General features: G+C 38.0%; 2 protein-coding genes across 3 annotated transcripts; one reads left to right on the top strand and one right to left on the bottom strand.

Moving 5' to 3' along the window:
- Positions 1–90,332: 90,332 nt before the first annotated feature.
- On the bottom strand, positions 90,333–474,064 carry pcxb (pyruvate carboxylase b). Of its 2 annotated transcripts, none has more exons than XM_038274777.1 (27): positions 473,625–474,064; positions 447,054–447,190; positions 438,442–438,535; positions 437,986–438,076; positions 434,224–434,389; positions 433,655–433,800; positions 426,839–426,956; positions 424,139–424,206; positions 422,624–422,707; positions 387,502–387,620; positions 346,666–346,828; positions 284,412–284,594; positions 181,689–181,833; positions 181,180–181,269; positions 165,786–166,007; positions 155,874–156,030; positions 145,372–145,612; positions 141,632–141,799; positions 141,175–141,256; positions 133,654–133,811; positions 130,327–130,413; positions 118,586–118,765; positions 108,017–108,191; positions 107,480–107,553; positions 93,532–93,672; positions 93,048–93,149; positions 90,333–92,181 (listed from the first exon to the last, which is right to left on the bottom strand). In XM_038274777.1, coding segments are annotated over exons 1-27 (3,543 nt in total). In that variant the 5' UTR covers positions 473,627–474,064; the 3' UTR covers positions 90,333–92,031. The 2 variants fall into 2 exon arrangements, with proteins under 2 accessions (XP_038130705.1, XP_038130706.1); XM_038274778.1 differs by lacking the exon at positions 473,625–474,064 and adding an exon at positions 452,786–452,861 and having other exon boundaries at positions 92,032–92,181.
- LOC119776389 (leucine-rich repeat and fibronectin type-III domain-containing protein 4) lies at positions 210,069–257,544 on the top strand. The gene is made up of 8 exons (XM_038274779.1): positions 210,069–210,372; positions 211,163–211,781; positions 232,246–232,857; positions 232,950–233,112; positions 237,542–237,712; positions 238,461–238,622; positions 239,746–240,480; positions 254,448–257,544. Exons 3-8 carry the CDS (start codon positions 232,272–232,274, stop codon positions 255,745–255,747), a joined length of 3,117 nt encoding a protein of 1,038 aa, XP_038130707.1. The 5' UTR covers positions 210,069–210,372; positions 211,163–211,781; positions 232,246–232,271; the 3' UTR covers positions 255,748–257,544.
- Positions 474,065–482,341: the final 8,277 nt, after the last annotated feature.

The raw sequence follows: 482,341 nt of genomic DNA, 5'->3' as shown, positions 1-482,341 counted from the left end.
ATGCATCAAAAACAACAAGGAAAATAGGAATAGCTTATGTAATACCAGAATTCAATATAAAAATAGGAAAACGATTTTAAGATGGATTATCAGTATACACTGGGGAAATGTTGGCAATACTAGTAGCTTTACAATGGGTAGAAGACATAAAAACATTAAAAACAGTAATTTATTCAGATTCAAGCTCTGCATTATTAAGTTTAAAATATAACCAATCAGATAGTAGGATGGACAATTTATTAAAAAATATTCCATACATTATTCAGAATAAAATTTATGGCTTCGATATTTGTATTTGTGTGGGTTCCAGCACATGGAGTAAAAGGAAACAAGAGGGTAGATAAAATGGCAAAGAGAGCAATTAAAAATCTTATTAGTTTTACAGTTAAAACAAGTAAATCAGAGGGAAACAGTATTATTAAAGAAAAAACCATGGAAAAATGGCAACAAAAAAAGGTGGGATGAAGAAAAAACAAGAAGGTGGTTTTATAAAATTTAGAAGATAGTAGGAAAAAGAAGAAACGGAAGATGAAATAGAAAGGAGGAGAGAGTGATAACAAGGTTAAGATTTTTTCAAACAGGACTTAATTATACACATTTTAAAATTCAAAAGCATACTACTGGCAAATGCGATTACTGTGGAAAATATGAAACAATAGAATATGTTATACTGGAATGTCATAAATATGAAAGCGAGAGAAGATATAAGAGGAACGAGTTTTACTGTATTAAGGAAAATATGAATTTATTAGATATTTTAGATTTTTAATGAAAACTAAATGATTACATAGAATTTGATTATAGAGAAGGTGAATGTGTGTATGATATAGACAGGTAGAATACAAAGTTATGTATAAATATGTAGTTTCTTTTCTTTCCTAAGAAATTATATATGTTTATTAAGTAGATAGTCCATCACGAGCCACACTCCATAACAATAAGTGGCGATAATGCTACTAAATGTTTGTTGCCAACCAATAAATCCAACAAGAAGAAGAAGACTTGAAATGGTGCATAAAATATGTCTGCTGGATAAAGTTTAGAGTTTGAATAGAATATAAACAAAATATAATTTCTTTAAATGGCTGAAAAGCTGACCTGAAATATCCCTCCTCCTCCCTCCGTTTTAACTCAGAGCTTCATCTTTTTGTTAAATAATCAAAGCTGCTTGGTGACCCCAATGTGTTTTTATGTAGGCATACTTCCCCACTTTAACAACCACACAACACAAAATTGTGCACATCTATGTGTGCTGCCAACAGCCTTCCTTGTTTATGCATCGCTAAGCGAAATGTCCTCAGGGCTTAAACCTAATGAAAACTAATGTCTGCAAATACGATTTTCAGTGTCTCAGCAATGGAGAGTTGTTCCTGGCTCTTCCTGTGCTAGAGATAACACTGAAGGTTGTGTCTGGAAATATTTTTAACTCACTAAATTTTTAAAATTACTGTATGAGAAAATCTTGAATTAATCAAAATTAAATCTCCTAACATATATTGCCAAATAAAAATCAACCCACATTATCTTGCTTTGGCTCTAAAGCATACACAAGTCTGACCTGCTTCTGAATACTTCTGGTGATTACTGTATCCCTCTGTTAGAGAACACTTATTGGCATTTTCAATTATATTATTTACAACAAAGAGTGCTTGCTTTGTCTTGATATAGTTACAAATTTTGCACTCTTCATCCCAATGCAAAGGCCCTATTTAAACAGGATTGCATCCAATTAACCATACTTGACTTCCAGCTGAACAAGGCTCACCATTTGTCGAGTCCGACTGGGTTTCAAGGAGAAAGAAGCAGATATGCAGATATTGACAGAAATTAAATAAGTTCTTTGGCGCACAGGCTCTGGCAGAACACTTTGATGCTGTGAATCAACGTAAGCTTGAATGAGAAACCAGGGAAAATAATTAGAGTAGTCCTCAACTCTATTCAGTTTATTTATATAGCGCCAATTCACAACACATGCCTCAAGGCACTTTGAAAAGACAATTCAACCAGATCATACAGTCAGACTTGTTCAAAGTTTTGTATCTAAAGGAAACCAGTTGATTGCATCGACTCATTGACTCAAAGACAATCCCTCACACATGGCATGCTTGTAGCGACAGTAGAAAGGAAAAACTCCCTTTTAACAGGAAGAAACCTCCAGCAGAACCAGGCTCAGTGTGTGGTCCCCCTCAGGATCCGGACACCGGTGGTGGAATAAGCCAGAGGGTGAGTGGGACTTAGAATAATCTGAGAGTGAGGGAGGAGATGGGACAGAGGTGGGTGAAAGTTCTTTTGGATTCAGGAGAGAGAAGCTGGGTCAGGAGATAAATGAAGGGGATCTTGGAAGAGGATTAGCTTCGGCGGAGGTGTGGCCCCGAGATAATTGACGAAAGCTGGGTTTGGGACATTGCAGGTGGTTCAAGTGAAGCTGCAAGTGAAGTCTTCCACAATTAATTTTCCATTAACCCTCATGTTTCACAAAAAGCTTTATTTCTAAACTATTTGACCAACATTGAAAGTGCTATTTTTTTTACATGAACTATTATTAATAAGTTATTGCAGTGTGTTTCCTCCCTCAGCTGGATCCACTCTGGCTGTCTCTCTCTCTTAGTGATGTTTAGTGTAATTAAAAGCTCTCTGGAAAACAACTGCAGAAACAGAAAAGAAATGAATTTCCTCACAAAAAAACAATAAGCAACAAAAAATATTTTTTGCACAATAAAATGTGTTTCACAAAACACAATTAGAAAAACACAATTTTACGCGGAAAAAAACATAAAAGCATTTGTTGTCCAGTTCTAAGAAATGGTTCTGTTCTGTTTCTTTAAGTCTTACATTTAGTGGTTCAAAAGTACTTATTCCCATCTTCATTGTCAGTTGACATTTACATTATGTGTTAAATCACACAGAAATCCTTTGTCAAACTTTCCTTTCATGTTTGCTTTCATTTTTTTCCATATAAAAAAAACCGCAATCTTCATGGGGGCCCTCCTGAGTGCAGCACAGAGATACAGAGTGAAACCCCCGCTGAGCTTCCTGGCTGCTAACAAAGAAGTCTTATCAGGACCTTTTTCGAGGTTAAATGTTTTTTGTCTGGTTTACATTTGTGTGATGTTTCACAATAGGCCACCGTACCGAGCAAAGAAAGCCAATTAAACCATATTTAGGGTTGAATAAGGACTATTAATCACAAAGGAAGCTTCTTGGTTCGTCCTTGTAGACTCATTAAATCGATCATCTAAAAGGTTAATCAGTGTTCCAATTAGTTTAAGCTTTGAGTTATCAGTTTAAAGCTGCATTGTGACATGTTCATGCTCTATTTTTGTTTTTTGCTTTGCAGAGCGAGCTCCGGCATCTCTTTAAAACCGTTCAACTGATATATTCTATTACTCTGTTCTTCATCATAACCAAGTTCCCACAACTTTAAACATAGTATTCCCAGTATATTTAATTAAGGTTAACCAGCTTAATGTGTTTTATTTTCATTTTTTGTCACATATAATTTCATTAAAATATGAAAGTTGTGGCATAATATCTCAGTTATTTAAATAGTTTGATGAGCCCATTTGCAATATCATTACCTTAATCTCTAAATATTTGGCAAGGATACAGTTAAATATGCTCTCAATTTAAAGGAACGTCCAGTCAGCAAGGAATAATCAATGAATCATTATTTATACCTAAAACTAATATGATTGCAGTCATTTAATTAATTAAGTGTTAATCAGTAAAAAAAAAAATAAAACAATAGCTTTTGGCACAATCAATGAGTCCGGGAGCGGCCATTTTTGCCCAAATATAGCAACACCTCACTCCTGACATCTTGCGGCAGTGACGTCACGATGCGGTAAGCCGAAGGCCATTCTCCCCACTTTACAAGCAAAATCAATAGGAACTACTAGACACACCTGCAATCAACAACAATTATTTAAGATTTTGAGAGGACCTCACCAATGAAATTGGCCAATAGCTATAGTTCACCTGGCAATGCCAACATGCATGGCAGTTGGATGTTGTAATGCATCCTGTAAAAGTGGAAAAAAATGAGTTATTTCACCTTTCAGATTCATGACCCACCACGGGTTTGCCAACTTAAAGGGGGTTTGCCATCACACTTCTGGCCAGAGAACAAACATGTAATATGTAGCCAACATTTCGAAGAAGAATGTTTTCAAGATGACTTGGATAACAGCGCATTGTGACAAACAACAGATACAGCACTGGGACTTGCTCAAGAGCCAATACCGCACCGTGACGTCACAAACCTGTAGGTGGCAATAGTGTTCTTTGACAAACATGGATGTCTCAAGTAAAGCACATTCAAATGAAAATTGCTCTTAATTAAAAAAACGTATAATTTATTGAACAGTATGTAATAATTTAATATTTAAAGTACTTTCAGGAGCTTCAATTCTGAATATGAACTGACTTCTCCTTTAAACTCATTCCTGTGGATGAGCCTTCACCGGATGATTCAAAATCTGAGTAGTTTGGTTTTATAATAGTTTAATATTTGCAGCACATTTTTAAAACTTTTAGTTTGTCTTTACACATTTTCTTCTTTTGTAATTTATTTCGAAATTAACCTATTCTTATGTAAATTGCATTTGACTTAGTAAGGTTTTGTATTTAAAGTTTTGTTGTTTTCTTTAAGCCATGTATATGCTTTTTAAACATCACAGACCAATCTACATCACTTTGGTATTTTATTTAACAGACGTAGTGTTTTGGAGACATATCCATAATAATTAAGTTTCACTTTAAATTCCTATATATTGTATTATTTTATTTCCAGCAGATAAATATACATAGAGTATCATTAAGTTTTGAACAAAATCAACTCATTCTTAACAACTATTTACAACAAAAAAGAAAAAAAAACAACAAACAAAAAACAAACAAAACTAAAATCAATGTAGTCCCTCAGGTTTGAATATTACTCCCCTAAAATGTGTTATCTGAATAACAATATGTTTACAAAACCAGCTATTGAATCATGTAAAGGTTTCCTCTGTAAATAGTGGCATAAATATATATAACAATTAGAACATATATTAAGTAATAATGTTTCTAAGCAATCAATTAAAAAAATGTTTTAGTATGTGGCCAGGCTTACTAGGAGGGGCACAACCCAGTTAGTTAGTAATGAATGAATTTAGGTTTAGTTTTAGTGCTTGTTTTTTTTCTTCTCTTCTGTACAATCTTCTGTCTTGAAGCAGTTGTTGGAGTCATGTTCTTCAAGTTGTTAAAAAATTAAACAGAGTATATATGCAGGTATTGCATAAAACATTACAACTCAGAATGTCTGAAATACTCTTTTCTTGCAGGAACAATCGAACCAAAACAAATAAATAATTGAACATGAGCTGCTGCAGTTTAGAGCGTACTACAGAGAGTTGATTACAGGAGCTGAAAGACTTTACATTATTCTCCTTGATTAGTTCCAAGAGTGCTGAAAGTGACAGAGACATAAACTGCGTTTTGTGCCGCCATGCCTTTTCTTTAACTCTGATATCCATGCCTGTTTACTTCTTTCCAGCCTCTAAGCCGCTGGTGTTGACAGCCTCTTTGATGCTAGACGTTGCTTTACAGATCTGCCTTTGTTGTCTGTGCTCTGCTGAGTTCTTGACAACAGCTGCAGGTGTTTGCCCATCTACTTCTTCTTCTTGATTGAAATAAATAGTGGTAGGAGTGACAGGAAATGCATACACTGTTAAGGTAAGACTGGTAAAAGGAAACACAAGACTATTTGTATTGTACATTTTATTCAGGCAGTGCAGATCGGAGGAGAAAAACAAGACTTTGAAGAAAATAAATAGCTTATGGAACAATTTTCTGTTTTTGCCGTTAAAGGAAAGTAAAAGGAGATGGTTTTTCAGGATTTTAGAGTATTAGCAGGAGGAAATAGCAAACATGTGGACCTTTTAGGAATGCTGAGAAAACCTGATGACCCAAGAGGCTTTAATGGTTCAAAATAGACACATAACTGGGATATTTTCACCCATCAGTGTCTTATAGATCATAAACAACATTTTAGATCTTTTGGTTGATGTAATAGACTTAATTTCCTTAATTTAGTCTGGGATGTGGCAGCTGCACTTTTTTTTCTTTTATCAGGGACCTATAAATGCGACTCACTATGACTAGTCAAGTTCCTATTTTCTGGGATTGCATGTTTAGAGCCAAAAATAATGATTTTTTTACTTTATCAGGATGTTTTTTTATTGCCTCATTCATTAATTCATAATATGGACACAATACATATAATCTTACAAACAGAAAAGGACAGGGGTCATGTGGCAACAAATAAATCAAAGGTTTTGTAATGCTACAAGCTTATTTAAGTTTGAGAGGTCAAGTTGCAGATATTGGGTGGAAGTGACCAAGAACAGAGCCTTGAGGGACACCATGTGTGATCTTTCTCTGCTTTGCTTTATTACTGCAAGATAACAAAGAGATTCAGAAATCGTCAACTTAGATTTGAACATAATAAGAAGTGTTTAAATACTGGAGGGGGGCAATAATTAAAATTACTAATCTCCCACGTCTTGTGTTTTTATTGTAAGTTTATATATATAAAAGAGAAATAGTGTTTGGTTTTTGACAGAAACAAAAAAAAATCACAAAACTTCAAGGCTGACCAATACTTTCCAGTGTAAAATCATATTTTGCTGGAATTCACTTATTAGAAGAGAGTTTTCCTCTCCACTGTCACTATAGGCATGCTCAGTATGAGGGATTGCTGCAAAAATAACAACACAATTAAGAAACTTTCTGTTGTTGCTACATGATAATCAAGAAGAGGTAAAATCTGCAAATGAGTGACTCGATGCAAACTTTTGGGTTACTTTAGATAAAAACCAGATTTAACCAATCTGTACAATTTGAATGAAAACTCTTCTTCAGATGATATCTGTTGTGAATTGGTGAAAAAAATCTGATTTATTTAGATTTAAACTGTTCTACTCAAAGTGTGCATTTTGACAGGTACAGATCAGTGTATTTATGGCATTAGATCGACTTTGAGATTATAGCCTGACGTTGACTGTTGGTGTTTTTCTTTTGATATAAAGCCTCAAAAAATCCAAACCCAAAGGTTTGCTACTTAAACATGTTTCTTTATCATTGCTTTTTTTTTATTATTATTATCAATCAACATAACACTGGCTCTTCCACAGTGAAGCCTTTTGTGTATAATTTGTCAAAACTCACCTTTAATTTTAAAGAAAGAGGTAAGGGATGAAAAATGAATGAAAAAGCACCCAAACTCCAAACAACTAATTTGAAAAACCTCATCTAAAACTGCAGAACTTTTGATCAAGACTCTTTCTTGAAAGTCTTGCTGCTATATGGAAGATGACTCGTTTGGTGAAATGGTAAACGGCCTGTACTTATATAGCGCTTTTTAAAGTCAATAGACTTGAGCATTACCCTACATTCAGTCATTTACCCATTTATACACTCACACACTTATGATGGTAAAATACAACTCAGCCACAGCTGCCCACTGCCATAGACTGGGCCCTCTGACTACCATCAGTAGGCAATGTCAAATGTATGGCCAAGGACACAACGACACTGAAAGGCAGAGCCGGGGCTTGAACCAACAACCCTCTGATTGTAGGGCAAACTCCTGCAGCCGACGCCACTTTAGCTAAAAAACAACAATGCACAAAGCAACAATTTTTAGATGTTCCATGTACAAAGGTATCATCATGTTATCATTGCCAGTCTCCTTTTGAATGTATTTAATAACACATTTTAAAGCAGGAAATAAGAGACAACAGTATTTGATTCCCACTGTTTTTTCTGTCAATCTGGTTATAATGTGGAGTTTGCTTACATACAAATCTGTTGAACTTTAATTTCTCTTGCTATTCTTCCTCTTAGAAAATCTGGATCTGGAACCAAAACAACTGCCCCTTCGGGTAAAACAATAAAACAATTCAAGTTTCGTACCATTCTGACCACTTGGTGGCAACAGAGCTTCACACCTTGACTAGCAAACCTTTTCTCCTTGGCTGGAAAAGAAAGAACCAAGTGGATGTGCATGTGAAGGCTACAGCTTTTTTGATTTCTCAAATACCAGAAAGACAATGCGGATTAGAGCCCATTTAGGGACGTTTATTTGAATGGAGCTCCGGTATAATCAGTAAAATTAGGCCATGTTTCAGCGACCTCGAGCTGTAACAATCGATTCAACTGAACTCAGCTTCTGCAACAGCTCTGAATAATATCATACAGAAAGATGTCATGAGGACTATGGTGATGGAAATGGAGTGTGAATCTTTAAAGTACAGATTGTTTGTTTTATGAAAGAAATATAGCTTTATAGCAATACATCTAAAAGAGGGAGAAATATTTAAAAGTTAAAGAGTGCTTGCAGTTTTTTGTAAGGGGACTGTTTACGTTGGAAGTAAAAATGCAATAAAATTAACCAACACAAATGTAACAAATTCATTTAGATCAGATAAAAAATAATGGATTATGTTAAAAGATTCTTAAAGTAAAAGCTTGGACAGAGTGGCAGCCATTTATCTTTAGCACCTTTTTCTCTGTTAGGCTACGTTAAAAGGCGAGAAAAACACCTTAGCTACAAGACATACATGTTCAGTCAAAAGTGTAGAGAAATACGACCAACATTAGATTACCACCACCATACTAAAAAATCAACATGAATTCAGTAGTTAGCCTCTGTGAAGCACGGAGGTGGAAGCATTATGCTGAGTGGATGCTTTTCTTCAGAAGGGACAGTTAAGATGGCCAGAATTACACTTAGACAAACTTTATTGTCATTTTGTGTACACAGAGTGTATACATAACAATATTTCGATGCATCCAGCTTACAGTACTGAATTGAACATTACCATTTATTAAGTGCAGCAGTGCTCAGAATGTAAACAGTGTAGAATAAACAGGTAGATGGGAGTAACCTTAACCACACAGCAGGAGCTATAATGGAACGGTGAGAGATGCGCACCACAACATTCAGATAATACTGAAAACCTTGATTCTTTTTGATTCCACTACCACAATTTGCACCTTTTTGTCTGTTGGTCTAGCACATCAAATATTAAAACATGACAGTATTGGAATATAACAAATGTGATGAAGTTAAAATGTATAAATACAAAACAACTTTTTCAACAAAACGTAGCACTCGAAATAGAGCATGAGGAAGGATAGACTGCATGAAGAGTTTTAGCAGTGTAATCTTCACACTGGTGCAGAGAGGGTATGAAAATCAATAGAGAGAGGGTTGAGGTGGAGAGAAGGCGGAGAAGTACTACAAAAGATCAGAAGCCCATGATAATCATATCTTCTCTCTTTTTAACAGTCTCCTCTTAGTCCTGTACCAGATGTGTTCACATCTGCCCTATTTCTTGTTCTTTTCTTCCAGTATTTAATCCTTTTAACGCTATATATCTCTTTAAATGGGGATGTTGGTGGGTTTGTCCTTTTGACCTCACGCGTGTATGTGGTTATTCTCCAACCCAGCAGCAATTTCTCATTGAATACTAGGGGGTGCTAAATCTCTGCTGTAAATTCCATGAAATATTGGTAAAAAAAAGATTGTTAAAGTTCATAAATGTAGTCATTGAACTATATGAAATATAGTCCTAAATTATTTAATGAGGTTTTACCCTTTTTCCATTGAGGTAAGCAGCGAGGAAGTACAGCCCTGACTGGATAACATGCCAAAATATGTAACTTCCAGTGAGGCTAAAACCCTTAGAGGGTCTATGGAGCAGGGGCGGATCGTGATCTGGCTGCTCGATGCTGATTGGCTACCTAAGGATTATTGACTGACAGCGGCCAGAGAGCGAGGAGGTTTTCCTCATGAGTCGAGCAGGAAAAGTTATCATTCAATCAGAACTATTTAGTGCTGGAATTTTGCTGTGATTTCTGGAGTTTATTATTTCAGAGCCCTTTACAACAGCTATTTTTACTCATTGTAGTTATGTGTTTTGACATTTGTTAATGCAACACATGATGTTTTGTTTGGATTAACACCACTGAGCGTCCCCTGTTTCAGAGAAGTAGTATAAATCAGATAGTATATAATATTACTGTAGCTATAATGTGTTAAAACTGTGTCTCGCTCTCTACGGCTCCACCTCCCTTCTTTGGTTTTACTCCCATCTTTCTCGCCTTCCTTTGCATCTCATCTTCTTTCCCACCCTAGCCCCATCGCCTCTCTCTTTCTGGGCATGTTCTGTGGCTGGTGTTATTTCCCCACCTCCCTTCTTTCATTCCTACCATCTCCCTCTTCTCCAGTTTTCCGGGCACATTGGATTTCTTTCTTCACCTCCTCCCACTCTGCTTCTTCTTGTGCTTTTTTGGTCCCAAACTCCCCACAAAATATCTAACTACCTATTTCCTCTCCCCTTTTCATTTTCTCTCCATCTCTTTTGTACTCTCTTACAGGAGTGCACCTTGCAGGCTCATTCTTGTGTGTCAGAGTCTGCAAACCTTCCTCATTATATCTCTCCTTGTGCTCTGTCTGTGGCCACACACACGGGGACGCATGTAGCCCCTAAATGTTCTTGTCCTCTTTCAGAAGAGTGTGCACATGCTTTGTTGACTTTCTTGTCTTTTTATTTAAATGAGGCAAACTTTGCATTATTGCTGCTTGCACACAAGTCACATGTTCCCATGAGGGCTGCCACAAATGAGAGCAGAGACATTTTCTTGCTTCTCTTCTGTGTTTCTATGTGAACCTCATTATTATATCTAGGAAGGACATGAAAGAGACGAGCAGATTTTTTTCAGGGTTTTCCAATTCTGATCCTGAGGAGCCATGCTCAGTCCAAATACATCACGTTGTAGCTCCTGCCTCCTGTTTCCAGCTCTTATTCATTTCAAGGGGTCAACACTGAGAACACCATCCTGGGTAGGAAAGTAACTCCAAACTGCTGTGTTGAATCCAGACAGTTTTCAGCCTTACTAATGCCATTACATGACAGAAACTTACACGGAAGATAATAGTCCAATTAGGACTACGGCTTTCCAAAAAAATACATTTAATTTTTTCGTCAATTTGTGAGATTGGCTGTACCAATACATCTTATCACACACAGGACTGTGGGAATTCTTATAGCTCTTAACTGCCAGCCAGAAAAACGACAAGGTCCCTGTTTTAAAGGAGCTTTAGGAAGCATCAAGTCTCCTTGTCCTACCTCCTTACCTCCTGCCAGCACTATTCAGACAGCACTTATTATGGCGACTGCTGATGCATGTTGGCTTTGGCTAAAGTTTCCTTCCTGATTCGATCGTTTCAGATGGACATCGGAAAGATATTGCTTTCTGAATATGTTTTCCATACATGATTATGGATTTATTACTAACTGCAATCGCTGGTTATAGTGAGGTCATTAATTATTCTCATTAAGGGTAAGCAATAATGTGATATAGGGTTAATTTTATAATCAAATGACCATAGCCAACAATTTGCTTAAATACCAGATTAACTTGCTTAAATATGTGGCTGGACAGGATCTAATAATCCAGTGTTACACCAACATCATTAAATGTCAATTTAATGATGTTGGTCACTTTAATAAAGTAACCATAGACAACCACATTAAAATAGGGGTACGTTTTATTCAACCTTATAATGAAAGTGCATCAGTGATTGATTAAAGAGTGATACTAGGATCAGAAAACAGTTTGCTTTCTTGCATCAATGCAGTTAGGATAGGGACATTCGGACACCCCTAGCTCCTGCTAGGCAGGGGTGAAGCTTCATGGGGGGCGGTGACCATTGCCACCACTCATCAGTCTTTAGCCTGCCCCTGTGCCACCCCTACAGGATTATTTTGTTAATATATTAACCATCAAATAGAATCCAATTTCAATTCAGTTTATTTATATAATGCCAATTTAAAACACATGTCATTTCAAGTCAGTTAACAGTTATATGCTAACATACATACTGTACCTATATATATGTCATCTTTATGCCAAATATACTCACAAAAATTGTTTTCATGTTTTATGGGGGGAAACATTGCCTTGAAGTTTCATATATATTTAGCGATTATGAAAACAAAAACTTGATTAATGCATATCTTAATGTATGTGTATGATAATATTATACAAAGCTATGATTGAATAAAGGTGTATTGTATAACTTTTTTCTTGAAAGTATAGATAAGAAATCCCCAAGACATTTTTTGACCAAGTCCATCCTACTTGCTCTTCCCCCATTATGAAAAAGAATCTCTAAAATATCATCTGGATTTATATCTTTTTTTGTGAAACCTTCCTGATGTCACAAAATTGTAAGACAGTTTGCTACAATAAATGACTGAAACTGAATCTAAATAGATACATAAAATAAACACTAAAACACTAGGGCAAGCACGTTAGCGTAAGTTTGGCACATCAAAAAGAATGGTATGTGAGACAACTGAAAAAATAGATGGTCCCCCAGTAGCTAAAATATGTAAGAAGATCACAGTCCATACCTCTTAAAACCCACCCCATTTTGGGAAATTCTCGTCTGTTTTTCATACTCAAATGTAAAAGCAAGTAACTTAGGAACTGTATGCCCAAATGACATGTGCAATACATTATGTGAAAGCTAACACCCTCTAGTTTCTGAATATATAAATATATATAAAATATATATTCATATAAATATAAAAAAAATTGGGTGAGTAGAACACAGACCAAGCTACATCAATTCAAACATAACTCAAAGTTATTTTTGTTTATTCTAGGAAATGATAGGTCTTTTTTGAACAGCAGTAATAAAGACATTCTTGAGAAAAGGTGTGTCTCATTGTATTACATTTCTACATCATGTCAAGCACAAATGCAGAAAATTTCAGACCTCTAGCTACAACAGTTCCAGAGCCGTGAGGTTTTGAACTCTTGGTGTCAGTTTGGCTCCAGCCGCTGGTGTCTGAGTTTCTTTCTAACAAAACCCTGTAATGCAGTACCCGTTTAAATAAACTACAAACATTTGGGCTCGTTGTAGCTGTTTTTAATTTGCTACAAAGCCCAACACTCCACATGGTCTTAACCAATACCAGCAGAAAATAATAACGCGTAATATCGCACGTCACTGACTGACAGGAAGTGGACCGTAAGTGAGATTTCGGGGACTATATCTGGCTCAAATCAAATCATAAAAATATGCAGACACTTTTGTCTTGTAGATAAGAAAAACATTGTAACGAACCATACCAAACATCGCGGGCTAACAACAAAGGAAATAGGTATTAGAAGTAAATATTAGCACGCTGCTGAGAATAAGCTATGACCAGCTAACCTTTCTGATTCAACCAGAATTTATGGGCGATTTTCTCATCATGGAATATTTTTATTACTAATATGCTGATTTACTTTTAATCTGTGGACCCTTATGGACAAATGGAGTTTTTTTATAATTATTTTATAATTAATTTATAAAAAGGCTTCTGGAAGCCTTCAAAGGTCTGTAGTTGTGGCTGCTTTGTTTGTTTACATTTTGACATGCATGTTTACATTTTGTCCATAAAATGAACTTGGCGGTTGCATTGTGGAGAATCTAAGCTTTCCAATGATGTCGAACATGTCTATATTAGTAAAAATTTTACTGATGGAATTTTATGCATTCTGAGTTATTACCTACACTTAAAATCTGGTTGTTTTAAAGAGGACAGCATACAGTTTATCTGTGTAAGTATGTACATTGTTTATTAGCAAGGGCTTTAGAAAAATCTCACCAGTCTTCATTGATTTATTTTGGAAATATGGATATAAAGCTCTTTAATTTTTCTGTTTGTACAGTATGATCAATGTTAATGACTCTAGTCTCTTTACATTTTCAGCCACCCCCCAGTACACATTGCTCCCTGCCTGGCCATCCCTATGAAAACTACCTGGCTGTAACACTGTTGCTAGGAGCTGCATCACCATCCTTTGCGTAACGGCGAACAGGAACAGCCCACCTCACAGAGTCAAACAAAAATGCATTACTCTGTGACATGTACTGTGTTTGATGTATGCAGATGTTTTCACCCTCATATGTTTTGGGTTTTATAATAGGAAGCTTAGGCCATTACCCACATTTATGTAACTAAACTTTTTTTGTAGTTCTTATTCAGAAAGATAAAGAATAAATAAAGAATTTGAAAATGCATTAATGTTTGTTTCTGCCACATAAAGCAGTCTGAAAGCTGTCTAGTTTCAGCACAACAGTCTGGAGCTCATCCTTTTCTCCGCTGGATAGTGATCTAAGTGTTGAAAGGTAAAGACTTAGGAACTGGAAGCAGGTGCTAAAATTTAAGGTGTTTAGCTTGAGCTTTAGTTTAAACAGTGTGTGAGGAGCCAGCACCTTTATATAGCAGGTGATTCCCCTATGAGTTTTCTCATATTTAAATGAAAGATAATTTTATTATTTATTATTAACCTAAATTGTTTTTTTTATATAATTGCATCTTAATTTACTAAAAGAGGGAAATAATCAAAACTATTTGATTTAATGTACAAAGATTTTTAAGTAATTGTTCCCATTAATACTAAATTAATGTGAACTTTTATTATGAAAGGGTTGACCTTTAGCCAAAAACTAATTTTTATTGATTGTGAGAGTGCACAGGCGTCCCTTGTGGGGAGAGGTGGTACAGGAACTGATGTTATTGGAGCAATCTTTGCAGGTGCAGCTCTGAAACTTAAAGATGGGATTCTTGACATCTACGAGGAGATTGGTTGCTCAGAAAGACGGTCTTGAAGGCAGATTGACAAAGTGGCAATGAATTTTAAAGAAGTGGGATCAGCGACTGCCTGGCTGTGGCTCCCAGAGGATCCTAGGAGCGAGGAGATGATAACAGAATCCAGAATTAGATGAGTTGAAGTAACGAAGAGCAGCTGGAATTACCCATACACCCCAGAGGAGGAAGGGTTGCTTTACTTAAAAAAAAAAAATAAAAAAAATCTATTAGGGGATGATTAGAGAGAGAGAAGGATAATTTCTTAGAGAAAGAGGCCGCATTATTTAAACTTTAAATCAAAGCTGCCGTAACAGACCTACAAGTCATTTTATTTGATCAAAGAGGCAAGCTGATTTATACTACTTGTCCCTTTTAACTCATCAATAATTCAGAAGTGGAAAATAAATGACTTATAAGCTACTTTTCACTGATTGGAAAGCAGGTGCAGCACTGAAGTACATTCATCCTGCAGTCTGAATGAACACTGGAGCAGATTCTTATTGCACCATTTGGACTGTTTTAGCCTCTTATAATTAATCAATTCTGTGGGTTGCTCCTTGAGTTGGCAGTGATGTGCCTGGCCTCCAAGGTATCCGTCCGTGATTTTTGGTAATCGTGGTTCAAGTATATAACCTGAGTGGATCCTTCTCTGCTTCTTACCTGCTGCCTTTTAAATAAAATGCAGACCTTTCATTCATCTCCAAAGCTGAATATATTGTGTTAAGTTTTTAAAGAAAAGATGATAGCTTGGGCTAAATTCTTACACTATATCGGATCATGCAGTAAAACATGTAGCTGTCTTCTCAATTAAAACTGAATTGCAATTGTCATTCTTGACTGTTCTTAAATAAAACTGAACAGCAATATATCCAGCAAAGAGCCTGGATCTGAAATACAAAGGTTGCATGACAAGACTCCATTTTGCATTTTTTAGCAGATATACGGTAAAATTCAGGAATGCTTGGCAGCACTGTTGTTAACAGTGTTCACCTGCAGCTCAGAGGTCCTGGATTCGGGTTTAGCCTGGGGTTTGTATACAGGGAGTTTTCATGTTCTCTCTTTGCTTAAGGGTTCCCTTCAGGTATTTAGGAGAAAAAATATCAGATTGTCCTTTCACACGATCACTTTTTATAGTTCTGTACAGGAATATCATAGGTTTCAATTTCCTCACATTTTGTTACATTAAATCATCAAATTTTATACAATTTTATTTGATCATGACGTGATAAACTAATGCAAAGTACGGTGTAATATTGTAGACTAAAAAAACTAAACCTGATGTTCACAAATAAGAATTTTACATGCAGCATGGCCCATTTATTTGTCCCTTTGTGCATTAATACCCCCAATACAATGCTGTTCACTCCTTGCCTTCAGAAGTCACCTAATTAGTACATTTCAGAATAAATTCAGCTCTTCTGGGACTCAGATGTTTATTGGAGAAACTTTGTAAACAAAGAGCATGAAGATGAAGTAAATAAAGAACGAGGTTAGAGAGGCAGTTGTGGTTGGCGCATTGTGATAAATGGCAAGAGTGTAAAATTACCACGATTTCTGCTCAAAAAGAGCAGGGCTGAGTAAAGCATTTATTAGAGAGGCAGCCAAGATAGCCAACTCCAGAGATCTACAGCCACTGTGGAAGAATCTGTCAACAGGACAGCTATATCTGTTCTCCGTGCCAAAGAGGAAGACACAACAAGCACGTAGAAGGATCCCCCTGAACGTAGCTTCCTCAGTAAAACATAGAAAAGCAGCATCATATGGAGGAGATGCTTTTTTTTTTGGCAAAACAGTTCAAAACAAGGCAGTCGGAGGTTTATCTTCCAGCAGGATTAACCCCCTAATTGTATTTAGATAATACTCAAAAAATATCCTCTTACTTTTCCACTAATTCTGTTTTATATATAAACCCATGGAAAATAGATTAGAACTGTGCTGGTAACATGGCTGAATATGAAAAGGTTTAAGAGGTATGTATATATTTTTTGTTCCGAAATCATTCAAAAAAATTATGCAGGGAAAATTTGCCTACCAGCATTCGTAAGGAAAATATGAAGTGCTATTGTTTTAATTCTGAAAGAATGTCTCTAAAGAAATGAAAACGCTGTTCCATACTTTTCATTGCATTTTGATATTCAGTCAGATATTCCTTTACTTTTCCACAGCGAAATCAGGGCTTAAAAAACATCCAGCATTGGTGAGCATTTTAAATAAAATAATAAAAAGGTTCTTGCTCATTATTCATGCTATTAAGGATGAAGTGAAAGTTAGCGTTGAGTGAATGCCAGCCAACATTGTGCTTTCAAAATGAATGACTCATAGATGTAGGATCAGAGAGAACATGGATTTCAACAACATAACAGGTAGCATGCAAACAAACTTTAAGTTGTTTAGTGTAATAAGAGCTTTCTACCCCACATTTCCATCTATAGTTGTATGCATTTATTTCTCCACTGCAATAAAGGCTGATTGTTTTGCTTTAGACCTACTTGTGTCCCGAGCTTGAAAAAATCATTTTAGTGGACTGTAATGATGCATGAAGTCTTACCTTACACATTTTTTTTGCGACAGCAGGTAACTTTACATCAGAGTCCACAGAAATAACAGGTGGTGCTTGCCAAGGATGAATCTTAAGACCCCTCCCTCTAACTTGGATCTTAATTAATATTGGCGGTTCTAGAGGAAATTTACCAGAGGGGGCAAGGGTGGAAAAATATGTTTTTGTTTTTTTTTAATGGGGGCAGAGAACAGGAAAAATAATACACACAAAAAACAAGGGCAAGACTGCATAGTTTTGTGTATCAAATGCGCTACAAGTCCCAGGTTTCAAGCCCTTGGACAAACAAATGAAAAAAAAAAAAAAGAAAATTATCAAATCAATTATAGAGACGAAATATTAGATAAATCCAAGGGATGAATCAGTTATGGTCTTCTGTCAGGGCAAATAATCATAGGACACTGATCTGCTATTAGGCTGCAAAAACTAATCTAAAAAAGTGTCAATTTTTAAAATCGGTATAATATCAGGTAAATAAGATGATCGGCCAATGGAAAAAGAATTTCTACCCTTGAAATAAGATAATTAATAATTATCTTTTTCAAACACATTTATAGCATTGTTGTTTTTATCTTATTTTAAATGTAAACCATTTTATTCCATCATTAAATTGTCTTATCTACCTGCTCAAATCAAGGAAAAGTGCACCTACAGCAATACATTTTGATTAATTTCTAATGCTTGTAGTGTATGCTTTCAGTACAGAGGCCAGGAGCAGTTCTACAGGGGCGTTGACCCCATTTGGCCCCTGTTTCGAACCGCCCATGTTAATGAACAATAGGATAACTTGCAATAACACTGCAGAAAACACACTGCTGTATGTTATGTCATCAGCTAACTACTCAGGATTCCAGCAGTGCAGTAGCTTTTTCCTGTCCACAGTGTGTACACCAACCCTCATTAACAGTATTTACATAAAGATTCCTCCTCCCTGTGTGTTTTCTGGCATGTTACTGTTAAGCAAAGTTTCCTTTAGGCAAGGAAAAGCACAGTTCTTCATCTATGAAACATTCAGCCTCAGACATCAGCAAATCCACTTCGTTATCCAGTGATTAGTTATTGGCAAGGAAGAGAGTTGGAATTGGTGGCTTTTTAGGCATTAGCTGGGTGAACGCATGTTTTTGGGCACAATGTTTTCTTTTGACCATTACTCATTGATTTCTACAATTTTTACAAATGAAAATTCTGAAATATTGGTTACTCTTTTATTCAGCCACCTTCTAATCAGATATACATTTGAATCAGTGCTTGTAATTGCTATCTGAAGCAATAATAGAATCAACCTGTGTCTAATTTTACATCAGTAATAATCTGTCTATGAACACAGCTGTCCACCTAAACTGATAGGACAGGCAAAGTATCAATCAGAGAAGCAGCAGAGAAGCCTGTCCTAACCCTGCAGGAGCTGCCCAGATCCTCTCTCCTTTTCCAGACAGCCCTGTCTGCAGAGCTATGCTGCTCTGAAAAAAACCCCACAAAACATTTAGAAGTAGGTTCATGATATTGATTAACTGATTGCATAGATTAAATTTTTAGGTTCACATCTTAGCTTGAAAAAGTATTCAAACTCTTTGTGACAAAATGAAGGTACAAATATATCCATACATTCCAGTGGTGAAACAAAGCACTGCAGCATATCTTACTGAACGCAACATCAATAGAGTTAAGTTTCCTTTAATCTACCTCAAATATGGGACCAAAGCCAGAGGAAAGTGAAATAATCCAGGTAAATATGTATCTGAAAATCCACAGGTTTCTCATGAAATAAAATGAAAAATTTGGGGCTTTTAATAGGGAAAAGAAAAAGGCCGTAGTTACACCAATGTAGCCCAAAACAGTTAATAGAGGTAGAGACATTTTATTTCTAAACAGGGTAAAAAAAAATAAAAAATACCGGTTAAAATCTTCTTACAACATGAATTATTTGTGTTTCCATATTTAATCTTTCAGATTAAATGAAACTCCACCTATCCGCTGAATATCACTGAAAACACACGTTTCTTGTGTCCAAACAATTATAGATAATAAATCAACCTTGGCTAAATACAGCATGCATTTTGTAAAACAAAACTCACACAAAAATAGCAACCTAAAACTGTTCTTATAAATGAGAATAGACTGAATTTCGTCAGCAAAACCAAAAAGAATTTGTAAACTGAATGCCTAATTTTTATTAAGACTTCATTATACGCCTTGGCTTCAATGAGGGCGCCTTACACGTTTTAATTTCCAAGAATGCACTTGTTAAAGAAAAGCTCTGTGTCTACACCTTGAAGCTTTCTCTCTCCGGTTCATTTTCCTGAAAAGAGATCACTCCAAACAAACTCTTTAAATAACACTTCATAACATATATGTATTAAATAACTATGAGACATGACAACAGATTTTGATAGAAATTGTAATCTTATTCAGATCTTACTCAGCCAACTGGTTTAGAACACTGACAGTGGCTCTATCATAGAGGCTAACTGGTTTAGAAAACTAAGGCAGCAGTTAAAGAAGCATTTAACTTCTACAACTCAAGTCTGACACATCATCACATCCATGGAGGAGACATCCATGGCTCTAGCCTTATCAAAATATTACACTTTGTTCTTATCTGAAGGACACTGCTCTCATTCTATTCCCAAATCTTTGCCACATAGAGAATGAAGATTATAACTGTATATTGCTGGACTGAGCAACTGGCCTAATTAGACAAAACACCAGTTCTGACACGCAACAGGCAGGGCATATTAAGAATATTAAGGTGTGATAAACTCACACATCAATGATAATTATCCTAATAATTAATTTTTAATGTCACTTTTAAACAAACACTTGTATGTCCACAAACCCATTTATGTCTTTTCATGGCCAGGATATTAAAATAGAAGAAAAACTTTAAGCGCTGTTTCTTTCATCATAGAGTAAACAATCAACAGCCCCCCTGATGAAGTAGCATTAATTAGGGATAAGAGTAATCACAATCAAAACTTCACAGACCAAATGTTCTCACTCAAGAACACAGTTTCAGCCTTTAACTGCAATTTGGGTTTCATGTGATTATAGGAAGGCGGTTTTAGTTTCCTATGCGCACATTATTTTAATTTACATTAGACTAGGTAACCTAAGCCTATAACTGTAATGAGGTCAAATTCACCTACTGTCACTCCCACCTGGAGGCCTCCCATCGGCGTCGCCAGACCCCATTTACTGGGGCACGTGCCCCAGTATAAATGAGCTGTGCCCCAGTATAAATCTCATGAATATTTGCAACAGTATTACATTTTTTTAATGCATCAATTTAGATATTTCCAACGGAAGGAGACGTATATTTCTACTCAAATGCGCAGCAAGTGTGTTGGTAACTCCAAATTGAGGATGTATTAGCGCCCCCACGTCAGCGCATGTCACTGCATGAACTGCAGGTAAATTAACACGCTGCTCTCAACTGAGTTGGATGGGACACTGTGCGGCCGCGTCGCATTTTTAGTTCTGGTAATGTTTCTTACCTGTCAATTTTATTATTTTCCCAGTGAAACCACATGATTTATAGGCTACTAACTGAAAATTACTGCATTGGTTTGTAGATGGATATCAGGGAATTCCTCACACGAAGCAGAGACAGGGAAGCAGTAAAACAAGATGAGAGAGAGGGAGGTAAAGTCCCGTGATGAATTAGTGATTTAATGTAACCAGTTACATTAGGAACGTTATAAGTAATATGATAGATATTTACATAATTATAAATTTGCGTTTTTTTTATGTTTGCTGTAGAGAATGAGAATGCAGGTGCTGGAGTAGGAAAGGGAGGAGGAGGCAAGACTGACAGGCAAGAGACAGGTGAGAAACAGGACCATGAAGATGATGAGGATGCAACAACCAGCTTCCACAAACAAGAAGGGGACATTAGTGACTTAGGGGGAAAGCATGGTGGTCCTAAACAAGTGAAGTTGTCCCACTATCCCCAGCACAAATTTGGAGTAAAAAAACGTTCATTTAATTCAAAATGGTTTGAAAGCTTTTTATGGTTGAAAAAGAAAGCCTTGTTATCAAGGATATGCAGTGTGTTTTCAACTTGCTTGATAACACCATGTTCCCCACACTAACGCAGGTCATCCAGATCTCCCTCACCATCCCAGTCAACAGCTGGAGTTGTGAAAGGTCATTCAGTGTGTTGAGAAGGATCCACACTTGGCTGAGGTGCACAATGGGACAAGACAAGCTCCATCATCTTGCTATTTTATCAGTTGAAAAGGAAGAACTTTCTAAGCTGAGTGACAAGTGATTGACCACTTTGCAAAAATGATAAATAGGAGGTACACTTTAATGCTCAAAAAATAAAAGGAAAACTTAGCTCAGGATGAGTTCAAATTTCCCCCGAACTAAAACTCTGAAACCTAGGAATTAATCATTACTTCAGAATGTGTATAAGGAAACTTTTTATTTGTCAAAGTTGTTGATGTCTTATTTTTTATAGCTGCAATATTGAAAATGTTCATGTTTGTTAAAACAAATATGCTCTTATACTCATTAATATCTCAACTGGTAATTTTGGTAGGAATGTATCAGGGTTGGGCAGTGTGCTTGTCTGTATTTATGTATGGAAGGAGGGGGATATGCACTAGGGGGCCAGTGCCCCGGTAAAGCTTTGTGCCTAGCAACGCCCCTGAGGCCTCCTAATGGAAAGTTTGACTGCCCATCAAGGATAAACCATTCATCCAAATTTACCAGTCATTCATACACAGTAGGGGACGTCACAGGTAAGGCCAGGCAGTTCTCCATCGGAAAACCCTACCTTCTCTAAAAGGTAGTAAAAAACCAGGGTGACCCAAGGGAACTCCCAAGCTCGGCCAATCTGAGCAAGAAAAACCCTGATGAATCTGATGTTTATCATTACAAACTAATTCAAAGAACTTTCAAGCTGATCAGGTTCTGAGTATTTCTATATCAAAGCAAATGGGGCATAAAACCTGATCTTGGTGGGTTTGGAGCAAAATGCTGCCATGTTCTTCATCAAAACCAAACCAAATGAACACAAAAATCACAATAGGTTAAAATCAAGAATTATCCTAGTCAAAGTTAAAGGCAAATGATGAACATCACTGAACATAAAGCTGTCTGTTCACAAAATTCTTTCAGTGTCTCTATCACTCATCAAGGTAATTAATCAATCAGAGTCTCGTATGGTCTTCACCAAAGCCCCTTAGGTCTCCATGTTGTCTAATGGCAGTGTAGATTCCGAATCCACGTGGTGGTCCATTATGTTGTGTTCACATCACCGTTCTGCAAGCCGTTCTTCCAGGATCCTCTAACGCACAATTACTGTTCTTATCAGCAGTGTCTTTAATGAGTAATTCATTATTTACTCAAACTTTAAGTGCAGTCACTACCAGATATTCTTATCCATAATTGCTTTAATTTCAGCTCTAAAGTCTTCATTAAAATCATCACATTTAAATGATCCGTCATTCGAATGTTTATTCAGCAGATTGTCTCAGGTCCTAAGCAGAAAACAACAAACATGTCTTACTTTTCAATGCCTGGCAGTTGACAGTTATCTGTAACAGAATGTATTCAGCCTAAATACCTTTGGATGTTTCAGCTCATTATTTTGTGCATATCAGGTAAAATCACAGCAACTAATATATATTAATCTCACTTAAGGATCTGGAGGGAAGCTGTAAAGAAACTTATAGATATTTGAAAAACATTTAACCCTGTTTTACACATTTTAACATTCAATTCATGGATAACCTTAAGAAAATGTTTAACTCTTTTGTTCATGGAACCTATAGCTCATCACAGCATAGTAAGTTTAGTTTCTTATAAAGTTAGAATTGCATTTTTAGTTTGCTTTTACTCTCTCCCCACTGAAAGAGGTAAAAGTTCTTTAATGTCTAAGAATAACCAGCTTGGCGCTGATTCCCCCCTTAAATTTCCCTTGTCAGACTTAGTAGCTTTGAATGTCAGTGTATAAAAGAACATGTTTCCCAGAACCCTTGTGTGTTCATGTGTCTGAAACCATGTGTTTGTTTCTTAGATTCAAACACACAATTACATTCACTTTCTATGTGAGTGGATCTGTGTGGGAAACTGGTCAGGACCCATCCTGCGACTGGTCTTGGAAGAGAAACCGCATTTTGGCTCCAGAGAGGGACAGTGCTTTGCCTCCAAAAATTACACTAACTGAGAAGTTATAGATGTTTAGATTGAAAAAAAGTATCCAGGTGAAGCTTTACCGTGCCATTTTGGAACAGTTTCGCACAAATCATGAAATCTGGAATTTATTCCTGAAATTCAAAATTTGGAATACTATTATTTATCTGGTCATAAAATGCAGTTTTCCTACCAAAAATCAGAGGCTTAATTTTTTGCATGCTTTACACGCTGTAATTACACAATATACACACAAAGCTAAGTTGAAAAAAAATGCATGAGAATGCATGGCTGTAACTAAATCATTTGTCCAAGCAGGTAGCTTCACACCTCTTTGGAAAGGTGACATTCTACACAATCTACAAAACATACATTTGGTCATAAATTATATACATTGGCTACATGAGTACTTTTGGCTCCAGAGTTGGCACTGTAACACCAATTTTGGTTTCTGTGGGCACACCTTTTGGCTCCAAAGAGTGCATTTCTGCACACCTTTTGGCTCCAAAGAGTGCATTTCAGCACACCTTTTGGCTCCAAAGAGTGCATTTCAGCACACCTTTTGGCTCCAAAGAGTGCATTTCAGCACACCTTTTGGCTCCAAAGAGTGCATTTCAGCACACCCTTTGGCTCCAAAGAGTGCATTTCAGCACACCCTTTGGCTCCAAAGAGTGCATTTCAGCACACCTTTTGGCTCCAAAGAGTGCATTTCAGCACACCTTTTGGCTCCAAAGAGTGCATTTCAGCACACCTTTAGGCTCCAAAGAGTGCATTTCAGCACACCTTTAGGCTCCAAAGAGTGCATTTCTGCACACCTTTTGGCTCCAAAGAGTGCATTTCAGCACACCTTTTGGCTCCAAAGAGTGCATTTCAGCACACCCTTTGGCTCCAAAGAGTGCAATTCAGCACACCTTTTGGCTCCAAAGAGTGCATTTCAGCACACATTTTGGCTCCAAAGAGTGCATTTCAGCACACCTTTTGGCTCCAAAGAGTGCATTTCAGCACACATTTTGGCTCCAAAGAGTGCATTTCAGCACACATTTTGGCTCCAAAGAGTGCATTTCTGCACACCTTTTGGCTCCAAAGAGTGCATTTCAGCACACCCTTTGGCTCCAAAGAGTGCATTTCAGCACACCTTTTGGCTCCAAAGAGTGCATTTCAGTACACATTTTGGCTCCAAATAGTGCATTTCAGCACACATTTTGGCTCCAAAGAGTGCATTTCTGCACACCTTTTGGCTCCAAAGAGTGCATTTCTGCACACCTTTTGGCTCCAAAGAGTGCATTTCAGCACACCTTTTGGCTCCAAAGAGTGCATTTCAGCACACCTTTTGGCTCCAAAGAGTGCATTTCAGCACACCCTTTGGCTCCAAAGAGTGCATTTCAGCACACCCTTTGGCTCCAAAGAGTGCATTTCAGCACACATTTTGGCTCCAAAGAGTGCATTTCAGCACACCCTTTGGCTCCAAAGAGTGCATTTCAGCACACCCTTTGGCTCCAAAGAGTGCATTTCAGCACACCCTTTGGCTCCAAAGAGTGCATTTCAGCACACCCTTTGGCTCCAAAGAGTGCATTTCAGCACACATTTTGGCTCCAAAGAGTGCATTTCAGCACACCTTTTGGCTCCAAAGAGTGCATTTCAGCACAGATTTTGGCTCTAAAGAGTGCATTTCAGCACACCTTTTGGCTCCAAAGAGTGCATTTCAGCACACCCTTTGGCTCCAAAGAGTGCATTTCAGCACACCCTTTGGCTCCAAAGAGTGCATTTCAGCACACATTTTGGCTCCAAAGAGTGCATTTCAGCACACCTTTTGGCTCCAAAGAGTGCATTTCAGCACACATTTTGGCTCCAAAGAGTGCATTTCAGCACACATTTCGGCTCCAAAGAGTGCATTTCTGCACACCTTTTGGCTCCAAAGAGTGCATTTCAGCACACCTTTTGGCTCCAAAGAGTGCATTTCAGCACACCTTTTGGCTCCAAAGAGTGCATTTCAGCACACCTTTTGGCTCCAAAGAGTGCATTTCAGCACACCCTTTGGCTCCAAAGAGTGCATTTCAGCACACCTTTTGGCTCCAAAGAGTGCATTTCTGCACACCTTTTGGCTCCAAAGAGTGCATTTCTGCACACCTTTTGGCTCCAAAGAGTGCATTTCTGCACACCTTTTGGCTCCAAAGAGTGCATTTCAGCACACCTTTTGGCTCCAAAGAGTGCATTTCTGCACACCTTTTGGCTCCAAAGAGTGCATTTCTGCACACCTTTTGGCTCCAAAGAGTGCATTTCAGCACACCTTTTGGCTCCAAAGAGTGCATTTCTGCACACCTTTTGGCTCCAAAGAGTGCATTTCTGCACACCTTTTGGCTCCAAAGAGTGCATTTCAGCACACCTTTTGGCTCCAAAGAGTGCATTTCAGCACACATTTTGGCTCCAAAGAGTGCATTTCAGCACACCTTTTGGCTCCAAAGAGTGCATTTCAGCACACCTTTTGGCTCCAAAGAGTGCATTTCTGCACACCTTTTGGCTCCAAAGAGTGCATTTCTGCACACCTTTTGGCTCCAAAGAGTGCATTTCCGCACACCTTTTGGCTCCAAAGAGTGCATTTCAGCACACCCTTTGGCTCCAAAGAGTGCATTTCAGCACACATTTTGGCTCCAAAGAGGGCAGGACATTTTTATAATGGGCACTGAAGCCTGGACCCAATATTCAGCAGACAAATGGTAAGTTTTAAATAAGTTTATTAAGAACAACAAAAAGAGGATGACGAAAATTCCTTGAAGCGGGTTCCCTGAATCTCTGCTGAGACAGGAAACTTAGATCAGTGAAAAGCAGGATGAACAGAGAAGACTTCAAAAAGTCGCTGACCTGGTTGAGAGTTCAGTCCGAAACTTGGAGAGGAGAAACTCAGGGGGAGATGTCCGCCGCTTGCGGTTGTTACCACTTCGGAACACTGAGTGCGGGGGAGCTGGCGCCAGCAGACGAGACGAAAACCAGTCCAGAACAATGTCAGAAACCAGGCGATCCAAGAGCTGAAGAGGTATCCAGGGAGAATCCAAGTCGAGGTCAGTAAAACAGTCCAAGTTCAATAAACAGCAAAATCAAGGGAGTCGGACCAAAAATAAAACTGAGCAGAACAGACAGGGAAAAAGGCAAAATCGAAAATACATGGGCAAAAAGCTGATCAGAATTTAACTGCACAGAAAACTTAATTGGATTGCTAGAGTTACTCACACCAAGACAGCTTGAACAATCCGGCGCTGATCCGGCAGGAGAGCAAACAGCGTAAATAGCTGCAGAGACCAGGTGAATCAGATTGGCAGCAATCAGCCGCAGAGCCAATTAGGCAGGTGAGCAGGAGCAGCTGGAAAAAACAAACCATCAGCACGAGGATTGCCAGCAAGAGGGCATTTTAGCACATGTTTTGGTTCCAGAGAGAGCATTTTAACAGCCGTTTTGGCTCCAGTAAAGGCACTTTAGCATGCATTTTGGTTTCCGAGATTGCACTTGCATGCGTTTCTTTTTGGCAACTTGAGCACGTCACTGCTCATTAGTGTTGTTCACGTTTATTTAAAAAATAAAATTTGAACTGTAAATTTACCGTCATTTGTACTATTTTTCAAGGCTGAACTTTAAAAAAAAATGTCCAGAAAGCTGTTCCAAACGAAATTTGTTTTTGCTTTACACTTTTGTAAACAAAATGACAAGAAACTGTTGAAGGCCTTTATTTAAGCACTGTATAGACCAGTACTAATACAAAGATGGTTTATAATCAATCAGACCCCTAATCTCTCTGAAAGATGACCACAGAGCTCTATCTAAAGCAAAATTATATTAACACTTTTTCCAAGTTTAACACTGAGCTTGGGAGGAAAAATGAAAATAAACACAAACATGTTTAATGAAGTAATGAATTCAAAAAGATTTTCTTTTTTTTTTACATGCAAAGGAGAAGATACACAAATCTATCTACTGGTTCTAAATGTTTAAAAACCTTCGTTTTTGTGTGCTCAATTATGAAGTTAGGCAAAAAGGCAAATCTACTTCAAAATTAGCTGCTCCAAACTGTGTTGGCACAGCATAAAAGAAGGATTAAGTTATTCAGGGGAAAAAAAGTAAATTCAAGCTGGGGAAAAGAACTCCCTCATTCATGAAAACTGTTTACATTATGCAGAAAACAGGAGGTTTGAAAAGCTGGTGGTGATTTTGGTGCAACAGAAAAAGAGAAGAAAAGACAAGGCATTTAAAAACATGCTGATCAGGGAATTAACCTCAACTACTCCTTTCCAAAGAGTCTTCCAAACCATTTGATCTTATTTTAACTAGTCTCTACGGTTCATTCCAACTATAATCTCACTGCCATGGTTGTCCCTGCAGCTAAAACTCTGTTTCTATTTTAACCAAACTTCTTCTTCATCAACTTACCCTTAATGTGATTAAACAAATCACCTAGCTTCAGCCATGAACCATAGTGACTCTCTTAGTGAAATGGGGGAGTGACTGTCTGCAGGACATGTATCAATTATACAGTCCAATCCATATTTGTTTAGCCAAACACAACATCCTTGTTTCATAAATGTACCCTTAATTAGTTTTATGAAATTAAAACCTTGAAATGTATCCCATTTTGTTAAAGATTTTGTGGAGGATTTTCTAAAATTTTTTTAAAAGACTCATATGCGAGAGCATGCACAAATCCATTTGCCTCCCCAGGTTCACCACCAATCACATTGTGAAGTTTGCAGATGACACCAAGGTGATGGGCCTCATCAGAGACGACTATAACCAGGACTACTGAGAGGAGGTGGAGCAGCTGGTGGACTGGTGCAGAGACAACAACCTGATCCTGAATGTAGAGAAATCAAAGGAGATTATTGTTGGCTTTAGAAAGAACCAGCCTAACTACGCTCCATTGATCATCAATGGCTCAACTGTAGAGGTGGTCAGCATAACCAAATTCATGGGGGTGCACATCCAAGACAACCTGAACTGGACCTTTAACACCACCTCACTGGTCAAAAGGGCACAAAAGCGCATGTACTTCCTGAGGAGGAAGAGGAGAGCCCACCTGCCCCCACCCATCCTCACCACCTTCTACAGAAGCACCATAGGAATCATTCTGACCAGCTGTCTCACTGTGTGGTGGGAAGGCTGCAGCGCCGCAGACTGGGAGAAGGTGAGAACAGTAGAGAAGATCATTGGGGCTCCTCTTCCCTCCATAAAAGACATTTTATTCAAGTACCTCACCACAAATATACGCCTGAAAGTGCATATGCGCAGAAAAAGATAGCTAAGGTCTAGCCTTACATAGCATATCACCAGAATGATTGACAATTAGGAGGACCACTTATTTAGATGATCCACCCAAATATAAAAAGATCCTCCTCTATACCTTTAAGCTTGTGTCGCTAGATTCTATTCTTCATTTTAAACTCTAGAAAAATTATAATTAATCATTTATATATGTAGAAATTTTCCTAAATTAGGGATAACTGGTATACTCTGTTCATAACCCTGTATTAACTTAGAACCAATCTGTAAACATTTCAACAACATTTAGGGCTTCAGAGTTTTTGTTATAACCATGTTAGCAAACAGCATTACAAAGTTGACCTTTGGTTGTTCACACAGCAATTTCCATGCATCTCTGGGTCCTCAGCTCAGCTAGAAAGAGAAAAAGCAAAGATCTAATAACACAGACAAGAACATAACTTTTATTAGGTAAAAGAAAACCAGCAAGACACAAGTGGGGTTTTTAAAAATAGCCACGTAATTTATTCCACAGCGAGAACAACCTCTTCATTAATTAGGTTTTAGCAGCTGTTGGCTGCTTGACGACATTTTACCAGGACAGAAGGCATCATATAAAAACAGCTAAAAGTGAGTCAGCATTTAATTATGATCACTTTCAGAGCTCATCCTGTGTTTTTTTTTTATCTGCTGTTTACTTAGAACAGATTATGTGTCTTTATTCCTGATTCATGTAAATGTCAAATCTTATTGATTGCTAGAAAACGAACAAAGACAAACAACGCTAGTATTCCAACTAGAGGAACTGTTTTCTTGTCACAGTTATAACATAATCCAGTTAGCAAAGGCTGATTGGTAAAATTGGAACATATTTTAATCAAATAAAATTTTATTTTACTAAAAAGCAAAGCATTTTAACTTCAACTTCATAGTTATTGAGGGAAATTCGTAAATTATTTCCACAAATAGGACCAGGAGGATGATTTAAAGTTGCATTTCCCACATTTTCGCATCTGTCGACAGAAATCTGTTCTCATTCTTTACAAAATTTAACAAGCTCAGTTAAAGGAATAGTACACCCAAAACATGATTAGCCTTCATTTTCTACTCACCCCCATGCTGAACAACACTCTGGAGTACTTTTTTGATATCTCAAATGCATCTGGAGATCTGGGAGGCTTCTTGCTGTCTGCTGACTTTCAAATAATGGAGGTCCATGGTGCCCGAGACAAAAAGGTCCATAAAAGTCCACAAAAAACGTGTCAATATTCCTCCATACTGCTCGTCCAATGTATTCCAAGTCTCCTGAGTGGGTAGCATCCAGAATTTACTCGAAACAAAGTCATTTAGAATGTTTTTAGAGCATAAACAGTAGTGTATAGGATTTCCTGAAAGCGCGCACCTGCGCGTTCACGACGCTACGGAAGCCGGCAGACCAATGTTTTAAAAACATTAAAACAAAGCAAGTTTCATCTGTTTTTATTACATCCATCATAAAAACATGATCCCTTCTCTCTGTGTTTTCCTTTATCAGCTGGCCAGATTTCCTGTTGAGTTCACACCTCTTGCACATTTTAAAAAGCTTGCACTGCTGTGTTCCACCTGAAAACGATCTCCTGACTCACAAAATAGGCAGATGGAGCCCTGTTGTTTGCTTGACGGCCAAGATTTGTGACGAAAGACAGACAGCTTTCGTGTTTAAGCCTCTCTGCTGTATTTACACTATGTTAAACAGGTAAGGCACAGTTAAAGTAAATTTAAGGAGGTGTTTTGTGCAAAAAAATTATTGAGAAACTTTTTGAAAATATACTTTTATGTATCATTTTGATTGGGAATTGTCTTTACCTGCACAGTATTAATTTTTATTTCTTGTATTGTCTGATTCCTGTTTTTCTGGTATTTTCTGACATTTATTAAAATAAATTATCTTCTTTTTTTTCATGTTGTGGAGCCGTACATGTCCATTATTTAGTGCACATATTCTTTCAGCATATGCTCCTAAAGCCACTGCAGCCTATCAGCCTCACCTGCTGTATAATTTGATGTGAATATACACTTACCTGCTGATGATAAATGCAAATCAATTTTACATGAGCATCTAGATTTTCTCTGTTGAAAGAGATGACTCTGAGTGTCTAGCTGGTAGGAAAAAAATACACAAAAAAAGGACTTTATTTCCAAATAGTTTATCCGTTTATGGAAATAAAGGGATTGCAGCATGCACTTTTTAAGTGTAGACACGATCAGTATTTGTGTTAGCGTATACAACGAGAAAATAATAGAATAAAAATGAGTGCTTCTGAGTGAATAATAAAAAACTTTAATTGAACATTTTTACTGACTGTAAACATTTGTCTTACAGCTGGTTTTGAAAAGGTGGAGAAATGTAGTAAAGGTCTCAGGGTCACGACCTATCTGAATACCATTCTATCAAGAAAAAGTCTGTTCTCTTTGAACGTAATTAAATGCATTCACATTTCATAATATGATTAAATGCAGTTATTGTGTGCGGCTTAACGGCATAATTGTTCTACTTAATGCTTTTGGTGAAGTAGCCCCATTTTAAATAGAGTGATTTATAGCCAGCATCACTTTTTTATTTAATCTTTTCAATACCAATACAACAAAAGAAAATAGGTCCAAAATACTTTTAATTAAAGTTGGCAAAAGTTCTTATGTTAAGCTCACATCGGAGAAAAAGATTTTAAATATTTAACACTACTTAAATGTGGCTGAGTATGAGATTTAGTTGATCCACAGTCAGACTAATAAGATGACGAAAGGTAAGAATGCATTTAAAGAAATAATTCTCTTTAAACAAAAAAAAAAAGCCTCCTTTATCATTGCCTTCATTATTCAGGACACAACTACACCTTAAGATGCCGTTGTGTGTCACGTGTGAAGAAAAATCTGCAAAGGCAGATCTTACATGGCTAAATAATCAAAAAGCAAAGCCTTACTTAAAATTTTACTGTATTCTTGCTGATTTGTATCTGTACTGTGAAAAGTGATAGCGGAGATGGAGGAAGATGATGGGCTGTTTGTGGCTCATCAGCAGCCTGAAACCACAGATAGACTAGAGTCTGAATGTCGATAAGGAAAAGCCTGAAGTCTTGTTGCAGCTGACATCTTTCTCATAGTTTATAAGTCCCAAAATATGAAAGTAAAAAAAAAAAAAAGACTTGGGAATCGCTTTTCTTGTTGGATTAAAAAGCTTTGAACAAATTTATGATTAACAGGTATGGCAGTAAAACAGTCTCATTGAAAACGCTGAATTTTTTTTTTATCTGGTGAAAATTCAGCTACAAAAATTCCCCTGAAAAAAATGTGCCTGCAAAAAATGTTGCTGCAAAAAATTCAGGTGCAAAAACCCTGACCTTCTGGTGAACTCAAGGCAAAGCAATCCACACTCGAGTCGAGCAGCTTCTAGCCAATGAAATTAGCTGTTTTTTTGTAGCTGAATTTTTTGCAGGCAACATTTTTTTACAGCTGAATTTTTTGTAGGCAAATTTATTGCAGCAGAATATTTTGTGGCTGAATTTTTTGCAGCTGAACTTTTTGCAGGCACATTTTTCACTGGTGAATTTTTTGCAGGTGAACTTTTTTTCGGCAAATCTTTTACCAGATATGAATTCAGCGTAAGGAATTCAATGTGTAGAAAAAAATCCAGTGTTTAAAATACGATGTTAAAAAAATTCTGTGTTTAAAATTCGGTGCAGATTCTATTGAGACTGTTTTTCTTCCATAAACAGGGAATTTTTTATAGAGCAGTGCTGAACAGTGTTAACCCAACTTTTAGTTAAATGTGATGCTGTTACCTTTAATAAATATGATTGCAATTAATATCTGTTTGCCAGAATATTAGTAGTGGTAAATGGTGATATGTTTCTGTCGTCTCTTGACGAGGATGTAGAGGATGTTAAGTACGTCTCAGGCATTAAACACTTACCTCCTTTGAACGTCATCTTTGTGATTTTTAAAAAATTTCCTGAAATAATAACCCCCCCAAAAAAAGATTTAAAAGCCAGTAACCGTGGTTCTTCTTTTGAGGAGCTTGACAATTTAAATCAAGTCTAGTGGATTTGCAGCCTCGCAAGAATTATTTAAAACAAGTATGCTTAACAGTTTTAAAAAATCTGAAAAACGCATTTATCTAAATGATTAAGACAAAAAAAAAGTAAATTAGAAATGATAGAAACAGTGGTAAATAATAGATTTTTTAATAGAATCTTTAATTCTGTGTAAATTGATCTGGTTGAAAATTAATCAGTCTTGAGATAAGGCTCTCTTTGGAAATTCTAAGGATTTAATAAAGGTGCATTCATTGAAATTACTCCTGCATAATGTTTTATTCATTTTCATCAGAGAGAAAAGTTGCTCACACTTTTAAATGTGGTGCTAAAAACAGAAAAAGGCAATTTCAACCCTTTTGTGTTCTCCAAGGCGCTGTGTTTGTAATGAATTGTTAAAACAGCAGTGCCCAACTTTTGTTTCACAGTGTGATTAGATTTTTCTCCACATTGGTTTCTCAATGGTTAACTATGAGTTCAAATTTATTGATACCTCACACTATTTCACATCTGTCCCAAATATCATACATCAAAATATATATCAAGTGAATAACATTGGTGCATTTTCCTTTCCTTGTGTTTGTTTACTACAGCCCTGAATAGTTGATGTCCACCGAATCCAGGTCTCTCATGATTTATTTGGGAAAGATGGAAAAATCAGAAGCAGGAGCTTTGTGGCTTTGGAGCACAATAAGCTATGTGTATGCAGCTGGTATTGAATGTATAACCCACAATAACACTGATAATGTTAAATAAGACAACTCTATGCAGCAGTATTCCGTCTATAGCAGGCATCCCCAAACTTGTTCCTCGAGGCCCCCTATCCTGCAGGTTTTAGAGGTTTCCCTGCTTTAAAACAGCTGATTATAATGATTGCAGTAGAGCAAAAGCCTGTTAATTAGCTTTAAATTAAAATCAGCTGTGCTGGAGCAAGGAAACCTCTAAAACCTGCAGGACAGGGGGCCTCGAGGACCGAGTTTGGGGATGCCTGGTCTATAGTGATGAAGTTTTAGTCATATAGACAGAGACACAAATCATAGCAGCGCAGGAAAAGGAAGTCAGCACAGGTGGAAAAGAGACCAGGGTCTACCACAGAAGACAGGACCCACAATGCAGCTGTGCCACGCCTGGGTTCAAGGTCTCTTAGACCAGGAGGGACAATGTCCTTTATATTTTAGGCATGTTTCTACTCAAGCACACGTGATTCAAAGGATTGCATTGCCTCCTCTGCAGCCATCAAATGCTACAAAGGCCTGTTTATCCCCTTTTGATTCGATCAGCTGTGTAAAATGTGTAGAACAGTGGGCCCTCAGGACCAAGGTTAAGAAACCCTGCCTTATAATTTATTTATATAGCGCCAATTCATTATATGTCATTTCAAGGCACTTTAAAGAGACAGTTAAACAGATCTTAGAGACAGGTTGGTTAAAAGTTTTATATCTAAGGAAATCCACATGATTCCAAAGATTTATTAGTTTTGTTTCCATTACAAATGTGCAAAAAACAATTCAGCTAATTCTGAAAATGGACAATTTCGCAATTGAAATACTTCATTTATATACCAAATCTAATTAAAAATGTATGAGAATGTTTGTTTACAGGATAACTCTGAAAACAACATGGCAGCGGTGGATGTAAGTACATGAGACACATAAATATTTGGCTCTAGTGGGCGCCGTCATCCTGCAACAGCTTCCAGTCTTCTTCTGTTTTTTTTTTTTTTAAGTACCGGTATTAAGTTCCAGCAGCAGATTGCGTTATTTGTGGGATGCAAAATAATGTCTCTATTGCCGTTTTGCAAAATACAAGAATTTCGATACGATCCAAAAACTACCTAACTACCTAACCGTAAAACATTTTTATTGAAAAACGTTAGCCTTTTTGAAATTTGAAGGTTTCCATTTAACAAATTTAGTTTTGCAATCAAAATATATGTAATTTTATGAAACACAGCTAGGGACTTTTGTCCAGGAGTGATAAACATGGTAGTCGAAGGTGACAAAAACATCAAGAAGAAGGAAAACTAGAAGCTTGAGAAAAACCAAGGAGTTATAGTTGCTTTTTGTATCTCTGCTTCATGTCTCCTTTAACCCCAGTCGGCCTCAGCAGATGACCGCTCACACTGAGCCTGGTTCTGCTGGAGGTTTCTTCCTGTTAAAAGGGAGTTTTTCCTCTCCACTGTCGCTAAAAGCATGCTTAGTGTGAGTGATTGCCTTGGAGTCAATGAGTCGATACAATCAACTGGTTTTCCTTAGATAGAAAACTTTGAATCAATTTGACTGGATGATCTGGTGAACTGTAAAGTGCTTTTAGAGTACATGGGTAGAGAATTGGCGCTATAGAAATAAACTGAATTAAATTGAATTGGGAAAGAGATATGGCATGTTAAGACCGCAGTAGTGGGTTATCTCTACACCTGGAGATATGACCCCTTCAAACTGGGGGTGTGGCAACATTAGATTTTGGGAAAAACCTCTGATATCGCTGTCGACAAGATGGCAGTCCTAGCAACAGTTAAGAGACTGCGACGATCCTCCAAAACTCTAACATATATATTGATAGAGAGTGAGAAATCTGAACCTCAGGTAAGAGAATATTTTATCCAGACAGCTATTATTGTTGGAGTCAGAACAGCCTGAATAGACAGAAAGCCACAAGAGGTCCTGTGTACCAGAGCTCATATACAAGACACACCAGGGGTGTAAAAAACAAAACCTCTGGTTAGATGAGATAAAAATGGATCTTTCTGGTCTCTACATGTATATGCAACATGTTAAACTAGTAGTAGACATGATTCTGAACAATCCACAGGGTGAGACCTTTTGGTAGAATCATGCTGTGGGGATGCTTCTCCACAGCTTTGGTGTTCATTTCAAGTTTGCACTATACTCATCCCATTAAAACTACACAATATTCCTAGAAATTCTACCAAAGTAAACGTCAGCAATTTCCATATAAATAAACCTAAATCATATGTGCACTGTCTCGCTTTGTGATTATTCCAAATGAGCCTATGCTGCATCTACGTTCTGCTTGTAAAAACCCATTCCATGATATGGTACGGAAATATAAAAAGCCTGTGTCTGAATTTAAATGAGTTTTCCTGTATCTGTTTATGTTATTATAGAGTGTGATTTGGTGGCATGTGTATTCCAAGGTAGGCGTTTACTCTGTGCCTATGTGTTAGTCTTTTTAGCATGCACCGCAAGCACTACCCAAGCGGAAATGACAGTAATTAACTAAACGAGCTACATCTGCATCTGAGGGGGCAGTGAGATTGAAGGAACCCTGAAAAAAAAATGTGGATCTGCTTCCAAAAGGAGAAATGGAGAGTCTGTTCATAAAAGTAGAAATATAAGAAACTGGCTCTCAGGGAAGATGATAAGAAGTGAAAAGGTGATGAAATAAAACATGGGGGAGCTGTGAAGAGGCCGGATTCATCAAGCAGAAGGTATACTGTATATGTACACACATAACTCACTCCCTTTTCCTCCCCCACCTCATCTGTTCCGCTGTTTTTGTCTTTCTAAACAACAGGTGGGGAGGGGGTACAGCAAGCCCAATAACTCTTTGGGGGAGGCTGGTCTCCCTACCCGGAGCCAAGAGAACTGTTGCACCCAGAAGCCTAAACTAAAGGTCACACTCTGCTTAGAAATGCTTACCATATCACATTTGCTGGTGACCTAGATAAAAATTGTCAAATGGAAATAATTCCTCCTAAAGCACTGATTTTTTTTTTTTTTTTTTTTTTTATCTTTTTGGACATGGAAGTCATGGGGATGTGGGAGCTGGAACGCGAAGTACATTTCACTTTAGTGTAAAATCAAGCAGACGCCCCTCTGTGCTTCAGGCTACTCCGCTCTCCTCAAAGCCCTGCACTGAAAGTTCAGCTGCTTCGCAACTTTTTATAAGCTTTGCTGCAGACATAGTTAGAATTTATTCATTTATCATCCATATCTGATAAAGGTGTTTAAACCAATTGTTGCTGTGGCATGGAGCTAAATCGCTTTTAAAATTCTAGTGCCTGTCAGGGTTTGGTTGTGGTTTTTGAGCACCCAAATGCAGAGGCTGAGAGGCAGAGGTGAGTTCTTTTAGATTTAATGAAATGTTCACAAACAACTGAGGCAGGAATCCAAAAATCCAGCATGACAAATGTAAAACAAACCAGAACCATGGAGACATCAGGGGAAAAAATCTCATCGAGTCAGGGAATGGCAAGGACAGACGAGGTAAGACGAGGAACCAGCACAAGGAGAGGATTTATGGTAGACTGAACAAAGAGAGGACTAACGAGCAGGTTGGAAGCAGGTGTGAAGAGAGCAGTCTAGAAAGGAGCTAGGGAAAAGAAGACCAACACAAGAGGGCAACAAATAAAAACCTAAGAACTCAAATATATCCAGAAATTACAACAAAATAGAAATTAAACCAAAAAAACTAGAAAACATGGAGCAAAGTAACATAACAGAAACCAAGAACGTGACAGTGCCAAAGTTAGCCAAACGGTCATAACATTAAACACTGGCTTTTCTCTTCAGTCTTCCCTGCTGTCCATAATGTATCTTTGCTTTAAGCTTTAATCTAAACCAAAAAAAGACCAAAATCCAGTTAATTATGATCAAATAAGGCCATAAACTCTAAGAATCCAACCTGACAGTGTTTTAACAGTGTTTTTTGAGTCTAGCTGACATAAACAGATGTGCAGCATCTACCGGCAGTCCCGCAGAACTACCACAAAGCCAGATGGTGGCCATTGAGGCAGGGAAATACTAAAAAAGTCCCCACCGAGCCAGTTGTGAGGCAAATCCTCTCGCAAAACAGACATTTCATTATTTCAAAAAAAGGCAGCCCGTGTTACTCCTATTTCAATTGACACTGAGTCCTACCCTTCCTGTTCTTAAGGAGTAGCAGCTCTATTAAAGGAACTTAAAGTGCGGCGAAGTATATTCACTCATTGCTGAGGGAATTTTTGCTTTACAAATTACTAACATAGTAGAGATGCACAGGATTTAAAACACAGACATTGAAGGTAGCTGTTAAAAAAATATGTGGTTTCCAGGTAAAACCTAACCTTTCAATACTGTGCTTAAAAGCATTGCTAACACGAGTAGTACTACTAGCAAGGATATGTGCTCACATGTCAATCAACTTTGAGTTTCCTCTTAATCAAACATCTTCTTGTGCCTTTTTACACTTCCACTTGGACTTCACTTCTTTTCTGCAACTACACTGGGAGTTACACACTTTTTCTCCATTGCTTCAGCTTGTTGACCAATTGCATGTATGCACAGTGGTCTAATCCCGGTCACATCCTGTTGTTATGGTGAGAAGGGGAGACCGGGGCTAGTTGTCACACTTTTTACACTCATATTTATATATTGGAATCAAAACATTATATATTAAAAATGATGTACCTGATGAAAGACCAAAGTCTCAGGTATATATTTTGTATTCATGTCATTTTCATATCTTGTGTCAGTACAGAGTTATAAGCAATCAATTCAACATTGTCACCATGTGACAAAGGGTAAGTTGTCACACTATGTGGGTTAAGATGTCACACTCGATTTTGCAACCAATAAAAAAAGGACAAAATAATTGTTGTTTGGACCTATTTAAACTCAAAGATAATCCACCAGAGATTAGGAAACATCTAATACAATAACCTGCTGTGGCTACCCATTTAATTACCACTATTAAATCTTATATCTTGGTGGGCAGCTTATCCAGATTTGTGTTTTTTTTCTTATTCTATTGATTATCCACATAGCCCCTTTGTGGTTCTTTGCAACCAGCTCTTAGAAGAAAAAAAAAATCCCTACATCTGTTAAACATAATCAACAACTTCTTCCTAAAGCTAGTTTTAGGGACGCAATATTTCTGAAAATGTATCCATAAAGCTGAGATACTATAACCAGGGTAAGGTGCAATACTGCCACTGGCTTTAATTTGTTAACATAATCCATCCATCAGACTCTAAACATGTTGCCATACTGTCTCATTTGTGTCAAATAGCCACAATGGCTACCACACATATTTATCCAAGTCAACAACAAATCTGTTAAACTGCATTTCTTTATTTGCTCTTTCACCTGTGGTTGCTATTGGTAACCACAAAACAACATTGATAAACTGGCTGAATTTCTTGTTGTGCTTTGTGTTTGTCTATGGTTTCATAAATTTGAAATATCTTTTGCAAAGGGAATTTTGGCAATTTTTGTGCACTTACACTTTTAGAATAGATCCCATGCAATCTCTGATTAATGAGACCCCTGGTAAATTGCAGTACATTTCATAAGAAGTTCATAAAAGTTACCAAGAAAGTACCAGAAGGTAACATGCAGACTATGCAAGGTAACCTCTAATTTACGGTAAAGCTCATGATGGATAGTGCTCTTACACTCTTTTACTCTGGTGCAACTACAATTTCAGAGGATTTAGCCGATTGATATAAGATATCTACTAATGAGCAAGCAGTGACATTAATATTTGCTTTATTCGAAAACACATGCAAATTTGCATAATGCAATTTTTATAGCTGTCAGATAATTTAATTAATAGAATGTTTTTTCAAAAATGATTATAATAATGAGAGGATGACCCCAAACATACACCTGACTTTCCATAAATCTACCTGGCTGCTATCTGCTACAAGCTATAGGATACTAACTGCTGTATGTTAACAATTTAACAAAACCCTACTTGAAAATAACCCACATGCTCTATAATCATAATTACGGTTGTAATTATTCTAGATAAATACTGAAAAAAATAGTCATCATTACTTGACTTTAGTTCGATTATAGATTGTGTTTTTAGCTCTTTAACCTTTGTAGAAACAGTGAAGGTTTATTGACGTCGGTTTATGGAGGGACAATATTGTCACAACTCGTAGGAGTAATCATATTCATGCTTAAAGAGAGGCAGAAATAATTGTGCTCATTAGTCAAGAGAACAAGTATCATACTTTTAAATGTTTCCAGTTTTCACAGCGGAGTTTCTGAGCTTTGGAAATAGTTTTAAATAAACATAACATTGCCAGATGGTGGTGTTAGAGCTTCTTACCTTATGAAACGGAGTAGTTGTGGCTTTGGGATGATGATGGCCTGCGCCTTGTGTATTTACAGGATGCAAATTCGGGCAGATGTTCACCGTCGGTGGAAAAAAAACAAACTGGGTTGGCAAATGCTAATATGAGGTTTGCTAAGACATTGTGGATATGGGTTAATGATTCAGACAATGAGACCCACCTGTTCTCTCTTGTGAGAAGATGCAGCTCTCGAAACTGTCAGAGCGCACACTTGTTTGTGTGTCTGCTTTTTTGGTTTGCTGCAACGCAGAATGTAATATCAGATATTTACTCACGCTTTATATGAAGACGTATACTGTTCTTTCTCCCTGTCTGACATATTAAACTAAACTTTTTCTCTTTTAGGTCAGTAAGAATATCCAACATTCATTTTATTTGCTAAATACCAGAAAAAAAAAATCAAGTCTCCTTCATTGTCAGGATTTTACATAAACTAGGACTACTATGTTTATAAACAATCTGATTAAGCCCAGCCGGTGATACCGTAGCTTTTGATAGGTTAATCCACAACATTGGTCTTAATTGGAGGGATTTCTGTTGTCAACACATCATTTAAACATGTTCCTCCAGGTCTGAATTTTGCAATGAGCGGCTTTGATCAGGGACTACACGTTTGAAGAGCAGGGCACAAAAAAAAAGAAAGAAAGGTTAGTTTAAGGAAGAGTTTTCAATGTTTCAAACGAATAAAAAAATAAAGTTGTCATCTTTACCATATAGAAGAAGAGGCTTTTTATAGGAAGGCAATGTCGTCTCATCAATCGCCCCACTTAATCCTTCAACCACTTTTCCCTCACCGCATACTTTTCTCATCACCATAACTTTGCTTTTCTCATCAACACGCTTTTGCCTTTTTCTCAACATGCTTTTCTCTATAATTTGTTTTCTTTGTTATTTAATTTCAGGTTAATTCCTCCATTTTACAAGTTTTTTTTCTTTAATTTATTTTATGCTCTACTTACTTACTTTCTTTCTGTAATACTTTCATAGTTTTAGCTATGAGTTATTAATTTCTTGTGAGAGTTTAGAGTTTTGTTTCTTTAAAAGCACCATTGAAATTAAAATTCATTATTATTACTTAGTATAATGTAAGTGTAAAATACGGTGTCAGTATGGGTAGTGTTTAATTTTAACGTGTTTCTCTCTCTGGATTTGTAATAATGTGTAACATTATTCAGTCTAAATAAACAGCTATGCTTTCAGACAGGGACTTGTAAACATTCATAGAGTAAGTCTGGTCCATCCTCAATCCGATTTCTCAATCTGCTGCATTTGGGGGTTGAAACATTTCTATAAAAGAGTAACCATCTTGGGAGTTATCATCTGGATTAGTGCATCAGATATGAGCATGTTTTGGTTGAACAAGTCCAGTGTGAAAGACCCCTGTGAGAGGAATAAAGCCATTACTTCTTAATCAACATTAGAATTAAACTACAGTTTGGTAAAATCCATACAGAGACTATATTATGAAAAAAATAACTCCACAGGGAAAAGAATAAACAAAACAAAAACAAGAAAAACATGCAGTTATTTGTGCATGTTTTGTGTTCTTATGTGATGGCCATCTTTACATTTATATGAAGAGGGCTGAAGCTTGCATACCACCCCAGCTGCAGGCTGCAGGGTGGTAGCTTCATGGTGTGCTGCAGGAAGGGCTAATGTACTTCAACAAATAGTTGGTTAGATAAAGAACTAAAATGATGCTGCAGCTTCAAAGCAACATTTCAAGACATCAGTCTGAAAATCTTCATTGGACTGATGAACAACAATAATTTCCTCATTAGAGGTTTCTCCACTTCCTCTGTAAGACAGGAGATCCTTCCAGCTTACAGCTATTGAGATTAACAACTCAATGAAGAACCCCCGTAAGAGATGCAACATTTAATTGTCACTTGGACATAGTAAAGTATTTTTGAATTGAAGTTAGAAATTTGGCACATTTTGCCCCATGCATACCTTCAAATAATCTGCAAAGTGGCCTAAGGACAATACAGTGTTTGCAAGTGTCTATCACTAAGGCCTATAATGGTTGGAAAATCTGATTCTGTTAGAGTAGTTCTGTGATAAAATTCCAACAAACTATTAGAAAAATCCATTTAATATCCAGAAGATGCCATAAGTCAGTCTGCCAAGGCTTAGAATGAAATCACAGTGTGGAAGGCAGGAGTTTACACCAGTCACCCAGGCCAGCTGACAGCTTTTTTTTACTATTTAAAAGAAACTATATGAGAGAGTGAGAATCTTTATTTTATATGCTCTTTAAAGTAGGGAAGTCATTTTTAAATGTCTAATCATTCTGACTTAAACATGTATATAAATGTACTCTTTATCAGATGATATTGTCCAAAAATATAGAAGATTTCTGTCTTAAAATCTGTTGTTTTTTTTTTTTTGTTATCTTATATTTAGATTAATTTATTTATTTTATGGAGACAGTGTACATTAATAAGCATTCCTGCAAATACACCAGAATTAAAAAGGTTATTTTTCATCTGTGGTCCCTGGACAGATCTTAAAATTGTCTACCTAAAAACATAACAATATGAATTTTACAATGAAAAATACAAATCTAAAAAGAAATAAAAAAAATAGCTATAACTCTTCAAAAATCTGTTTAAAAATATAGAGTAAATGTTCACTGGACTTCAGATTTTGGATTAATAAACTGGAATAAAACATTGAAATGAAATAATTAAACTATATATATATACTCACTATTTAAGGGCTGAAAGGAGCACTTGCCCTACCCACTACGTGATTTGGGATGGCACCAGGGGGGATTCACCATTAGGCAATTCTAGGCAGTTAACTAGGGCACCGAGTTCCTGGGGGCCCCATATAACTCTATTTACATGTATGGTTAATACAACTATTCCTTATTTGTACACATTAATTATGTTTTTGATTTAAAAAAAAATAGTTTCACTAAAATGCCATCAGAACGCTTATAATATTAAGTGTGTCTCGGGGCCCCCTTCAGTGACCGCCATACTGGATCAGTCCATTTGCTGCACATGTTCAGAAAGGTCCAAACAGACAGCAGCAAACCATTTGAAAACAAATAGTGCGAAGAGCAGTGTTGCCAACTTAGCGCTTCTGTCACTATATTTAGTGACTTTTCAGTCCCCTGTAGCACTTTTATTTAAAAACCTTTGATTTCATATAAAAGCCAAACCAAACTCTGCTCTCCAGAGCAAGTAGATTGGTAACCCCGGCTCCTGCTCTTGTCTGCTGTCATGATTCATGCAGCTATATTTCATACAAATGAAAAATGGAAAACAGATAAGCAGATCATGGCTTGTCTACAGTTATTGAGTTATTTACTTTTGCCGTCGCCTTTTTGGAAACGCAGGAGAAATAATCAGCTAAGAGACCTTAGTGCTTAGAAAAAATCATTCATTCCTTTTAAGACAGCATGAAAAGTCAACTATGTACAAAACATAGAGAGGAAAACAACAAGAAAAGGGACAAAACGTAGAACAAATACTGTATGTCTATTCAATAAAATTTCTGTATTTGCATAATGGGTCTGTTTTATTTGTGTTGTCTTCTGAATTTTAATTTCTTTAACCAATCTGGCTGATTCGATAGAATTTTCCATGTAATGCCCCTTGAGATGATGTGTTGTGAATTGGCAGAATAAGCTAAATTAAATTGAATCGAAATTTTTACACCAGAGGGGTTGTTATTTTTTACTTTTAATCCAAACCAGTTTTTGTTTTTTGTGACTAAAATTGAATTAGCAAAAAAAAGTTTGAACTAGCACATATTATATAGTCTTTCATGTCATAGAACACTGACAGCCAAGACATTTCTTAAATAAATCAGTTGTTGTTTTTTTGTTGTTCAGTTATTTTTAAAGTATGTTCAGATGCAGTGATGCATTCAGTGACAGAATGGAGCAATAGGATTATAAATCCTTTAGTTTCGCACTGTTTTTTAGGACCTACTGCTGTGTTTGGCCCTGCAGCTATTATAGTAGAAGCGCACATAATTTTTGCAACAACTATATTTTTTTACCTCAACACGGTGAACTTAAGATGTTCTTAAATAATTACATATGAAATTTAGCTGTATCGAATCCCTTATTTCTTCACATTAAATATTAAATGTTGTAGCAAGTGTCCAAGCTTTTAGAAAAGACTGTGATGATTAATCAGATAAATCAATTATTGAAATAATCATCAACAGAATTGGTAACTGAACCGAATTGTTACCCAGAGTAATTATACACAGACTGGTAAATGGATAACCTACTAGATTGTTAATTAAGATAGAAAACTAATAAGAATATACATATTTCTCATTTAAGATATAAAAAAAGATTGGATACAGTATATGTATAAACCAATAAAAATATATGTCAAAAATTTGTTAATATATTTAATGCATCTTTTTGGCATTTCCATTTCATTTAAATTGTGAAATCACCAAGTTTTTCATTTTCCAAAATTCAAAACGTTTTTATTCAGAAATGTTAATTTACTGTATTTAATTTAGTTTAGTTATGGCCTCATGGATCTGAGCTATGATGACTTATTTAATATCTAATAGTCCTTGATAAATTACCCTGTTTGGTGCTTTTTGTGTTTTGTTGTTGTTTTTTTTCTCCAGCCACCATAACAACGCTCCAGCTCACAGAGAAGATGGCGGCGGTCGGAGCAGATGAAGTCCTGGTGGTAAACCCTTGCTTCTACAAGCGAAAGATGGACAGCCGCGCTCTAATTCATCATTTTACAGAGGTCAGCGAACTGGTTTAGAGCAGAAACTCATGCATTCATTTGGAATTATGACCTGGGACATAAAGCTATGACATATGCCAGCTAGCGTACAGATGATGTAAATAACAAAGATTCTTCATCAGGGTACCTCTGCTTTTGTGGGATGGAGAGGGTGCACTATGATACATGCATTGTTTCTTATGTTGTTCTGAATGGACATCATTCTTCTGCAATCCCGTTCCTGGACCTGTTCCTGACTCATTCTGAGTTAATTTTTAATACTTACTCCTAAAATTCCTCAAGCCTTTGGTGTCAACATCCATCTTTCTCTCTTTTTTTCTGTGCGCCAGACTTCTGTAAACCTGACATTCTTAGTTTGCAGCGAAACAAACTTAAAGTTGCAGCCCACTGTTGTTCTGGTCAAACCATTTTATGTTGAGTGGGCCCCTTATTTAATGAAAACATATTAAATATGCCTAATGCAGATATATTTATATATTTAGTTACTCTAATATTGAATATTTTTATCACTAATATTTTCTGAAAAAGTACTTCTGCCTGTATTTTCAACCTCTTAACATCCACCTTATTTTGGGTAATCCTCGCCTATTTTGCATACCCCAATGGAAAAGCAAATAACTTAGGAACTGTAAGCCAAAATTACATGTGCAATTCATTATTTGAAAGCTAACACCCTCTAGTTTCCTAATATATAATTGGGTGACTAAAACAGAGACCAACCTGCATCAGTTCAAACATGACTCAAAGTGTTTTTTTTATTCTCTGAAATTATAGGTCTTTTTTTTTAACAGCAGTAATAAAGACATTCTTGAGAAAAGGCAGGTTTTATGGTATTATATTTGTTCTACATCATGTCAACCACAAATGCAGAAAATTTCAGAGCTCTAGCTAAAAGAGTTCCAGAGTCGGCGACCCTGTAGGTTTTAAGAGGTTAATAGAGTATTAATTATGGGCCCCCCCTCTATCCTGGGCCTGGGACAATTGATCCCTGGAGTTACCAATAATGAAACAGTGCATTTCTGTAACAATAACAAAAATGCATCATTATGTCCCAGATGAGCTGGATATTTATTTAAAGTTTCAACAACTGGCTGCTTTTAGATCTTTTCTTTTTTTTTTTTATTGACGGAGTCAGCAGTTATCTGATTAGTTCTAACCTGTTAGTCCTGCCTTCGAAATGGGGCTCTACCAGCATCTTTCCACACTGTGCAAATCAATCAGACTGGCCAGGATAGAAAATGTACTCAAGTTATAGAATTTAAAACGCTACTTAAACATTGAGGCAATTATGCATATCTTTGTGAGGGTTGTGTGGAGGTGGATTGAGGACCCAAATGCAGGGATGAGGGAGGCAGAGATGAGTTCTAGGAGGTTTAATGCAATCAAAAAAGGCAACAGAAACAAAATACAGGAAACAAAAAACCAGGGGAAATCACACAAGAGGAGCCAAGTAACAACAACAAACCAGCAATGAGTAACTAGAAGGAGGTGTATTAATGGGAGGACTAATTATCTGATAGGGAGCAGGTGTAGACAGGAGTAACTAGAAGGAGCTAAGGGAAAAGGGACTGGCATGAGGGGGCAACAGAGAATAACTCAAAAAATACAACACTGCTTAAATATATCACAGAATGGAAAAGAAAACACAAAATGACAGAAATCGAAGTGGAACTGAAAACTTAAAAAGAAACTCAAACAGAAGTCCACAAAGGGCACAAGCATGACAATCTTTCACTTGGATAATCTATTTTACCCATTTCTCTTTTATTATTTGTGCACTAAGAAATAGTTTTGGTAAACCTTAGACCTCAAACAGATCTTGGTTAGGTCCGTTTTACATCTCGCTAAAAACAAGTTTCTAATTTATGTAAACATCTGGTTTCATCTGCAAATGTGGGAAAATCTGTAGCTCCAAAAACCAACCAGAAAAAAACGAGTTCTTCTAATCAGAGGCGAGACAATAAACATAGTCTTCATTCATTAGTTATTGAGCTGACCTCTGAAGCAGAATCTTTGTTAGATATTTGGATTAACCACTTTTATGTAGAAAAATCCTTGGCTGGTTTTGCATAATGAGGCACAATTGATTCCCTCTTTTGTAGGTTTTAACAGCTCTTCAAATGAAAGAAAATTAATGCAAATCATATCTTCAAAAAGAATAATGAATGGGGTTATTCTGAGCTCTCTTTGTTTTACATGGTTGTAAAAAAATCAGTGTGAATCCTAATAGACTGTCCTCTTTTGTTACATCTCTAAAGTGAACAAATCTCTTCTTAATATCATTACTGCAGGTCAAAATAAGCTGCTATTAAATTTGATGCATGGCCTTTGAAATGGTAAACTAACTAAAGACACAGGGTCTTAATAAAGAGGTTCCCCTTCAGAAGCTCAAGCTAAACCCCCTGGAGTCCATTTAGGGGCTGAAATACCTCAGACATAAGCTAAGAAAGGGATTTCATAAGGGTTTTCAATAAAATGTCCTGAAATGACTTTTTAGATTTTAATTAAGTTACATGTTTAGTTTGTCTCTTTGTTAATAAAAAAACTCTGTATTAATTTCAATCGTACAACTTAAACATGCTAAATTATGGTATAGTATTTTAAGACCTAAGCTTTGATTTCAAAAACAAATAAAATGTCAGATTATTGCTGCAAATTTGGCCTTCCTTTGTGCACTTTGTAACAGCTGCTACTCCCTTGGAAAATTAAAACTAAAATATTAAAATTACCAGCTTGTATATCACAGGGAAAGGTTTGCTTTCTTTCAGTTACCTCATCTTATTTAGTTTTCTAATTTACATTCTAAATTTGAATCATCATAGTTTATAAAGGCCAAATTTTTTTTTTTAAAGTCAAGATGTCCATTGATATGCTGACTACCTACTCCAAAAAACTGGTTAAGGCTAAAGGCCCTAAGTCAGTCAGTTCGTCCGTCCGTCCGTCCGTCCATCCATCCATCCATCCATCCATCCATCCATCCATCCATCCATCCATCCATCCATCCATCCATCCATCCATCCATCCATCCATCCATCCATCCATCCATCTTCTTACACGCTTATCCCAAGTGGGGTCACGAGGGGTGCTGGTGCCTATCTCCAGCTGTCTATGGGCGAGAGGCGGGGTACACCCTGGACAGGTCGCCAGTCCATTGCAGAAGGCCCTAAATATCAAATGCTAAGGACTCTTTGCACTAGTTTAAGAACACATGAATATCAAAGAAGATAATATTGAGCATAGCTTACCCTGTACAGGAACAGTACAGGTGATTTTGCCTGTATTTATTGTTTCCTTTGTTTGTGTTTTTTTGGGGTTATATAAAAGATTTGTCTAACAATAAAAAAAGATAAGATTAGGATACATTATTTTTAGAAACTTGCTGTGCATTTTGTTCAGGTCACACTGACTTTCATCGTAATATTTCAGGTTATATATTAATAACTGCCATGTTAAGAACTTGTGAGGATTTCAATTTTCGCCAATAAAAATGAAAACCTGGAAAAAATCTAATATAAATTAGACCCTTCAGTTTACCATATATTTGAATAATTCAGCTGATAGACAGCTTGTCCGATCAGTGGCCTGTTTTGATGAATTGCTTGAAACTATATTGATCCCCAAAATGGGTATTTACAATAATAAGACAATACTGTACTACAAATGTCTTAGATACACAGGAAGTGATGGATGCAGTATATTGTTCTAGAGCCATTCCATTCTAGCCATATGTCCTCTTGTATTATGTGCCCAGATTAAAATAATAGTTACTTTCCTCCAGTTTTTTATTGTTATTACATTGCCAGAAGTACAGAGCAACGAAATGAACTCCCTGCACATAGCCCATCCCATTGGGGAGCAGTGGGCTGCCATTGTGGGGCAGCCGGGGAGCAGTGTGGGGTTAAGGCTCTTGTTCAGGGACCCAGAGTGGCAGTCTGTGGGAGTGGGGCTCAAACTCACAACCTCAGGATTCCAACCTCTATGGCCTAACGACTAGGCCTCCTCTCCCCCTCAAGTGCAACATCCCCCTAAAACCTCTGGGCATTCAGTTAACAGGAGTAATTTAAAAAATCTAAAATGGTAGGGACAGCTTTCTTTTCTTCATATGCATCATTTTCCATTTAGGAACATAGAGCTTATGTGCTCTAGGTCTATTTTTTGTCTCATCTGTCAATAGGACATTCTTCTAGACGCTTTGTGGCTTGTCAACATGTACGTAGTTTGATAAATTCCAGGTTAGCTTTTTCATGATTTGTTTTCAACAATGGTGCCCTCCTTGGTCCTTTCCCACTAATTCCACTTTTGCTCAATCAACAGATGGTTGGATCTGACACTGATGTTCCTTGAGCTTGAACCCTGGGCTCTTTTGTTGCCATTTGTATTATCTGTCTCTTTGATTTACCATTAATTTTCCTCCTGTGAGGATGAGGTTGGCTACAGTTCCATTGATCGAAAATTTTGGAATAAACTTCTTAAGTAAGAGACTAAAACCCAAGCAGTAAAATTCGTCAACAAATTAGGCAAAATACCAATATAGCAGATTTTAATTAAAAAGACCTTCAGCACAGACTTAAAAAACAGATATATCAGAAGAGAAACACAAATACTGCAGAATTACTGCAACTCCTCATCTCAGTCCTTTTTATTGACCATCTTTGCTCTCATAAACCAACATGTCTGAAGCATTAAAAACGACCTTGTGTTTGTATTTCCAATGACAGCTCTGTAAGACTGCACGGCTGAGCAGGGTGACTCTCCTTAACTACGTTTAAATCACTCAGCTTCAAGGTCACATATAAGTAATCTGTGCTGTCGTCACAGAGTGTTAAATCTAAGAGCTTTTGTTTGACTTTTTCTTTCTTTATCATCCTGCCTAATCCTCATGTCTCCAAATTCTAACCCCATCCACAGGAGTATAAATCATTCTTATCTAACGCCTCTATTCTGTTTCTGGGTTTGCCATTGCTTTGCATTCCTGTCACCTGATCCACACGTCTGTCTGTCAAGACAACTCCTCCTCTGCTTTTCCCATCCATCTATCTGAATGTGGCTCTCTTCAGGGGATCAGTCAGATCAATCACGTCTCCCCACCTGTACCCTCAAAACTCAAAAATCCCTCTTGTTTACCTCTGGCAACGGAGACAAGACCATCCATCATTCCCTCATTTTGTGTCAACTCGTCGACCTCTATTTTGACATACAGTACAACATCATCCTACACTGCAACTGTCCTTTTATCTCTTGTATGTGCTCTCTTTCCCCTTGTCTGTCCATCCATCTCTGTCGGCCTCCGAACACATCAGGCTGTTTGTGTGTCTGAGGCGATGCGGTAATGGCTCCATCGCTGCCTTTGTGGCTGCTAACTCTCCGCAGCTTCATTACCACAGCAACAGAAAAACTGTCCCCTTTCATTACAGAGCTTATTAATACTGAATGCATAATGACTCACACACAAAAAGCTTTTCATTGGAGGAGATCATGCATGTTTCTGCACACATTTAAACACTTCAATTGAGGTCAACGGATCACTGGATGTTGACTGAAAACTGTACTCTCAAAAAATGCAAAGTATTTCCTCAAAGCAAGCATTGCTTTATTGATTTGTGCACATCCTGCAGCTACCAACTTTAAAGTATCTAATGATGTAGTACTAATGCTGCTACAGTTAATCGGCACTACACTGTTTCATTGTTATCTCTCAGGTCAGACTTAGTCAGGCGTGTCAGTGTAAGTCCCTCAAAAAGTTTAGTGGAAAATAAAACACACCAAAGGGACATATATGGGCTGGAAAGTTGGTTTCTTTCATTGGAATTTTGAACAAATTTTGGTCTTTTTTTTAAATTAGATTGCAAAACATTCAGCTAGAATTAATGTTGATGCTCTTTTGTCTTCAGTATGATTTGATAATACTGTTACCTTGAAACTAAAGTAGTTTGGGTCAATCAATTTCTTATTTATTAAATGTGTTATCTTAACCTTTTTTTCTTGTGATAACAAGATAATTACAAAGGAAAAGTGTCTGGTCTTGGTCTTACATCTTTCTGATTGGTAAATATTTCTAGCGAACTCTGTCGCAGTAATCATCATCATTGATGTGTTCTGATGTATTGTTATCCAGCCAATGGTGAACAAATCCGTAATATATATTTTTATCGAAATAAATAACGATGAATTTCTAATTGGTTTAGTAAAATCACACCCTGTCTGAATAATGTTTAATCAAAATTAGACTTGATTTGTTTTTAACAAAACTGAGAAGTTCAACAAGAACATGTTGGTGTGATATTTAAGGTAAAGCAGTAATCAATCATGACATTTAAAAGGGATTTACTGTTTTTATTATTCAGTTTATTTTTGGAAAAAAACAATTCTCATGATCCTGAAAATATTCATGGGGGAATAGTAAATTAAATGAGATTGATTTTATTTCAGAATAGATAATTAATCAAAACATTTCTGGCACAACTTTACTAATAAAAACCACAGGCCCAAACACATCAGCCTTTTAACAAAGCCTGTTTAAAGTACCTCAAAGGTTGCTGAATTTTCTACCTTACCTGTTGATAATGGACAAGCTATGATAAAAATATGGATCTAAATCGCACCAGTTTAGCTCTTTTTCTGGTTTTGCACTAGTTGAACTCAAGGATGAACACAAAGTTACATAGTTGGCATGTTCGGCTAAATTTTGGTAAAGACATGTCTGCTAACCTATGCTGAAGAAGGAACCCTTCAGTGATATCTGCATTAAAATGCCGTAACATTAAAATAAGGTTTATTAACCTAAGGTGATTTGAGTGACTTTGAACGTGGCATGATTGTTGGTGCCAGATGGGCTGGTCTGAGTATTTCAGAAACTGCTGATCTACTGGGATTTTCACGCACAACCATCTCTAGGGTTTACAGAGAATGGTCCGAAAAAGAAAAAACATCCAGTGAGCGGCAGTTCTGTGGGCGGAAATGCCTTGTTGATGCCAGAGGTCAGAGGAGAATGGCCAGACTGGTTCGAGCTGATAGAAGGGCAACAGTGACTCAAATAACCAACCGTTACAACCAAGGTGAGCAGAAGAGCATCTCTGAACACACAGTACGTCGAACTTTGAGGCAGATGGGCTACAGCAGCAGAAGACCACACCGGGTGCCAGTCTTTTCAGCTAAGAACAGGAAACTGAGGCTACAATTTGCACAAGCTCATCGAAATTGGACAATAGAAGATTGGAAAAACGTTGCCTGGTCTGATGAGTCTCGATTTCTGCTGCGACATTCGGATGGTAGGGTCAGAATTTGGCGTCTACAACATGAAAGCATGGATCCATCCTGCCTTGTATCAACGGTTCAGGCTGGTGGTGGTGGTGTCATGGTGTGGGGAATATTTTCTTGGCACTCTTTGGGCCCCTTGGTACCAATTGAGCATCGTTGCAACGCCACAGCCTACCTGAGTATTGTTGCTGACCATGTCCATCCCTTTATGACTACAATGTACCCAACTTCTGATGGCTACTTTCAGCAGGATAATGCGCCATGTCATAAAGCTGCTCATCTCAGACTGGTTTCTTGAACATGACAATGAGTTCACTGTACTCAAATGGCCTCCACAGTCACCAGATCTCAATCCATTAGAGCATCTTTGGGATGTGGTGGAACTGGAGATTCGCATCATGGATGTGCAGCCGACAAATCTGCGGCAACTGTGTGATGCCATCATGTCAATATGGACCAAACTCCCTGGGGAATGCTTCCAGCACCTTGTTGAATCTATGCCACGAAGAATTGAGGCAGTTCTGAAGGCAAAAGGGGTCCAACCCGTTACTAGCATGGGGTACCTAATAAAGTGGCCAGTGAGTGTATATCTCCCTGTTAACCTTTGTGACTCAAGGTATATAAATGATAATGACAGCTGAGATTTCTGATAATAAGGCTATGTCTTCCAAAAACACCTTTGGTATAATGCCTTTACTCCTTCATTATACATTACAAAGTGTCTTTTTTATTCATATTTTGCTTCATCTTAATGAAAACTGACTAAACTGTACACTTAATGTTTTTTATCTGACAGATGAGCAATTCTCAAGGAGATGAAGCTTGCTGAAGGTGTATATTAGCTGATAATACCACTTTTTAGCCAACTCAGTTGTCACTTTTTTTTCTTCCTTTTTGCTTGGATGGGCAGTATAAACCCTGCCCAAAAAAATTGGCTGAGAACTGTAGCAAGCAAGATTACAGGTGTCAGACTTACGTCAGCTGGCTGACAGCTGTAACAAGCAGTCTGTCAGAAGGGCTCTAGCCGCCTTAAATCACACCTCTGCAACTTATTTAGGAAAGGTTAAAGCGACTTTCCTCCGGGCTCAGAGTGAAGCATGCCAGGTGCAACAGATGGACAAACAGGAAGGAAAGCAATGTGAAGCCTGCAGCATACAAGAAGTTAAACTAAAGGAAAAAACTGATGGAGATGATGAAGGAGCTCAGCCGCCAACACTGGTCTATTCACCTAATGATGATTCATGTACTGTGAGCAGACTCCACCCTGACTGAACACATTTTGAAATGATCTATGGTACAGTGCTTATTCTCAGCTTCTTTAACTAAGGTTGTTTTATTGTATACTCCCTATAATACAGTTAATCTAAACACTGTTTTGATATTCTTTGTGAAAGCATGTTTTTCTAAATTTTTGAAGAATTGATCATCTTTGGCATCTGGTGCCTATCTCCAGCTGACTATGGGCAAGAAACAGGGTACAGCCGGGACAGGTCGCCAGTCCATCGCTGGGCAACACAGAGACAAACAGGACAAACAATCAATCACGCACACACTCACACATAAGGAGAATCTAGAGAAGCTAACAGTCATGTTTTTTTGACTGTGCGAGGATCTCCCCTTTTTTCCTTTAAGGTCCTCTAGCACAGCATCTTTGTTGTTCCTAAAACTTCACTTTTCTGCACCGAGATCCCTGATGTGTTTCCAGGGATCTGCTGTAACCGCTCCTCAAGTTTGGGGGTCACTGCCCAGAGTGCTCCATTGACCACGGGTACCACTGATGCCTTGACCTTCCAGGTTTTCTCCAGCTCTTCTCTGAGCCCCTGTAATTTCTCTAGATTCTAATGTTCCCTTTTCCTGATGTTGCAGTCACTGGGTATTGCTATGTCATTCACAGTGGCTTTCCTCTGCTTTTTGTCTACCACCACAATATCCGTTTGGTTTTCGGTCAGTCTGTATCTGGAAGTCCTACAGGATCTTGGCTCGGTCATTTTCTACCATCTTGAGTGATGCAAACAGCAACTTTTAAACAAAGCATGCACAAGGAGAAATGGGCTAGTGCATGCTCTCGTATACATTTAATAAGGGTTCCCTCTTGTGAGCGGGTACAGGGTTGTGCGTGTGCATTTTTTTTAAGTGGAGAAGGTGGGTCTTTTCAAAAAATTTGCGAAAATCTTCCACAATACCTTTAAAGCAATGAGGAAATGACAGGAAATCTAAGACACTTCAACTTCTATCTCTTTCTACTGTATATTTTTCATCTAAATAGTGCATTTTTATCAGGTTCGTTTAGTAAGAAATTAGTGTTCAACAAACAGCATTTCTTTTCAAAAACACCTCCATTTTCCTAGAGATCTATGCCTAAGTCATTAAATGTTTATCAAGCAAGCTCTTCTTTCAATGGAAAAGGGAGGTATTTTGTTGTAATTTACAAGTTTTAGTCAGGCTAGTTTTAAGGTCACAACAATTAAATTAGGTTTCAATATAAACATTACAGGGGGGGGGGGGTATTGATTTGATTGTATGTAGCTGTTATGTGCCCCAGGCACATTATGATTTTTGTCCATTTCTTTTCTTTGTTTTCGTATAAACTTTAGTTGAAGGATCTTTTGTTAATATATTTTAGGATTCTTTTAGTAAGTTAATTATGTTAATTTGTGGTGCTGTCGTCCGCCTATAAATAGGCTGGCCTTCAGCACGTTAGCGCGTTCCTTTCGCGTTCCTTTCCAACCTCGTTTGGACGCCGCTTTCCACCTGCTTCCATTTGTTCCATCGTGCGCGGTGTGCACTTGTCTTGTCGCTGCGGCCTGCAGCGGACGTTCCAGCCTGCCATGTGGTATTTTTGTTAACTTTTTCTTACTTTTTTCTTGAGGTTTTTGGCCTGGCGGGACCGGTAGTCCTGTTTTCGATTTTTCTTTTGCTTAGGTTATTTTTGGCCTTTAGTCCGGTACCAGTAGGGGCTTCGACGGCCCTGTATAGGGTTGGCCCCCTGCTGTACCGTTTTATTCTGTTTGATCGGCCTGCCAGGTCCAACTTTCTGTTGTTACTTTGGGTTTCTTTTTTTTTTTTTTTTTGGGGCACGGGATTTGAGGGCCGTTAACCATTTTTCTCTTCGCAGAACATCTGAGGAAGCCGAACCAAGAACAACTAAAACGAAGAGGATTTATTAATAAAATATCTTTTTTTTGAACCCTCATTTTGTCTCGTGTCCTCAAATATGTTGTGTCCTTGGTGGGCGTAACATATTTTTGGTGGCTTGTCAAAACAAGGATTGCCTTTAGTGCCCTCCGATATGTTGTGTCCTTGGTGGACGTAACATATTTTTGGGGGCTTGTCAAAACAAAGTTTGCCTTTAGTGCCCTCCGATATGTTGTGTCCTTGGTGGACGTAACATATTTTTAGGGGCTTGTCTTAACGAATTTACTTTGTTTAAACGTTGCCTTTCGTGTTGCCGATTATGTTGTGTCCTTGGTGGACGTGGCATATTTTTGGGGGCTTGTTTAAACAAAGTGTGCCTTTTAGAGACAGGTCGTGTCCTACGGTTGGTTCTTGTTTGTTGGCGGTTGTGCTGGGTTTGTGTGTATTTTTGCGCAGCTGACGCGCGTTTTGCTGATTAGTTAGAGCATTCGGTTCTGGTGGTGACGCAGGTGTCGGGGCAGCTGCAGATGCATGGGAAGCCGAGCATTTTGAGGTTATTGTGGATTGGACGATTTGACTCTGGTGTTTTTGTGGCTTTGTGTGTGTGCTTGACAGTTTGTGTGGCTAGATTCCAGGGGTAGACATGGAGTCTGACCTGGATGAGTTTGCTCGAGAGCCTACATTGGATGGAGTGTTCCTGTTTAGTGTGGCTAGATTCCAGGGGTGGACATATAGTTTTACCTGGATGAGTTTGTTCGAGAAGCCACATTAGATGTCTTTAGTGAGTGCACGAAGGATATTTTTCCTGCTGCAGTTTTAACACGGAGTCTTGATGAATCGCCGAAGGAAACCTCATTTGCAGCTGACCCGTTTTGTTTAAAGGAACTTCAGATCGAATTCAGACAGCTGGCTTTGATGGAGAAGGGGCTGTTTTTGGAAGAATGCAGACTGGAGTTGGTGGAACGGCTGTGGTTGCTGCGCTCGGTGGCATTGAGAGCGCATTAGATCATGTCTTGGATGTGAAAGCTATGTGACGCGTTTTTATTGTAGGAAGAGGGGACAACGTAGTGGCTGACGCACTCTCCTGCCTTTAGTCCCGCTTTCCTTTTAGCGTGTTTTTATTGTAAGAGGAGCAGACAATGTCATGGCCGACGCACTCTCATGACTCTAGTTCCGCTTTCCTTTTTTTTTCTCTGAATGGGTTGAGCTTTGCTTCGGACCCCATTCAGAGTCTTTGGGTGGGGGTGTTATGTGCCCCAGGCACATTATGATTTTTGTCCATTTCTTTTCTTTGTTTTCTTATAAACTTTAGTTGAAGGATCTTTTGTTAATATATTTTAGGATTCTTTTAGTAAGTTAATTATGTTAATTTGTGGTGCTGTCGTCCGCCTATAAATAGGCTGGCCTTCAGCACGTTAGCGCGTTCCTTTCGCGTTCCTTTCCAACCTCGTTTGGACGCCGCTTTCCACCTGCTTCCATTTGTTCCATCGTGCGCGGTGCGCACTTGTCTTGTCGCTGCGGCCTGCAGCGGACGTTCCAGCCTGCCATGTGGTATTTTTGTTAACTTTTTCTTAATTTTTTCTTGAGGTTTTTGGCCTGGCGGGACCGGTAGTCCTGTTTTCGATTTTTCTTTTGCTTAGGTTATTTTTGGCCTTTAGTCCGGTACCAGTAGGGGCTTCGACGGCCCTGTATAGGGTGCCCCCTGCTGTACCGTTTTATTCTGTTTGATCGGCCTGCCAGGTCCAACTTTCTGTTGTTACTTTGGGTTTCTTTTTTTTATTTTTTTGGGGCACGGGATTTGAGGGCCGTTAACCATTTTTCTCTTCGCAGAACATCTGAGGAAGCCGAACCAAGTACAACTGAAACGAAGAGGATTTATTAATAAAATATCTTTTTTTTGAACCCTCATTTTGTCTCGTGTCCTCAAATATGTTGTGTCCTTGGTGGGCGTAACAGTAGCCAAACAGTAAGCTGCTAGATTTCAGTGTAAAAGCTGGATAGGCAGAATCTAGCAGTGGAGAGGAGCACTGCTGGTTTACTTCTATTGTGATTTAATGACTTGATGATTTGCAGATGGGAAAGTAGCAGGACAGGAAATTAGGAGGAAATGGAAAAAATATATATTCAGAAAACAACCCGGACAAAATGAAACAGAAAAAAATTATGTTTTCAACAAAAAATAATAAAGTTCAAGATGAGAAAAAACTCCACTTATTGTAATTATAGGTAGCTAAAATAACTTTTGTAACAATGTAACATAACTTTCATCATTAATGTATTTGAATTGCTTTAATTTTAACATTAACATAAACAGCTCATGTTCAAACACTTAAAAATATACTCCTATGACACAATTACATTTCTATGACAAGAGAAAAAAAGTATCTTAAGGATGGTGATGGTTAAGCTGCTTGGTTTTGTTCCTGCTAATATTCCTGTGGGAAAGTTACAAAGTAAGAGAAAATGAAAGCAGTATTGGTCTCCCGCAGGAGAAAGGTCAGAACCATTAAGTTTGTGGCCCTGTTGCGTGTCGCTGAAGTCGTTGGTCATGCTCGCAGACGCGCCTGTCCTTGTTTGCAGTTAGAGTTGTGACAGCAGTTATAGGAAGCTGCGGAGGAAGACGATGTGATTGTGTTTCTGCGTGTAGGTGGAAGAGCAGCAGTGGCCTTGCTAGTTACCGGGGGAAAGCTGGCTGATGAAAAAGCATTTTTTTGGACAAATACACTGTGTTGTTTTTGTGTCTGTCTATTTGTGCACTCGGAACGGTACATAATAAAGTGACAACAGAGGGTTGTGGATGTGTGTCATTGTGTTAGGAGTGTACACATTGTGATAAGTGCTGGGAACCCTCCCAATCGGTCTGCACACAGGCTACCAACAAAACTATACCACAAACATCATAAGTCCTTTACATTACAATATGTGTGCTGTGAGAGTAAGATGATCTGGTTCATTCCCTCTGTTATTACAGACATCTATTACCAGCGTAGATGAAATGGCTTTAATCATTATTAGAAAGGAGAAAAAATCAGCAATGTGTCAGACAGAGCAGTTGAATGATTTGTTAAACATTTTGTTTTCGGTAAGTGTCAGACTCCCCGGGGTACACTTCCAATCAAATATGAATGCAACAACAGTCACAGCATTACAATATTGATGTTGTTTACTGCAGGGATTTTTAGATTCAACAGAATCCTTCAAATGGATTTACGTCAAACTTTGAACATAATCGTTTAAAACATTGCAGGTTTGTAAATATTGTGGGGAAATCGAAGCAGAGTGGTATTTGGCGACAGGATTGGAGTTGCTCTGCTGCAGATTTCCTAAAACAAAAGCTTTGACAGTCATATTCAATGTGTTAGCGTGTGTAGTTTTTTAGAATAACTGTTTGCTCATTGTGGTTAATTCTGAAGTATATTAGACAGCAGGATCCAGCTGGCAATGAGTGAAATAGTTTGAACAATCTGTCTTTTTTTATTCCTATGCCAATTTATCCTGGTTTAAATGGTTGTTTTAGTAAATCTATGTCATTTGGTTCAGAAGCTGACAGCTAAAAATGAACAATAATTCCTCCACGGGTGAGAGTCTGGTTACTGAATACCTCTCTTCATGCCCCTTTTTCATAATGTAATTTCTTTTTAAATGAATAAATTTAATGTAAGCAACAAAATAATAATTCCATCTCAAAGACTGCTGTGAAGATCTCCAGTGCACACAGGGAAATGATGAAATGCACAGCAAATAGCCCTGGTTAAACCTTAATGGGGCTAAATTAAACATTCTGACCAATGAAGCCGAGTCCTTCATGCAGTACTTTGTAAAGGTTTTATTCCCATTAAACTTTTTCAAATGATGACTCATTACCACCACAGACAAAATCCATTTTTGCCACCCTGTTGCATGCTATGTGCATGCAACAGGGTGGCAAATGTGCATGTGCATTTGGCAGATGTACATGTGCATTTTTTTACGGTTTAGATGTGGACTTTGTGATATTTCATTTAAAATGGTTTGATCTTTAGGTTTTTATTGTAGTATGTTAACAGATGTTCTCTTAAAAGATGAACCACTTCTGTCTAAAGGGTTTCCCCTAAGACTAGCCTGCACTTAACTGCATCCACTTTTTTCTCAGCTCTAACCAACTTTACTCCCCCTGTTGTAGAAAAGCATCCACACAGCATGACGCTGCTGCCATTATCGGGGTGGATGTTGTGTTTTCAGGGCGGCTTACATCTACTTTCTGCAACATGACCTGTATGGAGGGAATGTAGTTCAGTTTTGTGTTATCCGACCAGATAACCTTCTTCCACGTGTTTGCTCTCTCCCCGAAACACTAAACCGTGCATATTAGTTTTTGCAATTTCTCTATAAACAAGGTTTGTAGCAACCCTGTTCATATGAAAACAATCCATCATAAAGGGATCGTTTTCATTACGATCTCTATAAACAGGATCCAACTAGAAATGCTATAAATTGTGCAATTTCTTGCCAGGCCACTAGTTGGCAGTATGTTTTTTTTTTTTAATTCAAAAACATGTGCTACTGTTGCCTGCAAGCTGAATTCTCGTGGTTTTGTGTGTTTACACACATACGAGCCTCTTCTGCTTCAGTCATTCGAGAGCAGACCTAATTATGTCGGCCAATCACGTTGCAGCATTATTATTTAACCCATTAAATGTCACGTTCCCTCTGCCTCCAGATTTGTAGCCTCAGATTTGCAGCCTCATATGGCCACAATAAGGCTTATATTGTGGGCTAGATCCATCCAGGGGTTCAAGAAGAGTGGCTGATTTAATTCATGCTTTTTTCAGGTGTTTTAAAAATCCTGGTGTGGCCAGTTAATAGCTTAAGACTGCACATACAGCTAAGATGATAGCCAGAGGTTCTGAGTTCTTAGCCAAATCCAAATTAACCTTTGTTAGCAGCTGATTCACTACTGTTTTCACAAAATCCACAATTTCATCTTTGAAATAAGGACAGTAAAAACGCTACAGTGTACCTTGTTGAGGTTCGTCATGGTCTTTTAATTTGTTACCATGATTGGCCAAAAGAAAGCATTGGTAGGTAGGAACTAGATGTTTATTTGTCCAATCAGCATGGAAAGTTCTGCTTAGTGTCAACCCTTTAACCAAATAATTCAGTGGGAGCAGGCTGAGAATGATAATGTGTAGAGTTCTAAACATTATCAATCTGCCTTGTCAGATTAAACATCAGCAGCTCATACCATCCTTGTGCCAAGGCTGGCTAGGGTGTGGAAAATGTTACACGGTGGAGCCTGTTTTCCAATTGCTCCATTGCAAAAGAAAACTCATGCTATGCTATAGCTTTTAGTTTGAACTAAATAACACTGTCCTGTGCAAATGGCCTTACAGCTGTGGTTCTCTCCAGGTCCTGCATTTACCACGAGCCTATAGCATGTTTTTCTGATTTCCGTCCTCGCTCTCTCTCTGTAGTTTTTCAGCTGTTTCAAACTCTTTTGTTTTTTGATGTTGAACTGAACAAAGCTCTGTGAATGTTCAAAGTTTCTGATATTGATTTATAACCTAGAGTAATTCTGCTTCAGAGATCACTGGGATGCTTCTTGTTCTCTAATGTTCTCAAACAAACCTCTAAGGAATTCATAGAATGGTTTCATTTATACCAGGATTCCTCAATTATAGTCCTTCACTAAATCTGTAAATGGACTATATGTATTTTAATTTCAGTATAAATCAGGATTCCTCAATTTAGGTCCTTTTGGTTAAGTGTCCTGCACATTTTAGATGGGCCTCTGGTTCTACAGCTAAATCAAATGGCTGAATTACCCCATCAGCATGCAATCAAGTTCTCCAGAGTCCTGCTAATGACCTGAACCTTTGACTCAGGTGAGTCAAAGCAGAGACACATCTAAAAGGTGCAGGACACCTAACCAGATGGACCTGAATTGAGGTATAGAAGCAGAGAGCGGTCGTACCAAACGTTTTTTTTCTCCTTTGCTTTCTCGAGATAATGACATAACTATCTCGTATGATGGTTAAACCATTAATTTTTTTCTTGTGATAACAAGATAATTATCTTGTTATCACAAGAAAACAGTTATTGATTTCTTGAGATAACGAGATGATTAACCTTTATGAGTAATGAATGAGGCTGGCCAACAGCCCTGGATTCCAAGTCCATCCATGCTTAGGGTGCCCGTAGTTGTGCAGTCGCAGTACCACCTGTGCTCAAATCATCAGTTTTTTAGTTTCCTTTTTCTTTTCACTCATTGGCTGATCAATTTGACTATTTCTAATGAAAATCTTTAATCTGGACTCATTTTGGGGGTTAATGCATCTTCTACCTGTTAAAGGCGTAACACCGGGGCTGTTAGGAAAGCACTTGGCACTAAGGCGCCGGAGGAATAGGCCTAATTGCTTATGAATCAGAAGTGGAAGCAAATCATCAAACCAACAAGGTTGTCTCGTTACCTACAAGTTAAACACGGGATTATTTACAGAATCACACATAGGCTGCCATGACTTATACTTATAAATCATCTCCCGCTGCTGTGGTATTAAAGGATGTTACCAGTTTTAACACACACCAATCATCTCGTTATGATGAGAAAAAGGCTTTGGTTGTCCTTAAATAATGAGAAAATTAACTCAATTTCTCGAGAAAACCACTGTGAAAAAACATAGGAAGGACACGACTGCTCTCAGCTTCAGTATTGAGGAAACCGGATTCATACCTAATCTCCATATACAGATAAGGTGAATTCTGAACTGCATTTTATTCAGGGGTTTTATAGTAAAGCTGGCTTGGCTAACTTCTCTGTATTCTATATATATATATATATATATATATATATATATATATATATATATATATATATATATATATATATATATATATATATATATATATGAAAACTGTACTTTTTTCCTTTGCTTTATAACCATACACTATTTTGTAATGATGTGTTGTACAAGAAAAAAAAATACTTGGACAAATTTCAAGTGGCTGGGCTGCATTTGAAATTTGTGGTGCAGTATATAGCGCTGTTGTCATGCATCATGAAGTTTCTGGGTTCAATTCCTGGCCCTAGTCTTTCTGCATGAACTTTGCATGTTCTCCCCATGCATGTGTGGGTTCTTATTGGGTACTCTGGCTTCCTCCCATGTCTTCGTGTGTCTCTGTCAGAGATGGGAAGTAGCGAAGTACAAATACTTCGTTACTGTACTCAAGTAGATTTTTCTGATATTTTTACTTTACTTTACTACTTATTTTTATGGCGACTTTTTACTTCTACTCCTTACATTTTTACATAAGTATCTGTACTTTCTACTCCTTACATTTTAAAAAATTGGCTCGTTACTTTAGTTTTGAATCATTTCAATGGAGTTACCGTTATTATTTTTCACGTCATCGATACCAAATTCAATCTAATTGGATGGGAATCTACGTTGCATTTGACGCACTACTACAAGATGAATCGACAGATTCGGCGGTATTCATTCGCGGCAAATCATTGCAGCTTGGTGGCGGTGGCGTTAGCATAGTAGCATGGACGACGAGATGATTGAAAATGAACACAACGGAGATCTAGTCCTATTGGCAGACATCCATTTAAAATGTAGGCAATGGCATGAAAAAAGTGGTTTCTACTTTTACTTTTATACTTTAAGTAAATTTACAAGCCTGTACTTTGTTACTTTTACTTGAGTAAAGAAGTTTAATCAGTACTTCCACTTTTACCAGAGTATTTTTTAACACAAGTATCTGTACTTTTACTCAAGTACGGAAAGTGAGTACTTTTGCCATCTCTGGTCTCTGTGGTGAAAGATTGGCATCCTGTCCAGGGCGTACCCCGCCTCTCACTTATATACAGCTGGAGATAGGCACCGACCCTGATGGAATAAGCAGGAGAAGATGGATGACTGGAATTTGAAGTGGCATGATCAGCCTTGCATGTATAAACAGAAAAATAACTGCAATAACAGCTGTATGTTTAGGCCTTTTTTTTCTTCTACCAGACACAACAAGGTCTGGTAATTCAAAATGTTTTTATCTGGTTTTGTGAAAGAGGGCTGTATCTGTTTTAGTCATCAGATCAATCAGTTGTTCCGGTCCGTTCAGGTGGCGGAGTCCTCCAGTAGCAGCTGAAGATTGATTCTTTTCAGTCTGGATAACACAATATCATGACTTTGCATATAAATAGCGAGCCGCTCCAGCCGCATTTTGCATGTAATTCCAGCATATTTTAAGCTGTTTTTGTGTCAATCTTCTGGCTTGAAATGACAGGAAATTGCTTTGGTTAAAGTTCAGAATGTGATGCTATTCCTCCAGAGTTTATGTTGTAGTATAATGTGTTTGAATGGAATAAAAAAAGAAAAATGGAAGAAAACCTTCAACTTGAATTGGTGTGTTATTCAGATCCTGTTTGATGAGATCACGAAAACAGCACATTATGTTCACTATCAAGGATCTTTTCAGGGAACTGCTTGTACCACAACTTGAAATGTTCTTTGTATTTCTTTTCCACCTTCTTTTAAATGACTGCCTTCTACGTCTCGTTAGGTGTCAGAGAAATGATGATGCCTCCCAGTCCTAACCAGCCGCCCGCTCACTACATTTTGTTGCAATGATTTTTCTGCTGTAATGGAGTGTTAGTGAGGGTCAGTGTGGTCTATGTTGTCATAATTGGCAGCCAGCTGGTTACATGCGTGGCTGAAAGCTGCTCATCATTTCTGTAAAGTGGAATGTTGATTGTCGGGCACAGACAGCCTTTTTAACGTTATTATTGGGTGATTTTAACAATTGTCTGTACTGGAATATTGCAGAAAAGGGATTTTGTATTGTCAAGCACTCATTTGACTTTTCTTCTGCATAAAAACTTTCACTTTAGAGTGGGAGTAGGGTGTAAAAATCCACAGATACTTGCCATTTTTCCTTGTGGATTGATGCGGTCGTGTAGCAGGACCACACACAGCTACAGAGGGACGCACATTCACTCTTGCGAGGACCCCTCTGCTCTGTTTGCTCGGTCATGAGGTTATCTTAACAAGGGTTTTTGATCTACCACAGTCAATACATGTCTACCACAATGTGTGTGTGTGTGTGTGTGTCCCTGCCAGTAATTGAAAAAAAATGTGTTTATGTTTGAAATTGTAGGCCTTGAGCCAAATATACACAAATATGCATATTTCCACATGTATGGATTTTTGAATTCTAGTTTGTGTAAATGTTTTGGAGAAAAAACAACAGCTAAGGATATTGCAATTGGAAACTAATGGAATATGTTAAATAAGTGATTACAGATTATGACTATTCCAGTAAGAGAAGTCAGGGATGAAACAAACTGAAAGAATATGCAGATACTGATCACAGAGCTTCATGTGGAGCCTTTTAAAGATTATATTGAACAGATAAGTAAAAATCTAATTTCCTTGTTAGCCCTGGCTATACAGGAAGGATATTTTATTATATATATATATATATATATATATATATATATATATATATATATATATATATATATATATATATATATAAATCCATTTAACTCCAACCGAAGTATTTTTTTTGTTGTTGCTGTATTTACAAAATTCAATTAAATGCTTATTTTTGATAAAATAATGTGTAAACTCTTTTCACTGGTAATTTGGTGATTGAGTTTTTAAACTGAATGCCAACCTTAAACATCGGAAGATCCATCACACTAACGTTTAGCTCCTCCAGTCTCTAGCTACATCACCACCAAACATACGTTTTTACTACTAGTCAGAAAATATGCTGATAAATTATAAGGCTATTTTAAACTTAGGTTTACTATGGATAAGGATAATCCTTGGTTAAAATATATGCTGTAGTCCACTGTACAAATAAACATTTTTAACTCAAATAATCATCTCTATGGTTGAGCCATCCTCCTACTCCTTGGCTCTTTTTGTTTTGTCCCAAAGGTCCAAGATTTACCATTTTTGCACCAGTGAAGACATGCTTGCAACAAACCCATTAGTTAAAACATCTTCTTTTCCTCTAAAAGAAGGCTTATCATAAATGTTTAAGGGTTTTATGCAAGTTGTAACCAATTGCTTACTTTGCTTTAGAGTCATAAATCTGTATTGTCACTGTTAAGATTTTTTTCTAAGAGACTCCATCCCAAAATGCTCATATAAAAATACAGATCTCCAGTACTAAGTATGGTAATATTCAAGTCAGTTTATTTTTATAACGCTCTTTCACAACATGTGACAATTCTACCAGATCATACTGTACAGTCAGATTGGGTCAAAGTTTTCTATCAAAGAAGGACCAGTTGATTGCATCGACTCATTGAATCTTTAGCAATCCCTCACACCAAGCATGCTTGCAGCTACAGTGGAGAGGAATATCTCCCTTTTAACAGGAGGAAACCTCCAGCAGAATCGGGCTCAGTGTGAGCGGCCATCTGCTTACTTACTGTTTACGTCAAATTAAACAGTATTATACCTATAAGAGGAAAAAATGTAACAGAAAAATGTAAGGCTATTTTTGTTTTTATGCTGCTTCTCGATAGATTGTGAATTCCAAACATAAAAGATAAAGATATATCTAACTAGACATGTTTATGGGTTTGGGGAGATTTAATTCAATTCAATCACTAATTAATTAAAAATACTTTATTAATCCCAAAAGGAAATCAAATACTGCAGTAACTGATAGGGTTATTGTTTTTGGGCAACTCTAAGTAACATTTATTTTTATCACCTAATGTGGTAAGAATAAAGAATACAGGATAAGTGATGCCGACAAGCATGGGTGGAATTTTCGGATTTAATGCCATCATACAAGGAGAGATCAGTAGAAAATGTCTCCATAACATCAAATGTAGCTTCTTAGTAAAGTTCAACTGAACTCTGACTCATTTTTTAGATTTCCTCATCTAAAAATGAGCTCTGACAGACATCTTTCTGACAGACTTTCTTCATTTCCTGGGTGCACTATTTTCTTTTTTGAAGGAAGGGTTTGAGTTAAAACCAAAGGAGATCTATTTGAGTCAGTATTCTGTTTGTGGAGCAAACCAGTAACCAGAAGAGTTTTTCTTGCAGCTAAGCTTGTCCTTCTCAAAATAAAATTCTAATTTCCCCCAATAAAAGTAACAACAGCTTCATCTATAGGTTTTTCATAGAACTTAAATCCTCATTTCTTTAGTGGATTTAATGGCTGGAAAAATGAAAATACGGTTTAATGAAATGTATCAAGTTAAAAATCAAACAGTTTTGACAGCTATTTTATCTTGCTGGATTTCAGTCTCACAGTGGGAGTAGTCTGAGTGTATGTGTTCAAACCGCTGCTAATATTAGTTTTTATTTTTAGTGTCTGTTTCTGTGCCTCCACTATAGGAGGAGGTATGATCTGATTACTAGCAGCAGTCTGTGTCACAAAATGTGACGCCTTTCTTTTCATGCTGTTGCAGTCAGATATCAAAGTTTTCTTATCATATTTACCATAACAGAACTCTGACTTGTTTCTTTCTTAGCGCTGTGATGATGTTTTTGTTTTTCTTACAAGTGCAGCCATTAGTGAAACAAGGAGATCAGATTTTTAAATTAAGTTTTAAAAGCTGAGTTTATTGTCAGATTATGTTACAATCATAGGAGAGAAAAAGAACACCCTTATTGATTCAGCAGCATCCAGTTGTTGAGGTTGGCTGCTCGCTGGTTTGGAGCAGACGGTAATGTTTTACACAATGCTGGGGCAGAAAGACATCAGACCTAAGGGAAGCCGTTTGTACAGCTCATCCTTCAGAGAAAGGCCTTAAGGTCATTTTTGAGGAATGTGAAGCCCACCTAGCAATACAAAAGATGTGTGGCTCTTCTTGATATTCGCAATATGTCTCTCTGTCCAGGGTGGAGGCATAATAACTGACAAAAACATTTCTATCCACAGCCAGTTCTGTGTACTTCACTTAAATTTCAAATCGTGTTGTGCATTTATTAGGTTTCACACAGGATATAGGACGAAGAGAGGGATATGGTGGGGCTGGAATAGGGGGAACCTTTGGACACTCTTTTAATTAAACCTTTTGACCTTTTATCTTATATGAAATATTTTAATTTATAGTTAGGATAAAGGCTATAGCTTGTTTTATATACTTATTTAAACAAGAAACATGAACTGAGATGAAACATCTCTAAAATCAGGGTACTGAAAAACAGCAGAATATTATGACTCATTTATACAGACAGAAGGAGGTAGAACGGTGAGTTTATATGTTTTTGATAATCAAAATGAGGTTAAACTCAGATGGTTACTAATTAGGCATAACTAACATAACAACATGGTATAGTGAGCATTATTCAAAGCATCAAACCAGTATTCATTTGTAAAGGGTCAAAAAGACTGACAGGAATATATAGTGAACATGAGCAACCAAAGACCTGGTGATCTGAGACCAGATCAGTCTGATTACAACAAACAGAAAGATCATAAATAAAACAAAATATAGAAAAGATCTAGCAAATTAAACCTGATGTGTATGACACTATACTAAGATAAACTGGATAAAAGGGGCTAATTTGTAAACTAAAGAGCATTAAAAACAGCCAACCAACCAGCATGGATGGAATATTGAACATTGGTTGGACAAGAATGAGGACTGGTAAAACCATGTTTTTCTATCCATCCTATTTTTTAGGACACTAACAGAAGAGAAGCTTCCTAAAACATCCCAGACATCCTGCAGATCCATAAAACCTCTTCACCTGTGGACCCTCAAATAAGGAAAACTGCCTGAATGCCACAGCTGGCAAGGATATACTTCAATTTTCTGTTCAAAAGTTGCTTTCAAATGACAGGATCATTCAAAACAGGCTTTCTGCAGCTTTCGCTCTCTGAGATTTGCAGGAAAGGCCTGGATCCACAGACTGAATGAAAGCTATTTCCTCTCATGACAGTCATAGAGCCAAGAAGCAGCTAGAACCTGTTTCTCCAATGGGAAACAACATAGCAATCTCTCACAGAGACTAGCTACTGACTCTTGGATATGCCAATGCTTTCCTGTTTTTTTAGAAACTGATTGTATTTATCAGAACAGTGAAAACCTAAGCATTCTGGTAAGGAAAGTTTTTTTCTTTTTAGCTAGTCAATTTAGGTTTGATAGTTTCAACCAAGTCAGTAGCAATATTATGCTTGAGGTCTTAAACCATAAGCTAATGTGTTTTTACTCAAGAAGTAAAACATTACTTAAAGATCACAATAGAAATAAGAGGAAAGCTCAAAAAACAAACAACACATAAACTCAATATAACTTAAAATCATTACAGCGGCAGCCACAATTTCCAACATCAAATCATGCGATGAAAGCAAACATACCTTTTAAAAGTAAACTACATTCCCAGAAATATTTGCTTACCTGTCTGGACTCACATATGAACTTTTGAGTGACCCATCCTCTATGCATAGGCTTCAATAGGATGTTGGTACAACCTTTGTTGCAAAAACTTCTTCAACTCTTCAAGGAATACTGTCCATTAGGTTAAAGAACATGTTTATATTCGATGAAGCATATTTGATGTCAAGAGAAGGTAATTTGGTAATTCAATTAAGGAGCCTGGGGTCCAGATTAAAAACATACAATAAAAAACACAGTCACAAAATATTACATTTTCAAAAAGAGAGAATGCAAAAAAAAAAAAAAAAGAACCGCTAAAATAAAACAGAAGATAAAATAAAACTTCCAATAAAACAAAAACACTTCAGGGCATCAAATGGAGTCTCAGAATCATTTGAAAGATAATTTGCCATGAGTGCAGCAAATGTATTTAAGTAGATTATTCCAAAGATGCAATGCTCTATATATAATGAAAAGCATTGGTTTTTGGATCTGGTCAAACAGGCTGCCCATTACTGGAACCTCTAGTGTTGTGATCATTAATAGAATTACTAACAACAATGTGTGAATGTATAAAAGCTGCAACTTTACTACTCATGGCTGACTTAAACAGCATAAGTGTATTAAAAAACAGATTATTCTCAACCGTAAGCCAGGAAAGGCGGCCATACATCTATTAGATCTAACTGAGCAGCTCAGTAACAACCATGCTACCCTGTTCTGAGAAGGTCTGACAATAATTCGAAACATCCCCTTAGATCCCCACCTCTCTCATCCCTGTCATTATGAACCTTGTTCTGTGCGCTGGTTTAGAGTCATGTATGAAGGGAAAAGAGCCATTTCCAAAATGTTCTCAAAAAGTTGGTAGCATGGTATTTCCCAGTCTCTTGGTTCCTGCCACTGGAACAAAGGAGGCAAAAAGCTCCTGAAATTCCAGAACATAAGTAACTTTTTCCACATATAAATTCTTTTTCAATTTCACTCAATATAATATGAGTTGATTTTTATCTACAAATAAGAGTCCAATAAATCTTACAACCAATGACATACCAGTGACATACAATCATGTACAAGTAGAATCTAGAGTGGCCGATTAACCTAACGGACTGTGGGAGGAAGCCGGAGTACCCTGTGGGAACCCTAGCATGCATGGGTATAACATGTTAACTCAATGCAGAAAGACCCTAGACCACAGATCAAACCCAAAACCTTCTCTCTGCCTGGCAACAGTGCTACAACCTGTTCCAATGTGCAGGAGCAGGGTAACAATATTTTTGGGTTTCTAATGTAAACATGTTGAGGCAAGGAAAAAGCAGCAGGTTTACTATCCAAGTACATTTTTCTTGCATCCATTAAGTTGGATATTCATTTAAATTTTTTTTAATACTATTTGGTAAGATGAATTATAGATTTCTTAGGCCCCGTCCACACGAAGTCAAAACGAACACGAAAGGCTGATATTTTCCAAAACGTTTGCCGTAAAGACGGAGACGTAAAATAAATGTGAGCGTCCACACGAATGCATGAAAACGCTGCAAAATGTATGCCAGGCCTGTAAGTGGCGCTGTGGTGCCAAAGCAAAAATAAGCGACGAAATGTTGGGCATGCGCACTAATATTTATACATGGTTGCCCTGCGGGTCCATTTTCGTGGTTAAGTCAAATTCAGGTGCTGAACTATGTCGTCGATATTGCTCTGTTCTTCCTGGAGATATTCCAGAAGAAGAAGATTCTGTTGTAAGCCCGACAGCAGGGTGAGTAGCATTATCAGCAACAGCGCCATTGTTGTTGTGATACTGTGTCGCGCATGCGTGTTTAGAGGCGACGCTATGACGCATGCGTGTAAAAAAAAATATGCGGTTAGAGGTTAAAGATGGAAACGCGAAAACGGTGTTTCGAAATCTTCCCACTCTGAAGGCTGAATAAAAAAAAGATCGTTTACAGACCCCCGAAACGCCGGCTTCGTGTGGATGAGAGGCTGGTTTGGTGATAAATTTGTGCGTTTAGGCCAGGGTTCGTCTTCGTGTGGACGGGGCCTAACATTAAATAAAAAGGCATCTTTTGAAGTAGAGGCACTTACATGGCAATTTGCAGTAAAATCCTTTTTCCATTGTGGGTAAACATGCACTGCATGCCATCAATGACAGAGCTCAGTATTTATAAGAAAGTAAATTGTTTTTTTTTTATTTAAAATAACCACTACCTGAATCATTTTTTAACCTTTTAAAGTAGGATGGTGTGATTAGTATAGAATATATCCAAAGCGCAAAAATAACGCCTCATCAGATAATCCCTAAATCAAGCTTCACTTTCTGACTGATTTAACATGACTTCATCATAGATACACTGTGGGCTAAATGGAGTGAACAACATGGCTGAGGTTGGAGTAGTGGGTTCAGAAGACCAGGAATTGACCTTCTAGCCTAAAAATACATGCTACAGTAATGATCATGCTTGGGAATACTGCCATTCAGAAAGCATTGAGATAGCAAGTTATTGCATCAACACCAGGCTGCTTTTCTGACGTCTTTAATTTAAGAAAAATATGTAGTAGAGAGTAATCTGCACAGGGGATCTCAGCAGTTGGAGCCAAATGGAGCCTAGGCGTGCTATATTTGATGGCACATATTAAAAACCAATTTGGAAAGCTCAGGAGATACTAAACCCTGTGACTGTGTTGAAGGTACTTCCAGGCTGAGCTCCTATCTAGAGCAAATTACTGTCTGGTTGCAAATCATAAACCAGGGCCACAGGAGTGTTTAGATCTGTAGGTAAAGTCCTTACGCACCTTGCAACAAACCAACAGATTCCATTAATGACTGTTGCAGAGTGCCAGGAGAACAGCAAATTAGTTCAGAAGAAGCAAAAGAAACAAATAGGAAGACATGGTAACAACTAGGAGGCTGTAATTTACCAGCATGCACAGCTTGCTTCCTGTTTCAAACAGGCAGGGACCTGATTATCTGCTCAAGTGATGTATTAAGGATGAATCCTGTGACCCAGATAAAAAAAAAAAAAAGCTTTTTTTTAAGTTTCCATGATAAACACACCAATATGTTTTCCTTTTTACCTGTAGCTACTACAACATAACAGTAATAAACTGCATAAGGAGCAGAGCAAGAGCACATCTATGGAATCAAAACTCTATATGGTACCTGCATTACAACTCTATTACAAGAGACAGACGAGTTCATCTGACCCTTTTTCTTTACATATTCTTCACTCTGTGCTTTTCTGGTTTTGGAAAATAGCTCTATATATGAAGCTGGACATTACTTTTTTAATTTTCTCCACCAAATATGGGTCCTTCTACCTCTAGGCAACCTTATTGAACTAAAAAAAAAAACTGCATCTAAAATGTAATTCAGGTGTTTTCTTGCCAAGGCTGCAGATCAAAGCACTACATCAACACAGCGCCAATAGACAAGCCCATCAGGACGGCCCTATCCCACAGTGTAAAGCTTGACTCAGTGCAGGTGGTGGGAGACAGAAGGACACTGACAAAGAAAGCCGTATGATTACATAATTACTGTTAGAAAATATCTCCCACACCAAGCATGAAGCTTTTGCAGAGCTAGAGAGCTCCTTGGTGCACTGAGGTATATTATCACAGATCCTTCCCAAAGTCACCGTTTAAATTAATAACATCACTGCTCTCCATAAACTCCTACAACCCTGTTGTTAAACTGCAAAATTTTCCACTTTTTTCTAATTGTCTGTAGCAATCGTGTTTTTTCAATCATAAAAAAATATTTTTGGGTGAATGCAATTTTTACATTTGAATATGCCAGAAATATAAATGCTTTTTTACATTTTTCTCCTTTTTTTATGTATGTGTTGAGATGACTGCAACTTATTTGGGATTCGGTGCTAAGTTAAGTTTGTATTTAAATGCCACTTTTGCTTTTGACCGGTTCTTTGTAGCTATTCTCATTCAACAATTTCCAAGATTGACCTTAAGAAAGGAAAGTCACATGTACACTCATCGGCCACTTTATTAGGTACACCTGTCCAACTGCTCGTTAACACTTCTAAGCGGCCAATCACATGGCGGCAACTCAGTGCATTTAGGCATGTAGACATGGTCAAGACAATCTCCTGCAGTTCAAACCGAGCATCAGTATGGGGAAGAAAGGTGATTTGAGTGACATTGAACGTGGCATGATTGTTGGTGCCAGAAGGGCTGGTCTGAGTATTTCAGAAACTGCTGATCTACTGGGATTTTCACGCACAACCATCTCTAGGGTTTACAGAGAATGGTTCGAAAAAGAAAAAACATCCAGTGAGCGGCAGTTCTGTGGGCAGAAATGCCTTGTTGACGCCAGAGGTCAGAGGAGAATGGCCAGACTGGTTCAAGCTGATAGAAGGGCAACAGTGACTCAAATAACCACCCGTTACAACCAAGGTGGGCAGAAGAGCATCTCTGATCTCACAGAACGTCGAACTTTGAGGCAGATGGGCTACAGCAGCAGAAGACCACACCGGGTGTAGCTAAGAACAGGAAACTGAGGCTACAATTTGCACAAGCTCATCGAAATTGGACAATAGAAGATTGGAAAAACGTTGCCTGGTCTGATGAGTCTCGATTTCTACTGCGACATTCGGATGGTAGGGTAAGAATTTGGCGTCTACAACATGAAAGCATGGATCCATCCTGACTTGTATCAACGGTTCAGGCTGGTGGTGGTGGTGTCATGGTGTGGGGAATATTTTCTTGGCACTCTTTGGGCCCCTTGGTACCAATTGAGCATCGTTGCAACGCCACAGCCTACCTGAGTATTGTTGCTGACCATGTCCATCCCTTTATGACCACAATGTATCCAACTTCTGATGGCTACTTTCAGCAGGATAATGCGCCATGTCATAAAGCTGGAATCATCTCAGACTGGTTTCTTGAACATGACAATGAGTTCACTGTACTCAAATGGCCTCCACAGTCACAAGATCTCAATCCAATAGAGCATCTTTGGGATGTGGTGGAACGGGAGATTCGCATCATGGATGTGCAGCCGACAAATCTGCGGCAACTGTGTGATGCCATCATGTCAATATGGACCAAACTCCCTGAGGAATGCTTCCAGCACCTTGTTGAATCTATGCCACGAAGAATTGAGGCAGTTCTGAAGGCAAAAGGGGGTCCAACCCGTTACTAGCATGGGGTACCTAATAAAGTGGCCGGTGAGTATATGTTGCTCTACTCCTTTTAATGTTGCAGGTTTCGCAGTCGAACAACCATCATGATTAGAGTCAACCAGTTTTACGGTTAAAATGAACTGCTCTCCCCTTCTGCAGAAACAAATAGTAGAATTTTATAATCAAACATAAACATAAGTGACTTTCCTGCCCTTTTCCATCACCTCTGTACCCCTGAAAAAACATGCATCATCTGCCTTTGATGACGCCGTCAAGGAGTAACGTTGTGATGAAGTGCAGTACTTTACATTTTTCCTTCTGTTAACACCCACTTCTGTATCACCTGCTTCTCCTCATGCTGCTGATTTCCCAGGATGCCTTGTGCTCAGAGAGGAAACAGCTTTGTTTACTTTTTTTCCCCACCTAGCTGTGGATGAATAGGACAGTGATGGCTGTAGAGTTTTCCAAGTTTCTATAAAAAGTTCTCACAGTGAGATGTCTTAACGCAAGAATATTCATAGGAATGTTCAAGAGAACTGCTGTTATGGAGGATTTATCATAAACTCTATATGAAGACATCACTATTTAAATAAATAAAAAATAAAAAACAAAGGCAGAAATTTTTGATTCTTTTAATTTATTATACATTATCTTTTAGATTCCAGATCAAAGACTAAGCCATTTTTTGACCATCTTTAAAATGTACAGTGCTATGAGGGTATTATTCCCTTTACATATCCTCTGAGCTTTCTGAACCTGATGATTTCCTATTCTAAAAATATGAAAAAGCATGCCAAACTAAGGAAAGAAAAATATGATAGTCGGGAGATTTATTGAACTTATTTCTGTACATTTGTTAGTCTTGGTGCGGTTACAAAGCTTCCCAGAGCAGAGTTCATGACTCAACATTAGGAAAGAGCCTGAGCAAAATGGCATCTAATGGAGAATTATGTGGACTGATGAGACAAAAGTCAACATTTTTGGAAGGAAGTTTTATGTTCGTGTCATTTAGTTTACAATCCATCCATCCATTTTCAGACACGTTTAATCCCAAGTGGGGTTGCGAGGGGTGCTGTCTACGGGCGAGAGGCGGGGTACACCCTGGACGGGTCGCTACTCCATCGCAGTTGTTTACAATCAACAGAGCATAAAGGATGATCATATACAGTAAAGCATGGTGGTGGTGGGGTGATGGTCTGGGTTTGGTGAACTCATAACCACTGCTTTTTACCTGAGAATCCTTAAGGACAGTTTCTGGTCATCAGTTTGTTACCTTGAGCTTAATCACAGCTCAGGACAGTGATCCTGATCTGGAGGTTTATTTACGACCAGTCTTCTCCTGCGTCTATGTGTTCCTTTCAGCTGCTTTTCCATTTCCTTTTTGAGATTACTGTATGATTTCCACAAACGTCTGAAATATCCTCTTATTACATGCATGTAGTGTATTATAGTAACCCTCAGTGATTCTGGGCTCCAACTCTCAGTGCTCAATATGCACAAATTGAACTGAAAAGAGACCCTACGGTCATTCCATCAGTTGTTTAAGTCCTCTCTAGAGATGGGAAGGCCTGCTGAGAGCACTCCATCAATCAAGCCTTTACATTTGAGCCGCTAGACAGGAACCTCTCTGAGTAATAGATGCATGACAACCTGCTGTTTCCCAAACAGTACTAAAAAAGAAGCTGCAGGGCCGCAGAAAATCGTTTGACTCACCTGATACATAAAGGGGTGTCGTATTATCATGGAAGCAAAGGCACGATGTGGCTGATGCAAAGTCTTACCATGATGCTGGAAAGGTGAGAGACATCTAGCAGCAGAGACACCAGGAGGAATAGTCTGAACTGAAAGATGAAGCCTGCACTAGCATGCAGAGGTTGATGGTAGCAGGCATAATAGTTTAAGATATAAACTTATACTTCCCACTGCATCTAAATAGTATCACATAGTTTTATATTATCACTATTATATCACTCACTCATCTTCGTGAAAAAAATATGTTTTTATTAGCACAGGAGTTTCTACTGTAAGGTCTACTCAGAAAGCTCAGAGGAAATCTAAAGGGAAAATATCTTTTCTTAGCGCAGTATATATTAACCCTGGTCCATCAGGGTTAATATATACAATCCTCTATCCTTACTTCCTCTATGATGTCAAGCTTTATTGTTTATTAATAAACTAATATCTGATGCTTACATACATTAACAATGTCTTTAGTAAGTTTGTATTTTGCCCCTGCAGGCACTCTTTGCATTTATAGGACTTTGTTGGTGCTAGGTTAACAGGATGATGGATTACTTGGTTTCCAGCATGTCTCATACGGCTCACTATAGAACTTAACTTGTTATTTTTCCTTCTCTGTAAAAATCATTGCTTTGCTTTGCATGTCACAGCTTTTAAGAACTAGGACTCCAACTGTTTTCCCTGGTCTTTCCCACAAAAACAGGTTTTTTGGTGAATTTTTTTTTACTGTCAATATAAACATTAAACCACTATTTAAATGTAAAATAATAACAAAAGTTTTACTGCATTCTTTCCCCATTTCGAGGGATAATTATATTTTAAGTATAATAATATATTGTTTGTAGTTTTTAGGAAAACGGATACAACTGAAATAAAATAGAAGTTACAGTAAGTGTCCTCAGTGTAGCTATTTTGGCTTTTAAGTAAATAATAACCTAATTTAAAGTTGCCAGCAGTTACAATGTTCATATAAATAGATACTGGCAATAAAGAGCTGTAAAATTCTTAATTTGTGTTCAGGTGACCATAAAAGGACATTTTAAATGTCTCTTGGCTGAATAGCTTGGGGGGGAAAAACAGTTTATTTAAAAAGGAGGTTATTAACAGAGCCAAACACATCAGGTAGGATATTGAATGTTTTTAATAACTTAAAGGAATGAACTGTATTTAAAACATTTCCCTGAAAACCTCACATTTTTGAAGGGACTTTATTATCAGTATTAACAGAATAGATCAAGATGTTCATCAATATACATCTGTTAAGAGAAAAGCAAGAGATTCTGCAATTCATTTGTTTGTGCTTTCAGAAATCTTCTTAATGCTGTAAAGTTTGAAATTTCAAATTGGTAAAGTCAGTGTGTATGTTTTTAAATGTTGAAAACATTAATAAACTTTTTACAAGGATTACATACAGGCCATAGTAACTCAATGGCAAATTTGTGAAATAACTTGCAAACTGATTGCTGATCAGTGGTCCAACAGTATAAAAGTGTTAAACTTACATCGAGTAAACAATGAGGGGGAGCATTAAGGGAAACAGTTGGACGCACATTTGGTGAGCATGGGTGATAATTGCTGCTATCGCACTTCAATGTTTTTATACATTTTTTCAGGAAGAGCATGGCGTTCATCTGTGAGACATTTCTGATTCAGTAGATTTTAGGGTTTACAGTTAGGCCTGTTGCAAATACAAGCCTGGAGTTTGCAGCAGTTAATGAAGCCAGGGTATGAGGATACAGTTGTGATAAAACAGAGTTTGTTTATTGACTTAAATGTATAGTATAAAATCCCTGCCTGTCCATCCATCCATCCATCCATCGTTTTAAAAGAAGCTAAAACACAAACAGAAATAGTCTATACAACAGCATAAATTACACTTTAAAACTACGTATGAACTCTGAACTCTGCAGTCTCAGGGATATAACCTAGAGGAGCGTTTCTGCCCCCATCCAAGTTTAAACTCTGACAATAAGCCCGATGTTCTCAGGTGGATCTTAGCTTCCCCGCTGACTCTCCTGCACGAACTGATACCCACCACAGGTGGAGCTCTCACTCTGCCAGCCCGAGTGTGACTTCTCACTTTCTGAGGCCCTGATCACCAGCTGTGACTCAAAGCCGCCGAGCATTACTTACTTGTTTGAACACACGCATATAGACCATCTGTGCTCGGACTAGTTTAGGAACCACACTCATGCTCGACTTTTAGCCCTCTGCTTGCTTCTATTTTCGGAACATAGTCTATATGCAAGACAAGTAGAGTCATGAGGAGGATTTTTTTTGGGGGGGGAGCATTATACCCTGAACACATAAGTAACCATGGTAACAATGAACTTTTTTGACACCGAGATAAAGAATGATGAAGCTACACAAACAGACACCTAATGACTGAGTTTCTCTGACGCACCGAGAACTGATGCGTGATTTGGCTCTCTTCCCTCCTTTGATCCATCCTAGTCCTTTGCGTTTAATTCCTGCCCGACTGTCTGGGATCTGTGTCGCAGTCTGAGCTGCTCTCTTATTCCACTCTCTCTCTCTCTTCCTCAGCTTGCTCTCCTGTCGCATTGAATCCTCCCCTCGTCTGGCCGTCTCTTTGTTTTGGCCCCTCAGCTTCCCCTCTTTGCCGCCGTGCTTTGATTGGAGCCGGACTGTCGAGGAAAAAGGCCACAATGGCAACGACGGCCCACACTTTAACAGACATACACACATTTGAAAGGTGTGCTGAAGAACAGGCGCACAATCATCTGTGTGTTTTTGTGTGGCCTTTAAGACCACAGAGTCTAAAGCTGAACTATTGGTGTGGAGCTATTTTAGCCCTTAATGAGATGTTTCCTCACACACAGTTTACTTTCTGTCGCCCTTCGTTCTGCAGCCGTTCTGACATCTATAATCACTCGCATCTACACAGGGTGTCTGCAGATGTAGGATCAGAAGCTGTTGACAGAGCCCGTCTCTGGAGGGACAGCAGGAAATGATCCATTTTTGGGCTTGCCTTCTAGCCATCTTCTGACACATTCATTAGAAATTGAAGTTGCCAGCATGGTCAGCAGGCGGCATTGATTTCTCTGGTTAATTGATGTGTACATTGTTAATCCATCTCTTGGATGGCCATGGTTTTATGCACCGCCGTGTTGCTGATGTTTATTGATGCCGCTGGATCAGGAGGCAGGACCACGTTTCCTGTTTCTCGTCCTGTCAGCGTATTAACCACGGCGGTCTGTGAGGCATGACGAACCGGAGGTTAGAGATCATCACGTAGAGAGATCCAGCAGCAGACTGGATGCAGCAGCAATGTCTCTGCTTAGTAATGTGTTGTACCGGGGCCGGGTTGTTAGGCTGCCCTGTGAGTGTGGATTCTCAGACAGGTGGAAAATTGGTCATAAAAAAAAAACAATCTTGAGGGGAAAAGAACAGCTGTAAAGCACATTTTTGGTCAAGCAGGTGCTAAATATGAAAAGTTAAACTCCAGTGTAGAAAAATATAGGAATCTTTATTCATATTTGTTTGCTTAGCACTTATCGTCTGTTATTTTGTCTCTACCTTCCTAAAAAATTGTGTCATTTAGATATGAAAACTGTAAACGAACCTTGAACTATGTAGCCCAGAGTCCCAAAGAAACACCAAACACATCATACAGGAGCGTAAACATGCCTACTGGAGCTGCAACATTTAATTTCCAGCGACTGAAGCAGCTTGATGTGCGTGGCCTCCCCTCTGACTCCACTGCAGTTAATGCTGCCAGCTGTTGCATAACTAGTTTAGTGGATAATTATATTTGCACATAAGGCCAGGTTGGTTTGGATAGCTTTTTCCCTTTTATTGAATAAATTAAATCATTTGAAAACTGTTTTTTTAAATAATATTTTTTCCTCTCTCTGGTCAAGTTGATTTATTTTCTAAGAGGTTCAAATCAAGAAAAAGCCAAAGAACTAGCAAAAAAGCAGTGTATGTAGAATGTTTTCCCCAAAGCTGCATTGCATTAATTACACATATATTACCTTTTCAGTATCTAACATTATGCCCATTTACTACTGTAAAGTAGTAGTTAAGAATATAATGTAGATTTCTATGGTTGGAGGAGGAGGATTTTACTAGATGGATCACATTCTGGATGTTCTGACTGAAAGGAGCCCAATAGAAGCATCCGTTCCTTTTGTCTGAGAGTACGCAGCACATCCTCCATGTCTCTCGTCTTTTCTTATTCAAGCAGAGGGATTACAGCAAAGAAAGCAGCATAGAAGTAAGAGAAGGATTATCAAACAGCAGCAGACGGATTAAAGAGGGAAGTTGTACCTCAAAGGCAGTAACAGAACCAGCCTGTGTTAGGGACTGGTCTATGGGGTTGAAATGCAAGCATCCCGGTGTCAATATCTCATCTTAATGGTGCTCTTAATTCAGAGTCCAGTCCTTTGGACTGATGCAGAGAAATGGAGAAGTTAAATGAGATCCATTAAGAGGCTCTCAGTTAAAGATTGAAGCTCAGAAGTGTGACGACTCTGGGATCCAGGCGTGTAGACCCAGTCAGATGAAAACATTTCCTTCTCTTGTGATGCCGAGACCTCATCAAAGCACATCGTTGACCCATTTTGAGTCAGAGCGTCAAAAGGAAGAAAAGCTCGATAAATCACAGGTTTGGGTCAAGCAGTGTTCAGATATTACCATAAAGGCTGCATTCTTTCCATGACTGGGTGTAACCTCAGGTTTAATAGCTTCCTATCGTTTTGCTCCACTGTACCATCATTAAGCCCTCATTTATTGTTCAGTGTGTTTTTAATATTCATTACCTTTGGGAAAATTCCAACTTGATTATTTTTTTTTTTTTTACTTGAAGGTGAAGTGCAAGAGAAATTAAAAATGTCAGTGAAAGACAAAAGGAAACCCTAATTAGCGGGTAGATGAAGGTACACATTGTGAAGTCTGCTGGGAATGGAAGAAAAAAGATTTTTCTTTAGCCATTCGTGAATAGTTGCTTAGAAATGCACCCTGCGGTGAGAAAAGCTTTCAAAGGTGTGCTGACGTTGCAGTTGTCAAACGTGAATATCATTAATTTACCTCAATTAAGCTTTAATCGGTCAATGTTTCTGTCTCCAGGCCACAGTCTCAGTCTACTGGGTTCTTTCAATGTATCAGTTTCACCTTTTTCCAGTCAGCTGTCAATAATTCCCATCACACAGATCCCATGAGTTAGATTATTCAGCTTCCTGTAGACCTCTCTGCAGCACAGCTACTAACCCCATTTGACTGGAATGTAAGTCTTTAGATCAACTCAAAGTGCTGCATACTTATGAAACTGAAAGAATATGCATGGTCATTTTTTTATATTTTCAAAGGAGGAAAGGTGAGCATGTATCCGAAACATTGCTTTGCAGAAGCTGTTTTGCGGGAATATCTTAATCTTCCAGATTTTTATTTAGGTGTAGTTAGGGATGGGGAAATCGAAAACCGGTTCCTGTTTAGAACTGGTTCCGTGTGTTCTAATTTCATTGCACCATTCAGCAGCTCCCTTAATGATTCTCTTAATGATTCCAGGCAGCACCAGAGCCTAGCGCTTGGCAGCACGACTTGCGTCACATATTCTACGCAAGTTACGCACACGGCATTCAGTAAGCAAGTACGACTTGACCAGGCATAAGTCTAGAAAAACAAAAGCAGTCAAAGCGATCGAAAGATTGGCTTCATTTTAAGCAAGAGAAAGATGGCAAAGTGGCCATTACATCTGCGGGAGGAAATACATCCAACATGCAGAAACACCTGAGCACACAACATGGCGTACATTTTAATGATCTTGATGCTTTCGGACAGAAGCTAAAGTTACGACCAGCATGGAAGGCAACTCTCATGGTAAATAGCTAGTTTTATATCACTGGCTGTGCTTAATGTGGTTCCTAGTAAATCATATGACATTTCTGGAAATAAACCAGTTTCCTACCTCTCTTTGAGGATATTAAACATGCTACGAAGTTGCTGCGCAGTTCAGGGGGCGAGAGAAAGGTTACACTCGTTTATTTGAATCATGGGGAGATTAGTTTATTTCCCAAAATTGTACAATAATTCTTTTTCATTAAACGGATGCCTTCTCCATTAGATTTAGATGACTGTGAGGAGACGGGTAGCCTGGCTGCACAGAGGCTGGCAGCTCCCGTTAGAATGTCCCAAGCGAAGGAAGATGAATGTCACCGTGCACTTACCAAGTTCATTGTTAACAGAATTGATAACAGAATTGAATCGTTTCACGGAAACGATTCTTGCCTCGTCCCCAATAAGACAAAGACTAAAACTTAGTATTATCTTTTGATCCTTTGTGAATATAGACTGTGCAGATAAATTCACTGATTATAGAAATCAGACTGGATTAAGAAATTTTGGTCATGACACTTAGCAAAACTAAATTCACAAAGCATCAACATTTTAGCTTTAAATTGTTTGTTAGTTTTACTCACCATGCTGTTTATTTTATTAAATCTCTTTAATAATAATGTGCACTCACCTGTCAGCATATCACTGTGAAGGCCTGCTTTTATAGAGCGGTTGCATTTAGGAAAACCATAAAATGTAAAACGATAAAATAAATAAATGAACCCTGAAAGGCAGAGAAGCAGCATATCCGTCCGCACAGCTCTGGGATGAAAATGTAATGTTGAAAGGTAAATTGGTTATGAGATCACGGTGAGAAGAGGCAGATGAGCCTGTTTCTCTGTTTTTAAGTACCTGGAAATGAGAAGCGCTACAACATGCAAAAAAAAGCCAGATAGGAGATTGCATTGATGATGCCATTTAGGCTGTGGATACTGACATGTACATTACAGAACGAGCTTTATAAACTATGCAACATATTACCTCTACTTATATAGAATGAATATTATTGTGCTTAATTTTGTTTAGATGTTATATTTATGTAAACATTGTTAAAATGTGTATCATTGGGAATATTTAATCTGTAATGCTAAAGAAAATTTTGTGATATATATTTGTACATTTTTTGCAGTCTTTACTGATAATGTAATTTTTGTGTGAATAGAATCACTTTACTAGAGATGCACTTTAAGCTATCCACCTGCTGAGGCTAATTATTTTCTCTATGTAGATTTTGTCCCAATACTAATAGATGTTGAAGACATATTTGCTGCCTTTGTCAGTGAGGCATTTGTACATTTCAAGAGTCGTATAGGCTGATGTCATCTTTTCTGTTTGTTGAGTGTCTTATAAGCCCATGTGGGCTGGGCTCCAGCTGAATTGGTGCATGACACTTCAATAAAAACATATCCATCCATCTATCCTTCCATCCATCTCACTAATTAGGTGGTGGACCAGCCAAACAGTTTTCCATATTTCTGCCATCTATTCTAAGACACTGAAGGCTTGCTAAAATTCCTTCACAGTACTTCAAACATTTGTTCACTTTAGGAGCTCTGTTAAGGTACTTTATGCATAACTTCTTTCTTCCTCAGTTATATTGCTAAGAAAAACTGCTGATTTACAGATTTTCTAAATTTTTCTCAGTATGGCTTTCAATTATTTGCAAAATTATTTAGTAAATAGATATTTTCTAATATCCTTCAGCCTGAATATGTGCACAAAATAATGATTTATGTCCCTATAAAACAACTTTGACATCTGAACAACCTTTGCTGCACATAAATTGAAGTATCTTGATCAAGCCCAAAGTTACTAAATCTCTATTAAATCTTCTAGACCTTTCTGGGTTCTGAACCTTTTTACAGTAAATATATTTCACAGCATTGCAGTGTAAAACTAGAGCACAGCAGCAGACCTAACTGGAAGCTCACAGGTGCTGAAAGACAACCAAGAAGGAAAACGGGAACAATCATACATCCATTATCAGAAAACAATGTCTGAAAATGGATCAGCTAGGCCTGTTTCTGGTTGTGTAGTAAAAGAAAGACAGGTGGGTGACATGACCTTAGAAAGTTTTACCTCTTAGCTACAGATCGTTAAGGTTTCAGGAGCTGCAATGTGTCATTCAGTGAGTTGGCTGCCTGTCATGAATAATACAGCATTTCAGAAACTACAAAAAAAGACTGTTGGGTGACAGAAAAGATTCAGGACTGCAATAAAAAGTATTCAACACCTTTATGTTGGATGAAACGTGACATTTACTCTGTTTAGCTGTTGGGTGAATACAGATGGGGGGCGAGCAGAAACTAAATATGAGACCAACATCCCTTCCTTTAATATGACTTATTTGATGGAACAACATATTCCCTCTTGAAGATGTGCCTCAGGCCTTTTGGTAAAACCAAGGAAAGAGGATGAAATTGTGAACAGCTGGAGGACAATACCTGGATATGAACACCTTGTTAGTTTGTAGTTCTGTTGTGTAGCAGACATGAAGCGACAGCAATGACAGTCTGACCCTCGCCAAGTCATGATACAAAGGAATGCCAATAACAGGCTTTACACTTTTTCTTTTATTTGGAATAGATTAGTTTTCTTATTGTAGATTAATAGGAGTCCCATTAATGTGATCATCAAAAGGGCATGAATATTCAGTGAAAACAAATTAATGCTTTGACTACAAGGAAGCCAACTGAGGCCTCATTAACAGAGAATTTAGGACTCTTTTGTTGTTGGAAATGTTTTTCGATCTTTAATGAATGCCTTCATCACTCAGCATCTCTCAGTGAGAAACCAAGCAACAACACAACCAAAGTATTCACACCCTGTGAACTTTTCCACAATTAGCAAATGTCAATTAATGTAACTGTTTTATCTTTTAAAAGATTAACACAAAGTAATGCAAACTGAATTTCTGTTAATGCATTTTCATTATAAATATATGGCAAACATAACCAATGTACTTCCAATGTAAAAAAAAAAAAAAAAAACATTTAGAAAATCTAGTGTTTTCATTTAAATAAGTGACATAATCCAAATCACACGTAAATATATTTGTTTATGAAAATAATGCCAAAAAAAGAACACTAAGAAATATTAACAAAGGATCTGCTCAGCTTGAGTTAAAAGCCAGTAAAAACAAGTAGCTTTTAACAAAGCCTTAAAAATGCAATGAAACTCGGCTGGTCTAATATTCAGCCAAAGCGCAGCCACAACATTCGTCTTTTAGGGGCTTGCCAAACCAAACCAGAGTGTGGACCAACAGAAGATCAGAAAGATAGAGGGGAATTTATTCATTCTAGCATTTAAAAACCATAAAACTAAAAAACAAAAACTTGAATCTTGTAGCTGAGTGGGAGCCACTGCAGGGAAGCCAACAGAGGACTGGTGCTGATGCCTGTAAGCAGAAGCTGAGGCTTTGTGAACCAGCAGCTGGGGGTGAATGAGGCCTGATCAAGTTCACAATCTAAGGAGTTGCAATTCTCCAATTGACACGCTATGAAGGGATAAATGGCAGTGCTTAATATGATCCTCATAACCCATGTTATTGCATTCCATACATTCTTTAATCATCTCTAATCTACCAAAGCAAAGTCTACCATGTTGTGTCCCATGAGTATGGTATGATAAACAAGAGATAGAACCTGCATTTCTCATTATTCCATGAGGATCATATCTACTGGTCTTCTTTGTAGAGATTCTCCCACCAGAGCTCTGTGGACCTGCAGCTCCTGTAAAACCTGTAAAAATTCCATTCCATTCAATTTTCTTCCACTTTATCTGGAGCCAGGTTACACAGGCAGCAGTGGAAGCAGAAATGCCCAGACTTACCGATCCATATGTTCCTCCTCCAACTGCTCTTGGGGCGACACCAGGCCAGCTCAGAGACATATTCCCTTCCAGCATTTCCTGGGCCTTCCACAAGGCCTGTTCCCAATAGGACATGTCTGGAACGCCTCCCCAAGAGGCATCCGAAACAGATGCTCGAGCTTCCTCAGCTGGCTCCTCCGACATGGAGGAGCAACAACTCTACCCCGAGCTCCTCACACGATCTCGAAGGGTGCCGCCAGCCACCCTGTGAAGGGTGGGGTTTGCATGTGAGCGCATGGTGGCCGGGCCTTTGCCCACTGGGCCCGGCTGGGCTCAGCCCGTAGGGACGATGTGGGCCCGCCCTCCTGTGGACACACAGAGGAGTCTATAGGGGTTGGATGTAGAGAGGACTGTGTGTGGCCTGGTCCACACACAGCTTCTGGCTGTAGGGATGTGGAATGTCATATGTAAAAATTCTGCAGTTTATCTGTGAAAAGTTTAGAAAACAAAACACCCTTTTCTGTGCAAATCACAAGTAAGCCCATCTTAAAGGTTCTAGGAGACCCGCCCTCCCCACTTAAAAAAATAAATGCACAACCCTACACCTCTCAATCAAGAAAGGTGAGCTGCACATGCGCAGAAAAAGATGTGTGAGTTTATTACACTAATATTACCGGCCTGTTGCGTGTCAGAACTAATGCTTTCCTCAGAAGTTTAACTAATTAGGACAGTTCGTCTGTCAGGATATAAAGTTATCTTCATTCTGCATGTGGCAAAGATTTAAGAATGAGAGCGAAGTCCTTGGTCTAAGAGCAAAGTTTTAAATTTCGATAAGCTGGAGCCATGGATGTCTCCTCATTTACAATTGTGTATGATCTACATTTTATCCCCACTTTCATCTTTTCTTTTTTCCTGTTTTACCTCTCCTGTTCGACATTGCAGTGTCCATGTAATCTCTACTCCCTGCATGATTTATAATAAAGCTATTTATATGCAGAAATCAAGCGGAAAACTATGGCGAAAACCATACTGCACCACTTGTGAAAGCAAAATCTGTTGGGCTCTTTTTGGCATCACAACAGTTATTCTTATTGCCACATTGCCAGATGGGACACTAAAAAAACCAAAAAAACAAACAAATGTATATGATGTAACGATGCAATGTTGCAGCAGACTGGACATGTATAAAATGATTTGTGGCCGCTTCATGAGAAGTGAGCCCGGTTGGTAAGCAGCTGCCTTCTGTAACCCTAAGAAACTTCTCTGATCTGAGATTATAATTTCTATTAAAATCTGTTGTAATTTTTCATGGTTATTTAATACATATACATTATAAAATGTTAATGAGTTTGTCCCAAGTGATCTCTTTCAGGAAAAAGAACCGGAGAGAGAAAGCCTCAAGATATAAACAAAGAGTTTCCTTTAATAGTGAAAATATCACCAGAATGATTGACCATTAGGTGGAACACTTAGATGATCCACCTGGAAATAAAATATATACCTTCAATATTTTAGCAGGGTTGTTTAAATGTTTCAGAGCCGTTGTTCTGTAACCCCTCATTGCTTTAGAAGAAAGTTTTTGAGCCACCCCCTTCAACAGATAAGATCTCCTTGGAATCACAAAACATCCATATTTAAAGTATAATCATTTTTTAGATTAATTTTGCTGTGTAACAGAATTAAACAACGCTAATCATACATTTAAAAATATATATATAGCTCAAAATGGGTTACTTATTCAAGTAATTTATACCACAGCTGCCTGCAGTGACACTGGACTCCCCCAGGTGGCATGCCTCCCACAGGTGGCATGCCTCCCACTGTGAACCACTGCTTTAAAACATTCTGCTGATAACAGTCTATGCAGGTGTCTTAGTGAATGTACTAGTTGGGTTAGAGAACTTTTGAGTTTTATTTTATTCAGATGAAAAAAATCTGAAAGTTTTGATCTTCCTTCATCTAAAACTGGTGAATGCAGGCGATGCTTCAGTAAACTGATTCAATTACTGCTTTGTCCTCCATTATTAGCCAGACTGCTGCCCTCTAGCTCTCAATTCAGTTATGCAAATCTGATATCAAAGCCGGCATCCTGCTTATTAAATAAATGGGTCATAACATGCGTCAGAAAACTGCTGCTGCAGTTCCATCTGATCCCAGTTAGCCATCAGGATGCTGCTCACATTTCCTCTCTAACAGGAGCAAACTGCTCATTTTCTCTAAAGCTATCCAAACGGGCCCAACTGCAAACATTTGATCAACTTAATCACCAATCAAACACTTTGAGCTGATCAATAGCACCATTTGAATGACTGGACTGATTTAGAGTGGCCAATAAGTGCTTTATCAGATCATCTCCAGGATTAGTTAAAAGACAACACGGTGTCAGCAGACAGGGAGCATGCTGGGATGTTTGGAGGAGCACCAAGCAAAGGAAAAGCTTCAGTGGCAGAGAGACTGGATAGCAATGAGCATAGTGGGTGGAATGGGAAGAGTGGGGACGGCTTCATGACAAAGACTGGCTCTGGCACCACAGCATTGTCTTCACATCAGAACAATGACAGCATTTAACTAGTTAACTACTGGAGTAGAAAGATTTTTACCAGTGTTTAATGAAAAAAGAAAATCTGTTCTACCCAGTGAACAGTTAAGCCTTTTAATTTGTAGAAATATGAAAGCTGAAAATGCTGCTCCATCACTTAAAGCTCTGTTTTGAAGACAATTGCTGAAAGTTTGAGGGGAAACTGATTTTTTTAAATGTTCCACGTAGAGAAAACCCGAGATGCTCCTCACCACCTCCAATATACGCTTGGTACCATCCCTGATGTAGTTAGCATCCTTCCTCCAAGCTGCAGAGCTGAAAGGATCAGTAGGTGGTTTAATTAAAGCTAGCTGCATAAAATGTCATTTATACACCAAGCAGATTCTCCTCCAACTTTAAGGTAGATGGAGATATTTGTGAAAGCTTGTGATGCTTTATATTCTCAGTTTTGCTGGTTGTCATGGCCAATCTTTGAAAGTATTTAGAATCTTAAAGGGTACCAAAAAACCTAGTGGAATATTTACCGTAAATCTATAATAAAAGTGCACGGAAATAATCGCAACTGCTAAAAAATTGACCTGAGACCTCAGGGTGAGTTGAGTAGTTTTTAATTTTTATTTTTTTAATGGTACTCCATTCCACTATCCATTTTGACATTAACAACTGTTGCAATGAGGAAAAAATTAGATTATTCTCTTTAGCCTTCCAGTAGACACCTAAAGGTTTTAGGCCATACTTAAAACAGTTTATAAATATACCCTAAGGAATGCCTGTGAAATTTAATGTCCTCTAGTTCATGTTGACCACAAAACAAGCTTAACGTAGAGCTCAGTTCTTCTGAAGAAAGTCTTTCAGGATTCTTTCTCAATTGTTTGGTCCTGCACCATTTTAAGCACTTTCCAAGTCAGATGCAAATCAATGACTCAACAGTTGCCTGACTGGGTTGTTATTCTGTTTTTGTCTTTTGTATGGGTCATGTGTTTGGCCCTTTGAATCATGAGTAATTTGTTTGGAATGAGTTCTGGGAGCAAGTTGTAAATGCTTGGAAGCTGAATCCTTCTCTGCAGAAAGATCTCATCTTAAACATGAACGTTACTTTGCTCAAAGATTTCTTTTTCTCACCATTTTATTATGGGTCATTTTAATCTCCTACAATTTCACCTTTTCTGGTAATAACCAAGGTTTGCTGCTGTTGATACCCCACTAGTTTCTGTTTTAGCTCCTTCGATTTTGGAGAAATGGTCTACATGTCAGTTTCCTCCTTTTCTCCCACTGATGGGTTTCTTCATGCAGACTCAAACTTTTTGCTTTCTTCTCCTGACTCATACCTTCGTACAATGAGTCAGATCATTTTCAATGCCTCTGGAAATTTTGGCATTTGCTAAAGGTTAAGAATAAGCAAATGCCAGTAAAATCCAAACTTTTTCAGGTTAAACAGACTCCATATAACTAGTGAGCTGGAATAAATGCAGTTCAACAATTATTAAATATGTGCTGTATTCAACCAGCTTGTTGAATAATTTTTTTTCCTCCAGTAGAATTATTGAGAATGTCAGCATTTTGCACATCACAGACACCTACCATGCTTAAATGTAGCTTTTTTGTAGGATTGGATACAATTCAGACAAAAAAATAATAAAAAATGTCCTAAAAATGTCAGAGGGTAACTTGTTCCTTCATTATACCTTAAACACTTTAACTATGAGGCCTCCTTACTACTCAGTCTTCTGGGGTTCAAACCAGCAAAAAGTTGTAATTTACCTGAAATTAGCTCTGTTTGTGTTAGCTAACTTTTCATTACTTCTTCATATTTACGTCCTTCTGCTAAAATAATATTTTGTACAGGGGTTGGAGATTCCTGAATCAGTCTAAATGAAGGTGTTTTGTATGTTCTAAAAATGTATCTGCTTTTAACATCTGATTCAGATAATTGTTGCTCAACAAAAGCCTGTTAATGAGCCTTCATCAGGTGTGTAGTAGCAGGAATACAGGCAGCGCTATAAGGGAACCACCTCACGGTGGGGGCCTTGGCAGCCGCAAGTAGGCGCCAACGGCAGCATTCTGAGGCATGCATGGTTCAGTAAATCATTCCCCTCTCCAGCCCCACCTCCCAATGTATGCGATGAACGGTTTGTTCTGAAACTGAAATCTCGATGACAATGCAAATTGTAGTTGACAAAGAAATTGAATAAGTCAGAAAAAATAACCATGCAGTACATTGGTTAACTTGCCCTGCAGAACTCTGTTCTACTGGGTTATCATTGAGCAAAGAAAGTCCTGATTAACTGAGGACTGTGTGGGATAATGGGAACATGAGGCTCAAACTGGTCGAGAGCTGCAAAGAAGCAAACACCAACACTGAATAAGGATTGGTTTTCCTTGCAAAACAATCTATTGTATTTTTGAATGCGTCTGTAACCAGAAGGGTTGTGTGCCTGAGGCCTTGGTCCCAAAGATACAGAGGTCTGGCTAAAAATTAAACTTTTGAGAAAAATGATGCATGTTAGACACGAGACCAGCACCAGAAGAATACCAGATGGTGATGTAATCTGGATGAAACTATTATATTTCGGACTAAAAAAAAAAAAGAACAGCTTTACTTCTAAATGAAAATAAAGGGTGGATTTTATTGTGCAGCACCGCATGAAGTCCAGATATACATCTAACCTGTCTCCTTCTCCAGGCCTCAAGAATAAAAATCTGCAGTCCTTTAAAAGAGCAGCTTGTGACCAAACCTGATGGCTGCTGAAGAGTTGATCATTTGATTGAGCTGTGTTGAAGCAAGAATGTACCTAAATAATGTCAGACCCCTGATCTAAGTCAACAACAAAAAAAAAAGTCTTTTTTCTTCTTCTTTTCTATTAACAGGTTTGATAATTACCAAGGGGACACTAATGAATTTTATCAGAGGACCGAATGCTGGAACTAAAAGCTGTTTTCATAACACAAGAAACTAAACCTAACAGGGAAAACGAATAAAAAAATAAAAACGATTTGACTTTCTCAGTTTATTTTTTATTTTTTCTTTAACAGACATTGGTACATTAACACAGCGAGGCTGATAAAGAGCCACTGCTGGCAAAGATGCAGAGTTACGGTACAGTTTACATTATTGCATTACATGATTACATCTTGCATGTGAAAATACATAGTAATCCAATAAAAGGGAGGAGGAGGCAGTGTAATGGAGGGGAGTACGCAGAGGCAACAAGGAGAGAACTTTTACGTTATTGTACAATTAATTTCATCAAACCACTTCCTGTTGACCGTTCAAGACAATTTAAACATTAAATTCATTTATCATTCTGCTATAAAGGAAAACACCTTCCTGCTTCACTGTAAACAGTAGAAAAATATGTAACCTCTTTTAAACTGGCATTTATCCCGCAGTCAGGGCGTGCATTAACACTGAATAAGTGACTTAGACTGACTGCATCATATAAGTTGGTCACTGAAGCTGTTAAATGTTTTGGACGGCGTTGGTACTGAAACAGCCACTTCGCTCTTTGCAGAGCGCCTTTGTTTTTCTGATGCATGCAGCACACAGGGGCCAGCAGGAGTATTTTTGAACAGGGGCATGTGTGAGCATGAATATTTCATCTGTACTTGAATGGGTTTTTATCTCAGGGGGTGTGCTGCAGAGGACTCGCGGAGTTCGTCCTTATATTTCACTTGTTTATGCAAACACACACACGCATCAGAAGTATAAAGACAAGCACCCCCGCCAACAGGAGCCTCCAGAGGTCTCCTATTAGCCCAGCTAATTTCACATCATTTGACTGACAATTTATCCATAGGGAGCGGGAGAAAACGAATCCAAAAAAAAGTGACCCCATTAAAGTGACGTGCTGTAATCCCATTTAAAACTAAGCATTAAAAATCCCCATAAAAACTGCTCATCACTCTCTGGCCATGAGACCTCGACCGTTAGGACAGGAGGGGTTTTCGCTGGTTCTCCTGATTTCTAAAGAATATTGCAGATTTTATTTGGGACAATATAAAGAGAAAACCCCAATGCTATTACTGATACAGTAACAGAACATTATTTTGGATTGTGTCCAGTGAATAACCATCCTTACAGTGTTTGTTTTGTTCTAACGTGTTATCTTTAAAGAAGGTGAGAGTTAAACGCTTGCTGTGATAACATTCCCAGAATGCGGCGTGACTAAGGTCAAGGATTCATATTCTGGTCAAAAATGAATATAAAAGAATGTGTTTTGATTTTGCAATATTTGGTAATACTTCCACAGAGAGCCCTGCTAATTACAAACACTAGTAGTCAGTTGAATCTAGTCACTATAAATACAGTGTCGGATGAACACCGCTGGCCTGGAAAATGTGCTATTTAATTTCAAGTAGGTGTTCTACAACCCTGTTAGTGTTCCACATGGTTAGCTCGATGTATTACATCACATTTAAGACTATGCAGTGGAATGTATCATGGTTTATATATAAAACACTCCTGAAAGCTTCAGTAAGGTTAGTTTCTACAATGAGACGGAGGAAGATGCCATTGTTTCACCTCCTGTGGTCTCTACATCCATCAGGTGTCAGGAAATACACAGAGCTGTGTTGATGCTGATATGTACATACGAGGGCCTGCTCTACCTCCACCTCTAACAGCTATTTCTACTATTACATTGTCTACATCTTGCTGCCCCTCCTCCCTTCAACCTCCACTCCTCGCTTTCTCTACTCCTCGATTTCCAGGATCAGGTCATCTCCCTCCAGGGAGGTGTCTGGCTCCACATGGACAGCCTTAACGGTCCCGCTCATGGGGGAGTTGACCACCGTCTCCATCTTCATGGCCGACAGGACGCAGAGAGGCTGACCCTTCTCCACCTGCAGCGGACAGAAGGACGGGTTGAAGCAACAGAGCTTCTCCAAGTTACATTAAAGACCTCCAGGTGCATCTTGATGAATCAGTATCACCACAAACACAATATAAATGATTGTTATAATGAAAAAATAAAAAAACCTAATCATAATCCAGTACACGAGAGATTATCCAAGACCCTCACAATTATGGCAGCTCCTCAATCACAATGAGGTCAGAACAGCTTCCTGGTCAATTAAACTTGTCAAGTCCAATTTTGTGCAATTAGAAATTTTCATTCAAGGAGGAAATGTTCTGCAGGTATTTTCTTTATATGGGGTAGAAGCTTAGACTCTAAAAGGAAAATCAAGATCTTACAAGTTTATCCACATTAAAGCATTAGAGCACATGTTAATGTTGGATTTTGAGATTATAATCTTCTGCAGATTGATTGGTGCATTTAGAGTTGAATAATTCCTGATTAAATTATTAAAAGTTTAAAGATGCAATTTCATACTAATCTACTAAACCGATGCCTTCATATTCAAGACAGGAATGGTAGTTTTGTAGTGAGAAAACAAAATAAAGATTGGTTCAGCAACACCCTGGAGAATGTCAGAGTTATATTGAAATGGATCAGCATGTCAGGAGTGGTGGAGCAGAAATCCTGACATAACGGCACAAACTGAGGTTTCAAGTCTCTGAAGCTCTGAGTTGGTTTGACGCCACAGCGGTTCCTGATCTGTGAGTGATATCTCTGAAAGAGCCGCTGCATCAGAAGCAGCCCGGCTGTATAAATCTCAGAGCGGTGAAGGTTCAGAAACTGATTTGAGTGATGAACTGAAGACCAAGGTTAAGAAAAAGAAAGGTTGGCTTCAGCTGTTAAACTGACCTTGGATCCGACTTTAACTTTGACCTCCAATACTTTCCCAGGCATCGGCGCTCCCACCTGACCCTTGATGGACTTCTGAGCCTTGGGGTGGAACTTCATTTCCTAGAAAAGGAATTAAAAATGTGATTTATCTATTCACACACATCTGCCTCCGTTTATCCTTTCAACCAAACAGTTCGTTCAGCTGGATGGACAAACATTCCTGCTGCGCCTCCATCCATGCTTCACATGAATTAGTTTCCATGGATAAAAATTAGTGATTCCCTGTCACTTTTTTTATATGCTATGGCTTCAGAATAAAGACCCCCCCCCCCCCATCTATTAACAGTTTACCCACTGATCTATTCATCTCTCAACCATCTCGTCTATCAGACATCCCTCATTTATCCGTCCGCCGACCCCAGCCTTCCATCAGTGCCTCCATAAACCCACTGAACTACCCCAGCGGTATATCATGCCCCCTCCCTCCATTTTTTCCCCATACCTTCATGGCCACGGTGTCTTTAACTAGCACGGATCTCAGCTGGCCGTTCATCTCGAAGAACACCTCCCTCTGGCCGGCCTTGTTCAGGTCGCCCAGTGCCAGGGCCTTGATGTGGAGGGTCTTTCCTCTCTCCAGCTCCACCTGAGGGGGAAACACATCAGCAGGATGGAAACACATGGGAGAGGAGACAAATCAGATCATGTTAGAGAAGTGGAATGAATGCAAAGCTGCAAAGTCCACCTGAAGCAGTAAAAGCAGATTGCAGAGTCTGCTGGAAATAAATGAAAAAAAAAAAAGAAGCTAGCAATATAAGACAAGAACAACGTCTCCCCTTGGTGCCGTTTTTACTGGACACGCGTTTCTCAGTAATAAATTCTGCTGAAGCAGTTGCACCTTTTGTGCTGTATTCTGTATTTTACTGTACAGTAAAACACAGTCACTAAAATTCAATCTTTATAAACCTGAAGTCCAGCTTAGATTCAAGCCATCTTTACTAAGTTTTGAAAAAAATATCCAACCTAATAGTTTTAATTTTGATATAATTTATATATTTTCATGTTTTCTTTGTGATTAACAGAGAAATCAAATCTATGGGCTCACTTGAAATCTTCCCTCTATCTTCTTAGCACTTTAGCCATTTTAATGTCAGTAAATATTTATGAGGAAAATAATTTTTCTCCAGTTGAGACAGGATTGTAGCTCTTTGAGGCTGCTAGAGAGCGTGACTTTAACCTGATAACAGGAAGGCCATAAAAAGTGCATGGAGTGTTTAACCTTTAAGGAAAATATTGGAATTGGAAATGTGGTACATGTAAATATTAAAGATCAACATTCAAGTATATATAAATGGAAACTGAAGTCAGTAATGCTAGCTGCCTTCCTAGCCAACTACTAAGGCGAAATGCTGAAGCCGGATTTAAATGTCAAGTATTCTTTTTTCTATGTTTATAGTTTTCACTTTAAAAATAAAAACAGATTTGAGCAAGTTAGTTTCTTCTAAAAAACAAAGTAAAACACTGAAATGTGTGGAAACAATCCTTTTGCTTCACGTCAGATCTGTAAAATACCAGAGATAGATTTCTTTTATCCAAGACTGCGTAACAACCCTGACTCGAGGACTTCCATCATTTTGATGCCACCACAAAAATAAAGTGATTTATTGTCCGACAGCACAGTTTATGCTCTCTTTGTGGGAATGTTGATCTGTATGCAGGAGGCGTAAGGCTACACAGTGGTATTAGCATATCTGCAGCTGGGCTACAGCACCACCCTGGTTAGTCATCATCAAAAACACTACACGATTTCAGGACGTTAAAAAAAAGATCAAACCAGACAGACAGATTAGCCTTCGCAGTAGGACATCATGTCGAGTGCTGCTGTGGGTGTTAGGCCACCGTTTTCATTTGGAAGTGCTCATTTCTGGCACTGGACTGTTAACGACAAACTATTTCCAAAACCTTCCCTTTTGTGAAATAGTTCTAGCTCGTTACATCTAAACTAAAGCAAGATCCCCTTTTTTTTAGGTAGCAAAGACCGTACATGCTGTATGATTTAAGAGCTTCAGCTGCACCTAGAGCACTGTCATCACACACAGAAAACCCCCAATTCACAACATGTCATTTTAAGGTACTTTACAAAGTGAATTCAATCAAACACAAAAAGACCGGTTCAGGTTGCTATCCAAGGAAACCGCATAATGCATTGTGTTGTTGACTGCAGCAATCTCTCCTTCAGAACATGCATGTAGTGACAGTGAAGAGAAAACCTCCCTTTTAACAGGATGAAACCTCCAGCAGACCCAGGCTCAGTGTGATTGGCCTTCTGAAAAGTTGTTTTTATTAAACTTTTATTTATATATCTCTATATACAGATCGAGTACGTCTCCAACAGACCTGTAACAAATGAGTGATCTGCCGATCAAGATCTGCTGATGAGAAAATGTTTTTTTATTCAAATGTGTTGAAGGGATGCCCTGTATACGTTGCAGGATAGCAGTTCTTTAGGCATTCAGACTGAGTGCTGGTTTTTAAGAATCATAATGTGGAAGCCTCAGCAGTCAATTAGTCAGTAGCTGCATTTCCATTACAAATATGCACAAAATTGTATCAATATTCTGCTGTTTTTCAAAAAAACAATTTTCGCAATTGTGGTATTTTCATAAAATAAATACAATAAAAATTTTATGTGAAACTAGTGGGCATTTCCAAAAGCAGGCAGCAACAGAACCAATAATTTATTTGTTTGGTGGCTAATTTACCCAAAAGAAGCCATGTTCAAGTATTTAGTACTTTACATGATAAGTTGATAAGTCCTTTACTTTTTACTTATGCACTGGGTCATGAAATATTTAACTATCTGAAGCAATGAAATTTTGGGTTTATCTGATATATATACAGTATATATGCCCAAAAACGTCAAAACCTTGATGTTCATCGTCACAAATATGCAACAAACTGTTACATAAATGCAAGTTATTACACATTCAGTTGGACCTAGGGACCTTTGGCAAGTTGTTTCTCTTACCACTGGAATCTTATAATTGACCATTAACTTTTGTCAGAAATTTGAAATGCACCTAGTTTCTTCTGTGTGCAAAAGCCTAACAATTGCAATTTGGGAACTACTTGAAGAGGCAAAAAGTTTTATTACATTCAGGCATCAAGAGGATAAAATGAACTAAATTCCTCCCTCTTTGTTCACTATCCACTGAGTTATTTCAGTAAATTAATAAAATAATGATCTTGAAACTTTTTAGATGCACCTGTATAAAAGTCATGGGCTGAATAGTCCTACTGTGTATCTGTTTATTCCAGGTATTTTTTTATACCAGCTGCACTCTAATATCCAACAGAGCAGTAAGAAGGAAGACTGACATGCACAGGGATAAAGGAGGTGGCCGACTGGAGGAAATAAAAACTCTCCCATCTTTAGATCATCTCCAAACTGTTTCTTACACCATGTAGTGCTTTCTCAGATAAAGATGTTACTCCATCTTTATGGAGTGAAACAAGATGCACCCTTTTTCTCTTCATATAAATTCTGGTCACTGCTACAGGTCTCTCTCCCCCTGATGTTTACCATCGTACGTCTTAATTCATCTCATGGCTGTTCAGATTGCTCTTTGCATCTGTCTGAAATGTTTTCTGATTCCGTTTGTTCACCTCTGGATTTGTCATTCCTCCCATGTGTCACAGCTTTCCGTTTTGTATTGTTCTGCTGCATCTTTACCATCAGGCTCCTTCATCGACCCATTTCTGCTCCTCTTTTATCAGTCGTCCGCTGGCTTGTTTTTCCTCCCCCCCACCTGACCCTTCTGCTTTCTGTTTATTTCAAACTGCCGGGTTTCCATTGATATTCCAAACTAAGTGTCGGCGCAGAGACAAAAATACACCCTGCTGCAGAAATGTACTGATCTCCATTTTTATTATACTCCTCTCGCTCTCCTATTTCTGGCTCTTCATCTACTTCCAGCATCCCACATCTGGTAACAAACAGTTCAATGCTAACGCTGTCTCAAGCCTCACCGTTCCTTTCTAAAACATCCTTTAATCTGAACTGCTGTCCTGCTTCGGATGTTTTCCCAAACCCTTAGATTAGTTATGCAAGGAAACTGCCTTGCCTTTTTCAGCCATGCAACTTCCACATGATGTTTCCTTACAGCTGTCCCTATTAAAAATACAGAGTCTGCCTCTGGAGTGTTTACAAGATGTATGAGGCTTTTTAGTGAAGGTTTATTTTGATGCAGCTCCTATAATGGAGCCAAAACGAACTCCTGCTCTGTCAGTATACCAGTCATCAGATCAACATTAGAGCTTTTGTTCTTTTATTTAATAAGCTTTCTCTCCGTCTGCGCTTCCTGCAGCCGACAGGATTTAATGAGTTACCTTTGGCAGGCAGATTTGGGTTGCTTGCAAGCATAAATAATAATAATACATGTGATAAACAAGGTTTGAGGAAAAACATGAAGTCAGTAGTTATGATGGTCTTTCAAATAAATTTAAAGAGATCATCTACTCCTCCTGAAGGAATTTAACCCAACAAAACCAATTTTATCATGGACATAAATACCAACACCTTCCATTCAAATACTGCTTAAGCTTAGAGTATGTAAGGCATGAGCTTAATTAAGACATATGTTGGTGAAAGTAATATCAATTATAGTCCTGCAAGCAAATCCAAACTGTTACAGAGAAAAGGTCAATCAAAATGAACCATTTTCAGTATCAGGAGTACAAAGATGAGCAAACCTTTAGAGAGGTGTGGAACATCAGCAAATACCAGACCAAACATTATTCATGTTGATCTTTTTAAGATCAAAGATATTAATTGGCGTGAGAAAAGGTGGAGGAGGACATATTGAAGTTATGGTACATCCAAGTACCAACTCTACAGAGAATACACAGAGGCCCATGTTTGACCTTTAAACATTTTAACCACACTAATTATGCCAACTCTGCTGTTCACTAATGTAAGATGCTTTAAATGTCATTGCTAAATTTATCTGTTTCCTAAAATACTAAAATCCTTTCTCACTGTTGAACACAAATTGATGTAAACTCAGCTCCCAAAATGAATAATTAAGGATCAACAACCAAAAGCAGTCCTAATGATTTTGTGTTTCAGAACATTAAAAATAGATCATAAGGGAATAGACTGTGGGCATTTTCTCATCTGATGTCACTTAAATCAGACGAAAAAGTATCAATGATTTTAAAATCCCTATGATTTATCCTTCTCACACTTCACCAACGTAATCAGCCTCCTCCTGCCTCCTGTTTTGCTCTCTGTTGCCCTTCTCCACAGCATCCCTGGTGCATCATGCATGTTTCATGTCAGTGAATCATCTGTGGTGTCTATATACAGGCATCACATGCTGTGTGCATTTACCTAAAGAGGACCCTCAAGCACCCAGCTCCAATCTGTCAGGTTCAGCTGCTTATCTCTCCACAGCTACAACTTTCAAATTGTGCCTGAATCTATTGATAAGATTTCATTAATGACTCGCTGCGGCACAGAAATGTTGCTTTCAGAGTCATGATGTGTGTCCCTGCGCTTATCAATCTTTGAATGTCATTAATCTTGTGAGTCATCAGCACTGGTTCTTGTCCTTTTTGTGCCACATGTAGTCTATGTGTGGGTTAATGATAACAGTGGAGAAGGCTGCCAGTGTAATGTAAAGCAGGCATTGCAGGAATTTAAATAACGAAGCCTGAAGCGCTTCGATCCAAGAACAGGGAGGAACCAGAAGAATATTCAGCTTCCAACTTTATCCCTTACACAATACCAGTGAGTTATTAAAAAAAGGTATTATTTTTAGAGCTAGTATATTATTAAAGCAATAGTATGTAACTTTGACCAAAGTGTTAGCTTAATTTGAGATAATCCAGTCAATGCAGCACTCTGTGTATAATGATCCTCCATGATGGCTGCCCTTCTCAGAAACTCTATGCAATTTGAGAGGGTTGACTGCGTTACTGAATGGGTAATGAGACCCAGAGCGCCACTTTGAAGCAGTGTGAGCTCCCCTTCAACATAAGACTGATCTAAGCTAAATGTCATTAGTCAATATAACATAAAACTAGATTATAAATACTTTTTCTAGTGTAGGATTTAATCTAGAGGGCTGAATGTGGACTTGTCTTTACAAGCAACTTGGTGACTGGTTAATCTGGTGCTCCAAAGCGGGCTGCTAACTTATTCTAAAAGAAAGACCTATTCGGCAACAGTGCAGTGTTGCCATTTGCTTTCAGGGAGATAAACCTGGAAGTTACAGGTCTAGTGCCCCTAGTGGATAAAAGTTTACACTGTGTAGCTTTAAAGAGACATTTAGTATTTAGTGTTTTTTTTTTTCAGAAAAAAATTAAAATTAGCCTTTATATTTGATCTTTTATGACGAAAACGTAGGATGAGCAGGCTGACACATGAGTATTTGAGCACTGATGCATCTATAAAACTGTAGGTAATTTTCCTGAATCGGAAATTACCGCGCTATTTCTGCGGAAGCGACAACAAGCGCATCCATGTTGAATGGAACCAGTCTGGCAAACAATCTAAAGCTAATATTCAAGATAGATTCTGTGGAATCGATTGGTGACAACTTCGACACCAATAGCAACTGCAGGTGAGTGGAAGAAGAAAAAAAGCGCGAGCTACAAAAGACGACTAACAGAGGAGTGCTGCAGTTCTGTGTTTTGGCCACTGGAGGTAGTGTCATTAAAGTCATGGTAATAGACAAAAATGTTAAAGGCACACTATGCAACATTTTTCAGTTAATTAATGTGTTCCATAACGTTTTGGATGATTAAATGAGTCATTTCAGGTTGAACAAAGGTATTCTCGGCCGCCCTGGTGGTCTGTGGGGGAAAAACCGCACTTGCAACTGCAGGAGCACCGACCCGCACCCACAGGCTCAGAAGTCTCGCGAGAGTCGGTCTTGCTTTACGGCGAGAACTGCTACACGCCCCCAGTTAAAAGCATGCTCGTTGCTAGCACAGTGGCGATCTTTGTGCAGCGCTGCTTTCACACCGGACACAGCAAAAGCAGCAAAATCGCGTCTGCTGCTTCATTTTTACTGCTTGTACCAGTTCTGACGTGCAGCTGAAGCAGCTTTGCTGCTCTGGCTGCGCGGTGCAAAAGTGTGTCTGACGCGCGTTGGGCGGAGCTTCACTATCCTTTCTCTGCCTTGCAGCTATATTTGCTGTGATCAGTGGGAATAAAGTAGTTTTAATATGTGTTTAAGTGAGAAAATACACCTGAAAACGTCATCAGTGCAGTCAGTTCCTCCAGATTACAATCCTGCCTTCCAATATTTTTTCTGTCGGAGCCGCTCAGACCCCCACATAGCAGCGGTGCGCCGACAGTTGGAATCCCTTCATCAGCAGCCTCTGGCTGGGTCACCTCCTCGCGGTTCACCGCGGCAGCTGGTAGGTGTTTTTCATCTAAATAATCCAAACTGCAGGCAGCAGGATAATAAAAGCGAACATATTCTGCCGGCAGATTTCTGCATTTTAAGTTAATTTAGGCGTCAATAAACTGTTTAAGAGGAGTGATAATAGAGCTCTGATCATCAGAGCGCTGTGTCTCTCTCCCTGCCAGCTCCCAGATCAGCTTCTCTGATTGGTTGAGGCGGCGCGTCGAGCAGCAAAAATAAAATTTTTCCATCTCGAGCAGCAGCGCGTTTGCGGCGCGTCACACGCGTCAGATGCCAAAACGCGCCGGACGCGCTGCTTCAGCTGCTCAGACGCGCTGCGCCTGCTGCTCAAAACGCGCCGCGGGACCTTTTGCTGCGCCTTGACGCGCGTCAACCATTGACTTTGCATGTAAACTCGCTGCTTCTGTCGCGCCAGCTGCGTTCGCCTGTCTGCTAAGCTCAAAACAACCGCGCCTGGCTTGACGGAGAAACCAGGAGAACAGCTGAGCATATTTACGACAGTGCACTTTTACTTTCGCCCTCTGGGGGGAGCCTCGCTGGAAAATCAACACCGGTTGCATAGTGTAACCTTTAAAGGTCCCATAGTGAAAGAAGCAAAAAAGGTTATAAAAACAAAAACAGACTTTCTTTTGTACCTAATATCATTATGACATTATCTAGAAACTTGGAGTCTTATTTTTTCAAAATACTTCTCGAAAGGCAAGACCTTTGTCTAAGATATCACATATAACATATCTGCTTTTAAATGCTTTGGATTTTTACAAACCTTGTTTTTTTAAAATCACCATTGTACATCGTATCAAAAGATAAAGCTCATATCAGGTCTTTATTGTAAAAATAAGTCCCTCTTTTCTTGTAAAACAAAAAAACATTCTGGTTGAAATCTGTTTATACCTAAAAACCATTCTGAAATCAAAACCTTAGTTTCAAAATAAGAGGGATTTCCAGGAGTAAGGATATAACTGGGAAATAACCTTTTAGATTTTCCTCACTTTTCGTCTTGAATAATCTTAAATGTGAAACTTATCAAGACTCTAAAGGCCTTGTGTTACTGTACTACTATGTTTAAGATTACTGTAACTGGAGTTTACTGCTGTTAAATTCCCACATTGCAAAAGGGTGTCAATGGGACCAAAGTGGTTTAATGAATAGGGGAAAAATCTTTGTTTGGCATTTGCTTTTGCAATTTGTGGTTATTGGCTTGTGAGTCTAAAGAGGTTTGATCCAGCCTAATTTGGCAGAAAGAAGCAGAGATGTGATTTAGATTACTCTGCAAAACTTCACAGAATTCCTTCTGAAATACGTTTATTCAGCAGAAAAAACAAAGCAGCGTTCCAGATCCATTTAAGGAGCTCCAAAATAAACTGCTAATTATTTGTAAACAATATACTGTCAAAGCCTTTTCTTTCCTTAAACACCAGTCTAACGGCATCAGAAACTCTACGCCATCCCTGTAGTGTGGCCCTCAAACAGATTTGTCCCTTAAATCTGCTCTGATAACCACTCTGGCTGCCTTGGTAGCAAAGTGTTATCTCTCTCCGTCTGCGCTTTGTCCCGACCTCCTGTGGTTCAACAAATCAGCCAGCACTGCAAAAGCTGCCACGCTCGGACACAGAAATAAACATCCCTCTAAGGAGCGCCTAATAATTACCCAGGCAACCTGACAACACTGCAGCCTACATGATGCGTCTGTGCAGCTCCAGCTCGTGCTTCAGCGTCTGCTCTCCTGGGAGGAAGCCAAGCTGAGCCGACTCAGTTGGTCCCTGGGTGCTGGTTAGCTCAGTTTAACAGCTTTTTGATCAGCAGGTCATCAATATTTAACATGCGATTGCAGAGAGATCAAAATACTGTAAAATAAAGTCTGAGGACACTGATCCAGCTTTTAGACATGATTATAAGACCTTTATACAACTTCTAATTACATTACTTTTAAGTGTTAAAGAATGTTTTGATTTGATTTTTTTTATTTAATACATTATCGGATAGGCAGTCATTTAAAATTAGATTCTTTAGAAATTAGCACACTTACGATCTAATAAATGTGAGTAAAGCACTGGTATTTGTTGCTAAACTCAGTCCAGTTCTAAATGAAAATGGACCTCAGACTAAAGCCTCACCAACTTCTTGCTGAATGTTAAAAGAACATTTGAATTTTTCAGTGTTTTCCACTTATTTGTTTAACATCTGACCAACAGAGACCAATTTAATACTTTAATTCAATGATTCATGCATCAATTCAGTATATATACATATTCAAGAAAATAAAATGCACTTTTACTGAAGCAATGATGCATCTAAATAAGGATTTTGTCTTCAATATATTAAGGTTCATTATGCGCAGATGACATTTTTACAAATTTAATGTCACTGGGCTGCAGTTTATAGAATATATCATGAGAACAAACGATTCAGCCTGACGGGAAGTTATTTTTCCTACTAAAAACTTTTCAAAACCTAAGGTTTTAATACAAAAAAATAGCTTTGAAAGCTAAATTTCTTATTTTGACAAACATGAATGTCTGTTGTGTGTAAAACTATTCAGTTCTAGTTTGATCCGTCTAAATCCTTTAATTCTTAGTTTAACTAGCAACATCCTGGTAGATTATTTTTATAGGTGATTTTGATAAATGTATCTGCTTTAAAAATGTATGTTTTTTAAATATACATTTAAAGAAATATCTAATGTGGTAAACGTCACCTTCTGATTTTTGTAATCAGCCCTGGCCCAAGGCAAAGTGAACAAGATTGGTCTACAAAATCAGCAAGCTGAAAATTCTTCTGCTTTACCTGCTAAAAAAAGATGACAGATTTTTGATCTATGAATTAACACAGAACCTCACAAATATGCATTACATTTTTCATCTAAACTGCAAATGTTTGAGGATCAATTGTGTTCTTTATTATATATGAGCATAAATATGATTAATCCCTGAAGCCTGACTAATATAAAGGTCTGTACTTGTATGTTAAAAATAACCAGCACTTTCTGATTTGAAAAATTAAGTCAAGGAGGGGTAAATGGAAAATATTGGGTCTGAGGTCTAATCTATGGTCCAAAAACACCAGTCAGACTATTTAGTGATATTGACAGATCGGCTTTTCCAAGAAAACACGTAATACAATGATCTAATTAGACAAAACAGACAGTTGGAAAATCAATTTTCTCTTTCCAACATGCAAAGATCTCACTCCGAGTCAGTCAATGCTCACACACTGAGAATTAATAAACTATTTTAAAGGTAAACAAAGGGGATGTGTAGATGAAACATCCCTGAGCGGAATATGTGCTTCTTAGACATATTACCTAATATTTCTAAGGAGAAGTGTAGATTAGCCCTGACTGCTGTGAAAGGCAAAAAGTCAATAAAGGCTACGGTTTAATGTTTTTGCTTAAATGCAGATGGCAATTAGATCAGTGCACATTGGAACTTTTAACTTTGATTTTACTGAAAGAAATAAAAATATTGTTAATGGCTATTAAACTCTGCAGCTGCATTTCTCATTTACATGTTTTTTAAAGCCTTAAAGTTTCCTCCCAACAAATGTGGTTTTTGAACCACTAATTTTAGCTTATACAGTAGTGCAGGAAGTAGACAAAAAATTGATCTAATAACATGAAGAGATGATATTAAGTATTTAATGAATTATATTAACTTTTATGAACCAAAAAAAGGAAAGCAAAAAATGGCTTCTACAAGATAAAAGTTTCAGTTTAGCATTTAAGAGATTATTTTAGTTGAAGTGGTTTAGCTCACTCAGAACTAAGAGCAGAGTATAGCAATAGCTTCTATTACCTTTTGATAGGTGAATCGCAGAACAGGTAAATGCACTATTTATAATGCAACGATTAATTTTAAAAAATACTTCTCAAATGAGCCAAATTCAACTATTTCTGTCCACCTATGCACTCTCCAGAACTAATCACTCAAGTGGGCATTGTACATAATGTTTGATTTTATCGCAACAGTTGCATGGATGGAAAACCAGCACCCGAATACTGACTTTGGTTGTTGCTCAAGTCTTCACATAATAACACAAAAGTGACATGAAACAACTAAATATCCCGGCCAACACATTTCAGCTTGTGGCCTTCATCAGGGTCATGCTATTGCCCTGCACCATGATGAAGGGCAATAGCAGAAACTCTGGAACATTTCTGACTGGAAATGTGAAGCAACAGGAGGAGCATTATGCATATTGCTACTTGGTTCCCTAATTATCTAAAGAAACCTTCAGAATCTTTAGAGAATGTCTGAACTATATGAAGTTTATCTTCAAAAAATGTCAATGAGGAGCACTTAAATGGAAACCAGATGAAGTCAAAACAAGGTTCTGGTAATATTTCTAATATTTCTTCTTCTACAATAATTCATTTACAGCCAATAATGTTTGCCAATAATACAAATTTTTGAGCAATATTTAGCATTTTTTCTGTGCTGTGATATACAGGTACACCCCAGGATGCCAGCTTTCATCCTCTACAAAGGAAAAGTCGCTGCTGTCTGTCGCTGAAGGGACCGTCAAGCATCTGTCTTTGGAGTTCAGTCTTCAGTCTGAATTTAAACTCTTCAGTCTAAGTTTTGCTTATCAAACAGCTCGCTGCTGTCAGTCTTCTGAACCCCCCCCCACTGCGCTGCACTTTCCTCATAAAAACAGACCCATTCTGGTAGAAACTTTCTGTCAGCATCTGATGTTTTCAGAATACTTCTGTCTGCTGCACACTGCTGTGGGGGTAAAGCCAGCCTAAAACTAACCAATGACTGAGATCAAAACAGGCTGGCTGGATATTGCAAGAGAAAAGTTTGTAAATGCTGCTGCTTTGCTCCTCAAATCACTTATTCCACCTGATAATTTGTCCCCCTACATTCCACCTTAAACAATGTAAACAACCAGTAACCTTCACAACTCTTAGTTCCCATGAAAAAACTTGTCCAGAGGATTTCATATCTTTCTCACAGTTTCTGAGGATCTTCTACACATTCACATATTAACGACATCTGTCCTTAACTGTCTTTTTCAAAAAGAAGACATTAAATATTGACTTTGATATATTCAAAAATAGGCAGGTTTCAATATGATGCCAACAAGAACCCAAATCCATAATGACTGAAAAAATTAAGGGGTGGATAATCCAGGTCCAAAAAGTTAAATGCATGTACAGGAGATGTTTGCACTTCCAGCTCCACGACTCAAAGAATTTTGGGATCTGGATCATCCAGTTAACCTTTATAGCTTGTGTACAAACAAATAGCATAACCAAAGGTCATTGGCCAGTAAAATATTAGCATAAATCCTACTTGCTTGTGATGCATCTCATTTGAAAGCTTAGACCTTATAGTTTTTGGAGATATGTGTACAAACTCTTAAGTTTTATAAAACTTGAGCTATTTAACTCAAGTTTCAACTCAACTCTCGCATAAAAATATATATTTTCTAATATTCTATATTCTGGGTATTATTAATAGTGACCTACCTCTCTCTCTAAATTTGCTATTGTTGTGGACAACTGAACAACATTTCAGATTTCTAGTCATAAACATTGTTAAACTGTGACCCTTTTTGTATAGAAAAGGTCAATTTGACACATTTGATCCAAATTAGGACCAAAGCCAAACTGGATTATTTGGATTTAATGACTATTTTCATCATAAACACATTTCGATCAATAGCTTTACACTAATTTTCATTCTAACACTTAACATTTTCAGCTGTCATTATTTGGACTATGCATTTTCTACACACTTCCAGTCATTACTCCTCTCACTCCTTACCTACACCAATAAGCTCCATATTTTCCGCCCACCCCTACACTTCATTGGAACGCTAATCTGATTGGCTAATAAAATATGTCAAAATTTAATCGGTCACTGGTTGGGAGAGTTCCAGCTGTGCAAAGTCTACAGTTACGCATGCGCCTAGGGAACGTGTTTATCATGTGAAGGATGTTCCTGATGTTCATGGACACTGAGAAACGAACCTGTGCTTGATCTTGTGAGCATACTTAATATGACACTAGAAAAAGGCACTTTTATGCAAATATTTTCCCTTTTCCATGGAAAAAATGAGTGCTGGCATTATTACAATACCTGATTGCCAATTTATCCCAACAGCAACGTGTTTTGAAATGTGAGAAGATGAAAACAAGGTAAAAAGTGACAATTATGAATTCAAATTTAATGATAGTAAGTTACTGGTTTTTGTGGAGTACAGTTGGTTTACAGTTGAGTTGATAGTCGTTTTTCTTTAGGATAGTCTGATTCCAAAGAAGTACATGTTGGGTTTGGTTTACAAATAAGCTTGATGTTAGACGTGGAACAAAATGTCAAAACGTTTCTGGGCCGGGCAGTGGGAGCTAAGGGGTTAAGGAAGAACGAAACTGGAAGAGTAGAAGGAACACAATTACAAAGAGAAGGGAAAGATGTATACATAGAAGGACAAAATTGGGATAAGGCAACGGCAATGAAGGGAGGAAGGACACCATGAAGGTAGGGACAAAAAAAAAAATCAGGTAGAAGAAAGAACAGAAAGAAGAGAGCAAGAGTTAGGAAAGAAGGACAGAAACAGAAGAAAAACGAAGAGCATAAGGACAACTGGACAGAAGGAGGGAGGACAGGATACAGGGAGTAAGCCACATTCAAAACAGATGAGTTAAGATGGAAGGGAGGACTTGAATTAGAAGGTCACATCATGTGAAAAAGAAAAATTAGGAAATAGATATTTTTCCTCCTTCATAATTATCCATTTATGGAAAATATTGAACCCCAATATTGGATAGCTTAAAAAACTCAGCTGTAATTCAGAATATCCTTTTCAACTTGACTATAAGTAGGATTAATGAGTAGTTTAATCTAATAGCCTGTATAGGTCATAGTGAAAGAAAAATATGATGTTAGCTTTCATTTGTGAGGAAAACCAGACAAGGTAAACAAGAGAACAATGAAAACCTAATTTCCTCAAACTTAAAGTACATTTCAGTTCAGTTTTAACATCTATATTTATAAAAGCATTTGAAAATACCTCAAACTCCTCTGCAATCTTGGGTCCATCCAGGAACAGCCTGGTGCTGAGGCAGTCCACTGGGCCAAAGTTAGCTAAACAAAAGCAGATGAAAGATTATCCAGTTTGGATTGTATTTAGATTTCCTCATAGATGCACTAAAACTTCACACAAACAGGCTGTGGAAAGATGCAGTGTTTGAATGATATCCCAAACCAGAGGTGTAATTAGCAGAAACTGATGAGATTAGTTATGTGGTTGCATACGTTCTTCTCTGAAGCTGTGAATAAAGCACAGAGGGCTAATTACAGAGCCCCGTAAAGGAGCAGGAGCTGTTTATAACCATCAGTGCCCAGCTTCAGAACACAGCAATAAAGCCAGAGTTCATCCAGGTATCTAAATGTTCCTGAAGATGCTTAGCTTCTCCTGAATGAGAAACTCAGCCTCCTCTAGTCAGGTGCATCTAAACTGCCAAACAATGTTATTTCCAGGGAGTGGTGAAACGTGTGTTAAGATGCATTCACAGATTAGAACCTGTTACTACAGCTTTTCACTCACCTGTAAACTCCTTGAACTCCTGGAACACCTTCGGGTACATGGCTGCCGACATCACATCCTCAGGGGTGATATCGTCCCCATGTGCAGCACGAAGTCCATCTTCCAGGGCCTTGAAGTCCATTGGAGGCAGAGAGGCGCCAGGACGACCTTCAATGCGTGGAAGGGACTTCAGCACCTGTGTTAAAACACAGAGGTTTTAGGAAAGAAACAGTTTGCTTTGCTGCAGGTTCAGACAAGTCCTTTACCCAATATTTTACCAACAATCCCTTGAAATGCTCTGATGTTCCTTTTGTGCTCTATAGCTATGTGGTGCTAAACTGGCTGCTTTTATTAACACCAAAGAGACATTTTGGTCTCAGATGATTCTAAGTATAAAAATTAACTGAGGCAAAGAGCAGCCAACATAATGAAGTTACTATAATTACAAGGACACATTTATATCTCTAGATTAAACAATATCTGAAAACCAACAACAAAACAGATGTAAAACCTTCCTGATCAGAAATATTTTTGGGCAACAGTTAATCAATAACCATATAATACTATGGTAATAACATAGCAAGTCACACTATTTTACTTTGTTAAAAGAAAAACTTTTTTTTTTGGTAATTACCCAAAAATTAAGTTATTACTGGCATGTAATTATTACAATTGTATGTTACTATGTAACAATAGAGAAATTTGTTGGGTAATTACAACATAACGATTTCTATTATTGGCCACCACCTGCCACCAGATTACAAAGTAAATTGTAATTTATGATCAGGTAAATAAAGTATTATAAAACTGAACTCAAGTTACATATCAATAAGAGTTTAGTTATGAAGTCTGGCTTGCTGTCTTCTAGGTTTGGTTTTCTGTTATATGGTAAGTAATAAACTACATTTCACTACATAACACATTGATTTATTGCTGTAGATTAAATGACTGAGTTACCTGGTAATAGAAGTTTGAAATCTAAGAAGTTTGAGTTTACCTTGTCTGCCTAAAATTTGAAGCACAGTACTTAACAAAATTCTCCATAAGTTTTTTTCTCGTTACCTAGTAATACAGTGTAAGTTGCTATGTTATTACCATCTTATAACATGTACTGTAAAAGAAAACGTTACCTATTTTTGAACAATAACTGCTGTAAAGCAGTATTAGGGTTGAGTGAGTTTAGATCAGACCTTCAAGCCACTTAACTGAGATTTTGAGAAGGGCAGCACACACACAGCTTCAACCCACCATGTGCTGAAAAGTCATTTTAAATATTTCAAATGAAGCTAATTTGGTCAAAGGTTATGTGATTCTGCTTAAAAACTGCAAACTGTAACCCAGAAACAAACCAGTAGTTTCTGGTTATGCTTTGCCCCATTTATCTGATAATCTGAGAACAACATTTTAGCTTTTAGATGGAATACCAGTGAGATGATGTAATTGATGTCATAAGTGAAAAAAGTGAATTATTAATCATTATGAATAGAAGCCAACAATCTTTACAATGATTTTCTATTTTCAATAATAAAGTTCAGCCCATAATTTGTTATACCTGTGGAATAGATAAAAAAACCCAAAATCAAACCAAGAAGTTTAATACTGAAGATGATAAAAAGATCTAATTTAAACAGTGTCAATTTTAAAGAAAATCAAATGTACTATTTTTATTCACATAATGGGAATTTAAAACATGATAATCCTGCTAAATAACTAATGAGCTCCAAGTTTTGAGATTAAAGTGCCTCTTTATCATCACCCTAATCTATAGCTCCCGCCATAGATTCCAGTCAAAACCATTGTTGAAAATCTCTAGGAAGCGGAACAACTCTCAAAACACACAAGCCATCAAAAGGCATTAAAGACTCAGGCTGAGTCAATCTCACTGAGCCCAGCAGGATCGATCTATTGAGGGAAAGTTCGTCTCAACACTTATATAATCTAACAAAAAATATCTATACTGGCTTATACCAAAAACATTTTTCCAATTCATGAGAACTGGGACCTGAAACTTAATCCCTACATTTGAAGGAGATGAGTCCTCTGGAGAAACTAAACCTGATAACTTCTGAAACTGCCTGGTATTACATACATTCTGGGTTCAGCTGTGGCTCACTAATCTGTCTGCTTGACCACTTAATTCAATTCAGTTTTTGCTCGTAACAGACAAACCAAATCATGCCACATAGGAAAAAGATGAGGCTGATTCAATAAAAGCATGATAGGAGAGGATGTGTTTCTCAAACAGGAGTAGCTGCAGCGTTGGTTTGCACACTGCTTTAAGGTCAATATTAGATTTTTACAAGATTGAGCTCTACTGGGCGTGACCTGGAGCAAAAAAAATGTTCTGCAATCTATCCCATAATTAGATTAATTGGAGGTGGAAATGATTGGATCACTCGAAAGAATAGGCCATGTATCTCTGAAAAGAAAAACAGGCCTGCATTGGATACAGGGTCAACAATAAGGGTGAAAGATGCCTTTCATCTGTAAAATGGAAATAGTAATATACTAATAATATTCCAACATTTTTCTTCCAGGAGTTTAGTAATCAGGTTTCAAAATGTTACCGTTGCTCAGTGTTGTGTGAGCCATAGGCAGACTGCATAGGGTCAAGCACATGTTCTGGATTTCAGATTTAACTTTTTTAAGTATTTTAATCAGAACTGTAGCCGGAGCAAATGGTGAGAAATTAACTTTTTTCCAACACGATTTTTTGTCATTATACCCAGCCAATATATGATGCTACTGGAGAAACTCGATTGTTGAGCCCAAGATTCAAGTAAGCGACCATTGATTTCAGATCTGGTATACCAGCTTACCTTTCTGCAGCAGAAGGCCTCAATGTTGGCCATGTTTGAACTTCTCTTTTTACAGTCAGAATTCAGATGTATTATTCTGTTCATTTTTCAAACTTAAAAGGTAAAGGGGAGGATCTTTGCCAAATTTTTGAAAAGATCCACCCTCTCCACTTAAAACTGCACAACCCTGTACCAGCTCCAGAGAGGGAACGCCAATTTCTCCTCGTGCACGCTCTGTTTAAAAGTTGCTGTTTGCATCACTCATAAAAGCTTACTTTCCAAAAGAAGATTTGCAATTTTTCCACTATGTCAGACTCAAGAATTTGGTGAGAAAGATGACCTTCACTGACTGGTTGAAACTAATTCAGCACAATAATACGTCTGAAAGGGCGCATGCACAGAAAAAGATAGCCACCTATGGCTACGTAGGATGGCCTTACGTAAACATATCACCACAATGATTGACAACTAGGAGGACCACTTATTTTGATGATCCAGCCGGAAAAAGAACATCTTCAACTACATCTTTATTTGACCTTTCAAAAACAGTGGAAACAACTAAATCTCGTATGTAGAGGCATGGCACCAATAATAGTCTTATATTATCTTGTTTTAAGTCTGTCAATGTGGCCTGAATTGTAAACAGAGTATTTTATGAGATGGTACTTGTAAAATAAACACTGCTCTAAAAAAATGTGATCAGAATGAGTTATTGAAGTTCGTTTGCATTGTTGTTTTAAAAACCTGCCTGATTTCTGATGAATCATGCAGTGCTTTTTGAAACTGGTTTCATAAACACAGTCTGGTGTTAATAGGCAAGGCAAGGTTTGCATATGAAACCCAAGTGGGTTAATAGGTTCACCTATAAATAAGTCTAGTACATGCAGCTGTCAGTGGTGCATTAGCCTTTAAATAGGCTACTGATGTGGGATATTCATGTAGCAGAAAAACCGAAAAAAAAAAAGGGGGGGGGGGGGGGTTACATTTAACTAGGTCAATAACAGGGAACTTAGTATAACAAACTTTAATACCCAAGTCAAGATAATCACAGGTTGTTGGTCTCTATTAAATAATAAAAGCTCCTGAAGTGTTTTTTTTTTGCTGCGGTCCGACTCAGAGTTAGTATCCTTGTGACAACAGAAGTGTTGAACAGAGACATGCTGCCAACTAAGCTCCAACACCTGTTGGACAGAAACAGGCCAAACATCTACCTCCAGATTAACATAACATCCTATATCCATGCATTCAATACAAAGTCTATACACTCTTTGAAAGGATTTAAAGTGATTCACCTTCCACAGCCATGAGGGAAGGGCTGTGATCTTTAAAGCCTTTAGGCTAAGAACGACTAAACAAGAACATTCACATGGATGTGAAGCCATGCTCTGTAACTTCAGACACCAAGCCAGCGCTGCTCAAAAATCTAATTAAAATTAACCATTAGTTTTAATTATACTTGAAAAATAAATCTGCACAAAGACAGAAATTGAATAGTAATATTTTAGACTAATATATTGTAGCAAATGAGAAAACATTTCAGTAACCATTCTGTATTTACCCTTTAAAAAATGGGCAAATGTAAATAGATTTACAGAGACTTTTTCAAGTAATTAGATGTAGCTCTACTTTTATTAGGCCATTGTAATACATGTGTTGACATCTTATCTATTTAAATATAGCTCTGGCTGCATGTTTGGTCATCCACTTATCCCTTCAATCAGATCCCCTGTTCCTGCTGTAGAAAGTCCTCCCCATAGCATGATGCTGCCTTCACCATGCTTAATGGCGTTTATTTCAGGTTTCCAACATGAAATTACACAAGGCTAGAGATCAGAGTAAAAACCAGTAAAATGTCAAAATGTACACATTTCTATTTATAAATCATTTGACTGCAGAATCTTTCCTTTGTTTTCACAGTTTTCAGAGTATGTAATGACATTTTATGTGTGCATTCTGTTTTATTCATGCTTTAATATAAAAAGGTCTGTTTATTATTTTTTAACACTTTGAGATTTGTGAAAGACGACATTTACTATATAAATAAGCTACCCACTCAGTGTATTATCTGAAGGCTGAACTCACTCTCACACATGGAACCGCTTTCACGAGTACTATTGGTCCTCAACGTTCACTAGCAGTGTTAAAAGCACAATCTGTAAAACATTAAAACTCTAATGATGCAGCAAAACGTCTAGAATGAGAACTTGAGTTTTAACTAATTTTATATGATCTTTCAAACACCTCAGCACCAGTTTTTAATATTACTAAAGCCATAATTTGGACTGGAACAGCCTTTAGAATCATGTTAGACATTTATGATTAGGGTGATGAATTTTTAAATGTAAAATAATGGAAATCAAAACAGATCGTTTACTATCCTCAGTCATATATTTCAAATGATTCAGATGTCTGGGTGTGAATCCCAGACGACTGCCCTGCATGTTTTAGATTTAATCTTCAATCCCCAGCCCATTTGTCAAGGTTTAAACAGTCAAAGTTTTATTTAAATCCTGTATTCATTCAAAAATTAAACTGATTACAAATATTTGCTAGTTTAGTTAATTTTGACAAATATTACTGCTAATTAACTAAATTCAGGTTTAAAAAATTTGAACATTGTGTTCCTGTAATTGACAACCATGGGTCAGATGACTGTATGTATACTGTGGTTAAGCAGTTGATGGACCCTCTTATCAGTGAACTTCTAGAGGGTATCAGTGGCTGGGCATGCTCAGATTGCTGCATACAAGCCTAATAATGGAAAATTTAGTGGAAGAAAAATGTCCACAAGCTGGCTGACGTTAGATTATGGCTGAAACTAGTCCTGTTAAAGCCACCAGACAGAGTCCTTTTTAGGTCATTCACCATAATGTCTCCTTCCTTGTGGCAAAGTCACTGCATCATAAGGTTGCCTTATCTAAAGATAAATATTTGGACTGTTGCTCAGTTCTTCTGTAAAACGCCGAATCTGATGGCTGCTGTTAAGGCAACGATATCAACAGCTCAGCAGATTTAAAGGCTGCTCTCTGATCTACGCTCATTATGCTTGACTTATATCACCATGTAAAGCTGTATTTCTATTTTAATTGCTGAAATAAATTCACTTCCTGATATCTGTTAATTATAGAGTATCTAGTTGTAAATATTGTCTCTAAAGTTTTTAAAGAGTGTTTCCAGGTAGAGACGAGAGTGAGGAACAAATCTCCATACAATTAATCTCTCTCCCTCAGTGTTGCCTGCAAGAATCAGCTTATAGCACACCTACGCATCTCTCTGTATGAGACGGCCTGAATTGGTTAAACAGAATCACTGCTAATCATCGCCCCGAGCTCGCATACTTTTGTTAATTTTGTGTAAGTAGTGCCATGTGTGTTTAGATAAAGACTCACACGATGCAGTCTCCTGGGTTGACACAGAGCAAGTGTGTGTTTGAATATCATTAAATAGTTGCTGTATCTTATCAGGCGCGTGTGTGTTTGTGTTCGCGCCTTGTGGAAATGTGCAGACAAAGGAGTCGGCGCAACACCATTAGTCACAGGGCGAGCAGTTCAAAGATAGCTGAGTCATTTGTGTTCGAGAGAGACACTTCAAAGATGGCAGGCTCACTGGAGTCCCTGCTCGTTAACGTCGTCTCCTCTGAGGACGTCTTCTGCCGAAACTCGCTGATTGTTCAAGTGTGGGACATGAACAGACAACAGTAGCGTGTGGGGACGGGTCTGTGTTAACAAATGAACCTCAAATTAAAAGGTATGTAAATCAGTCACAACCAATGCACCAAAAGATGAGCAGTCACAATCCGATTAATCTGAAACAAGCTGCTCCTTTCCTTAAATTGAAAACAAGTGAAACTAAAGAAAAAACAAACTGATTTAAGGTAAGGTAATCATTTAAACACATCAGGGGGATAACTTGCACTTTAAGGAAACTAAGTGATATTGAAACGTTTGTTTACCTTATAGTTTAAGATTTACTTAGAACAGAACATTAATGTGTTAACAATAAATCAAGCTGCATGACAGGGTAAAATGCACAGAGGAAACTGGGAAAAAAGTATGAAATTTTAAAAATGATAAGTGCATTAATGGTAACAGCATGTGAACCCCTGAATATTAAGAGATTCAGCTGCAAGCAGTTAGCCTCTAGCAGGGAGAGGCACTGCATCAGCTTCCATGAAGCAATTATAAACATAACAGTATAAGGAGGCCCGGGAGAAGTAAACCTTCAAAAGAATTCAAAAAAATAATCTCAGGTATGTAGGTTTCAAATATCAAAGGCATATTTTACAATATCAAAATATACCAGTCATTAACATCAAAAATTTGTTATTTAAGAAAACTTCATATACAAGAAAGTTCATGCATTTAAATGTGTTTGCATTGTTGATTGTAAGCAATTGTGGAAGATTTGGAGATGTATTCCTCCATGCCCACAATGCTTTAATTTCCTCGAACTAACATGGCTATGATAACTCCACCATACAGTGATTTAAACTCCTGAAATTTTAATTTAAGCTTCAAAATACTGCTGTTAAGGTCAACTGAACTCTGTAGCTGTCCAGATTTTATTCTTTAAAGGTAAATGAAATTAAAAGTCTCTTTTTAAAGATCTCTGGCTATATAAACATACCCAAGGCCTTTCAGGAAAAAGTTTCAGCTTAAAAGGAGGAAAGTTTGAACCATTTGAAGACGATTGGAAGATGAATGCTTGGATAGATCGGTGAGGTTTTAAAACCTTAGTATTAAAGATGCTGTGTGGTTAATTTTACCAGGGATTAGTGGATGAAAAGATAGAGGACGATTACCTCCAAGTTGTCCAACTTCCTCTCAAATTATGCAGTTGACATTTAAAACCTGAGAACAGTTATAGATTTGCAAAGGGAAAGTTATCTCAAATGCATATCGAAAATGGTTTTAGAATGGTAATTATACGGTTGGCAACAGCGTTTTTAAGCGGCTGGCTAGCTCAAATGGTAAGTCACCTGCTCTGCAAACAGGAAGTCTGGGTAATGCTGATGCCAACTTTGGGGGAGTGAGGGTTGGGGAATCCAGAGGTTCTGAGTTCAAGCCCCACTCCCACAGACTGCCACTGAGCAAAGACCCTTTACCCCCACACTGCTCCTTGGGCGCCGCACAATGGCAGCGCACTGCTCCCCAAGGTGATTAGTTAAATGCAGAGAGTTAATTTCGTTGCTCTGTACTTGTGACAGTTTGACAATAAAACCCTGGCAAAAAAAAAAAAAAAACGGGTGCAAACACACTGCAAGCACAAGTTTGATGCAAACTCCAAAATAAATTCAGTCAACTGCTACTATCACAAAAAAAGGAAGAAAATAGAAACCGCTGCATTTACTGTACTGTACCAAAAAACAGCAAACTCTGTTCATAAAATTAAAACACACTAGCGAACTAAGGGAGATCAATTAACAAATCTGACTGGACCGGACCCTTGGCAAAGACTAACAGTATGCCTAGAAGTAAGTGGGAGGGAAAGTTCATGTCTATTTTAAACACACTGCTATAATCTGGTCTGAAATTGCAGCATTTTTCTGTTGCATTATATTTTAATGAATTTTGGAGATTGGAAAAAAACAAATATTCTGGTATGTCCTCAAATAAAACACTACTGTAAATTTATATGATTACTTTTTTCCCCCTCCCAGTAGGAATGGTTGAATATATGTTGGTTTTTCATGGTGACAAAAAATTAGCCATTTACTGTAGTTGTGATCTGTTAAAGGAGACAGACTTCGGCTTGGAATTGAATGAGTTTGAAAAGTGAATATTAAAAAAGATCTGGATTTGCTCACCCTTTATTTATAGAATTTATTCAAGTAGCTTGTTGTAAATTATTTCTGCCATGTAAAAAGAGTTGCTTGAATAATACATTAAAAGCAAAAAGCGAACATGACTCTTATGCTGATGTTAGTTTATAAACCTCCGACTGGAACTGTATAAATGAACTGGATAAAACCTTTTGTAAATGACCCACATTTCAACCTTTTATCGACGAGAGTAAAGAACTGGATGAATAAATGCCAAGGCTAGCTGATGACAGGAGTTAGTTTTACAAAGGCAAAGACAAAGAGAGCAATTAAATGTATGACTAACAATAAATAGACAGAAAAGTCCATAATGCAGCAATTTAGCAATGAATCAAAGAAAAAACAAACATGAAGCTGACAGTTCTGGTTATTAAAGTCTGTCAGTTTCTGTGGAGATGCAAGTGCTCATTGGCAGTGGGAAAGAAACTGGTGACATTTAAAAAGAGCAGGTATTGTCTTTCAGCAGATATTTCATATTTTACATACAGCTTAGTGTGTATGTAAGTGGGGATATCAACAGATTTTCTTCCTATAAAAACTGTTCCTTCCTCTAAATGTCACATTTTCTCAGATCTGTTGGACGGAGTTTAGAGCAGCGTGACACATTTCTCTTTTTTCATGTGTTCAGATTATACAAGTCTGCCAAAAAGACTTCTGGCTGATGGCCACTGATGTGCAGCACGAGTCTCTACCTGGCTTTGAGTAGACTCAAAGATAGAGGAAGAGACAGGATTATGAAAGGAAAAGAGGACAACAAAAGCAGAGATTTGTCTCCATCTTTAATGTCGTCTAAACATCTGCCAGATGTAGGGAGATCTGGGAGGGTTTGTGTTTAGGGTTTTAATGGGTACAATTTGATTGACATTTCTAAAACATTAGGCTAAAAATCATTTAACTAGATCAACATTCAGGTTGTTTTCAGTTAGATTTGTGCTGCATAAAAGAAGTGATTATAAAATCAGTATGTGGACTTGACTGCTGGAACCATACAGTAGTCATCAAACCATAAACTACTCTTCTGTACCCACTATTCAGTACCACTGTGCTGTGAATATTGGGTTATAACTATGAGTATTTTAATCAAATATAGGCTTTAGTCGTTCTTTAGAGCAGGCAATTTTCAAGCATAGTGAAAAATTTTGTGGAAGGAAAACGTGTTAACCTCTTACACCCTCAGGGGATATAAATAACTTTCTGCCTGACAAAAACACACAAAAGTAAATCACTTATAGCCTCACAGCTATTAGATTTAAGAAGAAACTTTTGGTACGTCTGTAAAGGTAAGATGTCATAGAATGGTTTTCTGGTGTCAGCACCATTGTAGCTTTGACCCTGCCTGAAATATTAGGGACAAAATACAAAATATACCAAATTTGGACTCAATCAGATGAATCATATTTATTTTAGAATGGTATTAGTGAGAAATTTCTTAGGCGTAGAGGCCATTTTGGCACATTTATCCAAAAATGTCACCAAACTGTGCCAAATGTGTTTTTTACATCAATACTGGGGGTTTGTTAAAATTACGAGGTCACGTAGCAGCTGGACCCACCGGTGGGTCCGTAGGGTTCTAGGGGTTAAGATGTACAAACATCAGGCAGGGCACCAGCCGAACTTTGTGATATTTATGGTAATTCTGTATAAACTTATTTGATTGTTCCAACAAAACCCATTTATTTTGGGGCTTTTATTAGTAGTGAGACAATGAAAATCAAAAGACTGATCTAAACGTATCTTAGCTATAATTAAACGTTATACAAGTTTTACTTTTTAAACACTTTAACTTTTTAAGGCTATTTTATGATTAATATTTAATTGTAGACTATGAGTAAATCACTCAATGACTTTGTTGTAAAACATGTCCTGAATCAGAATGCGTCTTTTCATTCACCTGATAGTAGGGGATGAAATGATAACTTCGGAAGAACCACGTTAAATGGAGTGAAATATGAATGAACACATTCACTGTACCTTGGATCTGAAGGGCTCAGGGAAACCACCATGAGGTATGCCGATGTATCCCTGCAGGAACTCGACCACAGACTGCGGGAAGGACAGCTCATCAGCTCTTTCCTCCACCTCTGCCCTGGTCAGGTTGTTCTGCACCATGAACTGAGCCAGATCTCCCACGATCTTTGAGGATGGAGTCACCTAGAAAAAAATATTTGATAAAGCAGCTTTTTAGTATTTAAAGCGTTTATTTAGCTAACGCACCCAAAGAAGACAAAGTAAAACAAAACACCTGCATACTGATTATCTATAGGTACACAAGAGCAAGGAGGTTGTGTTTGTATTTATCCATTTTAGAAGGGAAAGAACTTGTTAAAAAGAATTTCAGTAGAAACAAAGACCTGTTTAAATTTGGCATAGAAAGGTTTACTGCAAAATGTAGTTTGAGCATATTTAAGGAAGACCTTTGTAGGATTTCTAGATGTATATCCAAGACAACATGAGCAAGAAAATCTTGGGAAACCCTAATCATTCTTTACAGGTCACAGTGATGGCAGCAGGACCATGATCTGAGGATGTTTTTTCCTTGGAAAAAAAACTAGATGTTGCAATAAGGCTTAATGCTGGAGAGGAGTTAGTTAAAACCAGAGCTACTGTACTATCAAGAAGCACACAGGAATAAGTCTACAGTTGGAAAATTTAAATGTACAAAGAAATACTTAAAACAAAGCCTTTTGAGGTTGTGAGGAACTCAGAACTAATTCCTAACCCTGTTTTACAAAAAAGTTTTCTTAGTAGTTGTTGCACTTTGGAGGACAGAACAGAGAAAAAGATTCCCTAAAGATTCCCTGAATAAAGAAGCTGTTTCTGTTTCTTAGACATAAGTTGACAAAACATCCTGAGTGAAACCTGAAGCACGCTCATCCCTGAGGGATTTCCACAATCCTTTGAGAATTAGGTGCTTGTTGAAGCAGGATACAAATAAATACTCCCTGATAAATTAGACAAGAGCGTACCTCCCTGCTACAAAACCTACAGCTTAGTTTGACTGGCGTTTGAAAAGATAATGATAGATTTTCCTCGCTGGCTGTTTGCAGGAAGGTTTAAGTGATTTAAATGGGCTGTTAAAACCCCTGAAGAACCCATTATACTGGTGAAAATAAGTAAAGTTAATACCTTAGTTTCTTTAAAATATAGAACAATGCTTTGTCTGGCTTTTCCCAAAGCACTGCAAGTTTAAAATGTTTTTTTAATGTTAAATAAAATGTTCTAATAAACCTTCAGACATTGTGCTATGTGACCAACCTTCTGCTAGGGAAATGCTGGGCAGATCCAAATGATCTGCATCAGAGTCCCTAATTAAGCTCTGTTTGTGTCTTTGCAGTGATTTTATGTCATTTTTTTTTCCTAGAAAACGCATCACAGCCTCAGTTTGCTTTAAAAATTCTAATTTCTAGTTAAATCATATGGTTTATGCACGGCTTTCAAAATTCTTAAGGCGCTTTTACACCAAACACAAAACCAGCAAGTGGAAAAAACAAAAACATTTGCCTCCTTCGGGTGCTTTTGCTTGCTGACATTTTGCAGAAATTTGTCTGCAATTCAAACAGGAAGTGAATTTAACACTATCACTAAATGCCTTTCTTAAAAGACTTTGACCCTCAACTTTTTTGCTCTTGAAGACTCAACCCTCCACTTTCTAGCAGGTTTATTTTCTGCAGCCCAACTCCCAAATATTTATTGTTCCTGGATCAACAGTAAAATCAAAACATTTGATATTGGTGATGAATCAGCCACCTCTGTCATGGTGCAATACCAGCTGTGTATGGAAAAAATAAGGGAACCCTCCAATATCTGAGTAAAGATAAATATCCCAGCTTCTTTTAGAAGAAAAATCTAATCAAGGAACCAGAATTCTCCACACAGTTTCTATTATTTCAAAAATAAAAGGTCAAAGAAGCTTGTACTTTATTAAAACTCTTTACAATCTGCAGTTTGTCTGAAGATGAAGAATCCAAAGCACCCATTATTTACTGCTAACCAACAAAAATAATGTATGAAAACCTTAAATAGAAATGTGGCTGTTAAAGTTTATGAATATAAAAAGTGTATGAACATGGTGGAAAATAACGTGCAAGTATTCTAAGACCATAGTGATATTTTTGGCAAAGCAAAAGCCAACTCAATCTGAGAATGATCTTAATAACGTTGCACCCAACAGACCATCAATCCAAGTTATTGAAAATATAATTATGAGCAGATAATGGGGTTAGAAGAAAAATGTTGGGCTGTGAGTATGGAGGCAATTATAAGTTTCAGGAATCTGATCCTAAATGGTCCAGCTCTGTGGGATAATTCATAAAAATGTCTCTAGAAACCAGGATTTATTTTGGTTTCCAGTGGTTCTAAGAATCTAAGGGTAAATGGTGTTTGTTAGATTATGTTATACACCTTTAATACATGTGGCAGTGCTTTACAACTTTTCACTGCAATAAGCCTAATATATTTAAAGACAACTGCAGTAACTGAGGTCTAAAATATAAATTATCTGCATGTAAATAAGGATAAACATATGGAGGATTTTTTTAGCAGATGGATTATATCAAAACTTAGTTTGCCTTCAAAATTTTAAGTCGAATTATCCACTAGAAATGAGAAGCCAACTGAATAAAAACACCTCTTCAAATTAATTATTTGTATATCTATTTACTCCTGGAAGACTGAGCAGGCAGGGAAGCAGTGGCTTAGCTACAAAGCCTTTATCACTGCTTTAAAGCCCACATCTGAGCTAACATCCAAGGTGGGTGGGGACGGACACTACCCACCAGCCAGTACAGTACAGGCTACCACAGGGAATCTGGGAGCTAGTGATGGGAAGAAATCTTCAACCAAGAAACTATTGGACACCAAGATTCTCTACTACCTCAGTGCTGGCAACTGAAGGATGATGATCTAGCTACACCTTAAACAAAATGTTTAAATAGATCCAGAGTGAAAAATTATCAATGTGTGTTATGTAACCTATATGCACCAAGGCTGCTGAAAAAAATCCTGTCCATAGAGCAGCTGTAACATCATTTCCCAAACGTTGTTTAGGCAATTGATCTTAAGTGCTAAAGAAAAACCACCTCTTTAATACTGTATGCTGCTTTAAGGCATCCTTACTGCAGGGTGCAGACCTAAACACAGAAGGTCTGAATCCACTCAAAAGTCAGATGCCATTTGTTTATAAAATACAGCAACAAAAAAGTTGAAAATATATATTTTAAAACCCTTCAGAGGTATTGGTGTTAAATAACTCAAGGTATATCAAACACAGCTTTCTGCATTTGATATATGCAGAAAGCATGTATGAAATGCAGCTGGTCGGAATAAGTCACGTTCTTCCTGAATCCAAAGCACAGTCAGAAAAATTCACAAGTAATGAAATACAACTACAGTGCAATTAACAGTATGAATGCTTGCACACTCCCAGAAACCTCTACTGCTTAAGCAGATCAGCTTATTTTTACAGAGGAATAGAAAGTTATTTATATTCTAGGACATTTTGGTGCAACAGCAGCAAATTTGCATTTTATGTAAAAACTTCTTTAATCTGTTCTTTATATACCTAAATGCATAAAGAACAGAATAAAAACTAAACACTGCTGCACAATAAGGGCAGAAAATACAGATAGAGAATAGATAGAGAATACAAATACTGTGCAGTTAAAAAAAATTGCATAATGTAAAACTAGTTAATCTAACCTGTCATTTTAAAATAAAGGACAGTAAAATCAGCAGCCGAAGGATGAGATGTGGAAATTTCAGCAGTCAATGTATTTGATAGTAAAACATTTACTGGTAGATTTGATTAGCCCTTTTTTAAGCCCACTCTTCATCAGGATAAACCATATTGTGTGAAACAAATATAAGATCTATTGGAAACAATGAACATTGTCCACAAAATAATCATAAAAATTGTAGAATTAAGTTTTCCAGTCACAGTAACATGGTTAAGTTTTTAAATTATAGAAAAGCTGGCAGGGTACGGTAGACAAAGCTACAAAAGACTCAACAACTGTCCTCTAATATATACATTAGGAAATTAAACTGTATCAAGCAAGCTATCTAAACCAATTCACAAGTTTGGGGAATAATCACTAGATAGACTTTAAAAAGAGCCTCCACACACCAAGCAGAGTTGAACTACAGGAAAAGAAAACAATCAAGCCATCATCTGTGTCCATGCATGTTAACTATCAGGGACAATCCTACTGCCATGAAATTTTAGTAAAGTTTGTTGGTTTAAATCAGTGGTCCCCAAGCTACGGCCCACCCGCCTCAACATTTGGTCCGGCCCCCTGAACAATACCAGAGAGTATTTTCGTATAAGTGTATTTTTTAATTTTTTTTTTGTATTTGACAATAAAGTTGGACATTTGCAATAAAATATTCATTAATTATGAAGTTTTCTTATTAACTATTAGTAACTATTTCATACACACATTTAATGTGACAATGTTCCACCCTTTTGGTTTCTTTGCCCCTATCTGGCAACCCCCAGCAAAAAATCTTAAACCCGCCCATCTCAAAGAGATACGAAAGAGGATTAGGGCCATTCAAAAAAATTATCTATTCAATTCTGACTTTCACAGAATTCTGATTTTAATCTCAGAATTCTAAAGAAAAAGTTAGAATTGAATAGTCTTTTATTTTGAATGGCCCTAATCCTCTTCCGTAAAGAGAGAACGGAATTATGGCAAGAGAAAAATTGATTCAGAATGCAAGGCATTTAACCTGAATTGGACAATTATTTTTTTGTTCAATGCAAAGAAAAGACTGTCATCTATCAAGAGGCGGTGGCAGTATTTAAAGAATATAACCTGCGGAGACACTATGAGTCCAGTCATAAAGACATAAATCCCGTCATAAATTTAGGCACTCTTGCAATCGTCAAAATTTTTCTGTTACAAACTGACCCTGGCCCCCCATCAGAGAAGGGGAAAGTTATGTTGCCCTCACAGGAAAAAAGTTTGGGGACCCCTGGTTTAAATGATCAGTCGATCCTTTGAAACAAGTGTTATTTTCCCTCTGAAGCTGCCATTTTGCAGAATTTCTTCTCAATTATTCAAACCTAGATAACCCAGTTCTTCTAAACAAGTTAGAACGATCACATAAAAAGGCTCTGCATAACACATAATAGTTGAGTAACGTTTAGTGGCCTCAGTTTCTGTCACCCTGCCCCACCTCTATCTGCATCTCTCTGTAACCTACATTCCCCTTTCGGCATACTTGCATGACTCCACATTTCCAATATTACAAAGCCACTACAGCAGCCGGGCAAAGAGACAGATTGCGTGCCTGTGTGGAAGAATGGTGGTGATATTGTGTGAGCTTGTATGCCTTTGCACCCTGTGTCAGTGTGCTTTGCTCAAATTTGCTTGGAAATGCAACTCTATCCAAACCCAGGCTCCCCTAATGGGTAAAGGATTATATCATTCAGAACTGCTAGTGTGTATCTGTCCGTGTGTGCGTGAGTCAAGAGGCGAATAAAACACACCGACAATAATGCAAGCCAACCAAGCCATGAGTGGAGTGAAGGATGGTACCTGTCAGGAGGAGGAAGAATCGAGGAGTGATAAGAGGCTCTGAGGAGGAGAGGAGGAGGGGAGAATGATAGAAAGATTAGAGATACATAAAGGAAGTCTAATCGAAACGAGAGACGATGTGAGCAATTGATGAGGGAGGAGATAAAACTAGATGAAAATGGAGAGAAATGGCAAAGAGCCACAGAGAGAGGGAGGGAGAAATAAAAGGATGGACACAGATTAAGAAAGAAGCAAACAGACAGGAGCCGTCGACATCTGCAGCCCCACAGGCAATACAAGACGTGCTGCACCTCCAAGTATAACAGACTGTGTTAGAGAGGGTGCAGGTGAGTGAATACGTGCCTGTAATTGCAAAGGGAAAGTGACAGAAACACTGAGGCGGGCAAAAAAAAAAGACCTTTCAAAAACATACACAACTCACTTCGGCAAACTCAGATGGGGACAGATTTAACAGAGAAGTGGGGGGGGGGGGGGAGAGCAGAAGAAAGAAAAACAAGTGTAACAGAAGTTGGAGCACAACAGATAAATGGGGCCAAGGCTTAGGAGACAGAAAATCTCCAAACAACAGAGTCAGTGCCAATTAATCGCATCCTCTCCCCTATAATTCACCAAATGTTGCAGCATCGTTAGCTCTGTCAGAGATTATATTGTTGAAACGACGCCGGTAGGCATCTGTTCAGGTGTGTTTGGGCTGATATTCCTGCTGTTCAGCAAACACTTTCTAGCATAAATGATAAAGTAGCTAAAGAGCAAACAAAAAAAACAACAAAAAAATAGAAGTTTTTAAAATTACCCTCTGGCAAAGAGGGTCTTTAAGCGTGAGCTCCATACTGTTTAGGAAGCTACATTTTTAATAGTGCTGGCGGTGTGGTACAACACCCTGCATTCACAGTGGTTAGGATTCCAATGTGGAGCCTGGATAGATGGAGGGGTTAACAGACAGATTAATGATGGATGGATAACAGATGCACAGTGGAAGGCTGGATGAATATGTGCAGACAACTGAATATAGGGTGGGTCAATGGATGGATTGAAAATCATGGATGAAAACCAGCAGATGGTTTACAGATGATGCATGGATGAATAATGGATAGAAGGATGTTGGGCAGATTAATGGATGCAACTTTTAGACAATGGTTGAAAAATTAAAGATGAGAGAAAAAAAAAATCTTTTGTTGAAAATGTTCAGAGTAAAAAAAAAAATCTGCAACCTGCAAGTAGCCTATGTTATAAATAGGCATGTTTAGCATTACTTTCTAATAGGACGATGTCTGGCAAACAAAAGATGGAGGAAGTAACGTTAACTGATGCTGGTAAAGATTCTTAGTCATCCAGGTCAATCCAAAAAAGTAAAAAAAAAAACTTGGAAAACAAAGTCCAGTGGATTGTTTTTTATTTTCTAAACATTTTGGAATAACATTAACTGATCTAGTAACTAAAATCTGTTTCAATCCTGCCAACCTATGATCGTTTAAAATTCAACATGAATAAAGTCAGACCGATCTTTAGAACCAAATGTCTGTAGGAGGTCCTTTACTACAAACAGCAGAAGATCCCCTGATCTCGCTCTGATGATTATATGCATTCAAAACTTCAACTAAAGTCTAACTTAATATGCAAAACTTTTCACTCTTAGATCAGTGGATGCCCTCAGGAGCAGAAGCCCATCCGTTTCATGCTTCCAACCTCCGCATCCATCATCTTCATAGTTCGGTCAACCTTTTCTCCTCCCATTTGAAAGCTGTGCATTAAACCTCTGCTGCTAATTATTGTCCCAAACTACTGTACATGCAAACTGTACGACTACTGCATCATTAACTGGATGGACTGAGTCCAATGGAAAACTCCTCACTGAGCTGATCAAAGCCCCTTTAATGCTGTCAGAGGCTGCAGAGTCTGATGATATTTTCACTCCCTTTATAATGAAATAAATCAAAGAATGTATGTTGTACAGCAACTCGATTCAAGTCTGCAAAAGCATGGCATTTAAAATGAGTAAAAGGGATGTGATTCATATTTCCTCATTTGTTCACATATAGTCACAAAACATCTGAATAACTTCAGGTTAATAAGAAAAAAACTTAATGCCATGCTGCTAAATGTTAATAAAAACAAACTCCACCTGCAAGATTGTGACTTAACACTGTTTTAGCCATCAGAATAAAAAAAATCCAAATACAGCCGAAGTAGTACCTTTATTATGAAAGCCTAAAATGATTTATTTTGATAAATTGATGGTTTTAGGCCCATGCAACACTTCTGTGGCTCCAGTATATCCCGGACCTTCACACTTAACTAAGGGTGGAGGTTTATGGTGGGAAGATGCTCCACATTTGAGCAGCTAAAGAACAGGACAACCATCCAAAGGATTGCAGGTTTAGGAATTTGCATTTGAATAAATCTATAAAGTCCAACAAAATAAGGGCAATTAAAAACATGTAAAATGTTAGAAAAAGGAAAATATTATGCACAGCTTTAATTGCAACAAGAATGTACAATGACAAAGCTGTTGAAAAGCTGCTTTTTAAATTTAAAACTGCTATCAGGTAGCTGCAACCTGTTGATTAGATCACCACAAGACGCACAATGAATTGTCTCATGTAGACATGTTGGGTAACTCACATGATAAACAGATTCTTAAAGACACAGCAAAAAGGGACAAATTAGATTTTTTTTAAGGCTTCAAATTGATTAAACTTATTTTAGTGAAGGTTAAATAATACGCAGTTTCGAAAGTTAAAAATAACAGAACAATTGTTCTGCTTAGGGATATAAACAAATACTTAGCTTATGATTATAGTTAATAGATTTTAGATAAAAATGTTATCCTTCTGATTAATGATGTCAATTTAGGATTTTCTTTCAGTGTTGTTACCGTCCACTAGAGGGCACCACTGTTCATTCTCAATAGGAGCCTTACTGGAATTTGCAAGAAGTAATGTTAGAGCAGAAATATGAATAAATCCCAAATCTAATTTGGGATTGTTTACACAGTAATGGTGACAAGGATGCAAGTTATGGCCTAAATAGCGTCTATTTAGTCCTCCTACAAGACGAAGCAGCGCAGCTAGCCTGTTGTGTTCAGAAAGTTTGGATGTGATGATAGAAAAGTGGATGGCATTGTGCAAAACATTGTTAACATGATCGAGGAGACATGCTAAGCGTTTTAAGCACAGATGGGGAATGCTCGTCTGTAATGTATCTCATGAAGCAAAGTTTTAACATTCCTCTTAGTGCAACCAAACCACAGGTTTAAAGGTGCTGCTAAAAGAGCAGAGTCCATCCAGCACCAATTTCTGGATTAAACCAAAACCAGGGAGCTACGTCACAGCTGGCGTCCAGTTCATTGAAACAATGTGGCAACAGCCTGACAGTATGTCAGAGCAACATATTCTATCATTTAATGATGGCTTTCCATCCCTGTACATAAAAATTATAGGTGTTTTACGTATTTGATCCGTTTTATTCAGTAATCCCATGCGTTTGTGTTTCATCATTTTACAATGTCTACTTTAATACTGTTTAAAAAAATATATTTTTTGCTCATTCTTCCAGCAATTAATACAGCTGGTAAAATAAATAGTTTAAATATAATGATGTACTGTTTTCTAATTTCAGCATATCGTAAAACAAAAAATATTCAATGTTTAATTGTAAAGAGCCTCTTGACATAAAAAGAAAATGGCCACTTACAGTAATAATTTTAATTCCATTCATCCTTAACTTGCATCCCTGATTATATTGGTTATAAGTAGAAACATGCCTACTGTTACACAAAGTGATGGATAACTAAAACTGCATTTAAGGTATTTTTCAGGTTTACTTTTAGAAGAATAACTTAGAAAATAGGGTGTATATTAAAAAGGTATTTATCTGCTTTTACAAGTAAAATATCTTGATATACCTTTATCTTAATTTGCATGATGACAGCTAATTACCAACCTAACTATTTATCTTCCACAGGGTTTATAGACGTGTCCATACATGGATGAAAAGATTAGATTTAGATCTGGGCTCCATTTCATCCCAAAGCTGTTTTATAGGGTCATGAAACACCTTGATGACGATTAAAATTTCTTTAAAAAAGCTTATTTTTTCTTTAGTATAGTGGAGTATTTCGATAGAAAAGTTTTGCAAATAAAGTCCTTTGACCATTCCAACGCTTCACTGGCAGTTTCAAAGTTTTAGGGCTTTTGCCTTATAGGGTATGCAGCGGATGGTGTGAATACTGCCAGCACATTATGTGGCCTGTCCTCTTTACGTCTACATCTTGTAAGCAAGCTCCTTCACTCTTATAGACAACCTGACAGTGTGAGAGACACAGCCATTGTCAAGCAGGGTACAACAGAGAGCATCCCAGCACCCGCAGGCGCATGGAGCCAACATTGGCTTGTGCAGTGAAGCCCACAGAGTCTTAATTGAATTGATAGGGAACATGGAGAGGGAGCGGGAAAGTCAGGGAGAGAAGTGGTGAGGAAAACAGAGCTGGAACGTAGAGGGAGGGGACCAGAGACCAAGAAACTGAGGGGGAAACAGAGACAAGAATCTAAAAATAGAAGGAGACAAGGAGGTGGTAGATTAATAAACAGCTGACTGAGAAACAAACATTTGCAACCAAATAAGAGAAAAGAAACCAGGAAGGTTTGATAAATAGAGCAGAGGAGAAATAATTAGAATGTGAACTCGGTGAAAGAGGAATGAATCTATTACCAGGGTGTGATGGTAAATAATGAAGGAAAACAAAGGGTTTAATGAAAGATAATGAGAAACAGACAAGCAGGCAGGAGGTAAATTCTTGGAGCAAATCAAACTGTTGAATGGATAATAGAGCTTCTCCCCATGACTACAATTAATGTTTTCTCCAAGTCTTCAAACTGTAGGATGGAAATAGACAAAACATGAACTGGCCTTTACAAAGCTACTAAAATAAAAGTCTATGTTTGGTTGGATTTCCAGATTAGGTTTACTTTAAACGATGGCTGAACAAATACAGGCACTGACAAAAGATTGGAGATAAAAAAAAAAATATATGCATTATTACCAGCTTCAGCTTCTAAGGCAAGTCTTTAGACAGGGAGTACATTTTATTGTTGAACATGCTAGTTAATATTCTTCTACTAGAGCAATATAATAATGGAATAGTGAATAAAAGAAAAACATTAAAAAAGCGGATTTTCCTTTACATTTTTTTTAGAAATGCCTGTGGAGTTTTAAAGGGGGTCCTAAGACAGAAACTAATCATGTTTAGGGGTCATAGCCTAAAAAATATCCTGACATATTTACACAGATGAACCAATCATTCAATAAAAATCAGGGCAAGACAAATTCACATCAACTAGCCCTGGAAGAGTGAAAAGTTTAGAGCTGAAAAAATAATTTGTAACATATTCATTAAATACTACAAACTAATAATGCTTACATTTTCTGTCAACGCATCCACCAGCTGCATTAAATGTAAGTCTATTTAAAAGCAAAAAACCAAAAGAGATTATGGAAATATAGAAAATGCCGATTGGTTTTTCTTCACAGTTATGAAACTCTTTGTAGTAAATATCCTTGGTAGGGATCATATCAAGCTCTTAATGCCTGTTGAAGCTTGTAGACTGCATGCTGCTAACTTCTCTGTTTTGCCACGCTTTAAAAACTGAGAAATCTGGATGTTCCTGCAGGCTGAGACAACAGAACAAGTCTTCTCCAGACAGGAACTGTACTTTCTTTTAATCGCTTACCTTTATTCCACCAAAATTTGCCTTCAGTAGATGTGAGCTGAAGTTAAAATTAAAGAAATGAACTCAACTTTGTCGTACAAACAGTTGTTCAGATACAGTAAACGTGATAGATACCAGGGGAAGGCTGTTAAACAAACAAAGCAGTAATTATTGCAAAGGAAACTGTTATGGAGGCGAGCAAAATCAACCAGCCTAAGTCATGGAGGAAAAATGTGCTTCAAACAGCCGTGATGGATGCAGATCTATTTTTTCCACTCTGTATGAGATGTAGGCAAACACCTTTACGCAAACAAAGCAAATCTGAAAATCTTAAACAGGATTTTTTGAATAACTTAAATGGAAAAAAATTGTCTCCAACCAAGCTATACACCCCAACCAGGATCATTACATGCATGTTTACCATTATGTTGGTGCTGCCTGGAGTTTTGTTTTCATATCTCACCTTAATGAGGTCTCCTAGTAGTTTGTTTGCTTCAGTGTAAGCCTTCTTCACCTCCTTGAACTTATTTCCCAGCCCCATACTGTGAGCCTGCAAAGAGAAAAAAAAACAAAACAGCAGGAATGAGCAGTACATACCATATTTTTATTTTCCTCTCTCTAAATGTATGAGATCCATAATTTATTTGTCCAATTGGTATCTTGCTGATGCAGCATAAGAACCATTAATTAGCACGCATACTATTACACAAAGTGATTTGTAACAGAAAAAGCAGAGATGGATGCATTTTCGTTGATTCATTTTCAAAGGTATAGGCTATAGGAAAATAAATCTTATGGAAAAAAATGTGCAGTTACTGCTAAAAAAAGAAAATTTAAGCAATTTGGTCAGCCATTGTCTTGTGCTAAAGAGATTGAGCCTCAGAATCTTAAGATGTTGAAATGTTTTCATGACCCCATGCTTAAATGGAATTAATAAAAAAACCTGCCAATACATGTCTTGGTCCTTCAAATATTAATTATCTTTGTTAAGTTCAAAGGCCATGATAGCATTTTTCTGTTGGTGAAAATATATTTGTATAATATTAAATAGCCAGCATGTATTAAGTCTGCCTCTGATTGGCTGATCATGACGGCTCATCACAGCTCAATCTCTGAAAGCTACAGCTTTTGGATAGCTGCTTGTCTTCTGACTGAAGATGGAAAAGAACCGTTCTGTCAATGAGACCCGGTAATCTCGATGTTTGGTTGGGATTTTGTTCTACATTTCCTTTGTCTGCTTTCCTTACTTCCAAAAATTTTAGGGCATTTTTTAGGAAAATAAATTAAGGATTTTTCTTCTTGATCGTCTAACCAAGCTCAGTATTTTAAGGGCATTTCTTGTCTCACCCTACCAAGTCCAAAATTTTAAGCACTGAACAGTAAAGACATCCAACTAAGTCAAAAGAGATTCCTTCACACAGAGTCGCCTTAAAATCGAAGGAGAAAAAACCCAATTTTTCTCCATTTGGTGTAGAGAGAACAAAAAACAAGACATCTGCTTCTAGCCAATAACTGACCATCTTTTCCTGTTCCATCAGATGTATTCTGGTTCTGGTCACAGATCAAAGATGGTTCCCTACCCTGGTTTTTTCCTCTCCAGAATAAAGTAATAAATCTCAAAATAAGGTCACAATTCTCTGTTTAAACCCATGAGAGACCAGGACGATTAAAATAAGAGTAAGAGAGGGAGATTAAGAGTAAAATTAGCTCAGCATCTTCTTTGTCTTGTTTTTTTTTGCATTGTTGTTTCTTTTTTTTGACTAGAAAAATAGGCCAAAACATATAGCACAAGCATCATTAAATATACTTCCAGCTGCCCAACCAACATACTCTTAGTAATAAGATAAAAGAGTTGTTGGAAAATCAACTTACCGTATTTTCACGACCATAAGGCGCACCGTACTAAAAGGCGCAGTCTCAGTTATGTGTCCCATTTCTGTATTTAACACACACATAAGGCGCACCGGACTATAGGGCGCATTTTTTATATACAGGTGCATGTCCTCTACTACCTTTAAATACCTCTACTGCGTATTTAAAAATACAGCGGGGGCAAAACTGAGTATGATTGTGCTTTATTCATGTATTTATTACAAAGTATTAATCAAACCTGGCAGCTGGCCGTGAGACAGACACATCGCAGATGACACAGCGCTGTGGTCACTCCTAAATTAACTTAAAATCCTGAAACCTGCCGACAGAATATGTTCGCTTTTATTGCCGGTATCCTGGTGCCTGCAGCTAAAATTATTTAGATGAAAAACACCTGCCAGCAGCCGCGGTTAACGAAAGGATTTCTCCTGTCTGTGCACCGCTGGTATGTGGGGGTCTGAGCGCCTCCGACAGAAATAGATAATCTGGATGAACTGACTGCAATTATTAAGTTTTCAGGTGGACTTTCTCACTTAAAAACATATTAAAACTACTTTATTCCCACTGATCACAGCAAATATAGCTGCAAGACTTAGATTATTTAGATGAAAAAACACCTGCCAGCCACCGCGCTGAAGAGGAGGAGACTGCTGTTGAATTAAGTTTTCAGGTAGAAAAATAGAGCGGGAGCAAACCTGAGTATGATTGTGCTTTATTCATGTATTTATTACAAAGTATTAATCAAACCCATCAAAGTCATCATCCTCTGTTATCCTTAGCATTCCTCCGAATAAAACAGCTGCGCTAAATCAGACATGCCAGTTTCCCCTTCTTCGCTGTCAGTCACTTTCCGTGCAGCGCAGCTCCTCAGAAATAATGCCGGCTTTTGCAAAAGCTTGAACAACAGAGCCAGCAGACACTTTAGTCCATCTACAATCCATCCGCAAACGGTGGCGTAACTTGCCCGGCGCTGCCTTCCATTTATCATGAAACTGTGGTCTCCGTCTGTCATCCATCGCTCCCACGCCGCTCGCAGCCTTACTGTGAACGGGCGCTTCACACCGATGTCGAGCGGTTGAAGTTCCTTTGTCAGACCCCCCGGGATAACGGCGAGCACAGCGTTCATTTGATTCATCTTTTTTTCACATCGGCTGTGAGATGGGCACGCAGCGATGGTGATGCGTGGAAAAAACCACCTAGTCTTCTCACATACACCTGTCTCAGCCACGCATCCACCGAGCCTTTTCATTTGCGTTAATATCATATGTCATCAGAGCGCTGTCTGTCTCGCTGTCAGCTCCCAGATCAGCTTCTCTGATTGGTTGATGCGGCGCGTCCAGCAGCAAAACTTCAATTTTTCCATGTCGAGCAGCAGCAGGGCGTTGGCGGTGCGTCAGATGCTTAAACGCTCCCGACGTGCTGCACCTGCTGCTCAAAACGCGCTGCAGGACCTTTTGCTGCACCTATACGCGCGTCAACCATTGACTTTGCATGTAAACTCGCTGCTTCTGCTGCACCTGCTGGGTCCGGTTCACACCGATGTCGAGCGGTTGAACAGCGAGCACAGCGTTAATTTGTTTCCCCATGTTTTTCACATCAGCTGTGAGATGGGCACGCATGGAGTTACATATTAACAGCGATGGTGAGGGATGGAAAAAAAAACACCTGGTCACCTTACATTCAGCCACTCTTTCATCATCTCCTCAATGAGGTGGTCTCAAAAGTCGCAGTTACAACACACATAGGGCGCACCGCACCATAGGGCGCACTGCACATTTTGAGGGAAAAAAAAGACGTTTAAGTGCGCCTTATAGTCGTGAAAATACGGTAATGGGTTATCTATTAAAAAAAACACCCAAACAAAAATGGTTGCCAAGTTAATAAAACAGAGGATAGATGCTACAGCAGCTATGCGTACCTGGAAGTGTAGGTTAGTGTACTGTCCTCCAGGTATCTCGTTCTCATAGACATCAGCGTTTCCTGATTTCATGGTGGCAGTGCAGTCGAATGGCGCGTACAGGCCTCTGGTTACTTCCCAGTACTCGCTGTAGTCGAACACCTTCTCCAGAGCAATGCCTGCGAAACAAGACAGCTAATCAATGAACAGTGCACAGCTCTGTATAATTTTGAAATATTCACCAATAGGCACCCGTAAACTCGTCTGCAAAACTGTGATGGAAGAGGCAGTTTGTGGTTAAAATCCAATACAAAACTTTATGCTTTATTTTCTTTACGCTGACCAGAGAAGAGTTGTATTCCAATCTTTGCACACTGACAGTTTTTCCATTTCTCTGATCAATTATGCAAAATTAAAAACCAAACACTTTTTAACGGTGTTAATAATTTATAGGAAATACTCATTTATTACCCATATTACAATGTGAGATTTGGAATATTGTGTTAATGCAGCTTGTCATTTATCAGAGCTGATGAAGATATTTGCCATCTCACAACATCTGCCAGCTGAGGAAATAATTTCACAATAAAAGCATAAAATCACTATGTTTTTAAAGGTTACATATATATAAGCAAGTAATTAATATCTCGGAGTTTCTATACAATGTGTATCTGGTTTCTTAGATGCAATATATCACGGTTCCATGATCCCCCTTTCACATCTTGATTATGTGACATATTTGATTTCTTGTTCTTATCAGCCCAAGCTTAAAAAGCTGATCTGTATTCTAGTCTAGTCATCCTGATATTTAGTGAAGCATCTGTTTCTCCTTTGTGAGACATCCTTCTGTCAGTTGTTTACCTTTAATTGGAGAAAAACAGCCTCAGTGCTGAAGCACAAATGGCTCCGCTACCGTTTTTTTTTGCAAACGGGGGTAAAAATGGGACAAAACCAGCAAACCTGTTGTGACAGACTGACAAGGTTGTACATTTAAATTAGGAATAGAAACAGCAAAGTGTTTCTGAGCCTAAATTGTGGTCTCTGAAGGAATTGAGCTACTGCGATATTAATGTGAAATTAATGTGCGTGTAGCTGCTCCTCAAACTCAGCTGTCTACCAAGCTGGTGGGTAATTGGGTCCATTTGCTTCTCTGCTTGCAAACACACGATTCTCACAGCTTTCCTTTAAGCTTCCAGAGTAAAACTGCAGCTGCTCCTTTAAACTGGGAAGGAACCTCATGATCAGAATGTCAGCAGCAATCTCTACAGAGAACACCACATTTCTACAAAGCAATCAGTAAAATAATTAGTAATCATGTCATGGCCTCAGATTATGGACATGAATCTAGATTTTCATTATGTTACCAGGACAGTTAGTGCAACATGCAAGGAAGATTTCCATCTCCACTGTTGCTGCGTGCATGCTTGGTGTGAGGCGTTTAGGCCAAGGCCACACAACACAGGCAAATGTTCACAACATGCTCAAAGAGATCAGGATTCTGTAGTCAATGCAATCAGCTGGTTTGCTTAGGAAATATTTAACAAGTATTTAGGTGTGGTTTTGTTCAATTGTCTCTAAAATGCCTTGATACTATCTGAGTTGTGAGTCAGCCCTAAAAAATAAACTAAATTAAAATGAATTAAGTGTGAAAAGTAGTAAATTATAAGGGCAGTGGAAAAGTTGTTTACAGGGGGACAAACATCTGCATAACTTTTAAAGCAGGCGATGAGATTAAATCAAAGAAATTAGCAGAATAAAATAAGAAAATACTAGAATCTGAAGTAATGAAGTAGTGAGATAACATTTTAAACTAAGGAAAAATAGGGTGCTTTTAAAAAGGTTAAATAAATGTAAATTTCAATGAAAATCTAATTTATACAATCATAAGGTGTACTTTTTCCTATGCATTTATAATGTTGAAATCAAAGGTTTATATAACCAAATATATATAGTAAACAATGGAAGTTTTCTTCTATGATTATAGTATCAGCAGCTTTATATGATAGAAAGATATAACAATATGGTCAATGTTGAGGTTTTCAATTTATTTCCAAAAGACTGGGTTCATATTTGAAAAATATATTTTAAAGCAGTCTGGAGTTCTGATATTTCAACAGCCTATAGTCCCAGCTGTTCCTAAATGCAGCATGAATAACTGTCGGTAAAATCCCCTCCAATCAACAGGGTTTCCTCTGACTTTCATTTTAATGTTTAGCTTGATGGGATGCCAAAGTAATCTGGAGGCGTAAAGACCATTTTGGGCCTCTAGATAATGTTTTCAGTACCAATGAAGCTCACATCAAGCTTGGTCTTTATTTTGGGTTAATAATTTAGTTAGGTGTAGGAAATTATTACTGGGAATAGCTGAACTGTTACATCTCTCTTGACTAAGATTAAACCAGACGAAAGTTTTCACCTTTAGATCAGACACTTAACTGGTCGATTCTCAACACCGTTTTATTTTATTCCTACTTTCTTGTCAGAGGTTTAAATACACCAAGACTGTCTTCAAACAGTTTAAGGAGGAGCAGGTTATATAATCAAACTGATCAGGAAGGAACCGATTTATCTCCAGAAGATCAACTTGTTTTGGGTGTCTGTGCAAGATCAAAACAAAAGCAGATCTTCTCAAGGTGTAATTATGCATAGTTCTCTACACACATGGGCTAGGAGGTGATCAGAGCAGAAGAAGCTATCTGGAAAATAATCATCATAAGCTATATTATAGTTTCACAAAATGCAAAAGTAGCATTCATTTTGTAAGATGTGTCCCATGTGCCTGATGAAACTGAAGATAAATCGCATCTTAAAAATAAATTGCACCATAAAAAAATATATATATTCGGAAAATCGTCATCCGTAAGACTGTTTAGGTTGGACAGAAATCTGTCTTCCTTAAGCCCAAATTATTAGGGAAAAATAAGGACAACTAAGATGTTTTAGAGCAGGCATCAACAAGCCCTGATCTTGGCGCCATAGAATATTTGTGTGAAAATATAAAAAAGGTTTTGAGAACAATGCTAAAACCTTGACCCAGTTACAGCAGGTTTGCCAGGAAGGGGAGAAATCCCAGCAACCCTTTGTGAGAGACAATCGACTCAAATTATACGGTAATTCTATCAAATATGAGCAGGTTTCCGAACCAAGAGTTCAAAAAAATCTGCTATAAAATCTTGCCAATCATTTTGGAACCAAGATAAATACCAACATTCCATGAGACATTAACAGTCAAACACTGATTAAATGTGTCCTTACACAGTTTGTAAATATTCGACTCAAGCAGTAGGTTGTTTACAGTACACGCTCTTGTCTTTGATGTTTGTTTTTTTGAGTTCTCCTATGATATTTGTTGTTCCTGTGCAATGCCCTACCAAAGAGAATTTATGTATAAAAATCGACTTGGCAGTAAACCCAGTTCTGATTCTGATTTGTGTGTGTTTAACTCCTACACCTTGACCGACTGCAGTGTTGCGGCATCAATTAAAGCAATGCATGATGCATGAGGAAATGGATTGAATGCAGTCAAACACAAGCACCACTTTAATATGCATCATCATTCAAACTGGAAATGTGCCACACTTAAATAGCACAGGTCTATGTGGTGGTTGGAGCTAACAGAGTACACAAAATGACATTTTAAACTAATTTAAAGATACTTCATGGGCAAAAATGATACAAGGATGTCAGAAAATGAGCATAGGAGGGATCCAGGTGTAAGAAGCTGCTAATCGCATAGTCAAATTGAGAACCAAACAAGAGGGGGATGTAGAGACAATATGACAGAAGCAGGTATGAGAGGCGAGAGTGAGAGGGATGGAGACAGTGCAGAGCAATGATTACAGGTTTGGAGCCAAGATAGGAGAAAAAGGGAGTGTAGGAGTGAAGGAAGGCAGTAAACAGGCAAAGGTCAGGAAGGTATGCAGGAAACCAAGGGAGAGCTGTGCTTGATTATGAAAGTGGTGAGGTAGGCAAGAGGAGATGGAGGAGGGAGCTAGCACTAAGTGAGGCCAGAATGGGAAGAGACCAGCAGAAGGTGACTGGAATAAAAGTATTAGGTAGTGAAAAATGCCAGTCAGGATCATACCATATGTATGAATAAGGCAAATTCTCACACCTGAATATCCGTCTCATCTTTTTTGATATTCTCTTACCAAACTGAAGCGTGTGTCGGCAACATATCATGCTTTGTGGGTGGCCCTGGCTGATATTTGTTCAAAGGCCTCAACAGAAACCTGTTGCTTTCAGCTCAGAACATGTCAATGGTGAAAGCAGCAGTCATGCAAAAAAAGAATTTCCCTCTAAAAGCAAGAATCACAGTAAGAACACAGCATGTTTTAATGGCTCTGTTGCTCTGTGGCTCAGGACAAAAAAAAAATGTTTGTATTCAAGCTCTTATGCAAGAGTACTATTTTTCTGTGCAAGATTGTTTGAATATTTCTGTGGAGACAAATGACACCAGCAAAGAGGTCATTTTACTTGCGGACACCAGCGGGGACACACTGGACCAATAGCTTATTGGTGTTTTATGTTAGACAAAAACGCCCTGCAGCTCCTCTGGAAATACTGACTGGAAATCAGGTTGTCTGATTAATTCAAAAACTGTTATGAAAAAGGAAAGAAAACTGCTTGAAATGGGAGAAATAAATCAGTTTTTACAACAAAAAAAAGACTTTTTAAAAATGTGTCAAACATTCTCATCCATCACTGATGGGCAGACATGTAAAATGGTTTAAAACCACCAGTTATTTCCTTGTCATTTGTTTCAAAGCTGTCAAAATGTCAACTGTTGGTTTTTTTTGTTTTAAACTTTGCATCTTATTTTTGGCTGCTTTTTATCTCCTTGTTCAGTCCAATCCAAGCACCTGAACATGACAGTAAGTGGTGAGATTTGTTAAAGCTGATGAACGGTGGCTGACCATTTGAACTGTAGGACAGTACGGCAACATTTTAAAAAAGCCATAACCGAGGTAAGGAGTAAAACCACAGTAAAATGCCAGGTAGAGTTTTCTACTTTTATTTAAAATTTTACAGGATTCTGCATCGGGTCTAAACACATTCCTGACCATGCGTTTAGCTTTTACGCGTGTTAAAGCATTCCTCCATCATCTTGCACAAACGAATATTGAGTGATGATTCAAAGCCATATTAATGTATCATAATAGCACTGAAGTAAAAAATCTAATCATTAATTTTAGATTACCAGAAAAAAGAAAGATTTCTAAAGAAACACCAGAAACTCTGAACAAAGAGTAAAAGCCTTGTTGGTTTAAATTTGCTGTGTGACCTCAGACGTGGATGGTCCACCTATGATTAAGGAGCATAATTAAATGTTTTGTGAAAAGTCAAGGCTGCTGAAAAACTGCTTAGCATCTGCAGAGCCCAGCTTATCAGAGCTTACGGGGGACTTTAAGACCGTTGCTAATTTAATGCATTATCTGCTTTATAGCAGCAAACTAAATGCACATAATGGAACTAAGACCCTGCAGTACAGAATTGAAAACAACAAACAGGACGTTACAGGGAGGTGTGAGTGTAAACAAACTCAGCCTAGCTTCTCCGGGTTCTGAGGAATGGAAACGAGGGATCAGATCTACTTCAGAGCAGAGTCCTTTTTCCCCAAAAACCTTTTGCCACACAAGCTTCTATTTTCACATCGTGCCCTATTAATTTAGGTTGTTAAATGTTCCTTTAGTTAAAAAAACAAACACAAAAAATCTATATGTTTTGCTACTGATTCTTTCATGTCCAAACCACTTTGTTTTCCTTGCTCTGGGAGGTTGGGGTCCAGCGAGTTATCAGTGGAGGAGGGATTCAAGCTTTTCCACAACCCATGAAAATTATACAGTCACTGTGGACAAAACAGAACCACAGGAGAACAAAAACAAAAAAATACCTCAAAATTTTATCTTATGACCTCCTCAGAGGGGTCCACAAGAGCTCAAAGATATCTGACAAAACCCTGCAGCACGTTACTAAGAAAGCCAATAAATAATAGTCATAGTGAGGTTGCCTTGGAGATTCAGAATAAAACCGCTGGCAGCCTCCAGAGAAAGCCACTCCATTCTCAGAGTAAAGAAGTGCCTGTCCATGGCAACAAATTTACCTTTCCTCATTGTATTTAAAATACACATTCAAAACACAATGAGCATTTTAGTATCAAAGCTCGTTTTATTCTTCTAACCATCTGAACAGTTAATTCATGACTTAATTTCTTTTTCCTTTGGCTGCAGATCTTATTGACAGTAGGCTTCTTTCTCCCCTCTTCATAACTGTCTGTGTACATTAACACTCAGCAGAATGTGCAGGTCTCTCCAGCCCAGGGCCATAATTACAAATGCATCATTGATTTGTTGATTGATTTTTTTCCCCTCCTCATGTTAAGTAGCAGACTTTTAGTCAGAAAGACTCAAATTATTTCTACGCCACAGTAGTGATCTAACAAACTGTCTCATTAACAACTGCGCCCTGCAGTATGAGCATGGAGAGTAAATCTAAAGTTATTGTTTCATATTAATGATTTTATTCCGTCAAATGTAATTATAAACAGATATATCTTCATATAACCGGTTTGTGCTGACAACGTAAAAGGTTACTATCACTTTATGCAGCGTTTTCCTTGGTTCTGATGGGTTTTTATTGGTCCTGCTGGGATTTCGTGCTGCAGAGACGGGCCTTATTGCTATTGGATTTTATATTATTGAGCTGTCACTTTCAGGCAGCATCAAAACTCTTGAGATTGGTGCACGACCTCGAATGAAACATGTTATGTCCTTCAGCTTTGCTGTTCGTATAAGAAAAAATGACGAGATGAAAAACTGTTTCTCAATGAGGCCACAATCCATGCTCATCTTTGTTGCCTTTTTTCCCCCCTTGTTTGAAAATGCTTCTTTCTCTGCCAGTTTGATCAAACCTTAGGAATAACAGCTGGTTTACCTACGTCATACAACATTTTTTGTAATCATTCAAAAAGATCACTTTAAACAAACTTGACAATTTCTCTTCTGTAAGTCATAATTTCTGAGTTGTATCAGTGGATCTAAGTCATGCATTAAACAAGAGTAGCACTGCTTTCTAATACTAGACTACAGTGGATTAAAGAGTGCTTTGTTTAATTTGGTAATTACAAATACTGTAGCATTTTGTTGATTTGCTTTCCTTCTCCCATCATTCTTCTGTTTAGCTTTGATTATATAAGATAAAAAAAAAAAACATTCATACCTATGCTGATAAAAAAAAGTAGTTGTTTGGGTCCAATTGAAACATTTGCATTAGTTACAGAATCACACTTTCTTTACTTGATGGAGAACAGAGAGCCGATCATTTTCAACCCAACAATTAAAGGTTAGAGGTCTTTGCTAAAGTTAACAGAAAACATGCAATAAGAATACATTTATTTGTTTTAATTTAGTCAGCCTACTGCCCCTTGAAAAGCTCTTATGTATGAAAGGCTATGCTTTCTTCATGATCCTGCTACCAGAGTCCTGACCATTTTTTTTCCATTTCTTGCTTTTATTTACTGTTCAAATATTTGGCTTTACTCACCAGTGTCATGTTTGGTTCCTCTGGTGCAGGCAACGATGGCCCCCATGCTCGGCTGAGACGTCATCCCTGCCATAGAGTCAACCTGAAGGGAAAACAGCAAACAGACTTTTTAAATAATTACACAACCTACTTATTTTTTATGTGTAATCAGGGAAAATATGCCAAAGTCATTAAATGACATTACTACAATGAGAAAGGCATCTCCATAATGGGTTAATAAAAGCAATATTTCACATTGAACTGATAAAGTGCATAGATCCCAACTACCTAAAGATAATGTAAAAAAAAGTATCCTAGCACTTACAGGTATATATTAAAGTAATTAATTTTGTGTCTTATGTTTGTGAAAGAAAAACAGAAAGGGATAAGAGAATTAAAAGTGGTAACAGCAGACTATGTCTTAAATGCACCAGCTTATGCTGAACTTATTGAACAAAGGGAAAAAATTGTTACTCACAGCCACGTCAACCACATCTGCTCCTGCTTCAGCACAGGCCAACATGGCTGCCACGCCTGCCCCAGCGGTGTCGTGTGTGTGAACATGAATGGGAACATCTGGGAAACGATCCCTCAATGCGCCGATTAGAAGCTTGCTGGCCTCGGGCTTCAACAGGCCGGCCATATCCTAGAGAGAGACACAGGAGATTGTATATTGGTATTACCATACAACGCTGTGGATATTACCCACACAACACTGTGAACATAGGGAGATTTCTTCAATGTTGAATCATACTGTTGTGCAGTATACCAGTTATTCATGGCAAAATTCAGGCATTTTTTGTAAACCTGTTAAAGTTATAGGTTTACTGCTATAGGAAGTTCAAATGGACAGTAAAACAAAGCATATCTTCAGTGCAGAGAGAAGCCTTTGAGTGGTGGGTCATCAAACAGCCGTTAACACTAAATGTCTAAAGGGGAAAAAAGCAGCAAAAGAATGACTCCTTTGTCAGCAATTTATATTAAAAAGCCTGCTCTCAGTTTCCAGGTCAACAGCCATTATACTTTCAGACATGCTTTTCCACACTTCTTGCATTTCTGCTTCCAGTTTTAAATCAGTTATTTACCTCAATCAAGTTAGAGGTTTTTCACAGCAGACCAACCTTCTAGTTGAAGAGATTATAGAAGCCTGCCAGCACAGTAAGCAGGACTATTACACCACTATGGCGAAGGTCAGAAAGGTACAGCAGTGTCTCAACTGCAGACCAACAAACCGTTTAAATGTAGTTTAATTTATCAGCTTATTTAGAAGAATGGCAAGAAAATTAAAGGTATAGTGGAGGATTATTTCGAAATAAAAAAAAATGCACATGCACAACCTTGTACCCGCTGCCAAGAGGAACTCAACTGCTTCTGCAGCCAGAAATAAGTAAAAATTTCTTAAATTAAGTGTATTTAACCTTAATTTGAGTAGGTAAATGAGATACTTTGCCAATTGAATGAGTATTTTTAACTCTTAAAATAAGATACTTAGATATTATGCACTTGAAATAAGACAATGCAATTTATTGCTTCCTTCTGCTGACAAGCTTTACAATACTGTTAATTTCATTTTCCAGCAGGAGTGAACACGTCCCAAAATTACCAATATCCAGTACAATGACTATAGTGTCACTGTGCCCCATAGGTCAAGCTTTATCTCCTAAACGTCAATCTATTGATGCAGTAATTAATGCAAGGAAGCATGTAAAAGTAAAGTAACCTGCATAAAAGATTAGTATCAGCTAAAAGCTTTACTCAAAATTAACAGGTAGAAATAGTGAAATAGATATTTCTTTGGCATGAAATTAATGAAATATTTATAAAAATAAACATGCTCTATAAATATTAACAGAATAGTGTCAGATCTGCTGAATAAACTGACACATCGAGTCATTTAATTACTAAATGTAAGATTTTCCTCAAAAAATTAGCTAAAGCTTATTTTACCTCTACAGCATTTAAAAAATCCCAAAGCACCCAATTAACTATTGGAGCAGCATCTTCCCATTACACATTGATCTTTTTTAACCGTTCAAATTTGTGGAAACTTTAAGTGCAACACACTCGTTAGATGTGAATTTTAAGAAAATGAAAACTGTCCTGTTTTTCTTGAGTTCATAATAGCTTTACCGTCACAAGGGAAATAAATTTCGCTCAAGTTTAACACTTGCTGTGCAGCAAGGCTAAATATGAATATTTCACCTGCTTCCATCCAGCATAATGTTTTTCAAGAGCGTTTCTGGTGTGATGCTTGTGAAAATTGACTTTGCTCTGATATACATCCTTTGAAGTATGAAAATGAAACACTATGACATAGAGGTTATTCTCACTAATGATAATTACACACCCCAACATTTTTAGTCCCTTCCCTGCGACACTATTTATAAACTTAAAGCTAACCAGCGGTTTTTCAGCCTTCCATGCTGCCGAGTGTGATGATTCACACACTGTTCACTCCAGTAGACGGAGTTAATTTCTGCTCTGAAAAATATTTTGTCATGGCTGAGTGAAAAAATTTTTAATTATTTGTTGGTATTATTTGTTTATTGAGAAAACAGGCTCAAACATGCAAGTTATTTTGCTTGGAATAAGCAAAATAATTTCAGCGTCGCTCAATAGTCGACCTTTAAGAGTTTATTACTTCAAATACTTAAACAACAAGCAGCCTTGCTGCTGCATGCCCATTGATTATGAAAGACCTTTATAGAGTCTTAAAAGCAGATAAAACTTGAAGTAGTGGAAGTCTATATGACCAGCTTTCTAAACTGAGGAATTTCTGTCCACTCTTTGCAGCACAGTTAAACTTTGACAGATGTTTATTTTTGAACATCCCTACAGTATTTAAACTAGGTTGGGATCTAAAGTCTGATTGGTCATTGTGATACCATCCACAGCTAATTGTGGGCTGTTATTGGCAAGGTTTGGACCAATCTGAAGACTCAATGGACATTGAAGATCATAACTGGTAAATACATAAAGGCATGAGATGAGACAATTTACATTAATCAATGTCATTTCTCTGGCTGCGTATACCGAGAGGTTTATTTGGTGGAGGGTTTTGTTTCCATTTATGTTCAGGTGAATTTAGTTTGGAAATTTGAGTTTGGTTCAATGTTAACCAGTCTCTTTTTGTGGTCATTTGGATTTATTTATCGTTTGTCAAATTTGTCTGAAATAATTTCCTTTTCATTTCATTTTAGAGGTTTTTGGTGATTAACTTTGGATGTTTAAAAGATAACAGTGTAGGTTATAGTCCTGGAAGTCCCCTGTGGTTCATTTAGATGTTCATCTGGACACCCAAGTCTTGCGGACATATTTTCAAAAGAAAAAAATCCAACATACAAATTGTTTTCTAGCTGCTGTGTCATTAACTTTAACATCCTGACTAAGGCCTGCAGAATGTGCGATGGAGCTCTTGGGCTTTCTGTAATTTCTTAGAGAATTGCAAACTGTGATCTTTGAAAGAAGTTGCTGAGATGTTCACTCCTAGGAAAACTAACAGCCCTCTTTTATATTTTTCACCTGCCTAGTGTTCCTCATTATACAGCCACAAAGTTCAAAGAGTTTGGAAATTACCTTACAACCCCTCCAAGGTTAAAGGTCCTTATTGATGTTTTCCCACCTTGATATTGTGTTAACGCACACACTTAAATGTTTGTCCAACTCACAGCTGAGATCCCTGCTTTTATGGAGTTGGTCATACTTTCTGATCATCATTTAAATCAAGTGGAATCAGCTGATAGTAACTGACCGCTTCTTCCAGATAATTGGTCCTATTAAAGAGGAACAAGGGTGCACTTTATTTCCCCACAATTTAAACTTCACTGACATTTAATTTTTCCTTTTCTATGGCAGCAACACTTAACACTAGTGATCTTTGTGTAAGACAAAGAGCAACAGAGTGTTAGCTTGTTTACATAAAGTGATAACCTGACAAAAACAATCAAATGAGGATCATGAATTTTGCTCCCACTGTGTCATTATCGTTATTGAAACCAGGTTTATGTAGCTGGGGAAGGAAAAATAGATGGGATGGACTCCTGAGAGGATGCTTCCTCCCACCTTGCTCTTTATGTCTGCTCGTTATTCAGTGGGCAGACTGACTCAGTGGGAAGATACCGTTTCTGTCGACTGGGTTTATTTTTGAAAACCTAAGTGGGCTGTAAATGTTTGCTAGAGCAACACCTGGACGCTGGTGCAGCGTTTTCAATTCTTCACCTTGATAGAGAGGATGTGAGTCCCGGCTTTGATGAGCTCATCAGCCAGGTTCAAATAGTAGTCCAGGGAATATTTCTGCCTCATCGGATCGGAGACGTCGCCCGTGTAGGAGATGGCGGCCTCGACCACGCCGCCTGCTGCTCCAGCTGCTTCCATACCCAGCACCATGTTGGGCAGGTAGTTGAGGGAGTCGAACACTCTGAAGATATCCATGCCGTTCTCTTTGGCTACCTCACAGAACCTGACAGAAGAAGCAGAAAACATAACATTTGGCATGAGGCTGAGGGAGCCTTTTGGACCACACATGTTTCTAATGAGCTATCAACATCCAAAACTGAATTCCAGCTAATAATCCATTCCCATATTTTTACTCATAAACACTGCCAAACCTGAGTAAATAAAGCATTCGCACCAATTTCATGAACAGAGAGCTTATACAGCCTGAGGGAACCAACAATAACTGGAGACAAATGTACACTGGAGTCATTATCCCAGCTGCTTGTGGTAAATCCCTCATTATTGCCTTTGCCCCAGTATCTTAATCAGGTTTTTCATAACCACGATGAGCACTGACTGCAGACATGTTATCCTGAATACAATATTTACACACACACAGCCTTCGTTTCAAACAATAAATGAGAAGCATTGTGGTGCAGTGTGTTCATTTGTGCCACAAGAGGATTATCAGTCCATTCTGTGTTTGAGTCCAGTGTTAACACAATGTGGTCTGTGGTGGTAGATTAAAACCACTGCACTAACTGGTGTTGTGTATTAAGCCAAATCAAAGTCAGAAAGTTGACCTGTATATGATTTAACAATCTCATTAGTGAATCGACCCTCCAGACAGTTTGTGAATGATAGAATGCGTATTAATACCACATTTCATCACTAACCACAAACACATCAATGTATCCTATTGGTATTTTGAGCAACAGACCACTGTAAGGTGCTGGCTAATTATGAATTGGAAGTTTAATCTACCTTCCAACTTCCATTCCTCGATCAGCCTTGGATAAAATCCAGTAACTCAAACAGCTCATGAAAATGCCCTAAACAGTAAAAATCCTTTGAGTAGTCAGAGCTGTGATTGTCTCAATCCTTTTCAATCTCTCAACTGGAAAGTGAAGCATATGGATCACCTAGAGAGCTACCATGATATGTAGGTCCACCTAAAGCAACAGGTCAAGGAGATCATTACACAGAAGCAGCCAAGCGGCTGGAAACAGTTGATCATCTGTGCACTAAGCAAAGTGTCTTTTTAACTAAAAGATGCCCTAAGGCAAAAGAAACAGATGATGGAGAATGATCAGATTAGACCAAAAGTTAAACTTTTGGAACTTTTCCAACTTTAGGTTTGGAAAAGACCAAACTGCTCTGTACGTGCACTTTCCTTAGTTAAACATGGCTGCAGCAGCATCCTGCTGTGGGGAGAATTTTCCTTCAGCTGTTCTCAGTCAGTAAAAGAAGCCGTTTAGAAGAAAAACCCATGATCAAAATCGCCATAAACATATTTCCCCAACATTAAAACACAGCGATGGCAGCATCAGGCTTTGGGATCCTTTTATCAAACAGAAGCAAGAGTTTAAAGATACACTAGCCTGAATACAGGACAATCCAAAAAAAAAATGTATATATATATTAAAAGAGTTTCAATCTTTCTTCCGAACAGCACAAGCCTCTGTGCGGGGCAGTAACATACCGTATTTTCACGACCATAAGGCGCACCGTACTAAAAGGCGCAGTCTCAGTTATGTGTGCCATTACGGTATTTAACACACACATAAGGCGCACCGGACTATAGGACGCCGGTTTTATATACGGTAAATATCCTCTACTACGTTTACATACCTCTACTGCGTATTTAAAAATAGAGCGGGAGCAAAGCTGAGTAGGTTTGTGCTTTATTCATGTATTTATTACAAAGTATTAATCAAACCTGGGAGCTGACCGTGAGAGACACATCCGTGATGACACAGAGCGCTGTGATCACTCCTCTGAAACAGTTTGATGCATAAATGAACTTAAAATGCAGAAATCTGCCAGCAGAATATGTTCGCTTTTATTATCCTGGTGCCTGCAGTTTAGATTATTTAGATGAAAAACACCTACCAGCTGCAGGGGTGAACCGCGAGGAGGCGACCCGGCAAGAGGCTGCTGTTGAATGGGATTCCTACTGACAGCGCGCCGCTGGTATGTGGGGGTCTGAGCGGCTCTGACAGAAATAATATTGGAAGGTGGGATTGTAATCTGGATGAACTGACTGCAATGATTAAGTTTTCAGGTGTATTTTCTCACTTAAAAACATATTAAAACTACTTTATTCCCACTGATCACAGCAAATATAGCTGCAAGGAAAAGAAAGGATAGAGTAGCTCTGCCCAACGCGCGTCAGACACACTTTTGCACCGCGCAGCCAGAGCAGCAAAGTTGCTTCAGCCGCGCATCAGAACTAACTGGTACAAGCAGCAAAAAGGAAGCAGCAGATGCGTGAACGTACCATTACTTTGAACGGCCGATGTCGAGCGGTTGAAGTTCCTTTGTCAGACCTCCCAGAATAACAGCAAGCACAGTGTTCATTTGTTTCACCATGTTTTTCACATCGGCTATGGGATGGGCACGCATGGAGTCACAGATTAACAACAATGTTGATGCGTGGAAAAAAACCACCTGGTCTCCTTACATTCACCTCCCTCAGCCACTCTTTCTTCTCCTCAATGAGGAGTTCTGCATAAAGCACATACCTGTTCTTTTATACACAATCCACGCCCACACTTTCCCCTTTAATGTTCTCATGGTGGTCTTAACAACGTCCGCAGTAACAACACACACAGGGCGCACCACACTATAGGGCGCGGCGCACATTTTGAGACGTTTTGACATTTATATGCGCCTTATAGTCGTGAAAATACTGTAAAATCCCAATGACATATCTTGAAGTTCATGGTGTGAAAGAACAAAATTGGTATTAGTAGTTTTTCAGTGCATTACTGGGTGTAAAACACAGTTTAAGTTAAATTAAATCCCTCTGATTTGATTCAGCTAATGAAGATGGTTGGGGTTTTTGTGCACAGCTGTTGCGGGCGAAGCACAGGACAGCAGAGCAAATGGATCAAAGCCATTAATCACAATAATGTGCACATTTTCAACAGCACTCTCCCTCCAGGACACAGAGCCACAAGAGGGGGAGACCAAGGATTAGCAGGGGAGAAGGAAGAGATGCAGAAACACGCACAATGTGGGGAGATGAATGAAAGCAGCCGAAAAAGGGGAGGCATCAGCAAGGATAAATAACGACTATAAGGTTAGAATGATCGCCAGGGTGAAAAAACAGAGGAGGAAAGGGGAGGTCTGTATGATTCAGCGGGAAGGCTGGAGGAGGGGCAGCAGCATTACTCATAAAGTAGCCACCACTAATTTATATCAAGCTATGGGATTCACATGTTCGGATCTGGAGGTGTGTGAGTGAATTTATTCCACAGAGGAGGTAGCTTGTGAATCCATTTGGAAAAGAGGTGGAGGCGTGCGTGAGCGAGCGTGTCAACACGGGAGTATTTATGGCCTAAAGTGCATCGCTGGCATACAGCTGCATGAGTGATGTGGAAGTCAGCGAGTTTGATGTGAGGCAACAGGAACACATCAACAAACTGACCTGATTAAACATGGTGGAACCTACAGAACGTGCTATATATAGATGCATATATAGAATAACAGTGCTGGAAAGCTTCACGTTGAACTTATATCTAAAGCTATTGCCTGCAGAAAAATGAACATTTGTAAACTTCAGTCAAAAAGTGGGGCTTCGAAATGTCTCAAACAGCTCACCCGCACACAGGAGAGCCTAGAAGCTGTACAGACAGCATGAAAAATGGATCTGCTATATTTGTCATTTCAGACTCATGAATAAACGTTGGAAAGTCTCTCCAATGTGAGAAGTAAGCAATAACGTCACTCCTATGGCCTTTACAGTCAAGGATGAGGCCTTCAGTTCTTTGTTAGTGTTAATAAATAGGATGTTTCTGTTCTGCAAAAACTATGGAGTATAATTTATTGAACTGCTTTCCCTACACGAAACAAGATGTATTAATGCAGAGAAGGAAAACATTTTCAATTACGTAAAAAATACAAACAACTGTGTATTCCAGGTAATAGAATAATGTCTTTAGCTGCTTATTATCTAGGCATTTCTCAGAGTACCAGCCCTGCAGGAGGACATTTCAATATAATCAGACAATAACAGACGGTAATGCAGAAAGGGCAGCAGCTGGCTTTAAGAAACTCATATTCAAGTTGATGTTTTGTTAAAAAATTCAATCATCTTTTCAAGCACGGTTAAAAGAAATGCTATAAAAAGAAACTGCTTAGATGCACAAGGTCAATGTATGCAGAGAGCTCGACGAAAAATGTAGGACTGAAAATGGCTGAAGCCAGAGTTTACAAGCAGTTGTGGGCAGAAGGTTCCAAACACCAAACACAGTTTTACATCCCATTTCCATTTTGTGCTTTAATCATCGATTTAAGCCAACAACTTAATGAAGCTGCTTGATTTAAAGTGGATCACTTCAAATTCACAAATTGATCCAATTGTAAGGAAATCATCTCAGATTTAATGAGTTTCCTTCAGAATCTTTTCTCAAGTTTTTATCTAATGTCATAGAGAAACAAGTTCTAATCAGAAAAATCTAGGGGTGGAACAGTTCACAAAATCCACGGTTCGGTTCACGGTTTCGTGGTTTTTGGTTCGGTATATGTTGATCGTTAGGAAAATCTATTATGTCTTGTATAGTACAACACGTATTGCACAATGATTGCACACTGTCGCACTTTTATCCACAACTTTCTTTCCGTCGTCATCGTAGGTCACTCTAAATGCAAAGTGGTCCCATACAGCAGACCTATAAAGTGCTGCTGGCACGTCTTCCAAGTCCTGTTCTTTCCCACTCGCCATACCCACACAATTCTCCACAACTGATTTTTTTCTGCTACACCCGGCTACGCTGCTTCGCTTCATCTCGTTTACTACTGGTGGTTGGCTTTGGTCGCAGTACCGCCACCTTCTGCTCTGGAGTGTTCACGCTTCGCCTATGAGAAAAAGGAACAGCGCATGAACCGAATGCAACACACGCGAATCGAACCGAACAGTTCAGACGGTTTTCATAAACCGTCTATCCCTAGAAAAATCCAACTTGAGTTAATATGAGAATAATCTTAACTCATCAGCTGGGATTTTCAAAGTTATGTCTGAATGTACAGACCAACTTATTATTAAGACTAATATTTTGAAATAGTATTCCTCTCAGTTAATATTTAGACTGATTTTAATTGATCGACTGCTTAGTTATGGCTATTCACAGAATAAAGTAGATGACAGATGCTGCAGTTCAAAGTCTGTTGTGACTACCATACACTTTTTTTTAAGTACGTGTTATACCTCATCCTTTTGTTTGTCTTTTGAAAAGAAAGCAAAAAACCTTTCAACATGTAATTAATGAATGCATGTCTGCATTTTATGTGCTTTTCATTTAACTGAAGTCTTAAAATTTCTCTGTAAATTCTTTATTTGGACATAGTCCACAAACTTTTTTGTATGGCTGAGGCTAGCATTGTTAGACAACCATAAAAGAAGCTCAGTTGTAGATGGCTTGTCCAACTCAACTGATGCAACGCAATCTTCCCTCAGATAAAATAAGTTGGCAAGGATGCTGGGAAAGAGGAGGTCAGTGGGACTGGTGGCGCCAATGAACGGCAGCCTCACTTCTGTTAAGGAGCCCCAGGGCCGCTTTTGGCTACAACGCAGCTCCATCTGTGTGTGAATAGATGAATGACTGTAGTGTAAAGTGCTTTGGTCAAGTCCTTTGACTTGAAAAGGGGCTATACAAGTACAAGCCATTTACCATTTATGAGAAAAGCTCAAGTCCACCATGAACCGACTGGTGGGAAAGTTGGCAAAAGCAAAGCTAATTACAGAGAGGAGGTTGACCAGCGACATATTTAACGTGTCAAAATGTTTTTTAAATTTGCAGCTCGGCAGATGGAGGAATCTGGAGAAAAAAAGAGGAGAGAGAAGATAAGATTGGACTGCTTAGCCAAAGAGATGAGACAGAATCTTAATGAAGCAAAGGTGTCTTTAAAACCCAACAATGCTGAAGCAACATTTCAGAAGGAATGTGGCTTTTTAGCTAAAGACATTTTCTAAATGCAGGCTGATGCTCTGCGTTCAGGGAATGAAGCATGACGCATATAAGAAAAGGCCGAAATTGCCAGACTTCAACCCTGGACAGATTGCTAATTGGGGAAAAGTGCAAGAACGTTGGCTTTTCTAATAGAACAGTGATAAAAAAGCACATGTTTGAAACAAATAAGGGAAGCAAATGAGAAACCTTTTGGAAACACAGACATGTTAATTTTTAGTTTGTAGAATATAATTGAGGTATATAAGGTACACAAGAGTCAATGAAGCCAGACAGGTAAACCGGCTGTTCGCAACTCAACCAGCAAAAGTGTATGCTCAGTGGCAAGAGAGCAATAGTAGAACAGCCCCACCAATGCTTGAAAATTATCAGTACTGCAAAGCATATGGGAGAAGGAGGCAGAACACAACAGTGATGTACAGTGGTTGGTGGCTCAGAGAGGACCTCAGCAACCTCTCTGAACAGAATCCAGTCACCAGCACAGTGGCAGACATCCAAGAAAGCGTTTCAGGCATGGAAAAAACTGGACAGCACCAGGCCCCTAAATGATACACGCCTACTGGCTTAAGAAACTCTCGGCTCTTCATGAACGCTAGGCAGCACAATTGAACCAGCTGCTGAGAGATGGGAACCACCCTGAATGCCAAACCGAAGGGTGCACAATCTGGATCCTGAAGGATCCTACCAACATTACCGTCCCATCCAGCTATTGGCCAATAACCTGCCTCTCCACAATGTGGAAGCACATGTCCGGGATCACAGCTGCTAAGATACGTGGGCACATGGATAAATACATGAGCACAGCTAAGAAAGGAATCGGTAAAAATAGCAGCTGTGTCAAACATCAGCTCCTGGTAGACAGAACAGTCACTCAAGACTGCTGAACCCGAAACACTAACTGGAGCACTGCCTGGATTGATTACAAGAAAGCCTACGAGTCAATGCCACACACTTTGATCATTGAATGCCTGTATCTATAAAACATTAACAGGACTCTAACAGCCTTCATTGCAAACTCAATGAAGTTGTGGAAAACCATCCTTGAGGCCAATTGTAAGACACTTGCACATGTCTCAATTAAATGTGGCATATATAACAAGACTGGCTATGGATACCAACTCAAGAACGGGGCCACCATAAGTCCCCTCATCTACATGGATGACATCAAGGGTACGCTAAGAATGAGCGAGACATCAACTCACTGATCCATACAACCCAGATCTACAGCACAGACATCGGGATGTCATTTGGACTAGAGAAGTGTGGTTGGGTGGTAACTAAAAGAAAAGGTAGTCCACACAGAGGGGGTCTCACTCCCAGGGTGAAAAGAGCAGACATTAAGGACAGTAACAAGTACTTCCGAATCCTTCAAGCAAATTGCAAACTTCAAGAGGTGACAAGGAAAGCGGCTACGGCCAAACACCTCAAATGAGTGAGGCAGGTCCAAAGAAGCCAACTCAACTGCAAGAATCAGTCTCGGCAATAAATTGCTACGCGCTACCAGCAATCAAACACCCTGAAGGAATGAAAAGCTGGCCAAATTATGAGATACAGGCCACACATGTTAAGACACAAAATCTCCTAACCATGCACAGAGGGTACCACCTCAAATCCAGCAACCTGAGACTGTACGCTAGCCGTAAGGAAGGAGGCCGAGGACTAGCAAGTGTGAGAGCCACTATCCAGGATGAAACATCAAGGATCCATAAGTACTTAAAGGACAAGGCTCCAACAGACAACGTGCTCAGCTAATGTCTCAGACAATGGTAAACAGAAGATGAGGTGCTGGAGGTTCTGTCATTGGAGGATAATCCCCTACATGGGATGTACCAATGAAATATAACCAAAGTGGCGGATATCAGGAAATCCTACCAATGGCCGGGATTGAAGGACAGCACAGAGGCACTCATCAAGGCTGCACAGAAGCAAGCTATTGCCCCGAGTACCAGAGCATTAAGAGGCCCAGATCTAAAACACCAGACAAGACCCCAGGTGCAGACTGTGGAAAGTGGCCCCTGAGACAATCCAGCATATAACTGCAGGGTGTAAGACAGTGGCAGGGAAAGCTTACATGGAGCGCCTTAATCAAGTGGCTGGAGCAGTCTACAGTAACATCTGTGCAGAGTATAGGCTGGAAACCCCAAGGACTTCCAGACACAGACGGACCAAATGGTAATGGAAAACCAACTGGACATTGTGGTGGTAGAGAAAAAGCAGAGGAAAGCTGTCGTGGTTGACATAGCAATACCAAGTGACTGCAACATCAGGAAAAAGGAACATGAGAAACTAGAGAAATACAAGGAGTTCAGAAAAGAGCTGGAGAAAACCTGGAAGGTGACCCGTGGTCATTGGAGCACTCAGGGTAGTGACCCTCAAACTTGAGGAATGGTTACAGCACATCCCTGGAAAGATATCAGGCATCTCGGTCCAGAAAAGTGCAGTTCTAGGAACAGCAAAGATACTGCGCAAAACCCTCAAGCTCCCAGGAGAAGGAGACCGCCCGCAGTGGGTGAGGAAGAGTATATACATCTACATAAATACAAATATACACCTACATACATACACATACATACACAATTTATGTTATTATTCAGTTCTCAAGAAACATTTTGTTGGGACCAAAACAGGCTTTTTATTGGTAAATTGAATATAACAGCAATTGGGCTTGCTGAAATGCTGCTGTACAGGTGCTGGTCATAAAATTAGAATATCATGAAAAAGTAGATTGATTTCAGTAATTCCATTTAAAAAGTGAAACTTGTATATTATATTCATACATTACATACAAACTCATATATTTCAGATGTTTATTTTGTTTAATTTTGATGATTACAAATGACAACAAATGAAAATCTCAAATTCATCATATCAGAAAATTAGAATATTACTGAAGACCAATAAAAACAAAGGATTTATAGAAATGTTGGCCAACTGAAAAGTATGAACATGAAAAGTATGAGCATGTACAGCACTCAGTATTTAGTTGGGCCTCCTTTGGCCTGTATTACTGCAGCAATGCGGCGTGGCATGGAGTCGATCAGTCTGTGGCACTGCTCAGGTGTTATGATAGCCCAGGTTGCTCTAATAGTGGCTTTTAGCTCTTCTGAATTGTTGGGTCTGGTGTATTGCATCTTCTTCTTCACAATACCCCATAGATTTTCTATGGGGTTAAGGTCAGGAGAGTTTGCTGGCCAATTAAGAACAGGGATACCATGGTCCTTCAACCAGGTACTGGTAGCTTTGGCACTGTGTGCAGGTGCCAAGTCCTGTTGGAAAAGGAAATCTGCATCTCCAAAAAGTTGGTCAGCTGCAGGAAGCATGAAGTGCTCTAAAACTTCCTGGTATGTGGCTGCGTTGACCCTGGACCTCAGAAAACACAATGGACCAACACCAGCAGATGACATGGCACCCCAAACCATCACTGACTGTGGAAACTTTACACTGGACTTCAAGCAACGTGGATGAAGTGCCTCTCTTCTTTTCCTCCAGACTCTGGGACCTTGATTTCCAAAGGAAATGCAAAATTTACTTTCATCAGAGAACATGACTTTGGACCACTCACCAGCAGTCCAGTCCAGTTTCTCTTTAGCCCAGGCAAGACGCTTCTGACGCTGTCTGTGGTTCAAGAGTGGCTTGACACAAGGAATGCGACAGCAGAAACCCATGTCTTTCATACGTCTGTGTGTGGTGGTTCTTGAAGCACTCACTCCAGCTGCAGTCCACTCTTTGTGAATCTCCCCCACATTTTTGAATGGGTTTTGTTTCACAATCCTCTCCAGGGTGCGGTTATCTCTCTTGCTTGTACACTTTTTTCGACCACATCTTTTCCTTCCCTTCGCCTCTTTATTAATGTGCTTGGACACTGAGCTCTGTGAACAGCCAGCCTCTTTAGCGATGACCTTTTGTGTCTTGCCCTCCTTGTGCAAGGTGTCGATGGTCGTCTTTTGGACAACTGTCAAGTCAGCAGTCTTCCCCATGATTGTGTAGCCTATAGAACTAGACGGAAAGACCATTTAAAGGCTTTTGCAGGTGGTTTGAGTTAATTAGCTGATTAGAGTGTGGCACCAGGGGCCATCAATTTTGAACCTTTTCACAATATTCTAATTTTCTGATATGATGAATTTGAGATTTTCATTTGTTGTCATTTGTAATTATCAAAATTAAACAAAATAAACATCTGAAATATATGAGTTTGTATGTAATGTATGAATATAATATACAAGTTTCACTTTTTAAATGGAATTACTGAAATCAATCTACTTTTTCATGATATTCTAATTTTATGACCAGCACCTGTATGCAGGAGAGACTCACTTAAAGACGGCGTTGTCGGGGTAGTTTGTGTAGCCCACAGCATTGGCCCCTCTCAGCAGCATCTGGAATGGGACATTCGGGATCAAAGCTCTCAGTTCCTGGAGTCTCTTCCACGGACATTCGGACAGGAATCGCATGGCCACGTCAAAGGTAGCACCTACGCAGACACACAGGCAGAGAAAAACAGGGCTGAAGCTTTCATCTCCATCCTCATCTGTCATCCCCACTTTGATGTTGATTAAAGAGTCACACTTCAAGCTTATCGCATGTGCCACAAACACCACCCAGATAGCACAAACACACCACGATAATGGCTACTCATAGAAAATGTGATTATGTTTTCATATTCACCGTTTATTCCAATACTTTAATCTTTTTTAAAGGAATTTAAAATCCAAGAATTGAGTGAATGAGACTTTTAAAAAAAAGACCAAAAAAAACCAAACACTGGCAATCTCTCATTTCCCTTTCTGTGGGCGTAGATAAGGAATTCCTATACCCGTTTATCATATCAGCCGGAAATATTGAAGCCTCCAGTGGTATTCTGCTGATCCAACACTGTCATCATTAAATTTCATTTTCGGGGCACTTACGCATGAGAACAGAGAAAAATACTGAGCACAACTCCTGCTCCTAAGAGCAGGAGGGATGATATGCAGAAATAAACCCTCTTGATACAATTTTACACTCCCTCCTAATTTGAATTTCAGCCTACGTCAGCATTTCCAAGAGCCCTGGGTCAGAGCTGAAACCACTGCAAGCAGTCTTGATGTTAAACATATTGGTATTAACGTTTCACTGCACGTGAGATATCCCAACACGAGGCGATGTGGGTAAATCAAAAAGATGACAGAAAACCTACCCTTATGATTCGATAAAGTATATGAAGACTGACAGTCCCATGGGCGGGAAACATGAAGCACAGCCCGATTCTTTTAGGACAGACAGGAAGTCTCCATCCTGCTGTGAACGCAAGCCAAAATAAACCAGATGGAAGCCAAGAAAGCAGAAGGCATTCAGGAAGAAAAAAAGACCTATTTTAGATGCTTTATTTTCTACAGCGAGACTTCTAGGAAATAAAGACAAGCTTGTTAATATCATTAATTGGCAAGATTTATTATATTTTGTCAAAACAGGATGTGCAAACACAATAGTAATATAATAAAGTACAATTAGTGTTTCCACTTCTTATTAGTGTGGGTGAATAGAAGTTAAACACATTCTGAGTTTGAAGGCAGGTCTTCATAAAAACACTCGACATATTGGGTGGAAAAGAGCATCAGCAGTGCCCTCCATTAAAAGCAGAAAACACTGTCTTCTTTATGACAGAAAGCAACCCAAGAGGAATTTCCCTAATGGATGTATAGCTGCAACACAAAGAATGGAGTGCGCAGCATTGTGTTCTTCAATCATCTGGCTTTGTCTGAAAACAGGGTAAGATTTAGGGAAGTAGATAGGAGAAGGAGGGATATTTCTCCTAACTCGATGAAAGCACTGCCCTCAGCTTGATAAATGTTTTGCTTAGGCAGAATATGGGCTTCAAGGAGGGAAAAACTCTAGGCTGAGACAAATACAATACAGTTTAAGGAACATAGCTTTCTTAACATTTGTCATGATAAAAATAGTACATATAAGTGTAAACCATTACCAAAAGTAAACAAATGCTGTTCTAACATTTGTCATGGATGTTTATGTACACTAGAATGCAGCAGCCAATTGTTTTTCCTCTCAGTGTCTGAGCCAAATAAGTGCAAGATTGTCATTTGGTGTATTAATTACATCAAACAGTTTTAGCTCACACAGTATGTTGCAAAAAAATAACTATACAGTCACGTGACAGGCTGTCCCAGCAACATTGTACAGTTGCATTACGGTGCAGTTAAATTAAACATGAACTAATGTGTCAAAAAATCCTGACCTCCAGCTGCTTCTTATTTGCACTTCCAGAGAGGGCATCAGAGAAATGACAGTTGATACAAAGTACGAGAAAGACCTCAGTCGACTCTGTCAGAAAGCCCAGCATTCGGTCACATATAGAATCCATTCAATTCAATACAAAAAACCGGCTCTGTGGCACCGGATGAAGGGTTAGAGTAACTATCCATGCGGTATTTGTTACTGTTGATCACTTGATTTTATTTGAGCGTCTGGAAAACCGGGTCAGGCTTTGTGGTACAGCACTGGACTAGTTAAAATCCTACCTGAAGGAAATGGACTCAGTAGGGACCTTTAAATTAGATACCAGTAATATCACATACAGGGTTCCTCAAGGCTCCATTCTGGGGCCCCTTCTATTCAACATCTACTTGTTCCCCTTGGCTCAGATTATACCAAACAGTATAGCAGACTGTTTAAGGTTTGGTCTAGTTTTGTTTAAAAATGTTTTTCTTATTTTTATTTGATTTTATTCTGCTTTTTATTTTATTATCCAATTCATGTAAAACTTTGAACTGTCCATATTTTGAAATGTGCTTTACAAATAAACTTGCCTTATCCAGGAGCAGTAACCATGGCATTCTCAAGGTCCCCCCCTTATGAGAGGAGGGCCTCCCTATATCTATATGACTTTCCAACATTTCAGTTCAAGATGTTTCTATCATTACTTTCTTTACTCTGGCTGTTATTAAGATAATCAGTGAGCCAAGTTTAGTATTCTGCTTGTAATGTCATAATTCCATGCTTTTTGCTCCATATGCTTGTTCCATATCTAACTAAAATGAAATGGAAATCAGCCTATCAGTATAACATATTTCGGCATTACCTATATAAATAAGTAAATATATTTCAATGCGCATGCATTTTAAGTATACATCTTTTTAATGGAGGGAAAAAGGGCTGACTGCCACCAATCTATAGACGCATTCCTGAGCTCTTAGATTCTCTATGGCCAATAAAGGAGAGCCCATTAATGTTAAAAATGACTCCTCCAGAATTCAGAGTTGAAGAAATGTCGAAGCATTTATCTTCCTTTTTGATGAACACTGTAATTACAGATGTTAATAAATGTGATACTTTTACTGCTACATCAATTTCAATGTCAAATGAAATTTCTTTCGCTCTGAATTAATTGATCCATTTTTGCTCACCAGCCTCTGAAATAAGAATCAGTCTTAGCACAAAAAAGGAGGCATAGTAAAACAACCTCATTTCACATGCATTATCATACATACTTATGTAGCTAAAAGACAAGGAGCTGTATAGATACAGAGTGACCTAGTTCATTTTATTGTATTTTCTACTCTGTGGTGAAGAAAGCTATATCGGGCAGGGAATTAATCCTCTAAGGGCTTTCACAGGCTTAATCTCCTCAATGATTCATTGTGCCACTAAGCAACTGCAACATGTGAAGGCAATATTCCCCATTCAAGACCTTTAAGTGTCGAAAAACAAAACGTCACTGCATGAGGACGGTGTGTCATGGGACAGCATTCAATATTTAAAAATTCAACCACGTCTTTCGAGAGATGCATGCTAGCCAGCAGAGATCTGAGACATTTGCTTTCTCTGATCACTGTGATAAATGTGTTCTGTTTAGGGAATTCCTATCAGGAGAAAAGCAGGAGCTGTTCCCTGTGGTCATTAACTGATTTATGAGGGTCTATTTAAAGGTTCCACTATGAGCTGTCACTGTAGGGTAATGTCTACTGGAGATGAACTTTTTTCTGCACTGTAGTCTAATTAGTGTTTAACAAACTCAGCCAATGAGGTGACAATGTTTTCTGAAAGCTGGTGAATATTAGATCTTTATGCTTTCAGGGTGAGGACTCAATAAGGATTCTGGCCAACAGGTAAAAAGGAATGATATGATAACCATTAATCATTAATCTGTTGACAATTTTTTTGATTAATTGATTAATAATCAGATAGTCAAAAGGAAGTTTTTCCTCAAAGAACTCCTTAAAGTTCCTTAAAGAAGATTTTATGAAATTAAACCAAGTGAAACTAAAATTTCTCCATTTGAGGAGTTCTGGATAGGGAATATTTACAAATGAAAATGTTTTTATAAATCTTAAATGCAATGTTGGAATAATTACTGCTCTAAGTGTGTCGCTCTGTCAGCTAAAGGCATTTTTTACTGTCTCTATAGTGCAGTAAATGATTAATAGATTAGTTGACAATTATTTAAATAATGGATTAATCATGATTACTCCAATACATTTTTCCAGCCCTAGATAGGTTTGCTTCTTGATACTAAACAGACAATCTTAATATATGGATAAAACAGCAAAGCAAAACAATGGTCTGGAAAACTGTTGCAGAAGCTAATCGTACACAATGCTAAAGCATGCTGGAATCTAAGCTTGAGGTAGTTCAGCGGAATACTAGAGGGGTGTGAATTTTTATTTTTTTCCTCTAATGACCAGGTAGTGCATATGAACATGCTTAATTACCATTATATAAAAATAAAGCAGGTCTCTTAAGAAAAAGTTGGCTTAGTTTGACAAATTAGAAATTAATATCTCATTAGAGGAATCTCTGCACATCAATAGTCCCTTTTTATAATTGAAAAGTCTTTAACCATTATCCTTTAAGCTTTTTTTCCCCCCACTCGCTCTGATTCAGCTTTGAAAGGAGGTGGGTTTTATGTCCTCAGTACAAAGCTTTTTGATAGACTGCTTTGACACCAATATAAAGTTTCAGTTCATGAGGCACATTTTCAAACTTGAACCTGGTTTAAAAAATGGCTAATACAAAAAAAGGAAAAAATGTTATTCTTTTTCAAAGATGTTTTATATCTTAAGAATAATAGAACATAAAGAAATGTTTCTCTAATTACTAAGACTTGGAAGATACTAATGTAACTATGTAGAAACCATTTAATTTTATTTAAATATTATGACAGACCACCACTTTGTGTCTCTGAGCAAGACCCCCGATTGCTCCCTGATTGCTTATTTTATTCTGACATTTTGACCAATGTAAAACATCTTTTTAAATAGGTTAGTGCATTTATATCTGAAGTAAAACAAAAAAATGCATTAAATAAAATCAACAATTTGATAAGTAGAGAGAATAACTGGTTCTGTGTGATTTAAAAGAAACATTAAACCAGGAAGGAAAACGCTTCTTTCAATACATAAAATATTAAACCAAAACAAACTATCAGTTTAATCATTGATTAGACTGTTTATAGTAGATTCTATTTCAGTTCTTTATTTTTAACTCTGTCACATATAGAAAGACATAATGTCTCGAGAGACTCAGTTCATACATCTTATATTTGTTGCAACTCTGGAAAACAAATGAATCTGATGTGCAAAAACTTTTTATATTAGCCTTCTCTGAACTATCATGCGAGTTGTTTACCATCCTCCAACGCATATGTTATGTCTGAAAGCAGCGATGCACTTCTGCTGTCATATAAGTGGCTATATATCCTGTTATCCAGACTTCTCCATGGAGAAGAAAGCCGGTTTACACTTCAAGAGACTTCAAACCTGACACCTAGCCCAGCTTTCAGACATGAGCACTTTCTCAAAGAGCATGACACAAAGTAAGATGTATTTACTGTTCACTCTGTCCTTTATCATAGCTGGATGCTGGAACTCACTAGATTGATGTGCAGTGTGTGTGCTCCAAGCCTTTAGTGCTGCGGCTGCTCTCATTAACACCACATAGTCTACTAATTACTGGGCAAAATTCAACGACTGAGGGTGATGAAGGCATGTTTCAATGAATAGGCATTCTGATTGAATAATAGCACATCCCTTTAATGATTGATTTAGTTAGAAGTCCGGCAAAGTTGGGGGTACAATGGCTTTAGGACGTCAGGAGTGAAATGGGTTCCTCTTGAGAGGCTGAGGTTTAGGGTAAGTTTGAGCTGCAGTGTAAATTTTGTAAACAGCCACCAGAGCACCAGTTTAGAGACTGTCCAAATTTGTATCACCTCTCTACAAGCTCTGGAAATGATTATTCCAGGAGAGTTTAAAACTATCATAACATTTAGATAAATACCAATAAGACTGCATTACTCTAGTAGTTACAGACTGCTTTCCTGGCTCTTTCCATATACATGTATATATATTATTCAGTTTACGGGGAAAAGAGGGAGAATATCACAACGCCGTACAATTGGCACTCAGTGTTTAATGTATGGATTCAACATTTTTTCAGATAAAAAAATCCCAACTTTCAAATGGAAGAAATAGGAAATTGAATTACAGTAGAGTTTTAATTTCTTTGGTTTTTAGCTATGTTTGTGGTCTACTACAGAAAGGACAGCCAGCCAATTCCCCTATATCTTTGTGAGCAGATTATCTTACTAGGAAGCCTCTGTTTGGCAAATTCAGACAAACTGAGGGTGTAGTTTGAATACAAACTGAGGGTGTAGGGGTGTTGTGATTAAAACGCTGATGCACCAGCAGAGCAAACTGAGATTGGTTATGTTAGCAGGCCAGCTCTAACAGATACGGGGAAACAGCCCAGGGTGTAAAGGCCTTAGAAGGAAAGATTGACAGAAAGTCCCAGAGAAGAAGATCTTCTGTGTAGTTAATGTGTCTTTTCAATGTCTGAGGGCAAAAAAAAACAACGCAAGCGCAAAAAACCTTTCATGACAAATATCTTTAGAATTAGTCCCTATGCCTTTAAAAACAAAAACATAAAGAAGTGGTCCCCATGACTGAAAACTTGGATGGAATGAAGAGATCTAGGCTGGTTCTCAATTTGCAAGAACGAGAGAATGGTCTCATGTTCTCACCAAGTACATGCTTGATAAAAACACTGGACAGTATGGACTCAAGGAGAACGGGAGCATGCAGAATAAATATGGGTCAATTGGGATAGAACGTACATTAAAAGCTCGTCTAGAGCTGCATTTCACCTCCTGTTATTAATAGTCTCGGGATAATGTATTATTACTTTTTTCATTTAGTGAAGGAATAATAATCAACACAGTCAGATAAACACAAATCAAATGAGCGTTTTGGGAACTTTTTCTTTTTTTAATGATGCACTAAATCAGCAAACAGGCCATATAGTGAAGCTTAAAAGTCAATCTCAAGAACGGACAAGTCTGCTCTGACGCATACTCTGTAAATAAGAAGGGGCAAGAGCAACATCTTGGGACTTTGTTCTCAGTCTTATTTACTACGGCTGAGGCTGAATAATAGATCACCTCAATAAAACAAAAAACCAATTACTGATTTTGTTTTTCAGAATTTCTCAAACAGAAAACAATGGTTATGACTGGTTTAGAAAATCAGATCGACAAAAATATCTATACAAAAAATAAAGTCAACAAAGCTGACATTATCTCCAATGTATTCTTGTTTGCAGATCAACTACAGCTTTAGGAATAGGGAACGCTAAATGGCTCAGTGTGTTCTTTTATCAGTGAAACAAACCCCACCGACTGTGCCACGGTCAGTGGGAGATTTACCGCTAATCTTAGAACCTGCTGAGCATAGACCCGGAGACAAAGCATAACAGAACCAGGATGCTCACAGCTGGAGCTGACTGGCTGTTTGTAACCTCATGCAAATAATGGGAAACTACATCCTAATGTGTTTTTTGCCAAAAACCTGATAGTACTTCTGTAAAACATTGGCATCCTCCATCAAGGTATGTTTTCACTCTAATCAGAGTAAATCTACCAATCAGGATAATTGGTAGATAGCCTTTATTATCAAAGTTAGTTTTTTAATTTGGTCATAAACACTACTAGAAACATCAGGAGGTGAAATGAGGATGGCAGGGTCCACCTCTTTCTTAAAGCTGAGTAGCTGCTTCTTACAATACCACCAGCAAACTAATGTAGCCTACTGTATTGTGTGTGTGATATGTTAAATACTTTTAACTTTTGTAAAAAGGAAAGAAGTTAATCAATTAAAACTTAAGCTAATTTAAAAAGTTAATAAACCAAGTTAAAAAGAAGTATGCCAAGTTCTTGTCAGCATTAATGTTCTCAGGGTTCTGTTGTACCAAAAGAAAACTTTTTTTACTTGTATTTATTTTTCTTATAAAGGTGCTCTTTGAATTTGTTCTTACCATATTAGGGCAAGTGACTGTTTCTGATGATTACATTGACCTTGATTTTAGCCGTGAAAATAATTTATATTGATGAGGTCTTGTTCCAACTCCCTCTTGACTCGAAATTTCGAATTTTAAAGTATTCCACTGATATAAAGGGTTAACATAACATAAAGTGTCAAAAAGGATTTTCAGCTTTTTCCTGCAATGTAAAAGACTCAAGTTAATAGAATAAAACCAATCTGTGAAAAAAAAAATCCTGATTAACTGCTTTTAAACATATGAAATATATTAACATAATCCCTTTCAGGAGAATCATGTAAAAGGAAGCAAGGAACAGTTTAAACCCTTACTGTGTTAAAAAGGAAATTTCCCTAAAATATGAATTGCCTTTTCTTTAACTAGTGGATGATTTGGTGCTACGAAGAATTAAAACCTCTCAAAGCCTTTTGAGGCCTTATTGAAAAATAAAAAACACTGCCGTATAGCGATGAAATAAAAGCACAAACAACAAAAGCTCGTGTTTCCCTTAAAGCCCTTGAAACAATAAAAAGAGCAATTCCTCTGAGTATTTTACAATAACTGAACATTAAATGTTTCAACCTGAGGACTCGCCCCAAGTGCTGGCAGGTTCAAACGGGAGAGAAACGAATGTCCTTTTCCAAACCTGCCCAGAGCAACACAAATTCACAGTAAAGAAGCGGCTCAAACCTGATGCATTCATTTTCCTTTGGTCCAATTTCACAGTAATTGTATCTTCTGCTCTGACATGATTAGATTGTTCACTGGTTGTGAAGCTTCTTTGACAAGTGAATTTCTGCACTGACTAAAGGCAGGGAAAAGGTATAATCATTTTCTTTGTGAAAACGCATTGAACAGACCTTCTGGAAATGGAAGGAGGAAGAAGAAGCTTTTCAATGACAGAATTTTTCCACATCTCATGTAAAATAATAGAGCTGCACTGATTCCTCAATAAGGCTGGAGGAGATCTACTGTTTTTCTGATTATTCACATTTTATAAAGTATTTTCTTCTGTTTCTAAGACTAAGGTAACCTGAAAAAAAAAGTGTTGAGTTTAACAACTTTATTATGACTTTGATAACAGTGCAGAAAGAGACCATAATGGGTGCTGCAGTTGCCTCAAATAAGGTTGGGTGAAAAAGAGCTCTGGTGAGGGTAGTCACTAAACACTGCAATGTAGCTGAGGTAAATGTAAGAAATGAACATGCTTCTCAATGTTTGATGTGAACCTAATGAACTGTGGCTTCTGACTGAAAAAGATGGAACATCCTTTAAATTTGACCTGCTGCTTCAGAACTTTGTGAAAATTCCAGTATTGCAGAAATTTGGGCTTTGGTTGTTTAAGACAATTTCTGCAAGTCTCTCTTAAATCTTTGATCTAGTTGCATTGAAAAAAGCATAAACTCTTGGTTCAAATCTTTTCTTTAAAATAAACTTTGTTCTTATGACATAATTTTTCAAATTATTAAGCAGCTTGAGTTTAGAGGTGTTTGGATGCAGAAATCTTGTATTTCTTTCATTTCTATTCAATTAGAAGTTCCTCTAACAAAGAACCTGCACTCTACGGTTTCCTTTCATAAGCATCGAATGAAAACAGTAGTATGGCTTGTTGGGTGGTTCCTGATGATTTCAACCATGCTGTGGCACACCTGCTTATCAAACATCAGCTCTGTAGCAAAATTCAAACCCCTGTTTCTTTCAAAGATACAAATGGACAAACTTAAAAAATGCCTTTTTTATCAGATTAAATGCGTTATGCAACAAAGGTGATTTTAGGAGTTTCCCCTCATTTTGAACAGATGCAAATCTGTGAAACAGACTGGTTATTGCTATTATGATGTAGACATGTGATTCTACTGTAGAAGTTTGTGATTTTAGTAAATTAAAGCTTTGCATTTGTACATTAAAGAGAACTAAGCTCACCTCCCCAGTTCTCCAGGCTGAACAGGTTGCTGAAGTTGTGGCTGACAAATGGGGAGATCTTTTTCAGGTCGTGAGTCCGGACCCTTGTTGCCAAAAGCGATTGGTGGGCGTCCCTAAATGTTGTGTCCATTAGCAGCAGACCCTGGTGGGCTCGGACAGCCTTGGCGAAGCCCTCTGGGCCGTCTCTCAGCAGGACATCACGAAAACCCACAGGTGGGTCGCCTGAAAGCAAAAACACAATAACAAAGGAAGAATTGAAATTAATGAGAAAAAGTCAGAGCTGTAAAAAATCAGCCACTGTTTAAGGATATTTGTGGTTAAATCTGAAAGTTTAAAAAAATCTAAGAAGCTGCATAAAGAATAGTTGCACTGATTTTCATAGAACTCATCATATAGAAGAATTAAAAGCTAAATAGACTATCTCAGTCAAAAGTACTTTATTTAACAGAATATTAAGCAGGGACAAAAATGACAATATTAGCAAGATTAACGGCTTGAACTAATTTGAGTATAATGACTGGAAGTGGTTTACTCTACGCCATTTATTTTTATAAATAGAGCTTGAGGCATATGAAGTTAAATACACTCGCGCTCTAAAAAACATATATACAGTTATGACTAATGTGACTGTTTAGAAATATGTGAAATAAATATCTTAATAGGAAAAAAAAAAATAAAATAAACTGGTTGCAGGTTGTTTCCCAGGTGAAGGTAACCAGGCTCAACTATAAACATTTCATCCATCTACAACTTGTCAATATTATGTCTCACACAGAAGTGTCGTGTTGATGCAAATTTCACAGTAAAGCTGTTTTTTTTAATGACCACTGAACTTTGACCCATGAACAATTCAGGCGTAAAAGGCTGCAGTAATTTTATTTTCAGACAGTTAACATCTGAGAGTCTGACAAACAGCAGACAATCATCTAAAGGATAATAAACCCCTCAGGTCTTTATCAGGTCTTTAAGTGAATGTTTTCTTTTTTGCAAAGTACCAACTTCCAGATAGAGCTCATAAGTGGAGTTTTCCTTTCTTTGAAGTTCTTTTTTTAACTAGAGTCTAGTCTGTCCAATTTAGTTAAGGAGAATAAGTAAAATATGCCGTCATGTCAGGACTGAAAATTTATTGAAATGCAATCTAAGGACCAAAGGAAAACTTTCAAAACCATAGAGATCCTTCAAAATATATAAATTATAATAAATTGGTTAAACCCTATTTCAAGCTAATGCATTTAGTGGAATAGCTATGTACAGGTAAGCACACTATGGAGTTACCTGTGCTTGATCGTAGCCTAAAATAGTGATACATCCGACCGCTGACATCTTGCATCAGTACAATCTCCTTAAGTATTATCCACTATGTGCTTTCCTAATATGAGTCAACAAATCACAATAGTAAAAATACTGTCTTCTAGTGATCTTCTTATTCGAAAAACATCAATAATTGAGTCACAATATAGCACAATATCACTAGATATTGTAACATTTCACCCAGCTAATATCAAAATTAAATGTAAAGAGCAAGTGCTGTAAATGTTACCTGAAGATATTGATTAATTGTTTTAGTAGCCATTTCATTTGGAGATTAAGCAAGTCTGCGCCTGTACTGACTGCCCCCACCACAGTAATGGTGCTGCGCTGCACAGCAAAAGGGCTCAAAGTCGCCCTCTACCAGTGTGGCGGTGAAGAAGTAGCACATTTTGCTCAAATATTGATATAATGGGAGGCCGGAAATTGCGATATAGTGCCAAATAAAGTTTTTCCCACACCCCTACTAAAGATCTGAATGAAAAACTGTTTAAAATTGATAGGACCTTATTTAAAGTTTATTTAGCCAAAATAATGAACTGAGGAATACAATGATACTGAGCATTAAAAGTCTGACCTAAAAAAAAAAAGAAGCAAAGCATCAACACCTGAACTCGTCATTCTCAATGTAGCTTGGAGCCAATTTAGATTTAAAATAGTCTTGGTATCTTTAAAGTATCAATCTTCAACTGCAGCAAAATGGTCGACCTTCAATCATATTTCTTCTTTTTCTTCCATGTAATTAGATCTTAAGCTGAATCGTACCTTCCCGTGATCAGTTTTTATTCAGCTTTTCTGCTATGTACCTTCATTAATCAATTGGAATAGTTAATGGGATGATAGCTGTGTTTAGATGTCCGTCAGCGGAAACAAATCATTCACTGTAAATTACCTTAGAATACTATATTTATCCACATATAACAAAGGCTTCAGACACCAGCTGGAGGAGACAGACATGCAAACTCATCAGGAACTGTGTCAAACAATAGCGGCAGCAGAGAGATCCTTTGTCTATGTTCCCATTTGTCACACTCAAACACACACTCTTAAAATTAGACCATTTTCATCTAAACTCTTTTTCACCAGGGTGGCCTGTGATACACTTTATGAGAGGTGGTGTGCCGGAGCTGTAAAAACTTGGTTACAATGCCCTCAGTATGTGACATTTTCTTGGAAAACTGTCAACATTTTTAGCGCATTTGGCCTCATGTGGTGCCAAGAACAAAGAAGCGGCAAAAAGACACAAGTCCCATGAGTTTGCTGTTCTTTGCAACTGACCCACTTGCATAAAAACAAACAATCCAATTTGCTTCAAAAATCTCACTTCCCCTCCTGCCCGGTTTCACTGCGTGCATTCCACTGCTCCATCTTTTCAATGTCATTCTGTTGCTTTCCTCTTAACATTGCTCACAGGTCCAAAGCCGTCTCCACCCTGCAGCTCTACAGTGCCTGCTAACAACCCTGCAGCGTTACAGAACTCCAAAGCACCTCCTAGTAGAGCTTCAGGGTACGAACAGCTAATCTTGCCATCTGCTGAACAAAGGGACTGCTAAATATGTTTTTCCTTTATGATTTTTGTTAATGATTTATTTCATTTACATATTACCAAATTAAAGATGATGTGAGCTTAAGGCATGTGACAGCTGTCCCTGCTGTCACAGACACTAGATCAAATGTAAATGATTTGTTTTTCATTCTTAAAACATCTTTGTACTGACTAAATTTGCATTTATAAAAAAGAAACAGTAAACATTTCAGCGATCAGATTTTTAGTTGACCATTGTGAGTGCACATTTATCCTTGTCAGACTGTTATACTTATTTTGTAGATACTATGTCATAGATCAATGCATTTCTTTGAGTTATAAGTTACATTCAAGTTTCTGAGGGTGAGTCAGAGAAAGAAAAGAATTTAAGCTGCAGCAGCTTTCCTTAAATAGAATTATTTAAAAAGAGGATACCATTGACTGCATGTGTAAGATGAGGGGAGATAAGGTGGTATAGTGATGGCTATATTTAAGTTTTAGACTTATTTTTTTAGACTTTAGACAGATTTTGTCATTTTGTTTACACAAGTGTAAAACAAAAAGTTACCCTTGTGTCTTTTTTTGTCCGGTCAGGTTTAGTTTGAGTTGGTAATGTTAATACCCAAGTCTGTTATGTTGACTTCCTTTTTGTGCCCAACTTGTAATCTTGGAGCATTTCGTATTTTTCTTATAAACTCAGATTCTTTTGGACAACATTTTTGGTGTCTCTGGCTGGTTTGTAAAGTCCCTTACAATGCAGTTTACAAATGGTTCAAAGTCCCTTGCAGTTGCATAGAATGTAACACAACCAAAGCCAACTTATTTAAAACAACCAAGTAGCCACTAGGTCATTATATATGGAGCAGGCCCAATGGATAAGCAAACAGCAGCTGCAGAAAAAGCCTGTGGACAAACAAAAGACATAATGTCTCAAGCACTTCAATTCTCATGTTTCCAAAACAAGTTTGGAGGGAATAAAGTAGCCTTTTATATATCATAAGCTGTATAATTTTTCATAACCCCCCCAAAGCAATTCAGTTTTCAAATGTACTGACAGTTACACGAGACATTTAATAATGTTGACTGATAAACTCAGCTGCATAGATCTGGCAGGATTACATTGTATGCATAATATACTAAATCTTTTACTTCCCTCCCATCTCCAGTGGCGCCACCAGGGGTGGCCACGGCCACCCTGTGCAATGTCCTGGCCACCCCACCCGCTAGTGTAAATTCTACCAGTATCAGTTTAGCATTTATTCCCATTATGCACAGCCAGTGACATAACGCTAAAAATCCTAATAAACCCAGATATGATTAGGTGTTTAAGTCTTTTGATTTCTACTGGGAGGTTTGCCACAATAGTAGATTCAAACCCTAAAATTATGGCTTTCAGTGTCAGTGGCCACCAAAAGATTTTTAGCGGCCCCATCTGGCCACCCCTATGAAACATTTCTGGAGGCGCCACTGCCCATCTCCACCAAGTCTGCATTCTATAATCGAGACACAACCCCCAGATCTATCAACCAAGTCACTAATCGCTCCATCTTACTTTACTTCATTGTATTCGTTAAATAAAGTCAAGTATTGAGGCCAGAAATCAAACCATGTCTAGGGCTCCATACTGGCATGGAGTAGCTTCTATAATCAAGAACAATTGAAGTCAGTTGATCAAATTTTAACTGGGAAAAGGTTTTCTGAGTAAATCAACCACTTTCATTGAGTTGTGTACTTCAAATAACCCCTTATTCTGAGGTGGTATGTGTAGAAAAATAAAAAACCTACATTAACAAAAAAAAAAATCTCACCTTCTAAAGCAGTTTAGGTAATAACAGAAAGTTTCACACAGTTAATTTGATCGATTTCCATGCCTGTACTGCAAGGTGCCACTTTCTGTTAGTGTGTTTTGTGTTTTAATGTTTTGCATCTATTCCCAAAGAATCTGTGTTCTCATTGTTGCCATTTGTCAAGAATGACCACTTTAGGGAAATGGATCCATCTTGATAACCAATATAAAACAGAAATACCACCTAGACTTAACCTGCAATTGTCAGATCCCTCTATTGCAGAGGAGGGATTAGCAGACATGGTCTGGATCCGGACCCACCTGCTGGCTAATCCGGACTCAACCTGATTTAAAACATTTATAAGTTACTGCATGTTGTCCAGGCTACATCTGATACAAATTATCCAATGAGTTGCTGTCAGGGTTGCTGCATCTAGCCACTTTTATACACAACAGCAAGCTGGGCGGTGGGAAAGGAGGAGAAGACTAAGGAAAAGACACCAGAGAGAGTGACTGCTAGAACTACATTAAACTGGTGAAAGAAAAGTGAAATGGTTTGCTCAAAGATGACCCTGCACATTTTTAAGTATGTTTGGCTCAACCTGCTGCTGTGAAGCAGGATTCTCCACCATAAACATAATCAAAAATAAATATTCATCCAAGGCTAACGAATGAGCACCTTGATATGTGCTTGAAAATGGCTTTGTCGCTATTCAAACCCAGGTTTATAAAACTTGCAGGGCAGCCTAAAGCCTACTGCTCTCATTAAGCCATAAGAAAAAAAAACAGTTCAGGTGTTTTTATAAAAAATGTGAATCAGGAAACTGTCTATATACCAGACTAACAAATTCTTGTTCTCTACTTCCAAAAACACTTTCAATTTTAAAATGGAAAAATTTAAAAAAAATGTTTTAAATATTTTTTTTGTATTAAAAAATGCAATGTATAACATGGATGCATACACATCACATTTTATTTCATTGTTAAATTTAGATCAAAGTAACAGGTTATAATAAGAAATGTCTCCAGACATTTACTGGTTGTAGATTTTCTTTATTTTAATTGGTTACCCCTGCTCTATTGTTCTTAAATTCAATTCCATTAACATTTAAACCAAAAAAAAAAATTTTTGCTGCTATTTTTGTCATCTCTGGAGAGCCTCAAACCCAAAAAGTCTGAAATGACCCAAACATTTAAGCCCATTCTACCCACTAAATTATGCTATTAGTAATAGTAGTAAAATAAATCAAAAATCATAGCTTAGTGAATTTAAATCAGTCAAGCAAAACATTCTTTTTTTAAATAAGTAAACGCATAGATTGATTCAGGCGTTTTTAAACCTGCGTTTGGTCAAGCAGTGGTGGGCTGTATGAGAGTATTGTTGATCATTTAAACCCCTAAAGCTCAGCAGTGACTCACAGGGAAGGCGATAAGTCAGACCTTTTGTGTTTTGACCTCAAACAGACATTCTAAAAGCTTGCAGGATGGATCACATCTGTCAAAACTGATTCTTGCAAATCTTACAAGAACCTGGCTGATCCGCAAGGTAATTCTTTCTGCACCTCGGCTCAAAAATATCAGAAGCTGACATGTTTCTGGAAGCAGATTTAAAATAGTTATATGATCTTTCACACAAATCTGTTTCTTTGCATTCTATAATTCACCTAACCTGCTTTAGATGTATATTTTGTAAATATTGAACAAAATGGGGGAGGCATAACTAAAAAACTACACGTATGGTTCGTTTCCAGTCTCAGGGAGACAAAGCTTTTATTCTAAATGTAACATTCATCTTACAAGGTTTACTGCTTTCAGCAGATAAAATCAAACTAGATAAGTGCATTCAAATTAAAAGCCAAGTGCAAGGGTGTTGGCGGCATCATGTTGTGGGAGGGTTTTGCTGCATGAAGGACAGGGCCATCTAACTAAATGGATTGCATCATGCAAAGAGCATATCATGTTGAAATATTACATCTCAAGATCAAGGCCATAAGTTTAAACAAATGGGGACAAATGGTCTTTTTCAAAAGGAAAATAAGCTGATAAATCACCTAATTAGTTAGAGGATAGTTTCTTGCAGAGGTCTTCAATCCTGGGGCTTTATGTACAAAGCATGCAAATAAATTTGCTATGCAATGTTAAAATGTTAGGCAAGTGACCAGAATCTTAGAAATAATGTGTGGCAGCAGAATAAACCTTTTCAATTGAAACTACAAAGCGGCAAAACTCAACTAAATACAATGAAATATGTCCATCCATATAGACTGACTTTTTTTTTTCCCTTTTTAATAAGTTTGAGCTTTAATGAGTTAAATATCAATGATTAAATCAAGGGCGATTCACATCAGCATCAACTGGTCTGTTTAAAATGGAACAGGGTTTGTTTCTGACGTTGCTCCAGACCTTTAGTTCAGGTCCGAATAAAGACCAGCAACCTGTGGTCTGGACTGAACAGAACCAAGAACCACCTCTTGAGGCAGTCTTTGTCCGCTACCTAAAGCCAGGAAACATCAAGTCTCTTTGGACTTGGAAAGCCCCTGTAGAAATTAACATAGTACTAAATTCATACCTGTTAAGCTTTCTGTTGCTAAGCAACATTACTGCTAGCAACTATTGGCTCTTTATCGACTTGAAGGACACATTATAACGTATACATCACAAAACAAAAAGCTTTGAAATCTAAATACATTAAATGGGTTGCTGTAAATAGTTTTCCAGCTAGAACATCATAAGTTTACAGTTTTCCTTAATTTTCCTGGCTGCTATTTCCGATTACAATTGTTGGTGGGAGCAACAATTGTCACATTAGTGGGGTTATATTCCTTTTAAAAAAAAAGTATAACATAAAAATAAACAATAACAGTGACAACTTCAGTTTGATATAAACGGTTTGTATTCCCGTTTTTGTCATGTACATAAACGTGCCTTCATCTGTATACCAAGGAGCATAAATACATCCCTCAAAAGGGGCACTTTCATTCCAGCTTAAAAAAAAAAAAGGAAAAAAACCCCAAAACTACAGCTCTCTCAAACAAGTCAGCTCTAATGAGTCATAAAGTTGTCAAGCTGTAGACTACCAGATATGTACATTAATAGCTGCAAAACGCGTGATTGAAGGACAGCATCCTTGACACTGGAGGACATCCCTAATGCAAGAATGCACAGAGCTCATTTCAGAGATCCTACTGACTTGCTGGCACATGATGGATGAGACTTATTAGCTCATTCAGATTGACCAGTGTCACAGGGAGGAACTATGCATCACAGGTTAAGCATACATCTAAACCCTGTACTTTGTTGAAAGGGACATTTAGATCTGCACTGTGAATGATGTAATAATTTCCAATTGAAGGCATCAAGAGAATGCCAAAAACATTCACACCTTAAAGCTTTTCTTAATTTTAAAGTAATTTTCTTTAGCTTGGAATGTGAACCTAAAGGCTGCAGTATCACATGAGTGCTTTTGTATTACCTTCATACTAAAAGCATCAATTTATAGCAATAGGTTTACTTGTTTAGATATTCTTGAGTGAACAAAGGTCTTTGACTCATACTGACAAAAGTGCATCGCATGCATATACATAACTTTTTTAAAAATACAAGCAATGTAGAGTAAATGGATGATCTGAAGGAGGTGAACCTTATCCTGTCCATTATGAGAGGCAAAGAAAGCAGGACCACTCCCTGAGGAAGGGTAGGATGGGAATTGTTCAACATGTACTGACCATTTCTAGTGAGCTTTCAAAGCTCATATGTGGTTCTGAAACAAGATGACTGTTTCTCTCTGTGGATGCTTTTAGCAAAGACGTTAGAGGAATTCCCATGAGAAATTCCTGCATTTCCACTTTATTACAGTTTAGCTTTAAAAACAAACAGGGTAAACATAGCACAGGTCTCTGTGGGCGATCACCAACATGTCTGTTGCACGTCTGCCAAACTAAAGCTATCTACAAGCTGAGCCAGTAAACTGGATCCATTTATCATTTTACCTAAGAAGTAAAAACTTTAGACCAGAGGTGACCAGTTTAGTTCTATCCTGGAACTTTTAGATTCATCCCTTCTCATGCACAGTAGGAGAGGTGACCCTCTTTTGGCCCACAAGAAATATGCAGGACTTTGGCACAGCTGGATATCAGAAAAATGTATGCTGCAGTACAAGCAGTGTAAGAATATGTTTCTGAACCAGTGCAAGGCAGATATGCACACACTGCACCAAGGGCATTAGCTGCCTGGTATTTCTTTTCCCCCAAGCTGAGCCTGACCATGAAAATTCTAGCATCCTAAATAAGCAGACTAAAGAAAGACTTGAAAAGTGCCAAGTTTTCCTGCTATCAGAAACAGGTAAACCTACATCTGGTATGGCGCAGTAAAAAAGTGTCCAGGGAGAAAGATTGATTCTCATTCATGTCATTTCTTTGTATCCCATCACATCTGTGACACTTTTACCTGAGCACTATAAAGAGAAGGGCTTGTATCCTCTGGGACTGCAGCATCTTCACATACAATGATCCCTACATTCGACGGTATCCAAAAAAAAAAAGGAAAAGTGATGGACTGAATTTATATACTGTATTAAAAAAATACAACTAGTGAAGAGATCCAAGTCCCACATGGTTGCCGTGCGTGACAACTGACCCACTTGCACACAAACATCTCTTCTCATTTCCATCGAAAGCCTCCCACCTCCCTCCGTTACTCTGCACACACTTCAATTCTCATGTCGCTTCATTGCTCTCTCTTCCTGACGTTCCTCACCTGTCTGCTGCTCTCCACACTCTGCAGGTCCCTCTCCTCCAGATGCAAAACGCTCAGAGAAAGTAGACCACGGCACTTACAAGTTCTCAATATTACACAGAGCAGACAGCTCATCTGCTCCTCCTGAAAAACCCCTGATGAATTGTTTTTTTTCTTCGATGTTTGCACAAATACTTGATGCCATCTTACAGTTAGGTGCATTAAAATAAGAGCAAAAAGCACCCAAAAATTAGACATTGTTTCTTGCTGCCCATTTCATTACCAGACAAACAAAATATAATTAATTTAAACTGCTCAAGTTTGACCTCATGAAAGCAGCTCACAAAATAGAGGTGTGCAAGAGTGAGAGAATAAAAACTATATAAGTTGTTATTATTGTTATTATTATTATTATTATTGTTATTGTTATTGTTATTATTATTATAAGTGAGCATGCATCAGTATCTTTAAGTTTCAGAAAGCAAAGCATGAAACTCACTCCTTCTGAAACCTTCCAACAAGGTTTGGTCCCAACAAAGAAAAAAAGAACAAAGGCAAAAAAAGCATTTGAAGGCTGCAAGAAAAAGAATACAAAGAACCAGATGACCCTTCCCCAAAAAACAGTGAACTTGGAACGTTTCAAAACATTTTAACATCCTAAAAATGGACCCAGAGCATTAAAAGCAGCAAGGAGAGTGACTTCATTTCTATTAGTTTTTCCATGAGGTTGAGCTTAGAGAAATCTGGTGATTAACCTGCGGCTGGCCTACACCAGACAATAATAGGATCAAGGATCTTCACAACACCAGTGATCTGCCTACAGAGGGAAGGTTTCATATCACCAATCCTAATTAGACTTTAATAAACCAAGTAGGAAATATGAGCCATCAGGATAAAGTAGCATCCATGTCACCAAGGTTAAATGTGCTCTTTTTGTAACTTACTGTGCTCTATTTTTAGATATGAGAAATTCATTTCCAGTTTAAAACAAAATAAGCTGCACTAGTTGTAGGAAAACACTGGAGATGACCTTCAGAGTTCCAAGGTTATCCTGGAAAAAAGTCTAATTTCTCCTAATCCAAATTACACAAGAGTTTAAAAAAAATAATAATAAATAAAAAATACGTACATGTCTGTCATCTGGGTCATGACGACCACAAATGGGCTTAAATTGCAAGACAGCCAGACTCTGCTCAGCTTTCTTTGGAAGACATTTCAAAATCTATCCATGTTATTTGGAATGTGTGTAGGAGGATGGAACTCTATGCCACTTAAATACATCAGTGCTCCAACTACAGATTACTCTGGTGCCAACCAACAGGATTGACAAAGACTCATGGAGACATTTACCCCATTTACACTACCCTTGAACAACCGTGCCGAGACCGGTCCGAGCTCAGTAACTGAGATAACTTATCGTGTGTAAATGGAAAGCAAACTGAACTGAACCAAGCTAGACACAACCGAACCGATATAAATGCAGACCAGTTCCAGAGGTGGGCTCGGCTCGGTTTTTCCCTGACTCGGTTCTCTGATAACAAGAGTGCATGAGCAGAGCGCGTCATCTCCATCTGGCTACACATCGGGATTCACACTCCATTCCAGTAGTTGGCGGTAAACAGAAACAGAAGAACAACTTCTTCTTAAACTATAAACAACCGAAATCTTCTCCACGCAAAATTTTAAATAATGGCATTTTAAATAACACCAAAGTACAGCAATAATCAAGCATAACTTTCTGAATGTGACGGGCGGCGCCATTTTGTTTTGCTTGATTCCCTCTGTCTTTTTCTTACCGTTTTATGGCGGTTGGCAAGCAGCTTTTGGTGCATTACCGCCACCAACTGCTTGATTTCCTCCTTCAATACTGGCAGTAATACTGCAGATTGTCACTAGGAGGCGAGGAACCGAGATAGCGTGATGTGTAAACTGTCGTTAGAACCGAGCACGGCCTGGTTAACTGATCCGAGCTCGGACCGGTCTTGGAATGGATCGGTTTTTCAAGGGTAGTGTAAATGGGGTATATGTCAACTCCTGGATAGATGTAGAAAGGCTGGTTTCCTTCAAATTAAAGCCCATTTGTGGGTCCTTACATGTTAGGGTTTTTTTTTAAATCAAAGTTATTTATTTTTAAAGAGAAATTACCAGGTATGGTTATCCTCTCGTCTCCATAAAACTGTCAAATGGTTTGAATCATTTTAATGAGTTCTTGTTAATTAGTTTTTTTTTTTTTTTTTTTTTTTTTTTTACATTTAATCAATTGTCAATCAATTGCCTACATCATTTTGGCAGGATATTGTTGTTTTAAAATGGCCTAGTCAAATTTCAGACTTAAATTCAATTGAAAAGCTGTGATGAGACTTGAAAGTTTATGCTCGCCAGCAGAGCCATCCAATCTAAGTTTGAGCTCATCAAAACAAAATGACAAAAGGGACAACCCCCCAACATCTGAGGTAAATTGAACTAAAAGGCAGACCCACGTACAAATCAGTGCTTCAGCACAGCATTAATTAACAGCTGGGAATCTTTTATGTTAGAAAAATTTTTTTCTGGAGAATGTATAAATATATTTGAACTGTGTAGCTTGCTCAATTTATCTATTACAGCTCCACTCCTGCCCCCAAGTCCACTGGTCAATTTTTCCTCCAGAGATTAAACACTGGCCTCTGAGTCTCCCATCATCACCTGTTTCTCCTTCCGTGTCCCTGTCCTTCCCTGCCTCCACGCCTCTCTAGACAGAGTGTGATAATACAGGCCTAATCCCCCTCTTCTCCCAATCCCTCCGTCAAATGAAAGAAGGGATATAAGCATATTACAAATCTCATTACCAGGCTTTAGGTATGCCTGTGTGCGCAGCCTGTGCTGCATACAACTACCCCGTCAGCTGCTTACAGTAGGTGAGTGGGAGGGCTGTGCACAAATGCTGACGATGGAGTGTTTGATCGTTCTGTATCTATACCAGTTAAACAGTTTTAAATTTGTTCCTGTTTGTGCGTTTCATGCGAGTAAGCTGGGCAATAAAAGCTGTAAACACAAATAATCTGCATAACCAAGATAAAAGAAAAACAAAGTGGTGCACAGAAGCCCAAACATTGGAAATTATTCCATCTCATCCCTCTGCACTTCATTCCACTGAGCACGTTTTTAGATGTCGGATCCGATTAGTCAGACATGATTATGATCCATATTATTTCATTTTAAATTTGTGTGTATAGAGCGTGTCGATGCAGAGCAGGGTGCTGATGACCATGATAGATCCAAAGAGCTCAGGAAAGGGGAACGTTCACATTTATGGCCGATTGCTGATCAAAGTAAAAAATGAAGTCAAAGATTTCAGATATTTTTTATAAATGGCTCATCATGCTTTAACCATTGTTTTAGATTTGCATGCTTTATAACCAATTATCAACCCAGTACCTGCTTAATTTCAGAGGTTTTCTTTTTGCAAAGGCACCTAATGTTAAATTAATGTTCAATTCAATATTGAAATGCACTGTGCCACTCAGCTAAAGCCAATAAGGACTTGCTGCAGGTATTAAATGTGTTCTAACACTAAAGCAGCAAATACACTGGCAGTGTAACATCGCACAAATCACAGCAAAGCGGCATACCGGTATGTTTGAAAATTTTTTTACGAGAAGCTGAAGAGAATGTTCCACAGCAACTGGTTCAGCAATGCTGCTCTGAGCAAAGACAAGCTTTTGTGACATGGTAAGTAAATGACAGGACTATGTGTGAAAGCTTTGAAGTTAGAAGTTATATATAAAATCACTTAAAATCAGCAACTTGACCAATCTGATGAGAAATAAAGTATGTATTTGGTTAGCATGTCACAACTACCAATATCTGCTGCTTAGGCAGTTATACAGTGGAATCCGCTTATAGTGGTTCATGGATAAGTAATCAATCCCTTATATAGATCAAAAGGCTTGGGACAAAATCATTTATATACAAATGCAATTTAAATAATTTGTTTATAGTAATCAAGAAATCCGCTTAGTGTTCTTTTTTGGCCATTTTATGATTGTAATGATGATTTCTGTATGATTTTGTATGATTTCTGGGCGCTGCTTCTGCCTAGCTAGCTCAGAGGTACAAGAGCGCTTTGGTGCGGGTACCAGTGCTGCGCGCAGCGAGGAAGGAGAGGAGGAGGAGGATGAAGAAGAGGAGACTGTTGTCTCTTCCAGACCCGAGATGAGGAATCCAGTTTACATTTTAAAGACTGGTCTCTGGCATGTAGGTTTCAAAAACTTTTACATTGTTTTGAAAAAAAGGTAAACTCAGTGTTGAACACTGGAACCATGGATAAATATGGTAAGGGATTTCTTAATGCAGCGCAGCAGATCCGCAACACAAAACAGACAGACTAGCTTTAATTTTCTTTAGCCTATGCAGTCACTTCTATGTTGTTATTCTATGAAACCGTTTGTTTCAAACTTTATTTTCAGACATGTTAAAAAAAAAAATGCACCGCGGCACAGCAGAGACGATGCACAGAATAAGTTGCGTAGGCCTACTGGCTATCAGAGTTATGTCTGCACACTGTGCAGTACCGTGCTGTGATTAAGCATTTGTTTCAAACTTTATTTTCAGACATGTTAAACAAATGCACCGCGGCACAGCAGAGTCGATGCACAGAATAAGTTACGTAGGCCTACTGGCTATCAGAGTCATGTCTGCACACTGTGCAGTATACTGTAATTAAACTTGCATGGTACTGTAAAATTCAGTAATTGCGCAGGCTATCCATTTCATTACATTTTTCTCATTGAAAAACCACACAAATGGCATTAAGATGATATTCTGCATAAAAATTAAGTGAAATAACAAATTAGGTTTTAGTAATCAACCGCTTAGTGTTCAAATTGGCTCTGGATCAACATGATAACTATAAGCGGATTCCACTGTAACTGCAGAAAAAGCAAGACACAGATTGGCCTGAAAAACCTGTGAATCCAGATGTGTTTTTGTTTCTTCCTAGCCAAAACTGGAGAATATATACGCATCTGAAATGAGAAACTCATCCTAAATTAGGAATAGCGCCATGTATTTGCAGTCATTGAATGAGCATATTACACATCTACTGTACAACATTTAACTGCTGAAAACCGAAAACTGGCAGGCGTAATCTACGCTTAGCACGTGCGTATGCTGCTCTGCTGCGCTTACGGGCGTAACATACCCAGTGTGTGTCCCGCTTAACAGTGACATGTCTGCCTCCATTCATCCTTACATACATAATCCTTTACAGATGAGTTACCTGTAATTGATTTTCAAGATTTCAAAACTGATCCATTATTATTCATAAGAGGTCACCAATATGACTTGTTCATAGTTCTAAAGCTACAGCTTAGATCTTTGATCTTACTTTATTATATATATATACACAATTTTATTCTGCTGTAATTTTTAAATTCAGTTCTATTTTCCCTCCAAAGAATAAATTTCATGGATCTGCAAAAACCTGCATTGTAAATATTGATTAAACACCTAAGAATAGTCGATTTTAGTACTTGAACTTTGAATGACTAAATGCAGAATGATACTGTGGCTGAGTTTAGAAAAGAAAAAAAAAAATTCAGAGATGCACTGAGTTTCTTTGTATTTTCCCTCCCATCAAGTATTTCAACAAGCTCAAAAATGCAGCAAACTCGTTGCATAGCAGGGAGGAAAGCAGAGAATTTCCACCATTGAGAACAAGAAGCTGTGATCACAGCTCAGCGAGGCACGGGGGGTAAAGCCCTTCGCTCCCAGAGAGCCGAACAGAGCTGTTCAGGAAGGCCTCCCTCTGCCTCCAGCTATCGGACAGCGCGACAAGCCCATTTGTCTATTGCTGGATTCTTTTATCCAAAGAGTATCTACAAGTGATTAAATGTTTTGCCATTTAATCACTTGTAGATACTCTAATATATATTTTTTCTTACGCAGATAAAATTTATAACCAGTTGTAATAGATGACCTATTATACATTTTTATTGGTATTTCTGATTCTCTAATAACTACGCAAGGTTAGTAAGTCTAAATGCCTCTGGTTGACATACCCAAGGTAACTGATGGGACGACTGGATCCGTGGAGGACGGCTTGGCCTTGACTGGAATAGGTGTGGTTGGTCCATTAACCATCACATGACCTGGATACCAAAATAAAAACAACTTATTTCAAAGAGAGTCTAACACAATGCATAAAAAATAAAGCCAAGTTAAACATTATAATTCATGTTTGCTTACTGCCTTGTTTGTAGATTAGAAATATTCACCACAAATAATGAATTATTTTACCACCCAAGGCTTGTTGGAAAGCTTTTTCCATGTTTGGTAAATCAGGTTTTATCTTTTGCTTTTAAAAATGCTAATATATATAATCATGATACCGATAAGTTTGTTCAAGATGTAGAGGTATTAACCTTGAATTTCAGCTTACAGAAGCTGATTGAACTCTATCATTTAGCCATTTGAACTAGAAACAACAGCGGTACTATAAAATAGAAGGCAGATTGGAAGAAAAGGTAATATACTTGTTGGATGATCATGTGGTTAATATTGCACTGACCCAGGTAGTGAAGCAGTTTCTGAGCTCGGTTCTGAGTGGGTTTGAGGTTGAAGAGTTCAGGGTTCTCGTCAATGAACTGGGTGTCCACGGTGGAGTGCAGGAACTGGCTGTTGGACAGGACGTTCTGGAGGAATGGGATGTTGGTCTGGAAAAGAAAAGATGGCAGAGAGAGAGAGAGACTGTTAGAATGGCTCTGAACGGAAAAGGGACCGATTTGATCCAATTTCATCATCAGATAGGACAACCTAGTTTCAAAGTCATGTCAATATGATCTTGACCTTGTTTCACCAAAATATGAAACTGTTTTAAATTACTTTTTCAATCTCATGCATTCAATCTAAGGAAAATACAACACCGTATCAGTAACCTATATAAATTACCTCAGTCTATTAGAAAAATAACATTTTGATATATATTAAAAATCTCTTGTACACATCGTAACCGTTTAGATAAAACTTGTTAAGACAGTTTGTACACCTTTAGGTAATGCATTTTTGAATAATTTTGCCTAAATAGCAAAAGTCTTCCTAATTGAGGTGTTTGATGCATTTACCCTCAATAGCTCTTATTGCAGTAGTGTTTTGATGGATCTGCTCATGATTGCTAACTGCAAACATGGCAGTTAACTCTCCTCAATTACCACAAATGGAAGGAAGACATTCAGTGTTACCAATCTTTGTGGTGGATGTAATAATCTTAAAGGTCAAATAACATTTTAAACCAAAGCAACAGCTTGTTTCTTAGCTGCAACTGCTAAAATAAGAAATAATACCTTAACCCATCACCACCATTTGACTTCACTAAAATATTAGTTTTCTGCTTAATACATTTGTGAAACTTCTCCATTCCTCACATTCAAATATTTGTCTTTAAAACGCATGGATAGGCTTATTTTCGGTAACTAATGTTAGACATCCCAAGATCAATTAAATTGTCAAAAAGGTTTAGAATATGTTTCCATCATTTTGTACATAACTGTCTTAATTTTAGTATGACTTTTATTAATCTGTATCTCAATGATGCAAACTTAGCTGGCATCATTTGGTGCAAAAAGAAGCTGAATATGGTGTAAAAATGTCACCATTAGACGTCTTTTAAGTTAAAGTTTCTATAAAATAGGAGCCACCCAAGTCAATGTTTATAATGCATGTTCTTTCAAAAAACAAAGGTAATCAATTCTTTTGCCCATTAATTGTAAATGAACATTTATGTCAACATAAAAATCCTAAGTATACTTGTTACTAAATGTATAAAAGGCTTAAGGTTGTCCACTATAATTTTGAAACCCCGAAGTAGCTGCTTTAAAACAAAAAAATGTTGATTTTAGCAGCACAGTTAGCAAGAATAAATACTGAATGATAATTTTATTGGCTAATACACTACTAGTACAAAATGTATTAAGGGGCAATAAGCTGAATTTCCCCACAAGGTGGGATGTTGAGCACAGTATGTAAACCAAAACAAGATGTGTAACAAGCAACGCCTCTCAACATCCACTCCAACTGGAACCCCTCAACCCATCGCCTTTTATGTACACATTTCCAAAGGATAAAAACACAACAAAGTAGTCATTAAATAACTTTAAATTAGCAAGAAAACTTTAGCAAAAGATGTTGCTCGATCCACTGGACAATTTGCCCCTGTGACCTGAAGGCATTTAATAGTCAGGGAGGTGCTAAGCTCATTCATTTATGGGTTTTATGCATGTGCTGCCATTCTTTATCATTTTTATTGATAAAAAAAATAAACTATTGTTCATTGTTTTAAGTAAAACCATTAAGAACCAGAAAATATAAGTATTGATAAAGACTGGAATCATTATGACCCCAAAGAAATCTAAACCTCCATTAAAAATATCCCTACAGTGCACAATTTACAAATCGTCTTCCATCAAGTCAAACACAAAAAAACCTCATCTTGCTGGGTATAAAGCAAATCCAGAGAACAATTATACCCCAGTTTTGCACTTTAACCATATAAAAGTGCATTTATTAGACTAGAATGCTTCATTTGAAGTTCAGACAAACAAACCATGCTGTGTTTACATATTGGTAAACAAACCATAGCTTCACACAACCTCATTTTAATCCTGACAACTACTGCATTAAAAAATACCAAACACACAAAGCAGAGAAAGCCAGCTGTTGAAATTAATTACATTTGTTTTTTTGAGAGTTGTTTGCTGCAGAATAATCATTGAGGCAATTTAAATCTGAATAAATAGAGAGAGACTGAGTGAATCTGAGACAAACAGACGGGAGATAAGTCATTGTTCTTCTAATTACTTGATTTTTTGCTGCAAGTCCTTCTAATAATTTGTGGTTAGATTGCGCTTAATTGCTGTTAGAAGTTCAAAGATGAGGTTAAAGAGAGAAATGAGGATGACAGAAAAAAGGAAAGGTATTAACAGAGAGAAAAGCAGCAATTTGGTTAAGAGGATGTGTGATTATTGGAGCTACTTGGATATTAGAAATTGTATTGCTCTACCTCTTCAACTATTTGACAGCTTTCTCATGACCCAACATGTGACAGTGTGAAACAACAACCATTCTATACACACACAGAGCTCAGCGATTAAGACCCAGAGGAACAACCTGCTTTGGGATGAAAAGCAGCTTTTAAGATCGTACCTTAAGGCCGAACGGCATTAAATAGAATTTGTAAGACAAAGGATACGTAAACAATCTTTACCAGATAAGTGGGATTCAGAGAAACACTTGAACCATTTCATTGACCTGAAATAACTCCGACCGGGGTCAATGAGATGCCAGTTTAGCAATAAACAAGCCACGCTGATTTTATACGTAGCAACAGAAGCACCATCAGAGAGGAGTGTTTGCTAAAAAATCATTTGGCCTGAATAAACCAAACATGTCAGGAGTTTGGAAGCAGCAATACAGATGCAGGGTTGGATAAATGTCAAAAGATGAAAACAGGAACAACCTCAAGCAGGCTTAGACTTGTACAATATTTTTCATCTATCTTATCCAATTAACCCATTAAACCCCAATAGACCTTTTGCCCCTTTTAGATGCATTACGGTACATAAGTGCTAAGTGAAAATGTTTCCTACTCCATTAGTCTATTCAGTATGAGACAAGAAAAGGTCTGTGAGGAACTGATGTTTTCTCCAGCTGTTACAGAAATGAGCAGCACACAATGTTGCCCCTCCTCCACATGTTGCTGGATCATCACATAAGAAAATGCTTCAGCATAATTCCCCAATATAAAAAGATTGGAAACATGAAAATGGATTTTTGTGTAAACCAGCACACCATGGCCATTGTTTTTTTGCTATATTAAACAAAAAATAAATTCTGAAAGCATTCTTCATTTAATTTTCAGCTTCCAACAAATCTTTGACCAAATATCTCTATACTCCTTTAACATTAAGTTCAAAAACAAAAAGTTATTTTGTAAATACTAGAACCATAAATAATGAAGCAGGTGCTTTAGACCAAGGGAAAGTGTAGGTTTGATTTCATTACATTTTCCTGGTCAGCCATACCTTAGGCAAGGAAACCAGGCAGTTCCAGAGTCCTGGCGTTTCACATCTTAATGAGAAAAAGCTTCCAACCCATATCTCCTACAGCTCCTTTAGCAGCACACTTGTGCACTCAAACAAAATGTATACTTCTTTAAAAGAAAAAAAAAAGTTTTTTACCTCGTTATATTCACTAGTCATCCTTTTACAACTCCAAGGAACTTATGAATAAACTTTTGTAGATTCATTCATTAAAGTAATGTTTTCTATTCTATAATACAATCTATTATGCCAAGGAGGAAACAATTAAAATAGAGAGTTTAATTTTATTTTAACTTTCTAAGGATGTAATTTGGAAATTCATCCATTCCCACAGCTTGTTTTGCCTTAGTCTCATTAAGGACTTCTAACACTTCTTTCAGAGTAATCTCATTAAAAGTATTTTTAAAAAGAAGTTACTCAACCCATCATGCTTTAATTTCTGAATCTTATCCAGAAACTGATCACTAAAGAACTACTACAAGCATAGAGGCCGGTTAAATTATTCACTCAACATGCTTCAGGAGGAATAAATATAAGATTTGGTCGATCTGCAGTAGGACTGACTCAGCGCATGATAAACTGAGATGTTCTGGGTGTTAGATTTATTTTTAAAATTTGCACAGATCTTATAAAATCTGGAGGCAATCGCGGTCCTGGTGTCACATTTTGAATAATGCAAAATAAAAGGGCGAAAACGTATTAGAATTTAAAATTTAAACATACTGCAGAACAAAGTGCCAAAATATCACATATCCATCACATCATTCTCTAAGTCCATCATCTCTGATGACCTAAAACTGCAACCTGAACTCGTACTTTTAGGGTTTCAGCATCTCAAGATATGCAGCACCACACAAAAAGATTTAGTTTCCCGGCCTGTATCTGTAGGTTTGATTGCTTTGTTCAATAACAGTATGACTAGAATACCTCTAAATCCCAGACCTCGGTTAAAAATTTTATACACAAGTTCCTCTACTCTCCAGATAAAAATACAAGGACAAATTGGGGAGATAACCATGTCCCCAAGCAAGAAAATAAGGTTTTAATTTCTGAATATATAGGAAGAAACAAGTAACACAATTCAAAATGTCTTGTTACAGAGAGGCGTGTAGGAGACCTTAAGGGAAAACTAGTTTGGAGGAAGGGGATTCAAGCGGCTGAGCTGTTCTGCCAAGCCTGCAGCTACAAACCCAGGACCAAAACAAAGCGATCAGTGCCACACAGCAATAATGCCTCAAAAACAGGGGCAGCATTCTCTCGGGCATCTGCAGCGTCCACCAACAGTTACTCTCCTCTGCATCTCCAGACAGATAAAAGTGATGACAACATGGTTTTATGGACTGTTTTTAATTTAAACTAATGGTTTGAGTCAAAGGCAACCCAACTGAGGGCAAACAGCTTGTTTGGTCACATTTGGAAACAAAAACATAACCTTATCAAGGAAAATGTGATGTCAGGAGTCTGGTCTTTTAAACTCATGTAAACTATGCCCAGTACATCATGTTGGACCTATGAGATTGTGTGACCCTGAAGTAATATATTCAAAAGAGGCCTGTGAATGTCTGTTCAAATGTTTGAAAACCTACCTTTTTCTCCCTTACTACAAGCCATCTATTAAAGCTTCAAGAATAAAAGCTAACAAAAACAGATTTTTTTGAATGTGAGAAATTTTCTACATACCAGCTTTAGCAGCAGGGTTTTATCGACCATGATTGCTTTCTCCCCATTTTCAACAATGTGGTAGAAAAAGAAATGGATCCATTTGTCTAACTGGCTGTGCAATTCAACATGGCTATGAGTCCATATTCTGAATATGGTTTATGATCAGGTCATTTAAATTTCTTTTTCAATAGAATCTGCCAGCTTTCAGCTCTGTGCACGAGTCACTAGAGAAGCGACTAGCAAAGAGGAAGCCCCATCAAACTGAAAACTAAAATGTGAGATTGCGGCTGCATTAAGTGTTTGCGCATTGCAGTGGTCTTTACTTTTTTCTGACTGATTTGGGCCAGTGTCAGTGTGTGTCTTCCTGTCATTTTATGTGCTTCTGTCCACCGTTTAATTAAATTCTGTAGTAGTCAGGCATGAAACCACTAAAACATCCCAGGACCTGCAAGGTACTTTGGGCACTACCTCCCTGCCCTGGAGCGGTTAGAACAGAGATATCACCAGCTGTGTGAAAAAGACTCAGACTGATGAACCGAGTTGCCAGTTGGGGCCATTGTAAGCTATTCTCTTCCTTTTGCAAACTGAGGCACTGGGCTAAGAAACTATTGCTCTGAGCTGCCTCCATAAAACTATTTTGTAAAAAGAGTAAAACAGTAGAAATATGCATCAAGCACCAATTCTATTGTCATTTCCTTATTTAAATTGTGTTTCATGGCTACTAACTTTGAAGCAGCAGGGCAGCATTTCCCTCCTGAATAGTCTTTAGGGTCAATTAATTCAGTGATGCTTCACAATGAAATCGCAGAAATAAAACTGGTGCTTCACCCTAAAGCTATAAAGTAGATGCAAGTAGTAATAACTGGGTAGAGTATTTCATTAGCAGCTTTTAAGGAAAAATGAAAACAACTCTGCAAGAAAAAAAAAGTGTTTGCACTGGTTTCTTGTGAGACAAGCCTAAGGGTATTTCCAGACTTTCCTTAATTTTCTGATTCTTTAAGTCCTCTTTATTTATAATTAATATATGTGAACAAACCTAATGAGCAAAAGGGAGAGGCAATCCAAAGGTATAAATTAAACAGGAGAAGAAATGAGACGGAGATCGTTCAAATTGGAGTTTGGAAGATAGAAACACTTAAAACGTGACGGTTTGTCCTTTTCCCCCACAGCAGCAGATCAATGTGTTCATTAGCATGCTGCTCTGTCTGCCTGCAGCCATCACGCACGCTAACACACACAGACTCCCTCAACTTTCCTACTCTGTTGTCCATAATCATATGCAGCACACACACTTTGAACTCCCCCTTTCGGACCACTTAGTATCCCTTCCTACTTTCCCATCAGTCGCTGTGCCGCTCTTCGTTATGCCACACAAACACTCGGGGGACCTTCTCTCATTCGGATGCCACTCTGCTAAAAGAGTTCTGCTAGCAGCATGCAAAACACTCACACTTTCATGCTTGGGATGATTATGGCTTCTATTTTCTAATAATTTGTATAATATGGATTCATGCGCATTCACACACCCCTATATGCAAGCAGGAAACGCTTTTCTTTAACTATAAACCCACTGCATGCAGATTTAACGCTTCCACAGCCTCTAGCAGACAAACAGTTTTTTCCAAATTGGAATAATTTTAACTTTAGCCTCAGAGACGCCTGCCTTTCTGTACTGACGCCTCATTAACTTTACTTTTTTTTTTAACCCCCCCTTAAAACAACAACCTGGTTGTGTTTGTTTTTACTTCTGCACCACATCTTGTGTTTTATTGGGACTTTGCTCAAAGCCGTTTAGCATTTTTTTCAAGCAATCAACTCTGGAGGTGATTACCAAAACACTGTCAGCCAAATAAAGCTCTTTCCAAATTTTCATTCATCTGCAAAACAGCTGAAATAACAAGAAACAAAACAAAAAAATAATGACTTCAGCTTATTTTTTTATATGTTTGAAGTGAGTTTGTAAACAGAATTGTTCCACAGAGGAATCAGTTCTGAAGTTTAGACCCTGTATCATTTTATCCTTTAAAAATATTCTATAACTTCTATACACAGGGAAAATGCAAACAAATGAACCTTAATATATCAGTCCATTTGTATGCATCAAATTAACCCCTGGGGCTAATTTCCACATCCAACTGAAACCTCCCTCAGACTGCATCTCTCCAAAGCATGAGTCCTGCGTCATGCAGCATGTGAAGCACCGAGGCACCATGCAAAGGGTTGTCTCTTGTTGCAGTTTTGGGAAAAGAAAAAAAAAAGATTGAAATCATAGTGCAAAAGCAATTTTCCACAAAAATCCAGGAGCAGTTTGGCAATGATTATCCCCTATCCCCCTCCTCATTTGTTTGAAACCTGACCAGCACCTTCCATTAAGCTGACCAGGGCACTGAAGTATTGGTGCTTTAAGTAGTTCGCCATAAAGCCCTTGAGAGTTTCAGTATGTTTCTTTAAACCTTTTCCTAACTTTAGGCCATCATTTATGATTTGAATTTTGATATTCAAATGCAACTTTGGTGAGGAGCGTTTGTATTTTCTAATCTAGCCAACAATCCGCTCCACAGGAATTGTCACCATTTTCTAAACACCTGACAGAGGTGGGGGGCAGGATGACGACAGGGCTGCTACCCCAGACATCTCATTTATGCGATTAATTTTTTACAGGTTTTGAAATGACATAATGTCAGAATGAGGAGAGAGCATCTCTTGTTTACTCTAAATTTGAACCAAACTGTGCAACTACTGTAAAGTGTTTTTTAGCACTTAAGAGTGTAATTTATGCCTTGAGTTTTTATGAGCTGTGAAGATATATTCATAGAATGCTGCGATGTGAGAATTTTTCTTGAAAACAAGTCAGGCATCTGTACCTCCAAAACCCAACCTCTGTTTTTTCCTTATTTACTGAACTCAAAGTACTGTACATGGTATTAGATGAAGCCCAGAGTTGAGACTGGGGTCACACTTTAAACTGCAAACTGTCGATGTTTAATTAAATAAAAAAAAATAAACAGAAGTTACAAGAGTATCAGCTCTTCAAAGCACATAACACTTGCTGCATTTTAGGGCTGGGTGATAAGGCTTAAAAAAAAAATCTAATCTCCAATTTCTATCCAAACAAATCCAATTAACCTTTTTTTCTGACTTAAGTTTAAAAAAAACAAACAAATGACATATTGCTTTCATATTCTAGTGATCTTAGTTTATAGGGCACAGAAATTCCTGCTGTGCAAAATGCTGTAAAATGAACAAACAAAACAATGAAAATATAACTAATTGTTTGGAGCCAGCGGCATCACACAGTCGGCTAGTTCATTATGAGTAGACATCTAAAAACAAATGGTAATGAACTCATTTCAATCTGAGCTATGGAAGGCAACGGAGTGGATTGGTAATAAAATAAAATAAAACTATTTTTGCAGAAATCAAATAGTCGCACAAAAAAAAGTGTAGATTGATTTATAAAGTTGGTCAATCCCTCAGTCCTTCTACGTTAGTGTTTACAGCCCTGGATATCGGCTATTAGCAACCGTATCTATTGCAACAGGCTCTGCTGATATTTGTTGTATTACCTGTAACCAATCTTTTTTTGTTTTCATATAGCACCTGACTGTGCCTATTTGTGAATTTGTCACTTGACTGGAAGCACCTATTCACACAGGAATTGCTGAATTACCTTTGCTTTGTTTTTGTTGAAGGCACACCTGACACATTCTTTAAGTCTGCTTTTTATTGGGTATCATCATTGACAGGGCTCTGAACTTCCTGTACAGTTTGTTCTAAAGAAAAAATCTCTCTGATTTGGTGATTTAGAGTTTGGCCAACACTAAAGAGTCGTCTTCTTTAAAAGACCATTGCTCCAGTAACACTTTGGTCAGCCACTTCTAGTACTTGATAGAGGTCTTTATAGGGTTCTGCGTTGTTCTACATTTGTAGTCAACTAACACGAAAAATGGTATTTGGTAACGAATAAGTCTTAAAAAGTACCATGAAATGATATCTGTAGTAAGTTAATGCAATTTAATAAATAAATAAATCTGATCTAATTCAAAAGTAAATCTTCTGTTCTGTACTTTAAAGATCACTCATGTTATGTGTACAACGTTAAAGGGCTCAGTTCCTCCTTTTTGTAACTGTACTGAAACACAAAAAAAGGCTACAACTATGAAAACAGAAAGCTGCCTTCAGGTGCACATTTTACCATCCCCAAGAGAAAACCAGTTATTACTACCCCACATGGTTGATTCTAATATTCTGTTAAACCGGAATACAAATTATGAACACATTAGCAATTTCAAAATGCATAGGACTTCCTTTCTTTTGCGATATATCTTAAACTTTTGAATATAGAGTTTAAAAATGTGTCATGCAGTATTCTTTAAGATTATTTTCATTTGGGTTTCTGTAAAGATTTCAAATATGCATCAAGTCAAATTCTCAGATTAAGTCATAAATCCTACGGCTCAATCCAGGCAGGAAAAAAAAAAAAAAAAAAAAAAACCAGCAACTAGCGTCCTCCCATTTATATCAAATGGTCTGCTAGCAAACCAGTAAAATTGACACTACTGTAATGCAAATATATATATGCAACACAAATGCATCAATGATCAGACTGAGATCTGATTAAAATGTTCTGCCATCTCTGCCTACACACTCCTTTTTCACTCCATCTGTAACTAGGAGTTGAATAGGAGATCTGTCAGGTCATTCTTCTTCTCTCTCATCTGCACCTCTGTGTACCCATCTCCATCCATCATACCTTAAACCTCCTGACCAGAACACGTAAACAAGAAACAGCTCGAGGCGTCTACAAGCAGACATAATTCAGCCACAAACGCTCACAGAGACAAGATTGGTGGCAAAGTAATTTGGAAATTGTAAAATTAGATTTGCTCAGGCAGAAACCTCAGACCTTCAAAGGGCTTTATTTAAGGAATAGATGCTGCTGCATACTGAATAACATGTACAAGTGCAGAGATGCAACAAAACATCAAACAGGAAGAAACAAGATGTTCCAATGAGGCTGAAGGAGAACACATGTTCCAACAAACTGACAGGCATCTTGTTTCAGGGGAAAGCCTGAACAAGCAATACATCCCTTCTCTGAAAGGCAGCAGGTGACCAGTCACAACAAAGATGGAGTTATGGTGTTGATCTGCAGGGTTCCACTCGTGGCTCATTTACTGCCATGCTGCTATTTGGTGCAACAAATGGAGCACGAGTAGAGTCCAGCAGGCGGCCAGCAGTGCTTTATGTCACGAGGGCAGCATACTTCAGAGGGAAAGCATGTCTATATTGATAAATGTGGACACAAAGAATAAAGTGTTTGATTTTGACATCTGCCAAAAGAGCAGGGATAATTTGGCTATAGAGAGTTTTACCAGTTTCAGGTTAAAAAAGGAAATAAAACTAATCTAGTATTAAAGAAATCCCCTGATGGTTTGAAAAATGACTTAGTTGGCATCAGGTATGAGAATAAAACTTTGTATTGATGAAGATGTTGGTTCTTCCTCTGGTCATGGAACAGTGGACCTGAACTTTTTTCCTTGCCGAGTCATGGGGGGGTGGGGGTGGGGGGTCATAGGAATTTAGTTTTCAAGTCCACATAGATGTACCTTAGAGTTTTTCAAAGCATTTATATATTTTTTCATGGTGGCTGCTAATTAAATTGGGTTTTATTTATGCTTTTAAAGGGCTATTAGGGTTTATGCTGCGTTAAAACCATATGCGTTTCACGCTTGAAGTGCTTTCGGTTTGCATGTAAAGTCAACCGTGGCTGCTGCTCCAAGCAACAGAATATTTAAGTAAGATTATAATCCTTATGAACTGACTGCACAGATGTTTTGATGTGTTCTTTACCATTCTAAAATGTGTTAAAACTACATATTTTTTCCAATTTAGGGCAAATAAAGCAGAGCCATTCTCTAGATTGCAAGAAAACAGCATCCAGAACGTTTGACCTCGAAATGTAGGAGTCAGAGTTTAGGTGTTTAACGCCTTTTTGGTTTGAGCCGCATTCTTCTCAGCAGAGTTGAGTGATTTATATATAATGGAAAGCGTTTTTTCTCCTGGATCTGGTGCCTCCAATCTAGATCCTCGTTGGGAGGATGAGGCCTGGTCAATAGACTGATGAACTTTCCTTAATTCAAGCTTTGAAAGTTAACACTTGATTTTACAGAAGGATAATGTTTTTGGATGAGTTTCAAAGATTTTACATATGATGCCTTTTTAGCTGTAAGCTTAAGAGGATTCCAGGGAAGAAAATATGTTTTTAACCTTCTTGTTTCGAGTCTTGTTTCTGACAGTTTCTTACTTTGGTTGTCTGAGCTATGAGCCAGTTCGATCTGACAGTTTGTGCCAAACTACTAAGACCACTATGACCCTCCTCCCAATTCTTTTAATGCATTGGTTTTTCTAACTCAACATTTCTATTAAATGTGTATTATGCCTATAGAGGGTGTAAAGGATCATTTGCCATGTGTCAGTGTAGCTGCACTTCAAAAGAGAATAAAAGGATAAAGAAAAGGCAACAGAATTCAGTATTTTTAATTCTTTCTCTGTAATATCACCCCCTCAGAAAACGTCTGCCCACGCTAAAAAAAGATAACAGATTCATACATGGCCATTTCATGGCTTAGCCGCAAATTAAATCTGAAAACAGTGTATGACATTTGCCATGACGCATTTTTTTCTCATCCTCCACTAAGAAGAAAAAAAAAAATCTGATCGGAGATCTTTCTGGTAATAACTCCTATCACACCTCCATGACAGAACAATTTGCAGCAGTGGCCTGAAAATTTTCACCGTAAATAAGATAGTATAGCGGAGGTGGGGAGCCCTTTCCAGGATGACATTTTGTACGTCTTGTCTCTTAGTTTATCTAATGCTCATCTACCCATGTGTAGAGAAACATTAGGGGTTATTAGTTTGTAAGATGTGTTTTGTAATAATGCAGAGGGACAGACCAGCACTTTTAAGCTTGAAATCATCCAGAGAGTTCTGCATGCATTTCCCTCAGCCTCCCTGTTAACAACAGAACCTCCTTTCAGTGCAGTTTCTTTTAGCTGCCTCCAAGTTGTTGCTGTCCAAGGTGCTGAAGCTGCTGCTGATTATAGTGCTTAACTTGCCATACATTTGACAACCAGAGGGAAGAAAGGCAAGATCCTGCACTTTTATTTCCATCATATTACTGGTACAGATGGAGCAAGACACCCGGTTTGTAAATTTCAATCATACAGTAGCAGCCATTAAAAATGGCCCTTCCCAGTCAAATGCCAGCCGAATGTCAGCCAACTTCCAGCCACGGGAGTGACCCCCTCCTTCTCCTGGGCAAGCATATTTTTTTTACTCTGACCCCATCATTTCACTGAAATACAGGGTCTGACCAGGAGATGATGCTCCTCTTTAGATCTTAATGTGCACAAATTGTAACAGAAAGAATATTTTAGTACAAAGATTGATGTTTAAAAAAGGAATCTTAGGGGACCAGCCAAGGTCCCATAAAGGAAAGTAGGGAAATTTTGAATGGCTACCATTGTAAATCCTGAATAAGTGAGAAACTGGGAGAACATCTCAGCCTAAAAAACTGCATTTACAGTGAAATAGCTTTGTTGAAGTTTTGACCAGCAAATCATTTAAAGGTATACATTTCAAGTGACTGAAAATGTTGCCCATTCTTTTAATAAAACAGCTCAAGCTCAGGCAGATCAGATTGAAAGCGTTTGTGAACAGCAGCTTAAGTCCCTCTTCAATAGGGGTTAGGTTTGGACTTTGGAGCATTCTAACATGTTTTTTTTTTTTTTTTTTTTTTAAAGCATTTTTTATAGCGGTGGATTTATGTGGAGGATTGTTGCCCTGCTTAAAGGTAAAGGTCTGCCTCAGTTTAAAGTGTTTCTTAAACTTAAAACATGTTTTCTGCCTAGACTGCTCTGTATTTAGTTCCATCCATTCATCTTCCCCTAAATATGTAGTTCCCAGCCTTGTTCCTCAGGGACCACCGTCCAGCATGCATTAGGCATTTCCTTGTTGCATCACAAAAGAAAAGAATTGATGATTAACAGGCTTCTGCAGCCCTCATTTGAATCAGGTGTGCTGGAACAGAGACATATCTCAAACATGTAGGTCAGGAGTCCCTGAAGGCCAGGGTTGGGAACCACTGCCCTAAACTGAAAAAAATCCTACCCGTCATCGTGAGAGAAACATTTAGAGCATGATGCTGCCACCACAACTTTTACAGTGGTGATTGTGTGTTCTAGTGTGTCTAACATTGCTTCTAGCAATCACCAACTCTGAAATAAATCCGCAACCGTATCCCTGCATCCAAGAGGAAACACTTCAAACTATATAGATTGGACAAAAATTATCTTCAACAAATTTTTTTTGTCAAATATATACATTTATATGCACAGCTTTTTAGACTTGGAACACATGTGCTGCAATCATTTATAAACTTTATTTTTTATAATACTGATATTTTAGAAATACTTTTGGTAATGTTCACTAGTCCAGGTGATTTGCTCAACATGTTACAGAAATCAGCACTCTATAGTAGGCTTTCATAATTATTTTTTTTAAGGCTCTAGTGACTTTTATTTTATTGTTTCCCTAAGTAGGGAGACATGAAATGGGATTAGAAAGATGGGGAAGCCATTCAGCAAGGTTAACAGGCTGAAATTCAACCTGTGACAGCAGAGTCAACGACCAGTCTCAGAACCCAACGCACAAACACCACACCACAGATTTTCATAATTACTATAGTAAAGTAGAAGCTGACGGGGTGATCTTAAGCACAATTAAGATGCTTAATACACCTAAGAAATGCCTGCCAGTCATAAAATCACTATGCAGAGAATTAGTACATCAGCCATGGAATCATTAACTTTGGTTGAATAAAAATAATGTGAAGAGAAGTAAAATAAAAACCCATATCCTGCGGGTTGCATGTCGGTTGCATGTCATGGGTCTGTTAGCATGATATGGCAAACAGATGGTCCATATATATTCAACATATGGGGAGTTCACTACATCAGATAGTAGAGTATCTTAATACTTATTATGCAGCAAGAGGCTAGATGAAGCAGGAAAACAAAAAACTGATTGTTCTCCCCGAGACAATAACTGTGCCTATTATTTGAAGCATCAGAGCAACCGTTTAAAGATTTCCCTGGCAGAGCTCTAACAGTACAAAGAACAGCTGAGTTCCCACTGCCTTTTATCACTTCTGGTCTCAGTCATTAAAGCCAACTGCTACTCTAAATTTTTTATTTTTTTATTTTTTTGGCCCCAGAGAAAATACAATCTGATGGGAAACAAGAAAAGGAAAACAAAAATAAGATTTAGAAAGGAGTGCTGTGCAAACTACAGGATACTAGTAAATACATTTAATTGTATCCAAACATGGAAACTGCACAATTTTTGACCTGCAACTCAAGATTAAAGTCAGCCAGTAGTCTTCAGGCGATGGGGCTGGATGAAAGTAATTTCTGATCGAGGTTCTGCTGGTACGTTATTTAGTCAGGCTAGTGATTCTTATTGACCTGATGGATATAACGGCTTTGGCAGGGGTTAAAATGTACACAGAAACGGCTCAATGAGGTGCAATAAATATCAACCTGCATTCAAAATAAATGCTTTATCATGAAGCACAGCTTGAGAGAGACGTTTGCTCCAACACTGAAAATGAACAATAACCTGAGGTTTTGCCTGTAGTCTACAGTGTGTGAAAACTCAGGGTTAAAAAACTGTACTTTTCATTTTCACTCCTGTAACAAAGAGTGAAAGAATTTTACCTTATGATAAAATACACTATTACGGTTTACTGTGCAAAGAGTTCCTAGCAAAAGTGTTAAAACCTTTTGGCTAGAAGCTCAAACTATTCCCATTGTGTTCAGCAGTCTCAACAGAAAGGTTTTCCTCCAGTCCTCTTCCACAGAGCAGGATTCTGTTGCCTCCATACTCCACCATGACTACATGTTGAAGCTGTCGAGTAATTTGTTCCATGTAAGCTGTAAAGTTGAAATACATCTAATGAGATGAGGGTCTACTTCAAAAGCTATTTCTCCAATATGTCTCTAAATTATATTTCTTAAAGACTTTCATTGAAAGGTTTCCATCTCATCAATCTTCCACTAAAGATTAACGTGGAACTCTGCAGCTCTGCCAGCAGTACAATGTGAATTCTTTCTGACTTCAGATTGACGGCTTTATCTTTGTAGGTTTGCACTTGTGCCATAGCCTTTCTATTTCCAGATAACATATTGAACTGGGCTCTGAAGGATGTTCAAAGCGTGGGATATTGTTGTATAACCTAACCCTGCATCAAACTGGCTTTAATCCTGCTGCTCCATCATAAAAAAGCTAGAAAATATCCACCACATTACATTAAAGCCACTTTAAGAGAGAAGGATGAAATAGATGAAGTCCAATTTTCTATTCTCAGGTAAATCATAAGTCTTCACCACATTCAGTAAAATGCTGGTGCAAAGTCCGAGTCAGCATGTTTCCATTTAGCATCATGATAATGGCCTAACTCTCAATACTGTTCTGTCAAAGTAATGCATCACATCTAAAGAGCTCCCTGTACTCATGCCTACTCTCCACAGTGAGAGGCTGATTCATCCATGTTTCTGTACCAATAAATATTGAGCAAAGAAATCCCATTTAAAAACCTAAATGGAAATGTTGACTCAACAAGCGTACCATATTTAATCCATCCTCCCCAAATATGGCTCAGGAAGACGGCTTTAAAGCTAAAACTGTCTACTTTCAGAGAAATGGGAGCCCAGAACGCCCGATGACTAAGAAACGCCGCCTCTGCACAGTGTGTACTATAACTGTCTGGGTTTTCTCACAGAACATCATACATTATTTATGGGAATATTATCATAGCTCTGTGATTGTTTCCGACTAGCTAGTCAGTAATTAGTTTTTCACATTCAGGTCTTTAATGATCTTTGATTTGGACTCCTGTGTCGCCTGCCTGAACAGCGCCTGCAGCTCATTGGGAGAGCTGGCAGCAGTGGCTCCAAAAGTTTGAAAGTTTTTCCTGGAAGCCTCGTCAGCAAGTGGAGCAGAGGTGAACCACAGCCATGCCAAGTTAGATGTGCCAGTAAAGCTGTGCCAAAGGGCCCTCTCTGGCACTGACAAACCTACTCTTGCATGCAACCATTTAAACCTGGTCCAAGTTGAAACACACGTCTTAAAACCATGTAAATTTGCTTATTAACACTAATCTAAATTGCAGTAAGATTCTAACACTAATATGTTGAGAAATCAGATGTAGGCAGGATTCAAAGATTGTGAACATTTCTACAAAGTGGTATTTACTGCTTTGTCCTTAGCATTCTGAAGGATTTTCTGTGATTGGACTTTAGCTGTTTTTTCGAAGTCTTTAAATGGAAGGTCATTCCTGCCTTCCCAATAACTTAGCAAAGAACCATGGACATCTATTCAATTTCCAAATACAAGAAGAACAAATAATACGATTAAATAAGAAAAAGGTAAACTTTTTTTATTTATAGTCCCCATTAAGCACTGGTCGCAGAAGTTGAATAAATCATACACATTTTCAAAAGCTATGATATCAAAAATGTTAGGATTTTCTACTATACTCCTGCAGCTTAAGGCCCTCTTCTAATATGCATGAGCCAGTACAGCAGCAGCTGCAGATTTTTCCTGGCTTTATGGAGCACAGTCCCTACCCCACATAATTCTGTCCACTGTTGGGCATCAAGGTTTCTTTAGGAAAAGAGATAATTGAGATATAGACATTAGGCTTTACATTGAGGAAATCATTCAGCTCTAAAGCCTCTATAACTGCAATGGTCAATGGTTTTTGCACTCTTATATTGATATGGAAAAAAAAAGATTCAAAGCTCTCATGAACAAATTCAGAAGTTGTGGGGGGGGGGGGGAGTTAAAGCAGACCCAAAAAGTAAACCATTGTTAATAATGCTAATGCTGTGTCAGAATGTCTGTCCTAATCACTATATAGGGCTCTATGTAGTGGTTACGCCATTTTAGATGTGTCCGAATGTCTAGTGGATGAAAAAGTAGTGGACTCGAAATTTTCCAAATTGCACCTTAAAAAGTAGTGATCAACCATGGTCACTAGATGAGCAGATATATCCCGGAATGCTTTGCACGGAGAGCTATCCTCACAAAGCATTATGTGATTTGGTGTCACAGCGGGCCGCTGTGACTTGGTGTCACAGCGGCCCGCTGTTGCCATAGACTGTCGCTACCCGATAGCAATGACTGATAAAGATGGCGCAGGCCCCGCTCATTGGAGAAGGACTTATGTGACCAACGTTGAGCAAAAAGTAGTCATCTGACCGAACGATAAGTTAACTGATTTCACTATAAAGTCCACCATATAGTCCCCGCTCTATATAGTGAGTGAGGCATTAAGGGATAAGGCGGACGTTTAGAACACAGCCCAAGACAGCAGGGTGGGATCTAAAGAAAAATACATATTTTGACAAAAAATATTTTAGTACAAGTCTGCATAACTATTTTAAAGTTTTTTAAAAAGACCAGTTCCTGTCAACTTCAGACATCTTGGATATAAAACAAACAATTGCATTTCTGGTCTTACAATAGAGGTTGTCTGATTAAAACAACTACACAAGACAACAGCTTTGTCTGTATTAGACAGTATCCGAAATGCATCTTAAAGGCCAATGCTTTTGACAGTCTTACTAGTTTCGGGGGTCAAATCCTGAAGCTGATATTGCTTTTTCTTTCTTCGACACGATAGAATTGACATTTTAAAAAAAAGTCTCAATTTAAATAAAAAACAAAGGAATAAGAAATAGCACTAACAAAAATAAAACAAAGAACAGTGGTCTGGATAAAATATCTTGATGTTGGTACACTACATTTTAGCCAATGCTGCCCTGGGAAACGACATACAGCACAATAGGACCCTCTAACCACCAGCAGCTGGCAAGGCAGGTACAGTATCTTGCTCTACGACAGGATGACCGAATTCTGAAAACTAAAGTTCACGAAATATTAAAAACTATAATAAGAAAAACTTTGTTAGATGAAATAAACTAGACTTCGCAAAAACATGAAAACCGAAACTAATAAGTTTATAAAACTAAATACATTTTCAGACAGAATGTGCTTAATTTTTGTTTGGGTCTTTATTATAATGTACTAATGCGAGGTCTAGTTTCCAGTTTTTATTGCTTTACTGTATTCCATCAGCAGATTGAAGGTACAGCAGTAAGATCATCCATGTTGCTGTAGCAGTCTGAGGAAAAACAAAATCCCAGATAACGACAGTCTTACCTCTGTTATACAAGTCACTTTACATAGAAAAACAGAAAATAAACTAAACTGAAGCTAAGCATTTTTCAAAAACTAAAACTAGCTAAAAAAAAACCAAAATAAAATAATAAAAGTGAAAGAATCTAAAATCAGAAGTTAAAACTAATTGTCCTTGCTCTTCCACAACTGAACCATTGCCAGGAAACTAAGCCAGAGTTTGGGAAAAACGATCAAATTTGAAGCCTTTGAATTTTCTACCCTAAAATATATATTTTGACATTTAACAGCTTTTTCTACCAGCGCATTACATTTCTGTGGATAGTTATTTGCGCAGTAACCCATAAACAGAGTAAATAGTTATTTCCCTTAATATTCACCTTTATTTCCATTTGCACATTCTGCCACATAATGCATTTAACAACCCACTTTTGGATACATTTGGCTTGCATTTTTGATTTACCTGCAGAAAAGGTTGAGGTAAATTCACTCTCACGTCTGAATGCCTCAGTCTGTCAGGGTTTTACACATAAAGCCATTCTGACAAATGAGGCCAAGCATGTTTTGTTCCTACTTCATTTGCAGCTCATGACTGGTAAAATGGTTTGCCAGCAGTAACTGGGAAATCATTTGGTGACACCATTACTAATTCAGAGGTAATGAATAAAAGCACAATGACATGAAAATGGTTCCAAGTGCAAAATTACAAGGCAGTATTGTGTGGCTCTTGTGTACTAGTGAGAGTCTGTCCTTGCCTCTCATTATCTCTATATTGAGACAAATAGAGAGGGGGGGATCTGCCCTTCGATCCAATCCTACCCACCATTTACCCCTGACAACATAGCCAAGTCAGAGTGCACATCAACCTGTAGGTGTACGTCCTAGCATTTCAGCCTTGTGCAAGGCATATGCCTTAAAGTGGCTATTTCCTGTCCAATCCGCCTTAATGTAAAGCAATAATGCATTTCTCTGAAAGCATACCAGTGCAGGCTTTAGATTTAAGAAAAAATGTAATTTCTGTTCATATATAGATGTAAAAAAAAAGGGGGCACAGACTATTTTTAATTTCATGTGGGTTGTGCCTCTAAAACAGTTGTAGTTTGATTTCAATGTCCAAAGCTCAGATAATATTAAAAATGGAGAAACCACATTAAGGCAGTCAAGCAGCAGAAAGCTGCAAAAGACAAATGTCACCTGGGATTAAAATGGTAACACCAAGGTTTGCACTTCTAATGCGAGTTCATGATTCATTTGTTCAGTGGGCGAGATGTAGGGAGCAATTTTGTATATGGGCATTAGATTGGAGCCTGAACTAACACCATAACTAAGGACTTCAATGCATGGCACGCCTAGGTTGACTGGCCAGACCTGACATTAATAAAAGGTTTTGTTAAATCTGGATAAATTGCTCATCTTACTCCTGTAATAACTTTACATTGGCAAGCCAGTACAGCAATAGTGAATAGAAGCTTATGGATTTATAGATTATGGATTTATTTAAGTAAAAACGGACATAGGGCTACATAGCAACCGACTATTGTAAATCATCTGGATACTAAAACCATCTTAACCCACACTGCTGTACTGTGGAGCGGCCTGTTACCCATCCTTTAGTGTGATTTTTGTCTTGAAAGCGAAGATATATTAGGTTCATAACCCTCACACCAAAAAACCTCTCTCATACTTAGCATGCATAGATGTTTTTTGTATACCATGCTTCCAACTGGTTTTGGCATATTGTTTCCAGTTGGAAAACCTTTTCTTGTGAAATATTTTATTTTATGCTTTGAAACATCAGAAGTTGGAGTCTCTAGTTCATCTTCAGTTGTACCTCCAAAGGGTCTCATAGCACCAGAAAAGTGTGTTTTAAAATCCCCATATGCTTTAAAAAAAATACAGCAAAGTATGGTTGTGAATTATTCATGTTCGTACCGTCACGATTTGTAAGTTTGCTGGCATTGAAAATAATAAGATGCCCTTTTAATTTGTGTTTTTGCACATTTAAATCCATGATTACTAAGTGTGACACGTATGTGTAGCCGTATTTAGTCTACATTTCTGAAACTTCTGACTCATCTACCAGCAGGTGCATTTACAGAAAAGTCTACATTTCAAATCAAAGCAAGCATTAGGTTCTTTCAGCAAAACAACAAGACATATCTATCCTCTAACAAAGAACAAAAAATCTTAAAATGAAATCCTCAATACGGAATAAACATACCTAAACAAAAATACCGTAGTTCTTCATGCATAATAGAAGAAGCCAAATTTTAACAGATTTAAACAGTTGGATCTGCCTCTCGATTTTAAGATTAGGACCCTGTTGGGGTCACACCATCTGCTCCAGGACTCTTTGCTCTTATTAAAGGTTTGCAGAGCTCTGTGTGTGCATGTTTCTGGCTCTTTCCTAGCAAAGGAATGACTAGTATAATTTTGCTCCCTTCTCCCCTCATGGTGGATGAACTCTTTCAAAGGCATAAAACCTCTATTTTGTACAGAGAGTAAATCTCAGTCTGTACAAAAAGTGTAAAATATTTCCTCTCATGCATTCGTTTTGCAGCTTATGCTTCATGTTTTAATACAAACTACCAACTTGTGCACAATGTATTTTTCCACACACATAGCCAGTCCAACAGCCATGCATAAAAAAAAAATGCTAATTTAATTGCTAATGTGCCCGAAGTGAACGACTTCAGAAAAAAAAAACTAAACACCTTTTTCAGTCAAAGAATGATTAGTTCAGCCCTGGTAAATAGACGATTTTCTGAAAGGTTAGTATGAAGGCAGGTTGTTGGGGAAAACTAATGCTGAACTAATTAGCTGCTTGATATTTTTTAGCAAGGATATAAATCTGGAAAACAACAAGGGACCGTCTTTACTGTTCCACCACCTGGTCCAGTTAAACCCAACTCGCCAAAAACAGCATTTTTAACCAAATGGTTACATTTAAAAAATCAAAGCTAGTCTGCTTTAAATGATCCACAAGCTATTTGAATATAAGCTTTAAAGAAAAACATGTTAAAATAAAAGCATCAATTACAATCATTTAATAAGCCACCCAGAAGTTTAAACCACGAAGGGACTGAAACTAACGGCTGGGAGTTTCCTCACCCAGAACTTATTTTTTTCCTCTTAAACTGCTTCTTTCTAACTGCCATTTTGTTTGTGAGTTTCTACAAGAGGGTCCATGTATAAAAATTACCAAGATAATGGCTCAAATTTTGTAGTAATTCAAGATTTGATGGACAGTAAAATCCAACCAGCACGAGATTCTGGTGCATTGCAAAAAGTTTGTACCTAAAAATGTTTTTATAAAGATTAACTGATTTTATCAAAACACATGAAGCATTGAATGGTAAAACACTGATATCAAAGCTTAAAGATTACCGTTAAACAAAATACCAGTTTTGTTGGAAAGTAACATTTTACTAGAGACCAAGATGCATGCACTCAACTTAAGTTTGACCTTAAAGGTGACACCACAGGAAGCCACAGGAGCTTTAACTGGTATTGTGAAACATATGTCAGACCTGTGAGTGGCACTCAATTTCAAATTAGGATGAAGTGTCGCAGGAAGGATAACATAATCAGCAAAGGAAAATACTCAGGGAACGAATATAGGATAACTTTTAATATTAAAGGAATAGTACACCCAAAACGTGATTAGCATTCATTTGTTTATGCTCTAAAAACATTCTAAATGACTTCGTTTCGAGTAACTTCTGGATGCTACCCACTCAGGACACTTGGAATACATTGGACGAGCAGTATGGAGGAATATTGACACGTTTTTTGTGGACTTTTATGGACCTTTCTGTCTCGGTCACCATAGACCTCCATTATTTGAATGTCAGCAGACAGCAAGAAGCCTCCCAGATCTGCAGATGCATTTGAGATATCAAAAAAGTAAACCACAGTGTTGTTCATCATGGGGGTGAGTAGAAAATGAAGGCTAATCATGTTTTGGGTGTACTATTCCTTTAAGAGTATTTTACATAGCCTCGTGAGACCATCCTGATCTCACGAGCTTTCAAGGTTTCACTCGCTAATCAGTCTGGAGACTCTCCGTTAAAGAAAATTTGGAGCGGTTCACCAAACGAACGTCCAATCAGCGTTGGCTTTGAGGCGGGTTGAGGTGTGACGCAACGAGAAGCGCAACAGTTTAGTCTAAAGAACATGGCGGCTTCAGCCGTTGAAATTAGCGTTAGCGTGGCTATCAAGCAAGTTTTATCAGAATTACAGAGTATTTCTTCACTGAAAGAAGAGCAAAACACTGCTCTGGAGGCTTTTCTCAGAGGAAAAGATGTTTTTGCTCTTCTCCCGACTGGTTTGGGCAAGAGTAGCCTGGCTTGTGGTTGTGTTTTAGTCTTCGCTCTGTTAGAACGTCATATGCTTCGTTGATCTGATTGGTTTATTTGGCCCGTCTATCACCAACATAGGCCAATCAGCTAACCAGTATTTTCGCCCCTTCCCAAAATTACTTCAACCGAAGATTTCCAGATGGATATGCGGAGCAAATCAATCTGGCGGAGTAGGTTATATTTTACAGGGATCTAAAGAGAAATTTAAAAGTTCTCTTTTCTGTTGCTGTTGTTCAGTAAAAGTATGTTTTAAGATAATTTGAGGTGAGAATATTATACTTTAAAGCATCACTATATGGTCCATTTACCAATTCAACTGGAAATAAAAAAAATAAAAATAATCAGGAGTATAGAGGGTGCGAGTTAGCCAGCGGACCTCCGTGGCTAACTCGCACCCTAGGCTAACCGCAGCCTGTCTGCAACAGCTGTCTCTCCGCATAGCCGTGGGTAAAGGACTGTTGGCTATGATGGCGATATTTTTGTTTTATTTTTGCAAAATGTATATTTGATTTGTGTTATCTGACTGTTAATTATTATTCCCCCACTAAATGAAAAAAGGAATTTATTATTATCTAGAGACTTAAGAGGTAAAATGTAGCTCTAGACGAGCCAGGCGTGTGGTGACGTCACGAGTATGCTTGTGTTCCAGTTGACCCATATTTATGGTGCGTGCTCCCGTTTTCCCCAAGTCCTGTGTTGTTCTCAAGAACATAGTTGGCAAGAACACAAGTCTCTACTTGCATTCTTGTGAATTGAGAAACTGCCTCCATGTTTTTCCAACCGCCATTAAGGTACACAAGAAGAAGAAATGCTTCTAAAGACACAATAGTAACTCTGAGGTCCACCACCGTTGGTGCTAGTGGGATAGTGAATGTATGTTAAGGGGGAGGGGAGAGCCATGTTGGCTCGTATGCACAAACCAAGAAGCTGAAATGATACCACAAACAAAGATTTGACTGGACAGGTCAAAAGTTCAGTTCCCCCTTATAAATCTTCTCCCAGGGTTCAGCTACTAAATATCCTGCCCCCTTTTCCTAGTGTGACAAGCTTTGCCTGGGTGAATCTTTACCATTAAGGTTCAAGGAAAAGGTTCTTGGAGTAGAAACGCAGCAGTAGAGTGCGTTAACAGCCCTCCTGCAATGAAATCTGGTCTTCCATTACAACCTCATTTTCGCAGTTATCTCTGTATCTTGGTAAACTAATCTGACCCATGTTTCCTGCAACGGCCTGATTATTTTAAAAGGTTTCTGCACCTCAAGATGCAACGAGCTACAAACTTGACATATTCCCAGTTGATTGACAACCAGGACACCAAGTATTAGATCAGTTTGAGAATAAGCACACTGACTGACTGTGTTCTGGGTCTGTTGGCCTCCTCCCCTAAAGACGTTTCCTTTGTAGGCCAATTTGGCCAGAATGAAGTCGAACAGGTCCGTCCGTCTCCTGATTAACTGCAGCTTTCCTCTAAAGATCCTGCCAGTCTCACAGCTCAGCTGTCACTGCTACAGAGAGAACACTTCCCCTTGTGTGCTTTATTTTAACTGTATTTATCTACAGTCACAGAAGGAATACGGCCACAGCAACTCTAAACTTCTCCCTTAAGGTTTTTTTCCAGCCAAATGAAAAAAAAAAGTTTCAGCAGACCAACTGTTGGTCGCCCTGAATAAACCCAGGGTTTCATCAGCCAGCCATCAGGAAGTCACTTTTTTCCCTCCTCCTTCACCAAGGTCATCTACTGACAAGAACGCCACTAAAACTTTAACTGTGAACCCACAAAGGAAGAAAACTGAGCTCTGTAAATGAGATGCGACTAGATAAAATGAGCCATTAAACTTTTGTTCAGTGAACCTTGCTTTGAAGGCTTAGCAGAGGACGCCGCAGAGTATTTCAAAATCTCTGTTCATTTACCGTATAAGAAAACCTAAACTTTGTTCAGAAAAATGCAGGTATGATTTAAGCATATCCAAGTATATATTTCTAATATACACATCTGTCTACTTTAAAAATATGGTCATCGGTATTTGGCTGTGCTGAGATGTTCAGGAATCTCAGGTTGCTTTAATTGGATCAATTGTTGGATTTAGAGTCTCATCTTCCCCCTGAAAGCAACATTTCAATTCACTATGAGGTTTAGATCAGCAGAGCTTACCAGCCAATCAGGCACAGTGATGCTGTGGACATTAGAGCAGGTGCAGTGGGGGCAGGTGTCAAGCCCTGCTAGAAAATTAAATCAAGTCTCTATCAAACCTTATGATCTAAAAAAAAAATCTAACATTTTCTCCTCTAAACTATCCAACATTAAATACAGATGCCACACTTATCTAACAGGTAAATGGGCTTCTATTGCACATACTAGTCAGCAGTCTGCCTTTGTGTGGATCAGAGGTGAACAGGTGGTAGATAATAAGATTGATGGTAAAAATGGAAAACTAACTGAAGACCAAGATTCACCTTGAAGTAAACATTCATAACTAAAGAAAATCTTTTTCCTTCCTCTTTTCCCATCTGAAGTTTCATCACCGCTCTGATGTCGACACACTAAACTGCACGTGTTTGAATGGTGGAAATGACTTAATTCCAACATTTGATAGTTCTGATGTTATATGTTCTGCTTCAGAAATGAGACAGAGCAACAGAGCAGCACCCAGAAATGCTTCCCATTAAATGCCTATTTCCAGCAGCTATCGACATGGCGGGGAAAATCAACCAGCGTTTGAAGTGCCATCGCCTGCGTTTGTTCCCATCGCCTTCATATCACTCCATCCTTTGCTCCACCAACCTTCCCCTTTTTCCTCTCTCATCTTCATAGCCTCCAGGGATGCTTGGCCTCTCCTTTCTACCTCTGCCCTCTCCAGACAGCACTCATGCGTTTGCTTCCTCTGCTCACACTTTCATCCTGGTCGGACCCACGCTTGCTTAGGGCACTTTCGCTGCCTGTTGTCATACCAGCCGACTCCCTTCATTTCTCCTCATCACATCTCTGCTCCCCATCAACGATAGAAGCAAGGCTGATGCTTTATAGTGTCACAACACCCTTATAAGCAGTAAAACCTTATTTTAAAAAAGTATCTCAGTGCTTGCATGCAACTTTTATGCAGGAGTGGGCTATAATCATTTATGGATTGAACGATAAGGCCTTCAACCCTATGCTTGGTTTAAACATTTATATTTTGCTTCCACTGCACAGCAGTGTGTATGTTGGTGAAAGTTAAAGTCTGCAGCATCTGAACTTATCGCTTCAGGTCTTTTAATTATTCAAACAACTACTTGTTTCCCTTTTTGGAAGCAATTAAGGGTTAATTATGCATGCATTTCTCAAAGGGACTGCCCAAAACTGCATGGTTATCCCCATTTGTATAATTAATTGCTTGCATTTAGCCCCAGCTAAAGTCAAGATCAGAATTGATACCTCTGAATTGAATGGACTGAATCCAGTTGGAGACAAAAACAAACCATTTACTTTAATAATCAGGACAATCACAGGAGGATCCACCCTGTTAGGTTAGATAGATTAAAATAGGGGTGGCAAGCTGAACACATGGATGATTTACAAGACACCGGGAAAATGATACGGTGGGATAACAAATCAAGTGTTTTAGAGAGTGTCAGGATTCCTCATGGGGAAAGTGTTTTCTAGCTTTCTATTCTTTTACCTTCAGAGTGCAGAGTCAACAACAGAAGATGATTGTTGATATTCAACCGTTCAATATAGAAAAAGAGTTACTTAAAACAATCACAACAGCTCTGAATCAAAGGCCATAAAACATCTTAATCTTGCAAGCCACTGCTGCATTATTTATGAGTAAATAAAAAGCAATGCAAACCAGGGAGGCAGAGATCAGATAAAACAGACAACCTAAAGTATTGATCATTAGAAAACATGAACAGCTACAACATCATGGATCAAAAGAAGGACTAGACTAACATTTATGCAAAGTTTGTAAGAAATCCAACAGAATTTAGAGCCAAATATTCTGGGACAAATGAGCAGTTAGAGATCAAGACCAGTAGTGCATCTTTCAGCGCCCCTGGTGGCAGACTAAGTTAATTAGAGTAACAAATAATTACCATTTGGAAATTAAATGTGGTACAAAGTGATCAGAAATCTTGATTTAAAATTGTGAATGTTTTCAGTAGGATTAGGAATCAGGAATTGGCACAAAAGCAGCTTCGTCAACTAAATCCAACTCTTACAGCACCACAGAAATGAACACCTTTAATGCCTAATAGTGAATATTTTTACGGTATAATGACACAGGTTGAGATACTTCTTCACAATGACAGCAATGAGGCTTCAAAACCTTGGAACACCTCATCACATTTTTTTTTTGTGTGCGCAAACATTCCTGGAGCAATGAACACAAAGGAATAATGAAGATGGGGAATACCTCCAAATTCCTCAACTTTAAAATCACGGCCATTGAAATTTGGACACAATTCAACAGGACAATAAAGCAACACACTTCATAACCGATTCTGGAAAGAATAAAGCAGCCCAACATTAAGCTTCTGGAACAGCGTCAACCCTGAAGAAGATGTGAGACATATCCTTAAAAGCACCATCTGTGTGAGGGAACCAACCAATTAAAATAAATTCCAACCAATGCGTCCATGAAGAGCGGTCAGATACCCAGCCTGAGAGTTGCCAGAAGATTGTGGATTGGCTGCAAAAACGGCTGCTGATAAGCTGCTACCTGCTAATCGACATGTCTAAATATCAGAATGTTTATATTTGAGCCTGCTGTATTATTATGACCCATTTTGGCTCATAGAAAATAAACCCTTAACATCCAAAGCGTTTCAAATTGTTCGGTGATTTTTTTCTTTTATTTTTTTAATAAATCAGAGCCACTGAAGCTGTGCTGTGCTTCTGTTATTTTTGTATATCAAAAATAATATTCGGACCAGAACTCTGCAATATGAGTAAAATATGTCAATGTAAACTGAATTCTTTACATATCTTTCTAAGGCTTTTGATTAAAAGCCTAATCGCTTATATGAGAATGTTAAATTAAACGTGAACCTTGTAATTGATGTAAATTCAACACCCGATAAGACACCTTTGCATCCATGTCATTTGTTCTTTCTTCCGCCCACAGCAGCATGAAGCAAAAGGAACTCTGGACATTTAGCACTAATTTGACTCTTATCCACTAATATGATGTAATTAGCTTTGCAGTCACCTTAAACTAGCTTCATTTTTCCTTTGCATGCAATTCTTTGCATCACCTAATTTCTAATACATGATGGCACTCTTTTCTTAGCACCCCCCAACCCCACCCTACTCGTCTCCTTGTCCCAGCATCCCTACCCCTCCTCATCTTTAGGCCTAACTCTCCTTTTAGCCTGGAGCTGCGACGGATGTTTTCTACTTTCCAACCTGGGAGTAACGCTCTTATCCATATGATGATGAAGTTGATAAACAATATAAAGGGTGGGAAAAAAGGTCAGAGACATCGATGAATTTATAAAGCGCAAGTGTAGAATGAAGGGTGAGGGAGAGAGAGCGGGGAAATTTCTGATTCGCCTCTCTCCCCGTGTCCCTGTTATTCCCTCTCTCTAGTCTTCGTCCCCTCCTTCATTCAGTACCTGTTCTGTGGGATTAACATGACTTAAAATTCAATCAGCCCACAGCCTGACGGAAGAGTGTCAGCGCAGGCAGACTGAGCGCTGCTGCAGGTGTCGAGACCGACTGAGGGGAGAGAGCAGAGGAGTGGAGGAGGGGGGCTGGGATAGACAGAGAGATAGAGAGAGGAAAAAAGAGAGGGGGGAGATGGGTGTTTTTCTGCGGAGCCGAGATAGAGCAAGAGCCGCGGAGACAGAGATGTGACTGCTCCAGGAGTCGCGGTGGAATGATCCGGAAAACAAGGTTAGTAATTCCACCTTTTCATCACAGGGTAGAGCATATCGGATAGGGATAGAGAGATGAGTTTTATGCTTTAATAGCTAGATTGGAATTGTCAAAAAGGAAAGTAAGCAGGGAGGAAACAAACGCATCACAATTCTCAGTTTGGAGCAGAGAAACCACACGGGTGTTACAGCTTGCCTAGATGGGATATTTTTAACAGAGTTGGCTTGTGGAGATTGATTGACAGGCAAAAAGGGAGTGGGAGTGGAGTGGAGGGGGGGGACTTTTGAACTGTCTGACATTCATGAAGCTGATCAATAGCTCAGTTGTTTCATTAAGCTCTGTGAGCTGCATGTGTGTGCCGAGAGGGAGGAAGAGGCTGTGTGTGTGTGTGTGTGTGTGTGTGTGTGTGTGTGTGTGTGTGTGTGTGTGTGTGTGTGTGTGTGTGTGCGGAGTATCACTGCATGCCTACTTACTGAATGTGGTGGCATCGACTGTGGAGGTGTGTGAAAGTGTTGCACGACCGCGCGTCAGTGTGCACGCGTGCATTTGTGCAGAAATAAGCCAATGCAGCCTGCTGAGGAGCATTAAGAGGGTCTTGCGGCTATTGATTGTTTCTGACAGACAGGTGAAAGGGAGCGAAGGGGAAAGAAGAGGAGGGAGTTTGGGGTGAATTAGGAGCTGTGAGATGGAGTTGCATCCTTGGGGATGAAGGAGGGGAGATGGACAGGAGGGGGAAGTTGGAGTGAATGATGTGTCTGCACATCTTATTTTCAGTTTTTTCACAATCTTCCCTTTGCTTTTGTTTCAGATTTCTAACAATATACTCGTCTCCACCATCCTGCTTGCCTGCATTTCCACCCAAGGTCATAAGAAAGGAATAATTCAGCTTCGGAGAGCAAATGTGAATCGCAACGAGAAGCACGGAAATCAGTATTGGAAGTAAAGGGGATGAGAGATAGAAGACAAAGAATGAACACGAGCGAAAAGCTGGAGAGAAGGAGCAAAGTTGAGCACTGCCACGAGGAAACAATATGATTTTTAGCCAAGTGGATTCTTGGATCTCTCTTTGAATTTTGGAATACAGTGACCGGAATCAAACAAGTACATTAGGATTTTCCAGGTTTTTCTCTGTCTATAAGAGCCTAAGCGGATATTGTGGGATTGAGATTTCTTCAACTCGCTGGTTGCCTGATGTTGACCTACATCGGCCGTTTTTCTTTTTGACATGTGGAGGAGAGAGTGGGAAAGGTTTCATCAGTAAAAACAACCCACCCAGCCCTGGGCTGGCCTCGTATCAGCACAAACACCCGAGGCGAGATCTGTGCTCTATACTGACACGCATCCCATCAACACACACAAACACACAAACCTAAACCTGGATAACATGTGGAGCTGATTCGGATTATAGAGGCGCACAGACGGAAAAGGTAACGTCCACAGAGTTTCAAACTCATACACACTGCCTGGCAAAAGATATTTAAATCCCACAAACTGTGGCATATTATAATTCTTTGAAATAAACTACTATGACAAAAACTAACATGCACTTGTAATAAATTCCATTTACTTGGATGCCCCTAAATGAAACCTATAAAAAAATCTGATGTCCCTCAACCTGGAACTGGAGTTCTATCGTGTAATTTAATCTCAGGACACAAACAGCTGCTTTGTGAAGGCCACAAAGGTTGGTTAGAGAACATTTGAATCCTGCAGACCAAGGAAAACAGCAGGTTTTGTAGCAGATCCAATACAAGGGTTAGGTTCAAAAGCCTCTTTCCAATTAAAAGAAAAAAAAAGGTCAGAAAAGTGGTACAAGCCTCACATGGCTGATAACCTGAATAGACAAGCCTTGTAGAAAGAACACTGATCAGAAATCAGCCAAGAGCTCAGGTAAGAGAATCTAACGACTAAGTCTACTTTCGCACTCCAGGCCCTGATGTTCAATACGATTTTTTTGTGAAATCCGATTTTTTTGCGTCGCCAAATATTTGCGACTTGTATGTAATTCTCCTGTGTGAACTGCATTCATACAACCCAAGTTCTGGCATGCGCAGTAGAGGACGCAATGATGTCACAAGCAGGCGTGTTCCATGTTTACGGAAGTACACATGGAGGGTAGTGCTGGAGAGCATCTGGCGATCCTTCACAAACCTTAAAAACTTCATCTTTCCAAGATGGTTAAACATAAATACTACTCTCTGTAGCAAGAAGCAGAAGAGTGACCACTGTTGGGTATTGATGACATTCAGGTTGGATGGATACGACCTGACTGCTCAGACACAGGTCACATTTGAAAAGATCAGATTTGTATCAGATTCAGGACCACATAGCCAAGCACCCTGGGGGGCATTGGAAAAAAAAAAAAAAATCGGAGTGTCCTGAAAACTATCCTGAAAAGAACAGATCCAGGTCGCATATGGGCAAAGAAGTCAGATTTGGGTCGCTTCAGGCTGCGGTGTTAACGTAGCCCAAGTTATGTACGCTACAAATCGAACTGTATGTTAAAACAGCAGGTTGTCACAATGCATTTATGGGATACAGAGAAAAAAAAAATTGGAAGAAGGTGCTCTGGTAAAATGGGACTAAAATTGACCATGTTGGAAAACCGTGCCCATTGCAATGTTCATAAGACATCGTAGTGATATATATGTCCAAATCAAGGAACCTCAAGCAACACTTTAAAATTAAGGTGCTAAGTTTAAGGGTTGTTTGCCATTTTGGGAAAAAAATGCCTCTAGAGCAGCTTTCCTTCAAAGATGCTACTTTAAGGTCCAGCTTATGAAATACTAACAAACAAGGTGGGGTTTGTGGTCATTGCCTGTCAAGATGAGTAAACGTTTGAGGCGTGTGGGCACTTCTGTAAGGCCCTGCAGAAAGATTAAACATATATTGGTCCAGCAAAGTCAAATCTATATCTGCATGGTAGCCTGTGTGTGCTGAATCATTGAGTACATCACTGGGGTGGGCATAAACGCTCAGTGGCAGGGGAACTCACTGCTCTGTCTCACACAGAAACACTCGGACTGTGAATAATGAACAGATGTGCGTTTGTAGCACAAGCATAGAAGGCAAACTGAGTGCACACAGACTGAAAGACGCAGTTTTAGATCTCGCATATGGCACAGATGACTGTAAGCTTTCATCACTCTGCTGCAGCTCTGACATCCCTCCTTTCTTACCCCACACCGCACTGACACTCCTCTGTGTCAGCCAGCTGTCCTGCATTAGACTACTCCATAGGTGCGTCTTAGTTTGGCTTTTATCACCCGGGCCTTCATGTAATCTCACCTGCTGCATCTCATGTATGAAGGTAGCATGAATAGATGTGGGGAAGAGGAGCGTTTGTTGTGCTCTAACCTCTTCATTTGAGGCTCTTTACATAAGCCGTGTCTGCACACAAACACGAGCAGATTTGGCACACTGACACATGAGATCAGGCTGACTGGATCGGGAGGATAAGAGGGCGAGGAGAAAGAAACAGATAGGGAGGCAGAGGGAGGGCTGACATGGGAGTGAGGGCTAAGACGGGGTAGATGAAAGGATGGCAGGGGAGGAGTGAGAATCAGTGAATGGAGCTTCATCACATGAGATGAAATATAACTGAGAAAACAGGGGAAAAGGAAGATTAGGATGAGTAGATGAGATGAAAAGCTAACAGAAAGATGAAAAAATAACAGTGCATAGAAAGAAAAACAAACAGTGCTCCACTGTAAAAAAAAAAAAAAAAGAAAAAAGAAAAAGAACAAAAGGTTGTTATGAAAGCTTTCTGCAGTAAAAACATTAACATTTACAGATAGAGCTGTAGTTTTTTTCCCCACCACTCTACAGGACATTACAATCTTTTATAAAAAAAAAATAAAATAAAATAAAAAACCCACCATTTAGCCACAAAGGAAAGCATTACTGGGGTTCATAGTATAATACAAGTGCCAATCAAGGAGTACAACTTTCAGGGAAAGTCTGAGTTTTATCTGAAGGCAACTATCAACCCTCTTCATATGTGATAAAAAGTATTAAGCTGTGCTAAACATTAGACTATAAAATAGACTGAATCAACACAAAGGTTCTTTGATCGCTTTGCTTCATGAGTGGGTTTTAGCAGAGTAAGATGAATGCCAATTGGCTGGAAGTAGGCAAATGGATGGATGAGTTGATTGACAGATGGATAAGGGACAGCAGATGGATGAATGGACTAATAAACAGATTAATGGGTGGAAAATGAGTTGCTGCAACTAGAGAATATGATTTTGATTTAAGCTTTTTTTCCCCCCATGCTTAAACCCAATAAATACAGACAGTACATTTTCAGGCCACCAACGATCCCTGAGCCATCTAAACAATCATTGACTCTTGCTTCAAACCTGAGCCTTTCAGACTAAGTGCTAACTGAACCTTTTGAAGCGTGACAGAGACCCTTTGATTTCCTTTTATCCAAATCATAATCTTATAAATGCTCTGTACTCTTCTGCTAATGAGTGCAGCAAGCAAGCAGAGGAGCTAAGGACCCCTGGTTCAACCAGCAGAATAAAAGCTCCATAAAAGAACCATTCCCTCAATTATGTTGTAGATGCTCCGTTTGGCTCATTGTTACCAGGGGTGTCTGCCATTCGTGGGCTACAGTTAGGAGAGAGGAGCAGATGGGATAAACACTGTTCAAAAAGGGAGACTTGCCAGCATGAACAGACTGGAAAGTGAATGAGAGGATGGGGGAATGAGTAGAACGTATGGGGATAGAAAGGACTGAGCATAAAACTTCATCTTCTGGAAAGAAAGGCTAAAACAACATGATCCACAATTTCTCTCTAGCCTGTAAAGTAAAAAGTTTGGTTCACTGTTATAAGAGAAAGTAAAAATCTTCCGATTCATAAACCCCCATGTGAAAACCCTTACAATTCCACTGCACAATGCTTCACAGCGCATTAGGGAGCATAATTATTGTTAATTTATGAGTAAAAAGCGAAAAAGAGAGGAGGGACAGTCTGATTAAGCGATCAAAAAGTGTGGCGGAGCACGATGGCGGCAGACATTCATGGATAATTACATAAAACAGACGAGGGCAGAGGGGTGATTAGATGTCGAGGATGATGGACGAGGGATTTGGAACGTCAGACACCTTGGTGAGTTAAGCAGCTTTCAATCAAGGAGCAAAATGGGGGATATTTGAAGCCATGAAATGGAGATGCCTGAGTGAAGGACAAATGGTAGGATGAGAAAGGCTGGATTCTTGATTACAGCATTTAGCAATGATGGGACAGGTGAAAAGGATGGTAAAGGGATAAGGAAGGCCATAAAAACACTTAAGATTGTGGAGAGAATGCAAGAAAGGTTTGAGGAGACTTATGAGGGAAGAAAAGACTAAAGAGACACTTAAGTGAAGAAATGAAGAGCTGCAAAAACAGTTTAACAATCAGTAGAAAGGAGATATTCTGCAATAACGCAAAGTTAAAAGAGGAAGCAGAGTAGAAAAAAATTAGATCAATGGTAAAAGATAAGTTAGACCCAGTCATCCTGCAGGAAAGAGTAAAGGGACTGGCAGAATATGAAGGACGAGTCCAAAGATGAAAGGAAATGGAGTAGTTGAAGGAAAAACCAGTAAACTGCAGGAAGCAACTAGCTTGGTGGTAGAGAAGGGGGGAAAATGATGAAAGGAGGAGTAATTAAACTTTTGACAGACTGTTTAAGCACAGCGGGTGCTTGATGAGCAGAACAAACCGTAACCACGCAACCGCTGGAGACAGACGGCGGGTTGGTTTTAGGGTGGAAGGAGATATATGGGAGTGAGGGGGCATGGGAGGAGAGCCAAGTGTGAAAGTGAGAGCAAAGCCACAGGGGGGATGTCAAAGGAAGGAAAAGTCACAGGAGCAGAGAAGAGGATGAGATATTGCTTGGCATTTCTGGAGAGGTCCTTTACTAGACTGACTATATCTTCCTGCCTTCAACATGGACCCAATAAACCTATATTTCTTTATTAAACAAATATGGTTTCTGAATCTTCGACAGTTTTCTGGAGGAGGACCAGGGTTTTAAACCAAGAATCAGATTTAACCTCTAAGGACTAAAATTTGAAAGAACCTTCCTTGTTAGTTTGATTAAGCCTCTTTAGAGACTTGACTCAGTCTTGACTAAAACATGCTTTAGGACTGACCCTCCATAAACTCCTGATATGACTCAAATTTCTCCTTTAAAGAGGAACCTGAACACAACTCCTTTTAAATAAAACTGATCCAAGGGAACAATAAAGTCTTAAAACCGCCTATATGCAATTAGAAACTCAATAGACTATAACACTTGATTCAAACTTACACTTATAAAGACAAATTATGAATCACAGCCTTTATTTTCATGTAGGTTCATTAAAATATCCTCCCTAAAAAGCTGAGAAGAGACATGACACAGCTGGACTTTTAAAGAGGCAAACTTTAAGCAGAGATCAGACAAGATGTCCCAGATTTACATCAGAACTGTTCAACAGTAAAGTTTCAAAATGGGTAATTTAAAGGCTATACTATACTTCGCCAGACACATGCTCTTGTGCAATATAAACCTGATTAACAGATGTTTTGGGCTGAAGATGCTGTACTGCATCAAGGTGGAGAATGCGAGCGTGGGTAACGAGCGTCAGTACATCAGCTTCTACTTAGTCTGGAACACTTAACAGTCTGAGTCTCCATGTTTCTGCTTGCATCAGCAATGGTGCACATTTATAGATGACGTGCAAAAACCAACAAGCTCAAAGGAAAGCAGCAATACTGCAGGCCTAATGAATCGTCTCATTGTATCCACCTTATAAAAGAAAAATAATCGCCAAAATCAAGGAGAGCAGCAAGAAAACCTTTACGCTGCAGTAAAACTTGATTCATTAGGACTGAGGAAGGCCTTTGATCAGTGTGTGAGATACTAAACAAGCCGCAGTCAAAGAATCATTTAGCTTGTTTTCAATACCAACACCACAGGCATCCATTTTCCTCAAAGGATGTTTGTGTTATTCCCAGGGCTTATCGCTGATGTTCTGCCTTTCTACATCTCTGTGCATCCCTTTGTTTCATAGGGGAGTGCAGACAGATGGATGCCAGCAATACAACAAAAAAAAAAACTGATAAAAGGAGGTTTATGTGCACAAGTGCTGTTTACCTGTCTGTAGCATCAATCAATACATCCATCATCATGATTCACGGCCTGGATGGTATGTCATTGACCTACTGTGCTAGATGCGGAGTGCTGATTGGGTATTTGTTCTTGCACTCAGGACTTCCCCCTCAGAAAGCCAGGAAGTCTGCTGAATCATCAACCTGCACCCACATTCACAAGCATAGCTGTTGTCAAACAGCGTCCCGCGGTGTAAGCCAATCAGGGTCCATATGATTGGCTCTGCAGGGTTTCTGAATGGGCGGGAAATGTTGCACAGAGGTGGGCTGGTTTGAGTGTTGCCTCTCAACCTGTGTTTGTTTTTTTCCCTCTTTCCTTAGCTAATGCAAACATTCACAGGTGCGCACATGACACAGCAACAATCACACTGAAAATATGGCAAGGTGACAGCAAAAGCTGTTAGGAAAGAGCGATAAATGACTGAATGGCTTTGAGAGCTGAAGGGGGAGAAAACAGGAAAAGTTTAACGCATAGACACGGACAAAAGCACAAAATGGTTTTCAAGTTGCGGCGTTTCCTTTCCGTTATCTCTCATCTACATGCAAAAAGTTTTTTGACCTAAAGTTTAGCATTTATCATGGAGTTTGCAAAGGAAAAACAGGGATATCAGACATTAGGGTTTAAAAGCTAAAACTTGCAAAGGCTTTAGAATATGGACTGATGAATAGATTCCTTGTCATAATCAGACCCAATTGTAAAACATTCTGTGCAGACAATACTTTAAACTTTAGAAAAACATTCCCAAATAAGACCTTCATTAAGGCATTTAAGTGTGCAGACCTATGATGCATTCCATAAAAGTTCAAAAAATATCCACTGGACCTGGTTTCCTAGATTTGAAGATGTTTCGCCACCTCTTCAGGAAGCTTTCTCAATTCAAATGTCTGGATCCGCAGTGAGTTTGAGTCTTATATAGACATGGCCTTGTATTGCTTGGAAACATGCAAATAGAAACCGATGAGTGGGTCGTTTGGTTCCATTGTTAGCCTGTAATATCGTTATCGCCATTAAGGGGAGGATTGTCTCCTGTAATACCTAAAACCTGTCTATGATTGTTAAGGGTCGGTCATTGAATTGAGAAAGCTTCCTGCCGAAACGTCTTCAAATCTTGGAAACCAAGTCCAGTGGATATTATTTGAACTTTTACGGAATGACTATGACCTGGATGAATGAGAATCTTCATCAGCACCTATTGTGCATTTTATTTTGAGAATCACAGGGCAAAAGGAGAAATACATAAGGCTTAGATGTCTTAATTTTGAGCTTGACAGAATATTGAAATACACTTTAATTACAGCTTAAAAACTATCAAATATAGGTGTCATATTTAATAGAAATAGGGCTTTCTCCTATAAAATCTTCTATAAATAACTACCTTGAACAATTACAAGTGTTATAATGAAAGAGATGGACCAAAAATATTAGATACAGCCCTGTCACTTCTGCCTGTATTTTAATTAAATACTGTTAAAGAAAATGCAGGACCAGTCAAACATGAAAACTGTCAGAGTATGCAACATATGTACCCAACTAAGCTAACTTCAGTCTGTATGTCATCACATATTGCAGAAAATCTATGTAGGACCCGTTTCAGCTGCCTGCAGCATTTAACCAGTCCAAAACGCCCCACAGGGCATCAGATGGAAAAACACAGTGGTACCTCATGAGACTTTACCAACAGCAGTGATTTGATGAGGCATTCAGTTGCATCTGGTATACTGGATTGTCTGAACATAAATACAAATACTAAGTATACTGTGGGTAGTGTACTGTATACCCTTTTATTCTCAAAATTAGAGCCTTTATTAAAAAAAAGAATCTGTAGTAAAACTGACTTTAAGTGGGTGGCTTTGATACGGAAAAAGAATAAATTCTATAGAGCCAACTTTCCCTTTATCAACAGGAGCTAAAGGAAAAAAAGTGAAAGTTTTTGTTTACTTCCAACAACTTGAAAACAGTGCTGTTGAGCTCAATATTGTGCCGCTGTGAATCAAAAGAGCATTTATCTATAATTTCTTTTCTTTGCTGCAGAACTCTAAACCACAACAAAAATGCAGGTTTGAGTTGATTTAAATGAAGAAACACACTCTACTCTGATGGCTAGAACAGCACTTCACCCATCGTCCTAATTGTAGCATCGATTAAGTGAGACTACTCGAAATGTGAAGAAGTGAACATTCATCTGTAATAACCTACAGATTTCAAACTAATGGTTGATTCTTGTTCACTGAAAGCCCTAGAAAAGGCCTCAAGTGTGTGCGGAGGATTCTGAACAGCATTTAATCAACTTGTTACATACCATTTTGGCTGACAGGCAAATAGTGATTGTATATAAGGAAGAAGCTTTTGACTGGATAAAAATGGACCTTAAAAATCAATGTTTCCCAGAAATATACTTTAGAACGTTGGGTTTGCAGGCATCGACATGACAATCAGTGCAGACACACGATGCAAATTCAAATCTAATCTACCGTCTTCCATTTCACAAAATACGGCATCTTCATTAAGAGATGAGCATGTGGCAATAACGAAGACTGTCAGCAATTAATTACAGCCCTTTATTGGCTCCCATCTTAAACCACTGTGCAATTTAATCAGATACAACTATGAGAATGCCATCTGGAGTGAGGGATAAACAAAACCCAACATTGCTGAGATGCCTCAATGAAAAATTACTCTTGTACAAGGAGAAAAGAAGGAATTGGGGTGCAGCAGCATGACTGAGCCGTTCTCAACACTTTCGTCTGCCATTTTCTCTGCTGCATTCATCTGTACGACTGCCATGAGTGTATGGAGGGGAAACCACTCCTGCTGTTCACATAGAAAGGTTCAAACCACTCCACTCTCTCAAGTCAGGGATGCTGATGACTTACAAGCTAAACAAGTCTGAAAGAACAAACTAAGTTGCAAACTTTTTCCTATAATGCTACATTAAAAAGTTCAGGCATCTCATTGATAATCTGTTTGATAGATCAACACAACAGGAAGATAAATTACATGGTTTTTAAATTGATGAGTAGGTGTGTTTATAGAGCGGCAGGCTTTTCATCACCTTTCAAGTCTGCAAACTGAATTTGCCTGTTATTTTCAAACATAACAGGCAGATTAGTTTAACACATCTTAGACTGCATTCTGCCAATGATTCTCAAATATATTGAATCAGGTCCATTCAAAATCATGAATGTGCTTTATTTTAAATCATTGTTGCTTTGGCTGAATGTTCATTGTTTTTCTGCTGGAAGGTAGATCTCTGATAAGTTTAAACTTTTTTGTAGGGTACAATCTGTCTTGTTCCCAGATTGTCACGAGTTTAGCTTCTTGCATCTCAGATGCAATAGAAGAAAAGCCTCCTAACATCACAATACAATGCTTCACTAGGAGGAATCAAGGCTGCTGAGGGAGATTTATTTCATTGGTTTATCAAATTGTATGATGGTCAGAAATCAAATAAAGTCATCAGGCTCCAATAAACAAATATTCCATGATGCTGCATGTTTATAAAACTTTGTTAACCCTTTTCTGATCCGTTTTTAGCAAAAAGACTGGTTTGATCTGCAGATTGAGCAACATAGGGTTCTCAGATAACGCTATTATTTCCTACTTCACATTGGTTCATCATCAAATCCCTAGAAGAGTAAAGTTTGTAATCATTACAGCAGTGAATAATATAACTCTGTAGTTTCGAAGGCTTTGGTAATTGATGCACGTAAAAATAATTTCTAATGAGTTTTAGGACAGATTATGACTCGCTCCCACACTGCTCCCCTGTGTTACTAAAAATGCCAAAGAAAATCACTGTCACCACAGCTGCCAATTCAATTTACCTCCCGGAAAATGGGATCCCCAAAGCTCTTCAGCTTGTGTGTGCTCTTTCCAAGGAGGGAAGGGGAGAAAATTGCAGCGAATCCTGAAGGGCGGGGTACTGGCTGCCACCCTTATGGAGGTGTTAATATTGTTAATAATAGTGTTGGGGAACTGATTTACCTTGGGCTGGGAGCTGGTGAACTGTGAATATGATGCAAACTTTAAATGCATTTGGCAATTTGATTGGTAGGAAGTGCAGGAAACTTGCAGCAGTATGCAGGGTTTTAAGCTGCTTATCGGCAGACTGATAAATGCCTGTAGCTTTCAAACAAATATGAAGCGACGAGAGAAATCCTTTGGAGCTTTTATTCAGCTGCGGCTAATTGCTTTGTTGTAGCAGTTAAAGCTAATTGTAATAAAATTAGATCATAATCTTATTTTTGTCTACATTAACAAAACAGTTACTTTCTGCACAGTCCATGGAAGAAAATAAACAAAAGCGTGTATGATTTAGTGCTTGAGGATTTCTTGCGCAGTCGTTCCTCATGGTTCACAGATTCAAAGACTGAGATAAATAGGATCGAGGGGTTGACTTTGCCTTTTTATTTTCAGGCCAACATTTCATGCAGACAAAAACATCCTAAAAGCATTGATTCTTTTCCTTTCAGAAGAACAAAAAATGGGTAGGATCCAAGTTTTATGACTTCACACTTTGAAACAGCATTCCAGGTTAATTAAAGACTTCCTTTCTTATCTATGCAAACCTTAAAAAGTCAGGCAGACTTCAAAGCCTCCACAAGTATTACGTTTTTATTCCAAACACAGTATGAGGAGGAAACAAGCATTTCTTTTAAGTGTTGCCAAGTTCTAAGATTTAGCTCACGTTTCAGAACTTCGCTTTAGATAAAGTGCCAGAGCCAGAAGTGTCCTAATATCCCAAAAACCGTCTGATAAAACGCTCATGTCCTTATGATCTGCACATCAGTGGCACGTAGTTCCATAAAGCTGAATGAAAATTAGCCACAACAAAGCAGCCATGGCTTTTAAATGGAGGAAGAAATGTGCACAAACTTAAAAAAAAATTAGGTCTTTCTAAGCCTTTTTAATGTCTTAAGTGAATCAGGGTTGGAAAAGGGAAGAAAAAAAAAAAACATTTTAATAATCTGACTGAAGCGCTCCAAGAATAGAGACAATTATCGAAATCTTCCAAGTAGGATGGGTTCCAACAGGATTTAGTGAGACAGATTCATACTTGCTCATCATACACAAACAGAAACAACATGGTTGTTGTTGCCTTTCTGCATCTAATACAGAGCATAAAGTTCAGGAGGAATTAACTGAGGATTTCAGATTTAAACTATCTGTGTTGAGTCCAGCTGTAATTAGACAGTAGGTTTTTACCCTCTTCAGTTCTCTTACTGCACCACCACATTTACATTTTCCTCGATGACCAACTTTTGCTGTTTTTGTTCAAGATCTAGGCTAGGGAGACAAACGGGAAGGCGATTGGGATTCTGTGCCTTTGTCAAAATCCAGAAAAATTTTTGACCCTACAGAAGCTAAAATGCTTTAAACCTTACCCTGCTCTAACAGCAGGGTAAGGTTTAAAAAAAGGGAAATTAGATTGGTTTAAACAAGCATATTAACCATGAACTAACGGCATATGTGCATAAACATTGCCTTCAGACGATTCTAGTGATTTTTTTTAACAATGGCATCAGTCCTTTGAGTACAATAGAGACAATATTGACAAGTGTTTATGTCCATCTTGTTGCCATTTGTATATGCTTCGCAAAAGAGGTGACTCATGTAATCCTTGTTTGGGAAGCAATGTCAGCGGAGGGCTAATTTCACCGTGCAGAAAGGGAAAATACTTTTATAGACCACAAAGAGACCAGAACCAAGAGAGCAGAAGATGGGATTCATGGATTCATATTCTATATTTCAATAATTATTCCAATTCTACCAAAACATGATTTGTTTTATTTAAATATGCTTAAAGCCATAATCAAATCTGCTAGAAGTAAATCCCCTGTATCATATAGTCTATGTGTAATGGACGCATCATTAAGGAGGGTCATATGTTGCGTAGAAATAATTTTACTATTTGATGATGGCCTCCAACTCTGCACCTACTTTCTAAGAATATTTAGTGACTGATCAAAACTGTCTAGAACCAAAACATCATGATGGGTTGTGCAGTTTTGTTACATAGCACCACCAGTTCTCAGCATGTTTTAGGAATGGATCTGCAGTGCTAAAGGTCAAAGGTGAGCATGTAAACCAAGAGCTGAGAAACATTTCTTTGGGAGAGCTAAATAAATGGGAAAGAGTTTGATGAATGGATAAAACAGAGGTCTATCACTGATGAAAATTATTAACCATGATTCAACAAAAAGGACCAAAAAAAAGGAAAATGTATTTTATAAACCCATTTTTCCTGAACTTTTGCTTCCCTTCTGAAACCAGCTGTCTGTCCTCCATCCCTCAGACCAACATGATGGAGACGCCTTACAAAGTCATTTTTTTAAACACAGCTCTTCCTTTCTCTAATCGAATCCATACTTCCCTCTCACATCCCTCTCTTCTCGACAGTGATGGATGGCGGCCTTCACCCGTTTATCGCCTTTACATATTTCTCTGCCCATCCGCTTAACGACACACATTCATACCTGCTGACTCTTCATTCCTCATTCATCCCCATCTTCTTCAAACTTCTGGCTTTTCGCTCTTTCCTCTTAACACTAATGGTTTTTATTTTCCTCCATCTTATGCAATCCCACCATTTTCTTTGCCCCCCGTCTATTTCATGCTGCTAAGCTCTTGTGCTCATGCAAGTTTTCTATATGAAATTTTTACCCCTTCCTGCTCCTGATACACTCCAGCTGACTAAATAGGACAATACGGCTAAAGAGCAATAGTATCAAAAGGATGAGTGGGCTTACAGTACACACGACAGCTGCAAGAAGAGGCTGTGTGGGCGTTCTTTTGTTTCTTGCCTGCAGAGAAGTGTGTGTCTATGCGTCAGCCTCCCTATAATTATGACTGTGTGGGAAGACTGTTTTGGTATGCTCCTGGTTGTTTCAGTATGCAAGTGCTCACCTCATATCTAGGGGCTGGATTATGAGAGTACGTTCCAGAGAGCCTTGGTGCAACTGAAAGAATTGGATTGTGAAAGGCTGCTTCCATATTCAACCTGCATTTGGGCGAGCAGAGCCTTTTATTTCACAATATAACAATGCAACGCTCTTATGCATCTTGGCTAGAATGGTTCATTTTTGCTTTCAAGCAGCCAGACTTTTAATTTTCTTAACATTTGTTAGTTTTCTGGGAGTCTCAAAGGTTGTTTTGTGTTTTTTTGGGAACTTTTGGGAAATTTTCCTCCGATCTCTGCATAGCAAGCGCTCATTTGCAGCAAATCTTGCCATCTAGTGAAGTACTAATTATATATTTTGTCATGTATAATCTGCAGCCATTTATTACCTACGCCTGTTGGCAGCAACTCTGAAGTTAGGCATCTAAATGTAGTGAAGACACGCTTAGGTTGACATTTTGCATGAGAATGAGAAGAAAACCAGGACTTGAGGAACTCTGAACACGGTGAGGTTGTTTGTGTAAGACTGCCTGACATGGCATTTTAGAACCTGCTGATATGATGGAAATTTCTCACACATTCACCTCTGGTTTACAGAGTTGCAAAAAATAGACAAATCCAGTGACAAGCTTTTGTATGGATTATGAGGCTATGTAGACCTCAGAAGAGAATCGATAGCTTTCATCCTCTTAAACCAGTCTAACAGTAGCTCAGTTAGCCACTCATTTTCAACCAAGGTGTGAGAATTAACTCTCAACACATTCAGGCGGCAGCAGCAGAAGACCACAATAAGTTTCCTCCACTAATTCAGCCAAAACATAATGACATAAAACTCTGGACATTTTGACGTTTGCCTGTCAGGAGTTTCTGTGACTGATTTCTCATGTTGTTCCAACCCACAGCCCCAATCAGATCTGTGGATTACTGTGCTTGTGATAAGTGGGTTTTGAGAGCTAATACAAATCCCCTTGTTTATAAACACCACAACATTCGCTAAGTCGATTTAAGTCGATTACAGTCTAATGGCATTTGCGGTCTGGAGTGTGGCTGCACACAAACACACACACATGGTTTATTAACGTCATTAATTGTGCTTGGCATATTTTAGGGGACTGACATTTATAATGTACCACAGAGAATTAAAGGCCAACAAGGAAATTAAAGCTACATTAGGTCTTAAATGTGAAATCCAATGAAAGTTTCAGTCAAATTAGAGTTTTTAAGTCATGCACCAAGCGTTTCTTAATTGCCCGAGTTTTGAATTAGTATAAAAGTATCCCTGGAAAACGCTCTGTGGACATTCATCTTTCTAAGCTGTTAGCAGCTACATATTTAGCAGCCTTTGAATCCACAAATAGATACCACACCCTCCAGGGGATATAGTAAGTGCTGGAAACTTTCAGGAGTTTGGATAATGTTAGGTGCATCTTGTTGGCGGAGTTGTTCTCTAAATCCTGGGGGGTAATGAGAGGTTTTTTACACTCCCTAAAACACTTTTGCAGCACATATTTTTACATCATGCAGACGCTCTGCTCTCTCCATGCGCCCATTTCTTGATCTCTAGAGGATTAAAGGTTCATGCATGGTGGAGTAGAGAGAGATTTCCAAAAATAGAGCAGAAAAAGAAAAGGAAAGAAAGTAGATGTAGATCTAGCACAAGCTTAAAGAAGCTGAAGATAACTTGGATAGGATGCAGGAAAAATCTTTTCATGGTCATCTGTTCCATTTCTGCTCTCATTTGTTATGTGTGTCTCAGACTTTCATCAGATGCATTCTTTTACTCTTTCCCTGTGAAAAGTAAAACAGGTTGGATTCTAAAAGGACTAATTTAGTATCTGCTGCCCCTTGAGAGTGAGACGGATTCTGACATCTATGTATTTGAAGCCTATTGCAAATTCAGCAGCCAACTTTGAAGTGTGAATGTTTCTGAAGTGCCAGAAGAAAAACATGTTAAGATTCATTCAGGAAAAAAAAAATGTTCAGACAAGTAGCAGGTTGGTTAGATGATCCTTACAAATTAACGCCAGATGCTGTTCTAGCTAATTTTAGCAGCTCTGGGCACACATAAACAACGGATGCCTGCACAGCGCTTTACCTTCCCACAGCAACAGTACAGTGTGTAAGATGAGATTTTATTGATCTCGACAGGGGAAGCACTACTGCTGCTGCAGCACAATGAACACAGCAAAGAGGCAGCCAAAGATAAGGCAAAGAAGAAAAGATAAAATCTGAATTAAAAGTTTTATATAACCACCAAGAGCAGCACAGAGGATAGAAAAACGCCGAAAGCAAAAGGATTTTCAGTGATGTTTCAAATGTGCTGGAAAAACTGAAATGGATGACCATAGATTTGAAGTAGTACTGAAACTGTGATAAGTTGTAGTCGGTTTATATGTAATCTGATAGCAGGGATGGAAAGAGATAAGTGTAGAGAACTAAAATCCTTTGAAAAGTTGCCGTCAAATTAAATTGGGAATTCATCATGAGTGCATAATATGGATGAAATTTAGCTATAAAAAAATAGAAAACTTATTAAAATTGAGTCCACACTAGATTTTATATCAGACTGAAAAAAAACTAGTATATTAAGAAAGAAGAAAATGTTTATAAAAAGTAAAATGCATAGATAAATTGATGAAAATCCTCCCCACAAAATAATGCTGCCATCACCTAATGGGGATGTGGGATGTGCCGGCTGCAATGCTAGTTTTCAATAAGCAGCCTGAAGCCTGCTGCCTACATTAACATTTACACATTTGCTTTTGACGACGTGCCTAAAGATTTCAATTATAAACAGAGAAATTTCATTTTAGCTGAACAGTTTAAGCAAAAACTAAATAGAGATTGATAATTAACTCTTAAATATATCAGAATATTTAGGTATTTCAAGATATTTACTTGTTAAGTAGGCAAATATATCGGCTAACTTGGCAAAACACTGAAGCGAGATGGCACGATGGTTATTTAAATCTGATGCTTAATGTGTTTAACGCATGATCCAATATTAGGGGGATACAGACATTGGCTGCATCATGACTGAACGCAGTTTGAGGTGGGTTTGGAAGTGGAAGTTGGATTTTTTTCTGTCGTGTCTCCAGAAAACAGCTTGCTTTTTCTAATTAGTGCTCTTTTTGCTTAGACTGTCAGTTCGGATGGCAGGCTTTAAAGTTGTACTGTTCACTGTCCATTTTAAGATTACATCCGGAAACAAGATGTTTGACATGTTAAAGTTTGGGATCTTGCTTTTCTAACTTCTCTACATCCCTCCTTGCTCTTAGTGAGTAATTATTTAACACTCCAAAACATCTTAAACCTTGAAAGAACAGCTGGATTTATACTGAGATAAATCACACATTAGTTCCATTTATCAATTAGATGTCCTTTGAAATAAATGATGTCCATAGGGGAATTGGTTATATCGCCTATAAGATACCTACTGCTGTGATGTCACATAAAATGTAATAAAAAGTATGTGGTTGTTTTTACTTGATGGTAATTAAAATGTAAAAGAAAATCTTGACACTTAAAAGGATAAATTCTGGAAGGAACTATGAAGAAAATATGAGAAAGCAGATTAAAAGATCAGATTAGTATAAAAGAGGGATCAAAAGGGCTAGTGGAAATGAAATGGACAGGTTGTGATTCATCTCTTAGGGTCAGATCGATCAGCGAGTGAAGGGATCCGTTACATCCAACTTTGTGAGCACACCCCATCAGAAAGCTTCAGCACTGCACTCTCAGTCTGCAAATGAGATCTGGGCGCAATATATAAAGGAGGGGGAGAGAAATGCAGAGGTGCAAAATGAAACAAAAAGTCTGCAGGAGTGGGAAGAGGAAAGGGAGAAAAATGACTCTACAGGATAATCAAGTGATGAGGCAGATGGGGAGCAGAGAGATGGGTCGGGGAAGTACGTAGATAAATGAAGGGGAAAGTGAGCAGGACCGCAGCTCTGAGACAGGCAGGGCACAGAAGGGATAACAAAAAATCCTATGTGGTGCATGAAGTCATGAGAGTGCATAACGATTAAACGTAGGAGCAAGAGGAGGAAAGGAGACGTGGAGGTCAGCAGCCGAGTCAGCAAGTGACAGACGAGACAAAATGAAAGGTGGTGAAGGAAAAGATGGCGAAGAAGAGCTGTGACTGATAACATTGTCGTACTCAGGTTGCCTCAAGGACGGACCAGAGTGAGGAAAGAAAAAGAGAATGAGACAAAGGAAGAGAAAAGTGGAAGCCAGAGCAGCCAGAAGCGGAAATGGTTTGGAGATGGAAGTTGAGTAAGGATGAAGAGACGGGTGAAAGGAACTGCAGGTAGATGGAGAGGAGGGAAGGGGTAACAATCCATGGCTATACACTAATAGAGTCAGAGAGGTATGGAGGTTAAAACAGAGCAGGCATGCCTGGGGTTGATGGATGCGAGGGCTTCACACAAGGAGAGCTAGAAATTAGAGACAGTATAGATAAATGTACAGCAGGAGGCTTTATATATGAGTGATAGAGAGAACGAGTGGGTGAAAGAAAAATAAGGTCAAACAAAGGAGCAGAGACACACTCACCTTAAAGCAACAAAAAATCCCCATCATCTGATAACGGAGCTTTCCAGGGACAACCATCAAGTCAACTCGTTTTTCAAACACATTTCACCTTATAGGGGTGAATGAAGCTCTTGAACTTATTCACGTCAGTTTATTGCACCCTACTGTGATGTTACACGAGAAGGCCAACATATGTCCTGCAATATTGTGAGCTGTAATAACGGATACGGCCTTTGTCTTTTTTTCCACAAATAAAATTCCTAAAAATGTGGCATGCATTGGTATTTAGTTCCTCCAGTTGTTTACGGTTATACCCTACGTGACTGAATTTGGCTCTCTGCAGCTCTTCGATAGCTGCAATTGGTCTGTTAACATTTGAGTGAAGGTCCTTATGTTGGAGGGTCTGCATTAAGCATTCTGGTCACTTTATTCCATTCCATTTTCTTTTTCTTAAGTGTTGAGATTTGATTAAAAGGTGTAAAATCAAAGACAACAGATTAGAAGAATTTTCAACATTTCTATTTTTTTCCCCACCAAAAGATTTTGAGAGCTAGAAATTTCCTGTCACCTCTGTTTGTGTTAGTCTATAAAATCAAACATTTGCGCTAAAGTTTGTACTTTTTTATGAGAAGAAAATGCAAACAAAAAAAAAGTTCAAAAGACAGGGATGCTTTGAAAGCACATATACACACAAGCAAATCCATATTTACACAGCCATGTTTTAGTATGCATCCCTCTGCAGGGGCTGAGAAGGCTTTGACTTCCAACACCGACTGCCCTGAGGACAAGCTGTCACTGCAGGCATTCATAACTTTGTCCCACGCACTCAACCCCACCACCTTTTACTCCAGACATTTCCTCCTACCTTTTTCCTCAAGTATATTGTAACCAAGCATCTCAAAATAACTAAGCTTCAGTGCCTATTTGTCTTTTAAAAACTCCAACTTCAGAGTCACTACCGTTTCTCATAATACGTCACTTAATCATTTAGGGCTAACTACTGAGAAACGAAGCAGCATGTGTTGTCACTTGTGCATTTACATTCTGCTCAATGGACAGAGGTGTTTTTAACCATCACAATCGAGTTAAAAAGTCTTTTTTTTTGCCCCTCAAGACCTAATGTCCCACTGGCTAAAAGTTCTGCTGAAATGTCTTAAAGGAAAATGCATCCCATTAACAGAACTATTCATAATGGCTCAAATTAATGGAATCTATTCCCATCATTATACTGCTGCACTGCTTATTTTATTCCCTCACTCTGCTTTAAGTGAGAACATTTAAGAGCCGGAGATAAAATTTATAATAGTTTCCGGCAGAGAGCGTCTTATCACTTTCTCCCCTTTATCTCATGGGAGCCCAAAAAAAAAAAGTCGGCCCGTTTTGTACCAAGCTCACATTTTGAGAACAGAGCAAAGCATGTGGAGTAGGGTGGAGACTTCCATACCAACACCGCCTTGATATCAAAGATGGATTGCAAACCATCATAGCTTCACACAGAAAGAGCAAAGCTATGGAAACTATTAAGTAGCAATTTGCGTCAGCCTGTAACAGTCAGGATGATGCATGGCTCTGCCTGGTCGTTAGTCAAAGTCTCAAAGCTTGCATGTATTATACTGTACATCAATATATAATCACCAAGGTCTATGTTCCGTGCAGCACCACCCTAGAGACACTGCATCCTTCTCCAGAGATGCCTCTTTGTCTTTCCGATTCAAAAATGTCATCTTCACTTTTTACTAGAAGTGAAACTGTAACTGTCAACCCCTGTCAAACTCCGTATCTAGGTTACAGTTGCTATAACAACTGTTGTGCATGCCAATGAGTTGCAGTGAGTCATTCTTGTACCTTATCACAAAGCCACAAAACGTGTGTTTACTGGCAGATTTTCTGCACGTCTCCGATTTACAACACGGTTCTTTTTGTGGGTTTTATAGCGTCAACCTTAGAGACCAACAGCGTCACTCGATTTGGCTGTCAGGCCAGGGGTTTGAAGACAAGGTGCCTCTTCCAATTCCTCCTCAGTAATTTATTATCTGGATGACCATTCCCAGTTTTCTATAGAGCCATTTTCAATGATCAAGGCTGTGTTCATTCATTCAACTTACTAAGGTGATCTACAAAAAGGCTTTTCTATATTTCTAACCTGTGTCCCAGTGCTTTATAATTATGCATCAAATATCCCCAGTTATATGTTGTATAAATTAGCAGGATACACTGGAAATCTAGCATAATCTTGTTGTCCAGTCTTTAAATTCTTGATTTGAGGGGAAACATTTTGAATTCAACCACAACTTCCAACCTATTTATACAAATGGACTGCAGTCACAATACAATATGTTTAATCAGTTTAACACAGGGCTAAACAAATTCTGCTTCCCTTAAAGTATTCTTTACATAATTCAGACTAACAATTAACCTTTGCCCACAAAATTAAAATCAATAGAAGTAGGAGGCCAAGTTACTGATGCATTTAGAAAGCTGCTTTAATATTTTTTAGTTGGAAAATCACAACATTAATATCCATATGACGACATTTGCATGCTTGAATTGGCATTAGCAGATGAAATTAGGGTGTAGTTAGCAGATTTTCTGAATTCCCTTTTCAGAAATGTATCAAGGACATCCCCTGAATTTAGAATGCAACTAGAAAAGTTAAATTGCAGAATAGTGGTGACTTCAAACATCTTCTAAGCTCAGAAAAATAAAAATCAAAGCTCCAAGTATTACTTGGTTACATGGTAAAATGTATTTAAACTTATTCATTTTTTCTATATAACTTTAATCCATAAACAAGTAAAATACTTCCAAAAAAGAAAAAAAAAAGAAAAATGTATACCTATAAAAATGCCAGAGCTGGCCTTAGCCATTTTTCAGGCATAACATTAATGGATTTAAATTATTAAAAACAACTCTACCTTGTGGACCACATAGTGACTTGTTAGGTGATGTGAAAATATCTGAAAATAGTGCCGGCACTCAAGTGCAAAAAAAAAATACGGCAATTATTGTACCATTTCAAAATATGGATATTTCTGCAATTTCATGAAGAAATAAGTGGCCATACAATAGCAAGCCTTTACAATAGCATGAGATGAACAAAACACTTCTTTCCAGCTTTGCTGAGTAAGAAGAAAGCAATCCTGCTATGTTGTGGTCTAAATCATTTATGGTTAGATAGTATATAGATAACCATACACATACGGGTAACAAACTGGATAAATCCCAATATTTTGTGTCATTAAAGTACATTTACTGTTCTGTTATTGCGATTCTAAATTGTATCGTCTTTTATTCTTCTCTCCTTCTTTCTACAGGTCTGTGGAAAGCCAGGCGATCTACCATGCTTGTGCCCCCACCCCTCAATCCCTGCAGAGAAACACACCTGCCCCAAACACACCACCCTAAACAAAAAGCAGAGGGCTCAACCTCTTCCTCCCTATACCCTTTATCCATCCTCTCCCTCTCATTTCTCCCCCCTCTATTCATCTCATCATTGTCCTCCTCATCCCAACTCCACCACTGTGCATGCGCCAGGACTTCTACCAAGAGAACGATTCCAGAAGCTTTTACTTTCCCGGTGTCTCACTGGCTGACGCTAGTCACATGCTGCCTGCTGCCCTCTCTGATTGGAGCGGGAGAGACGTGGGGTGTTGTGTCTGCCTGCCCGTTCCACTGCGTGTGTCGTAACCTGTCAGAGTCGCTGAGCACGCTCTGTGCCGATAAGGGCCTGCTTTTTGTACCACCGCATGTCGACCGGCGAACGGTGGAGCTGCGACTCGCTGACAATTTCATAACAGAGGTGGGCGGCAATGATTTTGTCAACATGACTGGACTGGTAGATCTCACTCTGTCGAGGAACACAATCCATCAAATTCGACCGATGGCCTTTGCTGACCTGGAGAGTTTGCGCTCTTTGCACCTGGATGGTAAGCTATAGACATTTTTCCAAGCGCTTTGAGTTACAATGTTACCCAAGCAGATTTTTGCATAAAACATATTCTGGCATTGTGTTGTTTAGGTAATAGATTAACAACACTTGGACCCAAGGACCTTGCAGGATTGACCAACCTGCAACATCTGATAGTAAACAACAACCAGCTTGTGAAAGTTTCTGTCGAGGCTTTTGATGACTTCCTACTAACTCTGGAAGACCTTGACATGTCCTACAATAATCTTAGGAGGTAAGATCTTTTTACTTTTTTCAGTAAAACTCTGATGTCAGGCTAGCAAGCAAAAATTCAACACCCATAACCTTTTCAAATGGCTGAGAAATAGAGTTTTCTGATAACATGGCTGACATCTATTAATCTCTTCTGTGTAGAGTGGTATGCCAATAGTGCAACAGAGTGTAGTTGCCGAAAAGATACATTTCCTCTTCCACCTACAAGACATTTTCCCCATTTCTAGTGATCTTCCCAGATTCCTCTTTCAAAATGTGATATTCTTTACAATAGTGGTGTAGACCTCAGTGTTAATCTCAAAAGAAAACTCGATGTGTCGAAAATTATCTTCTGGATGATTGTGTTTGATAGTTTCTGCCTAAGGAAACTAGGATATTTTTAAGCTTTTCTTTTAAAATTATCAATGCTGAACCATTACTTAAGTGTAAATTATTTTATTAATGGAAAAAACTTGAACTTGAGTCAACTTCTGCCAGAACATTGATTTATCTTTCATCGACTGTGTGACATTAAAATTAAAATCTGACTCAATACTCGCATCCAAATAATATGCTTTGCTTGCATTCCCTGAAGTAACTTCCTGATTGGTTGGTCAGTACCGTCCGATCACTCCCTAAAAACTCCACAGCCTCTTGGTGATGAGCTGAGGTTCAGAGACGTAAACAAGTACCAACAGATTTTGTCTGACAATCAATGAGCTGCCTGATCAAATACACTTGGGATAGAATAAAAGACGAATTCGACTTTATTGTCACAACTGCAAAGAAATTAACTCTCTGCATTTAACCCATCCCCTCGGGGAGCAGTGGGCTGCCATTGCGCAGCTCCCGGGGAGTAGTGTGGGGTTGAGGTTCTTTGCTCAGGGACCCAGATTGGCAGTCTTTGGAGGTGGGGCTTGAACTCAGAACCTCTGTAATCCAAGCACAATGCCCTAACCACTAAGCCGCCACTCCACCCTAAAAAGTCATATTTACACATTGCGAATTTCTGACAAACTGTCAAGTTAACCTGGCAGACACGTTCAGGACTCCTCTGACTTTAAGAGCATCACCTGCTGTGGAGTTTTAAAGGAAAACCCCACAAAAGCGTGGTAATCAAACATAGAACAAGCTTTTGTTAATGCAGGATAATGGCACAATAAATTTATGAACCTAATGGTCCCCTTAAGTGAAAGCATGTGGTTTCAAGTCAAATTTAATAATTTTACAAAAAGATTTTGATGCCTAGTCTTGTTTCATTTTTATGAAAGTCTTGTTGCCTCCAGTTTAAGCCTGTTTTGTTGTTGCAATGACCTGGATGACAAGTTTAACAAGCATTTTTTAGTAAGCAGCTTTTACACTCTTTGCAATGTTCATTTTATTTTCCTATATTAGTTGTATGATAGAGCCATGATCCTGTTATTTTATTTACCTATGCCTGATAATACTCTTTTGTGTGGCATACGTTTCGTCGTTCATGAGCTTTGATTATTCCTGAAAAACAGATCTTGATCTGAACAAAAAACAAGTGAACTTGTTTCTTTAAGTTGTATAGTTGAACTCCCTTACTGGGTAAGAAAATGTATCCTTTTGGTAGATTTAATAAGGCTAATATATACAGTAAAAGAGCAAATTATCGCAACACTGACAGGAAACCTTATACAACAATCAGAACGACTCACTGCAGTGATGATCTTTGGCTCACAAAAAAAAAAAAAAAAAAATGAACAAGACTCAAAACTCCATAATTCAAATGGAACAATAGCGAAAGTCTAAAGTCTGACTCAATGAAGACAAAAAAGGCGTGCTAAAACTGCTGAGGCTAGAAGATGACTGAAAGCGCCAAACTAAATTGATTTAGACAAGGTTATAATTTCCTTTCACTTTGATTCAGTACGGGTTTCAATGAGGGCATTCTGAAGCTTACGCCCCTGAATGACGGTGCATTACTATGGATATTGTATATAATTCAAACTGGAGCGCACAATGTAATAATTTGCAAACGTCATTATAGAACAATGGACGACTTTTACTGATTCACTACTATTCAGGACTAAACCAGTTTGGCTGAATAATCAGTCCTCCCGTCTTTTCAAGGCACTATACAATGCAAAAGATTTCAGCAGCCGGAGGTTGGCATTAAATGGTTAAATCGTCCCAAGAGTGAGCACCTTGGCCTTTCTAAGATCTGCCAACCCTTGAAAATGCAGAGTTGCAGGTGCTGCTTGCATAGCTTGCTGACTACAGCGTCTATTCTAAGCATTGAAGAATCTGTGTCACATTTCCCCATACGGTTAAAAATACTCGCTCTGGAAACAAGTTATAATGAGCAAGACCTTCCTCTGATCTGAGTTATCAAGGTAGAACTTCAAAATTAACTTGCATATAAATGGCCATACAAGAAAAAAAATATTGTGCATAACAGCTTCAGTTTATATAATGGTAATTTGTAACGATTTTCGGTTAATATGAGATGCTAACTGCTGCAGAAAGATGAAAATCAATTCATCTGTACTGCCTCCCCGCCCTGGTACCAAATGACCTACAAGAAGCATTCAGTCATTCTACTGTTCAAGAGAAGGTGTTAATTAAGAGAGGGCAGCTGATATCGCTCCGTCATTCTGACTGAATTAAAAGAGCAGAATTACTTTAAAAGGAAGCAGTGCTTGAAACCATTTGTCAACTACAGTTACCTGCAATGATCTATATTTGCATTAAAGGCCTTTTTAGCATTAATATTGCTGCTAGTACCATAGCCATTCATCAAAGCCTACAGAACCAAAGGGAAGCGATCGAGTGTGTAAGGTAAGCAAGTCAGGGGCTTATAGATACTGGCTAGGTGTCAAAAGGTGGAAAAGAGGCTAATCATGATCTTAAATGGAGCAAGGACTTACATTCTAACTTGAGGCTAATATGCAGTGTGAATGCCAAGTCTAAAAGGAAGGGTTGACATTGTAAATATGGATCAACTTTGAATCAGCTTTATGTAAACTTAGACAGTTTCTCAAGTTAACTTTCCTATAACTGGATTTCACTTTTCTCAATTCATTTTGGCAGGGATTTAATTAAAAGCGTATATTTCAGCCCATTTTGACAGGATGGTATCTAGCAGTAGAAGAAACTGTCGCCTGCATCCCCATTATGACAATATCCAAGCATGATCTTGCTTATACTCAGAATGCCTGAAATCTGATGACTAGAGAGAAGATTGGTATAAAGTAAACTAACTTTTAGGGATTAAGTTTGAGACTATTTGAGCTTTGAACTAAAGTGCCATATCCTGCTAGAGTAAGCAACACAAGACGGGCATAACAGTTTTGCCCAGGAAACCCCTCTACATTGGATCTTTTCTATCTGCAGATCATTCCCTCCCAGGTTAATTAATAGTTAAGTATCAAAAACAGAGGATAGCTAGTTTCTGAAGTGCATAGACCTGTTACTTTGGTGCAAACATGTTAACAAACATCCAGATTGGCCTTTCATTTTAACTTCAGCAGTTCATTTTTACCATGTCTAGAAACACGCATGCGTAAAGTTGTGTCCATAGGACTCGCCGAGTCATGAAACTCTTTCAATAATTTGTGAAACAAAACATTTTATTTCCTAATTTTCAACTGCAGTGAAATTATCGGTTTAAAAAACGATATTGATTACTAGAATGGACTGATATTAACATAAGAAACTTCTAGGAGAACAGTAAAGCATCCTGCTAATGCATTTTTTTACTCCAAAGCAGAATGCACACATTTCTTCATGCTCCCTCCGCCTACCTCCATTGCGCTCCATTCGGAAAACATTCACAACAGCAGAACGATGCTGATCGTGTGCTAAAGATGTGAATTTTCACCTACCTTCTGAGTGAGCAAGAAGCAAAAGTGTCTTTGTTCATTACCAAAACTAATGCATTCTTTCCACTACATTATCCTTACAGTTCAACATCAAATGAAAGAACCGCTACGGCCTTATTTCAATGATGCACTTTGGAAAAAACTCTGACGAACAAGTTGTGATAGAAAAAGAAAACACTGAAAAGAAAACAGTACGAGAAAAAAAAGAGAGAGAATGAAAAATACCTTTACAAAGACAAGTTCATGTTTTACTGTTTTCTCACTTGTAAGTCATACTTCAAACAAACTGAACAGGATGCTTAATGACTTAAATCAAAGTTGTGCTTCGAAACCTCTGATCATCTGTCAACATTATTATTAACTGATAGTTTAATAATGTAACAAAAACAAAACTCCAGATAATCTGATCAGTTCTTTAACCCATAGCTTATTCTATCCACCAGAGGCAGGCGATCAAATGGTCAGTCTTCACAGCTGCCTTTAGTTTCACATACATACCTCATCCTTCCCCTCTCAGACAAGTGCATGACTCTCTCATGAGTTTACTTATTAAAAGTATCTCTAAGGAATCAGTCTAACAAAAACCTAATCTTATTCCAACAGGGTACCATGGGAGTCTATTCAGAACATGGCCAGTCTCCACACTCTGAACCTGGACCATAACCTAATAGACAATATAGCTGAAGGAGTCTTTGGAGAGCTTTATAAGCTGGCGCGGCTGGATATGACCTCTAACCGGCTCAGAACTCTGCCACCTGATCCATTTTTTGCAAGGTACATGTTAAGATTTCTTCTTTTGATATTGTGAAGAAAAATGCTCAGGTGGGAAAAGGATGCTGAGCTACTAATGTGGTCTTTCACTGTGAGTTGTAACAGAGTACATATATTCTATTTTTGACTATCCAAAACAGCAGCTGTTTATTCAAGTTTATTCTAAAAACTACTAATGCACTCACTTTAACTTACAGGTGTAAATTCAATAATAACCAAAGTCGATTTTTCATTTTTAATGCATGCTAATTAAAAAGTAAATATGTAATTAGATGTTTTCTTCAAAATGTAATTATTAAGGAAGCCCTGCTGTTCATTAGATTTTAAGCCATATGAAAGCAAATTTAAGTAGCTATATTTTCGTAGTTTCAAAACAAGTTAAAATCACCAACCATGGTGCTGAGTCTTACTGCTTTGGTCTAATTTTTCTGAAAAAATTAGGTTGAAGCCCTGGTTTTCTAAACAGTCCTGCTGCAAATAGGTGCATGTAAAAATCAGCACCTAAAGAAAGGACTTTACTTCTTATCAGAGTCAACTCCAAAGTAATTTTTGTTGCCCATAATGAAGGGATTTGTCTTCTTTCTCTATTGCACATATAAGAGTACAAATAAGCAATGTATGTAAAGAGGAAAGGCATGTTGTAATGACAGTGTGACTTTAAATGTGAGTTTAACTAAAGTCCAATCACCTAGAATATAATAAGTCCATTAGGACATACAAATATTTGTCAAACTACTTTCCTTTTTATCAGATCACAGACGGGAGCCATTAGTCCAACACCCTACAATGCTGTCATAAGCCTAAACTTTGGGGGGAATCCACTCCACTGTAACTGTGAGCTGCTGTGGTTAAGGAGGCTCATCAGGGGGGACGACATGGAGACGTGTGCCACACCTACTCACCTGGCTGGAAGGTAGGATCCAGGCACTTCCACCGTTCAATCATGCCCATTCCAAAACAAATGTATAAATTATTGTCACTATGATTTGGAAAACATTGGATTTGAAGCTGTAAACTTAAAATTTATTTATAATTGTTTAAAATATTAAACAACTATTTGAACAATGACCGGAGGTACGACATAATACAGCCTATATATTTTCAAAACTTATAGACTACTTTCTTATTTAACTTAACTTATTTAGAGCACATCTTTCCAAGAACTTTGGGGTGGAGTGCTACTTCTCCGAAACTCAAGTACTTATTTATCAAGTACTTTTTTTGATCCAATATTTTGTCATTTTACTGTCAAAAAAAAAAAAAAAAAACTCTCTGCATTTAACCCAGCAGTGGACTGCCATTGTGCAGCACCAGGGCAGCAGTTTAGAGTTAAGGGTCTTGCTCAGGGACCCAGAGCGGCAGTCTGTGGGGGTGGGGATTGATCCCAGAACCTCAGGATTCCAAGCGCAATGCCCTAACCACTAGGCTGCCACTCCCCTGATGGGTCTTGCCTAAGGACCCACACTGGCAGTGCAGGTCAGCAGGATACAAACCCAGGCGTCCTGGTTGCAGGATGGGTGACCTACCACTTGAGCTAACCAGGCACTAACCGCTTTCTGGAACGTGCATTGAACTGACTAAGTCAATCCTTTCAGAGTCATCTTAGGACTACATTAATGGATTTTAATGTAGCATGTGCTTGCTTTGAAACTTTGGATTTTTTTTGTCCTCCACTGTAATTAAAACTGAGTTGCAAATTAGCCAGTAAGCTCCAGGAACGTATCTGGTATGCTCAGGAAAAGTAACCTAGGACCCCCATGAAGGGTAATCTCAAAGTCTGTCTACAGCATTTAAGAAATGTATAGACTCTGTAGATAACAATCAGGCAGGAAGGACAAATGAAGTGAGCATCTGTTACTGTCATCTGTCGTTAATTAGCGTTTGCTCAGTGTAGCATTACACATTCTGTATACAACAGTCTGATCTTTGACTCTCCTTTATTAATGAAGAGCCTGTTTTAGATTGAAATATATTTTATGAATCTGATTTTTTTTCTCTTAATTCCCATCCCACTGGTCTGGTTCCTTTTCTTGTAGGTATTTCTGGTCAATCCCTGAGGAGGAGTTCACTTGCGAGCCACCTCTAATTACTCGTCACACCCACAAGCTGTGGGTGCTGGAGGGACAGCGCGCCACACTAAAATGCCGTGCCATAGGAGACCCTGAGCCAATAATCCACTGGGTTTCTCCAGATGATCGTATAGTTTCCAACTCATCTCGGACAAGTTCCTTCAGCAACGGGACGCTGGATATCTTGGTCACCGTTGCCCGGGACGATGGGGCGTACACGTGTATTGCGATAAATGCAGCAGGTGAAGCAACCGCTGCAGTGGATTTGAAAATAATCCCCCTGCCTCATCGAGGCGGGGTCGGAGGAAACACTGGGGTAAATGCTGTTAATGGCAAAAACAACAGGAATGTCACGAGTGGGATTTTACGGACAGATCCAGGTTCATCGGATATCAGCACGGGCAAAAACGGAGGGATAAACAATGGAGCGGGACGAGGGGCAGAAGCAGAGGATGGAAATGTAGGGGATGGGGAGGCCAACGAAGGAGAGAGTGGAAAGTCTTCTGAGGGGGAGAGGGCAGACGGAGGAAGCATGGAGGACGACGAGGGGACTGAGGAGGAGGGCAGGATGGTTGGAGTACAGGGAGTGACCTCCACTTCAGCTCAGGTGCAATGGGATTTGGGACGTTTGTCCGAAGCATATGTCGTGTGGATGTATCAGATACAATACAACTGCACTGCCGACGAGACCCTCATCTACAGGTCAGTCTGATATTATTCAACAACAATCAGATTTTATTCTGGTTTCAGTTTTGATTTTAGCATCCAAGTTGTTCCACATCGTCTCCCCATCTTTAAAAAAAAAGTTAAACTCCTTTACGGTAAATATCTTTAAATTCTTATCTTTTACACTATGACACTTGACGCTGCTCATTTTAGCTATTAAGAAGCAGAAACTAAGGGATGAAGGAAATGTGATGTCAGGTTTAGAAAGAGGTGCATAGGTAGTATATAATTTATGAACATCACCGTGCCACACGAAAAACCTTGAGGTGAATTGTATCAGGATATAAATTAGAGAAATACATCTACAAGTGGAGAAAAAGAAATATAAAAAGTTTAAAAGGTAATATGGGGGTATATGATGGCCTACAGAGGTACCTACAGCATTTCACTTTTGTCAAATTACAACTGAAAAATCTAATGTATTTATGATTTTTTATGATAAACAATCTAGATTTTGTGGCATGAGAGAAAAGGACAGATTGTTTTCATGTTTTCATCAAGACAAACCCAAAATAATTTTTTGCTCCAAACTCAAAACACTTTAGTTGTAGGAACCCACACAGGTAAAAGGACCATCCACACAGCAAAACATGGCAGTAGAAGCATCATGGTGTGAGGGCATTCTTCCATAGTATAATAAAGCAGCAAAAACAATGGTTGGGATTGATGGAAAGGGATAAAAGCTTTTTACAGAGTAATCCTTAAAACCTGAGAGTGGTGTGGAAGAAACAGACGTTAAACATAACCAAAGATTCAGCATAATAGTCCAAATAGAGAAACCCAAGCAAAGTTCCTTCTCCAAGACATCAAAATTAAATGGCTTTTTAACCAGACCTCTGGTTAAAAAGCCAAATTACTTCACTCCATTTTATAATTATCTACTACTTTGTGGTTTTATCACAAAATCCCAACTAAAAACAGTTTGAGACAAAAATGTGAAACAGTTCAAGGGGTATAAATACACCTCTAAGGGACTTTAAACTGGTTAAATGGATGAACATTTTCCTTAATTTATAATTAATCTGAGATAGACCAAAATCCAGACAAACTGACTGACAGAACCAAGATCTGATTCAGGTGAAGGAAACAAGTCTCTAAATATATGGAGTGGCTTCTAGCTGTTTGGTGTACTTACATGTTCAATACCACTTCCTGACTCATGAATTATGTTAGCACACACAGTTTACTGCCACTGAATTTACAAGCAGAGCCTGATGAAACTTTAATAGCTGGGACCGTTGTTGGAGGAAAACAGCAGCTGAAACAGTGAGGAAGAAAGAATAAGTAGAGACTCATGACAGTATTTCCTACATTTCAGCTGGCACTATTATAGACATTCATTGTTGCTTCCCTTAGGTACTATAAAGAAGGCACCAAGAAGCAAGCAGCATAGAGAAGGGGTATTAGTGGTGAAAGGATGGAGGAAGGCACTGAATACAGAGCATTGATTGGGGATATAAAAATAAATGAAGAGCTATAATAAGAGTTAGGAGGGACAATGAGGTGAATATGAGGTACAAATGAAAGCTGTGAGATGTCAGGATGGGGAGGGGAGAGACTGAGGGAAGATGGATGACAGGCTATACTGAAATCACCTTAGGAGAAGCTGAGATAAGGGAGGGATGGGTGACAGAAGACAAACTGACAGGGACTGAGGGGAGAAAGCAGGGAGGTGGATTCAAATTGTTCCTCGGGGAATAAAAACGAGGGAGGATGGAGAATGGAATATTTATAATTGCCTAAAATAGTCGGGGTAAAAAAAAAAGGTGTGAACATACAGTATGAGAAACAGAAGAAGTGGTGCTGAAATAAATAAATCAGAGGTAAATGATTTAAACCACAGGAATTTAGAAAAGAGAAAATGTAGAGCAGCTTTAAAAAGAAAAACACTTGGAAGCTGATAACTAGAACATGTGGCAAAAGCCTGAAGTAAAATAATCCCCACTGGGCAGAAAATAAAGGTAAAAATGTCTACATGTAATCTCATAACAAACTGGTGTTTCGAATAGACTGCATGCAGAACCCTCACGGAAAGAACTGAATATTTGAGAGTAGGCTTAAATATCCATTTATCTTAGTCCAAATAAGGTACAAGCTGGCTTTTTAAATGGTATAAACTAGACGTTTTTTATTCTAAAAGACATCTGGGAGCCAATATACAGCTCTGTTAGAGAATGACTTATAAAGCTGGAATCACATAGCATACAGTCACAGTATAAAGAAACTATCCATCCATCCATCCATCTTCCTCCGCTTATCCGGGGTCGGGTCGCGGGGGCAGCAGCTTAAGAAGGGAGGCCCAGACTTCCCTCTCCCCAGCCACTTCTTCCAGCACTTCAGGAGGAACCCCAAGGCGTTCCCAGGCCAGCCAAGAAACATAGTCTCTCCAGCGTGTCCTGGGTCTTCCCCGGGGCCTCCCCCCGGTGGGACGTGCCCGGAACACCTCACCAGGGAGGCGTCCAGGAGGCATCCTAAACAGATGCCCAAGCCACCTCAACTGGCTCCTCTCGACGTGGAGGAGCAGCGGCTCTACTCCGAGTCCCTCCCGGATGACCGAGCTTCTCACCCTATCTCTAAGGGAGAGCCCAGCCACCCTACGGAGGAAACCCATTTCGGCCGCTTGTATCCGCGATCTCGTTCTTTCGGTCATGACCCAGAGTTCATGACCATAGATGAGGGTAGGAACGTAGATCGACCGGTAAATCGAGAGCTTCGCTTTTTGACTCAGCTCTCTCTTCACCACGACGGACCGGTACAGTGCCCGCTTCACGGCAGACGCTGCACCAATCCGCCTGTCGATCTCCCGCTCCCTTCTTCCCTCATTCGTGAACAAGATCCCAAGATACTTAAACTCCTCCACTTGGGGCAGGACACCCCCCCTGACCCGGAGAAGGCACTCTACCCTTTTCCGGCTCAAGACCATGGCCTCGGATTTGGAGGCACTGATCCCCATCCCGGCCGCTTCACACTCGGCTGCGAACCGATCCAGCGAGAGCTGCAGATCACGACTTGATGAAGCCAACAGGACCACATCATCTGCAAAAAGCAGAGACGCAATCCTAAGGCCACCAAAACGGATCCCCTCAACACCTTGGCTGCGCCTAGAAATTCTGTCCATGAAGGTAATGAACAGAATCGGTGACAAAGGGCAGCCCTGGCGGAGTCCAACTCTCACTGGAAACGAGCCCGACTTACTGCCGGCAATGCGGACCAGACTCTGACACCGGTCATACAGGGACCTGACAGCCCGTATCAAAGGGCCCGAAGAAAGAAGAAACTACATTACCCTAAAAAAATGTTTCAGGAAACTTAAATACCCACGCTGTTACCAGGTTCTAATATTGCAATCTAACCCTACAAGCAAACCAAATTCCTCCATTCCTCATTTCTTAAAGGGATCATCTTTGGTAGATCTATAGGGCTGAGGAACAAAGACCTTGACCTGTGACCATCTTAACATTTTGCTAGTCTGGAGAATAAAGGTTTGCCCAAACAAGACCAAGGTGAAAAGGGTCCAGCAATGAGGGGACAGATTTTAATAAACGTTTAATAAACTGGGAGGAGATAGAATGACATATAAAACAATTCAGATCATTTCACTGATTAGCAGATAATTTGTTTGACTGCTTGTATCCTCTTAGAGCAATTGTTGGATTATAAAGCTGAGAATAATTACAAAAAACCCCAGAGCACATTCTCTCACTTAGTTAGCCTTTTAGATGTTAAAGTTTTTGACAGATCAATTAGCAAGACAGTTAACACACGTGCTGCTAGACAGAGTTGACGGGAGACAAGTTATTCTTGTTAGACAGAAAATAGCAACATGATTCTATTTTTAAGATGTCTTGAAATGAACCAGATGTCTGAGACATCGTCATCTGGACAGACAATCATGTTTGGTTATAGGCAGAGTTTCTGTTTGGAGGATTCCAAACTGCACTTTGGCAGAGATATACGAGGAGTGATTATTTGGGCTCGTTTTGATCGCATTTTAAACTAACAGTTTTGTTCCACATTCTTTTCTCAATGGTGTACATAACAGTATTGTAATGCATGCAAAACAAACTAATGGGTATAACAAGCTGATGCTAGTTTTGGTCAGAAAGCTTATAACTGTGCTAGTAATGGCATTAGCAGCCTGTCAGTGGTTATTGGTTCAAGAGTGACAGCAAAGATGGGATGTTAATGTCAGAAGCGAGCATGGCATCAGGATAAGCTGGACATTAGCATTAATTAGCAGGAAGTACTCTACTGACTGGCATCAGCATCCTAGTGGCATGCTAAATGCTAGTCATGCCAGTGATGGTACTAGCCTGCTAGTACCATCACTGGCATACTCATTCAGCCTAGGCAGGAGTTGGCTGTAATCTCTTACCATTTATTTTGCATTTAGAAGACAAATAAAACAGCTTGCTCACCAAGTAGTTCATGAAAATTTCCAAATTAGTTTACAAAATTATACTGCCCACACAAAGCTATGACCACCATAAAACAATGCTCGATTTAATGATTGGATGAAGTAGGCATGATTTCACTGTCAGTCTGTCTAAAACTAGTTTTATATTAGTTTTACTTTAACTGCTGGCCAGTAAGGCGTGGTAAAAAATGAAAGTGTAACGTCATGAGGACAGGCATGGTGCTTTAGACATGCATCCAAAACCATAATACAGGAAAACATCAAGCAGATGCCACTATCATGATAGACAAAGTTAAGTCAATAAAGACTGACCAATTTGGGGTTTATCTGGATTATGGAAATCCAACCTTCAGTTGGGAATCAAAAGTACAATTTTTAAACTGGGGATTGTCAAAAAAAAAAAAAAAAAAGGAAAAGGCAGGAAAGAAAAAGGGCCTGTCAAAGCAGAAGAAAAGTGGGAAAGATAGAGGAAATCAAAGTGGCAACTATTAGAATGAAACCAAGCCCACTAGAATGCCAGAAGGGATTTATAATATAGATTTATCTCTTGTCACCGATGTGCAAGAGACAACTGCGGTATTACAGCAGCTGGCAAATCGGAAAAACAACAACAAAAAAACGATTCAATGAAACGAGGACTTTTAAATTGAAATGGAAAGAATAGAAGAATGGGACTGAAAGCTTTCTGTAACAGATTTACAGTACTGCAGTGTTCCTACTTTACAATAAGAAGAACCTCAACCCATCTAAACTGATCAAAAGAACCCTGAGGTAGAGAAAATAACTGAAGAAAGCAGAGCGTTTGATAATGGAAACCAGAAAACAAAAAGAGATAGCTGTTCTAACACAGTGAAAAGTACATTTATATAGCTTGACTGAAACAACAACACTGTAACTGTTACACAGGCTGCAGAGCATAGCAGACCACACTGAGTGGCAGATTTAATCACTTTTAAAGGTCAGCCTCTTTCTGGACGACTCCAGCCTTCATTTTAGGCTGGCTTGTATAATACTGATCGCATCTCAGATAGTGCCAGCTACCATGAACCTGCTGGATGCAGTTCACCCCATCACCCTCTGCTTCTATTATTGAGACGCCCAAGTCTCAACTAGAGGAGCCGTCCAATGTTACAACACCTTGGTGGTCCTTGGCCAGCAAAGAAACAGATAACGATGTTAATATAAATCTACTTTGAATGTTTAATTGTTAACTCATGGAAAACCATGTAAATTAGAGGAACATAACTAGATGTCTTCAAGTACCATTTTAAAACTACCCAATATCCATGGACTAAAAATTCTAAGTTATAGTACATAAACACAAGGCGAGGTAAAAAGGAAAGCCTAAGCAATATTTGACTTGAATAGACTACCACAGACTTATAAAACACCTAATCTATTGTTTCTAGAGAGACATCAATGCTTTAACAAAAACAGCCTAGCTCTTGTTGGGTAGCAGGTTGCAAAAAAATACATGGAGGAAAAAAAAAAAAAAAAGGGTACAGACCTCATTACCATTGATTTTAAGTACTTTATCATATGGCAATGTGCTGGACTTTTTTAAAGACAAAGAAATTAGAATATTAAGTAGATTTAAATACTGTGCAAGCTTAGAACGGAATGCACAGTTTTCAAAATGGCTGGATAAAGCCTAAATACAAAGCTGCACTTTAATCAGCTAAAATGAAAATGTGTGTTTTAAATTCTGACAGAACTGCCTCCAAGGAGAAACACTGAAGAAAACAGATGAATTGCTCAGGAAGAAAGCTTGGCTTCACCAAGCCTTACTCTATTTGGGCTCTGATAAGTACAGTGCAAATTAGTTGTGCAAGGCATGTATTCCATATAATTTGGTTTCAAAGCCCAATTTAGCCTATTAGAGTTTGTATAAGAATAGCAGCATAAAGGGTGCACTGCTGTTGACATGCTACTGTAGCATCAGCAACACAGTGTTTGTGTTTGGATGCAAGGGTCAGCATTACAGTAGCATCTTCGTGTCGATATGAACTTTATAGCATTTGTATCTGTGGGTCACCAATAGCATTGGCATGATAACAGTTATTAGAATAAGGAATTGTTAGAACTACTGTGCTAACAGAGCTTTCTAATTTAGGTAGAGGTGCTCTGCAGTTTACCTTTTTTTCTTGAACATGATAAACATGGCTTAATAAAGCTAAGTGGTTTTCAAAATTTCAACCCGTAGCTATAAAGTACCCTTATAACGCATGAGGGTAAAGTTAGCCCAGGGATTTTATACAGTACACTCAAATGTATGGCCGCCAAAGACGCAGAGTTTAGCTTGTTAATAGGAGGATGCATAGAGAAGAAATACCCATTATTATACAGCAGTGGGGAAATTCAGGTTATTGCATTTCCCGGCCAAAAAAAAAAAAAAAAAAAAAAATCAAAAAGTCTTGTAGTTTTGGATCAGGACAGTAGCTATGTGAACAATCCCCCAAAACATTAAAGTACACAATCTATTCACTCCACTTTATCCACTTGAAATGTCACAGCAAAATTCTGCTGCAGGTCCATATTATACAAAACATTAACGTTTACGTTAGGTGGCACCGACTCCAATCCCCTCTGCCTATAACACTATATATAAGATGCACTCTGCTGCTTTCTATTGCGCTCATGTATTTTAAGCATGGATATTCTCCCCTAAACACCCATGGGAAATAAGATCTGAATCATTTATGCATACAATGCATCAGCAGGCACATTTCAAGGCTAAAAGTCAAATTTAGTTTTGGCTTTAAAACCACCTCTACCAAACCAGGAAAGTAAGGGCTTTAAAAATTCTCACGGTTCCGCCCCGGTCTCAACGGGGATCAACCTTCCTGGGGAGAACTCAAAAGCCCCGAACTTGGGACACAATTTAACAGCAAAGGGAACGATCAAAAGGCCGAGGCGAAAGGGGCAGTTGCAGACGGAATCATGTGGAGTTTATGAAATAATGAGCACATTGGTACAGACTTGAAATAAAGAGTGGCGCACAATTAGAAAGAGCAGGTAGAAATTTTGACATTCTCAGGAAAACAGCATGCTGAGAGGTAGATGGCAGAGAACAGGGCTAATGACTCACAGGAAGGAAAGGCAATGAAAGAGAAAGAACCTGAGAATTACATGAAATTCAATGCACCATTTTTTGCTGCCAACTATACAATATTGAAATAATATTTGAAAGAGTGCAGTGACATTACAAATGTATTAAAAACGAACATATTTCCAAAGCAGCTTGTTGAGTATAACAGCTTCTCAATACAGTTGCTTCCTAAAGCACCTGCAGGTTCTGCTCCTGTAACATAGGGCACACCACATGTCAAACGCAGTACTGCTGGGGAATCTGATATGAACATCCCCATTTAGCTGGGTATAAGCCTGGCAAACAGGGACAAGAAATCATACAAGAAACACGATAAGTGCATCTGCTGAGGCAAGAATTAACACAGATGAGACTTAGAGATAAAACAGCAGGGGCAGAGCAGAGGCATGAAGAGACAGCGATGGAGAAAGTGAAGGGAAATCAAGGACAATCACCAGAAAGAAAAAATAATTGAGAACAAGGATGGGGGTTCTAACTGACTTTAGATGTACCCTATGGGAGGATGCAGTTCGTCTTAAACTAGTTTGTGCAAAACTACTGGCTTAAATCAAAGGCATAAGGTCATGAAGAAAGAAATAGCCACTTGTCATTTAGAGTACATATGTGTCTGATTGTACTGTAGTAATGATACGTATTAAAAAAAAATAATAATAATAAGGTGCTTTAATTTGAAAGACAAGCTATACAGATCAAAATGTTGAAGTTTAAAATTAGATCAAGAACTGAATAAGGCAAGTTTAAACAGGACTAGTTTGGGATTACTTCTCCACTAGTTAGGAGTAACTAAAACTGTGCCTTTGTCAGTTTTTCCACTATATGTCAAAAGAACAGAATTGGACTGATGCATTAGGTGTGCAGACAAGTCTCTGAAATATAAGGAGAAGGAAGGGTAACCTTGTACAGTAGTAGGCATTCAAAACTTCCCTATTTTCCATGATGGGCACTTGGCTGGTCCCCTACTATTCCTTTTTAAACATCAATGTTTGTATTTAAATATTCTGTCATGATTTGTGGACATTAAGATCTAAAGAGAAGCGTCATCTCCTGGTCAGACCCTGTAATTCACTAAAAGGGTGGAGTCAGTAAAAAAAAAAAAATTCACACCCAGGAGAAGAGGGGGGTCACTTCAGTGGCTGGAAGTTGGCTGGCATTCGGCTGGTGTTTGACTGGGAAGGGCCATTTTGAATGGCTGCTACTGTAGGTTCAAACAAATAGACTAGAATCTATACCAATTTACCAATGCATCAAAAAAGACATTTTGTTTGTGTACTTTGAGTTTAAAGGTTAGGTCACTGTGTCTTTATAGGCAAGAACAGAATAATGACTGAGCTGGATGAATGTTGTAAATTTGTAAATGTGTAGCTTAATTCAACATCATTATAACTGCAGGCTTAATATTTAAAGGAGATACAGTAATTTTCAAGCTTAAAAAACAGAACAAAATGCAAGACCGAATCAAACCAAACAACTTTAAATTACAAGGCTGCATTTTTTTTTTAATAACAGATCAATTTCTGTTAAGTTTCTAATTAAAGCATGTATGAAATATTCCACAAATTGGCTTAAATTGATGCATGGTTGGAAGGAAAATTTCTGCCATAGAAAGCATTGTTTCGAACCTCAATTATTTGGATAACAAGTTGGCAACCCTCCAAAAACCTACAGGGTTTTCAAGGGAAACTGCAAAACAATGACAGGCAAAAAAAACTGGTGCCTAATTTGAATTGGGAAAACAGGAACCAAACAGGAGGGGAAACGACAAAAATGAAGCAAAAAGACTGACGTTTGGATAGATTAAGGAAAACAAAGGATCTCTGAAGGCTAAATTAAGGAAGACAGCCAATGAAACATTTAATAGTTCCACAAATACAGACCCTGGAAGAGAGGAAAGGGTAAACTGACAGAGGAAGTGACATGAAGGAAAGGAAACGGGAGCAGTATAGATGTCAGGCAGACGAGGAGATAATTGCCTTGTTGTTCCTTCTTGAGTTGATCTCTCTCCCCTCTCCTCTGTGGCCCAATCCTGTCAGGTGTTAGACCACTAGACTCTGCTCCAATGGTGAAAATAATAATTGAGTAGAAAGATGAGCCAAAACTGACCCATTATTTTCCTTTACTATAACTCGCTTACCCTCCTGGATTTAGATAACAGCTCATTCTAGAGTCACTATAAACAACAGAATCAGTTTTTCCATGTGCATGCTTATTTTTGGCTACATTTAACCAAACAGCAATTTAAAGCACAGCATCTGCACTTTCTTGGAGGTTAAGAGCCAGAGAACAATAAAGGCTGCAAATGAAGCTACAAACATAAAAAAAAAACATTCAAATAAATTGTTGAATTTGATTTCCAACCAGCAGCTCATCACAAAAGGCGACATTATCACGAAGAGCACTCAGATTTTAGATGAGTATCATTTTGTTTGACTAGTACGTGTATGAACATAACGCTGTTGCAGAAAAACAAATCGGTAGCAAACAGGGGTGCCTTTTGTGTATTTTTCAATGAATATCCTTACATTTAGTGTTGCCAGTCAACATGCAAAAAAAAATAATCAAGAGGTGATTCACAACATCAAAAATAAAGGAAAAAGGGTTGGTGTGGAGAAGTAAAATATGGTGACGATAAAGGATTAACAGAAGAAAAGGTGAAAAGATAAAGAGATAAGGGAGGAGTGGAGAGACTTGGAGGAAATGATACCGAAGAGTCGAGGGAAAACTGAGCCTAAATGACCTTGGATGCTGAATCACTACATGGCTGCTGCTGAGGCTAATAGAGATATACCACAGTGACTAAAATGAAGAGAAGCTTGCAGGTCAGGGAGAGCCCAGTGAGCTTTTAAAACCAGCAGAAACGCAGTCTGTCTAGATTGTAAAGAAAGATTTGGGGGAAAGATAAAGGAGATAGATACATATATAAATACTATATATAGTATTTACAGCACAAATGCCCTTTGGATTAATAGGTGACAATAATGGCAATGACAAATAACAGTACATTGCCACTTCTCATGCTGATAGTCATCTCAAGCATTTTTAAACCGATTAATTATTGTTCTGACTGGATCAATGGGAAGAGTTAGCTTTTGAGGGGAAAGACCTATGACCATGGGGAGCCATGTAAAAAAAAAAAAAAAAAAAAAATTATCCAGTTAATACAACAGGATTTTAGATGCATAAAAAAGTGACGCTTGTGGCTGTTTTCCATTGATCAATTTCAATACAACACTCTACAGACCACAAAATATTTTATACAACCTTAAAGTATAAGAGACCATTTTCTTGTCAATCAGCCTTCCTGCTGTCTGCTGAAAATACTGAACTCGTGTTTTATTGAAAAATACCTGTAAGCAGTCTTTGCTGAAAGTTGGAGATAAACAAAGATAATGTTGCTTTCCCTTCAGTTTGGCTGGATTCTAACTAAAAGCCCTTTCAAAGAATATGTAGCATCCTTTTTTTTTGGTCAATGTTATATCCTGTGAAGAGAAAAATCAGAATCAGTCAAAGCCAAAATTGGCAGTTCACAACTGGAAGATAACCAAACCTATTTGTAAGTAAAGACTAAAATGGCGCCACTTTACGCTAAAAGCCTGTCAGTGATGAGAAAAAAAGTTTTGTGACTTGGTTACAGCCACAAAGATTCTGGATACATTTCTACAGTAGGTTTTCTCCTAAGAGCCCTCAGTTCTGACCCTTGTATACTCCATGCTGGAAAACTGATTGAGCACCAACCCTGAACAACTGGGCTTTACAGGAGAAACTATCCTATAGAGCATCTGATTGCCCCAGAGTCTGGGTTTTTCCAAGCATGACACATTAGACAATACATCCATGGCTTGAAAAATTCAAATAACGCATCCGACTGCATGTTCCACTTCTGATGCTAATATTAGTAACTCCTCTGATGCTTTACGCTTCCTAGAATAATTGGTGTCGATCATTCCACAGAGCTGCCAAACAAATTAAAGAACAAAAGGTCTTAGTGCACGGACAGAGTTGAGGGAACTAATTAATGGAAATGGAACAAGCTCCACTTTTACCAGTCCTGTTTTGACAAACTCGTCATGTCATTTATTGTTTGAAAACAAATATCTTTTCTAATGAACAGTGTTGATTTTACGGTTGGTTTTAAATACCTGCTCTGATCCAAAAGAATGAATTGTCAGGTAAATTTTAAGTGATAAAAATCTGATCTTTTGGGTAATTTGTAGACTTAAAGCTCTTGTGTAGAGGGACTGAAACCATATAGCTGGACCTAATAATGAGCTTTTAGTTCTTCCTTTTTTTTTCTTAAGTTTTTTTTAAAGTACAAATTAAAAGTTTTACTGTAAATTTACAGCAGATACTTCTATAGGAGGTTTTTCTTTTAATTTAGACCACAGGTCTCGAAAGTCATATCCACAAGGAGCAGCATAACTGAGGTAATTCAGTTTGCTTCAGATGGTTTTTGCCCAGAGACATCTAAAGTTTTTGACCCTTGTCTAAGAGAAGGGGAGAGACTTTCCCTACTGGGCAATGGCTTATGAACCAACTTGTAAAATAAAATTTTTCTCAGTTTTTCTTTCCCCCCCCCCCCATCATTCAGTCTCATCTGAATTCGGGTAAAGATCATTTCACAGCTAGTATAATAAATCAACTCTTTTCTTTGGAAAACAAACCTTTCGATGGGAGGTCTACCTTTGTGATGGTTTCCACTGGCTTTTTAGATTTTAAGCCTTAGGATAGATCAATATTGGCTCCATAGCTTAAAATCCAAGCATCTGCCCTGCAGCATGCCTGAAAGTAGGAGCCTCTGATTTCCCAGCCACACTGCATTATTAAACATCTAATCCCATCATCCCATCAACACTAACATAAATATGTATGAGAAGCGTCAATCAGACTGGTTTCATTTGTAAAACCTGATTACATGACTGTAATTACACCCCATTTAAAAGCAGAGGAAATCTGCTGCCGTCCTCCGTCTTTATTTTGAATGCATTTTAAACAGAATAAGGCTGGGGCATTAAAGGAGAAGCTCCCTGTGTGGCTGAGTCATCCTAGATGGCATTTACTGAACAAAGTAAAGTCTGAGGACACACTAAATGGTTAGAAATGCAATAATTTAAATAAGATATGTGGATGGAGAAAACCAAGAAAAAGAGAAAACAGCAGAGGAGAAAAACTATTTTTCCCTACACAAGAGGGCTAAAGCTGCAGAGGACAAACATCATCTGGCACCAACACTTGAGGTGGGCTACAGTCTCCCACACATTCAACAAAAACCCCAAATATATTTCACCTGTTTGCTTTTTAAAATACAAAAACCAAGCAAAATGCAAATTATGTAAACTCTGCTCTCCATCCATTCAGTTCACCTCTCCTACACTTGTTAACTTCAGCACTTAAAATCAGCACAGGGTCAAAACACTTCTTTCTCTAAAGCCCACCATAAACATGTACTCATGCAGACAAAAATCATCAAAAATCATAGTTTACTTTCTTTGTGGATGTTACTGTTATTAACAGAAAGTTTCTAATTTTAAATGCAGAGAGGGGAAAAATGGTGGTACACATCTCTACTCTATTAGCACTAGTTACAATACCATTAAAGAAGGTTACCATTCATTTGGTATGGACATCAAAAACAAAGTTACATTTCAGATCAATTTAGTGGTTTATAATTTAACTTTATTGATCTCACATTTTTTGCAGAGGTATTTAACATCTGCACCCACCGACCAACCCTATGTGGGGCACTCTGGGAGCAGTGTGGGGTTAAGGGTCTTGCTTAGAGAGCCAGAGTGGCAGTCTGTGGGAGTGGGACTTTAACTCAGAACCTCAGAATTCCAAGCTGTATGCACTAACCACTAGGCACACTCCCCCTGAACACTCCCCTTGTACAGTCATGGATCTGACTGTAAAATGTGAACCTGCTTTGTGTACATCAATCCTGTGTAGTTTTTTTTTCTAGGCTAATTTTTCTTTATACTATATTAAACTTGCATTTACTTGCATTTAACATATTACCTTAGAAACATGGTCTCTATTATTAATGCTTAAATATCTAAATTAAAACAAACAAAAAAACTACCTGGACAGCGCAGCTCAAAGATTTGCCTTAATATTTAAGATTCTGATTAAAAAGGATTGCCAACTGCTATAGAAGCCACCTACCCTTCAAATTAGTTTTTTTAAATTACCCTCATGCATTTGCCACAAAAGATTAATTTCCTGTTTTCTGCTTAAAAACTCCACCCGTTCTTTAAAGACATTAACTCTGTTCCTTCAATATCCAGATTTTTTCCAACCTTTTGCGCAGTAACGACAGCATGAATAATTGGGTCACAGTACAAGTTAGTCAATGTATTTTATATTCTAACTCTCATCTCTGCTCATACTAAAAGTATAACCTTTCTTTCTGAACTCTCTCCCTAGAATCATCCCATCAACTAGCGACCGCTTCCTGCTGAAGAACCTGGTTTCTGGGGTGGATTACAACCTGTGTGTGCTGGCCATTTTTGACGACACAATCACCTCGTTGGCTGCAACGAAAGTACTTGGATGCACCTCGTTTTCTACCAAGGATGTGTACCCGGCGTGCCGCTCACTCCAAGCCCACTTCCTGGGTGGGACGCTCACCATCCTGGTTGGAGGCGTCGTTGTGGTGACCCTACTCGTGTTTACAGTGGCGCTCATGGTCCGGCATCGGGTTTGCAACCATGATGACCACGCATTCTGTCACAACGGCAACACTGAGGCTGGAGTTGTGGCCTGCTGCCAGGGCGGGGGGGTTGGATGTGGAGATAAAGGGGGAAATGGGGGTGGATGTTTTCAATCCAATGGCTCTGGAGACGTGATGATGGTGGTCCTACCCAATGGTCTGCCGTCTAAGAGAGATGGCGAGGCAGAGAAAGAAAAGGAAAAGGAGAAAGAAGGAGCTGATTCTGCCTCCCCCTTGCCTCCAAAACTGCCCCCGAAGCCCCGGCCAAAGCCGAGAGTCAATCTGGAGCAGTTTCTGTCGGCTGGAGGGGTGGTTTCCACCACTACAGGGGCAGGAAGTGAGATGGCGCTGGTGGTGAGACAGAGGAAGGTGCTGCAGCAAAATTTAGAGAGTGACAGAACTCCCCTCTACTACTCCCCCTCTCCTTCATCCACACTGCCCCGGCAGTCTCGTTCCAGGGACCGCCCCAATCCCCGTCTGGAGAGAGAACTGACAAATCGGGCCAGCTTCTCTCTGGCTGCCCCCCTGAGAGACTCTGAGTTGTTGGACTGGAGAATCACACCCAGAGGCAGGGACAAATGGAACTCCTCACAGGCTTATCAGAGCCCCCTGTCCCCTCTTAGCCCCGCCGGCGGGACTGTTGGCAAGCGCCGACACTCTCTTGACATGGGCTCCTCTGTTGCCTTAGCAACCGATGCAGCGGCAACTGTTGCCAGACGCTATGGCGCTGTGAGCTGTGCCAAGAGGCTGAGCGTGATCTGGACCAGACGCAGTCAGTCCCTGCACGGGATGCTGGTGCAGTGCGCCTCCACGACGAGCACCACCTCATCTACAACCAGCGACGAGGGCGAGAGTGGAGGGGGCTTTGGGGGTCCCGATTTTAAACGGGGATACATCCACGCTTATAACACCACTAACTCAAACTCAAACAGTGGAACAAATGGAGGGAAATCAAAAGAGAGGAGCAAGGAGAAGGGGAAGGGTGGTGACGACCTGGAAGAAAGTGTGGTATAGTCCGGTTACAGCAGAACAGGAATGAGGCAAAGATGGATAAAGATTTCCAAATAGGATGGTGATTCAGGAGGGTGATTAGAGGTGAAATTATGGGAGCAGAAAATAAGGTATAAGAGCAGGCAGGTGGGATCAAAATGAGGGAGAGGAGTCCAACTGAGTCACAGCCAATTTAATTGCCCAGCAAGAAGTCCAGGAAATTACATAGAAGATGGGAAGGACAAGTTTTAATTAAATACTTTTAAAAAAATTGAAGGGAGTTCATCAAAACTCTACAAAAAAGGGGACAAAAGTGTATTTGTAGTAAAAAAAAAAAAAGAAATCAAATCATAAATAGGATCAGATAAAGGTTTGATTGAGCCAGATAGTGTGAAAAGCGACAGCTTCACCAACCACCAAGTTCTCCAGAGTCCATACACCCACCCACCAACTCCACAAGCCACATGTGGATTAAACTGGATTCAAAACAATACGACTGCTGGGGATACCATAGAAAACCTTTTTGACCCCAAAACATCTGGAGCGTATCCTGCCGTTTTGGCTTTCACTTCTTACACTGACCAGCTTTCTGAGATGCCTTTTCCACCACAAAAAGAAAGAAAGAAAAAGAGAAAGCAATGAATTTGAATGATGCGTCCTCCACTCATGTACGGGTCAGAATTCTTGGCTGGCTGCCCCTGTGGATTATGGGAGTATAAATACAGAGCTCCGTGCAATGGACATGATCAATAGATATGAGGGTGGGAAAAAAAGGCGGAGGGAGCAGTTAAAAGAAAAATATTGGGATCACAATCAAGTCAATATGGATTACAAAATGGAAGAGATGAGGGCATGATGGAACATGTGAGTGCCCATTTCTGAAAGACAAGAACATGCTGTATGTCGGATAATGGAAACAGAGGAATGATGGTAATGGGTGCATAAGTGTGGGTGCAGTGATGAAACAGACTGGATGTGTATTTGTAGACAGGGTCAATCCAGGAACACACCATCAGTTTGTAAAAAGAGAAAAAAATCGTTTAGTGCTTTCTGGGCATGCTGTGGAAAGCAGGCATTTGCACAATTATAAGAGGGTCTATCCAAACTGAAGTGCAACATTCAAAGTTCAAATGGCTACTTTCAGCACTGTAGCATCGTCAGAGCACAAACCCATGGGGGAAAAAAAAAATCATTTTAAAACTCATTTTGTGTGACTTAAAGACTTATTTGTGCCACACGGGGTCAAAGGTTGAAACTAAACTGATGAATGTCAGAGGCAGAAAAATATTTACAGAATCACCAACGTTCACTCCAAGACTCACTCTACAGACTCAAATGCTTTCAAAAACAAAAAAAAATTAAAAATACATATATATATATATGGTATATATATATATATAAAAATGTTCATTGTTGCACCATGTGTTTCTGTTATTCTGAGGAATGATGTTAGGAGCAGAATTACAAGTGTCATTTTTTTTTGGTTCCTTTATAAAATGACAAATGATTAAGCTCAAAAAGGACGAGAAGCACACTAAAAAACACAGGTAAAAGCGTACATCCCAGTACTTTGACTCAAACAAATGCCTATAAAACAGAGCCAATTAGATTTATAATGTTTGCTTTCAATCTTTTTTTGTCATTTCATTTTGCCAAAGTCAATATTGTTCTCTGAACTTGATATAAATAAAAATTACATGTATGGAAAAAAGAAAAGCTGACTCATTAACACAAAGTAAGTTCTGTGGTGTGTTTGTGTGACGGTAGATATCTACTTTTATATAAAATGTTGACTGTAATATAAAACTGTATATAATGGTACATCTGGCTGTGTGGTTTTGTTAGCTCATATTTAGCCAACTGAAATTACCACCATTCTGAAGTGCTGCAGGTGATTAAGGTTGCTCTTAACTGGTCAGACATAAATAAAACAGAGAACAAGCCTCTTCCTGAGCCAAATATCTAATCTTTCCACTTTTTAAATAATCATAGTATTATAATAGTTTATTATTCAGAAATGCCATTTTAAAACCGTATCTTTTCATATTCTTGCAATGTTAAGACTGTTTATGAAGTTAAAGACCATATTACTAAATTAAGATGTAAAAAGCAAATCTGACCGCAGCTTTGTGCATTTTATTTCCCCACAACATATCAGGCAATCATAAAAAAGCAGGGAAAATATAGCGGTTTAAGGGTTTTGAGTGCTTTTTTGCCAAATGCAACACTTGCTAAAAAGGTCACTGAATTTGGAATGTCTTAAAGATGGTGCTCTCTATAGACCTCCACATTGCAAACAATGTACATCAAAACAAGTCACTTTTCTTAGAGAAAAAAAAAAGGGGAATTTGTTCTTGAATTGAGGAGGCAATTGAGACACTTTGCCAGTGGAATAAGACAATTTACATTTAAAGGAAAAAAACAATTGCATTGTCTTATTTTAAATTCTAATTATCTAATTTTAAGAGTAAAAATACTAATTCCATTGGCAAATGTTATTTAACTACTCAAATTAAGGGGAAATGCATGCATTTAAAAACATTTCTCCTTATTTTTAATTCATTTTTGCAGCGCAATGTTTGATGAAAGTGGTTTTAACTCTGTCCAAGATACGATCAAAACTCTGGATCAGTTTCTTGCTTGGATTAAAAAATATATTTTTCTATTTTGACTGCACAATGGGCAATGATAATTACAGAAAGCACAGACCCTTTTTGTGAGAAATGAAAGTTCTGCCTTAAGAGGATTAAAAGTAAAAAAGATTTTAAAAGCGGTGCTCACATTTCTATTTCTTTGACCCTGCCCATCTTCCATCAAAAGCAGCTCTTTCCTTTGGGCAAAGCAAATAATTGCAGCTGAAATAACACAAGAGCTCAAGTGAGTGATTAGAGATGGTGAGAAAAAGTAGTAAGTGGGGATAATCAAGCACTTGTAAAGTATTTCTGCCCATATACAATCAGTTTGGATTTTTTTATTACCTGCTTGATTTATAAACACATTTGAAAACAATACCTAGTGTTATCAACAGAGTGAGAAACAATGTCAGTAGATTCAGCTGTAAATAGTAGCTTTGAACACAATGTTGTAGCCATTTCTAAGAGGATTTTTAACAGCATTTCAATTACATGTAGAACCCAAGGTGCCTTTTAGCTGCTTTTGAATGATGCAAACTAAAAGACCAGATGTTGAGCAAGCACTTGAAATGGTTTAGCACTTCTATAGTTAGGTATAAGAACCTCCAAAAGTGGTGCACTTTATTTAGACGATACATCGGAAGCTAAAATAAGAGCATCATCACAAACACTGCAGTTCAATTTGGTAGAAATTTTGCAAAATATATAAAGACACTTTCTTTTTTAAAGGACATGTGAGCAAGAGTAATTTCTCAGACAATGAGGGATGTTTTCCAACACAGGAGGGAAATGTGGAAACTGTTGAACTTATATTTTAAAAAAGCATTCAAGACTAATAAGACAACAGCAATTAAGATGTTTAAAGGAAGCGAACAGATTGAAGGAAGGAGATGAAGGAGTTAAAATGTTAGAGGAACAAATGTAGAAACAAACGCTCCAAAAAACAGAACTAATGATGTTCAAAATATGAGCTGAACTGAAACATCAGCAGTAAAAGCTGTCAGAGATTCTGGTGCTTTGTCATTTCAAAACACATCTGCTGATTCTGGAAAACATAACACATTTGTTATGAATTCCTTTCACTGCTACACGCAGCTAAATATAACTCTGATTTAGGAAGAAAGCAGGGTATGGTGTTGCAGAACTCTGCAACTGAGCACAGCCAATTTAACTTTAAAACATTTAATTCTGTATGACAATACCAGCAAATAGGAGAAAACAAAGTAATTATCTAATCTATTTAGACATCAACTTTGTTAGGAAGAATAGCTGAGGCTGACTGACATCTAGCGGGCTTGGAGACACCCTAGACACCTTAGGACCAGAAATTAAATTCAAACTATCCCCCAGCTGGATGTTGACCCCATGATGATTCCATAAGGCTACTTACTGTAAGCATTGAATTAACTCTAAAGCCTTTAATTCAAAGACAAAAACTATTTCCGATTAGTGGCACCTCAATTTAAAGTTCAAAATCTATAACACTAATATATGTCACTAATATAGACACAGCAATAGAGGGTTCAGAAAATGAACAGAATAAGGACTGTGGGATTTTAGGAAACCTGTAACTGCAATCCTATTGCTGAATATTGCAACAAAACAAACAAAAAAAGCTTTTTAATATCCTTACATTCATAACAATATGAGGAAATTCATTTGGTTCATTTACATCTAGTGTGGACCTATCAAGCAATAAATGTCCATGGACCAAATGTATTATTGGGATAAAGAATCTGAATGCATGCAACAGAAAATATATTATCCTACTAAAGTTCTTAGTGATTTAATCTTTTAAAAGGGTTTTTTCAATGTTAAACAATGACAAATTTTCTTGACAAGTAATGTTTGCATGATAATTTAGAAACTACAGATGCAGAGCTGCAAAAGTAGATGCTAAATTTTGTTAGCGGATATTGTTTAGCCAGTTTCCCCTCAACACTAATATTGTGTGCATCTTGTTCGTCAGTGTTCTGAATGCTTCCATTAGATGATTTAGAAGGAAGTTTTACAACCACTCTTTACATCATAAACTAAAACAGCAAACGGAAAAACTCAGGCTGACATTTTACATATTTTCCTTTTACACACCTGCAGGGTATGATTTCATGACCATTTATAATATTCATTGAGGAAGACGCTGTTTTAGCATCCCCTTTCCAAAAGGGCAGGTCATAATGGTCAGATTTTTCTCTTCTGTAGGTAATTTTGCAGCCACTTCGACCTTGGGATAATATTAGGATATAGTCTTGCTTTAAAACAGCAATAAATGGGAATCTCCAAACAACACTGATTAAATATCCCCTAAAGCACACCATTATTTATAAAATCTCTAATGAACAAGAAAAACAAATTAAAAGGATTATTTTCTCTTAATCTGTTCTAACTAAATATCTCATAACAGCTTAAAGTATAGTTACACCTATTTAGTATTTTGGATGCAACCCCAACTAATTGTACATTATCAGAATTTACGGTTCCAACTCCCAGTTATAACCTGTTAAATGCAGACAATCATTTCCTCATCTGTCCATTTGTCCACCCGTAGCTACTGTCTAATTCTGTTCTATGTCTGATAAAGGCTTGACTTGTCAATACAGAGTACATATAATAAGAGAGACCCAATATAAGATTGACAGCGATAGAACTGAAACCTGGAAGATCTCAGAAAAATCTCAATATAGACAAAGAAGATAGGAAATTGAAATGGAGTCATCGTGTTTATCTTTAATCTCAGTGGCTGCACACTGGGCACCATTTTGGCCACACAAGCGCTCTTATGATCAGACTCCGATCACCAAGGAGTCAGATGTGACAGATAAGAATTTGTGTGTGTTTGAGTAGTGGAGGGTAATGTGTGAAATATTTCCAATTACCCTTGAGCTTTAGAGCCATGGCACCACCCGGGTAGTAGACAGCTCTCTAAATGTGAGACCATCAGCAGTGACAGGGGAAATAAAGGAGAAAGGAGAGGTCCACAACGTGTGTGAGAGTGTGTGCATATGAGTGTGAGTGTGTGTCCTGACATCAGGTTAGAGGGCAATTTGATTTGAAACTCATAAATGGCCCTATTAAAGGCAAGTCTGAGTGTGTGTCCCAGCCACCTTTGAGAGGTAGTGCGTGTGCTCTTGTCTGCATGTGTATCAGTGGCCTTCTTGTGTGCGATGGACCCAGAACACAGAGCTCAGCCGCCTCCCTCCCATTGCCTTCCTTCAGGCAAAACCCTGGCCTAATTTAGGTAATTAAAAAAACTGCTGAGTAATGTACAAATACTAAAACAGCTCTGACCACATGTGTGTAACTGTATTGTGAGATAACCCTGTGTGTGTGTTTGTGTCTGTGTGCATTTTTTAAGTCTGCCTGCAGCCAAATTCTCAGACATGCAGTTATGATCAAGGTACGATATATTTCTCCACAGTATGCAGAGCAGCTGCTGAATAAACACATTGATTGTGTAGGGGTGGATTTAACTCAATGCAGATTGCTTTCCCTCTATAGAGGTGAAAAGGGTTATTGTTTTTCAGTTAACAGTTTAAATGTTAATGTATCAAGGGTCATGGTACAAAAGCCCTCTACCACACAAGGTCTAAATTCTTCAACTGTTCTTTATAGCATAATGGATATTGCAGCACAAATCACTAATGTACAGATTTTAAAATCTGATATTACCTACAAATCAAACGACAAAAATTTTTATGAGTTTCCCAATGAGATTTTGAAGCATTTTCATCCAAATCCAAGAAGCTCAAGATGCTTAAGCCAGAATGACTATCCATGAATGGCAACATGGTTCAAACTTTAGATAATCACTGTACATTTTGGGCAAGAATTTTAAAAGTTGGTGTCATATGATTAGTCAAAACAGAGTCACTCAACTAGAGTAATGAAAATACCCTTTCTTGGCAACCCTTCTTACAACCTATATTTGTCAATTTTTTCTACATTAGAAATAACTTTTTGGGCTAAAAACTCTAGTAAAGACTGTAGTATAAACTTGTTAATTCTTCTCATATGACAGTGGTTGGAAACCCACTTATAACCAGATCAGTAGCAACAACGGTTACTAGCTCATTTCTGATGCCTTTTTACTATTGCATTATGTCAGATACTGAATGCAAACAAATTATTTTTAAATGGTTACATGTTGAGCAGATAAGCACTACAGTTTGCAGCACCTGGCTGCCAACACCTTTAAATTCATATAGAGGTTTCTCCACCAACAGCTTCTTGAGTTCACGTCATCTCTATGGCATCTACAGTATGTTAATTGGTACATATTACTTTAGAAAAGCAGAAGAATGCCAACTATAATTTTCTTTTAGACAAAGCTGTATGATTTAATGTGGGTTTACTTTTTCTACAACCTTGTCTGTACACATCTTAATACAAATAAGCAACTGCTTCACCATGAAAACCTTGAAAGTTAATAGTGATCCATACAAAACTGTTTTCCCACAGAATCACAATTTAGACATTAATCATATTTATGCATTTTTATTTGCATTTATTTATATGCATTTCATATTTATAAATTGCTTCATAACTAAAGCTGATATGCATGAAGTCCTAAAATGATAAATATAGACCATCAGGAGATGGGAGTTTGATGGCCACAGTGTTAACATTACCTTAAATTCAACTGTCGAGGCTGTGAAAGGATGCTAATGCACTGATTTAGAGTATTCACAAACCATCACCTGTGTATATGAGAGCTGTGGAATAGAGGGCACAAGTGGTTTTTACATTAATCATAAATTATATGCTGTGAACATTACCGAAACGAACCTGCCATGGTTTATTTTTTTCTTACTTTAATATTCAAACCAACCAACTCTGACAAAGACTACTCCAAGTTTAGAGGACAGACTGTGAGAAACAACAGGGGCAAATAGAACAAGTTTCCCAATAAAAGTGGACTTGTGTTGAATTTTGATAAATATCAGTAGCACCGGCTTGAAACGGGGCAGCGCACTCTGCTGCTTCGACATTCATTACAGCAAAGCAATCTGGGTAATTTGACTATGACATGCAAGAGCACCTTTAAAGGAACCAGTGAGCTGAAATGAAAGAGACAGACGGCGGGCGAGACAAGCGGGAAAGACAAAAGGAGGGGGAGAAAAAATAAAAAATCTTTGTCTAAACCATAAAGGTGCTCAAAGGATATAAGACTGAGCTTCCTGCAAGGCGTTACCTTCATGCATCACTTGCTTCTTCTCTGCACTCTAATTTCGCCTTCTAATTTTCTCTCCTTCCCCTTCAACGTCTTCAGATTCAGGCTTTTATTCAATGAATCTGTTCCTCATCTCTGCTACTTTCTGACCTGCGTGCTCTTACTCCATTTTGCTTTAATCTTTTGTTTTGACGCATCTCTTTAAATGTGATTTTGCTCTCGAACCGAAAGGAAAATATTTGAGGCACCCCCTCACTTTTTTCCGTTCGTAGTCCAACTGTTCAATTTTTAATCAATCTTTTAGTGTCACCCATTTAAATTGCAGCACTATTTCAGAGCTGCACCGCTTCCTCAAACTTTTATGTAAACTCATTTCAAAAACTATCAAATATTAGTCAAGCCTGCATTCACTTGAACAGAAGCAATCATTTTTCCATCCATCTTTCACTTATTCTCAGATTTATTAAAATATCAATTTAATTTCCCTTAAAAGTTCATGAGGAACACAACTAGAGACAGGGGTGACCATCAGCATACAGCATTAAGATATGTTCATGAAATAGATGCAGACATTCAAAATATCGACGTTAATCTACCGATTCCTGTTGATTTGCAGTAATTATTCAACAAACCTCCCAATTAATATCTGAAATCCTCTGAGGTATCCTCCAGTCTACCTCAGGAAGCAGCTGCGTTTCCACTATAAGTGTGCGCTAGATGTTGATATTCTGCTCATTTTGAGAATATCTGCTCTTTAAATATCAAATGTAATAAAACAGCATATGTTTGTTCACAAAATAATTTTAAACATGGCAGTGAAGAACGTAAACGTGATGTATCCGTAATTCAGCCACAGCTCTAGGGGGCGACATCATCCTCCAACTATTTCCAGTCTTTTTCATATAAGGCAGTAAGGTAAAGTGTTATATCAAGTGATTTGATTTAAAAACATTTTTCCTTAGCAGTTTTGTGAAAGGATGTATTTAGAACCGAAAGACAAACTCAAAGTGTTAAAAAATTTATCAAAGAAGAGGATTTTTTAAACGAATCCATTTTAATTAAAATGTAATGCTTAACTGAATCTCAGCTTAAAGCATAAAGACCATGGCAAAGGTTAGTGATGCGCTGAATCAATCCACCAATAACTGAAATAAGCAGATTGTGTCTGAATTGGCACATCAAATGCTGGAAAATAAGCTTTTATTCTGTTGGTGAAACAAAGGTACATTTCATTATAAACAGGCATGTAGAATTTTAGTGTAATTTATCTGCAGTTAAAATACAAACAATTTGGGATACAATCTGTTTTGAGGCATTACTAATTGCTTCAATATCTGTTGGATTCAAGAGGAACTTTGAGTAATACTTAAAACTCATCAGCAGGTAAGGCTTCTAGAAAGTGATGGAGTCTCTACTTGAATCAAATCGTCCTGTTCAAAGCACTAAATGAATTGAGCTCAAAGCATGGCGACCTGGCCTGAACCCATGGGCAGAATAGATTTTGGACTTACATCAAATATCCTCTCCTTTACTGACCAAAATATATATCCACATCTCTCCATCTCTATACATCTCTCTGAATATGTCTCTACTGTATATCTATATAGCTATATACATCCATCTGAGTGCAGTGCATCAGTTTGGCCCATTTTTTCCATGACTCCAAGGTAACACATAATCTGGATACATCATTCCTTTCCTCTAGGTCCAAAAGCACTGAATAAGTACATTATCCTTCACTGAGGGGAAGAGTTTGGCTACAATCGAGCCAGCTCAGATGGTTTACTGCTAAATTTATTGGCTTTTTAGACCCTAAGCACCTTCCTCTCTAGAAAGCACCTTTTAGTGAAAAATGTAACGGCTTTAGGCTTACTGTCCCTACAGTGGGGACAGGAAAGGAAGAGCTTGTGCTGATGCTTACCATCAGTATACAGGAATGTTCTGAGTGCTTCTTTTCAGTAAACTAAGGGGCTGTTTGTATTGCAAGTCTAAGCAGGACATAAATGTTGGATGGGAAACAAGAAGCTGTTCTTACACAATAAAATTACGTGTAGCTGTATAAATCATGTTAAAACATGCACATGAAATTCATAAACTAGCTAAACTACAGTGGAAATGTGTTAAACGATAATTAAAACATCTACAGTAATGCTGGCAGTACTCATTGCCATTTAATCTGCACCATTTATCCTTTATAATCTGATTTCCTGAGGTGCTCGGTGACTCTAACAAAACTATAAGGGGATTTGTCTTATAGGAAGCAGAGGAGCATATATATATATATATATATATATATATATATATATATATATATATATATATATATATATATATATATATATATATATATATATATTTAAAAAAAAACTCTGATCAAAGTTGGTGGATGGGACTGTAGTAACTTTCTGGCTAATTCATCAAACATTAATCATATTGAGTGAACTCTTAATTATTGCTGACAAAGATTCCATTTAGTTTCCATTAAGCATTTTGACATGATAAAAAAGTTAAACACTGAAATCTGAAATTAGTAAAGTTTCTTATTTATACATTCAGCAGACACCTGCCTAAATCTGAGAGTCTAGCATGAGCCTGGAAGAAAGTTTCTTACAAAACTAATAAAAAAAAAAACTTATTTATATCCAATTCATGTAAACCTGCAAATGAAAAGTACGGCAAGCTATAGTTCAGCAGTTTTGCTAAATCCATTAAATATTTATGTTTAAATCTAGAATATTCAATGCAAACATTTTGTGCTGCCAATGCAAAATGCAGGAAACACTCAAAGCACGAACTTGTTAGTTTTTAAAAACTAAAACATGGCCCTGGTGGTGTGATTTCTTTCTACCCTTTCCAATCAGAAAAATCCCTGAAAGTGATCCAAACCTGAAATGCTGGAAGTCTTATAAGTTATTCCTTAAACTTTCCACAGACTTTGGGATCAAGCGGTGTCAGAGCCACTAGATTCCATTATCTTTTTTATGCAGCCTGGTATTGTCTTACCGCCCGGAAGCTTCCTGCAGGCTGTGAGCAGGACCAGCAGAGGTGAGCACATCATGACCAACTTTTCTCTTCCACAGGTAATTACAGAACTACTATATGCAGTAAAGCCACCATTCAGCCAAGTGACATTTAAATAAAAACTATTATCTAACAAAGTATTTCAAAAAGGAACACAGGCCTCTTTTTGAAGTAGTCCACATTGTGGCCCCTTGCAGAGAGGAAAGTCAGAGTTTGTATTAAGTTTTCTGTGGTCAAACAAGCTCAAAACTGTTGATCAAATAATGCATATACACCGAATGTTGAATTATTGGGGGGGTAGACAGACAAAAAGGCAGGAGTTGTTCAAATTCCTACACCACAGATTTATGCAATTGGAAGATGAGCTTGGTAATGGGTGCAGCTGTGCTTTTGGGATAAAATTAGAAAAAAAATCTATATATAAACCAAATTATTGCTCCTTTAATCCTGTAAATATTAATGCAACGTTTGTAATTGTGGAAGAAGGAAATCCCAAAAAGACTGCAGGGGAGGAAAAAAAAAAAAAAAAAACACACTCAAGCCCTCAGCTACAGCCTAGTCTTTAACATTTAGTCATGTTTGACACAAAAACAGAGTTATACTCAAGACTACAGCACCTTAACTCCTCAAATAAGACCCCCCCATCTTTAATAGCACAGCTTGCAGATCATAAGTCTGAGATTTACAGCATTCAAGTGCATCCGGTCAGATCAGAGGGCTGAGTGTTTTCCACTACATACAGCTAAGATCCAACAGCAATGTTTGTTGTTTAACTTGGCAGAATCAACAGAAGCTCAGTCTGTAAAATGTGAATTTTATCTACATCCAATGAAGCTGGCTTTAAAATGTTTCCAATAGAAACCATTTTTGATGGGAATCAACCTCAGTAGCAATGTTTAAATAGACCAAAAACTAGAAAAACTAGAAGTCTGAAGGAACTATTTATATGGACATGAGGAATTGGAATAAAAACAGCATATTAGACTAAGAAATGTCATTTAAATGCCGACCAGAATGTCCTGCGGCTCAAAGTGGAAACCTTCATGATGTGAGCTAAAGTCAGCTTATCTTATGCAGAAAAACTATCCTGTTAAGTGTTTACATGCATGCCGATTGGAATTGAAATTTAATTCTGATCCAGCCTTAACCATTCAATATTCCAACTGACATGTTTATATGACATTTTATTCCAATCAGTCATTTATGAGGATTACTTAGGTCAGTGTAAAATTTGCTCATTTATCACATTCTGCTTAACAGCCCCATGATCCTCTCATGGCTCTGCCTTCAGTTCATATCAAGGCCATAAAACTATTTCTGATCCAGAGACTAAGCATATTGAAAAACTACCTTGCAAAAAAACAAAAAAAAAAAAAAAAAAAAACAGGCGTTTCCCCTTTTTGTGCTTCAGTCTCTCCAATGAATTTTCGTTATTAAACAGTTTAAATCCTCATTTTAAACTGACTGTAAAAATTCATAATTTTACACATCTAATTGAGAGACTTTAGCTCAGCAGCTCAAGCTTTATTTGTTTTTATGTCTTAAACTGTTTTAAATGCAGACCAGTTTTAACGTTGCAGCGCTGGAGCATGTTTACATGTCAGGAAGGAACAATTTCCAAGGAGGAAATGTTTAGTTACTTTTTATGCTAGGTTTCTGTTCATTTATAGAACAGAAATTAGGCAAAGTTTAACTTGCAGTTAATTTCCTCTATGAAGCAAGCAGTAGCTTAATGAATGGTGCATGCTTATGTTCATCTTACACCAAACTCATGTTCTATAGTTTGTATTCCTTTCCTTAATCTTTCTTCGTCACATATTTCCCCTAATTTAAGCACTATCACAGGTAAGGATGTTACATAATTAGCTTTTCCAGTTAAATTGCATCTCTGCTTCCTAAAACGGCCTCTTCCCTTAGCCTCGTTCCATTCCTCAGAGCTCTCCTCTGTCGCTAATGTGATTTAGCTCTTTTTCTGGTGCTCACCACAGGCCTGCCACTCATTACTTTCCTTAACATCCTAGCCACTGCCCCATCTAATCTCCATGTTTCTCCATAACCAGGAATGAAACATGAGCTTCCCTGCCCTCTTTTCATCATTATCAGCTCTTCTGCCTTTTTGTCCTCCATGTGGCAATGCTACCACTCCGCCCACTCCTCATCCCCGAAGGCTCCAGTTAAGACTCATGATCAGACAGAGGCAGCCAAATCTTGTATCTCTTCTCATCTGGAGATGATCCGGGGTTTCTTTAAGACACCAGCAGTGGGGTATCTGTGTGAGTCTCTATGAGGCAGAGACAGATTGAGAGGGAAGCGATGTGACAGGGTGTCTGCTTATTTTACAAAAGAAAAAGCATCAGTGGAGACCAAATACTGAGCAGGAAAGCTGGTGCAGAAGAGCATAAAATCCCTCTGATTATATTTGAACAATGAGCAAAAGTCTATAAAATATGTCAAGCAATATTTTTAAAAATTTTAAACATTAAATCATAAAATTGGAAAGCCTGGAATTGATAGCTAGAGCCTTAAAAGGCTTTCACATTTAACTTAAATATATTTCGGGTGGATAAAACCTGAAAGATAAAAATCAGCAAAGGAGAAATTATGGTTTTCAGACTTTATGAAAATCTGAGAAGCATGACACGCCCCTAAATTTGCAATGAATCCAGAAAGCATTGAGTGATGCACTCTCTCATTTAGTTATGTTGGGATTATATTACCGTAATTTTCGGACTATAAGCCGCAAATTTTTCCCCATTTTTTGACCTTGCAGCTTATATAACAATGCGGCTTATCTATGGACTTTTACAGCAAACGGCCACTAGGGTAATACAGTATCTCCGGAAGCAGACTCCATTGCGAGCGCAAGACAGTTTGTGTGACACCCTCATTGTGGAAAACAGACGTTGAAATGCATATGAAGCAGCTTTTAAGTTAAAGGCTGTCGATTTGGCAGTAAACTAAGGAAATAGAACCGCTGCACGTAACCTTGGAATCAACAAGTCATTGGTGAGACGTTGGAGACGACAGCAGGAAGAATTGTCTCAATTCAATTGTGTTGAAATGTTAATAGGAGCTTCCCCAAACAGTTGCCTCTTTCCCAACAATCCTCTCTGTGCACGAACCTATATGGTAATTAAACATAAAAAACCTGCGGCTTATAGTCCGGTGCGGCTTGTATGTGTACAACTCATGCAATTTAGCTTCTGCGGCCTATATTCAGGTGCGGCTTATAGTCCGAAAATTACGGTAACCTTTTCTTCATTATACTAGTCACATCATTTTGAAGATTAATGACACTTGGAATAGGGGTATGGGGATGTAAATACTTTCTGGTTGGACTGTATAAATATAAGCAAACATTTTAATGTTTTAACTCTGCAAACCTATGGAATAGAAGCACTGGACAGAATGAATATACAGTAGTTGGAGGTGTAGCAGTTTTATAGCCAAAGGGAATCATAGCGGAGCCATAATTGAGGCTAACTGCTTGGAAAGGAACCTTTGGCTGTGTGCAGACATCAAACCCATTCCCTATCTACCCATGCCTGCAAGAGAAATACTGCAGGATATCATGACTTTTAAAAATGTCTCTGCTTAATGGCCGGTGTATTTAATCAGACCTTGGTGCGTTGTCTGCTGAAACTCAGGTAAGAGCTGAAAGAACAGCAGCAGCTAAGGAGATGCCGAGGGAATGTGTTTGTTTTCGGTTTATAGAGTGAAGTGCTGCGTTTATGACCCATACAGGTGCAGGTTTATTACTCAGAATATGATGGATGACAGAGGAAACAGGTGGACAGCCTTCATGAGTTCAAATAAATTTTTCTGCATTATTCTTTTGCTTTAGGAAAACAGGTATAAGTGCAATAAAAACAAAATATAACCACCACTCTGCAGTTATTTTACTTTGCAAAGAGGTTTGTAGTCAAAGATTTTACTGCCTGCCAAAACAGGCTGTCAGGTCTCCAGATGTGAGCTGTATTTACAACATAGCTGCTTTTTGTCATGTGGTGCATTTTAATTCTTAGCCTAGTCTATAAGTGTTTAAATATAAAGAGCTGTCAAATATCAGCCAAAAGAGGAAAGTTGCTTCCATGTCTTATTGTTTATCAACCCCAAAGCAAAGATACAGCAGTAAATATCTCAGTGCCATGAAAACACAGGATTGACCTAAATGCAAAACAGTTTGTTTTTTTTGTGTGTGTGATTCTTCGTGCAGAAAACTTCTGCAGTTTCTCTTCAAGACATTAAAGGAAGGTGTAGTCTCTGAACGGCATTAAAAGAACATATTTGCCAGAACAAAATCTCTAAGAATTATCCAGACAGACGCAGGTACAAACCTGACGAGGAGGAAAGTGTTTGATGTTTATGCTTACTTGAAAACCAGCAACTTGAAATCTAAATAAAAACTAAACAAAAACAATCCTCCATGTCTGCTGCAGAAAATAAAGGTTATTCATCCAAACTCCAGAGAAATTAAAAACCGTTTGAGATGAAGCACTTTCTGCTGCAGAAAATGACAGGCCTGCTACAGTTTTTAAATAATAAATGAGTCATTTTACTGTGGTTCTCAGTGTTTGCTTGCATTAGTTTACGATCAGATGGCACCAATTCCATCCAATTTAAAGGGTAGATATCAGTTTACAACTAACTGGGTTATAGCTGGTAATCTGTGGTAGCATGAATTATTTGCTTGTCAATGAGATATGCAAAGTAGGATGGGAGAAACGGGGATCAGAATATTTTAATCACATTAAAGTTTGTAATGGTTTTTTGCTTTTAAAGTGTTAAATTTGGTATTTAGATTGAGTTTATGATCATCTAGGCTATAAAGAGGATTTTTCAAACAAAAAAAAAATATTGCAGAGTGGAAAAAAGTTGAAAAACCACATTTTCAAGGTAAAAAAAAATACTCCTTAACCAAGTAAAAGCGCAGAATAGAACCACCAATTTTCCATTGGCAGTACTGTAATTAATCACACAATGTTCAATCTACAGTGAACTGCAGGTTATTCAACACCTGAGGGGTGCTTCAACAAGTTCCACACACTCCTCGCATCAAAAACGCTGCAAAAAAACAATTTACGCCCACTAAGCTGTTGACCCTGTCGGTGGCTGCACTTTGAATTTGCTACTGCAGGCTTTCATTGTTAACCCTTCCTGAACATAATAGATCCTTCAACACACAAAAAAACTGCATATATGTGTACATGTATACTGGTGAAGATTCTCAGTCATCCAAGTCATATTCATTCCAAAAAAAAAGTAAAAAATAAAAATAATAACACTGGACTTTGTTTTCAAGTTTGAAGACTTTTCACCTCCCATCCACAAAGCTTTTTCACAAAAAAATGTAAACTAAACATTAAACAGACTGCATCAAAGCAACAAATTCACTATAAACACTAAATGAAAAAATATATACATATATGGAATCTACAAAGAATCAATGTAATACATCAACATGCATTTAAATAAAGGTAGAGAAACAGCTTAACAGCACAGTTTTATTTTAGTTTTTCTGATAGATGTGACTCCACAGGTTTCCAATAACCTTCTGCTTAAAATGTAATTAGAGAAAGTGTTTAAGGTAACAGGTAAAATTACAGCCACTATGATCAACATCAACAAATGGAAACTTGCCATTAAATGACTTGTTGATTAATTCTGCTTGCCTTGCTGCATGAACTCTAGTACTATTCCAGCCTATTGATGGAAGCAGTGGGCAAATGCGTTTGAAAGGATTTAAGTGAAACCAAGACGTACTAAGGAGGTAGGAGCCAGCTGGAAGGCTAGATCTTGTTTGTTGACTTAGCCAGGTTCTGCAGTAGGTTTCTTACTTTGCAACAATCCTGTATCTTTGATTGTTGCAATGTGAATAACTTTTATAATAATCTGTGCCATACATTCCCATGCATGCTCAGTATGGGGGATTACTGAAGCATCAACTATTGTATCCTTTCTATTGCTGCTACTCGTCCAGAATGCTGCAGTTTAAGTGGCTCAATATGTAAGATATACAGCTAGGCTATTTAATTGATTTTTATGTTTTACTATTTATGTTTTCCACCTTGTTAAATGTGCAATCTCCATAAATATAACTTTTAGCTTATGCATTTTCAATGCCCCTGTACCCATCTGCATTGTCTAAGTGCTCAAGGGAAATTTAATTTGGGTGGTATGCAACTGCTCTGAGACTCTCTGGCTTTGATTAAAAGCAGTAGATCCATTTTTTCCGGATCACTTTGGTGTTTGTAAAGAGCAATTAAAACAACCATATAAATACCGCTGTTCCTCTACCTAAGGTGCAGGTAATCCAAATCTGTATTTTAATTGTTCCTCAAATCAATAAAGTTTGAAATGAAAGGAAAGTTAATCTTTCAGTTCAATAAAGGTGAAATGTTTCCAAACACTGATTAATTATGCTAATGGTTTCAGTATTGACCAAAGGATTGTGATTTTTAATTTATCCCACCACAGAGCAGATGAGCATTAACCCTTTTTTTCTTTAAGCATTCAATGCAATACTACTAGACTCATGTAGCCTTGGAGGGTGTTATAGTAGCAAATTAAAAACTCCTGCCAAACTGCATCAAGGTCTTTGTAAAGTCACAATTTTGGGTCAAAGATGCAATGACCAAGCCATTAATTTGTATACCATACTCCAAGGAGCTCACCTTGAAGTTTCTCACTAGTTATAAAAACAAATCAGCGGTGAAATAATCAATCAAGTACATGTTTAGCAAACTGCGGGAAAAATAGAAATTACAACTTAAGTCGGTAATAGAAACACCCTAACAAATCTTAATTTCCTCCCCAAGTTTGACATCTGATGAATAAAAGGTTTGTATTGAAGGTGAATACATTTCTTCATTTGTGAACTATTAGATAAGGATCACATTTCAAATGCATTTTAATCAAACAGAAGTTCAATAGTTGAAACAAGAGAAAAAGTTATTCCACTGTTTGTTCAGAGGTGAGGTCCAAATTGGGAGCACACGCTTACTTCAGTTTTAATTGTCAATTAATGAAAACAGACATTAGCTGATCCGAGCACCTGGCTCAGGACGAGCCATAATTAAACTCATTAGAATTAGGAAGGAGACTTTTGTTCTCCATCAGCCATTAAAGCAGCCGAAGAACAAGGTGCTGAGCCAAAGCAGTCTTTCCTCTATTCCTTGCTCTCCTGTAGCCTTTCAGTCCCTCACCAACTTTAATAGAACAATCACTCCTAGACCTGAGTCTTCCACTCCGTTTCAACCACATACCCTCCCCCTTTGCTCACTGCAACTACTTCAATTTTCTTATTCATTGCATTTTCTCATTTCCTCCTGATTACCGACAGAAATTGTTTGTGCAAATACCACCAAAGTAGTTTATGCCAATAGCTTGTTATGCAGAAGTAAACAATGGTTTTCTAACTTTTTTGACATCGTCACAGCTCCAAACGGCGGCTTTTTATGGTCCCCAAGCAATCTGAATTTTCTGTTTCAGCAGATTGTGTTTTGTGAGCGTTCTGGTTTGTCTCCAGGAGCAAGATGGTGAGCATCTCACAGTTTCTATTAGTTCATCTGGGTGGAAATGAATGGAGTGATTTGATGAAATATTAAACAGCACATGTCGAAGCCAATCAACAGAAGACAAAATTCTTCAATTACTTATGCAAGGAAAGTTTTGTTTCTTCTGATGTGATTTCTGATTAGTTTAGAGTGGCATATTTGTTCCTTTAATGGAATTACAGACAAGAATAGGGATTCATAAAAATCTAGTGCAATTCCTTTCACCCACTTATCAAAGCTAAACCCTCAAGGAAAAGTCTAAATTTGTGCAAACAACAACAATAATACATAAATTCTGCCAAGTCCTGCAGTTCACACATAAAAGGAAGCTCACTTCATTGTTAGTGGACCTAGAAAAAGAACCAACGGAAGTCAATAAATGCTGCTTTTTCATTTGTGCATCTACAGGAGGGATTTTGACTTATAAAGCAAAGGTCTAGCAATTGATAAAAGTAATAAATCTGATCATTTGTTGAAGGTTAAAGCTCTTTGTGATTATAAGTAGAACTTAGTTTTTATAATAAAATACCAGTTGTATATATCCCCAGCTTTTTCCCCACATCATATTCATTTTTAATTTCTCTTTACTTAAATACAAGAGCTCGATACGAAGAGTATGAACTGTGATTTTTTTTTTTACCTACACTTTTATCATATCTTTAAAAGATAAGCACAACTGGCCTGATTCTATGGCATAAACAGCTACACAAATCTTCTCCCATCAGTGCAAACCTCTAAATTTATATGATTCTAACTTTTCTGCTTACAGAACGCATACTAAAACATTTCTTTATAGATGAAAACAAAATAAAAAAACACAATTTTCCCTTTATTTAGAAACCATATTTAGATGTGGGTGAGCATGATGAGGCGCGGAGCCTGGATCTGCCAAAGCAAGGACATTGCCATCTGGTCTTAATATCAAAATCTGTCCTTTGTCAATACGCTTTAGTAAAGACTCACTGTAAACCAGCTTTAACTTATCATCTGTTTAACTTTGTTTATGTTCAACTTTCACTTTAAAGTACACTAAATCTAAGGAGAAACCTTTTATCTATAGAATGAATACACTATACTGATGTCTTCCCTTTTTTTCCCTCCACAAAAGATTGACTTTTCCTTTAGAAGATATTTGAACCTACAGCTGACTAAATATTATATGGAAATAAGTTTTTATATTAAATTTAGAAATATTCTCTCTCTGGTGGAAATGAGTTTGCTCTCCTTAACTTTTATTCTCTGAAAAAAAAAACATTTGGCTTTTTATGTTTTAATAAGGGGTAAAAACACTACACCAAAATGTTAAAATGCAAATCCCTAGATGAAACACTGATGTTTAAGTCAAGTGCATTGATATCCTTTGTTACACTTCAACCCCCCTCAAATTTATGACTCTTGAACTTCTCTAGAATCATGCTTCCATCCAGTTCCTCGCTTTCAGGAGTTTAACTGTAAGATAAGATTTTTGCATAGCTTGCTACACAGGCTCTACACTTTATTTCTCTACCAGTTTCTCTCCATATCGATCTACTACAAACAGACTTTGAGATGAAATGTCATTCGGAAGCAGTTTGTCCAAGATGGTTGTAAACATGTCCTGGCTGCCAGCCTCTGGCTCTGAAGAACCCCAACAAGGCCTTTTGTGAATGTGTCAAACAGAGCTGTTAAGATGGAGCTCTTTTAAAAACAAGAGTAAAAGGCCTCAACCTGATTGGCCACATATAGAAGTTCTTACACATCCACAGATAACCCCTGTACGAGTAATAAGTAAATAACATGTAATGTGGGTTAATTAACAGATGTAACTTTCATGTTATGCCTGAACAGATCAAATTTTCTTGATTTAAACACTGAATACCTCATGCATCCATACTTCACCAGTACTATCCAGTTAAAACTGCTCCATTCTGGCACTGCTGGGTAAATGCCACTTAAGATTTAGATGTGGAATACTAATTCAAAGAGGCCTTTATTTCACATGAGTTACTGAACTTGGAAAGCCAAAACAGGACAACCTTGGTTAGAGAAACAGCAGCTCAAGTTTAACCATTACATTGATAACATCTGTTATTGTTAACAGAAAAAAAAACAAGGAGCTACTCCAACATTTTGATAAGATGCTCCATTTTAATGAGAAAAGGGGAATCTGATTATTTAAATTTCCCTGCAATTTTTTCTAAAAGATGCATAATGCATGCCTTTTCTGGGTGAATGCAATTCAAAACCACATATTAGTGGCTTATTGAATGCTGGTTGCAACGTGAATTATATGAATAGCTAGGAAACATTTCATCCAACTGGCCCAAATAGCCACATATAGCTGCTAATACGAAATACACAAGGTTTACTTATTGATACACTTTAGATTTAAAACAGTCTGAAAAGAAGAGACAACTGAAATGCAGACCAGGGTTCTCAATTAAGTTACTTTAACACAATTGTTTTATGTCATACCCTGCTAACATGAAACAATCGTGTAACTAAATATGATTAAGTAAATGCCAAAAACTGTTTCATAATTTTTTTTTTCAGTGTAGTTATTTAAAACAAGGGCTTGACAAGGGCTTAAAGTGTCACACTATAAAGATAAAATTAATAAAAAAATTTAAAGCTTTGGCAATTGCTGCATCAATAAAATATGTCTTTTTTGGAGGGAGGTTTACGGTACTAGTGGCTCGTTTTCTGACAGTAGGCTGACGTGAAAGAGGGTATGAGAGAGGGGGAGAGACATGCAGCAAAGGACCACAGGTCGGATTCGAATCCAGGTTGGCTGTGTCGAGGATTAAGGCATCCATACATTGGGTCGTGTGCACAAAACTTCAACAAGAAAACCCTAATATATGAGAAATAATGGCCAAAGGGTTCAAAACCCAATTAAAATGTTTGGTGGGACTATCAATGAGCAGTGCAAAATGTAGCTTTGCAAACTTAACAGATAATTACGAAGCTTTAATTAATAGTTTAACAAATGTTTCACAATGATGTTAGACTGATATTCATATAGTAAACTACTACTTCAAGCCAATGCTGCTGGAGGTGGTTTCTACAATGGGATCAGTCGTGTAAAGGCCATTTACTTTAAATGAGGCAGCATTTAGGTTCAAGGTGTTTTCTGCAAAGCTTTAAAACATTTCCAGATCCCATTTGTGCTCTTAATGTGCAGTTGAGGAGACTGTATTTACTGTGTTGTGTGTTTTAATGTGCAACAAGATCTTAAAGGAATAGTACACCCAAAACATGATTAGCCTTCATTTTCTACTCACCTCCATGCTGAACAACACTCTGGAGTACTTTTTTGATATCTCAAATGCATCTGGAGATCTGGGAGGCTTCTTGCTGTCTGCTGACATTCAAATAATGGAGGTCCATGGCGCCCGAGACAGAAAGGTCCATAAAAGTCCACAAAAACGTGTCAATATTCCTCCATACTGCTCGTCCAATGTAATCCAAGTGTCCTGAGTGGGTAGCATCCAGAATTTACTCGAAACGAAGTCATTTAGAATGTTTTTAGAGCATAAACAGTAGTGTATAGGATTTCCTAATAGCGCCCCCATGCGCGCTCACGATTCTACGGAAGCCGGCAGACCAAACCGGAAGAAGGTGCGCATTCAGCGTCTGGTCTGCCGATAATGCAAGCGTAGAAGAAGAAATGTGCTGTTTACCTGTGCAAAGAAAGAAACAACGAAAGAAGAATGTCTGAGGACTTCAGTGTTGAGGAAGAGCATGAGTTCTTTGCCGAGCTGAATGCGCTGGTTTGGTCTGCCGGCTTCCGTAGAATCGTGAGCGCGCATGGGGGCGCTATTAGGAAATCCTATACACTACTGTTTAGGCTCTAAAACGTTCTAAATGACTTCGTTTCGAGTAAATTCTGGATGCTACCCACTCAGGACACTTGGATTACATTGGACGAGCAGTATGGAGGAATATTGACAAGTTTTTGTGGACTTTTGTGGACCTTTCTGTCTCGGGCGCCATAGACCTCCATTATTTGAATGTCAGCAGACAGCAAGAAGCCTCCCAGATCTCCAGATGCATTTGAGATATCAAAAAAGTACTCCAGAGTTTTGTTCAGCATGGAGGTGAGTAGAAAATGAAGGCTAATCATGTTTTGGGTGTACTATTCCTTTAAGTCATTTTAGACAAATCTCGTCATTAAAAGAAACAAAAGCTGTGAACTTGTGCTTAAAGGTAAAATGCATAATATTACTGATGGCAATAATTGGTATTTTCCTCTCTAAATGTTCATAGTCTATAGCTTTTGTTTCCCTCTATGCCACCTACACTTTATGCAGGCTTTTAATATCTCTTAATTTCATTGATAATGCTGCACACACTATTTACTACAAAGATGCAACATGCGTTTCAAGATGAGCTACTTTAAATGCAGTATTTAAAAGTGTTCTGGGCGTTTTGTTTATCCATTTGGCAGATGCTTTTAAGAAAGCGACATAAAAGCATAAAACAATGTATAATGTATTATAAAAAGGCAACAAAAAGACACTTGGAAAGTCTGGTTTGGAAAACTGGTCTTAGTGAGAACTGAAGTGTAGGCATAAAGAGAGGCATGTCCAGAAGAGTATCAGATAGGGTAGGGGAAGTCTTAAAGAGTTTGACAAATTGGCTTTCCATGATTTGAGATTTAAAAAAAAGTCTGGATTGTCTTCAGAATGGTGTAGGCACTGTTAGTCAATCCCTAGATGGTGAGATTGTAAAAGTGGTGGCAAAAGTCTGAACATTCAATTAGAAATGAGCCATTGCATTTTGTTGGCATGCTATCTCTCCAAGAATAGTTGGTTATAAATCTAAAGGCAAATGGTCTAAATGTGACCCATGGTTTTCAAAATATGTCAGAAAACTGATCCAATGTATAAATATAATACTAAGTTTTTAAAGTTTCTTATTTCTAGTTAGGCCTTTCTCTTCACACAGCATTAATTTAGGTAAAAATGAGTGTTAGCACAATGCTAAAACAAATGCCAGTACAGGTATAATGCCGTTGGCTTTGGACTTTAAGGAACAAGGTCAAGCCTGGTAAATTTTAAAGAGTAGAGTTAACATTTTTCTCCACCAATGTTCAAACTGCTGCAAACCCCTCTCCCATCTCAAAACACTTCCACAGGGACATGCAGTATGAACCTGTCCCTGACCATACCTGGGGACAAAGGCATCACCTTATAGACTCTTCTTTTGCCTTTTTTGCCTCCCTCCAGAAAGGTTCAGGTTGGGGAGACATAGCCAGAATCTGCACATCAAATCCTAAGTGGACCTCTCACAACTGATAAATGCAGAGAGACTGTTCTGCAAAATTTCATCCGAGTTTATTGGACATTTTGCGATACCAGAGACTGGAGGCATAGAGCTTCTGAGAGGAAAGGACATTAGCTTCCCTGCTACAGGCCTGACATACTATGCTGTTCAACACTGAAGACACCTCTGCCTTTTTCAAAATGGAGATGAGAGGTTACAGGTCGGTGAAAGTTAGGGAACAAGTTTCCAGCCAAACAATTTGGGTTTTTGAAGATTTTGAATCATTTTGTGTGTTTGTGTGAAGCAAGCCAACAGGAAGACAATGGTGACTACATGGTTACCTACGCCGTCATCTTTAGCAGTTTATAAAAATAAACTATTTCACTAAGGGTTTAACCTTTAATATTAATGTAAACATTTATGCAATCGGTTATATGTCCATTACATTTGATAGCCAAAATATAACCAAGAAGATTTTTAAACAAGTCTGCTAGCTGCTATATCATTCGTCTCAACCAAACCTACCTAAAGCTAAAAGAGGTCCAACCCCTGATTTATTTACCTCCTTGAATTTGCACTGTGAATTAGTTTTGAGCACATTTTAATTGCCCTTAAAGAGATAAAAACTCATTTGACTGTCTTCCAAACTCTTGAAGATAAACACTGGTTCTCAAGGATGTAATCCATGCTGAACTGTGATATCATTGAATCATTTTGTTGAGTGGATTTCAACCATTTTTCATTTTACCATGTGTCCATAGTAGTTTAGTTCAGTTTCGACAAGTTTAGTCAAGACACAACTGAAATATGTTTTACTTGGACTTGAATGATTTGTTAATTATATGTTGAATGGAGGCTTTAGCTAATTATATCTGCGTGCAAAGTTAACCATTGGGCTGAAATCACACTTTCATTTGTTGTCCTAACACAGCCAGTTGGACATGTGTTTACAGAATATATGACAATTTAAGTTTGTTTAAATAACATTTGCCTCCCCCGCTCTGGTGGGCTTTAAATAAAATAAGTTAAAGCATAAAAGGCTTTCCATTTCAGATAAACAGGAACATATTTGCAGTATAAAGTTGCAGCATGACTGTTTACAGAAAAATACAAGGGGGGTGAAAATCCTGTAAAAAAAAAAAAAAAAAAAAAAAGGTGCATAATACAAGGCAATAAAGATGTTATGAAAACAGACTTTTTATCATCTCTTTCCTGAATTACTTGCACAGAGGGGGGATTACTAAATTATTCATACAATTAAATACCATGTAAGTGGTTGTTTATAGGTGTGAAATGAAGAAAAGGTAACCCTATCCCCTCAAGACACGGTGTGTCATTTAAAGCTTGAGAGCGAAACTAAAGGATGTAAAGCTCTACCTGGTCAAGGCTCATCTAAACCTCATGTTCCTCCAAATAATGAAAGGGTATCCACATTTCCCACTCTTGTGTTTCTTTCAATTTTAGGCAACAGTTCCTTGATAAATTTCGGACAATCTTGGTGTGAATTCATGGTTGCTTATTTTAAATTTGATCAACCCTGGTCGATGACACGGGGAAAGCCTAAAAATAAATCCCATTTCTTCCCCAGTCAGTGATATGATACAAACATTACCAGTGATGGGAAACCTTTTACTGTGTAGCCTCTAATGGCTGTGTTCACTACCGCAGAGTATTAAAAGCTAGTCTGAGAAAGCCCTGAAGTTGCAAGAACCTTTCTGATTACATGCCTGTGGCAGACTCTGGCTGCATGACAGAGGAAGAGTTTCAGCAGATAGCAGGAAGCCTTAACATAGTACAGCTCTTTAACCCCACATGTCAATACCAGGCTAGATTGGAATTGACAACTGTTGGAACATTGGAAATCTTTCAGTCAAGCTCTGTGTTTTCCAGGTATATACAGACATACTGGGATTTTGGAAAGGCTACACATGCGGGGAGCTAATATAGGACTTTTTGAAGGTTTAAGATGCATTTCCTCTTCAATTCTAATCTAAAAAAAAAAAATAATTATGGGAAAAATAAAGAACCGGAAGGGAAGTCCAGAGGCACAACTGCCTTCAAGGGGACATAACTTCCTCATTTAACACCAGTGAGCCATCGTTATGCAAATTTAAGATGAACATCTGAGCAAAACGTGTATCCACCAACCCAAGAAGAGGATTAATACAAGCAGGTTATGTTCAGCTTAAAATTACAGTGAAGATTCACCCTATGAACACAAATCAAAACAACCAACACGCCTTTGCAGAATAAATTCAGAATTATCATCCAACTAGTCTATTTTAATGTATGGTGCAACCCTTTTATGCAGTTTTCACCAGAATACAGATGAAAACCTAAGCAGCATATTGTTTATGAAAAAAAAAGATTGTGTTATTTCAAAAGTTACCATGCTCCGTTTTCCCTTTTATTAGATGGGTATAAAGAGCCCATGAGAACCACCTTAGGAAACCTGTGTATCTAGTCTGTGTAGGTTAAAATAATAAGCATGAATTCTGTCATAGTGAGCAAGATTGTAGAGGCCTTTTGTATGTGATCAAAGAGCTACATCAATTCGAGCCATCTAAAGCCATTTCTGAACTTCCTGTAATTAGGCTAATTTTTCAGTTGCAAAGCAAATTCTAATGCAATTATGCAACAGAAAATTTAACAAAAAGTTTGTTAAACTTTGCTCCAAGAATCTATAATTAACATGTTTCATTATACAGATTAAGATGACTCTGGTTCTTATTGTTGGCACATAGCTATGCGACCCTTTTGTATTGATGTACTGCTTTTCCCAAAGACGTAAGCATCACAAGTTTACCGTTCTGCCATTTGCAGGTTTTGCCCACCTTTGTTTTAATAAAACCTGAAAAAACAAGGGACGCTAGAATTTATTGAGCGGGTGCACAGTTGATTTATTTGCACCCAACTAGTGGAGATTTATGTTTGGGCTTAATTGGGATGTAAATTAATGTGTCCTCAGAGCTTGGATTATGGAATTAATGCAGCTGTTTCAAGTCATAAATCAGCTTTAGCAAAGCAAATTAAGAGTTTTATAGATGGTAATGTTGTAGTTTCAACAGAACGGCTAAAGCTCCGAAAAGAAAACCTTGATGCAAACAACTGGTTTAAAACTAAACAGGATGCATGTAGAGGCTGTAAAAAAAAATCTATCAAATGGCAATAATGAAGCTAGAGATTAAACACAGATTGTACTGCTCTCACTGAACATCAGAAGCATGCTGGCAAATGAATAGTTGGCCGTCAATCATTACTTTTAGTTAAAACAAGCTGCTTTGCTTTATGGCAACATAAGTGAAGAATTCCATACATGATGATTAAAGCATTCAAGATGATTAATGAACAACTAATGGCTGCTAAGGAGGTAATTCAATCATTTGAATCAGGTGTGTTGGAGCAGTGATTTATCTAAAACAAAGGACACCGACCAAGGTTAAGAAACCTTGATCTAAAGCACCATGCACCAAACCCACGCAAACATGGCGCCACAGCACCTTAAAGACCAACCTGCTGTTTTATTATTGTTTTTTTAATCAGCAGTGTAAAAATGTGTTAATGGGGACTTATTACTCAAAGTTCTGTTTTATTTTAGTACTTCCATTTGGGTCTTTGCCGCTCATCCAGCTGTTTTTTGTGTACAGTTGTGACATTGCAGATTTGTTTGAGGGTATTTTCAGGAGTACAAAGAGAAAGTGGACACTAGGTGTGGGGACCAGCAAGCTACGGCTTATTAGCATACATGTAGAAGTTAATGAGCCACAAAACAGCTGATATTATTTCACCTCATTAGTTTTGCCTTTTTAGCTAGTTTCAGAGAAAGAGCTTGTGTAAAAAAAAATAACTAAAAAACATTTTTTTTTACAGTCTGCAGATCTATCCCAACCTGTGTAAAATGGAGCATAATGAGTTCCCTTTAAAACTAATCCAATAATCCAAAGGAGCAATTAAGGAAACACTAAGCTTTGACTCAAGTATCGGCTTAATTGGAGATGTATCAAAGGATTTTTCAGGTCAATATACAGCATTTGACATTTCATTGTCATATTTCGAGGGCCCCTGGTCCCTGTAATGTTACTAAAATGGTGGAAATATTCACTTTAATGTTGCATCAAGTTCTAAAAACAGCTCCCTTCCTTTTGATTTAAAGTCCAGTTTAGGCTCCACCATAAGGCGGCCTTTGAAGATAATCTTTTAGTCCAAATTATATGAAAATAGAAATTTTAGGCTGCAATTACTCAAAGGCCAACAAAGTTGGTTTATAGTCTTTTAATATTCAAATAATACTGAAGATTTCTACCTCTCTCATGTAGAGAGGTACATTCTCTCCACCAAACTTGCCCTTGTTAAAGCTTCCCTCCCTGCTCCTTTATCAGTCCATCTTTGCCCTCCTGTTTTATGTTTTCCCATGTCTTTCCTGTCCATCACCTCATCTCTGTTCTCTCTGGTTCTTCATGACATTTAACTTCTTTACACACATTCTGCTCATTCTGTGCACACAGACAAAAGGTTCACAGCATGTGCAAATACAGATATGATGACAGACATGCAGGTGAATGGACATGGGCTGTACAGCAGGTGATAAACAGTAAAAAAAATGTCAAATCTAATTCCCCCCCAGAGGAAAACTGCTGGCTGTCGGCCATCAAACAAGTCGATAAAATGTTTCATTTTAGATCCGTATATTACCTAAAGGTGCACTTAAACAATTATAACAGGCTCAAAACAAAACAAAAATGGCTGAGCCTTACTCAAGCTTCAAGGTCTCTAAAATACCAAGTTAAAGGTAATTGAAATGAGCTACTAGGGGATTAAAAATCTTTAGTGGTTCTAAATGTTCCAAGGCTGGTAACTATGCATTACTAAAGGCTGTTAAGTCTTGCCTTTATAGAAAGTCACAAACGACCAAACAATTGAAATCAATAAGTACAGAGCCTTTTATAAATCTGCCAAAAATCATGTTTAAGATAACTTCTCTTCATTTCCTGTTCAGTCAACAGCACGCAATGCGGATAAAAGCACAAAACCCCAGAGTGCAGCAACAGATGCACAACTTACCTTGACTCCTCGCACTCTGAACTCTGCAAGGGCTCGGCTCATCTTGGAAGCAGCTGTGTTCAGGTCCTTTCCGCTGGCGATCACTTTCACTAGGAGTGAGTCATAGTGAGGGGAGATGACAGCCCCCTGGAAGGCTGAGGCGCTGTCCAGACGGATACCCATGCCTTCTCCACTCCTAAAGACCTGTCAGAGGGAGACAACATGGCAGGGATTAATTGCTCTGCCAATCAGATACAGCTCATCTAAACATACACTCGTGAATGCATGAGTGGTCAACAGACAAACGGCTTTCTCCTTTAAGACCATCAGATGTGTAATCAGCTCCCAGTGTCTGAAACTGGCTATAGACATAAACCTGTTCTCTAAGATGTAGAATATTCTTACCAACTGTGTCAGCATCACTCCAGCCAACCTAAATGTTATCGACTATTTTCATATTTACACAATATCTTATTAGTTCTTAGAAAAAATGTAGTTCTGTACTGTGTTTTAAAAGTTTGTACCTGTCTGAGGAGTACGGAAGGAAGCTAGCAATACCCAACAATGTTACAAGACCTCTAATTTTAAGATTTATGTATTTTTTCACACTGAATCCATCGATTCTAGCCGTAAATCCTTCTGGAATCATTTTAGGCGACACAGAATCAGTAACTGCACACACACTGCAGCCGATCAGAGTTTATATGCGTATTTAATGATTTGGTTTGCTAGTTGTCCCCGCACTCAGTGCTAGCCCAATGTGAAGTGATTTTTTAAACGATAAATAATAAGGTAGCAAAAAACAACCTATACTATAGAATGGAGTAGCCCTTATGGGATTTTTCCATTATGATATGCTTTTCCCAGACCTTATACTCGACACAAGGCTTCATATATTCCTTTCTCTATTCATCCTGCATCACGTTTGTTTAGTTTAAAAAAAGTGCAATGTAATATCAAGCCTGTAAGTTGTGCTTTACCAACAAGCTGGTTAAATAAAAATAAATCCTTGCCCATACATTAAAGTTGACCCAGGATAACTGGTCCAATTGTTCCCTCCTGTCGTGTCTACAAGTGTTATCCAGGTTTGGAACCAGCGCTGTATGGACAGAGCAAGCAACCCCTGGGATTAATTAGGTAATTGGTGAGAAAACTGACATAGCTCCAAGCTTGTTGGTACGTCATCTGCCGTGTCCATAAAGTCAATAGACATTGATGCCTGATGATGCCTCTAGAGCTGATCAGTCATTTTATAGAAGTAGTGTAATTTATTCTGCTTCACTTAGTTTGTGATTTCATGTTATAAAATAGATAAAAATACTGAATTTTCCTCTGCTGCGTAATAAAGCATGATGCGTTTGTCATGACACTTGACATTATTATCAACTTCTTAAGGGGGCTAATGTGTTCACTGCAAGAAGGAAAACATCTGTTTTAAATCAAACTCCATTTAGAAGACAATGGCTGCCAGAAATATGAGCAGAGAAATGAGCAAAATGCGGAAAACCTGCAGGAGATGGGTGAGCAACAAGGGGGGAAAGTAGCTGCATCACAGCACTTGGCAGGAGAGCAGAGATTGAGAGAAATGGGGATTGTCCAATACTTTAACATATGGAGACCTGGGGGTGGGGGTGAAAGATGAGTAGAAATTGTAATTATAACGTTGTGCCACACTGATGTTATGCTGGAAATATCCCCACACAATGGGAGCTGCCGAGAATTATGATGAGCAACATTTTGTATGGGCTTTGTTTTTTTTTTTTTATTGAACCAATCTCCCAACTCTGAAAAAACTCAAACTGAAAAGTCAAATGCAAAAATAAGTAACCCCTTACATTACTGCTGTAGAGGGTTTTTACACTCCATCACATCCTCATTTTTTCCTCTTAAGCTTATAGGCCAACGACTGCAATCCACAATGTGACATGGTGATGAAAGCATCTAACCTCTAGCCTGCTACCCAAACCAAGTAAAAGGCAAACAATATAAATATGCCCTTGGAACAGAGTTTTTCTCATGCACTGTGCTCTGTGGAGAAGGGTAACCCCACCAGGAATAACACACCCACACCTTGCATAAATGATCCAAACATTAAGTTAAACGTTGAGCCTTTCAGGTTTCAACTAAAATACAAAATAAAAGTGTTTTTCACTGTGAAGCAATGACATGTTCTCTTATTGCTATCATGTTTGCTCTTCTAAGAAGAATTTCCATTTCTGCTGATTTGCAAAGGAAGAGATAGTGTATGATTAGGTAATATTCTTTATTAAATACAATAATCTGACGACAGACAAGTTTAACTATTTTACTAAGCAATTCAGCCATTTGGAAGACTAAAAACTAACATATTGAGAGAGTTAAAAAAATTGACCTAATGAAGGAAGTCATGTACAATATTTTCTTTCCCTATTCACCTCAAAATATACAACCTATTTAAATTGACAATAATTTGCCAACAGATTTTTTACTATCTGAGGTTCAGTGCTGTTTATTTTTCTACTGCTTACTAACGTCGCTTCTCATTAGATGTCTGCCTGAAATTAACAGGCTAAACAGTAAAATGACCTCTGCCCATCTCTTTAACACTGCAGGGTAAACAGCAACAGACCAAAGCAGAAGAAGTGCTTCACTGAAACCCAGGCTTTCTGCTCCTGCTGCTCAGTCTGCATCATTAAAGGTGAAGGAAGAACATAAAACTTTGCCTAAAGTGAAAGTGAAGCAGCTCTTTGACTCGTGTTGGTGAGAAGAAATGGTTGACCCTCAAAGGAGGTCTATGATAAACTTATCCAAAGCCTCAAGAAATTAAACAAATCATTGCTAATTAGCTTTAAGTCAGTTCTGCAACATGACACTACGTTTTCTGAAACAGCAAAATATGCACGAATATGTTGAAGATTTAAGGTAAATAAAATGTTTTTAAAAAGCTCTTAAATTTACACCTGCAGCAGGTGACCGTCTCAGATATAAAGTTAGGTTTAATTCCAGTTAGAAAAAGAGACATTTCTTTCATATGTAAAGGAAACCACTTTAAGCCATTAACTGATGAATTTGATGTCATTTCTGCTTCAGCATTGCTCAACACAAACAATAAGTAATTATCCAAACAATGAATTAGTTTGCATGCATGCATTGGTTCAAGCCGAGTATAATACTATAGTCCACATTCTATAAGTCTCCACAAGCCCTTCCACTCAAACGAGTTTTGCCTCACATGGCTGTAGATTCCTTTTGCTTTTGCATTTTTTCCTTCCCCTAAACTTCAAATATATGATGCAGCATCTAAACACCCAGCTTTTTAATTAGCTAGCCTCCTTTATAGAAGTAGTGGATAAGAGCTGGACATCAGTCTCACCCAAGATCGCATGACCCATAAAGGCTTTGCTTTAAAATTTACTTTGACAAAAAAAAAAAATTTGTCTGCTATAACATTTTTCCTAAATCCACTATTTGGCTGCACTAATCAAAATAAGCTAGAGATACATGGATACAGAGACATATAGACAGATGGAGATAGGTTTTAATCGATCCTTTGTACTTTTAAGCTAAAATTCAACTTTTTCAATACATCTTTAACAGAAAAACTGAAAAAAACACAAAAGAATATTACATGGTGTCTAAAGAAAGCAGCTAATTCACAATAACTGCACCTCATCTGTATTCAAAATAATAAACCCAGAGACAAGAAGCCATAAAAGCCTGTTTTTTTGCAAAGTATATTCATAGAGAAAACGGCTAGATCCCCCGAAATGAGGACCAACACTGTTTGTGAAGACAGTGCTGTTGTGCTCATGTCAGAAGGCTAATGAAATGTGCAGCAAGACAGATGTTTGCCCGCTGCACTTCGCTGAGCAAACATATAAATGGGATATGAAGTTAGACAAGAATTCACAACAATAACAGTAGAGTCTCAGTTATTGGGAACACACAGATGGGATTTGTTTTACAGGAAAGTATCGTGGGGGAAAAGAAAAAACAAAGTATCACCCTATGGATTACAGGAGAGTTATTAATTTTCTCCAAATTAGATGTTTGCGCTCATTAAAGACAACATTTTAGCATTTCCATCAGCCCAATAAGGAATAGGGTACAGCTATTGTGTGCTTATATCAACATGTGTGAATAATGTTTGGGGGCATAAGAACAAAGATGGTGCCAGAGCAAATCCTCAATACTTTGATTTTCCAAGACTTGCTGAAAGGCAGCAATGCTAAAGATCTTGCATTCAGAATAGAACAGGTACTTTACAGACAAAAAACTGAAGGGAAAGTCAAGTACCGTGTTAATAATTCAAGTCAAGGGGATGGCTTCTTTCAGCCCAGGGCACTGTCAAACAAGAAAATCACACTTCTCTTCTCTTACACTCCCACCATGTCATTGCTTCTGTCTTACCTCTTTCTTTATAGACTCCAGAGAGTCAGAGGCACAAATAATTTAAGTGGGGTGTATTGATACGCATACTGATACGGCTCGACTCAGTCACTCACACTCTGGAGCTGGGATCTCTGTCCTGTCCTGCTTTGTTCTGACTGAGGGGAGAACTTCTAATCAGTCAAAACCCCAACACAAACTTTGCAGCTTAGTATTAAATCCTTTTAATCTTTCCACACTGCATCAGTCTCCCCAGCTGTAAACTTTCTCTTGGCCATGCTTTACCCTTTACAGCACATTTTTTATATTTCCTGTCAGAAACTAGCAGTCTACAACCCCCCCATCTGTTTCCTGAACACTTCCAATATATCACTCAAACACTTCAGTCCCTCTGCTGCACAGGTCAACAGTATATTTCTGTGACTTTGAATGAGAAAAATGTTGCTCCAGCATGGGATACTTTACAAATCACTCACTGCTACTGCAGTCTATGGAATAAATAAAAATAAAAGAGCTATGGATTCTTGGCGGATTTCCGTGGACCACGCCAGAGTACTTTTAGCAGAGTGGAGGGAGAAAAATATGAACAAAAGATGTGAATTCAGAGGTCAGAAGTCAGAGGGATAGTATATTAATTTATACATTGGCATTCCAGAGTAAATGAACAGACAAAACTATTCTAAAACCAACTCAAATTTCTCAGAAAATGCAGCACATTTTTAGAAATATTTTCATTTGTTCTAGTTCATCACAATGTGTAGAAATATTAATAGTGGTTATAATGAAATGACAACAGTATATATAAATATATTTAATGACCAAAATGAGTTGTGGAAATTACAATATTTAGCATCTCTTAAAATCTCACGACACATTAGCATGCTAATCTCCAATATCGGGTTGGCATAAAATCTATCTAAACACACCATATATCTCATTTGTACATTTAAATGAAATGCTGCCATGAGCTCTCCTGTCACTTGACAACTGATGTGGTTTGAAGTAGACAAAGCTTAAAAATCAGAGCTATAGTATGCAATAATTGTAACAATTTACTGAAATGCATTGCACAAATGTATGTTTATTAGCTCTTAAATTTCTGGAGACAGCCATCTTTGGGCTACAGCAGTAGTGACTGTAGAGATTGCCATTATGCGACTCAAAATTTGACTGCATCAAGTTGGGCCTATGTCTATTAAATCCATCTATAGCGACAAAATGCCCTTTATAAAATTATCCATGTAAGCAAACCTCTTCATCACTTGAAAAGATAGTTAATGTGAACCTTGCAGAGTCAATTTTTTTATACCATGAGGGCCTCTGTATTGTTGGAGGTGGGAGCGGTTCATGCTGCTGCCATTTGATCATCGAATGTCACTGAATATCCTCTGTAGCTTCAACTTACATTCTGTGGTGGATGGGTGAAATGACAGGGATCCCAAGGGACAGATGTTTTTATGAAAAGTATAATACATTTTTCAAGCCCATGATATTTTTCATCAAACTAAGGAGTATGTGTCATTTAATCAATAAAGTAACTATTCAAAAGGGATAAAGGACATAGCAAAAAGGCTCAATATAAAAAACACATTACATATAGAATATTAATTTATGTCTTATGTTCTTTTTCTAAGTTTGTGTCTAGTAATTGCAGCATGAATGAAGAAATTACAAATGTTCTTTTGTTTTTCTTTTTCCTGTTGGGACTAATTATATGATAGTTGAGATATATAGGCTGTGTCTGAACGTCTGTCCTAACCCCTCAATCACTGTATAAGGAACTCTGTTTACTATCAGTTCGGACAGATGACTAGTTTCCACTTCCCATTTGTCACGCAACTCGGCCTTTGCAAGGAGAGCTCTGGCTAAGAATTCTGGAATATATATCTACTCATCTAGTGACCAACTTTTCAAGGTACATTGTGGGAAATTTTGAGTCCCCTACTTTTTCATCCAATAAACGTTGAGACACTCATTTAAAATGGTGTGTCCACTATATAGTGACCTATATGGCTATGGGCAGAAGCCTGGACACAGCCACAGGGCTCTATTATGAGTTTATGGTGAATAACAGAAATTCAGTCACAAATTTACCATGGAAATCTTTTTTGTTTTTTTGGAGTGATCTGAATATTTACAGTTTGATTCATTGGAAATTCCTAAAACTCACTAAAATAAAAGAAAATGTATCAGTCTTCACATTTACTTCAACTGAAAATAATTCATGTTTCTCTACCCGTTAACGCGTAGTAAAGCGCCATTCCATTTTTCGGCGGATTGGTGACATATTTCCGCCCTGGGGCGCAAATATCTTTGCCCATTGACTCTTGTTAAAAATTGTCACGCGTAGTAGCACCTCTGCAATAGAAATAGTCGGCTAACTGCACGTAGCGAGGCTAATTCTTTATTCTGCTTTCCCCACCTCCTTTTTCAAACATCAGGATCTGACCCAGCATAGATCAAGATGGGTAGGACTGAAACAAAACACTTTTTAAAAAGAAGAATCAAAAATCTGGGACATGGAAAATAAGAGTATTTTTATTTATTTTTTTAACACTTTCAGAAAATAGTTTTTATATATTAAAAAAATATAAAGCTGACTAATAGCTTCTCCATTATTAAACTGGTACATTTTTTTTAGGTTTGTAACAATATTGGACAGTGCAAAACACAGATTTGCCTTCACAAAGCCTCAAAAGGGCCACTTTTATGTACAAAAAGTAAACCTGTACAAGAAATTGTTTTGTTTTTATAGTGTTTTTATTATGTTTTTTGTTGTTGGCATTCATTTAAGTATAAAAGTGTGATAAATTTGCATCTGCATGATTGGTTTTTACCATTCGTCTCTTTTGAATTTATAGCACCCCTGTAGAAAACTAGTGTCTTTGGTTTTATGGTTTTATTCCAGATCTGTTGCCACCCTGCTACTGTAAAGAGTTTCTAAAGTCTAAAAAAACAAACAAAAAAACTTCTTTTTCACAGACTTAAAAAACTTCTAAAGACGAGGGAAAAAATATTGATACATTAAAATATCACAATATCTTCATATGCTGATATATTGCCATTTAAAACCACCATATCAATCTCTTTCACTAATGAAATATTGCTATACGTCATCGTTATGCTACGAAATCCCCCGAAAATTCACATTTTTGCCATATTTTTATATGTTGATATATTGACTCGGTATCGATCTATTTTACTAACAAAATCTCACAAGAATTTGCAAAATATCACGAGAGTTTGTAACAAAACAATGAAATTTCACAAGATTTTGAAAGTAAAATAGATCGATACCGCGTTTTTAAAAATCGATTTGATATCAGCATATGAAAATATATTTGAGTATATTATTTTTCAAAGTGTCAGAATGGATAACAAAACTGCTATTTTCAATGACTACTTATTTTTGTCCAGCTTTAACATCGGTATCGATATCGGTTATCGGCTACATGAGTTTTAAAATATCGGCATATCGGATATCGGCCAAAATCCCAATATCGTGCATCTCTATTCTGTTGCATTTTTGCATGGAAATAATTTTACCACAACAGGAACTAGTCTGTAAAAACCCACATATCCTCAAAACACCCAAACATTCTGCCTTTCATCGTTCTTATTTTGTTTCTGTTGATAAACCCCATGTTACTGCAAAAGCTACAGATGAGATATGAACATACTGGATGACAGTGTTTACACAAGTCATTTCGGTATTATTGCTACAACATAAGACTGCTTGTAGGTGTTATCTGGAAGAATGTGATAGCTCAATGCATGGCAAAAACTATCAGAAATATTGGATAGGGGTTTTCTGCCCTCGATGCTCACAGCTGATTATGTTTAGAGGTAAGCTAAAAGGCTTAGGGAAAGAATAAAAAAAAAAAACAATCAGGAGGGTTGATAAAGTCCCAACATATTAGTGTAGATATATTTCCCAATAACATCTGCCCAGATGCTTTGCCCGTTTTAGAAAGCTAAATAAAAACTAAAAGGCCGTATTTAAAGTCATCTAATGATCAAGCATTATGAGCATCAGAAAACAGTCTAAAGCATACGTAACCGCAACTCTCCACCAGTATGTCAAAGAAATCCAGTTTGGCCTCATCTTTCCAAAGGAAACTGCTCAGAAGTGCCATGGATTGAGCTGCATTACTCTGAAGGATCTTTCTCTTGACAATACTTCCAAAAAGAGTCCCATCTGCAGTATTTACTAATCTGTTTGCAACTTAAATGTTTAACATGCCTACGGAGACCTCTGATGTCCAAACAGAGCTCTTGTTGCTTTTTTTCACATTTTCCTGAGTTATGCATGTTAAAATATTGCAGTTAAAATTATGGGGAAGATCGGTTTCATTGTTAATTATCCACCTATGAATACCTTCAACAATAGCACCATGGATTCCAAATGGTTTGGAAACATCCCAACAGCTTCAAGACCCAAAGTCAGTAATCAGTCTAAGGGTCATTGTTGAGTTCTTCTCTTCTTGGTTTTGTCTTAGCATCTGTATCCTCCAGAGCAGCACAGTGCTAAAACTCTTGCTTTTATAGAGATGATAGGAACAGCTGTTTTATTAAACGCACTTTAAATACAGCACACCGATGCTACCTTTACTCAATTCCTCTAGAAAATGCAAGACAGGACCTGCAGTCAATTCATGCCGATTTGCTTTTTAAACTACCGAAAATAGCTGGGTTTAAATGCTTGAGACAAGATGGTTTAGAATCATTGAATAAGCAAATCATTTACAGTTTAAAATCAAACTGACAGTTTTACTTTCATCAAAACTGTGGCGTTGAAATTCTACCACACAATTTAAACAAAGTGTGGAAAATGAGGTATCATGATTGTCTCGTTTTGAGCCAATTAAACTGAATTCAGTATTTTTGTGGCTGAGTGAAAATATGCTCCAAACACCTTCTCAACCATTTATCTTCAAATTCTATCCATTTCTTTCCCAGGCTGCCAAATTCTTTTTCCTTCCAAAGACTTCTACCAAACTGCTTCTCCTGCTGCTACCAACTTTCACTTTCTGCAGTTTGTCAGAACTACTAATATAGTAACAGACAGCACATGTTTTAAGTGAATGTATAGAGAAAACGGCTGCGAGATGAAATCACATTCCTTGCAAGCTGTGCATCGGGAGAAAAATAAAAAAAGCAGACAAAAACTGACTGCGCTATCTGAGCTCCAACTGATATTGTACCAATTAGAGGAGGAGAGGAGCAGATGGAGCAGGAGAGCTACAGAGAAGTAAAGAGTAATAAGGAGGAAGAGACAGAATGACACACAGAGAGGCTGGGAGATGAGAATATAAGTGCCATAAGTCTACCTCTGAGGCTGAATCAAAGCTCAGAAAGTGCTTGTAGGTTAGAAGAGACGTTAGGAAAGTGAAGTGAGACAGGCAGAACAGAAAGACGTACATTTGTTTACATGTGATTGTTTTAGCCAACAAAACATTTTCTGCAGGTATTTTAATAAAAAAGCAACTGAAATTGAAGGTTAAAGGATTTTAGCATTAGAAATGCAAAAATACAAGTTTATCTGTAGAGCCATTTGTGCCTTCAAACTTATATTTCAGGGACACTTCAAACTAGGGATGCACGATATAATCGGCCCCTTATCGGTATCGGCCTGTATCGCCCTTAAAACTGAATATCAGACATCGGCCACCCCACCGATATATAACGCGATATTTGATCAGCTTCTGAGTTTCTAAAGTCTAAAAAAAACTTCTAAAGATGAGGGAAAAAATATTGATACATTAAAATATTTCAATATCTTCATATGCTGATATATTGCCATTTAAAAACACCAAATCAATCTCTTTTACTAATGAAATATTGCTATATGTCATCGTTATGCTACGAAATCCCCCGAAAATCCACGAAACTTTGCCATATTTTTAAATGTTGATATATTGACGCGGTATCGATCTATTTTACTAACAAAATCTCACAAGAATTTGCAAAATATCATGAGAGTTTGTAACAGAATGATGAAATTTAATGAGATTTTGAAAGTAAAATAGATCGATACCGCGTTTTTAAAAATCAATTCGATATCAGCATATTAAAATATAATTGAGTATATTATTTTTCAAAGTGTCAGAAATGGATAACAAAACTGCTATTTTCAATGACTACTTATTTTTGTCCAGCTTAAACGTCGGTATCGATATCGGTTATCGGCTACATGAGTTTTAAAATATCGGCATATCGGATATCGGCCAAAATCCCAATATCGTGCATCCCTACTTCAAACAGAAGCCAAAAAGAAAGTCAACAGATGAATTTTCTGCAACATAATTTGTCACAGCAAGCATTACAATGTCTGTATTCCAATATATTATCCTTAGAATACTGTTTTCCCACCCTCAAGCTTCAATAAATATCAGGAAAAGATGACCCAAGATGGAAAAGATTTCCAAATTAATTTACCAAAGCAAATCAATCTAAATCCTCTGTAAATGTAATTCCCCTATAGACTGACCAGCTGTTCAGGCTTCCATGGGGAGCAAACCTAGAGATCAATGCTTTACATCAATGTGGAGACAAACAAAACACTGATCTTTGGAAAGTTGGTTGAACGCTGACTGCACTCAGCTACAAGTTATACATCTCTAAGTACTTTGACAATCTCGCTCCTACATACCTGTTGAGCTTTGGGTCATCCTCTTGTAGCAGAACCCAACTGTGCACTAAGTTAACCCCCCAAACTGAACACACTTCTTCAGTCTTTCCTGATAGAGCAGAATTCCTGGTTCCCTCATTATGTAAAGTCGTCCAAGGCCTGAAGCAGCAAAGCAGCCCAAGGCCATCAGTGAGCTGGAGGCACAAACCATCTAGGTCAGTAAATGGTCCTGGCCATAAGTCAGACCAGCAACTGCTGGCCTCTGTACTTGGTACATCCTCTACCCACTGCTCCAGGTAAAACTCCCAGACCTGAATATTTCTTAATTCTTGTGGGTCATCAGGAATACTTTGGGCAAATGTGTAATAGAGCAGTGTGATCTTTGTCCCATCTGTGGCTTTGGCCTAGAAAACTCTGCCATGCATCTAATTTCATATATTTGCTACCTGCATCTTGCTGCAGGTAACCCTAAAACTCCCCACTGTGGAGCAAAAGAGAATATTTCTATTTTATTGTTCTCTACTATTGCTGAAGCAAGTAAGTCTAGGAGTGGTGTAGATGTTCTAGGATCTGCTGTAATCTCCTGGATTTGATAGACAGGAGGAAGAAGAAAAAAAACACCCCCTCAGTGTCCCAGCCCTCTGCCTAGGATCTGTCTCATAGATGCTGCAGGAAGTGGGTTCTGAACTTTAAAAAACTTCACACACCTACAAAAGAAAAAAGGGCCTGGAAAGTACAGCACACAAAACTAAATGACAAAAATCACCTGGCATCTGATAAGGGATATTAGCTAACAACTGAGGGCATACAAGTTTAAGACAATTCTAACCATTATCCTTTAGGTGAATTAAAGACATCTTTGTGTCTCACAAGCAGCATCTCTGCTAAGGCTTAATGTATAGATATGTTGCATGGCCATTAATAATCCATCCACTTCCAGACTTTAGTTTTTAGATTTAAATCATAAAATGTCGTTAGCAAATATAAAAATGCTTCTGGAATATGCAGCAGGAATGTCAAATTCGAGTTGGTCAAGTTCAAGCCATTACAAAAGTTTGTTAGCAGTAGCTATAACATCTGTTTCTGTAATTTCAGACTTAATGTAAGCAGATGGTTGATACAAGGTTAATATAAATTATTTATTAAACAGGTTTATCTGGCATGTGTGATAAAAGAGGAACCTCAATGTTATAAAACTACAGCAAATGTGAAGGCAGGAGAGCTGAAAGAAACCAATCGCATCTTTTTGTGCAGCTGAGGGAGCAGACTAAATAGAGCTAGCCATTAAAAGTGAGTAACGACACTGAACTCTGCAACCTACTATCCTCATACATTACACGACAAAACAAATACTTTGAAACCAGTGCATTAACCTGAATATACATGCAAGAAGAAAAACCTTGATGCCTGCTTTAAGTAGAGGAATACATCCACACAAACCCGTAATGTATTTTATGGCCCTCTGTCAGTTTCCCTTCAGTAAATGTAATTAATTTCACATCATATACAGAGGACAGCCTGTGTGAAAGGAGTCTATTGTTTCAGACTCAATATGGAGATTGGCTTTGCAGCCAGGGATAGTTTTTTTATACACTGTAAATCAAATTTGTTCATTACATTTGGAGGAATATTCCTTGCTTGCTTTAACCCATCAAAGATGTAGAATAGTGTTGGATACAGTTACAATGTATGCCTATCGTTGTGTAGGGGCATCTGTGCATTTAATTCAGGCATCCCTAAAGTCTGTTCTCGAGGGCCGCTGTCCTGCAGGTTTTAGAGGTTTCTCTGCTCCAGCACAGCAAATTTACATTGATAGTTTATAAACAGGCTTTTGCTGAACTACAGTCATCAGTATCCTCTGTTCTAAAGCAGAGAAACCTCTAAAACCTGCAGGACAGCGGGCCTCGAGGACCGACTTTGGGGATGCCTGATTTAATTCATGTATACTCCAAAAACATCTTACAGCACTTCCCTTTGGAAACTGAAGGGCTATACACCTGTGATGTCTCACTGCTTTAAGAGAAAAGGATCAACTTTGGCCTTCAGTTAAAAAAAAAAAGATGGAAAAAATATAAATTGTTAAAACTTTTAACAGGGTATATGCAGGAATTATTGCAGTGAATACCATTTAATAGTGACTTTTTTTTTTTTTTACAGCACATCTGTGAGCTGCTGCTGTGGAGTAAGCTTTACTTTAGTTAAGAGTAGGGGTGAATATTGGCATGTGTGTTGCAATACAATACAAAACGAAATTTCGTTCTGTATACACTATACAAAATGACAATAAAGTTTGTCCAATACAATATCACACAATACTTAGGTCAAGATACGATATCACGATATCGTGGTATTATATAGTGCGATATTTTATCCAGCAAATGGGCTCCTCATGTTGGCACAATCTACCAGAGTGGTGGTGCAGAGGTAGCTATTTTTTCCTCATTGTTCTAGGTGGTAAAAAAAAAATAAAAAATAAAAATGTTTTATTTCTTTCCCATCTATATTAGGAACTAAAAGATTTATGTTATATTGGGCAGCCAAATATCACAATATATCGCCAAAGCATGTTTTAGCTTTGCTAGGTTCCCAACAGTGGAACTAGCCGTGGTGCTGAACAGGCCTCATGTTCGCTTTTTACAGGAGAAAATAGGAAAATCCACGCACTTGTGTCAAAGCTCCCAGAGTCTTTTATTGAAAATTGGTTTCGACCACAAAGTGATAAGTAGTGCTTAAGTAAAGAGGATTATCTACCAAATTTAAACCAGGTGAAGCCAAATCTAATCCCTTTGGGTTCTGGAAAGGGCATTTTAAGACTTCTCTTCAAAGAAAAAAATTTTTGTTTTTTTTTTCCTAATATGATTACTGCTCTATGATGGCTCCTCAGTTTATGGCATGTTTTTGATCAATTGATTACTAAATTAGTTGCACATCTTAAGAATTTTAAGAATCAGTTACCATTAATCTAATTAACTGTTTCAGCCCTAATTTAGTAAAGAACAAAAACAATGGCAGATTTGCACAAGAAAAAAAAAAATGGTACTTTGGACTAAGTTGAGCTTTTTAATCCCAGCTTAAGATTTCTTGTTTTTCTGTTTGAGGGTTGATTAAAAGCGCCATGTCTTGGCTCCTCCTTTTAAATAAATATAATAATGCATTTATTAGGGAGAGTCCACAAGATCCTGGATAGTTTTTTGTTTTTCCCCCAGACCGTTGTGATCTTGTACAGATGACTAGCCGACAAATCAAAAGTTAAGAATTTGGCTCCTAAATGTCACTGATGACTTTGATGAAATATGCAATTGGAATCCATTTTATAAGCTTAAGCCCCTGTGACACTTTGTCAATTTAGACCAGCATATGCCTGACTTATAAAAAAAAAAGTCAAAAACGCTTGTATACGTTTGATAAGTTATGGGTAAGGTTTGTATAAGTTATGAACATGCTGAAGTATGCTGGTACACGTCAACATACGGCAAGAACGTAAAGACTTATGTCAGCATATGCTCATACGTGGGCCATAAGTGACAGGTAAGTTGTCTGATCGTTGACATTCGTTAACTGTAAGTTACTCATAAGGAGTGGCGTCTACCTTATCCACAACCGATGAGTAATTTGTGCGCAACTTTTCAAGAACTTATCGCCGAAGTATATCAACATATCTGATGTGTTCCAGACAATGTATAATGGCGTATTGACAGCGTTTTGGAATAAAAGGGGGTTTGATGGATCCGCCCTGTGTTCACACCCACAGCCAACAAACTTCCTAACAGACATGACGCTGAATCTGCTGGGACTGCAAACTTTTTTTTTTCTTTTGGTTTTTTTTTTTTGGCTGGGTGGTAAACTGCAGCTAGGTTGATAGTGCGATTAAAGAAATCTTTTAATGCAGACTGGGCGTCTGAAGGCGCATTGCTGCCTGTCCCCCCATCAGGACACTGGCCTATCCATCACTTCATGGGCATTACGCTGCCTTGTGTTACGCATACGTTAGGCTGTCGAACATAAGTTCTGGACTCCTTATGAATACTCTATGTATACACCCACAATGAAAAAATATATAGAAAGTTCTGTGTATGCCAGTGTTTTAGGAGATTCTGGGACATCAGGCATACGCCGTCTAAACTGGCAAGGTGTGACAGGGCCCTTAACAGAGATTTCTTCTGTGATCAAACTATTCAGGAAGGACGAAGAAGAAATGTGACCTTTTCAGAGGTAGTGGACTCTAGCTGGTAGTTAGATAAGAGATACTAATTCTAAGCTTGCCTGCCTATCAGCTGTCACATGTGTCCCTGAATCTATATTGCAACCAATGTCACCATCTCTTTATAGCAATTTCTCATCTTCAGTTTAATTTCTACTTCATCTCTTGTCTCTACAGCTTCTTTTCAGCTCAATATCCCCAGTATGCTGCCTCCCACTCTGCTTCCCTAAAGGCATCCCTGGCTTTCATTTAGGCTTTCTTAAATCATTTAAAACCCGACTTTTTCTAACCGAGTGTTGTTCTCCCCATCTCTCTTTTGTATTCATCCTTTTAGCACCCCAGAACAACAGCTGTGCAATTTCACCCCGAGGCACAAAATACATCTGCAGGTGCAACTCCTTGAAGCAACATCAGCACAGACACCGTCGTACAGCTCTCATTGCAGCTCCTCGTCTTTCATCAAAAGAGGCGACTATGTTAGCCTCTCAACCCTTCCAAAGCGTGCAAGAGCTCCATAAGATGGTTTAATGATCAAAACGAGGAACAGAGGATCTCTTCTGCTTCTGAGCTTTTCCACACTCCTCTCGCTTGTTGAGTTTTATATCAATTACTTCTCATCTTTGCTCCACCTTCACTCCTCAAAGCCCATCATCCGGTTTCTCAGCTCCACTTGTTCCCTTCATCTGGTTTATTTTATCTCCACTCTTGTCCTCTCTGCTTTCTCTGGGTTCATCCCTGCTCGCCAAGCTCTTCACCAACCATTGCCATCTTTTCATTTTTGCAATATTATGGTTGACCATTTAACCTTCATATTTATCCCTCTGAAATTAGCTCCTCTTTCCAGTCTAGTGCCATTTCTATCATCCGGAGTAGGAGCCTATTCAAGCATCTGCTGTAAGTGTCAACTAATTCTAACAGACCACCACCACACATGGAATGCAGTTGGGTACAGGTACATGCTGCCCACCCACGCACTGGTGCATTCAGTATCATATCTAATGTAGTATTAAACATCCGTATAACCATTCGAGTAAGAGTCAACCAGATGTCTGTGACAGCAGAACAAGCTGTTTGGGGCACTAGAGATGGACTGAGGTGGCAAGCGCAAATCTGATGTGCAAGCTGTTTGGAGCCGAGACGTCCAACTCAGCCAGAGACTTTGATTTAAGTAGAGAAAACACTCTTAAGCAAGGCCTTTTCTCTTTAGCGGTAATTTATTTGGCAAGAATATTTTTTAAAAGGCTAGTTAAATTTAAGATTAATTGAATTCATTTGTTTTTTTATATATACACACAACCGATTTCTGCTTATACTTTCACCTGCAGTGAAGTTGGAGTTGGCTCTGACTCATCTAAACCCCCTTCTGCTTCAGCCTCAACCTAAAGTTAAATCGTTCATCTTTGATCATAGGGCCTAAATGACTCGCCACCTCCTTCAACATCACAGTGTTTAACACTACGCAGCCTTCCCAAGAGCTCTCCTTGTTTGATTAGCCACCCACACTCTGCTCTGTCAACTCGTAGTTGCTTCCTGTGTGATGAAAGAGAAGCAGCGGCTCAGTTTTTAAAGACTGGATAAATGCATACATCAATCTATACATTATACTATTAATGCTACAGTTCACTTCAAGTCATTTAAAGGAAAACCAGGATAGATTCACAAGTGACTTTATTAATTCCTTAATTTCTTCAGAAAAATATGGTTCTAATCAGCAATAGATATATATAAAAAAAAAAAAGAGGCCCCAAAATTATGTTTAGATTGTGTGCTATACCAAAAATACTTTCTCATAACTAGAAGACATTTCACATCAACAATAAACTGTACCCATTTGCTCATTCCTCTTTAAAATGAAACTAGATATCATGTAGGACTGACACGATTTCCTTTAAAATTCTGATCCTGCATACAGATGCCTTCATAAGTTGTGGGCACAAAGTAAAATTACAGTTAAGAAACCAAAAATATTAATCAAATACTTATTTCAAATTAGCAATAGTTTCTGACTAGTTATTCTAAACTTGAAAGTGTATTTATTTTTTTATCTTTTTTTCAAACTTGTTTAAAGTGAAGACTTCGATCCAAATTTTACCCCTCCAACATAAATGCAAGCTTAAATTCAATATTTCTATTTTACTTAAACAGGCATTACGAAGATATTTCTCAGCAAAATCTTACATGTCTAATATACAGTTATCTTGAACAGAAAATGTGTTAAAGAGGAGTCCGTCTCTTTCCATTAGACTAACAACCTCAAAATATACATTTTTGGGTCCCTGCAATATCAAAGTAAATGAGCAATGTCCATTGAACACATCATTTATACACCTGTGATTTATTCCACACAAAAGTACACAATAGTTAAAGCTTAAAACTACCTTGTATGCTTTCATTTCAGCACAAGTCTATGACAGTGTTGGGTGCCTGGATAAAGCCTTTTCAGAATTATGCAACATGTTACCACCGAACACTTTACATTTTGGAGAGATTTGAATATTATTGCTTAAGTATGATTCAACTATTTCTGATTAAAATCCAAAATAGAGGAACAACCGTAGATGAAAGTGGATCAGCAGTTTGATTTGTAATCAAGAACAGTAATCAATCTAATGCTTTACTTCTATAATCACGCCGGGCCAAAGTGGCGTCCAACAGCAAGCTTATCTCAAACTTTTTTCAAGAAGTTAAAGGAAACAATTTCTCATGAAAAGTAGAAAACTTAATTCCGTACCAATCCTGAAAACAGAACCTCTAACCATCAGTATTCTCATCCCATATGCTCAGTCCTTGCATTTATATTAAACTTAAAACATCAAAATCCAGTCAATAAGGAGGAACTGCCACTTTAGGCATCTGAGGTGACTCTTCTTCTCCCCCCCCCCCTCTTCAGAGACAACACTAGTGTGAATAATTAAAGGGGAGGAAACCCAGGAACTGGCACTGTTGACAATGACAGGAGATTTAACTAAAATCCTTTTTATCTGCATATTTATATGTTTTAGAAAGGCCTTCTGACAAGAAAAACAATACATTTCCACTTAAGTGCTATGTTATGGTTTCTAGATGCACTGCTTGACTGCTTAACAGTTTGACACAAAAAAAGCAGGGGGTGAAGCACTGAATACATTTAGTCATCAACAAAAACATTGCAATTTCCGAAGGCAAAAAAAAAATAAACATGCATTTTCTTTAAATTACATTAATTTATGTGGATATTAGGCTATTGACAGAATCATGCAACATTCTTTTACTTCACAAATAAAATTTTGAAAAAGTATACCTTTCCATTCTGCTCATTCAATCAATTAGCAGAAAAATGCCATTTGGCTTTGATCGTGACTTCAAGTCATTCCATGTTAATCTCTTTCTAAAACACACAATCCAACAAACAGAACACAGATTCCACACTATGTAGGTCGGAATACTTCTAAAACAAACATGCTGTGATCTAAATGACCCCATTGAGACCATTATGTTGGTGCATCGTCTTTCATTTGCCATTCTTCTACAAAGCCCAGATTCAGAGTAAACGATCTGTTAGTTATCCAGTCAGCAGACCTTCACACATAAGCCATGAATCTCTGCAGCTTCTCCAGAGTTACTCTAAGGCTGCCACTGATCAGACAGCATGGTGGCCATGTTGAGGTAATAATGCAGTTGTGTTACAATCCTTCCATCTCCAGATACCAGATTCAGCTCAGTGAGACGTTTAAAGCTAATACAGCTTGTCCATGTCCTCAAGCCTGACCTGCCTGCCGTGTTCACTGCTCTTTAGGTTGTTCTCCAATACACACAAGCAAACCTGAGGCCTTCACAACTAGAAACTGAAGTTCAATTCTGGACTATTAACTAAAGGAAACTTCAAGAAAATGTCTGGCACATCAGACTAAATAATTTTTAAGCCACATATGAGGGGGGAAATATATATATTTTGTTTCATGCATTTATGGATACAGAAAAAAAAAACTGCTGGTACACTCAAAATGAAAAGCAACAATCCTATTTAGTTTACAGCCTTTTGTCATATTCCTATCTTTTACCGTCTAGGGAACTTTGCTTTTACACAATGTACCAAACATAGCATCAGATACTTGCTATGTAGGTCACTACTCTACACTTTTTGCTCTCTTTTGCAGTGGCTCTCAGTCCTTCAAAGATACCATCTTTAGATGAACTTCTTTGCTTTCTACTTTTTGTTCTTGCTTTATTTTCATGGAGTTTTATGCATTATGAAATGATATGATGTATATTTTAAGCAGAACGACTGAGGAAAAGTGAACAACTCAAACCAATGTATACTTCATGCTTTTTTTGTAAGGTTTTCCAAATAATTACAGAACTCCTAAGGACTGGCCTAGCAGCAGGAACCTATTGAGTTGAAAGTGTAGCAGAAGCACTAAGGCTATGTTCACACCACAGCCTGAAGTGACCCAAATCTGATGGGTTTTTTTGACCAAATATAACCTTGATAACCTGATTTTTTTAATGAACACAAATTATTTTTTTCCAAAGCAACCCAGGTCACTATGGCTATGTGGTCCTGAACTGGATACGTATTTGATTTATTCAAATGCGACCCGTGTCTGCACGGCCAGGTTGCATTAGTCTAACCTGAACGCCATTAATACTATGCAAAGGTCACTATTCTGCATCTTGCTATGCAGAAGCGGGAAGAAAAACAACCATGGTGGAGGATAGTCTTATTTTCAACCATCTTGAAATATTGAAGCGTTATGGTTGGGAAAGATAGCTAGCAGCGCTTCAGCGCTAGCATCCATGTTTACTTCTGTACACAAAGAGCATGCTTGCTACTTGTGATGTCATTGCATCCTCTACTGCGCATGTGGGACACTTAAGTTGTATGAATGCAGTTCAACACAGGAGGTAACATACGAGTCGCATATATTTGGAAATGTGAACCACGCATAAGAATCAGGTTTCACAAAAGAATAAGTATTGAGCGTTAAGGCCTGCAGTGTGAATGTAGCCTAAGAGACTAAGCCAGTTCCAATATGAGAGCTTTTTGATGCAATAAAATACAGTCTTTAGTTGGTAAATTGAGAATCAGCTCTGCTGCTTGCCATCAAATTCCTGCAGCTCAAGCTACTAAGGAAATTGAAAGGAACAAAGGGTACCAAAGCCCTGTATCTAAACCTGTAGGTAGGCCCTGGGTAATGGTGGACAGTCATAGCAAAGTCAAAATGACTTGCATTGCATAAGAAAGCCTCTGCCCTAGATTACAAAGCAAGATGCAATTATAATGTAAACCCTATTTTTAATACAATGGATTATTACTACTGTTAAATAGTCTTCAAATGATTCCCTGTAATGTTTGGTCAGGTAAAATACTTTGTATACTTTATATACATTTAAAAAAAATATACAGATAATATATTTGATCAGAAAGGAGTATTAAAAGTGGCGGTATTAAACTCTAGGCACAAATAATTTGGTAAAGGTGCAATAATATTAACATGCATCACTCTTTGCTTTACTATATATACCAAACTATTGCTTAGAAGCCAATAGATTTTATATTATTTCAGCAACCAAAACAAAAATCTTTTTATTCTTATGACTTTGTCAACAACCACTTTACTGAGAATTAATTCAGTTATTTTTATATAAACAAAATATTAATTACACTTGTATCGTTTACTAAAAAACAAAAATCTTTCAGAGAAGAGTTTGTTTTAAATGCTGTGAAGAGGACTGAACCTGCACATTGCAGATGAAATGTTGGCAGGACCTCTATTCTCCCCTTTTTAACCAAGCTATGAAAAACAGCAATTTTCTCCTGCTGGTTTTATTCAACATACCTTATTTTGACAAGCATTGAAATGCTGCAATCTCACTTAGACAATAAATATATCCTCATATTGGATGTGGGGCTTTTACTAGCCCGTTCTTTCATCTCCCACTTTTTTCTCCACCTCTTGCGCACCACCCACCACATACAGAGTTCAACTGTTTCATTGTCAAGCCAAGCTGAACTGGCAAAGACTTGAAGGTCTCAAAGGCATTAAAAATACATGACACACTGAAAAACACAGTTGAGCTGAGGGAGAGAAAAAAAGAGGGTGCGAGGGGAGTCGAGTTGGTGCAAGGACGCCCAGCACAAATGGAGGGAGCAAAAGTTGGAGTTCGATAAGAAACTGGGAGATGTAAAAGGGTGGAGAAAGCTGGGGCAGCTTTGGAGAGAATAAGTGCTAAAGTTACAGTATTGTTAAAAAAATAATAATGTCTTTATTATAAAATCAGACAACAGTGCCTCCTAAAAAAATCTACCCAGATTAAAGAGGAAGAACTCTAGTTGTCCAAGAATGTTCCACCCATTTATTAAATCAACACACTGAGATTGACCAAGCAGTGTAGTTAAATAAAGCACTAGCAAAGTTCATACCCTGCTTTAGTAAAGGGCTTTTAGGAATGAGCTTCAAAAAAAAGGATCCCCAAAATTCTCCAGTGTTAAATAACAAAAAAAAACAAAAGCAAATCCACAATAGTAAGCAAACTGTGCACATTATGTTGAGCAAAGGAGTGTGGGTGTGAGGTTTCTAGGTGGGCTGTGACTGCTGATAGAAATAAAAAAACTTCTGCTCAGCCTTCATATGTTAACCAAAAACAAAACAAAAAAACCTTTTGGCTTTAACATTTAAATTCAATGCATACTATTTTGATGCCCTAATTTAGCAACTATAAAAGCACAGGTTGTATTTACACTCACATTTCTAGGCCTCTTACTCTACCTTAATGTTTTCTTGATTTTGTTTTTGCAAGCTGCCTGTTTACAGAAGGTAAATCAAATGCAATTTGCTAAGCTTAGAGATCATTAACACCACAAAATTAGAAAGCATTACCGTCTCTTGTTTATACCCATGGTGTAGTTCACACCATCAGAAGTCAAAGCTCGTAGGTTCAAGCAAAGCAAGTGACACTGATGCAATTCACACCAAACAGCAGACTGGTGTCTTTGTTGATGTATTGTCAAGTTATTTTTTGTAACTCTAATTTTTCAACAGTGCATGAGGGACTGCATTTGCTTGTGGCTCATTTTCCCAGATATGCTCCTATACTGTAGTACAGGAGAAATGTATTCAGACAGCAGCTCAACACTAGACAGCATTAAAATGCAGGGTTAAGTCTATGTAGTATTAAAAAAACATGTACACAAATTATCTAGAAACTCAAAGAGTCACATTCCAAATTACAGTACGAGAATGATATTCATCACTGTCTTCACACAATGAAATACAAACTCTGTACAGGTATGCACTTCCTGAAGACTGTAGTTAAACGGTTTCCTTTAGTTGAACATTTAGAAGCCAAAATCCAACTACTCCTCATATACTCTACGTCACCAAGTAAGCTAATTCACAGCTATACTTCCCCCCTTCTCTCCAGACATCTGACCTGGAGAAGGCCTCCACAAGATATCTGAAAACGTCTTTATGACAGGAGCATTATTATAATGCTCTGGCTTAGCCTTTCATCTTAAAAGCTCGTTATAGAGCAAATCATTGACCCTCTCCATGACATAGATTATGCTAACAACTCAGCAACTTGTAAGTTTCAAGTTTTGATCTAGGTTAGTGTGCAAATTAAAAATAAAACCATTAGGCCCACTAAGCTAATTATTAAACTTTAAATCAATCTAATTCCATTTCTTATCGGGGGTTTTTTATATTCCTGGAGTTATTCATGTTTGGTACCTGTGGAACAATGCATGCGTTTGTATTTAACTGTCATCATACAAATATCAGGCCAGTGGATGAATTAAATTTAGCACTCTTTGCAAGACATACATGTAGGTTTGCCTTAAATACACTGCTCAACTTAAACTTGATGTTTGAATATTTTAAGGATAAAACTCCCATAGACTAGGACTATTCTATTCCAGGTCTCCTGAATGTTTTAGATCCATCCCTGCTTATGCAGATTTCCACTGATGTCCGATCAACGGGCTTTTTCTGAACTACAGTCACCTGAAACGGGTGAGTTAAAGCAGTGAAACATCTAAAAAAAAAAGTTGCAACTGCAGTTTAATTCTGTTCCACAAAGACAACCGTCACCCTTTCATACGGTCTCTTCACTAACACTTTAAGAGAGCTGTATTTCCCTATTTGAAGGTAGTAAAACATGACTTTTACACCCCTAACAACGTACCTAGACCTTGATGCAAAGCCTCAGTCAAAAACTGAATATTCTTATTTTCCATTTTTTAATTACACTTTACTTTTACATCAAATATTCTATATGAAATGAACATATCTATACTTCACCGGATTTCTTTAAGTACAGATAGCCTTTAGTAGTTACATTTTAAAAGCTTTATTTTGTTTTTGTTGCAGTCATCGTGCAGATGTGTATTATTCAGATTTTGATCTGTGACTTTAAATAACGCATCTGTAAATCCTTGTAAACCTAAACGGCTTTCCACCTATAGCCCAGCTGATATTTTCTTCTGCATTCTGCTCATATCCTCAGGCTCTGGTTTATCCCCACCTAATCCTCTCTCACAGCTCTATCACCACGTCTCCTTTCTCACAGCACTCAGACTCTGTTTGCCTTTTGCCTCCGTCTCACATCCGCCTTGCCCTTTTCTAAATGTTCATCACACAACTAGAAACCATTCTCCGTTTGAACCCTGCCTCAGAGCCCTCAGCTCAAACTAAGTTTATTGTTTATCTTTCAAATGGTATTTTTCCCAAACACACAATCCTCTTGTGACCCCCTCTGTGAAAAGCAGCACACATTTAATTTTTGATAAAGAAACTTCTGTATGCAGAGTTCTGTATGTTTTAATAATTGATTAATACGCATGAACAGTTTCCACAGAAAGTGACTTTATTCTGCTAAACGACAAGCAAAAGAAATATGGTCTTCATCTTCCCTATAGACAAATTTGAGAAAGAGCAGCATGCCTCACAGAGCTACCCTGAGTCACTCTGCAGAGCTATGTGCTTAGAGCTTTAAGTCTCAGGTTTGCTTATTCAAGCTTTGGATCTCCAGAAGAAATCTGAACTAGATTTTGCTCTAGATTCTAACAACTTAGGTCAAGACTTTGAATCCAAGTAATTCTGAGTTAGCATAGGCTGAATACAGTTCTGATATGTTCTAAGACAGACATGAGTCCTTTATAGAATAGTTGAACTAAGGTTCAGTTAAATCCAATACACAACACAAAATGTCTAAATCAGAATTTAAAAACTCAATAGCCATGCATTTCCCTCCTCCCACTATGGTGCAAACAAGTTCATCATAGTGATGTGATTAAATGTAAATGTAAGGGCTATGATGAGATCTGGAAGCAACTGAAATGTGAAGTCTGTGTTTTCATAGGAACTGCACTATCTGGACAAAAATATTTATCTTAAACATTTCCGACGCTTTCATTACCTATAAATGTGTTTTACAATTTTGCAGTCCGTTTCATTTTTCAAGAACGGCAGAAATAATTGTGCTGGGATCTGGCGCACCTTGCCATTTAGGAGTATAAATAAAAAATAAATTTAAAAAGTGTTTAAGATTAAAATATAATTTACCCCAAAATTAAGGTTTTTTTGCAGACTAACTATGTTTATGTTTGTCTAGTTAAGCAATATTCATCTTAACACTTAAGTCGCTGCTCTTGTGGGGTTCAATGATGGCTTCTAAACAGATTTATATCTGTTTAGCTGTAAAGAAAGAAATCATTCAGACACAAGAGCTACACTGAGTAAACCTCTCTTCCCTCAACTTGTGTTGAAGGGGTAACTACCCGCCCGCTCCACTCAATCCCCACTGCTAGAGGGGCAAATGTGGCATTGACTACTTTGGTGGCCTTATTCCAAGATCTGTTTGATGCCAGTGTTTTAATTGTATGAGCTTTAAAAGGTTTCTTAAAATGTTCCAACAGTTTAAGTGTGTAAAATGTTAATGTTCTGAACAAGAACCCATACCACTTATTCCATAATATTGCCTATATTTTCATATATTTCCAAGTTGCCCCCCGTTAAATGTTCAACCAGAAGAGTCTGATAGCTCAATGTCTTTACAAATCTACTTGTAAACAAATATTCATTGTTTCCCACTTCAGAATGAATTTCCAGCATCTAACATTGCTTATGATCCTCTCCCGTTTCGTCCCTCTCTCACAGACACCGTCTCAAAGGAACTTTGAATTAATGAGCTACATTTTTATCTCTGAAACTAATGAATTAGGCTGTGATGGATAATAGGAAACTGGATATGGGTAATGTGATGTGCAAGTGTGAGTTTGTGGCAGTACAGACCTGGATATGGGGTGTGGATGTGTGGTTTCTCTCTGCGAGTGCAATCACATTATTTCATGTGCATGTCTATTATCTAACAAGGACAAAAATGCTTTGATCAGCTCCTCAAAGCCTTCATCTTCTACTGAAACAAGCACATCACACATTTTCTCATTCTGTGTCCTCTCCATATTATTTTGTCTCATGCGACTTATTTCTCAGATCCAAACTGCGACTATACCCACTACAAGTGTGACCGTGCACATCTGGAGCTCTTTTAACCGCATTCATCCCTCATTCATTTTGATTTTCATCCTCAGATCTCTTGCTCCAAGCAAAACAACAGATCCACTAAAAATGTTACAGTGAGAAAGGAAGCTCCAGTCTTTAAAGTTCCCTTCATCTACCTGGTAAATATTTTATTCTTTAAAACTAAAAACTTGTTAATGGAGAAGAATGATAGTAATAAGCAACCTTGTAGAACCTTGTGCCACAAAAAGTTAATTAAATATAGACTACAAGAGTACTAAATAAATAATCTTGCTTTTCCACAAACCTTTCTGTAGTTCTGGATTGGTTAGTGTTTGTAACTTCAAATTAATCCCCTTCTTTTGATAAACTTACACCTGGGTTCTAAATTTTGTAGTACAAAAAACAAACTGGAGAAAAGTTTTCAGAGCGTTACAATTTATTCTAATTGAAAACATTTCAAACTGTTAGTAGGAAGGGCAACTACCATTTTTGGACAATGAGTTGTTTTCAGGCAAATCGATTTAAAATGCCAGAATTTGCCAAAAACTCTACTGATGTGTCTAATTTATGTTGACAGTTTTTCTTTATATATCAGTCTAAAAAACATCTCCAGTCCCCTGTGTTCCCTTTATGTGATCTATAAAGTGGCGCTCATTAATACCCAACACAACCACAATCGTCAGCGCATTTTATATAGATTTCATGATAACGGCCACAAAGTCAACAGAGTCACACATTCAGCTCACTAAAGCAGATTTTGCAGCCATTACAGCTATCTGGTTACCAAGGCTCATCTCTAGCAGCTTTTCACATCTAGATAAATGATAACATTTAACTAGGGCTACACAATTAACCGCATATTCATTACAATCTCAATTAAAAATCAATCCCATTTTCAAATCTCAGAGACACTCAATTCAAGGTATTGATACATTAAACTAGAGAAAGACTGTAAGATGGTGGTAATACTCTAGTGGTGGGTTTCCTGCTGCATAGAGAAGGTAAGTTTACAGCAAGCAAGCATATCCATCCATATGACCTCAAAGAAGCGCTTTTTCACTCAGGAGAGTGCAGGTACAAGGCTGGACAAGAAAGCATTTTGGACCCTCAACAGGTTTTTCATTCATTCATTCTTTGTAAATATGACCAGCCTCTCTGTCCTTGCAAAAAAAGCCATCCTTACAGAATGATGCTGCCATCATTATTGCTGCCTGGAAGTGAAGGTGTGTTCAGGGTGTTCTGGCACAAAGCATTTGGAAAGCATTACTGTCAAAAAATCAATTTGGACCTCATCTAAGACGAACACTTACTTCCAGAAATCCATAGTGTCTCCTACATGGCTTTAAGGCTTTCTTTCAACAATAACACTTCCTGCTTAAATTCAATAAACCGTTAGAACAGAAAAGTCTTGGGACTCTAATACTGAGGGGTGCACATAACATTTCTATTGAGTTACTAGGTTGAGAACCAGGAGATGGTGTTTAGTTTCATCCCAACCTTCGCCAAGTGTCAGTTTTTCCTTCTGAAACCTGATTGAGATTTTTAAAATGTTGCCATTGTAAGCATTTTTGACAGCAAAATCTGAAAACACTCTGCAAATAAGCTGCAAGTCACCATCATCACTTGCAGTAGTCCAGTGTTTTCATGTCTTCAAGCAAACCATCCAATATTATGAAACCCAGTTTCACAAAGGACATCCCAATTTCATTACACAGCTTCAATGCAGCCATTTTTGCACCACTTTTTGTAAATAAAATTGCAGCAGCTTGACCACAGCACGTCTCACAATAAGGAACGTAGTGATAGCAGATTTGCACAATTTTCCATTACGTGTCCGATGCAGAAAACGTGCAAAAGGAGTCTCAAGTTTCAGTAGGTTGTCTGAGTTTTTGGTACAAAATGGCATTGAAGGCAGCCCCCTCTGTGCACACAGCAACCAACTTTGTTTCCCAGTTATTCAACCCTGTGTCCTGAAAATGTCTCAAGTCTGTCCGATCTGGCCTGCACGGTTCGGTCAGTATTAGCACAGTCAATCAGTCCAAGAAAGTTTGTGGTAAACTCTCCATTCCTGGACAAAGACACAATCTAAATGATTTCCTAATCAGTTTTCATCATGTCCTCAGTTCCATCAAAAACCAGCCCTCAAAATTCAGCAGATTCCAACTTGGCTCCTAACTCCACCCTGATGCTGTGAGCAATTCTCTGCATGATCCATGTGCCCGCTTCACATGAATATGTGCCTCCGACATTTAATCCTAGCCGCTTCAGTTAAGGGATACCCTCAGAATTTGAAAACATTGGACGTGTGTTTAGTCTTTCAAGCTGAGGAGAAAAATATTAGAGCATGCAGCTTTTCTTCAGCTTATCCCTCCATGTGACAAGTGGGACATTTCTCTGTTAGCTTGTTTATTAGCAATGGCTAGTGTCACCTTCATGTGCACCTTGCTCTTAATGTTTATCAAACAAAGGACTGTTGACAAACCCATTTCGTCTGCTAAACTTTGTGAGTGGCAAATCTTAGAGCAACGGGTCCGGAAAAGTCTTCTCTGGCTCGCTGTCTTTTTTTTTTTTTTTTGAAGATGGCAAATGTCAAAGCTTCTTTTCTGGCCATTTTCAATAACTTGACTGTCAAATATGCAAAAGCGGAAGGTAAGAAAACTGACGCGTCATTCCTGATTTTTGCATGCGTACCTGCATATCAGTTATGTCTGAGTTTTGGCACCCTGTTAATACCATTGACTTAAGCATCTTTGCTCCAAAGTCAGACATTTTGCACACAAAATAGTCAAATCCAAATCACCTCTTTCATGTGAACCACCTTTCAGGGAAAGTGTATAATTGTAAATGATCAAAAACCTTTCCTCATTCAACTTTTAGGCTTCGTTCACACTGCAGGCCTTGATGCTCAATTCCGATTTTTTTTGCGAAATCCGATTTTTATGCGTTGCCGTTGATATTTCCAAATATATGCGACTTGTATGTGATCTCCTGTGTGAACTGTATTCATACACCGCAAGTGTCCCGCATGCGCAGTAGAGGACGCAATGACGTCAGAGGCCAGCATGCTCTTTTTTTCCCCCGGAACATGGATGGTAGTGCCGGAGCGCATCTAGCGGTCTTTTCCAACCATCTAAACACAATCTTTTCAATATGGTTAAACATAAATACTGCTCTCCGCATCATCATCTGCCATGGTTGTTGTTTTTCTTCCCGCTTCTGCGTAGCAAGACCCAGAATGGTGACCTTTGTCAGGTATTAATGGCGTTCAGGTCGGATGAATGCGACCTGGCCCTTCAGACTCTGGTCGCATTTGAAAAGATCAGATTCGTATCAGATTCAGGACCACATAGCCAAGTGGCCTGGGTCGGATTGGAAAAAATTGTATCTCTGTTGTTCAGAATGGCATGAAAAGATCAGGAAAGACGAGAAAAAAAATTTGATTTGGGTAACTTCAGGCTGCAGCGTGAACATAGCCTTAGATTGATCCTTGGTTTAATGCAGCTCAATCAAAAGGCTGAATTAACTCAGAATATCATCCATTTTTCCAGATCCTGTTAATCATCTAATAACTTGATTCGGGACTGGAGTTACCCAGAACTGGACTACATTGTAAATACATGAGTTACTTGTGACTTTGGCAGCAAGGATCAACTTAGCTACTCACACAATATCTGTTAAAATCTGTCACATAATATCTGCAGATTTAACTTTGTTGAAGTGTCAAAGTTTTAGAAGATGTCCTTTAGCGAAGAACTGCGCTGTCTTTTGCACAGAGGATGCCTGAAATCATTTGTGGGCTAAAAGATTATGCAAGTTGTCCACATCTCCCTGTATCATGATAAATCATTCATCCACTCTGCTTTCTGTCTTTAGTAATTACATTAGTGGCCACTGTTGCAATGGTAACCTATTCAAAATTCAGAACGCTGTGTTCAGCTCACAGTCTGAGCCAGCATTTTCAATTTTAAAGCATGTTTTATATCAGCTGACAGGCCAAAGTGAGTAAACAGCATCTTGCCCCCTGGAGTCCAGACTCATTAAATCATAATACTCATGTTGTGTGGGGATTCAAACTAAACACAGGCACTCAGCCAGTCTGGAGGCCTGTGCTCCCTTAAAACATGCAACAGCTCTTGTGCAGACCCCCAGCTGGAATAAATGCTTGCTCATGTTGAATGCCGACAGCTCTCAGAGCAGCTTTGGTCGTTAGACTCTAAAGTAGGTATAGGTGGATAGGGCTGGGATATATATATATATAAAAATTTCCAAAAGAAAGTCTACATCATTTATATCTAGGTTGCAGCATAATTATATCTTTATGGACACCAGTAGGTGATCTTCCAGTCATTTCAAACATGATCTCCTGCTTATCTACCACTGTTAGAATGTACATGTGTGACATTTGGGACAACGTTTCAGTCCTTTTTATAATTATTTTGGGTTCAGTTTAATACATATATATTAATGTGGTCATATTGCCCAGCCCTGTGTGTGTATGAATAGATTAAATTTTATGATCACTCTTGTATGTTTTCAGACTGCATTTGAGTCATTTATCATTATCAAAGCTGTCAATTTAGGGAGGTATTATGTATTAGTAGTTCAGACTTGCAGTCTTTAGCTGTGGCACAAAGGGCAAAATCTGACATTTGGATTTACGTACGGACATCAATTTCAATAATCATAGTCTTCTTGTTAATTGAGGATGTTTAATAAATACTGACAAATTTTAAAGGCACATGCAGAACATTTTAAGCAATGAAATGAATCCACGTTTAACACATTCAGTATTTAAAAAAAACAAACATTTAATTGCACCAAAACTCTTCAAAACACCAACAAAAATACAAAAATAGACAGCCATGATAAAGAGTAAATTTTCATTACAGATATTTCTTAAAGCACAGAATATTCACATTGGTTTTGTGCATTAAATAGAAATAAAAGCAAATTGGAAAAGTTGATCCTTGTGTTTTCCTAAATATTTTAGAGGAAGAGTGTCCGCTAGATGCTGATGGCTTGATTAATTAAAGGTACAGTGGAGGATTTTCACGAATTTTTGAAAAGACCCGCCCTCTGCACTTAAAAAAAAAAATGCACATGCACAACCCTGTACCCAGCCCCCAAGGGAGAACACCTATTAAACGCCTGTGAGAGCATGCACAAACCCATTTCTCCTGGTGCACGCTCTGTTTAAAAGTTGCCGTTTCCATCGCTCATACAAACTTAGTTTCCAAATGAAGATTTGCGATTTTTTTCACCATGTCAGACTCGCCACCAGTAATTGAAAATGGGGACAAGAACCCAGGACGGCCTTACGTAAACATATCACCAGAATGATTGACAATTAGGAGGACCACTTATTTTGATGATCCACTTGGAGAAAGAACATCCTCCACTGTACCTTTAAATCGTATTTCTGCAAGTTAGACCATCTCTTTAAAAGCAGTTTTTATTTTGCTGTGAGCCAACATCAAGGTGGGGTGACATCAGGTGTGACCTCGGAGCAAGTTCTGAGTGTGTGTGTGTGTGTGTGTGTGTGTGTGTGTGTGTGTGTGTGTGTGTGTGTGTGTGTGTGTGTGTGTGTGTGTGTGTGTGTGTTGACTAGGAGAAATCAAATGAGATTTCCTAATCTTCCGAAGAGATTCTTTAGAAAAAGCCCTTCATCTCAAACAATACAACTCTTTGCCTTTGACTGATGAGCCAATTAGATTTTTTTTTTCTGTTTACATTCTCATCTGGCAGCAAAGCATATTTCACTACTAAGACAAAAAGAGAGGATTGACTTGGAAACTTCAACATTTGCAGCAAGTTGCTGCATATCTTCTACAAGTCTCTAGTGGAGAATGTGATTGCTTCTACCACCATCTTCAGTAAGCCTACAAGTTCCCTTTTGGATTGAATTTTTGGCTTGAATTTGCCTCAGCCATCCAAGCTGCATGTTCATAAAGTGCTCAAGCCCTACTGATCAAAGATCAGCTTTTAGAATGGAAATTTTTTTATAAGGATGGGTTTGTCAGTTGAAGGCATCAAGAAATCCTCCGTTTAATGAAGCATTTCAGTTAAATGGAGCCATCAGGTAGAGTTTCTGAAACTAATGAGCTTTGATGAGAAGTTGAAAAGAAAAGATCACATTCATCACCAATAATGGACTAAATCATACAGAAAACAGTCGCCTAAAGACAGCTGCAAATTGATCTTCAATGAGGTTTTTATAACTTTTCAAAGAAATGTTCCTGAACAAGGATGGAAGTTAATAATTCTCATCAGTACCATCTATCCTGTACTTCTAAAAGGGATATAGGTGGATCTTAAGCAATTTTAATAGGGTGTGTCTACAGGGTTATTACATATATATATACATATATAATAAAATATAATTTGATTCAATTCAAAATACCTTATTGATCCCAAAGGGAAATTAAATGTTCTCATAACTTATTTCTAAAAGAGCTATTATAGGCATACAGATCAACTATATCCATCATATATCTCAGATGTACTGTATAATTCAAAAAACTTGAAATCCCTTAAAACAGGCTCATATTTTTAAAGACCCTGAGGTACTATTTTTTTTTATATCAATAGATAGTATATCTGCAAACTGGATTTATATAAGGAGCAGAGGTTTAATCAAGTTAGAACTGAGGCAATCAAAATTCAATATCCTAAGGCTTTTAATTGTTTATATATAATAATATTCCTTTCATCGGGGCAAAAAATAGGTTAATCAATTTGGAAACCACAGGGTTCAGACTGATTAGAACACATTACAGCTGATATAATGGGGGAACCAGCATAAACAGCCTCCCTGCAATCCTGTAGAGTGTCTTTGTAGAGGTACCGTCACCCCCGTGCCTAACCTGACGTGTATTACCATTACCAAGGAGGGAAAACTGCTCATTGACATTAGAGCTACTCTTAAATGTTAATCTTTAACAGCTCCACATCCTTCTCTGCATGTCTCCCTTCTAATCAACATCTGAATAACCTTTTCTGAACCCGACACTGCTCACCAACAATTTAACAGTTAAAAAAAAATAATAAACTGAGCAGTTTCAGCCATTAGTTATCAAACCTCCACTCTATATTTAAGGACTATAATCTTTGGTAAAAGTTAATAATCAATCTCAGCGTTGAGCTCAAATGCAGCGATTTCACCAAAAGGTGCAAATTCACATCCCAATTTTCAGGCCTCTTCCATCACCTGCTAATGGCTCCACTTTGCCAACATCTGGGGGGGAGCCATCCTCTTGCCTCTTTAGGCGCTCACTACTGCTACTTTTCCTTCCATCTAACGGTTTTCAGCCACTCTTCCTCTCCTCGTCCATTTGATATCCCAGGACCCCGCCGTGACTGAAAAATAACCGAGGCGATGGAGGCAGTTCTGCTCGTTAGAGCCATTTTCCGTCTCCTCTCTGCTTACATTCTCATGTCTATCTTTTGTATTGCTGAAAAAGTTAGAACCCTCATTAGCTTTCTCCGTACCTGTCCATTAATGGAGCATTTCCTGTTTTCCTTTGTATTCCCCTCTAGTATTTCTTGCCATTATCCTAGTAGTGACATTCAGACAATGCATATGCCTTCCTTGACATCACTGTTCACTCTTTAGCAACGCTGCCTTTTTTGCAAGGTTTCAAAAAAGCTTAGCATCTAACAGAAATTTAGATGCATTTATTTTGATGCAGAATCTAAAAAAATTTGTCATTTTAACCACAGTTATGTTATTTAGGCTACAGTGTATTGAGAGGCATTTGGCTTTGAGAGCAACAAGTTGAAATCATTGCAGTATATCAATGAGAATGAAATAAGGGGAGCTCCACTAAACTAACCCCTAAATCTATTTCAAGTTGTGTTTCTGCATATTACGGCTCAGATCTACAAATGTAAAAAGGGTTGGGTGGATTGGATGTGAACCGAATTCATTCTCTTTTCAGCAGCTGCATTTCCTTGAACGGCCATTTTTGCATCTTCCCCTCTTCCAACTTGTTTGCAAAAGAGTCATGACAGGCTTTCCATCCGTCCATCCTCTGCTCTTCAAGCACACTCTTGGTCTGCTCAGCTTTGCCAAATTTTGGTGCTTCATCTTCATATCAATTTCCTCAACCACATATCTGCTAGCCCCTTGAGGAAATATTCCACCATCCTGTTTACCCTTCAGAATCCATCATCCCTGCTTCAACTCTTCTTTCCCCATCACTCTCCTCAGTGCTGAACAACCTCCATTTCATCCCCATGTCGCTCAGTTCTCTTCCTGTCTTCTGAGGCTCTGATGCTTAAATGCAAAATAGGCAGCGATTACATAAATCCTCGGGCTCCAACTTAGCTTTAGCCACTCCTCGGAATTTCTCAACAAATTGAGTTGTCTACTATTAATTTATTTCATGAAACATGTTTTCACAGGAAGTGTAATTGCTGGCTAGGAAGCGTGACCTCCGTGAAAATAAGTTTGGGAGAAAAGGTCAGCTTGGAGCACACAAAAAAATGAATTGAAAACGCTGGCAGACTTCAGCCACTGAAATAAATAAAAAAACAGAAAAACTTGAGAGGCTCTGGGAGAAAACCAATGCAATATTTCAATGTAGATTAATACATCCAAGTTTCTGTTGATGGTTTTCAGGTAAGAAGACTAATCAAAAGGAGACAAATATGTTCAAATGAGCAGAAGCATTTGATTCATATTGCAGTTTCAGCAACGACTTCAGCCTTTCTCTACCCGTTACATCCTTTAGTTCAGACAATTTAGAAGCATCACGCCTGTGGTAACAGGGCAACCAACCTGTATGCACAAGTCTGTAATTTGCTCCTACAACAACATGACAAGAACAAGACATTCATACAGGCTAACACATGGTAGCAGAAATGCAGACAGGCATGCCCAGACAAGCACTTGGCTGGTGTATTAGACAAACTCCACGCACAAGTGCATCATTAACACACAGGCTTTGAGTGCCACAGCATCGACTTGCCATGTCTGGGGGTACAGGATGATTAATCACACACTGTGCAGATGGCCACACTGGGGAGAGAAAAGAGAGGCAGAGGAAAAGAGCTGCCCTTTCTGCTCAGAAACCACTGAGTGCTTTCTCTCTCCCTTTATTTCGTCGGCCTCTCCTCTGGTCTCTGCTGACCTCCACTCTTCTGCTCCTCTGTAGTGTGCTAGATTTATGAGTGGCTTTCAGAGAAACAGTGTTCTGGCAAGGCCCGGACACGAAGCGCTATAATAGCATTCAGTCTGCATCCACCACTAAATGAAAGGCTTAATAATAACACTGAGCACAGTGGGAATTATGCCCTGACCAACTGCAGCGGCCACATGTACAGATCTAATTTACCGAGTCATTTAAATAATGCTTCCAAGGCCTTTTACACACACACAAACCGCAGTGTTTTCCAACACAGATTATTTTCACTGGTTAATGCAAGTATGAGACTTAACTTACTACTAGAAAACTAGCATTTATGATTGCAAATCAAGCGGGTCTACAAAAGGGTCCGTATTATGGATGAATGATTAAAAATACAAGAAATAGCACAGCAATGACAGAAACAAACAAAGGCCAAATGTTTTAAAGATATAAAATATAAAAATTATAAAAAATAAAAAAATAACTTTAAGTGCAGTAAAAGCAGGGAGAATCAAAATGATCCAGAAAACAGCTAAATCACAAATTGCAGCTCACCTAAATGCTTTATTTGCATTAATTTACAAAAGGAAAGCACCCGTTACAGAGATAAATGGTCATTTTAGTATTCGTCTTGCTATGGTTTTCACTCTTACCTCAAACTAGGAAGAACCACAGTAAGGATTAACTAGAGATTCCTAAGACTCCCGTAGTCTTCATCTATAAGGAAGAGTTTAGCTAGTTGTAAAGTAGCAGCTGCTACACTGCAGTGAGGACAACGCAATGGGGAATGGCATCTGCAAAGCTTTTATCAACTGGAGACAACTTAGAAGGGAGTTGGGCTTCAAAATGGACAAATGGGTTGCAGGGTGTCTGTTGGACATTCATTATTCTCAATATAACACTTAAGTGAGAAGCTCTTAAAATGTGGGGAGGGGGACATTGGCTAGAGAGCCTTAAGTGTGGCTTTCCATCCACATGAGGCATTAATTAATGCACATTTATTTTTTAACAATCAGCTTGCAATGTTGTATTTTGGCAGCATCACCATTTGTTTTATAAACATGAAGGTGAGGACTCTGCTTATTGAAGCGTGTTCATCAGTTTCGACAAATGGTCCAATGTTGCTAAGTTGGCTTGCTCTAATGCTAAACCAATGCAGATTTATGTCCCAGTCCTCATCTGAAGGTGGTCCGAGTAAAACCATCAATTCCGCCCCCCCTCAGAAGTATAAAAATAAATGTGTATCTTTTTATAACAAGCAAAATTAATTAAAGCATAAAAATATCCCAGAGTAACTTAAGAGTCGCCTTTAGGAAAACATGAGAAATGTACCTCTCAGAGCTAAATAACATATTTAAACCAATTACCTTGTTAAAGCTGTTTAGCATGATGCAATTTTTTACTCAACACATTTTAATAAAATAACCCTCTCAGTAAAGGGCTTAATCACCACTGGGCACTTGCACTCGAGTCAAATAAAACAAAGGGTCTCTGCAAAAATATCTAAATAATAGACCATTTAGCTTATGGTCAAGAAAGTGCCAAGTTCAGTCTCCAGAGCGGCTTCTGTTATACATTTTTTTTTATAATTCAGCAATATTTCTGATCAACTTGTACAAGGCCAGGCTACATTCTGAGCTACTTCTAGCAGTCATTGAGTTTTGCATGATTCATCATAATCCATATGAATGTCATTGCTTGTTATTTTAAACTAATATCGGTTCATGAAAATGATTGCTTCCAAGGGTGGATGACAATAAGCCCCTGCAGCTGTTATTGTAAAGCATAAACATCATGGCATAACATCCAGTTCGACAGCAGTTAAGACCAACAAGAAAACATTTAATAACTTCCCTACATGTACTCAGGCTACAAATCAATAGGGCTGACATAATTATCTTATGAATAATTACAATTTTTAAAGGTTCCCTTATGGGATGTGTAGTTGGGGCTTGTGATTATAAAGTTGTGAACAAGATATCATTTTATAAAATAGAAAACAGAGCTGCTACATCTTTACAGAACAAAGCTTGTTGTACAAGGGGGTTTATATTTCAATAAGCCTCTTGTCTGCAAAAAGCTTGAGTGTCTCTTCATATTGATGCATGTTCCTCAGTGGAGGGAAAGGAAACAATGCAGCAAACATCAGAAAGAGATTATTTTAGAATTCTACTAGAAGAAAGGTTCATATGAACACCCCAGCTACACTTCACCTTAAAAAGCAGCTTGTACTGAAATGCATGAGATGTTAAATGACAGATCGGTGTATGGGCAAAATAAAAACATTTACAGAGAAAAAATGGAGCATAGAAACCAGTAAGCCTGAAGTTGACTGAAAAATAAATGAAATTAAGATTAAAAATGGCTATTGTCACATTTTCCCTTCCGATTCAGTGTTAAAGTGAAAAATGGAAAGCCAAGTAGATGTGTGTTAGCTGTTTAAACTTGAGTTGAACCTGCAGCGGAGCTAATTGATTTTCAGCCGACTCCCTTCTGGTGTCAACAGGTGAAGTTCATTACTGCATTGACATTTAAAAAGCTGATCAATGCTTTTGCTGGAGCCTGGAGGAACCAGACCAAACTTCCACACGTATTGGAGGGATTGCACTGCAAATACACGAACAAAATTAGACTTCTGCTCTCACATGGTACAGCGGGAAGCAAATTTAAATGAAAAAAAGGATGCAGGGCTGTAACTAAATATGCTTTATATCATTTTATCCCTCAAAAGTTTACATTAAGTAATTTGTAGTAGCTGACTTTTAAGCCAATATACAAGGTTTAATAACCAAGCCCAAATGTGATCCAAGGCAAAGACTAATTTGCCTACAGCTCAAACAGGATGTTTTTACACATACTATATAAAAAGAGCCATTACTCTTTACTTTTTCATTTTAGCAGTGATCCTTTTTTCAATGACAAGTTTTCACACAAAAAAGAACACCACATACATCCAGCCATACTTTATCATTACAGATGGACACATGAGGGCCAGCACAAAGAATGCTACTGTTTTTGGTCATAACTCCTGATTTTAGGTCAGTTGCACTAGGATAGCAATTCTATTAATGGTTCTATTATGGTTTGCGAGGCATCTTCAGAGTTCTTACATGTCAAGAGAATCCCACATTTTCCCAACAAGCCACCAGGAAAGAAATGAGAAAAGGACCAGAGGAAGTGCAGAGGCATGAAAGAACATTAGGAAGCATAAAAAGGAATGACAAAGGTAAAAAAAAAGAAAGATTTTGTCAAAAAGGACAGGACAGGGAAGGAAAGGCAGGAGAGATAAGAGGTGGGGCACGGAGGGACAGTAGGAAGGAATGAAGGCATAAAAAACATGGGGGGGGAAGAAAAATAGCATTAAATTAAGGTTAGGGAAGATAAAGAAAATGAGAGATCATATGGTTATGGAAGTGTGAAGGATAGAAGGAAATAAAACATTAAGGAAAGAAGGAACAAACAAGTAAGGGTGCAAGGCAGGAGGAGCTGTTAAGGACAAGTAATGTGAAGAAAGAGGGACTTGCAATAAAATAAAGGAATGACACAAATAGCGAGGACCATCATCTAGAAAATGGAATAGGGAACAAGGTTTTGGAAACGCAAGGATCTTTCCACACTTATCCACCTTGTGAAAAGTTTTCATGCTTGCCCAGACTTTGCTCCTTATATTTCTAATTAATGAAACCAGGTCCTTTGGTGCACAATGGAAAGCACTTGGCTTAACTTAAACTATCTCAAGCTTTAAACTAAAAAAAAAAAAAAAAAAGGGACATCGTGCCTACGTTTTTATTGTTTGAACCATCATTCCTCCTTCATACACTCCTCAACATAAACTCTGAGCTGCTTCTCATTTTAATGTCCTTCAGTCCTGCTTCTTATTTACCACTTATTAACTCACCCACTGACATCGCCTTTCTGCTTTGACCTGATTTTTTTGTTTTTCAGTCTCATTTTTTCTTCTCTCCTTTTCTTCGGATGCTGCATTGTAAACCCTCCATCCCACAGCCAAGTGCAGAGCCTCCTTTAAATGCAAGCCTACCATCTCATGCAAACATCCTCCCAGCACTCCCAGCTATGTGGCCGAGCTGTCAGAGAACTGAACGTCAAAGCATATTTCACTTGCAGAAGCCCCATTTGCAGCCTGCATATACAGAGTGTCACTTAAAGCTGGCAGTGATGTGCTTTATATGCAATATCAAAAACTTGGTTTGAATACAAGCCTGTAGGTTTGAAGCCAATGTGGTATGAGACCAAAGAAACCCTGGATGTGCTTGTGTACATTACTATCCTTCAAAGCTCCATCTCATGTTGTCCTACACTCCTCTTCACCCCTCTTCTCCTTGTTCCTCCACTCTGAGCCAGTGCAGCTTGCTCTATCTATCTCAGTCCGTTCAATTCGTTCTTTTCTTCCCTCATCTCTTCAAAGGGAGCTTCTCTTCACCGGAACAACGGATCAGAGGCTGCGGCCATCTGCAGGAGCTGATAAACCCCTCCTCTCACACACAGCAAGGGCAAAAACTCATACGAAGATGCAGATGCTCCACTGAACCTGTAAACATCAACGGCCCAAAAGCAAACTGGAACACGTACAGTCCAGTGACTCAACCCCAGCAACACAGCTTTAAATACAAGGCAACACACAAGCTGATAACAAAAAGGTAAACAAAACAGACTGGCATAGAGCAAAAGAAAGAAAAAAAAAAGAGAGGCACGAATAAAAATGTAGAGAATACTAGCTTGAAGAGTGGGCAAAGGAGGTCAGGCGGGAAAGGAACAAGATATATGAGGGGGAGGCTGTGAGGATGACAAATGGGAGCAGGATGGAAATGAGATTGACATGCAAGACCTGCAGGGCAAAAGGAGATGAGCTGATGAGACAAGAAAGTTGAACACAAAAAAAGAACAAAATTAGTTGGATAGGAAAAAGATCTTAAGCTTTTATGGTTATAAAATCAGATTGCAGCTCATCAAGCAGAACAGCCGACTGCTGTAGAGCACAATATAAACAGTGAGATATAGAGATGCAATCAGCCAGAATTTTATGTCAGGTTCTCCTTATTTGTACATTTTGTCATTTGTCAATAATGATTTTATCTGCCCAAGATCTCTTTGTAAACAATAAGATGTCAAAAAACATTTAGGTGTGTGTACACTAATCAACCGTATAACATTATCAAGCCATTATCAAAGCCAGCATCATAATAATCAACAGTCTGGGTATACTTTAAAAAATGTGGACCCTCACCTCAACTCGGAAAGCTCGAAAAGGTTTAATAATTTTTAAACTTAAGATATTACATAACAGATAGGACTAAACCTCAGAGGAATAAAAAAATTAATATTGCTGTGATACATTCAGCCTTCCTGTTATCGCCTGCAAATCTTCCTTATAGGCACAATGACCAGCAGATCAGGTCTCTGCTGCTTTTGGTCAATTTTACCTTTCTAATACTGTTCTTTTTTTTATAGATTAGAGACCTACAAAGCAGAGTTTGATGGCTGATTTTGAAATAACGAGGGAGGTGTACAACTAGAATAAGGTAATTACTAGGGTTAAGGTTTTAATTTGTAACTAGGCTTGGTGTAGACCACTCCAAACCAATGACATATGTAACCTGGAATGTGGTTGTGTATACGTTACTGGGTATTCCTGTCATGATTCTTTACCAATATGATTTTTTTTTGTCATCTTGACATTTCAAGAGACTAGAAAAGAGCTAGATAGAAGCTATGATCTCGTATTGTACTTCTGTTTATGTTTATTATTTTACAAATTAAGTCAAAAACTTATACTGCAAGTCAAAGTCTTTCATAGTTCTGGCTGCAAACTCAGCTGGCAGATATACAATACTTGGCCCTCATTCCTCAAAGGCAACATTTAACTTGTTAAAAATAACTAAAAATACATATTTTTATGCAAGTCTATGCATCAGGATCAAATTATAAGGACATTTTAAAAGACAGACATTGTGGTTATTTTAATTTGCTGTGTTAGAAAACGTTAATCTTCAAGTAGCTGAATTTTGGTGCGGGGGAAAAAGAAAAAAATCGTATTTCCATTCCAAGTTATCTTCCATTTAGAAGATCAGCCAACAAATGTCTAGCCGTTCACAAACTCAGGCAGAGCATGAGACTTGCTTTCAAAAAAGGGGATCATGTTTTCCCCTGCAGGCACCTGGTAGCAACTGCTTGCAATATATTAAATGGTTTACCAACCACCGTGATGCTTCTCTTGCCAGAGGTGCCAAGTTCAGCTCAACCATCACCAAATAAACTGAAAATTATCCCGTATCCATTTTTATCAGTTTACTGGGGAAAACCAGGGTTACAAGGTGAATACTACAGCCACAGGTGAACAAACATTCACTGCAAAAAAACATACAAAGAAAGAAAAGTGCATTTGGCAAAATACATAAACGTAAGATAAAAAAAAAAGAGCCCATTGTTTTCAGAAGGACATGATGCAATTAATGAAATATGTCCAGCAATTTCTCAAATAGGGAACAATTTAGATTAAATAAAGGGCAAATAATCTGGAAACTGGCTGATAAGGAGATTTACTGGTATTGCGACTGCTATACCACTCAATCGGAATCCAAACTGCTGCAACCACAGACAGCCGGTTGATGATGACTCCTGGGACAAGTGTACCCATCCTACAGAAACCATCCTCTCAATGTAAGAAGCAGTTCTCCAACCTTTGTTTGGTGCAGTATATCAAATGCATCTGCACTTCTTCCATGCAGTAGCTCCTCAGATTGCCCCACAAATTGCCACTTTTCATAAGTTTTCTTTATGAGTTTCAGACGCTCGCTTGAAGCATCCCCGTTTCTCCTGAAATCTACAACAAATCTTTATGTCATCTTCACCAGTTCTGTTATCTTATGTGATGAGCAGAGGAGATGAGCCCAGATCTCTGGACACAATCAAAGAATATTTCCATCATAGACAAAGTGGAGATGTAGAAGTATAAATCCCTTGTTTTTACCTGAACAGATCAGACTGAATGCCCGTCTGTTAAGCCGTCTATAAGGAGGAACAGAGCAAGGGTCATCTATTGCATTGTAACATCAGTGCCTGTGACTCTGGGAATATCAAACTGGTAAACAAGTTCATTTCTGTTCTTTGAACTGTTCCGGAATCTATGATGAAGATTGTGGAAACAAAGCATAAAATGAAAACAAACCCAGACCATTCAGTCATGAGTTTTATACAACATCTTTTTTCAGTAGGAAGTACTACAGAAGATTGCGTCTGTTCACACCTGTAAACAAGTTTATTTAATGAATGTCCATAAAATATTCTCATTTTGGATTCACAAGGCTTAAATTGATTGCAAGATCAATTCAATTTTTTCAAGTTTTGGCATATACATAGCCAGTGGTTAGACATAAGTTTTGGACTAGTTATGAATACTCTAACTTCTGCAAAACGCACGGCAGAGTAATGCCCATACAATGTCACAAGTCGGTGTCCTGAGCCTGGAGATGCCCGACATGCATAAAAAGCACAACAAGATTTCTCTCAACTTCGCTGTCGTAGTATAGTACAGTACTGGAACGGATTCAAATGGATGAGATCACGCTGATGTTTGAGAACATTTGCTCACTGTGACGTCTGGAGTACCATCGGCTCCATCCTGTGAACCCCTTGTATACCAAAAGGCTGCCAATACGCCATTAAACAGTAGCTCTAACTTAGAAACATGTTCAGTGGTTGTCTGGAACAAGTCAAGTATACCTGCATACGTCGATAAAAGTTGGAGATTAGTTCTTAAAGGTGGGGTATATGATCCTGGATAAACGGTTCCTGCCAGCTACATTTTTGAAAATACACACCTTCAGCCCACCCCACGAAACCACGCCTCCAAATTACACGAACGCGCCTGCTGTCAGTCGAGAATGTTCGGATGTTCCCGAGAACGAGAAAGAAACAGGCCGAGACCTCGCGAGTGCACGTGACTCGGGATGAGGCGAGAAGCTCATGTCTATTACTAGCTAACCACAACATAACAGGCTAACTTCCATGATGGCGTCGTCTTCTCCTAGTACGGTAAGAGTGTTGAACAATTCAATATGGTCGTAAACAAGTTGTCACGGTTGTCATTTCAAGAAGTATTGATTAGGGTGACCAAACGTCCGTATTTCCCGGGACATATCCGTATTTCACGTCCTGTCCCGGGAAAAAGTGAGGAAATGTCCTGATTTCACTGCGCACGACGCTCAGTGTGACGTAATCCCTGAGCCGCGTCAGTGCAGGCAGCCCTGTTCTTAATCAGAGGCTCTGTTCAAAAACCTGGGCTGCATCCTCCAAGGACGCGGTCTACCTAGACTGGACCCTTCGAAGTCCTTGAAAATAAGGAGACCACAAGAGTTCTGTCTGTAAATTCGAACAGGTCCTCCCTTCAGCGGCACTTGGGGGGGGGGGGGGGGGGGGGGGGGGGGTGTCACGAGTCTGTGAACGCGCAGGGGGGAGGGGTGGGGAGAGCTCAGAGCTGACGGTTGATGGGCGTGCCAGAAACCAGTAGAAGTAGGGATGATAGTTACTTCTATTGGTTTGCGTTTTCCTCTGACTACGCCCTCTACACTGGACTAAAAGATTTCGTTTTTTTTCCAAACATTCTATCTCAGTTGGCGCAATGGGCTCGTGAGGAGGTTTTCAATCAGTATGGTAAAAACATGCTCCAGAAAATATCACATACCCCACCTTTAATAATTCATGCATTAGTTACGCACAAGTTTCTCATAGCTTTTGGATAAGCTAGACACCACAACTTACGAGTAACTTACACTTAACGTATGTCAATAATCACGTAACTTACCTGTAACTTATGCCCATGTAGGAGCATACGCTGACACACGTCAAATTTTAAGCATGCTTGCCGTCGCTCATGACTTATACAAAACTAACCCATGTGACAGCATCAACAGGGCTTTTAGCATCTTTCATGGAACAATGTGGATATGACGACACTGATGACCTTGTGTGAACCTTGAGTTAAAGATCTCCCTTCTCTAGAGAATTCACAGAGTCGTTTGTTACTAAAGCTACCAGCCTTAGTTATTAAGAAAATACACTTAAGTAGGGTTGTCACGATACTAAACTTTTCAACTCGATACCGATACTAAGTAAAATATTCGATACTCTGTCATTTTCGATACCACAAGGATAAAAACAAAGACTCCAAAATTCAACAGAAATTTTTTCATTAATAAACAAAATACAATAAATAGATAAATAAATACAATAAATAATATTTTGATAACTTGTATGCTGCGCACAATATTAAGCAAGCTTGATAAAAAACTTACAAAATTAAAATTAAGTTTTCCTTCCTTGGCTATGCTTTACACACATAATGACACTGGCCAAACCGGTTAAAAACCAAAATTATTCTCAGCAGCTGCACCTGTTATAGAAAAAAGTCTGAAACCGAAAAGTGCAAAGAATTATTCAATCACACAGTGTTCAGAAAGTGCATTAATCTCTAATCTGCGCATAAGATGAATGACTGTTTAGGTGCCACTGGTGGTAGCACTAGAGCAGGGGTGCTCAAGTCCAGTCCTCAAGAGCTACCATCCTGTAACTTTTAGATGTATCTCTTCTCTAACACACCTGAATCGAACTGCTCAATCCATCATTTAGCCCAGCAGAGGAAAGTTAACGAGCCACTCATTTGATGCAGGTGTGTTAAAAGTGGGGTGCATCAAAAAGTTGCAGGAAAGTAGCTCTTGAGGACTGGACTTGAGCACCCCTGCACTAGAGTATTGTATCCTGATACAACTTTTCAGTATCGATACTTTTTTGAGTATCGATACTTTTGACAACCCTACACTTAAGTTGATAAAATTCCAGCTTATTTATCCCATCTTTGTTTAAATAAATCCTGCAACAATGCTTGCCCTCTTTCATCACTGAAAGGGTTAAATAATATAACATGCAGCAGGTGTGAGGTGGGCATAAATGTTTCAGTGTTAGTTCTGTTTTCAACTTTTTTTTTATAAAGTAGAAATGTATATAAGAGTTCTTAAAAAGAAGCTAAATCTGCTAAAATTTGAAGGTTGCCACAAAATCTTAGGCGGTGAATTTCCCAAATCTAAATTTAAAATATATTTTACATGAAAAAAAAATTAAGAATCTTAATGCTAATGGCCTGCTCTGTCCAAGACCTTACTTCTCAACTTGATGCAACCGTCTAGAGGGGTTTGTGCAGAGCGAGTGATCTCTACAAAATCATTGACTGGAAAACTTACCAATTAGCATAATAAACTGCACTCGTCTGAACTGTAGTCTTCAAATGAACTAGAATGGGATTAAATTAGAATCCGTGTGGCCACAGAGTTTCTCTACATAAATTGGACAGGGTTGCCTTTAGGACATTTGCTGTGTATTAGTGTAATACAAAGTGACTAAATCTTACTGAAATAATTTATAGGGGCTGCATTGACAAGCCCTTAAATCCATTTCAGACTTGTTAAAGCTTTAAACTACAACCTGGACCCTCAGGTAGGTACAATTCGAGATAATCAGCATCTTTTCACAGTGGATTTAAAACCACAAGATGAAAATCTATGTTGTACATCAAAGGATACAGAGATTTTTCAATTTTTAAGAATTCAATGTTTATATGAAAAACACAACCTTCAAAATTTTCCATCAATAGCATTTAGCCTATTAGCTTACGGTATAAGAATCTGTAAACGTTTATAAAGAAGCTTTAGTGTGATCAAAGCAATTTCAGCTCACGTCCGTTCCCTTCAGCTGCAAATAAACAGCCATGTATACTTTAAGCAGCAATCTATCCATTAATAATGATATAATAACATTAGAGGCTCTGGGGAAGCAGTGGCCTATCTGAGCCATAATTCTGTCTAACAGGATTAGATTCCTCCAACAAGCTCAATTAATACCTGGTTATTAATTCACGCAATTCCTCTGCAGTCAAAGAAGCCCACCCTCCTGATAGGCAAGCCTGTGCTCACAGACGCCGCGATCTGCATTATAACACCCCTGCTATAGAAGCTGTTTGAGGAACACAGGCCTGCTCTTGTCTGACTAATGTAGGACTACTGGAGGACACGGGGGAGTTTTTACAATAGCTGCTGGAGAAAATAATCCTCAGAGCCTCCTTTAGCTGCACTGTTTCGCTATTAGCATGCAGAGTCACTTGTGTGCCAATGCAGCTCTGTAGCCAGGCGTTCTCAGAGGAAACATGAGACCGTTGTCACTTATGCCAATTAAAAGTTGTGACTTTGCCCAAGAAAATGAGGTCAGATTCACATTTCGATTAGACCTACTGTGCTGCTTTGGTAAATGAATGCCAGAATCTCAAAACAAAAAAACAGCTCAGTTTACTTAAATCATCTCAAGTTTGGACTAATTATCCTTCAGCATATTTAGACATCACACGTTCCATTTAGATTACTTAAAAAGAAAGACTTTAAAAGCAATTTCTCTTAACGATGTCTGCTTTCATGTCAGTTGTAACATTTAAAAAGGAATATAATGCTTATTTTATCATATGAAAGCACAAAATCCTGAAGGAAATCTTCAGGTTTTGCAACACAAGACAGAAACACTTGTTCCAGTACAAATTGGAAAGCTCCCTTGTCCTGAAATAACCTAATGAACCTGTCATTCAACTTGTAATTGAAGGAAACATATTTCCAAACAGACCAACTGCTGAAAACATTAAACAAGTTGTAGTTTAATCAGAACCTCCAGTTGAAAAATCCTGGATAACATTCAAAACAGTTTTACATTAAATCTACCTAAAGTGAGGGAGTTGCTTCTCTTCATAATTTGTTTTTGTTACCATTACTCAGCAAATATATAATTTTAATTCCCCAAAAAATGATTACAGACCCACCAGGAAGGCAAGTGACCAATAAATATTTCAAAGTATATCGATCTTCTCGATCAATAAACTTTGAACAGCCATTTGTTAATGATGTTAAATATTCCAACATTCAGAGTAGCTAAACCATCGTTAAAAGAAAAAGCATCTCTAACATGCTGTCAAACTATATGCCCCTTTGTTTAAAATCAACTGGATACCAACTGCAATGCATCTCTCTTCTCTGTGTGAATCAGCAAACAGTAATGGAAGACACTTTTTTTTTTCATTAGCCATGATCTGGAAAGTCTTATTGAGTAAATGCACTTCTAAGTGCTGACATGCTTATTGCAAAAATGTCTTTCCATGTTGAATATCACCTCCAAAGCACAGCAGAGAAGTTGCTGCTCCCCCATGCAGGACGGCTAAATTGACGCCACCTAGGTGGCAACTTAAGGAGTTTATCTAGTGTTTATATTTACAAAGAGAACCTCAAAGCATTTTGCATCTGTCAGTTTCAAACCTCTAAACTTGACCTTTCATAATGGTTTTGTCCTAATTAGGAAAACTAAGGCAAATTGTCTCATTTATAGATGATTTTGTTGCTCTTAATTGGAAAAATCCTGCCTCCACAGAAAAAAGAGAATCTTGGTTGTGTCTCAAGTTTCCCCTTGTATCAGTATGAAGAATGTTATTTTTCATTAATGACAACACAATGGCATGGACTGAAGAATTCGATTTAAAATAATATGATAGACCATGGAGGCCTATACAACTGCAGGGTGTATAATATGTCTAACAGCCTTGAGAACATGGATGGAATTGTTGAATATTAACTTATTTAAGACTCCTTAAATTTGCTTTTATTCCATGAGTCAATTGTGTATTTCAATGTAGGTCCATCTTTTTTTACTTTTATTGCTTATTTTATTTTCTATTCATTTTCCACATTGTTAAGTCTAGCACTGTAAATGTGCTCTATAAATAAATTGACAAATTGGTGGAACAAGGATGCAGAACTGAGAATAGCGAGTCAGGGGAGGAGCTTCATGGAACATCCTACAGTACGACACCCTGTGGAGCCTGCCAAAAAACCCCATTAGTCCTCAAAAAGATCTTTCACACCTGGCTTCCCAGGTAACGGAGGGGAGACAACATCCCAGGTGGAAAGGAACTTCATTCTTCAAACTCTGATGCCACAACAATTAAAACAATTTTCTATTAAAACCAGGATTGGTTCCTTAAGCTAACTAAGCTAGAGTGGTAAATCTTTTCTAAAAATAATTTGAGCTACAACTTGACCAACCTGAGCTTCCACCCCCCCTTTTGTTTTATTTAAATTGACAGCATCAGGTCACTGACGACATTGTATTGCAAAGAAAAATTCATATAGTTCTTAGAAACCCAGGGAAATTAAATTAAAATGCATAAGACATGACTGGGGTTAGATCTGGAAAAAAAGAACTAAATGAAAGGACAACAAATAAGGTAGCTTTAGATAGAAATATGTGGGTACGTTATACAAACGGTAAACAGGAGTCAAGGTTTACAATAGAAGGAGAAGAGAAGGAAGAATCCAATTTAGAAAATAAACGAGTTAGGAAGAGGCAGGCAGGATGAAGGAATGAAGGTCTAGGAAGCTGTAAACAAGGAGAAGGTGTCTATGAAGGCAATGAAAGGAGGGAAATGAGACTGCAAGGATGTGAGGAGGAGAGTTTACAATAGATGTACAAATAAATGAGACGGGGAGTAAGAACAAGATAAAATGACAGTGACTGTGTTCAGAATTAGATGAAAGAAAAAGAATTTCCAAAAGAAAGATCCCTGTAAAACAGCAACAATATGAGAAGCCAGAGGAAGATAACAAGAGGTACAATCTCTAAGTGAAAAGGAGCAAAAAACAGACCAGGCACAATGATGGGATGAATGAAATGTGAAGCTGAACCTTCATTTGGTGAGAAGGAAAAGGGTGCATAAGGAACAAGATGACTAATGAAAATAAAAATTAAAAAAAGAGGGAAAGATGAAATGAGAAATCATAGGTGGACATGTAAAAACAAAGATGGAATAATAAACAGGTGGGGTAAGGATAGAGGACGCAGATTAGCTGGGAGGGCAACCCTGGCAGCAAAAACGAGACTAAGAAGGCTCGTCAACAACAGAGACCAGGTACCACACCTGTAGGCATCCTGCACATCTACATTTCATCAAGACTTCCACGCATCAGTGCATAAAGGCAGACTCAGACAGGAAAACAAAGGGCCATTTTTAGAGTAAGAAGCATGCAGGAAGATAAGATAAACACAATAGTGGATGATTATAGTGAGGCACAAAGAGGACTTCGAACTACTGAAATAATATAAAACATTTGTACAACCATTAACCCAATGCATTTGAGTTATTTCATTCATTCAATTATACATAATTCAAGGTAACAACTAAAACCATGAATAAAAGGCGCAGAAGTATAAAAGTTTATCCAAATGTATATCAGATGATGGATGTAAGCTTTTATAATATAAAACTAAATACATTCAAACCCTGTAAACCTTGAGGATTAAGACAACTTCACTAATCCACAATGACCAGTAGTTTCCTCAAAACTTTTCCAGAAAGACTTGTGGCAGATTTTAACCAGTCTGTTTGCCAGATATCAAGTTCCATTAAAAAGCTGCCCCTCAGCGGCTTTCTTACCAGCTTCTTTCCTATGGGACATTTCTACAAACTATGGCTTTAGCAACAGGATTTAGCTAGCGATGCATATGGGTGTACATTGTATGCCCCTTACTAAAATTAGAAATTGTACACCATGTTTGGATGGGTACGCGCTAAATTTCCCCCGGAAACTTCACTCAAATGTTAAAAATTTCGACAAGCAGCAGATGCTGGAGTTGAAAAATTTAAATTTTTGTTGCACGACGTGCCACATCAACCAAACAGAGAAGCTGATCTGCGAGCTAGCAAGAGGATAAAAAAAACTGCTGATGCAGAGCGCTATGATCACTCCACTAAAACTGTTTAAGGTGTATTTTCTTGCATAAAAATATATCAAAACTACTTTCTACCCACTTATCACAGCAAATATAGCAAAAGTCACTCTCTGCCATTGAACACCAGAGCATCAGACACATCTTGACACATTTTACTGGACGTGCTTCAGGAGCAAAGATCGTCTTGAGGCGACCTTAATGTGGACAAGCATGAAAAATGAAGCAGCAGATGCTTTTCGATTCTCAAAGCACATGCTGTGTGAACGTAGCTTTACACTTCATTTGAATTTACCTATGAAACATGGTACACCTAAAAAACTTTTGTCCTGATTGTTGGAAGTATTTGTGATTGACTAGGTGGAAATTTCATAAGAAGTAGTGATGGGACAATGACAAAGTCGGCTGCATTCCACCTTAATGCAGGAAATGGAGTTTCAGAGAGTAAATTTAAAAAAATGTTCCAGAGGAGAATACCCCCAGCCCCCCTTATGCTGCACAAAGCCTAAAGATGTGATACACCAAGGTGTGAACTCTATGAAATATTCCTACCTAAAAGCCTGCTTAGTAAGTAGTCTTTTTTCCAGTGTGAGCATATACATTTGCAATATGTTATTTTGAGGCCCTCAGACTACCCATCGTGATGCCTTTCGTACTGTATAAATCTGTGATTCTGGTCGTTTAAGCTCTTAATCCCGACCAAGTCCAAACCCTTCAAATCTCCATTGTTTTACATTACTCTTTAGGATGCAGTTATCCCTTTTGTTTGTGCCTCTTTATCAATAATTGTACCTTTTACCCAACTTTCTATTATGCTCCAGTCACAAGGTGTCTATATTTTTTACCCAAACTCCAGACCCAGGTTTTTATCAAAGGGTAAAGAGGTTTTTCTCTTCTTTGAGATTTGCCAACCTCGCCTGCAAGCTGAATTCCCATGGCATTTATGCACAGAGAATATATCTTGTCCCGCTCCAGTTTCTACTGTTTGAGACAGACCTAAACAGGTCAGCTAATCATGTTGCAGGATTAAGGTTTAAAACCCCTTAAGTCCAGAGGGTTTTGGGTGCAATTTTGCTGCAAATTACATATCTGATTAAATGAAGTGTAGCTCCAAATTTATAGGGTGGAAATATGATGTATGATACAAAGTCATCCAAGAATGTTTTTCAAGTAGAACCACTATTGTCCTAATTTCCAATTTATGTGATTAAATGGGGGGAAAAAATCATTTAAGCCCTGCCAAAAAAAAAAAAAAAAAAAAAGCACTGCAAAACTTCATGAGGGCTACTTTGAAACTCTCCATGAAGCCTCAGAATGTACAGTATGGAACCACATCTTCATGACTGCATAAAAATTAGACTGAATCTTTTGAAGCACATTTGTTCCACAAAGGTTTTTAGTGGACAATGTGACAGTCTTTGATTTAAAAAGGGTCCGAAATGTTCAAAAATGTTTTGTCCTAAAAAATGAATGTGGTCTAATAAAAGTGCTGATTACTATGGAAAGTTAAACAATCCACTGGACTTTGTTTCCAAGGTTGAAGACGATTCGCTTCCCATACAGGAAGCTTTTTCAATTCAAAATGTCAGAATTAGCGTTGCGTTCGAAGCTTTATAGAGTGGACCAAAAACAAAGTCTTGTTTTGGCTAAGAAAAGATGCAAGTTGAACCAGACCAATGGGTCAGCCGCTTTGGTTTCTTTCTTCACCTGCAATATCCAAAACCTGTCTGTCTCTGAAAGGGGTTTTTCACTTTAAAGCTGTAGACTTAAATATACGTGCTGTAGTATTAGAAAAAGTCTCTATATTGAGGGGGACACCCCAATTCCCAACTTCAAAGTGAAATTCAGTTTTTGGGGGGGTGTTTAAACAAGCATTACAAAGTTCAACTCAAGCCTGTAACCTAAAACCAAACACACAAGCATATAATAGAGTTGAGGATGAAGCTGCAGAGCAATAAGGAAAATGTCACTTCCCATAATTACTTTGATGATTAACGGGAGGCTACTGTATCATACTGAATTGCTATAGGCCTTAACCTGAGACTGTGTGAGACCACCTTAATGTTTTTGTTTCACACCGGAGACAAATATGACATCCATATCTTTTTATTCACACAGCAGGAGAATATACAACCACTCCGTGCACAAACGCACCCTGCATGAGTAAATCGGCTCACGCTGGAGACACAGCATGCATGACCTTCTCAAAGTCAAAGATGCTCTTAGAAATTACACACTGTGTGGCTCTGCTAGTCTAACCGCTGCGGCTCTGGAGATTTGCCCTCCAGTAGGTGCATGTAGTGCTTTAAAAACTACTGTGGTCATGGATGTTACTAGTAGAAACCAGTTCCTTCTATAGTTTGCCATCACTGGGATACCGTGTTTGTTCGAAGAATTCCTCATAGAACCAAGGCTTTACCTCTTCCTGTCCGGCAGTTAATCTCATCCCCACCGCTCGCGGACAGAAGTTCAAAGTAACCCTGATTTTATCACATTTCACCTATTTGGAAGTAATATTGTTTGGAGAATGATTTAGCCAGAGGCCTAGCTTGAATCTAATGAATTGGTAAAAGCGGTTTTTGATTAGGGTAAAGAAAAATAGAGGCCATTGAATAACCTCAAGGACCTGAAGCTCATCAAAGTACCAATGCAGACATTTAAAAAGCTAGTTGGCAGTTTTAAAAATTGTTTGACTGCTGTATTGACACCAAGGATCTTTCTGAACTACTGGAACCGTACTGTGTCAATAATTGGTTTTAATTAAAATGTTTAGCCAGCTAAATAAATTATTCTTTTAAAAACCGAACTATACTTAAATACAACATTAGAAAATAGGATAGGCATCTACACAGCACTAAACTTTGATACGTTTTAGTGGAAAATGATTTTCTTTCAGTTATGAATCATTTTGGTCTTTCTTGTAGCTATGAAAGCACATGCATTCAATCCTTTGGGGAGGTCAGTAATTACATGAATTAATCAACTTTAATAAAAACGCCATTCTTTAGAAGTTTTCACCCAATTTTCCTTGTAGTGTTAAGAGTTGAAAGAGTTGACAGATGACAAGAGACAAGATTGTTCTGCTGAAGCCTATTTTTGAGTTTAAAATTGGAAAAAAAAATCCTAGCATTTTCATGCCCGGTATTCAAATAAACATGGGCCTTTGTCACCCATTTACCCTCAGCTGTGGATTCACATTGTATCCAGAATACATCTATCCAATACCAATGTCTAGAATCCTAATATACCAGGAAGATATTTGGAATACAATCACTGTTGGCATAAACTCACATGTCATACATCTACACTTTGCATGCCAATGATAAAGTAAGCCTGCTGGGCACAGTCTCCGTGCCGTTATTTGAAGTGACACAGGAGACGGGGGTCAAGATGATAGAGGTCAGAGTTTGTTGGAAGCATCATAATGACAAATGGAAAAGTGGGAGTGAGGATGGATTTATCCGAAGTGGCATCTCTGAAATATTCAACACCACCATTGCAGCTCTGTTTCAGAACATTTAGGAGTTTAAAGGCTTATAGTTGAGCCACAGACACTTTGTAGAGTCTTTGCACTGGACATTACTTAGGCATCAATACGGGCAACAAGATCGATCCTTTCTGATTTTGAGCTCCAGAAAAAAAGATGCAGTCTTTTGAGATTAAAGAAATGCCAACACTGAAGTCTTTACAATAAATCTGAAATATTTTGCAAAGCCCTATGAGCAGTCCAGTCCTTATACCACTCAGCCCAGGTAGGGTGTTTACACATAACCCCATTTCTGAACTGCAGATCGTTCAAATTAACAGTTGTGGCCATTTTTGCAAAATTTTGTAATTCAACCAATTTAGTTTTCTTTCTTTGGGTAGTTAGAATGTATTTAAGGTAATTTAGAAAATCAATTTATTAATGTTTTATATCAGGAATTGTTTAGATTACCTTGTTAATTGTTAGACCCTCCCATTAATTTGAGTGCTTAAGCACACAGCGGATGCTGGGTGGATTGTTTGGTTAATGTCTGGTGTGGGTGGGAGGTTTTGTAAAAATGTTTGACCACTTTTTTTTGGGGGGGGGATTCAAACATCAAATGAAATTGTTCTGCTTCGACTAAGTTGCAAGACATTTTTAGTAACTTTTGTCTTTGCTTGTACAATAAGTCAAGTCAGAAAAGCAAACAAAGCCAAAAACCACCTGTTACAACCAACATCCTTTGTTGGAAATGTTGGTCTCTTTTGGAATAAAAGGCCATGACAGCAGTTCTAGCCCCTGTTCTGTGGCCATATGTGTGGTAATTGTTATTAATTTGACTATGGGCAAAGTTCAACCAATCCAAATCTCTCCAATTGTCTGAAAGGGCACTGCTTAAGGCAGTGGAGGGCAACTCCAGTCCTCATGGGCCCACATCCCAACACTTTGATTTGTCCCTGGTTCAAAACACCTGAACATATGGGGCCTAAAGGACTGGAGTTGCCCAAGGGCACGCATTATAAACTTAAGGCTCGTGGGCAAATCCAGTCAGCCATGGAAATCTATTTGCCATTCAAGACCAAAAAAACAGCATATCATTTTATAAAATTAAGTCACATGTGATTTTTTTTCTTTGTCTTATTTAACACCAAAGTTTTCTTAGGTGATTGGATTTCTGTCTTTAAAATAGGAAGAAATGCTAAATGTGTAATTAATTTAGAAGTTTAACCAATTTCGATGTGCCTTTCCTCTGTCCATTTTTAAAAAAGCTGCAAGACGCTATGTGTTAGTCATTTGTATCAAACAAGCTTTAAAAGGTTAATTTGCTTTTTTAATAACCAGAGCTTATCCAAAACAAATTTTAGACTTGTATTGAAGTTAAACTTGTGGATAATGCAAGATAAACAAAAATAAAATGAGGAAAAACAGTTTATAATGCATTTTGAGGCTTTCACCTTTGCCAATTTTCATATGGAAAGGTTTGCCATTCTCAAGTTTTCTAGTGTTTTCCCACTTATTCCAAGCAGGGTCGCTAGGGGTGCTGGTGCCAGACACTTATTCAAGTTTTAACCTTTGGCCTCTTATGGATTTTAATTTCTAACCCCTGAACAGGTTCACCAATTAAGGAGCCATCAAATATTTATTTGCAACTTTCAACATAATCTCATATCTCAACTCACCCCTAATAACATTCCTGGATTTAATGTGATTAAAAAAAAAAAAAAAGATTTTAAGAATCACTAGATGGCTGGTGATGGGCAGGATCCAACAGCATTGGACTTAAATCAGAAAAAATCCAAACATCCATTACTTGAAGCGATTTGCAGTCTTGTCTGCTTTAGATGTAGGAAAGTTCTTGTTTGAGACTAGATTAAAATGAAAGGGCCTTTCAGGTGCACTTGGCTGGTTTATTTCTTTATATAATAGTAGGTGGAGACTTTAAAATGTCACATTTTCTAAAGTGTAGACTGTATTAGAATCTGACATTAAAAGAGTGAGTCAAGACGCAGCCCTGAATCCCAGTTTCAAATGGATCCTGACAAAACACATCCACATCTCTTTTCAGCACTGATTACGCTGCTGACTGACAGCTTTCTTAATGACTATGTGGAAAATGAAAGATAATGAATGAAACCACAAACAGGGGAGAACCAGTATGTGGTGGAGGATGTTTATGCTGTGCAGCTGAACAGGTTTTTATGACGATATGAAAGACTAACAGTTCCTTTAATTAGGACTAGACCTATTTTGAAACTGAATTATTTGAGAGATGAGGCAAACACTATGAACACCCTGCCCTCGCAGAGGAGCAACTTTGTTAAAGATTAATACATTGAATGACGCATGCAAAAGTATTCTAGTATTAGAAACAAACAGGTGAAAAGACAGATAGGAGGTTGAAACAGAAAGAAAGTAGTAACTATGGAGTAAATACTGAAGAGAGAAAGTACTAATGAGCTACGCTGCAAATAACTAGACACCCCAAACCCGGCTCAGATTGTCAAAGCTCCATAGAAGGGAGAAGGAAATGAGGAATGGGAGGATGACAAAAAGTGAGGTTTAGCTGGCTGGCCTATGACTCAGGATGCAGCTACAGGAAGGATTTCCTTTCATTTGAAGATTCAGGACAGGGATGGTGGGGGGAAAGAAAAGAAACCAAATGAGAGGCTAAGTAACAGTAGGCGTTAAGATAATAGGAACACTGGGAGGAGACGGAAGCAGATTTGGCCTCATTAGTGCTCTTTTATATGGAGGAAAAGAAAGGTTGGTGGAGAAAGAGGGAGAGCGGAGAAAATAAAAGGAGAACATGAAGGGATGTGAGAAGGTTGAGGCTAAAAATGAGATAAACAAGGAAGCAGTGGATAGAAATTCAGAACAAAATGGCCATGAGAAACAAGCATGGCTTTGGATTAGGGACCCAGATGTGAAGCCATGAGATCTCTTGATATGCGATGATATTTGCTCCTGAGGTGAATGCTTACCCCTGAGACGTAGTTTGACAAAGAGCTGCTTTAAAAGTAAAAGCCACCACTTTTATATTGTTTCTAGTGCCATTTCATTAGCACCAGACAAAGTATATTAAAAAAAAAGGACTGTCTGGACATGAATTCTTTAGCTCTGGAAGGAAATATTGCAATACCCAGAGCCCAATATGAGCAATAATCTTTGACATCTCAAGAACTACAGCTCCTTACAGATTTGCAGAGTCTATCAAGATGACAGGACCATGGACATCACTAACATTTTCTCAACAGTTTTCACACTCAGCTGATAGATGATGCAAAGATGCTGCCATCTTGGCACATAATGTTATATTGCACCACATGGAACCTGGCCTACAACAGCTTCTGGTTAATATCAGGACAATTCAACTGCTTAAAATAAATTCAGACTTTAATCATCTGTGTTATACCTGAAATAAAAATAGAGGAGTAACTTTTCTTCAATTTAAATATCAGTTCATAGCAGAAATCTAAAATTGCATCCTTTAACTTCCTGTTCTTTTTCTTGTAATTTTAGCCACATCTGGCATGGTGTTCCGTTTAGCTTCTGGTTTAGTATCCACCATACTGGAGGGAGGAATTCCTGCTTCTTTCCAAGACAGAGTCTTTTCTTAAACATATTAAGAATCACAGCTTCTATATCGTTTGTTTTGGTTTTCTCAAACCCACAGAGCCAGCTTCTAGTGAAGTTTTCTTTGTGCTAAAAGGGGACTTTTCCTCTCCACTGTTTCTGCATGCATGTTTAGTGTGGGGGATTGCTGCAATGTTAACACTATGGAGACAAATATCTGTTTCTACCTGCTCTCCAGGAGAAGCAAATCCTGCCAAGTCAATGACTGGATGCAGTCAGCTGGTTTTCAAACATGCCACAATTAGATATGCTAATGCATCAAGACTGTTTTTAAACTTTTATGCGTTTATATAACTAAAAACATATTTCAAATTTATACCAATAAGCAGAAGTGATAAGAAAAAAGAAGTAAATTTCAAACGTTAAGTCTTTGGTTCCCCAATTTTTCTCGGTGGGCCATCAGCTCGGATTTTAAAAAAGATTTTCCAACCTTATCCAAACTTCAACTTTTTAAAAGTTTACTCCAGTAGAGCACATTAGAGAGAGAACAAAAAGTAAAATATCTTTTAAAAACACAAAACTACCACTTAATGTTTATTATATTGTTATATTACTTCAACAAAAAATATTGGTTGATGCATAATTTTCTACAAAAGCATTTCAAAGGTATGGATAAACTTACCCAACCTTACATTTTTGCCCAGATAACTTTGAAAGCCTGCAACTTAAGGTCATGCTATACATTTAGTTTTAAAATATTTTATGATTTGCACAGCAGGTCACAGGATAGTAAAGACTGCATACCAGTATATGCTCTTGCACCTTAATTAGAAAAATGCATAATGTTCTCACAAAACTTTACTTGCAAATCAAGTATGCATGTTCTTCATAGTCAGACCACCTACTGTTTTTCATTCTGTTCAAAAAGAGCGAACGACCTGCTCCCCCAGGTTGTGAACCTCCCTTTCATCTCTTCTCCTGCTTCTTCAGAAACCTGACTGCATATAACCAACCTCCAACAGTTCTGCAGTCGTATTTTCATGCTTTTCTAGGATTAAAATGACCTGATACTCTATCACGGCATACATGAGAGCTGATTTAGGGGCTTTGCGGAGGAAATGGCCTTTCCGGCTCAGTGTGCGACTCTTGCCCTCCCCTGCTGTCACACTACAGCACTCCGACACAACTTAAAGTGACAGACAGAGGTTTTAGCAGCACAGGCGCCACATGAGCTTCAGTCCACTCCAGCTTTACTCCACAGGGTTCCTAAACATTCATGTCCAAATACGAGAGATCCCACACTAAAATGGTCATTGTCATCTTATGTTCGAAGTAGAAATCTTACACTTCATTTGTGTTTGTGTTAACTGAAACTAGTAAAATTGTGTTGGATTGATAAATAACAGTAAATTTAAACTGTCAGTCTTCTCATCCATGTGCCCTGACAGACAAAAGGATGGACAGACAGCTGAATGAGCCATCAAATGGTGGGCCAGACAGAAATAGATGAGGACAGATGGACAAATGGGCAGAGACAAACAAAAACATTAGAAGGACAGACTGATTTACAAGTGCATGGAGAAATGGACAAACAACCAAGAGAAGAAAACAAAATTGGACTGATGGATGAATATATGGACAGACATGAGGCTAAACAGATGGATGAGTGGATGGAGGGATGATTAGAAGGATGGTGAGACATGAACTGAGGGAAAATGGATAGAGGGATCAGCAGAATAAAGAGTTAGAATGGAGGGACAAGAGGAAAGATATAGATGGACAGGAGGACAAGTTGATGGATGGACAGATAATTAGAGATATTACTGGCTGGCTGAGTGGAGAGAAGGACAGAACAGCAGACAAGTTGACAGATTGAGCAATGGAAAGATTGACCCATTAGAAGATTGCCTAAGCAGTTGATGAATGGACCACAGGCTGAATAAATGGCTACATCAATGCAAGATGGATGGATAAGGCCTCTCCTTCAAATAAAACCAGTTAAAAGCCTTCGTCTATTCTTAGAAATTTAGATATTAATGTAGATGACACCAGGACTACAATCCAAGTATTTTTATTTTACCTGAACTTATTCAGACCTTGGAAACACCTATTAAAAAAAAATTAAATAAAAAAATCTCAGATTCTTCCAGGATCTTAAGAAGCCATAGACCTAGCGGCCTTCATAGCATAAAGCATCAGAACAAGCCCTTAGAAAGCATTCACAAGCATATCCATCTTCAGACAATTACACAGCTTGCCGTTGGCGCCACCAATGTCTGAATGCATGCAATAGGACATCATTCCCATCATGCCCTTCAGCTGCTTTGCTTCATCATTGACCTCCACTGATCATTTATTCATGCATCCCCTCAATGTGGGAAGCTTTTCCATGTTTGGCTCATTCATATTGCATGGTCATACTGGGTTTTCAGGGGGAGGAGGAAGGGATCAGTGCTGATGACCTAAGGTTTCTGGATGTGCTGGAGCTCAGCAGCACAGTAAAAATACTATAGGAAAGGAGGAGGAGAATAAGGGAGGTATAAAAAGGGAAGCTGAAAATGGGCTTAATGAGAAGCAGAGGTCAAAAACAAGCCTAAAACTACCTCTTCGAAATGATTAGATTTAAGCTATATTAATGAAGGGGTTGTTTTAAAAATAGCTTTAACACTTTAGCAAAGAAAACCAAGCAGGTTATCAGACAGGAATACCAATATATTAGAATAAAACACCTCCTGCAGATAAATGCTTGATCTAAACGAGCCAACGCCTCTGAAGTTAAATTTAGTTTGATTCCTGAGCCACATAAACTGCTAATAAACCAAAACAACTGCCTCCAGGGGGTTGAATAATGGACTCTCATTCAATTTAAACAAATCCATGTGTTGAACAGAACCTTTCATTTTCCACTTGATCAGAACCAGCACACAGATGATGTGTTTAATTGGAAAGTCAACAGAGCAGGTCCGATTCAATCACAGCCAAGGAGTCAAAATTATTGTGTTAAGGCATCAGGAATTTTATTTGCAGCAGATGAAGACACTGAAAATTAAGTGATGGCTTCATTGTTTTTAAGAATACAGATGCCATAACAATGCATCAAGATGCTTTTCTGTCCCCATTTTCGTCGTTAAAACCAAGGTTGCGGAGAACAGCTGTCAGATATGCAGTGAGTCAAATCGCCATCTTCTAATCTGTTTTAATCTAAAATTAAAATTGATAAGATAGTAATCTTTAAAATTTGCTAAATTATGTGGAAAGGCATTTAAATTTCCACAAAACCTAGACAAGGACAAACATGCTGAATGAGAAAAACCTTTGAAGGTTTCAGGACTGGGTCAAAGTGCATAACAGAAGTCCTAAAAGCAGGAAAGTCCGCTTGGCCTGGTTCTATCTGCCACTTCCTGTACCGAGGATTCTGGCTGTTTTTCTCCTTTATTCTGGGCTTTTAGGCAGAAAGTCTTAAAAACCAAACAAGACCGTCCTAAACAGACGAAATCCTCCTTTTGATTTTAAGGAATTTTTAGATGCATATAGATTAACTAAGGTACTTTACCCATTTATTTCCTGCTTTATGTCAGCAAATCAGTATAACAGCAGGCAAATGTGAAGAGTTATGAAAGCCTTGGTATGGGCATAAAACAGATAAAGATCAAAAGCTTTTATTTGAAAAATTAAAATAAATTCCTTTAAAAAAAAAAAAAACTATTCAAAACCACTAGGTAAAAACAAAAACCTTTGCATTTAAAAGCTAAAGTCTTAACTTGACCCCAAAATTCAGCTCTTGTTAAGAGCTAAAAATAGAGCACAGAACCTCTGGATCCAACCTGAAAGAGCCCAAGAGGATCTAAGGAGGAATGGGAGAAAATCCCTAAATCCAGGTATGTAAATCATGTTACATCACACTTCACAGGAGCTCAGAAGGCTGAAATCGTCACTAAGATGCTTCAAGTCTGACATGAAAGGAGTCTGGATAGTTTCTAAAAGAAAAAATGAATGAAATCACAGCAAATTCAAACTTACAAAACTATTGAAAAAGCCATTAATGCAGAAAAATGTGGGGGAGGAAGAAAGGATAGTTTTTCCATGAGTGAGTAGCCATCCGTAGCCCCATATTCTGAGAGCTCTTATGTATGAACGGGTAGCCCTCCAAAGCCAAAGCAACAACACTTGAAGCATCATTGACATACAATAGATTTCTCCTTAACAAAAACAGCTCAGTAAACAGTCAGTGGACAAGTACTGATTTCCCTAGAGTTTTTTGTTTTACATTTTGTCACATCGAGCACTTCTTTTACTGGGATCTTATGTGACAGACCCAAAGAAATTAACGCATCATTCTGTAGACAGACAAAAATTATCCATACTTTAATACGCTGAAAAAAAATGCTTTTTTTGTATTTCGCCCTCTTCCTGTGATTAAAAAGTAGATCGATAGGAACAAATATAAGTTTGTGGGTAATGGTCGTTACTGTATAAATACAGCTGTTCTATGAAGGCCTGATTAGGAGACAAAGGGCAGACCCGACAAGATGGACAGTTTAACTAGTGGGCTGGGCAAGTAGAGAAGCCCATGAAAATCTAGAGGAGCTGTGGGTTTCTATTAGTGAACAGGACAACTCAGTTATTTAACATACAAGTGTTCCTTGAGGGAACAGAGGAAAACTTGAGAGGAAAGCCACCCAAGTGGGGGAGGCTGCAAACATGCAAAGAATATCTCATTGGATAACAGTTTAATTTACAATAAAAAAGTTTATAAAAATTAAAACTACCGTACTGCTTTGAACACGAGCCCAATAAAGCTACACACAATGGCGGCAGCATCATTCTTTGGACGCAGTTTACCTACTAGAGTGACGAGAACCCTAAACATGTATAAATATCTTCAACTTCAAATGAAGGAAACATAAGATAGTTCTGGGGAGTACAGTTACCAAATATTTAAAGTCTCAAATGAGGGAAGTTGGTAAGGAGATGTGCTGCAAAAACAAAACAACTTTTTCTGAAGACAAAAGATGAAAGATGAAAACCAGCCATCCTTTAACTTCTTTTTTGCAATTCAGAATTATTTTGTGTTGGTCTATCACATAAAATCACAACAAATGGTATTTAAGCTCATAGTCAAATGTTGCTTAATGCAAAGATTACTGATGGTGTAAATACTGTTTAACGCTAACTCAAAGCAACAAGTTCTAAAGATTAAAAAGGGTAATAATTTCCACAATTATATCAAAGTTTCACTTTAGCAGCATCTGTAATTTCTAAAACTATACTGGACCAAATCCTCCCTACAACCATGCCTTGATGCTTTTTAGCTTAGGATATTGAAAAGACAGACCAAACTGAGTAATTCAAATAATAACTCAAACTATGCCATCTAAACACTACCTAATGCATCTTCTGTGTGTGCAAAAGGGTTTATTTTCATATTCTAAGGACTTCTTAGAATACATTTATTTTGGCATCCAGCTACAAATACATCCCATTATGTTATAGAACCACAAAGAACGACAAAATTGTTATCCCGTTAAATTAAATGTTTGAAATGCAAACCCTGAAGCGTAAATGGCAGATAATTCTTACCTCGATCCTCCCAGTGTCTGGCTGGAAGCCCCTGGAAGGGTCTTCAGTCGTCACTCTGCACTGGATCGCACAGCCGTTCACCCTGATCTTGTCTTGTTTTAGGCCCAGGTCTGGCAGGCTGCGACCTTCACATACATGCAGCTGGGCATGCACCAGGTCCACACTGCAACAGAGAACAGGGCTAATTAGGTTGGTAATGCTAAGGGAGCATATTCATTTTAGTGTTGGAGAAAGTCCCCCTTAAAGACAGTAACAGTTTTATGTAGACAACATCTCTGGTCAGAATGTTCAGGATATTATGTAATTTCTCATTAAACAGATTTATAATTGAGTTCTGTAGACTAATGTTCCAACCAATATTTGTGAGTCCAACAAATGACGATGGACGATATATATGGGCAGGTTACTTCGCTGGCAAAGACAAGCGCGTCTTCTGCACTACCGCACACTACTAAAATACAATAATGTAAACACACTCAAAACTATACGTTTCATCCAGTGGGAATAGTTTCCTTGTTTTCCCAGTTGTGCAAACTACATTATGACCATAGTTTGATACCTATTAGTTTATCTAAATGCATAAAATCGAACAGACTGAAGCTGTGCAAAAAAATCTCTGCCACACTTCAAAGGAGAGAATTTTCCTTTCATTTGTTATGGATTTGATTTTAACACAGAAGATTTAACAAGAGAAATAAACGGCCAGTAAACACATTACAGCTTTTCCACCAAGTGGTACTGGGGGAAGAGCTTCAACTGGAAGGAGTTTGGTGTACCAATATAAAAATGGCCCACAACGGAAAACAAAAGAAAACTTAATACTGCGTCTTAACTTGTAAGTCCAAAAAACAAAAATCTCTTAAAAAATGACCAATGAAGGACCTAATCTGTCAATTCTCAATTGAGTCGTCTAACCATACTGTAGAGACATGTTTTTTTTTTTCTAACCCAAGTATGGTCTAGACAAGCACATTTAATTTTCTACTTGCATGTAACCCTTTCATAAAGACATCTGGGCAACAAATTGTGTGAATTAGTTGGTAAAGTGGACAGCCTTCTGCTGTCTGACTAATGGAGCAGATAACTCGATTCATGAGCCACTATCAGATTGTACAGCAACATTTGGAGCTCGACATAAAGCAGAAGTGAGGTATACTTCAGAGATGCAACCAAACTCCCCTTTTTTTTTATTCGACTTCTGGCTCCTCTGTCAACATGTGCATCAGCATTAAAATAGCACTTTAACATGATAAAAAGGCAGCGACACTGCTGCAGTAAATGTGACGCACAAACAACAAAAAGCAGTAAGTGATAAAAATTAGAATCTATAAAAGGCCAATACAGACCTATTGATTAGGCAATATAGAGTTAAAATCCTTGGTAAAACATGTTTATCTAAGCAATGTAAACTAGCTCTGAAAGCAGGAGTTTAGGAAAGGCAGCAAAAGAAATCTGGAGATCTAGGAACTAATAACCTTGACCAGGATGGTCATTGAAAGAACCAAGAGGAACATCAAAAAAATAAATCCTAAAAGAATAGGAGGGGGCAATGAAGAGGATGGAATATTATGGTATAGTCTAGTCTTTGTCTTGTCTCTGTTTATAGGCATAGTCCTGTCTTCTCTTCATAGGCAGGCAGCCGTCTTTGGTCTAGCAACAGACAGTGGATGAGAGATTGGTGATTAGTCCTCTATAAAGGAGTTGCAGTAGTCTGGACTAGAAAGATAAAGGCATGACTGACCCTTTCCTTTGAAGGTCATCATGAAGGTAAGAGTTTACTTTACTAATTAGCCCAGAAAGATAAACAGACAACTGCTTTAACCTCTCTGCAAGAGGTGAGGTTATTAACAATAACCTCAAGATGCCTAATAGAGGGAGAGTCCAGCGAGTCCAATGAGCAGACAGCTGAATCCTGTCAGGTCAGTTTTTCAGCTCCATTTTATTTTATTTATTAAGTGTCATGTTCATTTTTTAAAATACAATAGGGTTTAAAAAATAACATTTCAAACTAATATACCATGGGTAAAATAAAGTGTTTTCTGGCCTTAAAATAACCTTCAGCAGACCTGTTCTTCTAATCATTTGAATCCAACCCCAACTCTAAATATATTATAGCTACAAAAATACTTTTTTGCAGTTTTAACCATTTAATATAATCCTATAGAAGTACTTTGAAAGAATCTCGGTACCATTGAACTAGTCATGCCGATTAAGTTGCATAAGGAAACCGATTGGGTAATAACCAATATCCCTCTGGTAATATTAAGATATTAACTGTATATTCCCTTCTATGGGCAAGCCTTAATATCTCAAAAATTTACACACATTTTTATAGAAAAAGTTTCTTCTTTGCAGTGTGACAGATAATGGTTACAGGGGAATCTACTAATGAGTTTCAAGCACTAGAGATGATACAACTACATAACCTAACAAAGGTGATATGTTATTCTGTCTAAAACCCCTAAAACTCTTTTTACGTCAAGCATTTTATATTGCCTATATTTTTTGTGCATCAGTCAGCAATACAAGAAATACGTTTGTGCTGCATTATTAGTAAATTTAAAAATGGTATATATATATCTGAACGCAGGAAACCAATTATCTCTCAACTCCCCGAGCTTTAACTTTCAAAGCTGCCTCATCCGTATGCATTTATTTAAATGTAAAGCTCAAGAAACCTGCTGGGTTCTTCTTCATGACTTTGCACTCTAATGTCTAACCTTGATCCATAAAAAGGCAACTACACTTTATTTTGCAAGTATTTTATATATTTTTGAAAAACAATTTATAACCAACAGCATCAAAGCTACACATTAGCTGCCACTTTCACATGCAGAAGAAATTCCCCTTAATGGCAAATGTATTCACCTATGAGGTTTCTAATCATTACTCTGCCATCCTTCCACCAAATGGGGCATTTGGTGTGAAGCGCCACTATACAATCAGAGTGTGAAAATTAACTCATTTAATCTGATTTAAGTTTTTTTTTTCTCTTATAAAAACTGGATTTTAGATAGCAAAATGTCACATTGAGTTGAAGTTACAGTTTTAACTATACATAACAGCCACCTGATTTATGGAAATTCTCACGTATTTTGCATACCCAAATGGAAAAGCAAATACCTTAGGAACTGTAAGCCCAAATTATATGAGCAATACATTATGTGAAAGCTTACACCTTTATGCAGATTTATTTAGTTGAAAACTGATTTCAGATGTCTAAAACCAACAGCTACCCAACAAACTGCTCAACAATGGGAATTTAATAATTCTTGCAAAAGTAAATAGTGTAATAAAAATATGCAAATGCAAAGGACTGCTTGGAGGCAGTATTTGGTCAGCTAATTCGAGTTCTCTGCCAATTTAATTTGGCCTACGGGATGGATTTATGCACTGCAAGCAGATTTCTTTAAACATGCTAGAGCCCAAATGACAGAACTAAAGACTGATAAAAAATAACCCATTGACTCTTAGTGCAACCTCCAGATCTGAACTAGATTCTACATCACTGAAAGCTCAGTTTTGTTTATGAATATATGAACAATGATTTTGATTGTTTACTAAGAATGCAGACCAAGATGTCATCGATAGTTTTAAAAGCAGTAATACTTTTCAGAGCTACAGTTTCTCTTCAATCAATGTCAATGAATGCCTTTCAAAGTCGGAAGATATATTTGGTGCTAAATGTTTACCTTAAACTTCAAATCGGCCCTTACGGGGTTTGGCAAACATTAAACCAAATCTGAACCCAGCAGGGATTCACTGCAGCCACTTCAAAGAGCAAGTAAAAACCTTTTATCTGAGGTCCAGGTCAAGGTCATACAGAAACCGTTTATCCACCAGCACAAAGATTTCAACCAGGCTGAGGCAAGACATGACACACCGAATCTAATTTAAGTTGCAGCACAAAGTCACTGCAATTAGTCGACTTTGCCCAAATATAAACACTTGTCTGCTGGCCAACAAATTACAATAAAAAATGTGCACAATTAAATGGTTCAATTAAATCTAAAAGCCTTAATAGAGCATCTGTTTGATTATTCCTCATTTAAAACTTTGTGAAGCTGATCGGGGATCATGCCTCATGTTCCTTTAAATGAAGCAGCACCTGATATTTGAAGGAGGCATTGCAGAGTTGATTGTGAAGTCAATTGTTATAGTTGCTGCAGGTCAGCTGCAGTTCAAAATCTGCAGATAGGGTTTCATTAAAATGTAATTAGATTAAATTGCTGCAGTCTACCCTGAGTTATGCTCAGGTTAGATAGCCATGTTTGGGGTCACAGGAGAATTCAGTGTTTTGACCTCTTCTGGAGGGTGGAGCACCAGCACAAGATAGAAACGCCTAATTTTACATACATTCAGTCTGAGTTGAAAAAAAAAAAGGGATGCATCAAAAATATCCAAAGCAGATACTTTTACTGCCATCACTAATTAACTCGTTTGTAAAGCATTTAGATAAATCAAGATGCAATAACTCAAAACTTTAAGCAAATATGCCCCATGTCCACAGACTGACACCATAAAGGCTCAGTACTAATTGCATATCATTTTCAGTCATTTCACACATAGCTCCATAGCCAGGGAGATAGAGGGTGGCTGTGCGCCCAGAGCTAAAAGTGGGAGGCAGAGAACAGAGGAGGAAAATGCATGAAGGAGTGGAGCTGTTGTGGCCATAAGAGTCAAAAAAGAAAAGAAAAAGGAAGGGACAATGGCAAACAAGCAGAACGGGTTAAGATAACATCCCAGGGTACTCTTAAGATCCAGATAGATGAGGGAAATTGAGAGATGAAGGCTGAATGACAGCTATACCCCACCAACTCGAGGAAAGAGCACTAAAAAATGACATGAGGGGAAGAAGGTGTGGGAGTGTGGATAAAGATAAAAAGCTGGATCAAAACGAAATGAGTGGGAAAAGTGGGTGCGTGGAAAGAGATTGGATTTGGCCTCGCTCAAAAGGAGAATGTGAAAGGAGGTAAAGAGGAGGTGGAGGCATATGAGGGTGGAAAGCAGAGGAAGAGTAGAGAGGAGTAAGAGAGATGGGCCTGTAGTTGGACGCGGAGATATTGCGAGTACATGGGAAAGTGGATTGAGTGCAGTAATAAAGAGAATATCCATGTCAAATTGAGATGGGGGCGAAGGTATGGGGATAAGGAATGACTCAGGGAGAGGGTGGATAATGGTAAAACTATGGAAAGAGGAGGTGGAGAATATGTTTGTCATTTTGGAGGCAAAGCTAAATGGTGAGAGGAAAATCAAGGCTACATATAAGGGGAGCAAACAGATCCTCCTTCTGTCAAGACATAAAAAGCTGACCTCCCCCATAGGTGACCCAATATGATAGCTGTCCGATACTCAGCAAAAACAAATATCGGATTGTATCAGCCTGCACAGCACTTTATTGGGAAAGTACTTTGCGTCTGTCAAAAGAGACCTCCTTAATTGCCCGTGCTGGTACGCATCAACCTACTTTAATTTGAACAGACTGGTAAAGACTGCCAATATTTAATTGCACCAACCGTTTTATTTCTTTAGAGTAATATTACTTTGAGGTACTATTATGCTGGATCAAATGCTGTGGCTGCTCCAGTCTTTACTCACTTCATTAAACGGCAAAGGTTTTAACCAACTTGAACAGATGATGTTAAAGCCGGACTACTTGTTAGTACATGGGCTTAATTTTTATAGTCTTTATTTTTTTATTTGGTGAGCTTGCTGTGCCAGATGGAGGTCAACATATACTAAACATACAAGTTCAGAGATATTAAACTATTTTTTCCTACCAATTCTTATTCAGACGAAAAAATTGTGACAACCTTTTCAAAGTTCTTATTTTTATGAGTGTAAAGTTGTATGTCTTCTGCCTGATTTTTTTTTTTAATTCTTTTTCTTGTTTACATTTCCAGAGGTTTCATATATCCTGGTTTTCAGAGGTGGGCAGTAAGTACTTCTTAGTTTTAGCTGAATAATCTAGTGACATTTAATCACTCCTACTAGAATAAAATATCTGGTTACTGTGAGCAACTTGGGCTCTTCTAAGACCAGGTGAGTATACAATAAAAAGTAATACTTGCCTAATCTGGGTAGTAAAATACTCAAGTATTTTTTTTCATGACTACTTCTATAATTTTGGTAAAACGATGCATTAGTGCAACTTAAGTTTTTGGCTTCTCTAGTTACCTCTCATTATTGTTGCATTTCAAAAAACAAAGGCACCGCTCCAACACAAAAGCCTTGTCCCATTATGTTGGAAATAATGCAGACATGTCTTATAAGAGGAAGCGTTTTACAGAAATGTATTCCATTACCATTGCCAGAAATTAATCCTCAACACTGGTGTTAAATGAACGTTTCCTTGTCAGACAAAGTTATTAGTTCCTAATTCAATCTGCTAATTCCTACATCTTTAGCCACTTCTTACCAGGCTGTTAGGAGCTATGCTGACATCCTTTTCTATCTGTACCCGCTGTTGCTTCTCCTAATCCTTTACTCATGTTTATCACCACCAACAGCCTGCTCTGCTCACTCTGCACTGCTTCAGCGTCTGATGTCGACGCTCCTGCTCCCGCACTTGTAACGCTAATCTGTAATTTTGGCACATTTTGCTGGATCCACTTGGAGACACTCCGCTTCTCTCTGCCCTTCAAGGTTTTTGTGGCTTAACATCCATTTTCCAAAGACAGACATGATGTGACTTGAACTCCGGTCACTAAAGCTCACAAACTTTTGTGAACAGCGAATGTCACAAAAACCTTGAAAGGCTAAGAGGTTTAAAGACTAACAATTGGCTGTTTTTAGGGTCTGATTTACAGTTGTGATCTATACTATTCACTAATACATTGCTAAAATTATTGGCTCCTGGTTACTTTTAAATCCTGTACCTCAAAGCTGACAGGCATCACTGGGGGGGAAAGAAAAAAGACATCCTCTAATAGCCACTGGTCGTACTTGTAAAGTTGGTTAGAAAATCGGTTTCTCATATGTATTTGCCATTTTGCAGTGTCATTTAGTTTTGACTTTTTTTCTTGGAAAAAAAAAAACAGCAGTTACACGCCACCAATTTGTCTGATTACAAATTTTTTAAAATTTAGGATTACTTAAAGAAATAAAAAGCAAAAAATGTTTAGTTGTGCAGATTTAGTTGGTGAAAGTTCAAAACCACTCCATGTTTGAAAAAAAAAAAAAAAATCATGGAGAGCTACTCTTCAGTATAACCAATGGTTTCAATACTCTACTAATCAGGCAGCTTCTGAAGCCAGCTGGCTGTTTTACCATAGGGCAGTGGTCGCTAATGGAAGTCCTTTCAAACCAGTGTCCCGCAACTTATAAAAGCATCCGTTTCAACACACCTTTTGATAGCTTTTAATTCAAATAAGTTTTTTCTATAGCACCAATTCACATTTCATCCTAAGGCACCTTAAAGGGACAATTGAATCAAACAAAACCTACTGCTTATAAGTTTCGCATCAGCTGATTGAGACACTGAGCTGAGCTCCTGGATGAGCTTGTAGTAAAAGTAGACATTAGCTTTCATCGTGTTTGACTCTTAACACCTTAGGATGAGCATACCTGCAGTCAAAATTGAAAATTTCCTTTCAACAGAAAGAAATCACCATCTGAACCAGGCTTTGCTTTAGAAGCCTTCAAGAAACTAATTGGCACTGTTCTTATAAGCTCAACTGTGTACCTTATGGACAATTTAGCCATTAAAGAGTTTTTCAATTTTACCAATAAAAGACCCATATTCTCATAACCAGATGCATTTACATGTTTGAAGAGAACTAAAAGGAGCTGTGCTTATAGGGTTTTAAAGCTCAACCCAACAAGACTGAAGATCTAGGCAAAACATACTAGAGGTATTCACACTGAAAATCAACAAACAATAGCTTCAAATACACTCAAATGATATCGACCAGCAAATGATACATAAAGGATGTTAGCCAGAGAAACAAGCTTTGCAGCAACTGCCTTTAAAGTTTATATTAGACATCGGCAATTTCAATATTTACTCCGTACATTGTGAGTACATTATGTATTCCTTCATTGCAAGTGCTATAAAAAAGGGGGGGATCACAATATACAACTCCCATAAAATATTAGACATCTGTGTTCTCAGGAAAATTTTTAATATAAAGCAGTGCATCACCCATATCCAGATAAACACACACTGCATTTACCCACCTCAGCCACTTTCCTCCAAAGTATTTATTCATCACAGATCCAAGTATTTCATATTGAGCATGGTTTTAAGAAGTTCTTCTCCATCCCCCAGTCATTCATTCTAACATCCTTATTTTTGGCTGATATAATTCCTTAGTTCTTCCAAGATTACATTTATGGTGAGCATCTCTAATAAACTAATTTTGGATATTACCTGACAGGGAGTCTTCTACAGCCTTAAACAATTTCAGCCATCTCATAATTTACCAAGACTTGAAATTTTACATAGGATTTTTGTGGTTATATTTATCTTTATGAGCAATTATGGCTGGTTTTATGATTTAGTAAACAAAAAAAAATGTTCTAAAACATCTAAACTATTCAAATGGGATATAATGGACATAATAAATCATTCCCCTTAATCAGGAACAAATTTACATATGCACCTTTAAATTAAAGTGTGGTCTTTCCAGTATTATTTCTTAACATGCAAATTTGAGGAGTATACAGTAAAAAGGAGCTGACCCGAGGATTGAACATTTTTGAGGTTCCCCATACTTTGTGTAGATTTGTACTGTTCAATTTAAACAAAAATGACATCTGTCCTACAAATAGCTTCAACCACATTTGTGGTATTTCTTTAATACTATATATTTTAAATTTATTATGTAAAATGAAATCATGGTATCAAAAGCCTTTTCCAACTGAAATGATCCAATAATATATTTGTTTTGCTCAGTACAATCAGAAACCTCCAAAAATGCAATTAGTGCTTGCAATGTAGATTGGTCTGGTCTATATTTGTCCATATTGACTATTGGACAAAGTCATTTAGTTAATGAATTTGAATATTCTTGCATTTAATACTTTTGGATTTTCTTTTAACGGAGCAACCTACAAACCATACATCATTAAAGCCAAAAAAACTGATAATTGGCAAAGTTCTGAAGAATTAACTTTGGTCATATAACACTGCAGAAAAAGGGCAGATTTAAATAAGTTTATACAAGGTGTTGATGCCAAGGACAGATAATGCAAAATATAACACTGCAGAAAAAGGGCAGATTTAAATAAGTTTATACAAGGTGTTGATGCCAAGGACAGATAATGGAAAATCATTATCTGCAGTAGTTTTCTACTTTTATTGTTTTTTCCTTTATCTAGTTTCACCAACTCCTTTCATCTTTAGCATCAACCCGCTTCCTATACATGGTCATGAAATGCAATGAATTTCCTCCTTTTGAAGTGAACACTTGATTTTATAACTGTAAGACTGCTAAGAGCGAGTCAATACAAGGTCGGGTCGAGTTTCTTCTCTGCATTTATGATAATCACGTTCGGCCGTCTGCAGGAGATGCATGTTTTTAACCAAGATGTCTTTATGGTGAGCTGGCAAAAAGCAGAGCAAAATCATCTTGCTAAACCTAAATGGTACTTTGATGTTCGTATAAACACAAGGTGAAATACAATGCTCTCAATTATTTAATAGTCTTTAGTTGTAGATTTATGGGACCTTGAAGCAGGAGAAGAATCTTTTAATCTTTGAAGATTTCAAGAAAATCCACAGAACTGCTTTTAAATGCAACTTTAGCCTTTGATTGTTTTACTTCAAAGCACTCAAACATAAAACCTAAACTTTCAAAAGTTTATATTTAAGTACTCCCGTCTTTCAGAGGAAATGTTGCCATGCATTGATATTTTTTCCTGATTTAATTATAAGGAAACAGATATTGACTTTATTTCACTAAAACAGATTTTTAGCTTAGGAAACGATGGCATACAGTATCTTCTATCCTTTATTTGCCAATCTTAATGATGTTTATAAGCCACTGATTAGGATGTAAAGAAAATTTGACCCATTTCTGACTTTCAGTCTTAAAGGTGTCACCACCCAGAAATCAAACTTACATTATAGTGTGTGTGTGTTAAGTTTAAATGAAGTGTCTCCGAGTTTCAAGTGAGAAAATGGCCTGGTTTTGCAGTTTTCTTTTTAAAACCAGAAAAGATCACCAAGGTGCGATTTTGGTCCTCCTTGATTGACATTTGTAGAAGGGTGCCAACATAGGTCCAGTTTGCCATAGTCCCCGATCCAAACAGAGACTCGCCTCCAGGCAGTTGGTAAATGCTGCTGCTTGTCTAACTTTTTACTCATTGTTTAAGAGGGAAAAAAATGGTAAATGAAGCTTCATAAACAGCTCATTTGGGAGGTCCCAGTCCAATGTTGATTTGGTAATCGGTCCAATAATAAAAATCAAAATATCAAAATATGTCAGCCAGCATCTAAAAATCTGGTTTAAGCAAAGCTGATAAGCAGTCCAGCTCTAACCTGGACAGCCAGACTGGTACGATGTAAACAGCGAAACACTCTGGTAGAGAGCTGGTAGAGCTTCATTTCCAAGGCGGGACTAATGGGATCAGCATCATGAGGTTAGAACCAATCATAACTACGGATGCGATGCAAAATCTCCAAGCGACATCCTTCATTGTGATTTTGTAGCTGGTCTTCCAATCGTTTCCCTTTCAAATTTACATGACCTTTGTTTTATAACACATAGGTCAGGAGTTTTCATATGTATTGTTCTCCATCGTTGAGTAATTATAACTTGATCAAGCCTTTTCTAACATTTCACACACCAAAAAAAATGTGTATGATTCAGACTATATATCTGGTAAATATTCTATACTCAAAACTTCAGAATGCAAATTCGGCGCAGTATCAAAAAAAGGACGCATCACAACATCCTTCCTGCCAATTAGGCTAAAGCTACGCTTACATGATTACGAATACACGATAAATCAACTTGCAAGCCCTCTGAAATTGAGCTCATTGGGCTGTATCTAATAACCTTTTTTTCCCCCAAAAAACTGATCAAGTCATTTAAAGACCATTTCTATTATGTAGAATACCAGGTTATTATTCTAAAAGCATTTTCAAATCATGATTCCTAAAATGGAGATTATGGCTTCGTCTCAACTCAAGATGTCAGTTTCCTCTAATTGTCCATCAGTTCTTGGAAGATTTATATTCTATGTTTTTGGGTCATTGTCATGCTGTAGGTTGACCCTGCATTAGTCATGTTTTTTTCCTTTTTTGTGCTCAAGTACTCTCATACCATTTAAATTGGTGACAAATTCTATGACTGACATGATCAGGTTGTAGCAAAGCAAGTCCAAACCATGACACGTCAACTTTAATGCCTTAAAATTTGTGCGTTTTCTTGAATCCTCCACATATTCCATAGACGTTCTCTGCTGTACTTTTTTTTAGCTTTATACTGTAGACCTCATTTTGATCCTCAACCTGTTAATCCGTAGTGAAGAAGACTTAAAGCTCATTTTACACAAAAGGCCATCATGTCAAAAACAAGGACTGGTTAGGAACAAATGAAAAACGACTATAGTCCACAGCAGAAAACTGGAACAAATTACGTGAGAACAAGATTTTAGACAAATTTGCAAGATTTTAAAGAGATCTGTCCACAAATTACATCCTTTTATAGCTCTGTGCAACAGTGTTATCTAAAGAAAACATCCGCAAGGTATAAAACCAAATACTAGTGTGGCCAATTACTGTGGAGATGCAGAGTATAAAGAAAGATTGCCAGTTCAGAAAGGGAAGTGATAAACATAAGAAAACAGGGGGCGATAGAAGAATAGATGTGGAATGGAGAAAAGAACCCAGAGGAAAAAGGACCAGACGTTGGGAAGTAAGAAGGACAGATGGAAAGTAAATCAAGACAGCAGAGACCACCACATAGTTGATTTCATAAGATGAATTTAGATGGCAAAACAAAACGGGGTGCTACTGAATAACATAAGAGAAAGGTGCTATATAAGGCAAGGAATAAAGAGGAAAAAACATGGAACAACAATTTGACATCAAGCACAGAGACAACAGAAAAAAACATTTCCTAATTATACATGTTACAGACTTAAGGCAAAGAAAATATTTTGTGAAGGAAGAAAGACACTTAGACTTTCAAATATAAAGTGAACATGGCAAGAATATTTTATTTACATATATGAAGAATATTTCGGAAATTGTTTGACATGAATGGAAGGCGAAAGGACATGGGAGTAATGAGGGGTGAAAAACAAAATGAAACATTAGCCCAGGGGACATTAACACACAAAACATGATCCTATCTGATTAGATTTCCTCTTTTTCTGCTCAGTTTCTCCCCAATTTTCTTAGACCTCACTATTGGACTATTAATTAAATCTAGCTGTTCTTGTTATGAAGCAGATGGAAGAGTGAGGAGAGGGAATGCAAAAAAACACCATAGCACCCAGACGGCAGCGAGAACAGGGAAGAGAAAGGCCAAAAGGGGAGAGAGACACTGCATGTTAATAAGGAGGGGGAGGATAGACGGAAGGAGGCAAACAAGAGGGAGAAATGCCTAAGTGAGGAGAGACCAGAGGACAAAGTCCAGCATTTTTAAACAGCACTGCACACAGCAATGCAGACGGATGCATTCAACCCATGCACATGGACAGGGTGCTGACGTGAAAGCCATTTTTCTTTACTATGAAAAGCTTATCATTTGTTGCATCCAATGCAAAGATGACAGACCAGCGTTTTTCCTCAATGCATCAAGTGAACTGCAGCTGCTTTAAAGACCCAGGCTTGCAACAAAGAATGAAACCATGAACATGAGCAAATAACCCAACTTATTGGCCAACGTAGTAGTCCTCAGGGACAGATCGACAAGCATGTTAAAGAATGACTTGGAACAATCCAAAAGCAATCACACATACCTTGAACCCTTTACACAGCTTGTCATGTTACATCAAGCTGTAGTAATTTCGTTTTTCAGGCGATAAAAACACCAAGGTTACTTTTTTTTTTTTTTTTTAGAAGGATGTTGATTCAAAGGCAATTATGCCTTATTATACTCATCAGGTCAAGAATCAGCAGTTCATTTAAATCTCAAAGACAAGGGGCATGCCTTTGAAGTCAGTAATAAGCACCTTTTGGACAGGAGAGATGTGTGGTATAAAATGAAGGAAAAGAGCCATCTATGCCTCAATCTGAAAACTAAAAAAGGGAAAGGCTTTTTAGCCAAAGTGTAAATGTGACATCTGTCACCATGATAAGTGTTTTCTGAATAGTGCCGGCAGTTAAAAAAAAAAAAAAAAGTAGGAAAAGGTACCTTCCTATCATTCCTTTAGCATAGCCAGCTCACAACATCTCCATCTGGTTCAAAGGAGCGATATGATTTTCCACAATCTTATGCACGATACATTAATTAACCTCATGTTTTATGGCTTCCTTTACCATTCCATTTCCTTTTTTTTTTTTTTTTTTTTACTGTTGACCCAATGAAAAGTAAACAGCAGCTAATGACTACCATTTTCCATTTTCTGTATTCAGATCAAGTACATAGTTTCCACGCAGTTATGTGCATTTTTGTAAATTATTAAAATGTAAAAAAATGTAAATAAAAAAAAGAATGTTTTTGGTTTGGATTACAATAACCAGGCATATATTATACATTGACATTACATGTGGGTGCAATAAACATGACAAAGCAAAAATACTATGGTGGACCATAGTTTGGTACATACTAAGCTAGTATTAGCCCTGTAACATGCTATCCAGAGAGGTTGAAAAGAAATGCAAATTCTAATGCTTGCAAGGAGGACAGAGGCCATTGGCCCTAGATTTAAATTTTTTTAACCACTACTCTGCAGAGGTTTAGGATCTCCAGGCATTTTTACAGCACTTCCCACCCTGAGACATGACCAAACTAACTCATGGCCTCATTTGAGACATTTATTGAATGTGAAGTGACAATGAGCTAAACAGAGGGTGGATACAATGTTGGGGGGTGGTTACAATGATGTAAGGACCAAATTGCCCTCTAGGTGAACTTTATAGAGATATTAGAACAATTGTTCCAACCACAAGCCTGTGCTTTCAACTATGTTTAGAAATGAAGAGTTTGGATAAAAGGTCTTCGAGAAACAAGAGATTGTTAGATTCTGCCTTAAATTATAATTCAGGCCACTGGGTCAGAGCTGTTAAGAGTGGAAAAGAAGAAAAAAAAAAAAGTATTTTTTCAAATCGCGCCACCGTTTCTCAATTGAATTTAGGCCAATACCTTGACTAGGTCTGTCAGACACATGGATACAACAAGTGGCTGTAGTGTGAGCTGCAAGAACTGTAAAACTAGTGAAAGGAGCTTTGTTTTAAAAAAAAAATATAGCGCAGGTCAGGTTGTCTTAGATTTAATCCTGCTTTGTCAAGGTGTTTTTTTTTTAAATTAGTCCAACACCTTAAGTTTTAGATGCATTTCTGCTCCAGGAGACCTGAATCAAAATATTTAATTGCCTCATCAACATAGTTTAGAGGCCTAGTAAAGCATTCAATTGATTAAGGTGTGGTGAAGGGCTGAATCTTGTTGCTAGGATAGAAGTAGCTCAACATAGTTGCACTACAACATCCCTGATCTACAAACCATCTCAAGTAGCTCTGGCTCCATGAGTAGAGTTTTCTTTTCTGGAGGGTAAACCTGACCCTCAGTCTCAAGTCTTTTGCAGCCTCTTAAACTGCATCCCTGTCCTTACAAATACAGGCATTCCCAGAGCATGAGATTACATCAACCCCGTTTGGTTCTTGGCCAGTGGTGTGTTTTAAGAGCAACTAAGTGTTTTGAATGTTTGCTGAAGCATTCAGGTTTGGTCTCATTTTACCAGAGCATCTCCATGTACATTTTCAAGGTGGCCCTCATGAATGCTAGCAAAATACACTTTATGGCATTTGTAACCTTTTATACAACTAAAAGGTCTGTTTGTAGCTGATAGTTTTCCTTCAACAGACTCTTCAAACAGTATGTATTTTGCAGGTCCTAGAGAGTTGCCATGGGTCTGCTTGCTCTAATCCGCTGCTCTGATCAATACTTCTATTCAACCTCTCACTAATGGGCCTTTCAGACAGGCTGCGACGACCGCACTGCTGCGCTGTGAAACCCATTCTTTTCAATGGCTTGCGCCGTGCCAGGGCGGTTTATCGCTGCGTCGAGCAAAGCGCAAGCGCAGCGCACCGCCTCGCGAGCTCGCACACAGGCCAGGTCAAAGTTCAACATAGTTGAACTTTGACCGTGGCGCGCCGTGACGAATGCACGCGTGGCCAATAGAAACCGGGCCATCGGCTGGAAAGACCAGGAAGCAAAATGGAGGAAAAGCCTATACTGTGTGTGTCTGAATTCCCCGAACTATATGACACAATTTGTATGGATCCTTGAGATCCTTGGTCCGACTCTCCCCAGCAAACTCTCAAACTGCTCCATACTGAGCCGAAAGTAGACCTGGAACCGGTCGCTGTGAAAACGGAGCTCTTTCACAAGCCGCAACTCCCCAAGCTGCTCTCTGGACCTGAGGGTTTCGTGCACCCACAGCCTCTTCTTTCTTGCTGCTCTTTTTCTTCGAACTAGCAGGGCTAGTGCTAGCGCTTGCTTCTTAGCATGGGTCAGATACATATTTGCTGCTGACCAAAAGCTGGAACAACAAACAAATGACTAGACCCGGCAACCCAGCCGGCGCAGCGCAGCGCAAATGCGCTGAACCCCGCGGCCAGCGCAGCGCAAATCGCTTCCTATCTGACAGGCCCATAACCCTACCCTAACCGTTAGACAACTATGAAACGGTAATATGATGGGATTTTAATTACAGCAACAGAGTAAAGCGGTCCAAATACCAATGCAATACACAACTTTTTACTTTATAAAAAAATGTATCACTCAACAAATATGCAAATCACTTTAAGGTTATCTCTTCAAAGCCCCCAAAATGCATACACCTTACTGAATGTAGGGGACTAAACTGAGGTATTTGTTGTGATGCGCAAGGTGAACAACTTGTTTTGGAGAGCCTGTTAAGACAAAATCATCTTTTCGGCCAGAGATTTTTGTAATACTGCAGGAAAAGTTACTTTTATGCGTTCATGGTATTAAAAAATAAAGATGAGTATGTTGGCCTGGACATTAAAGATTAAACCTGGACAGCATGCCACAAAGCCGATTAATGTTTAGGCTGTATCAGATTTATTCAACTTCTGACATGCAGTATGTTTCAAAGCCCACCATGGGATCTGATACGAACGAGCGAGTCCTACAGTGTAAGGTCTAGATGTATAAAATTGATGCACTGATTTTTGACTGTTTAAACTCTACACAGGCTGATAAAACTTTTCCCTCATGGCCGTCGGCATCTTCAAACTTTGAGAACTTTGTACTCCGAATTAAAAATGAGATGGACATTGAAGTTAAAATATTGAAATAAGTCTTAGAACATGTTTTAACAGTTAGGGTAAAACTAAAGGCCAGAGTGAAGGCCAAAGGATAAACCTTAACATGATCAATGGCAGGTAAAACAAAGTCATGCTGTTAATGTAATAGAAGCATGATGGGTGCGATTGTTTCTCAGTAGCTTACCATAAAAACTAACTGCTGCTTTGCTCAGACTTAATTGTATCCCCTTAAAGTCTACATTTTAGGCTGGATTGTGAGTTACTCATCTTCAAAGAAAGAGGTCTCACCTAATCTTGTGTGATACAGATTGCTTGATGTCCTTTTGTTTCTGCAGTGGCATGGACTATAGATGGTGTAGTTTGAGCACAATCTAATCCAATGAGAGGAGGAGGTTATAAAGGAGGACCTAAATATGACAGTTATACGTTTCCAATCCCATGTATCAAGCCACTGCAGAAAAGGAGACTGGGGGCAAAAAATGCTGAACCCTAGGTCCACTAAAATGATTTACAGATCTTTCCTCTTCCATCTTTCCTAGGATAATCATCACTGCACCTGGCAAACTTCATGTTTATATTCTTTCGCTTAAATATCAGTTTTCCTTGCAAAAGCCTGTTGCTATTTTAGTCATCCAACCAGGCTGCACATTTCATTTGAGCCAAGTACAGTAAGAGGTTTTTGGTACAGCATTGCCTCCATTTGCAAACTCCCTTTGTTGTTGTTCAACACCTCAATTTCACAGCTTTGGGTCAATGCAGGATTATTCAAAACCATTCTGTACAAAACTTATTTTACAAATAGGAAATTCTTTCCCCTAGCAAAACCCAGATTTTTGTTGGCCACTTTTTTATAACTATGGGTCATTATTTTAAGCATTTGCAAATCATACCACATTTAAGAAATAAATAGGAATAAGAATTCTGTAAACATTGCTATAAAGTAAGATTTATAGCAAATCTTTGAGTCTCCAAAAGGCTGCTGCCATTTTTTCCCCCCGATCGTTTTTAATGTAGCTGTAATAAATAAACTTCATTCTTTAAAAGCAGGAGGTTCATGAGTTTTTGTGGTTGCTACATTAGCACTGATTGCGGCCCATCGATCTGGGAGAATTTGCCGAGACCTTTCCAAAACCTTTCGAGTCTTTATTTGTGCAACTACAAAAGGTTTAAGACAGTTGTCAGTTTAACATGGAGTGCAGATCCAGGCACATTTATCTCAAAAGCGTGCCGAAAGCCAAGAGATCCATATCTTACTGCACAGGTCTCAGAAAGCATGTTAAAAAAGTTAGATGGCAAAATAAAATAAAAAAAGCTAAAACAAGTACTGCTAAGTACTAGTACAGTATGATTGGTTAGCAGGAAGGACACTCCTTTTAAAATGAATGTAGCAGCAAATCGTAGATCTTGACTGAATTATAGAACTATACCCTTTAATCAGATAACCACTGGATCAAGCCAGCTTACAGAATGTTAGTATGATATCAGGAAAATATGTACTGGCGATACTATTGCTGACAAATGCAATATTGCATATTAATTCTGATTATCCTAAATTTCCTGTTTAATTTCATAAAGTTGCCACCACTGTGCATTACCATTGCCAGTGCGATCATGACTTTACATCTGCAGAATGGCATTTCTTAAACATAAAATCCAGGAACTTCTGATTCACTAGCTTGAATGAGAAGCCTTTATTTCAAATTTTATTTAAAGTCCACTGCAATTTACTTTTTTTTGTTTTTTTTAAATAAACATAGATACCATTTCCTCCATGACAGGATTATCTTCACCAGGATCTGTATCCAATTGAATAAGGAAAATAACTTTGTAGAAAAGGATTAATCCATCCTACACAAAAGACTGCACAGCATTATTCAGATTGATGCTTAGCAGCACTTTCTAAAATGCAGGTGAATCTGCTTTAATCCATTTAGTCTGGTTAAGAAAAATGCTTTTTACATGTAATATGAGTAAAAAGATTGATGGTGCAATCTTGTTAATCCAGGCTATTTTAGTAGCAACAAGCAGTAAAACTTGGGAAAACCCATGTCTCTACCCATGCTTTACACAGAGTAGAGGCTCCTACATTTTGTGCACGATGGGTTATGTTAACAGAACAAAATGGCTGCTGGAACACCAGGGAAGGTGGTGATACCTCCACAGCTTGTCACAACGGAAATGCATTTAACATAGGCATTTATGTTGAATGTCAAAATACCTTGATTCAAACCCAGAAACCTCTTTACTGCAAGACAACAGTGCTACACACTAGTGTTAATTTTAGCAGCCATTTTTAAATTTAGTTTTAGTCTTAGTCCAGTTTCAGCATCGCTTGTTAGTTTTTATCACATTTAGTCGACATCATCCCATTTTTATTTAGTCTAGTTTTAGTCGACTATAAGTCGAGCATTTTAGTCTTTATTTTAGTCCAAGAAAACATAATTTTATTAGTTTAGTTTTAGTCAACAAAAACAGTCAACATTTTAGTCTAGTTTTAGTCAGGACATAATTTTAACCTTTTACTTTTTTGTCAGCAGATAATATTTAACATTTCCTAAAATTATTTCACATTTCAACATTTTCTCTCATCTTTTTGATAAACCCCCCCCCCCCCCACTATTTTAAGGAACACATGCAGACATGGAAGATGTTCTGACAATATTTGCATATTTATTTTGAACATTGTTAAGGTTTAAAGACACAAACACAAATGCTTGCATTAAAACAAATAAAATACACCTGACAAAGGAAACAAATAAATAAAATAAAGTGTTTTATGAACTTAACACAAGTGCTGGCTCTTTAAAGCTAGTTCACATAGAATAATAAAATAAATAGATGGAAATAAATAGATTTGAGATCAATGATGTGAAAAAAACTCCAACTGATACAACCAAAGTGCTTTCCTGCCAGCTAGTTCACATGGTTTATAAAGGTACAGTATTTATGTGAAACAAGGCATAGCTTGCTGGTCCTGAGAGTCAGCTTTGTATTTAGTGTGGGCAATTAAGGAAGCTTGTATAGCTGGCCTGTCATTGTTTCTGGGTGGTTGTTGGTGGTCGGTGTATCTTCAATCTGGAACAGAAATTAATACAATGTCAGGATAGATGCACAGCATAACAGGAATTCCAAGTGTATAAGTAGCATATAGGTCTCTTTTTTTCCTTAACAACAACTAAGTCTCTGTAAAAACTACATTTGACAATCCATTTCAAACTCATACAAACAACCTACCGTAACTATCATTTTATGCAGGAATAAATTGCAGACATTTTTATGTGTGCATGCATTTTGGTTGTATTAATATTGATTAATATTGATGTTTGCATCCAAATCCCTGCAGTGGTTCCGCTAGCAATGGCTATTTTGTGTATGAAAATCTAGGTTAAAGTTGTTCTGAATTATGTGTGGCATATTATTTTTATTTTCTTATCCTGATACACACTGTCAAAGACCGATAGTTTCAGTTGGTTTTAGCATTTAGCATACATGTGTAGCTGCCGAGGTGTTTTGTGTTAACTATAGTTCACTTGCTGCTCCTAGTTTACCTAAAGCGTCTGTCTGCTTTAATCAAACTTGCAATGTAATGCTGCGTTCACACCGGGGGCAGCAAAAGCAGCAAAATCGCGTCTGCTGCTTCATTTTTGCTGCTTGTACCAGTTAGTTCTGACGCGCGGCTGAAGCAGCTTTGCTGCTCTGCCTGCGCGGTCCAAAAGTGGCTCTGACGCGCGTTGGGCGGAGCTTCACTATCCTTTCTCTGCCTTGCAGCTATATTTGCTGTGATCAGTGGGAATAAAGTAGTTTTAATATGTTTTTAAGTGAGAAAATACACCTGAAAACTTCATCAGTGCAGTCAGTTCATCCAGATTACAATCCTGCCTCCCAATATTATTTCTGTCGGAGCCGCTCAGACCCCCACATACCGGCGGTGCGCCGACAGAAGGAATCCATTCATCAGCAGCCTCTGGCGGGTCGCCTCCTCGCGGTTCACCGCGGCAGCTGGTAGGTGTTTTTCATCTAAATAATCCGATCTGCAGGCACCAGAATAATAAAAGCGAACATATTCCGCCGGCAGATGTATATATTTTAAGTTAATTATGCGTTAATAAACTGTTTAAGAGGAGTAATCAGAGCGGTCTGTGTCATCAGCGCTGTGTCTCTCCCAGCCAGCTCCCAGATCAGCTTCTCTGATTGGTTGACGCGGCGCGTCGAGCAGCAAAAATTCAATTTTTCCATCTCGAGGAGCAACACGTTTGCGGCGCATCACGCGCGTCAGATGCCAAAACGCGCCCGACGCGCTGCTTCAGCTATTCAGACGCGCTGCGCTTGCTGCTTGAAACGCGCCGCGGGACCTTTAGCTGCGCCTTGACGCGCGTCAACCATTGACTTTATATGTAAACTCGCTGCTTTTGTCGCGCCAGCTGCCCCCGGTGTGAACGCAGCATAACATATCTAAGTTCTATCAACAAGTGGCTACGGTCGCTACGTGCTAACAAGCTAACGTAACATAGCCAGCCTGGATACTAAATGCTAAAAGTTAGCCAACATCAGTTAGTTTATCATTAGGACATTATAGCCGTTGATTTAATGTTACATTATAAACAACCACCACCAATCTTTCTGTTAACTTACCGTAATGTCTTTGTGTTGTACTGCGACGTGTCTCTTCAGGTTGTGTTTTTTCCAGCTACCATGTGGCCACATTCCTTCCCTTCGACTAAAATCAAGCATTTGGTTTTGTTCTCCACTTCAATGAAGTGAAAATGTGTCCATATATCACGTCTCCTCTTTCTCCCGAGCCCCAGAGTAGGCTACTCTGTGCCGCCCGCTCCAGGTTTGAAAGTGGGTGCGTGGGAGCTGACGAGGAGGAGGCGGAGCAGGAGATAGGATTTGAAAAAACCATAAAATAATATGTAATTTTCGTCTCGTCTTTGTTCGTGAACTAAAATGTCCATAGATTTTAGTCCAGTCTTTATTTACCAAACTGCATTTTCGTCTCGTCTTTATTAGTCAACGAAAAATATTTCTGATTTACTCCCAGTTATTGTTTATTAGTGGGGATTTTCGTCTCGTCTCGTCTAGTTTTCGTTGGGGGAAAAATGTGCGTTGACGAAAATATTTTCGTTTAGTTTTCGTTAACGAAATTAACACTACTACACACTGCACCAACGCTATGTTCTCACTTATGGTTTGAATTTTCAAAAGTCATCCAGAAAATTACTATAAGTCACTGAAAGTGGTCCTACAAGATATTAAAGGGTTGCCCATAGACAGCATTTCAATTCTGGCTTTACCCCTTTTTATAAATGTTGAAATGATGTTAATGGGTACATTTTGGGTCAATCTCTTGAATTTGAATAAGATTATAATTTGGATAAGTCCTGATAGTTTAACATTGGCTAAAACTCCAGCAATTGGAAAAAATGCATTTTCTTTTCACAGTGACTGAAACCATGTGTGCAACTGTCTCATAAGAAATGATCAGCCTGATATCCCAGCAGCCAACTAGGCTGAATGACAGACAATACACAGATACATTATGGCTTCCTTTACATCCGTCTGAGATTTCCTCTTTCATTTCACCCCATTATATTCCGCTCACAGCTCTATGACTAACAGGCTGATGAATCATTTGAATGCATGCACCGGAGCTTGCCACTCGGTGCTTGTTAGCACGTGGGAGTGACAAGCCAACTATGTTGACAAGACAAATACAACCTGTGATTGGCTGGGTCAAAGAGACAAAATTCAAGCACCCACTTAAAAGCTTCAGTGGGTCGAATCTGCAGTATGTTCTGCGAAGTGAAAGAGGACTTGACAAATCCCTGCTGGTTCAGAGACGCACAATTAAATCAGAAAACAAACTGACATCTTTATTGGTCTCAGAAGGTGCAGCTTTAGCAGGTTCATCGTAGGATGCCAGCAAAATTTCACGGGTCAGGTTGAGACCGGTGATAGTTTACCATGGCTTTCAACACTGTAGATTCTGGTTACAGCTTTGATTAAAAATTGCCATTTAATCAGTTTATACCAATTTGAGCAGAGAAAACCTTTGTATAATTCAAGTAAGGCCTTAGTTATAGCGGGAGCAGGGATTTTTCAAAGAGCAATGGCCGGATACAAGCCCACCAAGAGAAGCCCCTGTACGGGTTGAGGAACTGTACAATCCTCCAGGAACACTTTAAAAGGAACACTAGCATGCATGTTAGCCAAAATTTGCATCTGATCACTCGATAAACAGAAGCAAGGCTGCCGTACATAGAAACTGCTTGGCTCCCTTAGCCCCATCAGCAGGCAACCATAGTCAAATGTCCTGCCAAAGGACAGCTGAGATTCAAACTGTGTAAGCATTTGGATACAGGATGAACTTCAGCATCCAACACCACTGATGAGGTCAAAATTAATTTTTCTTTTAAATGCTAATATTAAACAGTTTAAAAGTCAGTAAAAAATTTAATTTACAAACATTCAATTCATCCCAATGAACTTCCAAGAGCTCTACTGCAAGAGAATGGACTCTGCACAACACCAATAGACTGATTAATATAGTCGTGTCTGATCATAGTTACAGAGGTCAGACACACCTGGATTAAACAGATCATCTAGCAGGAAAAAGGCAAACAAGTTGCCTTAAATTCAGGAAGTACTGGAGTTGTGCATAGAGTCCATTGTTGCTGTACCAGAGATAAACATGAACCTGAAGTTCTTCAGTGCCTTAAAACCAAGTTTCAAATACAAACCAAGAGCAGCAAAACGTCCTAATTATATCCAGGGTTTTAACAGACAACACAGTAAAATTGCTTTTAACAGATGAATGGAGTGCACAGATTTAAACAATGAGTTGGATTCGCCCATGGGTAGACCTGCTGTGCTCTTCACAGGCCCAATAAACATCAGTTTCTTTCACATGTCGCTAAGGGACAGCAGCTGATATTTCCCACCGATGAGGAGTGATTCACGGCTTGGTGACTCATTGGAATGCAGGCAGTGAAGCTTAGCACTGCTTGTGTGGACAAACATTTATCGATCGAAACGAACACTCATGCATCTTATTTTGGGCTTCACTGCATTCCGCGTACAATACGTCACAATAATTCAGTGTTCAGTCATTTTTTTCTGACCAATGTAAAACCGATTTCTTGAAGACCATGTAGAGTCAGCGCTATTTGATGACCATGGCACAGTATCTGAATGCACTTTGGCTTCAGGGTCAGGAAACGTCTGATCTTCAGGTCACAAAGCCCTCCAAACTGCAACTATTCCCTGATGAAGATATGTCCCAGGGCCAGGACATGAGTCGTTTTGATATTTAATCCTACCTTTTTTCCCCCCCAATCTTTGATGTGATTTTAGGCCTCAGGATCCCAAAGCCTGTGAATAAGACATTAAACGGAAGCCAAGAGGGATTACCCGATGAAATGTATGGAAATTACATTTTAATTTATCACGTGGGATATGGTAATTTATGCAAATTGGAGATTTAATTCATTCTAGACTTCAGTTTATCTGGTTTCTGTCCTTTATGTGCAGTCTGATGAAGCGCCTCCATTTAGAGGTTAATTTGTATTTATTGCAGACATGTTTTTTTGTAGCCATTTGATTCATAGGTGGTTATATTTTCCAAACAAGCCACAGCCATCTGGACACCAACAAATCATGAATTTTGATAATGACTAAACTTTTTTGTGAAAAAACCAGATACTAGAAAACTTAAATGCAAGGAGAAACTTTCCATTTGTGGTTTGAAGATTAAAAAAAAGAAGAGGATTTTTGGGGCCCATGATTGACAGGGCCCCAGTGAAGCCCCCCAATACAAAATAATTACACTGTCTAACAAACCTACAAACTTTTTATTTACAATGTATTAAGAAACATCTGTTAATTCTCTCTACAGATTCTAAACGCCCATCTTATGCTTGAGCCGTATAAGTGTTCTCTACTTTTAGGTAATTAATCTTTATATTACTTTCTGTTCAATAATTTAAAGGGCTATATGGATTTTCAAAACAGAGCAGCACTTGCCAATAAAAAGGTGGCTTCTTGTTGCACCGTTTCAAGGCGCCTCTATGACAGACTAACTGTACAACCACTTAGTCAAGGGAGTAAAGGTGAAGCTGTGTCTAGAAATCTACTGCTAACCACAACACTGCGATTTCCAGCTAATTGAAGGTGATCTGAGCTTTTTATTCAATAAATGCACCAGGTCACACCAACAGCAACACTCCAAGGTTAAAGGCATTGTGGAGGATTTTCACAACTTTTTTAAAATGCACATGCACAACCCTGTACCCGCTCCAAAGAGAACGCTCCGTGCATGCTTCCTTTTAAAGTTGCTGTTCTCATAGCTCATACCAGCTTACTGTGTCCGAATGTCCTGTCTAAACCCTAAATCCCCCAATCACTATAAAGAGCAGGGACTATATGGTGGACTTTATAGCAAACTCAGTTTACTTACAGTTCGGACAGATGATCACTGCTTTCTGCTCTCCATTGGTCACATAACTCTACTGTACGTCGCCTGTGCCACTTTTGTTATTAGTCGCCACTGTCTGGTAGTGACAGCAGGCTGCTGTGACAGCAAATCCCATGCTTTGCAAGGAGAACTCTCCACAAAGCATTCTGGGATATATCTGCCTCTTCTGGGGCCTTTCTTTTCTCCTCGTAAACTTCGTAGACATATTTTCTCCAATGACCATCGGCCATTTTTAAAGAAACTCTGTCTGAAACCCAAGTTCCACATAGATGTATCTCAGTCATTGAAGCTCACCTTTCTCACAAAGTGTGCATGCGCAGACAAAGAAATTATCCACCTGGAAATAAAAGGTCATCCTCTATACCTTTAAGTTGCCAAATAGACAAAAATAAAACTAAAGAGGTCATCTCAGAATCAGTGTAATAAGACATGAAGAAATGGGCTGCACAATTTAGAGATTAATAAAAAAGAACTTCTTTCCAGAATAAAAAGTATTCACTTTGTAAATTACCCTGGGTAAATAAACGGTAGCTGCTGCCATAAGAAACCATCTCAAATAACTGTATGCCTCAGGTAAATCTTCTGATAACGGTATAGGTAATTCTTATGGTTTGATCAAACTTGTGCTAATTTGATACATTTCACTGTAAATGCACCTATTAAGCTCACAATAGTCAATGTAATTTTTTCTCCCACAAGAACTTAAAAAAAAAATAAAAAAGAAACCAGCGGTTAGAAAATGCTAATATACCTGCCTGGCTACTAAGCTTCAACTGCTTCCTCATAATAAAGCTCAAACATTCTTTGAAAGTTGGCCCAAGATGTTAATAGGATAATTATCTGTCATTTTTCTCTTTTCATGGCACTATTATAAATTATTTTCCACCTTTGATTTTAAACATACACATCCTCTCTTCATGAAAAAAGCCTTCATTTTTGTGCCATAAAATTGTCCCCCTGGAGTCAGGAACCAAACATAAACAAGCATGCAAAAACATTCTTATTCATGTGCTTACCTCTCAATCACTCACTGTACGCTCTGTTGCACAATTATAATCACCTTAAAATTATTTCATGACGAGCTTAAAAAGCCAAACAAAACTCCTGTGGGTGCACGCACACAAATACTCTATTCATACTCCGCCACATCAGAACTACACAACCCAGTCTGCTGCTTGTGTAGCTCTGCACTTCTGGACGAAAGCTGAATTTTTACATACAATTCATACTGTAACTTACCGCCTTGAATATCTTTTGTTCCAGTCAAGCGTGTCAACTGAACTGTGCAGCATTTGTCAAAGATCATTGAATGCATACAGAAAAGACAAAAACAAAAAACAGCATGTTGACAAAGGAGGGGTTGTTTAGTTCACTGCTACATCTGTTTTCGCATGGCACCTAAAGTAACATGAAGAACCTGGATTATTGAGCGGATTAAGATGAAACTGGAGACAAAAATCCATAAAATATAACAACATCTATGAAGAGAGCCAGGGTAGAGGAGGACAAACTGTAGAAGAGATGACAAAAATGGCTGATAAATTTCACATGCCAAGAGGAGTGTCAAAAAAAGGCTTTGCAAAACTCAAGTGGGCAAAAGTGATAAATGCTGATGTGGCAGCAAAATCTTAACTTCTGCAGATAAAATATAAAGCTAACAGAGCTGCAGATGCCAGCCACTTAATCAACATTTAACAAGCAAAATGAGAAAGAAAGATAAAGGGCAGGAAGAAAGAATTACTGCAGGAGATCAAAGAAATTGAGACTAAACTGGAGAAATTAATGAGAAATAGTGCATTACCCTGCATGAAGACCAGCGGCTTAACAGTAATGTAATGCATTAATGCAAGAAAATTCTACATATTCAACATATACAGGTGCTGGTCATAAAATTAGAATATCATGAAAAAGTAGATTGATTTCAGTAATTCCATTTAAAAAGTGAAACTTGTATATTATATTCATACATTACATACAAACTCATATATTTCAGATGTTTATTTTGTTTAATTTTGATGATTACAAATGACAAATGAAAATCTCAAATTCATCATATCAGAAAATTAGAATATTGTGAAAAGGTTCAAAATTGATGGCCCCTGGTGCCACACTCTAATCAGCTAATTAACTCAAACCACCTGCAAAAGCCTTTAAATGGTCTTTCAGTCTAGTTCTATAGGCTACACAATCATGGGGAAGACTGCTGACTTGACAGTTGTCCAAAAGACGACCATCGACACCTTGCACAAGGAGGGCAAGACACAAAAGGTCATCGCTAAAGAGGCTGGCTGTTCACAGAGCTCAGTGTCCAAGCACATTAATAGAGAGGCGAAGGGAAGGAAAAGATGTGGTCGAAAAAAGTGTACAAGCAAGAGAGATAACCGCACCCTGGAGAGGATTGTGAAACAAAACCCCTTCAAAAATGTGGGGGAGATTCACAAAGAGTGGACTGCAGCTGGAGTGAGTGCTTCAAGAACCACCACACACAGACGTATGAAAGACATGGGTTTCTGCTGTCGCATTCCTTGTGTCAAGCCACTCTTGAACCACAGACAGCGTCAGAAGCGTCTTGCCTGGGCTAAAGAGAAACAGGACTGGACTGCTGGTGAGTGGTCCAAAGTCATGTTCTCTGATGAAAGTAAATTTTGCATTTCCTTTGGAAATCAAGGTCCCAGAGTCTGGAGGAAAAGAAGAGAGGCACTTCATCCACGTTGCTTGAAGTCCAGTGTAAAGTTTCCACAGTCAGTGATGGTTTGGGGTGCCATGTCATCTGCTGGTGTTGGTCCATTGTGTTTTCTGAGGTCCAGGGTCAACGCAGCCACATACCAGGAAGTTTTAGAGCACTTCATGCTTCCTGCAGCTGACCAACTTTTTGGAGATGCAGATTTCATTTTCCAACAGGACTTGGCACCTGCACACAGTGCCAAAGCTACCAGTACCTGGTTGAAGGACCATGGTATCCCTGTTCTTAATTGGCCAGCAAACTCTCCTGACCTTAACCCCATAGAAAATCTATGGGGTATTGTGAAGAAGAAGATGCAATACACCAGACCCAACAATTCAGAAGAGCTAAAAGCCACTATTAGAGCAACCTGGGCTATCATAACACCTGAGCAGTGCCACAGACTGATCGACTCCATGCCACGCCGCATTGCTGCAGTAATACAGGCCAAAGGAGGCCCAACTAAATACTGAGTGCTGTACATGCTCATACTTTTCATGTTCATACTTTTCAGTTGGCCAACATTTCTATAAATCCTTTGTTTTTATTGGTCTTCAGTAATATTCTAATTTTCTGATATGATGAATTAGAGATTTTCATTTGTTGTCATTTGTAATCATCAAAATTAAACAAAATAAACATCTGAAATATATGAGTTTGTATGTAATGTATGAATATAATATACAAGTTTCACTTTTTAAATGGAATTACTGAAATCAATCTATTTTTTCATGATATTCTAATTTTATGACCAGCACCTGTACATATATCGTACCAATGCAGACCTCAATATTCTTTCAGCAGCTCCAAGTGGAAACTCTGCTTAAATTTACCTCATTTTACCTTTTTCATAACTTGTTTGTCAGACCCTCTGTCAATTAACCTGAAGTATTGTTCCTGTCATTCTTAATCTGCATCCGTTACGTCTTTCAGTCCAAGATGGCGAGGGATAATTTAACAGGAATTGGCTAACCAAACAGTTTAGCAACCAGGTGCTGCACAAATATTTTCATTAAAAACCTGATATCAGCACATGCTCATGCATTAACATCGAGCCATGAAAGAAAAATGTCAATTTTTCTCAAGCACATAGAATCAAGTGCAATAAAAGTCCAACATTTTTCCCAATAAAGCTACACACTGCATTGCAAACATCTTCATTCTCTGGCTTCTGCCTAAAGAAATTCAGCCAGCTGGAGCAGGACTGCCATAGATCCCCACATCTCTCACAACAGAACCCAAGATACAGATCATTGAGGTTACATTACATTTTACAAGGTTTAGATTCTATATTGATCACTCCAGCCTTTTCGGTGGAGGTCATATGCTTAAGTAAGTTTGCCAACAATAAAAAAGGGTAGAGAGTTTGTAGAAAGTAACATTTTTGTAAATGTATTTGATGCAAAGGGAAATGCAAATAAAATTGTGTTCACAAATTTGGTTGAAAATATTGCAACTCTAATTTTGGGACAAATCGTTCAGCCCTACATTTAGCAAATTTGCACACTTAACAGTAGTGAGAAATTCAACATCCATCCTTTGCCTGCTTTGTGCGAAAACTTTCAAGGTTGTTAGGTGACAGCTTATACTAAGTGAGGGGCGGTGAGAGTTGAAGACTCCAACTGTCAGAATTTATAGGCTAACCCTCCTGGACTCATCGTCATGGCCTTCAAAGGACAGAAGTCCAGGTAGACTGAGTCCTTCAGAAAACCCAGCCGCCGGATTTAAACAGCCCAAAAGAACCAGAGATTAGACCTTATTCTGACTCACCTTAGAGCAAGACCTCTGTAAAAATACAACATTTAGAAAAGTAGATTCTAATATGAACCATTCAAACTGTCTATAACATTGAATTTAAAGGTATAGTGGGGGATTTTCAAACATTTTTTAAAAAGATCCCCACTCCCAAAAAAAATGCGGGTGCGAGAGCATGCACAAGCCCATTTCTCCGCTGTGATGGAATGGTCGCTCTAACCCCTAAATTCCTCAAGCACTATATAGAGTGGGTACTATATAATGGACTTCTAGCAAACTCAGCTAACTGACCATTCGGACAGATGATCACTAGTTTTGCTCCCTAATGGTCACGTAACTCCTCCACTGTGCAGTGCCTGCGCCATCTTTGTTATTAATCGCCACTGTTGGGTGGCGACAACAGGCCACTGACAGCAAATCCCATAATTCTTTGCGAGCAGAGCTCTCCGCACAAAGCAAAAGGGAGATATATCTGCCTCTTCTGAGGCCTCTTCTCATACAATTCGTAGACACTTTTCTGCCTTTTTCACAGAACCATAGTGAGAAAGGTGAGCTTCTATGACTGCCTGAAACCGTAGCTCACCACAGATATGCGCTTGAACATGCGCATACACAGAAAAAGAAAGCTAACTGGGAAATGAGCACGTACTGTAGGATTTCTTTTGTAATCACCAGAATGATTGACAATTGGGACAACTTATTTAGATTATACACCCGGAAATAAAAGATCGTCCTCCATATATTCAATTGCTACATTTTTTTTTTACCTCAATGCCCTTGCAGTATTAGCCTCTACTGGCTCCTGCCTAAAGGCATGTATACACTGCAAGTTTTTTTTCCCTTTTTCAGGTCGATTCTTCAGTGATGAGAGAATATTTGGGATTGGACCGAGTTTCAGCTTAATTGTGCATCCTGCGTCGTGTAGTATAAAGGGGTAACGAGGGGCAATTGGCCTCCTTCAACCACATCCTGATCAAGAATCGTAAGGTCAGGACAAAATCAACCATGTTTGAAATTCAGTTGGCCTTTGTGAGGCGTTAATGGGCAAAACCTGCTGTTGAAGCAGAGCTAGGAGCATCTATAGGCTGATTTAGCTGAACCTCAAGCATTGCGCATGTGAAAACAAGGGAGTTCTTGTTCTTCCAGATTGAAGAGTCCGTCCAGCGCAATCTCTCGGCGGGGAGTCCAACGTGTTGTTTTTGGACGTTACAATGTGACGTCTGCGGTTGAGTGCAACGATTGAAGATATTGTACATTGTGTCCTTGCCTTAACATTGACCCAAAAATTAAACACAATTTCTATAAAGTTTTTGCGAAGAGTTGTAGCACATTAGTACTTTCAAATTTTCTCAACTTTTTTCAAAAAGCCCTTTTGCCAAACCCCCCCCAACAACTTTGATTCAAGAGACATTTCCTTTCTTTGTTGCTTTGTCCACAAAGGACTCACAATTTACTTTGCCATCTTCATTTTGATGCACACAGCCCAGCATGAGCCCAGGGGAATAATTACGCCACTTTAGAATCTAAAGGACTCCTGACCAGCAATCTACCAATTGTCCAATGTCCCATACCGAATCAGGCTTGCACACACTCACACTGGCTTAGGTCACAATCAAACATTGAGAGACACACACTGAACATAAAAGGAAAGATCATTTACAGACAGATTGCAGACAAATTGAACCTTGAGAAGTTCAAAGGCAGAGCTGGAGCTGAATGCAGAGGCTGGCTCTCCATTTTGCCAACACTTAAAGCTTAAGCACACAGACAATTTGCTTTTCAGAGTAAAATAATGTACATCTTGTATTCATCTCACATTATGTCAGCAGCAAATACAGCAAACATTTGACTGCTTTTTTAAAGTGGGAATTTGTTGAAGGAAGAAGGCTAAGCATGTAATAACATTGTATGGGGAGTCCATCATGTAGGAATAGAATGTCATTCATAATTCATCTGAACAGAAATGTTACTCAAGGCTTTTATGCATAAATACAAGGAAAATGCCATTGTTTTTAATATTCCATATACTAGGAAGTCTTTGGAAAGAAAAAAAACTTTAGAAGATCAAAAAAAGATCTCTGAAGTCATGTGTGTGAGCTTCATGGAAAAAGACTAAAGTGATTTTGTCCTGTGATTTCTTCATTTTGTGGCCATCAGAGAATGCATCTTATAAGCTGGGGACCCACTGTTTGCTGCCAGCAGGGTTGCTAAGCAACAGACAGCAGAACAGGTATGAATTACTACTACAGTGATTTACACAGTCCAAAAAGACACATGCTTTCTGTATTTGAGTCAGATGGCGGCTGTTTGTAGTGATACCATAAGTGGACTAAGTGCCTTAAAAAGTATGTGTCGGTCTGGTTGTTTGGGGAGAAAAACTACGGTCTGTTACAAGACAACCAAAGGTGTTGGGTGTGAATAAACCCGTAAAGGAACCACAAGCCCAAACTGAGGCGAGGACATACAGTTGCTTAGTTTTAATTCATTTAGCATGGCCACCTATTTCACTGCTGCCCTTTGTGAGAATAAAGTTTAACTGATGAGGAAAGCTTTTCTTTTACAATTAGATATAGCAGCATATTTATTCTGCTTCTAAGCCTACTGTAATAAACTAAAATATTTTATCTACCCATACATTTAGTGTTCATTACCTTAGTTTGTAAAGGTTGTAAAAAAATAAATAAAAACTGGCAAACGTCTTTCGGCACCCTTGGAGTAAAGTTTATTAGCTAGATGACTGCATCACTCTTAGTTAAATGCTAATCCACTTTAGGGCTGAAAAAAAAATCGGAAATAATTGATCAATGAAATAATCAACTAATTTAGCAATCGATAAATTGTTTTTGAGCTGACAGAGCAACACACTTAGAGCAGTAATTATACCAAAACTATAAAAACAATATTTTGCATGCAAGAAAAAAATATATTTTTCGTCTGTCAATATGCTCCATCCAGAACTCAAGCGGAAAAGTTAGTTTCACATGGTTTAATTTAATAGAAAATCTTTAAGGGACCAGTGGCTATCAGATTATTAATCTATTCATTCAAAAAATAATCTAACATTAGTGTCAGCCCTAATCCACATGTAAGAATGCTAACAAGAAGTGAAGAGTGATTGTTTCTAGATACATAGTTTCTGACATTACATCAATTGGTATTTGGGTGAATTATAGGCAAGTTGGGCTATCCTCTATAGCTCAGATCTGTCTGCAGTTCCGATCCGATAAATCAAAGCATTTGCATCAAAGCATATTTCTCCCACCTTTTTTCTTAAGACTGGATCAAATTTAAAATTATAACTTTTGATAGTTAAAATTTGGGCTGCATTCAATACTGCAACTGTCTTTGTCACTATGAGATCTAAATTAAAAGTAGCAATGCTCTAATGCAAATGTCAGCCTTCTATGTTCAGTAAAAATGAACACAATTGTGAGCTACAAACCTGAACATGGTTTAAAGGTTTTAAAAATGACAAAAAATATATATTTCCTTTAAAGTTACAAGGCTGAAAGGCATAAGAAGCATTGACAAGTTTGATGGTTTAACAGTTTCCAGTAAAAAAAAAATACAATCCTTGTGAAGCTACCAGCCCTTCACAAAACCTTGAAATGTGAGTTTTAACAGTGAGAAGGTGGTAAGGAAGAGCCTCCAAAATAGCCTCTGTAAAAGGGCAGCAGGAACTAGATGAGGATGTAAATGTCAATCCTTAATAAAGATACTTCCTTGAGTAGTATGTCAAATATATTAATAAACCTAAAGTATAGAAGACTTGGCTGGATTTAAAATCCAGTTTAATAGCTACCTGTACGTAGTTTGAGGAAAAGGAAAATTAAATTTCATCTGACAAAGTCTTACCATCCAAGCATGGACTTCAGTTTTTCCATTCTGTTTTAAATCCCTTTAGAGGAGATGAGACTTCATCTCATGTCAGATTTTATCCATCTCTCCATATTGTAATACTATGGGAGAAGAAATTTTCTTTTCCATCGACCTCACTTTGCACTTCTCAGTCTAAAGGCAGCAATGACAGGAGTTTCTACAGCCCATGATGTTCTGTAGTATAAATTAACTAGATGCAGCACTCTCAGGAACTTCCTACATGCTGCAACAGCTGTATAAAGCCACCATTAGAAAAAGATTATACACAGATGCCAAAAAGGAAGCAAGAGCCCTAGAACCCAGGTTGTAAGAACTGAATTTAATTACATTCTTAAAGCCCTGGGAGATGGAATGCTGCTTTTAGTTCTTATATAGTCCATTTACCTTGTGGTAAATCAATGTGGGGAATCACTTTACCATCACATGCCTTCTGTTAATTACGAGTGCTGATTTTTATCTAGCAGAGCACCTTCTAGATGAGGCTGAATGCAGGTCTCCTCTTAATGACACCCAGGCTTTTAGCTAGGAATGCGTATGGGAGTACATTGTACGCCGTATACTAAAAATATTAGGGCTGCAACTAACAATTATTTTAAAAATCGATGAATCGGCCGATTATTTTATTCCAAAATAAACATTTTGCTCATTAACTGTACTGTTGCAATATGAAAAATAAATGTTTGTGTTAAAACTACGTAAACTAACATGACGAATGTAGCTGTACATCCACAAAACATAGGGTACTTTGTTTCATAAAGCGCAAAAAAAGACAGGCATTTTTGTTTTTAAAAGCCCCTAAGGGGTTAAAACAATACGTCCCCCCATTTCATCAAATTAGGTTTTTTTTAGACTAGAAGAGATCTGACTTTTAAGACAGGAAAGTATAGCAGGTAAAGTTGCTACTTGAGAAAATACTGAACCGTAGAGATAAAAATAGCCCTGTGATTCAAATTATAAATTGTATTTGGAATAAAAATGAGAGAACTGCTAAAAAACACATCCTCCAAAGACAGATATTTACATGGGAATGTGGCATATAATTGACATATTACTGATCTTGCTGGATTTTATGCTTCCATAAATTGCAGGATCTTCTTTCCTTTATCTTTGCCAGAAGATTTAAACTTCAAGCCTAAACTACAAGCCTTGCCCTCATAATTTGCAAGTTAAATTTATAAAGGCTATTTTAATTATTGTGATCAATTTGCGCTGTAAATCCCGGCGCATGCGCGCTTCATTTGCAGTATGGACGCTGAAACATCCTGCGGCTCTGACTGCAGCGCTGAGAGGGATTCCTGCGGGAGAACAGGGTTGGGATGGGGGAGGCGCCTCACGGCAGCAGCTGCTGCTGCAGGACAAGAATAGGAACGATACATGCTTTCATGTAAGAGTCTCCAAAAGCCGCCAGTGACAGCGTAAAAAGTCGTCAGATTTGTCGCTAGTCGCTTTTTTTTTTTAAATAGTCGCTGGAGGGGTCTGAAAAGTCGCCAAATATAGCGACAAAGTCGCTGAGTTGGCAACACTGCGCACCTGCAGCGCTGGCTCGCTCTGCCATAATTTTTTTTTTCTTCCCCCGTTTCATTCAAGTGGCAGTGAGGACGGCGGCGGCGGATGACTCATTAATCGTGCGACACAACTAATCGATGATGAAATGCGTTGTCAACGCTTTTAAAAGTAGTTTATCGATTTTATCGATTCGTTGTTGCAGCCCTAAAAAATATTAGAAATTATACGCCCTGTTTTTGGGATGTATGGCTTTGGTACGCTGTAATTCTCCCCCAGAATATGGTGGAATATCTAATGTCCCTATGGGCAAATTTATTTGCACACAGCGCTGTTTAAGCTTGAAACCTTGAAAAGTTTACAAAAACTCATTGAATGCCTGATATCTATAGGATTATTTTAGAGGGTTTTTGTTCTTTTTTTGGGGGGGGTTACTAAATCTGTGGCAAATGTCAAACAAATGCCGCAATTTTTTTTCATGGTCTTTATTTCCAAAACATTGATAAAAGGATGTTTGTGGATGACAGTGCACTTATTTAGCCTTTTGGACATTTATAACTGGTATAGCTGCCTTTCAGTACAACACACCTGCTTGTGCAACACATCAGCTTAGATTTATAAAATGTACTAAGTTGCATGAACATTTGACAACTTTCAGAATGAGTTTCATTGGCAGCTGTATTCTTAGAGTAGATGACCAGAAATAAAAGCAGTCCAAACACTTTCTCCTCTGTTTGCTGCAGACTGTTTTTCAGTTTTTAATTATTCAACTTGAACATGTAGCAAGCAAGTTTCACCTTTAGCAGTAAGTTTAAGTAACATTTTCTGTTTAAATTGAATTAACCTATGAAACAATATTGTACCTAAAACTGATCTCATGTCTTCCTTATAAAATGTCCACCTCCAGTCAAGCACACATACTTCCCATAATCAGGACAATGGTAGTGTTGTAACAAAGACGAAATGGTGTTTAAGAGGCTACATTTCAAAAATGTCTTCTTCGGTTTCGAAAAACTGTCCATTTCGTCTTTGAGAATCTCTGTGCTTCAGTAGTGAAATCCTGCGTGACCAGGACAAACTGTAGCATTGGCAAGATTTAAATAAATGCTGGCATGAATGAGGAAAAATGGATCTCAAATACTTTTTAAATATGACTTTTTTCAGACAACCACTAGTCAGGAATCTATACATGCTGAGATTAGAGATCAAACAAATAAACAGTGTACCAATTTGTTGACAGCAGTAGCAGGTGTATGATCTTCTGAATGAAGAATAAAAATCTAATTTTGTCATGACATAATTCAATAACACCTTAGAACTTTCAGTGTCAAAGAACAAACAAATCTTATTTTCCAATTTCTGCAGTCAGCATTTATACATCTGGTGTTTCTGATATACAACCTTTCCAGCATGCTCCAATAATTGCTATCCTACTGATTCAACAACACAGTGAGAATTAAAGTGGTTTCATAAATCAAATCAAACTGACTAAAACAAACAGTGGCTTTAATGCAGAAAAAAAGAACTCCTAGATTACTACTCCAGAATCTAGCATCCATAATTATATGTTAGTTATGTAAATGTCTTATTTGCTTATAAAACTCAATATCCATCATTTTAATGGCTTTGGAGTGAGGATTGTTAGAATTCAGGTGTGGCGTTTGTGCCTTCAACATGTAACAAAAACAAAAGCTATTTTGTGAGTGTTTACAGACTGAAAAATGGAGGCAATCCAATAACATAATTCTTAGTTTCACTGGCCGAGAATCCAAACAATAACCAGTGCATGATGAGCTGTATAGTACAGAGATTCTTCAAAGAGCTTCATAAGCAACCAGGAGTAATTAATACATTAGTAGTTGGTTAAGAAACAACCGGGGGAAGAGTGCAGATGATGGTAAGAGGGGTGAAAAGGACAAGTTCATGACAGGACAAAGGAAAGCTGAGGCTTTAGTCAGAGATGAGGCAAAGAGCTGTAAGAGGTGAGAAATATGGGGAGGTGAATATCAGCGAAGGGGAGCGGTCTATGGGAATGACAGCCAGTCTTGGACGCACTGGAGACACTGACAGGTCTCTCAGAGCCCAGGAATGACGGACTGGAAGTGAGGGTAATCAAGCTATTCAGAAAAATGCTCAGAGACAAAAAGGTTGTAGAGTTGGCTTCAGTTGTGGAAAAGCAGATTAGAGATTCTCTCCCTATAGAAAAAAGGTGGAATAATATGACTTTGTTCTTACTTTTACACATCAAGTATCAAAGTAAGTTTAGAAGCCACATTACACATGTAAAGGTACTGAAGTTTGTTTAGAGACTGCTTTAAATCGCAACAAGGCGTGTCCTCATGTCACATAGTATGTTTCAATGAGTCCCAAAGTTAACACTCTGCAGGTATGTTCAGACCAGTGCAGCTTTTAACATAATGATTACTGTAACAAAGGAAATTAATTTTACTTAAAATGTTTTTGGGAGAAAAGAAACACTGCTTGCTTAAATATTGAATTCAAAAGTATTACAAATAAGTTAGATCCCACCTTACGCAACGTGAAGAGACAATTTTAATGTGCACATCCATAGATGAATTTGTCAGTTAAATAAATTCTAGTTTAAAAAGGTTCTGCTGGAACTGGGTACAGGAGGTCTGGTTGCTTCTAATCAAGATGACCTTTGGAGAAAGTATAGGAATAAAAGCAAAGTAAACATCCATTATGCATTTTATTTCAAATGTAGAGCAATAGTATTTCCACCTTAATTAATAGTGTTTTTATCCCATCATTATATTCTATATTCCTTTGTGACTTGGAAGGTCTTCAGCTTAGATTTTTCAACTCTGCAACTGACAACATTAACATGGGTAGCAAAAGGTAATCTTTAGGTTTTCAAGGTGAGATTGGAAAACTAAACACTTTGACAGGAGCATCTATAGAACCAAGGTTATTTCATGTTGAAAGAAAGAATAAGCAGTGAAATGTAAAATAAATTAAGGGCAGTACAGTCAAGAAGCTATTGAACAGTAGTTACTAAATATTGGAAGGAAATATGACTGAAGCACAATAATGAGCTAAATTACAAGATGCAAGCTTAGAACACTAAACTTGCAAAGCACATGAAAAACTCAGAGGTTGAACTAAAAAAGGTTGAAAGATGAGGAAGATCAGGCGTTCGTACTGCATAAAATTAGGAATGATTGATGAATAATGAAACAATGAGGAGGAAAGGAAATGATCAAAGACCGGAGAGGCGAACAGTAGAAGAGAAAAGATTTCCCCCCAAAAGAATATCACTGACAAGTCTGTTAGTCAGAGTGTTTCTACTATACAGAAGAATGAATGTCTAAAGCCACTGGAGACCGGGTGCAGCTGAGTGGAAACAAAGCTCTAAGAATAATGGACATAATGTAGGAATAAAACCCCAATGCAGATTTCAATTCTGTCACTTTCTCTCAGCTCTAATAGCCCTCTCTCTACTTCTATTGTAAGGCAACAAATTTCTGTCACAAAATGTAGATGGAGGCAAAAGGTTTCTTTTCCTTAGCTTGAGATAAAAAAAACCTTTTACAACAGCAGACCTGAGACCTTTGCCTCATGTTTAATGAACAAATTTAAGTGATGACCGCACAGCCACCAGGGAAAGTGACCATCCTAACCTCAGCAGATAAACTAGAAACTGGCTGCAAGAGTCTAACTTTTGCATAAAGCTCTCATTGGGCATTAATTGAGGCATGATTGGTAGCATTAATGTCTGATTTATGTTAATTTGATTTAGAAACTACTGACAAACATGAAACATTTCACTTTTGCTCACCATGACACTACAGCTGGATATATTGAAGCAAAAGCAAACCAATTTGTACATTAGCCAGGTCTGCTTTTCCTAACCTAGTATTAATTTTCAAAGCCTGCTTGAATATTTAAACAAAAAAGGACCAACCTAAACTCTGTTCCAATTCCCAGTCTTCACTGTTAAAACGTTAAACACATCACATCCAACAGAGGTAGTAGCAAGCTTATGACTAATGTAACCTAAAACAGTTTTGCTTCCCGTTTTGACCAGAAGGATGCATTTTATTTAAAGTGAATTATTTTTTAACAAATTAAATCTAAAATTAAATCACAGACTGCGTTTAAAGAAAATTATATTTTCCAATTTGATTTCTCATTTTAATCCCCTAAAGATTGATTAATTTAACCAAAGTTAGATTTTTTTTATATTAATTTTCTACTGTTCTTCCAGCTGCCATTACCTACTATAACTTTATAAAATTTCTGTTGAATGTTAGTGGAATACCATCATTATTTTAATATCTACACAGTGATTCAGGGCGCAGCTAAAAATACTTTGGTCCCATCATAAATTGGATTGCTCAGAGTGAAAAGTACATATTCTAAATCTTGAGAAACTCAAGAAACTTTAAAGCTAATGGGAATCTGTGTTTAAGATGTAGGGAGAAAAGTCCATCTTCATAGAGCCAAAAATATCAGAATTATAATTTATTAGATCCTCGTGTTTACAGTTTAAATTATTAGTTATAAAAGTTGACAATGCTCTACCCACACTAAATCAACAAAAGGTGGCAAAATGTATGACAACTGCAAGGCCAACATTGGTGCGCTCAACATTATTACAGAAATTTATTTTATCCAATCCAATGATCATTTGCTGATGTATTCCATCAATTACAAGTAGAGTTTAAAAACAAAACTAAAAATAAAGAAATTTCAGTTGTAATAAAACAGTCAGAAATCACTGTTTAAGTTATTCATTTCAGATAAGGACGCTTCACCTGGAAAATGTAGGCTAATAGATATCTAGTTGGAACGTTCCAATCCAATATTGATATCAGTTCGATGCAAGCCAAAAAAAGAATCTGACTACATCCACAAACTCCAATATAAGCAAACAGCCAATAGCCTGTTCGATTCAACATTATCCTGCAGCGCTTGTATCCCACACACGGAGCTAATGTGCTTTCTATAACAGCAGACATTACATTACTGGACTAGTGTGTTGCTAAACTTTTCATTAATATATGAAAACATGACGACAGAGATCTTTGCATGCACAAGTTAAGATTCTCTAAATTAATATTTTCTTTAATTCAATATTTTTATATATACGTTTAAAGCTGATGTCACCCATTGGTTAATAAATGGGTCTTTAAGAATACAAGTAATATTGTTTATGTTTGAGTAATATAACGTGATTAAAGCCTCTAACGCTCAAGAAAATTATTAGACAAAGTTCAGAGCTGCATATTGGTATCAAAAATTAATACGTTGTATCATGACAACCTTAATATATGATGTTGATATTCCTGTTATGGGTGCCACTTTTAGCAGGGCTTTGTAAGAAGATTACTTGCAGCACAAAATGTACCCAGATTTTGCAGCCTTTTGAGAGCTGCTTCCATCAACTAAACGCTCTAACTGCTTCAGCTCATCTACTCTGATGCAAGGTAGGCTTATAAATTAGATACAAATCTTTAAATGTACAAACATGTCAGGAACAACAAACATTCATGGTACGGTGATAAACTGGAGGCACTGCTCAGCTTTATCAGTTTGTGTTTTCGTCTTCAGCCTGAGACACATCTGTGTTCCTCGAGCCGAGCAAATCACACAGATCATCAGTAGAGCAGAGTGCTATTTATAACTTCCATTATGCTCTCTTCTTCAGCTTCCCCATTGTTTCTCACCCAGTTGGACCTCATGCTTCACCTTCTCTTTACACCAACTCCACCTGTGCAGGCCTTTCTTTTATTCCCAAATCATCTCCCTACAGACAATTTTCCCTTACACTCGTCACAATTTTCTCTGTTCGCATCATGTAAACCTTATTGCCATTTCTTTTATTTTTAGCCCGTTTCTGTTTGACACAATATGTTGAGTCTGTTCACAGCTCCCCACCTGCTCTGTCCCTTCCCCAGTTTCTGATTACAAATCTTGATATATTCTCAGAGTAGAAACCCTCCAACCTTGAAGCAACACACCTGTCAGGCTGAAAAAACGAACACCAGACGGTCACTGAAAATGACAACTGCAACAATTACGCACCCCTCCCCAGCATAAACCTATCCAGACAAATAAACATCTGTCACTTACTCTGTGATTTCCTCCGTGACCGTGTGTTCGACCTGGAGCCGGGAGTTGACCTCAATGAAGTAGTGTTTTCCATGTTTGTCCACTAGGAACTCCACCGTTCCTGCATTCTCATATCCCACCTGCAGCAGAAAAAAATAAAAAAAATCAAAAGACAATTTTTCCCAGTACCTCTCAGCTCAATAAATGCAATTAGAATCACAATTGAAGTCAGGTACAATGGATGGGCAGCGATTTGTCTCGGTATTGGTGCCCAGGATGATAATACCTTCCTTAATTGATGGTATGCAATACCGATGGGGCCAAAAAAAACTGCAGCCACATATAACAAAGTAGTATCCGTTTGTTGCTCTACATCCTCTAACATTTCTAAGTAATCATATACCTTATTTTGGTACTTTAGTATTGAATAAAAAAAATTGCAGTTCAATATTTAGTGTAGTAAATGTGCTCCATGTGAGCGATTAAAGGAAACTACTGAATGATACCAAAGTAGTGGTACTAACGAGCAGTGCATAATTATGACATGGGAAGAAAATGATTCACAGCTTTCACTCCTGAATGTGTAAAACAGAATGGTAGCAGATGTAACGCAGCAAGGAAAGCTGCTAATCCAGTGGACCATGAGGATAAACTGCTGAGTGGAACCAGACAATCACAGCTGTAAAACAAGCTGCATCAAATGTCTTTATCCACCATTTTCAGCTGTTGATCATTACTGTTCCTTAGGACTACGTTCTTAAAGATAATTCATAAAGTTGGTTATATTTTTTTTTAAAGCTTGCAATGTGTAGTAAAATTAACTGTTCTTTTGTTTGAACTGCGGTGTAACCTTTTTACTTGCTACCTTTCGGTATTAATGGAGGTCCTGTGAGGCATTAAGAGCTAAATGCTGTGAAAACCTTTTGTAATTCAAATATTTCTATTACCCTGAAAAAAAAAAACTTTTGAAGTCAACAACCTCAAAGATCTGAGACTTAATAGAACATTTCTCCCAATAAAAATTCTAGTATTTTAAAATAAAGTTTTTACAAAAGACAAAAGTGGTAATATTATGAGAAAAACATAAGGGGGAATATTTCCAGAATAGCCACAGTTTGCAGAACCATTTCAGTCCTGGAATGATAGGTTCAGGTTAAAATATTTTGATTATTTTTATTCTTTGTGAATATAAAAATCAGGAGAATGAAGGCAAAGGGATACGAAATATGTTTAAAGTCAGTAGGGAAACAGCTGTTCCAACCGTTACAATTCCGAATTCTCTCGAGTGGTGCCCCACTTTACACGAGTGAATAAAGTGAATGTGATTGGTCAATTATCAAGGGGGCGGGATTGTTGTGGCGGAAAGTTTTCAAGCATGTGGCTGGTTGTGGCTGGTTTATCAGAAGCATTTTGCTAACCAGTTAGCAACTTAGTGCTAGTAGGTTCCCAATGGGAAATTACATTGGGACCAGGTAGCACTTAGCAACGAAACTGTCAAGGAACGCTATGAACAGCGGAAACACGGAGTTTTGAGCTGGAGGTCGTGGATGAGTCTCTGCCGTCATACATTTTTTATTTAGAGGAGGAAAGTGGGGAAGAGGACGCCAGGGCGGCAGAAGCTTGGTTTGGTGTAGAAGGCTTACAGCCGTACATGTTTGAGCTCTTGCCTCGCAACGCTGCCAGTTCTGTTAGCTCTACGCCTGCTGAAGACAGACGTCCATCCCCGTCAACACTGGGACGGAACTCAATGGGAAAGTAAATTATTCTTATTCATTTCAACTGTTGCGTATATTAGCTGGGACATACGAATCAAGATGCTATAATGAAAAAAAATGCGATTGACAGATGACTGTTGATGTATGATTGGCCGAATTTAGATGTACAAGCTGACGGATAACTAACTGGCCTGCATAAAATAACGAGAACATTTTAAAAAACAGATTTTTAAGACAGGATTTTTTTTTATAGAAATTTTCAAAATTTTGCAACAATATAGTCAGATAAAGAGTACTTTTATACTACAAAAATAAAATAACGAATATAAAGTATATTCTGAGATTCAAGTCTCAACATGGTGGAGGCTTCGACTCATCCGCTGCATAGGCAGACCCTGTCCAATGAGGAGTCAATGTATACAGGTGCTGGTCATAAAATTAGAATATCATGAAAAAGTAGATTGATTTCAGTAATTCCATTTAAAAAGTGAAACTTGTATATTATATTCATACATTACATACAAACTCATATATTTCAGATTAATTAATTTTGATGATTACAAATGACAACAAATGAAAATCTCAAATTCATCATATCAGAAAATTAGAATATTACTGAAGACCAATAAAAACAAAGGATTCATAGAAATGTTGGCCAACTGAAAAGTATGAACATGAAAAGTATGAGCATGTACAGCACTCAGTATTTAGTTGGGCCTCCTTTGGCCTGTATTACTGCAGCAATGCGGCGTGGCATGGAGTCGATCAGTCTGTGGCACTGCTCAGGTGTTATGATAGCCCAGGTTGCTCTAATAGTGGCTTTTAGCTCTTCTGAATTGTTGGGTCTGGTGTATTGCATCTTCTTCTTCACAATACCCCATAGATTTTCTATGGGGTTAAGGTCAGGAGAGTTTGCTGGCCAATTAAGAACAGGGATACCATGGTCCTTCAACCAGGTACTGGTAGCTTTGGCACTGTGTGCAGGTGCCAAGTCCTGTTGGAAAATGAAATCTGCATCTCCAAAAAGTTGGTCAGCTGCAGGAAGCATGAAGTGCTCTAAAACTTCCTGGTATGTGGCTGCGTTGACCCTGGACCTCAGAAAACACAATGGACCAACACCAGCAGATGACATGGCACCCCAAACCATCACCGACTGTGGAAACTTTACACTGGACTTCAAGCAACGTGGATGAAGGGCCTCTCTTCTTTTCCTCCAGACTCTGGGACCTTGATTTCCAAAGGAAATGCAAAATTTACTTTCATCAGAGAACATGACTTTGGACCACTCACCAGCAGTCCAGTCCTGTTTCTCTTTAGCCCAGGCAAGACGCTTCTGACGCTGTCTGTGGTTCAAGAGTGGCTTGACACAAGGAATGCGACAGCAGAAACCCATGTCTTTCATACGTCTGTGTGTGGTGGTTCTTGAAGCACTCACTCCAGCTGCAGTCCACTCTTTGTGAATCTCCCCCACATTTTTGAATGGGTTTTGTTTCACAATCCTCTCCAGGGTGCGGTTATCTCTCTTGCTTGTACACTTTTTTCGACCACATCTTTTCCTTCCCTTCGCCTCTCTATTAATGTGCTTGGACACTGAGCTCTGTGAACAGCCAGCCTCTTTAGCGATGACCTTTTGTGTCTTGCCCTCCTTGTGCAAGGTGTCGATGGTCGTCTTTTGGACAACTGTCAAGTCAGCAGTCTTCCCCATGATTGTGTAGCCTATAGAACTAGACTGAAAGACCATTTAAAGGCTTTTGCAGGTGGTTTGAGTTAATTAGCTGATTAGAGTGTGGCACCAGGGGCCATCAATTTTGAACCTTTTCACAATATTCTAATTTTCTGATATGATGAATTTGAGATTTTCATTTGTTGTCATTTGTAATCATCAAAATTAAACAAAATAAACATCTGAAATATATGAGTTTGTATGTAATGTATGAATATAATATACAAGTTTCACTTTTTAAATGGAATTACTGAAATCAATCTACTTTTTCATGATATTCTAATTTTATGACCAGCACCTGTATAATACTTTGATCTGTTACTGTAGCCGTTCTCAATGTACAGACTTTGGTCCTGATCCAAACTGAAAGGTAGGAAAATCCTGACTCAGCCTGATTAAGTAGGAATCTTATTTTCTGCAGGTTTCCTTCTTCTTTCTGTAAATAGGGTGCTGCTTTGTTTCTGTATTCTTTTCATCTTAAACCCTCTCATTTTTTCCCCCTGAACATGTCTTTAATATCTGCAACAACAGTTATTTTCTAAAATGCCTCTCTTTTGCACAGCTAAACTTAATACATTTCCACATTATTTAGATTTAAATGTTCCTGTAAGCTCATTAATTTTGCTGATGGAAATTTTCCCACTATGGTACAATTTCAGTGTTGTTCTTCTATTGTACGTTTCCCAATAAACCATTCTGTTTTCGTGTTCACATCTCTGCATTTACAAAATATTACATTTTTGTTTGTTTGCGCGTGGACAGGGGGCTGTTAATCGGGGTAGAAACTTGAGGACCATCCAGTTAAAGAATGTCAACAATTATCTGGGTCAAAACCACTGAGAGTTTGTCAAAGCTCCCGATTTAATTTCATTCTCCTCTAAGCAAAGTTTAGCAAGCCTGGACGGTGCACTGCTGGTAGTTTAAAGACTAACATGCACTCTGATGCTAATGTTAACCACATACTTAAGAGTTTTAGATTTCTCCATTTCCAAATATGACAAAAAAAAAGTCAAAAGATCTTCTAAGTCAATGTTTCCAACTGTAATCTAGTGTCTCTTCAGCTCATCTAGTGTAGCGGGGGACTTAGTGTTCAGGCCAAAGCATACGATCTTTTCAAATTATAGGGGCAATCTTTTAGTTTCATTGTTTATATGTAGCTACTTGGACCACCACAGCCATTTTTTTACATTGCAAGGAAAAAATTACACTTAATGGAGCTTACACTTAATGGATATGGATTCCCTCTTCAGTCTGTACTGAATATTTATCAAAATGACAAAAATCCTTAGATTTTAAAGCATTTTCACAAAATGGAGTGACTGGTAAAAACAGATTGTGGCAGGATTATTTAAACCACCCCATCAGTAAAAATGGCTAACAACAAAAAAGTATAGCACTCTGTCAGTCTCTTACCTAATCTAAATGTGATGTGCCTCGTCAAAACATGGTACTAGTCCAATTCAAGGCTATTTTAGGTTATTTACTGCTCTGGGGTCTAAGCTTTCCAATTATATCATGAAAAAACAAAAAACTAACAAAATATAACAATTTAACTGTTTGCATTCTGCAAGAGTATTAAAAGTTGCTTTAAATGATTCTTTAAAGTCACTCTAGCCAGAAAAGGCTGTTAATTTTAATACTTTTCTTTGTATACCCAACCTCGTCCAGCAGTTCTTAGAGTCGTTATGTTGTCAAACTACACTTTTCTATGCAAAAAGGTTATCCACAAGACTGCACAAAATATTTATGCTCGTCCTAGTTCTGTATCACACTCTACAATGTTGCATTTTATTAATTGTACTTTGGTTTCATCATTGTAATCTCAATTAAAATCACTTTTTTCCATCCATAATGGGTAAAACAATGTGGAAACGTATGAACCATTGCTTGTGTAGAGTTAGTTAAAGGTTTCTTTAAGATTTCACCATCCCTTTATTGCAATGGTCTTTAAAACACTATTGATAAGTTATTTTGAAAAAAGTAAAAAACCTATACAGTATTAATGATCATTTTCATGTTGGGGGCACCACAAAAGGGCTAGCACTAGCTTTAGCCCAGACTGGCTGAGAAGCTAGTCCATATATTTGTTACCTCAAGAAACCTAGGTTAAAAGCCTTCTGTTGAGCCAAATCACTGCAGCCAGAGTTCTGATTGACAAGATGTTGTTTTCTTCCATCATAGCTTCTCTTAATCGACTTTAATAGAAAACAAAACAAAGAAGTCTTTTGTGCGTATGAAACCCTAAATAACCAAACTCCATCTTACAGAGATATGATTGTTCCTGATGTTCCTAACGGTGCACTTTGCTCTTAATCTGCAGGTTCAAAGAATTTCTAAAAGCAGAATAGGAGGCAGATCTTTTAGTTATCAGTCTCTTCTCCGGTGGAACCAACTACCAGCTTTAGTCCATGAGGCAGACACCCTGTCTACTTTTTAGGCATAAAACTTTCATTTCTCATAAAGCTTACAGCTGAAATGGCTCAAGTTATGCTGCTATAGGCTTAGACTGCTGTAGGACAAAGACCACTTATCACATTTAATCAAAAAACTGAATTGAGATGGTAAAAGTGAGCTACTGTAAACAATACTTCCATTTAAAGTTAGAAGAGAAAAATACAGCTTGTATTTTTACTGAAATGAAGGGGGCATTTTTTGTGGGGGCTTTCAGAGGTAAATAAGTGAACTCTTCCTCAGCCTGGAACTGATCAAAAACAGCATTTGATCTCCACTCACTTATTTCTCTCTAAACATGCAAATCCTTGGAGGAGCAAAATAAAAAATTCACAACATACTGCACACCATGCCCCACCTAATTCACAGCGGAAGTAGGGGATATTACAGCAAGACTGTAACGTATGCTGGGTCATGAAAGGTTCAGGGTCAGAGTAATGTGGTTCAAATCTCTGCAGCCTCATGTGAGATGAGCATCAAAGCAGAGGAAGCAAAAATCAATGTGATAATCAACAGCAGCTCAGGCTGAAAACCATAACTGGCTGGTCAACATGTGAGCAGGAGGGCATGGTGTAACGTGTCAGGGAAGCGCACAGGCCAATTTGTTTCAAATAACTTGTCACTGAACCTGAATTTACTGGCAACCGAATGTTTTAAAGACAAAAAAAAAAAAAATATCAGCTTGAATATGTACAAGGTCAGTTCTACTAAAGGGAGCTTTAACAGCTTTGCAAATTTCAAATAAAAAAATTTGTCTATTGCCAAGAAGAATAGTAAAATGTTTAAGTCATTCAAGACTGAATTTTTATTTTTCCTTTTTGCAAAAATTTGTCATATTGCTCATTTCTGTTTATATTTGGAGGTTGAGTAAAACTTAAAAATATAATTTCAGCTCCCATTTGTGTTTAATTTAACATAATTCCTCATAAAGCCAGTGCACCAATTTATGATAGTTGATGCTGCTGCTTCATTAACATTGGAAAACAAATTTAGCCGGCCAGATTTCTAGGGACATCAGATGAGGCGTACAAAGGACATGAAGCACAAAGCAGCTCATTTTCCACAGGAAGATATTAAATTTCATTAAAAGCTGGATAATTCCACAGGTTTTAACTGAGCCATATACAGGTAAAAACTGGAAGTAGATGGGAACCAAAATAATATCAACTGACAACCACCATGACCTCTGATCTGCATATAAAATTGCAGTAAAATGGTAGTAACAGCTCTAAAACAAGTTATAAACAGATTCAAATGAGAGATTCAATGGAAAAGGCAATACTATTAGCAGCTTAGAATATTTTGATCATCCATTAGGTATAAAACTTAAGTCCTCAAGGGCCAGCATGCTGAAACTTAAATGAGTCCCTGATACAAGACGCCTAAATCAAACGGGTTAATTACCTCCTCAGCATCGAGCCAAGTTCTCCTGAGTCCTGCTAATGACCCGGCTATCTGATTGAGCAGAGGTAAATCAAGGAAACATTTGCAATACACCAACTATTGACTCACGCTGCAGAAATTCTGTGCGATTTCACTCAAATACAGCTATAATGGTCAATGCACACAAGCTGCTAAAATAAATTTCATGTTTCTGAATTTGGTGAGATTAAATCTTTTTGCATTGCGGATTGATGCATTTTTTTTTTTTATTAAGAGATAATACTTCCGTTCAGATCTTTTCAAACTATAACTTCTAGCACAGAGTCAACTAGAAGTCATGAAAAGATGAAACCTCAGTGGAACAGTTACCACAGCCTAATTATATAGGCAGATCCAATAATGAAAGCACTGCACCCACAGATTATAAAAAGTTTTGCTTAAACTGCAGTTCTCTCTTTTTCATCTCCATCTTCTCTTGTTTGGAATGCAGTAAATCTGGTGCAAAGATTCTCTAATCTGATCCAATTCCCTTTCAAACTCACAGCACACCAGCATCATCCAATTCATAGTCGATACTGCCTGAGAATAAACATGCACACACTTTCAAACAGATCAGCTCCATTTCAGTGGTCGGTAATCCTTTAGCTGCTGGCAGCTACCGAAGCAGCTGAGCTTTCACAATCTGAGCACACAATGCACACTGCAAACCTCACACAGACACATGTGGCCATGCACACATAGATTGTGTGCCCACGCAAAACTTATGGCCATCGCAAACAAGAATACGCCCACATATACAGAAATATGTACCCATCACAGCTGTAATGGGAAAGGACCAGATTCCCCCGCCATCCAATTCCTACTGCTCATTTCTTTCCAGTAACGCTGCCACTTCTAAGCTCAGCCTTATAGCAGGATTGAGGTCATCCTTACACCTGCTGCACATCCATTTTCTATTATCTAAGTGCTTCTTTTTATATGCAGAGCTTCTTGAAAGACAAAAGGTGAATGGTGGACAGGCCTGGTCATCTTTCCTTGAACAGGCAAGGCTTCAAACACTGTCGCAGATCCATCAATAACAAACTCAATACCAATTATCGGTCGAATAATGACTGTTCCACAGAAGAATCAACATATCAGAACATTTTACTTGTCTTAATTGTAATTGAGCACAGAGCGGATAAAGCTCTCCAACCGGCAACGACCAAATTAGTGTGAAACCTGGTCATTAGTGTTGCATCGTGCTCTCTTAACAGGTCTTTAGCTTGAGACGGGGATTAAATGAGCTCTGCTGAAAATCTGTGGCCTGCAGAGGCATTTTGACTCCAGCAAGAAAAAGCTGAGGCTTTACGCTTTATTGATCAGTTAATGACTAAAACCTGATGATCATCCGTCTCAACAGCTAACGCTCTATTTAAATGGCCCATTTCAGTGGCTTCCATACGTTTCCATGTCAAATTACAGTCGATAATAAATAGAAAATGCCTAGTAATGGAAATAATTCTATAAAAAAAAAAAAAGTTGGAAAGATGACTAACAAAGCTGAATAAACAGGGTTATAAGTTTAACCATATGGGTTACATTTAAACAATTTTAACTATCTTCCAACTCTGTAAGCAGTATTTTTACCTTTACTTTCCCTATATTTAACCTTTATGGATACTGAGCCTTCAGAACACCTACATTTTGAAGGTTCATTAAAAAGGTAGAAAAGAAAAAGCAGGTAGGAGAGTGTAGGTGTAGATGAAATAAAAATGCCAAGGAATAGAAATGAAAGTAGAAACATAAGTTAATGTGTAATTACAATTAAAAAGCAAAAAAAAAAAATTGGGGCTCCGAGAAGGCTTTGGCCCTCCAGGGATATTGAGTTATCCATTGTTTAAATCAGTTCGATCTAAAACATTAAGGCTTGACAAAAAGTTAAAAATATAAGTAGCTTACTCCATCTGGTAGGGGGGTGGGAGAGACACACTAAAACTGGCCATTGCATGTTTACAGTACCAGTTGACATTAAGCATCTACACCAGCTGGTTTATGGCATAAGCCAGATTGAACAATCTAGGAAGCCTCATTAGAATGTTTTCACCAAAGGGACATCCAGTACAATTCTTTAAGCTAATTGGATACTTGCCTCCCATGTCAACTTTTTTAGCCAATGAAAACAGTAGCAGCTTGATATGTTACACAGAGAGCAGAGTAAAGTTATATATATCCCTTATCAAATCTTTTCAGAGGGAACGTGCAACGATCTCACTCACAAAGGCCAAAAAAAACAAACAAAAAAAAAAACACCCTTTTGCATGTTTTTCCAAAAAAGAAATTGAGCTTATTCGAGCTAAAAATCAGCACAGCCATGTTTGTTTTGCTTGAGCCTTCTGCCTCTGATTGACACATTGGCGGCGTCCAAACGTCCACCCCAACCCCCAAATCACTATATTTGGGCATTATATATTGTACTTTATAGTGAACCACTAGACATTTGGACACTCCTCTAAAATGGCGTAACCACTATATAGTGCCACAGCCATACTTCACTGCATTTCATTAGTCCGAAACATTTCTGTATCGAGGCCAACACATCTGTTGGCTTCTGGAAAGATGCATCTTCAGGAGTTTGTGAATTCACAAATCTTGTGACAATTCAACTTGCTTGCTAGCTAAGGAATTCTATACCACTGATTCCTTTTAGTTATACCCATTCAACTGGTTTTGCATGTCTGCTATTGATCATGAAACTGCATCTGACAACAGTTCAGTCCAGACTGAAACAAAGAAAATAACTTTCATTCCTAATTTTAGAAATTAAGATGTGGATTCACCTGTCAATACTCTGAATTTTATTAAACCTCACCAGTCTTTCCTTTTTTACTCCAAATTCTCACATTCTGGTTGAGACAAAATGTTCTTTTGGTCAAATAATAAAAAATTGATTTCTTAAAAAAAAATTTTGACAAAGAAGAATTCATAGATTCTTTACCAAAAAGCTTGAAAATGCTAGAAGCAAATCTTTATCCTGACGTTTCAAGACTTCATAGGAAGCCATTTGTAAGATGGCTGCTAAACAAATAAAAGTCCCAGCATAACAGATTTATTGCATATAGTGACAAACTGATTTCTTAGGGCTATACTGCATCCATCTTATGCTTTAAACAACGTTTAGCCATAATGTTGCTGTAAACAAACCGTCCCCAGGGGATTTCTCAACTATTGCTCATTGACCATGTTGTGTCTACACTATTTACGTCCTCATTTTCCCTTGCATTACCAATAGATCAAGTGACCTGGGTGGAAGCCATAAGACCAGCAGCGTAATGGCATCTGTGCATGGAGAGGAAACAATGCACCCATAAACTGCAAGCACACAGGGGTGAAATGAAAAGCAACAGTGACAGATTTCAAAAATCTGAAAACATCCCAATAGGATTTTACAGTTCACATTTGAACATGGCACAGTGGGCTCATAAAATCTGATGGGTACCATCAATTACCTCAGAAGAAAAAGAAGAAAACAACCTCAAAGTACAGCTATAACTTTGGATGTACTGAAGAGACAGTGAGAGGCCAAAATAAAGCAGCACAGTTCATACAAGCAGATTCACTGTCAGCAAGAAACTGCCACATTTTATAGCGGAACCAAAATAAACTGCTTTCCCTGAAAGTTATTTTTATGTCTTATTCCATTATTTTATTCCCACTGCTTTCCCCCTTATATCCTTGGCTATATAACCTAAATGAATCTGTCAACAATAAGTTATAGCCAAGTTTTTAGATATCCTTTAAAGAAATGTCAATTAGTTTCCAGCTTTTTTGTAATTAGGATGTTACATTACACTGTGGAAAAGCACAGCTAAGTACAATACATAAAATGCAAGTAAAGATGAATGTATGAGCCAAAAGCCAGAATGTAAAAGGACCCAAGAGGACCATTAAATTACAACTAAATAACTGAGGAAACACTTCAACATCCAAATTTAACATCCTAAATATAGTAAACCTTTTTACCCCTTATTGTTCCTTTCTCCAGTGCACAAAGGATTGAAGTCTTTGCCATTCTCCCTTGTGCTTGTCCATTTACCTCCAAGCTGTCAAACTTCAGAACCATGTCCAAAACGCTCTTAAAAACTCATAGAAAATTGATGATTGATTTAATTGATCTATTTTCTAAAATGTTTAAGTTGAGGTATATAATGCATCATGATTCAGACTCCGCTTTTTTTAAAGGTTTCGGTTTTTACTATTTTAACAGATTGTGATGACCAGATCATTTTGCCATCTTTAGACTTCACCTCTTAGATCATTAGGTCCTTATTTCAAGGCTGGAGCAGTGGATGTGATGTAAAGCTCGGTCCTAAAATGGCTTAGGTCCTCAACATGTTTATGACCAGCAAGGGGTTTATGAAGGTTCAGGTCTACTTTTTTTACTGTAAGATGCCACTAATTTCCATATTGGGAAAATGGTTTTCTTGAACCGGTTCCTTTAGGAAGCAGAGGTTACAGACTGTATGGCTAACTGGGAGCAGTCTTCAGTTCCTACTTAGTTTTGTTTCCAAAGAACAGATCTGGTTAATTACCTTAACTTTAACAAAAAGATGTACATGCAGCAGGGACCCATATACGGCAAAACCCTCTCCCCATTTATGAATTTTATATTTTGGGAGATTCAGGTTTCCCTTAGTTTTACACCATCAGTCTCTATTTTGTAATTTCTTAGTAGAGATCGTCCGTTGTTCAAGTAAAAAAAGGGGAAAACTACCGCCAGGTTTTGTCGAGGTGACTGAGTGTTTAGCAACGCATAATTCAGGGACTACTTAAGCCTAAAGCACTCACATTAGCAATCAGTCTCTTAAAAATATTACCAACTTCATTTTTTAATGATTTACCTTTTTTAAAGTTTTGCATACTAACAGGAAACCATCCAATACTTATGAACCTCAGATTCTTTTTTTATTTTATTTTTTTATTTACCTTTATCTGCCATCAGAAAATTGTAAATATGTCTTCATGAGATCTCCAACCATAGACTGATAAGAAAAATTGTCCCTATAATGACCTTGATTCTGATTGAAGTTTCATCATTTTTCAATAATTTTGTTTTTTGTCCATTTGAAAAAAGACCAGGAGAAAGAAAAAGGCTGAAATTAAACCATAACCCTAATCCTATTGAAACATAACTTTTAAGAGGTTTGATCTTTAGGAATAAAATAATCTGAAAATTCAATTCTTTCCTCTACCTACACCCCCCTGAAACCATGCCGTTCTAGATCAGTTTATTGAAATATGTCAGATGCATTTTCTATCCATTTCAATGGATAGAAAACATATTTTATTGCCGAGCCCTGTTTGCTTCATTTCCATAATGTTTGTGTCTGGATTTGTTAAATACATATGAGGGTATCTGCAAACCAATCATTCCCAAAGGAAGCAATAATGCTTTCCTTAGTGAAAGAAGTTTTTCACTAACCCTTACATTTGTTTTTGAAGCAACATCAAGACAGGAACATCTTTAGTTCAAGTCTGTTTTTTAATCTTTTTTTATTAACATGTCTTATTAGCTGCTAATAATGGCATCAGTGCAGCATTTCTTCCAAGACCTTGATTTTTAAACTTTGCCTTTCCCCTCTTTGATATACATGTATCACTCAACTTTCCACACAATCAGCTTCTCAGAGCTCTAATAAGGGATATTACTCCTTGTTTCTGAGAGAGTCAGCTGGTCCTGCCTCCCACATTTCTGCCACTTGGCCTTTATTTCACAGCAAATCCTTTGTCTCTCACTGTGCCTTCCCCCTCTGCCCTGTCAGCAGTTCATAAAAGCATAATGAGCTTGTACTGAGAGGGATGAACAAATACAGAAGCCTAATGGTCAGAGAGCAAAGCAAATCACAGCTATACAACGATATGTCACAATTAGGGGAACACATAGATAGAAAAGACTTATGGTTCACAATAAGTGCATGAAACTGCTCTAAGCCCATGCTTTGTCAGTAACCCTTACTTGAAACAAAACCAAAATAACCTTTTTTCCCCTTCAGTATCTCTTTTCCCAGTATAATTCTTAGACCAAGGATCTTATTCTTCCTCCTTGCAGTCCTTTCACATTGACAAAAACAGAGCAGACTTTACACTCAATATGACTGCAGTTGTGTGCCCATGGATGTCTCTGTACGCGCACACATGCGTGTAAGAAAGGGGGGAAAGCGCAAAGGATTTGGCTGTAGTTTGTGTGACAACACCCACACAACAGGATCTGACACATCCAGAGCAGAGAAGAACTCTAGATGGAGAACAGAGGGAGAAAAAGCAGGGAAGTATGTCAGCTGAAGAAACGAAAATAGAAAGGCAAGGATGGACGGCTTGTTTGTTCCATATGGTTGAGGTGTGAGCTGAGTACCTGAATGCGACTGCCTCCTGTCACTTCATTTACACATTAAGGAAATTTGAGTTTTTTAGTCACATTTAATTAGAGCCTGCCAACGACAATTAGTAGAGCTTAATGCTGTACTAGATTTCCAAGATTGATTTTACTTTTATTTTTGGTTTTATATGCAAATAAATATATATTCCTGATTACTGATCCGCTTTCCTCCCTTCATCAGCTTAAGTTTTTGCAAAAGATTGTCCAGTTATCCAAATTTTAGGAAGAAAAGTAAAAAGTGTCCAACACGTGGCTTTGAAAATGCATTTTGTCCATTTACATTAAATTCCTATGGTTTCCCACATTTTGTATGTTAGGGGTTAAAATGTGCCTGTTGGTGCGGAGATTAAACTTGTTTGACATCTCTTTTAGGAAGGCATAAAGGTTTGATTTTTAAATTTATACAAGCCAGCCCTACCTGCACTTGTTACTGTAAAAGGATTTAAAATTTTAAGAAAAATATGAGTTTTAATTCTAAACTGTTTGGACATAATTAAGGTATAGAGGATGTTTTTTTTTTATCTCTGGGTGGATCATCTAAATAAGTGGTCCTCCTGATTGTCAATCATTCTGGTGATATGTCATGTAAGGCCATCCTACGTGCTCGCCCTCTTAGCCACCTTTTTCTGTGCATGCGCACTTTAAGCCGCATGTGTGTGGTGAGCTCTCCTCACAAAGCACTATGGCTTGCTGTCGCTACCAGACTACCTGCAGTGATTAATCTGAACTGTCAGTTAACTAAGTTCACTATATATTCCCCGCTGTATGTGGACACCATAAGCTTTTATGAGCTATGACAACAGCAACTTTTAAACAAGGTGTGCTCTGACATGTTCTTGCACAAGCTTTTGTTTTTTTTGTTTTTTAAGTGGAGAGGGCGGGTCTTTAAAAAAAAATCCTCCACAATACCTCTAAATCTATTGCAAAAATCTAAACGTTCAGATATTTGAACTTTAAGGTGAAATGTGGGTTGAACGGCTTTGAAGTACTTTAACACCCCAATATGCCGCCCATTAAATCCTCTCCACTCTTAGATTTAATTCCCCAATAGGTTTTATTTTCTCCATACCAACGTTAACCTTTTATAAAAAGCAGCAGCACATCAAGACAACAAATCTCTGCTCGCCTAACAAGATTTGTATTGCTAACTTTGTTCCCCTTTCCTTTAATCCTCAGGCAGAGCTGGCAGGATATGGGACAGGTTTACATTTAGTTCAGAGGTATCTGATCCCCACGTACATAATTCGCATGCCAAGTGCGGGCTAATGGGATGCAAGCTCATCACTACTGTTAAATAAGGCTCGACAGGGGGAAACACCACAGGGTGATGCTTTTATCATTACACTCTTTAACGTCTTAGAAAGGCCGTGGCCAAAAAGTAGCCCGGCACTTCTGGCAGAAATCTGGGACGGATGAGTTTCTGGCCCAGGATGTCACTTGTTAATTTAATTAGAAATTAAGCATGTGGTTGGGCTTACAGCCAGCAGGTTTATGTCAAAACATCTCAGTATGTTCAGCCCTAGGGTGGAGTTATGCGGTTTGAGCTTATAAACTTTCATGTAGACTCCAGGAAAAAGTGGGCACTTTAAGCAGGTAACATAAAAAACATCTTGGCTTCAACTCAGAGCAGCTTATTTAACCAAAATGCTCTAAACTAGAAAACCCATATTGCATGAAATCCTGGAGTAGGTCATCAGTAACGTAACCTAGGGGTTAACAGCCTTTTTGGGTGTTTCAACCGCAGTATTGCCTGGGAGACCAATCCAGGGGTTGTTAGCACCCAGACTTGGGTCCCAGCAGCAGCAATGAGATCAGCCCTCTTCAGCCCAATCTCTGGAGCCTTCTTTGCAGGCTCTCAATGCTGCCCAGTTGGCTGGGAACTCTGCAAAAGACTGATCAGCCGACTCCCTGCAGACCATGTCTATGACTTCAGGAGATGTTTTCCAGCCCCTGCCTGCTACTTTGGCTCACTTCCTGTACTTGGCTTCCTCCAACTCTTCCCAGGTCAACTGTGAGCTCTAGCATAGTCAGGTATTTGTGTAAAGGTGCAGAAACAGGCCAAATTAAGCCAATGAATATTCAGTGTCACTAGAGGAGGATTTTCTAAGCTGAAATACTAAGGTGTTTTACTGATAGATTATTTTTTTTAAGTTAAAAAGTAAATTTATAACATGGATGAATAAACGCCTCATTTTATTTCAGTGTTAAATTCTGTTTAAGTAACAGATAATTAAAAATATCTTGGGATCTTTACTGGTTTTTACTCTGACCCCGCTGATTTTAACCAGGAGGAAATGGTTTCAAATTCAAATCCAGACACAAACAGTTAAATTAAACTATATACATAATCAGTTTGTTCAAAATGTGCATAGGGGCAACTTTGGTCACCTTAAAAAAATATAATAAAACTTCTACCTCCCACACACAGAAGTTTGAAACTTTAATGGAATCTTTAGCCCTTTTCCACTAAATAAATTAACTTGTATTCTAACATTGCATCTCGAGACAAAATAGCTGTGAGAAACAAAAAGCCAACACAACCTTTATCTTGATTATAGATGACCCAATGTGGAAGAACGTAGAAGTTACTAATAGTTCATTTTGTGTCATATAGTGACTATTGCATTGGCTCCAAATAACATCAGCAATTGAATCTTAATGAGCTGAAGAGGAACAAAGAGAAATTCTGGTCAACAAGGACTTTGCTTTAGTTGGAGATAAAGGGAGAAAGCTTGGACCGATTGCATGTTGAGCATTTGTTTAAAGGTTGAGTCTATAGAGGTCTACAGTAAAGATTGACCGGCGCAAGGTTTTGAAGGCCAATAAAGATTGTCTCATTCAGTCTAACGGATCCCAGATATGTCTTGATATTATTGGGACGATTATTGAGACAATATTGCTTTTTCTTCCTCCACTTACAAGATAGAAATCCCAATGATCAAATTTAAACACCTAAGTTTACAGATTTTATTTATTTATTTTTTTTTTTTATAAAACAATGGATAGCCTACTGAGGGAGCAGTAATGTAGGTGCTTCACTTGATGTTAAGGCATGACTCCAAAATGCACCAACAAATCAGCCAATGCGTGAACATCAACATAAAAAAAAAAAAAAAGAGAAAAAAGAGAAAAAAAGAATTTGGGTAATCCCAATTTTATACTAAAATATTTTTGTTAAAAATTAATGGATTAAAAAAAACTTGAGGTATTTAAGTGTAAGGAAGCAAAACTACATTTAACAACATGCTAAATTGACAGGACTTGTCCAGTAAAGACATTTAGTCCCTTTTTTCTCCCATTGGAACAGAATTCAAAATGAAAGGCAGCAGAAGCTCAAGGCTCTGATGTCAGAAAAGACAAATCAACTTTTAAAAATCTTCCTCTTAATGCTTTAAATTATAGGATGTTCTGCTTTGTTCTGTAAACTTCAGATTGGGCCACTGCAATGAAATATCTCTTACAGGAGTCAACCACACATTTCTATAGCTCTGCACTCATATTTTCAATATCCTATTTCAGAAACTATAACTGACCCAACTAGACCTGCCTGTAATGGGCAACTCCTAAATCACATTAAATCTTAAATATACACGTTTATAATCCAATATAAGCACTCTCAGACCTGTGAACCTATACATATGTTAACCACTTCTAGAAGTTATTTATTTTGAGCTACTGCTGCAGAAAAATCTCCCTTGCATAAACAAAAAGACTTTCCTTCAATTCCTCTGAATTCTGTTTGCACTGTGTGGCGACCCAGACGAGAGCGGTGCACAGGTCGTTATGCTTTGCACAATCCTTTCACAACCTCTTTTCTCTTTGCTTTACTTTTTCTGCCTTTGTTAGTGCCCCTGTCCACACATACATCTATGTCTACATCCTGCATAGTTTTTGGGTCACTGGTTTACACTGTAGGATTATGTTTTTCGACCCATTTACCTTCCACTTCATTACGTTCCTGTCAAAAGGCTGTAATTAGGCACAAAACCTACAAAGCATTGAAGCTGTTGGCATATACAACCATGGGATAGAATAGGAAACTAAGATTCATTTGATCATTACTACAAATGTCACCCTTAAAGCAAACCCTCAGTTTTTACACATGTACTACTCAAAACAAATCACAGTCCTTTGGCACAAAATACAGATCTTCAAAGTAAACCTTAACAGGCAAAACAAGAAGCACCCTACATACGTAAATATAAATATCTATTCATGTCTTTGCAAAGATTTAGCTGGAATTTAAACAATGCACCAGTAAGTGTTTGAAAATACATTTTGCAAAACAGAAAAAAAAGCAGCCAGAATAAAAAATGTAGCAGTAATGATATCTGATGGAGAGCAAAGGTGTTGAGGTTTAAGGGTTCCTGTGCGAACAGGAACAAAATTTCACACCAAGGCCTATATATGACTGGAGAGCAACAGGAGTTTAACTAAAATATCCTGTTTCAGCATTGAAAGAACCAGTTACTTTCTGATATGTTGTTAGAGGTCAGAATGTTCCAGTAAAGCTTCAGAATTTGTACAATTCTTAGCAAAAGAAAGATTGAGAAAAAAAATGTCAACCTCACACAAAACTAAGTGCCTTACTGGATAAGAAGTAGTGTATTAGAAATGTGGGGGGGGGAAAGTGTGTTTTTTTTATGAGGGCTGTCTCAAGTTTTCAGGGATTGAGCCATGAGGATGTTTGGGTCTTTGACCCAATAAAAATTATATATACACACATTTGACTTTTAAGTTGTTAAAACAAAAAATACATAAAGAAATTATCCATTTCTTTTATTTACCAACTGAGGTTTTTCCAGTAACAGTGTAGATTTGGGTAAACAATTTATTAAACTTAAAAGGAACAAGGCAGTCAAAGAGCAACCTGTTATCTTAAAAATACATACTTTAGATCTATAACAATTTCCAGATCTTATAGAGAGATCAGTCCAACAGAATATTCTGTAGTTCATAGAGCACAAACAAAAAAGAAAATCTCATTTTGGTGGCCTGTGAGGTCCTTTGCTTTGGTGTAGATTTGTATTGTAAATCATTTAAAAATTTGCAAAATTAAGACAGAAATGTAATTCAGTTAAGATATCTGGACATAGCATAAAAAATGTGCCTACTGGGAGGAAAAGAAAGGGCCTGCATAGATGTAAACTTAAAAAAAATGTCTTTTTTAACATGGGGGGGTTCTAGAACTATTCCTTCTCTATATATAGATATTCAGACTTTCAGACCACTGCATATATTTTGATCATTACATAACTTCCATTTGATACGTCAAAGGCATATGATGCTAAAAGTCCTGGGAGGAACCACTGCTTTTTAACATCAAGCAAAGAACCAGTGTTAAACTGGACCTTTAGATACTTTACCAGCAAGCGTTTAGATCAGTTAGACGGCAAACAGAAGGGCTGGACCCCCTGTAAGGTTTCATTGAAATCACAGCAGAGGAGATGAGACCCAGCTGACAGAAAACCTAAAGCCATCTTTAGTTATTAAGCTACTTCAGGCACTCTATATACATCTGCCAGCATAATTTTTCTCTTGAATGTCTATGGAACACACTCAAGACAAATTAAAAAACGTTCCCGAGTGTGTTAAACAGCACACATTATGCAACCACTCAAGTCAAATTTACTTTATCCTTTATAAAAAGGACATTTTCTTATATATACACATTTTAGTCCCAACTTTTACATTTAACTGAAGCAAATGATAGAAGATGCATCTTAGGTCATTTCCAGATCACTTTTATATTTGACATTCTGAAGAGGCTGCATTAAATACTAAAGTAAAGACATCTTATCAATTTTGTCCTGCTGAGTATCATTTTATACCCATTCAAGTGCAGATGGTATTAGGTTTGCAGCTCTTGCCTTTTAACCTGATTTTTCACCATCAAAATTACACAGTAATAATGAAAAAAAAAAACTGTTTAAAGTTATTCCTTGCAGTACAGCCAAGAAATATCTAAATCAGGGGTAACCAATTAAAAATCTGCGGGGTCCGAATTAAAAAAAAAAAAAAAAAAAAAAAACAACCAGTAAAGGTCCGGAGACATTTTTAATTATAATCCGTTACTTTAAACAGAATACTATACATCGTTATACATTGACTTTTTAGATTAAAAAATATAGAAAAAAATAGAATATTTTTCAATTGTAGAGAACAATCGTTCAGTTTGGTATATAGACAATTTCCTGATTCAGATATTTTATAAAACACCTGGACTGACTTTTTGCTGTTTTTATGGCTTAATGAGAGCAGTGGGCTTTAGGCTGACCTGCAAGGCTTTAAACCTGGGTATGATTGATGCAAAGCCAATCTCAAGCACATGTCAAGGTGCTCATTCGTGAGTCTGGATCAATATTTATTTTTGATCATGTTCATGGTGGAGAATCCTGCTTAACAGCACTAGGTTGAGCCAAATATACTCAAAATGTGCGCAGTCATCTTTGAGCAAACCATTTCACTTTTCTTTCACAAGTTAACCGCAGTTTTTCCGGCAGTCCACAATTTCTCTGCTGCTTTTTCCTCATCTCCTTTTCCACTGCCTGGCCTGCCACAAGTTCGCCTGCTGTGTCTAAGGCTATGTTCACACAGCAGCCTGAAGTGACCCAAATCCGATTTTTTTTTGGCCCATATGCGACCTGTATCTGATCTTTTCATGGCTGTCTGAACAACACAGATCTGATTTTTTTTCCCAATGCAACCCAGGCTACTTGGCTATGTGATTGAACGAGCAGGTCACATTCATCCGACCTGAACGCCATTAATACCCGACAAAGGTCACTATTTTGGGTCTTGCTATGAACAAGCGCCAAAAAAAACCCAAGAACCAGACAATGATGCGGAGAATAGTATTTATATTTAACCATCATGAAAAGATGTTTATGGTTGGGAAAGATCTCTAGATGCGCTTCGGCACTACCATCCATGTTTACTTCCGTAAAAGCAGAGCACACTGGCCTGTGATGTCTTTGCGTCCTCTACTGCGCATGCGGGACACTTGTGTTGTATGACTGCAGTTCACACAGGAGATCACATACAAGTTGCATATACTTGGAAATATGAACAGCAATGCAAAAAAAAAAAAAAAAAAAAAAAAACGGAATTGAGCATCAAAGCCTGCAGTGTGAACGTAGCCTAAATGTAGCTGGCAGCAGCAACTCTGACAGCTCATTGGCTAATTTGTATCACGTGTAGCCTGGTCCTGGACACACTGGAGGGCTTTACCATACAAACAGGACTTGTGGCGCAAGTGAAGTTGGACACAGTCGGACAACATACCGTAATTTAATTTTTTTCTTATAATGGCTTAAGTGCATGTTTGTCTACAAATTTTCTGCTAAAAATGCAAACCCCATCACCTTATGGTGGAAGATTAATCTGTTATTAGATTTAAACAAAAAACTATGGTAAAACTAGTAAAAAAATAAATAAAATTTGTGGCAACAACGATACACAGTAGTTGATCGGATATTTTTCCACATTTTTTACATCTCATAGACTTGAAGACAACATTCATGCGTTTGCAGATTGTTCAAAAGTAGCGAAAGTCCCAGAAGAAGTATTAAAATATTAGAAAATGTGCTGACTGTGACTTTCTGAGGTGACAAATCTTTAAAAAACTCCCAACAAAACTGCCTTCCTTTGGGTCCCTAGAGCATTCTTGTTTACGTCACACTGACCACCTCCGGACAGTGTCAGCCTGAATTTGTGAGCCTTTCACGGGTTTGTTTGTGTCCGTCTACAGGCGACATGATTTATCAGAGGCAGAGCGCCTCGTCTCTTCTTTGGCTGTCGATCCGTTGATTGACAGCAGAACTAATTCCACATTTAACACCCTGGCTCGACAGCTGCGTGTGTGTACACACAAACAGCGATTTAAAGGCGGATGAGGAGCTAGAGGCCTGACTCACCACACAAGGTGGGAAACAAAGGAACAGATAAGCCCACCCAGGCTTTTAAGACTCCAGTTTGTCCTGGGTGTTCCAAGCCCCTCAGAGCGAATGTTAAGGGATTGTTTCCGAGTCCAGAAAATGATGTTTGATATATAAAGCCACAGGGCCGAGGCAATGAGAATGACACCTGCATTGCTTCCCGTTACATTTCGAGTGTTTCAAGGTGATAGGAAACCACAGTGTTGGGATAATAAAGCCTTGTCCACTTGTGATTCACGGCGCATGCTGCTGTAAAGAGCAGATAAGAGCATCTGGAAGTCTGAGGATTTGGTCCACTTTGAAAAATACCTTGCCATTCATATGGCAAGGTATTGGTAAAGCAGGGAATATGCAGAGTGATTCTGCAGGGTTTTTATCTCTTCATATCAACTCGAACACAAGTACCATTTCAAAGTAAATAATGCTTTTTTTTTTTTCTGTTTTAAGTCCATGTCCCAGATTGCTGTCTCACTTGTTTTCAGATGAGTGGAGAGCATCTTTGTGCCTTGAAGCAGCACTTTAAGAGGCAGAGGAAGACCATACATGCAAACAAAGAAAATACCCATAAGTTTTCGTATCATCCTCAAACACTTCAAATTGTACAAAAATCAAAAGAGCTTTTATTCTTGTCTGAGAGTCAATGGGCTGCCAATAAAGAAATATTGAAGGCTGCACTGTAAATTCACTCATCCATATTAACAGCCAATTAAAGCTGCAGAGGATATTTAAAACAGACCACAGCTGTGCGTTTCAAGGTTAAAGGGATACATCTACTGTGAATCAAAATGACACCCTGTGAGGCATAATGAGCATTAAGGTCCCACCTTCACATGTTTTAGCAAACATTCATTAGACTAAAGTCTCAGCGTCTTTGATCCAAAATAAGTTGGGATACATTTTTTTTTTTAAAAAGCCATTCAAAAAACATTCTGTTGGTGTTGATGTTATTTCTATTTTGCAACACTGATGTTAATTTACCATTGTGGTATTTTAAAGGTTGTTTAAACTAAGGAATAATGCAAATCAGGTGCTCTAGGTGTTTTATTATTATTTTATTTTCATCCCTCTCATTTGCCCAGGTTTGTACCAGCAGATTATATTATGCAAGGATTCCCATTCGGACAGCTGAAAGGACCCAGTTCTTGCACTGCTCGCTGCGATCCGGTTACTAAGAGAACGCTTTCCCCATCCAGGCTCAGCAGCGGAGCACAGCCTGCTATCCAGAACTGCCAGCACCGCAAACAGGGCTCCAACACTGACCACCAGCCTTTACGTCCAGCCGCAGCAGCACACGGCCAACCGAACCAAACCCAGCCACTACAGAACCAATCAGAATCCTGTGATCCCCCTCTTCAAACAAAAGGTTAGACTCTGGTTTAAACTAAAGAAAACGTAGCACCAGCTGGAAAATGTTCTGAAAGACGAACTTCCACCAGCTCTGCATAAGATAAAAACATTTAGCAGCGGTGATTAAACCAGCAAGCATCAATAAAAGCACTAAGAATGATTGCTTCGTATTAGTCGTCGTTAAAAGATAAAAACTCCATCACAAAGGCGAATAAATAATTAATCGCCATGTAAAATGACTACTTCCTGACTAAACTGACGTCACATCATCCCTCAGTGGGTCACGTGACCAAATCAGGAATTTTGGGTTGTCTGCTTTCTTAGTGAATTATTTTATGCTATAAACAACAAAATGCTGGACTTTTCTTCACTGGTGATGCATTTAATTTTTTACATATTATCAAATTGGAAAACTATAGGTATGCATTTCCTATTTGAGCTTTAAAGAAGATGTGATCGGGCCAGTTTATCAGTTTTGCCAACAACTTTTAGCCAAGTTGAATTTTTTTTCCCCTCTACTTTTCAAGAGCCAGGATAATTATCCCCCTGCCCCCTTTTGATTTTACTGCAAGAACTAGGATCAAATAAGAAAGAAGTGTTAAATGTACCCCACAAACAGCCTTGCTATCAAGATACAAGTTTTTGGATGGACCCTAAATGAAAAGGTGGAGATTCATGCCAGGAGGCTGGAAGCAATCATCAGGCTTTATGTCAGTCATCTCCTCACCTGAGGGTTATATTTTTTCTTTTATCCCTTAATTACACAGACATTCTGATTTTTCTTTGCAAACATTAACCCAGCTGGCAATGCACTAATCTTTGTGAAAAATGTTTAAAGGAAGCATAGTCTCAATGGAGACAGAGCAATATTTTCAAAGCTTTCAACAAATTTATCTGTAAAGAAATTATTTTTCCAGCTTTGTTTTTTTTTAATGCAGAATAAAACAATCCTAACTACCCACAACTGTTAATCTTTTTCAGCCTGAATTGAAGCTGTGTGGGCTTTTATGGTTATGAGATTGGTGAAACTTTATTAAAATCCAACTCTAGCATCCTACACATTAATAAAATGAGTAGTATTCCATGACCAACATGAAAAGTCATTATCGCTGCATTTATTTGTTTCTTAATGGAATTCAGCATACCACTTTCATTGTTCAAGATTTGTGCTCCAAGACAACAGGGGCACTCCATTCAGAGGACACTATGAAGAAAGAAATAAAGCCCAATAAACTAGCCTAGGTTTCAGACCCACAGTGGAAATAAAAAAATAACAGCTCAAGTAGATTAAAGGTTCCCGAGATTAAGTTTAGAAGTAAAAACATTCAGTAGCCAATGATCAAAGCACACCTTTAGCTGCCTTTTGCAACATTAGCACAAAGGCTGCAGTTAAAATCTGCTGTGAAAAGCTTCAGTTGCTAATGAAACAGCAGCACAATGTTGAAAATTAAAGTGCAAAAAGGGTAAGATGCCTATTTTTAGCGCAGTAAAAGGCCAATTAAATGTAAAAACTTAAAATGTAATAATAAATGCAATAAATTGGCTTTTAAAAGGAATTGTCTTTTTATCTCAATCAAGGCAAAGTTTTATTTGACCAACTCTATAGCTTAAAAGAATTTCGGAAACTTTGGCTGACATAGTCAGAGGAGAACGTTAGCCTTAAAAGCTTTGTCCTTCAGGGGTCTTTTTGGTGTCCTTTTTTAACTGATATTCTTTTTCTTTAGTTTGATTGAATAGAGCATAAGTTAAATAATCAAGTAACAGTAATGAACAGGGATGCAGACCAGTCTCTACTGGTCTGTTTGAGAGCTTGTATTGGTTTTTTATTCATATCTTTCTGACCAACTGAGCGATAATCCCTCAGGGTGTTCACATCATTGGTTTAGACCACAAGTGCTCCCCCATGATGCACATGTATTGCTGCATTACTTTATATACCTCCCTTGGTAAATGTTTTGTTTAATTAGTTTTAGTTAAATTTAGACTTGTAACATTTAATATTGCTGATGAAGTTGTTTAATATTGTATCGTTTTTATTGTGTTAATGGGGTAGACAAAGCAATGGTTGCTATCCAATTGAAAGACTATGGTGAAAGAAACAACTATGGTGAAATGAAGCACTGACTAGAAATGGAGGAAAACTCAGGAGTCGCGTGAGCCACACCTCTGTTTTGCATATTGGTGCCGTTATTACAGCTGGAAAATTATCCATAGTTTTAAAGAGCAGCTCATTTTGGGTGACTGGTTAAATCCAGAGACTGATGTTTTCTATAGTCAGGTTTGATCAAGGGCTCCTTCAGACCAGCAGGAAACTAAACCATGTATAGATATTTGTCTCTGCAGAGCATCAAACACACCCAGCATTCAGACAGCTGTCCAAAGCAGACAGTCTATTTCATACAACATAATTACCTCCAAGGTAAAAATGTCAACATATCGTTTTGTTAAAAACTGATTGGACTGCAAGTCAAATATGATCTAAAGTAGTTCTAAATCAATATAAAGAGAAAAGTTCATATTGTAATTGTTTTATGATGTTTATTAGTCACTTTATGCACTTAATATTGAATGCTGATTTAAAATGTCTATACAACCGCTTTGCTTTAAAAGTCATAGTTGTGAAAGATTTAAGTTCTGACAAACTCAGTTGTTTCTACATCTCAATAAAGCCAGAAGATGAGTGACAATCCACAACACATGAAGGATGCCAACATGAGACTATTGCTCCCAGCAGAACAAACACTCTGTCAAAGTTATATTCCTGAGGGGAAGAAGTCCATTTGACAGGATAAAGACTCACATCGACATCTGTCCAAAGATGAATATCTAGGATAGGGTCATCCTAAAGCCAACAAATCCAAACAAGACTTTTCTTAGACAAAATCCCCCATGTGAGGAATTTAAATTGACCCAATCACAACCACAGCATATTTATTGTTTGCCAATCTGGAAATTGCTAAATCAATACAATAAAAAAGATCTAATATGCAGGATGAACATTACATTCAAGGCTAGACTTATTTATCAAAAACCCTCAATAAACCTTATGACCCTTTCAGAAATTGTGAGACTTATTTATTCACTATGAACTTTTTATGCTTAACAAGCTATTTTTGTTCAATTTTATTAAGATATTTTTTCTTAAGTAATGCGGTCATTTAAAAGAAACCAAATTTAATGTCACAACCAAAACAAAACCTGCAACTATTCCATCTTTAGACTACACCCCTGGTTTTCAAAGTGGGGGTGATTGAGAAAAGAATAAAAAGTTATACATTAAATTATTTTTATTGAATAAAAATATTCCTGTCTGGGTATAACTGCATTATGAAAACCAGTCACCTAAAGCTTACAAATAATATTTTCTGGCTGTATGTAAGACAAGATTTTCCCACCCTAGCTGAAAGGGCTCTGAAATGTCTCCTTCCATTTTCAACCACTTACTTGTGTTAGTCTGGCTTTTCCACTTTAAAAGTACTGAAAACTAAAACTAAACACAGATCAAGTTTGAATGTGCAGAATGACATGCGTGTTGCTCTGACAGACATCAAGCCCAGACTGGAAAAACTGTAGAAGCCATCAGGCCCACTGCTCCCATTAGCATGGTATGGCTATGCATCTCTCATGTAGCCTACATTTGTTGTTAGGCCTGCTTTATATAAAATGCCTGCATGTTTAATTTGGGACAAACCTATTTTGTTCACAAATCTGTTTTTGCAAGGTATAAAGACATTAATCATTAAAAAAAAAAAAAAAGGTTATTCAAATTAAAGTATTGGGCCTATGTCATATTTATATTTTATTCATTAAATTAATGAATTAAAGTCTGATAAAATATAATTGTGACTTCATCTTTACAAAATAAATGTGTTTTTATTTACAGGTGCTGGTCATAAAATTAGAATATCATGAAAAAGTAGATTGATTTCAGTAATTCCATTTAAAAAGTGAAACTTGTATATTATATTCATACATTACATACAAACTCATATATTTCAGATGTTTATTTTGTTTAATTTTGATGATTACAAATGACAACAAATGAAAATCTCAAATTCATCATATCAGAAAATTAGAATATTGTGAAAAGGTTCAAAATTGATGGCCCCTGGTGCCACACTCTAATCAGCTAATTAACTCAAACCACCTGCAAAAGCCTTTAAATGGTCTTTCAGTCTAGTTCTATAGGCTACACAATCATGGGGAAGACTGCTGACTTGACAGTTGTCCAAAAGACGACCATCGACACCTTGCACAAGGAGGGCAAGACACAAAAGGTCATCGCTAAAGAGGCTGGCTGTTCACAGAGCTCAGTGTCCAAGCACATTAAAGGAATAGTACACCCAAAACATGATTAGCCTTCATTTTCTACTCACCTCCATGCTGAACAACACTCTGGAGTACTTTTTTGATATCTCAAAGGCATCTGGAGATCTGGGAGGCTTCTTGCTGTCTGCTGACATTCAAATAATGGAGGTCCATGGCGCCCGAGACAGAAAGGTCCATAAAAGTCCACAAAAACGTGTCAATATTCCTCCATACTGCTCGTCCAATGTAATCCAAGTGTCCTGAGTGGGTAGCATCCAGAATTTACTCGAAACAAAGTCATTTAGAATGTTTTTAGAGCATAAACAGTAGTGTATAGGATTTCCTAATAGCGCCCCCATGCGCGCTCACGATTCTACGGAAGCCGGCATGATTAGGGGTTTAAGATCTGTGCAAACCACTTTGTGTGGCTTCTAAGCAGCTCCAACAGCAGAACAAATACTTCAAGAGCCTTCCTGAGAGGTGGTTGTATACAGTCTGCTTTGGTCTTCCACACAGTGAAGGGTTGCTGATATAAAGCATATTCAGGCAGATTTATGTACAGTCCTACTCATATGATGCAATGCAGAAACAAAAAAGGATTAAGATGCAATTCCTGTAATCCATCCCTCCAGCTCTTAGAAAATGGAACAGCTGAGTCTTGAAACCGATGTTTTTCAAGGACCGATAAACCTTGTTGAGGCTGCCCTCATATCGTAGCAACATGCTACAGAGGAGTCTTTATAAACAATAATATTTGAGGTTTTTCACTTTTTTTTAATTCTGCATGGTTGTGCAATAAGCTTTGTTGCACTAAAACAAATAAGTTAAAGCTGAGCAGTTCCTCTGTTCTTCTCCTGCAGACATTCTGAATAATGCGTAAGCATTATAACTACACAGATCTGAAATGATGGTCTATAGAAAATCCAGATCAGAAATACCTAAAACAGGTTTTACTCCATGTTCAGTAGAATGAAGACAGCTGATGCTGCATAATGGTCCAATCCAAAATAAATTGAGACGACAAACCTCGACAATTATCAGTCAGGAAAGGTCCACAGCTTAATTTCCTCTAGACCACCATTCAGACAAAACTTTCAAAGTGCGTCAAAAAGCCAATCATCAGGAATTTGCTATAAAACTACCTACATTTGAAACGAGCTCCAAGAGTGGAAAGATTAGAAACCGCCTACTGTGGCGTCTCCGCCACGACACCTCTATAAACTCAACTGGCTTCAGACTAGTGTTTGCATGCATTTTGAAGGTGGTAGAGGCTGCGTTGGCTCGTGTGCAAAGAACATCAGCAGACTTTGGTGTTGCACTTTTTTACAATTCGTTTTAGAAACGCTTTATTTTAGTGTGCATTCTATAATTGTTGCTCCTCTGTGCAAACAAAGAGTTTCCTCTGTGTTCATTCTGTACCCCCTACTTCTGTAGTTTTTTTTTGTTGTTTTTTAACCATGCTACCCACTGGTATGGCATTAGCATTTCATTGCCTTTTACTAAGTTTTCACCTTCAGGTCATTTCATCTTTACAGCTCAACTTTTTCTGTGTGGATTTTTTTATTCAATTTCAGGTAGATGTAGCCAAAGACTCGGGAACTGAATGGCTGAGGAAAATAGTGTAGAAAGAATTCAAAGCTGCCTGTTGTTTCATTTAGCATAAAGTTAACTCCATTTAAGAGATAACAAAAAAAATGCCATAATGTAGTAAGTGGACTTGATTTGTAAACTGCTTTCTAATCGTACCAGCCTCAGAGTTTTACAGTAGAGCCACCATTTGCAAGGTTGAATTCAGACAGGGATAGGAATGTAGCCAATTTGCTCATGGGCACATCAGCACTTAACAGGAACATTATTCTTAGCACTTGGGCACCATTTGGAAAAACATTTACTTAATAACTGGGTCATTTGACATACATGATGGATCCAGGAATTTTGATTTCTAGCACACAAATTCAGAGGAGGAACCTCTAGAATCACACCTTGATTAATGTGACAGCCCTAGTTTGCCTTAGTTTTCTTTTCCACTTTAAATTTAGAGACACATCTGCAGGTGATGGGCCTGATTACTGACAACTATTAAGACATGCCAGACATGCTGCTTTCCCCTCTCCCTCCTTTATGAGTTCCTCATTTGTTTTGTTTGTATCTTATGTTTAAGATTATGTTTGTTATGTGTGGTTATTATAGTTATTGGCTGGAGTTATGAATTTAGGCATTACCTTTCCATCTCCCATGTATTTTATTTAATAAATGGACTTTTGGTAAAAGCAAAATGCTAGTGTGATGTCCCTTTATAGCCCCTTTCACATTGCCCCCCATGGTGTACATTTTAAATAAATCATGTAGTTAAAGGAACTCAAGTTTATTTGACAGTTGATATGAATGAACTGGCATTTAACCAAAGCTTCAGGATTTACTTCTATAAGTTTTCTGCTGGAGGTAAAGGACTAACCAAGTGTTTTGTCTTATTACTGCCACCTGTTGGCTGAAATTACAATGCAGGTTCTCTCAGGCTGACAGTCACAGGCCTTCCAGAGTAATGGGAAAGCACACCAATTACACAGTTTTCCTATTACCTGGTTAATGCAAATCCAGGGGCTTTAAATCCAGGACGCTCAATGGAAAGGGGGCTGTTGCTAACCCACCATTTGAGCCTGTTGGGCAGAACCGAATCCAAATGAAAGACTAAAGTGCGACACTGCACAAGTTTGTGCAAGACTCCCTAATCCTAACTCGTTAGGTTCAGGGAGTATTTTCCACATAGCGCCTGACTGGTTTTAACACTTCTTCTCAACTAAAATCATAAATTGAAGAAAAAACTCAAGGTGGAAAAGGATATAAAAGGCAGGTGCACCGCATATTCCATTTTGCTTTTAGATGCCTTTGGTATCAGTAAAGATAAAATCAACAATTTGTCCAAATGTTAAATATTGGTGCATAGTGATTTAAATTTACCATTATAAAAATGTAGTATTCATGATGCAAATATCAAATTAAACTGATCATTTTCATTCTAAAACAAATGTTTACACTGTTTTTCTCTGGTTTGTTAAAATCTAAGCCCTAAACAGACTAAGTTTGATTTTGCTTCATTTTCCAGTGGGCAAAAAAAAAATGCTAAAAGTATATTATATATTTTTTAAACTAAAGATCTATTTAGTTTTTTCCAAATAATGAACTTATGAAAACATTCTCCAGCTGAGGTTTTTGCACACAGCTGGGATGAGAAGGATCGAAATAGGAGTAAAGCATCTACAAAAGTGCTTCTAAAGAAACTGTTCCATAGTGGTCTGGTCTCAGGGCAGATGGATGAGGTAATTAAACCCAAATTGATTTAATTAGTCACTACACTGCAGAATGAATGCATAATGCATCTGTGGCCTTTTCCTTTTAGAGAAACATGGAAGAGTTTTAAGTATCTCCCAAAGACTACATCAAAAACTGTTCCCTTTATGGAAAATATACAAACTTTGCAAACAAAAACAAAAAAAACAGCTTAAAAACTGAAAAAGAGGGCCTTAACATAAAGCATGTGGTCATGCATTTTAAACACTGCTAATAAGACTTCTCTGCACTTGTACCTTTTAATGAGTTTGTTTTAGATGGGGTGTTGTGCTAAATTACCACACAATATTTCACTGTTGTATTGCTGGATAACAGCTCATGAAATATACATGTTCTGCAACATCTCGCTGTTATGCAAACCATACAGTGGAGGAAAAAATAAAAACATGCTGCCATTAATATCCTCACACCAAGTACTAAAGTTCATCTACGCTCTTTAAGAGAGCAGGGTTTTTTTTAGAACCTGCAGAAAGCTAGGCATAGCTCTGAAGTGGGATCCTTCACCATTTGCACCATTTCAAAGTGAAATGCAGTTGACATGCATCGCAGGGAAATGCAGAAACAGGAGAGGTTAAAAAAGAAAAAAAAAAGGGGCTTTAAAAAGGAAACCTGTAGCTCCAGACTGGAGGAAAGTGAGACCCCTGCTGATTGTATGCAAATGCTGCAGGCTTAATCATTAAGCTGTGTTTAAGGCAAAGCATGCACAAGTAAATCAATAAATTATTAAAATAGTGAGTCACAAATCTCAATGTCCATTCAAGACACATTGGCTCAAATATGTTCCCTCAACATAGTATTTTTTAGATTCTTTTAAGTTTAATGTATATTTTACAGCCTAAAGTTTGGATGGTAGTGTTTAAAAACTCTGACAATGATAATCTTGTAAATTTACGTATGACTGCCTTTAACATCAGCATTTGTTTATGGCTGTAAAACTAAATTAACTCAAATGCCAATAGCTTCTGAGTAGGTGTCAAACTACAAAGACTGAACAGAGCAACAGATTGAAGTTATTCTCTCAATTAAATACAAAACAAGTATTTAAAAAGGAAAAGATGATGATTTTTCATTTCCGGTTAGATCATCATAATAAGTGGTCGTCCAAATTGTGAATCATTCTGGTGATATGTCTACATAAGGCCGTCCTACATGCTCGTGGCCCGTTAGCCATCTTTCTGCGCATGCGCACTTTCATGCGTACATCTGTGGTTTGCTCCAGTTTCAGACAGACAGTCATTAAAGTTCACCTTTCTCACAGCTTTTTTCTTTTTTTTTATTATTATTATTTTTTTTTTAATGGCCAAGGGTCGTAAGATACAAAGTGTCTATGAAGTGTATAAGAAAAGAAAGGCCTCAGACTGCTCTGCCAGAGAGCTCTTCTCGCAAAGCATTATGAGATTTGCTTCATAGCGGCCCACTGTCTCCATAGGTTGTTGCTACCCAACAGCGGCGAATAAAGATGGCGCAGGCAATGCGAAGTGGAGGAGGAGTTACATTACAAACGGCGCAAAAAACAGTGACCGAACAGTCAGTTAACACAGTTCGCTATAAAGTCTAGCATTTAGTCCCTGCTCTATATAGTGATTTAGGTATTTTGGGGTTATGGCAGACGTTTGGACACATTAAGCTTGTATGAGCTATGAGAACGTCACATTTTAAACAGGATGTGCACGAGGAGAAATGGGCTTGTGCACACGCATTTGTATTTTTTAAATGGAGAGGTCAGACTTTTAAAAAATCCTCCACAATACCTCTAAGTTTTAGAGAGAAAGATAATAAGAAAACACCATTTAGTCCTGTAGGGGGACAACTTATCCAAAATTGTGGAGTTAAGAGTCTTAGCTAAATAGACTTCTATGAAAAAAAGGATCCAAGTGGTATTTGACCAATTAGGATATTTCACAACATTTTTTAACCACAGACAAACTTTAATTAAGTCCTTAAAGCAGTTATGAAGCCTTCAAGCACAGAACGCAACAAGTCAGGAACTGGTGAAGAAACTAATCCAGGATAGGCTGAATTTTTTAAACACTCACACACACCTGGACTTTTCCATTGTTGGGATTCAAGTTGATTTCATCTTACAATATTTTTTAATTCCGAAACAATACATTTACAAGATTCATTATCAAGGCAAACTACTGCGAAACTTTTGACATAAGGATCCATCACTGCTGTAAAGTTTGAGAATTTTTTTGTTCAACTTTGAGACAATTTCATACCCAACGCTTTATACTAGATTTCTGCAACAGCCTTTGCCATTTACTACCTTTTCCATTTTGCCATTATTCCCACAAGAGAAACTGAACGAGGCTAAGCTTAGCCTTTCTGGCATGCAATTAAGAAAAAAAAAAGTTTGAGACACTCCTTTCATACGGATCTTTGAGCCCTCAAGCTTTACCTTTACATAGTTTGCTGAAAAGGCCTACAAAATATTAATACTTTACTCCCACTCTGCAATTCCACATTACAAACCTCGAATTCAACAATAAAAGTTTACCTGAGGTACGTGCCACCCAAATTGTTTACTTGAGCTTTTACTCAAGGTTTACCGGCAAAAGCGCTTTTTGTATTAAATACAACACAAAAAAACTCAGAAGTTGCAAGATTTTAAGAAGCTGAAATCTTCTCTTGTATCAGAGAAATAAACGTGCAGCTATGGTTTACTTAGTATGTTGACCTGTACTCCATTAAATTCACGTCTACCCTCCCCAAGGTTTTCACAAAGGGGATCTTTCCTTTTTAACCTCATGGAGGGACATTTTTTATTTAAAAACAAACATTTTGCACAGGACTGCATTAAAGGTTACAGATAGAGTGTAGGATGTTTCTCATACCAAGCTGCTTTCAAGGTCATTTCTTTGCTCATATATTACTCCTCACTTGCATCCATTCATCACCTGGACCATTAACCAAAAAGGCCATTTCTTTAAATCTCCCCAGAGCAATGACGCTTGATTTTAAAGTGATGCCGTCATACACGAAGAAACTTGTAAGCAACAAAAGCAATACTTGAAACATGTTTGGTCAAATGGAAACTAGTTTTAGTTTTTCAACTTTTTTTTCCCCCCTAGCTGCAGGAAAGGAAAGAACGAAAGTATAATACAGTCAAATATCTAAATGTGATGGTATGGGAAACAAAATCCAGCCTTATTCTTTGATCAGTTATGGATGCTGATCTAGGTGCCATTGTTCTGTCGTGCGGCAGATAAGGCCGATTTTACATCAAAGACTAAAGTTTACTCCAATTATTGGAATTTATACAAAAGTTGTTTATCAAGGTGGATAATTTAACAGTCATAATACAACCGCAGAGAAAATTGTTCAAGATGTCATTAAAATGAAAACACAGAAATAGACCAAGTACTGAAGCTTGAGGAACCCCGCATTAGAAGAGTACTGACTAGCTCTTAAATCAGTCCAGCAGAGCAGAAACACTGGCAAACTCAAAATTGTGCTACAAAATTATTTAGTAAAATACTAAAGTTTAAAAAGATGCTGACTCCGGAGATCCAGCATCATTAGAACATATTTCTAAGCGGCTGGGGGGGGAAAAAAAAAAAAAAAAAAAACCTTAAAAATAATAGTCTCTGTAGAATGTTGCTAAAACTTTGCTAACAGTGACGGTTATCAAATGAGCCAAAACTGCGAAATACAACTGAGAAAATGAAGCATGAAGTTAAAGATTGTGATTGTAGAAACATTTCCAGCGATAACTTAAAAACTGCAAATGTACAGAAAATTCTCTTTCACAAGTCCTGCTTCATTGTTTCATTTTGTGCATCTAAAAAATATACAGGAGAGCTTTGACCAAAAAGCGCCAGCAAAAAAAGGCAAAGGAATTTAAAAGCACCAAAATATTTTAATTAATTTTGCTATAATATAATGGAGCTGCTTTGTTTGATTTCTTGGTCACACGTGTGTACATAAGTCTTAAATTTGGCTTTTTTTAAAGGGACGTTTGCTCAACTTTACACATCCCTCCATAGATTTATTTAAGGCTACTGTAAGCAATGCTACCTGCAGCAATTAAAGACATAAACCTTTGCAGGTCTGCTCCAAAAGTGGAACTTCAATTCAGTTTAATGTTAGCAATGCTCATTGTGATAAATCCAAATTTATTTTAAATGTTATTAATTTGTCCCTTTAAGATTTTAAATGCATTTCACAAAAATAAAAAATAGTACATTGGGGTTTTTTGGCATGGTTTAGGATACTTCTAAATTTTTATGCATTTTATGTCAGATTATCAGAAGAAAAACTGATGGAACCCAAACAGTCACAGTCTAGAAGTTGTACAAAAGCATAATGAGGAGAGTCAGGACCAAAATCTAATAAGTTTTGACCGTGTAATAGAGATTAAATGTATGATTTAACTACAGAAACACTACAAAGTTTACAAAAACTTCCATGCCACTGATTTGGTCAGCCCCCAACCATAGGTTCAGGACTGGAAACAGGAATACTGAACAGGAATACCTTCCCTGACATTGAATGGATTTAGAGGCAATCGTACCTGTTTTGCCAGGTTTACAGCATCTGCATGAAGTCTGTCTCTCAGGTGGGGGTCCAGTTGGAAGGCAGGTGCAATCTCCACAACCTAAAAAATAAAGAAGCCTTACTGTTAAGGTCTGTGCTACTGCAATTTGGTGATAAAAATGAGCTTCGGCGAAGCAAGGTCTTTGCGTCAGCAAATATATAAAGGAAAATTAAGCAACTATGGAGGCAAGCCGTGTCATTTTTGGTCTAACTAGCTGTGTAAAGGTACGAAACAAAGATCTGGATGATAATACAATGATTAGAAAGATGCTGGAATGCTCTTTAGGGCTGCAGCAGACCTCACAGTTGGTGAATAATTGTCAGCACATTACAAAGAGATCCCCTTTATCCTCACAAAGCTGCCATTTGGTCCATTGTTTTTATTAAATAGCTGCATTTTCTACACTGCCTGCCATTGTCAATGCTAAAAAACAAAACAAAAAATCAAATTCCCCTCCCAGCTGGCAATAAGTTGTAACTGGACTATAGTAATTTACCACCTTGCACAATTTCTCTTTTCGTTTCCCCAGTTTCTGACCAACAGATTCATTCAACCATCTATTGTGACATTCAGTGTTAAATTTAGCAGCTATGAGCCTGGAGTTCACATGATGGAGGCTGATCTACACTTCTAAATGAGAATTCAAACAGTTGAAAACAACATGATCCAAATCTAATCCCAAAATAAGACCCAAGAAAAGCATTTGAGTGCTTTTCTGCCAGAGCATGGAAAGCATTGAAAAGTGCCTGCGTCGTCACTGAACCGTCCCAAATCCACCTCAAACAACTATTGTTAGGAAAGATCTCAGATCAGAGGGAAAAGGCGGATTAAACTGAAAATAAAGAGAAAAATGCATCAGATCCTGCATGAACCGCTAACACGATTATCATTTATAATTTGATTAAAAGCAAAGGATGAAAGTGTTGGAAATGCTCGATTAAAACTGCTTTGGGGCGGCAGGATTTAATAACGCAGCATATATGTTGATCAGCCTCCTCTGGTGACAGCTTTGTTATACCCAGTTTCGATTACAGGAGTAATGATAATATTCTCTTTAATCTCCTGTTCAGACATTTGTTTTGACAAATGAATTAATTCTTCCTTTCTTATCAAAAGTCGAGCCCCCTAATGAGTGGATAATGCTCCCGCCCCCAAGATCAACTTTAGATTCAAGTTGATTTTCTTGAAGGATTATGTAGTTTAAACAATTTATCAGAGGCTAATTGTTTTTAAATACATCCTGCTCTGAGCAATCCCAGACACTTCAGGGCATTATCACTTAACATGATGCCAATATTGGCCTTTTGGCCTAAAAAAGGCCAAGCAGGCAGAGGCATGTTTCCTGCTATGCGACCTTTGCTTCTTCCTTCCTTACCATTACCATCCACTTCATGCTAATCATTACAATGCTGTAGAAATGTCAAGATGATAATCTTAAACAAATTCCAGCATTATTCTGGAGCAGATTAATTCAAAAATGAGGAACTTCACCTTCTGGTGTCGCCGCTGAATGGAGCAGTCTCTCTCGTATAGATGGATGACATTACCATATTTATCACCTGAGGACAGACAGAAGTGGGTAAGGTGAAAAAGTCAAGGGATAAAGTAGTGATTAAGCAAGTAGCTCATCCAGGGGAAACTTCCCCTTTTTTGCCTCCGTTTTCTAAGGAGACTAAAATATGCAGTCATACTGAGGCACAGATGCTCAACAGAAAACTATTAAAACTATTTAAATATCTTCAGAAAACCTAAATAAATATTGCAAAATACCACATTAGAATACTACAATAAGTTAGGTTGACTGTGAACAAAGTGGACAAACTGACAAGTTTGGGATATATAAAGCACATTTCCACTGCAGGAATCCAAAAAAAGGAACCAGAGATTTTTTTATTTTTTTTTTATTCACCACACATCACAGCTTCTATCAGAATTAAGACAACCTAAAACTGAGCTGAAAATATATTTTTTCCTGTTTAATTTTCCTTTAAGTTTGATATCAAACCCTTTTTTTCAAAAAGATAAATTGTCAATGTCAAAGTTGACTTTATAATCTTATAAGAAACAATACATGTGGCTTTACTGGCGTCATAACCTGGAGCATCGTGTATAAAAGCGTATCTGCACATAAAAGCATGCATGCACAAACTTATGACCTGCCATGGAAATTACTTGCAGTAATGCAAACTTTTCCACAATAACGAGCTAAAAAGCTCTAAGACCTATTCAATAAATGTGCAACTTTATTCAGTTAATTTAAACTGAAGGAGCATTGAACCTGATGTTTTGGCACAAGGTTGAGCTAGATGACATAAATCACTGATGCCTTAGCTGGTTTAAATTGATTAATGCAAAGATGGGCCTGAAAGAACTGTGTCTCTGCTGTTCAAGATCTAGCTACCCACAGGAGGTTTTTTCAGGGGGTGCCGATTGACAGGTTGGGTATTTAACAGTCACCCCTAGCCATGATGTTGCTAAAGAGTCCCTAAAGAGAACTTGCTTAAATAGGTCCACATCAAACAACTTTATTAGTTTGACTTGAGGAGCAGATTTTCAAATGGAGTCAACTCTATAACCCTATTATTGCTGTAAGGCGTCACCTATAAATGTCGCATTGGCTTCAAGTTGAACGCATAGTCATTTCAAAGCTCTGCAGGTACTTATGATGCACTAAAATTTCTCACAAATTGAATGGTTCAACCCAAAACTCCTTTAGGCCCTATTGCTATTATAAAGTTCCATGCAGGAGGGCTGGCAATGCGTTTCATTCTTCCCTTTTTTGGGGGGCATTGAATATTTTCAACAACAGCTGTACTTATTTGTGTATTAATGGCATTCCTTATAGAAACAATGTGTTCATATTCACCTTCATTAAAAATTACAATGATCAGCATTAAGCAATAATTAATCTCAACTGAGCAGATTGATAGAACCTTTTGGACTTTATACAAAGTTTGCAGAAGAAAAGGAGCAGAATGTATTTTAGGAGGTTTCTTTAGTGATTCTCTGGTGTTATTCAATACATTCTTATTCTGCTGTAACACTGACAATGAACCTCTGTCATGGTTATTTTGCCTTCCAGCAGGTTACAGTACTTCACTTATAGTTTGACACTGAGAATCCAAACAGCAACTGATCTGTAAATAGGGGCGAATAAAGGAAAGGCGCTAGGTAATTAGTCCATGCACAATTTTATACATCCCACTTTCTTTCCACTGCTGCTAGCTTTTAGTATGAAAGCTGCACATCTTATGCATGAGGCCCGCGGACATTGATCCTAAATTAAAAGATGAAAAACTGGGGAATAAAAAGACCTTACTGTAGGGACCAAGACTAGAAACGCAAACTAAGGAGAAAGCATGAATGGAAGGGTATGTGGACCAAAAGGAGAAAATTGGGCTGGAAAACAGAATTAATATCTATGCAAATGAACTGCTCTGCATGCCTGAACAACACGTTTACAGTAAATATGCCACCGAGCCTTCCTGAAGAGTTGCCCCTATTCAACATGACCCTAGTCAGATAGCTGTTTAAAGTGTAAGCAATCCCCCTGTAAGTGCTGGTGTCAAATTTCAGCTCATTTACGGTAAGAAGAAATGATACCTGGGAACTTGGCTCTAACATTCACCATGGCAGTTATAGGACCCTTTTTTGTTGCGATTAAATTTCAATAATTAGCTACACACAAATCTCCCTATCCCAGGAAGGTCAAACTTCACTCACAGCCACTATGACCGCCTATATTAATCTTCTGTGGTTTAAACTTTTTTTGTTGTAATAACTTTGTTGAAATAACTTTACAGAGTTGATGTGGGGGGGTGGAAATGAAAACCTTTGTTTGGCTCGTTTTTGCTGATCAGGCAAAAGCCTCAAGTAGTGTTGTGCTTTAGCATGTCGCTGTTAACACTACACAGAGTTTGTCAGATTTGTTATCTCTGGCTTTTATTATGGATTTCTGCATCTTGCAGTTTGTATGGCATCAATTACTAAAAGATATTTTGCATTTCTCATCTTCCTAAATTTGAGGCTGCTGGGCCTCCCCATCACCCTAATCGCCCTCTCAGATTAAGGCTTCTTGAGGCCATTACTTCCAGTTAACAGAATGTTTATCAAATAAAGAGTTTATACCCAAATCTGCCAGGGGTTTGAGTATTTGTAGGCAAAAAGCCATAAAAGCGTGTTTTAACTTACCAAGGATCTGGACTTCGATGTGCCTCGGCTTTTCAATAAACTTCTCAACAAACAGCGCTCCGTTCCCAAAAGCCGTCAGGGCCTCAGAGTACGCCCTCTGGTAATTCTCCTCCAGCTCCTGACAGATAAAAACAACAAAACAACCTATTAGATTCTGAATCAGTGCAAACATTGCAGGCCACAACACAGAGCCTCGAGTTTTCAAAAACGTACTCAACTTTTTGTCCTTTGACCCTCTGACATTTGCATGTTTTCCACATTTCTTGGCACATACGCCTATAAGCCCTATGGGGGAGAAGTTTGAAACATCTCTAGTAGATCACGACCCTACATGTTGAAGGTCACGCCTCAATCTGTGTTTGTCAGTCTGCGATGCACGACCACTCAGCCTCTTGCTCTGGGGAAAGGCTGATTCAACATGTCGTCTCCTCCCCCTCATTCATCCCTGATCTTAAGAGGGAGCAAACTCAAACCCAGCCTGCGAAAGTCTTCCTGTAGCCATTAGACAAGATGCTCTCAGAGGGTAAAACTGTCCAAACTCCTACAGGGTAGCCACGCACACAGCAGCATTGCTAAGGGATAACCCAACTTCTCTCTAAGCACTATCTAAGAAGCCAGAGTGGCATGAGCTTTGAAAAGGTCAATAGTTCACCAGCAAAACCATCCGCTTTGACACAGTGCTTCTTATGGAGGACCAGCTCTACCATATATAAAAATACAGAAATCAATGCTCAATAAATAAGCATAGAATTAATTGCCCCCAAAAATACAAATAAATGTAGGTAGAAATTAAATTCTACAATGAGACAAATGTATACATCTCTTAATTAACTTTATTTATTTGCCTTTGTAACAATTACCTTATTTATTTATTGTCTGTTATAATCTTCAACTTTATTAACTTATTTCTAAAGTATTTATATGCATGTTATATTTCCGTTTTATTCATTTTAATTTTTTTTACCCCATTTCTGCCTGTCATTTTTACATTTCTCTATGCATTTCTGCCTTATTATGTAAATGAGGGGTGTGTCTTAGATAGTCCACTTCTGCACATTGGTTGGTAAGCATCTTACTGCATCGGTCGAATCTACAGGAGAAGAGTCGAAGTCACTGGCCGTTTCTTAATAAGAACGCGACTATGGACTTCTGTCCTCGCCAAGTACGTTCTTGAGAAAAACCCAGGAATGTATGAACTCAGAGAACGGGAGCAGGCAGCAAAAAAATGGGCCAATTGAACAGAAGCATACTTGTGACATCACCAAACACTCTGCTCTTCTGAAGCTGCATTTCTCAGTAGATAAATTCTGACTTCTTTCATTTAGTGGGGGAATAATAATTAAAAGTCAAATAATCACAAATCAACTGAACATTTTGCCAAAAGGAGAAAATCGCCAGAGGAGGTCCGCTGGTTGCCGTGGCCGTCTCAACTTCGCAACATTTTTTTTTAAATGACGCATAAAAACCGGTGGGCCATATAGTGACGTTTATAAGTATATTCTCACCTAAAACATACTTTTATGTTTTAGGTGAGAATTAGAAAGATCTAGAAATGTATGTCTCACTGTATAATTTAAATTCTACCTACATTTATTTGTTTATTGTATGCTTATTTATTGAGAATTTATTTCTGCATTTATTTTTAGATATGGTAGAGTTGGTCCTCCATATCTTCTACACCAGATTGGAATAAATGGAATAAATAGATCATCTAGAATGCATTTCACCTAAAAACATACGCATTCAGTTATCAGTTGTTGATCTTTAAAGTGAATGTGTGTGGTTAAAATATATATATATATATTTTTTAAAGAGCAGTGGTATATGCAATTCATCACCATTTCTGATTTTAAACTTTGACATCACCTTGAAGAGAACGTTTTATTTAATCTGCTATTCTTCTGTCTGCTGGCAGGAAATCACTTTATGTCAAACAGAACAATGACCTTCAGGGGAAGGTAAAGTTCTGTTTGAAAAATTGCTGCGACTTCCCTTCAGAACATTAGAAACATGTAAAAAGGTCAGGTCACTGGAAGAAGGAAAAAAAAAAAAAAAAAAAAAAAAAAAATCAAATAAAAGGCCACATCTATCCTGGCTGATCCAAGTTAGCCAGTGAGGAGTCATTTTGTTTTGCTTTAGCTAGGAAATAGATTTATTCTGCAGAAGTAACCAGTTTAGAAAGCCACATCAAACAAAGGTTATAAACTTGCATATCTTACAGCGTACATGCTATATGAATGTATGAACCATTTATCCACAAATCGAGGAATCAAAATGGTTCCAATTACTCCAAGTGTGGAGTAATGGAAAACCCATGTCGCCACTGAAGGACCCAGATCCTTTAGAGCTCAAGGTTGACTTTCAGGGTTCTTCATGGGGGGAAAATGCTTTTCCCCCTCTCTAGAACAACTACTGATCAAATGTTCATAACTTCTTTATGTTTCTGTCATCTACTTGGACAGACTATTCTTCCAAAAGCTGATACTTTAAAGAAAAGGCTTTTCTTTTTCAGTCCAATGGGACACTAGCTTCACTTCAAATTAAATCAATTATACAAATTTAAACATTTGCCAATAATTATGCTACCCGTCACATTTATTGATTACCTATAGTTTTTAACAATCAAGTCTGTTTTTTCTGCATCAGGTCTGTTTGGACATTTCCCCTTGAAATGCTTGTGAAGTCAAATCCAACCGTAACCTAGAGACAGGAGAGACCATCATGCTCTAGTGCCTCTGTTCTATATTTCAGGGAATCGACTGGGTGAGAAGTGGAGCCTTTACATATCTGAGCTCCACTCTGGTAATCTCTCCTGCTTCAGAGAAAGATGGGTGACGTTACTATGGCTACAGACCTAGATAACAGTTGAACCAAACTGGCAGCAATGCCACCAAAGTCAAAAGGCCTCTGGAGGATCCATATTTTCAAAACAGAAGTCAGTCCACTTTTGCGTTTGTAAAATGTCATATTTGGTGAGACTCTGAACACGCAGGTGACGACAGGACAGGAAGATGTCATGCATGCTCACAGCACTGCAAATCACAACGTGTAGAAGAAAAACAAATCGCTGTTTTTAAAAGTGCAGAAACAGCATGACAGCTGCTGTGAAAACCAAAACAAAAAAAGGTAACAGACTTTGAAAAGTTGTCAAATCACATTTTTGCACCAGTCCTTCCTAAACCAGAGGACTTCTGAAAGACTTTGAAAACCCCTTAAATAATAATTTCACAACAGTTCTGTCTTTTTTTTTGCCACTGGGGTTTTGAGGAGTACAAACTCTCCCCCTTTCAGGAAAATGGTGGTAATCCAGCTGCCCTTCTTATTAGTAAACATACCCATCCTACCCTACAACATGTTTTCATTAGCTTGGCTAACTTTAAACTATGCATACCAATGATCAACAGGCTGGCCTTAATGAATCTAAAGTCGACCTATACCTCGTAACTTGACAGAGAAGAAATCTTTTTACAGTTTCCTCACATCATATCTGAACAAGCCGCTCAGGTCCCTACGACTCCGACAGCCAACAAGAAATGTCAACAACTAATTAATCAGACTGTGCTAGAACTCAGGAAAGGTCACTCTTAGCGGTCGTTCATGACTTCACAGGCTCCAAGGATACACTGGGCAAGAATGAAAACCACACTGGCGCTTTTTTCTTCTGAACTGATTGGTTTATAAAGCCCAGCACAACACAGTCTGACATTACACTGCACTGAGCAACAAGAACAGTGAAGCATTTCTCAGGGGTCTGAGGTTTACTGAAGGATGCCGCTAGAAAGTTAAGCCAGCAGATCTTAGTGTTTGTGAATGCCTGAATCCAAAGTTCATGCAATAACCTTTAATGTTTTAAAGTATACTTCACTTTGCCCTGAAAGTCTTGCCATCACTTGATCTCCAACAGTTTGCCAACTTATAACTATAAATAATATAAAAGACTACTAAATTGATGCAAGGGAAGAATTTTTCTTTATGGAAAAGTCATGAGTAAACTGATTCTTCACTTTATTAACCCTCAAATTCCTCTAAACCAAAACCACCCCAGTGTACCATAATTCAATATAAGTCTAGTCGTTCTATTTTAATTGTTAGATCACAGCACTGAACCAACAATATTTTGATAACAAGGTTGCAGAGAGAACCTAACAACTAAACTTGTTTGAGGGCTCTGTTCAATCCATCATGTAATCAGGGTTCCTACAGCATAAGGTAAGTTAAATTCAAGCTTTTAAGACTTTTTAATGCCACTTAAAATACAAATGTAAGACCACCATGTCAAACAAGAAAATTCTGTTAGTGACAAATTTACCCCAAATGTTTATTTTAACATAAACCATGACTTTCTGGCCCAGTGGATACGTTTTAAATTTTGAAAAACTTCCCATACAAGAAGAAAGCTAAAAAACAAACATTTTTAACAACTACTGAACTGAATTCACCAACTTTCTTTTATTCTCTACTCAATCCCTCTACTTTCATAGTTGGCATACCGCCAAACATTATCCTGAGATTTGGTTCTACAGGCGCTGTTGGTGATGCAAGAGATGCTGTTGCAGAGAAAAGGGTGGAAAAGAACGGATAAATACCTGCTGCTTCTCCATAACTTCATTTTGACGCTTCGAGTTTCACGCTTCGCAAGCGTCTCCGCTGCCTTGATTCCCATCTTGCTTCATCTACATTCCCTGGTATTGGTTTTAGCCATGCAGAAAACACTAATAGATGGCCTATTTTTCGTTGAATTTAAACTTCCCAATGTTGTCCAGATAAAGTTAGTGGCACATCACACCAAGGACTGGCCACAACATCTTTATTGGTTCCGCCATCAGGACGGAACCAATAATGGTTACAGTGGGCGGCTCGGTAAATGTAAAAAAAAATATTTTCTATTATTTTACTGTTTGATATGGATTAAAAAAATAAAATCCTATTTATGATTTAACAATTTTAAGACCTATGAAAGACTGATTAAGACATTTTAATATAATACCAATCAAGGCCTTGATTTTATATTCAAGAATTCAATGCCTTTCAAGAGTTTGCAGGAACCCTGGATAATGGACAGATGTGCTATGACAAGTCTGTCCACACAATCAAAAAATACTGTCTGCATTTTGTCACAAACCATCCAGGGACCCAACCAACAAGTGCAAAGCTACAGTCGGCCTGAATGCAAAAAACACTGCAGTATGGTTCTGGTAAATCAGAGTTAACTGGAAAGAAGAGGACAATAAAAACCTATTGATAACTGGAAAAGACTACACTAGGGCTGCAACTAATGATTATGTTGCTACGGCTTCCGTAGCGTCGTGAACGCGCATGTGCGCGCTTTCAGGAAATCCTATACACTACTGTTTATGCTCTAAAAACATTCTAAATGACTTCGTTTCGAGTAAATTCTGGATGCTACCCACTCAGGACACTTGGAATACATTGGACGAGCAGTATGGAGGAATATTGACACGTTTTTTGTGGACTTTTATGGACCTTTCTGTCTCGGTCACCATAGACCTCCATTATTTGAATGTCAGCAGACAGCAAGAAGCCTCCCAGATCTCCAGATGCATTTGAGATATCAAAAAAGTACTCCAGAGTGTTGTTCAGCATGGGGGTGAGTAGAAAATGAAGGCTAATCATGTTTTGGGTGTACTATTCCTTTAAGGCATGGACTGTGGCTGGAGTCGAGTCAAGAGTCAAAATAACCAACAGTACATAGTTTTCACTTGGTTCCGATCGTTTCAGAAGCAATAAGCCAAGATCAGAAAGTGCTGATTCCATCCATTTTAGCACACCTTTTTACCTCCACTTAACTCTCCATAAACATCATGAATACGGCCTCTTCAGCAGTAACCTTCTGATTCACACCCTACTTTTGCAACTGCTTGCCAACCATTTAGTCAAGTTAGATGCGACATATCTTCTTGGTTTTATACAAAAATCCCTATAAAGCAGTTGGAAACAATTAAGAAAATTACCAATGAGCCCTTTAATACATACCACTATGCCATGAATCCAAACAAGTTTGAACATTTTCATCTAAATTACTGAAATAAATTACTCTATCGTATTGAAATAAGGTGTTTAAACGTAGTTTAAATAATGCTGGCGACAGCATCGGCAGAGGAAAGTTACAGGATTTATGGAGGTAAAAATAAACTGCATGTGCTGTAATAAAACAAATATCAATACAAACTACCAATTTCTAACCTGGAGGAACCACTTTGATCACATTTCAAAGAGTTTAGCTTGTTGCTTCTTACTTATCCCATCCTCCCAGCATGACGCTAACCTATGAGGAGAGCAGGAATGCAGCAGAGGGAAACGCAATTACAACTGCAAAAATATATATATTCTCAGAGTTAGAGAAGTATGACAGAGGCTATGACCAAAAGGAGTCATGAAATTCTTACTCTTCCATCAACTGCTACCCATCTGTCTCTTCAGAAGACATGATAAATATTTTCCCCCTCAGAGAGCTTTCTAGTACCCATAATCCCTAGCCAGACTAACACGGTTATCAAAGCTCCCACTGTGAACCAGGTGCCAGTTAGATCCTTCACCACCCATCATGGACTACTGTGCCGATAGAGGGGTAAAGTTTAAAGTTATTACAAGGTTTTTACACAGCTTGGAAAAATATTAAGTTATTTTTCTATAAGTGTGGCAAAAGCGGCTACTTTTATTCAGGGGGCATCACAAGAAGTCAGTACAATTGAACTTTTCATGATAAAACCAGGGTTTGAACACAGATTGATAACTTGAATTTTCCTTTAATTAGAAAATAGTGGGTAAAGGGAAAAAATGAAAAAAGGGGCTCACCTCGTACTCCCTGACCACCCTCATGCCTCGACCTCCTCCTCCATATGCAGCTTTGAAGATGATGGGGAAGCCGTAGGTTTGGGCAAAGGCGTGCGCCTCCTGCATACTGGAGATGGGGGAATCAGTTCCTGGGACCACAGGTACGCCTAGCATGCAGGAGAGGAGCAATTAGACTTTAGAAAGGAAACTTATCGCCAGGCAGGATTACAGAACTATTAGCATAGATTAGTTGTCAAAAACGAAAAAAAAAACTACATTTTTCATTAATGATAAAAATCAATGCAATAAGTTACTATAGATACCAGCAGACAAATGCCACAATTTTAGCTGAGCTCGTATCAGAATTTTTAACTGCTTAAACATCCATTACTATAGCGTGAAACACAAAATCTATCAAACAGATGATTAATTGGGTCTTGAGTCAGTAATTGAGTTTACTAGATTCTGCTAAATGCAACAAACTACCAAATGCCAACAGCTTCTACAGACATTTAGCTACACACAGGGTAGGGTTAGGGCGAGTTCAGAGGTTGGGGTAGAATGCTGCTGAAATCTGATTTCCCCTTTACCTGCAGAGATTGCCAAGGAGCGAGCCTCTACTTTGTCTCCCATCTTGCGGACAGTTTCTGGGCTCGGTCCAACAAACCTGACTCCTGCCTCTGAGCAGGCCTGAGCAAAGTCGGCTCGCTCAGAGAGGAAGCCATAGCCAGGATGGATGGCATCCACTCCGTTGTCCTGAGAACAGAAATGGACATTTCTTTTTTTATCTGAGACCATATGTAACAGGTCCACTCAATATTCTGAGAATGATATGAGGAAATAGTTGCCCACTTTTAGATTTATTTGATTTGAGATCCAATAAGTTTTAACGGCAATTCAAGATTAAAATACCCCAAGGATAAATATGAGGAAAGGAGTGTAACAAATGTTAGAAAAAAAGGAGTACAATGGACACATTTATTGAAGATGCATTACTCAATTTAGTCTGCTTAAAAAATAAAAGCTTTCAAGATGACATAAGATACAGCTTAGTAATGTGAAGTCCACCATTTGTCTTAAACTGACAAAGAAAATGAGATCAGGGACTGCTTGAGCTCACCTGGTAATTTACATTCAGCATTAGAGTTTGTTATTCTTTAAACCAAGAAATATGTGATGGTCTGTGATAAGTTCAGCAAAGGGATCTTTATATCACTCACTGAAAATGTGTGGAATAATATTTCTAACAGGTTTGTCTATAAGTTCCCTGCTCCCACTGTAGGCACAGTGGCATAAATTAACTTTCTGGGGTGAAATATCAGGTTAGGCTGTTTAAAGCAAGGAGGAACGCTCACATTTAGCCGATGTCCAACTTTCTCCAAGTTACATTTCAGCCACATTTATATTTGGCTGCGAACAAAACTTCTATCTGATCTTTTGGGAATAACCAAAAGATCCAGTAGGAATAACCAAGACTGATTAAATGTGACTTTTCCATTACTCTATGGCATGGCATAAGCCACAACTTTGCACATCCCAACTGGTAAAGGAAGTTTGCAAATCATGAGCTGGATGAGATCATAAACAGTGTCTTTAATACTGGTAATGAAACTAATTTTTCCCCTGAAAACTTCACTTTTGGAATATTAGATGATTTGTTAAAGACAAAAACCAAACTAAAGACTATTGACCAAAGAATTTGGACGATTGTGAATTTAGATAATAATCTTACAAACTGAAAGTTTGATATTTGGTTTGTTCTCAGAGTAAATTTAATTATAATAATACTTTGGACTTGTAATGCACTTTTTATTTAAACAAATCCCAAAGTGCTACATAGTAAAACAGGTAAGTGCTAGATAAAAATACATGGAGCATGAGAAAGAAATAGTAAAAAAAAAAGAAAATAATTTAACGAAAGCCATTTTTTAAGTAATGACAAGGATGGCAGCCAAGGTTTCAAATTATTCTCCTACAATTAAGGAATAATAAATAAATGAAGGATATCCATTTAAGAATAAGGCATACATTTATGGAAAAATACTTACATTTTTATTCATTTCTAATCCTACCCAAAGCTAAACAAAATGTAACATTTTTGAATACCATTTATCCTTGTCATGACTTTATACATAAAATATTTAATATTGGTATGGATTAATGTACCTTCTGCAATGCGGACATGGAAACCGTTTAATATCTTCATTATTTATATGAAAAATCAAAACGTCTGGATGGTTTTTCAAAAAACTGGAAATCTTGAAAAAAAAATGTAACCTTTGAAGTGGAAATGAATCTGTCAATCAAATATAAACCTAGCATGTTTTATGATTTTCTGGTAGGGATGCCTACATTGTTACCAGCCGAGCTTGAATCAGTTTTCCCATTCAAATGAGGAGAATGATTTAAAGCTGGTGAATTACATTCATATGTATATGTTCCCCTTATCCCCTGCAAGATCATTAGTAGTACTCTGGAAGAGTGGATGTACTCTTAAGCATTGGAGGAAGGTAGTGAGTAAAATCGGTGCACACAGGGAGGCAGATGTAGTTTTGGCCAAAGCTGATGGATAAAGCCATCACTGGTGCCGTATGTGCCATCTGCTCTTTTACACAAGGCGGGCTGTAATTACCGACTGTCCTGTTGGTCGGGGGGCCAACAGTGTGTGGCCGGGGGAAGCATGTTGCAACACACAGGCAAGCAGGTTCAAACACCCATACATAAAGTGTAGAGAAGATTCACATGGTAGCCAAAAGCACAAACACAGGGTGAAAAAAAAAATGCACAGGACCACGAAACATAAGGTAAAGAGAAAGACATTGAATTTATTTGTCACACATTGAGGAGAGACAATATGAACAACAGGTAAGCATACGCAGACATTCATCGAGAAAGAAAACAGACATCCTGCTGGCGGGATGTGGTGGCAGCTGTCCCAGACAGGCCGATTTTGAGAAATGAGCAGGATGGTAAACCCTCCCTCGGCTTGGCTGGTCAACCACATGCCCATGTGGGAACAGAAAACGAAAAAACTAACACCGCAAGAGATGGGTCAGAACAATGACAAAGAAAAACTGCAGCTGCTGGGGGGGAGAAAAATGAGATCGACGGGAGAGGAACAAGGAGCAGGTCTGATCGGTAAGGTGATAAGAAGCAGCAGGAAATGAAGATGGAAAATAAGATTGAATAGCAGGGACATGGGAGAAGAACAAAGAGAAAGTGGAGAAAATAATAGCACAGGACCTGAACAAAAGACACAGGTGTGCTAAAAAACAAAGGAATGGACAATGAGCGAATAGGAAGAAGTCTTTTCAACCTTGACAAGGTCAAAGACTGATTTCTTTTTTTATACACAACAGCTACAACAATGAAGACATGCTTATTTAATTATTTTTTAAATAACTATAACAGGATAAAAGCACCATTTAAAGCACTCCACACCAAATAAATGTTACAGCATGTCATATCTGCCTTGTACAAGCTTTCCGAGAACATTACTCAATATGGAAAACCCAACAAGCTCTGTAAGGCCTATTAGTTAATACCCTGTGGTGTCAACATTTTTAGCACCATCTGGGATTTTAACACTAAGGAAACTTATTCAACTACTTCTTTTGCATATCCATTGTTTTTTTTATTTTAATTTTGATCAAATAGTCTTCAGTTCCAATTTCATTAACATTATGAAAACATTTTCTGACCCTTCAAACTAGAATAAATAAAAGGTGCTTTGCTTTCTGAAGCCTGCCACCTTACAGCTTCTCCCTAATAGTTCTATGAAGCCTTTAGTTTCAAAATGGGCATTTTGTATCTATATTGTAATGTGCATGTACTGAGCAAAACTTAGCACATTGAGTTGTGTATAAGGTGGTAACCAGTATTGATACTGTGAAAAGTACCAGTACTCAAACGCTGTATCCAGATAGTTCTTAGTTGGTATGGTATTAATACTAAATAGATTTTTTACTGTCATTTTAAATGAGTAGTTTATTTGGCTTTTAAAATACTACCCCAACTAAACATTGTGCCAAACTGAGTTACGTTTGGGTTATTTCACATTTGCACACTAAATCAATGGTTCCGTCTTCAGATTGAAAAAGGTATTTCCATGTTAATAAATGTTTTTTTTAAGGCCTTTGGCATTTTTTATCTGCATCATTTGATAAGAAAAAAAAAACTGATCACAGTGGTTGATGCTGCAGTTCAGGGATTTAGGCAGTTTACCTGAAGCAGAAACTATCAGCAGTGTTTGATTTTACAGGTTTAAAGCAGTGGGTATATAGAGATGGTATGCCCCGTTTCGTACGAGTTTATACTTCATGATATATAGTCTGTATTTGAAAATTCATTACCTTGGCTACTTTGATGATGTCTGGAATGTGAAGGTACGCTGCAACTGGTGGCAGGCCTTTTCCAATCAAGTAAGCCTCATCAGCCTTCTGCCTGCAAAATGCAAAACACAAAACTTTAACAGTGTAGTAATGAAGTCTGTCTGCAGCCCAGTTGGGTTTCAACAAATCAGCCAGCTACTTGGAATGAAGTCCAGAATTTTGCTGTGTATCTAATTGAGAATAAAAGTGCTGGACATGCACAGCTTAGCCTAGTCAACTGAGATTCAGTCAAGAGATTATTTGAACATTTACTCTGCAAAACAACTCTACTCTTGTTACCATTCTAGACTAAAAACATCAAAGGAGAAAATGGGAGATAAGGTTTCATTTTTACAGTTGTCCAAATGATGCAACTTCAAAGAAACAAGGTTTTCGGGGCCCCATGATTTATTTAAAACCTCTGATGACAATCATTACCTGTGCATCTGGCCAGTGTCTTGCTCAGAGTAAACAGCCACAGTGCGAATCCCCAGCTCAGTGCAGGCTCTGAACACTCTGATAGCAATTTCACCTGAAATAAAAAGGTTTAAAAAGAGAGGAACAGTAACTGAAGTTATTCTGCTGTAAATAAGATTATTAATTTTTTGTGTGTGTTTCCAAACTCATGTAGTATAGGAGGATAATTGTACACTGATGCATATTTAAAGAATTCAGTAGCCTTCAAGGATACAGCCCCTCCAGCATAGAAACTGGAAATAAACTTAAAGCCAGGCTTTTTGCTGGCATCCTGATACGTTTCTCAAGTCATAATTACATCCACTTACATCTGGGAACCGTTTCCCTCATGAGTTAGTTATGAACAACATAATTCTGGCCTTAATGACAGGAAGCTTCTGTTTGCAAAAGCCTTGAATCCATATGGGAAACAAAGCAAACCAATGTTGCACTGATGCCACAGTTTAACCATTCAAGATTCTTTGATTGCAAATGGCGCCTTCAGTCAGTAAAGCATGGTGGTGACAGCATAGTGCTGAGAGGACACTTTTCTACAGCAAGAACACCAATGTTTCTATTTGAAAAGATGGAAGCTAAAAACTGAGCAATTAAGAAAAACAGGTGGAGGTTCACCTTCCAGCTGCACAACCCTTGATGGCCTAGTCAAAGTGACCACCTGTAGTCAAATGTGAATCTGAAGCAAGACTTGGAAATCGATGCCAATAGACAGTGTTCAACCAATATAAAAGTGTTTAATAATATGTAAGCATTTCAGTTAGGGCTGAATCAACCGGATTAATTGTTGTTAGAAATATTTTATTTATACTCTTTGTGTTTCATGGGTTGTGTACTAATGAACTATTATGATGTATAATGTGTAATTCATCTTTTATTAACTCTTGCCTAAGATCGTTCCAGATAGGTCATGCAATGGTCGGGTTGTAAAAGAGGCCTGAACAGCCTCTATCACATGCTTCTTCTAAACATGTGTTCTTGGAACAATTCAATTGTAAAACAACCACATGCTTTGTTTTAACATATGTGCTGAGGTTTAAAGTGAGATCATTTTTTTCCCCTTCCCCTTAGTTAAACCTCAGCTTGTGTAATTAGGGACATCTCCTGACCTTAATAAATAGTGAGGAGAAAGCTGAAGACTGCAGAGTGGGTTAGAGATTTCTAAACTCCGCAGTCTCTTCCTACTCTCCTCGCGAGTAAAACTAAATTGTCTCTGTGCCTTCTTTCTTTCCCTGTATGTATGATGTTTTAGGTGCTTAGACCTGACAATTGTCATTGATTATTGAAATGGTAAAATAGTTTAGTAATCAATAACTGGAGTATAGCACTCTAAAACTTGCCTTTAGCTGACAGAGCAACCCACTCAGAGCAATAACCAAACCAAAGATGTGGGGCAGAAGAGAAAACAAAAATGATATGAACATGTTGTATTTAAGCTATATATTTTTTTTTATTTTAACCATCAATATTCTCTATCCAGAACTCCTCAAGTGAAAATGTTTCACCTGGTTTCTAATTGTGTAACCTTCAAAATATAAAAAAAAAAAAAATAAAAATAGATTAAATTAGCAAAATAGTTCCATGCCTTAAGGTCAATTTATGCTTCTGACACATAGCCTCTGCAACCGTCAAATCTGTCTGACCACACCCCCCAGGCAGAGGTTGTGCAACTGTCGTCGGCACCTCAAAAAAAAAAATAAATAAATAAATCCTAAATACGCGTCGGATGGTTGCAAACCCACGCAGACCTGAAGCGGAAGTGTGCAGACAAAAAGCTGTGATTGGTGATTTTTTCCTTTCCGGCTGTCTGTGTGGACGTCCTTCTCGATTTGGTGCCGGGGCGAGCCATTCTTAAAAACCGAGGAACAACTACAATGAAAGGTTTAATCGGTATTTTTGCCAACTCCATTAACAGAACCTCTTCCTCGCAACTCTAGATCCATCTCTGTGACATCTGGCAGACCCACCATTGTTGTCGCGACCATCCGCTGAAGTTCTGAAGAGTTCTCGAATAGGCTCCCCCTTGCGCTCTGCACATCCAAACTGCCTACAAACTCCTGACCGACAGTGCAGAAGCATACCAGCAAAACTGGTTCGCAAACAGACCCAAGCAACATTTGATGTGTACGGTTGCAGATATATAATCTGCACTTTATGGTTTGAATGTTTAAAGATTGTTAGAAACAACAGTAACCAGAGTGAAATGGTGGTTCTACAAAGTACCTTTACCTTTTAGTATTTGGTCTTTTGATAAAATCCTTATTAGCTCATGAAAAATGATGCAGGGCGTCATGTGATGTGCGAGGAAAAAACAGAAGTGACAACCCATAAAAACCTTACAAATATGAAACAGAGCTTAGTAAAGAGCCAAGCACATAATCTGCCAAAAATATACAACTTTTATCTTGCCGTCACAGGAACCCTATTCTCCAAAAAGCATTTTATTGAAAAAGAAAAACCTCTAACTCACTGAAAGCTGCAATGTTTTGTTCCGTTTGAAAGGGAGGACGGGAGACAGTATTTAAATATAAGCAGTTTTCTTTAAAAAAAAAAAAAACAAACAAAGGCAACAACATATGAATAGGAAGGAAAATTAGAGAGGATGAGGTTTACAAAAAAACAGATTAGATGATTTAAACCAGAGTGAAGGCTGAGGTGATGGGTTGCTTAAAAGAAGTGACAAAGACCAACAGTGACGTCTTTAATAAAGCAGCACGTACTTTTAGGAGACAAAAGCGGTGGGAGGGAGGAGGTAAATGAAGAGAAGTAAACAAGTGAAGTCACACGGGGACAGAGATGCAGACAAGTGGCTTAGAGCAAAATCACATCTGACAACTGCTGCAGGAAAAAAGGGGACAAGAAAAAGAATAACGCTTAAAAATAAAGGCAGAAGAGCAACAAGCTTGGTGAAGTGGAATTTGGCCTGATGTGACATTAAAGTCCAGCAGTCTCACCACCCTGTTCAGCGTCAGCATGATGCTGAATCACGACCACATTAGACGGCTTCATCTCAGCAGGCTGCACCGTACAGAGATTGACGGAGGGCCACTGTTACAGCAGGAGCATTAAAAAGCAGAGGTCACAGCATTCAGACTGGGAATGATGGATGAATTCAAAGGGGGCCTGCATGAATATGTGCTGACAGAGAGCTGCATGGGTGTGTAATTAGAGCAGCGCCAATCAGGCTTTTAGATCAACATAATGGGTTTCTAATGAGAGAAACGCTATTAAAATCAGAGGTGTGAATAAGGAAATCTGAAACGCTCACAGTCGACCTCCAGATGGTAGCTATAAAAACGCCCTCTGCCCTAGACCCTACAGGAAAGAGCCCAATTGTTCTAGCGTTAATGCACTGTGGGGTCTATGTTTTCTGTCAGACGTCACATTGGATTAAATTTCATCACATCCAAACTTCAATCCAACTTTAAAACCTAGTTTAAAAAAAAAAAAAAGGCAGGGATTTTTAAATTAGTCCTGCAAGCTTTACAGCCTCAGTGTTCATGGTAAAATGGAATTTATTTTACTTTGTTTGTACAATAAGCCTAAAATTGTAGGACCATTAAAGCCACTGTTAATCCAAATAGCTCGACTGCTGTTTTAGATGCTGATGAAAGCAAAGCATTTTTCCATTGTTGCTTTGCATCAAAATGGCCTCATATGAAAGTGAACCTGCTGTTTAAACCACAGCGTCTGAAGGGTGAGAGGCTCAGAAAAGTTAAGACATCTAAAAATGTCCATTAAAGCTACAGTGTGTAATTTTCAGCGACATCTAACGTCCAGACTGCAGCAACATGAACATCTCCCCCCCACCGCTTCTCCCCCCCAACAATACGGCGAGCGTTACAAGACAAAATGTCTTCCACGACGTCCGCATCACCTACCTTCTCAAGTAATGAGGTTTGTTTACATAGATCATTTTACAGATAGTATTTCATTAGTCTGTGTAGGGTATAGATTTGATAATAATAAATATACCCGTTATTTTTTCTACATCGTTGTGACGTTTTGGTGAGCTGCTTTGCATGGTGATATAAACAGACGAAGTAATTGTAGTCATTAGTTTAACAGCGAGATTGTGTTCGCTGGAAGAATACCGGTATATATTCCCCGTTTACAGAGTCCAAGTCTTGTTTGTGGCACGGGGGTTACAACGCGAGGAAGAGGGAGAGGAAGAGGGCAGAGAGGGCGGGGTGGGCGTGCAGCCAGGGCCAGGCGAGAGAGAGGTGCCAGCGGGGGTTGACTAGAGCAGAGGAGGAAAGGCTTGAAGATCTCCAAAGGAGCCAGAGAGAAGTAACCGAGGTATATATCCGTAGCTCGCTAATATGCAGCTTCATATATCTGTCTCTCTCACACTCACACACGCCACTATCAGCTGTGGTTATTTTATGAAGCTGTGGCCTTACCTGTCCAACAGAAAACTGGCAACTTGAGCGTCACTTTGAAAACCTTTTTCCTCCATCAGTGACTTCCATCGTGTAAATGCCGTGCCAATGTTGATCCGTGTTTTTTGCCGTTTCTTGTCACGCTTGCGTTTATTCTCGTCGTGTTTCCGCTTCTTAGATGACGGGGGTTCGGTGTCCGCCGCTTTTCGATGTGATACAGAGTAGGCATGATCCTCCATTCGTCTGATGTTTGCCCACACAGTTTGCAAAGTCACTCACGCCTGCCGCCTTGTTCACCTTTCTTGTTACTGAAGCGCAGTATACCTGCTTCTTCTTTGGTTTCAGGCAGACTAAACGCTTCTCAGGCATAATACTGCCATCTACTGTTCAGTACCGTCTCAGTTCATCTCTCCCAACTTGCCGTAGTTACTTTCGAGCGTAATGGGCGATCTCGCAATCGCTAGTTTGTTGCTTCTGCGCTTGCCGTAGCGCAAAGATGTCAGCCTCCATGGCTGCGAGACCCGCTCCTATGTAATTATAAATAACGAATTCTAAGGCAACGCAAATATTAAGGTTAAAAGGCTGAGCTCATAGGTGATGATAAATAACATAGTTATGTATAATATATTCAATTTCTGACTTTATATCCCTGTAATTATTACACACTGTAGCTTTAAAGCCATCTAATCTTAAAAACATCACTCAGTACACAGTATGGATGTGGCTGCAGACAACCAAGTATGTGCTTTTTAATTTAAGTGTCAGAGTAAAGCATTGACAGGAACAAAAAAAAAAACTGATCCATCAGCTTAACAACCCATTTGTTTTACTCCACTCCCTTAAAACGAGGCCCCTTCCCACATGTGAAGTTGGATAGGTACAACCCAACCATGTCAAAAGGAGAATGTACATTTCCAAAATCATAACTTAAAATACAATTTTCCAATTGTAGAGGCATTAAACTATAATCGTCAAATGATCTGGTGCACAGATCAATGCATGTTAGATGTTAGCACAATTCCAGGCAACAAAGTTCCACAACAACTGACTCTGGACATGCAAGCTTTAAAGGTCAAAACAAACCCTTTAAGGAAACATCTTTGCAGTAATTGCAGAGGGGGCATTAATTCCAGGCACTGTTAAGGCAAATTACCCCAAAAATCTATTTTTTCCCCACTCTTAAACTCCAGATATTGACGTCCTAGAGAGGTCTACATATCGTGGCATTTACTACATAATCGTAACCATCCTTCCTCCATTTCTAAAACCATCCGTTTGGCGTCCCTCAGGTTAACGAGTGCACTGCTTCTGTTTTTGCATCAGTATTGGCTCAACAGTCTTAGGCTAAGTTTACACAGCAGCCTGAAGTGACCCAAATACGATTTTTTTGGCCCACATGCGACCTGTAAATGATCTTTTCATGGCGACCCAGGCCACTTGGCTATGTGGTCCTGAATCCGATACAAATCTGATCTGTTCAAATGGGACCTGTGTCTGAATGGCCAGGTCACATTCATCCGATTTGAACGCAATTAATACCCGACAAAGGTCACTATTCTGGGTCTTGCTATGAAGAAGTGGGAGGAAAAACAACAACCATGGTGGACGACGATGCGGGGAGCAGTATTTATGCTTAACCATCTTGAAAAGATGGTGTTTTTATAGTTGGGAAAGATCGCTAGATGCTCTCCAGCACAACCATCCATCTTTACTTCCATAAACCTATAGCACGCTAGCCTGTGATGTAATTGCATCCTCTACTGCGCATGCTGGACACTTGCGTTGTATGCAGGGGCGTGCACACATAGACACTAGGTGGTGCTAAAGCACTAGGAAGTTTGCCCTCTATCAAAGAAAATGCCCTTTTGAAACTCGTTTTTTTATTATTATTATTATTATTATTATTATTATTATTATTATTATTATTATTATTATTATTATTAATATTATTAAGATTTTACTGAGGTCGGTTTTGAAATGATCTTTTGAAAACCTGAGCCATTAAAAACGACTGAAACCATGCCCCGAAATGACCGACCTACTTGCGCACACCCGACCAGCCTCTCTCTCTTCCTTTGTCACGTGAACTCGCTCGGTCGCCCGCAGGGCATGCCAGATGCGCAGCATCATAGCAGTTTTCAGATAGCAGGAACGGTCGCTGACAGGCTGCTTCTCCCGTGCCCCATTAGCCAGGTAATATACAGATCAAGCAGAATCATTTTGTTGTGCATTAAAATGTCTCATTCAGCAGCACCAAACACGCATTTTGCCGACTGCTCACCTGATAAACTAGTTGTCTCCTTGTAAGATGCTATTTTACTTTTTATATTTTGTATCCATATTTTTTTATCTTAAGTGTATACATTAGTCTATTTTATTGCATGACGTATACCCACAGTTTTTAGATATTTTTATAATTTTATTTACCTATTCCATATTATATGTTTCATGTTGCACGATTGTACCATAAAAAACTCCTAGTTTGTGAACTCCTTCACTAACAATGGCAACAAACCTGATTCTGATTCTGAAAGTTTTACACTGTAGCCCAAGTCAATGACAGATAACGTGAGGACGACCACATAGGCTACAAATAATTTTGGTAGAGTTTGCAATTGCAAATACGGAAGAGGATTAGGGCCACTGAAAAAAAAAAAAAGTTAACTGATTTTTAGTCAGAATGCTGACTTTAATCTCATAATTCTAACTTTTTTCTCATAATTCTGACTTTTTGCTGAGAATTCTGACTTTTTGCTTAGTATTCTGACTTTAATCTCAGAATTCTGACAATAAAAAAAGTCAGAATTCTGACTTTTTTCCCATGTTAAACTGAAATAAAATTTAAAAATCAGTTAACTTTTTTTTTTTTTTTCAGTGGCCCTAATCCTCTTCTGTACAAATCTATGTGTTAAGACAAACGTTTTCTGTTGTATAGGTTTTGTTAGGCAACATAAATTAACACATTTTGGTCTCTTTATTGTCTTAATTGTATATTGATTTAGTAATTGCAGCACAATGCCAAGAAAGGAGGGTTAATCATATTGAAAAATCTTAAAAGCTGTTCACATTTTATTTTTAAGTGGTTTGTGCAGCAGGTATTAAAATAGCTATTATTTTGTAGGCTACCATAAGTCATATCCACGTGACAAGACTTCCAGTCATGTTGCCCTAATAGCCCATTATTTAAACTAATGTGGCATATTTGTTAAAGCTATTATTATTAATATTATTATTATCATCATTATTATCATTATTATTGTCATGATGGTTATTATTATTATATTGTAGCCAGTCACAGCAGGGAAGCTCTATACCATCAACATATAACAGGACAGGAGATGTGGAAGAGTTCAGGGAAGACACAGAGACAGAAAAAGACCAGGATGAGGGAGAACAGATGGGCAGATGGGTGAGGGAAAACGGGGAGATGAGCCAGATGAAAGAAGTATGCTTTAGTCTGTTCTGTTGGTGATGTGACTTTTTTCCATTGAAAACTCACGTTTAGAGAATGTTACAAATAAAAGTCAAATTTCATTCAACATGCGTTTATTTTTTTTTATAATTAAGTGTTACACGCGCGCTAAAAAGTGCCCTCCCCCCCCCCCTCCTGAGCACCTGCCCCCCAAAATGTCTGTGCACGCCTCTGGTTGTATGACTGCAGTTCACATAGAAGTCGCATATATTTGAAAATGACAAAAGAAAAAAATCGGATTTCACAAATAAATCGGAATTGAGCATCAAGGCCTGGAGTGTGAACGTAGCCCTAGTGATGTCATACTCAGACATACTTATCTCAGACCTCAGTAGCCCTGCTGCTGCGGGGTATAGAAGTGGCTACGTCTCATACATGCCACCGTAGCATGTTGGAACAGAGAGCTTAACCATCTTAATGATTTAGTGCTTAGTGATTTATTTGATTAGCATTAAGCACATTTTTCCAGCATTTTTATACCTTGACAGACCCAATCCCCTCTAGGACAGGGTGAGTTGTCCTTTAAATATTAGCATTCATAGAGGAAAACTCAATGCAGTACATTAATGATCAAAGACTCCCTCTGCCTCAGGAAGACTGGAATAGTCACAGGTTTTCCTTACATTATACATGAAACAGCAGTTAACAGGTATTAATAATGTAACCACCACTCCAGAGGGTCTTCTTCAGAGGTGAAATATAAGTGCTGAGTTGGAAAGTTTTACCTCTGTTTGCCACCATGACTTTCTTGATGGGTCGGTACTCGTTCTGTGGTGCAGAGTGGGAGGAGCGGGAGAACAGACATGCCCTCCTGACAGAGAGCAGGCCGAGGCCCCCTCTGATCGCTGCAAACCTCAACATCCTGATGGGAGAAAGACAACAAAATTGAGTTATCTTTAATGTAGGAAGAATGAATGTAGAAAACAAATGCAAAAATCACAGGAGGATTTTAGGTTCAGCAACCTTTACATTCCTGTGAGCATTTTTCTTCTCAGTCCATTCAAATAAATTTGGGTTTAGAGCAACAAACCTTTAGAAATTCATATTTCTAATAAAAAGGTTATAGGATATTTGTTTTTTAAGCACAGCTGTTTTCTATTTTTGGGGTTTTAAATAAAAAAAGGACATAATATTTAAAGCAATGCAATTTAAGTAAAAAAGCAAAAAGCATTGCTTTTGATTGACAATTGGTCCAAAAAATATCCCTGGTATTTTGTGTTATTCTATTGTGGTTACCAAAACCTGTTATTTCAATATTAAAAACATTAGCTGGTGGTTTAAGTTACAAGAGCCACAGCTGAAGGTGCATAAAGACACAGGCTGCAGACTCCTATGCTCTAATGCTGAGTGCTTTAGAGCATAAATGAAGAGACATTGACTGAATTGATTTCTTACTGTAGAAGCTTCAGGAAAAGTTATCAAATATGATCCAACAAAAACAACCTAAACATACAGAATATTGATTATATGCTCTTTGATACCAAACACAGCAACTGAATTAATCCATTTAGACCTGAGGCTTCGTCTTCAAATGTCAAAAAAACAAAAAGTACAACCATGTTGATTCGCCTGTTAATTAGTGAGGGCAACATGCCTAACGCCATGATACAGACAACGCCCTATCGATTTACTGTTGCATTTGGAGAGACTGAATTCACAATCTTGAACAACAAAATATTTTTCAACAATCAAAAAAAAAAAAAAAACAGCAAAGGAAGAAAAGGAAACAGCCTATTCTGATCATTCAGCTACTTAAGCTTCCAACCCCACAATCATCATATGAGACATTTTGCACTAAATAAACATCTGTGCCATTTGTGAAATGTGCATGTCTTTCAAAAACAATTTATTCTAATGGCTTTTTATAAAAGCCACCAACAAACCTCTTGAGTATTCCCATTTAATTTCCTTTATTTTCCTCCATTTTCTATTTTGATACAAAAAAAAAAGATCTCCTGCTGCTGCCCACTAAAAGTGGTCAATTTAAGATACTTTTTCATCTCTAATTTTGATAACCAATACAATTAAATTCTACACTAAACAGTTGAAGAATTTATGGATTTAGGCAAAAACTGATTTGTGATCGGGTCTAATAATCCTGACCAGTGCATGCCTAAATTAGATCATTTAGATTTAATGCAATATTGAAAATTCCTTTGACATCTGAATGACTGAATTGAATGTTGAATTAAAATCAGGGCTGGGCAAATTTATTGCAATTTAAGATATGGTAAGGTTTAAATTTTTACATTAGAGGTCTGCAGCTTCAGAGCCAAAAGTGGCTCACAATAATGGTTAAAATATTAGAGAACCAACTAAAGGCTTTTAATATGGTATAACATTCAGGTGCTTTGGGTGATTTAATTGGTTTTTAAAAGAATGTTTGCGGGGGGGTTTTCCCAGTAGGACATTAAAAAAACCAAAGGGATGTTTTTTTAGTGCTTTTCTCATTATCTTGGAAAGTGTTTTCCTTTTACATCACTTTCCACCATCTTATGAAGAAAATAAATGCATTATATACGTTATTCTCATTTCAAAACTTAGTACAAATGAATGGCAACAAATTTGCAACAGCATAGCTGTTCAGCTTTAAAAGAATTTTACAAAATTTAAATATATAAAAACAAACATTTGTCTTTTCTAAATACTTTCCAGAGCACCATATTAAAGCTACTTTAGGGGTATTTTATTAAGACTAGAGCAACACAATCTAGTCTTAATAAAATAAAAACAGAACAAGTAAAAGGCTCTAGATCAGACAGTGACATTTTGAACTTTTGACTGCATAAGTCTAAAAAGCAAGTAGAGAAATTATTGCTTGTATTAAATACAAGCACCAATAGGACAAGAAAAATTATGCAAATGTTCCCTTTAAATATATTTGACCAATCTTCTCATAAAACTAACAATTTCATAACTGAAATGTGTTTTTTTTTTTCCTTTAAGTGGAGTACTCTATCCACAAAGCATTCTTAATTGGGTCAACATTTTGATCAAACTGTACTCTGCTTCCTGCTCTGCACTGGATTCTGGTCCTAAGACACAGCCATCCGCTGAGTGTTCAAATATTTTTTTAACTGAGAGGGGACAACTAAATGCAGCACATTAGAAAATTAAATCATCAAAGAGTCTCTCTGCTTCAGGAAGACTAAAAGTCATAGGTTTTCCTTACATTATACATGAAACAGCAATTAACATTAATTCAGCTGCACCACTCTAGTCAGTATTATTCAGTGGCAAAAATATTAGTGCTGGATTGGAAAGTTTGTACATCTTTCACCATGACTTTGTTAGAGACCATAAAATCAATTTATGTTGTTGTTACATAAGGGACATATATCCAACAAAAAATGTTGGATTCGGCAATAACCTTATATCTATATTAAATAAATGAAATTAAACTAAGAGATATAGCCCATCTATGGAGCCAAAATGTTGCATAAAAATCTAGCAAAAAATGTTCTAAAATAAGTTTCTTCTAAATAAGAATTAAAGCAGAGTTCTGTTATTTTTGACAAAGCAATAAGGAGCCTAAATGGAGGATCCAATAAGCCAGCAGTGGTTCTGTTGCAGCTGCTGGTTGCACGTCTGGGTTAGTCAAAGCAGAAAGCAAGAGAAAGCATGTTCACCTTAGGGGGCCTCCTCCCCTTTGATTAAATAAACGAATGCAAGTCTGGAATGATCAATTCTGCGCTTTGTGTAGATTAGGCACAACAAGTAGGGAAACTTGCACTTTTATTTATTTTTTGTAACGGTTCTTGGCAGCAAATCGTATAATGCTGGAAAGTCTCTTTACTCCTAATCAAATGGGGCCGTATTTGTAAGGAAATGCATTTATCGGCTGAGCAGCAGAGTTTAGCATTTGAATTGTGCCCATGAGAAACAGCAAATAAAATAAAGCAAAAGCTAAGTATTTAAAATTGCTATAGTTTCTCTAAAACGCTTAAAATGAAGAGATTTACCCTTTTTTCATTTAATTTTGTTTATCACCATACTTGAGAACATGACCAGGAAATTAAACCCTTCTGCCGTCTGACAACTTCGCTAAGAAAGTGCTAAGAGGGCGGCCGGAGCTTCAGCTGCAAAAACAGAGCCTGGAGTTCAAAGAACACATTCTGCCTTAATGCTGCTAAAACAAAACCTTTAACACCATCAATGTAAATGACAAGAAATGGGATCAAAGCTGCTCAGGGTTCTGGTCTGAAAGGCAGCTTGATACAATGCTTTAAACAGCCACACACCCAAACTACAGTGCTCTGCTTCCCATTGCTACCGTGTCAGTGGTGCAGAGCAGGTAAAATCATTTCTCTATGGTCAACAAGGGAATGGCCTAATAGAAGTGGCAGAAAAGTGGAGTGGGGGGGATATTTGTCAGCTGGAAGAGGTCAGAGCGACCCATGTTTATTGGATCATTAACCACTAACAAGATTAATGAGCGTTAATGAAATATGAACTACAAAAAGTCACCTTTGGAGGAACACAGCGGCTGTAGACTGTTCTGCAGATTTATTTCTATTATTTAAGACCTAACTTTTATGTCAAACACCCAAACTACTGTTATGTCCATTATTCAAGACAGTAAAAAACTGGCTCTATCACTTTAAGCAGTGGAAGTCTTCAGCAGATGCTCCGTTTAGGTCAAATAACTGATTTAGAAATATCTCTATATCCCCATCAGTGTTTGGACAAATCCCAGACCCCACCAATGTACATCCAGTGTGGATTTGACAGCAAAAACGCATCTGACAAACCGGATCTATTACTGGTATGTGCCATTTCAACTTTTGCAATACTGCAAATGTTACAATAAAGACTGCAATCAGCATAATTTTGCATGAAGCCTGTTGGGCCATTTACTCCTCTAAATGAAGGTATATAGGGTTTGAATGGCACAACAGTGACAGTACTGCAACAGTAACATTAGCCAGAAACCTGTAAACATTTCAGTACTTGCATAGAACCACTAGGCCCAACCCCATCTGTAGGAGCTTGGTTGGCAACAGTTCTTACCCAGGATGCCTCACTCACTTTGGCCATATGATTAATCTAAAAACAGCTTCCTGTGATAAATCCATCAATTGATGGATTAAAGTTAATGAATCTGAAGATTTAAGCATGCGTCCCTGGTAGTGAAAGATTGAGCATGTGATCTCCAGCAGTTTCTTCCATTATTGTTCAGGTAGCTTAAAATCTAACAACCTGTGATTAGTAAATGATTGTTTGCCGTCTCCAATTTCAATTTTCATTTAAAACCTACACTCCCACTCACTTTTGTTGCATCTCCAGGCTGATTTAAGGACCAGACTCAATTTTTTACCATTTAAATGCAAGTTTATAGTAATTCTGGGGGAAAAAAAGCCTCAAGTTACTTCTTTTCTAGTTAAGTGAAAAAATTAAAACACCCTTTTCTGCATATTAAAAAAAAAAAAAGCTTTAAAAGTACCAACTTTTTTGATAACCTTCACTACAAATTCTGCTTTAATTTGAATAAAAAAAAGAGAAGACCTTTAGTCATTTGAAGGCTTTTAGCACAGATTTATAACTCAATTAGGCTTCAGCAATTTGAGTAATTTAACAAAAGTCATGAGTTTTCACTGGAGCTGAGGCAGTGCAATCAATTCAATTATCATTGTGACCTCAAATTATCAGAATTACGCAATTATTAATTTTCTACTTTTCATGCAAACTTTTACTCTGTTCAATGAGCAATCAGGTTTAATAATTGAAAATTAAATACTGACCAAAATGTTTTTGATTACCCCCCCTAATCAAGTAGCTCTAACAAGAGTGAATAAACTTGGAGCGAAAATGGGTTTAAGTGAAGAGTTAAACTGGCTACATCTGTACTCCAACAATTAAAGTGATCTCTTTTAGAGCTCAAAACAAAGCCTCTGTCACTCAATTAGCAGGCTTACAAGGGTTTAACAATTAAAGGTCTGGGGGGGGGGGGCTGCTTACTCCAACATGATGAGAAAAAGGGGTAGTTAGACAGCTCTCGCCCAATAAAGAGATTTAACAAACAAAAAGAAGAGAGTTTTTCCAAAAAGCCATTATCTGATTTTCCTCAGACATTAAGCCCAGCGCCAATGAGCTGCTCCTCCATTTACCAGCTGCAAGTAGCTCTAATTAGAGACAACGAGCTTCAGGTGTGATTGTGGTGGTTTTTCTGCCAAATTACAGCAACAACGTGAAGCCTGCAAATTAAAGAAGTTACAGAGACCCACACCATATGCAAAAAAAAAAAAAAAAAAAGAAAAGAAAAACAGTAACCATCTCGAGTAACAGCAAAAGAAGCTAAATGTTGGGAGTTTGGGTTTAGAAAGGTTGCCTTTTCAAACCAATTAAGTCAAAATATTCTGTAAGTATATCTAAAAAAAAAGTTAAATGGCCTTCAGTATTCTTTAAAAAAAAAACAACTCAAAGATGGAATAAATGTGCAAAACGTTTGAAAAACTACCTCAACCAGTCGCTCAGCAGCTCATTCAGAGTGCAGACACTTCGAGGTTCACACACTGACTGAAGCGTTGACAGATGGCACACCTCTTCTTCTTTTCTGCCTGCAAGCGAGCGGTCTACCGGCAGTCTGATGCTGCCACCCTGTGTTCAAATAGCGGTACTGCAGCCCACTTCTTAAAGGTGCAGCTTCACAAACCTCATGAAAAGTCAAGGATTTTCCTTTTTTTTGTAATTCAAAAATAGATTCACTTGTTGCATATTCGCTTAAATGCAGAAATAAATAAAACATGAGATATATATTTAATTTGAAATATGAATTTTGTAGATAAAGAAATATTTAAGCTGTTCTTCAAGTTTCAAGTGCTAGACTGACTGGTGGAACAAATCAAACACATTATGACACCAAACGGGTGACATAAAAAAAAGGGGGAAAAATATATTAACTTGTTGAATATTCGCTTGAATGCAGAAATAAACAAAAAATTAGGTAAATGTTTAAGGAATTTTGTAGATAAAAAATATATTTAAGCTGTTCTTCAAGTTACAAGTGCTAGACTTACTGGTGAAACAAATCAAACACATTATGACACCTAGTGGGTGACATAAAAAAGGGAAAAATATATAAGTGATTTTTCTGCTCTACTCAGGCCTTTGTCTGGTACTTAAGACGAGCCCAAACCACTGTTTTTCAATTCGGAGAGTAGATGTGCCTTGATAATACAGTGGGAGCTTAGTTTGTAACAATATACTGTTTCAACACAAAAGCAATAATGTAACACAGTGAAACTGATACAGCTTCCCAAGGCCAGAAGAATGCTAAAAAAGAAAAAAGGAGCCACTAAAAAGTAGGCTTCACTTGCTCTGCTGCTGTTCTATAATTTGTAAAGTTACAGAGAGAAAAAAAATGTTTTGACTTCTTTCAGGTATGTAAGCATTTATCAATAACAACAGTCAGTACAAACAAATTTAAATCAATTAACTAACGGTAAAGATGTTCAGTTTGTTGCAGGATAACAGAAAGTCTCACTGGTCAGTGGAGCAACGCAGAGCTATGATATTAAAAATCAGGACAATGGGGATGACCTCTGATATATGTTCTAAAGTAGATCAAGAACACAGTGTGTTCCTGTACTCTGTGGGGCTTAAAGAATTTTTAAACAGGCCGCAGTGGACCAATCCCCTGCTCTTGTTCCAACCAGAGGGGTCCTTCACAATCAGAAAGGGGCGACAATACATGTATGAACTCAAACTTTTCTGATTTTTTTTTTATAATATTTTTGGTAACTACTCATTTTTATTGATGCTTACATGGGCCAAACAACAGAGAACACATCAAAAGTGAAGAAAAAACAAAACCTTCTATCAGTTTTGAGGGTTTTGAAAATATATAAAGAAAAAAAACAAATGCCGCTTAGGAGAACAACCTATGCACCATGGCTTGTTGTAAATTGGGATTGGAGTGGAGATTCTCACACCATCCTATCCTTAATACAGTGCAGTCCCTGCATTAAGGATGGCTGGGGCCATGTATTGCAAGCTTTTGAGAAACAACCACCATCCCTCAACAAAAGCATTGAAGATGGGTCATGGATGGGTCTTCCAACATGACAATGACCCAAAGCACACAGCCAGCATAACCAAGTACAGTAGGGGCTCTGTAAAAGCCTGATTATGGCTCACAAGGGTCTGCAGCATTTATGCCCTCTGCAACTTTTCCCTATTCTAACCAGCTCCAGTGGGGCATGCTCAACAGAAGCTGCCAACGCCACCTTACATGAGGAAGTAGAAAACACAGCAGTTTCAACTTCTTTAAAGCTTCTTTGTGTTGTTCAAGAGCCACGGTCATTTCTTTCCAGAAATGTATCCACAATCTGCTGATAGTGTTGATATTTATGAAACCAAATGATCTCTAGATGTTTATTATATTTGCAAACCCTCCCCAGCTGGAGCTGTTGCCTGCTCACCATGTTTATCTGCACAGATCTGTCGCGTATATTTTCACATTTTCCTAGATTGCAGAGCGAAAATTCTGTCCATGTGGAAAGGTGTGGAAGCCAAAATTATGCACTTTGGCTGTGAGGACGTCATGGATGTGTCAGGCATAAACCAAGCTTAAGAAGCATATCAAGGTTCTGGAGTGGCCTAGCCATTTTCCAGACCTAAACCCAATAGAAAATGTTTTGAAGGAGCAATGGCAGCCCAGAAACCTGGCTTATATACAGAAGATCTGTGTGGAGAAACAGGCCAAAATCAGAGCTGCAGTGTGTGCAAACCTGGTGAAAAACTACAGGAAACATTTGACCTCTTTAATTGCAAACAAAGGCTACTGTACCAAATATTAAAGGAATAGTACACCCAAAACATGATTAGCCTTCATTTTCTACTCACCCCCATGCTAAACAAAACTCTGGAGTACTTTTTTGATATCTCAAATGCATCTGGAGATCTGGGAGGATTCTTGCTGTCTGCTGACCTTCAAATAATGGAGGTCTATGGTGCCCGAGGCAGAAAGGTCCATAAAAGTCCACAAAAAACGTGTCAATATTCCTCCATACTGCTCGTCCAATGTATTCCAAGTGTCCTGAGTGGGTAGCATCCAGAATTTACTCGAAACGAAGTCATTTAGAATGTTTTTAGAGCATAAACAGTAGTGTAAAGGATTTCCTGAAAGCGCGCGCGGCGCGTTCATGACGCTACGGAAGCCGGCAGACCAAGCCAGATGAAAGTGCGCATTCAGCGTCTGCTCTGCCAATAATGCAAGCGTAGAAGAAGAAATGTGCCGTTTACCTGTGCAAAGAAAGAAACAACGAAACAAAAATGTCTGAGGACTTCAGTGTTGAGGAAGAGCATGGGTTCTTTGCCGAGCTGAATGCGCTGGTTTGGTCTGCCGGCTTCCGTAGCGTCGGGAGCGCGCATGTGCGCGCTTTCAGGAAGTCCTACTGGTTAATGATACACTACTGTTTATACTCTAAAAACATTCTAAATGACTTCGTTTCGAGTAAATTCTGGATGCTACCCACTCAGGACACTTGGAATACATTGGACGAGCAGTATGGAGGAATATTGAAACGTTTTTGTGGACTTTTATGGACCTTTCTGTCTCGGTCACCATAGACCTCCATTATTTGAATGTCAGCAGACAGCAAGAAGCCTCCCAGATCTCCAGATGCATTTGATATATCAAAAAAGTACTCCAGGGTGTTGTTCAGCATGGGGGTGAGTAGAAAATGAAGGCTAATCATGTTTTGGGTGTACTATTCCTTTAACATTGTTTGAAGAATAACTAAACTTATTCTTTAAGTGTAGCCTAAAGATCATATTTAAAAAGTAGTATATTTTTTGCTTTTGCAGTAATTCATTTGGGATTTTTTCTTAAGATCTGTCTTAGTTTTAATAGTTTTTACGGTTTTATTGAAACCAGTCAGAGCAAAGCATCGTCTAGAGGTGAAAAATATGTCAAAAGGCAACCGTTTAGCAGCACAGTAGGTCTAATGAAGATTCTTTATTTGTCTTTAATCTCCTAGTCTTTTTGATCTTCAAAACACGAAAGCAGAGGGGTTGACTTTTTTTCCTGCAGAAGGAAGAGATACCCTGAGAGCTGAACTGTGGTTGTACATTCTGACTAATTCAATCACAACAACAAAATATCTGATTACTCTGATATTAGACATTCTTTCTGGTGTTTCTTTGTCTTTACTGTTGCAGCTTATCTGCTGCAGTTATTCCTGACCTACATTTCTAACTTAAGTTATTGAAATCCAGCATTCTTACAAATGTTTCAACTCCATTTGTTTTTTAGAGTCAAAGTTAGTTTAAGATACACAAACACCGGCTAAGTGAACATGATAAGAAAAGGCAAAGGCCACCTTCTTCATCCAATCCCCAAAACAAAGTCTGTACAAAACTCAATGTGTCCTTTCCTGATATCTTCATTTCTTCCTTTTGAAACAGTTGCAACTGTACAGGGTTATCATTTTTGTCTTCGTTCTTTTCTTGTTGCCTCCTTGCATTCAGTGTATGAATGCAGGGTGAGTTAAATGTCTGGACGGGAAGATAAAGATGAGGCTGTGGTTTGAGAAGAATCGCGACTGTGGTCTGAGAGCTCTGTTAAAGCCATATAATTATATTCATTTTGGTTTTGGTGCTGAAGTAAGATATTCTTGTTGTGAAGTATAGCAATATGTGCAGATATTTTTGTGCAATAAACTGTGTTTCAACAAGTTAAAGAGAAAAATTGCGCAATTGTCTGCAGTTCAATTACATACTACCTATTTGCTTTTAGCAGACAAAACAACCATGAGAGAGATGTAAAAATAATTGAGTTTTCCACTTTTGTCCTTGATGTTTTCAAACACAAAAGTTGCAGTACCAGAACTATAAGTGCTTAATGTTGATTGGGCATAAAGCAGTGATAGGGAAGAAACAACGTCTGGAGAAAATGTGCTAAGAAACTGTATTTTTGGAATCAGATATCAGATATTACAGGCCAACGATGGAACCAAACGACCCATTCATCGGTTTCTATTTGCATGTTTCCAAGCAATACAAGGCCTTGTCTATAAAAGACTCAAACTCACTGCGGATCCAGACATTTGAATTAAGAAAGCTTCCTGTAGAGGTGGTGAAACGTCTTCAAATCTTGGAAACCAAGTCCAGTGTTTTTTTTGTTTTTTTGAACTTTTACGGAATGTATTTTTGGAAAAGAAACAAGAGCCCCTTTCTGATAAGAGCTCAATGACAACAAAAGCTCAATGATTAAGATACAAATAACTGATATATAGAACTTGAGTGAATATGTAGTGTTGTTTTCAATTGTTTTATGAGGAGGATAAAAGTTGTCCAAACCATCCTGGACAAATATTAAAATATAACTACCTCTATAAAAAGTACTGACTGTTATAAACTGAACCATATTTCTTTGCTTCAGGTTAACAATCCCCACGCAGGTTAATTAGTGCCTGAACAGTAAAATCAAGTCATTTCTGAAATTAAACCTGTGAACCAGATAAGGTAGGCTAAAAGATCTCAAAAAGTAAAACATTACGGCAGAAGTTAAAGATCTTCAAGAATAGATGAGAAAACAAATGTCAGTTTTGAAATAGGTATAACTATTATTTAAGGTTTCGGAACTCTAGCACGACAGGGAAAACAGGATTTTACAAAGGGAGAACTGATCCTTTTCAGGAGTCAGTGACCAACTAAAACCACTCTAAGATAGCATCAACAATTCATCCAGGAGGTCCCAGATCATCAAAAGGGCAACGCAGCCAACTCTTGCCTGAATGTCCATCACTTTGGACCAAGTGCTCAAGCCTGCTTAAAATAATCAAACTGTCCCCAGCAGATAAGGACGAACACCTCCATTATTGTCCTCACGGTGACCCCCACAAGAATATGTTGTAGCTCAAGTCTTTACGTTCTGCACACCCTCGACTGTGTCATACAACCCATGTATCTTCACCCTCATCTAATCTGAATAAGCTGTGCAGTGGATCACTAACTTCTTTTCTCTTCGTTTCTCATCCTGTACATCTCAGACAACCTGGATTGGACTTTAACCATCACCAAACATTCTTAAATCCACAGTCTTCAACAGCTTTTAATATGAGTGAGGAACCAGGATAAGTAAATTATAGGTCTGCTCCGCTTTTACTCATAAGGTTTTTCTGAAAGAAACCGGTTTTGGTGCATTCTTTTTATGGCCTACAGGTGATTCACTCTTGAAGCTCATCAAGAGAATGCCAAGAGTGTGCAAAGCAGTAATCAAAGCAAAAGCTGAATTACACTGGTGAAATGTTTACCAATATAGACATGTTAGACATCATTGGAAAGCTTAGATTTTCCACAATTCAACCACCTAGTTCATTTTATGGAAATAGCACCAAAGCACAATTATAGCAGCATGTCTAAATGTAGCATGACCAAAGCTTCCACAACAAGCAAGCATGTCTTTATTATTGCTGTTTAAAAAAAGACTTATTATTTTCGAGAAAAAAAACAGCAGCTGTGAGTCATGTTTGAACTGATGCAGCTTGGGTGTTTTACTTTATTCAGAAACTAGAGGGTGTTAGCTTTCAAATAACATATCACACATGTAATTTGGGCTTACAGTTCCTGAGTTATTTGCTTTTCCATTTGAGTATGCAAAATAGGCGAGAATTTCCCAAAATGTGGAGGATATTAAGAGGTTAAAGGGGAACGCCGTTTTTTTTTTTACATTGGGACCTTCCGTTATTACATCACGTTCTACTCACCCATATGAGTTTAGTGTAATTTGGAGACGTTCTGAAGATATTCCGTTAGGTTATATCCAAGTAACATCTTCCTATGGGCAACGACTTAAAGGCACAAACTAAACTGTTCATAATTTATCGGAATATCTTCAGAACTATGGAAGCGAATCGTTACCATATTTCAAATGAAAATTTTCCAGAAATGCTTTTTCATTTTAAGAATGTGGCTGCATTGTTTGACTCATAAATGAAATTAGTAATCAATAATCCTGTTTACTTTTTCGTTTTCTTGTTTAACACTGCTCATCCTTTTACTTAATTAAAATGAAAAAGACATTTGAGATTTATTTTTCAAAATGTACCCCAGCAAATACATTCCAAAATTCAATTTGAAATGTAAAATTTGAAAATGAAAAAGCATTTCCAGAAATTCGTTCTCATTTTAAGAATGTGGCTGCATTATTTGACTCATAAATGAAATTAGTAATCAATCATCCTATTAGCATTTGCATTTTCTTCTTTAAGACTGCACTTTTTATGCCATAATCAAAGAGAAAACACAGCTGACATTGCTTTTTCATTTTCGTGGTCTGCCAGCAAAGTACTGTCCATAACTCGAAAACAAAAAAGCATTCTGAGCGGCGGGCGCAGCAGAGTGACGTCAGCATCCGCTCAATATAAGACATAGGGCGTTTCTCAATATGCGTTCTTGAGCGTTCTCGTTTGCTCGTGTACTCGTGACACGTCATCAGCCTCAGCCCTAGTACCGTTCCAATTCTCGAGAACGCCAGATCGAGAACGCATCAAATCCCCGGATGTTGTTCTCACCCCGCCCTCTTTATCGAGCATGCATCAGAGCAGACTTGTGCGTTCTTCAGACTGACCGCTTCCCCAGAATGCCCCGCGGCCACAGCTTGATTCGAGACAGTGCTCACAGTGTTAAGTTAAACATTCCCTTTTCTGCTGCTGTTGTTCTTCAAAAGTACGTTTTGAAATCGTTTGAGGCGATAACATTATACATTTAAGACTCCCTGTGTGGTCTGTTTACAGAGTTAGTGCGAAATTTAAAAAAAAAAGTCCGATGTTGATCGGACCAGAGTGACCAGCAGACCTCCGAGAGTAACCGCAGCAGGGCTAAATTTACCCCGTCTGTAGTGCACTTCTCTCGGTCTAGTTATGTGTGAACTACCGCTCGTTCTGATGGCGGTTTTTTTGCGGTTCGGTAATTTTTTTTTATGTTTTTTAAGCTTTAGAAATGAAAAATATTGTTTTCAAAATGTTTTGTGTAGGGAATAAATAGTTTTGACTGTTAAAGAAATGCTAAAGAACGTTACATGTGATGATGTCACGAGTACGCTTCTGTTCCAATACACATACGTGCTTGTGTGCTCGCGTTCTCGTCAAGTCCGATCTTCCTGCATTCTCGCCAAGAACGAACTTGACGAGAACGCGAGTACGCACTCGCGTTCTCGTGAATTGAGAAACACCTATAGTTTCAGTTGTTTCACACTTTTTTGCTTATAAGAATATTAGTCACATGTGTTAATTCATAGCTTTGATGCCTTCAGTGTGAACATATATATATATATAAAAACACGCTTTATATGAGTTGGAGTACAATATCAGCTTGAACATCTGTCCACATATTACTCAGGGGGCTTGTGTGTTTTATGCCCAGACACATGGAAAAATTGCAGGGAACATTGATTATGGCACATTTGAGAAATTGGTAAGCCCTATGAACTTGTTTAGCAGTTCTAACGCAAATGTGACGTTTCTCCTTGGCTTTACCTTTTTCATACCTAATCCAAAATACGTAAGTTATCCTGCACTATTTTCTGTAGTTATGCTAATATCAATGCCCAGAACTTCCATATCAATGCATATTTTGCACAATGTTTTTTTTCTCCCACACTGTTTACATTTGATCACATAAACTGGAAACGTTCATTTACTGACTGAAATGTGTACTATACAAAATTTCCTCTTATAAACACTGACAATAAAAGTTGTCTATGTCTATATGTTAAGGCTTTTAGAGGACGTAGGGACCACTTTTAGTCATTCTGTCTCATTCTATCTCTACTCTCCCATTCAGCAGTACTGGTTCGTTCCACCCATACCCAAGTCGGCCTCAGCAGACGGCCGCTCACGCTGAGCCTCGTTCTGCTGAAGGTTTCTTCCTGAAAAGGGAGTTTTTTTGCTCTCCACTTTCGCTGCATGCATGCTTGGTGCCAAGGATTGCTGAATAATCTACACCCAAATGCAAGTAAAAATCATTGATGCAAGTTTATCCAGGAGGAGCATGTCTTGCTAGTCTATGACCGGATGCAATCAACTGGTTTTCCTTAACAGACAATGTTAAACCACTCTGACTGAAGATTATTCAAAAAAGTTTCAAACAAACTAAAATGATAAGTCGAAGTAAATAAAATGGCTTCATACCTCCAAGAACACCTAAATGTTACACTCAACAAAGGAGCTAAATTCCTACTCATAAAAGAATAAGAAGACCGTGGTAAATAGAATGTGTGTCAATTGTGATCAATTGTAATCAAGTATGACCAATAGGGTTTTCTTTATCTCACTGTCAGTTCGTAAGCCCTGACAAACATTAACAAACCGTCCCCATCCTCTGGCCAAAAACATGACCAAAGTCCGCTTTTCATCAAGCAGGTAAAAATCACATCAGCTCACAGCAGCATGTGCACTTCAGCAGTGAAGCAAGTCAGCTGGGAGTGAAAACTGGATCCAATCAAAAGGATTTCTAAAGCAGTTTGGACAGAAAGAGCATGAAAACATATTTTCATGATGAACAGACTCCCAGATGGATGCTGTAATATTCAACAGTTGCAATAAACTGACGATAGTAAGCTTCAGCGTCTACCAGTGTCTGGCACACTGCTGTGGCATTATCACGTTTGGATGCTCAGAGACCAGACATAGGTGACAAGTAGTCTGCGTCAACTATGTCAAACATTAACCCATTTTTTGTTTTTCTTTCTTTCTGTTCAAACTGCATTTGTTTCTCAAACAGTTCATGATCTTATTTAAAAAGAACAAATAGGCTCCAATACAGTCTCAGGACACCCTTAAACCTTAACAGGAGAACATTTTACACATTTTACTTTAGAGTTCCACCTTTTTTCAGGCTCAGTTTCTAATCCCTTGTAATGTGATTTGAAAATAAAAAAAAATAAAGCTTTAGTAATGATTTTATTGGAGGTTTTTCTGCAGCTAGGTGAGACTATAATGTAGTAAATAAATATATGATGGAAAAAGAATATACTTTTTTTACCTTTGTTTTACCAGGTTGACGACTGACTCACATTTAAAGACAAACTGAAGTGAACCTACAAGGCGTTACAAAAAATGGTTTCAATATATTAAGTCCATTTTTTTTTTTTTGGTCCATCTGAGTAAATCTTGGTGAAAACACAGCATTAATAGAAAATTATTTGTATGCCCATTATTCTAACAAAACACCACTAAAGCGAATTCGCTTTGATTAAAAGTAGTGAAAAGATTTGTTTAGTACCAACTTTTTTGAGATCTTCTCACAAAGAGAAAAAAAATTGTCCATGTAAACCAGAACATTTAACTTCGAACCACATGAGAACGCTTAGTCTATTTAAGATGAGTCTGGGGTCTTAATTGTTTCAAAGGGTTTTATCGTTTATGACATCACACAATGCAAAGCGTATCATGTCGGGTGAAGGCGATTGCAGGGTGCATCTGGAAGCTGTGTTGGATCAAGGTAGCATCAGATTCACACCTTCAACCGCTTTCCAAAACTGCTCACTTGTGCATTATTTATGTTGGCAAAGACCATTTAACTTTTTAATACAATTATTCAGGGTTTAATCTGAGGCAAAAGCTGGAGCCCTTTGGAAGAAATACCACTACTTGTTTCAAAAAGGCTTCAAAAGCTCCAGCCAAGAGCACAGGAATGTCACCTTTGCCCCTTTCTGTTGAGTGCAACCAAAAGTGGGACAGAGGGTTGTTCTTGATCCAGACTTAAGCCGGTTTCTTTTCAAAGCTGCTCATTTATAGCATTATTCTGCAAAATGCAAGTCATTTCGTTCTGATTGGGATCAGCCCAGCTCCAAGTGCCTTCAATCATTTGGAGTTAGTCTGTTTTTAGTGTTTTCTAGTCTTATTGACCTACGATGTCTTGAGTGCAGATGAATCCTCTCTCATTAAAAGATTGAAAGTTAGAGACCTAAAACTGGACCTTGTGGAACACCAAAGCTTAAACCATAGCTGTTTAGAGAACACATCACCGACATTTACTAATTATTTCTTGTGTTTTGGTTAAAGTTGAATCACATAAAGACACTTTCAATCTGGTAAAATCTATGCATCTCAGGTCTATGTGCAACAATTACATCCAAAACCTGACAAATGTATTTCCTGTCTCTTAAAAGGCAGCATATTGTTTGGACTGAATTTGTAGAAATATTGACAGATATTGGTCTCTATTTTCCTTTCTTAATACTATATGATTGTAATTAAATAGATAATAATCTGCATCATGCTTAGTTTTGCTTTGTGTTTATGTTTATAACGTGTAGTTACCGCAACAACATAGTTAAAAGTTACAGGTAAAATCAGATAACAAATTGTGCAGTGTAATCTCAGCTTAATTAAATAACCTCACTCATCTAATGAACACCTATACATCTTACTGACTGGATATTAACCGTTAATTTAAAGACTTTTAGACATTAAAAAAAAATATAGCAGTTAATCTTCAAGCAAAATACCATTTTTCCTTGGTAGCAAAGGCCCCTTTACAATGATGGGAAAAATAAAGTGCAAACTTCTTTTTTAAAGAGGTTTAAAGGGCCTTCTCTGAAGCACAAAAGTGTGCAGTAACACACCCAAGATGTTTGTAGTAAAAATGTCTTTGCCACATATCAATCTGAAAAGGTTATAAGGCATTTCATTTGGTTAAGTCCATTTTAAGTGAAGATTATTAAATTCTGCAAATCAGAAAATACTCATCTGAGATCAGACCACACAACACTGATAATAAAAAGAGAAATCACTGACTCAAAGCTTTAGTAAATATTATAAGTGTTGAATTTCATCACAGTGAAACGAGATAAAGACAGAGCAAGTACGGCTTATTACAAGGAGAAAGTTTCTTCTCTTCAAAAGCAGCGTATGAACAAATCACAAGATTTCCTGTATTCTAAAAATCTTCTACACTCACTTAAAATCTTGGTCTTACGGACTAAAACCAACAGAAAGTGTGACAAAATTCATCCACTAGGACAGTAGATGGAAAGCCAGCAATGCTGAAAGAGGTTCCCCCTGGCACCCCATGGGTAGTATTTACTTTTCCCCATGATTATATTACTAGAAATGAACACTTTTCTCTCCTTCTCAGCTGTGAATAAACCGTCTGGTTTTGGAAAGCATTAGATCCAGCACATTTTCAACCCATCTGTAGCAAACTAAGTGAAATTACAGCAGGAAAGTAACAATCACATGTGGAGGGAGCTTCTTCCTGCCAAATGTCCTCCATTACCTTCTTTCTGTCTACGGCCAGCAACATGGGACAATAAGACTGAATTAAGTCATGTTACAATAGGCTACTTTACAAAAAGATAGAACACAACTGAGGTTAAGGTTACTGGGAGCACCGGTCTTCATCCTCCTAGTTCACACATTAACCTTGCAGGGATCAAAGTTCCTAAAGATCAAAGTTGCGACACAAAAATACCCATAACCTGTTTCACAGCATCAACTTTACTCTAATTGGCATAAAGCTACAACTGGCTGCCAGCCAGTGTTTGAGCAACAGAAGTCAATCTCTCCTGGTTTAATTATGCCCACCATCAATATTTGATGTGCTTTAAAATAATATACACATCAATGTGAAGCACAGACTTAAAGCTGATGAAGGCTTTTCCGTGTGTTTATTTCAGCTGCATTAGAACGAGATCATGATGTGCAGAGACGGCTATGATGCAAGTGTGAACACACAACGAGCAACAACGTCTGTTGACCAAACTTACCGGGAACACAAAGTTTTTTTATAAGGTGTGCAAAATATCAGCAGATTGGGCAAACCCAGAACTGCTCCGGAAAACCCGTCTACAGCAACCGAGACACGATCAGAGCAATGCTTTATCCTTCTGTTCACCCACTACAATATGACGGTTTTATAAAGGAAAATCCTACCTTTAATGAAAAATATAACAATTTTAGCACTTAACAGATGTTTTGTATTGGGTTATACATTTAACCCAAAAAATGGGGGAAAAAATGTTTTGTTAGATACTGTAACAAAATGCTTAAAGACCTGAAATAAAAACGATTGTTTACAGACGTGGTACTGACGAGAGAGATGCACAGGAATGAAAATAAAGAGCAACAGTTCAAACATAGCCATTTAGGTAATATAAGTACCGTAAATATTCCTACTTTGAGAATGAAAAATAATAAAGAAAGGTTGAAGCCTAGCAAGACAAACAACATTTAAAGTAAGGAGGTTAATATTCATCCTCTCAGGGGGTATTCAGTCTCAGATTTTTAACTTTTTAACTTTTCTACTTTCATCAATTTATCTCCCTGCTTTTATTTCCTCTAAACTATTTCTTACTGCTCTTTTCTAATAACTGGGGTGACATAATTATACTTAGCAGTTAAGACATTTGGATTAATTAGGGAGTTTAATGGTTAAATTGATGCAAAAAACCTAATTTATTTGATTCAATTGTTAAATAACTTAGCATGATTTTATTCAACACCATATATTAATGTATTTATTAATTTGGACCAGCTCATAGATGATGATCCCAATCAAAAAGACTAAGCTACAAAAAAACTTTTAAAAGCATGTTTGATTTCAGACTAAAATGAACATGTGTGCAATATTGTTTTTGGTCAGAAAATTTTTGTTGCCTACAACTAGATGATAGATGATATTCATCCATGCAATTAGAAAAAAAAAAAAAAGTAAATCAATTTATTGACCAAAAATGGGGAAATTCCCTCTCTGCAATTGACCCATCTCCTTTAGGGAGCAGTGGGCTGCCTTTGTGCGGCACCCAGGGTGCACTGATCTAACCGACTAGGCCAACACTCCTCAAATAAAAGAAGATAAGACTTCATTTAAACTTCTAACACTTGATTAACTGCATCTTTAGCTGCAAAGAGCCAAACATTCTCTGTAGCATCAGCCTTTTAATGTAAAATTATTTCTTGCATCAGTTAAACTACTTTATAAGTTGAATTCTAAGTTTTGATTGAAAAAGAGAAAAAAAAGTTCTGATATCATCCATTCATCCATTCAGATGCATAAATTCATTAATATATTCACTCAATAATGCATTCATTCATGGTTTTGTTCAATTATGTGTTTTTATCTTAAAAGCATATATTTACAAAAATGTCTTATTAGATGAGTTTTATCATCATAGTAAAATAATTGTCCTAAGTTTCTTAACAGGTATCTGATATGGGCATTCTTGGAAGTCTTTCTAAGGCTATCAATTTGTTTAATCGACTGGAAATTAGAAATATATTGAGACGCAAGTTTTGGCAATATCATCCACCTCAAGATCTAAGTTACAGTAGGCTCTAAGTATATCCTGAAGATACTCATTAGGCTTAAACCATCATAATACTGCCACCGAGTTTCACCAAATAATGGTGTTATCTTTATACCATACCCTCCAAAAATACCACACCTCAATGTTGCCGCTGTGCAGGATATTTTTCCCCATAAACTTGGTGATATACGTGATGCTTTCATGATGAAACTGGTCTTTGCTAGTTCAAAGGTGGATGGTGCTTATGCTACGTTTAGATTGCATGCTGCAGAAGCAGCTGAAGCAGCTGGTTTACATGCAAAATCAATGGTTGAAGTGCATCAAGGTGCATCAAAGGTCCTGCAGCACGTTTAGAGCAACAAGAGCAGCGCATCTTAACGTATCTGAGAAGCTGAAGCAGCGCCTCATGAGCTTCTGAGGCGTGGGATGCGCTTCACAAGCAGCAGCTGCTAGAGTTGGAAAAATTTTACTTTTGCTGCCCGACGCACTACATCAACAAAGAAGCTGATCTGGGAGCTGGCAGGGAGACAGACACAGCACTGCTGATGCAGATCGCTATGATCACTCCTCTAAAACTGTATATTAATGCATAGATTAACTTAAATGTTAAAACCTGCCAGTAAAATATGTTAGCTTTTATTAATCTGGTGTCTGCAGTTTGGATTACGTACATGACAAATTCCTTCCAGCCACCACAAACATTAGTGGAAAACCCTCAAGAGGCGACTGGGCCAGAGGCTGCTGTTGAAGGGGATTTCCAGGGACAGAGCACTGCTTGTGTATGGGGGGGGTTTGGTGCTGGTATATTTGAAGGCAGAATCGTAATCTTGATTAACTGACTGCACAGACATGTTTTGAGGTGAACATTCTCACTTAAAAACATATTAAATGTACTTTTACCCACTTATAACAGCAAATATATGAAAACCGCTCTTTGCCATTGAACACAGGAGCAGCAGAGGCATCGGACGCTTCAGGAAACACTTTACTGGACGCGGTTTAGGAGCATCGAAGATGCCCTTGAGGCATGTCGGACCTTAATGTGAACAAGCATCTAAAATAAAGCAGCAGAAGCTTTTTTGTTGCTTCTATTGTGTGCAGTCTGAAGCATAAGAGTCTAGCACCAGTGTTAGAAAATGCTTTCTAAACTCTCTCCTGTCAAAAACATTTTTTTCGTTTTAAGTTGTTGAATTTCATTAGCCCAGGTCATATGGGAAGTGTTGGCCTAGTGATTAGATCAGTGTGCTCGTGCTCTAAGAAGGTTGCAAGTACGCGGTTTGACCCCCACAGCCTGCTCTCTGGTTTCCCTGAGTAAGACCCTTAACTCCCCACAGCTCCCCGGGCGCCGCACAATGGCAGCACACTGCTCCCCAAGGGGATGGTTTAAATGCAGAGAGTTAATTCTCCAGTGTGAGATCAATAAAGTTCTATTATTTCTTTATTATTTCTTTATTTCTTTCAGCCTACTACAATTTCTCAAACATATCCCATCTAGGTGGTTTCTAAAATTCACAGGCCAAGCAGAAATCATACCTGGGTGTGTTTCTGTGTGCGACTGATCATAGTGAAGTTTAGTGTGCTCAGCTAGATTGGTGCCGAGGTCCCACAGGACCTTCCTGAGCTCTAGGATGGGGTGGCTGTCCTGCAAACTGTCCTGCTTGGTTGCAGAGTAAAGGTTGCTTTAAGGATGAGCAAACAAATGATGTTGACACGATCGGAAGAATAAATACAGTTTTACAAATAAGAAAAAAATAACTTTTGTCCACCAGAGCTGTGGAGGGAAACACATTAGGAGCTTAGATTTAAACTTTATATTTTAGCTGTTAAAGACATCGTTATAGGTTACGGGTTTATCATAAGTTCTTCTTATAGGTTATTATTCTGTGCTTGACAACATTCGTTTTGGGGGTTTGGAAAACACCTATAGTTATGAAACACTTATTAGTCTGAAGCCATCCAGTTATCACTTATAAGCCTTTATTTTTGTTAGAGATTTTGGTAACAAACCGATTCTGCGTGTTTTTATATTTTCTGCAAATTATTATAATTTTTTTTTTATTTTGATTATTAAATATTTATACAATTTCAACAAAATGACTCCAAATTATTACAATGACAGACTTACATCCATGCTGTATGACTGACGGAGACAAAAAGGGTTATGAACTTTAACTCAGTGTAAACATGGCAGAACGTCATTACACCCTGATGTCCAAACATGTATTGATTTTGGCTCAGAGTTAAGCACCTTTTGGCTGCTAAGCATCAAGGGACTTTATTTACAGACTTATTACATATTTACAAACCTTTTCTCAACAGTTCTTATATCTATTTACATATATATAATATATTTCAGTTATTTTCCTGTGATTTTTAAACTCATTAATTACAAATAAAAATTCAAGAGATATTTTTAAAAGTAAAAAAAATAGTCTATTTTTCTTTTCTTTTCTTTATATTTTGACAAAGTGCTCAAAAAGGCCTTACAGAAAAGTTCCTATCTTTTAAATTCTTTGTAGAAGAAGCTGCCAGGTTTAACTGCAAATGGATTTTTTCTTTACAGTTATTTTCTCACTTTAAGTTGTTTGAGTTTGATTTTTGCTTGCCTGAATACTGCTATTATTGCAGATAAAACCACATTGAGAGTATTTTTGCTAGACACTGTAGACAAGAAAGAGTAAAGCCATTTAAGTCATCCAATGCCATATTGTGAGCACACAGAAAACTATAGATAGTCAAAGCAGATTGGCAAAGAGTTAACCAAAACCTTTAAATTAATAGTTTGGAGATTTTCAATTCCCCTGGAACCTCTTGTCACTTTAGCATTTTAGGTTTTCTGTAGGATCTAGGTCTGGGTTGGATAAAACTCCCCTTTTTTGTCCCTGCAGAGTCCAGCACATGTTTATATAAAATGTCCTGGTATTTCAAATAGTTCATGATCTCTGTGAGGCTGCAAAAGGCTGCAGAGGAGAAAGAGGACCACAGCATCACATATTTTCAACAGCACTTAACATAGCAAAGCGCATGGGGTACTTTTTTTTTCCCCACTCATTCTCAGTTTCACACTAAAGCCAACACCTAGCATGTGGGGCATTATTAAAGGGATGTGATTTATCAATGAAATCTTTATTTTTTCTTCCTTAAAGTTCTCCGACAGTGAGGTTTGATAATCTTACGTCCCATCCCATCCTCCTCACTGTGCATGATACCAAGATAAATTGAAGTTGTTCAGCCTTAATCATCACAATTCTAGTTGTGTCAAAGTTTGACATGTTAAAAGTAACCTATGAAATTTACGGTTGTAACATGGCAAAATGTGAAAACATTAAAATGTTATGCATAGTATTGCACTACAGTGCTTGTTACTTGAATGGCTGACGTCTGCTCTTTCCTTTTTGAAGAGGAATCGGCCTATATGCCACAACATCGGGGTTCCTACAGCGTAAGGCAAGTTAAATTCTAGACTTTTTAATGCCGCTTAAAATAAAAATTTAAGACCAACTTTTTAATAAACAGAAGAAAAACCTGGTAGCAACAAATGTACCCCAAATGTTTACTTTAGTATAAACAATTACTTTACGGCCCAGTGGATGTGTTTGAAATTTTGAAAAACTTTCCATATTGGAAGAAAGCTAAAAACAAACAAATAACAGATATATTTGTAACAACTAATAACCTGAATTCACCAACTTTGTTTTGTTACCTAATCAATCCCTCTACTTTCATAGTTGGCGTACCGCCAATCGTTATCCTGAGATTTGGTTCTACAGACGTTGTTGGTGATGAGAGATATGCTGTGGAGGCGTTGCAGAGACAAGGGTCAGAACAGAGAAATACCTGTATGCTGATGAAGGTTCTCAGTCATCCAGGTCATAGTCATTCCGTAAAAATTCAAAAAATATCCACTGGACTTGGTTTTCAAGATTTGAAGACGTTTCGCCACCTCTCCAGGAAGCTCTCCAGGAATTCAAATGTCATTTGGAGAGGTGGCGAAACGTCTTCAAATCTTGAAAACCAAGTCCAGTGGATATTTTTTGAATTTTTACGGGAAGATAAATACCTGCTGCTTCTCCATTACTTCATTTTGACACTTTGAGTTTCCGGCTTCGCACATGTGTCTCCACTGCTTTGATTCCCATCATGCTTCATCTACATTCCCTGGTAGTGGTTTTAGCCATGCAGAAAACTCTTGGATAGCTTATTTTTTGTTGAATTTAAACTTCCCCATGTTGTCCAGATAAAAAGTTACTGGCACATCACCCCAAGGTCCGGCTGCAACATCTTTTTTATTGGTTCCACTATCGGGACGGAACCAATAATGATTACAGCGAGCGGTTTGGTAAATGTAAGAAAAATATTGTCAATTATTGAAATGGATAACAAAAATAAAATCCTATTTATGATGTGGTAACAATTTTAAGACCTAGGTAAGACTTTAAGACATTTTAATACAAATTAAGGCCTTGATCTTATATTTTAAGACTTTTTAAGGGTCTGCAGGAACCCTGGACCAGGGGCAGAGCTAGATGGAAGGCCAGGGGTGGCCATGGCCAGCCTTCGCCAATCATTGGCCACCCATACCATTTTTTTCCCTCTAATACAGACTAGTGGCAGCAGTAATACTCTCAAGTGGAATATTCAAAACATTTTAACTTTTTATGGTTAATTTTGCACATCAATATACTAACATCAAAGATGATAAGTACAGAATTCCTGTTCTTTTCAGAGCTAGATTTTGTGTTTTATTAGGTAAAGAGAAAAGTGTGCATCTCTGCAAGTAATGTAGGAGTCTTCAGTGAAATCAAAGATAAATAACAATAAAAACAAATATCAAATAATCAATTTATGTAAATCTTAGAACTTGTAAATATCAGCTTTACACAGAATGCTTATTGATACAAGTAGGTAAGTAATGACAATGTTAAAGATTTACACCCCAGAACTCAAAACTGAAAGAGTTTATCCACCATACCTTTGATCTAGAAATTACTGATGTTTGCATCTATTTGATAGCAAAGGCTTTGGAAAAGTATAGTTAGTCTTTATTTAGAAAATATGAATGTTTTGCTAATTAATTTTCCTGTTGGAACAGTTTAGATTGACCGCGGGGTTCTGGTGTCAATCCGCTTTCGGCCACCCCTCAGTGTACATTGGTTATTGCCTGGCCGATACGGTCTCCGCCAGTCACGTGACCTTTGTTGCTAAGACGCCATTTTAGGTGGAAAAGGTGTAGTGTAAACAACCGCAGCATAGCTAAACGAAGGACTAAAGGCCTGTTTACATAGCAGCCTGTCCAAGATAAGTCATTACAGTTAACATAAGCCTGAAAACAGGGGAGGATTTAGGAAAATCGGTCTCCGCCAGTCACGTGACATTTGTTGCTAAGACGCCATTTTAGGTGGAAAAGGCATAGTGTACCGCGCCCGAGGTAAACAATAAGGCTCGGGCACAGCGCGTTGCATTCTGGGTACGCCGCCATATTGGTAGCTAGTTGGTAGCTAGTTGCTACGGTAAACAAAGACCTAAAACAGCATAGAGACAGAGCAGAAAGACGAGTAAACAGCTATGTTAAAAGCGAAGAAAGGATGCGGAATATACCGAGACACACTGCAGAGGGAAGCCAGGGACCGTTAGCTGCAAAAGATGGGCTTCATAAACGGACTTGATCCCTACGAAGTAGAAAGCAAGGAGTGGTGCGTTGGGGAAGAATTTCTACCGCCGTTTGCGAGGGAGGACGTATTTTCGTATCTAGTGTGTGGCGTCAGTGCCTACACACATGAAGAGTTTCGCTGCTACAAGTCGCTAGAGGCTTACAAACAGCTGACAGATGGAAAAGTTCATGACATGGAAGTTATCAAGCCGAATGAGAACACAGTCATCAGAGCCAAGGTAAGCTACCGTCTCAACATGGTGTGGTGTTTGTTGTGGTGATAAGACTAGGTGCTGGCACTAACGTAAAACATCAAAAATTTATCTAAATAAATCTTGTGCTGACTGTACGTGTCCAGGGATAATGTAGTTAAATTCTGATGATATATGACTGTCCTAGCATGGTACTACCACGCAGGGGCGGAGATAGATGAATAAAAAAGTATGTTCTGTAACTTACCAGAATGAAAATGCCGGGAACACACTCTCATGGACGCAGGGATTGAGTTGAAAGTTATATTTGGCCGTCTTACAGCAGCGACCCATGCTAGCCGGCGACTCTTTGTTATGGAGGACATTTGTTTTCCATTGAGACGCCTCCAGGTTGGAAAACGGTAAAAAGACAATCCATTTGAGATTTTTTTCCCCGTCCAGTCACAGCTTGCGCTACTACACCCTACGACACAGCAACGGGCGACCATAACGACAGCAGAGGTAAAATGAAACGGCAAAAAACTAAGCAAACTACTAGCAGAAGAAAGCTAGTCCTTACAGGCGCGAAGTCAAAGTGTAAACAGTGGGCTGACCAGCTATCAATATGTCTGCCGCGCAACGTGTGACGTCATGTGCCCGAGCCTTATTGACGTCACTTGGCGGAGACCGCATCTAATGAAAGTTGCATTTATTTATTATGTTATTAATGTAAAACTATGCAGTTACAATGTAATATTAGTCTTTTTTCTACCCATATTTACCAGTGGTACCAATAATTGCAAATAAACTTTAATAATAAAATAAATTAGCCCCAATATTTTGTTGCAATTTTTTTTCTTACCTTATTTTCTTACTGCCTTATAACTTTATGTGTGATAGCTTAATTTATTGCATAACAAGGGAGTTTAACAACTTTATTAATTTGTTTATTGATTATTTACTTAGATCATGAATGCAAAAAGATGGCAAAGACAATGAATTTAAAACTTTTTACAACTGGGACAGGTTTTAAACCCTGTTTCTTTGGTGAAGGAGGACTCCAGAGTTGCACATGTCCCCAAGTAACAGCTGTGTAGTAACGAGGTCTGCTCCAACGCTGACAGTCACAATGCTTGGTGCAGCCAGACCAAACGCAGACTACTCATTCATAAACGCACTCAATCCCCCCCTTGGTACTCACATGCTGCTGCTGCTGGTCGGTTATCAGTAAGCGATGTAGATCCGCTGCCAAGTAACTGGACACCAATTGTAAACAGGCTTTATAGGTCTGCTTCCTCTCTTGCTAATGAACACCTTCGCAGACACGCTGCTTTGAGATAAACAGAGGCAGATATGTGGGCTTGTGTGTACACAAACTCTCTCTATGTCTCTCTTTGAGGCTCTCGCAGCTTCACACAATCACTAAGAGTCAGTTTGGGACGGCCGAGCTGGCGCTCACAGCCTGGACTCTCTCACTGTCACTCTGACTCTCCTTGCTCACACCCTTATGTGTCACTAAAGGAACTAGTACTCTGGCAGCTAGATGCTAACTGTCTACTGCGGCTAAAGTAGCTAGCAGCTGGTAACGTCCGTCTCCAACTGGCGGATATAGCTGCTGCGCCTGCCTTCTAATTAAGCTCTCTCTCTCGGTAAGCTTTCATCTCTCTCCCTTTTTTGGCATGACGCAATAGGGACGTGCCCACCGGGTCTGCTCTCAGCCAATCACGATGAAGCAGAGTGTAGCGCGCGGTGAGCGGCAGTCTTTAAAAGCCGCGGTGAGCGGCAGGGTTTAAAGAGCCCCAAACATCCCCTACGTCACGTCGCGCACGTCACCCGAAATGATAGATTGGAAGCAGTCGCCCCGAGAAATAATGGTGGCATCGACTTGTTATACTATATGAATATGAACCATACCTTTAAGATAAAATGGATAAAATAATGCCAGAATCTACTTCATACCACAGATTATTTTTAGAAAAATCGGAGGCTTAACCATTCTTCTAAATTGTGATTATGAGGTTTCAAAATTACCACTAAAATTGTCTAAATTTCACCAACAATCTTTATCAGCAGCAAAATGTAGCTTTGTCCATAATTTCTCCCCGCACAGAACTAGTATCTAAAACAACCAATAAATAACTAGGAAAAACAAATCTTTATTTCTGAAACAATGGATTGACAAAGGAATAATCTATTTTAAGGATTTACAAAACAATGAAGGTGAAATTTTTAGTTATGAAGAATTTCTTAAATCCAAAATCTTTCCTATTACCTATAAGGAATTTCAAATGGTGATAAATGCTATTCCCGGTGGTATTCTCCAATTACTTAAAGACCATTTTAAAAGGCAAGAGGCAGATAGAGTTGACCTTACCCTCTTTATTAATGGTGTAAACTTTATAAGTCATCAACGTAACAATACTACGGAGCCCCTCTGATGACATGGTCAAAAACAATGTTTAATTGTGGCCACGAAGTAGTATTTCGTGCGCACGAAGTAGTATTTCGCGGCCTCGCTACAAGTATAACGTGTGCACGAAATACTTATTAATTATATCAATAAATCCGCCCCTGTTTGTAATATGTCTTGCCTTTTTTTCTGCTTTTTAGTTTTTTGGGGTATTTTGTATTTTGTTGTGTTTAAATCTCTTCTGTTGTTTATTAAAGTTAAAGTATGTTATATCTTCATTCTAAATGTACTCCACTGAACACTTATTTTGGAGATACTGTTCTATATCTTGCAAAAATGTTTGTCAATGTTTTGTAATTTGCAACTTTTCAATTAAGTTTTGGATAAAAAAAAAATAAATAAATAAAAATAAAAAAAAGATAGATTGGAAACAATTCACAGGTTGTGCCAACACACCATTAAAAAACAAGCCAAAGATATTATCTTACACTATACTAATAATGATAGGAAAATGCAACTCTTGGTTAACTTGATTATTCTAATTGCAAAATTCCACATACACAAAACCAAATTTTCTAAAGGTGGATCTTTTTTTCCTTGTGTTTGAAAATGATTAAAAAAATTACTTCAATTGTATCCAAAGAATCAACAATAAAAAAATGTATACACACTGTTAACGTAATTCAGGAAATATTTGGAGAAATGCAAAATATCTTGCCCCCCCCTTTTTTTTAGTTTAAATCTCGTCTGTTATTTATTTAAGTTATCAAGTCATATCTTAATTCTAATTGTACTCCATCATCGAACACATATTTTGGAGATACTGTCTTATATCTTGTGATATTTTTTGTCAGTGTTTTGTAATTTGCAACTTTTCAATAAAGTTTTGGATTGGATAAAAAATAATAAATAACTGACAGGTTGTGATCTGCAGCAATGGCGTAACGACACAACAATATGCCCGTAGGCCCGTAGGCAACATTATCACTAACACACATGGTTTTAATCTACACTCTGGATTACCCATAATTCCAAGTTGTAGTGTAAAAAATAAAATACTCAAATACATTGTTCTTTTAAGATCTTTATTGCGGTTTGAAAAATATCATAGGAGAGTATTATTTACCAACCGTCTAATGAACTATACAGTTATTAACATAGTAATTAAAAGCACCTCTGTCTGCTTTGCTATTGGTGTCGTGTTTAAATGGCTCACCATCATGTTAAAATCTGCCATGTGTTGGGGTATAAATAGGATTTGGTCAGTCATGTAAGGTCTGGTCAGTCATTTTATTGTCAGGTGGGTTTATAGAGGAATTTTTCGCACCATTACGTCTGAAATGAGACGTGCTAGTCCATAATTGCAAATTGCAAATCTTTGTTTGATATTTAAGTCTTTCACTGAGGCCCACTCAGCCCTATATGGGGCATTGAGTAATATTTTATTTTAGTACACATATTTCTGCCAATACAACCAACAGTAAAATGATCTCATTGCAGCTCTGACAGTGCAGTTTATGTACATTTATTGTCCCACAATGGGGAAATTTACTCTCTGCATTTGACCCATCCCCTTGGGGAGCAGTGGGCTGCCAATGGGTGGCACCCGGGGAGGTGGGGTTAAGGGTTTTGCTCAGGAACCCAGAGTGGAGGCTGTGGTACTTGCACACCGGGTACTTGCAATCTTCTCAGAGCACAAGCTCACTGCTCTAACCACTAGACCAACACTCCCCTTTAGTAGTCTAAAGGTAATAACAAAAAAGTAGCATGCTTACTGTTTGGTTCCAACTGCCAAAACGAATGTGCAAAAATAATCCGAAAGTTAATGACCAATAAATAACAAAGACAACCTGAAATAAATGGAGGTAGCTCAGATCTGCCATGGGAATATAAACTTGAAAGGCTGTGGCAAAAATCTTTTATTTAACCCCTTAAAGTCAAACAGCCCCTTTCAAGGGGGCTGCAAATCTTTTACAACAATAATAAGCTTATAGCTGACTAACTCTAAGACTAACACACACTATAATAAACCCAAATCTCCGTCTGAAACTGCTCTATGAGACTATCCACTGCATTGTAATATCCACTGACTACAGCTCCAGCATCATGTCAAAAAGTGCTCGGATAGCAGAAATGCAGTTTATGAACAAGTTTGTGTTTTGGTGAGCCTGGTCTTAACAGCACACATAGCGGCACCAAATGGTGCATTTCTATTGAAAGTCAACAAGACACTGAATTGAGCAAAGCCAGACTCATTGGCAAAAGTCTAATCATTTGCAGCAAACCCCTCAACAAATTCCTCCAAAAACAAAGAAAAAAAACAATTACCGGTAGTTCTATCTTTGCTGTTTTTCCCCCAAAATATATTTTCATCCTGTTAAAAGTCAGTTTCTAGAATATATCCAATCAATAGCTTATTATTTAGCAAAAATATACTTCTTCACATCTTAAATCGGTGCATATAATTAGATTATGTAGAATGTGACCTTTCCAAAGAGCTATGAAGCTCCCATGATTGGACACATGGTTATTTAGATACGGCCATTTTTTCTCATGCATTTTTTTTTATTTAGCTCAATATGTATATTCTGTACTTACAAAAAAACTTCTGATATTTGGGAGGAAAACCGTATTTTTATAATCAAATATAAAATAGCATTCCAAATTTTAAACTTGAAAAAGAATTTCCAAATGTAAGCATTTGTTCTAAAATAGTACAGTAAAGGTTCGCCTGGAATTTTTTTTTTTTATCTAAGCATCTTTAACTTCTCAGTTGCTTGCTGTATGGGCACCAAACTATCTACATATGCAGCTGAGAGATTATACTTACTGTTCATTATGTTTCTATCTTTCATTTCAGATAAGTTTTGTCTGTAAACATCTTTTTTTTTGGCAAAACTTATTTTTTGGCCTTTTAAATCTAATTTACTGAGGCCCAGAATCACTGAATATCAAATTTTCACATCCACATCATCCTGCATGACCTACCGTATATGTTGGTTGATACCAATGTTAGCAGTTTAAGCAGTGTGTAAGTTGAGAGAGGCCTTATGAAGTATGAGTATGCCTTTTTTTGGAAAATATACCTGCAAGTTTAAAAAGACAAATATGACAAAACTTATTATGTGCAATTTTAAATCGTTAGCATGTGCAAAACTGGTCTTAAACCTCTACAAAAACTTTAAATAAAATTGAATAAGGAATTTGATTTATTAATTATTAATTATATATATATATATATATATATATATATATATATATATATATATATATATATATATATATATATATATATATATATATATATATATATATAGATATAAATATCAGAATTAAGAAAAAATATTTTAAAAGTCATACAGAACTCTAGAATAACTTATGTACAAATGTTGTTTGCAGCTGAGCTGAAGAGACCTCTATGTAGACACACAGTTGCTTTATCACTGTACAGATATCAGAGAAGTGGTGACATGGTCAAGAGAAGAATACAAATGTTTGGTAACACAGGGAGATAAAAAAGCGAAAAATCAGCACCTAAAAAAGTTGAATTGTTCCTATATCAAAAGTTTCGATTACCTTTAAACTGGTCAGTGAAATGATTGAGTGTGAAAGGCTCTTATCATAAAATCTAACCTTTCAATACAGAATGAATGTTATCAGTTGGAAAATACCACAGGATTCGACAACAAATCATTGCTTAAAGATTTCTCTTAACACTAATTAGTAATTGTTCTATCTGGACAGTCTGGCAGCAAAATGACTACAAAGAACCGCAAAAACTCAAAAAAATAATAATAATAAAATAAATGATTAATATCATAGAATAAAATGAATACTGTCACCAAGTTTCATAGACGAATGGATGTATTTATGTTTGTGTTTTTCTACTTTTATTTCATATGTTTTTGTTGTATTCTTTTCCTTTTCTCCAAACAGTTGTGTCTTTTTTGGTTGTTTATTACATAAAGTCACATACAAAATACAGTGAATATGGCTGTGTTTAACATGAAACAAATGTAAAGTAACATTATTGGTCATGGATGCTTTTTCTTTTTGTTTAATACAAATTTATTCAAGTCCTTAGGTCTCCTATCTCCACTTTTTTCTCCCTTTTACATATTTCTATTATAAATACGTTCTTAAAGCAGGTTTCCAAAGAGAAGGCACTGTAAAAGGGTTAGTATTGTGTGAAAGCAAAGACAGTCTCTGGATCAGGAAACAACTGAGAAGGAGGAGATCTGATTACAGGTACTTAAATTGCTCTCCTTTGTGCTGCTGCTTTCTAAAATGGACAATAGTCTACTATGCTTTCATCTGAATACTCATGTGATACTCAAACCAAAACCAGATGGATAAATGGCTTACTTTTATTCTACCTCTGCACTGATTCTTTTTCTAATATCATTACCACCCCTATATGACACCCTCTTTACCCCTGTAACTGATATTTAGCTACCAATGAACATTCAGCTTATTTGATCTTTTTTTAATAATTACTATCTGTTAGTGAACACTTGCATGTTTAAATGTCTACAGAGATTTTTTTTTATTTTGCTATGGTTGTTACTTTCATAGGAATTGTAGTCCTGAGGAAAAATTTCTTTTCTACATGTTTTCTACCCATCTTTTTGATTTTCTACCATTTTTTCTAAAGTTCCATAAATCATTTTGACCCAAACCGTAATGAAAGAGACTGAAATGCCACCTCCATGCCTCTAATTTGAACTAAGGTTTAAGACATCTTAAACTGCTCCTTGTACTGCTCACTTCAATCAAAATAGGATATCTATCTGTTTAAAACATTAGAATTAATTTAGTTTAGCAAGATTTTTACAGTTTTCTTCACTGTTTTACTATCCAGACTGAGCTTTGAAAAAAAAAATCTAATACATTTCTCAACATATGAGTACAACCTAAAGGAAGTTAGTTATCAGTTTCACTGCTGCCACGGGAAGAAATAACCTAGAAGCACTAATCCAACAATGCTTCTGGGGACCAGGGAAAAAATGGCAAGTTTCCAGAGGAGGGGCCAAATTTTCTTTGTTAACCTTTGATTTTGAGAGTAAAAATCTGCAATATCATCGTAAGACTTGTAAAACAGGAGTTTACCAGGGACAGATAAGAGAAGTTGTCAGTTTGGAGCGAACACCTATAGCAACATATACCTGTCCAACCTGTGTTCCTGCCACTCTGAGATCAACAGGAATTCACATTTCACAATATCTATTATTCAGCCTCCAATTACCCAACACCAAACTGGTTCCTGGTGTAATGTTATGAACACTATCTCATCTAGTTTTTTTAGTCTTTTTTTTGTCATACTCAGAACAGAACTTGCCATCATGAATGAAAGAATAAGTGGAGATAGGTTCCCAAAAGTAAAAAGAAACAGATAAAACATAACTTTGTATTGAATGCAATTACACAATACAATATACAGATTCTAATGTTTATTAATGTGTTTGCATCCATAACATGTATAACAGTGTGTCTCGCCTTCTTATTTCAAGCTATAAAAATTAAGAGGGTAGATCACAAAGGCATTTCTATGCATGTCACAACAGTAACCTGATTAAGCTAGCAGTTTTTATATTCTGACACCACCCTTTTCTGGGAAACAGGGAGAGCAACTCATGGGAGAAAGCTAGGATTGGACAGTGTTGGAGGGGGGCATGCTCAGTCTGCTGGCAATGAGTTGCTCCCTTTGAATGGGTGAATGCTCACTGCTCAGTAACCTCTCTGTTTATTCCCTTCCTGCAGAGATCCCCTCTCTGCTCTCCTAACTGGTCTGCTCTGCTCCACCCCCTCTTTATACCCCCACCACCCCTCCCACACTTCTTTTAGGAAAGGCCAAAACTGAACTCTACTGCTGCTGATTCTCTGTTTTACTCTCATGTGTGCAAATTGTAATTCCAAAAAGAGACAATGCGCCAATAATACATATTTGCCCTTTGAATAAAATAAACAGACATTTTGTCAGTAAAATAAGGAAAATGCTGCACAGCTTCTGGTCATTCAGTCACTAAAGACACTCTATCAGATGAGTGGGAGGTGCACTGTTAGAGAGATACTAAATAAAAGGGGGGGGCCGACAAACCATGTTGGACTTTTGTCAAAGGGAGAGAGTGTTCAATGGGAGGGGTTACTTTTATCAGTGACACACACACACTGCACCAATTTGCATAAATGCATGCAGATTCTGATAATTAATCTATATAAGCAAAGTTATCACTAAACTCAAGAGCAATTTGCAAAAAGGTTCAAAGGGCAGTGAGCGATGCAAAATTTCTTCATCGAGAAAAGAAATCTGCATGACTAACTATGTTTTTTTATGTCTTCTAGGAAAGCATGGCTTTATCAAACTGTTTGGATTTAGCTAACAATAACAAAGGTTAACCATTAACTGGGCAATTCTGAGTACTTTACAGCCTGTTAGAAATGAATTATTTCTAGTGTCAACATTGACCCATTATGGGGACGTAAGAGGACCATTCAGAAGACATTGTGTATCCATGCAAAGCTCTGCTGTGATTTAACAATCTGAAAGTATTTGTGCAAAGAGAGAACAAATATAAGGAGAAATTTTTAGGAAGTGGGGGATGAATAAAAAAGAGTTTGTTAAAAAATATATAAATTAAGATTTTAATTTACTAAATTATCAAAGCCACAATTATTACCTTCTTTAAAAATACCTGTTCCTGTTCTTAAATATCGTTAATTGGATTTTATGAATTTATGTTCCTATTGGTATATATATTTTCCTACGGGTCTAAATATAATAAAACACAGACATTGAGGGTTCAAGTTTATCTTGTCAGGCAGTAAATGGAAAATAAACCAAATTATCATTCTTGGAGAATTGCAGCTAAAGTGTCACTTTCAGGTTCCTTTTCTGTGTTTTGTGGAATCTCTGTAGAGGAATTTCTATAGCAATGGAGATCCGAACTTTTTTTCACTTTTAACCTCTATTCAGCATGGAAAACACATTTTTGGGAAATACTGGCATCCTTAAAAACGGCAACGACAGATATGTAAAAAATAAATTAAAATTTAGATATTGTTGTCATAGTTATCTTAATTGGCTAGCTGTTGATAAAACTAGCTTAACTAGATAACTAGCTTTTTTACAAACTCTTAGTTACATGCATGCACTACCTTAGTCTATATAATTTTTACTTATTTATATGGTCAGTAAATTTCTGCAGTGCAAGTGCAATAATCCAAGTCAACTACTGTTTATTCTTTCCTTAGCTCTCTACTGTACAGATATTTTTATATCTAAAGGAAACATTTTCAAGGATATTACAACTTTTTATGCTTTTTTGTACTATATACACTCTTTTCATGTTGTCTGTTGTATTTTTATCTTTATGGCATCTTGTTTTAACTCTTTGTACTCCATATAATCTACTGGGACTGGAATTTCTGTAAGGGAGAGTAATCCCAACGGATTAATAAATCTAGTCTAGCTCTGCACACATGGCTACAGGTAATGACTGTTGATGGCA

The sequence above is a fragment of the Cyprinodon tularosa genome, unplaced genomic scaffold (assembly GCF_016077235.1).
Source record: "Cyprinodon tularosa strain WSP-4 unplaced genomic scaffold, ASM1607723v1 ctg93, whole genome shotgun sequence".
Taxonomy (NCBI): domain Eukaryota; kingdom Metazoa; phylum Chordata; class Actinopteri; order Cyprinodontiformes; family Cyprinodontidae; genus Cyprinodon; species Cyprinodon tularosa.
This window is presented reverse-complemented; position numbering and strand designations above follow the sequence as displayed.

Excerpts from the sequence above, each read along its gene's own strand:
- LOC119776389 (XM_038274779.1), top strand. The coding sequence starts at position 232,272 with ATGCTTGTGCCCCCACCCCTCAATCCCTGCAGAGAAACACACCTGCCC. Across the intron at positions 238,623-239,745 it reads CCTACTCACCTGGCTGGAAG|GTATTTCTGGTCAATCCCTG; the intron begins GTAGGATCCAGG and ends CTTTTCTTGTAG. Across the intron at positions 240,481-254,447 it reads GACGAGACCCTCATCTACAG|AATCATCCCATCAACTAGCG; the intron begins GTCAGTCTGATA and ends CTCTCTCCCTAG.
- pcxb (XM_038274777.1), bottom strand. Across the intron at positions 434,390-437,985 it reads ACATCATCAAAGTAGCCAAG|GACAACGGAGTGGATGCCAT; the intron begins GTAATGAATTTT and ends TTCTGTTCTCAG. Across the intron at positions 346,829-387,501 it reads GTCACGGAGGAAATCACAGA|TGTGGACCTGGTGCATGCCC; the intron begins GTAAGTGACAGA and ends TCTCTGTTGCAG.